Below are 576,716 nucleotides of genomic sequence, written 5' to 3'. Positions count from 1 at the left end.
AATTATCTTTTCACCACTAAAACGCTTGAGGCTTCTAGTTTTCAAAAATGTTTTCATTTTTGATGAGACGCTGAATAAAAGAAGTTTAATCGCCGGCAAACGAAAACCCGCCATTTCCCGTAAACCCCGGACTCGGCCCGCATAGTAAAAAGTATACAAAGAAAGTACCCAGGGACTAAACTCATTTCCCGAACGATTTTTTAAATTATTTTTTCACCACTAAAACGCATGAGACTTGTAGTTTTCAAAAATGTTTTCATTTTTGATGAGACGCTTAATGAAAGTGGTTTAATCGCCGGCAAACGAAAACCCGCGATTTCCCGTAAATCCCGGGCTTGGCCCGTATAGTCGAATGTATACAAAGAAAGTACCCTGTGAGTAAACTCATTTCCACAACGATTTTTTAAATTATCTTTTCACCACTAAAACGCTTGAGACTTCTAGTTTTCAAAAATGTTTTCATTTTTGATGAGACGCTGAATAAAAGAAGTTTAATCGCCGGCAAACGAAAACCTGCGATTTCCCGTAAATCCCGGACTCGGCCCGTATAGTCAAAAGTATACAAAGAAAGTACCCAGGGTGTACACTCATTTCCCGAACGATTTTTTAAATTATTATTTCACCACTAAAACGCATGAGACTTGTAGTTTTCAGAAATGTTTTCATTTTTGATGAGACGCTTAATGAAAGTGGTTTAATCGCCGGCAAACGAAAACCCGCCATTTCCCGTAAACCCCGGACTCGGCCCGTATAGTCAAAAGTATACAAAAAAAGTACCCAGGGAGTAAACTCATTTCCCGAACGATTTTTTTAAATTATTATTTCACCACTAAAGCCCATGAGACTTGTAGTATTTAAAAATATTTCCATTTTTGATGAGACGCTGAATAAAAGAAGTTTAATCGCCGGCAAACGAAAACCCGCGACTTCCCGTAAATCCTGGACTCGGCCCGTATAGTCAAAAGTATACAAAGAACGTACCCGGGGTGTAAACTCATTTCCCGAACGAATTTTTAAATTATTTTTTCACCACTAAAACGCATGAGACTTGTAGTTTTCAAAAATGTTTTCATTTTTGATGAGACGCTGAATAAACGAAGTTTAATCGCCGGCAAACGAAAGCCTGCGATTTCCCGTAAATCCCGGACTCGGCTCGTATAGTCAAAAGTATACAAAGAAAGTACCCAGGGTGTAAACTCATTTTCGGAACGATTTTTTAAATTATTATTTCACCACTAAAGCCCATGAGACTTGAAGTATTTAAAAATATTATCATTTTTGATGAGACGCTGAATAAAAGAAGTTTAATCGCCGGCAAATGAAAACCCGCGACTTCCCGTAAATCCCGGCTTCGGCCTGTATAGTCAAAAGTATACAAGGAAAGTACCCAGGGAGTAAACTCATTTCCCAAACGATTTTTTAAATTATTTTTTCACCACTAAAACGCATGAGACTTGTAGTTTCAAAAATGTTTTCATTTTTGATGAGACGCTGAATAAAAGAAGTTTAATTGCCGGCAAACGAAAACCTGCGATTTCCCGTAAATCCCGGACTCGGCCCGTATAGTCAAAAGTATACAAAGAAAGTACCCAGGGAGTAAACTCATTTCCCGAACGATTTTTTTAAATTATTATTTCACCACTAAAGCCCATGAGACTTGTAGTATTTAAAAATATTTCCATTTTTGATGAGACGCTGAATAAAAGAAGTTTAATCGCCGGCAAACGAAAACCCGCGACTTCCCGTAAATCCTGGACTCGGCCCGTATAGTCAAAAGTATACAAAGAAAGTACCCAGGGTGTAAACTCATTTCCCGAACGAATTTTTAAATTATTTTTTCACCACTAAAACGCATGAGACTTGTAGTTTTCAAAAATGTTTTCATTTTTGATGAGACGCTGAATAAACGAAGTTTAATCGCCGGCAAACGAAAGCCTGCGATTTCCCGTAAATCCCGGACTCGGCTCGTATAGTCAAAAGTATACAAAGAAAGTACCCAGGGTGTAAACTCATTTTCGGAACGATTTTTTAAATTATTATTTCACCACTAAAGCCCATGAGACTTGAAGTATTTAAAAATATTATCATTTTTGATGAGACGCTGAATAAAAGAAGTTTAATCGCCGGCAAATGAAAACCCGCGACTTCCCGTAAATCCCGGCTTCGGCCTGTATAGTCAAAAGTATACAAGGAAAGTACCCAGGGAGTAAACTCATTTCCCAAACGATTTTTTAAATTATTTTTTCACCACTAAAACGCATGAGACTTGTAGTTTCAAAAATGTTTTCATTTTTGATGAGACGCTGAATAAAAGAAGTTTAATTGCCGGCAAACGAAAACCTGCGATTTCCCGTAAATCCCGGACTCGGCCCGTATAGTCAAAAGTATACAAAGAAAGTACCCAGGGAGTAAACTCATTTCCCGAACGATTTTTTTAAATTATTATTTCACCACTAAAGCCCATGAGACTTGTAGTATTTAAAAATATTTCCATTTTTGATGAGACGCTGAATAAAAGAAGTTTAATCGCCGGCAAACGAAAACCCGCGACTTCCCGTAAATCCTGGACTCGGCCCGTATAGTCAAAAGTATACAAAGAAAGTACCCAGGGTGTAAACTCATTTCCCGAACGAATTTTTAAATTATTTTTTCACCACTAAAACGCATGAGACTTGTAGTTTTCAAAAATGTTTTCATTTTTGATGAGACGCTGAATAAAAGAAGTTTAATCGCCGGCAAACGAAAACCTGCTATTTCCCGTAAATCCCGGACTCGGCCCGTATAGTCAAAAGTATACAAAGAAAGTACCCAGGGTGTAAACTCATTTCCGGAACGATTTCTTAAATTATTATTTCACCACTAAAGCCCATGAGACTTGAAGTATTTAAAAATATTTTCATTTTTGATGAGACGCTGAATAAAAGAAGTTTAATCGCCGGCAAATGAAAACCCGCGACTTCCCGTAAATCCCGGATTCGGCCCGTGTAGTCAAAAGTATACAAGGAAAGTACCCAGGGAGTAAACTCATTTCCCAAACGATTTTTTAAATTATTTTTTCACCACTAAAACGCATGAGACTTGTAGTTTCAAAAATGTTTTCATTTTTGATGAGACGCTGAATAAAAGAAGTTTAATCGCCGGCAAACGAAAACCCGCGACTTCCCGTAAATCCCGGACTCGGCCCGTATAGTCAAAAGTATACAAAGAAAGTACCCAGGGAGTAAACTCATTTCCCGAACGATTTTTTAAATTAATTTTTCACCACTAAAACGCATGAGACTTGTAGTTTTCAAAAATGTTTTCATTTTTGATGAGACGCTGAATAAACGAAGTTTAATCGCCGGCAAACGAAAGCCTGCGATTTCCCGTAAATCCCGGACTCGGCCCATATAGTCAAAAGTATACAAAGAAAGTACCCGGGGTGTAAACTCATTTCCCGAACGATTTTTTTAAATTATTATTTCACCACTAAAGCCCATGAGACTTGTAGTTTTTAAAAATGTTTTCATTTTTGATGAGACGCTGAATATAAGAAGTTTAATCGCCGGCAAACGAAAACCTGCGATTTCCCGTAAATCCCGGACTCGGCCCGTATAGTCAAAAGTATACAAAGAAAGTACCCAGGGTGTAAACTCATTTCCCGAACGATTTTTTAAATTATTATTTCACCACTAAAGCCCATGAGACTTGTAGTATTTAAAAATATTTCCATTTTTGATGAGACGCTGAATAAAAGAAGTTTAATCGCCGGCAAACGAAAACCCGCGACTTCCCGTAAATCCTGGACTCGGCCCGTATAGTCAAAAGTATACAAAGAAAGTACCCGGGGTGTAAACTCATTTCCCGAACGAATTTTTAAATTATTTTTTCACCACTAAAACGCATGAGACTTCTAGTTTTCAAAAATGTTTTCACTTTTGATGAGACGCTGAATAAAAGAAGTTTAATCGCCGGCAAACGAAAACCCGCCATTTCCTGTAAACCCCGGACTCGGCCCGTATAGTCAAAAGTATACAAAGAAAGTACCCAGGGAGTAAACTCATTTCCCGAACGATTTTTTAAATTATTTTTTCACCACTAAAACGCATGAGATTTGTAGTTTCAAAAATGTTTCCATTTTTGATGAGACGCTGAATAAAAGAAGTTTAATCGCCGGCAAACGAAAACCCGCGACTTCCCGTAAATCCTGGACTCGGCCCGTATAGTCAAAAGTATACAAAGAAAGTACCCGGGGTGTAAACTCATTTCCCGAACGAATTTTCAAATTATTTTTTCACCACTAAAATGCATGAGACTTGTAGTTTTCATAAATGTTTTCATTTTTGATGAGACGCTTAATGAAAGTGGTTTAATCGCCGGCAAACGAAAACCCGCGATTTCCCGTAAATCCCGGGCTTGGCCCGTATAGTCGAATGTATACAAAGAAAGTACCTTGTGAGTAAACTCATTTCCACAACGATTTTTTAAATTATCTTTTCACCACTAAAACGCTTGAGACTTCTAGTTTTCAAAAATGTTTTCATTTTTGATGAGACGCTGAATAAAAGAAGTTTAATCGCCGGCAAACGAAAACCTGCGATTTCCCGTAAATCCCGGACTCGGCCCGTATAGTCAAAAGTATACAAAGAAAGTACCCGGGGTGTAAACTCATTTCCCGAACGATTTTTTTAAATTATTATTTCACCACTAAAGCCCATGAGACTTGTAGTTTTTGAAAATGTTTTCATTTCTGATGAGACGCTGAATAAAAGACGTTTAATCGCCGGCAAACGAAAACCCGCAACTTCCCGTAAATCCCGGACTCGGCCCGTAAAGTCAAAAGTATACAAAGAAAGTACCCAGGGAGTAAACTCATTTCCCGAACGTTTTTTTAAATTATTTTTTCACCACTAAAACGCATGAGACTTGTAGTTTTCAAAAATGTTTTCATTTTTGATGAGACGCTGAATAAAAGAAGTTTAATCGCCGGCAAACAAAAGCCTGCGATTTCCCGTAAATCCCGGACTCGGCCCGTATAGTCAAAAGTATACAAAGAAAGTACCCGGGGTGTAAACTCATTTCCCGAACGATTTTTTTAAATTATTATTTCACCACTAAAGCCCATGAGACTTGTAGTATTTAAAAATACTTCCATTTTTGATGAGACGCTGAATAAAAGAAGTTTAATCGCCGGCTAACGAAAACCAGCGACTTCCCGTAAATCCTGGACTCGGCCCGTATAGTCAAAAGTATACAAAGAAAGTACCCGGGGTATAAACTCATTTCCCGAACGAATTTTTAAATTATTTTTTCACCACTAAAACGCATGAGACTTGTAGTTTTCGGAAATGTTTTCATTTTTGATGAGACGCTTAATGAAAGTGGTTTAATCGCCGGCAAACGAAAACCCGCGATTTCCCGTAAATCCTGGGCTTGGCCCGTATAGTCGAATGTATACAAAGAAAGTGCCCTGTGAGTAAACTCATTTCCACAACGATTTTTTAAATTATCTTTTCACCACTAAAACGCATGAGACTTGTAGTTTTCAAAAATGTTTTCATTTTTGATGAGACGCTGAATAGAAGAAGTTTAATCGCCGGCAAACGAAAACCCGCCATTTCCCGTAAACCCCGGACTCGGCCCGTATAGTCAAAAGTATACAAAGAAAGTACCCAGGGAGTAAACTCATTTCCCGAACGATTTTTTAAATTATTTTTTCACCACTAAAACGCATGAGACTTGTAGTTTCAAAAATGTTTCCATTTTTGATGAGACGCTGAATAAAAGAAGTTTAATCGCCGGCAAACGAAAACCCGCGACTTCCCGTAAATCCTGGACTCGGCCCGTATAGTCGAAAGTATACAAAGAAAGTACCCGGGGTGTAAACTCATTTCCCGAACGAATTTTTAAATTATTTTTTCACCACTAAAACGCATGAGACTTGTAGTTTTTATAAATGTTTTCATTTTTGATGAGACGCTTAATGAAAGTGGTTTAATCGCCGGCAAACGAAAACCCGCCATTTCCCGTAAATCCCGGGCTTGGCCCGTATAGTCGAATGTATACAAAGAAAGTACCCTGTGAGTAAACTCATTTCCACAACGATTTTTTAAATTATCTTTTCACCACTAAAACGCTTGAGACTTCTAGTTTTCAAAAATGTTTTCATTTTTGATGAGACGCTGAATAAAAGAAGTTTAATCGCCGGCAAACGAAAACCCGCGACTTCCCGTAAATCCTGGACTCGGCCCGTATAGTCAAAAGTATACAAAGAAAGTACCCGGGGTGTAAACTCATTTCCCGAACGAATTTTTAAATTATTTTTTCACCACTAAAACGCATGAGACTTGTAGTTTTCAAAAATGTTTTCATTTTTGATGAGACGCTGACTAAAAGAAGTTTAATCGCCGGCAAACGAAAACCTGCGATTTCCCGTAAATCCCGGACTCGGCCCGTATAGTCAAAAGTATACAAAGAAAGTACCCAGGGTGTACACTCATTTCCCGAACGATTTTTAAAATTATTATTTCACCACTAAAACGCATGAGACTTGTAGTTTTCAGAAATGTTTTCATTTTTGATGAGACGCTTATTGAAAGTGGTTTAATCGCCGGCAAACGAAAACCCGCCATTTCCCGTAAACCCCGGACTCGGCCCGTATAGTCGAATGTATACAAAGAAAGTACCCTGTGAGTAAACTCATTTCCACAACGATTTTTAAAATTATCTTTTCACCACTAAAACGCTTGAGACTTCTAGTTTTCAAAAATGTTTTCATTTTTGATGAGACGCTGAATAAAAGAAGTTTAATCGCCGGCAAACGAAAACCCGCCATTTCCCGTAAACCCCGGACTCGGCCCGTTTAGTCAAAAGTATACAAAGAAAGTACCCAGGGAGTAAACTCATTTCCCGGACGATTTTTTAAATTATTTTTTCACCACTAAAACGCATGAGACTTGTAGTTTCAAAAATGTCTCCTTTTTTGATGAGACGCTGAATAAAAGAAGTTTAATCGCCGGCAAACGAAAACCCGCGACTTCCCGTAAATCCTGGACACGGCCCGTATAGTCAAAAGTATACAAAGAAAGTACCCGGGGTGTAAACTCATTTCCCGAACGAATTTTTAAATTATTTTTTCACCACTAAAACGCATGAGACTTGTAGTTTTCATAAATGTTTTCATTTTTGATGAGACGCTTAATGAAAGTGGTTTAATCGCCGGCAAACGAAAACCCGCGATTTCCCGTAAATCCCGGGCTTGGCCCGTATAGTCGAATGTATACAAAGAAAGTACCCTGTGAGTAAACTCATTTCCACAACGATTTTTTAAATTATCTTTTCACCACTAAAACGCATGAGACTTGTAGTTTTTAAAAATGTTTTCATTTTTGATGAGACGCTGAATAAAAGAAGTTTAATCGCCGGCAAACGAAAACCCGCCATTTCCCGTAAATCCCGGGCTTGGCCCGTATAGTCGAATGTATACAAAGAAAGTACCCGGGGTGTAAACTCATTTCCACAACGAATTTTTAAATTATTTTTTCACCACTAAAACGCATGAGACTTGTAGTTTTCAAAAATGTTTTCATTTTTGATGAGACGCTGAATAAAAGAAGTTTAATTGCCGGCAAACGAAAACCTGCGATTTTCCGTAAATCCCGGACTCGGCCCGTATAGTCAAAAGTATACAAAGAGAGTACCCAGGGTGTAAACTCATTTCCCGAACGATTTTTTAAATTATTTTTTTACCACTAAAACGCATGAGACTTGTAGTTTTCAAAAATGTTTTCATTTTTGATGAGACGCTGAATAAAAGAAGTTTAATCGCCGGCAAACGAAAACCTGCGATTTCCCGTAAATCCCGTACTCGGCCCGTATAGTCAAAAGTATACTAAGAAAGTACCCAGTGTAAACTCATTTCCCAAACGATTTTTTAAATTATTATTTCACCACTAAAGCCCATGAGACTTGTAGTTTTCAAAAATGTTTTCATTTTTGATGAGACGCTGAATAAAAGAAGTTTAATCGCCGGCAAACGAAAACCTGCGATTTCCCGTAAATCCCGGACTCGGCCCGTATAGTCAAAAGTATACAAAGAAAGTACCCAGAGTGTAAACTCATTTCCCGAACGATTTTTTAAATTATTTTTTCACCACTAAAACGCATGAGACTTGTAGTTTTCAAAAATGTTTTCATTTTTGATGAGACGCTGAATAAAAGAAGTTTAATCGCCGGCAAACGAAAACCCGCGACTTCCCGTAAATCCTGGACTCGGCCCGTATAGTCAAAAGTATACAAAGAAAGTACCCGGGGTGTAAACTCATTTCCCGAACGAATTTTTAAATTATTTTTTCACCACTAAAACGCATGAGACTTGTAGTTTTCATAAATGTTTTCATTTTTGATGAGACGGTTAATGAAAGTGGTTTAATCGCCGGCAAACGAAAACCCGCGATTTCCCGTAAATCCCGGGCTTGGCCCGTATAGTCGAATGTATACAAAGAAAGTACCCTGTGAGTAAACTCATTTCCACAACGATTTTTTAAATTATCTTTTCACCACTAAAACGCTTGAGACTTCTAGTTTTCAAAAATGTTTTCATTTTTGATGAGACGCTGAATAAAAGAAGTTTAATCGCCGGCAAACGAAAACCTGCGATTTCCCGTAAATCCCGGACACGGCCCGTATAGTCAAAAGTATACAAAGAGAGTACCCAGGGTGTAAACTCATTTCCCGAACGATTTTTTAAATTATTTTTTTACCACTAAAACGCATGAGACTTGTAGTTTTCAAAAATGTTTTCATTTTTGATGAGACGCTGAATAAAAGAAGTTTAATCGCCGGCAAACGAAAACCTGCGATTTCCCGTAAATCCCGTACTCGGCCCGTATAGTCAAAAGTATACTAAGAAAGTACCCAGTGTAAACTCATTTCCCAAACGATTTTTTAAATTATTATTTTACCACTAAAGCCCATGAGACTTGTAGTTTTCAAAAATGTTTTCATTTTTGATGAGACGCTGAATAAAAGAAGTTTAATCGCCGGCAAACGAAAACCTGCGATTTCCCGTAAATCCCGGACTCGGCCCGTATAGTCAAAAGTATACAAAGAAAGTACCCAGAGTGTAAACTCATTTCCCGAACGATTTTTTAAATTATTTTTTCACCACTAAAACGCATGAGACTTGTAGTTTTCAAAAATGTTTTCATTTTTGATGAGACGCTGAATAAAAGAAGTTTAATCGCCGGCAAACGAAAACCCGCGACTTCCCGTAAATCTTGGACTCGGCCCGTATAGTCAAAAGTATACAAAGAAAGTACCCGGGGTGTAAACTCATTTCCCGAACGAATTTTTAAATTATTTTTTCACCACTAAAACGCATGAGACTTGTAGTTTTCATAAATGTTTTCATTTTTGATGAGACGGTTAATGAAAGTGGTTTAATCGCCGGCAAACGAAAACCCGCGATTTCCCGTAAATCCCGGGCTTGGCCCGTATAGTCGAATGTATACAAAGAAAGTACCCTGTGAGTAAACTCATTTCCACAACGATTTTTTAAATTATCTTTTCACCACTAAAACGCTTGAGACTTCTAGTTTTCAAAAATGTTTTCATTTTTGATGAGACGCTGAATGAAAGAAGTTTAATCGCCGGCAAACGAAAACCTGCGATTTCCCGTAAATCCCGGACACGGCCCGTATAGTCAAAAGTATACAAAGAAAGTACCCAGGGTGTACACTCATTTCCCGAACGATTTTTTAAATTATTATTTCACCACTAAAACGCATGAGACTTGTAGTTTTCAGAAATGTTTTCATTTTTGATGAGACGCTTAATGAAAGTGGTTTAATCGCCGGCAAACGAAAAACCGCGATTTCCCGTAAATCCCGGGCTTTGCCCGTGTAGTCGAATGTATACAAAGAAAGTACCCTGTGAGTAAACTCATTTCCACAACGATTTTTTAAATTATCTTTTCACCACTAAAACGCTTGAGACTTCTAGTTTTCAAAAATGTTTTCATTTTTGATGAGACGCTGAATATAAGAAGTTTAATCGCCGGCAAACGAAAACCTGCGATTTCCCATAAATCCCGGACTCGGCCCGTATAGTCAAAAGTATACAAAGAAAGTACCCAGGGTGTAAACTCATTTCCCGAACGATTTTTTAAATTATTTTTTCACCACTAAAACGCATGAGACTTGTAGTTTTCAAAAATGTTTTCATTTTTGATGAGACGCTGAATAAAAGAAGTTTAATCACCGGCAAACGAAAACCCGCGACTTCCCGTAAATCCTGGACTCGGCCCGTATAGTCAAAAGTATACAAAGAAAGTACCCGGGGTGTAAACTCATTTCCCGAACGAATTTTTAAATTATTTTTTCACCACTAAAACGCATGAGACTTGTAGTTTTTATAAATGTTTTCATTTTTGATGAGACGCTTAATGAAAGTGGTTTAATCGCCGGCAAACGAAAACCCGCGATTTCCCGTAAATCCCGGGCTTGGCCCGTATAGTCGAATGTATACAAAGAAAGTACCCTGTGAGTAAACTCATTTCCACAACGATTTTTTAAATTATCTTTTCACCACTAAAACGCTTGAGACTTCTAGTTTTAAAAAATGTTTTCATTTTTGATGAGACGCTGAATAAAAGAAGTTTAATCCCCGGCAAACGAAAACCCACCATTTCCCGTAAACCCCGGACTCGGCCCGCATAGTAAAAAGTATACAAAGAAAGTACCCAGGGAGTAAACTCATTTCCCCAACGATTTTTAAAATTATTTTTTCACCACTAAAACGCATGAGACTTGTAGTTTCAAAAATGTCTCCTTTTTTGATGAGACGCTGAATAAAAGAAGTTTAATCGCCGGCAAACGAAAACCCGCGACTTCCCGTAAATCCTGGACACGGCCCGTATAGTCAAAAGTATACAAAAAAAGTACCCGGGGTGTAAACTCATTTCCCGAACGAATTTTTAAATTATTTTTTCACCACTAAAACGCATGAGACTTGTAGTTTTCATAAATGTTTTCATTTTTGATGAGACGCTTAATGAAAGTGGTTTAATCGCCGGCAAACGAAAACCCGCGATTTCCCGTAAATCCCGGGCTTGGCCCGTATAGTCGAATGTATACAAAGAAAGTACCCTGTGAGTAAACTCATTTCCACAACGATTTTTTAAATTATCTTTTCACTACTAAAACGCATGAGACTTGTAGTTTTTAAAAATGTTTTCATTTTTGATGAGACGCTGAATAAAAAAAGTTTAATCGCCGGCAAACGAAAACCCGCCATTTCCCGTAAACCCCGGACTCGGCCCGTATAGTCAAAAGTATACAAAGAAAGTACCCGGGGTGTAAACTCATTTCCCGAACGAATTTTTAAATTATTTTTTCACCACTAAAACGCATGAGACTTGTAGTTTTCAGAAATGTTTTCATTTTTGATGAGACGCTTAATGAATGTGGTTTAATAGCCGGCAAACGAAAACCCGCGATTTCCTGTAAATCCCGGGCTTGGCCCGTACAGTCGAATGTATACAAAGAAAGTACCCTGTGAGTAAACTCATTTCCAAAACGGTTTTTTAAATTATCTTTTCACCACTAAAACGCATGAGACTTGTAGTTTTTAAAAATGTTTTCATTTTTGATGAGACGCTGAATAAAAGGAGTTTAATTGCCGGCAAACGAAAACCTGCGATTTTCCGTAAATCTCGGACTCGGCCCGTATAGTCAAAAGTATACAAAGAAAGTACCCGGGGTGTAAACTCATTTCCCGAACGAATTTTTAAATTATTTTTTCACCACTAAAACGCATGAGACTTGTAGTTTTTATAAATGTTTTCATTTTTGATGAGACGCTTAATGAAAGTGGTTTAATCGCCGGCAAACGAAAACCCGCCATTTCCCGTAAATCCCGGGCTTGGCCCGTATAGTCGAATGTATACAAAGAAAGTACCCTGTGAGTAAACTCATTTCCACAACGATTTTTTAAATTATCTTTTCACCACTAAAACGCTTGAGACTTCTAGTTTTCAAAAATGTTTTCATTTTTGATGAGACGATGAATAAAAGAAGTTTAATCGCCGGCAAACGAAAAGCCGCGACTTCCCGTAAATCCTGGACTCGGCCCGAATAGTCAAAAGTATACAAAGAAAGTACCCGGGGTGTAAACTCATTTCCCGAACGAATTTTTAAATTATTTTTTCACCACTAAAACGCATGAGACTTGTAGTTTTCAAAAATGTTTTCATTTTTGATGAGACGCTGAATAAAAGAAGTTTAATCGCCGGCAAACGAAAACCTGCGATTTCCCGTAAATCCCGGACTCGGCCCGTATAGTCAAAAGTATAAAAAGAAAGTACCCAGGGTGTACACTCATTTCCCGAACGATTTTTTAAATTATTATTTCACCACTAAAACGCATGAGACTTGTAGTTTTCAGAAATGTTTTCATTTTTGATGAGACGCTTATTGAAAGTGGTTTAATCGCCGGCAAACGAAAACCCGCCATTTCCCGTAAACCCCGGACTCGGCCCGTATAGTCGAATGTATACAAAGAAAGTAACCTGTGAGTAAACTCATTTCCACAACGATTTTTTAAATTATCTTTTCACCACTAAAACGCTTGAGACTTCTAGTTTTCAAAAATGTTTTCATTTTTGATGAGACGCTGAATAAAAGAAGTTTAATCGCCGGCAAACGAAAACCCGCCATTTCCCGTAAACCCCGGACTCGGCCCGCATAGTAAAAAGTATACAAAGAAAGTACCCAGGGAGTAAACTCATTTCCCGAACGATTTTTTAAATTATTTTTTCACCACTAAAACGCATGAGACTTGTAGTTTTCAAAAATGTTTTCATTTTTGATGAGACGCTGAATAAAAGAAGTTTAATCGCCGGCAAACGAAAACCTGCGATTTCCCGTAAATTTCGGACTCGGCCCGTATAGTCAAAAGTATACAAAGAAAGTACCCAGGGTGTAAACTCATTTCCCGAACGAATTTTTAAATTATTTTTTCACCACTAAAACGCATGAGACTTGTAGTTTTCATAAATGTTTTCATTTTTGATGAGACGCTTAATGAAAGTGGTTTAATCGCCGGCAAACGAAAACCCGCGATTTCCCGTAAATCCCGGGCTTGGCCCGTATAGTCGAATGTATACAAAGAAAGTACCCTGTGAGTAAACTCATTTCCACAACGAATTTTTAAATTATTTTTTCACCACTAAAACGCATGAGACTTGTAGTTTTCAAAAATGTTTTCATTTTTGATGAGACGCTGAATAAAAGAAGTTTAATTGCCGGCAAACGAAAACCTGCGATTTTCCGTAAATCCCGGACTCGGCCCGTATAGTCAAAAGTATACAAAGAGAGTACCCAGGGTGTAAACTCATTTCCCGAACGATTTTTTAAATTATTTTTTTACCACTAAAACGCATGAGACTTGTAGTTTTCAAAAATGTTTTCATTTTTGATGAGACGCTGAATAAAAGAAGTTTAATCGCCGGCAAACGAAAACCTGCGATTTCCCGTAAATCCCGTACTCGGCCCGTATAGTCAAAAGTATACTAAGAAAGTACCCAGTGTAAACTCATTTCCCAAACGATTTTTTAAATTATTATTTCACCACTAAAGCCCATGAGACTTGTAGTTTTCAAAAATGTTTTCATTTTTGATGAGACGCTGAATAAAAGAAGTTTAATCGCCGGCAAACGAAAACCTGCGATTTCCCGTAAATCCCGGACTCGGCCCGTATAGTCAAAAGTATACAAAGAAAGTACCCAGGGTGTAAACTCATTTCCCGAACGATTTTTTAAATTATTTTTTCACCACTAAAACGCATGAGACTTGTAGTTTTCAAAAATGTTTTCATTTTTGATGAGACGCTGAATAAAAGAAGTTTAATCGCCGGCAAACGAAAACCCGCGACTTCCCGTAAATCCTGGACTCGGCCCGTATAGTCAAAAGTATACAAAGAAAGTACCCGGGGTGTAAACTCATTTCCCGAACGAATTTTTAAATTATTTTTTCACCACTAAAACGCATGAGACTTGTAGTTTTCATAAATGTTTTCATTTTTGATGAGACGGTTAATGAAAGTGGTTTAATCGCCGGCAAACGAAAACCCGCGATTTCCCGTAAATCCCGGGCTTGGCCCGTATAGTCGAATGTATACAAAGAAAGTACCCTGTGAGTAAACTCATTTCCACAACGATTTTTTAAATTATCTTTTCACCACTAAAACGCTTGAGACTTCTAGTTTTCAAAAATGTTTTCATTTTTGATGAGACGCTGAATAAAAGAAGTTTAATCGCCGGCAAACGAAAACCTGCGATTTCCCGTAAATCCCGGACACGGCCCGTATAGTCAAAAGTATACAAAGAAAGTACCCAAGGTGTACACTCATTTCCCGAACGATTTTTTAAATTATTATTTCACCACTAAAACGCATGAGACTTGTAGTTTTCAGAAATGTTTTCATTTTTGATGAGACGCTTAATGAAAGTGGTTTAATCGCCGGCAAACGAAAAACCGCGATTTCCCGTAAATCCCGGGCTTTGCCCGTATAGTCGAATGTATACAAAGAAAGTACCCTGTGAGTAAACTCATTTCCACAACGATTTTTTAAATTATCTTTTCACCACTAAAACGCTTGAGACTTCTAGTTTTCAAAAATGTTTTCATTTTTGATGAGACGCTGAATATAAGAAGTTTAATCGCCGGCAAACGAAAACCTGCGATTTCCCATAAATCCCGGACTCGGCCCGTATAGTCAAAAGTATACAAAGAAAGTACCCAGGGTGTAAACTCATTTCCCGAACGATTTTTTAAATTATTATTTCACCACTAAAGCCCATGAGACTTGTAGTTTTTAAAAATGTTTTCATTTTTGATGAGACGCTGAATATAAGAAGTTTAATCGCCGGCAAACGAAAACCCGCCATTTCCCGTAAATCCCGGACTCGGCCTGCATAGTCAAAAGTATACAAAGAAAGTACCCAGGGTGTAAACTCATTTCCCGAACGATTTTTTAAATTATTTTTTCACCACTAAAACGCATGAGACTTGTAGTTTTCAAAAATGTTTTCATTTTTGATGAGACGCTGAATAAAAGAAGTTTAATCACCGGCAAACGAAAACCCGCGACTTCCCGTAAATCCTGGACTCGGCCCGTATAGTCAAAAGTATACAAAGAAAGTACCCGGGGTGTAAACTCATTTCCCGAACGAATTTTTAAATTATTTTTTCACCACTAAAACGCATGAGACTTGTAGTTTTTATAAATGTTTTCATTTTTGATGAGACGCTTAATGAAAGTGGTTTAATCGCCGGCAAACGAAAACCCGCGATTTCCCGTAAATCCCGGGCTTGGCCCGTATAGTCGAATGTATACAAAGAAAGTACCCTGTGAGTAAACTCATTTCCACAACGATTTTTTAAATTATCTTTTCACCACTAAAACGCTTGAGACTTCTAGTTTTCAAAAATGTTTTCATTTTTGATGAGACGCTGAATAAAAGAGGTTTAATCGCCGGCAAACGAAAACCCGCCATTTCCCGTAAACCCCGGACTCGGCCCGCATAGTAAAAAGTATACAAAGAAAGTACCCAGGGAGTAAACTCATTTCCCCAACGATTTTTAAAATTATTTTTTCACCACTAAAACGCATGAGACTTGTAGTTTCAAAAATGTCTCCTTTTTTGATGAGACGCTGAATAAAAGAAGTTTAATCGCCGGCAAACGGAAACCCGCGACTTCCCGTAAATCCTGGACACGGCCCGTATAGTCAAAAGTATACAAAAAAAGTACCCGGGGTGTAAACTCATTTCCCGAACGAATTTTTAAATTATTTTTTCACCACTAAAACGCATGAGACTTGTAGTTTTCATAAATGTTTTCATTTTTGATGAGACGCTTAATGAAAGTGGTTTAATCGACGGCAAACGAAAACCCGCGATTTCCCGTAAATCCCGGGCTTGGCCCGTATAGTCGAATGTATACAAAGAAAGTACCCTGTGAGTAAACTCATTTCCACAACGATTTTTTAAATTATCTTTTCACCACTAAAACGCATGAGACTTGTAGTTTTTAAAAATGTTTTCATTTTTGATGAGACGCTGAATAAAAGAAGTTTAATCGCCGGCAAACGAAAACCCGCCATTTCCCGTAAACCCCGGACTCGGCCCGTATAGTCAAAAGTATACAAAGAAAGTACCCGGGGTGTAAACTCATTTCCCGAACGAATTTTTAAATTATTTTTTCACCACTAAAACGCATGAGACTTGTAGTTTTCATAAATGTTTTCATTTTTGATGAGACGCTTAATGAAAGTGGTTTAATCGCCGGCAAACGAAAACCTGCGATTTCCCGTAAATCCCGGGCTTGGCCCGTATAGTCGAATGTATACAAAGAAAGTACCCTGTGAGTAAACTCATTTCCACAACGAATTTTTAAATTATTTTTTCACCACTAAAACGCATGAGACTTGTAGTTTTCAAAAATGTTTTCATTTTTGATGAGACGCTGAATAAAAGAAGTTTAATTGCCGGCAAACGAAAACCTGCGATTTTCCGTAAATCCCGGACTCGGCCCGTATAGTCAAAAGTATACAAAGAGAGTACCCAGGGTGTAAACTCATTTCCCGAACGATTTTTTAAATTATTTTTTTACCACTAAAACGCATGAGACTTGTAGTTTTCAAAAATGTTTTCATTTTTGATGAGACGCTGAATAAAAGAAGTTTAATCGCCGGCAAACGAAAACCTGCGATTTCCCGTAAATCCCGTACTCGGCCCCTATAGTCAAAAATATACTAAGAAAGTACCCAGTGTAAACTCATTTCCCAAACGATTTTTTAAATTATTATTTCACCACTAAAGCCCATGAGACTTGTAGTTTTCAAAAATGTTTTCATTTTTGATGAGACGCTGAATAAAAGAAGTTTAATCGCCGGCAAACGAAAACCTGCGATTTCCCGTAAATCCCGGACTCGGCCCGTATAGTCAAAAGTATACAAAGAAAGTACCCAGGGTGTAAACTCATTTCCCGAACGATTTTTGAAATTATTTTTTCACCACTAAAACGCATGAGACTTGTAGTTTTCAAAAATGTTTTCATTTTTGATGAGACGCTGAATAAAAGAAGTTTAATCGCCGGCAAACGAAAACCCGCGACTTCCCGTAAATCCTGGACTCGGCCCGTATAGTCAAAAGTATACAAAGAAAGTACCCTGTGAGTAAACTCATTTCCACAACGATTTTTTAAATTATCTTTTCACCACTAAAACGCTTGAGACTTCTAGTTTTCAAAAATGTTTTCATTTTTGATAAGACGCTGAATAAAAGAAGTTTAATCGCCGGCAAACGGAAACCCGCCATTTCCCGTAAACCCCGGACTCGGCCCGCATAGTAAAAAGTATACAAAGAAAGTACCCAGGGAGTAAACTCATTTCCTGAACGATTTTTAAAATTATTTTTTCACCACTAAAACGCATGAGACTTGTAGTTTTCAAAAATGTTTTCATTTTTGATGAGACGCTGAATAAAAGAAGTTTAATCGCCGGCAAACGAAAACCTGCGATTTCCCGTAAATCCCGGACACGGCCCGTATAGTCAAAAGTATACAAAGAAAGTAACCAGGGTGTACACCCATTTTCCGAACGATTTTTTAAATTATTATTTCACCACTAAAACGCATGAGACTTGTAGTTTTCAGAAATGTTTTCATTTTTGATGAGACGCTTAATGAAAGTGGTTTAATCGCCGGCAAACGAAAAACCGCGATTTCCCGTAAATCCCGGGCTTTGCCCGTATAGTCGAATGTATACAAAGAAAGTACCCTGTGAGTAAACTCATTTCCACAACGATTTTTTAAATTATCTTTTCACCACTAAAACGCTTGAGACTTCTAGTTTTCAAAAATGTTTTCATTTTTGATGAGACGCTGAATAAAAGAAGTTTAATCGCCGGCAAACGAAAACCCGCCATTTCCCGTAAACCCCGGACTCGGCCCGTATAGTCAAAAGTATACAAAGAAAGTACCCAGGGAGTAAACTCATTTCCCGAACGATTTTTTTAAATTATTATTTCACCACTAAAGCCCATGAGACTTGTAGTTTTTAAAAATGTTTTCATTTTTGATGAGACGCTGAATATAAGAAGTTTAATCGCCGGCAAACGAAAACCCGCCATTTCCCATAAACCCCGGACTCGGCCCGTATAGTCAAAAGTATACAAAGACAGTACCCAGGGAGTAAACTCATTTCCCAAACGATTTTTTTAAATTATTATTTCACCACTAAAGCCCATGAGACTTGTAGTTTTTAAAAATGTTTTCATTTTTGATGAGACGCTGAATATAAGAAGTTTAATCGCCGGCAACCGAAAACCTGCGATTTTCCGTAAATCACGTACTCGGCCCGTATAGTCAAAAGTATACTAAGAAAGTACCCAGTGTAAACTCATTTCCCAAACGATTTTTTAAATTATTATTTCACCACTAAAGCCCATGAGACTTGTAGTTTTCAAAAATGTTTTCATTTTTGATGAGACGCTGAATAAAAGAAGTTTAATCGCCGGCAAACGAAAACCTGCGATTTCCCGTAAATCTCGGACTCGGCCCGTATAGTCAAAAGTATACAAAGAAAGTACCCGGGGTGTAAACTCATTTCCCGAACGAATTTTTAAATTATTTTTTCACCACTAAAACGCATGAGACTTGTAGTTTTCATAAATGTTTTCATTTTTGATGAGACGCTTAATGAAAGTGGTTTAATCGCCGGCAAACGAAAACCCGCGATTTCCCGTAAATCCCGGGCTTGGCCCGTATAGTCGAATGTATACAAAGAAAGTACCCTGTGAGTAAACTCATTTCCACAACGATTTTTTAAATTATCTTTTCACCACTAAAACGCTTGAGACTTCTAGTTTTCAAAAATGTTTTCATTTTTGATAAGACGCTGAATAAAAGAAGTTTAATCGCCGGCAAACGGAAACCCGCCATTTCCCGTAAACCCCGGACTCGGCCCGCATAGTAAAAAGTATACAAAGAAAGTACCCAGGGAGTAAACTCATTTCCCGAACGATTTTTAAAATTATTTTTTCACCACTAAAACGCATGAGACTTGTAGTTTTCAAAAATGTTTTCATTTTTGATGAGACGCTGAATAAAAGAAGTTTAATCGCCGGCAAACGAAAACCTGCGATTTCCCGTAAATTTCGGACTCGGCCCGTATAGTCAAAAGTATACAAAGAAAGTACCCAGGGTGTAAACTCATTTCCCGAACGAATTTTTAAATTATTTTTTCACCACTAAAACGCATGAGACTTGTAGTTTTCATAAATGTTTTCATTTTTGATGAGACGCTTAATGAAAGTGGTTTAATCGCCGGCAAACGAAAACCCGCGATTTCCCGTAAATCCCGGGCTTGGCCCGTATAGTCGAATGTATACAAAGAAAGTACCCTGTGAGTAAACTCATTTCCACAACGAATTTTTAAATTATTTTTTCACCACTAAAACGCATGAGACTTGTAGTTTTCAAAAATGTTTTCATTTTTGATGAGACGCTGAATAAAAGAAGTTTAATTGCCGGCAAACGAAAACCTGCGATTTTCCGTAAATCCCGGACTCGGCCCGTATAGTCAAAAGTATACAAAGAGAGTACCCAGGGTGTAAACTCATTTCCCGAACGATTTTTTAAATTATTTTTTTACCACTAAAACGCATGAGACTTGTAGTTTTCAAAAATGTTTTCATTTTTGATGAGACGCTGAATAAAAGAAGTTTAATCGCCGGCAAACGAAAACCTGCGATTTCCCGTAAATCCCGTACTCGGCCCGTATAGTCAAAAGTATACTAAGAAAGTACCCAGTGTAAACTCATTTCCCAAACGATTTTTTAAATTATTATTTCACCACTAAAGCCCATGAGACTTGTAGTTTTCAAAAATGTTTTCATTTTTGATGAGACGCTGAATAAAAGAAGTTTAATCGCCGGCAAACGAAAACCTGCGATTTCCCGTAAATCCCGGACTCGGCCCGTATAGTCAAAAGTATACAAAGAAAGTACCCAGGGTGTAAACTCATTTCCCGAACGATTTTTTAAATTATTTTTTCACCACTAAAACGCATGAGACTTGTAGTTTTCAAAAATGTTTTCATTTTTGATGAGACGCTGAATAAAAGAAGTTTAATCGCCGGCAAACGAAAACCCGCGACTTCCCGTAAATCCTGGACTCGGCCCGTATAGTCAAAAGTATACAAAGAAAGTACCCGGGGTGTAAACTCATTTCCCGAACGAATTTTTAAATTATTTTTTCACCACTAAAACGCATGAGACTTGTAGTTTTCATAAATGTTTTCATTTTTGATGAGACGGTTAATGAAAGTGGTTTAATCGCCGGCAAACGAAAACCCGCGATTTCCCGTAAATCCCGGGCTTGGCCCGTATAGTCGAATGTATACAAAGAAAGTACCCTGTGAGTAAACTCATTTCCACAACGATTTTTTAAATTATCTTTTCACCACTAAAACGCTTGAGACTTCTAGTTTTCAAAAATGTTTTCATTTTTGATGAGACGCTGAATAAAAGAAGTTTAATCGCCGGCAAACGAAAACCTGCGATTTCCCGTAAATCCCGGACACGGCCCGTATAGTCAAAAGTATACAAAGAAAGTACCCAAGGTGTACACTCATTTCCCGAACGATTTTTTAAATTATTATTTCACCACTAAAACGCATGAGACTTGTAGTTTTCAGAAATGTTTTCATTTTTGATGAGACGCTTAATGAAAGTGGTTTAATCGCCGGCAAACGAAAAACCGCGATTTCCCGTAAATCCCGGGCTTTGCCCGTATAGTCGAATGTATACAAAGAAAGTACCCTGTGAGTAAACTCATTTCCACAACGATTTTTTAAATTATCTTTTCACCACTAAAACGCTTGAGACTTCTAGTTTTCAAAAATGTTTTCATTTTTGATGAGACGCTGAATATAAGAAGTTTAATCGCCGGCAAACGAAAACCTGCGATTTCCCATAAATCCCGGACTCGGCCCGTATAGTCAAAAGTATACAAAGAAAGTACCCAGGGTGTAAACTCATTTCCCGAACGATTTTTTAAATTATTATTTCACCACTAAAGCCCATGAGACTTGTAGTTTTTAAAAATGTTTTCATTTTTGATGAGACGCTGAATATAAGAAGTTTAATCGCCGGCAAACGAAAACCCGCCATTTCCCGTAAATCCCGGACTCGGCCTGCATAGTCAAAAGTATACAAAGAAAGTACCCAGGGTGTAAACTCATTTCCCGAACGATTTTTTAAATTATTTTTTCACCACTAAAACGCATGAGACTTGTAGTTTTCAAAAATGTTTTCATTTTTGATGAGACGCTGAATAAAAGAAGTTTAATCACCGGCAAACGAAAACCCGCGACTTCCCGTAAATCCTGGACTCGGCCCGTATAGTCAAAAGTATACAAAGAAAGTACCCGGGGTGTAAACTCATTTCCCGAACGAATTTTTAAATTATTTTTTCACCACTAAAACGCATGAGACTTGTAGTTTTTATAAATGTTTTCATTTTTGATGAGACGCTTAATGAAAGTGGTTTAATCGCCGGCAAACGAAAACCCGCGATTTCCCGTAAATCCCGGGCTTGGCCCGTATAGTCGAATGTATACAAAGAAAGTACCCTGTGAGTAAACTCATTTCCACAACGATTTTTTAAATTATCTTTTCACCACTAAAACGCTTGAGACTTCTAGTTTTCAAAAATGTTTTCATTTTTGATGAGACGCTGAATAAAAGAGGTTTAATCGCCGGCAAACGAAAACCCGCCATTTCCCGTAAACCCCGGACTCGGCCCGCATAGTAAAAAGTATACAAAGAAAGTACCCAGGGAGTAAACTCATTTCCCCAACGATTTTTAAAATTATTTTTTCACCACTAAAACGCATGAGACTTGTAGTTTCAAAAATGTCTCCTTTTTTGATGAGACGCTGAATAAAAGAAGTTTAATCGCCGGCAAACGGAAACCCGCGACTTCCCGTAAATCCTGGACACGGCCCGTATAGTCAAAAGTATACAAAAAAAGTACCCGGGGTGTAAACTCATTTCCCGAACGAATTTTTAAATTATTTTTTCACCACTAAAACGCATGAGACTTGTAGTTTTCATAAATGTTTTCATTTTTGATGAGACGCTTAATGAAAGTGGTTTAATCGACGGCAAACGAAAACCCGCGATTTCCCGTAAATCCCGGGCTTGGCCCGTATAGTCGAATGTATACAAAGAAAGTACCCTGTGAGTAAACTCATTTCCACAACGATTTTTTAAATTATCTTTTCACCACTAAAACGCATGAGACTTGTAGTTTTTAAAAATGTTTTCATTTTTGATGAGACGCTGAATAAAAGAAGTTTAATCGCCGGCAAACGAAAACCCGCCATTTCCCGTAAACCCCGGACTCGGCCCGTATAGTCAAAAGTATACAAAGAAAGTACCCGGGGTGTAAACTCATTTCCCGAACGAATTTTTAAATTATTTTTTCACCACTAAAACGCATGAGACTTGTAGTTTTCATAAATGTTTTCATTTTTGATGAGACGCTTAATGAAAGTGGTTTAATCGCCGGCAAACGAAAACCTGCGATTTCCCGTAAATCCCGGGCTTGGCCCGTATAGTCGAATGTATACAAAGAAAGTACCCTGTGAGTAAACTCATTTCCACAACGAATTTTTAAATTATTTTTTCACCACTAAAACGCATGAGACTTGTAGTTTTCAAAAATGTTTTCATTTTTGATGAGACGCTGAATAAAAGAAGTTTAATTGCCGGCAAACGAAAACCTGCGATTTTCCGTAAATCCCGGACTCGGCCCGTATAGTCAAAAGTATACAAAGAGAGTACCCAGGGTGTAAACTCATTTCCCGAACGATTTTTTAAATTATTTTTTTACCACTAAAACGCATGAGACTTGTAGTTTTCAAAAATGTTTTCATTTTTGATGAGACGCTGAATAAAAGAAGTTTAATCGCCGGCAAACGAAAACCTGCGATTTCCCGTAAATCCCGTACTCGGCCCCTATAGTCAAAAATATACTAAGAAAGTACCCAGTGTAAACTCATTTCCCAAACGATTTTTTAAATTATTATTTCACCACTAAAGCCCATGAGACTTGTAGTTTTCAAAAATGTTTTCATTTTTGATGAGACGCTGAATAAAAGAAGTTTAATCGCCGGCAAACGAAAACCTGCGATTTCCCGTAAATCCCGGACTCGGCCCGTATAGTCAAAAGTATACAAAGAAAGTACCCAGGGTGTAAACTCATTTCCCGAACGATTTTTGAAATTATTTTTTCACCACTAAAACGCATGAGACTTGTAGTTTTCAAAAATGTTTTCATTTTTGATGAGACGCTGAATAAAAGAAGTTTAATCGCCGGCAAACGAAAACCCGCGACTTCCCGTAAATCCTGGACTCGGCCCGTATAGTCAAAAGTATACAAAGAAAGTACCCTGTGAGTAAACTCATTTCCACAACGATTTTTTAAATTATCTTTTCACCACTAAAACGCTTGAGACTTCTAGTTTTCAAAAATGTTTTCATTTTTGATAAGACGCTGAATAAAAGAAGTTTAATCGCCGGCAAACGGAAACCCGCCATTTCCCGTAAACCCCGGACTCGGCCCGCATAGTAAAAAGTATACAAAGAAAGTACCCAGGGAGTAAACTCATTTCCTGAACGATTTTTAAAATTATTTTTTCACCACTAAAACGCATGAGACTTGTAGTTTTCAAAAATGTTTTCATTTTTGATGAGACGCTGAATAAAAGAAGTTTAATCGCCGGCAAACGAAAACCTGCGATTTCCCGTAAATCCCGGACACGGCCCGTATAGTCAAAAGTATACAAAGAAAGTAACCAGGGTGTACACCCATTTTCCGAACGATTTTTTAAATTATTATTTCACCACTAAAACGCATGAGACTTGTAGTTTTCAGAAATGTTTTCATTTTTGATGAGACGCTTAATGAAAGTGGTTTAATCGCCGGCAAACGAAAAACCGCGATTTCCCGTAAATCCCGGGCTTTGCCCGTATAGTCGAATGTATACAAAGAAAGTACCCTGTGAGTAAACTCATTTCCACAACGATTTTTTAAATTATCTTTTCACCACTAAAACGCTTGAGACTTCTAGTTTTCAAAAATGTTTTCATTTTTGATGAGACGCTGAATAAAAGAAGTTTAATCGCCGGCAAACGAAAACCCGCCATTTCCCGTAAACCCCGGACTCGGCCCGTATAGTCAAAAGTATACAAAGAAAGTACCCAGGGAGTAAACTCATTTCCCGAACGATTTTTTTAAATTATTATTTCACCACTAAAGCCCATGAGACTTGTAGTTTTTAAAAATGTTTTCATTTTTGATGAGACGCTGAATATAAGAAGTTTAATCGCCGGCAAACGAAAACCCGCCATTTCCCATAAACCCCGGACTCGGCCCGTATAGTCAAAAGTATACAAAGACAGTACCCAGGGAGTAAACTCATTTCCCAAACGATTTTTTTAAATTATTATTTCACCACTAAAGCCCATGAGACTTGTAGTTTTTAAAAATGTTTTCATTTTTGATGAGACGCTGAATATAAGAAGTTTAATCGCCGGCAACCGAAAACCTGCGATTTTCCGTAAATCACGTACTCGGCCCGTATAGTCAAAAGTATACTAAGAAAGTACCCAGTGTAAACTCATTTCCCAAACGATTTTTTAAATTATTATTTCACCACTAAAGCCCATGAGACTTGTAGTTTTCAAAAATGTTTTCATTTTTGATGAGACGCTGAATAAAAGAAGTTTAATCGCCGGCAAACGAAAACCTGCGATTTCCCGTAAATCTCGGACTCGGCCCGTATAGTCAAAAGTATACAAAGAAAGTACCCGGGGTGTAAACTCATTTCCCGAACGAATTTTTAAATTATTTTTTCACCACTAAAACGCATGAGACTTGTAGTTTTCATAAATGTTTTCATTTTTGATGAGACGCTTAATGAAAGTGGTTTAATCGCCGGCAAACGAAAACCCGCGATTTCCCGTAAATCCCGGGCTTGGCCCGTATAGTCGAATGTATACAAAGAAAGTACCCTGTGAGTAAACTCATTTCCACAACGATTTTTTAAATTATCTTTTCACCACTAAAACGCTTGAGACTTCTAGTTTTCAAAAATGTTTTCATTTTTGATAAGACGCTGAATAAAAGAAGTTTAATCGCCGGCAAACGGAAACCCGCCATTTCCCGTAAACCCCGGACTCGGCCCGCATAGTAAAAAGTATACAAAGAAAGTACCCAGGGAGTAAACTCATTTCCCGAACGATTTTTAAAATTATTTTTTCACCACTAAAACGCATGAGACTTGTAGTTTTCAAAAATGTTTTCATTTTTGATGAGACGCTGAATAAAAGAAGTTTAATCGCCGGCAAACGAAAACCTGCGATTTCCCGTAAATCCCGGACACGGCCCGTATAGTCAAAAGTATACAAAGAAAGTACCCAGGGTGTACACTCATTTCCCGAACGATTTTTTAAATTATTATTTCACCACTAAAACGCATGAGACTTGTAGTTTTCAGAAATGTTTTCATTTTTGATGAGACGCTTAATGAAAGTGGTTTAATCGCCGGCAAACGAAAAACCGCGATTTCCCGTAAATCCCGGGCTTTGCCCGTATAGTCGAATGTATACAAAGAAAGTACCCTGTGAGTAAACTCATTTCCACAACGATTTTTTAAATTATCTTTTCACCACTAAAACGCTTGAGACTTCTAGTTTTCAAAAATGTTTTCATTTTTGATGAGACGCTGAATAAAAGAAGTTTAATCGCCGGCAAACGAAAACCCGCCATTTCCCGTAAACCCCGGACTCGGCCCGTATAGTCAAAAGTATACAAAGAAAGTACCCAGGGAGTAAACTCATTTCCCGAACGATTTTTTTAAATTATTATTTCACCACTAAAGCCCATGAGACTTGTAGTTTTTAAAAATGTTTTCATTTTTGATGAGACGCTGAATATAAGAAGTTTAATCGCCGGCAAACGAAAACCTGCGATTTCCCATAAATCCCGGACTCGGCCCGTATAGTCAAAAGTATACAAAGAAAGTACCCAGGGTGTAAACTCATTTCCCGAACGATTTTTTAAATTATTATTTCACCACTAAAGCCCATGAGACTTGTAGTTTTCAAAAATGTTTTCATTTTTGATGAGACGCTGAATAAAAGAAGTTTAATCGCCGGCAAACGAAAACCTGCGATTTCCCGTAAATCCCGGACTCGGCCCGTATAGTCAAAAGTATACAAAGAAAGTACCCAGGGTGTAAACTCATTTCCCGAACGATTTTTTAAATTATTTTTTCACCACTAAAACGCATGAGACTTGTAGTTTTCAAAAATGTTTTCATTTTTGATGAGACGCTGAATAAAAGAAGTTTAATCGCCGGCAAACGAAAACCCGCGACTTCCCGTAAATCCTGGACTCGGCCCGTATAGTCAAAAGTATACAAAGAAAGTACCCTGTGAGTAAACTCATTTCCACAACGATTTTTTAAATTATCTTTTCACCACTAAAACGCTTGAGACTTCTAGTTTTCAAAAATGTTTTCATTTTTGATAAGACGCTGAATAAAAGAAGTTTAATCGCCGGCAAACGGAAACCCGCCATTTCCCGTAAACCCGGACTCGGCCCGCATAGTAAAAAGTATACAAAGAAAGTACCCAGGGAGTAAACTCATTTCCTGAACGATTTTTAAAATTATTTTTTCACCACTAAAACGCATGAGACTTGTAGTTTTCAAAAATGTTTTCATTTTTGATGAGACGCTGAATAAAAGAAGTTTAATCGCCGGCAAACGAAAACCTGCGATTTCCCGTAAATCCCGGACACGGCCCGTATAGTCAAAAGTATACAAAGAAAGTACCCAGGGTGTACACCCATTTTCCGAACGATTTTTTAAATTATTATTTCACCACTAAAACGCATGAGACTTGTAGTTTTCAGAAATGTTTTCATTTTTGATGAGACGCTTAATGAAAGTGGTTTAATCGCCGGCAAACGAAAAACCGCGATTTCCCGTAAATCCCGGGCTTTGCCCGTATAGTCGAATGTATACAAAGAAAGTACCCTGTGAGTAAACTCATTTCCACAACGATTTTTTAAATTATCTTTTCACCACTAAAACGCTTGAGACTTCTAGTTTTCAAAAATGTTTTCATTTTTGATGAGACGCTGAATAAAAGAAGTTTAATCGCCGGCAAACGAAAACCCGCCATTTCCCGTAAACCCCGGACTCGGCCCGTATAGTCAAAAGTATACAAAGAAAGTACCCAGGGAGTAAACTCATTTCCCGAACGATTTTTTTAAATTATTATTTCACCACTAAAGCCCATGAGACTTGTAGTTTTTAAAAATGTTTTCATTTTTGATGAGACGCTGAATATAAGAAGTTTAATCGCCGGCAAACGAAAACCCGCCATTTCCCATAAACCCCGGACTCGGCCCGTATAGTCAAAAGTATACAAAGACAGTACCCAGGGAGTAAACTCATTTCCCGAACGATTTTTTTAAATTATTATTTCACCACTAAAGCCCATGAGACTTGTAGTTTTTAAAAATGTTTTCATTTTTGATGAGACGCTGAATATAAGAAGTTTAATCGCCGGCAACCGAAAACCTGCGATTTTCCGTAAATCACGTACTCGGCCCGTATAGTCAAAAGTATACTAAGAAAGTACCCAGTGTAAACTCATTTCCCAAACGATTTTTTAAATTATTATTTCACCACTAAAGCCCATGAGACTTGTAGTTTTCAAAAATGTTTTCATTTTTGATGAGACGCTGAATAAAAGAAGTTTAATCGCCGGCAAACGAAAACCTGCGATTTCCCGTAAATCTCGGACTCGGCCCGTATAGTCAAAAGTATACAAAGAAAGTACCCGGGGTGTAAACTCATTTCCCGAACGAATTTTTAAATTATTTTTTCACCACTAAAACGCATGAGACTTGTAGTTTTCATAAATGTTTTCATTTTTGATGAGACGCTTAATGAAAGTGGTTTAATCGCCGGCAAACGAAAACCCGCGATTTCCCGTAAATCCCGGGCTTGGCCCGTATAGTCGAATGTATACAAAGAAAGTACCCTGTGAGTAAACTCATTTCCACAACGATTTTTTAAATTATCTTTTCACCACTAAAACGCTTGAGACTTCTAGTTTTCAAAAATGTTTTCATTTTTGATAAGACGCTGAATAAAAGAAGTTTAATCGCCGGCAAACGGAAACCCGCCATTTCCCGTAAACCCCGGACTCGGCCCGCATAGTAAAAAGTATACAAAGAAAGTACCCAGGGAGTAAACTCATTTCCCGAACGATTTTTAAAATTATTTTTTCACCACTAAAACGCATGAGACTTGTAGTTTTCAAAAATGTTTTCATTTTTGATCAGACGCTGAATAAAAGAAGTTTAATCGCCGGCAAACGAAAACCTGCGATTTCCCGTAAATCCCGGACACGGCCCGTATAGTCAAAAGTATACAAAGAAAGTACCCAGGGTGTACACTCATTTCCCGAACGATTTTTTAAATTATTATTTCACCACTAAAACGCATGAGACTTGTAGTTTTCAGAAATGTTTTCATTTTTGATGAGACGCTTAATGAAAGTGGTTTAATCGCCGGCAAACGAAAAACCGCGATTTCCCGTAAATCCCGGGCTTTGCCCGTATAGTCGAATGTATACAAAGAAAGTACCCTGTGAGTAAACTCATTTCCACAACGATTTTTTAAATTATCTTTTCACCACTAAAACGCTTGAGACTTCTAGTTTTCAAAAATGTTTTCATTTTTGATGAGACGCTGAATAAAAGAAGTTTAATCGCCGGCAAACGAAAACCCGCCATTTCCCGTAAACCCCGGACTCGGCCCGTATAGTCAAAAGTATACAAAGAAAGTACCCAGGGAGTAAACTCATTTCCCGAACGATTTTTTTAAATTATTATTTCACCACTAAAGCCCATGAGACTTGTAGTTTTTAAAAATGTTTTCATTTTTGATGAGACGCTGAATATAAGAAGTTTAATCGCCGGCAAACGAAAACCTGCGATTTCCCATAAATCCCGGACTCGGCCCGTATAGTCAAAAGTATACAAAGAAAGTACCCAGGGTGTAAACTCATTTCCCGAACGATTTTTTAAATTATTATTTCACCACTAAAACCCATGAGACTTGTAGTTTTTAAAAATGTTTTCATTTTTGATGAGACGCTGAATATAAGAAGTTTAATCGCCGGCAAACGAAAACCCGCCATTTCCCGTAAATCCCGGACTCGGCCTGCATAGTCAAAAGTATACAAAGAAAGTACCCAGGGTGTAAACTCATTTCCCGAACGATTTTTTAAATTATTTTTTCACCACTAAAACGCATGAGACTTGTAGTTTTCAAAAATGTTTTCATTTTTGATGAGACGCTGAATAAAAGAAGTTTAATCACCGGCAATCGAAAACCCGCGACTTCCCGTAAATCCTGGACTCGGCCCGTATAGTCAAAAGTATACAAAGAAAGTACCCGGGGTGTAAACTCATTTCCCGAACGAATTTTTAAATTATTTTTTCACCACTAAAACGCATGAGACTTGTAGTTTTCAGAAATGTTTTCATTTTTGATGAGACGCTTAATGAAAGTGGTTTAATCGCCGGCAAACGAAAACCCGCGATTTCCCGTAAATCCCGGGCTTGGCCCGTATAGTCGAATGTATACAAAGAAAGTACCCTGTGAGTAAACTCATTTCCACAACGATTTTTTAAATTATCTTTTCACCACTAAAACGCTTGAGACTTCTAGTTTTCAAAAATGTTTTCATTTTTGATGAGACGCTGAATAAAAGAAGTTTAATCGCCGGCAAACGAAAACCCGCCATTTCCCGTAAACCCCGGACTCGGCCCGCATAGTAAAAAGTATACAAAGAAAGTACCCAGGGAGTAAACTCATTTCCCCAACGATTTTTAAAATTATTTTTTCACCACTAAAACGCATGAGACTTGTAGTTTTCAAAAATGTTTTCATTTTTGATGAGACGCTGAATAAAAGAAGTTTAATCGCCGGCAAACGAAAACCTGCGATTTCCCGTAAATCCCGGACTCGGCCCGTATAGTCAAAAGTATACAAAGAAAGTACCCAGGGTGTACACTCATTTCCCGAACGATTTTTTAAATTATTATTTCACCACTAAAACGCATGAGACTTCTAGTTTTCAAAAATGTTTTCATTTTTGATGAGATGCTGAATAAAAGAAGTTTAATCGCCGGCAAACGAAAAACCGCCATTTCCCGTAAACACCGGACTCGGCCCGTATAGTCAAAAGTATACAAAGAAAGTACCCAGGGAGTAAACTCATTTCCCGAACGATTTTTTTAAATTATTATTTCACCACTAAAGCCCATGAGACTTGTAGTTTTTAAAAATGTTTTCATTTTTGATGAGTAGTTTTTAAAAATGTTTTCATTTTTGATGAGACGCTGAATATAAGAAGTTTAATCGCCGGCAAACGAAAACCTGCGATTTCCCGTAAATCCCGGACTCGGCCCGTATAATCAAAAGTATACAAAGAAAGTACCCAGGGTGTAAACTCATTTCCCGAACGATTTTTTAAATTATTATTTCATCACTAAAGCCCATGAGACTTGTAGTATTTAAAAATATTTCCATTTTTGATGAGACGCTGAATAAAAGAAGTTTAATCGCCGGCAAACGAAAACCCGCCATTTCCCATAAACCCCGGACTCGGCCCGTATAGTCAAAAGTATACAAAGAAAGTACCCAGGGAGTAAACTCATTTCCCGAACGATTTTTTTAAATTATTATTTCACCACTAAAGCCCATGAGACTTGTAGTTTTTAAAAATGTTTTCATTTTTGATGAGACGCTGAATATAAGAAGTTTAATCGCCGGCAAACGAAAACCTGCGATTTCCCGTAAATCCCGTACTCGGCCCGTATAGTCAAAAGTATACTAAGAAAGTACCCAGTGTAAACTCATTTCCCAAACGATTTTTTAAATTATTATTTCACCACTAAAGCCCATGAGACTTGTAGTTTTCAAAAATGTTTTCATTTTTGATGAGACGCTGAATAAAAGAAGTTTAATCGCCGGCAAACGAAAACCTGCGATTTCCCGTAAATCCCGGACTCGGCCCGTATAGTCAAAAGTATACAAAGAAAGTACCCAGGGTGTAAACTCATTTCCCGAACGATTTTTTAAATTATTTTTTCACCACTAAAACGCATGAGACTTGTAGTTTTCAAAATTGTTTTCATTTTTGATGAGACGCTGAATAAAAGAAGTTTAATCGCCGGCAAACGAAAACCCGCGACTTCCCGTAAATCCTGGACTCGGCCCGTATAGTCAAAAGTATACAAAGAAAGTACCCGGGGTGTAAACTCATTTCCCGAACGAATTTTTAAAATATTTTTTCACCACTAAAACGCATGAGACTTGTAGTTTTCATAAATGTTTTCATTTTTGATGAGACGCTTAATGAAAGTGGTTTAATCGCCGGCAAACGAAAACCCGCGATTTCCCGTAAATCCCGGGCTTGGCCCGTATAGTCGAATGTATACAAAGAAAGTACCCTGTGAGTAAACTCATTTCCACAACGATTTTTTAAATTATCTTTTCACCACTAAAACGCTTGAGACTTCTAGTTTTCAAAAATGTTTTCATTTTTGATAAGACGCTGAATAAAAGAAGTTTAATCGCCGGCAAACGGAAACCCGCCATTTCCCGTAAACCCCGGACTCGGCCCGCATAGTAAAAAGTATACAAAGAAAGTACCCAGGGAGTAAACTCATTTCCCGAACGATTTTTAAAATTATTTTTTCACCACTAAAACGCATGAGACTTGTAGTTTTCAAAAATGTTTTCATTTTTGATGAGACGCTGAATAAAAGAAGTTTAATCGCCGGCAAACGAAAACCTGCGATTTCCCGTAAATCCCGGACACGGCCCGTATAGTCAAAAGTATACAAAGAAAGTACCCAGGGTGTACACTCATTTCCCGAACGATTTTTTAAATTATTATTTCACCACTAAAACGCATGAGACTTGTAGTTTTCAGAAATGTTTTCATTTTTGATGAGACGCTTAATGAAAGTGGTTTAATCGCCGGCAAACGAAAAACCGCAATTTCCCGTAAATCCCGGGCTTTGCCCGTATAGTCGAATGTATACAAAGAAAGTACCCTGTGAGTAAACTCATTTCCACAACGATTTTTTAAATTATCTTTTCACCACTAAAACGCTTGAGACTTCTAGTTTTCAAAAATGTTTTCATTTTTGATGAGACGCTGAATAAAAGAAGTTTAATCGCCGGCAAACGAAAACCCGCCATTTCCCGTAAACCCCGGACTCGGCCCGTATAGTCAAAAGTATACAAAGAAAGTACCCAGGGAGTAAACTCATTTCCCGAACGATTTTTTTAAATTATTATTTCACCACTAAAGCCCATGAGACTTGTAGTTTTTAAAAATGTTTTCATTTTTGATGAGACGCTGAATATAAGAAGTTTAATCGCCGGCAAACGAAAACCTGCGATTTCCCATAAATCCCGGACTCGGCCCGTATAGTCAAAAGTATACAAAGAAAGTACCCAGGGTGTAAACTCATTTCCCGAACGATTTTTTAAATTATTATTTCACCACTAAAGCCCATGAGACTTGTAGTTTTTAAAAATGTTTTCATTTTTGATGAGACGCTGAATATAAGAAGTTTAATCGCCGGCAAACGAAAACCCGCCATTTCCCGTAAATCCCGGACTCGGCCTGCATAGTCAAAAGTATACAAAGAAAGTACCCAGGGTGTAAACTCATTTCCCGAACGATTTTTTAAATTATTTTTTCACCACTAAAACGCATGAGACTTGTAGTTTTCAAAAATGTTTTCATTTTTGATGAGACGCTGAATAAAAGAAGTTTAATCACCGGCAAACGAAAACCCGCGACTTCCCGTAAATCCTGGACTCGGCCCGTATAGTCAAAAGTATACAAAGAAAGTACCCGGGGTGTAAACTCATTTCCCGAACGAATTTTTAAATTATTTTTTCACCACTAAAACGCATGAGACTTGTAGTTTTTATAAATGTTTTCATTTTTGATGAGACGCTTAATGAAAGTGGTTTAATCGCCGGCAAACGAAAACCCGCGATTTCCCGTAAATCCCGGGCTTGACCCGTATAGTCGAATGTATACAAAGAAAGTACCCTGTGAGTAAACTCATTTCCACAACGATTTTTTAAATTATCTTTTCACCATTAAAACGCTTGAGACTTCTAGTTTTCAAAAATGTTTTCATTTTTGATGAGACGCTGAATAAAAGAAGTTTAATCGCCGGCAAACGAAAACCCGCCATTTCCCGTAAACCCCGGACTCGGCCCGCATAGTAAAAAGTATACAAAGAAAGTACCCAGGGAGTAAACTCATTTCCCCAACGATTTTTAAAATTATTTTTTCACCACTAAAACGCATGAGACTTGTAGTTTTCAAAAATGTTTTCATTTTTGATGAGACGCTGAATAAAAGAAGTTTAATCACCGGCAAACGAAAACCCGCGACTTCCCGTAAATCCTGGACTCGGCCCGTATAGTCAAAAGTATACAAAGAAAGTACCCGGGGTGTAAACTCATTTCCCGAACGAATTTTTAAATTATTTTTTCACCACTAAAACGCATGAGACTTGTAGTTTTTATAAATGTTTTCATTTTTGATGAGACGCTTAATGAAAGTGGTTTAATCGCCGGCAAACGAAAACCCGCGATTTCCCGTAAATCCCGGGCTTGACCCGTATAGTCGAATGTATACAAAGAAAGTACCCTGTGAGTAAACTCATTTCCACAACGATTTTTTAAATTATCTTTTCACCATTAAAACGCTTGAGACTTCTAGTTTTCAAAAATGTTTTCATTTTTGATGAGACGCTGAATAAAAGAAGTTTAATCGCCGGCAAACGAAAACCCGCCATTTCCCGTAAACCCCGGACTCGGCCCGCATAGTAAAAAGTATACAAAGAAAGTACCCAGGGAGTAAACTCATTTCCCCAACGATTTTTAAAATTATTTTTTCACCACTAAAACGCATGAGACTTGTAGTTTTCAAAAATGTTTTCATTTTTGATGAGACGCTGAATAAAAGAAGTTTAATCGCCGGCAAACGAAAACCTGCGATTTCCCGTAAATCCCGGACTCGGCCCGTATAGTCAAAAGTATACAAAGAAAGTACCCAGGGTGTACACTCATTTCCCGAACGATTTTTTAAATTATTATTTCACCACTAAAACGCATGAGACTTGAAGTTTTCAGAAATGTTTTCATTTTTGATGAGACGCTTAATGAAAGTGGTTTAATCGCCGGCAAACGAAAAACCGCGATTTCCCGTAAATCCCGGGCTTGGCCCGTATAGTCGAATGTATACAAAGAAAGTACCCTGTGAGTAAACTCATTTCCACAACGATTTTTTAAATTATCTTTTCACCACTAAAACGCTTGAGACTTCTAGTTTTCAAAAATGTTTTCATTTTTGATGAGACGCTGAATAAAAGAAGTTTAATAGCCGGCAAACGAAAACCCGCCATTTCCCGTAAACCCCGGACTCGGCCCGTATAGTCAAAAGTATACAAAGAAAGTACCCAGGGAGTAAACTCATTTCCCGAACGATTTTTTTAAATTATTATTTCACCACTAAAGCCCATGAGACTTGTAGTTTTTAAAAATGTTTTCATTTTTGATGAGTAGTTTTTAAAAATGTTTTCATTTTTGATGAGACGCTGAATATAAGAAGTTTAATCGCCGGCAAACGAAAACCTGCGATTTTCCGTAAATCCCGGACTCGGCCCGTATAATCAAAAGTATACAAAGAAAGTACCCAGGGTGTAAACTCATTTCCCGAACGATTTTTTAAATTATTATTTCATCACTAAAGCCCATGAGACTTGTAGTATTTAAAAATATTTCCATTTTTGATGAGACGCTGAATAAAAGAAGTTTAATCGCCGGCAAACGAAAACCCGCGACTTCCCGTAAATCCTGGACTCGGCCCGTATAGTCAAAAGTATACAAAGAAAGTACCCGGGGTGTAAACTCATTTCCCGAACGAATTTTTAAATTATTTTTTCACCACTAAAACGCATGAGACTTGTAGTTTTCGGAAATGTTTTCATTTTTGATGAGACGCTTAATGAAAGTGGTTTAATCGCCGGCAAACGAAAACCCGCGATTTCCCGTAAATCCCGGGTTTGGCCCGTATAGTCGAATGTATACAAAGAAAGTACCCTGTGAGTAAACTCATTTCCACAACGATTTTTTAAATTATCTTTTCACCACTAAAACGCTTGAGACTTCTAGTTTTTAAAAATATTTTCATTTTTGATGAGACGCTGAATAAAAGAAGTTTAATCGCCGGCAAACGAAAACACGCCATTTCCCGTAAACCCCGGACTCGGCCCGCATAGTAAAAAGTATACAAAGAAAGTACCCAGGGAGTAAACTCATTTCCCGAACGATTTTTTAAATTATTTTTTCACCACTAAAACGCATGAGACTTGTAGTTTTCAAAAATGTTTTCATTTTTGATGAGACGCTGAATAAAAGAAGTTTAATCGCCGGCAAACGAAATCCTTCGATTTCCCGTAAATCCCGTACTCGGCCCGTATAGTCAAAAGTATACAAAGAAAGTACCCAGAGAGTAAACTCATTTCCCAAACGATTTTTTAAATTATTATTTCAACACTAAAGCCCATGAGACTTGTAGTTTTTAAAAATGTTTTCATTTTTGATGAGACGCTGAATAAAAGAAGTTTAATCGCTGGCAAACGAAAACCCGCAATTTCCCGTAAATCCCGGTCTCGGCCCGTATAGTCAAAAGTATACAAGGAAAGTACCCAGTGAGTAAACTCATTTCCCTAACGAATTTTTAAATTATTTTTTCACCACTAAAACGCATGAGACTTGTAGTTTTCAAAAATGTTTTCATTTTTGATGAGACGCTGAATAAAATAAGTTTAACCGCCGGCAAACGAAAACCTACGATTCCAGGTAAATCCTGGACTCGGCCCGTATAGTTAAAAGTATACAAGGAAAGTACCCAGTGAGTAAACTCATTTCCCGAACGAATTTTTAAATTATTTTTTCACCACTAAAACGTATGAAACTTGTAGTTTTCAAAAATGTTTTCATTTTTGATGAGACGCTGAGTAAAAGAAGTTTAATCGCCGGCAAACGAAAACCTGCGATTTCCCGTAAATCCCGTACTCGGCCCGTATAGTCAAAAGTATACTAAGAAAGTACCCAGTGTAAACTCATTTCCCAAACGATTTTTTAAATTATTATTTCACCACTAAAGCCTATGAGACTTGTAGTATTTAAAAATATTTCCATTTTTGATGAGACGCTGAATAAAAGAAGTTTAATCGCCGGCAAACGAAAACCCGCGACTTCCCGTAAATCCTGGACTCGGCCCGTATAGTCAAAAGTATACAAAGAAAGTACCCGGGGTGTAAACTCATTTCCCGAACGAATTTTTAAATTATTTTTTCACCACTAAAACGCATGAGACTTGTAGTTTTCGGAAATGTTTTCATTTTTGATGAGACGCTTAATGAAAGTGGTTTAATCGCCGGCAAACGAAAACCCGCGATTTCCCGTAAATCCCGGCCTTGGCCCGTATATTCGAATGTATACAAAGAAAGTACCCTGTGAGTAAACTCATTTCCACAGCGATTTTTTAAATTATCTTTTCACCACTAAAACGCTTGAGACTTCTAGTTTTCAAAAATGTTTTCATTTTTGATGAGACGCTGAATAAAAGAAGTTTAATCGCCGGCAAACGAAAACACGCCATTTCCCGTAAACCCCGGACTCGGCCCGCATAGTAAAAAGTATACAAAGAAAGTACCCAGGGAGTAAACTCATTTCCCGAACGATTTTTTAAATTATTTTTTCACCACTAAAACGCATGAGACTTGTAGTTTTCAAAAATGTTTTCATTTTTGATGAGACGCTGAATAAAAGAAGTTTAATTGCCGGCAAACGAAATCCTTCGATTTCCCGTAAATCCCGTACTCGGCCCGTATAGTCAAAAGTATACAAAGAAAGTACCCAGAGAGTAAACTCATTTCCCAAACGATTTTTTAAATTATTATTTTAACACTAAAGCCCATGAGACTTGTAGTTTTTAAAAATGTTTTCATTTTTGATGAGACGCTGAATAAAAGAAGTTTAATTGCCGGCAAACGAAAACCCGCAATTTCCCGTTAATCCCGGTCTCGGCCCGTATAGTCAAAAGTATACAAAGAAAGTACCCAGGGAGTAAACTCATTTCCCAAACAATTTTTTAAATTATTATTTCACCACTAAAGCCCATGAGACTTGTAGTTTTTAAAAATGTTTTCATTTTTGATGAGACGCTGAATAAAAGAAGTTTAATCGCCGGCAAACGAAATCCTTCGATTTCCCGTAAATCCCGTACTCGACCCGTATAGTCAAAAGTATACAAAGAAAGTACCCAGAGAGTAAACTCATTTCCCAAACGATTTTTTAAATTATTATTTCAACACTAAAGCCCATGAGACTTGTAGTTTTTAAAAATGTTTTCATTTTTGATGAGACGCTGAATAAAAGAAGTTTAATCGCCGGCAAACGAAAACCCGCAATTTCCCGTAAATCCCGGTCTCGGCCCGTATAGTCAAAAGTATACAAGGAAAGTACCCAGTGAGTAAACTCATTTCCCTAACGATTTTTTAAATTATTTTTTCACCACTAAAACGCATGAGACTTGTAGTTTTCAAAAATGTTTTCATTTTTGATGAGACGCTGAATAAAAGAAGTTTAATCGCCGGCAAACGAAATCCTTCGATTTCCCGTAAATCCCGTACTCGGCCCGTATAGTCAAAAGTATACAAAGAAAGTACCCAGAGAGTAAACTCATTTCCCAAACGATTTTTTAAATTATTATTTCAACACTAAAGCCCATGAGACTTGTAGTTTTTAAAAATGTTTTCATTTTTGATGAGACGCTGAATAAAAGAAGTTTAATTGCCGGCAAACGAAAACCCGCAATTTCCCGTAAATCCCGGTCTCGGCCCGTATAGTCAAAAGTATACAAGGAAAGTACCCAGTGAGTAAACTCATTTCCCTAACGATTTTTTAAATTATTTTTTCACCACTAAAACGCATGAGACTTGTAGTTTTCAAAAATGTTTTCATTTTTGATGAGACGCTGAATAAAAGAAGTTTAATCGCCTGCAAACGAAAACCTGCGATTTCCCGTAAATCCCGGACTCGGCCCGTAGAGTCAAAAGTATACAAAGAAAGTACCCAGGGAGTAAACTCATTTCCCAAACAATTTTTTAAATTATTATTTCACCACTAAAGCCCATGAGACTTGTAGTTTTTAAAAATGTTTTCATTTTTGATGAGACGCTGAATAAAAGAAGTTTAATCGCCGGCAAACGAAATCCTTCGATTTCCCGTAAATCCCGTACTCGGCCCGTATAGTCAAAAGTATACAAAGAAAGTACCCAGAGAGTAAACTCATTTCCCAAACGATTTTTTAAATTATTATTTCAACACTAAAGCCCATGAGACTTGTAGTTTTTAAAAATGTTTTCATTTTTGATGAGACGCTGAATAAAAGAAGTTTAATCGCCGGCAAACGAAAACCCGCAATTTCCCGTAAATCCCGGTCTCGGCCCGTATAGTCAAAAGTATACAAGGAAAGTACCCAGTGAGTAAACTCATTTCCCTAACGATTTTTTAAATTATTTTTTCACCACTAAAACGCATGAGACTTGTAGTTTTCAAAAATGTTTTCATTTTTGATGAGACGCTGAATAAAAGAAGTTTAATCGCCTGCAAACGAAAACCTGCGATTTTCCGTAAATCCCGGACTCGGCCCGTATAGTCAAAAGTATACAAAGAAAGTACCCAGGGAGTAAACTCATTTCCCAAACAATTTTTTAAATTATTATTTCACCACTAAAGCCCATGAGACTTGTAGTTTTTAAAAATGTTTTCATTTTTGATGAGACGCTGAATAAAAGAAGTTTAATCGCAGGCAAACGAAAACCCGCAATTTCCCGTAAATCCCGGTCTCGGCCCGTATAGTCAAAAGTATAGAAGGAAAGTACCCAGTGAGTAAACTCATTTCCCTAACGATTTTTTAAGTTATTTTTTCACCACTAAAACGCATGGGACTTGTAGTTTTCAAAAATGTTTTCATTTTTGATGAGACGCTGAATAAAAGAAGTTTAATCGCCTGCAAACGAAAACCTGCGATTTTCCGTAAATCCCGGACTCGGCCCGTATAGTCAAAAGTATACAAAGAAAGTACCCAGGGAGTAAACTCATTTCCCAAACAATTTTTTAAATTATTATTTCACCACTAAAGCCCATGAGACTTGTAGTTTTTAAAAATGTTTTCATTTTTGATGAGACGCTAAATAAAAGAAGTTTAATCGCCGGCAAACGAAATCCTTCGATTTCCCGTAAATCCCGTACTCGGCCCGTATAGTCAAAAGTATACAAAGAAAGTACCCAGAGAGTAAACTCATTTCCCAAACGATTTTTTAAATTATTATTTCAACACTAAAGCCCATGAGACTTGTAGTTTTTAAAAATGTTTTCATTTTTGATGAGACGCTGAATAAAAGAAGTTTAATCGCCGGCAAACGAAAACCGGCAATTTCCCGTAAATCCCGGTCTCGGCCCGTATAGTCAAAAGTATACAAGGAAAGTACCCAGCGAGTAAACTCATTTCCCTAACGATTTTTTAAATTATTTTTTCACCACTAAAACGCATGAGACTTGTAGTTTTCAAAAATGTTTTCATTTTTGATGAGACGCTGAATAAAAGAAGTTTAATCGCCTGCAAACGAAAACCTGCGATTTTCCGTAAATCCCGGACTCGGCCCGTATAGTCAAAAGTATACAAAGAAAGTACCCAGGGAGTAAACTCATTTCCCAAACAATTTTTTAAATTATTATTTCACCACTAAAGCTTATGAGACTTGTAGTTTTCAGAAATGTTTTCATTTTTGATGAGACGCTTAATGAAAGTGGTTTAATCGCCGGCAAACGAAAACCCGCGATTTCCCGTAAATCCCGGGCTTGGCCCGTATAGTCGAATGCATACAAAGAAAGTACCCTGTGAGTAAACTCATTTCCAAAACGATTTTTTAAATTATCTTTTCACCACTAAAACGCTTGAGACTTGTAGTTTTCAAAAATGTTTTTATTTTTGATGAGACGCTAAATAAAAGAAGTTTAATCGCCGGCAAACGAAAACCCGCCATTTCCCGTAAACCCCGGACTCAGCCCGCATAGTCAAAAGTATACAAAGAAAGTACCCAGGTAGTAAACTCATTTCCCAAACGATTTTTTAAATTATTATTTCACCACTAAAGCCCATGAGACTTGTAGTTTTTAAAAATGTTTTCATTTTTGATGAGACGCTGAATAAAAGAAGTTTAATCGCCGGCAAACCAAAAGCCGCGATTTCCCGTAAATCCCGGACTTGGCCTGTATAGTCAAAAGTATACAAGGAAAGTACCCAGTGAGTAAACTCTTTTCCCGAACGAATTTTTAAATTATTTTTTCACCACTAAAACGCATGAGACTTGTAGTTTTCAGAAATGTTTTCATTTTTGATGAGACGCTTAATGAAAGTGGTTTAATCGCCGGCAAACGAAAACCCGCGATTTCCCGTAAATCCCGGGCTTGGCCCGTATAGTCGAATGCATACAAAGAAAGTACCCTGTGAGTAAACTCATTTCCAAAACGATTTTTTAAATTATCTTTTCACCACTAAAACGCTTGAGACTTGTAGTTTTCAAAAATGTTTTCATTTTTGATGAGACGCTAAATAAAAGAAGTTTAATCGCCGGCAAACGAAAACCCGCCATTTCCCGTAAACCCCGGACTCGGCCCGCATAGTCAAAAGTATACAAAGAAAGTACCCAGGGTGTAAACTCATTTCCCGAACGATTTTTTAAATTATTATTTCACCACTAAAGCCCATGAGACTTGTAGTATTTAAAAATATTTTTATTTTTGATGAGACGCTGAATAAAAGAAGTTTAATCGCCGGCAAACGAAAACCCGCGACTTCCCGTAAATCCCGGACTCGGCCCGTATTGTCAAAAGTATACAAAGAAAGTACCCAGGGAGTAAACTCATTTCCCGAACGATTTTTTAAATTATTTTTTCACCACTAAAACGCATGAGACTTGTAGTTTTCAAAAATGTTTTCATTTTTGATGAGACGCTGAATAAAAGAAGTTTAATCGCCGGCAAACGAAAACCTGCGATTTCCCGTAAATCCCGGACTCGGCCAGTATAGTCAAGAGTATACAAAGAAAGTACCAGGGTTGTAAACTCATTTCCCGAACGATTTTTTAAATTATTATTTCACCACTAAAGCCCATGAGACTTGTAGTTTTTAAAAATGTTTTCATTTTTGATGAGACGCTGAATAAAAGAAGTTTAATCGCCGGCAAACCAAAACCCGCGATTTCCCGTAAATCCCAGACTTGGCCTGTATAGTCAAAAGTATACAAGGAAAGTACCCAGTGAGTAAACTCTTTTCCCGAACGAATTTTTAAATTATTTTTTCACCACTAAAACGCATGAGACTTGTAGTTTTCAGAAATGTTTTCATTTTTGATGAGACGCTTAATGAAAGTGGTTTAATCGCCGGCAAACGAAAACCCGCGATTTCCCGTAAATCCCGGGCTTGGCCCGTATAGTCGAATGCATACAAAGAAAGTACCCTGTGAGTAAACTCATTTCCAAAACGATTTTTTAAATTATCTTTTCACCACTAAAACGCTTGAGACTTGTAGTTTTCAAAAATGTTTTCATTTTTGATGAGACGCTTAATAAAAGAGGTGTAATCGCCGGCATACGAAATCCCGCAATTTTCCGTAAATCCCGGGCTTGGCTCGTATAGTCGAATGTATACAAAGAAAGTAATCAGGAAGTAAACTCATTTTCCGAACGATTTTTTAAATTTTTTTTTCACCACTAAAACGCATGAGACTTGTAGTTTTCAGAAATGTTTTCATTTTTGATGAGACGCTTAATGAAAGTGGTTTAATCGCCGGCAAACGAAAACCCGCGATTTCCCGTAAATCCCGGACTCGGCCCGCATAGTCAAAAGTATACAAAGAAAGTACCCAGGAAGTAAACTCATTTTCCGAACGATTTTTTAAATTTTTTTTTCACCACTAAAACGCATGAGACTTGTAGTTTTCAGAAATGTTTTCATTTTTGATGAGACGCTTAATGAAAGTGGTTTAATCGCCGGCAAACGAAAACCCGCGATTTCCCGTAAATCCCGGACTCGGCCCGCATAGTCAAAAGTATACAAAGAAAGTACCCAGGGTGTAAACTCATTTCCCGAACGATTTTTTAAATTATTATTTCACCAGTAAAGCCCATGAGACTTGTAGTTTTTAAAAATGTTTTCATTTTTGATGAGACGCTGAATAAAAGAAGTTTAATCGCCGGCAAACCAAAAGCCGCGATTTCCCGTAAATCCCGGACTTGGCCTGTATAGTCAAAAGTATACAAGGAAAGTACCCAGTGAGTAAACTCTTTTCCCGAACGAATTTTTAAATTATTTTTTCACCACTAAAACGCATGAGACTTGTAGTTTTCAGAAATGTTTTCATTTTTGATGAGACGCTTAATGAAAGTGGTTTAATCGCCGGCAAACGAAAACCCGCGATTTCCCGTAAATCCCGGGCTTGGCCCGTATAGTCGAATGCATACAAAGAAAGTACCCTGTGAGTAAACTCATTTCCAAAACGATTTTTTAAATTATCTTTTCACCACTAAAACGCTTGAGACTTGTAGTTTTCAAAAATGTTTTCATTTTTGATGAGACGCTAAATAAAAGAAGTTTAATCGCCGGCAAACGAAAACCCGCCATTTCCCGTAAACCCCGGACTCGGCCCGCATAGTAAAAAGTATACAAAGAAAGTACCCAGGGTGTAAACTCATTTCCCGAACGATTTTTTAAATTATTATTTCACCACTAAAGCCCATGAGACTTGTAGTATTTAAAAATATTTTTATTTTTGATGAGACGCTGAATAAAAGAAGTTTAATCGCCGGCAAACGAAAACCCGCGACTTCCCGTAAATCCCGGACTCGGCCCGTATTGTCAAAAGTATACAAAGAAAGTACCCAGGGAGTAAACTCATTTCCCGAACGATTTTTTAAATTATTTTTTCACCACTAAAACGCATGAGACTTGTAGTTTTCAAAAATGTTTTCATTTTTGATGAGACGCTGAATAAAAGAAGTTTAATCGCCGGCAAACGAAAACCTGCGATTTCCCGTAAATCCCGGACTCGGCCCGTATAGTCAAGAGTATACAAAGAAAGTACCAGGGTTGTAAACTCATTTCCCGAACGATTTTTTAAATTATTATTTCACCACTAAAGCCCATGAGACTTGTAGTTTTTAAAAATGTTTTCATTTTTGATGAGACGCTGAATAAAAGAAGTTTAATCGCCGGCAAACCAAAACCCGCGATTTCCCGTAAATCCCAGACTTGGCCTGTATAGTCAAAAGTATACAAGGAAAGTACCCAGTGAGTAAACTCTTTTCCCGAACGAATTTTTAAATTATTTTTTCACCACTAAAACGCATGAGACTTGTAGTTTTCAGAAATGTTTTCATTTTTGATGAGACGCTTAATGAAAGTGGTTTAATCGCCGGCAAACGAAAACCCGCGATTTCCCGTAAATCCCGGGCTTGGCCCGTATAGTCGAATGCATACAAAGAAAGTACCCTGTGAGTAAACTCATTTCCAAAACGATTTTTTAAATTATCTTTTCACCACTAAAACGCTTGAGACTTGTAGTTTTCAAAAATGTTTTCATTTTTGATGAGACGCTTAATAAAAGAGGTGTAATCGCCGGCATACGAAATCCCTCAATTTTCCGTAAATCCCGGGCTTGGCTCGTATAGTCGAATGTATACAAAGAAAGTAATCAGGAAGTAAACTCATTTTCCGAACGATTTTTTAAATTTTTTTTTCACCACTAAAACGCATGAGACTTGTAGTTTTCAGAAATGTTTTCATTTTTGATGAGACGCTTAATGAAAGTGGTTTAATCGCCGGCAAACGAAAACCCGCGATTTCCCGTAAATCCCGGACTCGGCCCGCATAGTCAAAAGTATACAAAGAAAGTACCCAGGAAGTAAACTCATTTTCCGAACGATTTTTTAAATTTTTTTTTCACCACTAAAACGCATGAGACTTGTAGTTTTCAGAAATGTTTTCATTTTTGATGAGACGCTTAATGAAAGTGGTTTAATCGCCGGCAAACGAAAACCCGCGATTTCCCGTAAATCCCGGACTCGGCCCGCATAGTCAAAAGTATACAAAGAAAGTACCCAGGGTGTAAACTCATTTCCCGAACGATTTTTTAAATTATTATTTCACCAGTAAAGCCCATGAGACTTGTAGTATTTAAAAATATTTTTATTTTTGATGAGACGCTGAATAAAAGAAGTTTAATCGCCGGCAAACGAAAACCCGCGACTTCCCGTAAATCCCGGACTCGTCTCGTATAGTCAAAAGTATACAAAGAAAGTACCCAGGGAGTAAACTCATTTCCCGAACGATTTTTTAAATTATTTTTTCACCACTAAAACGCATGAGACTTGTAGTTTTCAAAAATGTTTTCATTTTTGATGAGACGCTGAATAAAAGAAGTTTAATCGCCGGCAAACGAAAACCTGCGATTTCCCGTAAATCCCGGACTCGGCCCGTATAGTCAAGAGTATACAAAGAAAGTACCAGGGTTGTAAACTCATTTCCCGAACGATTTTTTAAATTATTATTTCACCACTAAAGCCCATGAGACTTGTAGTTTTTAAAAATGTTTTCATTTTTGATGAGACGCTGAATAAAAGAAGTTTAATCGCCGGCAAACCAAAACCCGCGATTTCCCGTAAATCCCAGACTTGGCCTGTATAGTCAAAAGTATACAAGGAAAGTACCCAGTGAGTAAACTCTTTTCCCGAACGAATTTTTAAATTATTTTTTCACCACTAAAACGCATGAGACTTGTAGTTTTCAGAAATGTTTTCATTTTTGATGAGACGCTTAATGAAAGTGGTTTAATCGCCGGCAAACGAAAACCCGCGATTTCCCGTAAATCCCGGGCTTGGCCCGTATAGTCGAATGCATACAAAGAAAGTACCCTGTGAGTAAACTCATTTCCAAAACGATTTTTTAAATTATCTTTTCACCACTAAAACGCTTGAGACTTGTAGTTTTCAAAAATGTTTTCATTTTTGATGAGACGCTTAATAAAAGAGGTGTAATCGCCGGCATACGAAATCCCTCAATTTTCCGTAAATCCCGGGCTTGGCTCGTATAGTCGAATGTATACAAAGAAAGTAATCAGGAAGTAAACTCATTTTCCGAACGATTTTTTAAATTTTTTTTTCACCACTAAAACGCATGAGACTTGTAGTTTTCAGAAATGTTTTCATTTTTGATGAGACGCTTAATGAAAGTGGTTTAATCGCCGGCAAACGAAAACCCGCGATTTCCCGTAAATCCCGGACTCGGCCCGCATAGTCAAAAGTATACAAAGAAAGTACCCAGGAAGTAAACTCATTTTCCGAACGATTTTTTAAATTTTTTTTTCACCACTAAAACGCATGAGACTTGTAGTTTTCAGAAATGTTTTCATTTTTGATGAGACGCTTAATGAAAGTGGTTTAATCGCCGGCAAACGAAAACCCGCGATTTCCCGTAAATCCCGGACTCGGCCCGCATAGTCAAAAGTATACAAAGAAAGTACCCAGGGTGTAAACTCATTTCCCGAACGATTTTTTAAATTATTATTTCACCAGTAAAGCCCATGAGACTTGTAGTATTTAAAAATATTTTTATTTTTGATGAGACGCTGAATAAAAGAAGTTTAATCGCCGGCAAACGAAAACCCGCGACTTCCCGTAAATCCCGGACTCGTCTCGTATAGTCAAAAGTATACAAAGAAAGTACCCAGGGAGTAAACTCATTTCCCGAACGATTTTTTAAATTATTTTTTCACCACTAAAACGCATGAGACTTGTAGTTTTCAAAAATGTTTTCATTTTTGATGAGACGCTGAATAAAAGAAGTTTAATCGCTGGCAAACGAAAACCTGCGATTTCCCGTAAATCCCGGACTCGGCCCGTATAGTCAAAAGTATACAAAGAAAGTACCAGGGTTGTAAACTCATTTCCCGAACGATTTTTTAAATTATTATTTCACCACTAAAGCCCATGAGACTTGTAGTTTTTAAAAATGTTTTCATTTTTGATGAGACGCTTAATAAAAGAGGTTTAATCGCCGGCATACGAAATCCCGCAATTTTCCGTAAATCCCGGGCTTGGCCCGCATAGTCGAATGTATACAAAGAAAGTACCCTGTGAGTAAACTCATTTTCAGAACGATTTTTTAAATTATTTTTTCACCACTAAAACGCATAAGACTTGTAGTTTTCAAAAATGTTTTCATTTCTGATGAGACGCTGAATAAAAGAAGTTTAATCGCCAGCAAACGAAAACCCGCGATTTCCCGTAAATCCCGGGCTTGGCCCGTATAGTCAAAAGTATACAGAGATAGTACCCAGGGAGTAAACTCATTTCCCAAACGATTTTTTAAATTATTTTTTCACCACTAAAACGCATGAGACTTGTAGTTTTCAAAAATGTTTTCATTTTTGATGAGACGCTGAATAAAAGAAGTTTAATCGCTGGCAAACGAAAACCTGCGATTTCCCGTAAATCCCGGACTCGGCCCGTATAGTCAAGAGTATACAAAGAAAGTACCAGGGTTGTAAACTCATTTCCCGAACGATTTTTTAAATTATTATTTCACCACTAAAACCCATGAGACTTGTAGTTTTTAAAAATGTTTTCATTTTTGATGAGACGCTTAATAAAAGAGGTTTAATCGCCGGCATACGAAATCCCGCAATTTTCCGTAAATCCCGGGCTTGGCCCGTATAGTCGAATGTATACAAAGAAAGTACCCAGGAAGTAAACTCATTTCCCGAACGATTTTTAAATTTTTTTTTAACCACTAAAACGCATGAGACTTGTACTTTTCAAAGATGTTTTCATTTTTGATGAGACGCTGAATAAAAGACGTTTAATCGCCGGCAAACGAAAACCTGCGATTTCCCGTAAATCCCGGACTCGGCCCGTATAGTCAAGAGTATACAAAGAAAGTACCAGGGTTGTAAACTCATTTCCCGAACGATTTTTTAAATTATTATTTCACCACTAAAACCCATGAGACTTGTAGTTTTTAAAAATGTTTTCATTTTTGATGAGACGCTTAATAAAAGAGGTTTAATCGCCGGCATACGAAATCCCGCAATTTTCCGTAAATCCCGGGCTTGGCCCGTATAGTCGAATGTATACAAAGAAAGTACCCAGGAAGTAAACTCATTTCCCGAACGATTTTTAAATTTTTTTTTCACCACTAAAACGCATGAGACTTGTAGTTTTCAAAGATGTTTTCATTTTTGATGAGACGCTGAATAAAAGACGTTTAATCGCCGGCAAACGAAAACCTGCGATTTCCCGTAAATCCCGGACTCGGCCCGTATAGTCAAAAGTATACAAAGAAAGCACCCGGGGTGTAAACTCATTTCCCGAACGATTTTTTAAATTATTATTTCACCACTAAAGCCCATGAGACTTGTAGTTTTTAAAAATGTTTTCATTGTTGATGAGACGCTTAATAAAAGAGGTTTCATCGCCGGCAAACGAAATCTTGCGATTTCCCGTAATTTCCGGGCTTGGCCCGTATAGTCGAATGTATACAAAGAAAGTACCCAGGAAGTAAACTCATTTCCCGAACGATTTTTTAAATTATTTTTTCACCACTAAAACGCATAAGACTTGTAGTTTTCAAAAATGTTTTCATTTCTGATGAGACGCTGAATAAAAGAAGTTTAATCGCCGGCAAACGAAAACCCGCGATTTCCCGTAAATCCCGGGCTTGGCCCGTATAGTCAAAAGTATACAAAGATAGTACCCAGGGAGTAAACTCATTTCCCGAACGATTTTTTAATTCATTTTTTCACCACTAAAACGCATAAGACTTGTAGTTTTCAGAAATCTTTTCATTTTTGATGAGACGCTTAATGAAAGTGGTTTAATCGCCGGCAAACGAGAACCTGCGATTTCCCGTAAATCCCGGACTCGGCCCGTATAGTCAAAAGTATACAAAGAAAGTACCCAGGGTGTAAACTCATTTCTCGAACGATTTTTTAAATTATTTTTTCACCACTAAAACGCATGAGACTTGTAGTTTGCAAAAAAGTTTTCATTTTTGATGAGACGCTGAATAAAAGAAGTTTAATCGCCGGCAAACGAAAACCTGCAATTTCCCGTAAATCCCGGACTCGGCCCGTATAGTCAAAAGTATACAAAGAAAGTACCCAGGGAGTAAACTCCTTTCCCAAACGATTTTTTAAATTTATATTTTACCACTAAAGCCCATGAGACTTGTAGTTTTTAAAAATGTTTTCATTTTTGATGAGACGCTGAATAAAAGAAGTTTAATCGCCGGCAAACGAAAACCCGCGATTTCCCGTAAATCCCGGTCTCGGCCCGTATAGTCAAAAGTATACAAGGAAAGTACCCAGTGAGTAAAGTCATTTCCGTAACGAATTTTTAAATTATTTTTTCACCACTAAAACGCATGAGACTTGTAGTTTTCAAAAATGTTTTCATTTTTGATGAGACGCTGAATAAAAGAAGTTTAATCGCCGGCAAACGAAAACCTGCGATTTCCCGAAAATCCCGGACTCGGCCCGTATAGTCAAAAGTATACAAAGAAAGTACCCAGGGTTTAAACTCATTTTCCGAACGATTTTTTAAATTATTTTTTCACCACTAAAACGCATGAGACTTGTAGTTTTCAAAAATGTTTTCATTTTTGATGAGACGCTGAATAAAAGAAGTTTAATCGCCGGCAAACGAAAACCCGCGATTTCCCGTAAATCCCGGACTCGGCCCGTATAGTCAAAAGTATACAAGGAAAGTACCCAGTGAGTAAACTCATTTTCCGAACGAATTTTTAAATTATTTTTTCACCACTAAAACGCATGGGACTTGTAGTTTTTAGAAATATTTTCATTTTTGATGAGACGCTTAATGAAAGTGGTTTAATCGCCGGCAAACGAAAACCCGCGATTTCCCGTAAATCCCGGGCTTGGCCCGTATAGTCGAATGCATACAAAGAAAGTACCCTGTAAGTAAACTCATTTCCAAAACGATTTTTTAATTTATCTTTTCACCACTAAAACGCTTGAGACTTGTAGTTTTCAAAAATGTTTTCATTTTTGATGAGACGCTAAATAAAAGAAGTTTAATCGCCGGCAAACGAAAACCCGCCATTTCCCGTAAACCCCGGTCTCGGCCCACATAGTCAAAAGTATACAAAGAAAGTACCCAGGGAGTAAACTCATTTCCCGAACGATTTTTTAAATTATTTTTTCACCACTAAAACGCATGAGACTTGTAGTTTTCAAAGATGTTTTCATTTTTGTTGAGACGCTGAATAAAAGAAGTTTAATCGCCGGCAAACGAAAACCTGCGATTTCCCGTAAATCCCGGACTCATCCCGTATAGTCAAAAGTATACAAAGAAAGCACCCGGGGTGTAAACTCATTTCCCGAACGATTTTTTAAATTATTATTTCACCACTAAAGCCCATGAGACTTGTAGTTTTTAAAAATGTTTTTATTGTTGATGAGACGCTTAATAAAAGAGGTGTAATCGCCGGCAAACGAAATCTCGCGATTTCCCGTAATTCCCGGGCTTGGCCCGTATAGTCGAATGTATACAAAGAAAGTACCAAGGAAGTAAACTCATTTTCCGAACGATTTTTTGAATTTTTTTTTCACCACTAAAACGCATGAGACTTGTAGTTTTCAAAAATGTTTTCATTTTTGATGAGACGCTTAATGAAAGAGGTTTAATCGCCGGCAAACGAAAACACGCAATTTCCCGTAAATCCCGGGCTTGGCCCGTATAGTCGAATGTATACAAAGAAAGTACCCTGTGAGTAAACTCATTTTCAAAACGATTTTTTAAATTATTTTTTCACCACTAAAACGCATAAGACTTGTAGTTTTCAAAAATGTTTTCATTTCTGATGAGACGCTGAATAAAAGAAGTTTAATCGCCGGCAAACGAAAACCCGCGATTTCCCGTAAATCCCGGGCTTGGCCCGTATAGTCAAAAGTATACAAAGATAGTACCCAGGGAGTAAACTAATTTTCCGAACGATTTTTTAATTCATTTTTTCACCACTAAAACGCATAAGACTTGTAGTTTTCAGAAATCTTTTCATTTTTGATGAGACGCTTAATGGAGGTGGTTTAATCGCCGGCAAACGAGAACCTGCGATTTCCCGTAAATCCCGGACTCGGCCCGTATAGTCAAAAGTATACAAAGAAAGTACCCAGGGTGTAAACTCATTTCTCGAACGATTTTTTAAATTATTTTTTCACCACTAAAACGCATGAGACTTGTAGTTTTCAAAAATGTTTTCATTTTTGATGAGACGCTGAATAAAAGAAGTTTAATCGCCGGCAAACGAAAACCTGTGATTTCCCGTAAATCCCGGACTCGGCCCGTATAGTCAAAAGTATACAATGAAAGTACCCGGGGTGTAAACTCATTTCTCGAACAAATTTTTAAATTATTTTTTCACCACTACAACGCATGAGACTTGTAGTTTTCAGAAATGTTTTCATTTTTGATGAGACGCTTAATGAAAGTGGTTTAATCGCCGGCAAACGAAAACCCGCGATTTCCCGTAAATCCCGGGCTTGGCCCGTATAGTCGAATGTATACAAAGAAAGTACCCTGTGAGTAAACTCATTTCCACAACGATTTTTTAAATTATCTTTTCACCACTAAAACGCTTGAGACTTCTAGTTTTCAAAAATGTTTTCATTTTTGATGAGACGCTGAATAAAAGAAGTTTAATCGCCGGCAAACGAAAACCCGCCATTTCCCGTAAACCCCGGACTCGGCCCGCATAGTAAAAAGTATACAAAGAAAGTACCCAGGGAGTAAACTCATTTCCCGAACGTTTTTTTAAATTATTTTTTCACCACTAAAACGCATGAGACTTGTAGTTTTTTAAAAATGTTTTCATTTTGGATGAGACGCTGAATAAAAGAAGTTTAATCGCCGGCAAACGAAAACCTGCGATTTCCCGTAAATCCCGGACTCGGCCCGTATAGTCAAAAATATACAAAGAAAGTACCCAGGGTGTAAACTCATTTCCCGAACGATTTTTTAAATTATTATTTCACCACTAAAGCCCATGAGACTTGAAGTATTTAAAAATATTTTCATTTTTGATGAGACGCTGAATAAAAGAAGTTTAATCGCCGGCAAATGAAAACCCGCGACTTCCCGTAAATCCCGGACTGGGCCCGTATAGTCAAAAGTTGACAAAGAAAGTACCCAGGGAGTAAACTCATTTCCCGAACGATTTTTTAAATTATTTTTTCACCACTAAAACGCATGAGACTTGTAGTTTTCAAAAATGTTGTCATTTTTGATGAGACGCTGAATAAAAGAAGTTTAATCGCCGGCAAACGAAAACCTGCGATTTCCCGTAAATCCCGGACATGGCCCGTATAGTCAAAAGTATACAAAGAAAGTACCCGGGGTGTAAACTCATTTCCCGAACGATTTTTTTAAATTATTATTTCACCACTAAAGCCCATGAGACTTGTAGTTTTTAAAAATGTTTTCATTTTTGATGAGACGCTGAATAAAAGAAGTTTAATCGCCGGCAAACGAAAACCTGCGATTTCCCGTAAATCCCGGACTCGGCCCGTATAGTCAAAAGTATACAAAGAAAGTACCCAGGAAGTAAACTCATTTCCCAAACGATTATTTAAATTATTATTTCACCACTAAAGCCCATGAGACTTGTAGTTTTTAAAAATGTTTTCATTTTTGATGAGACGCTGAATAAAAGAAGTTTAATCGCCGGCAAACGAAAACCCGCGATTTCCCGTAAATCCCGGACTCGGCCCGTATACTCAAAAGTATACAAGGAAAGTACCCAGTGAGTAAACTCATTTCCCGAACGAATTTTAAAATTATTTTTTCACCACTAAAACGCATGAGACTTGTAGTTTTCAGAAATGTTTTCATTTTTGATGAGACGCTTAATGAAAGTGATTTAATCGCCGGCAAACGAAAACCCGCTATTTCCCGTACATCCCGGGCTTGGCCCGTATAGTCGAATGTATACAAAGAAAGTACCCTGTGAGTAAACTCATTTCCAAAACGATTTTTTAAATTATCTTTTCACCACTAAAACGCTTGAGACTTCTAGTTTTCAAAAATGTTTTCATTTTTGATGAGACGCTGAATAAAAGAAGTTTAATCGCCAGCAAACGAAAACCCGCCATTTCCCGTAAACCCCGGACTCGGCCCGCATAGTCAAAAGTATACAAAGAAAGAACCCAGGGAGTAAACTCATTTCTCGAACGATTTTTTAAATTATATTTTCACCACTAAAACGCATGAGACTTGTAGTTTTCAAAAATGTTTTCATTTTTGATGAGACGCTGAATAAAAGAAGTTTAATCGCCGGCAAACGAAAACCTGCGATTTCCCGTAAATCCCGGACTCGGCCCGTATAGTCAAAAATATACAGAGAAAGTACCCAGGGTGTAAACTCATTTCCCGAACGATTTTTTAAATTATTATTTCACCACTAAAGCCCATGAGACTTGTAGTATTTAAAAATATTTTCATTTTTGATGAGACGCTGAATAAAAGAAGTTTAATCGCCGGCAAACAAAAAACCGCGACTTCCCGAAAATCCCGGACTCGGCCCGTATAGTCAAAAGTATACAAAGAAAGTACCCAGGGTGTAAACTCATTTCCCGAACGATTTTTTAAATTATTATTTCACCACTAAAGCCCATGAGACTTGTAGTATTTAAAAATATTTTCATTTTTGATGAGACGCTGAATAAAAGAAGTTTAATCGCCGGCAAACGAAAAACCGCAACTTCCCGAAAATCCCGGATTCGGCCCGTATAGTCAAAAGTATACAAAGAAAGTACCTAGGGAGTAAACTCACTTCCCGAACGATTATTTAAATTATTTTTTCACCACTAAAACGCATGAGACTTGTAGTTTTCAAAAATGTTTTCATTTTTGATGAGACGCTGAATAAAAGAAGTTTAATCGCCGTCAAACCAAAACCTGCGATTTCCCGTAAATCCCGGACTCGGCCCGTATAGTCAAAAGTATACAAAGAAAGTACCCGGGGTGTAAACTCATTTCCCAACCGATTTTTTAAATTATTATTTCACCACTAAAGCCCATGAGACTTGTAGTTTTTAAAAATGTTTTCATTTTTGATGAGACACTGAATAAAAGAAGTTTAATTGCCGGCAAACGAAAACCCGCGACTTCCCGTAAATCCCGGACTCGGCCCGTATAGTCAAAAGTATACAAAGAAAGTACCCAGGGAGTAAACTCATTTCCCGAACGATTTTTTAAATTATGTTTCACCACTAAAACGCATGACACTTGTAGTTTTCAGAAATGTTTTCATTTTTGATGAGACGTTTAATGAAAGTTGTTTAATCGCCGGCAAACGAAAACCTGCGATTTCCCGTAAATCCCGGACTCGGCCCGTATAGTCAAAAGTATACAAAGAAAGTACCCAGGAAGTAAACTCATTTCCCAAACGATTATTTAAATTATTATTTCACCACTAAAGCGCATGAGACTTGTAGTTTTTAAAAATGTTTTCATTTTTGATGAGACGCTGAATAAAAGAAGTTTAATCGCCGTCAAACCAAAACCTGCGATTTCCCGTAAATCCCGGACTCGGCCCGTATAGTCAAAAGTATACAAAGAAAGTACCCGGGGTGTAAACTCATTTCCCAACCGATTTTTTAAATTATTATTTCACCACTAAAGCCCATGAGACTTGTAGTTTTTAAAAATGTTTTCATTTTTGATGAGACACTGAATAAAAGAAGTTTAATTGCCGGCAAACGAAAACCCGCGACTTCCCGTAAATCCCGGACTCGGCCCGTATAGTCAAAAGTATACAAAGAAAGTACCCAGGGAGTAAACTCATTTCCCGAACGATTTTTTAAATTATGTTTCACCACTAAAACGCATGAGACTTGTAGTTTTCAGAAATGTTTTCATTTTTGATGAGACGTTTAATGAAAGTTGTTTAATCGCCGGCAAACGAAAACCTGCGATTTCCCGTAAATCCCGGACTCGGCCCGTATAGTCAAAAGTATACAAAGAAAGTACCCAGGAAGTAAACTCATTTCCCAAACGATTATTTAAATTATTATTTCACCACTAAAGCCCATGAGACTTGTAGTTTTTAAAAATGTTTTCATTTTTGATGAGACGCTGAATAAAAGAAGTTTAATCGCCGGCAAACAAAAACCCGCGATTTCCCGTAAATCCCGGACTCGGCCCGTATACTCAAAAGTATACAAGGAAAGTACCCAGTGAGTAAACTCATTTCCCGAACGAATTTTTAAATTATTTTTTCACCACTAAAACGCATGAGACTTGTAGTTTTCAGAAATGTTTTCATTTTTGATGAGACGCTTAATGAAAGTGATTTAATCGCCGGCAAACGAAAACCCGCTATTTCCCGTACATCCCGGGCTTGGCCCGTATAGTCGAATGTATACAAAGAAAGTACCCTGTGAGTAAACTCATTTCCAAAATGATTTTTTAAATTATCTTTTCACCACTAAAACGCTTGAGACTTCTAGTTTTCAAAAATGTTTTCATTTTTGATGAGACGCTGAATAAAAGAAGTTTAATCGCCGGCAAACGAAAACCTGCGATTTCCCGTAAATCCCGGACTCGGCCCGTATAGTCAAAAATATACAAGGAAAGTACCCAGGGTGTAAACTCATTTCCCGAACGATTTTTTAAATTATTATTTCACCACTAAAGCCCATGAGACTTGTAGTATTTAAAAATATTTTCATTTTTGATGAGACGCTGAATAAAAGAAGTTTAATCGCCGGCAAACGAAAAACCGCGACTTCCCGAAAATCCCGGACTCGGCCCGTATAGTCAAAAGTATACAAAGAAAGTACCCAGGGTGTAAACTCATTTCCCGAACGATTTGTTAAATTATTATTTCACCACTAAAGCCCATGAGACTTCTAGTTTTCAAAAATGTTTTCATTTTTGATGAGACGCTGAATAAAAGAAGTTTAATCGCCGGCAAACGAAAACCCGCCATTTCCCGTAAACCCCGGACTCGGCCCGCATAGTAAAAAGTATACAAAGAAAGTACCCAGGGAGTAAACTCATTTCCCGAACGTTTTTTTAAATTATTTTTTCACCACTAAAACGCATGAGACTTGTAGTTTTTTAAAAATGTTTTCATTTTGGATGAGACGCTGAATAAAAGAAGTTTAATCGCCGGCAAACGAAAACCTGCAATTTCCCGTAAATCCCGGACTCGGCCCGTATAGTCAAAAGTATACAAAGAAAGTACCCAGGGAGTAAACTCCTTTCCCAAACGATTTTTTAAATTTATATTTTACCACTAAAGCCCATGAGACTTGTAGTTTTTAAAAATGTTTTCATTTTTGATGAGACGCTGAATAAAAGAAGTTTAATCGCCGGCAAACGAAAACCCGCGATTTCCCGTAAATCCCGGTCTCGGCCCGTATAGTCAAAAGTATACAAGGAAAGTACCCAGTGAGTAAAGTCATTTCCGTAACGAATTTTTAAATTATTTTTTCACCACTAAAACGCATGAGACTTGTAGTTTTCAAAAATGTTTTCATTTTTGATGAGACGCTGAATAAAAGAAGTTTAATCGCCGGCAAACGAAAACCTGCGATTTCCCGAAAATCCCGGACTCGGCCCGTATAGTCAAAAGTATACAAAGAAAGTACCCAGGGTTTAAACTCATTTTCCGAACGATTTTTTAAATTATTTTTTCACCACTAAAACGCATGAGACTTGTAGTTTTCAAAAATGTTTTCATTTTTGATGAGACGCTGAATAAAAGAAGTTTAATCGCCGGCAAACGAAAACCCGCGATTTCCCGTAAATCCCGGACTCGGCCCGTATAGTCAAAAGTATACAAGGAAAGTACCCAGTGAGTAAACTCATTTTCCGAACGAATTTTTAAATTATTTTTTCACCACTAAAACGCATGGGACTTGTAGTTTTTAGAAATATTTTCATTTTTGATGAGACGCTTAATGAAAGTGGTTTAATCGCCGGCAAACGAAAACCCGCGATTTCCCGTAAATCCCGGGCTTGGCCCGTATAGTCGAATGCATACAAAGAAAGTACCCTGTAAGTAAACTCATTTCCAAAACGATTTTTTAATTTATCTTTTCACCACTAAAACGCTTGAGACTTGTAGTTTTCAAAAATGTTTTCATTTTTGATGAGACGCTAAATAAAAGAAGTTTAATCGCCGGCAAACGAAAACCCGCCATTTCCCGTAAACCCCGGTCTCGGCCCACATAGTCAAAAGTATACAAAGAAAGTACCCAGGGAGTAAACTCATTTCCCGAACGATTTTTTAAATTATTTTTTCACCACTAAAACGCATGAGACTTGTAGTTTTCAAAGATGTTTTCATTTTTGTTGAGACGCTGAATAAAAGAAGTTTAATCGCCGGCAAACGAAAACCTGCGATTTCCCGTAAATCCCGGACTCATCCCGTATAGTCAAAAGTATACAAAGAAAGCACCCGGGGTGTAAACTCATTTCCCGAACGATTTTTTAAATTATTATTTCACCACTAAAGCCCATGAGACTTGTAGTTTTTAAAAATGTTTTTATTGTTGATGAGACGCTTAATAAAAGAGGTGTAATCGCCGGCAAACGAAATCTCGCGATTTCCCGTAATTCCCGGGCTTGGCCCGTATAGTCGAATGTATACAAAGAAAGTACCAAGGAAGTAAACTCATTTTCCGAACGATTTTTTGAATTTTTTTTTCACCACTAAAACGCATGAGACTTGTAGTTTTCAAAAATGTTTTCATTTTTGATGAGACGCTTAATGAAAGAGGTTTAATCGCCGGCAAACGAAAACACGCAATTTCCCGTAAATCCCGGGCTTGGCCCGTATAGTCGAATGTATACAAAGAAAGTACCCTGTGAGTAAACTCATTTTCAAAACGATTTTTTAAATTATTTTTTCACCACTAAAACGCATAAGACTTGTAGTTTTCAAAAATGTTTTCATTTCTGATGAGACGCTGAATAAAAGAAGTTTAATCGCCGGCAAACGAAAACCCGCGATTTCCCGTAAATCCCGGGCTTGGCCCGTATAGTCAAAAGTATACAAAGATAGTACCCAGGGAGTAAACTAATTTTCCGAACGATTTTTTAATTCATTTTTTCACCACTAAAACGCATAAGACTTGTAGTTTTCAGAAATCTTTTCATTTTTGATGAGACGCTTAATGGAGGTGGTTTAATCGCCGGCAAACGAGAACCTGCGATTTCCCGTAAATCCCGGACTCGGCCCGTATAGTCAAAAGTATACAAAGAAAGTACCCAGGGTGTAAACTCATTTCTCGAACGATTTTTTAAATTATTTTTTCACCACTAAAACGCATGAGACTTGTAGTTTTCAAAAATGTTTTCATTTTTGATGAGACGCTGAATAAAAGAAGTTTAATCGCCGGCAAACGAAAACCTGTGATTTCCCGTAAATCCCGGACTCGGCCCGTATAGTCAAAAGTATACAATGAAAGTACCCGGGGTGTAAACTCATTTCTCGAACAAATTTTTAAATTATTTTTTCACCACTACAACGCATGAGACTTGTAGTTTTCAGAAATGTTTTCATTTTTGATGAGACGCTTAATGAAAGTGGTTTAATCGCCGGCAAACGAAAACCCGCGATTTCCCGTAAATCCCGGGCTTGGCCCGTATAGTCGAATGTATACAAAGAAAGTACCCTGTGAGTAAACTCATTTCCACAACGATTTTTTAAATTATCTTTTCACCACTAAAACGCTTGAGACTTCTAGTTTTCAAAAATGTTTTCATTTTTGATGAGACGCTGAATAAAAGAAGTTTAATCGCCGGCAAACGAAAACCCGCCATTTCCCGTAAACCCCGGACTCGGCCCGCATAGTAAAAAGTATACAAAGAAAGTACCCAGGGAGTAAACTCATTTCCCGAACGTTTTTTTAAATTATTTTTTCACCACTAAAACGCATGAGACTTGTAGTTTTTTAAAAATGTTTTCATTTTGGATGAGACGCTGAATAAAAGAAGTTTAATCGCCGGCAAACGAAAACCTGCGATTTCCCGTAAATCCCGGACTCGGCCCGTATAGTCAAAAATATACAAAGAAAGTACCCAGGGTGTAAACTCATTTCCCGAACGATTTTTTAAATTATTATTTCACCACTAAAGCCCATGAGACTTGAAGTATTTAAAAATATTTTCATTTTTGATGAGACGCTGAATAAAAGAAGTTTAATCGCCGGCAAATGAAAACCCGCGACTTCCCGTAAATCCCGGACTGGGCCCGTATAGTCAAAAGTTGACAAAGAAAGTACCCAGGGAGTAAACTCATTTCCCGAACGATTTTTTAAATTATTTTTTCACCACTAAAACGCATGAGACTTGTAGTTTTCAAAAATGTTGTCATTTTTGATGAGACGCTGAATAAAAGAAGTTTAATCGCCGGCAAACGAAAACCTGCGATTTCCCGTAAATCCCGGACATGGCCCGTATAGTCAAAAGTATACAAAGAAAGTACCCGGGGTGTAAACTCATTTCCCGAACGATTTTTTTAAATTATTATTTCACCACTAAAGCCCATGAGACTTGTAGTTTTTAAAAATGTTTTCATTTTTGATGAGACGCTGAATAAAAGAAGTTTAATCGCCGGCAAACGAAAACCTGCGATTTCCCGTAAATCCCGGACTCGGCCCGTATAGTCAAAAGTATACAAAGAAAGTACCCAGGAAGTAAACTCATTTCCCAAACGATTATTTAAATTATTATTTCACCACTAAAGCCCATGAGACTTGTAGTTTTTAAAAATGTTTTCATTTTTGATGAGACGCTGAATAAAAGAAGTTTAATCGCCGGCAAACGAAAACCCGCGATTTCCCGTAAATCCCGGACTCGGCCCGTATACTCAAAAGTATACAAGGAAAGTACCCAGTGAGTAAACTCATTTCCCGAACGAATTTTAAAATTATTTTTTCACCACTAAAACGCATGAGACTTGTAGTTTTCAGAAATGTTTTCATTTTTGATGAGACGCTTAATGAAAGTGATTTAATCGCCGGCAAACGAAAACCCGCTATTTCCCGTACATCCCGGGCTTGGCCCGTATAGTCGAATGTATACAAAGAAAGTACCCTGTGAGTAAACTCATTTCCAAAACGATTTTTTAAATTATCTTTTCACCACTAAAACGCTTGAGACTTCTAGTTTTCAAAAATGTTTTCATTTTTGATGAGACGCTGAATAAAAGAAGTTTAATCGCCAGCAAACGAAAACCCGCCATTTCCCGTAAACCCCGGACTCGGCCCGCATAGTCAAAAGTATACAAAGAAAGAACCCAGGGAGTAAACTCATTTCTCGAACGATTTTTTAAATTATATTTTCACCACTAAAACGCATGAGACTTGTAGTTTTCAAAAATGTTTTCATTTTTGATGAGACGCTGAATAAAAGAAGTTTAATCGCCGGCAAACGAAAACCTGCGATTTCCCGTAAATCCCGGACTCGGCCCGTATAGTCAAAAATATACAGAGAAAGTACCCAGGGTGTAAACTCATTTCCCGAACGATTTTTTAAATTATCTTTTCACCACTAAAACGCTTGAGACTTCTAGTTTTCAAAAATGTTTTCATTTTTGATGAGACGCTGAATAAAAGAAGTTTAATCGCCGGCAAACGAAAACCTGCGATTTCCCGTAAATCCCGGACTCGGCCCGTATAGTCAAAAATATACAAGGAAAGTACCCAGGGTGTAAACTCATTTCCCGAACGATTTTTTAAATTATTATTTCACCACTAAAGCCCATGAGACTTGTAGTATTTAAAAATATTTTCATTTTTGATGAGACGCTGAATAAAAGAAGTTTAATCGCCGGCAAACGAAAAACCGCGACTTCCCGAAAATCCCGGACTCGGCCCGTATAGTCAAAAGTATACAAAGAAAGTACCCAGGGTGTAAACTCATTTCCCGAACGATTTGTTAAATTATTATTTCACCACTAAAGCCCATGAGACTTCTAGTTTTCAAAAATGTTTTCATTTTTGATGAGACGCTGAATAAAAGAAGTTTAATCGCCGGCAAACGAAAACCCGCCATTTCCCGTAAACCCCGGACTCGGCCCGCATAGTAAAAAGTATACAAAGAAAGTACCCAGGGAGTAAACTCATTTCCCGAACGTTTTTTTAAATTATTTTTTCACCACTAAAACGCATGAGACTTGTAGTTTTTTAAAAATGTTTTCATTTTGGATGAGACGCTGAATAAAAGAAGTTTAATCGCCGGCAAACGAAAACCTGCGATTTCCCGTAAATCCCGGACTCGGCCCGTATAGTCAAAAATATACAAAGAAAGTACCCAGGGTGTAAACTCATTTCCCGAACGATTTTTTAAATTATTATTTCACCACTAAAGCCCATGAGACTTGAAGTATTTAAAAATATTTTCATTTTTGATGAGACGCTGAATAAAAGAAGTTTAATCGCCGGCAAATGAAAACCCGCGACTTCCCGTAAATCCCGGACTGGGCCCGTATAGTCAAAAGTTGACAAAGAAAGTACCCAGGGAGTAAACTCATTTCCCGAACGATTTTATAAATTATTTTTTCACCACTAAAACGCATGAGACTTGTAGTTTTCAAAAATGTTGTCATTTTTGATGAGACGCTGAATAAAAGAAGTTTAATCGCCGGCAAACGAAAACCCGCGATTTCCCGTAAATCCCGGACTCGGCCCGTATACTCAAAAGTATACAAGGAAAGTACCCAGTGAGTAAACTCATTTCCCGAACGAATTTTAAAATTATTTTTTCACCACTAAAACGCATGAGACTTGTAGTTTTCAGAAATGTTTTCATTTTTGATGAGACGCTTAATGAAAGTGATTTAATCGCCGGCAAACGAAAACCCGCTATTTCCCGTACATCCCGGGCTTGGCCCGTATAGTCGAATGTATACAAAGAAAGTACCCTGTGAGTAAACTCATTTCCAAAACGATTTTTTAAATTATCTTTTCACCACTAAAACGCTTGAGACTTCTAGTTTTCAAAAATGTTTTCATTTTTGATGAGACGCTGAATAAAAGAAGTTTAATCGCCAGCAAACGAAAACCCGCCATTTCCCGTAAACCCCGGACTCGGCCCGCATAGTCAAAAGTATACAAAGAAAGAACCCAGGGAGTAAACTCATTTCTCGAACGATTTTTTAAATTATATTTTCACCACTAAAACGCATGAGACTTGTAGTTTTCAAAAATGTTTTCATTTTTGATGAGACGCTGAATAAAAGAAGTTTAATCGCCGGCAAACGAAAACCTGCGATTTCCCGTAAATCCCGGACTCGGCCCGTATAGTCAAAAATATACAGAGAAAGTACCCAGGGTGTAAACTCATTTCCCGAACGATTTTTTAAATTATTATTTCACCACTAAAGCCCATGAGACTTGTAGTATTTAAAAATATTTTCATTTTTGATGAGACGCTGAATAAAAGAAGTTTAATCGCCGGCAAACAAAAAACCGCGACTTCCCGAAAATCCCGGACTCGGCCCGTATAGTCAAAAGTATACAAAGAAAGTACCCAGGGTGTAAACTCATTTCCCGAACGATTTTTTAAATTATTATTTCACCACTAAAGCCCATGAGACTTGTAGTATTTAAAAATATTTTCATTTTTGATGAGACGCTGAATAAAAGAAGTTTAATCGCCGGCAAACGAAAAACCGCGACTTCCCGAAAATCCCGGATTCGGCCCGTATAGTCAAAAGTATACAAAGAAAGTACCTAGGGAGTAAACTCACTTCCCGAACGATTATTTAAATTATTTTTTCACCACTAAAACGCATGAGACTTGTAGTTTTCAAAAATGTTTTCATTTTTGATGAGACGCTGAATAAAAGAAGTTTAATCGCCGTCAAACCAAAACCTGCGATTTCCCGTAAATCCCGGACTCGGCCCGTATAGTCAAAAGTATACAAAGAAAGTACCCGGGGTGTAAACTCATTTCCCAACCGATTTTTTAAATTATTATTTCACCACTAAAGCCCATGAGACTTGTAGTTTTTAAAAATGTTTTCATTTTTGATGAGCCACTGAATAAAAGAAGTTTAATTGCCGGCAAACGAAAACCCGCGACTTCCCGTAAATCCCGGACTCGGCCCGTATAGTCAAAAGTATACAAAGAAAGTACCCAGGGAGTAAACTCATTTCCCGAACGATTTTTTAAATTATGTTTCACCACTAAAACGCATGAGACTTGTAGTTTTCAGAAATGTTTTCATTTTTGATGAGACGTTTAATGAAAGTTGTTTAATCGCCGGCAAACGAAAACCTGCGATTTCCCGTAAATCCCGGACTCGGCCCGTATAGTCAAAAGTATACAAAGAAAGTACCCAGGAAGTAAACTCATTTCCCAAACGATTATTTAAATTATTATTTCACCACTAAAGCCCATGAGACTTGTAGTTTTTAAAAATGTTTTCATTTTTAATGAGACGCTGAATAAAAGAAGTTTAATCGCCGGCAAACAAAAACCCGCGATTTCCCGTAAATCCCGGACTCGGCCCGTATACTCAAAAGTATACAAGGAAAGTACCCAGTGAGTAAACTCATTTCCCGAACGAATTTTTAAATTATTTTTTCACCACTAAAACGCATGAGACTTGTAGTTTTCAGAAATGTTTTCATTTTTGATGAGACGCTTAATGAAAGTGATTTAATCGCCGGCAAACGAAAACCCGCTATTTCCCGTACATCCCGGGCTTGGCCCGTATAGTCGAATGTATACAAAGAAAGTACCCTGTGAGTAAACTCATTTCCAAAATGATTTTTTAAATTATCTTTTCACCACTAAAACGCTTGAGACTTTTAGTTTTCAAAAATGTTTTCATTTTTGATGAGACGCTGAATAAAAGAAGTTTAATCGCCGGCAAACAAAAACCTGCGATTTCCCGTAAATCCCGGACTCGGCCCGTATAGTCAAAAATATACAAGGAAAGTACCCAGGGTGTAAACTCATTTCCCGAACGATTTTTTAAATTATTATTTCACCACTAAAGCCCATGAGACTTGTAGTATTTAAAAATATTTTCATTTTTGATGAGACGCTGAATAAAAGAAGTTTAATCGCCGGCAAACGAAAAACCGCGACTTCCCGAAAATCCCGGACTCGGCCCGTATAGTCAAAAGTATACAAAGAAAGTACCCAGGGTGTAAACTCATTTCCCGAACGATTTTTTAAATTATTATTTCACCACTAAAGCCCATGAGACTTGTAGTATTTAAAAATATTTTCATTTTTGATGAGACGCTGAATAAAAGAAGTTTAATCGGCGGCAAACGAAAAACCGCGACTTCCCGAAAATCCCGGATTCGGCCCGTATAGTCAAAAGTATACAAAGAAAGTACCTAGGGAGTAAACTCATTTCCCGAACGATTATTTAAATTATTTTTTCACCACTAAAACGCATGAGACTTGTAGTTTTCAAAAATGTTTTCATTTTTGATGAGACGCTGAATAAAAGAAGTTTAATCGCCGTCAAACGAAAACCTGCGATTTCCCGTAAATCCCGGACTCGGCCCGTATAGTCAAAAGTATACAAAGAAAGTACCCGGGGTGTAAACTCATTTCCCGAACGATTTTTTAAATTATCATTTCACCACTAAAGCCCATGAGACTTGTAGTTTTTAAAAATGTTTTCATTTTTGATGAGACACTGAATAAAAGAAGTTTAATTGCCGGCAAACGAAAACCCGCGACTTCCCGTAAATCCCGGACTCGGTCCGTATAGTCAAAAGTATACAAAGAAAGTACCCAGGGAATAAACTCATTTCCCGAACGATTTTTTAAATTATGTTTCACCACTAAAACGCATGAGACTTGTAGTTTTCAGAAATGTTTTCATTTTTGATGAGACGCTGAATAAAAGAAGTTTAATCGCCGGCAAACGAAAACCTGCGATTTCCCGTAAATCCCGGACTCGACCCGTATAGTCAAAAGTATACAAAGAAAGTACCCGGGGTGTAAACTCATTTCCCGAACGATTTTTTTAAATTATTATTTCACCACTAAAGCCCATGAGACTTGTAGTTTTTAAAAATGTTTTGATTTTTGATGAGACGCTGAATAAAAGAAGTTTAATCGCCGGCAAACGAAAACCTGTGATTTCCCGTAAATCCCGGACTCGGCCGTATAGTCAAAAGTGTACAAAGAAAGTACCCAGGGTGTAAACTCATTTCCCGAACGATTTTTTAAATTATTATTTCACCACTAAAGCCCATGAGACTTGTAGTATTTAAAAATATTTCCATTTTTGATAAGACGCTGAATAAAAGAAGTTTAATCGCCGGCAAACGAAAACCCGCGACTTACCGTAAATCCTGGACTCGGCCCGTATAGTCAAAAGTATACAAAGAAAGTACCCGGGGTGTAAACTCATTTCCCGAACGATTTTTTTAAATTGTTATTTCACCACTAAAGCCCATGAGACTTGCAGTTTTCAAAAATGTTTTCATTTATGATGAGACGCTTAATGAAAGTGGTTTAATCGCCGACAAACGAAAACCCGCGATTTCCCGTAAACCCCGGACTCGGCCCGTATAGTCAAAAGTATACAAAGAAAGAACCCAGGGAGTAAACTCATTTCCACAACGATTTTTTAAATTATATTTTCACCACTAAAACGCTTGAGACTTCTAGTTTTCAAAAATGTTTTCATTTTTGATGAGACGCTGAATAAAAGAAGTTTAATCGCCGGCAAACGAAAACCCACCATTTCCCGCAAACCCCGGACGCGGCCCGCATAGTAAAAAGTATACAAAGAAAGTACCCAGGGAGTAAACTCATTTCCCGAACGATTTTTTAATTTATTTTTTCACCACTAAAACGCATGAGACTTGTAGTTTTCAAAAATGTTTTCATTTTTGATGAGACGCTGAATAAAAGGAGTTTAATCGCCGGCAAACGAAAACCTGCGATTTCCCGTAAATCCCGGACTCGGCCCGTATAGTCAAAAGTATACAAAGAAAGTACCCGGGGTGTAAACCCATTTCCCGAACGATTTTTTTAAATTATTATTTCACCACTAAAGCCCATGAGACTTGTAGTTTTTAAAAATGTTTTCATTTTTGATGAGACGCTGAATAAAAGAAGTTTAATCGCCGGCAAACGAAAACCTGCGATTTTCCGTAAATCCCAGACGCGGCCCGTATAGTCAAAAGTATACAAAGAAAGTACCCAGGGAGTAAACTCATTTCCCAAACGATTATTTAAATTATTATTTCACCACTAAAGCCCATGAGACTTGTAGTTTTTAAAAATGTTTTCATTTTTGATTAGACGCTGAATAAAAGAAGTTTAATCGCCGGCAAACGAAAACCCGCGATTTCCCGTAAATCCCGGACTCGGCCCGTATAGTCAAAAGTATACAAGGAAAGTACCCAGTGAGTAAACTCATTTCCCGAACGAATTTTTAAATTATTTTTTCACCACTAAAACGCATGAGACTTGTAGTTTTCAGAAATGTTTTCATTTTTGATGAGACGCTTAATGAAAGTGATTTAATCGCCGGCAAACGAAAACCCGCTATTTCCCGTAAATCCCGGGCTTGGCCCGTATAGTCGAATGTGTACAAAGAAAGTACCCGGGGTTTAAACTCATTTCCCAAACGAATTTTTTAAATTATTATTTCACCACTAAAGCCCATGAGACTTGTAGTTTTTAAAAATGTTTTCATTTTTGATGAGACGCTGAATAAATGAAGTTTAATCGCCGGCAAACGAAAACCAGCGACTTCCCGTAAATCCCGGACTCGGCCCGTATAGTCAAAAGTATACAAAGAAAGTACCCAGGGTGTAAACTCATTTCCCGAACGATTTTTTAAATTACTTTTTCACCACTAAAACGCATGAGACTTGTAGTTTTCAAAAATGTTTTCATTTTTGATGAGACGCTGAATAAAAGAAGTTTAATCGCCGGCAAACGAAAGCCTGCGATTTCCCGTAAATCCCAGACTCGGCCCGTATAGTCAAAAGTATACAAAGAAAGTACCCAGGGAGTAAACTCATTTCCCAAACGATTATTTAAATTATTATTTCACCACTAAAGCCCATGAGACTTGTAGTATTTAAAAATATTTTCATTTTTGATGAGACGCTGAATAAAAGAAGTTTAATCGCCGGCAAACGAAAAACCGCGACTTCCCGAAAACCCCGGACTCGGCCCGTATAGTCAAAAGTATACAAAGAAAGTACCCAGGGTGTAAACTCATTTCCCGAACGATTTTTTAAATTATTATTTCACCACTAAAGCCCATGAGACTTGTAGTATTTAAAAATATTTTCATTTTTGATGAGACGCTGAATAAAAGAAGTTTAATCGCCGGCAAACGAAAAACCGCGACTTCCCGAAAATCCTGGATTCGGCCCGTATAGTCAAAAGTATACAAAGAAAGTACCTAGGGAGTAAACTCATTTCCCGAACGATTATTTAAATTATTATTTCACCACTAAAACGCATGAGACTTGTAGTTTTCAAAAATGTTTTCATTTTTGATGAGACGCTGAATAAAAGAAGTTTAATCGCCGTCAAACGAAAACCTGCGATTTCCCGTAAATCCCAGACTCGGCCCGTATAGTCAAAAGTATACAAAGAAAGTACCCGGGGTGTAAACTCATTTCCCGAACGATTTTTTAAATTATTATTTCACCACTAAAGCCCATGAGACTTGTAGTTTTTAAAAATGTTTTCATTTTTGATGAGACACTGAATAAAAGAAATTTAATTGCCGGCAAACGAAAACCCGCGACTTCCCGTAAATCCCGGACTCGGCCCGTATAGTCAAAAGTATACAAAGAAAGTACCCAGGGAGTAAGCTCATTTCCCGAACGATTTTTTAAATTATGTTTCACCACTAAAACGCATGAGACTTGTAGTTTTCAGAAATGTTTTTATTTTTGATGAGACGTTTAATGAAAGTTGTTTAATCGCCGGCAAACGAAAACCCGCGATTTCCCGTAAATCCCGGGCTTGGCCCGTATAGTCGAATGTATACAAAGAAAGTACCCTATGAGTAAACTCATTTCCGAAACGATTTTTTATATTATTTTTTCACCACTAAAACGCATAAGACTTGTAGTTTTCAAAAATGTTTTCATTTTTGATGAGACGCTGAATAAAAGAAGTTTAATCGCCGGCAAACGAAAACCTGCGATTTCCCGTAAATCCCGGACTTGGCCCGTATAGTCAAAAGTATACAAAGAAAGTACCCGGGGTGTAAACTCATTTCCCGAACGATTTTTTTAAATTATTATTTCACCACTAAAGCCCATGAGACTTGTAGTTTTTAAAAATGTTTTGATTTTTGATGAGACGCTGAATAAAAGAAGTTTAATCGCCGGCAAACGAAAACCTGTGATTTCCCGTAAATCCCGGACTCGGCCCGTATAGTCAAAAGTATACAAAGAAAGTACCCAGGGTGTAAACTCATTTCCCGAACGATTTTTTAAATTATTATTTCACCACTAAAACGCATGAGACTTGTAGTTTTCAAAAATGTTTTCATTTTTGATGAGACGCTTAATGAAAGTGGTTTAATCGCCGGCAAACGAAAACCCGCGATTTCCCGTAAATCCCGGGCTTGGCCCGTATAGTCGAATGTATACAAAGAAAGTACCCTGTGAGTAAACTCATTTCCACAACGATTTTTTAAATTATCTTTTCACCACTAAAACGCTTGAGACTTCTAGTTTTCAAAAATGTTTTCATTTTTGATGAGACGCTGAATAAAAGAAGTTTAATCGCTGGCAAACGAAAACCCGCCATTTCCCGCAAACCCCGGACGCGGCCTGCATAGTAAAAGGTATACAAAGAAAGTACCCAGGGAGTAAACTCATTTCCCGAACGATTTTTTAAATTATTTTTTCACCACTAAAACGCATGAGACTTGTAGTTTTCAAAAATGTTTTCATTTTTGATGAGACGCTGAATAAAAGAAGTTTAATCGCCGGCAAACGAAAACCTGCGATTTCCCGTAAATCCCGGACTCGGACCGTATAGTCAAAAGTATACAAAGAAAGTACCCGGGTGTAAACTCATTTCCCGAACGATTTTTTTAAATTATTATTTCACCACTAAAGCCCATGAGACTTGTAGTTTTCAAAAATGTTTTCATTTTTGATGAGACGCTTAATGAAAGTGGTTTAATCGCCGGCAAAAGAAAACCCGCGATTTCCCGTAAACCCCGGACTCGGCCCGTATAGTCAAAAGTATACAAAGAAAGAACCCAGGGAGTAAACTCATTTCCACAACGATTTTTTAAATTATATTTTCACCACTAAAACGCTTGAGACTTCTAGTTTTAAAAAATGTTTTCATTTTTGATGAGACGCTGAATAAAAGAAGTTTAATCGCCGGCAAACGAAAACCCGCCATTTCCCGCAAACCCCGGACGCGGCCCGCATAGTAAAAAGTATACAAAGAAAGTACCCAGGGAGTAAACTCATTTCCCGAACGATTTTTTAAATTATTTTTTCACCACTAAAACGCATGACACTTGTAGTTTTTAAAAATGTTTTCATTTTTGATGAGACGCTGAATAAAAGAAGTTTAATCGCCGGCAAACGAAAACCTGCGACTTCCCGTAAATCCCGGACTCGGCCCGTATAGTCAAAAGTATACAAAGAAAGTACCCAGGGTGTAAACTCATTTCCCGAATGATTTTTTAAATTACTTTTTCACCACTAAAACGCATGAGACTTGTAGTTTTCAAAAATGTTTTCATTTTTGATGAGACGCTGAATAAAAGAAGTTTAATCGCCGGCAAACGAAAGCCTGCGATTTCCCTTAAATCCCGGACTCGGCCCGTATAGTCAAAAGTATACAAAGAAAGTACCCAGGGAGTAAACTCATTTCCCAAACGATTATTTAAATTATTATTTCACCACTAAAGCCCATGAGACTTGTAGTTTTTAAAAATGTTTTCATTTTTGATGAGACGCTGAATAAAAGAAGTTTAATCGCCGGCAAACGAAAACCTGCGACTTCCCGTAAATCCCGGACTCGGCCCGTATAGTCAAAAGTATACAAGGAAAGTACCCAGTGAGTAAACTCATTTCCCGAGCGAATTTTTAAATTATTTTTTCACCACTAAAACGCATGAGACTTGTAGTTTTCAGAAATGTTTTCATTTTTGATGAGACGCTTAATGAAAGTGATTTAATCGCCGGCAAACGAAAACCCGCTATTTCCCGTAAATCCCGGGCTTGGCCCGTATAGTCGAATGTATACAAAGAAAGTATCCTGTGAGTAAACTCATTTCCAAAACGATTTTTTAAATTATCTTTTCACCACTAAAACGCTTGAGACTTGTAGTTTTTAAAAATGTTTTCATTTTTGATGGGACACTGAATAAAAGAAGTTTAATTGCCGGCAAACGAAAACCCGCGACTTCCCGTAAATCCCGGACTCGGCCCGTATAGTGAAAAGTATACAAAGAAAGTACCCAGGAAGTAAACTCATTTCCCGAACGATTTTTTAAATTAATTTTCACCACTAAAACGCATGAGACTTGTAGTTTTCAGAAATATTTTCATTTTTGATGAGACGTTTAATGAAAAATGTTTAATCGCCGGCAAACGAAAACCCGCGATTTCCCGTAAATCCCGGGCTTGGCCCGTATAGTCGAATGTATACAAAGAAAGTACCCTGTGAGTAAACTCATTTCCGAAACGATTTTTTCAATTATCTTTTCACCACTAAAACGCACGAGACTTGCAGTTTTCAAAAATGTTTTCATTTTTGATGAGACGCTTAATGAAAGAGGTTTAATCGCCGGCAAACGAAAACCCGCGATTTCCCGTAAATCCCGGGTTTGGCCCGTATAGTCAAATGTATACAAAGAAAGAACCCAGGGAGTAAACTCATTTCCCGAACGAATTTTTAAATTATATTTTCACCACTAAAACGCATGAGACTTGTAGTTTTCAAAAATGTTTTCATTTTTGATGAGACGCTGAATAAAAGAAGTTTAATCGCCGGCAAACGAAAACCTGCGATTTCCCGTAAATCCCGGACTCGGCCCGTATAGTCAAAAGTATACAAAGAAAGTACCCAGGGAGTAAACTCATTTCCCAAACGATTATTTAAATTATTATTTCACCACTAAAGCCCATGAGACTTGTAGTTTTTAAAAATGTTTTCATTTTTGATGAGACGCTGAATAAAAGAAGTTTAATCGCCGGCAAACGAAAAACCGCGAATTCCCGTAAATCCCGGACTCGGCCCGTATAGTCAAAACTATACAAGGAAAGTACCCAGTGAGTAAACTCATTTCCCGAACGAATTTTTAAATTATATTTTCACCACTAAAACGCATGAGACTTGTAGTTTTCAGAAATGTTTTCATTTTTGATGAGACGCTTAATGAAAGTGATTTAATCGCCAGCAAACGAAAACCCGCTATTTCCCGTAAATCCCGGGCTTGGCCCGTTTAGTCGAATGTATACAAAGAAAGTACCCTGTGAGTAAACTTATTTCCAAAACGATTTTTTAAATTATCTTTTCACCACTAAAACGCTTGAGACTTCTAGTTTTCAAAAATGTTTTCATTTTTGATGAGACGCTGAATAAAAGAAGTTTAATCGCCGGCAAACAAAAACCCGCCATTTCCCGTAAACCTCGGACTCGGCCCGCATAGTCAAAAGTATACAAAGAAAGAACCCAGGGAGTAAACTCATTTCCTGAACGATTTTTTAAATTATATTTTCACCACTAAAACGCATGAGACTTGTAGTTTTCAAAAATGTTTTCATTTTTGATGAGACACTGAATAAAAGAAGTTTAATTGCCGGCAAACGAAAACCCGCGACTTCCCGTAAATCCCGGACTCGGCCCGTATAGTCAAAAGTATACAAAGAAAGTACCCAGGGAGTAAACTCATTTCCCGAACGATTTTTTAAATTAATTTTCACCACTAAAACGCATGAGACTTGTAGTTTTCAGAAATGTTTTCATTTTTAATGAGACGTTTAATGAAAGTTGTTTAATCGCCGGCAAACGAAAACCCGCGATTTCCCGTAAATCCCGGGCTTGGCCCGTATAGTCGAATGTATACAAAGAAAGTACCCTGTGAGTAAACTCATTTCCGAAACGATTTTTTCAATTATCTTTTCACCACTAAAACGCACGAGACTTGCAGTTTTCAAAAATGTTTTCATTTTTGATGAGACGCTTAATGAAAGAGGTTTAATCGCCGGCAAACGAAAACCCGCGATTTCCCGTAAATCCCGGGCTTGGCCCGTATAGTCAAATGTATACAAAGAAAGTACCCTGTGAGTAAACTCATTTCCCGAACGATTTTTTAATTTATTTTTTCACCACTAAAACGCATGAGACTTGTAGTTTTCAAAAATGTTTTCATTTTTGATGAGACGCTTAATGAAGGTTTAATCGCCGGCAAACGAAAACCTGAGATTTCCCGTAAATCCCGGGCTTGGCCCGTATAGTCGAATGTATACAAAGAAAGTACCCTGTAAGTAAACTCATTTCCAGAACGATTTTTTAATTTATTTTTTCACCACTAAAGCCCACGAGACTTGTAGTTTTTAAAAATGTTTTCATTTTTGATGAGACGCTGAATAAAAGAAGTTTAATCGCCGGCAAACGAAAACCCGCGATTTCCTGTAAATCCCGGACTTGGCCCGTATAGTTAAAAGTATACAAGGAAAGTACCCAGTGAGTAAACTCATTTCCAGAACGAATTTTTAAATTATTTTTTCACCACTAAAACCTATGAGACTTGTAGTTTTCAGAAATGTTTTCATTTTTGATGAGACGCTGAATAAAAGAAGTTTAATCGCCGGCAAACGAAAACCTGCGATTTCCCGTAAATCCCGGACTCGGCCCGTATAGTCAAAAGTATACAAAGAAAGTACCCGGGGTGTAAACTCATTTCCCGAACGATTTTTTTAAATTATTATTTCACCACTAAAGCCCATGAGACTTGTAGTTTTTAAAAATGTTTTCATTTTTGATGAGGCGCTGAATAAAAGAAGTTTAATCGCCGGCAAACGAAAACCTGCGATTTCCCGTAAATCCCGGACTCGGCCCGTATAGTCAAAAGTATACAAAGGAAGTACCCAGGGAGTAAACTCATTTCCCAAACGAGTATTTAAATTATTATTTCACCACTAAAGCCCATGAGACTTGTAGTTTTTAAAAATGTTTTCATTTTTGATGAGACGCTGAATAAAAGAAGTTTAATCGCCGGCAAACGAAAACCCGCGATTTCCCGTAAATCCCGGACTCGGCCCGTATAGTCAAAAGTATACAAGGAAAGTACCCAGTGAGTAAACTCATTTCCCGAACGAATTTTTAAATTATTTTTTCACCACTAAAACGCATGAGACTTGTAGTTTTCAGAAATGTTTTCATTTTTGATGAGACGCTTAATGAAAGTGATTTAATCGCCGGCAAACGAAAACCCGCTATTTCCCGTAAATCCCGGGCTTGGCCCGTATAGTCGAATGTATACAAAGAAAGTACCCTGTGAGTAAAGTCATTTCCAAAACGATTTTTTAAATTATCTTTTCACCACTAAAACGCTTGAGACTTCTAGTTTTCAAAAATGTTTTCATTTTTGATGAGACGCTGAATAAAAGAAGTTTAATCGCCGGCAAACGAAAACCCGCCATTTCCCGTAAACCCCGGACTCGGCCCGCAAAGTCAAAAGTATACAAAGAAAGAACCCAGGGAGTAAACTCATTTCCCGAACGATTTTTTAAATTATATTTTCACCACTAAAACGCATGAGACTTGTAGTTTTCAAAAATGTTTTCATTTTTAATGAGACACTGAATAAAAGAAGTTTAATCGCCGGCAAACGAAAACCTGTGATTTCCCGTAAATCCCGGGCTTGGCCCGTATAGTCGAATGTATACAAAGAAAGTACCCTGTGAGTAAACTCATTTCCAAAACGATTTTTTAAATTATCTTTTCACCACTAAAACGCTTGAGACTTCTAGTTTTCAAAAATGTTTTCATTTTTGAAGAGACGCTGAATAAAAGAAGTTTAATCGCCGGCAAGCGAAAACCCGCCATTTCCCGTAAACCCCGTACTCGGCCCGCATAGTCAAAATTATACAAAGAAAGAACCCAGGGAGTAAACTCATTTCCCGATCGATTTTTTAAATTATATTTTCACCACTAAAACGCTTGAGACTTGTAGTTTTCAAAAATGTTTTCATTTTTGATGAGACGCTGAATAAAAGAAGTTTAATCGCCGGCAAACGAAAACCTGTGATTTCCCGTAAAACCCGGACTTGGTCCGTATAGTCAAAAGTATACAAAGAAAGTACCCAGGGTGTAAACTCATTTCCCGAACGATTTTTTAAAAAATTATTTCACCACTAAAGCCCATGAGACTTGTAGTATTTAAAAATATTTTCATTTTTGATGAGACGCTGAATAAAAGAACTTTAATCGCCGGCAAACGAGAACCCGCGATTTCCCGTAAATCCCGGGCTTGGCCCGTATAGTCAAAAGTATACAAAGAAAGTACCCTGTGAGTAAACTCATTTCCCGAACGATTATTTAAATTATTTTTTCACCACTAAAACGGATGAGACTTGTAGTTTTCAAAAATGTTTTCATTTTTGATGAGACGCTGAATAAAAGAAGTTTAATCTCCGGCAAACGAAAACCTGCGATTTCCCGTAAATCCCGGACTCGGCCCGTATAGTCAAAAGTATACAAAGAAAGTACCCGGGGTGTAAACTCATTTCCCGAACGATTTTTTAAATTATTATTTCACCACTAAAACGCATGAGACTTGTAGTTTTCAAAAATGTTTTCATTTTTGATGAGACGCTTAATGAAGGTTTAATCGCCGGCAAACTAAAACCTGAGATTTCCCGTAAATCCCGGGCTTGGCCCGTATAGTCGAATGTATACAAAGAAAGTACCCTGTAAGTAAACTCATTTCCAGAACAATTTTTTAATTTATTTTTTCACCACTAAAGCCCACGAGACTTGTAGTTTTTAAAAATGTTTTCATTTTTGATGAGACGCTGAATAAAAGAAGTTTAATCGCCGGCAAACGAAAACCCGCGATTTCCCGTAAATCCCGGACTTGGCCCGTATAGTTAAAAGTATACAAGGAAAGTACCCAGTGAGTAAACTCATTTCCAGAACGAATTTTTAAATTATTTTTTCACCACTAAAACCTATGAGACTTGTAGTTTTCAAAAATGTTTTCATTTTTGATGAGACGCTGAATAAAAGAAGTTTAATCGCCGGCAAACGAAAACCTGCGATTTCCCGTAAATCCCGGACTCGGCCCGTATAGTCAAAAGTATACAAAGAAAGTACCCGGGGTGTAAACTCATTTCCCGAACGATTTTTTTAAATTATTATTTCACCACTAAAGCCCATGAGACTTGTAGTTTTTAAAAATGTTTTCATTTTTGATGAGGCGCTGAATAAAAGAAGTTTAATCGCCGGCAAACGAAAACCTGCGATTTCCCGTAAATCCCGGACCCGGCCCGTATAGTCAAAAGTATACAAAGAAAGTACCCAGGGTGTAAACTCATTTCCCGAACGATTTTTTAAATTATTTTTTCACCACTAAAACGCATTAGACTTGTAGTTTTCAAAAATGTTTTCATTTTTGATGAGACGCTGAATAAAAGAAGTTTAATCGCCGGCAAACGAAAGCCTGCGATTTCCCGTAAATCCCGGACTCGGCCCGTATAGTCAAAAGTATACAAAGAAAGTACCCAGGGAGTAAACTCATTTCCCAAACGATTATTTAAATTATTATTTCACCACTAAAGCCCATGAGACTTGTAGTTTTTAAAAATGTTTTCATTTTTGATGAGACGCTGAATAAAAGAAGTTTAATCGCCGGCAAACGAAAACCCGCGATTTCCCGTAAATCCCGGACTCGGCCCGTATAGTCAAAAGTATACAAGGAAAGTACCCAGTGAGTAAACTCATTTCCCGAACGATTTTTTAAATTATCTTTTCACCACTAAAGCCCACGAGACTTGTAGTTTTTAAAAATGTTTTCATTTTTGATGAGACGCTGAATAAAAGAAGTTTAATCGCCGGCAAACGAAAACCCGCGATTTCCCGTAAATCCCGGACTCGGCCCGTATAGTCAAAAGTATACAAGGAAAGTACCCAGTGAGTAAACTCATTTCCCGAACGAATTTTTAAATTATTTTTTCACCACTAAAACGCATGAGACTTGTAGTTTTCAGAAATGTTTTCATTTTTGATGAGACGCTTAATGAAAGTGATTTAATCGCCGGCAAACGAAAACCCGCTATTTCCCGTAAATCCCGGGCTTGGCCCGTATAGTCGAATGTATACAAAGAAAGTACCCTGTGAGTAAAGTCATTTCCAAAACGATTTTTTAAATTATCTTTTCACCACTAAAACGCTTGAGACTTCTAGTTTTCAAAAATGTTTTCATTTTTGATGAGACGCTGAATAAAAGAAGTTTAATCGCCGGCAAACGAAAACCCGCCATTTCCCGTAAACCCCGGACTCGGCCCGCAATGTCAAAAGTATACAAAGAAAGAACCCAGGGAGTAAACTCATTTCCCGAACGATTTTTTAAATTATATTTTCACCACTAAAACGCATGAGACTTGTAGTTTTCAAAAATGTTTTCATTTTTGATAAGACGCTGAATAAAAGAAGTTTAATCGCCGGCAAACGAAAACCTGTGATTTCCCGTAAATCCCGGGCTTGGCCCGTATAGTCGAATGTATACAAAGAAAGTACCCAGTGAGTAAACTCATTTCCAAAACGATTTTTTAAATTATCTTTTCACCACTAAAACGCTTGAGACTTCTAGTTTTCAAAAATGTTTTCATTTTTGAAGAGACGCTGAATAAAAGAAGTTTAATCGCCGGCAAGCGAAAACCCGCCATTTCCCGTAAACCCCGGACTCGGCCCGCATAGTCAAAATTATACAAAGAAAGAACCCAGGGAGTAAACTCATTTCCCGATCGATTTTTTAAATTATATTTTCACCACTAAAACGCTTGAGACTTGTAGTTTTCAAAAATGTTTTCATTTTTGATGAGACGCTGAATAAAAGAAGTTTAATCGCCGGCAAACGAAAACCTGTGATTTCCCGTAAATCCCGGACTTGGTCCGTATAGTCAAAAGTATACAAAGAAAGTACCCAGGGTGTAAACTCATTTCCCGAACGATTTTTTAAAAAATTATTTCACCACTAAAGCCCATGAGACTTGTAGTATTTAAAAATATTTTCATTTTTGATGAGACGCTGAATAAAAGAAGTTTAATCGCCGGCAAACGAGAACCCGCGATTTCCCGTAAATCCCGGGCTTGGCCCGTATAGTCAAAAGTATACAAAGAAAGTACCCTGTGAGTAAACTCATTTCCCGAACGATTATTTAAATTATTTTTTCACCACTAAAACGGATGAGACTTGTAGTTTTCAAAAATGTTTTCATTTTTGATGAGACGCTGAATAAAAGAAGTTTAATCTCCGGCAAACGAAAACCTGCGATTTCCCGTAAATCCCGGACTCGGCCCGTATAGTCAAAAGTATACAAAGAAAGTACCCGGGGTGTAAACTCATTTCCCGAACGATTTTTTAAATTATATTTTCACCACTAAAACGCATGAGACTTGTAGTTTTCAAAAATGTTTTCATTTTTGATAAGACGCTGAATAAAAGAAGTTTAATCGCCGGCAAACGAAAACCTGTGATTTCCCGTAAATCCCGGGCTTGGCCCGTATAGTCGAATGTATACAAAGAAAGTACCCAGTGAGTAAACTCATTTCCAAAACGATTTTTTAAATTATCTTTTCACCACTAAAACGCTTGAGACTTCTAGTTTTCAAAAATGTTTTCATTTTTGAAGAGACGCTGAATAAAAGAAGTTTAATCGCCGGCAAGCGAAAACCCGCCATTTCCCGTAAACCCCGGACTCGGCCCGCATAGTCAAAATTATACAAAGAAAGAACCCAGGGAGTAAACTCATTTCCCGATCGATTTTTTAAATTATATTTTCACCACTAAAACGCTTGAGACTTGTAGTTTTCAAAAATGTTTTCATTTTTGATGAGACGCTGAATAAAAGAAGTTTAATCGCCGGCAAACGAAAACCTGTGATTTCCCGTAAATCCCGGACTTGGTCCGTATAGTCAAAAGTATACAAAGAAAGTACCCAGGGTGTAAACTCATTTCCCGAACGATTTTTTAAAAAATTATTTCACCACTAAAGCCCATGAGACTTGTAGTATTTAAAAATATTTTCATTTTTGATGAGACGCTGAATAAAAGAAGTTTAATCGCCGGCAAACGAGAACCCGCGATTTCCCGTAAATCCCGGGCTTGGCCCGTATAGTCAAAAGTATACAAAGAAAGTACCCTGTGAGTAAACTCATTTCCCGAACGATTATTTAAATTATTTTTTCACCACTAAAACGGATGAGACTTGTAGTTTTCAAAAATGTTTTCATTTTTGATGAGACGCTGAATAAAAGAAGTTTAATCTCCGGCAAACGAAAACCTGCGATTTCCCGTAAATCCCGGACTCGGCCCGTATAGTCAAAAGTATACAAAGAAAGTACCCGGGGTGTAAACTCATTTCCCGAACGATTTTTTAAATTATTATTTCACCACTAAAACGCATGAGACTTGTAGTTTTCAAAAATGTTTTCATTTTTGATGAGACGCTTAATGAAGGTTTAATCGCCGGCAAACTAAAACCTGAGATTTCCCGTAAATCCCGGGCTTGGCCCGTATAGTCGAATGTATACAAAGAAAGTACCCTGTAAGTAAACTCATTTCCAGAACAATTTTTTAATTTATTTTTTCACCACTAAAGCCCACGAGACTTGTAGTTTTTAAAAATGTTTTCATTTTTGATGAGACGCTGAATAAAAGAAGTTTAATCGCCGGCAAACGAAAACCTGCGATTTCCCGTAAATCCCGGACTCGGCCCGTATAGTCAAAAGTATACAAAGAAAGTACCCGGGGTGTAAACTCATTTCCCGAACGATTTTTTTAAATTATTATTTCACCACTAAAGCCCATGAGACTTGTAGTTTTTAAAAATGTTTTCATTTTTGATGAGGCGCTGAATAAAAGAAGTTTAATCGCCGGCAAACGAAAACCTGCGATTTCCCGTAAATCCCGGACTCGGCCCGTATAGTCAAAAGTATACAAAGAAAGTACCCAGGGTGTAAACTCATTTCCCGAACGATTTTTTAAATTATTTTTTCACCACTAAAACGCATTAGACTTGTAGTTTTCAAAAATGTTTTCATTTTTGATGAGACGCTGAATAAAAGAAGTTTAATCGCCGGCAAACGAAAGCCTGCGATTTCCCGTAAATCCCGGACTCGGCCCGTATAGTCAAAAGTATACAAAGAAAGTACCCAGGGAGTAAACTCATTTCCCAAACGATTATTTAAATTATTATTTCACCACTAAAGCCCATGAGACTTGTAGTTTTTAAAAATGTTTTCATTTTTGATGAGACGCTGAATAAAAGAAGTTTAATCGCCGGCAAACGAAAACCCGCGATTTCCCGTAAATCCCGGACTCGGCCCGTATAGTCAAAATTATACAAGGAAAGTACCCAGTGAGTAAACTCATTTCCCGAACGAATTTTTAAATTATTTTTTCACCACTAAAACGCATGAGACTTGTAGTTTTCAGAAATGTTTTCATTTTTGATGAGACGCTTAATGAAAGTGATTTAATCGCCGGCAAACGAAAACCCGCTATTTCCCGTAAATCCCGGGCTTGGCCCGTATAGTCGAATGTATACAAAGAAAGTACCCTGTGAGTAAACTCATTTCTAAAACGATTTTTTAAATTATCTTTTCACCACTAAAACGCTTGAGACTTCTAGTTTTCAAAAATGTTTTCATTTTTGATGAGACGCTGAATAAAAGAAGTTTAATCGCCGGCAAACGAAAACCTGCGATTTCCCGTAAATACCGGACTCGGCCCGTATAGTCAAAAGTATACAAAGAAAGTACCCGGGGTGTAAACTCATTTCCCGAACGATTTTTTAAATTATTATTTCACCACTAAAGCCCATGAGACTTGTAGTTTTTAAAAATGTTTTCATTTTTGATGAGACACTGAATAAAAGAAGTTTAATTGCCGGCAAACGAAAACCCGCGACTTCCCGTAAATCCCGGACTCGGCCCGTATAGTCAAAAGTATACAAAGAAAGTACCCAGGGAGTAAACTCATTTCCCGAACGATTTTTTTAATTAATTTTCACCACTAAAACGCATGAGACTTGTAGTTTTCAGAAATGTTTTCATTTTTAATGAGACGTTTAATGAAAGTTGTTTAATCGCCGGCAAACGAAAACCCGCGATTTCCCGTAAATCCCGGGGTTGGCCCGTATAGTCGAATGTATACAAAGAAAGTACCCTGTGAGTAAACTCATTTCCGAAACGATTTTTTCAATTATCTTTTCACCACTACAACGCACGAGACTTGCAGTTTTCAAAAATGTTTTCATTTTTGATGAGACGCTTAATGAAAGAGGTTTAATCGCTGGCAAACGAAAACCCGCGATTTCCCGTAAATCCCGGGCTTGGCCCGTATAGTCAAATGTATACAAAGAAAGTACCCTGTGAGTAAACTCATTTCCAGAACGATTTTTTAATTTATTTTTTCACCACTAAAACGCATGAGACTTGTAGTTTTCAAAAATGTTTTCATTTTTGATGAGACGCTTAATGAAGGTTTAATCGCCGGCAAACGAAAACCTGAGATTTCACGTAAATCCCGGGCTTGGCCCGTATAGTCGAATGTATACAAAGAAAGTACCCTGTAAGTAAACTCCATTCCAGAACGATTTTTTAATTTATTTTTTCACCACTAAAGCCCACGAGACTTGTAGTTTTTAAAAATGTTTTCATTTTTGATGAGACGCTGAATAAAAGAAGTTTAATCGCCGGCAAACGAAAACCCGCCATTTCCCGTAAATCCCGGACTTGGCCCGTATAGTTAAAAGTATACAAGGAAAGTACCCAGTCAGTAAACTCATTTCCAGAACGAATTTTTAAATTATTTTTTCACCACTAAAACCTATGAGACTTGTAGTTTTCAAAAATGTTTTCATTTTTAATGAGACGCTGAATAAAAGAAGTTTAATCGCCGGCAAACGAAAACCTGCGATTTCCCGTAAATCCCGGACTCAGCCCGTATAGTCAAAAGTATACAAAGAAAGTACCCGGGGTGTAAACTCATTTCCCGAACGATTTTTTTAAATTATTATTTCACCACTAAAGCCCATGAACTTGTAGTTTTTAAAAATGTTTTCATTTTTGATGAGGCGCTGAATAAAAGAAGTTTAATCGCCGGCAAACGAAAACCTGCGATTTCCCGTAACACCCGGACTCGGCCCGTATAGTCAAAAGTATACAAAGAAAGTACCCAGGGTGTAAACTCATTTCCCGAACGATTTTTTAAATTATTTTTTCACCACTAAAACGCATGAGACTTGTAGTTTTCAAAAATGTTTTCATTTTTGATGAGACGATGAATAAAAGAAGTTTAATCGCCGTCAAACGAAAACCTGCTATTTCCCGTAAATCCCGGACTCGGCCCGTATAGTCAAAAGTATACAAAGAAAGTACCCAGGGAGTAAACTCATTTCCCAAACGATTATTTAAATTATTATTTCACCACTAAAGCCCATGAGACTTGTAGTTTTTAAAAATGTTTTCATTTTTGATGAGACGCTGAATAAAAGAAGTTTAATCGCCGGCAAACGAAAACCCGCGATTTCCCGTAAATCCCGGACTCGGCCCGTATAGTCAAAAGTATACAAGGAAAGTACCCAGTGAGTAAACTCATTTCCCGAACGAATTTTTAAATTATTTTTTCACCACTAAAACGCATGAGACTTGTAGTTTTCAGAAATGTTTTCATTTTTGATGAGACGCTGAATAAAAGAAGTTTAATCGCCGGCAAACGAAAACCTGTGATTTCCCGTAAATCCCGGACTTGGTCCGTATAGTCAAAAGTATACAAAGAAAGTACCCAGGGTGTAAACTCATTTCCCGAACGATTTTTTAAAAAATTATTTCACCACTAAAGCCCATGAGACTTGTAGTATTTAAAAATATTTTCATTTTTGATGAGACGCTGAATAAAAGAAGTTTAATCGCCGGCAAACGAGAACCCGCGATTTCCCGTAAATCCCGGGCTTGGCCCGTATAGTCAAAAGTATACAAAGAAAGTACCCTGTGAGTAAACTCATTTCCCGAACGATTATTTAAATTATTTTTTCACCACTAAAACGGATGAGACTTGTAGTTTTCAAAAATGTTTTCATTTTTGATGAGACGCTGAATAAAAGAAGTTTAATCTCCGGCAAACGAAAACCTGCGATTTCCCGTAAATCCCGGACTCGGCCCGTATAGTCAAAAGTATACAAAGAAAGTACCCGGGGTGTAAACTCATTTCCCGAACGATTTTTTAAATTATTATTTCACCACTAAAACGCATGAGACTTGTAGTTTTCAAAAATGTTTTCATTTTTGATGAGACGCTTAATGAAGGTTTAATCGCCGGCAAACTAAAACCTGAGATTTCCCGTAAATCCCGGGCTTGGCCCGTATAGTCGAATGTATACAAAGAAAGTACCCTGTAAGTAAACTCATTTCCAGAACAATTTTTTAATTTATTTTTTCACCACTAAAGCCCACGAGACTTGTAGTTTTTAAAAATGTTTTCATTTTTGATGAGACGCTGAATAAAAGAAGTTTAATCGCCGGCAAACGAAAACCTGCGATTTCCCGTAAATCCCGGACTCGGCCCGTATAGTCAAAAGTATACAAAGAAAGTACCCGGGGTGTAAACTCATTTCCCGAACGATTTTTTTAAATTATTATTTCACCACTAAAGCCCATGAGACTTGTAGTTTTTAAAAATGTTTTCATTTTTGATGAGGCGCTGAATAAAAGAAGTTTAATCGCCGGCAAACGAAAACCTGCGATTTCCCGTAAATCCCGGACTCGGCCCGTATAGTCAAAAGTATACAAAGAAAGTACCCAGGGTGTAAACTCATTTCCCGAACGATTTTTTAAATTATTTTTTCACCACTAAAACGCATTAGACTTGTAGTTTTCAAAAATGTTTTCATTTTTGATGAGACGCTGAATAAAAGAAGTTTAATCGCCGGCAAACGAAAGCCTGCGATTTCCCGTAAATCCCGGACTCGGCCCATATAGTCAAAAGTATACAAAGAAAGTACCCAGGGAGTAAACTCATTTCCCAAACGATTATTTAAATTATTATTTCACCACTAAAGCCCATGAGACTTGTAGTTTTTAAAAATGTTTTCATTTTTGATGAGACGCTGAATAAAAGAAGTTTAATCGCCGGCAAACGAAAACCCGCGATTTCCCGTAAATCCCGGACTCGGCCCGTATAGTCAAAAGTATACAAGGAAAGTACCCAGTGAGTAAACTCATTTCCCGAACGAATTTTTAAATTATTTTTTCACCACTAAAACGCATGAGACTTGTAGTTTTCAGAAATGTTTTCATTTTTGATGAGACGCTTAATGAAAGTGATTTAATCGCCGGCAAACGAAAACCCGCTATTTCCCGTAAATCCCGGGCTTGGCCCGTATAGTCGAATGTATACAAAGAAAGTACCCTGTGAGTAAACTCATTTCTAAAACGATTTTTTAAATTATCTTTTCACCACTAAAACGCTTGAGACTTCTAGTTTTCAAAAATGTTTTCATTTTTGATGAGACGCTGAATAAAAGAAGTTTAATCGCCGGCAAACGAAAACCTGCGATTTCCCGTAAATACCGGACTCGGCCCGTATAGTCAAAAGTATACAAAGAAAGTACCCGGGGTGTAAACTCATTTCCCGAACGATTTTTTAAATTATTATTTCACCACTAAAGCCCATGAGACTTGTAGTTTTTAAAAATGTTTTCATTTTTGATGAGACACTGAATAAAAGAAGTTTAATTGCCGGCAAACGAAAACCCGCGACTTCCCGTAAATCCCGGACTCGGCCCGTATAGTCAAAAGTATACAAAGAAAGTACCCAGGGAGTAAACTCATTTCCCGAACGATTTTTTTAATTAATTTTCACCACTAAAACGCATGAGACTTGTAGTTTTCAGAAATGTTTTCATTTTTAATGAGACGTTTAATGAAAGTTGTTTAATCGCCGGCAAACGAAAACCTGAGATTTCACGTAAATCCCGGGCTTGGCCCGTATAGTCGAATGTATACAAAGAAAGTACCCTGTAAGTAAACTCATTTCCAGAACGATTTTTTAATTTATTTTTTCACCACTAAAGCCCACGAGACTTGTAGTTTTTAAAAATGTTTTCATTTTTGATGAGACGCTGAATAAAAGAAGTTTAATCGCCGGCAAACGAAAACCCGCCATTTCCCGTAAATCCCGGACTTGGCCCGTATAGTTAAAAGTATACAAGGAAAGTACCCAGTGAGTAAACTCATTTCCAGAACGAATTTTTAAATTATTTTTTCACCACTAAAACCTATGAGACTTGTAGTTTTCAAAAATGTTTTCATTTTTAATGAGACGCTGAATAAAAGAAGTTTAATCGCCGGCAAACGAAAACCTGCGATTTCCCGTAAATCCCGGACTCAGCCCGTATAGTCAAAAGTATACAAAGAAAGTACCCGGGGTGTAAACTCATTTCCCGAACGATTTTTTTAAATTATTATTTCACCACTAAAGCCCATGAACTTGTAGTTTTTAAAAATGTTTTCATTTTTGATGAGGCGCTGAATAAAAGAAGTTTAATCGCCGGCAAACGAAAACCTGCGATTTCCCGTAACACCCTGACTCGGCCCGTATAGTCAAAAGTATACAAAGAAAGTACCCAGGGTGTAAACTCATTTCCCGAACGATTTTTTAAATTATTTTTTCACCACTAAAACGCATGAGACTTGTAGTTTTCAAAAATGTTTTCATTTTTGATGAGACGATGAATAAAAGAAGTTTAATCGCCGTCAAACGAAAACCTGCTATTTCCCGTAAATCCCGGACTCGGCCCGTATAGTCAAAAGTATACAAAGAAAGTACCCAGGGAGTAAACTCATTTCCCAAACGATTATTTAAATTATTATTTCACCACTAAAGCCCATGAGACTTGTAGTTTTTAAAAATGTTTTCATTTTTGATGAGACGCTGAATAAAAGAAGTTTAATCGCCGGCAAACGAAAACCCGCGATTTCCCGTAAATCCCGGACTCGGCCCGTATAGTCAAAAGTATACAAGGAAAGTACCCAGTGAGTAAACTCATTTCCCGAACGAATTTTTAAATTATTTTTTCACCACTAAAACGCATGAGACTTGTAGTTTTCAGAAATGTTTTCATTTTTGATGAGACGCTTAATGAAAGTGATTTAATCGCCGGCAAACGAAAACCCGCTATTTCCCGTAAATCCCGGGCTTGGCCCGTATAGTCGAATGTATACAAAGAAAGTACCCTGTGAGTAAACTCATTTCCAAAACGATTTTTTAAATTATCTTTTCACCACTAAAACGCTTGAGACTTCTAGTTTTCAAAAATGTTTTCATTTTTGATGAGACGCTGAATAAAAGAAGTTTAATCGCCGGCAAACGAAAACCCGCCATTTCCCGTAAACCCCGGACTCGGCCCGAAAAGTCAAAAGTATACAAAGAAAGAACCCAGGGAGTAAACTCATTTCCCGAACGATTTTTTAAATTATATTTTCACCACTAAAACGCATGAGACTTGTAGTTTTTAAAAATGTTTTCATTTTTGATGAGACGCTGAATAAAAGAAGTTTAATCGCCGGCAAACGAAAACCCGCGATTTCCCGTAAATCCCGGACTCGGCCCGTATAGTCAAAAGTATACAAGGAAAGTACCCAGTGAGTAAACTCATTTCCCGAACGAATTTTTAAATTATTTTTTCACCACTAAAACGCATGAGACTTGTAGTTTTCAGAAATGTTTTCATTTTTGATGAGACGCTTAATGAAAGTGATTTAATCGCCGGCAAACGAAAACCCGCTATTTCCCGTAAATCCCGGGCTTGGCCCGTATAGTCGAATGTATACAAAGAAAGTACCCTGTGAGTAAACTCATTTCCAAAACGATTTTTTAAATTATCTTTTCACCACTAAAACGCTTGAGACTTCTAGTTTTCAAAAATGTTTTCATTTTTGATGAGACGCTGAATAAAAGAAGATTAATCGCCGGCAAACGAAAACCCGCCATTTCCCGTAAACCCCGGACTCGGCCCGCAAAGTCAAAAGTATACAAAGAAAGAACCCAGGGAGTAAACTCATTTCCCGAACGATTTTTTAAATTATATTTTCACCACTAAAACGCATGAGACTTGTAGTTTTCAAAAATGTTTTCATTTTTGATGAGACGCTGAATAAAAGAAGTTTAATCGCCGGCAAACGAAAACCTGTTATTTCCCGTAAATCCCGGGCTTGGCCCGTATAGTCGAATGTATACAAAGAAAGTACCCTGTGAGTAAACTCATTTCCAAAACGATTTTTTAAATTATCTTTTCACCACTAAAACGCTTGAGACTTCTAGTTTTCAAAAATGTTTTCATTTTTGATGAGACGCTGAATAAAAGAAGTTTAATCGCCGGCAAACGAAAACCCGCCATTTCCCGTAAACCCCGGACTCGGCCCGCATAGTCAAAAGTATACCAAGAAAGAACCCAGGGAGTAAACTCATTTCCCGAACGATTTTTTAAGATATATTTTCACCACTAAAACGCATGAGACTTGTAGTTTTCAAAAATGTTTTCATTTTTGATGAGACGCTGAATAAAAGAAGTTTAATCGCCGGCAAACGAAAACCTGTGATTTCCCTTAAATCCCGGACTTGGTCCGTATTGTCAAAAGTATACAAAGAAAGTACCCAGGGTGTAAACTCATTTCCCGAACGATTTTTTAAAAAATTATTTCACCACTAAAGCCCATGAGACTTGTAGTATTTAAAAATATTTTCATTTTTGATGAGACGCTGAATAAAAGAAGTTTAATCGCCGGCAAACGAGAACCCGCGATTTCCCGTAAATCCCGGGCTTGGCCCGTATAGTTAAAAGTATACAAAGAAAGTACCCTGTGAGTAAACTCATTTCCCGAACGATTATTTAAATTATTTTTTCACCACTAAAACGGATGAGACTTGTAGTTTTTAAAAATGTTTTCATTTTTGATGAGACGCTAAATAAAAGAAGTTTAATCGCCGGCAAACGAAAACCTGCGATTTCCCGTAAATCCCGGACTCGGCCCGTATAGTCAGAAGTATACAAAGAAAGTACCCGGGGTGTAAACTCATTTCCCGAACGATTTTTTAAATTATTATTTCACCACTAAAACGCATGAGAGTTGTAGTTTTCAAAAATGTTTTCATTTTTGATGAGACGCTTAATGAAGGTTTAATCGCCGGCAAACAAAAACCTGAGATTTTCCGTAAATCCCGGGCTTGGCCCGTATAGTCGAATGTATACAAAGAAAGTACCCTGTAAGTAAACTCATTTCCAGAACGATTTTTTAATTTATTTTTTCACCACTAAAGCCCACGAGACTTGTAGTTTTTAAAAATGTTTTCATTTTTGATGAGACGCTGAATAAAAGAAGTTTAATCGCCGGCAAACGAAAACCCGCGATTTCCCGTAAATCCCGGACTTGGCCCGTATAGTTAAAAGTATACAAGGAAAGTACCCAGTGAGTAAACTCATTTCCAGAACGAATTTTTAAATTATTTTTTCACCACTAAAACCTATGAGACTTGTAGTTTTCAAAAATGTTTTCATTTTTGATGAGACGCTGAATAAAAGAAGTATAATCGCCGGCAAACGAAAACCTGCGATTTCCCGTAAATCCCGGACTCGGCCCGTATAGTCAAAAGTATACAAAGAAAGTACCCGGGGTGTAAACTCATTTCCCGAACGATTTTTTTAAATTATTATTTCACCACTAAAGCCCGTGGGACTTGTAGTTTTTAAAAATGTTTTCATTTTTGATGAGGCGCTGAATAAAAGAAGTTTAATCGCCGGCAAACGAAAACCTGCGATTTCCCGTAAATCCCGGACTCGGCCCGTATAGTCAAAAGTATACAAAGAAAGTACCCAGGGTGTAAACTCATTTCCCGAACGATTTTTTAAATTATTTTTTCACCACTAAAACGCATGAGACTTGTAGTTTTCAAAAATGTTTTCATTTTTGATGAGACGCTGAATAAAAGAAGTTTAATCGCCGGCAAACGAAAGCCTGCGATTTCCCGTAAATCCCGGACTCGGCCCGTATAGTCAAAAGTATACAAAGAAAGTACCCAGGGAGTAAACTCATTTCCCAAACGATTATTTAAATTATTATTTCACCACTAAAGCCCATGAGACTTGTAGTTTTTAAAAATGTTTTCATTTTTGATGAGACGCTGAATAAAAGAAGTTTTATCGCCGGCAAACGAAAACCCGCGATTTCCCGTAAATCCCGGACTCGGCCCGTATAGTCAAAAGTATACAAGGAAAGTACCCAGTGAGTAAACTCATTTCCCGAACGAATTTTTAAATTATTTTTTCACCACTAAAACGCATGAGACTTGTAGTTTTCAAAAATGTTTTCATTTTTGATGAGACGCTTAATGAAAGTGATTTAATCGCCGGCAAACGAAAACCCGCTATTTCCCGTAAATCCCGGGCTTGGCCCGTATAGTCGAATGTATACAAAGAAAGTACCCTGTGAGTAAACTCATTTCCAAAACGATTTTTTAAATTATCTTTTCACCACTAAAACGCTTGAGACTTCTAGTTTTCAAAAATGTTTTCTTTTTTGATGAGACGCTGAATAAAAGAAGTTTAATCGCCGGCAAACGAAAACCCGCCATTTCCCGTAAACCCCGGACTCGGCCCGCAAAGTCAAAAGTATACAAAGAAAGAACCCAGGGACTCATTTCCCGAACGATTTTTTAAAAAATTATTTCACCACTAAAGCCCATGAGACTTGTAGTATTTAAAAATATTTTCATTTTTGATGAGACGCTGAATAAAAGAAGTTTAATCGCCGGCAAACGAGAACCCGCGATTTCCCGTAAATCCCGGGCTTGGCCCGTATAGTCAAAAGTATACAAAGAAAGTACCCTGTGAGTAAACTCATTTCCCGAACGATTATTTAAATTATTTTTTCACCACTAAAACGGATGAGACTTGTAGTTTTCAAAAATGTTTTCATTTTTGATGAGACGCTGAATAAAAGAAGTTTAATCGCCGGCAAACGAAAACCTGCGATTTCCCGTAAATCCCGGACTCGGCCCGTATAGTCAAAAGTATACAAAGAAAGTACCCGGGGTGTAAACTCATTTCCCGAACGATTTTTTAAATTATTATTTCACCACTAAAGCCCATGAGACTTGTAGTTTTTAAAAATGTTTTCATTTCTGATGAGACACTGAATAAAAGAAGTTTAATTGCCGGCAAACGAAAACCCGCGAGTTCCCGTAAATCCCGGACTCGGCCCGTATAGTGAAAAGTATACAAAGAAAGTACCCAGGGAGTAAACTCATTTCCCGAACGATTTTTTAAATTATATTTTCACCACTAAAACGCATGAGACTTGTAGTTTTCAAAAATGTTTTCATTTTTGATGAGACGCTGAATAAAAGAAGTTTAATCGCCGGCAAACGAAAACCTGTGATTTCCCGTAAATCCCGGGCTTGGCCCGTATAGTCGAATGTATACAAAGAAAGTACCCTGTGAGTAAACTCATTTCCAAAACGATTTTTTAAAATATCTTTTCACCACTAAAACGCTTGAGACTTCTAGTTTTCAAAAATGTTTTCATTTTTGATGAGACGCTGAATAAAAGAAGTTTAATCGCCGGCAAACGAAAACCCGCCATTTCCCGTAAACCCCGGACTCGGCCCGCATAGTCAAAAGTATATAAAGAAAGAACCCAGGGAGTAAACTCATTTCCCGAACGATTTTTTAAATTATATTTTCACCACTAAAACGCATGAGACTTGTAGTTTTCAAAAATGTTTTCATTTTTGATGAGACGCTGAATAAAAGAAGTTTAATCGCCGGCAAACGAAAACCTGTGATTTCCCGTAAATCCCGGACTTGGCCCGTATAGTCAAAAGTATACAAAGAAAGTACCCAGGGTGTAAACTCATTTCCCGAACGATTTTTTAAAAAATTATTTCACCACTAAAGCCCATCAGACTTGTAGTGATTAAAAATATTTTCATTTTTGATGAGACGCTGAATAAAAGAAGTTTAATCGCCGGCAAACGAGAACCCGCGATTTCCCGTAAATCCCGGGCTTGGCCCGTATAGTCAAAAGTATACAAAGAAAGTACCCTGTGAGTACACTCATTTCCCGAACGATTATTTAAATTATTTTTTCACCACTAAATGGATGAGACTTGTAGTTTTCAAAAATGTTTTCATTTTTGATGAGACGCTGAATAAAAGAAGTTTAATCGCCGGCAAACGAAAACCTGCGATTTCCCGTAAATCCCGGACTCGGCCCGTATAGTCAAAAGTATACAAAGAAAGTACCCGGGGTGTAAACTCATTTCCCGAACGATTTTTTAAATTATTATTTCACCACTAAAGCCCATGAGACTTGTAGTTTTTAAAAATGTTTTCATTTTTGATGAGACACTGAATAAAAGAAGTTTAATTGCCGGCAAACGAAAACCCGCGAGTTCCCGTAAATCCCGGACTCGGCCCGTATAGTGAAAAGTATACAAAGAAAGTACCCAGGGAGTAAACTCATTTCCCGAACGATTTTTTAAATTAATTTTCACCACTAAAACGCATAAGACTTGTAGTTTTCAGAAATATTTTCATTTTTGATGAGACGTTTAATGAAAAATGTTTAATCGCCGGCAAACGAAAACCCGCGATTTCCCGTAAATCCCGGGCTTGGCCCGTATAGTCAAATGTATACAAAGAAAGAACCCAGGGAGTAAACTCATTTCCCGAACGATTTTTTAAATTATATTTTCACCACTAAAACGCATGAGACTTGTAGTTTTCAAAAATGTTTTCATTTTTGATGAGACGCTGAATAAAAGAAGTTTAATCGCCGGCAAACGAAAACCCGCGATTTCCCGTAAATCCCGGACTCGGCCCGTATAGTCAAAAGTATACAAGGAAAGTACCCAGTGAGTAAACTCATTTCCCGAACGAATTTTTAAATTATTTTTTCACCACTAAAACGCATGAGACTTGTAGTTTTCAGAAATGTTTTCATTTTTGATGAGACGCTTAATGAAAGTGATTTAATCGCCGGCAAACGAAAACCCGCTATTTCCCGTAAATCCCGGGCTTGGCCCGTATAGTCGAATGTATACAAAGAAAGTACCCTGTGAGTAAACTCATTTCCAAAACGATTTTTTAAATTATCTTTTCACCACTAAAACGCTTGAGACTTCTAGTTTTCAAAAATGTTTTCATTTTTGATGAGACGCTGAATAAAAGAAGTTTAATCGCCGGCAAACGAAAACCCGCCATTTCCCGTAAACCCCGGACTCGGCCCGCAAAGTCAAAAGTATACAAAGAAAGAACCCAGGGAGTAAACTCATTTCCCGAACGATTTTTTAAATTATATTTTCACCACTAAAACGCATGAGACTTGTAGTTTTCAAAAATGTTTTCATTTTTGATGAGACGCTGAATAAAAGAAGTTTAATCGCCGGCAAACGAAAACCTGTTATTTCCCGTAAATCCCGGGCTTGGCCCGTATAGTCGAATGTATACAAAGAAAGTACCCTGTGAGTAAACTCATTTCCAAAACGATTTTTTAAATTATCTTTTCACCACTAAAACGCTTGAGACTTCTAGTTTTCAAAAATGTTTTCATTTTTGATGAGACGCTGAATAAAAGAAGTTTAATCGCCGGCAAACGAAAACCCGCCATTTCCCGTAAACCCCGGACTCGGCCCGCATAGTCAAAAGTATACCAAGAAAGAACCCAGGGAGTAAACTCATTTCCCGAACGATTTTTTAAGATATATTTTCACCACTAAAACGCATGAGACTTGTAGTTTTCAAAAATGTTTTCATTTTTGATGAGACGCTGAATAAAAGAAGTTTAATCGCCGGCAAACGAAAACCTGTGATTTCCCTTAAATCCCGGACTTGGTCCGTATTGTCAAAAGTATACAAAGAAAGTACCCAGGGTGTAAACTCATTTCCCGAACGATTTTTTAAAAAATTATTTCACCACTAAAGCCCATGAGACTTGTAGTATTTAAAAATATTTTCATTTTTGATGAGACGCTGAATAAAAGAAGTTTAATCGCCGGCAAACGAGAACCCGCGATTTCCCGTAAATCCCGGGCTTGGCCCGTATAGTTAAAAGTATACAAAGAAAGTACCCTGTGAGTAAACTCATTTCCCGAACGATTATTTAAATTATTTTTTCACCACTAAAACGGATGAGACTTGTAGTTTTTAAAAATGTTTTCATTTTTGATGAGACGCTAAATAAAAGAAGTTTAATCGCCGGCAAACGAAAACCTGCGATTTCCCGTAAATCCCGGACTCGGCCCGTATAGTCAGAAGTATACAAAGAAAGTACCCGGGGTGTAAACTCATTTCCCGAACGATTTTTTAAATTATTATTTCACCACTAAAACGCATGAGAGTTGTAGTTTTCAAAAATGTTTTCATTTTTGATGAGACGCTTAATGAAGGTTTAATCGCCGGCAAACAAAAACCTGAGATTTCCCGTAAATCCCGGGCTTGGCCCGTATAGTCAAAAGTATACAAAGAAAGTACCCAGGGTGTAAACTCATTTCCAGAACGATTTTTTAAATTATTTTTTCACCACTAAAACGCATGAGACTTGTAGTTTTCAAAAATGTTTTCATTTTTGATGAGACGCTGAATAAAAGAAGTTTAATCGCCGGCAAACGAAAGCCTGCGATTTCCCGTAAATCCCGGACTCGGCCCGTATAGTCAAAAGTATACAAAGAAAGTACCCAGGGAGTAAACTCATTTCCCAAACGATTATTTAAATTATTATTTCACCACTAAAGCCCATGAGACTTGTAGTTTTTAAAAATGTTTTCATTTTTGATGAGACGCTGAATAAAAGAAGTTTTATCGCCGGCAAACGAAAACCCGCGATTTCCCGTAAATCCCGGACTCGGCCCGTATAGTCAAAAGTATACAAGGAAAGTACCCAGTGAGTAAACTCATTTCCCGAACGAATTTTTAAATTATTTTTTCACCACTAAAACGCATGAGACTTGTAGTTTTCAAAAATGTTTTCATTTTTGATGAGACGCTTAATGAAAGTGATTTAATCGCCGGCAAACGAAAACCCGCTATTTCCCGTAAATCCCGGGCTTGGCCCGTATAGTCGAATGTATACAAAGAAAGTACCCTGTGAGTAAACTCATTTCCAAAACGATTTTTTAAATTATCTTTTCACCACTAAAACGCTTGAGACTTCTAGTTTTCAAAAATGTTTTCATTTTTGATGAGACGCTGAATAAAAGAAGTTTAATCGCCGGCAAACGAAAACCCGCCATTTCCCGTAAACCCCGGACTCGGCCCGCAAAGTCAAAAGTATACAAAGAAAGAACCCAGGGACTCATTTCCCGAACGATTTTTTAAAAAATTATTTCACCACTAAAGCCCATGAGACTTGTAGTATTTAAAAATATTTTCATTTTTGATGAGACGCTGAATAAAAGAAGTTTAATCGCCGGCAAACGAGAACCCGCGATTTCCCGTAAATCCCGGGCTTGGCCCGTATAGTCAAAAGTATACAAAAAAAGTACCCTGTGAGTAAACTCATTTCCCGAACGATTATTTAAATTATTTTTTCACCACTAAAACGGATGAGACTTGTAGTTTTCAAAAATGTTTTCATTTTTGATGAGACGCTGAATAAAAGAAGTTTAATCGCCGGCAAACGAAAACCTGCGATTTCCCGTAAATCCCGGACTCGGCCCGTATAGTCAAAAGTATACAAAGAAAGTACCCGGGGTGTAAACTCATTTCCCGAACGATTTTTTAAATTATTATTTCACCACTAAAGCCCATGAGACTTGTAGTTTTTAAAAATGTTTTCATTTTTGATGAGACACTGAATAAAAGAAGTTTAATTGCCGGCAAACGAAAACCCGCGAGTTCCCGTAAATCCCGGACTCGGCCCGTATAGTGAAAAGTATACAAAGAAAGTACCCAGGGAGTAAACTCATTTCCCGAACGATTTTTTAAATTAATTTTCACCACTAAAACGCATAAGACTTGTAGTTTTCAGAAATATTTTCATTTTTGATGAGACGTTTAATGAAAAATGTTTAATCGCCGGCAAACGAAAACCCGCGATTTCCCGTAAATCCCGGGCTTGGCCCGTATAGTCAAATGTATACAAAGAAAGAACCCAGGGAGTAAACTCATTTCCCGAACGATTTTTTAAATTATATTTTCACCACTAAAACGCATGAGACTTGTAGTTTTCAAAAATGTTTTCATTTTTGATGAGACGCTGAATAAAAGAAGTTTAATCGCCGGCAAACGAAAACCTGCGATTTCCCGTAAATCCCGGACTCGGCCCGTATAGTCAAAAGTATACAAAGAAAGTACCCAGGGAGTAAACTCATTTCCCAAACGATTATTTAAATTATTATTTCACCACTAAAGCCCATGAGACTTGTAGTTTTTAAAAATGTTTTCATTTTTTATGAGACGCTGAATAAAAGAAGTTTAATCTCCGGCAAACGAAAACCCGCGATTTCCCGTAAATCCCGGACTCGTCCCGTATAGTCAAATGTATACAAGGAAAGTACCCAGTGAGTAAACTCATTTCCCGAACGAATTTTTAAATTACTTTTTCACCACTAAAACGCATGAGACTTGTAGTTTTCAGAAATGTTTTCATTTTTGATGAGACGCTGAATAAAAGAAGTTTAATCGCCGGCAAACGAAAACCCGCCATGTCCCGTAAACCCCGGACTCGGCCCGCATAGTCAAAAGTATACAAAGAAAGAACCCAGGGAGTAAACTCATTTCCCGAACGATTTTTTAAATTATATTTTCACCACTAAAACGCATGAGACTTGTAGTTTTCAAAAATGTTTTCATTTTTGATGAGACGCTAAATAAAAAAAGTTTAATCGCCGGCAAACGAAAACCTGCGATTTCCCGTAAATCCCGGACTCGGCCCGTATAGTCAAAAGTATACAAAGAAAGTACCCAGGGTGTAAACTCATTTCCCGAACGATTTTATAAATTATTATTTCACCACTAAAGCCCATGAGACTTGTAGTATTTAAAAATATTTTCATTTTTGATGAGACGCTGAATAAAAGAAGTTTAATCGCCGGCAAACGAAAACCCGCGACTTCCCGTAAATCCCGGACTCGGCCTGTATAGTCAAAAGTATACAAAGAAAGTACCCAGGGAGTAAACTCATTTCCCGAACGATTTTTTAAATTATTTTTTCACCACTAAAACGCATGAGACTTGTAGTTTTCAAAAATGTTTTCATTTTTGATGAGACGCTGAATAAAAAAAGTTTAATCGCCGGGAAACGAAAACCTGCGATTTCCCGTAAATACCGGACTCGGCCCGTATAGTCAAAAGTATACAAAGAAAGTACCCAGGGAGTAAATTCATTTCCCGAACGATTTTTTAAATTATACTTTCACCACTAAAACGCATGAGACTTGTAGTTTTCAAAAATGATTTCATTTTTGATGAGACGCTGAATAAAAGAAGTTTAATCGCCGGCAAACGAAAACCTGTGATTTCCCGTAAATCCCGGGCTTGGCCCGTATAGTCGAATGTATACAAAGAAAGTACCCTGTGAGTAAACTCATTTCCAAAACGATTTTTTAAAATATCTTTTCACCACTAAAACGCTTGAGACTTTTAGTTTTCAAAAATGTTTTCATTTTTGATGAGACGCTGAATAAAAGAAGTTTAATCGCCGGCATACGAAAACCCGCCATTTCCCGTAAACCCCGGACTCGGCCCGCATAGTCAAAAGTATACAAAGAAAGAACCCAGGGAGTAAACTCATTTCCCGAACGATTTTTTAATTTATTTTTTCACCACTAAAACGCATGAGACATGTAGTTTTCAAAAATGTTTTCATTTTTGATGAGACACTTAATGAAGGTTTAATCGCCGGCAAACGAAAACCAGAGATTTCCCGAAAATCCCGGGCTTGGCCCGTATAGTCGAATGTATACAAAGAAAGTACCCTGTAAGTAAACTCATTTCCAGAACGATTTTTTAATTTATTTTTTCACCACTAAAGCCCACGAGACTTGCAGTTTTTAAAAATGTTTTCATTTTTGATGAGACGCTGAATAAAAGAAGTTTAATCGCCGGCAAACGAAAACCTGCGATTTCCCGTAAATCCCGGGCTCGGCCCGTATAGTTAAAAGTATACAAGGAAAGTACCCAGTGAGTAAACTCATTTCCAGAACGAATTTTTAAATTATTTTTTCACCACTAAAACGCATGAGACTTGTAGTTTTCAAAAATGTTTTCATTTTTGATGAGACGCTGAATAAAAAAAGTTTAATCGCCGGCAAACGAAAACCTGCGATTTTCCGTAAATCCCGGATTCGGCCCGTATAGTCAAAAGTATACAAAGAAAGTACCCAGGATGTAAACTCATTTCCCGAACGATTTTATAAATTATTATTTCACCACTAAAGCCCATGAGACTTGTAGTATTTAAAAATATTTTCATTTTTGATGAGACGCTGAATAAAAGAAGTTTAATCGCCGGCAAACGAAAACCCGCGACTTCCCGTAAATCCCGGAATCGGCCCGTATAGTCAAAAGTATACAAAGAAAGTACCCAGGGAGTAAACTCATTTCCCGAACGATTTTTTAAATTATTTTTTCACCACTAAAACGCATGAGACTTGTAGTTTTCAAAAATGTTTTCATTTTTGATGAGACGCTGAATAAAAGAAGTTTAATCGCCGGCAAACGAAAACCTGCGATTTCCCGTAAATACCGGACTCGGCCCGTATAGTCAAAAGTATACAAAGAAAGTACCCGGGGTGTAAACTCATTTCCCGAACGATTTTTTAAATTATTATTTCACCACTAAAGCCCACGAGACTTGTAGTTTTTAAAAATGTTTTCATTTTTGATGAGACACTGAATAAAAGAAGTTTAATTGCCGGCAAACGAAAACCTGCGACTTCCCGTAAATCCCGGACTCGGCCCGTATAGTCAAAAGTATACAAAGAAAGTACCCGGGGAGTAAACTCATTTCCCGAACGATTTTTTAAATTAATTTTCACCACTAAAACGCATGAGACTTGTAGTTTTCAGAAATGTTTTCATTTTTGATGAGACGTTTAATGAAAGTTGTTTAATCGCCGGCAAACGAAAACCCGCGATTTCCCGTAAATCTTGGGCTTGGCCCGTATAGTCGAATGTATACAAAGAAAGTACCCTGTGAGTAAACTCATTTCCGAAACGATTTTTTCAATTATCTTTTCACCACTAAAACGCACGAGACTTGCAGTTTTCAAAAATGTTTTCATTTTTGATGAGACGCTTAATGAAAGAGGTTTAATCGCCGGCAAACGAAAACCCGCGATTTCCCGTAAATCCCGTGCTTGGCCCGTATAGTCAAATGTATACAAAGAAAGTACCCTGTGAGTAAACTCATTTCCAGAACGATTTTTTAATTTATTTTTTCACCACTAAAACGCATGAGACTTGTAGTTTTCAAAAATGTTTTCATTTTTGATGAGACGCTTAATGAAGGTTTAATCGCCGGCAAACGAAAACCTGAGATTTCCCGTAAATCCCGGGCTTGGCCCGTATAGTCGAATGTATACAAAGAAAGTACCCTGTAAGTAAACTCATTTCCAGAACGATTTTTTAATTTATTTTTTCACCACTAAAGCCCACGAGACTTGTAGTTTTTAAAAATGTTTTCATTTTTGATGAGACGCTGAATAAAAGAAGTTTAATCGCCGGCAAACGAAAACCCGCGAATTCCCGTAAATCCCGGACTCGGCCCGTATAGTTAAAAGTATACAAGGAAAGTACCCAGTGAGTAAACTCATTTCCAGAACGAATTTTTAAATTATTTTTTCACCACTAAAACCTATGAGACTTGTAGTTTTCAAAAATGTTTTCATTTCATTTTCAAGCAGCATGGAAAATTTAACTAATACACCAATTGTAGAATTCATTGATACACCACTTCGTAAAATTAGCTCGACTTCAGATATTCCTATAATTCTTGAAAGAAATGGAGTTAAAGAAAGTGATGAATCGTTTATAGACCGCATGTATTCAAACATCAACTTACAAAAAATGAAAGGTGAGCTAATACACGATCTTAAAAACTACCTTGATGAATGTGTTAAAAATGTTGCTCTGTCAAACCGTCACGTTTCTACTGAATGGGATAGTAATAAAATGTTTAGTGTGTTGGAGGAAAGGATTTTATTTTTGGAAAAGGAAGTAAATGCCAAAAATGAAATGATACAAATGTTATTAGCGACGAAATCATCAACGCGTGACGACATACTACATAACTCTCATAGCTTCAACAAATTAAAATCTTGCGAAACAAACGAGAATTTTACAATTCCCAAGGACACCGTTAAGGCAAAAATCATTAAACAGAGTTCCTTTATTCACGCAAATCGCTTTGAAAACTTGCCCATTGAAGAAATAATGGATGATGTAAATAGTGTTGCCAACGAAGTGCCGCATAAAACGCCGCGAAGGAGATCTGACAAAAAATCTAAAGTTACGCAAATAATTGGAGACTCGATTGTAAAAGAAGTGAAGGGCTGGAAACTTTCTTCAAACGAGAACAAGATTATAGTGAAATCCTTCTCTGGAGCCACGACTAAATGCATGGAAAGTTACGCAATACCAACTACGAACATGTCTCCCGATAACATTATTATTCATTGTGGCACTAACGATCTTAATAGAATCGAAACCGATCAAATTGCTCAAAACATAGTAAAATTGGCTATTAAATTGAAATCTGGTGAAAATAATGTAATGATATCGGGCATAATTCAACGAAAAGACAGACTAAATGAAAAGGTGATGGCAGTCAACAAATCTCTCGCTCATCTTTGCGAACAAAAAACATCGGCTTTATCAATAATGATAATATAAACCCCGACTTGCATTTGAATAGAAGTCGCCTTCACCTAAATATGAAAGGGACTTCAATATTGTCTCGGAACTTTCTACAGGTGATTGAGGATTGACACAAAAAACCTGTCGAAATTTACGACACAGATCCACCGAACACTGCCTCAGATACTTTTGATTCAACATATGATATTTTCACTCTACGTCGCAGTAACATGTGTAACTTGATAGTCGGTCATTTGAACGTAAACTCGTTGCGAAACAAGTTCGAAGCAATTGATTTAACTTTCAAGCACAATATTGATGTTCTGCTTCTAACTGAAACGAAAATAGATGAATCGTTCACTGATGCTCAATTTAAGTTAGATAATTACGCAATTCTGAGGAAAGATAGAAATGGACATGGTGGCGGTATTTTACTCTATATAAATGAAAATATTCCCTTCAAAGTGTTGCGAAAATATACTTTACCGGATGATATCGAAGTTTTAGTTGTCGAAATAAATCTTCGAAAACGCAAATGGCTTTTAATCGGTGCATATAAACCACCGTTACAAAAAAATTACTACTTTTTAACTCAAATCGCAAATGTATTGATTTCACATCTCAACTATCACGAAAACATCATAATTATGGGTGATTTAAACATGGAAATAAGTGACACAGATTTCGATAACTTCATTTCAACATACGACCTCCATAGACTAATCAAATCACCAACCTGCTTTAAGTCAAGTACTTCGCCTTCTTGCATTGATCACATATTAACAAATCAACCAAATTTCTTTAAAAATAGTGTAACAATCGAAACTGGCATATCAGATTGCCATTTATTTGTTGGAAGTGTGATGAGAATGAACGTGATTAAAGGCGACCCAATTGTGAAACACTACAGAAATTACAACAAAATTGACTACTTTGATTTTGAAAGAACATTATCAATGAACTTTTTGAAATTACTTGAGAATAATTACGACTTTAACCAATTCAATTTATGCATCACGTCTACGCTAAACCATTTTGCACCATTGAAAAAGAAAATACTAAGATTCAATAACGCACCTTTTATCACCAAGAAGCTTCGCAAAGCTATTATGCACAGATCCAAACTTCGTCGCATATATAACAAATCACGATCAAAAGAAAATTGGTCCAACTTCACTAGACAGAGAAACTACTGTGTTTCCTTATTACGAAAAACCAGACGTTCGTATTTCAAGGGTTTACGTATGACAAGCATTACTGATAATAAAAAGTTCTGGAAGTCTGTTAAGCCATTGTTTTCAAACGTTAGTTATAACACCAACAAAATTATCTTAACCGAGAAAGAAAAGATAGTCACCGACGAACAAAAATTATGCAAAATCTTCAATGAATATTACACCAACATCACGAAAAATTTACCAATCAAACCAAACGATGATAGACATACAGCAACCATTCACGATGCAATCCACTCGTATACTAATCACATCAGTATTTTGAAAATTCGTGAAAATGTGGGTTATGATGAAAAGTTCTATTTTTCGCTGGTTGAACAGCCTGATGTTCTCAAAGTCATCAAAGACATGGATGCAAAGAAATCTTCTGTTAGTGGTGATTTTCCAGTTTTTATGTTGAAAAAGTTTATTCATATCTTTGTTCCTATCCTCACTAATATTATAAATTTTTGTTTACAGTCTAATATTTTTCCTGATGATTTAAAACTTGCAGAGGTTATACCTGTTTTTAAGAAGGGTGACTGTAATGATAAGGAGAAATATAGACCTGTTAGCTTGCTTCCCTGTTTATCAAAGGTTTTTGAAAGAATTATTCTTAATCAAATGCACACTTTTATGCATGACAAACTCAGCCCTCATCTATCAGGCTTCAGAAAGGGTTATAATACACAATATGCTCTCATTCGAATGATTGAACAATGGAAAAGCACACTTGATAATAAGGGTGTAGTTGGAGCAGTGCTAATGGACCTTTCAAAAGCTTTTGATACTATCAATCATGATTTGCTTATTGCAAAGCTGCATGCCTATGGTTTTTCTGAATCTTCTTTATTATTTATTCACTCATACTTGAAAAATCGTTTTCAGAGAACCAGAATAAATTCTTCTTTTAGCGAATGGCTTCCTCTTCAAGTTGGAGTTCCACAAGGATCAATCTTAGGACCTCCTTTCTTCAATTATTCTATAAACGATTTATTCTGGTTCATTATTCAATCATCCCTTTGTAACTTTGTAGATGATAACACCTTATATGCTTGTGAAAATTCATTAGAAGATGTAAAACAAACACTGCTTACTAATTTGGTCATAGTTAATAATTGGTTTTATGAAAATTACTTAGCAATAAATTTGAAAAAGTATCAATATATTGTATTAGGTCATCACGATGAAAGTTTGATATTTAACCATTTGAAAATTGCGTGTAAATTGTCTGTAGTGCTTCTTGGTGTTACGATTGACTCAAGACTAAACTTTCATTCGCATGTCAAAAACATCTGTAATAAGGCTAGTAGGAAACTCAACGTGCTTCAAAGGATATCTTCCTTTTTGACACCCAAAATGAAGCGTTTTCTCTTCAATTCATTTATTTTGTCTCAGTTTTCTCACTGTCCCTTAGTATGGATGTTTTGTGGAAAAGTTGCGAATAATCGAATCAATCGTATTCATGAACGTTGTCTAAGAATCATACAGGACGATATAAATGGCAATTACGATGAACTTTTATCCTTATGTAATGTTAAAAATATTCACATCATCAATTTACAGAATTTAATGAAAGAGGTTTACAAATTTTTAAATGGATTGTCACCTCTATATATGAACGAGATATTTTCTGTTAGGGAAAACAAGTACAACCTTCGTTGCTTTAATTTGATCAGGCGACCAACTTGTCGGACAACGTACTATGGCTTAAATACTTTATCAAATATTGCAGGGAAGCTATGGATATCTGTGCCTGACGCTACAAAGAATGCTCCTTCTCTCGAAGCCTTCCGTAGCTCAATAAAATTTTGGGAAGGTGATGTTTGCACCTGTCAAATATGCATGGATATACCATACATATTTTAACTTTACTTATTTATTTATTTATTTTTCTTATTTTTTATCGCTGTTTGCCTTGTTTTACGTTTTGTTGTCGATTTAAATTAGTTATTTAAATACTATTGTATCTATCGACGTTAAATAAAGAGAAAATCAAAATCAAAAATCAAATCAAATTTTTGATGAGACGCTGAATAAAAGAAGTTTAATCGCCGGCAAACGAAAACCTGCGATTTCCCGTAAATCTTGGACTCGGCCCGTATAGTCAAAAGTATACAAAGAAAGTACCCAGGGTGTAAACTCATTTCCCTAACGATTTTTTAAATTATTTTTTCACCACTAAAACGCATGAGACTTGTAGTTTTCAAAAATGTTTTCATTTTTGATGATACGCTCAATGAAAGAGGTTTAATCGCCGGCAAACGAAAACCCGAGATTTCCCGTAAATCCCGGGCTTGGCCCGTATAGTCGAATGTATACAAAGAAAGTACCCTCTGAGTAAACTCATTTCCAGAACGATTTTTTAATTTATTTTTTCACCACTAAAACGCATGAGACTTGTAGTTTTCAAAAATGTTTTCATTTTTGATGAGACGCTGAATAAAAGAAGTTTAATCGCCTGCAAACGAAAACCTGCAATTTCCCGTAAATCCCGGGCTTGGCCCGTATAGTCGAATGTATACAAAGAAAGTACCCTGTAAGTAAACTCATTTCCAGAACGAATTTTTATTTTATTTTTTCACCACTAAAGCCCACGAGACTTGTAGTTTTTAAAAATGTTTTTATTTTTGATGAGACGCTGAATAAAAGAAGTTTAATCGCCGGCAATCGAAAACCCGCGATTTCCCGTAAATCCCGGACTCGGCCCGTATAGTTAAAAGTATACAAGGAAAGTACCCAGTGAGTACACTCATTTCCAGAACGAATTTTTAAATTATTTTTTCACCACTAAAACCTATGAGACTTGTAGTTTTTAAAAATGTTTTCATTTTTAATGAGACGCTGAATAAAAGAAGTTTAATCGCCAGCAAACGAAAACCCGCAATTTCCCGTAAATCTTGGACTCGGCCCGTATAGTCAAAAGTATACAAAGAAAGTACCCAGGGTGTAAACTCATTTCCCGAACGATTTTTTAAATTATTTTTTCACCACTAAAACGCATGAGACTTGTAGTTTTTAAAAATGTTTTTATTTTTGATGAGACGCTGAATAAAAGAAGTTTAATCGCCGGCAAACGAAAACCTGCGATTTCCCGTAAATCCTCGACTCGGCCCGTATAGTCAAAAGTATACAAAGAAAGTACCCAGGGTGTAAACTCATTTCCCGAACGATTTTTTAAATTATTTTTTCACCACTAAAACGCATGAGACTTGTAGTTTTCAAAAATGGTTTCATTTTTGATGAGACGCTGAATAAAAGAAGTTTAATCGCCAGCAAACGAAAACCCGCAATTTCCCGTAAATCTTGGACTCGGCCCGTATAGTCAAAAGTATACAAAGAAAGTACCCAGGGTGTAAACTCATTTCCCGAACGATTTTTTAAATTATTTTTTCACCACTAAAACGCATGAGACTTGTAGTTTTTAAAAATGTTTTCATTTTTGATGAGACGCTGAATAAAAGAAGTTTAATCGCCGGCAAACGAAAACCCGCGATTTCCCGTAAATCCCGGACTCGGCCCGTATAGTTAAAAGTATACAAGGAAAGTACCCAGTGAGTACACTCATTTCCAGAACGAATTTTTAAATTATTTTTTCACCACTAAAACCTATGAGACTTGTAGTTTTCAAAAATGTTTTCATTTTTGATGAGACGCTGAATAAAAGAAGTTTAATCGCTGGCAAACGAAAACCCGAGATTTCCCGTAAATCCCGGGCTTGGCCCGTATAGTCGAATGTATACAAAGAAAGTACCCTGTGAGTAAACTCATTTCCAGAACGATTTTTTAATTTATTTTTTCACCACTAAAACGCATGAGACTTGTAGTTTTTAAAAATGTTTTCATTTTTGATGAGACGCTGAATAAAAGAAGTTTAATCGCCGGCAAACGAAAACCTGCAATTTCCCGTAAATCCTGGACTCGGCCCGTATCGTCAAAAGTATACAAAGAAAGTACCCAGGGAGTAAACTCATTTCCCAAACGATTTTTTAAATTAATATTTCACCACTAAAGCCCATGAGACTTGTAGTTTTTAAAAATGTTTTTATTTTTGATGAGACGCTGAATAAAAGAAGTTTAATCGCCGGCAAACGAAAACCTGCGATTTCCCGTAAATCCTCGACTCGGCCCGTATAGTCAAAAGTATACAAAGAAAGTACCCAGGGTGTAAACTCATTTCCCGAACGATTTTTTAAATTATTTTTTCACCACTAAAACGCATGAGACTTGTAGTTTTCAAAAATGGTTTCATTTTTGATGAGACGCTGAATAAAAGAAGTTTAATCGCCAGCAAACGAAAACCCGCAATTTCCCGTAAATCTTGGACTCGGCCCGTATAGTCAAAAGTATACAAAGAAAGTACCCAGGGTGTAAACTCATTTCCCGAACGATTTTTTAAATTATTTTTTCACCACTAAAACGCATGAGACTTGTAGTTTTTAAAAATGTTTTCATTTTTGATGAGACGCTGAATAAAAGAAGTTTAATCGCCGGCAAACGAAAACCCGCGATTTCCCGTAAATCCCGGACTCGGCCCGTATAGTTAAAAGTATACAAGGAAAGTACCCAGTGAGTACACTCATTTCCAGAACGAATTTTTAAATTATTTTTTCACCACTAAAACCTATGAGACTTGTAGTTTTCAAAAATGTTTTCATTTTTGATGAGACGCTGAATAAAAGAAGTTTAATCGCTGGCAAACGAAAACCCGAGATTTCCCGTAAATCCCGGGCTTGGCCCGTATAGTCGAATGTATACAAAGAAAGTACCCTGTGAGTAAACTCATTTCCAGAACGATTTTTTAATTTATTTTTTCACCACTAAAACGCATGAGACTTGTAGTTTTTAAAAATGTTTTCATTTTTGATGAGACGCTGAATAAAAGAAGTTTAATCGCCGGCAAACGAAAACCCGCGATTTCCCGTAAATCCCGGACTCGGCCCGTATAGTTAAAAGTATACAAGGAAAGTACCCAGTGAGTACACTCATTTCCAGAACGAATTTTTAAATTATTTTTTCACCACTAAAACCTATGAGACTTGTAGTTTTCAAAAATGTTTTCATTTTTGATGAGACGCTGAATAAAAGAAGTTTAATCGCTGGCAAACGAAAACCCGAGATTTCCCGTAAATCCCGGGCTTGGCCCGTATAGTCGAATGTATACAAAGAAAGTACCCTGTGAGTAAACTCATTTCCAGAACGATTTTTTAATTTATTTTTTCACCACTAAAACGCATGAGACTTGTAGTTTTTAAAAATGTTTTCATTTTTGATGAGACGCTGAATAAAAGAAGTTTAATCGCCGGCAAACGAAAACCTGCAATTTCCCGTAAATCCTGGACTCGGCCCGTATCGTCAAAAGTATACAAAGAAAGTACCCAGGGAGTAAACTCATTTCCCAAACGATTTTTTAAATTAATATTTCACCACTAAAGCCCATGAGACTTGTAGTTTTTAAAAATGTTTTTATTTTTGATGAGACGCTGAATAAAAGAAGTTTAATCGCCGGCAAACGAAAACCTGCGATTTCCCGTAAATCCTCGACTCGGCCCGTATAGTCAAAAGTATACAAAGAAAGTACCCAGGGTGTAAACTCATTTCCCGAACGATTTTTTAAATTATTTTTTCACCACTAAAACGCATGAGACTTGTAGTTTTCAAAAATGGTTTCATTTTTGATGAGACGCTGAATAAAAGAAGTTTAATCGCCAGCAAACGAAAACCCGCAATTTCCCGTAAATCTTGGACTCGGCCCGTATAGTCAAAAGTATACAAAGAAAGTACCCAGGGTGTAAACTCATTTCCCGAACGATTTTTTAAATTATTTTTTCACCACTAAAACGCATGAGACTTGTAGTTTTTAAAAATGTTTTCATTTTTGATGAGACGCTGAATAAAAGAAGTTTAATCGCCGGCAAACGAAAACCCGCGATTTCCCGTAAATCCCGGACTCGGCCCGTATAGTTAAAAGTATACAAGGAAAGTACCCAGTGAGTACACTCATTTCCAGAACGAATTTTTAAATTATTTTTTCACCACTAAAACCTATGAGACTTGTAGTTTTCAAAAATGTTTTCATTTTTGATGAGACGCTGAATAAAAGAAGTTTAATCGCTGGCAAACGAAAACCCGAGATTTCCCGTAAATCCCGGGCTTGGCCCGTATAGTCGAATGTATACAAAGAAAGTACCCTGTGAGTAAACTCATTTCCAGAACGATTTTTTAATTTATTTTTTCACCACTAAAACGCATGAGACTTGTAGTTTTTAAAAATGTTTTCATTTTTGATGAGACGCTGAATAAAAGAAGTTTAATCGCCGGCAAACGAAAACCTGCAATTTCCCGTAAATCCTGGACTCGGCCCGTATCGTCAAAAGTATACAAAGAAAGTACCCAGGGAGTAAACTCATTTCCCAAACGATTTTTTAAATTAATATTTCACCACTAAAGCCCATGAGACTTGTAGTTTTTAAAAATGTTTTCATTTTTGATGAGACGCTGAATAAAAGAAGTTTAATCGCCGGCAAACGAAAACCTGCGATTTCCCGTAAATCCCGGACTCGGCCCGTATAGTCAAATGTATACAAGGAAAGTACCCAGTGAGTAAACTCATTTCCCGAACGAATTTTTAAATTACTTTTTCACCACTAAAACGCATGAGACTTGTAGTTTTCAGAAATGTTTTCATTTTTGATGAGACGCTAAATAAAAAAAGTTTAATCGCCGGCAAACGAAAACCTGCGATTTCCCGTAAATCCCGGACTCGGCCCGTATAGTCAAAAGTATACAAAGAAAGTACCCAGGGTGTAAACTCATTTCCCGAACGATTTTATAAATTATTATTTCACTACTAAAGCCCATGAGACTTGTAGTATTTAAAAATATTTTCATTTTTGATGAGACGCTGAATAAAAGAAGTTTAATCGCCGGCAAACGAAAACCCGCGACTTCCCGTAAATCCCGGACTCGGCCCGTATAGTCAAAAGTATACAAAGAAAGTACCCAGGGAGTAAACTCATTTCCCGAACGATTTTTTAAATTATTTTTTCACCACTAAAACGCATGAGACTTGTAGTTTTCAAAAATGTTTTCATTTTTGATGAGACGCTGAATAAAAAAAGTTTAATCGCCGGGAAACGAAAACCTGCGATTTCCCGTAAATACCGGACTCGGCCCGTATAGTCAAAAGTATACAAAGAAAGTACCCGGGGTGTAAACTCATTTCCCGAACGATTTTTTAAATTATTATTTCACCACTAAAGCCCACGAGACTTGTAGTTTTTAAAAATGTTTTCATTTTTGATGAGACACTGAATAAAAGAAGTTTAATTGCCGGCAAACGAAAACCTGCGACTTCCCGTAAATCCCGGACTCGGCCCGTATAGTCAAAAGTATACAAAGAAAGTACCCAGGGAGTAAACTCATTTCCCGAACGATTTTTTAAATTAATTTTCACCACTAAAACGCATGAGACTTGTAGTTTTCAGAAATGTTTTCATTTTTGATGAGACGTTTAATGAAAGTTGTTTAATCGCCGGCAAACGAAAACCCGCGATTTCCCGTAAATCTTGGGCTTGGCCCGTATAGTCGAATGTATACAAAGAAAGTACCCTGTGAGTAAACTCATTTCCGAAACGATTTTTTCAATTATCTTTTCACCACTAAAACGCACGAGACTTGCAGTTTTCAAAAATGTTTTCATTTTTGATGAGACGCTTAATGAAAGAGGTTTAATCGCCGGCAAACGAAAACCCGCGATTTCCCGTAAATCCCGTGCTTGGCCCGTATAGTCAAATGTATACAAAGAAAGTACCCTGTGAGTAAACTCATTTCCAGAACGATTTTTTAATTTATTTTTTCACCACTAAAACGCATGAGACTTGTAGTTTTCAAAAATGTTTTCATTTTTGATGAGACGCTTAATGAAGGTTTAATCGCCGGCAAACGAAAACCTGAGATTTCCCGTAAATCCCGGGCTTGGCCCGTATAGTCGAATGTATACAAAGAAAGTACCCTGTAAGTAAACTCATTTCCAGAACGATTTTTTAATTTATTTTTTCACCACTAAAGCCCACGAGACTTGTAGTTTTTAAAAATGTTTTCATTTTTGATGAGACGCTGAATAAAAGAAGTTTAATCGCCGGCAAACGAAAACCCGCGAATTCCCGTAAATCCCGGACTCGGCCCGTATAGTTAAAAGTATACAAGGAAAGTACCCAGTGAGTAAACTCATTTCCAGAACGAATTTTTAAATTATTTTTTCACCACTAAAACCTATGAGACTTGTAGTTTTCAAAAATGTTTTCATTTCATTTTCAAGCAGCATGGAAAATTTAACTAATACACCAATTGTAGAATTCATTGATACACCACTTCGTAAAATTAGCTCGACTTCAGATATTCCTATAATTCTTGAAAGAAATGGAGTTAAAGAAAGTGATGAATCGTTTATAGACCGCATGTATTCAAACATCAACTTACAAAAAATGAAAGGTGAGCTAATACACGATCTTAAAAACTACCTTGATGAATGTGTTAAAAATGTTGCTCTGTCAAACCGTCACGTTTCTACTGAATGGGATAGTAATAAAATGTTTAGTGTGTTGGAGGAAAGGATTTTATTTTTGGAAAAGGAAGTAAATGCCAAAAATGAAATGATACAAATGTTATTAGCGACGAAATCATCAACGCGTGACGACATACTACATAACTCTCATAGCTTCAACAAATTAAAATCTTGCGAGACAAACGAGAATTTTACAATTCCCAAGGACACCGTTAAGGCAAAAATCATTAAACAGAGTTCCTTTATTCACGCAAATCGCTTTGAAAACTTGCCCATTGAAGAAATAATGGATGATGTAAATAGTGTTGCCAACGAAGTGCCGCATAAAACGCCGCGAAGGAGATCTGACAAAAAATCTAAAGTTACGCAAATAATTGGAGACTCGATTGTAAAAGAAGTGAAGGGCTGGAAACTTTCTTCAAACGAGAACAAGATTATAGTGAAATCCTTCTCTGGAGCCACGACTAAATGCATGGAAAGTTACGCAATACCAACTACGAACATGTCTCCCGATAACATTATTATTCATTGTGGCACTAACGATCTTAATAGAATCGAAACCGATCAAATTGCTCAAAACATAGTAAAATTGGCTATTAAATTGAAATCTGGTGAAAATAATGTAATGATATCGGGCATAATTCAACGAAAAGACAGACTAAATGAAAAGGTGATGGCAGTCAACAAATCTCTCGCTCATCTTTGCGAACAAAAAACATCGGCTTTATCAATAATGATAATATAAACCCCGACTTGCATTTGAATAGAAGTCGCCTTCACCTAAATATGAAAGGGACTTCAATATTGTCTCGGAACTTTCTACAGGTGATTGAGGATTGACACAAAAAACCTGTCGAAATTTACGACACAGATCCACCGAACACTGCCTCAGATACTTTTGATTCAACATATGATATTTTCACTCTACGTCGCAGTAACATGTGTAACTTGATAGTCGGTCATTTGAACGTAAACTCGTTGCGAAACAAGTTCGAAGCAATTGATTTAACTTTCAAGCACAATATTGATGTTCTGCTTCTAACTGAAACGAAAATAGATGAATCGTTCACTGATGCTCAATTTAAGTTAGATAATTACGCAATTCTGAGGAAAGATAGAAATGGACATGGTGGCGGTATTTTACTCTATATAAATGAAAATATTCCCTTCAAAGTGTTGCGAAAATATACTTTACCGGATGATATCGAAGTTTTAGTTGTCGAAATAAATCTTCGAAAACGCAAATGGCTTTTAATCGGTGCATATAAACCACCGTTACAAAAAAATTACTACTTTTTAACTCAAATCGCAAATGTATTGATTTCACATCTCAACTATCACGAAAACATCATAATTATGGGTGATTTAAACATGGAAATAAGTGACACAGATTTCGATAACTTCATTTCAACATACGACCTCCATAGACTAATCAAATCACCAACCTGCTTTAAGTCAAGTACTTCGCCTTCTTGCATTGATCACATATTAACAAATCAACCAAATTTCTTTAAAAATAGTGTAACAATCGAAACTGGCATATCAGATTGCCATTTATTTGTTGGAAGTGTGATGAGAATGAACGTGATTAAAGGCGACCCAATTGTGAAACACTACAGAAATTACAACAAAATTGACTACTTTGATTTTGAAAGAACATTATCAATGAACTTTTTGAAATTACTTGAGAATAATTACGACTTTAACCAATTCAATTTATGCATCACGTCTACGCTAAACCATTTTGCACCATTGAAAAAGAAAATACTAAGATTCAATAACGCACCTTTTATCACCAAGAAGCTTCGCAAAGCTATTATGCACAGATCCAAACTTCGTCGCATATATAACAAATCACGATCAAAAGAAAATTGGTCCAACTTCACTAGACAGAGAAACTACTGTGTTTCCTTATTACGAAAAACCAGACGTTCGTATTTCAAGGGTTTACGTATGACAAGCATTACTGATAATAAAAAGTTCTGGAAGTCTGTTAAGCCATTGTTTTCAAACGTTAGTTATAACACCAACAAAATTATCTTAATCGAGAAAGAAAAGATAGTCACCGACGAACAAAAATTATGCAAAATCTTCAATGAATATTACACCAACATCACGAAAAATTTACCAATCAAACCAAACGATGATAGACATACAGCAACCATTCACGATGCAATCCACTCGTATACTAATCACATCAGTATTTTGAAAATTCGTGAAAATGTGGGTTATGATGAAAAGTTCTATTTTTCGCTGGTTGAACAGCCTGATGTTCTCAAAGTCATCAAAGACATGGATGCAAAGAAATCTTCTGTTAGTGGTGATTTTCCAGTTTTTATGTTGAAAAAGTTTATTCATATCTTTGTTCCTATCCTCACTAATATTATAAATTTTTGTTTACAGTCTAATATTTTTCCTGATGATTTAAAACTTGCAGAGGTTATACCTGTTTTTAAGAAGGGTGACTGTAATGATAAGGAGAAATATAGACCTGTTAGCTTGCTTCCCTGTTTATCAAAGGTTTTTGAAAGAATTATTCTTAATCAAATGCACACTTTTATGCATGACAAACTCAGCCCTCATCTATCAGGCTTCAGAAAGGGTTATAATACACAATATGCTCTCATTCGAATGATTGAACAATGGAAAAGCACACTTGATAATAAGGGTGTAGTTGGAGCAGTGCTAATGGACCTTTCAAAAGCTTTTGATACTATCAATCATGATTTGCTTATTGCAAAGCTGCATGCCTATGGTTTTTCTGAATCTTCTTTATTATTTATTCACTCATACTTGAAAAATCGTTTTCAGAGAACCAGAATAAATTCTTCTTTTAGCGAATGGCTTCCTCTTCAAGTTGGAGTTCCACAAGGATCAATCTTAGGACCTCCTTTCTTCAATTATTCTATAAACGATTTATTCTGGTTCATTATTCAATCATCCCTTTGTAACTTTGTAGATGATAACACCTTATATGCTTGTGAAAATTCATTAGAAGATGTAAAACAAACACTGCTTACTAATTTGGTCATAGTTAATAATTGGTTTTATGAAAATTACTTAGCAATAAATTTGAAAAAGTATCAATATATTGTATTAGGTCATCACGATGAAAGTTTGATATTTAACCATTTGAAAATTGCGTGTAAATTGTCTGTAGTGCTTCTTGGTGTTACGATTGACTCAAGACTAAACTTTCATTCGCATGTGAAAAACATCTGTAATAAGGCTAGTAGGAAACTCAACGTGCTTCAAAGGATATCTTCCTTTTTGACACCCAAAATGAAGCGTTTTCTCTTCAATTCATTTATTTTGTCTCAGTTTTCTCACTGTCCCTTAGTATGGATGTTTTGTGGAAAAGTTGCGAATAATCGAATCAATCGTATTCATGAACGTTGTCTAAGAATCATACAGGACGATATAAATGGCAATTACGATGAACTTTTATCCTTATGTAATGTTAAAAATATTCACATCATCAATTTACAGAATTTAATGAAAGAGGTTTACAAATTTTTAAATGGATTGTCACCTCTATATATGAACGAGATATTTTCTGTTAGGGAAAACAAGTACAACCTTCGTTGCTTTAATTTGATCAGGCGACCAACTTGTCGGACAACGTACTATGGCTTAAATACTTTATCAAATATTGCAGGGAAGCTATGGATATCTGTGCCTGACGCTACAAAGAATGCTCCTTCTCTCGAAGCCTTCCGTAGCTCAATAAAATTTTGGGAAGGTGATGTTTGCACCTGTCAAATATGCATGGATATACCATACATATTTTAACTTTACTTATTTATTTATTTATTTTTCTTATTTTTTATCGCTGTTTGCCTTGTTTTACCTTTTGTTGTCGATTTAAATTAGTTATTTAAATACTATTGTATCTATCGACGTTAAATAAAGAGAAAATCAAAATCAAAAATCAAATTAAATTTTTGATGAGACGCTGAATAAAAGAAGTTTAATCGCCGGCAAACGAAAACCTGCGATTTCCCGTAAATCTTGGACTCGGCCCGTATAGTCAAAAGTATACAAAGAAAGTACCCAGGGAGTAAACTCATTTCCCTAACGATTTTTTAAATTATTTTTTCACCACTAAAACGCATGAGACTTGTAGTTTTCAAAAATGTTTTCATTTTTGATGATACGCTCAATGAAAGAGGTTTAATCGCCGGCAAACGAAAACCCGAGATTTCCCGTAAATCCCGGGCTTGGCCCGTATAGTCGAATGTATACAAAGAAAGTACCCTCTGAGTAAACTCATTTCCAGAACGATTTTTTAATTTATTTTTTCACCACTAAAACGCATGAGACTTGTAGTTTTCAAAAATGTTTTCATTTTTGATGAGACGCTGAATAAAAGAAGTTTAATCGCCTGTAAACGAAAACCTGCAATTTCCCGTAAATCCCGGGCTTGGCCCGTATAGTCGAATGTATACAAAGAAAGTACCCTGTAAGTAAACTCATTTCCAGAACGAATTTTTATTTTATTTTTTCACCACTAAAGCCCACGAGACTTGTAGTTTTTAAAAATGTTTTTATTTTTGATGAGACGCTGAATAAAAGAAGTTTAATCGCCGGCAATCGAAAACCCGCGATTTCCCGTAAATCCCGGACTCGGCCCGTATAGTTAAAAGTATACAAGGAAAGTACCCAGTGAGTACACTCATTTCCAGAACGAATTTTTAAATTATTTTTTCACCACTAAAACCTATGAGACTTGTAGTTTTTAAAAATGTTTTCATTTTTAATGAGACGCTGAATAAAAGAAGTTTAATCGCCAGCAAACGAAAACCCGCAATTTCCCGTAAATCTTGGACTCGGCCCGTATAGTCAAAAGTATACAAAGAAAGTACCCAGGGTGTAAACTCATTTCCCGAACGATTTTTTAAATTATTTTTTCACCACTAAAACGCATGAGACTTGTAGTTTTTAAAAATGTTTTTATTTTTGATGAGACGCTGAATAAAAGAAGTTTAATCGCCGGCAAACGAAAACCTGCGATTTCCCGTAAATCCTCGACTCGGCCCGTATAGTCAAAAGTATACAAAGAAAGTACCCAGGGTGTAAACTCATTTCCCGAACGATTTTTTAAATTATTTTTTCACCACTAAAACGCATGAGACTTGTAGTTTTCAAAAATGGTTTCATTTTTGATTAGACGCTGAATAAAAGAAGTTTAATCGCCAGCAAACGAAAACCCGCAATTTCCCGTAAATCTTGGACTCGGCCCGTATAGTCAAAAGTATACAAAGAAAGTACCCAGGGTGTAAACTCATTTCCCGAACGATTTTTTAAATTATTTTTTCACCACTAAAACGCATGAGACTTGTAGTTTTTAAAAATGTTTTCATTTTTGATGAGACGCTGAATAAAAGAAGTTTAATCGCCGGCAAACGAAAACCCGCGATTTCCCGTAAATCCCGGACTCGGCCCGTATAGTTAAAAGTATACAAGGAAAGTACCCAGTGAGTACACTCATTTCCAGAACGAATTTTTAAATTATTTTTTCACCACTAAAACCTATGAGACTTGTAGTTTTCAAAAATGTTTTCATTTTTGATGAGACGCTGAATAAAAGAAGTTTAATCGCTGGCAAACGAAAACCCGAGATTTCCCGTAAATCCCGGGCTTAGCCCGTATAGTCGAATGTATACAAAGAAAGTACCCTGTGAGTAGACTCATTTCCAGAACGATTTTTTAATTTATTTTTTCACCACTAAAACGCATGAGACTTGTAGTTTTCAAAAATGTTTTCATTTTTGATGAGACGCTGAATAAAAGAAGTTTAATCGCCGGCAAACGAAAACCTGCAATTTCCCGTAAATCCTGGACTCGGCACGTATAGTCAAAAGTATACAAAGAAAGTACCCAGGGAGTAAACTCATTTCCCAAAAGATTTTTTAAATTATTATTTCACCACTAAAGCCCATGAGACTTGTAGATTTAAAAATGTTTTCATTTTTGATGAGACGCTGAATAAAAGAAGTTTAATCGCCGGCAAACGAAAACCCGCAATTTCCCGTAAACCCCGGTCTCGGCCCGTATAGTCAAAAGTATACAAGCAAAGTACCCAGTTAGTAAACTCATTTCCCCAACGAATTTTTAAATTATTTTTTCACCACTAAAACGCATGAGACTTGTAGTTTTCAGAAATGTTTTCATTTTTGATGAGACGCTTAATGAAAGCGGTTTAATCGTCAGCAAACGAAAACCCGCGATTTCCCGTAAATCCCGGGCTTGGCCCGTATAGTCGAATGTATACAAAGAAAGTACCCTGTGAGTAAACTCATTTCCAAAACGATTTTTTAAATTATCTTTTCACCACTAAAACGCTTGAGACTTGTAGTTTTCAAAAATGTTTTCATTTTTGATGAGACGCTAAATAAAAGAAGTTTAATCGCCGGCAAACGAAAACCCGCTATTTCCCGTAAACCCGGGACTCGGCCCGCATAGTCAAAAGTATACAAAGAAAGTACCCAGGGAGTAAACTCATTTCCCGAACGGTTTTTTAAATTATTTCTTCACCACTAAAACGCATGAGACTTGTAGTTTTCAAAAATGTTTACATTTTTGATGAGACGCTGATAAAAAGAAGTTTAATCGCCGGCAAACGAAAACCTGCGATTTCCCGTAAATCCCGGACTCGGCCCGTATAGTAAAAAGTATACAAAGAAAGTACCCAGGGTGTAAAGTCATTTCCCGAACGATTTTTTAAATTATTATTTCACCACTAAAGCCCATGAGACTTGTAGTTTTTAAAAATGTTTTCATTTTTGATGAGACGCTTAATGAAAGAGGTTTAATCACCGGCAAACGAAAACCCGCGATTTCCCGTAAATCCCGGGCTTGACCCGTATAGTCGAATGTATACAAAGAAAGTGCCCTGCGAGTAAACTTATTTCCAGAACGATTTTTTAAATTAATTTTTTACCACTAAAACGCATGAGACTTGTAGTTTTCAAAAATGTTTTCATTTTTGATGAGACGCTGAATAAAAGAAGTTTAATCGCCGGCAAACGAAAACCTGCAATTTCCCGTAAATCCTGGACTCGGCCCGTATAGTCAAAAGTATACAAAGAAAGTACCCAGGGAGTAAACTCATTTCCCAAACGATTTTTTAAATTAATATTTCACCACTAAAGCCCATGAGACTTGTAGTTTTTAAAAATGTTTTCATTTTTGATGAGACGCTGAATAAAAGAAGTTTAATCGCCGGCAAACGAAAACCTGCGATTTCCCGTAAATCCCGGACTCGGCCCGTATAGTCAAAAGTATACAAAGGAAGTACCCAGGGTGTAAACTCATTTCCCGAACGATTTTTTAAATTATTTTTTCACCACTAAAACGCTTGAGACTTGTAGTTTTCAAAAATGTTCTCATTTTTGATGAGACGCTAAATAAAAGAAGTTTAATCGCCGGCAAACGAAAACCCGCTATTTCCCGTAAACCCGGGACTCGGCCCGCATAGTCAAAAGTATACAAAGAAAGTACCCAGGGAGTAAACTCATTTCCCGAACGATTTTTTAAATTATTTCTTCACCACTAAAACGCATGAGACTTGTAGTTTTCAAAAATGTTTACATTTTTGATGAGACGCTGATAAAAAGAAGTTTAATCGCCGGCAAACGAAAACCTGCGATTTCCCGTAAATCCCGGACTCGGCCCGTATAGTAAAAAGTATACAAAGAAAGTACCCAGGGTGTAAACTCATTTCCCGAACGATTTTTTAAATTATTATTTCACCACTAAAGCCCATGAGACTTGTAGTTTTTAAAAATGTTTTCATTTTTGATGAGACGCTTAATGAAAGAGGTTTAATCACCGGCAAACGAAAACCCGCGATTTCCCGTAAATCCCGGGCTTGACCCGTATAGTCGAATGTATACAAAGAAAGTGCTCTGCGAGTAAACTTATTTCCAGAACGATTTTTTAAATTATTTTTTTACCACTAAAACGCATAAGACTTGTAGTTTTCAAAAATGTTTTCATTTCTGATGAGACGCTGAATAAAAGAAGTTTAATCTCCGGCAAACGAAAACCCGCGATTTCCCGTAAATCCCGGGCTTGGCCCGTATAGTCAAAAGTATACAAAGATAGTACCCAGGGTGTAAACTCATTTCCCGAACGATTTTTTAAATTATTATTTCACCACTAAAGCCCATGAGACTTGTAGTTTTTAAAAATTTTTTCATTTTTGATGAGACGCTTAATGAAAGAGGTTTAATCACCGGCAAACGAAAACCCGCGATTTCCCGTAAATCCCGGGCTTGACCCGTATAGTCGAATGTATACAAAGAAAGTGCCCTGCGAGTAAACTTATTTCCAGAACGATTTTTTAAATTATTTTTTCACCACTAAAACGCATAAGACTTGTAGTTTTCAAAAATATTTTCATTTTTGATGAGACGCTGAATAAAAGAAGTTTAATCGCCGGCAAACGAAAACCCGCGACTTCCCGTAAATCCCGGACTCGGCCCGTATAGTCAAAAGTATACAAAGAAAGTACCCAGGGAGTAAACTCATTTCCCGAACGGTTTTTTAAATTATTTCTTCACCACTAAAACGCATAAGACTTGTAGTTTTCAAAAATGTTTTCATTTCTGATGAGACGCTGAATAAAAGAAGTTTAATCTCCGGCAAACGAAAACCCGCGATTTCCCGTAAATCCCGGGCTTGGCCCGTATAGTCAAAAGTATACAAAGATAGTACCCAGGGTGTAAACTCATTTCCCGAACGATTTTTTAAATTATTATTTCACCACTAAAGCCCATGAGACTTGTAGTTTTTAAAAATTTTTTCATTTTTGATGAGACGCTTAATGAAAGAGGTTTAATCACCGGCAAACGAAAACCCGCGATTTCCCGTAAATCCCGGGCTTGACCCGTATAGTCGAATGTATACAAAGAAAGTGCCCTGCGAGTAAACTTATTTCCAGAACGATTTTTTAAATTATTTTTTCACCACTAAAACGCATAAGACTTGTAGTTTTCAAAAATATTTTCATTTTTGATGAGACGCTGAATAAAAGAAGTTTAATCGCCGGCAAACGAAAACCCGCGACTTCCCGTAAATCCCGGACTCGGCCCGTATAGTCAAAAGTATACAAAGAAAGTACCCAGGGAGTAAACTCATTTCCCGAACGGTTTTTTAAATTATTTCTTCACCACTAAAACGCATGAGACTTGTAGTTTTCAAAAATGTTTACATTTTTGATGAGACGCTGAATAAAAGAAGTCTAATCGCGGCAAACGAAAACCTGCGATTTCCCGTAAATCCCGGACTCGGCCCGTATAGTAAAAAGTATACAAAGAAAGTACCCAGGGTGTAAACTCATTTCCCGAACGATTTCTTAAAATATTATTTCACCACTAAAGCCCATGAGATTTGTAGTTTTTAAAAATGTTTTCATTTTTGATGAGACGCTTAATGAAAGAGGTTTAATCACCGGCAAACGAAAACCCGCAATTTCCCGTAAATCCCGGGCTTGACCCGTATAGTCGAATGTATACAAAGAAAGTGCCCTGCGAGTAAACTTATTTTCAGAACGATTTTTTAAATTATTTTTTCACCACTAAAACGCATAAGACTTGTAGTTTTCAAAAATGTTTTCATTTCTGATGAGACGCTGAATAAAAGAAGTTTAATCTCCGGCAAACGAAAACCCGCGATTTCCCGTAAATCCCGGGCTTGGCCCGTATAGTCAAAAGTATACAAAGATAGTACCCAGGGTGTAAACTCATTTCCCGAACGATTTTTTAAATTATTATTTCACCACTAAAGCCCATGAGACTTGTAGTTTTTAAAAATGTTTTCATTTTTGATGAGACGCTTAATGAAAGAGGTTTAATCACCGGCAAACGAAAATCCGCGATTTCCCGTAAATCCCGGGCTTGACCCGTATAGTCGAATGTATACAAAGAAAGTGCCCTGCGAGTAAACTTATTTCCAGAACGATTTTTTAAATTATTTTTTCACCACTAAAACGCATAAGACTTGTAGTTTTCAAAAATGTTTTCATTTCTGATGAGACGCTGAATAAAAGAAGTTTAATCTCCGGCAAACGAAAACCCGCGATTTCCCGTAAATCCCGGGCTTGGCCCGTATAGTCAAAAGTATACAAAGATAGTACCCAGGGAGTAAACTCATTTCCCGAACAATTTTTTAATTCATTTATTCACCACTAAAACGCATGAGACTTGTAGTTTTCAGAAATCTTTTCATTTTTGATGAGACGCTTAATGAAAGTGGTTTAATCGCCGGCAAACGAAAACCTGCGATTTCCCGTAAATCCCGGACTCGGCCCGTATAGTCAAAAGTATACAAAGAAAGTACCCAGTGTGTAAACTCATTTCTCGAACGATTTTTTAAATTATTTTTTCACCACTAAAACGCATGAGACTTGTAGTTTTCAAAAATGTTTTCATTTTTGATGAGACGCTGAATAAAAGAAGTTTAATCGCCGGCAAACGAAAACCTGCGATTTCCCGTAAATCCTCGACTCGGCCCGTATAGTCGAAAGTATACAAAGAAAGTACCCAGGGTGTAAACTCTTTTCCCAAACGATTATTTAAATTATTATTTCACCACTAAAGCCCATGAGACTTTTTGTTTTTAAAAATGTTTTCATTTTTTATGAGACGCTGAATAAAAGAAGTTTAATCGCCGGCAAACGAAAACCTGCGATTTCCCGTAAATCCCCGACTCGGCCCGTATAGTCAAAAGTATACAAAGAAAGTACCCAGGGTGTAAACTCATTTCCCGAACGATTTTTTAAATTATTTCTCCACCACTAAAACGCATGAGACTTGTAGTTTTCAAAAATGTTTTCATTTTTGATGAGACGCTGAATAAAAGAAGTTTAATCGCCGGCAAACGAAAACCTGCTATTTCCCGTAAATCCCGGACTCGGCCCGTATAGTCAAAAGTATACAAAGAAAGTACCCAGGGAGTAAACTCATTTCCCAAACGATTATTTAAATTATTAATTCACCACTAAAGCCCATGAGACTTGAAGTTTTTAAAAATGTTTTCATTTTTGATGAGACGCTTAATGAAAGAGGTTTAATCACCGGCAAACGAAAACCCGCGATTTCCCGTAAATCCCGGGCTTGACCCGTATAGTCGAATGTATACAAAGAAAGTGCCCTGCGAGTAAACTTATTTCCAGAACGATTTTTTAAATTATTTTTTCACCACTAAAACGCATAAGACTTGTAGTTTTCAAAAATGTTTTCATTTCTGATGAGACGTGAATAAAAGAAGTTTAATCTCCGTCAAACGAAAACCCGCGATTTCCCGTAAATCCCGGGCTTGGCCCGTATAGTCAAAAGTATACAAAGATAGTACCCAGGGAGTAAACTCATTTCCCGAACAATTTTTTAATTAATTTATTCACCACTAAAACGCATGAGACTTGTAGTTTTCAGAAATCTTTTCATTTTTGATGAGACGCTTAATGAAAGTGGTTTAATCGCCGGCAAACGAAAACCCGCAATTTCCCGTAAATCCCGGGCTTGACCCGTATAGTCGAATGTATACAAAGAAAGTGCCCTGCGAGTAAACTTATTTTCAGAACGATTTTTTAAATTATTTTTTCACCACTAAAACGCATAAGACTTGTAGTTTTCAAAAATGTTTTCATTTCTGATGAGACGCTGAATAAAAGAAGTTTAATCTCCGGCAAACGAAAACCCGCGATTTCCCGTAAATCCCGGGCTTGGCCCGTATAGTCAAAAGTATACAAAGATAGTACCCAGGGTGTAAATTCATTTCCCGAACGATTTTTTAAATTATTATTTCACCACTAAAGCCCATGAGACTTGTAGTTTTTAAAAATGTTTTCATTTTTGATGAGACGCTTAATGAAAGAGGTTTAATCACCGGCAAACGAAAATCCGCGATTTCCCGTAAATCCCGGGCTTGACCCGTATAGTCGAATGTATACAAAGAAAGTGCCCTGCGAGTAAACTTATTTCCAGAACGATTTTTTAAATTATTTTTTCACCACTAAAACGCATAAGACTTCTAGTTTTCAAAAATGTTTTCATTTCTGATGAGACGCTGAATAAAAGAAGTTTAATCTCCGGCAAACGAAAACCCGCGATTTCCCGTAAATCCCGGGCTTGGCCCGTATAGTCAAAAGTATACAAAGATAGTACCCAGGGAGTAAACTCATTTCCCGAACAATTTTTTAATTCATTTATTCACCACTAAAACGCATGAGACTTGTAGTTTTCAGAAATCTTTTCATTTTTGATGAGACGCTTAATGAAAGTGGTTTAATCGCCGGCAAACGAAAACCTGCGATTTCCCGTAAATCCCGGACTCGGCCCGTATAGTCAAAAGTATACAAAGAAAGTACCCAGTGTGTAAACTCATTTCTCGAACGATTTTTTAAATTATTTTTTCACCACTAAAACGCATGAGACTTGTAGTTTTCAAAAATGTTTTCATTTTTGATGAGACGCTGAATAAAAGAAGTTTAATCGCCGGCAAACGAAAACCTGCGATTTCCCGTAAATCCTCGACTCGGCCCGTATAGTCGAAAGTATACAAAGAAAGTACCCAGGGTGTAAACTCTTTTCCCAAACGATTATTTAAATTATTATTTCACCACTAAAGCCCATGAGACTTTTAGTTTTTAAAAATGTTTTCATTTTTTATGAGACGCTGAATAAAAGAAGTTTAATCGCCGGCAAACGAAAACCTGCGATTTCCCGTAAATCCCCGACTCGGCCCGTATAGTCAAAAGTATACAAAGAAAGTACCCAGGGTGTAAACTCATTTCCCGAACGATTTTTTAAATTATTTCTCCACCACTAAAACGCATGAGACTTGTAGTTTTCAAAAATGTTTTCATTTTTGATGAGACGCTGAATAAAAGAAGTTTAATCGCCGGCAAACGAAAACCTGCTATTTCCCGTAAATCCCGGACTCGGCCCGTATAGTCAAAAGTATGCAAAGAAAGTACCCAGGGAGTAAACTCATTTCCCAAACGATTATTTAAATTATTAATTCACCACTAAAGCCCATGAGACTTGAAGTTTTTAAAAATGTTTTCATTTTTGATGAGACGCTTAATGAAAGTGGTTTAATCACCGGCAAACGAAAACCCGCGATTTCCCGTAAATCCCGGGCTTGACCCGTATAGTCGAATGTATACAAAGAAAGTGCCCTGCGAGTAAACTTATTTCCAGAACGATTTTTTAAATTATTTTTTCACCACTAAAACGCATAAGACTTGTAGTTTTCAAAAATGTTTTCATTTCTGATGAGACGCTGAATAAAAGAAGTTTAATCTCCGGCAAACGAAAACCCGCGATTTCCCGTAAATCCCGGGCTTGGCCCGTATAGTCAAAAGTATACAAAGATAGTACCCAGGGAGTAAACTCATTTCCCGAACAATTTTTTAATTCATTTATTCACCACTAAAACGCATGAGACTTGTAGTTTTCAGAAATCTTTTCATTTTTGATGAGACGCTTAATGAAAGTGGTTTAATCGCCGGCAAACGAAAACCTGCGATTTCCCGTAAATCCCGGACTCGGCCCGTATAGTCAAAAGTATACAAAGAAAGTACCCAGTGTGTAAACTCATTTCTCGAACGATTTTTTAAATTATTTTTTCACCACTAAAACGCATGAGACTTGTAGTTTTCAAAAATGTTTTCATTTTTGATGAGACGCTGAATAAAAGAAGTTTAATCGCCGGCAAACGAAAACCTGCGATTTCCCGTAAATCCTCGACTCGGCCCGTATAGTCGAAAGTATACAAAGAAAGTACCCAGGGTGTAAACTCTTTTCCCAAACGATTATTTAAATTATTATTTCACCACTAAAGCCCATGAGACTTTTTGTTTTTAAAAATGTTTTCATTTTTTATGAGACGCTGAATAAAAGAAGTTTAATCGCCGGCAAACGAAAACCTGCGATTTCCCGTAAATCCCCGACTCGGCCCGTATAGTCAAAAGTATACAAAGAAAGTACCCAGGGTGTAAACTCATTTCCCGAACGATTTTTTAAATTATTTCTCCACCACTAAAACGCATGAGACTTGTAGTTTTCAAAAATGTTTTCATTTTTGATGAGACGCTGAATAAAAGAAGTTTAATCGCCGGCAAACGAAAACCTGCTATTTCCCGTAAATCCCGGACTCGGCCCGTATAGTCAAAAGTATACAAAGAAAGTACCCAGGGAGTAAACTCATTTCCCAAACGATTATTTAAATTATTAATTCACCACTAAAGCCCATGAGACTTGAAGTTTTTAAAAATGTTTTCATTTTTGATGAGACGCTTAATGAAAGAGGTTTAATCACCGGCAAACGAAAACCCGCGATTTCCCGTAAATCCCGGGCTTGACCCGTATAGTCGAATGTATACAAAGAAAGTGCCCTGCGAGTAAACTTATTTCCAGAACGATTTTTTAAATTATTTTTTCACCACTAAAACGCATAAGACTTGTAGTTTTCAAAAATGTTTTCATTTCTGATGAGACGTGAATAAAAGAAGTTTAATCTCCGTCAAACGAAAACCCGCGATTTCCCGTAAATCCCGGGCTTGGCCCGTATAGTCAAAAGTATACAAAGATAGTACCCAGGGAGTAAACTCATTTCCCGAACAATTTTTTAATTAATTTATTCACCACTAAAACGCATGAGACTTGTAGTTTTCAGAAATCTTTTCATTTTTGATGAGACGCTTAATGAAAGTGGTTTAATCGCCGGCAAACGAAAACCCGCAATTTCCCGTAAATCCCGGGCTTGACCCGTATAGTCGAATGTATACAAAGAAAGTGCCCTGCGAGTAAACTTATTTTCAGAACGATTTTTTAAATTATTTTTTCACCACTAAAACGCATAAGACTTGTAGTTTTCAAAAATGTTTTCATTTCTGATGAGACGCTGAATAAAAGAAGTTTAATCTCCGGCAAACGAAAACCCGCGATTTCCCGTAAATCCCGGGCTTGGCCCGTATAGTCAAAAGTATACAAAGATAGTACCCAGGGTGTAAATTCATTTCCCGAACGATTTTTTAAATTATTATTTCACCACTAAAGCCCATGAGACTTGTAGTTTTTAAAAATGTTTTCATTTTTGATGAGACGCTTAATGAAAGAGGTTTAATCACCGGCAAACGAAAATCCGCGATTTCCCGTAAATCCCGGGCTTGACCCGTATAGTCGAATGTATACAAAGAAAGTGCCCTGCGAGTAAACTTATTTCCAGAACGATTTTTTAAATTATTTTTTCACCACTAAAACGCATAAGACTTCTAGTTTTCAAAAATGTTTTCATTTCTGATGAGACGCTGAATAAAAGAAGTTTAATCTCCGGCAAACGAAAACCCGCGATTTCCCGTAAATCCCGGGCTTGGCCCGTATAGTCAAAAGTATACAAAGATAGTACCCAGGGAGTAAACTCATTTCCCGAACAATTTTTTAATTCATTTATTCACCACTAAAACGCATGAGACTTGTAGTTTTCAGAAATCTTTTCATTTTTGATGAGACGCTTAATGAAAGTGGTTTAATCGCCGGCAAACGAAAACCTGCGATTTCCCGTAAATCCCGGACTCGGCCCGTATAGTCAAAAGTATACAAAGAAAGTACCCAGTGTGTAAACTCATTTCTCGAACGATTTTTTAAATTATTTTTTCACCACTAAAACGCATGAGACTTGTAGTTTTCAAAAATGTTTTCATTTTTGATGAGACGCTGAATAAAAGAAGTTTAATCGCCGGCAAACGAAAACCTGCGATTTCCCGTAAATCCTCGACTCGGCCCGTATAGTCGAAAGTATACAAAGAAAGTACCCAGGGTGTAAACTCTTTTCCCAAACGATTATTTAAATTATTATTTCACCACTAAAGCCCATGAGACTTTTAGTTTTTAAAAATGTTTTCATTTTTTATGAGACGCTGAATAAAAGAAGTTTAATCGCCGGCAAACGAAAACCTGCGATTTCCCGTAAATCCCCGACTCGGCCCGTATAGTCAAAAGTATACAAAGAAAGTACCCAGGGTGTAAACTCATTTCCCGAACGATTTTTTAAATTATTTCTCCACCACTAAAACGCATGAGACTTGTAGTTTTCAAAAATGTTTTCATTTTTGATGAGACGCTGAATAAAAGAAGTTTAATCGCCGGCAAACGAAAACCTGCTATTTCCCGTAAATCCCGGACTCGGCCCGTATAGTCAAAAGTATGCAAAGAAAGTACCCAGGGAGTAAACTCATTTCCCAAACGATTATTTAAATTATTAATTCACCACTAAAGCCCATGAGACTTGAAGTTTTTAAAAATGTTTTCATTTTTGATGAGACGCTTAATGAAAGTGGTTTAATCACCGGCAAACGAAAACCCGCGATTTCCCGTAAATCCCGGGCTTGACCCGTATAGTCGAATGTATACAAAGAAAGTGCCCTGCGAGTAAACTTATTTCCAGAACGATTTTTTAAATTATTTTTTCACCACTAAAACGCATAAGACTTGTAGTTTTCAAAAATGTTTTCATTTCTGATGAGACGTGAATAAAAGAAGTTTAATCTCCGGCAAACGAAAACCCGCGATTTCCCGTAAATCCCGGGCTTGGCCCGTATAGTCAAAAGTATACAAAGATAGTACCCAGGGAGTAAACTCATTTCCCGAACAATTTTTTAATTAATTTATTCACCACTAAAACGCATGAGACTTGTAGTTTTCAGAAATCTTTTCATTTTTGATGAGACGCTTAATGAAAGTGGTTTAATCGCCGGCAAACGAAAACCTGCGATTTCCCGTAAATCCCGGACTCGGCCCGTATAGTCAAAAGTATACAAAGAAAGTACCCAGTGTGTAAACTCATTTCTCGAACGATTTTTTAAATTATTTTTTCACCACTAAAACGCATGAGACTTGTAGTTTTCAAAAATGTTTTCACTTTTGATGAGACGCTGAATAAAAGAAGTTTAATCGCCGGCAAACGAAAACCTGCGATTTCCCGTAAATCCTCGACTCGGCCCGTATAGTCAAAAGTATACAAAGAAAGTACCCAGGGTGTAAACTCATTTCCCAAACGATTATTTAAATTTTTATTTCACCACTAAAGCCCATGAGACTTTAAGTTTTTAAAAATGTTTTCATTTTTGATGAGACGCTGAATAAAAGAAGTTTAATCGCCGGCAAACGAAAACCTGCGATTTCCCGTAAATCCCCAACTCGGCCCGTATAGTCAAAAGTATACAAAGAAAGTACCCAGGGTGTAAACTCATTTCCCGAACGATTTTTTAAATTATTTTTTCACCACTAAAACGTATGAGACTTGTAGTTTTCAAAAATGTTTTCATTTTTGATGAGACGCTGAATAAAAGAAGTTTAATCGCCGGCAAACGAAAACCTGCTATTTCCCGTAAATCCCGGACTCGGCCCGTATAGTCAAAAGTATACAAAGAAAGTACCCAGGGAGTAAACTCATTTCCCAAACGATTATTTAAATTATTATTTCACCACTAAAGCCCATGAGACTTGTAGTTTTTAAAAATGTTTTCATTTTTGATGAGACGCTGAATAAAAGAAGTTTAATCGCCGGCAAACGAAAACCCGCGATTTCCCGTAAATCTCGGACTCGGCCCGCATAGTCGAAAGTATACAAGGAAAGTACCCAGTGAGTAAACTCATTTCCAAAACGATTTTTTAAATTATCTTTTCACCACTAAAACGCTTGAGACTTGTAGTTTTCAAAAATATTTTCATTTTTGATGAGACGCTGAATAAAAGAAGTTTAATCGCCGGCAAACGAAAACCCGCGACTTCCCGTAAATCCCGGACTCGGCCCGTATAGTCAAAAGTATACAAAGAAAGTACCCAGGGAGTAAACTCATTTCCCGAACGGTTTTTTAAATTATTTCTTCACCACTAAAACGCATGAGACTTGTAGTTTTCAAAAATGTTTACATTTTTGATGAGACGCTGAATAAAAGAAGTCTAATCGCCGGCAAACGAAAACCTGCGATTTCCCGTAAATCCCGGACTCGGCCCGTATAGTAAAAAGTATACAAAGAAAGTACCCAGGGTGTAAACTCATTTCCCGAACGATTTCTTAAAATATTATTTCACCACTAAAGCCCATGAGATATGTAGTTTTTAAAAATGTTTTCATTTTTGATGAGACGCTTAATGAAAGAGGTTTAATCACCGGCAAACGAAAACCCGCAATTTCCCGTAAATCCCGGGCTTGACCCGTATAGTCGAATGTATACAAAGAAAGTGCCCTGCGAGTAAACTTATTTTCAGAACGATTTTTTAAATTATTTTTTCACCACTAAAACGCATAAGACTTGTAGTTTTCAAAAATGTTTTCATTTCTGATGAGACGCTGAATAAAAGAAGTTTAATCTCCGGCAAACGAAAACCCGCGATTTCCCGTAAATCCCGGGCTTGGCCCGTATAGTCAAAAGTATACAAAGATAGTACCCAGGGTGTAAACTCATTTCCCGAACGATTTTTTAAATTATTATTTCACCACTAAAGCCCATGAGACTTGTAGTTTTTAAAAATGTTTTCATTTTTGATGAGACGCTTAATGAAAGAGGTTTAATCACCGGCAAACGAAAATCCGCGATTTCCCGTAAATCCCGGGCTTGACCCGTATAGTCGAATGTATACAAAGAAAGTGCCCTGCGAGTAAACTTATTTCCAGAACGATTTTTTAAATTATTTTTTCACCACTAAAACGCATAAGACTTGTAGTTTTCAAAAATGTTTTCATTTCTGATGAGACGCTGAATAAAAGAAGTTTAATCTCCGGCAAACGAAAACCCGCGATTTCCCGTAAATCCCGGGCTTGGCCCGTATAGTCAAAAGTATACAAAGATAGTACCCAGGGAGTAAACTCATTTCCCGAACAATTTTTTAATTCATTTATTCACCACTAAAACGCATGAGACTTGTAGTTTTCAGAAATCTTTTCATTTTTGATGAGACGCTTAATGAAAGTGGTTTAATCGCCGGCAAACGAAAACCTGCGATTTCCCGTAAATCCCGGACTCGGCCCGTATAGTCAAAAGTATACAAAGAAAGTACCCAGTGTGTAAACTCATTTCTCGAACGATTTTTTAAATTATTTTTTCACCACTAAAACGCATGAGACTTGTAGTTTTCAAAAATGTTTTCATTTTTGATGAGACGCTGAATAAAAGAAGTTTAATCGCCGGCAAACGAAAACCTGCGATTTCCCGTAAATCCTCGACTCGGCCCGTATAGTCGAAAGTATACAAAGAAAGTACCCAGGGTGTAAACTCTTTTCCCAAACGATTATTTAAATTATTATTTCACCACTAAAGCCCATGAGACTTTTAGTTTTTAAAAATGTTTTCATTTTTTATGAGACGCTGAATAAAAGAAGTTTAATCGCCGGCAAACGAAAACCTGCGATTTCCCGTAAATCCCCGACTCGGCCCGTATAGTCAAAAGTATACAAAGAAAGTACCCAGGGTGTAAACTCATTTCCCGAACGATTTTTTAAATTATTTCTCCACCACTAAAACGCATGAGACTTGTAGTTTTCAAAAATGTTTTCATTTTTGATGAGACGCTGAATAAAAGAAGTTTAATCGCCGGCAAACGAAAACCTGCTATTTCCCGTAAATCCCGGACTCGGCCCGTATAGTCAAAAGTATACAAAGAAAGTACCCAGGGAGTAAACTCATTTCCCAAACGATTATTTAAATTATTAATTCACCACTAAAGCCCATGAGACTTGAAGTTTTTAAAAATGTTTTCATTTTTGATGAGACGCTTAATGAAAGAGGTTTAACCACCGGCAAACGAAAACCCGCGATTTCCCGTAAATCCCGGGCTTGACCCGTATAGTCGAATGTATACAAAGAAAGTGCCCTGCGAGTAAACTTATTTCCAGAACGATTTTTTAAATTATTTTTTCACCACTAAAACGCATAAGACTTGTAGTTTTCAAAAATGTTTTCATTTCTGATGAGACGTGAATAAAAGAAGTTTAATCTCCGGCAAACGAAAACCCGCGATTTCCCGTAAATCCCGGGCTTGGCCCGTATAGTCAAAAGTATACAAAGATAGTACCCAGGGAGTAAACTCATTTCCCGAACAATTTTTTAATTAATTTATTCACCACTAAAACGCATGAGACTTGTAGTTTTCAGAAATCTTTTCATTTTTGATGAGACGCTTAATGAAAGTGGTTTAATCGCCGGCAAACGAAAACCCGCAATTTCCCGTAAATCCCGGGCTTGACCCGTATAGTCGAATGTATACAAAGAAAGTGCCCTGCGAGTAAACTTATTTTCAGAACGATTTTTTAAATTATTTTTTCACCACTAAAACGCATAAGACTTGTAGTTTTCAAAAATGTTTTCATTTCTGATGAGACGCTGAATAAAAGAAGTTTAATCTCCGGCAAACGAAAACCCGCGATTTCCCGTAAATCCCGGGCTTGGCCCGTATAGTCAAAAGTATACAAAGATAGTACCCAGGGTGTAAACTCATTTCCCGAACGATTTTTTAAATTATTATTTCACCACTAAAGCCCATGAGACTTGTAGTTTTTAAAAATGTTTTCATTTTTGATGAGACGCTTAATGAAAGAGGTTTAATCACCGGCAAACGAAAATCCGCGATTTCCCGTAAATCCCGGGCTTGACCCGTATAGTCGAATGTATACAAAGAAAGTGCCCTGCGAGTAAACTTATTTCCAGAACGATTTTTTAAATTATTTTTTCACCACTAAAACGCATAAGACTTGTAGTTTTCAAAAATGTTTTCATTTCTGATGAGACGCTGAATAAAAGAAGTTTAATCTCCGGCAAACGAAAACCCGCGATTTCCCGTAAATCCCGGGCTTGGCCCGTATAGTCAAAAGTATACAAAGATAGTACCCAGGGAGTAAACTCATTTCCCGAACAATTTTTTAATTCATTTATTCACCACTAAAACGCATGAGACTTGTAGTTTTCAGAAATCTTTTCATTTTTGATGAGACGCTTAATGAAAGTGGTTTAATCGCCGGCAAACGAAAACCTGCGATTTCCCGTAAATCCCGGACTCGGCCCGTATAGTCAAAAGTATACAAAGAAAGTACCCAGTGTGTAAACTCATTTCTCGAACGATTTTTTAAATTATTTTTTCACCACTAAAACGCATGAGACTTGTAGTTTTCAAAAATGTTTTCATTTTTGATGAGACGCTGAATAAAAGAAGTTTAATCGCCGGCAAACGAAAACCTGCGATTTCCCGTAAATCCTCGACTCGGCCCGTATAGTCGAAAGTATACAAAGAAAGTACCCAGGGTGTAAACTCTTTTCCCAAACGATTATTTAAATTATTATTTCACCACTAAAGCCCATGAGACTTTTAGTTTTTAAAAATGTTTTCATTTTTTATGAGACGCTGAATAAAAGAAGTTTAATCGCCGGCAAACGAAAACCTGCGATTTCCCGTAAATCCCCGACTCGGCCCGTATAGTCAAAAGTATACAAAGAAAGTACCCAGGGTGTAAACTCATTTCCCGAACGATTTTTTAAATTATTTCTCCACCACTAAAACGCATGAGACTTGTAGTTTTCAAAAATGTTTTCATTTTTGATGAGACGCTGAATAAAAGAAGTTTAATCGCCGGCAAACGAAAACCTGCTATTTCCCGTAAATCCCGGACTCGGCCCGTATAGTCAAAAGTATACAAAGAAAGTACCCAGGGAGTAAACTCATTTCCCAAACGATTATTTAAATTATTAATTCACCACTAAAGCCCATGAGACTTGAAGTTTTTAAAAATGTTTTCATTTTTGATGAGACGCTTAATGAAAGAGGTTTAATCACCGGCAAACGAAAACCCGCGATTTCCCGTAAATCCCGGGCTTGACCCGTATAGTCGAATGTATACAAAGAAAGTGCCCTGCGAGTAAACTTATTTCCAGAACGATTTTTTAAATTATTTTTTCACCACTAAAACGCATAAGACTTGTAGTTTTCAAAAATGTTTTCATTTCTGATGAGACGTGAATAAAAGAAGTTTAATCTCCGGCAAACGAAAACCCGCGATTTCCCGTAAATCCCGGGCTTGGCCCGTATAGTCAAAAGTATACAAAGATAGTACCCAGGGAGTAAACTCATTTCCCGAACAATTTTTTAATTAATTTATTCACCACTAAAACGCATGAGACTTGTAGTTTTCAGAAATCTTTTCATTTTTGATGAGACGCTTAATGAAAGTGGTTTAATCGCCGGCAAACGAAAACCCGCAATTTCCCGTAAATCCCGGGCTTGACCCGTATAGTCGAATGTATACAAAGAAAGTGCCCTGCGAGTAAACTTATTTTCAGAACGATTTTTTAAATTATTTTTTCACCACTAAAACGCATAAGACTTGTAGTTTTCAAAAATGTTTTCATTTCTGATGAGACGCTGAATAAAAGAAGTTTAATCTCCGGCAAACGAAAACCCGCGATTTCCCGTAAATCCCGGGCTTGGCCCGTATAGTCAAAAGTATACAAAGATAGTACCCAGGGTGTAAACTCATTTCCCGAACGATTTTTTAAATTATTATTTCACCACTAAAGCCCATGAGACTTGTAGTTTTTAAAAATGTTTTCATTTTTGATGAGACGCTTAATGAAAAAGGTTTAATCACCGGCAAACGAAAATCCGCGATTTCCCGTAAATCCCGGGCTTGACCCGTATAGTCGAATGTATACAAAGAAAGTGCCCTGCGAGTAAACTTATTTCCAGAACGATTTTTTAAATTATTTTTTCACCACTAAAACGCATAAGACTTGTAGTTTTCAAAAATGTTTTCATTTCTGATGAGACGCTGAATAAAAGAAGTTTAATCTCCGGCAAACGAAAACCCGCGATTTCCCGTAAATCCCGGGCTTGGCCCGTATAGTCAAAAGTATACAAAGATAGTACCCAGGGAGTAAACTCATTTCCCGAACAATTTTTTAATTCATTTATTCACCACTAAAACGCATGAGACTTGTAGTTTTCAGAAATCTTTTCATTTTTGATGAGACGCTTAATGAAAGTGGTTTAATCGCCGGCAAACGAAAACCTGCGATTTCCCGTAAATCCCGGACTCGGCCCGTATAGTCAAAAGTATACAAAGAAAGTACCCAGTGTGTAAACTCATTTCTCGAACGATTTTTTAAATTATTTTTTCACCACTAAAACGCATGAGACTTGTAGTTTTCAAAAATGTTTTCATTTTTGATGAGACGCTGAATAAAAGAAGTTTAATCGCTGGCAAACGAAAACCTGCGATTTCCCGTAAATCCTCGACTCGGCCCGTATAGTCGAAAGTATACAAAGAAAGTACCCAGGGTGTAAACTCTTTTCCCAAACGATTATTTAAATTATTATTTCACCACTAAAGCCCATGAGACTTTTAGTTTTTAAAAATGTTTTCATTTTTTATGAGACGCTGAATAAAAGAAGTTTAATCGCCGGCAAACGAAAACCTGCGATTTCCCGTAAATCCCCGACTCGGCCCGTATAGTCAAAAGTATACAAAGAAAGTACCCAGGGTGTAAACTCATTTCCCGAACGATTTTTTAAATTATTTCTCCACCACTAAAACGCATGAGACTTGTAGTTTTCAAAAATGTTTTCATTTTTGACGAGACGCTGAATAAAAGAAGTTTAATCGCCGGCAAACGAAAACCTGCTATTTCCCGTAAATCCCGGACTCGGCCCGTATAGTCAAAAGTATACAAAGAAAGTACCCAGGGAGTAAACTCATTTCCCAAACGATTATTTAAATTATTAATTCACCACTAAAGCCCATGAGACTTGAAGTTTTTAAAAATGTTTTCATTTTTGATGAGACGCTTAATGAAAGTGGTTTAATCACCGGCAAACGAAAACCCGCGATTTCCCGTAAATCCCGGGCTTGACCCGTATAGTCGAATGTATACAAAGAAAGTGCCCTGCGAGTAAACTTATTTCCAGAACGATTTTTTAAATTATTTTTTCACCACTAAAACGCATAAGACTTGTAGTTTTCAAAAATGTTTTCATTTCTGATGAGACGTGAATAAAAGAAGTTTAATCTCCGGCAAACGAAAACCCGCGATTTCCCGTAAATCCCGGGCTTGGCCCGTATAGTCAAAAGTATACAAAGATAGTACCCAGGGAGTAAACTCATTTCCCGAACAATTTTTTAATTAATTTATTCACCACTAAAACGCATGAGACTTGTAGTTTTCAGAAATCTTTTCATTTTTGATGAGACGCTTAATGAAAGTGGTTTAATCGCCGGCAAACGAAAACCTGCGATTTCCCGTAAATCCCGGACTCGGCCCGTATAGTCAAAAGTATACAAAGAAAGTACCCAGTGTGTAAACTCATTTCTCGAACGATTTTTTAAATTATTTTTTCACCACTAAAACGCATGAGACTTGTAGTTTTCAAAAATGTTTTCACTTTTGATGAGACGCTGAATAAAAGAAGTTTAATCGCCGGCAAACGAAAACCTGCGATTTCCCGTAAATCCTCGACTCGGCCCGTATAGTCAAAAGTATACAAAGAAAGTACCCAGGGTGTAAACTCATTTCCCAAACGATTATTTAAATTTTTATTTCACCACTAAAGCCCATGAGACTTTTAGTTTTTAAAAATGTTTTCATTTTTGATGAGACGCTGAATAAAAGAAGTTTAATCGCCGGCAAACGAAAACCTGCGATTTCCCGTAAATCCCCAACTCGGCCCGTATAGTCAAAAGTATACAAAGAAAGTACCCAGGGTGTAAACTCATTTCCCGAACGATTTTTTAAATTATTTTTTCACCACTAAAACGCATGAGACTTGTAGTTTTCAAAAATGTTTTCATTTTTGATGAGACGCTGAATAAAAGAAGTTTAATCGCCGGCAAACGAAAACCTGCTATTTCCCGTAAATCCCGGACTCGGCCCGTATAGTCAAAAGTATACAAAGAAAGTACCCAGGGAGTAAACTCATTTCCCAAACGATTATTTAAATTATTATTTCACCACTAAAGCCCATGAGACTTGTAGTTTTTAAAAATGTTTTCATTTTTGATGAGACGCTGAATAAAAGAAGTTTAATCGCCGGCAAACGAAAACCCGCGATTTCCCGTAAATCTCGGACTCGGCCCGCATAGTCGAAAGTATACAAGGAAAGTACCCAGTGAGTAAACTCATTTCCAAAACGATTTTTTAAATTATCTTTTCACCACTAAAACGCTTGAGACTTGTAGTTTTCAAAAATGTTTTCATTTTTGATGAGACGCTGAATGAAAGAAGTTTAATCGCCGGCAAACGAAAACCTGCGATTTCCCGTAATTCCAGGACTCGGCCCGTATAGTCAAAAGTATACAAAGAGAGTACCCAGGGTGTAAACTCATTTCCCGAACGATTTTTTAAATTATTTTTTCACCACTAAAACGCATGAGACTTGTAGTTTTCAAAAATGTTTTCATTTTTCATGAGACGCTGAATAAAAGAAGTTTAATCGCCTGCAAACGAAAACCTGCAACTTCCCGTAAATCCCGGACTCGGCCCGTATAGTCAAAAGTATACAAAGAAAGTACCCAGTGAGTAAACTCATTTCCCAAACGATTTTTTAAATTATTATTTTACCACTAAAGCCCATGAGACTTGTAGTTTTTAAAAATGGTTTCATTTTTGATGAGACGCTGAATAAAAGAAGTTTAATCGCCGGCACACGAAAACCTGCGATTTCCCGTAATTCCCGGACTCGGCCCGTATAGTCAAAAGTTTACAAAGAGAGTACCCAGGGTGTAAACTCATTTCCCGAACGATTTTTTAAATTATTTTTTCACCACTAAAACGCATGAGACTTGTAGTTTTCAAAAATGTTTTCATTTTTGATGAGACGCTGAATAAAAGAAGTTTAATCGCCTGCAAACGAAAACCTGCGACTTCCCGTAAATCCCGGACTCGGCCCGTATAGTCAAAAGTATACAAAGAAAGTACCCAGTGTGTAAACTCATTTCTCGAACGATTTTTTAAATTATTTTTTCACCACTAAAACGCATGAGACTTGTAGTTTTCAAAAATGTTTTCATTTTTGATGAGACGCTGAATAAAAGAAGTTTAATCGCCGGCAAACGAAAACCTGCGATTTCCCGTAAATCCTCGACTCGGCCTGTATAGTCAAAAGTATACAAAGAAAGTACCCAGGGTGTAAACTCTTTTCCCAAACGATTATTTAAATTATTATTTCACCACTAAAGCCCATGAGACTTTTAGTTTTTAAAAATGTTTTCATTTTTTATGAGACTCTGAATAAAAGATGTTTAATCGCCGGCAAACGAAAACCTGCGATTTCCCGTAAATCCCCGACTCGGCCCGTATAGTCAAAAGTATACAAAGAAAGTACCCAGGGTGTAAACTCATTTCCCGAACGATTTTTTAAATTATTTTTTCACCACTAAAACGCATGAGTCTTGTAGTTTTCAAAAATGTTTTCATTTTTGATGAGACGCTGAATAAAAGAAGTTTAATCGCCGGCAAACGAAAACCTGCTATTTCCCGTAAATCCCGGACTCGGCCCGTATATTCAAAAGTATACAAAGAAAGTACCCAGGGAGTAAATTCATTTCCCAAACGATTATTTAAATTATTAATTCACCACTAAAGCCCATGAGACTTGAAGTTTTTACAAATGTTTTCATTTTTGATGAGACGCTGAATAAAAGAAGTTTAATCTCCGGCAAACGAAAACCCGCGATTTCCCGTAAATCCCGGGCTTGGCCCGTATAGTCAAAAGTATACAAAGATAGTACCCAGGGTGTAAACTCATTTCCCGAACGATTTTTTAAATTATTATTTCACCACTAAAGCCCATGAGACTTGTAGTTTTTAAAAATGTTTTCATTTTTGATGAGACGCTTAATGAAAGAGGTTTAATCACCGGCAAACGAAAATCCGCGATTTCCCGTAAATCCCGGGCTTGACCCGTATAGTCGAATGTATACAAAGAAAGTGCCCTGCGAGTAAACTTATTTCCAGAACGATTTTTTAAATTATTTTTTCACCACTAAAACGCATAAGACTTGTAGTTTTCAAAAATGTTTTCATTTCTGATGAGACGCTGAATAAAAGAAGTTTAATCTCCGGCAAACGAAAACCCGCGATTTCCCGTAAATCCCGGGCTTGGCCCGTATAGTCAAAAGTATACAAAGATAGTACCCAGGGAGTAAACTCATTTCCCGAACAATTTTTTAATTCATTTATTCACCACTAAAACGCATGAGACTTGTAGTTTTCAGAAATCTTTTCATTTTTGATGAGACGCTTAATGAAAGTGGTTTAATCGCCGGCAAACGAAAACCTGCGATTTCCCGTAAATCCCGGACTCGGCCCGTATAGTCAAAAGTATACAAAGAAAGTACCCAGTGTGTAAACTCATTTCTCGAACGATTTTTTAAATTATTTTTTCACCACTAAAACGCATGAGACTTGTAGTTTTCAAAAATGTTTTCATTTTTGATGAGACGCTGAATAAAAGAAGTTTAATCGCCGGCAAACGAAAACCTGCGATTTCCCGTAAATCCTCGACTCGGCCCGTATAGTCGAAAGTATACAAAGAAAGTACCCAGGGTGTAAACTCTTTTCCCAAACGATTATTTAAATTATTATTTCACCACTAAAGCCCATGAGACTTTTAGTTTTTAAAAATGTTTTCATTTTTTATGAGACGCTGAATAAAAGAAGTTTAATCGCCGGCAAACGAAAACCTGCGATTTCCCGTAAATCCCCGACTCGGCCCGTATAGTCAAAAGTATACAAAGAAAGTACCCAGGGAGTAAATTCATTTCCCAAACGATTATTTAAATTATTAATTCACCACTAAAGCCCATGAGACTTGAAGTTTTTACAAATGTTTTCATTTTTGATGAGACGCTGAATAAAAGAAGTTTAATCTCCGGCAAACGAAAACCCGCGATTTCCCGTAAATCCCGGGCTTGGCCCGTATAGTCGAATGTATACAAAGAAAGTGCCCTGCGAGTAAACTTATTTCCAGAACGATTTTTTAAATTATTTTTTCACCACTAAAACGCATAAGACTTGTAGTTTTCAAAAATGTTTTCATTTCTGATGAGACGCTGAATAAAAGAAGTTTAATCTCCGGCAAACGAAAACCCGCGATTTCCCGTAAATCCCGGGCTTGGCCCGTATAGTCAAAAGTATACAAAGATAGTACCCAGGGAGTAAACTCATTTCCCGAACAATTTTTTAATTCATTTATTCACCACTAAAACGCATGAGACTTGTAGTTTTCAGAAATCTTTTCATTTTTGATGAGACGCTTAATGAAAGTGGTTTAATCGCCGGCAAACGAAAACCTGCGATTTCCCGTAAATCCCGGACTCGGCCCGTATAGTCAAAAGTATACAAAGAAAGTACCCAGTGTGTAAACTCATTTCTCGAACGATTTTTTAAATTATTTTTTCACCACTAAAACGCATGAGACTTGTAGTTTTCAAAAATGTTTTCATTTTTGATGAGACGCTGAATAAAAGAAGTTTAATCGCCGGCAAACGAAAACCTGCGATTTCCCGTAAATCCTCGACTCGGCCCGTATAGTCGAAAGTATACAAAGAAAGTACCCAGGGTGTAAACTCTTTTCCCAAACGATTATTTAAATTATTATTTCACCACTAAAGCCCATGAGACTTTTAGTTTTTAAAAATGTTTTCATTTTTTATGAGACGCTGAATAAAAGAAGTTTAATCGCCGGCAAACGAAAACCTGCGATTTCCCGTAAATCCCCGACTCGGCCCGTATAGTCAAAAGTATACAAAGAAAGTACCCAGGGTGTAAACTCATTTCCCGAACGATTTTTTAAATTATTTCTCCACCACTAAAACGCATGAGACTTGTAGTTTTCAAAAATGTTTTCATTTTTGATGAGACGCTGAATAAAAGAAGTTTAATCGCCGGCAAACGAAAACCTGCTATTTCCCGTAAATCCCGGACTCGGCCCGTATAGTCAAAAGTATACAAAGAAAGTACCCAGGGAGTAAACTCATTTCCCAAACGATTATTTAAATTATTAATTCACCACTAAAGCCCATGAGACTTGAAGTTTTTAAAAATGTTTTCATTTTTGATGAGACGCTTAATGAAAGAGGTTTAATCACCGGCAAACGAAAACCCGCGATTTCCCGTAAATCCCGGGCTTGACCCGTATAGTCGAATGTATACAAAGAAAGTGCCCTGCGAGTAAACTTATTTCCAGAACGATTTTTTAAATTATTTTTTCACCACTAAAACGCATAAGACTTGTAGTTTTCAAAAATGTTTTCATTTCTGATGAGACGTGAATAAAAGAAGTTTAATCTCCGGCAAACGAAAACCCGCGATTTCCCGTAAATCCCGGGCTTGGCCCGTATAGTCAAAAGTATACAAAGATAGTACCCAGGGAGTAAACTCATTTCCCGAACAATTTTTTAATTAATTTATTCACCACTAAAACGCATGAGACTTGTAGTTTTCAGAAATCTTTTCATTTTTGATGAGACGCTTAATGAAAGTGGTTTAATCGCCGGCAAACGAAAACCCGCAATTTCCCGTAAATCCCGGGCTTGACCCGTATAGTCGAATGTATACAAAGAAAGTGCCCTGCGAGTAAACTTATTTTCAGAACGATTTTTTAAATTATTTTTTCACCACTAAAACGCATAAGACTTGTAGTTTTCAAAAATGTTTTCATTTCTGATGAGACGCTGAATAAAAGAAGTTTAATCTCCGGCAAACGAAAACCCGCGATTTCCCGTAAATCCCGGGCTTGGCCCGTATAGTCAAAAGTATACAAAGATAGTACCCAGGGTGTAAACTCATTTCCCGAACGATTTTTTAAATTATTATTTCACCACTAAAGCCCATGAGACTTGTAGTTTTTAAAAATGTTTTCATTTTTGATGAGACGCTTAATGAAAGAGGTTTAATCACCGGCAAACGAAAATCCGCGATTTCCCGTAAATCCCGGGCTTGACCCGTATAGTCGAATGTATACAAAGAAAGTGCCCTGCGAGTAAACTTATTTCCAGAACGATTTTTTAAATTATTTTTTCACCACTAAAACGCATAAGACTTGTAGTTTTCAAAAATGTTTTCATTTCTGATGAGACGCTGAATAAAAGAAGTTTAATCTCCGGCAAACGAAAACCCGCGATTTCCCGTAAATCCCGGGCTTGGCCCGTATAGTCAAAAGTATACAAAGATAGTACCCAGGGAGTAAACTCATTTCCCGAACAATTTTTTAATTCATTTATTCACCACTAAAACGCATGAGACTTGTAGTTTTCAGAAATCTTTTCATTTTTGATGAGACGCTTAATGAAAGTGGTTTAATCGCCGGCAAACGAAAACCTGCGATTTCCCGTAAATCCCGGACTCGGCCCGTATAGTCAAAAGTATACAAAGAAAGTACCCAGTGTGTAAACTCATTTCTCGAACGATTTTTTAAATTATTTTTTCACCACTAAAACGCATGAGACTTGTAGTTTTCAAAAATGTTTTCATTTTTGATGAGACGCTGAATAAAAGAAGTTTAATCGCCGGCAAACGAAAACCTGCGATTTCCCGTAAATCCTCGACTCGGCCCGTATAGTCGAAAGTGTACAAAGAAAGTACCCAGGGTGTAAACTCTTTTCCCAAACGATTATTTAAATTATTATTTCACCACTAAAGCCCATGAGACTTTTAGTTTTTAAAAATGTTTTCATTTTTTATGAGACGCTGAATAAAAGAAGTTTAATCGCCGGCAAACGAAAACCTGCGATTTCCCGTAAATCCCCGACTCGGCCCGTATAGTCAAAAGTATACAAAGAAAGTACCCAGGGTGTAAACTCATTTCCCGAACGATTTTTTAAATTATTTCTCCACCACTAAAACGCATGAGACTTGTAGTTTTCAAAAATGTTTTCATTTTTAATGAGACGCTGAATAAAAGAAGTTTAATCGCCGGCAAACGAAAACCTGCTATTTCCCGTAAATCCCGGACTCGGCCCGTATAGTCAAAAGTATACAAAGAAAGTACCCAGGGAGTAAACTCATTTCCCAAACGATTATTTAAATTATTAATTCACCACTAAAGCCCATGAGACTTGAAGTTTTTAAAAATGTTTTCATTTCTGATGAGACGTGAATAAAAGAAGTTTAATCTCCGGCAAACGAAAACCCGCGATTTCCCGTAAATCCCGGGCTTGGCCCGTATAGTCAAAAGTATACAAAGATAGTACCCAGGGAGTAAACTCATTTCCCGAACAATTTTTTAATTAATTTATTCACCACTAAAACGCATGAGACTTGTAGTTTTCAGAAATCTTTTCATTTTTGATGAGACGCTTAATGAAAGTGGTTTAATCGCCGGCAAACGAAAACCTGGGATTTCCCGTAAATCCCGGACTCGGCCCGTATAGTCAAAAGTATACAAAGAAAGTACCCAGTGTGTAAACTCATTTCTCGAACGATTTTTTAAATTATTTTTTCACCACTAAAACGCATGAGACTTGTAGTTTTCAAAAATGTTTTCACTTTTGATGAGACGCTGAATAAAAGAAGTTTAATCGCCGGCAAACGAAAACCTGCGATTTCCCGTAAATCCTCGACTCGGCCCGTATAGTCAAAAGTATACAAAGAAAGTACCCAGGGTGTAAACTCATTTCCCAAACGATTATTTAAATTTTTATTTCACCACTAAAGCCCATGAGACTTTTAGTTTTTAAAAATGTTTTCATTTTTGATGAGACGCTGAATAAAAGAAGTTTAATCGCCGGCAAACGAAAACCTGCGATTTCCCGTAAATCCCCAACTCGGCCCGTATAGTCAAAAGTATACAAAGAAAGTACCCAGGGTGTAAACTCATTTCCCGAACGATTTTTTAAATTATTTTTTCACCACTAAAACGCATGAGACTTGTAGTTTTCAAAAATGTTTTCATTTTTGATGAGACGCTGAATAAAAGAAGTTTAATCGCCGGCAAACGAAAACCTGCTATTTCCCGTAAATCCCGGACTCGGCCCGTATAGTCAAAAGTATACAAAGAAAGTACCCAGGGAGTAAACTCATTTCCCAAACGATTATTTAAATTATTATTTCACCACTAAAGCCCATGAGACTTGTAGTTTTTAAAAATGTTTTCATTTTTGATGAGACGCTGAATAAAAGAAGTTTAATCGCCGGCAAACGAAAACCCGCGATTTCCCGTAAATCTCGGACTCGGCCCGCATAGTCGAAAGTATACAAGGAAAGTACCCAGTGAGTAAACTCATTTCCAAAACGATTTTTTAAATTATCTTTTCACCACTAAAACGCTTGAGACTTGTAGTTTTCAAAAATGTTTTCATTTTTGATGAGACGCTGAATGAAAGAAGTTTAATCGCCGGCAAACGAAAACCTGCGATTTCCCGTAATTCCAGGACTCGGCCCGTATAGTCAAAAGTATACAAAGAGAGTACCCAGGGTGTAAACTCATTTCCCGAACGATTTTTTAAATTATTTTTTCACCACTAAAACGCATGAGACTTGTAGTTTTCAAAAATGTTTTCATTTTTCATGAGACGCTGAATAAAAGAAGTTTAATCGCCTGCAAACGAAAACCTGCAACTTCCCGTAAATCCCGGACTCGGCCCGTATAGTCAAAAGTATACAAAGAAAGTACCCAGTGAGTAAACTCATTTCCCAAACGATTTTTTAAATTATTATTTTACCACTAAAGCCCATGAGACTTGTAGTTTTTAAAAATGGTTTCATTTTTGATGAGACGCTGAATAAAAGAAGTTTAATCGCCGGCACACGAAAACCTGCGATTTCCCGTAATTCCCGGACTCGGCCCGTATAGTCAAAAGTTTACAAAGAGAGTACCCAGGGTGTAAACTCATTTCCCGAACGATTTTTTAAATTATTTTTTCACCACTAAAACGCATGAGACTTGTAGTTTTCAAAAATGTTTTCATTTTTGATGAGACGCTGAATAAAAGAAGTTTAATCGCCTGCAAACGAAAACCTGCGACTTCCCGTAAATCCCGGACTCGGCCCGTATAGTCAAAAGTATACAAAGAAAGTACCCAGTGTGTAAACTCATTTCTCGAACGATTTTTTAAATTATTTTTTCACCACTAAAACGCATGAGACTTGTAGTTTTCAAAAATGTTTTCATTTTTGATGAGACGCTGAATAAAAGAAGTTTAATCGCCGGCAAACGAAAACCTGCGATTTCCCGTAAATCCTCGACTCGGCCTGTATAGTCAAAAGTATACAAAGAAAGTACCCAGGGTGTAAACTCTTTTCCCAAACGATTATTTAAATTATTATTTCACCACTAAAGCCCATGAGACTTTTAGTTTTTAAAAATGTTTTCATTTTTTATGAGACTCTGAATAAAAGATGTTTAATCGCCGGCAAACGAAAACCTGCGATTTCCCGTAAATCCCCGACTCGGCCCGTATAGTCAAAAGTATACAAAGAAAGTACCCAGGGTGTAAACTCATTTCCCGAACGATTTTTTAAATTATTTTTTCACCACTAAAACGCATGAGTCTTGTAGTTTTCAAAAATGTTTTCATTTTTGATGAGACGCTGAATAAAAGAAGTTTAATCGCCGGCAAACGAAAACCTGCTATTTCCCGTAAATCCCGGACTCGGCCCGTATAGTCAAAAGTATACAAAGAAAGTACCCAGGGAGTAAATTCATTTCCCAAACGATTATTTAAATTATTAATTCACCACTAAAGCCCATGAGACTTGAAGTTTTTACAAATGTTTTCATTTTTGATGAGACGCTTAATGAAAGAGGTTTAATCACCGGCAAACGAAAACCCGCGATTTCCCGTAAATCCCGGGCTTGACCCGTATAGTCGAATGTATACAAAGAAAGTGCCCTGCGAGTAAACTTATTTCCAGAACGATTTTTTAAATTATTTTTTCACCACTAAGACGCATAAGACTTGTAGTTTTCAAAAATGTTTTCATTTCTGATGAGACGTGAATAAAAGAAGTTTAATCTCCGGCAAACGAAAACCCGCGATTTCCCGTAAATCCCGGGCTTGGCCCGTATAGTCAAAAGTATACAAAGATAGTACCCAGGGAGTAAACTCATTTCCCGAACAATTTTTTAATTCATTTATTCACCACTAAAACGCATGAGACTTGTAGTTTTCAGAAATCTTTTCATTTTTGATGAGACGCTTAATGAAAGTGGTTTAATCGCCGGCAAACGAAAACCTGCGATTTCCCGTAAATCCCGGACTCGGCCCGTATAGTCAAAAGTATACAAAGAAAGTACCCAGTGTGTAAACTCATTTCTCGAACGATTTTTTAAATTATTTTTTCACCACTAAAACGCATGAGACTTGTAGTTTTCAAAAATGTTTTCATTTCTGATGAGACGTGAATAAAAGAAGTTTAATCTCCGGCAAACGAAAACCCGCGATTTCCCGTAAATCCCGGGCTTGGCCCGTATAGTCAAAAGTATACAAAGATAGTACCCAGGGAGTAAACTCATTTCCCGAACAATTTTTTAATTCATTTATTCACCACTAAAACGCATGAGACTTGTAGTTTTCAGAAATCTTTTCATTTTTGATGAGACGCTTAATGAAAGTGGTTTAATCGCCGGCAAACGAAAACCTGCGATTTCCCGTAAATCCCGGACTCGGCCCGTATAGTCAAAAGTATACAAAGAAAGTACCCAGTGTGTAAACTCATTTCTCGAACGATTTTTTAAATTATTTTTTCACCACTAAAACGCATGAGACTTGTAGTTTTCAAAAATGTTTTCATTTTTGATGAGACGCTGAATAAAAGAAGTTTAATCGCCGGCAAACGAAAACCTGCGATTTCCCGTAAATCCTCGACTCGGCCCGTATAGTCAAAAGTATACAAAGAAAGTACCCAGGGTGTAAACTCATTTCCCAAACGATTATTTAAATTTTTATTTCACCACTAAAGTCCATGAGACTTTTAGTTTTTAAAAATGTTTTCATTTTTGATGAGACGCTGAATAAAAGAAGTTTAATCGCCGGCAAACGAAAACCTGCGATTTCCCGTAAATCTCCGACTCGGCCCGTATAGTCAAAAGTATACAAAGAAAGTACCCAGGGTGTAAACTCATTTCCCGAACGATTTTTTAAATTATTTTTTCACCACTAAAACGCATGAGACTTGTAGTTTTCAAAAATGTTTTCATTTTTGATGAGACGCTGAATAAAAGAAGTTTAATCGCCGGCAAACGAAAACCTGCGATTTCCCGTAAATCTCCGACTCGGCCCGTATAGTCAAAAGTATACAAAGAAAGTACCCAGGGTGTAAACTCATTTCCCGAACGATTTTTTAAATTATTTTTTCACCACTAAAACGCATGAGACTTGTAGTTTTCAAAAATGTTTTCATTTTTGATGAGACGCTGAATAAAAGAAGTTTAATCGCCGGCAAACGAAAACCTGCTATTTCCCGTAAATCCCGGACTCGGCCCGTATAGTCAAAAGTATACAAAGAAAGTACCCAGGGAGTAAACTCATTTCCCAAACGATTATTTAAATTATTATTTCACCACTAAAGCCCATGAGACTTGTAGTTTTTAAAAATGTTTTCATTTTTGATGAGACGCTGAATAAAAGAAGTTTAATCGCCGGCAAACGAAAACCCGCGATTTCCCGTAAATCTCGGACTCGGCCCACATAGTCGAAAGTATACAAGGAAAGTACCCAGTGAGTAAACTCATTTCCAAAACGATTTTTTAAATTATCTTTTCACCACTAAAACGCTTGAGACTTGTAGTTTTCAAAAATGTTTTCATTTTTGATGAGACGCTGAATAAAAGAAGTTTAATCGCCGGCAAACGAAAACCTGCGATTTCACGTAATTCCAGGACTCGGCCCGTATAGTCAAATGTATACAAAGAGAGTACCCAGGGTGTAAACTCATTTCCCGAACGATTTTTTAAATTATTTTTTCACCACTAAAACGCATGAGACTTGTAGTTTTCAAAAATGTTTTCATTTTTGATGAGACGCTGAATAAAAGAAGTTTAATCGCCTGCAAACGAAAACCTGCGACTTCCCGTAAATCCCAGACTCGGCCCGTATAGTCAAAAGTATACAAAGAAAGTACCCAGGGAGTAAACTCATTTCCCAAACGATTTTTTAAATTATTATTTTACCACTAAAGCCCATGAGACTTGTAGTTTTTAAAAATGGTTTCATTTTTGATGAGACGCTGAATAAAAGAAGTTTAATCGCCGGCACACGAAAACCTGCGATTTCCCGTAATTCCCGGACTCGGCCCGTATAGTCAAAAGTATACAAAGAGAGTACCCAGGGTGTAAACTCATTTCCCGAACGATTTTTTAAATTATTTTTTCACCACTAAAACGCATGAGACTTGTAGTTTTCAAAAATGTTTTCATTTTTGATGAGACGCTGAATAAAAGAAGTTTAATCGCCTGCAAACGAAAACCTGCGACTTCCCGTAAATCCCGGACTCGGCCCGTATAGTCAAAAGTATACAAAGAAAGTACCCAGGGAGTAAACTCATTTCCCAAACGATTTTTTAAATTATTATTTTACCACTAAAGCCCATGAGACTTGTAGTTTTTAAAAATGGTTTCATTTTTGATGAGACGCTAAATAAAAGAAGTTTAACCGCCGGCAAACGAAAACCCGCGATTTCCCGTAAATCCCGGACTCGGCCCGTATAGTCAAAAGTATGCAAGGAAAGTACCCAGTGAGTAAACTCATTTCCCGAACGAATTTTTAAATTATTTTTTCACCACTAAAACGCATGAGACTTGTAGTTTTCAGAAATGTTTTCATTTTTGATGAGACGCTTAATGAAAGCGGTTTAATCGCCGGCAAACGAAAACCCGCGATTTCCCGTAAATCCCGGGCTTGGCCCGTATAGTCAAAAGTATACAAAGAAAGTACCCAGGGAGTAAACTCTTTTCCCGAACGGTTTTTTAAATTATTTCTTCACCACTAAAACGCATGAGACTTGTAGTTTTCAAAAATGTTTACATTTTTGATGAGACGCTGAATAGAAGAAGTTTAATGGCCGGCAAACGAAAACCTGCGATTTCCCGTAAATCCCGGACTCGGCCCGTATAGTAAAAAGTATACAAAGAAAGTACCCAGGGTGTAAACTCATTTCCCGAACGATTTTTTAAATTATTATTTCACCACTAAAGCCCATAAGACTTGTAGTTTTTAAAAATGTTTTCATTTCTGATGAGACGCTTAATGAAAGAGGTTTAATCGCCGGCAAACGAAAACCCGCGATTTCCCGTAAATCCCGGGCTTGACCCGTATAGTGGAATGTATACAAAGAAAGTGCCCTGCGAGTAAACTTATTTCCAGAACGATTTTTTAAATTATTTTTTCACCACTAAAACGCATGAGACTTGTATTTTTCAGAAATCTTTTCATTTTTGATGAGACGCTTAATGAAAGTGGTTTAATCGCCGGCAAACGAAAACCTGCGATTTCCCGTAAATCCCGGACTCGGCCCGTATAGTCAAAAGTATACAAAGAAAGTACCCAGGGTGTAAACTCATTTCTCGAACGATTTTTTAAATTATTTTTTCACCACTAAAACGCATGAGACTTGTAGTTTTCAAAAATGTTTTCATTTTTGATGAGACGCTGAATAAAAGAAGTTTAATCGCCGGCAAAGGAAAACCTGCGATTTCCCGTAAATCCCCGACTCGGCCCGTATAGTCAAAAGTATATAAAGAAAGTACCCAGGGTGTAAACTCATTTCCCGAACGATTTTTTAAATTATTTTTTCACCACTAAAACGCATGAGACTTGTAGTTTTCAAAAATGTTTTCATTTTTGATGAGACGCTGAATAAAGGAAGTTTAATCGCAGGCAAACGAAAACCTGCTATTTCCCGTAAATCCCGGACTCGGCCCGTATAGTCAAAAGTAAACAAAGAAAGTACCCAGGGAGTAAACTCATTTCCCAAACGATTATTTAAATTATTATTTCACCACTAAAACGCATGAGACTTGTAGTTTTCAAATATGTTTTCATTTTTGATGAGACGGTTAATGAAAGAAGTGTAATCGCCGGCAAACGAAAACCCGCGATTTCCCGTAAATCCCAGGTTTGGCCCGTATAGGCGAATGTATACAAAGAAAGTACCCTGTGAGTAAACTCATTTCCCGAACGAATTTTTAAATTATTTTTTCACCACTAAAACGCATGAGACTTGTAGTTTTCAGAAATGTTTTCATTTTTGATGAGACGCTTAATGAAAGCGGTTTAATCGCTGGCAAACGAAAACCCGCGATTTCCCGTAAATCCCGGGCTTGGCCCGTATAGTCGAATGTATACAAAGAAAGTACCCTGTGAGTAAACTCATTTCCAAAACGATTTTTTATATTATCTTTTCACCACTAAAACGCTTGAGACTTGTAGTTTTCAGAAATGTTTTCATTTTTGATGAGACGCTGAATAAAAGAAGTTTAATCGCCGGCACACGAAAACCTGCGATTTCCCGTAATTCCCGGACTCGGCCCGTATAGTCAAAAGTATACAAAGAGAGTACCCAGGGTGTAAACTCATTTCCCGAACGATTTTTTAAATTATTTTTTCACCACTAAAACGCATGAGACTTGTAGTTTTCAAAAATGTTTTCATTTTTGATGAGACGCTGAATAAAAGAAGTTTAATCGCCTGCAAACGAAAACCTGCGACTTCCCGTAAATCCCGGACTCGGCCCGTATAGTCAAAAGTATACAAAGAAAGTACCCAGGGAGTAAACTCATTTCCCAAACGATTTTTTAAATTATTATTTTACCACTAAAGCCCATGAGACTTGTAGTTTTTAAAAATGGTTTCATTTTTGATGAGACGCTAAATAAAAGAAGTTTAACCGCCGGCAAACGAAAACCCGCGATTTCCCGTAAATCCCGGACTCGGCCCGTATAGTCAAAAGTATGCAAGGAAAGTACCCAGTGAGTAAACTCATTTCCCGAACGAATTTTTAAATTATTTTTTCACCACTAAAACGCATGAGACTTGTAGTTTTCAGAAATGTTTTCATTTTTGATGAGACGCTTAATGAAAGCGGTTTAATCGCCGGCAAACGAAAACCCGCGATTTCCCGTAAATCCCGGGCTTGGCCCGTATAGTCAAAAGTATACAAAGAAAGTACCCAGGGAGTAAACTCTTTTCCCGAACGGTTTTTTAAATTATTTCTTCACCACTAAAACGCATGAGACTTGTAGTTTTCAAAAATGTTTACATTTTTGATGAGACGCTGAATAGAAGAAGTTTAATGGCCGGCAAACGAAAACCTGCGATTTCCCGTAAATCCCGGACTCGGCCCGTATAGTAAAAAGTATACAAAGAAAGTACCCAGGGTGTAAACTCATTTCCCGAACGATTTTTTAAATTATTATTTCACCACTAAAGCCCATAAGACTTGTAGTTTTTAAAAATGTTTTCATTTCTGATGAGACGCTTAATGAAAGAGGTTTAATCGCCGGCAAACGAAAACCCGCGATTTCCCGTAAATCCCGGGCTTGACCCGTATAGTGGAATGTATACAAAGAAAGTGCCCTGCGAGTAAACTTATTTCCAGAACGATTTTTTAAATTATTTTTTCACCACTAAAACGCATGAGACTTGTATTTTTCAGAAATCTTTTCATTTTTGATGAGACGCTTAATGAAAGTGGTTTAATCGCCGGCAAACGAAAACCTGCGATTTCCCGTAAATCCCGGACTCGGCCCGTATAGTCAAAAGTATACAAAGAAAGTACCCAGGGTGTAAACTCATTTCTCGAACGATTTTTTAAATTATTTTTTCACCACTAAAACGCATGAGACTTGTAGTTTTCAAAAATGTTTTCATTTTTGATGAGACGCTGAATAAAAGAAGTTTAATCGCCGGCAAAGGAAAACCTGCGATTTCCCGTAAATCCCCGACTCGGCCCGTATAGTCAAAAGTATATAAAGAAAGTACCCAGGGTGTAAACTCATTTCCCGAACGATTTTTTAAATTATTTTTTCACCACTAAAACGCATGAGACTTGTAGTTTTCAAAAATGTTTTCATTTTTGATGAGACGCTGAATAAAGGAAGTTTAATCGCAGGCAAACGAAAACCTGCTATTTCCCGTAAATCCCGGACTCGGCCCGTATAGTCAAAAGTAAACAAAGAAAGTACCCAGGGAGTAAACTCATTTCCCAAACGATTATTTAAATTATTATTTCACCACTAAAACGCATGAGACTTGTAGTTTTCAAATATGTTTTCATTTTTGATGAGACGGTTAATGAAAGAAGTTTAATCGCCGGCAAACGAAAACCCGCGATTTCCCGTAAATCCCAGGTTTGGCCCGTATAGGCGAATGTATACAAAGAAAGTACCCTGTGAGTAAACTCATTTCCCGAACGAATTTTTAAATTATTTTTTCACCACTAAAACGCATGAGACTTGTAGTTTTCAGAAATGTTTTCATTTTTGATGAGACGCTTAATGAAAGCGGTTTAATCGCTGGCAAACGAAAACCCGCGATTTCCCGTAAATCCCGGGCTTGGCCCGTATAGTCGAATGTATACAAAGAAAGTACCCTGTGAGTAAACTCATTTCCAAAACGATTTTTTATATTATCTTTTCACCACTAAAACGCTTGAGACTTGTAGTTTTTAAAAATGTTTTCATTTTTGATGAGACGCTAAATAAAAGAAGTTTAATCGCCGGCAAACGAAAACCCGCCATTTCCCGTAAACCCCGGACTCGGCCTGCATAGTCAAAAGAATACAAAGAAAGTACCCAGGGTGTAAACTTATTTCCCGAACGATTTTTTAAATTATTATTTCACCACTGAAGCCCATGAGACTTGTAGCATTTAAAAATATTTTCATTTTTGATGAGACGCTGAATAAAAGAAGTTTAATCGCCGGCAAACGAAAACCCGCGACTTCCCGTAAATCCCGGACTCGGCCCGAATAGTCAAAAGTATACAAAGAAAGTACCCAGGGAGTAAACTCATTTCCCGAACGGTTTTTTAAATTATTTCTTCACCACTAAAACGCATGAGACTTGTAGTTTTCAAAAATGTTTACATTTTTGATGAGACGCTGAATAAAAGAAGTTTAATGGCCGGCAAACGAAAACCTGCGATTTCCCGTAAATCCCGGACTCGGCCCGTATAGTAAAAAGTATACAAAGAAAGTACCCAGGGTGTAAACTCATTTCCCGAACGCTTTTTTAAATTATTATTTCACCACTAAAGCCCATGAGACTTGTAGTTTTGAAAAATGTTTTCATTTTTGATGAGACGCTTAATGAAAGCGGTTTAATCGCTGGCAAACGAAAACCCGCGATTTCCCGTAAATCCCGGGCTTGGCCCGTATAGTCGAATGTATACAAAGAAAGTACCCTGTGAGTAAACTCATTTCCAAAACGATTTTTTAAATTATCTTTTCACCACTAAAACGCTTGAGACTTGTAGTTTTTAAAAATGTTTTCATTTTTGATGAGACGCTAAATAAAAGAAGTTTAATCGCCGGCAAACGAAAACCCGCCATTTCCCGTAAACCCCGGACTCGGCCTGCATAGTCAAAAGAATACAAAGAAAGTACCCAGGGTGTAAACTTATTTCCCGAACGATTTTTTAAATTATTATTTCACCACTGAAGCCCATGAGACTTGTAGCATTTAAAAATATTTTCATTTTTGATGAGACGCTGAATAAAAGAAGTTTAATCGCCGGCAAACGAAAACCCGCTACTTCCCGTAAATCCCGGACTCGGCCCGAATAGTCAAAAGTATACAAAGAAAGTACCCAGGGAGTAAACTCATTTCCCGAACGGTTTTTTAAATTATTTCTTCACCACTAAAACGCATGAGACTTGTAGTTTTCAATAATGTTTACATTTTTGATGAGACGCTGAATAAAAGAAGTTTAATGGCCGGCAAACGAAAACCTGCGATTTCCCGTAAATCCCGGACTCGGCCCGTATAGTAAAAAGTATACAAAGAAAGTACCCAGGGTGTAAACTCATTTCCCGAACGCTTTTTTAAATTATTATTTCACCACTAAAGCCCATGAGACTTGTAGTTTTGAAAAATGTTTTCATTTTTGATGAGACGCTTAATGAAAGAGGTTTAATCGCCGGCAAACGAAAACCCGCGATTTTCCGTAAATCCCGGGCTTGACCCGTATAGTCGAATGTATACAAAGAAAGCGCCCTGCGAGTAAACTTATTTCCAGAACGATTTTTTAAATTATTTTTTCACCACTAAAACGCATAAGACTTGTAGTTTTCAAAAATGTTTTCATTTCTGATGAGACGCTGAATAAAAGAAGTTTAATCTCCGGCTAACGAAAACCCGCGATTTCCCGTAAATCCCGGGCTTGGCCCGTATAGTCAAAAGTATACAAAGATAGTACCCAGGGAGTAAACTCATTTCCCGAACGATTTTTTAATTCATTTATTCACCACTAAAACGCATGAGACTTGTAGTTTTCAGAAATCTTTTTATTTTTGATGAGACGCTTAATGAAAGTGGTTTAATCGCCGGCAAACGAAAAACTGCGATTTCCCGTAAATCCCGGCCTCGGCCCGTATAGTCAAAAGTATACAAAGAAAGTACCCAGTGAGTAAACTCATTTCCAAAACGATTTTTTAAATTATCTTTTCACCACTAAAACGCTTGAGACTTGTAGTTTTCAAAAATGTTTTCATTTTTGATGAGACGCTGAATAAAAGAAGTTTAATCGCCGGCAAACGAAAACCTGCTATTTCCCGTAAATCCCGGACTCTGCCCGTATAGTCAAAAGTAAACAAAGAAAGTACCCAGGGAGTAAACTCATTTCCCAAACGATTATTTAAATTATTATTTCACCACTAAAGCCCATGAGACTTTTAGTTTTTAAAAATGTTTTCATTTTTGCTGAGACGCTGAATAAAAGAAGTGTAATCGCCGGTTCTGATGAGACGCTGAATAAAAGAAGTTTAATCTCCGGCAAACGAAAACCCGCGATTTCCCGTAAATCCCGGGCTTGACCCGTATAGTCGAATGTATACAAAGAAAGTGCCCTGCGAGTAAACTTATTTCCAGAACGATTTTTTAAATTACTTTTTCACCACTAAAACGCATAAGACTTGTAGTTTTCAAAAATGTTTTCATTTCTGATGAGACGCTGAATAAAAGAAGTTTAATCTCCGGCAAACGAAAACCCGCGATTTCCCGTAAATCCCAGGCTTGGCCCGTATAGTCAAAAGTATACAAAGAAAGTACCCAGGGTGTAAACTCATTTCTCGAACGATTTTTGAAATTATTTTTTCACCACTAAAACGCATGAGACTTGTAGTTTTGAAAAATGTTTTCATTTTTGATGAGACGCTGAATAAAAGAAGTTTAATCGCCGGCAAACGAAAACCTGCGATTTCCCGTAAATCCCCCACTCGGCCCGTATAGTCAAAAGTATACAAAGAAAGTACCCAGGGTGTAAACTCATTTCACGAACGATTTTTTAAATTATTTTTTCACCACTAAAACGCATGAGACTTGTAGTTTTCAAAAATGTTTTCATTTTTGATGAGACGCTGAATAAAAGATTTTTAATCGCCGGCAAACGAAAACCTGCTATTTCCCGTAAATCCCGGACTCGGCCCGTATAGTCAAAAGTAAACAAAGAAAGTACCCAGGGAGTAAACTCAATTCCCAAACGATTATTTAAATTATTATTTCACCACTAAAGCCCATGAGACTTTTAGTTTTTAAAAATGTTTTCATTTTTGATGAGACGCTGAATAAAAGAAGTTTAATCGCCGGCAAACGAAAACCTGCGATTTCCCGTAAATCCCCGACTCGGCTCGTATAGTCAAAAGTATCCAAAGAAAGTACCCAGGGTGTAAACTCATTTCCCGAACGATTTTTTAAATTATTTTTTCACCACTAAAACGCATGAGACTTGTAGTTTTCAAAAATGTTTTCATTTTTGATGAGACGCTGAATAAAAGAAGTTTAATCGCCGGCAAACGAAAACCTGCTATTTCCCGTAAATCCCGGACTCGGCCCGTACAGTCAAAAGTATACAAAGAAAGTACCCAGGGAGTAAACTCATTTCCCAAACGATTATTTAAATTATTATTTCACCACTAAAGCCCATGAGACTTGTAGTTTTTAAAAATGTTTTCATTTTTGATGAGACGCTGAATAAAAGAAGTTTAATTGCCGGCAAACGAAAACCCGCGACTTCCCGTAAATCCCGGACTCGGCCCGTATAGTCAAAAGTATACAAAGAAAGTACCCAGGGAGTAAACTCATTTCCCGAACGATTTTTTAAATTAATTTTCACAAATAAAACGCATGAGACTTGTAGTTTTCAGAAATGTTTTCATTTTTGATGAGACGCTTAATGAAAGTTGTTTAATCGCCGGCAAACGAAAACCCGCGATTTCCCGTAAATCCCGGGCTTGGCCCGTATAGTCGAATGTATACAAAGAAAGTACCCTGTGAGTAAACTCATTTCCGAAACGATTTTTTCAATTATCTTTTCACCACTAAAACGCATGAGACTTGTAGTTTTCAGAAATGTTTTCATTTTTGATGAGACGCTTAATGAAAGTTGTTTAATCGCCGGCAAACGAAAACCCGCGATTTCCCGTAAATCCCGGGCTTGGCCCGTATAGTTGAATGTATACAAAGAAAGTACCCTGTGAGTAAACTCATTTCCGAAACGATTTTTTCAATTATTTTTTCACCACTAAAACGCATGAGACTTGTAGTTTTCAAAAATGTTTTCATTTTTGATGAGACGCTGAATAAAAGAAGTTTAATCGCCGGCAAACGAAAACCTGCTATTTCCCGTAAATCCCGGACTCGGCCCGTATAGTCAAAAGTATACAAAGAAAGTACCCAGGGAGTAAACTCATTTCCCAAACGATTATTTAAATTATTATTTCACCACTAAAGCCCATGAGACTTGTAGTTTTTAAAAATGTTTTCATTTTTGATGAGACGCTGAATAAAAGAAGTTTAATCGCCGGCAAACGAAAACCCGCGATTTCCCGTAAATCTCGGACTCGGCCCGCATAGTCAAAAGTATACAAGGAAAGTACCCAGTGAGTAAACTCATTTCCAAAACGATTTTTTAAATTATTTTTTCACCACTAAAACGCATGAGACTTGTAGTTTTCAAAAATGTTTTCATTTTTGATGAGACGCTGAATAAAGGACGTTTAATCGCCGGCGAACGATAACCTGCGATTTCCCGTAAATCCCGGACTCGGCCCGTATAGTCAAAAGTATACAAAGAAAGTACCCGGGGTGTAAACTCATTTCCCGAACGATTTTTTAAATTATTATTTCACCACTAAAACCCATGAGACTTGTAGTTTTTAAAAGTGTTTTCATTTTTGATGAGACGCTGAATAAAAGAAGTTTAATTGCCGGCAAACGAAAACCCGCGACTTCCCGTAAATCCCGGACTCGGCCCGTATAGTCAAAAGTATACAATGAAAGTACCCAGGGAGTAAACTCATTTCCCGAACGATTTTTTAAATTAATTTTCACAAATAAAACGCATGAGACTTGTAGTTTTCAGAAATGTTTTCATTTTTGATAAGACGCTTAATGAAAGTTGTTTAATCGCCGGCAAACGAAAACCCGCGATTTCCCGTAAATCCCGGGCTTGGCCCGTATAGTTGAATGTATACAAAGAAAGTACCCTGTGAGTAAACTCATTTCCGAAACGATTTTTTCAATTATCTTTTCACCACTAAAACGCATGAGACTTGCAGTTTTCAAAAATGTTTTCATTTTTGATGAGACGCTTAATAAAAGAGGTTTAATCACCGGCAAACAAAATCCCGCGATTTCCCGTAAATCCCGGGCTTGGTCCGTATTGTCGAATGTATACAAAGAAAGTACCCAGGGAGTAAACTCATTTCCCGAACGATTTTTTAATTTATTTTTTCACCACTAAAACGCATGAGACTTGTAGTTTTCAAAAATGTTTTCATTTTTGATGAGACGCTTAATGAAAGAGGTTTAATCGCCGGCAAACGAAAACCCGAGATTTCCCGTAAATCCCGGGCTTGGCCCGTATAGTCGAATGTATACAAAGAAAGTAGCCTGTAAGTAAACTCATTTCCAGAACGATTTTTTAATTTATTTTTTCACCACTAAAGCCCATCAGACTTGTAGTTTTTAAAAATGTTTTCATTTTTGATGAGACGCTGAATAAAAGAGGTTTAATCGCCGGCAAACGAAAACCCGCGATTTCCCGTAAATCCTGGGCTTGGCCCGTATAGTCGAATGTATACAAAGAAAGTACCCTGTGAGTAAACTCATTTCCAGAACGATTTTTTAATTTATTTTTTCACCGCTAAAACACATGAGACTTGTAGTTTTCAAAAATGTTTTCATTTTTGATGAGACGCTTAATGAAAGAGGTTTAATTGCCGGCAAACGAAAACCCGAGATTTCCCGTAAATCCCAGGCTTGGCCCGTATAGTCGAATGTATACAAAGAAAGTACCCTGTGAGTAAACTCATTTCCGAAACGATTTTTTCAATTATCTTTTCACCACTTAAACGCACGAGACTTGCAGTTTTCAAAAATGTTTTCATTTCTGATGAGACGCTTAATGAAAGAGGTTTAATCGCCGGCAAACGAAAACCCGCGATTTCCCGTAAATCCCGGGCTTGGCCCGTATAGTCAAATGTATACAAAGAAAGTACCCTGTGAGTAAACTCATTTCCAGAACGATTTTTTAATTTATTTTTTCACCACTAAAACGCATGAGAGTTGTAGTTTTCAAAAATGTTTTCATTTTTGATGAGACGCTTAATGAAAGAGGTTTAATCGCCGGCAAACGAAAACCCGCGATTTCCCGTAAATCCTGGGCTTGGCCCGTATAGTCGAATGTATACAAAGAAAGTACCCTGTGAGTAAACTCATTTCCAGAACGATTTTTTAATTTATTTTTTCACCGCTAAAACACATGAGACTTGTAGTTTTCAAAAATGTTTTCATTTTTGATGAAACGCTTAATGAAAGAGGTTTAATTGCCGGCAAACGAAAACCCGAGATTTCCCGTAAATCCCAGGCTTGGCCCGTATAGTCGAATGTATACAAAGAAAGTACCCTGTGAGTAAACTCATTTCCGAAACGATTTTTTCAATTATCTTTTCACCACTTAAACGCACGAGACTTGCAGTTTTCAAAAATGTTTTCATTTCTGATGAGACGCTTAATGAAAGAGGTTTAATCGCCGGCAAACGAAAACCCGCGATTTCCCGTAAATCCCGGGCTTGGCCCGTATAGTCAAATGTATACAAAGAAAGTACCCTGTGAGTAAACTCATTTCCAGAACGATTTTTTAATTTATTTTTTCACCACTAAAACGCATGAGACTTGTAGTTTTCAAAAATGTTTTCATTTTTGATGAGACGCTTAATAAAAGAGGTTTAATCGCCGGCAAACGAAAACCCGAGATTTCCCGTAAATCCCGGGCTTGGCCCGTATAGTCGAATGTATACAAAGAAAGTAGCCTGTAAGTAAACTCATTTCCAGAACGATTTTTTAATTTATTTTTTCACCACTAAAGCCCATCAGACTTGTAGTTTTTAAAAATGTTTTCATTTTTGATGAGACGCTTAATGAAAGAGGTTTAATCGACGGCAAACGAAAACCCGCGATTTCCCGTAAATCCCGGGCTTGGCCCGTATAGTCGAATGTATACAAAGAAAGTACCCTGTGAGTAAACTCATTTCCAGAACGATTTTTTAATTTATTTTTTCACCGCTAAAACACATGAGACTTGTAGTTTTCAAAAATGTTTTCATTTTTGATGAGACGCCTAATGAAAGAGGTTTAATTGCCGGCAAACGAAAACCCGAGATTTCCCGTAAATCCCAGGCTTGGCCCGTATAGTCGAATGTATACAAAGAAAGTACCCTGTGAGTAAACTCATTTCCGAAACGATTTTTTCAATTATCTTTTCACCACTTAAACGCACGAGACTTGCAGTTTTCAAAAATGTTTTCATTTCTGATGAGACGCTTAATGAAAGAGGTTTAATCGCCGGCAAACGAAAACCCGCGATTTCCCGTAAATCCCGGGCTTGGCCCGTATAGTCAAATGTATACAAAGAAAGTACCCTGTGAGTAAACTCATTTCCAGAACGATTTTTTAATTTATTTTTTCACCACTAAAACGCATGAGACTTGTAGTTTTCAAAAATGTTTTCATTTTTGATGAGACGCTTAATGAAAGAGGTTTAATCGCCGGCAAACGAAAACCCGAGATTTCCCGTAAATCCCGGGCTTGGCCCGTATAGTCGAATGTATACAAAGAAAGTAGCCTGTAAGTAAACTCATTTCCAGAACGATTTTTTAATTTATTTTTTCACCACTAAAGCCCATCAGACTTGTAGTTTTCAAAAATGTTTTCATTTTTGATGAGACGCTGAATAAAAGAAGTTTAATCGCCGGCAAACGAAAACCCGCGATTTCCCGTAAATCCCGGACTTGGCCCGTATAGTTAAAAGTATACAAGGAAAGTACCCAGTGAGTAAACTCATTTGCAGAACGAATTTTTAAATTATTTTTTCACCACTAAAACCTATGAGACTTGTAGTTTTCAAAAATGTTTTCATTTTTGATGAGACGCTGAATAAAAGAAGTTTAATCGCCGGCAAACGAAAACCTGCGATTTCCCGTAAATCTTGGACTCGGCCCGTATAGTCAAAAGTATACAAAGAAAGTACCCAGGGTGTAAACTCATTTCCCGAACGATTTTTTAAATTATTTTTTCACCACTAAAACGCATGAGACTTGTAGTTTTCAAAAATGTTTTCATTTTTGATGAGACGCTTAATAAAAGAGGTTTAATCGCCGACAAACGAAATCCCGCGATTTCCCGTAAATCCCGGGCTTGGCCCGTATAGTCGAATGTATACAAAGAAAGTACCCAGGAAGTAAACTCATTTCCCGAACGATTTTTTAAATTTTTTTTTCACCACTAAAACGCATGAGACTTGTAGTTTTCAAAAATGTTTTCATTTTTGATGAGACGCTTAATGAAAGAGGTTTAATCGCCGGCAAACGAAAACCCGCGATTTCCCGTAAATCCCGGCCTTGTCCCGTATAGTCGAATGTATACAAAGAAAGTACCCTGTGAGTAAACTCATTTCCAGAACGATTTTTTAAATTATTTTTTCACCACTAAAACCTATTAGACTTGTAGTTTTCAAAAATGTTTTCATTTTTGATGAGACGCTGAATAAAAGAAGTTTAATCGCCGGCAAACGAAAACCTGCGATTTCCCGTAAATCTTGGACTCGGCCCGTATAGTCAAAAGTATACAAAGAAAGTACCCAGGGTGTAAACTCATTTCCCGAACGATTTTTTAAATTATTTTTTCACCACTAAAACGCATGAGACTTGTAGTTTTCAAAAATGTTTTCATTTTTGATGAGACGCTTAATAAAAGAGGTTTAATCGCCGACAAACGAAATCCCGCGATTTCCCGTAAATCCCGGGCTTGGCCCGTATAGTCGAATGTATACAAAGAAAGTAGCCTGTAAGTAAACTCATTTCCAGAACGATTTTTTAATTTATTTTTTCACCACTAAAGCCCATCAGACTTGTAGTTTTTAAAAATGTTTTCATTTTTGATGAGACGCTGAATAAAAGAAGTTTAATCGCCGGCAAACGAAAACCCGCGATTTCCCGTAAATCCCGGGCTTGGCCCGTATAGTTGAATGTATACAAAGAAAGTACCCTGTGAGTAAACTAATTTCCGAAACGATTTTTTCAATTATCTTTTCACCACTAAAACGCATGAGACTTGCAGTTTTCAAAAATGTTTTCATTTTTGATGAGACGCTTAATAAAAGAGGTTTAATCACCGGCAAACGAAATCCCGCGATTTCCCGTAAATCCCGGGCTTGGCCCGTATAGTCGAATGTATACAAAGAAAGTACCCAGGGAGTAAACTCATTTCCCAAACGATTTTTTAAATTTTTTTTTCACCACTAAAACGCATGAGACTTGTAGTTTTCAAAAATGTTTTCATTTTTGATGAGACGCTTAATGAAAGAGGTTTAATCGCCGGCAAACGAAAACCCGCGATTTCCCGTAAATCCCGGGCTTGGCCCGTATAGTCGAATGTATACAAAGAAAGTACCCTGTGAGTAAACTCATTTCCAGAACGATTTTTTAATTTATTTTTTCACCGCTAAAACACATGAGACTTGTAGTTTTCAAAAATGTTTTCATTTTTGATGAGACGCTTAATGAAAGAGGTTTAATTGCCGGCAAACGAAAACCCGAGATTTCCCGTAAATCCCAGGCTTGGCCCGTATAGTCGAATGTATACAAAGAAAGTACCCTGTGAGTAAACTCATTTCCGAAACGATTTTTTCAATTATCTTTTCACCACTTAAACGCACGAGACTTGCAGTTTTCAAAAATGTTTTCATTTCTGATGAGACGCTTAATGAAAGAGGTTTAATCGCCGGCAAACGAAAACTCGCGATTTCCCGTAAATCCCAGGCTTGGCCCGTATAGTCAAATGTATACAAAGAAAGTACCCTGTGAGTAAACTCATTTCCAGAACGATTTTTTAATTTATTTTTTCACCACTAAAACGCATGAGACTTGTAGTTTTCAAAAATGTTTTCATTTTTGATGAGACGCTTACTGAAAGAGGTTTAATCGCCGGCAAACGAAAACCCGAGATTTCCCGTAAATCCCGGGCTTGGCCCGTATAGTCGAATGTATACAAAGAAAGTAGCCTGTAAGTAAACTCATTTCCAGAACGACTTTTTAATTTATTTTTTCACCACTAAAGCCCATCAGACTTGTAGTTTTTAAAAATGTTTTCATTTTTGATGAGACGCTGAATAAAAGAAGTTTAATCGCCGGCAAACGAAAACCCGCGATTTCCCGTAAATCCCGGACTTGGCCCGTATAGTTAAAAGTATACAAGGAAAGTACCCAGTGAGTAAACTCATTTCCAGAACGAATTTTTAAATTATTTTTTCACCACTAAAACCTATGAGACTTGTAGTTTTCGAAAATGTTTTCATTTTTGATGAGACGCTGAATAAAAGAAGTTTAATCGCCGGCAAACGAAAACCTGCGATTTCCCGTAAATCTTGGACTCGGCCCGTATAGTCAAAAGTATACAAAGAAAGTACCCAGGGTGTAAACTCATTTCCCGAACGATTTTTTAAATTATTTTTTCACCACTAAAACGCATGAGACTTGTAGTTTTCAAAAATGTTTTCATTTTTGATGAGACGCTTAATAAAAGGGGTTTAATCGCCGACAAACGAAATCCCGCGATTTCCCGTAAATCCCGGGCTTGGCCCGTATAGTCGAATGTATACAAAGAAAGTACCCAGGGAGTAAACTCATTTCCCGAACGATTTTTTAAATTTTTTTTTCACCACTAAAATGCATGAGAGTTGTAGTTTTCAAAAATGTTTTCATTTTTGATGAGACGCTGAGTAAAAGAAGTTTAATCGCCGGCAAACGAAAACCCGCGATTTCCCGTAAATCCCGGACTCGGCCCGTATAGTTAAAAGTATACAAGGAAAGTACCCAGTGAGTAAACTCATTTGCAGAACGAATTTTTAAATTATTTTTTCACCACTAAAACCTATGAGACTTGTAGTTTTCAAAAATGTTTTCATTTTTGATGAGACGCTGAATAAAAGAAGTTTAATCGCCGGCAAACGAAAACCTGCGATTTCCCGTAAATCTTGGACTCGGCCCGTATAGTCAAAAGTATACAAAGAAAGTACCCAGGGTGTAAACTCATTTCCCGAACGATTTTTTAAATTATTTTTTCACCACTAAAACGCATGAGACTTGTAGTTTTCAAAAATGTTTTCATTTTTGATGAGACGCTTAATAAAAGAGGTTTAATCGCCGACAAACGAAATCCCGCGATTTCCCGTAAATCCCGGGCTTGGCCCGTATAGTCGAATGTATACAAAGAAAGTAGCCTGTAAGTAAACTCATTTCCAGAACGATTTTTTAATTTATTTTTTCACCACTAAAGCCCATCAGACTTGTAGTTTTTAAAAATGTTTTCATTTTTGATGAGACGCTGAATAAAAGAAGTTTAATCGCCGGCAAACGAAAACCCGCGATTTCCCGTAAATCCCGGGCTTGGCCCGTATAGTTGAATGTATACAAAGAAAGTACCCTGTGAGTAAACTAATTTCCGAAACGATTTTTTCAATTATCTTTTCACCACTAAAACGCATGAGACTTGCAGTTTTCAAAAATGTTTTCATTTTTGATGAGACGCTTAATAAAAGAGGTTTAATCACCGGCAAACGAAATCCCGCGATTTCCCGTAAATCCCGGGCTTGGCCCGTATAGTCGAATGTATACAAAGAAAGTACCCAGGGAGTAAACTCATTTCCCAAACGATTTTTTAAATTTTTTTTTCACCACTAAAACGCATGAGACTTGTAGTTTTCAAAAATGTTTTCATTTTTGATGAGACGCTTAATGAAAGAGGTTTAATCGCCGGCAAACGAAAACCCGCGATTTCCCGTAAATCCCGGGCTTGGCCCGTATAGTCGAATGTATACAAAGAAAGTACCCTGTGAGTAAACTCATTTCCAGAACGATTTTTTAATTTATTTTTTCACCGCTAAAACACATGAGACTTGTAGTTTTCAAAAATGTTTTCATTTTTGATGAGACGCTTAATGAAAGAGGTTTAATTGCCGGCAAACGAAAACCCGAGATTTCCCGTAAATCCCAGGCTTGGCCCGTATAGTCGAATGTATACAAAGAAAGTACCCTGTGAGTAAACTCATTTCCGAAACGATTTTTTCAATTATCTTTTCACCACTTAAACGCACGAGACTTGCAGTTTTCAAAATAGTTTTCATTTCTGATGAGACGCTTAATGAAAGAGGTTTAATCGCCGGCAAACGAAAACCCGCGATTTCCCGTAAATCCCGGGCTTGGCCCGTATAGTCAAATGTATACAAAGAAAGTACCCTGTGAGTAAACTCATTTCCAGAACGATTTTTTAATTTATTTTTTCACCACTAAAACGCATGAGACTTGTAGTTTTCAAAAATGTTATCATTTTTGATGAGACGCTTACTGAAAGAGGTTTAATCGCCGGCAAACGAAAACCCGAGATTTCCCGTAAATCCGGGGCTTGGCCCGTATAGTCAAATGTATACAAAGAAAGTAGCCTGTAAGTAAACTCATTTCCAGAACGATTTTTTAATTTATTTTTTCACCACTAAAGCCCATCAGACTTGTAGTTTTTAAAAATGTTTTCATTTTTGATGAGACGCTGAATAAAAGAAGTTTAATCGCCGGCAAACGAAAACCCGCGATTTCCCGTAAATCCCGGACTTGGCCCGTATAGTTAAAAGTATACAAGGAAAGTACCCAGTGAGTAAACTCATTTCCAGAACGAATTTTTAAATTATTTTTTCACCACTAAAACGCATGAGACTTGTAGTTTTCAAAAATGTTTTCATTTTTGATGAGACGCTTAATAAAAGAGGTTTAATCGCCGACAAACGAAATCCCGCGATTTCCCGTAAATCCCGGGCTTGGCCCGTATAGTCGAATGTATACAAAGAAAGTAGCCTGTAAGTAAACTCATTTCCAGAACGATTTTTTAATTTATTTTTTCACCACTAAAGCCCATCAGACTTGTAGTTTTTAAAAATGTTTTCATTTTTGATGAGACGCTGAATAAAAGAAGTTTAATCGCCGGCAAACGAAAACCCGCGATTTCCCGTAAATCCCGGGCTTGGCCCGTATAGTTGAATGTATACAAAGAAAGTACCCTGTGAGTAAACTAATTTCCGAAACGATTTTTTCAATTATCTTTTCACCACTAAAACGCATGAGACTTGCAGTTTTCAAAAATGTTTTCATTTTTGATGAGACGCTTAATAAAAGAGGTTTAATCACCGGCAAACGAAATCCCGCGATTTCCCGTAAATCCCGGGCTTGGCCCGTATAGTCGAATGTATACAAAGAAAGTACCCAGGGAGTAAACTCATTTCCCAAACGATTTTTTAAATTTTTTTTTCACCACTAAAACGCATGAGACTTGTAGTTTTCAAAAATGTTTTCATTTTTGATGAGACGCTTAATGAAAGAGGTTTAATCGCCGGCAAACGAAAACCCGCGATTTCCCGTAAATCCCGGGCTTGGCCCGTATAGTCGAATGTATACAAAGAAAGTACCCTGTGAGTAAACTCATTTCCAGAACGATTTTTTAATTTATTTTTTCACCGCTAAAACACATGAGACTTGTAGTTTTCAAAAATGTTTTCATTTTTGATGAGACGCTTAATGAAAGAGGTTTAATTGCCGGCAAACGAAAACCCGAGATTTCCCGTAAATCCCAGGCTTGGCCCGTATAGTCGAATGTATACAAAGAAAGTACCCTGTGAGTAAACTCATTTCCGAAACGATTTTTTCAATTATCTTTTCACCACTTAAACGCACGAGACTTGCAGTTTTCAAAATAGTTTTCATTTCTGATGAGACGCTTAATGAAAGAGGTTTAATCGCCGGCAAACGAAAACCCGCGATTTCCCGTAAATCCCGGGCTTGGCCCGTATAGTCAAATGTATACAAAGAAAGTACCCTGTGAGTAAACTCATTTCCAGAACGATTTTTTAATTTATTTTTTCACCACTAAAACGCATGAGACTTGTAGTTTTCAAAAATGTTATCATTTTTGATGAGACGCTTACTGAAAGAGGTTTAATCGCCGGCAAACGAAAACCCGAGATTTCCCGTAAATCCGGGGCTTGGCCCGTATAGTCAAATGTATACAAAGAAAGTAGCCTGTAAGTAAACTCATTTCCAGAACGATTTTTTAATTTATTTTTTCACCACTAAAGCCCATCAGACTTGTAGTTTTTAAAAATGTTTTCATTTTTGATGAGACGCTGAATAAAAGAAGTTTAATCGCCGGCAAACGAAAACCCGCGATTTCCCGTAAATCCCGGACTTGGCCCGTATAGTTAAAAGTATACAAGGAAAGTACCCAGTGAGTAAACTCATTTCCAGAACGAATTTTTAAATTATTTTTTCACCACTAAAACCTATGAGACTTGTAGTTTTCAAAAATGTTTTCATTTTTGATGAGACGCTGAATAAAAGAAGTTTAATCGCCGGCAAACGAAAACCTGCGATTTCCCGTAAATCTTGGACTCGGCCCGTATAGTCAAAAGTATACAAAGAAAGTACCCAGGGTGTAAACTCATTTCCCGAACGATTTTTTAAATTATTTTTTCACCACTAAAACGCATGAGACTTGTAGTTTTCAAAAATGTTTTCATTTTTGATGAGACGCTTAATAAAAGGGGTTTAATCGCCGACAAACGAAATCCCGCGATTTCCCGTAAATCCCGGGCTTGGCCCGTATAGTCGAATGTATACAAAGAAAGTACCCAGGGAGTAAACTCATTTCCCGAACGATTTTTTAAATTTTTTTTTCACCACTAAAACGCATGAGACTTGTAGTTTTCAAAAATGTTTTCATTTTTGATGAGACGCTTAATGAAAGAGGTTTAATCGCCGGCAAACGAAAACCCGCGATTTCCTGTAAATCCCGGGCTTGTCCCGTATAGTCGAATGTATACAAAGAAAGTACCCTGTGAGTAAACTCATTTCCAGAACGATTTTTTAATTTATTTTTTCACCACTAAAATGCATGAGACTTGTAGTTTTCAAAAATGTTTTCATTTTTGATGAGACGCTGAGTAAAAGAAGTTTAATCGCCGGCAAACGAAAACCCGCGATTTCCCGTAAATCCCGGACTCGGCCCGTATAGTTAAAAGTATACAAGGAAAGTACCCAGTGAGTAAACTCATTTGCAGAACGAATTTTTAAATTATTTTTTCACCACTAAAACCTATGAGACTTGTAGTTTTCAAAAATGTTTTCATTTTTGATGAGACGCTGAATAAAAGAAGTTTAATCGCCGGCAAACGAAAACATGCGATTTCCCGTAAATCTTGGACTCGGCCCGTATAGTCAAAAGTATACAAAGAAAGTACCCAGGGTGTAAACTCATTTCCAGAACGATTTTTTAAATTATTTTTTCACCACTAAAACGCATGAGACTTGTAGTTTTCAAAAATGTTTTCATTTTTGATGAGACGCTTAATAAAAGAGGTTTAATCGCCGACAAACGAAATCCCGCGATTTCCCGTAAATCCCGGGCTTGGCCCGTATAGTCGAATGTATACAAAGAAAGTACCCAGGGAGTAAACTCATTTCCCGAACGATTTTTTAAATTTTTTTTTCACCATTAAAACGCATGAGACTTGTAGTTTTCAAAAATGTTTTCATTTTTGATGAGACGCTTAATGAAAGAGGTTTAATCGCCGGCAAACGAAAACCCGCGATTTCCCGTAAATCCCGGGCTTGTCCCGTATAGTCGAATGTATACAAAGAAAGTACCCTGTGAGTAAACTCATTTCCAGAACGATTTTTTAATTTATTTTTTCCCCACTAAAATGCATGAGACTTGTAGTTTTCAAAAATGTTTTCATTTTTGATGAGACGCTGCATAAAAGAAGTTTAATCGCCGGCAAACGAAAACCTGCGATTTCCCGTAAATCCCGTACTCGGCACGTATAGTCAAAAGTATACAAAGAAAGTACCCAGGGAGTAAACTCATTTCTCAAAAGATTTTTTAAATTATTATTTCACCACTAAAGCCCATGAGACTTGTAGTTTTTAAAAATGTTTTCATTTTTGATGAGACGCTGAATAAAAGAAGTTTAATCGCCGGCAAACGAAAACCCGCAATTTCCCGTAAATCCCGGTCTCGGCCCGTATAGTCAAAAGTATACAAGGAAAGTACCCAGTGAGTAAACTCATTTCCCTAACGAATTTTTAAATTATTTTTTCACCACTGAAACGCATGCGACTTGTAGTTTTCAAAAATCTTTTCATTTTTGATGAGACGCTGAATAAAAGAAGTTTAATCGCCGGCAAACGAAACCTGCGATTTCCCGTAAATCCCGGACTCGGCCCGTATAGTCAAAAGTATACGAAGAGAGTACCCAGGGTGTAAACTCATTTCCCGAACGATTTTTTAAATTATTTTTTCACCACTAAAACGCATGAGACTTGTAGTTTTCAAAATGTTTTCATTTTTGATGAGACGCTGAATAAAAGAAGTTTAATCGCCGGCAAACAAAAACCTGCGATTTCCCGTAATTCCCGGACTCGGCCCGTATAGTCAAAAGTATACAAAGAGAGTACCCAGGGTGTAAACTCATTTCCCGAACGATTTTTTAAATTATTATTTTACCACTAAAGCCCATGAGACTTGTAGTTTTTAAAAATGTTTTCATTTTTGATGAGACGCTGAATAAAAGAAGTTTAATCGCCGGCAAACGAAAACCCGCAATTTCCCGTAAATCCCGGTCTCGGCCCGTATAGTCAAAAGTATACAAGGAAAGTACCCAGTGAGTAAACTCATTTCCCTAACGAATTTTTAAATTATTTTTTCACCACTGAAACGCATGCGACTTGTAGTTTTCAAAAATCTTTTCATTTTTGATGAGACGCTGAATAAAAGAAGTTTAATCGCCGGCAAACGAAAACCCGCAATTTCCCGTAAATCCCGGTCTCGGCCCGTATAGTCAAAAGTATACAAGGAAAGTACCCAGTGAGTAAACTCATTTCCCTAACGAATTTTTAAATTATTTTTTCACCGCTGAAACGCATGAGACTTGTAGTTTTCAAAAATGTTTTCATTTTTGATGAGTCGCTGAATAAAAGAAGTTTAATCGCCGGCAAACGAAAACCTGCGATTTCCCGTAAATCCCGGACTCGGCCCGTATAGTCAAAAGTATACAAAGAGAGTACCCAGGGTGTAAACTCATTTCCCGAACGATTTTTTAAATTATTTTTTCACCACTAAAACGCATGAGACTTGTAGTTTTCAAAAATGTTTTCATTTTTGATGAGACGCTGAATAAAAGAAGTTTAATCGCCGGCAAACAAAAACATGCGATTTCCCGTAATTCCCGGACTCGGCCCGTATAGTCAAAAGTATACAAAGAGAGTACCCAGGGTGTAAACTCATTTCCCGAACGATTTTTTAAATTATTTTTTCACCACTAAAACGCATGAGACTTGTAGTTTTCAAAAATGTTTTCATTTTTGATGAGACGTTGAATAAAAGAAGTTTAATCGCCTATAAATGAAAACCTGCGACTTCCCGCAAATCCCGGACTCGGCCCGTATAGTCAAAAGTATACAAAGAAAGTACCCAGGGTGTAAACTCATTTCCCGAACGATTTTTTAAATTATTTTTTCACCACTAAAACGCATGAGACTTGTAGTTTTCAAAAATGTTTTCATTTTTGATGAGACGCTTAATAAAAGAGGTTTATTCGCCGGCAAACGAAATCCCGCGATTTCCCGTAAATCCCGGCTTGGCCCGTATAGTCGAATGTATACAAAGAAAGTACCCAGGGAGTAAACTCATTTCCCGAACGATTTTTTAAATTTTTTTTTTACCACTAAAACGCATGAGACTTGTAGTTTTCAAAAATGTTTTCATTTTTGATGAGACGCTTAATGAAAGAGGTTTAATCGCCGGCAAACGAAAACCCGCGATTTCCCGTAAATCCCGGGCTTGGCCCGTATAGTCGAATGTATACAAAGGAAGTACCCTGTGAGTAAACTCATTTCCAGAACGATTTTTTAATTTATTTTTTCACCACTAAAACGCATGAGACTTGTAGTTTTCAAAAATGTTTTCATTTTTGATGAGACGCTGAATAAAAGAAGTTTAATCGCCGGCAAACGAAAACCCGCAATTTCCCGTAAATCCCGGTCTCGGCCCGTATAGTCAAAAGTATACAAGGAAAGTACCCAGTGAGTAAACTCATTTCCCTAACGAATTTTTAAATTATTTTTTCACCGCTGAAACGCATGAGACTTGTAGTTTTCAAAAATGTTTTCATTTTTGATGAGTCGCTGAATAAAAGAAGTTTAATCGCCGGCAAACGAAAACCTGCGATTTCCCGTAAATCCCGGACTCGGCCCGTATAGTCAAAAGTATACAAAGAGAGTACCCAGGGTGTAAACTCATTTCCCGAACGATTTTTTAAATTATTTTTTCACCACTAAAACGCATGAGACTTGTAGTTTTCAAAAATGTTTTCATTTTTGATGAGACGCTGAATAAAAGAAGTTTAATCGCCGGCAAACAAAGACATGCGATTTCCCGTAATTCCCGGACTCGGCCCGTATAGTCAAAAGTATACAAAGAGAGTACCCAGGGTGTAAACTCATTTCCCGAACGATTTTTTAAATTATTTTTTCACCTCTAAAACGCATGAGACTTGTAGTTTTCAAAAATGTTTTCATTTTTGATGAGACGCTGAATAAAAGAAGTTTAATCGCCTATAAATGAAAACCTGCGACTTCCCGCAAATCCCGGACTCGGCCCGTATAGTCAAAAGTATACAAAGAAAGTACCCAGGAAGTAAACTCATTTCCCAAACGATTTTTTAAATTATTATTTTACCACTAAAGCCCATGAGACTTGTAGTTTTTAAAAATGGTTTCATTTTTAATGATACGCTGAATAAAAGAAGTTTAATCGCCGGCAAACGAAAACCCGCGATTTCCCGTAAATCCCGGGCTTGGCCCGTATAGTCGAATGTATACAAAGGAAGTACCCTGTGAGTAAACTCATTTCCAGAACGATTTTTTAATTTATTTTTTCACCACTAAAACGCATGAGACTTGTAGTTTTCAAAAATGTTTTCATTTTTGATGAGACGCTGAATAAAAGAAGTTTAATCGCCGGCAAACGAAAACCCGCAATTTCCCGTAAACCCCGGTCTCGGCCCGTATAGTCAAAAGTATACAAGGAAAGTACCCAGTGAGCAAACTCATTTCCCTAACGAATTTTTAAATTATTTTTTCACCGCTGAAACGCATGAGACTTGTAGTTTTCAAAAATGTTTTCATTTTTGATGAGTCGCTGAATAAAAGAAGTTTAATCGCCGGCAAACGAAAACCTGCGATTTCCCGTAAATCCCGGACTCGGCCCGTATAGTCAAAAGTATACAAAGAGAGTACCCAGGGTGTAAACTCATTTCCCGAACGATTTTTTAAATTATTTTTTCACCACTAAAACGCATGAGACTTGTAGTTTTCAAAAATGTTTTCATTTTTGATGAGACGCTGAATAAAAGAAGTTTAATCGCCGGCAAACAAAAACATGCGATTTCCCGTAATTCCCGGACTCGGCCCGTATAGTCAAAAGTATACAAAGAGAGTACCCAGGGTGTAAACTCATTTCCCGAACGATTTTTTAAATTATTTTTTCACCACTAAAACGCATGAGACTTGTAGTTTTCAAAAATGTTTTCATTTTTGATGAGACGTTGAATAAAAGAAGTTTAATCGCCTATAAATGAAAACCTGCGACTTCCCGCAAATCCCGGACTCGGCCCGTATAGTCAAAAGTATACAAAGAAAGTACCCAGGAAGTAAACTCATTTCCCAAACGATTTTTTAAATTATTATTTTACCACTAAAGCCCATGAGACTTGTAGTTTTTAAAAATGGTTTCATTTTTAATGATACGCTGAATAAAAGAAGTTTAATCGCCGGCAAACGAAAACCCGCGATTTCCCGTAAATCCCGGACTCGGCCCGTATAGTCAAAAGTATGCAAGGAAAGTACCCAGTGAGTAAACTCATTTCCCGAACGAATTTTTAAATTATTTTTTCACCACTAAAACGCATGAGACTTGTAGTTTTCAGAAATGTTTTCATTTTTGATGAGACGCTTAATGAAAGCGGTTTAATCGCCGGCAAACGAAAACTCGCGATTTCCCGTAAATCCCGGGCTTGGCCCGTATAGTCGAATGTATACAAAGAAAGTACCCTGTGAGTAAACTCATTTCCCGAACGGTTTTTTAAATTATTTCTTCACCACTAAAACGCATGAGACTTGTAGTTTTCAAAAATGTGTACATTTTTGATGAGACGCTGAATAAAAGAAGTTTAATCGCCGGCAAACGAAAACCTGCGATTTCCCGTAAATCCCGGACTCGGCCCGTATAGTAAAAAGTATACAAAGAAAGTACCCAGGGTGTAAACTCATTTCCCGAACGATTTTTTAAATTATTATTTCACCACTAAAGCCCATGAGACTTGTAGTTTTCAAAAATGTTTTCATTTTTGATGAGACGCTTAATGAAAGAGGTTTAATCGCCGGCAAACGAAAACCCGCGATTTCCCGTAAATCCCGGGCTTGACCGTATAGTCGAATGTATACAAAGAAAGTGCCCTGCGAGTAAACTTATTTCCAGAACGATTTTTTAAATTATTTTTTCACCACTAAAGCCCATGAGACTTGTAGTTTTTAAAAATGGTTTCATTTTTAATGAGACGCTGAATAAAAGAAGTTTAATGGCCGGCAAACGAAAACCCGCGATTTCCCGTAAATCCCGGACTCGGCCCGTATAGTCAAAAGTATGCAAGGAAAGTACCCAGTGAGTAAACTCATTTCCCGAACGAATTTTTAAATTATTTTTTCACCACTAAAACGCATGAGACTGGTAGTTTTCAGAAATGTTTTCATTTTTGATGAGACGCTTAATGAAAGCGGTTTAATCGCCGGCAAACGAAAACTTGCGATTTCCCGTAAATCCCGGGCTTGGCTCGTATAGTCGAATGTATACAAAGAAAGTACCCTGTGAGTAAACTCATTTCCCGAACGGTTTTTTAAATTATTTCTTCACCACTAAAACGCATGAGACTTGTAGTTTTCAAAAATGTGTACATTTTTGATGAGACGCTGAATAAAAGAAGTTTAATCGCCGGCAAACGAAAACCTGCGATTTCCCGTAAATCCCGGACTCGGCCCGTATAGTAAAAAGTATACAAAGAAAGTACCCAGGGTGTAAACTCATTTCCCGAACGATTTTTTAAATTATTATTTCACCACTAAAGCCCATGAGACTTGTAGTTTTTAAAAATGTTTTCATTTTTGATGAGACGCTTAATAAAAGAGGTTTAATCGCCGGCAAACGAAAACCCGCGAATTCCCGTAAATCCCGGGCTTGACCGTATAGTCGAATGTATACAAAGAAAGTGCCCTGCGAGTAAACTTATTTCCAGAACGATTTTTTAAATTATTTTTTCACCACTAAAACGCATAAGACTTGTAGTTTTCAAAAATGTTTTCATTTCTGATGAGACGCTGAATAAAAGAAGTTTAATCTCCGGCAAACGAAAACCCGCGATTTCCCGTAAATCCCGGGCTTGGCCCGTATAGTCAAAAGTATACAAAGATAGTACCCAGGGAGTAAACTCATTTCCCGAACGATTTTTTAATTCATTTATTCACCACTAAAACGCATGAGACTTGTAGTTTTCAGAAATCTTTTTATTTTTGATGAGACGCTTAATGAAAGTGGTTTAATCACCGGCAAACGAAAACCTGCGACGCATGAGACTTGTAGTTTTCAAAAATGTTTTCATTTTTGATGAGACGCTTAATAAAAGAGGTTTATTCGGCGGCAAACGAAATCCCGCGATTTCCCGTAAATCCCGGGCTTGGCCCGTATAGTCGAATGTATACAAAGAAAGTACCCAGGGAGTAAACTCATTTCCCGAACGATTTTTTAATTTTTTTTTTCACCACTAAAACGCATGAGACTTGTAGTTTTCAAAAATGTTTTCATTTTTGATGAGACGCTTAATGAAAGAGGTTTAATCGCCGGCAAACGAAAACCCGCGATTTCCCGTAAATCCCGGGCTTGGCCCGTATAGTCGAATGTATACAAAGAAAGTACCCTGTGAGTAAACTCATTTCCAGAACGATTTTTTAATTTATTTTTTCACCACTAAAACGCATGAGACTTGTAGTTTTCAAAAATGTTTTCACTTTTGATGAGACGCTGAATAAAAGAAGTTTCATCGCCGGCAAACGAAAACCTGCGATTTCCCGTAAATCCCGTACTCGGCACGTATAGTCAAAAGTATACAAAGAGAGTACCCAGGGTGTAAACTCATTTCCCGAACGATTTTTTAAATTATTTTTTCACCACTAAAACGCATGAGACTTGTAGTTTTCAAAAATGTTTTCATTTTTGATGAGACGCTGAATAAAAGAAGTTTAATCGCCGGCAAACAAAAACCTGCGATTTCCCGTAATTCCCGGACTCGGCCCGTATAGTCAAAAGTGTACAAAGAGAGTACCCAGGGTGTAAACTCATTTCCCGAACGATTTTTTAAATTATTTTTTCACCACTAAAACGCATGAGACTGGTAGTTTTCAAAAATGTTTTCATTTTTGATGAGACGCTGAATAAAAGAAGTTTAATCGCCTACAAACGAAAACCTGCGACTTCCCACAAATCCCGGACTCGGCCCGTATAGTCAAAAGTATACAAAGAAAGTACCCAGGGAGTAAACTCATTTCCCAAACGATTTTTTAAATTATTATTTTACCACTAAAGCTCATGAGACTTGTAGTTTTTAAAAATGGTTTCATTTTTAATGAGACGCTGAATAAAAGAAGTTTAATCGCAGGCAAACGAAAACCCGCGATTTCCCGTAAATCCCGGACTCGGCCCGTATAGTCAAAAGTATGCAAGGAAAGTACCCAGTGAGTAAACTCATTTCCCGAACGAATTTTTAAATTATTTTTTCACCACTAAAACGCATGAGACTTGTAGTTTTCAGAAATGTTTTCATTTTTGATGAGACGCTTAATGAAAGCGGTTTAATCGCCGGCAAACGAAAACCCGCGATTTCCCGTAAATCCCGGGCTTGGCCCGTATAGTCGAATGTATACAAAGAAAGTACCCTGTGAGTAAACTCATTTCCCGAACGGTTTTTTAAATTATTTCTTCACCACTGAAACGCATGAGACTTGTAGTTTTCAAAAATGTGTACATTTTTGATGAGACGCTGAATAAAAGAAGTTTAATCGCCGGCAAACGAAAACCTGCGATTTCCCGTAAATCCCGGACTCGGCCCGTATAGTAAAAAGTATACAAAGAAAGTACCCAGGGTGTAAACTCATTTCCCGAACGATTTTTTAAATTATTATTTCACCACTAAAGCCCATGAGACTTGTAGTTTTTAAAAATGTTTTCATTTTTGATGAGACGCTTAATGAAAGAGGTTTAATCGCCGGCAAACGAAAACCTGCGATTTCCCGTAAATTCCGGGCTTGACCGTATAGTTGAATGTATACAAAGAAAGTGCCCTGCGAGTAAACTTATTTCCAGAACGATTTTTTAAATTATTTTTTCACCACTAAAACGCATAAGACTTGTAGTTTTTAAAAATGTTTTCATTTCTGATGAGACGCTGAATAAAAGAAGTTTAATCTCCGGCAAACGAATACCCGCGATTTCCCGTAAATCCCGGGCTTGGCCCGTATAGTCAAAAGTATACAAAGATAGTACCCAGGGAGTAAACTCATTTCCCGAACGATTTTTTAATTCATTTATTCACCACTAAAACGCATGAGACTTGTAGTTTTCAAAAATGTTTTCATTTTTGATGAGACGCTTAATAAAAGAGGTTTATTCGGCGGCAAACGAAATCCCGCGATTTCCCGTAAATCCCGGGCTTGGCCCGTATAGTCGAATGTATACAAAGAAAGTACCCAGGGAGTAAACTCATTTCCCGAACGATTTTTTAATTTTTTTTTTCACCACTAAAACGCATGAGACTTGTAGTTTTCAAAAATGTTTTCATTTTTGATGAGACGCTTAATGAAAGAGGTTTAATCGCCGGCAAACGAAAACCCGCGATTTCCCGTAAATCCCGGGCTTGGCCCGTATAGTCGAATGTATACAAAGAAAGTACCCTGTGAGTAAACTCATTTCCAGAACGATTTTTTAATTTATTTTTTCACCACTAAAACGCATGAGACTTGTAGTTTTCAAAAATGTTTTCACTTTTGATGAGACGCTGAATAAAAGAAGTTTCATCGCCGGCAAACGAAAACCTGCGATTTCCCGTAAATCCCGTACTCGGCACGTATAGTCAAAAGTATACAAAGAGAGTACCCAGGGTGTAAACTCATTTCCCGAACGATTTTTTAAATTATTTTTTCACCACTAAAACGCATGAGACTTGTAGTTTTCAAAAATGTTTTCATTTTTGATGAGACGCTGAATAAAAGAAGTTTAATCGCCGGCAAACAAAAACCTGCGATTTCCCGTAATTCCCGGACTCGGCCCGTATAGTCAAAAGTGTACAAAGAGAGTACCCAGGGTGTAAACTCATTTCCCGAACGATTTTTTAAATTATTTTTTCACCACTAAAACGCATGAGACTGGTAGTTTTCAAAAATGTTTTCATTTTTGATGAGACGCTGAATAAAAGAAGTTTAATCGCCTACAAACGAAAACCTGCGACTTCCCACAAATCCCGGACTCGGCCCGTATAGTCAAAAGTATACAAAGAAAGTACCCAGGGAGTAAACTCATTTCCCAAACGATTTTTTAAATTATTATTTTACCACTAAAGCTCATGAGACTTGTAGTTTTTAAAAATGGTTTCATTTTTAATGAGACGCTGAATAAAAGAAGTTTAATCGCAGGCAAACGAAAACCCGCGATTTCCCGTAAATCCCGGACTCGGCCCGTATAGTCAAAAGTATGCAAGGAAAGTACCCAGTGAGTAAACTCATTTCCCGAACGAATTTTTAAATTATTTTTTCACCACTAAAACGCATGAGACTTGTAGTTTTCAGAAATGTTTTCATTTTTGATGAGACGCTTAATGAAAGCGGTTTAATCGCCGGCAAACGAAAACCCGCGATTTCCCGTAAATCCCGGGCTTGGCCCGTATAGTCGAATGTATACAAAGAAAGTACCCTGTGAGTAAACTCATTTCCCGAACGGTTTTTTAAATTATTTCTTCACCACTGAAACGCATGAGACTTGTAGTTTTCAAAAATGTGTACATTTTTGATGAGACGCTGAATAAAAGAAGTTTAATCGCCGGCAAACGAAAACCTGCGATTTCCCGTAAATCCCGGACTCGGCCCGTATAGTAAAAAGTATACAAAGAAAGTACCCAGGGTGTAAACTCATTTCCCGAACGATTTTTTAAATTATTATTTCACCACTAAAGCCCATGAGACTTGTAGTTTTTAAAAATGTTTTCATTTTTGATGAGACGCTTAATGAAAGAGGTTTAATCGCCGGCAAACGAAAACCTGCGATTTCCCGTAAATTCCGGGCTTGACCGTATAGTTGAATGTATACAAAGAAAGTGCCCTGCGAGTAAACTTATTTCCAGAACGATTTTTTAAATTATTTTTTCACCACTAAAACGCATAAGACTTGTAGTTTTTAAAAATGTTTTCATTTCTGATGAGACGCTGAATAAAAGAAGTTTAATCTCCGGCAAACGAATACCCGCGATTTCCCGTAAATCCCGGGCTTGGCCCGTATAGTCAAAAGTATACAAAGATAGTACCCAGGGAGTAAACTCATTTCCCGAACGATTTTTTAATTCATTTATTCACCACTAAAACGCATGAGACTTGTAGTTTTCAGAAATCTTTTTATTTTTGATGAGACGCTTAATGAAATTGGTTTAATCGCCGGCAAACGAAAACCCGCGATTTCCCGTAAATCCCGGGCTTGGCCCGTATAGTCAAAAGTATACAAAGAAAGTACCCAGGGTGTAAACTCATTTCTCGAACGATTTTTTAAATTATTTTTTCCCCACTAAAACGCATGAGACTTGTAGTTTTCAAAAATGTTTTCATTTTTGATAAGACGCTGAATAAAAGAAGTTTAATCGCCTACAAACGAAAACCTGCGACTTCCCACAAATCCCGGACTCGGCCCGTATAGTCAAAAGTATACAAAGAAAGTTCCCAGGGAGTAAACTCATTTCCCACACGATTTTTTAAATTATTATTTTACCACTAAGGCCCATGAGAAATTATTTTTTCACCACTAAAACGCATGAGACTTGTAGTTTTCAGAAATGTTTTCATTTTTGATGAGACGCTTAATGAAAGTGGTTTAATCGCCGGCAAACGAAAACCCGCGATTTCCCGTAAATCCCGGGCTTGGCCCGTATAGTCGAATGTATACAAAGAAAGTACCCTGTGAGTAAACTCATTTCCCGAACGGTTTTTTAAATTATTTCTTCACCACTAAAACGCATGAGACTTGTAGTTTTCAAAAATGTGTACATTTTTGATGAGACGCTGAATAAAAGAAGTTTAATCGCCGGCAAACGAAAACCTGCGATTTCCCGTAAATCCCCGACTCGGCCCGTATAGTCAAAAGAATAAAAAGAAAGTACCCAGGGAGTAAACTCATTTCCCAAACGATTATTTAAATTATTTTTTCACCACTAAAACACATGAGACTTGTAGTTTTCAGAAATCTTTTTATTTTTGATGAGACGCTTAATGAAAGTGGTTTAATCACCGGCAAACGAAAACCTGCGATTTCCCGTAAATCCCGGACTCGGCCCGTATAATCAAAAGTATACAAAGAAAGTACCCAGGGTGTAAACTCATTTCTCGAACGATTTTTTAAATTATTTTTTCCCCACTAAAACGCATGAGACTTGTAGTTTTCAAAAATGTTTTCATTTTTGATAAGACGCTGAATAAAAGAAGTTTAATCGCCTACAAACGAAAACCTGCGACTTCCCACAAATCCCGGACTCGGCCCGTATAGTCAAAAGTATACAAAGAAAGTTCCCAGGGAGTAAACTCATTTCCCACACGATTTTTTAAATTATTATTTTACCACTAAGGCCCATGAGAAATTATTTTTTCACCACTAAAACGCATGAGACTTGTAGTTTTCAGAAATGTTTTCATTTTTGATGAGACGCTTAATGAAAGTGGTTTAATCGCCGGCAAACGAAAACCCGCGATTTCCCGTAAATCCCGGGCTTGGCCCGTATAGTCGAATGTATACAAAGAAAGTACCCTGTGAGTAAACTCATTTCCCGAACGGTTTTTTAAATTATTTCTTCACCACTAAAACGCATGAGACTTGTAGTTTTCAAAAATGTGTACATTTTTGATGAGACGCTGAATAAAAGAAGTTTAATCGCCGGCAAACGAAAACCTGCGATTTCCCGTAAATCCCCGACTCGGCCCGTATAGTCAAAAGAATAAAAAGAAAGTACCCAGGGAGTAAACTCATTTCCCAAACGATTATTTAAATTATTTTTTCACCACTAAAACACATGAGACTTGTAGTTTTCAGAAATGTTTTCATTTTTGATGAGACGCTTAATGAAAGCGGTTTAATCGCCGGCAAACGAAAACCCGCGATATCCCGTTAAATCCCGGGCTTGGCCCGTATAGTCGAATGTATACAAAGAAAGTACCCTGTGAGTAAACTCATTTTCAAAACGATTTTTTAAATTATTTTTTCACCACTAAAACGCATGAGACTTGTAGTTTTCAAAAATTTTTTCATTTTTGATGAGACGCTGAATAAAAGAAGTTTAATCGCCGGCAAACGAAAACCTGCGATTTCCCGTAAATGCCGGACTCGGCCTGTATAGTCAAAAGTATACAAAGAAAGTACCCGGGGTGTAAACTCATTTCCCGAACGATTTTTTAAATTATTATTTCACCACTAAAGCCCATGAGACTTGTAGTTTTTAAAAATGTTTTCATTTTTGATGAGACGCTGAATAAAAGAAGTTTAATTGCCGGCAAACGAAAACCCGCGACTTCCCGTAAATCCCAGACTCGGCCCGTATAGTCAAAAGTATACAAAGAAAGTACCCAGGGAGTAAACTCATTTCCCGAACGATTTTTTAAATTAATTTTCACCAATAAAACACATGAGACTTGTAGTTTTCAGAAACGTTTTCATTTTGGATGAGACGCTTAATGAAAGTTGTTTAATCGCCGGCAAACAAAAACCCGCGATTTCCCGTAAATCCCGGGCTTGGCCCGTATAGTCGAATGTATACAAAGAAAGTACCGTGTGAGTAAACTTATTTCCGAAACGATTTTTTCAATTATCTTTTCACCACTAAAACGCATGAGACTTGTAGTTTTCAAAAATGTTTTCATTTTTGATGAGACGCTGAATAAAAGAAGTTTATTTGCCGGCAAACGAAAACCCGCGACTTCCCGTAAATCCCGGACTCGGCCCGTATAGTCAAAAGTATACAAAGAAAGTACCTAGGGAGTAAACTCATTTCCCGAACGATTTTTTAAATTAATTTTCACCAATAAAACGCATGAGACTTGTAGTTTTCAGAAATGTTTTCATTTTTGATGAGACGCTTAATGAAAGTTGTTTAATCGCCTGCAAACGAAAACCCGCGATTTCCCGTAAATCCCGGGCTTGGCCCGTATAGTCGAATGTATACAAAGAAAGTACCCTGTGAGTAAACTCATTTCCGAAACGATTTTTTCAATTATTTTTTCACCGCTAAAACGCATGAGACTTGTAGTTTTCAGAAATGTTTTCATTTTTGATGAGACGCTTAATGAAAGTTGTTTAATCGCCGGCAAACGAAAACCCGCGATTTCCCGTAAATCCCGGGCTTGGCCCGTATAGTTGAATGTATACAAAGAAAGAACCCTGTGAGTAAACTCATTTCCGAAACGATTTTTTCAATTATCTTTTCACCACTAAAACGCATGAGACTTGCAGTTTTCAAAAATGTTTTCATTTTTGATTAGACGCTTAATAAAAGAGGTTTAATCACCGGCAAACGAAATCCCGCGATTTCCCGTAAATCCCGGGCTTGGCCCGTATAGTCGAATGTATACAAAGAAAGTTCCCAGGGAGTAAACTCATTTCTTGAACGATTTTTTAAATTTTTTTTTCACCACTAAAACGCATGAGACTTGTAGTTTTCAAAAATGTTTTCATTTTTGATGAGACGCTTAATGAAAGAGGTTTAATCGCCGGCAAACGTAAACCCGCGATTTCCCGTAAATCCCGGGCTTGGCCCGTATAGTCGAATGTATACAAAGAAAGTACCCTGTGAGTAAACTCATTTCCAGAACGATTTTTTAATTTATTTTTTCACCACTAAAACGCATGAGACTTGTTGTTTTCAAAAATGTTTTCATTTTTTATGAGACGCTTAATGAAAGAGGTTTAATCGCGGGCAAACGAAAACCCGAGATTTCCCGTAAAACCCGGGCTTGGCCCGTATAGTCGAATGTATACAAAGAAAGTACCCTGTGAGTAAACTCATTTCCGAAACGATTTTTTCAATTATCTTTTCACCACTAAAACGCACGAGACTTGCTGTTTTTAAAAATGTTTTCATTTTTGATGAGACGCTTAATGAAAGAGGTTTAATCGCCGGCAAACGAAAACCCGCGATTTCCTGTAAATCCCGGGCTTGGCCCGTATAGTCAAATGTATACAAAGAAAGTACCCTGTGAGTAAACTCATTTCCAGAACGATTTTTTAATTTATTTTTTCACCACTAAAACGCATGAGACTTGTAGTTTTCAAAAATGTTTTCATTTTTGATGAGACGCTGAATAAAAGAAGTTTAATCGCCGGCAAACAAAAACCTGCGATTTCCCGTAATTCCCGGACTCGGCCCGTATAGTCAAAAGTGTACAAAGAGAGTACCCAGGGTGTAAACTCATTTCCCGAACGATTTTTTAAATTATTTTTTCACCACTAAAACGCATGAGACTGGTAGTTTTCAAAAATGTTTTCATTTTTGATGAGACGCTGAATAAAAGAAGTTTAATCGCCTACAAACGAAAACCTGCGACTTCCCACAAATCCCGGACTCGGCCCGTATAGTCAAAAGTATACAAAGAAAGTACCCAGGGAGTAAACTCATTTCCCAAACGATTTTTTAAATTATTATTTTACCACTAAAGCCCATGAGACTTGTAGTTTTTAAAAATGGTTTCATTTTTAATGAGACGCTGAATAAAAGAAGTTTAATCGCAGGCAAACGAAAACCCGCGATTTCCCGTAAATCCCGGACTCGGCCCGTATAGTCAAAAGTATGCAAGGAAAGTACCCAGTGAGTAAACTCATTTCCCGAACGAATTTTTAAATTATTTTTTCACCACTAAAACGCATGAGACTTGTAGTTTTCAGAAATGTTTTCATTTTTGATGAGACGCTTAATGAAAGCGGTTTAATCGCCGGCAAACGAAAACCCGCGATTTCCCGTAAATCCCGGGCTTGGCCCGTATAGTCGAATGTATACAAAGAAAGTACCCTGTGAGTAAACTCATTTCCCGAACGGTTTTTTAAATTATTTCTTCACCACTAAAACGCATGAGACTTGTAGTTTTCAAAAATGTGTACATTTTTGATGAGACGCTGAATAAAAGAAGTTTAATCGCCGGCAAACGAAAACCTGCGATTTCCCGTAAATCCCGGACTCGGCCCGTATAGTAAAAAGTATACAAAGAAAGTACCCAGGGTGTAAACTCATTTCCCGAACGATTTTTTAAATTATTATTTCACCACTAAAGCCCATGAGACTTGTAGTTTTTAAAAATGTTTTCATTTTTGATGAGACGCTTAATGAAAGAGGTTTAATCGCCGGCAAACGAAAACCTGCGATTTCCCGTAAATTCCGGGCTTGACCGTATAGTTGAATGTATACAAAGAAAGTGCCCTGCGAGTAAACTTATTTCCAGAACGATTTTTTAAATTATTTTTTCACCACTAAAACGCATAAGACTTGTAGTTTTTAAAAATGTTTTCATTTCTGATGAGACGCTGAATAAAAGAAGTTTAATCTCCGGCAAACGAAAACCCGCGATTTCCCGTAAATCCCGGGCTTGGCCCGTATAGTCAAAAGTATACAAAGATAGTACCCAGGGAGTAAACTCATTTCCCGAACGATTTTTTAATTCATTTATTCACCACTAAAACGCATGAGACTTGTAGTTTTCAGAAATCTTTTTATTTTTGATGAGACGCTTAATGAAATTGGCTTAATCGCCGGCAAACGAAAACCCGCGATTTCCCGTAAATCCCGGGCTTGGCCCGTATAGTCAAAAGTATACAAAGAAAGTATCCAGGGTGTAAACTCATTTCTCGAACGATTTTTTAAATTATTTTTTCCCCACTAAAACGCATGAGACTTGTAGTTTTCAAAAATGTTTTCATTTTTGATAAGACGCTGAATAAAAGAAGTTTAATCGCCTACAAACGAAAACCTGCGACTTCCCACAAATCCCGGACTCGGCCCGTATAGTCAAAAGTATACAAAGAAAGTTCCCAGGGAGTAAACTCATTTCCCACACGATTTTTTAAATTATTATTTTACCACTAAGGCCCATGAGAAATTATTTTTTCACCACTAAAACCCATGAGACTTGTAGTTTTCAGAAATGTTTTCATTTTTGATGAGACGCTTAATGAAAGTGGTTTAATCGCCGGCAAACGAAAACCCGCGATTTCCCGTAAATCCCGGGCTTGGCCCGTATAGTCGAATGTATACAAAGAAAGTACCCTGTGAGTAAACTCATTTCCCGAACGGTTTTTTAAATTATTTCTTCACCACTAAAACGCATGAGACTTGTAGTTTTCAAAAATGTGTACATTTTTGATGAGACGCTGAATAAAAGAAGTTTAATCGCCGGCAAACGAAAACCTGCGATTTCCCGTAAATCCCCGACTCGGCCCGTATAGTCAAAAGAATAAAAAGAAAGTACCCAGGGAGTAAACTCATTTCCCAAACGATTATTTAAATTATTTTTTCACCACTAAAACACATGAGACTTGTAGTTTTCAGAAATCTTTTTATTTTTGATGAGACGCTTAATGAAAGTGGTTTAATCACCGGCAAACGAAAACCTGCGATTTCCCGTAAATCCCGGACTCGGCCCGTATAATCAAAAGTATACAAAGAAAGTACCCAGGGTGTAAACTCATTTCTCGAACGATTTTTTAAATTATTTTTTCCCCACTAAAACGCATGAGACTTGTAGTTTTCAAAAATGTTTTCATTTTTGATAAGACGCTGAATAAAAGAAGTTTAATCGCCTACAAACGAAAACCTGCGACTTCCCACAAATCCCGGACTCGGCCCGTATAGTCAAAAGTATACAATAAAGTTCCCAGGGAGTAAACTCATTTCCCACACGATTTTTTAAATTATTATTTTACCACTAAGGCCCATGAGAAATTATTTTTTCACCACTAAAACGCATGAGACTTGTAGTTTTCAGAAATGTTTTCATTTTTGATGAGACGCTTAATGAAAGTGGTTTAATCGCCGGCAAACGAAAACCCGCGATTTCCCGTAAATCCCGGGCTTGGCCCGTATAGTCGAATGTATACAAAGAAAGTACCCTGTGAGTAAACTCATTTCCCGAACGGTTTTTTAAATTATTTCTTCACCACTAAAACGTATGAGACTTGTAGTTTTCAAAAATGTGTACATTTTTGATGAGACGCTGAATAAAAGAAGTTTAATCGCCGGCAAACGAAAACCTGCGATTTCCCGTAAATCCCCGACTCGGCCCGTATAGTCAAAAGAATAAAAAGAAAGTACCCAGGGAGTAAACTCATTTCCCAAACGATTATTTAAATTATTTTTTCACCACTAAAACACATGAGACTTGTAGTTTTCAGAAATGTTTTCATTTTTGATGAGACGCTTAATGAAAGCGGTTTAATCGCCGGCAAACGAAAACCCGCGATATCCCGTTAAATCCCGGGCTTGGCCCGTATAGTCGAATGTATACAAAGAAAGTACCCTGTGAGTAAACTCATTTTCAAAACGATTTTTTAAATTATTTTTTCACCACTAAAACGCATGAGACTTGTAGTTTTCAAAAATTTTTTCATTTTTGATGAGACGCTGAATAAAAGAAGTTTAATCGCCGGCAAACGAAAACCTGCGATTTCCCGTAAATGCCGGACTCGGCCTGTATAGTCAAAAGTATACAAAGAAAGTACCCGGGGTGTAAACTCATTTCCCGAACGATTTTTTAAATTATTATTTCACCACTAAAGCCCATGAGACTTGTAGTTTTTAAAAATGTTTTCATTTTTGATGAGACGCTGAATAAAAGAAGTTTAATTGCCGGCAAACGAAAACCCGCGACTTCCCGTAAATCCCAGACTCGGCCCGTATAGTCAAAAGTATACAAAGAAAGTACCCAGGGAGTAAACTCATTTCCCGAACGATTTTTTAAATTAATTTTCACCAATAAAACACATGAGACTTGTAGTTTTCAGAAACGTTTTCATTTTGGATGAGACGCTTAATGAAAGTTGTTTAATCGCCGGCAAACAAAAACCCGCGATTTCCCGTAAATCCCGGGCTTGGCCCGTATAGTCGAATGTATACAAAGAAAGTACCCTGTGAGTAAACTCATTTCCCGAACGGTTTTTTAAATTATTTCTTCACCACTAAAACGCATGAGACTTGTAGTTTTCAAAAATGTGTACATTTTTGATGAGACGCTGAATAAAAGAAGTTTAATCGCCGGCAAACGAAAACCTGCGATTTCCCGTAAATCCCCGACTCGGCCCGTATAGTCAAAAGAATAAAAAGAAAGTACCCAGGGAGTAAACTCATTTCCCAAACGATTATTTAAATTATTTTTTCACCACTAAAACACATGAGACTTGTAGTTTTCAGAAATGTTTTCATTTTTGATGAGACGCTTAATGAAAGCGGTTTAATCGCCGGCAAACGAAAACCCGCGATATCCCGTTAAATCCCGGGCTTGGCCCGTATAGTCGAATGTATACAAAGAAAGTACCCTGTGAGTAAACTCATTTTCAAAACGATTTTTTAAATTATTTTTTCACCACTAAAACGCATGAGACTTGTAGTTTTCAAAAATTTTTTCATTTTTGATGAGACGCTGAATAAAAGAAGTTTAATCGCCGGCAAACGAAAACCTGCGATTTCCCGTAAATGCCGGACTCGGCCTGTATAGTCAAAAGTATACAAAGAAAGTACCCGGGGTGTAAACTCATTTCCCGAACGATTTTTTAAATTATTATTTCACCACTAAAGCCCATGAGACTTGTAGTTTTTAAAAATGTTTTCATTTTTGATGAGACGCTGAATAAAAGAAGTTTAATTGCCGGCAAACGAAAACCCGCGACTTCCCGTAAATCCCAGACTCGGCCCGTATAGTCAAAAGTATACAAAGAAAGTACCCAGGGAGTAAACTCATTTCCCGAACGATTTTTTAAATTAATTTTCACCAATAAAACACATGAGACTTGTAGTTTTCAGAAATCTTTTTATTTTTGATGAGACGCTTAATGAAAGTGGTTTAATCACCGGCAAACGAAAACCTGCGATTTCCCGTAAATCCCGGACTCGGCCCGTATAATCAAAAGTATACAAAGAAAGTACCCAGGGTGTAAACTCATTTCTCGAACGATTTTTTAAATTATTTTTTCCCCACTAAAACGCATGAGACTTGTAGTTTTCAAAAATGTTTTCATTTTTGATAAGACGCTGAATAAAAGAAGTTTAATCGCCTACAAACGAAAACCTGCGACTTCCCACAAATCCCGGACTCGGCCCGTATAGTCAAAAGTATACAAAGAAAGTTCCCAGGGAGTAAACTCATTTCCCACACGATTTTTTAAATTATTATTTTACCACTAAGGCCCATGAGAAATTATTTTTTCACCACTAAAACGCATGAGACTTGTAGTTTTCAGAAATGTTTTCATTTTTGATGAGACGCTTAATGAAAGTGGTTTAATCGCCGGCAAACGAAAACCCGCGATTTCCCGTAAATCCCGGGCTTGGCCCGTATAGTCGAATGTATACAAAGAAAGTACCCTGTGAGTAAACTCATTTCCCGAACGGTTTTTTAAATTATTTCTTCACCACTAAAACGTATGAGACTTGTAGTTTTCAAAAATGTGTACATTTTTGATGAGACGCTGAATAAAAGAAGTTTAATCGCCGGCAAACGAAAACCTGCGATTTCCCGTAAATCCCCGACTCGGCCCGTATAGTCAAAAGAATAAAAAGAAAGTACCCAGGGAGTAAACTCATTTCCCAAACGATTATTTAAATTATTTTTTCACCACTAAAACACATGAGACTTGTAGTTTTCAGAAATGTTTTCATTTTTGATGAGACGCTTAATGAAAGCGGTTTAATCGCCGGCAAACGAAAACCCGCGATATCCCGTTAAATCCCGGGCTTGGCCCGTATAGTCGAATGTATACAAAGAAAGTACCCTGTGAGTAAACTCATTTTCAAAACGATTTTTTAAATTATTTTTTCACCACTAAAACGCATGAGACTTGTAGTTTTCAAAAATTTTTTCATTTTTGATGAGACGCTGAATAAAAGAAGTTTAATCGCCGGCAAACGAAAACCTGCGATTTCCCGTAAATGCCGGACTCGGCCTGTATAGTCAAAAGTATACAAAGAAAGTACCCGGGGTGTAAACTCATTTCCCGAACGATTTTTTAAATTATTATTTCACCACTAAAGCCCATGAGACTTGTAGTTTTTAAAAATGTTTTCATTTTTGATGAGACGCTGAATAAAAGAAGTTTAATTGCCGGCAAACGAAAACCCGCGACTTCCCGTAAATCCCAGACTCGGCCCGTATAGTCAAAAGTATACAAAGAAAGTACCCAGGGAGTAAACTCATTTCCCGAACGATTTTTTAAATTAATTTTCACCAATAAAACACATGAGACTTGTAGTTTTCAGAAACGTTTTCATTTTGGATGAGACGCTTAATGAAAGTTGTTTAATCGCCGGCAAACAAAAACCCGCGATTTCCCGTAAATCCCGGGCTTGGCCCGTATAGTCGAATGTATACAAAGAAAGTACCCTGTGAGTAAACTCATTTCCCGAACGGTTTTTTAAATTATTTCTTCACCACTAAAACGCATGAGACTTGTAGTTTTCAAAAATGTGTACATTTTTGATGAGACGCTGAATAAAAGAAGTTTAATCGCCGGCAAACGAAAACCTGCGATTTCCCGTAAATCCCCGACTCGGCCCGTATAGTCAAAAGAATAAAAAGAAAGTACCCAGGGAGTAAACTCATTTCCCAAACGATTATTTAAATTATTTTTTCACCACTAAAACACATGAGACTTGTAGTTTTCAGAAATGTTTTCATTTTTGATGAGACGCTTAATGAAAGCGGTTTAATCGCCGGCAAACGAAAACCCGCGATATCCCGTTAAATCCCGGGCTTGGCCCGTATAGTCGAATGTATACAAAGAAAGTACCCTGTGAGTAAACTCATTTTCAAAACGATTTTTTAAATTATTTTTTCACCACTAAAACGCATGAGACTTGTAGTTTTCAAAAATTTTTTCATTTTTGATGAGACGCTGAATAAAAGAAGTTTAATCGCCGGCAAACGAAAACCTGCGATTTCCCGTAAATGCCGGACTCGGCCTGTATAGTCAAAAGTATACAAAGAAAGTACCCGGGGTGTAAACTCATTTCCCGAACGATTTTTTAAATTATTATTTCACCACTAAAGCCCATGAGACTTGTAGTTTTTAAAAATGTTTTCATTTTTGATGAGACGCTGAATAAAAGAAGTTTAATTGCCGGCAAACGAAAACCCGCGACTTCCCGTAAATCCCAGACTCGGCCCGTATAGTCAAAAGTATACAAAGAAAGTACCCAGGGAGTAAACTCATTTCCCGAACGATTTTTTAAATTAATTTTCACCAATAAAACACATGAGACTTGTAGTTTTCAGAAACGTTTTCATTTTGGATGAGACGCTTAATGAAAGTTGTTTAATCGCCGGCAAACAAAAACCCGCGATTTCCCGTAAATCCCGGGCTTGGCCCGTATAGTCGAATGTATACAAAGAAAGTACCGTGTGAGTAAACTTATTTCCGAAACGATTTTTTCAATTATCTTTTCACCACTAAAACGCATGAGACTTGTAGTTTTCAAAAATGTTTTCATTTTTGATGAGACGCTGAATAAAAGAAGTTTATTTGCCGGCAAACGAAAACCCGCGACTTCCCGTAAATCCCGGACTCGGCCCGTATAGTCAAAAGTATACAAAGAAAGTACCTAGGGAGTAAACTCATTTCCCGAACGATTTTTTAAATTAATTTTCACCAATAAAACGCATGAGACTTGTAGTTTTCAGAAATGTTTTCATTTTTGATGAGACGCTTAATGAAAGTTGTTTAATCGCCTGCAAACGAAAACCCGCGATTTCCCGTAAATCCCGGGCTTGGCCCGTATAGTCGAATGTATACAAAGAAAGTACCCTGTGAGTAAACTCATTTCCGAAACGATTTTTTCAATTATTTTTTCACCGCTAAAACGCATGAGACTTGTAGTTTTCAGAAATGTTTTCATTTTTGATGAGACGCTTAATGAAAGTTGTTTAATCGCCGGCAAACGAAAACCCGCGATTTCCCGTAAATCCCGGGCTTGGCCCGTATAGTTGAATGTATACAAAGAAAGAACCCTGTGAGTAAACTCATTTCCGAAACGATTTTTTCAATTATCTTTTCACCACTAAAACGCATGAGACTTGCAGTTTTCAAAAATGTTTTCATTTTTGATTAGACGCTTAATAAAAGAGGTTTAATCACCGGCAAACGAAATCCCGCGATTTCCCGTAAATCCCGGGCTTGGCCCGTATAGTCGAATGTATACAAAGAAAGTTCCCAGGGAGTAAACTCATTTCCCGAACGATTTTTTAAATTTTTTTTTCACCACTAAAACGCATGAGACTTGTAGTTTTCAAAAATGTTTTCATTTTTGATGAGACGCTTAATGAAAGAGGTTTAATCGCCGGCAAACGTAAACCCGCGATTTCCCGTAAATCCCGGGCTTGGCCCGTATAGTCGAATGTATACAAAGAAAGTACCCTGTGAGTAAACTCATTTCCAGAACGATTTTTTAATTTATTTTTTCACCACTAAAACGCATGAGACTTGTTGTTTTCAAAAATGTTTTCATTTTTTATGAGACGCTTAATGAAAGAGGTTTAATCGCGGGCAAACGAAAACCCGAGATTTCCCGTAAAACCCGGGCTTGGCCCGTATAGTCGAATGTATACAAAGAAAGTACCCTGTGAGTAAACTCATTTCCGAAACGATTTTTTCAATTATCTTTTCACCACTAAAACGCACGAGACTTGCAGTTTTTAAAAATGTTTTCATTTTTGATGAGACGCTTAATGAAAGAGGTTTAATCGCCGGCAAACGAAAACCCGCGATTTCCTGTAAATCCCGGGCTTGGCCCGTATAGTCAAATGTATACAAAGAAAGTACCCTGTGAGTAAACTCATTTCCAGAACGATTTTTTAATTTATTTTTTCACCACTAAAACGCATGAGACTTGTAGTTTTCAAAAATGTTTTCATTTTTGATGAGACGCTGAATGAAAGAGGTTTAATCGCCGGCAAACGAAAAGCCGCGATTTCCCGTAAATCCCGGACTCGGCCCGTATAGTCAAAAGTATACAAAGAAAGTACCCAGGGAGTGAACTCATTTCCCGAACGATTTTTTAAATTAATTTTCACCAATAAAACGCATGAGACTTGTAGTTTTCAGAAATGTTTTCATTTTTGATGAGACGCTTAATAAAAGAGGTTTAATCACCGGCAAACGAAATCCCGCGATTTCCCGTAAATCCTGGGCTTGGCCCGTATAGTCGAATGTATACAAAGAAAGTTCCCAGGGAGTAAACTCATTTCCCGAACGATTTTTTAAATTTTTTTTTCACCACTAAAACGCATGAGACTTGTAGTTTTCAAAAATGTTTTCATTTTTGATGAGACGCTTAATGAAAGAGGTTTAATCGCCGGCAAACGTAAACCCGCGATTTCCCGTAAATCCCGGGCTTGGCCCGTATAGTCGAATGTATACAAAGAAAGTACCCTGTGAGTAAACTCATTTCCAGAACGATTTTTTAATTTATTTTTTCACCACTAAAACGCATGAGACTTGTTGCTTTCAAAAATGTTTTCATTTTTGATGAGACGCTTAATGAAAGAGGATTAATCGCGGGCAAACGAAAACCCGAGATTTCCCGTAAAACCCGGGCTTGGCCCGTATAGTCGAATGTATACAAAGAAAGTACCCTGTGAGTAAACTCATTTCCGAAACGATTTTTTCAATTATCTTTTCACCACTAAAACGCACGAGACTTGCAGTTTTCAAAAATGTTTTCATTTTTGATGAGACGCTTAATGAAAGAGGTTTAATCGCCGGCAAACGAAAACCCGCGATTTCCTGTAAATCCCGGGATTGGCCCGTATAGTCAAATGTATACAAAGAAAGTACCCTGTGAGTAAACTCATTTCCAGAACGATTTTTTAATTTATTTTTTCACCACTAAAACGCATGAGACTTGTAGTTTTCAAAAATGTTTTCATTTTTGATGAGACGCTGAATGAAAGAGGTTTAATCGCCGGCAAACGAAAAGCCGCGATTTCCCGTAAATCCCGGACTCGGCCCGTATAGTCAAAAGTATACAAAGAAAGTACCCAGGGAGTAAACTCATTTCCCGAACGATTTTTTAAATTAATTTTCACCAATAAAACGCATGAGACTTGTAGTTTTCAGAAACGTTTTCATTTTTGATGAGACGCTTAATGAAAGTTGTTTAATCGCCGGCAAACAAAAACCCGCGATTTCCCGTAAATCCCGGGCTTGGCCCGTATAGTCGAATGTATACAAAGAAAGTACCGTGTGAGTAAACTCATTTCCAGAACGATTTTTTAATTTATTTTTTCACCACTAAAACGCATGAGACTTGTAGTTTTCAAAAATGTTTTCATTTTTGATGAGACGCTGAATGAAAGAGGTTTAAGCGCCGGCAAACGAAAAGCCGCGATTTCCCGTAAATCCCGGACTCGGCCCGTATAGTCAAAAGTATACAAAGAAAGTACCCAGGGAGTGAACTCATTTCCCGAACGATTTTTTAAATTAATTTTCACCAATAAAACGCATGAGACTTGTAGTTTTCAGAAATGTTTTCATTTTTGATGAGACGCTTAATAAAAGAGGTTTAATCACCGGCAAACGAAATCCCGCGATTTCCCGTAAATCCTGGGCTTGGCCCGTATAGTCGAATGTATACAAAGAAAGTTCCCAGGGAGTAAACTCATTTCCCGAACGATTTTTTAAATTTTTTTTTCACCACTAAAACGCATGAGACTTGTAGTTTTCAAAAATGTTTTCATTTTTGATGAGACGCTTAATGAAAGAGGTTTAATCGCCGGCAAACGTAAACCCGCGATTTCCCGTAAATCCCGGGCTTGGCCCGTATAGTCGAATGTATACAAAGAAAGTACCCTGTGAGTAAACTCATTTCCAGAACGATTTTTAATTTATTTTTTCACCACTAAAACGCATGAGACTTGTTGTTTTCAAAAATGTTTTCATTTTTGATGAGACGCTTAATGAAAGAGGTTTAATCGCGGGCAAACGAAAACCCGAGATTTCCCGTAAAACCCGGGCTTGGCCCGTATAGTCGAATGTATACAAAGAAAGTACCCTGTGAGTAAACTCATTTCCGAAACGATTTTTTCAATTATCTTTTCACCACTAAAACGCACGAGACTTGCAGTTTTCAAAAATGTTTTCATTTTTGATGAGACGCTTAATGAAAGAGGTTTAATCGCCGGCAAACGAAAACCCGCGATTTCCTGTAAATCCCGGGCTTGGCCCGTATAGTCAAATGTATACAAAGAAAGTACCCTGTGAGTAAACTCATTTCCAGAACGATTTTTTAATTTATTTTTTCACCACTAAAACGCATGAGACTTGTAGTTTTCAAAAATGTTTTCATTTTTGATGAGACGCTGAATGAAAGAGGTTTAATCGCCGGCAAACGAAAAGCCGCGATTTCCCGTAAATCCCGGACTCGGCCCGTATAGTCAAAAGTATACAAAGAAAGTACCCAGGGAGTAAACTCATTTCCCGAACGATTTTTTAAATTAATTTTCACCAATAAAACGCATGAGACTTGTAGTTTTCAGAAACGTTTTCATTTTTGATGAGACGTTTAATGAAAGTTGTTTAATCGCCGGCAAACAAAAACCCGCGATTTCCCGTAAATCCCGGGCTTGGCCCGTATAGTCGAATGTATACAAAGAAAGTACCGTGTGAGTAAACTCATTTCCGAAACGATATTTTCAATTATCTTTTCACCACTAAAACGCATGAGACTTGTAGTTTTCAAAAATGTTTTCATTTTTGATGAGACGCTGAATAAAAGAAGTTTATTTGCCGGCAAACGAAAACCCGCGACTTCCCGTAAATCCCGGACTCGGCCCGTATAGTCAAAAGTATACAAAGAAAGTACCTAGGGAGTAAACTCATTTCCCGAACGATTTTTTAAATTAATTTTCACCAATAAAACGCATGAGACTTGTAGTTTTCAGAAATGTTTTCATTTTTGATGAGACGCTTAATGAAAGTTGTTTAATCGCCTGCAAACGAAAACCCGCGATTTCCCGTTAATCCCGGGCTTGGCCCGTATAGTCAAATGTATACAAAGAAAGTACCCTGTGAGTAAACTCATTTCCAGAACGATTTTTTAATTTATTTTTTCACCACTAAAACGCATGAGACTTGTAGTTTTCAAAAATGTTTTCATTTTTGATGAGACGCTGAATGAAAGAGGTTTAATCGCCGGCAAACGAAAAGCCGCGATTTCCCGTAAATCCCGGACTCGGCCCGTATAGTCAAAAGTATACAAAGAAAGTACCCAGGGAGTAAACTCATTTCCCGAACGATTTTTTAAATTAATTTTCACCAATAAAACGCATGAGACTTGTAGTTTTCAGAAACGTTTTCATTTTTGATGAGACGCTTAATGAAAGTTGTTTAATCGCCGGCAAACAAAAACCCGCGATTTCCCGTAAATCCCGGGCTTGGCCCGTATAGTCGAATGTATACAAAGAAAGTACCGTGTGAGTAAACTCATTTCCGAAACGATTTTTTCAATTATCTTTTCACCACTAAAACGCATGAGACTTGTAGTTTTCAAAAATGTTTTCATTTTTGATGAGACGCTGAATAAAAGAAGTTTATTTGCCGGCAAACGAAAACCCGCGACTTCCCGTAAATCCCGGACTCGGCCCGTATAGTCAAAAGTATACAAAGAAAGTACCTAGGGAGTAAACTCATTTCCCGAACGATTTTTTAAATTAATTTTCACCAATAAAACGCATGAGACTTGTAGTTTTCAGAAATGTTTTCATTTTTGATGGGACGCTTAATGAAAGTTGTTTAATCGCCTGCAAACGAAAACCCGCGATTTCCCGTTAATCCCGGGCTTGGCCCGTACAGTCGAATGTATACAAAGAAAGTACCTTGTGAGTAAACTCATTTCCGAAACGATTTTTTCAATTATTTTTTCACCGCTAAAACGCATGAGACTTGTAGTTTTCAGAAATGTTTTCATTTTTGATGAGACGCTTAATGAAAGTTGTTTAATCGCCGGCAAACGAAAACCCGCGATTTCCCGTAAATCCCGGGCTTGGCCCGTATAGTTGAATGTATACAAAGAAAGTACCCTGTGAGTAAACTCATTTCCGAAACGATTTTTTCAATTATCTTTTCACCACTAAAACGCATGAGAATTGCAGTTTTCAAAAATGTTTTCATTTTTGATTAGACGATTAATAAAAGAGGTTTAATCACCGGCAAACGAAATCCCGCGATTTCCCGTAAATCCCGGGCTTGGCCCGTATAGTCGAATGTATACAAAGAAAGTTCCCAGGGAGTAAACTCATTTCCCGAACGATTTTTTAAATTTTTTTTTCACCACTAAAACGCATGAGACTTGTAGTTTTCAAAAATGTTTTCATTTTTGATGAGACGCTTAATGAAAGAGGTTTAATCGCCGGCAAACGTAAACCCGCGATTTCCCGTAAATCCCGGGCTTGGCCCGTATAGTCGAATGTATACAAAGAAAGTACCCTGTGAGTAAACTCATTTCCAGAACGATTTTTTAATTTATTTTTTCACCACTAAAACGCATGAGACTTGTTGTTTTCAAAAATGTTTTCATTTTTGATGAGACGCTTAATGAAAGAGGTTTAATCGCCGGCAAACGAAAACCCGAGATTTCCCGTAAAACCCGGGCTTGGCCCGTATAGTCGAATGTATACAAAGAAAGTACCCTGTGAGTAAACTCATTTCCGAAACGATTTTTTCAATTATCTTTTCACCACTAAAACGCACGAGACTTGCAGTTTTCAAAAATGTTTTCATTTTTGATGAGACGCTTAATGAAAGAGGTTTAATCGCCGGCAAACGAAAACCCGCGATTTCCCGTAAATCCCGGGCTTGGCCCGTATAGTTGAATGTATACAAAGAAAGTACCCTGTGTGTAAACTCATTTCCGAAACGATTTTTTCAATTATCTTTTCACCACTAAAACGCATGAGACTTGCAGTTTTCAAAAATGTTTTCATTTTTGATTAGACGCTTAATAAAAGAAGTTTAATCACCGGCAAACGAAATCCCGCGATTTCCCGTAAATCCCGGGCTTGGCCGTATAGTCGAATGTATACAAAGAAAGTTCCCAGGGAGTAAACTCATTTCCCGAACGATTTTTTAAATTTTTTTTCACCACTAAAACGCATGAGACTTGTAGTTTTCAAAAATGTTTTCATTTTTGATGAGACGCTTAATGAAAGAGGTTTAATCGCCGGCAAAACTAAACCCACGATTTCCCGTAAATCCCGGGCTTGGCCCGTATAGTCGAATGTATACAAAGAAAGTACCCTGTGAGTAAACTCATTTCCAGAACGATTTTTTAATTTATTTTTTCACCACTAAAACGCATGAGACTTGTTGTTTTCAAAAATGTTTTCATTTTTGATGAGACGCTTAATGAAAGAGGTTTAATCGCCGGCAAACGAAAACCCGAGATTTCCCGTAAAACCCGGGCTTGGCCCGTATAGTCGAATGTATACAAAGAAAGTACCCTGTGAGTAAACTCATTTCCGAAACGATTTTTTCAATTATCTTTTCACCACTAAAACGCACGAGACTTGCAGTTTTCAAAAATGTTTTCATTTTTGATGAGACGCTTAATGAAAGAGGTTTAATCGCCGGCAAACGAAAACCCGCGATTTCCTGTAAATCCCGGGCTCGGCCCGTATAGTTAAAAGTATACAAGGAAAGTACCCAGTGAGTAAACTCATTTCCAGAACGAATTTTTAAATTATTTTTTCACCACTAAAACGCATGAGAATTGCAGTTTTCAAAAATGTTTTCATTTTTGATTAGACGATTAATAAAAGAGGTTTAATCACCGGCAAACGAAATCCCGCGATTTCCCGTAAATCCCGGGCTTGGCCCGTATAGTCGAATGTATACAAAGAAAGTTCCCAGGGAGTAAACTCATTTCCCGAACGATTTTTTAAATTTTTTTTTCACCACTAAAACGCATGAGACTTGTAGTTTTCAAAAATGTTTTCATTTTTGATGAGACGCTTAATGAAAGAGGTTTAATCGCCGGCAAACGTAAACCCGCGATTTCCCGTAAATCCCGGGCTTGGCCCGTATAGTCGAATGTATACAAAGAAAGTACCCTGTGAGTAAACTCATTTCCAGAACGATTTTTTAATTTATTTTTTCACCACTAAAACGCATGAGACTTGTTGTTTTCAAAAATGTTTTCATTTTTGATGAGACGCTTAATGAAAGAGGTTTAATCGCCGGCAAACGAAAACCCGAGATTTCCCGTAAAACCCGGGCTTGGCCCGTATAGTCGAATGTATACAAAGAAAGTACCCTGTGAGTAAACTCATTTCCGAAACGATTTTTTCAATTATCTTTTCACCACTAAAACGCACGAGACTTGCAGTTTTCAAAAATGTTTTCATTTTTGATGAGACGCTTAATGAAAGAGGTTTAATCGCCGGCAAACGAAAACCCGCGATTTCCCGTAAATCCCGGGCTTGGCCCGTATAGTTGAATGTATACAAAGAAAGTACCCTGTGTGTAAACTCATTTCCGAAACGATTTTTTCAATTATCTTTTCACCACTAAAACGCATGAGACTTGCAGTTTTCAAAAATGTTTTCATTTTTGATTAGACGCTTAATAAAAGAGGTTTAATCACCGGCAAACGAAATCCCGCGATTTCCCGTAAATCCCGGGCTTGGCCGTATAGTCGAATGTATACAAAGAAAGTTCCCAGGGAGTAAACTCATTTCCCGAACGATTTTTTAAATTTTTTTTCACCACTAAAACGCATGAGACTTGTAGTTTTCAAAAATGTTTTCATTTTTGATGAGACGCTTAATGAAAGAGGTTTAATCGCCGGCAAAACTAAACCCACGATTTCCCGTAAATCCCGGGCTTGGCCCGTATAGTCGAATGTATACAAAGAAAGTACCCTGTGAGTAAACTCATTTCCAGAACGATTTTTTAATTTATTTTTTCACCACTAAAACGCATGAGACTTGTTGTTTTCAAAAATGTTTTCATTTTTGATGAGACGCTTAATGAAAGAGGTTTAATCGCCGGCAAACGAAAACCCGAGATTTCCCGTAAAACCCGGGCTTGGCCCGTATAGTCGAATGTATACAAAGAAAGTACCCTGTGAGTAAACTCATTTCCGAAACGATTTTTTCAATTATCTTTTCACCACTAAAACGCACGAGACTTGCAGTTTTCAAAAATGTTTTCATTTTTGATGAGACGCTTAATGAAAGAGGTTTAATCGCCGGCAAACGAAAACCCGCGATTTCCTGTAAATCCCGGGCTCGGCCCGTATAGTTAAAAGTATACAAGGAAAGTACCCAGTGAGTAAACTCATTTCCAGAACGAATTTTTAAATTATTTTTTCACCACTAAAACGTATGAGACTTGTAGTTTTCAAAAATGTTTTAATTTTTGATAAGACGCTGAATAAAAGAAGTTTAATCGCCGTCAAACGAAAACCTGCGATTTCCCGTAAATCCCGGACTCGGCCCGCATATTTAAAAGTATACAAGGAAAGTACCCAGTGAGTAAACCCATTTCCAAAACGATTTTTTAAATTATCTTTTCACCACTAAAACGCTTGAGACTTGTAGTTTTCAAAAATGTTTTCATTTTTGATGAGACGCTGAATAAAAGAAGTTTAATCGCCGGCAAACGAAAACCCGCCATTTCCCGTAAACCCCGGACTCAGCCCGTATAGTCAAAAGTATACAAAGAAAGTACCCAGGGAGTAAACTCATTTCCCGAACGATTTTTTAAATTATTTTTTCACCACTAAAACGCATGAGACTTGTAGTTTTCAAAAATGTTTTCATTTTTGATGAGACGCTGAATAAAAGAAGTTTAATCGCCGGCAAACGAAAACCTGCGATTTCCCGTAAATCCCGGACTCGGCCCGTATAGTCAAAAGTATACAAAGATAGTACCCAGGGAGTAAACTCATTTCCCGAACGATTTTTTAATTCATTCATTCACCACTAAAACGCATGAGACTTGTAGTTTTCAGAAATCTTTTCATTTTTGATGAGAGGCTTAATGAAAGTGGTTTAATCGCCGGCAAACGAAAACCTGCGATTTCCCGTAAATCCCGGACTCGGCCCGTATAGTCAAAAGTATACAAAGAAAGTACCCAGGGTGTAAACTCATTTCTCGAACGATTTTTTAAATTATTTTTTCACCACTAAAACGCATGAGACTTGTAGTTTTCAAAAATGTTTTCATTTTTGATGAGACACTGAATAAAAGAAGTTTAATCGCCGGCAAACGAAAACCTGCGATTTCCCGTAAATCCCGGACTCGGCCCGTATAGTCAAAAGTATACAAAGAAAGTACCCAGGGTGTAAACTCATTTCCCGAACGATTTTTTAAATTATTTTTTCACCACTAAAACGCATGAGACTTGTAGTTTTCAATAATGTTTTCATTTTTAATGAGACGCTGAATAAAAGAGGTTTAATCGCCGGCAAACGAAAACCTGCTATTTCCCGTAAATCCCAGACTCGGCCCGTATAGTCAAAAGTATACAAAGAAAGTACCCAGGGAGTAAACTCATTTCCCAAACGATTATTTAAATTATTATTTCACCACTAAAACGTATGAGACTTGTAGTTTTCAAAAATGTTTTCATTTTTGATGAGACGCTGAATAAAAGACGTTTAATCGCCGGCAAACGAAAACCTGCGATTTCCCGTAAATCCCGGACTCGGCCCGTATAGTTAAAAGTATACAAGGAAAGTACCCAGTGAGTAAACTCATTTCCAAAACGATTTTTTAAATTATCTTTTCACCACTAAAACGCTTGAGACTTGTAGTTTTCAAAAATGTTTTCATTTTTGATGAGACGCTGAATAAAAGAAGTTTAATCGCCGGCAAACGAAAACCTGCTATTTCCCGTAAATCCCAGACTCGGCTCGTATAGTCAAAAGTATACAAAGAAAGTACCCAGGGAGTAAACTCATTTCCCGAACGATTTTTTAAATTACTTTTTCACCACTAAAACGCATGAGACTTGTAGTTTTTAGAAATGTTTTCATTTTTGATGAGACGCTGAATAAAAGAAGTTTAATCGCCGGCAAACGAAAACCTGGGATTTCCCGTAAATCCCCGACTCGGCCCGTATAGTCAAAAGTATACAAAGATAGTACCCAGGGAGTAAACTCATTTCCCGAACGATTTTTTAATTCATTCATTCACCACTAAAACGCATGAGACTTGTAGTTTTCAGAAATCTTTTCATTTTTGATGAGAGGCTTAATGAAAGTGGTTTAATCGCCGGCAAACGAAAACCTGCGATTTCCCGTAAATCCCGGACTCGGCCCGTATAGTCAAAAGTATACAAAGAAAGTACCCAGGGTGTAAACTCATTTCTCGAACGATTTTTTAAATTATTTTTTCACCACTAAAACGCATGAGACTTGTAGTTTTCAAAAATGTTTTCATTTTTGATGAGACGCTGAATAAAAGAAGTTTAATCGCCGGCAAACGAAAACCTGCGATTTCCCGTAAATCCCCGACTCGGCCCGTATAGTCAAAAGTATACAAAGAAAGTACCCAGGGTGTAAACTCATTTCCCGAACGATTTTTTAAATTATTTTTTCACCACTAAAGCGCATGAGACTTGTAGTTTTCAATAATGTTTTCATTTTTAATGAGACGCTGAATAAAAGAAGTTTAATCGCCGGCAAACGAAAACCTGCTATTTCCCGTAAATCCCAGAATCGGCCCGTATAGTCAAAAGTATACAAAGAAAGTACCCAGGGTGTAAACTCATTTCCCGAACGATTTTTTAAATTATTATTTCACCACTTAAGCCCATGAGACTTGTAGTTTTTAAAAATGTTTTCATTTTTGATGAGACGCTGAATAAAAGACGTTTAATCGCCGGCAAACGAAAACCTGCGATTTCCCGTAAATCCCGGACTCGGCCCGTATAGTCAAAAGTATACAAGGAAAGTACCCAGTGAGTAAACTCATTTCCAAAACGATTTTTTAAATTATCTTTTCACCACTAAAACGCTTGAGACTTGTAGTTTTCAAAAATGTTTTCATTTTTGATGAGACGCTGAATAAAAGAAGTTTAATCGCCGGCAAACGAAAACCTGCTATTTCCCGTAAATCCCAGACTCGGCTCATATAGTCAAAAGTATACAAAGAAAGTACCCAGGGAGTAAACTCATTTCACGAACGATTTTTTAAATTACTTTTTCACCACTAAAACGCATGAGACTTGTAGTTTTTAGAAATGTTTTCATTTTTGATGAGACGCTGAATAAAAGAGGTTTAATCGCCGGCAAACGAAAACCTGCGATTTCCCGTAAATCCCGGACTCGGCCCGTATAGTCAAAAGTATACAAAGAAAGTACCCAGGGTGTAAACTCATTTCTCGAACGATTTTTTAAATTATTTTTTCACCACTAAAACGCATGAGACTTGTAGTTTTCAAAAATGTTTTCATTTTTGATGAGACGCTGAATAAAAGAAGTTTAATCGCCGGCAAACGAAAACCTGCGATTTCCTGTAAATCCCCGACTCGGCCCGTATAGTCAAAATTATACAAAGAAAGTACCCAGGGTGTAAACTCATTTCCCGAACGATTTTTTAAATTTTTTTTTCACCACTAAAACTCATGAGACTTGTAGTTTTCAATAATGTTTTCATTTTTAATGAGACGCTGAATAAAAGAAGTTTAATCGCCGGCAAACGAAAACCTGCTATTTCCCGTAAATCCCAGACTCGGCCCGTATAGTCAAAAGTATACAAAGAAAGTACCCAGGGTGTAAACTCATTTCCCGAACGATTTTTTAAATTATTATTTCACCACTTAAGCCCATGAGACTTGTAGTTTTTAAAAATGTTTTCATTTTTGATGAGACGCTGAATAAAAGAAGTTTAATCGCCGGCAAACGAAAACCTGCGATTTCCCGTAAATCCCGGACTCGGCCCGTATAGTTAAAAGTATACAAGGAAAGTACCCAGTGAGTAAACTCATTTCCAGAACGAATTTTTAAATTATTTCTTCACCACTAAAACGTATGAGACTTGTAGTTTTCAAAAATGTTTTCATTTTTGATGAGACGCTGAATAAAAGAAGTTTAATCGCCGGCAAACGAAAACCTGCGATTTCCCGTAAATCCCGGACACGGCCCGTATAGTTAAAAGTATACAAGGAAAGTACCCAGTGAGTAAACTCATTTCCAAAACGATTTTTTAAATTATCTTTTCACCACTAAAACGCTTGAGACTTGTAGTTTTCAAAAATGTTTTCATTTTTGATGAGACGCTGAATAAAAGAAGTTTAATCGCCGGCAAACGAAAACCCGTCATTTCCCGTAAACCCCGGACTCGGCCCGTATAGTCAAAAGTATACAAAGATAGTACCCAGGGAGTAAACTCCTTTCCCGAACGATTTTTTAAATTATTTTTTCACCACTAAAACGCATGAGACTTGTAGTTTTCAAAAATGTTTTCATTTTTGATGAGACGCTGAATAAAAGAAGTTTAATCGCCGGCAAACGAAAACCTGCTATTTCCCGTAAATCCCAGACTCGGCCCGTATAGTCAAAAGTATACAAAGAAAGTACCCAGGGAGTAAACTCATTTCCCGAACGATTTTTTAAATTACTTTTTCACCACTAAAACGCATGAGACTTGTAGTTTTTAGAAATGTTTTCATTTTTGATGAGACGCTGAATAAAAGAAGTTTAATCGCCGGCAAACGAAAACCTGCGATTTCCCGTATAACACACACACTCGGCCCGTATAGTCAAAAGTATACAAAGATAGTACCCAGGAAGTAAACTCATTTCCCGAACGATTTTTTAATTCATTCATTCACCACTAAAACGCATGAGACTTGTAGTTTTCAGAAATCTTTTCATTTTTGATGAGAGGCTTAATGAAAGTGGTTTAATCGCCGGCAAACGAAAACCTGCGATTTCCCGTAAATCCCGGACTCGGCCCGTATAGTCAAAAGTATACAAAGAAAGTACCCAGGGTGTAAACTCATTTCTCGAACGATTTTTTAAATTATTTTTTCACCACTAAAACGCATGAGACTTGTAGTTTTCAAAAATGTTTTCATTTTTGATGAGACGCTGAATAAAAGAAGTTTAATCGCCGGCAAACGAAAACCTGCTATTTCCCGTAAATCCCAGACTCGGCCCGTATAGTCAAAAGTATATAAAGAAAGTACCCAGGGAGTAAACTCATTTCCCGAACGATTTTTTAATTCATTCATTCACCACTAAAACGCATGAGACTTGTAGTTTTCAGAAATCTTTTCATTTTTGATGAGAGGCTGAATAAAAGAAGTTTAATCGCCGGCAAACGAAAACCTGCGATTTCCCGTAAATCACGGACTCGGCCCGTATAGTCAAAAGTATACAAAGATAGTACCCAGGAAGTAAACTCATTTCCCGAACGATTTTTTAATTCATTCATTCACCACTAAAACGCATGAGACTTGTAGTTTTCAGAAATCTTTTCATTTTTGATGAGAGGCTTAATGAAAGTGGTTTAATCGCCGGCAAACGAAAACCTGCGATTTCCCGTAAATCCCGGACTCGGCCCGTATAGTCAAAAGTATACAAAGAAAGTACCCAGGGTGTAAACTCATTTCTCGAACGATTTTTTAAATTATTTTTTCACCACTAAAACGCATGAGACTTGTAGTTTTCAAAAATGTTTTCATTTTTGATGAGACGCTGAATAAAAGAAGTTTAATCGCCGGCAAACGAAAACCTGCGATTTCCCGTAAATCCCCGACTCGGCCCGTATAGTCAAAAGTATACAAAGAAAGTACCCAGGGTGTAAACTCATTTCCCGAAGGATTTTTTAAATTATTTTTTCACCACTAAAACGCATGAGACTTGTAGTTTTCAATAATGTTTTCATTTTTAATGAGACGCTGAATAAAAGAAGTTTAATCGCCGGCAAACGAAAACCTGCTATTTCCCGTAAATCCCAGACTCGGCCCGTATAGTCAAAAGTATACAAAGAAAGTACCCAGGGAGTAAACTCATTTCCCGAACGATTTTTTAAATTATTTTTTCACCACTAAAACGCATGAGACTTGTAGTTTTCAAAAATGTTTTCATTTTTGATGAGACGCTGAATAAAAGAAGTTTAATCGCCGGCAAACGAAAACCTGCTATTTCCCGTAAATCCCAGACTCGGCCCGTATAGTCAAAAGTATACAAAGAAAGTACCCAGGGAGTAAACTCATTTCCCGAACGATTTTTTAAATTACTTTTTCACCACTAAAACGCATGAGACTTGTAGTTTTTAGAAATGTTTTCATTTTTGGTGAGACGCTGAATAAAAGAAGTTTAATCGCCGGCAAACGAAAACCTGCGATTTCCCGTAAATCCCCGACTCGGCCCGTATAGTGAAAAGTATACAAAGATAGTACCCAGGGAGTAAACTCATTTCCCGAACGATTTTTTAATTCATTCATTCACCACTAAAACGCATGAGACTTGTAGTTTTCAGAAATCTTTTCATTTTTGATGAGAGGCTTAATGAAAGTTTTTTAATCGCCGGCAAACGAAAACCTGCGATTTCCCGTAAATCCCGGACTTGGCCCGTATAGTCAAAAGTATACAAAGAAAGTACCCAGGGTGTAAACTCATTTCTCGAACGATTTTTTAAATTATTTTTTCACCACTAAAACGCATGAGACTTGTAGTTTTCAAAAATGTTTTCATTTTTGATGAGACGCTGAATAAAAGAAGTTTAATCGCCGGCAAACGAAAACCTGCGATTTCCCGTAAATCCCCGACTCGGCCCGTATAGTCAAAAGTATACAAAGAAAGTACCCAGGGTGTAAACTCATTTCCCGAACGATTTTTTAAATTATTTTTTCACCACTAAAACGCATGAGACTTGTAGTTTTCAATAATGTTTTCATTTTTAATGAGACGCTGAATAAAAGAAGTTTAATCGCCGGCAAACGAAAACCTGCTATTTCCCGTAAATCCCAGACTCGGCCCGTATAGTCAAAAGTATACAAAGAAAGTACCCAGGGAGTAAACTCATTTCCCAAACGATTATTTAAATTATTATTTCACCACTAAAGCCCATGAGACTTTTAGTTTTTAAAAATGTTTTCATTTTTGATGAGACGCTGAATAAAAGAAGTTTAATCGCCGGCAAACGAAAACCTGCGATTTCCCGTAAATCCCCGACTCGGCCCGTATAGTCAAAAGTATACAAAGAAAGTACCCAGGGTGTAAACTCATTTCCCGAACGATTTTTTAAATTATTTTTTCACCACTAAAACGCATGAGACTTGTAGTTTTCAAAAATGTTTTCATTTTTGATGAGACGCTGAATAAAAGAAGTTTAATCGCCGGCAAACGAAAACCTGCTATTTCCCGTAAATCCCGGACTCGGCCCGTATAGTCAAAAGTATACAAAGAAAGTACCCAGGGAGTAAACTCATTTCCCAAACGATTATTTAAATTATTATTTCACCACTAAAGCCCATGAGACTTGTAGTTTTCAAAAATGTTTTCATTTTTGATGAGACGCTGAATAAAAGAAGTTTAATCGCCGGCAAACGAAAACCCGCCATTTCCCGTAAACCCCGGACTCGGCCCGTATAGTAAAAAGTATACAAAGAAAGTACCCAGGGAGTAAACTCATTTCCCGAACTATTTTTTAAATTATTTTTTCACCACTAAAACGCATGAGACTTGTAGTTTTCAAAAATGTTTTCATTTTTGATGAGACGCTGAATAAAAGAAGTTTAATCACCGGCAAACGAAAACCTGCGATTTCCCGTAAATCCCGGACTCGGCCCGTATAGTCAAAAGTATACAAAGAAAGTACCCGGGGTGTAAACTCATTTCCCGAACGATTTTTTAAATTATTATTTCACCACTAAAGCCCATGAGACTTGTAGTTTTTAAAAATGTTTTCATTTTTGATGAGACGCTGAATAAAAGAAGTTTAATCGCCGGCAAACGAAAACCTGCGATTTCCCGTAAATCCCGGACTCGGCCCGTATAGTTAAAAGTATACAAGGAAAGTACCCAGTGAGTAAACTCATTTCCACAACGAATTTTTAAATTATTTCTTCACCACTAAAACGTATGAGACTTGTAGTTTTCAAAAATGTTTTCATTTTTGATGAGACGCTGAATAAAAGAAGTTTAATCGCCGGCAAACGAAAACCTGCGATTTCCCGTAAATCCCGGACTCGGCCCGTATAGGTAAAAGTATACAAGGAAAGTACCCAGTGAGTAAACTCATTTCCCGAACGATTTTTTAATTCATTCATTCACCACTAAAACGCATGAGACTTGTAGTTTTCAGAAATCTTTTCATTTTTGATGAGAGGCTTAATGAAAGTGGTTTAATCGCCGGCAAACGAAAACCTGCGATTTCCCGTAAATCCCGGACTCGGCCCGTATAGTCAAAAGTATACAAAGAAAGTACCCAGGGTGTAAACTCATTTCTCGAACGATTTTTTAAATTATTTTTTCACCACTAAAACGCATGAGACTTGTAGTTTTCAAAAATGTTTTCATTTTTGATGAGACGCTGAATAAAAGAAGTTTAATCGCCGGCAAACGAAAACCTGCGATTTCCCGTAAATCCCCGACTCGGCCCGTATAGTCAAAAGTATACAAAGAAAGTACCCAGGGTGTAAACTCATTTCCCGAACGATTTTTTAAATTATTTTTTCACCACTAAAACGCATGAGACTTGTAGTTTTCAATAATGTTTTCATTTTTAATGAGACGCTGCATAAAAGAAGTTTAATCGCCGGCAAACGAAAACCTGCTATTTCCCGTAAATCCCAGACTCGGCCCGTATAGTCAAAAGTATACAAAGAAAGTCCCCAGGGAGTAAACTCATTTCCCGAACGATTTTTTAAATTATTTTTTCACCACTAAAACGCATGAGACTTGTAGTTTTCAAAAATGTTTTCATTTTTGATGAGACGCTGAATAAAAGAAGTTTAATCGCCGGCAAACGAAAACCTGCTATTTCCCGTAAATCCCAGACTCGGCCCGTATAGTCAAAAATATACAAAGAAAGTACCCAGGGAGTAAACTCATTTCCCGAACGATTTTTTAAATTACTTTTTCACCACTAAAACGCATGAGACTTGTAGTTTTTAGAAATGTTTTCATTTTTGGTGAGACGCTGAATAAAAGAAGTTTAATCGCCGGCAAACGAAAACCTGCGATTTCCCGTAAATCCCCGACTCGGCCCGTATAGTGAAAAGTATACAAAGATAGTACCCAGGGAGTAAACTCATTTCCCGAACGATTTTTTAATTCATTCATTCACCACTAAAACGCATGAGACTTGTAGTTTTCAGAAATCTTTTCATTTTTGATGAGAGGCTTAATGAAAGTGGTTTAATCGCCGGCAAACGAAAACCTGCGATTTCCCGTAAATCCCGGACTTGGCCCGTATAGTCAAAAGTATACAAAGAAAGTACCCAGGGTGTAAACTCATTTCTCGAACGATTTTTTAAATTATTTTTTCACCACTAAAACGCATGAGACTTGTAGTTTTCAAAAATGTTTTCATTTTTGATGAGACGCTGAATAAAAGAAGTTTAATCGCCGGCAAACGAAAACCTGCTATTTCCCGTAAATCCCAGACTCGGCCCGTATAGTCAAAAGTATACAAAGAAAGTACCCAGGGAGTAAACTCATTTCCCAAACGATTATTTAAATTATTATTTCACCACTAAAGCCCATGAGACTTTTAGTTTTTAAAAATGTTTTCATTTTTGATGAGACGCTGAATAAAAGAAGTTTAATCGCCGGCAAACGAAAACCTGCGATTTCCCGTAAATCCCCGACTCGGCCCGTATAGTCAAAAGTATACAAAGAAAGTACCCAGGGTGTAAACTCATTTCCCGAACGATTTTTTAAATTATTTTTTCACCACTAAAACGCATGAGACTTGTAGTTTTCAAAAATGTTTTCATTTTTGATGAGACGCTGAATAAAAGAAGTTTAATCGCCGGCAAACGAAAACCTGCTATTTCCCGTAAATCCCGGACTCGGCCCGTATAGTCAAAAGTATACAAAGAAAGTACCCAGGGAGTAAACTCATTTCCCAAACGATTATTTAAATTATTATTTCACCACTAAAGCCCATGAGACTTGTAGTTTTCAAAAATGCTTTCATTTTTGATGAGACGCTGAATAAAAGAAGTTTAATCGCCGGCAAACGAAAACCCGCCATTTCCCGTAAACCCCGGACTCGGCCCGTATAGTAAAAAGTATACAAAGAAAGTACCCAGGGAGTAAACTCATTTCCCGAACTATTTTTTAAATTATTTTTTCACCACTAAAGCCCATGAAACTTGTAGTTTTTAAAAATGTTTTCATTTTGATGAGACGCTGAATAAAAGAAGTTTAATCGCCGGCAAACGAAAACCTGCGATTTCCCGTAAATCCCGGACTCGGCCCGTATAGTTAAAAGTATACAAGGAAAGTACCCAGTGAGTAAACTCATTTCCAGAACGAATTTTTAAATTATTTCTTCACCACTAAAACGTATGAGACTTGTAGTTTTCAAAAATGTTTTCATTTTTAATGAGACGCTGAATAAAAGAAGTTTAATCGCCGGCAAACGAAAACCTGCGATTTCCCGTAAATCCCGGACTCGGCCCGTATAGGTAAAAGTATACAAGGAAAGTACCCAGTGAGTAAACTCATTTCCCGAACGATTTTTTAATTCATTCATTCACCACTAAAACGCATGAGACTTGTAGTTTTCAGAAATCTTTTCATTTTTGATGAGAGGCTTAATGAAAGTGGTTTAATCGCCGGCAAACGAAAACCTGCGATTTCCCGTAAATCCCGGACTCGGCCCGTATAGTCAAAAGTATACAAAGAAAGTACCCAGGGTGTAAACTCATTTCTCGAACGATTTTTTAAATTATTTTTTCACCACTAAAACGCATGAGACTTGTAGTTTTCAAAAATGTTTTCATTTTTGATGAGACGCTGAATAAAAGAAGTTTAATCGCCGGCAAACGAAAACCTGCGATTTCCCGTAAATCCCCGACTCGGCCCGTATAGTCAAAAGTATACAAAGAAAGTACCCAGGGTGTAAACTCATTTTCCGAACGATTTTTTAAATTATTTTTTCACCACTAAAACGCATGAGACTTGTAGTTTTCAATAATGTTTTCATTTTTAATGAGACGCTGCATAAAAGAAGTTTAATCGCCGGCAAACGAAAACCTGCTATTTCCCGTAAATCCCAGACTCGGCCCGTATAGTCAAAAGTATACAAAGAAAGTACCCAGGGAGTAAACTCATTTCCCGAACGATTTTTTAAATTATTTTTTCACCACTAAAACGCATGAGACTTGTAGTTTTCAAAAATGTTTTCATTTTTGATGAGACGCTGAATAAAAGAAGTTTAATCGCCGGCAAACGAAAACCTGCTATTTCCCGTAAATCCCAGACTCGGCCCGTATAGTCAAAAGTATACAAAGAAAGTACCCAGGGAGTAAACTCATTTCCCGAACGATTTTTTAAATTACTTTTTCACCACTAAAACGCATGAGACTTGTAGTTTTTAGAAATGTTTTCATTTTTGGTGAGACGCTGAATAAAAGAAGTTTAATCGCCGGCAAACGAAAACCTGCGATTTCCCGTAAATCCCCGACTCGGCCCGTATAGTGAAAAGTATACAAAGATAGTACCCAGGGAGTAAACTCATTTCCCGAACGATTTTTTAATTCATTCATTCACCACTAAAACGCATGAGACTTGTAGTTTTCAGAAATCTTTTCATTTTTGATGAGAGGCTTAATGAAAGTGGTTTAATCGCCGGCAAACGAAAACCTGCGATTTCCCGTAAATCCCGGACTTGGCCCGTATAGTCAAAAGTATACAAAGAAAGTACCCAGGGTGTAAACTCATTTCTCGAACGATTTTTTAAATTATTTTTTCACCACTAAAACGCATGAGACTTGTAGTTTTCAAAAATGTTTTCATTTTTGATGAGACGCTGAATAAAAGAAGTTTAATCGCCGGCAAACGAAAACCTGCGATATCCCGTAAATCCCCGACTCGGCCCGTATAGTCAAAAGTATACAAAGAAAGTACCCAGGGTGTAAACTCATTTCCCGAACGATTTTTTAAATTATTTTTTCACCACTAAAACGCATGAGACTTGTAGTTTTCAATAATGTTTTCATTTTTAATGAGACGCTGAATAAAAGAAGTTTAATCGCCGGCAAACGAAAACCTGCTATTTCCCGTAAATCCCAGACTCGGCCCGTATAGTCAAAAGTATACAAAGAAAGTACCCAGGGAGTAAACTCATTTCCCAAACGATTATTTAAATTATTATTTCACCACTAAAGCCCATGAGACTTTTAGTTTTTAAAAATGTTTTCATTTTTGATGAGACGCTGAATAAAAGAAGTTTAATCGCCGGCAAACGAAAACCTGCGATTTCCCGTAAATCCCCGACTCGGCCCGTATAGTCAAAAGTATACAAAGAAAGTACCCAGGGTGTAAACTCATTTCCCGAACGATTTTTTAAATTATTTTTTCACCACTAAAACGCATGAGACTTGTAGTTTTCAAAAATGTTTTCATTTTTGATGAGACGCTGAATAAAAGAAGTTTAATCGCCGGCAAACGAAAACCTGCTATTTCCCGTAAATCCCGGACTCGGCCCGTATAGTCAAAAGTATACAAAGAAAGTACCCAGGGAGTAAACTCATTTCCCAAACGATTATTTAAATTATTATTTCACCACTAAAGCCCATGAGACTTGTAGTTTTCAAAAATGCTTTCATTTTTGATGAGACGCTGAATAAAAGACGTTTAATCGCCGGCAAACGAAAACCCGCCATTTCCCGTAAACCCCGGACTCGGCCCGTATAGTAAAAAGTATACAAAGAAAGTACCCAGGGAGTAAACTCATTTCCCGAACTATTTTTTAAATTATTTTTTCACCACTAAAACGCATGAGACTTGTAGTTTTCAAAAATGTTTTCATTTTTGATGAGACGCTGAATAAAAGAAGTTTAATCACCGGCAAACGAAAACCTGCTATTTCCCGTAAATCCCGGACTCGGCCCGTATAGTCAAAAGTATACAAAGAAAGTACCCGGGGTGTAAACTCATTTCCCGAACGATTTTTTAAATTATTATTTCACCACTAAAGCCCATGAGACTTGTAGTTTTTAAAAATGTTTTCATTTTTGATGAGACGCTGAATAAAAGAAGTTTAATCGCCGGCAAACGAAAACCTGCGATTTCCCGTAAATCCCGGACTCGGCCCGTATAGTTAAAAGTATACAAGGAAAGTACCCAGTGAGTAAACTCATTTCCAGAACGAATTTTTAAATTATTTCTTCACCACTAAAACGTATGAGACTTGTAGTTTTCAAAAATGTTTTCATTTTTGATGAGACGCTGAATAAAAGAAGTTTAATCGCCGGCAAACGAAAACCTGCGATTTCCCGTAAATCCCGGACTCGGCCCGTATAGTTAAAAGTATACAAGGAAAGTACCCAGTGAGTAAACTCATTTCCAGAACGAATTTTTAAATTATTTCTTCACCACTAAAACGTATGAGACTTGTAGTTTTCAAAAATGTTTTCATTTTTGATGAGACGCTGAATAAAAGAAGTTTAATCGCCGGCAAACGAAAACCCGCCATTTCCCGTAAACCCCGGACTCGGCCCGTATAGTCAAAAGTATACAAAGATAGTACCCAGGGAGTAAACTCATTTCCCGAACGATTTTTTAAATTATTTTTTCACAACTAAAACGCATGAGACTTGTAGTTTTCAAAAATGTTTTCATTTTTGATGAGACGCTGAATAAAAGAAGTTTAATCGCCGGCAAACGAAAACCTGCTATTTCCCGTAAATCCCAGACTCGGCCCGTATAGTCAAAAGTATACAAAGAAAGTACCCAGGGAGTAAAATCATTTCCCGAACGATTTTTTAAATTACTTTTTCACCACTAAAACGCATGAGACTTGTAGTTTTTAGAAATGTTTTCATTTTTGATGAGACGCTGAATAAAAGAAGTTTAATCGCCGGCAAACGAAAACCTGCGATTTCCCGTAAATCCCCGACTCGGCCCGCATAGTCAAAAGTATACAAAGAAAGTACCCAGGGTGTAAACTCATTTCCCGAACGATTTTTTAAATTATTTTTTCACCACTAAAACGCATGAGACTTGTAGTTTTCAAAAATGTTTTCATTTTTGATGAGACGCTGAATAAAAGAAGTTTAATCGCCGGCAAACGAAAACCTGCTATTTCCCGTAAATCCCGGACTCGGCCCGTATAGTCAAAAGTATACAAAGAAAGTACCCAGGGAGTAAACTCATTTCCCAAACGATTATTTAAATTATTATTTCACCACTAAAGCCCATGAGACTTGTAGTTTTCAAAAATGTTCTCATTTTTGATGAGACGCTGAATAAAAGAAGTTTAATCGCCGGCAAACGAAAACCTGCTATTTCCCGTAAATCCCCGACTCGGGCTGTATAGTCAAAAGTATACAAAGAAAGTACCCAGGGAGTAAACGCATTGCACCGAACTATTTTTTAAATTATTTTTTCACCACTAAAACGCATGAGACTTGTAGTTTTCAAAAATGTTTTCATTTTTGATGAGACGCTGAATAAAAGAAGTTTAATCGCCGGCAAACGAAAACCTGCGATTTCCCGTAAATCCCCGACTCGGCCCGTATAGTCAAAAGTATACAAAGAAAGTACCCAGGGTGTAAACTCATTTCCCGAACGATTTTTTAAATTATTTTTTCACCACTAAAACGCATGAGACTTGTAGTTTTCAAAAATGTTTTCATTTATGATGAGACGCTGAATAAAAGAAGTTTAATCGCCGGCAAACGAAAACCTGCTATTTCCCGTAAATCCCGGACTCGGCCCGTATAGTCAAAAGTATACAAAGAAAGTACCCAGGGAGTAAACTCATTTCCCAAACGATTATTTAAATTATTATTTCACCACTAAAGCCCATGAGACTTGTAGTTTTCAAAAATGTTCTCATTTTTGATGAGACGCTGAATAAAAGAAGTTTAATCGCCGGCAAACGAAAACCTGCTATTTCCCGTAAATCCCGGACTCGGCCCGTATAGTCAAAAGTATACAAAGAAAGTACCCAGGGAGTAAACGCATTGCACCGAACTATTTTTTAAATTATTTTTTCACCACTAAAACGCATGAGACTTGTAGTTTTCAAAAATGTTTTCATTTTTGATGAGACGCTGAATAAAAGAAGTTTAATCGCCGGCAAACGAAAACCTGCGATTTCCCGTAAATCCCGGACTCGGCCCGTATAGTCAAAAGTATACAAAGAAAGTACCCGGGGTGTAAACTCATTTCCCGAACGATTTTTTAAATAATTATTTCACCACTAAAGCCCATGAGACTTGTAGTTTTTAAAAATGTTTTCATTTTTGATGAGACGCTGAATAAAAGAAGTTTAATCGCCGGCAAACGAAAACCTGCGATTTCCCGTAAATCCCGGACTCGGCCCGTATAGTTAAAAGTATACAAGGAAAGTACCCAGTGAGTAAACTCATTTCCAGAACGAATTTTTAAATTATTTTTTCACCACTAAAACGTAAGAGACTTGTAGTTTTCAAAAATGTTTTCATTTTTGATGAGACGCTGAATAAAAGAAGTTTAATCGCCGGCAAACGAAAACCTGCGATTTCCCGTAAATCCCAGACTCGGCCCGTATAGTTAAAAGTATACAAGGAAAGTACCCAGTGAGTAAACTCATTTCCAAAACGATTTTTTAAATTATCTTTTCACCACTAAAACGCTTGAGACTTGTAGTTTTCAAAAATGTTTTCATTTTTGATGAGACGCTGAATAAAAGAAGTTTAATCGCCGGCAAACGAAAACCCGCCATTTCCCGTAAACCCCGGACTCGGCCCGTATAGTCAAAAGTATACAAAGATAGTACCCAGGGAGTAAACTCATTTCCCGAACGATTTTTTAATTCATTTATTCACCACTAAAACGCATGAGACTTGTAGTTTTCAGAAATCTTTTCATTTTTGATGAGACGCTTAATGAAAGTGGTTTAATCGCCAAAAACGAAAACCTGCGATTTCCCGTAAATCCCGGACTCGGCCCGTATAGTCAAAAGTATACAAAGAAAGTACCCAGGGAGTAAACTCATTTCCCAAACGATTATTTAAATTATTATTTCACCACTAAAGCCCATGAGACTTGTAGTTTTCAAAAATGTTTTCATTTTTGATGAGACGCTGAATAAAAGAAGTTTAATCGCCGGCAAACGAAAACCCGCCATTTCCCGTAAACCCCGGACTCGGCCCGTATAGTCAAAAGTATACAAAGAAAGTACCCAGGGAGTAAACTCATTTCCCGAACTATTTTTTAAATTATTTTTTCACCACTAAAACGCATGAGACTTGTAGTTTTCAAAAATGTTTTCATTTTTGATGAGACGCTGAATAAAAGAAGTTTAATCGCCGGCAAACGAAAACCTGCGATTTCCCGTAAATCCCGGACTCGGCCCGTATAGTCAAAAGTATACAAAGAAAGTACCCAGGGAGTAAAATCATTTCCCAAACGATTATTTAAATTATTATTTCACCACTAAAGCCCATGAGACTTTTAGTTTTTAAAAATGTTTTCATTTTTGATGAGACGCTGAATAAAAGAAGTTTAATCGCCGGCAAACGAAAACCTGCGATTTCCCGTAAATCCCGGACTCGGCCCGTATAGTTAAAAGTATACAAGGAAAGTACCCAGTGAGTAAACTCATTTCCAGAACGAATTTTTAAATTATTTTTTCACCACTAAAACGTATGAGACTTGTAGTTTTCAAAAATGTTTTCATTTTTGATGAGACGCTGAATAAAAGAAGTTTAATCGCCGGCAAACGAAAACCTGCGATTTCCCGTAAATCCCGGACTCGGCCCGTATAGTTAAAAGTATACAAGGAAAGTACCCAGTGAGTAAACTCATTTCCAAAACGATTTTTTAAATTATCTTTTCACCACTAAAACGCTTGAGACTTGTAGTTTTCAAAAATGTTTTCATTTTTGATGAGACGCTGAATAAAAGAAGTTTAATCGCCGGCAAACGAAAACCCGCCATTTCCCGTAAACCCCGGACTCGGCCCGTATAGTCAAAAGTATACAAAGATAGTACCCAGGGAGTAAACTCATTTCCCGAACGATTTTTAATTCATTTATTCACCACTAAAACGCATGAGACTTGTAGTTTTCAGAAATCTTTTTATTTTTGATGAGACGCTTAATGAAAGTGGTTTAATCGCCGGCAAACGAAAACCTGCGATTTCCCGTAAATCCCGGACTCGGCCCGTATAGTCAAAAGTATACAAAGAAATTACCCAGGGTGTAAACTCATTTCTCGAACAATTTTTTAAATTATTTTTTCACCACTAAAACGCATGAGACTTGTAGTTTTCAAAAATGTTTTCATTTTTGATGAGACGCTGCATAAAAGAAGTTTAATCGCCGGCAAACGAAAACCTGCTATTTCCCGTAAATCCCGGACTCGGCCCGTATAGTCAAAAGTATACAAAGAAAGTACCCAGGAAGTAAACTCATTTCCCGAACTATTTTTTAAATTATTTTTTCACCACTAAAACGCATGAGACTTGTAGTTTTCAAAAATGTTTTCATTTTTGATGAGACGCTGAATAAAAGAAGTTTAATCGCCGGCAAACGAAAACCTGCGATTTCCCGTAAATCCCGGACTCGGCCCGTATAGTCAAAAGTATACAAAGAAAGTACCCAGGGAGTAAAATCATTTCCGAAACGATTATTTAAATTATTATTTCACCACTAAAGCCCATGAGACTTTTAGTTTTTAAAAATGTTTTCATTTTTGATGAGACGCTGAATAAAAGAAGTTTAATCGCCGGCAAACGAAAACCTGCGATTTCCCGTAAATCCCGGACTCGGCCCGTATAGTTAAAAGTATACAAGGAAAGTACCCAGTGAGTAAACTCATTTCCAGAACGAATTTTTAAATTATTTTTTCACCACTAAAACGTATGAGACTTGTAGTTTTCAAAAATGTTTTCATTTTTGATGAGACGCTGAATAAAAGAAGTTTAATCGCCGGCAAACGAAAACCTGCGATTTCCCGTAAATCCCGGACTCGGCCCGTATAGTTAAAAGTATACAAGGAAAGTACCCAGTGAGTAAACTCATTTCCAAAACGATTTTTTAAATTATCTTTTCACCACTAAAACGCTTGAGACTTGTAGTTTTCAAAAATGTTTTCATTTTTGATGAGACGCTGAATAAAAGAAGTTTAATCGCCGGCAAACGAAAACCCGCCATTTCCCGTAAACCCCGGACTCGGCCCGTATAGTCAAAAGTATACAAAGAAAGTACCCAGGGAGTAAAATCATTTCCCAAACGATTATTTAAATTATTATTTCACCACTAAAGCCCATGAGACTTTTAGTTTTTAAAAATGTTTTCATTTTTGATGAGACGCTGAATAAAAGAAGTTTAATCGCCGGCAAACGAAAACCTGCGATTTCCCGTAAATCCCGGACTCGGCCCGTATAGTTAAAAGTATACAAGGAAAGTACCCAGTGAGTAAACTCATTTCCAGAACGAATTTTTAAATTATTTTTTCACCACTAAAACGTATGAGACTTGTAGTTTTCAAAAATGTTTTCATTTTTGATGAGACGCTGAATAAAAGAAGTTTAATCGCCGGCAAACGAAAACCTGCGATTTCCCGTAAATCCCGGACTCGGCCCGTATAGTTAAAAGTATACAAGGAAAGTACCCAGTGAGTAAACTCATTTCCAAAACGATTTTTTAAATTATCTTTTCACCACTAAAACGCTTGAGACTTGTAGTTTTCAAAAATGTTTTCATTTTTGATGAGACGCTGAATAAAAGAAGTTTAATCGCCGGCAAACGAAAACCCGCCATTTCCCGTAAACCCCGGACTCGGCCCGTATAGTCAAAAGTATACAAAGATAGTACCCAGGGAGTAAACTCATTTCCCGAACGATTTTTAATTCATTTATTCACCACTAAAACGCATGAGACTTGTAGTTTTCAGAAATCTTTTCATTTTTGATGAGACGCTTAATGAAAGTGGTTTAATCGCCGGCAAACGAAAACCTGCGATTTCCCGTAAATCCCGGACTCGGCCCGTATAGTCAAAAGTATACAAAGAAAGTACCCAGGGTGTAAACTGATTTCTCGAACAATTTTTTAAATTATTTTTTCACCACTAAAACGCATGAGACTTGTAGTTTTCAAAAATGTTTTCATTTTTGATGAGACGCTGAATAAAAGAAGTTTAATCGCCGGCAAACTAAAACCTGCTATTTCCCGTAAATCCCGGACTCGGCCCGTATAGTCAAAAGTATACAAAGAAAGTACCCAGGGAGTAAACTCATTTCCCAAACGATTATTTAAATTATTATTTCACCACTAAAGCCCATGAGACTTTTAGTTTTTAAAAATGTTTTCATTTTTGATGAGACGCTGAATAAAAGAAGTTTAATCGCCGGCAAACGAAAACCTGCGATTTCCCGTAAATCCCCGACTCGGCCCGTATAGTCAAAAGTATACAAAGAAAGTACCCAGGGTGTAAACTCATTTCCCGAACGATTTTTTAAATTATTTTTTCACCACTAAAACGCATAAGACTTGTAGTTTTCAAAAATGTTTTCATTTTTGATGAGACGCTGAATAAAAGAAGTTTAATCGCCGGCAAACGAAAACCTGCGATTTCCCGTAAATCCCGGACTCGGCCCGTATAGTCAAAAGTATACAAAGATAGTACCCAGGGAGTAAACTCATTTCCCGAACGATTTTTTAATTCATTTATTCACCACTAAAACGCATGAGACTTGTAGTTTTTAGAAATCTTTTCATTTTTGATGAGAGGCTTAATGAAAGTGGTTTAATCGCCGGCAAACGAAAACCTGCGATTTCCCGTAAATCCCGGACTCGGCCCGTATAGTCAAAAGTATACAAAGAAAGTACCCAGGGTGTAAACTCATTTCTCGAACGATTTTTTAAATTATTTTTTCACCACTAAAACGCATGAGACTTGTAGTTTTCAAAAATGTTTTCATTTTTGATGAGACGCTGAATAAAAGAAGTTTAATCGCCGGCAAACGAAAACCTGCGATTTCCCGTAAATCCCCGACTCGGCCCGTATAGTCAAAAGTATACAAAGAAAGTACCCAGGGTGTAAACTGATTTCCCGAACGATTTTTTAAATTATTTTTTCACCACTAAAACGCATGAGACTTGTAGTTTTTAATAATGTTTTCATTTTTAATGAGACGCTGAATAAAAGAAGTTTAATCTCCGGCAAACGAAAACCTGCTATTTCCCGTAAATCCCAGACTCGGCCCGTATAGTCAAAAGTATACAAAGAAAGTACCCAGGGAGTAAACTCATTTCCCAAACGATTATTTAAATTATTATTTCACCACTAAAGCCCATGAGACTTTTAGTTTTTAAAAATGTTTTCATTTTTGATGAGACGCTGAATAAAAGAAGTTTAATCGCCGGCAAACGAAAACCTGCGATTTCCAGTAAATCCCCGACTCGGCCCGTATAGTCAAAAGTATACAAAGAAAGTACCCAGGGTGTAAACTCATTTCCCGAACGATTTTTTAAATTTTTTTTTCACCACTAAAACGCATGAGACTTGTAGTTTTCAAAAATGTTTTCATTTTTGATGAGACGCTGAATAAAAGAAGTTTAATCGCCGGCAAACGAAAACCTGCTATTTCCCGTAAATCCCGGACTCAGCCCGTATAGTCAAAAGTATACAAAGAAAGTACCCAGGGAGTAAACTCATTTCCCAAACGATTATTTAAATTATTATTTCACCACTAAAGCCCATGAGACTTGTAGTTTTCAAAAATGTTTTAATTTTTGATGAGACGCTGAATAAAAGAAGTTTAATCGCCGGCAAACAAAAACCCGCCATTTCCCGTAAACCCCGGACTCGGCCCGTATAGTCAAAAGTATACAAAGAAAGTACCCAGGGAGTAAACTCATTTCCTGAACTATTTTTTAAATTATTTTTTCACCACTAAAACGCATGAGACTTGTAGTTTTCAAAAATGTTTTCATTTTTGATGAGACGCTGAATAAAAGAAGTTTAATCGCCGGCAAACGAAAACCTGCGATTTCCCGTAAATCCCGGACTCGGCCCGTATAGTCAAAATTATACAAAGAAAGCACCCGGGGTGTAAACTCATTTTCCGAACGATTTTTTAAATTATTATTTCACCACTAAAGCCCATGAGACTTGTAGTTTTTAAAAATGTTTTCATTTTTGATGAGATGCTGAATAAAAGAAGTTTAATCGCCGGCAAACGAAAACCTGCGATTTCCCGTAAATCCCGGACTCGGCCCGTATAGTTAAAAGTATACAAGGAAAGTACCCAGTGAGTAAACTCATTTCCAGAACGAATTTTTAAATTATTTTTTCACCACTAAAACGTATGAGACTTGTAGTTTTCAAAAATGTTTTCATTTTTGATGAGACGCTGAATAAAAGAAGTTTAATCGCCGGCAAACGAAAACCTGCGATTTCCCGTAAATCCCCGACTCGGCCCGTATAGTCAAAAGTATACAAAGAAAGTACCCAGGGTGTAAACTCATTTCCCGAACGATTTTTTAAATTCTTTTTTCACCACTAAAACGCATAAGACTTGTAGTTTTCAAAAATGTTTTCATTTTTGATGAGACGCTGAATAAAAGAAGTTTAATCGCCGGCAAACGAAAACCTGCGATTTCCCGTAAATCCCGGACTCGGCCCGTATAGTCAAAAGTATACAAAGATAGTACCCAGGGAGTAAACTCATTTCCCGAACGATTTTTTAATTCATTTATTCACCACTAAAACGCATGAGACTTGTAGTTTTTAGAAATCTTTTCATTTTTGATGAGAGGCTTAATGAAAGTGGTTTAATCGCCGGCAAACGAAAACCTGCGATTTCCCGTAAATCCCGGACTCGGCCCGTATAGTCAAAAGTATACAAAGAAAGTACCCAGGGTGTAAACTCATTTCTCGAACGATTTTTTAAATTATTTTTTCACCACTAAAACGCATGAGACTTGTAGTTTTCAAAAATGTTTTCATTTTTGATGAGACGCTGAATAAAAGAAGTTTAATCGCCGGCAAACGAAAACCTGCGATTTCCCGTAAATCCCCGACTCGGCCCGTATAGTCAAAAGTATACAAAGAAAGTACCCAGGGTGTAAACTGATTTCCCGAACGATTTTTTAAATTATTTTTTCACCACTAAAACGCATGAGACTTGTAGTTTTCAATAATGTTTTCATTTTTAATGAGACGCTGAATAAAAGAAGTTTAATCGCCGGCAAACGAAAACCTGCTATTTCCCGTAAATCCCAGACTCGGCCCGTATAGTCAAAAGTATACAAAGAAAGTACCCAGGGAGTAAACTCATTTCCCAAACGATTATTTAAATTATTATTTCACCACTAAAGCCCATGAGACTTTTAGTTTTTAAAAATGTTTTCATTTTTGATGAGACGCTGAATAAAAGAAGTTTAATCGCCGGCAAACGAAAACCTGCGATTTCCCGTAAATCCCCGACTCGGCCCGTATAGTCAAAAGTATACAAAGAAAGTACCCAGGGTGTAAACTCATTTCCCGAACGATTTTTTAAATTATTTTTTCACCACTAAAACGCATGAGACTTGTAGTTTTCAAAAATGTTTTCATTTTTGATGAGACGCTGAATAAAAGAAGTTTAATCGCCGGCAAACGAAAACCTGCTATTTCCCGTAAATCCCGGACTCAGCCCGTATAGTCAAAAGTATACAAAGAAAGTACCCAGGGAGTAAACTCATTTCCCAAACGATTATTTAAATTATTATTTCACCACTAAAGCCCATGAGACTTGTAGTTTTCAAAAATGTTTTAATTTTTGATGAGACGCTGAATAAAAGAAGTTTAATCGCCGGCAAACAAAAACCCGCCATTTCCCGTAAACCCCGGACTCGGCCCGTATAGTCAAAAGTATACAAAGAAAGTACCCAGGGAGTAAACTCATTTCCTGAACTATTTTTTAAATTATTTTTTCACCACTAAAACGCATGAGACTTGTAGTTTTCAAAAATGTTTTCATTTTTGATGAGACGCTGAATAAAAGAAGTTTAATCGCCGGCAAACGAAAACCTGCGATTTCCCGTAAATCCCGGACTCGGCCCGTATAGTCAAAAGTATACAAAGAAAGTACCCGGGGTGTAAACTCATTTTCCGAACGATTTTTTAAATTATTATTTCACCACTAAAGCCCATGAGACTTGTAGTTTTTAAAAATGTTTTCATTTTTGATGAGATGCTGAATAAAAGAAGTTTAATCGCCGGCAAACGAAAACCTGCGATTTCCCGTAAATCCCGGACTCGGCCCGTATAGTTAAAAGTATACAAGGAAAGTACCCAGTGAGTAAACTCATTTCCAGAACGAATTTTTAAATTATTTTTTCACCACTAAAACGTATGAGACTTGTAGTTTTCAAAAATGTTTTCATTTTTGATGAGACGCTGAATAAAAGAAGTTTAATCGCCGGCAAACGAAAACCTGCGATTTCCCGTAAATCCCGGACTCGGCCCGTATAGTTAAAAGTATACAAGGAAAGTACCCAGTGAGTAAACTCATTTCCAAAACGATTTTTTAAATTATCTTTTCACCACTAAAACGCTTGAGACTTGTAGTTTTCAATAATGTTTTCATTTTTAATGAGACGCTGAATAAAAGAAGTTTAATCGCCGGCAAACGAAAACCTGCTATTTCCCGTAAATCCCAGACTCGGCCCGTATAGTCAAAAGTATACAAAGAAAGTACCCAGGGAGTAAACTCATTTCCCAAACGATTATTTAAATTATTATTTCACCACTAAAGCCCATGAGACTTTTAGTTTTTAAAAATGTTTTCATTTTTGATGAGACGCTGAATAAAAGAAGTTTAATCGCCGGCAAACGCAAACCTGCGATTTCCCGTAAATCCCCGACTCGGCCCGTATAGTCAAAAGTATACAAAGAAAGTACCCAGGGTGTAAACTCATTTCCCGAACGATTTTTTAAATTATTTTTTCACCACTAAAACGCATGAGACTTGTAGTTTTCAAAAATGTTTTCATTTTTGATGAGACGCTGAATAAAAGAAGTTTAATCGCCGGCAAACGAAAACCTGCTATTTCCCGTAAATCCCGGACTCAGCCCGTATAGTCAAAAGTATACAAAGAAAGTACCCAGGGAGTAAACTCATTTCCCAAACGATTATTTAAATTATTATTTCACCACTAAAGCCCATGAGACTTGTAGTTTTCAAAAATGTTTTCATTTTTGATGAGACGCTGAATAAAAGAAGTTTAATCGCCGGCAAACGAAAACCCGCCATTTCCCGTTAACCCCGGACTCGGCCCGTATAGTCAAAAGTATACAAAGAAAGTACCCAGGGAGTAAACTCATTTCCTGAACTATTTTTTAAATTATTTTTTAACCACTAAAACGCATGAGACTTGTAGTTTTCAAAAATGTTTTCATTTTTGATGAGACGCTGAATAAAAGAAGTTTAATCGCCGGCAAACGAAAACCTGCGATTTCCCGTAAATCCCGGACTCGGCCCGTATAGTCAAAAGTATACAAAGAAAGTACCCGGGGTGTAAACTCATTTTCCGAACGATTTTTTAAATTATTATTTCACCACTAAAGCCCATGAGACTTGTAGTTTTTAAAAATGTTTTCATTTTTAATGAGACGCTGAATAAAAGAAGTTTAATCGCCGGCAAACGAAAACCTGCGATTTCCCGTAAATCCCGGACTCGGCCCGTATAGTTAAAAGTATACAAGGAAAGTACCCAGTGAGTAAACTCATTTCCAGAACGAATTTTTAAATTATTTTTTCACCACTAAAACGTATGAGACTTGTAGTTTTCAAAAATGTTTTCATTTTTGATGAGACGCTGAATAAAAGAAGTTTAATCGCCGGCAAACGAAAACCTGCGATTTCCCGTAAATCCAGGACTCGGCCCGTATAGTTAAAAGTATACAAGGAAAGTACCCAGTGAGTAAACTCATTTCCAAAACGATTTTTTAAATTATCTTTTCACCACTAAAACGCTTGAGACTTGTAGTTTTCAAAAATGTTTTCATTTTTGATGAGACGCTGAATAAAAGAAGTTTAATCGCCGGCAAACGAAAACCCGCCATTTCCCGTAAACCCCGGACTCGGCCCGTATAGTCAAAAGTATACAAAGATAGTACCCAGGGATTAAACTCATTTCCCGAACGATTTTTTAATTCATTTATTCACCACTAAAACGCATGAGACTTGTAGTTTTCAGAAATCTTTTCATTTTTGATGAGACGCTGAATAAAAGAAGTTTAATCGCCGGCAAACGAAAACCTGCGATTTCCCGTAAATCCCGGACTCGGCCCGTATAGTTAAAAGTATACAAGGAAAGTACCCAGTGAGTAAACTCATTTCCAAAACGATTTTTTAAATTATCTTTTCACCACTAAAACGCTTGAGACTTGTAGTTTTCAATAATGTTTTCATTTTTAATGAGACGCTGAATAAAAGAAGTTTAATCGCCGGCAAACGAAAACCTGCTATTTCCCGTAAATCCCAGACTCGGCCCGTATAGTCAAAAGTATACAAAGAAAGTACCCAGGGAGTAAACTCATTTCCCAAACGATTATTTAAATTATTATTTCACCACTAAAGCCCATGAGACTTTTAGTTTTTAAAAATGTTTTCATTTTTGATGAGACGCTGAATAAAAGAAGTTTAATCGCCGGCAAACGCAAACCTGCGATTTCCCGTAAATCCCCGACTCGGCCCGTATAGTCAAAAGTATACAAAGAAAGTACCCAGGGTGTAAACTCATTTCCCGAACGATTTTTTAAATTATTTTTTCACCACTAAAACGCATGAGACTTGTAGTTTTCAAAAATGTTTTCATTTTTGATGAGACGCTGAATAAAAGAAGTTTAATCGCCGGCAAACGAAAACCTGCTATTTCCCGTAAATCCCGGACTCAGCCCGTATAGTCAAAAGTATACAAAGAAAGTACCCAGGGAGTAAACTCATTTCCCAAACGATTATTTAAATTATTATTTCACCACTAAAGCCCATGAGACTTGTAGTTTTCAAAAATGTTTTCATTTTTGATGAGACGCTGAATAAAAGAAGTTTAATCGCCGGCAAACGGAAACCCGCCATTTCCCGTAAACCCCGGACTCGGCCCGTATAGTCAAAAGTATACAAAGAAAGTACCCAGGGAGTAAACTCATTTCCTGAACTATTTTTTAAATTATTTTTTAACCACTAAAACGCATGAGACTTGTAGTTTTCAAAAATGTTTTCATTTTTGATGAGACGCTGAATAAAAGCAGTTTAATCGCCGGCAAACGAAAACCTGCGATTTCCCGTAAATCCCGGACTCGGCCCGTATAGTCAAAAGTATACAAAGAAAGTACCCGGGGTGTAAACTCATTTTCCGAACGATTTTTTAAATTATTATTTCACCACTAAAGCCCATGAGACTTGTAGTTTTTAAAAATGTTTTCATTTTTGATGAGACGCTGAATAAAAGAAGTTTAATCGCCGGCAAACGAAAACCTGCGATTTCCCGTAAATCCCGGACTCGGCCCGTATAGTTAAAAGTATACAAGGAAAGTACCCAGTGAGTAAACTCATTTCCAGAACGAATTTTTAAATTATTTTTTCACCACTAAAACGTATGAGACTTGTAGTTTTCAAAAATGTTTTCATTTTTGATGAGACGCTGAATAAAAGAAGTTTAATCGCCGGCAAACGAAAACCTGCGATTTCCCGTAAATCCCGGACTCGGCCTGTATAGTTAAAAGTATACAAGGAAAGTACCCAGTGAGTAAACTCATTTCCAAAACGATTTTTTAAATTATCTTTTCACCACTAAAACGCTTGAGACTTGTAGTTTTCAAAAATGTTTTCATTTTTGATGAGACGCTGAATAAAAGAAGTTTAATCGCCGGCAAACGAAAACCCGCCATTTCCCGTAAACCCCGGACTCGGCCCGTATAGTCAAAAGTATACAAAGATAGTACCCAGGGATTAAACTCATTTCCCGAACGATTTTTTAATTCATTTATTCACCACTAAAACGCATGAGACTTGTAGTTTTCAGAAATCTTTTCATTTTTGATGAGACGCTTAATGAAAGTGGTTTAATCGCCGGCAAACGAAAACCTGCGATTTCCCGTAAATCCCGGACTCGGCCCGTATAGTCAAAAGTATACAAAGAAAGTACCCAGGGAGTAAACTCATTTCCCAAACGATTATTTAAATTATTATTTCACCACTAAAGCCCATGAGACTTGTAGTTTTCAAAAATGTTTTCATTTTTGATGAGACGCTGAATAAAAGAAGTTTAATCGCCCTCAAACGAAAACCCGCCATTTCCCGTAAACCCCGGACTCGGCCCGTATAGTCAAAAGTATACAAAGAAAGTACCCAGGGAGTAAACTCATTTCCCGAACTATTTTTTAAATTATTTTTTCACCACTAAAACGCATGAGACTTGTACTTTTCAAAAATGTTTTCATTTTTGATGAGACGCTGAATAAAAGAAGTTTAATCGCCGGCAAACGAAAACCTGCGATTTCCCGTTAATCCCGGACTCGGCCCGTATAGTCAAAAGTATACAAAGAAAGTACCCGGGGTGTAAACTCATTTCCCGAACGATTTTTTAAATTATTATTTCACCACTAAAGCCCATGAGACTTGTAGTTTTTAAAAATGTTTTCATTTTTGATGAGACGCTGAATAAAAGAAGTTTAATGGCCGGCAAACGTAAACCTGCGATTTCCCGTAAATCCCGGACTCGGCCCGTATAGTTAAAAGTATGCAAGGAAAGTACCCAGTGAGTAAACACATTTCCAAAACGATTTTTTAAATTATCTTTTCACCACTAAAACGCTTGAGACTTGTAGTTTTCAAAAATGTTTTCATTTTTGATGAGACGCTGAATAAAAGAAGTTTAATCGCCGGCAAACGAAAACCCGCCATTTCCCGTAAACCCCGGACTCGGCCCGTATAGTCAAAAGTATACAAAGATAGTACCCAGGGAGTAAACTCATTTCCCGAACGATTTTTTAATTCATTTATTCACCACTAAAACGCATGAGACTTGTAGTTTTCAGAAATCTTTTCATTTTTGATGAGACGCTTAATGAAAGTGGTTTAATCGCCGGCAAACGAAAACCTGCGATTTCCCGTAAATCCCGGACTCGGCCCGTATAGTCAAAAGTATACAAAGAAAGTACCCAGGGTGTAAACTCATTTCTCGAACGATTTTTTAAATTATTTTTTCACCACTAAAACGCATGAGACTTGTAGTTTTCAAAAATGTTTTCATTTTTGATGAGACGCTGAATAAAAGAAGTTTAATCGCCGGCAAACGAAAACCTGCTATTTCCCGTAAATCCCGGACTCGGCCCGTATAGTCAAAAGTATACAAAGAAAGTACCCAGGGAGTAAACTCATTTCCCAAACGATTATTTAAATTATTATTTCACCACTAAAGCCCATGAGACTTTTAGTTTTTAAAAATGTTTTCATTTTTGATGAGACGCTGAATAAAAGAAGTTTAATCGCCGGCAAACGAAAACCTGCGATTTCCCGTAAATCCCCGACTCGGCCCGTATAGTCAAAAGTATACAAAGAAAGTACCCAGGGTGTAAACTCATTTCCCGAACGATTTTTTAAATTATTTTTTCACCACTAAAACGCATGAGACTTGTAGTTTCCAAAAATGTTTTCATTTTTGATGAGACGCTGAATAAAAGAAGTTTAATCGCCGGCAAACGAAAACCTGCGATTTCCCGTAAATCCCGGACTCGGCCCGTATAGTCAAAAGTATACAAAGATAGTACCCAGGGAGTAAACTCATTTCCCGAACGATTTTTTAATTCATTTATTCACCACTAAAACGCATGAGACTTGTAGTTTTCAGAAATCTTTTCATTTTTGATGAGACGCTTAATGAAAGTGGTTTAATCGCCGGCAAACGAAAACCTGCGATTTCCCGTAAATCCCGGACTCGGCCCGTATAGTCAAAAGTATACAAAGAAAGTACCCAGGGAGTAAACTCATTTCCCAAACGATTATTTAAATTATTATTTCACCACTAAAGCCCATGAGACTTGTAGTTTTCAAAAATGTTTTCATTTTTGATGAGACGCTGAATAAAAGAAGTTTAATCGCCGGCAAACGAAAACCCGCCATTTCCCGTAAACCCCGGACTCGGCCCGTATAGTCAAAAGTATACAAAGAAAGTACCCAGGGAGTAAACTCATTTCCCGAACTATTTTTTAAATTATTTTTTCACCACTAAAACGCATGAGACTTGTAGTTTTCAAAAATGTTTTCATTTTTGATGAGACGCTGAATAAAAGAAGTTTAATCGCCGGCAAACGAAAACCTGCGATTTCCCGTTAATCCCGGACTCGGCCCGTATAGTCAAAAGTATACAAAGAAAGTACCCGGGGTGTAAACTCATTTCCCGAACGATTTTTTAAATTATTATTTCACCACTAAAGCCCATGAGACTTGTAGTTTTTAAAAATGTTTTCATTTTTGATGAGACGCTGAATAAAAGAAGTTTAATGGCCGGCAAACGTAAACCTGCGATTTCCCGTAAATCCCGGACTCGGCCCGTATAGTTAAAAGTATGCAAGGAAAGTACCCAGTGAGTAAACACATTTCCAAAACGATTTTTTAAATTATCTTTTCACCACTAAAACGCTTGAGACTTGTAGTTTTCAAAAATGTTTTCATTTTTGATGAGACGCTGAATAAAAGAAGTTTAATCGCCGGCAAACGAAAACCCGCCATTTCCCGTAAACCCCGGACTCGGCCCGTATAGTCAAAAGTATACAAAGATAGTACCCAGGGAGTAAACTCATTTCCCGAACGATTTTTTAATTCATTTATTCACCACTAAAACGCATGAGACTTGTAGTTTTCAGAAATCTTTTCATTTTTGATGAGACGCTTAATGAAAGTGGTTTAATCGCCGGCAAACGAAAACCTGCGATTTCCCGTAAATCCCGGACTCGGCCCGTATAGTCAAAAGTATACAAAGAAAGTACCCAGGGTGTAAACTCATTTCTCGAACGATTTTTTAAATTATTTTTTCACCACTAAAACGCATGAGACTTGTAGTTTTCAAAAATGTTTTCATTTTTGATGAGACGCTGAATAAAAGAAGTTTAATCGCCGGCAAACGAAAACCTGCTATTTCCCGTAAATCCCGGACTCGGCCTGTATAGTCAAAAGTATACAAAGAAAGTACCCAGGGCGTAAACTCATTTCCCAAACGATTATTTAAATTATTATTTCACCACTAAAGCCCATGAGACTTTTAGTTTTTAAAAATGTTTTCATTTTTGATGAGACGCTGAATAAAAGAAGTTTAATCGCCGGCAAACGAAAACCTGCGATTTCCCGTAAATCCCCGACTCGGCCCGTATAGTCAAAAGTATACAAAGAAAGTACCCAGGGTGTAAACTCATTTCCCGAACGATTTTTTAAATTATTTTTTCACCACTAAAACGCATGAGACTTGTAGTTTCCAAAAATGTTTTCATTTTTGATGAGACGCTGAATAAAAGAAGTTTAATCGCCGGCAAACGAAAACCTGCGATTTCCCGTAAATCCCGGACTCGGCCCGTATAGTCAAAAGTATACAAAGATAGTACCCAGGGAGTAAACTCATTTCCCGAACGATTTTATTAATTCATTTATTCACCACTAAAACGCATGAGACTTGTAGTTTTCAGAAATCTTTTCATTTTTGATGAGAGGCTTAATGAAAGTGGTTTAATCGCCGGCAAACGAAAACCTGCGATTTCCCGTAAATCCCCGACTCGGCCCGTATAGTCAAAAGTATACAAAGAAAGTACCCAGGGTGTAAACTCATTTCCCGAACGATTTTTTAAATTATTTTTTCACCACTAAAACGCATGAGACTTGTAGTTTTCAAAAATGTTTTCATTTTTGATGAGACGCTGAATAAAAGAAGTTTAATCGCCGGCAAACGAAAACCTGCTATTTCCCGTAAATCCTGGACTCGGCCCGTATAGTCAAAAGTATACAAAGAAAGTACCCAGGGAGTAAACTCATTTCCCAAACGATTATTTAAATTATTATTTTTTTACCACTAAAGCCCATGAGACTTGTAGTTTTTAAAAATGTTTTCATTTTTGATGAGACGCTGAATAAAAGAAGTTTAATCGCCGGCAAACGAAAACCTGCGATTTCCCGTAAATCCCCGACTCGGCCCGTATAGTCAAAAGTATACAAAGAAAGTACCCAGGGTGTAAACTCATTTCCCGAACGATTTTTTAAATTATTTTTTCACCTCTAAAACGCATGAGACTTGTAGTTTTCAAAAATGTTTTCATTTTTGATGAGACGCTGAATAAAAGAAGTTTAATCGCCGGCAAACGAAAACCTGCGATTTCCCGTAAATCCCGGACTCGGCCCGTATAGTCAAAAGTATACAAAGATAGTACCCAGGGAGTAAACTCATTTCCCGAACGATTTTTTAATTCATTTATTCACCACTAAAACGCATGAGACTTGTAGTTTTCAGAAATCTTTTCATTTTTGATGAGAGGCTTAATGAAAGTGGTTTAATCGCCGGCAAACGAAAACCTGCGATTTCCCGTAAATCCCCGACTCGGCCCGTATAGTCAAAAGTAAACAAAGAAAGTACCCAGGGTGTAAACTCATTTCCCGAACGATTTTTTAAATTATTTTTTCACCACTAAAACGCATGAGACTTGTAGTTTTCAAAAATGTTTTCATTTTTGATGAGACGCTGAATAAAAGAAGTTTAATCGCCGGCAAACGAAAACCTGCGATTTCCCGTAAATCCCCGACTCGGCCCGTATAGTCAAAAGTATACAAAGAAAGTACCCAGGGTGTAAACTCATTTCCCGAACGATTTTTTAAATTATTTTTTCACCACTAAAACGCATGAGACTTGTAGTTTTCAAAAATGTTTTCATTTTTGATGAGACGCTGAATAAAAGAAGTTTAATCGCCGGCAAACGAAAACCTGCTATTTCCCGTAAATCCTGGACTCGGCCCGTATAGTCAAAAGTATACAAAGAAAGTACCCAGGGAGTAAACTCATTTCCCAAACGATTATTTAAATTATTATTTTTTTACCACTAAAGCCCATGAGACTTGTAGTTTTTAAAAATGTTTTCATTTTTGATGAGACGCTGAATAAAAGAAGTTTAATCGCCGGCAAACGAAAACCTGCGATTTCCCGTAAATCCCCGACTCGGCCCGTATAGTCAAAAGTATACAAAGAAAGTACCCAGGGTGTAAACTCATTTCCCGAACGATTTTTTAAATTATTTTTTCACCTCTAAAACGCATGAGACTTGTAGTTTTCAAAAATGTTTTCATTTTTGATGAGACGCTGAATAAAAGAAGTTTAATCGCCGGCAAACGAAAACCTGCGATTTCCCGTAAATCCCGGACTCGGCCCGTATAGTCAAAAGTATACAAAGATAGTACCCAGGGAGTAAACTCATTTCCCGAACGATTTTTTAATTCATTTATTCACCACTAAAACGCATGAGACTTGTAGTTTTCAGAAATCTTTTCATTTTTGATGAGAGGCTTAATGAAAGTGGTTTAATCGCCGGCAAACGAAAACCTGCGATTTCCCGTAAATCCCCGACTCGGCCCGTATAGTCAAAAGTAAACAAAGAAAGTACCCAGGGTGTAAACTCATTTCCCGAACGATTTTTTAAATTATTTTTTCACCACTAAAACGCATGAGACTTGTAGTTTTCAAAAATGTTTTCATTTTTGATGAGACGCTGAATAAAAGAAGTTTAATCGCTGGCAAACGAAAACCTGCTATTTCCCGTAAATCCTGGACTCGGCCCGTATAGTCAAAAGTATACAAAGAAAGTACCCAGGGAGTAAACTCATTTCCCAAACGATTATTTAAATTATTATTTTTTTACCACTAAAGCCCATGAGACTTGTAGTTTTTAAAAATGTTTTCATTTTTGATGAGACGCTGAATAAAAGAAGTTTAATCGCCGGCGAACGAAAACCCGCGATTTCCTGTAAATCTCGGATTCGGCCCGCAGAGTCAAAAGTATACAAGGAAAGTACCCAGTGAGTAAACTCATTTCCAAAACGATTTTTTAAATTATCTTTTCACCACTAAAACGCTTGAGACTTGTAGTTTTCAAAAATGTTTTCATTTTTGATGAGACGCTGAATAAAAGAAGTTTAATCGCCGGCAAACGAAAACCCGCCATTTCCCGTAAACCCCGGACTCGGCCCGTATAGTCAAAAGTATACAAAGAAAGTACCCAGGGAGTAAACTCATTTCCCGAACGATTTTTTAAATTATTTTTTCACCACTAAAACGCATGAGACTTGTAGTTTTCAAAAATGTTTTCATTTTTGATGAGAGGCTGATTAAAAGAAGTTTAATTGCCGGCAAACGAAAACCTGCGATTTCCCGTAAATCCCGGACTCGGCCCGTATAGTCAAAAGTATACAAAGAAAGTACCCGGGGTGTAAACTCATTTCCCGAACGATTTTTTAAATTATTATTTCACCACTAAAGCCCATGAGACTTGTAGTTTTTAAAAATGTTTTCATTTTTGATGAGACGCTGAATAAAAGAAGTTTAATTGCCGGCAAACGAAAACCCGCGACTTCCCGTAAATCCCGGACTCGGCCCGTATAGTCAAAAGTATACAAAGAAAGTACCCAGGGAGTAAACTCATTTCCCGAACGATTTTTTAAATTAATTTTCACCAATAAAACGCATGAGACTTGTAGTTTTCAGAAATGTTTTCATTTTTGATGAGACGCTTAATGAAAGTTGTTTAATCGCCGGCAAACGAAAACCCGCGATTTCCCGTAAATCCCGGGCTTGGCCCGTATAGTCGAATTTATACAAAGAAAGTAACCTGTGAGTAAACTCATTTCCGAAACGATTTTTTCAATTATCTTTTCACCACTAAAACGCATGAGACTTGTAGTTTTCAGAAATGTTTTCATTTTTGATGAGACGCCTAATGAATGTTGTTTAATCGCCGGCAAACGAAAACCTGCGATTTCCCGTAAATCCCGGGCTTGGCCCGTATAGTCGAATGTATACAAAGAAATTACCCTGTGAGTAAACTCATTTCCGAAACGATTTTTTCAATTATCTTTTCACCACTAAAACGCATGAGACTTGTAGTTTTCAGAAATGTTTTCATTTTTGATGAGACGCCTAATGAAAGTTGTTTAATCGCCGGCAAACGAAAACCCGCGATTTCCCGTAAATCCCAGGCTTGGCCCGTATAGTTGAATGTATACAAAGAAAGTACCCTGTGAGTAAACTCATTTCCGAAACGATTTTTTCAATTATCTTTTCACCACTAAAACGCACGAGACTTGCAGTTTTCAAAAATGTTTTCATTTTTCATGAGACGCTTAATAAAAGAGGTTTAATCGCCGACAAACGAAAACCCGCGATTTCCCGTAAATCCCGGGCTTGGCCCGTATAGTCGAATGTATACAAAGAAAGTACCCAGGGAGTAAACTCATTTCCCGAACGATTTTTTAAATTTTTTTTTCACCTCTAAAACGCATGAGACTTGTAGTTTTCAAAAATGTTTTCATTTTTGATGAGACGCTTAATGAAAGAGGTTTAATCACCGGCAAATGAAAACCCGCGATTTTCCGTAAATCCCGGGCTTGGCCCGTATAGTCGAATGTATACAAAGAAAGTACCCTCTGAGTAAACTCATTTCCAGAACGATTTTTTAATTTATTTTTTCACCACTAAAACGCATGAGACTTGTTGTTTTCAAAAATGTTTTCATTTTTGATGAGACGCTTAATAAAAGTACCCTGTGAGTAAACTCATTTCCAGAACGATTTTTTAATTTATTTTTTCACCACTAAAACGCATGAGACTTGTTGTTTTCAAAAATGTTTTCATTTTTGATGAGACGCTTAATGAAAGAGAAATAATCGCCGGCAAACGAAAACCCGAGATTTCCCGTTAATCCCGGGCTTGGCCCGTATAGTCGAATGTATACAAAGAAATTACCCTGTGAGTAAACTCATTTCCGAAACGATTTTTTCAATTATATTTTCACCACTAAAACGCACGAGACTTGCAGTTTTCAAAAATGTTTTCATTTTTCATGAGACGCTTAATAAAAGAGGTTTAATCGCCGACAAACGAAAACCCGCGATTTCCCGTAAATCCCGGGCTTGGCCCGTATAGTCGAATGTATACAAAGAAAGTACCCAGGGAGTAAACTCATTTCCCGAACGATTTTTTAAATTTTTTTTTCACCTCTAAAACGCATGAGACTTGTAGTTTTCAAAAATGTTTTCATTTTTGATGAGACGCTTAATGAAAGAGGTTTAATCACCGGCAAATGAAAACCCGCGATTTTCCGTAAATCCCGGGCTTGGCCCGTATAGTCGAATGTATACAAAGAAAGTACCCTCTGAGTAAACTCATTTCCAGAAAGATTTTTTAATTTATTTTTTCACCACTAAAACGCATGAGACTTGTTGTTTTCAAAAATGTTTTCATTTTTGATGAGACGCTTAATGAAAGAGAAATAATCGCCGGCAAACGAAAACCCGAGATTTCCCGTAAATCCCGGGCTTGGCCCGTATAGTCGAATGTATACAAAGAAATTACCCTGTGAGTAAACTCATTTCCGAAACGATTTTTTCAATTATATTTTCACCACTAAAACGCACGAGACTTGCAGTTTTCAAAAATGTTTTCATTTTTCATGAGACGCTTAATAAAAGAGGTTTAATCGCCGGCAAACGAAAACCCGCGATTTCCCGTAAATCCCGGGCTTGGCCCGTATAGTCAAATGTATACAAAGAAAGTACCCTGTCAGTAAACTCATTTCCCGAACGATTTCTTAAATTATTTTTTCACCACTAAAACGCATAAGACTTGTAGTTTTCAAAAATGTTTTCATTTTTGATGAGACGCTGAATAAAAAAAGTTTAATCGCCGGCAAACGAAAACCTGCGATTTCCCGTAAATCCCGGACTCGGCCCGTATAGTCAAAAGTATACAAAGAAAGTACCTGGGGTGTAAACTCATTTCCCGAACGATTTTTTAAATTATTATTTCACCACTAAAGCCCATGAGACTTGTAGTTTTTAAAAATGTTTTCATTTTTGATGAGACGCTGAATAAAAGAAGTTTAATTGCCGGCAAACGAAAACCCGCGACTTCCCGTAAATCCCGGACACGGCCCGTATAGTCAAAAGTATACAAAGAAAGTACCCAGGGAGTAAACTCATTTCCCGAACGATTTTTTAAATTAATTTTCACCAATAAAACGCATGAGACTTGTAGTTTTCAGAAATGTTTTCATTTTTGATGAGACGCTTAATGAAAGTTGTTTAATCGCCGGCAAACGAAAACCCACGATTTCCCGTAAATCCCGGGCTTGGCCCGTATAGTCGAATGTATACAAGGAAAGTACCCTGTGAGTAAACTCATTTCCGAAACGATTTTTTCGATTATCTTTTCACCACTAAAACGCATGAGACTTGTAGTTTTGAAAAAAATTTTTATTTTTGATGAGACGCTTAATGAAAGAGGTTTAATCGCCGGCAAACGAAAACCCGCGATTTCCCGTAAATTCCCGGCTTGGCCCGTATAGTTGAATGTATACAAAGAAAGTACCCTGTGAGTAAACTCATTTCCAGAACGATTTTTTAATTTATTTTTTCACCACTAAAACGCATGAGACTTGTAGTTTTCAAAAATGTTTTCATTTTGGATGAGACGCTGAATAAAAGAAGTTTAATCGCCGGCAAACGAAAACCCGCAATTTCCCGTAAATCCTGGACTCGGCCCGTATAATCAAAAGTATACAAAGAAAGTACCCAGGGAGTAAACTCATTTCCCAAACGATTTTTTAAATTATTATTACACCACTAAAGCCCATGAGACTTGTAGTTTTTAAAAATGTTTTCATTTTTGATGAGACGCTGAATAAAAGAAGTTTAATCGCCGGCAAACGAAAACCTGCGATTTCCCGTAAATCCCAGACTCGGCCCGTATAGTTAAAAGTATACAAGGAAAGTACCCAGTGAGTAAACTCATTTCCAAAACGAATTTTTAAATTATTTTTTCACCACTAAAACGTATGAGACTTGTAGTTTTCAAAAATGTTTTCATTTTTGATGAGACGCTGAATAAAAGAAGTTTAATCGCCGGCAAACGAAAACCTGCGATTTCCCGTAAATCCCGGACTCGGCCCGTATAGTTAAATGTATACAAGGAAAGTACCCAGTGAGTAAACTTATTTCCAGAACGAATTTTTAAATTATTTTTTCACTACTAAAACGTATGAGACTTGTAGTTTTCAAAAATGTTTTCATTTTTGATGAGACGCTGAATAAAAGAAGTTTAATCGCCGGCAAACGAAAACCTGCGATTTCCCGTAATTCCCGGACTCGGCCCGTATAGTCAAAAGTATACAAAGAGAGTACCCTGTGAGTAAACTCATTTCCCGAACGATTTTTTAAATTATTTTTTCACCACTAAAACGCATGAGACTTGTAGTTTTCAAAAATGTTTTCATTTTTGATGAGACGCTGAATAAAAGAAGTTTAATCGCCGGCAAACGAAAACCTGCGATTTCCCGTAAATCCCGGGTTCGGCCAGTATAGTCAAAAGTATACAAAGAAAGTACCCGGGGTGTAAACTCATTTCCCGAACGATTTTTTAAATTATTATTTCACCACTAAAGCCCATGAGACTTGTAGTTTTTTAAAATGTTTTCATTTTTGATGAGACGCTGAATAAAAGAAGTTTAATTGCCGGCAAACGAAAACCCGCGACTTCCCGTAAATCCCGGACTCGGCCCGTATAGTCAAATGTATACAAAGAAAGTACCCAGGGAGTAAACTCATTTCCCGAACGATTTTTTCAATTAATTTTCACCAATAAAACGCATGAGACTTGTAGTTTTCAGAAATGTTTTAATTTTTGATGAGACGCTTAATGAAAGTTGTTTAATCGCCGGCAAACGAAAACCCACGATTTCCCGTAAATCCCGGGCTTGGCCCGTATAGTCGAATGTATACAAAGAAAGTACCCTGTGAGTAAACTCATTTCCAAAACGATTTTTTCGATTATCTTTTCACCACTAAAACGCATGAGACTTGTAGTTTTGAAAAAAATTTTTATTTTTGATGAGACGCTTAATGAAAGAGGTTTAATCGCCGGCAAACGAAAACCCGCGATTTCCCGTAAATTCCCGGCTTGGCCCGTATAGTTGAATGTATACAAAGAAAGTACCCTGTGAGTAAACTCATTTCCAGAACGATTTTTTAATTTATTTTTTCACCACTAAAACGCATGAGACTTGTAGTTTTCAAAAATGTTTTCATTTTTGATGAGACGCTGAATAAAAGAAGTTTAATCGCCGGCAAACGAAAACCCGCAATTTCCCGTAAATCCTGGACTCGGCCCGTATAGTCAAAAGTATACAAAGAAAGTACCCAGGGAGTAAACTCATTTCCCAAACGATTTTTTAAATTATTATTACACCACTAAAGCCCATGAGACTTGTAGTTTTTAAAAATGTTTTCATTTTTGATGAGACGCTGAATAAAAGAAGTTTAATCGCCGGCAAACGAAAACCTGCGATTTCCCGTAAATCCCAGACTCGGCCCGTATAGTTAAAAGTATACAAGGAAAGTACCCAGTGAGTAAACTCATTTCCAAAACGAATTTTTAAATTATTTTTTCACCACTAAAACGTATGAGACTTGTAGTTTTCAAAAATGTTTTCATTTTTGATGAGACGCTGAATAAAAGAAGTTTAATCGCCGGCAAACGAAAACCTGCGATTTCCCGTAAATCCCGGACTCGGCCCGTATAGTTAAATGTATACAAGGAAAGTACCCAGTGAGTAAACTTATTTCCAGAACGAATTTTTAAATTATTTTTTCACTACTAAAACGTATGAGACTTGTAGTTTTCAAAAATGTTTTCATTTTTGATGAGACGCTGAATAAAAGAAGTTTAATCGCCGGCAAACGAAAACCTGCGATTTCCCGTAATTCCCGGACTCGGCCCGTATAGTCAAAAGTATACAAAGAGAGTACCCTGTGAGTAAACTCATTTCCCGAACGATTTTTTAAATTATTTTTTCACCACTAAAACGCATGAGACTTGTAGTTTTCAAAAATGTTTTCATTTTTGATGAGACGCTGAATAAAAGAAGTTTAATCGCCGGCAAACGAAAACCTGCGATTTCCCGTAAATCCCGGGTTCGGCCAGTATAGTCAAAAGTATACAAAGAAAGTACCCGGGGTGTAAACTCATTTCCCGAACGATTTTTTAAATTATTATTTCACCACTAAAGCCCATGAGACTTGTAGTTTTTTAAAATGTTTTCATTTTTGATGAGACGCTGAATAAAAGAAGTTTAATTGCCGGCAAACGAAAACCCGCGACTTCCCGTAAATCCCGGACTCGGCCCGTATAGTCAAATGTATACAAAGAAAGTACCCAGGGAGTAAACTCATTTCCCGAACGACTTTTTAAATTAATTTTCACCAATAAAACGCATGAGACTTGTAGTTTTCAGAAATGTTTTAATTTTTGATGAGACGCTTAATGAAAGTTGTTTAATCGCCGGCAAACGAAAACCCGCGATTTCCCGTAAATCCCGGGCTTGGCCCGTATAGTCGAATGTATACAAAGAAAGTACCCTGTGAGTAAACTCATTTCCGAAACGATTTTTTCAATTATCTTTTTACCACTAAAACGCATGAGACTTGTAGTTTTCAAAAATTTTTTCATTTTTGATGAGACGCTTAATGAAAGAGGTTTAATCGCCGGCAAACGAAAACCCGCAATTTCCCGTAAATCCCGGGCTAGGCCCGTATAGTCGAATGTATACAAAGAAAGTACCCTGTAAGTAAACTCATTTCCAGAACGATTTTTTAATTTATTTTTTTACCACTAAAACGCATGAGACTTGTAGTTTTCAAAAATGTTTTCATTTTTGATGAGACGCTGAATAAAAGAAGTTTAATCGCCGGCAAACGAAAACCCGCAATTTCCCGTAAATCCTGGACTCGGCCCGTATAGTCAAAAGTATACAATGAAAGTACCCAGGGAGTAAACTCATTTCCCAAACGATTTTTTAAATTATTATTTCACCACTAAAGCCCATGAGACTTGTAGTTTTTAAAAATGTATTCATTTTTGATGAGACGCTGAATAAAAGAAGTTTAATCGCCGGCAAACGAAAACCTGCGATTTCCCGTAAATCCCGGACTCGGCCCGTATAGTTAAAAGTATACAAGGAAAGTACCCAGTGAGTAAACTCATTTCCCTAACGAATTTTTAAATTATTTTTTCACCACTAAAACGCATGAGACTTGTAGTTTTCAAAAATGTTTTCATTTTTGATGAGACGCTGAATAAAAGAAGTTTAATCGCCGGCAAACGAAAACCTGCGATTTCCTGTAAATCCCGGACTCGGCCCGTATAGTCAAAAGTATACAAAGAGGGTACCCAGGGTGTAAACTCATTTCCCGAACGATTTTTTAAATTATTTTTTCACCACTAAAACGCATGAGACTTGTAGTTTTCAAAAATGTTTTCATTTTTGATGAGACGCTGAATAAAAGAAGTTTAATCGCCGGCAAACGAAAACCTGCGATTTCCCGTAATTCCCGGACTCGGCCCGTATAGTCAAAAGTATACAAAGAGAGTACCCAGGGTGTAAACTCATTTCCCGAACGATTTTTTAAATTATTTTTTCACCACTAAAGCGCATGAGACTTGTAGTTTTCAAAAATGTTTTCATTTTTGATGAGACGCTAAATAAAAGAAGTTTAATCGCCGGCAAACGAAAACCTGCGATTTCCCGTAATTCCCGGACTCGGCCCGTATAGTCAAAAGTATACAAACAGAGTACCCAGGGTGTAAACTCATTTCCCGAACGATTTTTTAATTTATTTTTTCACCACTAAAGCGCATGAGACTTGTAGTTTTCAAAAATGTTTTCATTTTTGATGAGACGCTGAATAAAAGAAGTTTAATCGCCTGCAAACGAAAACCTGCGACTTCCCGTAAATCCCGGACTCGACCCGTATAGTCAAAATTATACAAAGAAAGTACCCAGGGAGTAAACTCATTTCCCAAACGATTTTTTAAATTATTATTTTACCACTAAAGCCCATGAGACTTGTAGTTTTTAAAAATGGTTTCATTTTTGATGAGACACTGAATAAAAGAAGTTTAATCGCCGGCAAACGAAAACTCGCGATTTCCCGTAAATCCCGGACTCGGCCCGTATAGTCAAAAGTATGCAAGGAAAGTACCCAGTGAGTAAACTCATTTCCGGAACGAATTTTTAAATTATTTTTTCACCACTAAAACGCATGAGACTTGTAGTTTTCAGAAATGTTTTCATTTTTGATGAGACGCTTAATGAAAGAGGTTTAATCGCCGGCAAACGAAAACCCGCGATTTCCCGTAAATCCCGGGCTTGGCCCGTATAGTCGAATGTATACAAAGAAAGTACCCTGTGAGTAAACTCATTTCCAAAACGATTTTTTAAATTATCTTTTCACCACTAAAACGCTTGAGACTTGTAGTTTTCAAAAATGTTTTCATTTTTGATGAGACGCTAAATAAAAGAAGTTTAATCGCCGGCAAACGAAAACCCGCCTATTCCCGTAAACCCCGGACTCGGCCCGCATAGTCAAAAGTATACAAAAAAGTACCCAGGGTGTAAACTCATTTCCCGAACGATTTTTTAAATTATTATTTCACCACTAAATCCCATGAGACTTTTAGTTTTTAAAAATGTTTTCATTTTTGATGAGACGCTGAATAAAAGAAGTTTAATCGCCGGCAAACGAAAACCCGCAATTTCCCGTAAATCCCGGTCTCGGCCCGTATAGTCAAAAGTATACAAGGAAAGTACCCAGTGAGTAAACTCATTTCCCTAACGAATTTTTAAATTATTTTTTCACCACTAAAACGCATGAGACTTGTAGTTTTCAAAAATGTTTTCATTTTTGATGAGACGCTGAATAAAAGAAGTTTAATCGCCGGCAAACGAAAACCTGCGATTTCCTGTAAATCCCGGACTCGGCCCGTATAGTCAAAAGTATACAAAGAGGGTACCCAGGGTGTAAACTCATTTCCCGAACGATTTTTTAAATTATTTTTTCACCACTAAAACGCATGAGACTTGTAGTTTTCAAAAATGTTTTCATTTTTGATGAGACGCTGAATAAAAGAAGTTTAATCGCCGGCAAACGAAAACCTGCGATTTCCCGTAATTCCCGGACTCGGCCCGTATAGTCAAAAGTATACAAAGAGAGTACCCAGGGTGTAAACTCATTTCCCGAACGATTTTTTAAATTATTTTTTCACCACTAAAGCGCATGAGACTTGTAGTTTTCAAAAATGTTTTCATTTTTGATGAGACGCTGAATAAAAGAAGTTTAATCGCCTGCAAACGAAAACCTGCGACTTCCCGTAAATCCCGGACTCGACCCGTATAGTCAAAATTATACAAAGAAAGTACCCAGGGAGTAAACTAATTTCCCAAACGATTTTTTAATATATTATTTTACCACTAAAGCCCATGAGACTTGTAGTTTTTAAAAATGGTTTCATTTTTGATGAGACACTGAATAAAAGAAGTTTAATCGCCGGCAAACGAAAACTCGCGATTTCCCGTAAATCCCGGACTCGGCCCGTATAGTCAAAAGTATGCAAGGAAAGTACCCAGTGAGTAAACTCATTTCCGGAACGAATTTTTAAATTATTTTTTCACCACTAAAACGCATGAGACTTGTAGTTTTCAGAAATGTTTTCATTTTTGATGAGACGCTTAATGAAAGAGGTTTAATCGCCGGCAAACGAAAACCCGCGATTTCCCGTAAATCCCGGGCTTGGCCCGTATAGTCGAATGTATACAAAGAAAGTACCCTGTGAGTAAACTCATTTCCAAAACGATTTTTTAAATTATCTTTTCACCACTAAAACGCTTGAGACTTGTAGTTTTCAAAAATGTTTTCATTTTTGATGAGACGCTAAATAAAAGAAGTTTAATCGCCGGCAAACGAAAACCCGCCTATTCCCGTAAACCCCGGACTCGGCCCGCATAGTCAAAAGTATACAAAAAAGTACCCAGGGTGTAAACTCATTTCCCGAACGATTTTTTAAATTATTATTTCACCACTAAATCCCATGAGACTTTTAGTTTTTAAAAATGTTTTCATTTTTGATGAGACGCTGAATAAAAGAAGTTTAATCGCCGGCAAACGAAAACCTGCGATTTCCTGTAAATCCCGGACTCGGCCCGTATAGTCAAAAGTATACAAAGAGGGTACCCAGGGTGTAAACTCATTTCCCGAACGATTTTTTAAATTATTTTTTCACCACTAAAACGCATGAGACTTGTAGTTTTCAAAAATGTTTTCATTTTTGATGAGACGCTGAATAAAAGAAGTTTAATCGCCGGCAAACGAAAACCTGCGATTTCCCGTAATTCCCGGACTCGGCCCGTATAGTCAAAAGTATACAAAGAGAGTACCCAGGGTGTAAACTCATTTCCCGAACGATTTTTTAAATTATTTTTTCACCACTAAAGCGCATGAGACTTGTAGTTTTCAAAAATGTTTTCATTTTTGATGAGACGCTGAATAAAAGAAGTTTAATCGCCGGCAAACGAAAACCTGCGATTTCCCGTAATTCCCGGACTCGGCCCGTATAGTCAAAAGTATACAAAGAGAGTACCCAGGGTGTAAACTATTTCCCGAACGATTTTTTAAATTATTTTTTCACCACTAAAGCGCATGAGACTTGTAGTTTTCAAAAATGTTTTCATTTTTGATGAGACGCTGAATAAAAGAAGTTTAATCGCCTGCAAACGAAAACCTGCGACTTCCCGTAAATCCCGGACTCGGCCCGTATAGTCAAAATTATACAAAGAAAGTACCCAGGGAGTAAACTTATTTCCCAAACGATTTTTTAAATTATTATTTTACCACTAAAGCACATGAGACTTGTAGTTTTTAAAAATGGTTTCATTTTTGATGAGACACTGAATAAAAGAAGTTTAATCGCCGGCAAACGAAAACTCGCGATTTCCCGTAAATCCCGGACTCGGCCCGTATAGTCAAAAGTATGCAAGGAAAGTACCCAGTGAGTAAACTCATTTCCGGAACGAATTTTTAAATTATTTTTTCACCACTAAAACGCATGAGACTTGTAGTTTTCAGAAATGTTTTCATTTTTGATGAGACGCTTAATGAAAGCGGTTTAATCGCCGGCAAACGAAAACCCGCGATTTCCCGTAAATCCCGGGCTTGGCCCGTATAGTCGAATGTATACAAAGAAAGTACCCTGTGAGTAAACTCATTTCCAAAACGATTTTTTAAATTATCTTTTCACCACTAAAACGCTTGAGACTTGTAGTTTTCAAAAATGTTTTCATTTTTGATGAGACGCTAAATAAAAGAAGTTTAATCGCCGGCAAACGAAAACCTGCGATTTCCCGTAAATCCCCGACTCGGCCCGTATAGTCAAAAGTATACAAAAAAGTACCCAGGGTGTAAACTCATTTCCCGAACGATTTTTTAAATTATTATTTCACCACTAAATCCCATGAGACTTTTAGTTTTTAAAAATGTTTTCATTTTTGATGAGACGCTGAATAAAAGAAGTTTAATCGCCGGCAAACGAAAACCCGCAATTTCCCGTAAATCCCGGTCTCGGCCCGTATAGTCAAAAGTATACAAGGAAAGTACCCAGTGAGTAAACTCATTTCCCTAACGAATTTTTAAATTATTTTTTCACCACTAAAACGCATGAGACTTGTAGTTTTCAAAAATGTTTTCATTTTTGATGAGACGCTGAATAAAAGAAGTTTAATCGCCGGCAAACGAAAACTCGCGATTTCCCGTAAATCCCGGACTCGGCCCGTATAGTCAAAAGTATGCAAGGAAAGTACCCAGTGAGTAAACTCATTTCCCGAACGATGTTTTAAATTATTTTTTCACCACTAAAACGCATGAGACTTGTAGTTTTCAAAAATGTTTTCATTTTTGATGAGACGCTGAATAAAAGAAGTTTAATCGCCGGCAAACGAAAACCTGCGATTTCCCGTAAATCCCGGACTCGGCCCGTATAGTCAAAAGTATACAAAGAAAGTACCCGGGGTGTAAACTCATTTCCCGAACGATTTTTTAAATTATTATTTCACCACTAAAGCCCATGAGACTTGTAGTTTTTAAAAATGTTTTCATTTTTGATGAGACGCTGAATAAAAGAAGTTTAATTGCCGGCAAACGAAAACCCGCGATTTCCTGTAAATCCCGGACTCGGCCCGTATAGTCAAAAGTATACAAAGAGGGTACCCAGGGTGTAAACTCATTTCCCGAACGATTTTTTAAATTATTTTTTCACCACTAAAACGCATGAGACTTGTAGTTTTCAAAAATGTTTTCATTTTTGATGAGACGCTGAATAAAAGAAGTTTAATCGCCGGCAAACGAAAACCTGCGATTTCCCGTAATTCCCGGACTCGGCCCGTATAGTCAAAAGTATACAAAGAGAGTACCCACGGTGTAAACTCATTTCCCGAACGATTTTTTAAATTATTTTTTCACCACTAAAGCGCATGAGACTTGTAGTTTTCAAAAATGTTTTCATTTTTGATGAGACGCTGAATAAAAGAAGTTTAATCGCCGGCAAACGAAAACCTGCGATTTCCCGTAATTCCCGGACTCGGCCCGTATAGTCAAAAGTATACAAAGAGAGTACCCAGGGTGTAAACTCATTTCCCGAACGATTTTTTAAATTATTTTTTCACCACTAAAGCGCATGAGACTTGTAGTTTTCAAAAATGTTTTCATTTTTGATGAGACGCTGAATAAAAGAAGTTTAATCGCCTGCAAACGAAAACCTGCGACTTCCCGTAAATCCCGGACTCGGCCCGTATAGTCAAAATTATACAAAGAAAGTACCCAGGGAGTAAACTCATTTCCCAAACGATTTTTTAAATTATTATTTTACCACTAAAGCCCATGAGACTTGTAGTTTTTAAAAATGGTTTCATTTTTGATGAGACACTGAATAAAAGAAGTTTAATCGCCGGCAAACGAAAACCCGCGATTTCCCGTAAATCCCGGGCTTGGCCCGTATAGTCGAATGTATACAAAGAAAGTACCCTGTGAGTAAACTCATTTCCAAAACGATTTTTTAAATTATCTTTTCACCACTAAAACGCTTGAGACTTGTAGTTTTCAAAAATGTTTTCATTTTTGATGAGACGCTAAATAAAAGAAGTTTAATCGCCGGCAAACGACAACCCGCCTATTCCCGTAAACCCCGGACTCGGCCCGCATAGTCAAAAGTATACAAAAAAGTACCCAGCGTGTAAACTCCTTTCCCGAACGATTTTTTAAATTATTATTTCACCACTAAATCCCATGAGACTTTTAGTTTTTAAAAATGTTTTCATTTTTGATGAGACGCTGAATAAAAGAAGTTTAATCGCCGGCAAACGAAAACCCGCAATTTCCCGTAAATCCCGGTCTCGGCCCGTATAGTCAAAAGTATACAAGGAAAGTACCCAGTGAGTAAACTCATTTCCCTAACGAATTTTTAAATTATTTTTTCACCACTAAAACGCATGAGACTTGTAGTTTTCAAAAATGTTTTCATTTTTGATGAGACGCTGAATAAAAGAAGTTTAATCGCCGGCAAACGAAAACCTGCGATTTCCCGTAATTCCCGGACTCGGCCCGTATAGTCAAAAGTATACAAAGAGAGTACCCAGGGTGTAAACTCATTTCCCGAACGATGTTTTAAATTATTTTTTCACCACTAAAACGCATGAGACTCGTAGTTTTCAAAAATGTTTTCATTTTTGATGAGACGCTGAATAAAAGAAGTTTAATCGCCGGCAAACGAAAACCTGCGATTTCCCGTAAATCCCCGACTCGGCCCGTATAGTCAAAAGTATACAAAGAAAGTACCCAGGGTGTAAACTCATTTCCCGAACGATTTTTTAAATTATTTTTTCACCACTAAAACGCATGAGACTTGTAGTTTTCAGAAATGTTTTCATTTTTGATGAGACGCTGAATAAAAGAAGTTTAATCGCCGGCAAACGAAAACTCGCGATTTCCCGTAAATCCCGGACTCGGCCCGTATAGTCAAAAGTATGCAAGGAAAGTACCCAGTGAGTAAACTCATTTCCGGAACGAATTTTTAAATTATTTTTTCACCACTAAAACGTATGAGACTTGTAGTTTTCAAAAATGTTTTCATTTTTGATGAGACGCTGAATAAAAGAAGTTTAATCGCCGGCAAACGAAAACCTGCGATTTCCCGTAAATCCCGGACTCGGCCCGTATAGTCAAAAGTATACAAAGAAAGTACCCGGGGTGTAAACTCATTTCCCGAACGATTTTTTAAATTATTATTTCACCACTAAAGCCCATGAGACTTGTAGTTTTTAAAAATGTTTTCATTTTTGATGAGACGCTGAATAAAAGAAGTTTAATTGCCGGCAAACGAAAACCCGCGATTTCCCGTAAATCCCGGACTCGGCCCGTATAGTCAAAAGTATACAAAGTAAGTACCCAGGGAGTAAACTCATTTCCCGAACTATTTTTTAAATTAATTTTCACCAATAAAACGCATGAGACTTGTAGTTTTCAGAAATGTTTTTATTTTTAATGAGACGCTTAATGAAAGTTGTTTAATCGCCGGCAAACGAAAACCCGCGATTTCCCGTAAATCCCGGGCTTGGCCCGTATAGTCGAATGTATACAAAGAAAGTACCCAGGGAGTAAACTCATTTCCGAAACGATTTTTTCAATTATCTTTTCACCACTAAAACGCATGAGACTTGTAGTTTTCAAAAAATTTTTCATTTTTGATGAGACGCTAAATGAAAGAGGTTTAATCGTCGGCAAACGAAAACCCGCGATTTCCCGTAAATCCCGGGCTTGGCCCGTATAGTCGAATGTATACAAAGAAAGTACCCTGTGAGTAAACTCATTTCCAGAACGATTTTTTAATTTATTTTCTCACCACTAAAACGCATGAGACTTGTAGTTTTCAAAAATGTTTTCATTTTTGATGAGACGCTGAATAAAAGAAGTTTAATCGCCGGCAAACGAAAACCCGCAATTTCACGTAAATCCTGGACTCGGCCCGTATAGTCAAAAGTATACAAAGAAAGTACCCAGGGAAACTCATTTCCCAAACGATTTTTTAAATTATTATTTCACCACTAAAGCCTATGAGACTTGTAGTTTTTAAAAATGTTTTCATTTTTGATGAGACGCTGAATAAAAGAAGTTTAATCGCCGGCAAACGAAAACCTGCGATTTCCCGTAAATCCCGGACTCGGCCCGTATAGTTAAAAGTATACAAGGAAAGTACCCAGTGAGTAAACTCATTTCCAGACCGGATTTTTAAATTATTTTTTCAGCACTAAAACGCATGAGACTTGTAGTTTTCAAAAATGTTTTCATTTTTGATGACACGCTGAATAAAAGAAGTTTAATCGCCGGCAAACGAAAACCTGCGATTTCCCGTAAATCCCGTACTCGGCACGTATAGTCAAAAGTATACAAAGAAAGTACCCAGGGAGTAAACTCATTTCCCAAAAGATTTTTTAAATTATTATTTCACCACTAAAGCCCATGAGACTTGTAGTTTTTAAAAATGTTTTCATTTTTGATGAGACGCTGAATAAAAGAAGTTTAATCGCCGGCAAACGAAAACCTGCGATTTCCCGTCAATCCCGGACTCGGCCCGTATGGTCAAAAGTATACAAAGAGGGTACCCAGGGTGTAAACTCATTTCCCGAACGATTTTTTAAATTATTTTTTCACCACTAAAACGCATGAGACTTGTAGTTTTCAAAAATGTTTTCATTTTTGATGAGACGCTGAATAAAAGAAGTTTAATCGCCGGCAAACGAAAACCTGCGATTTCCCGTAATTCCCGGACTCGGCCCGTATAGTCAAAAGTATACAAAGCGAGTACCCTGTGAGTAAACCCATTTCCCGAACGATTTTTTAAATTATTTTTTCACCACTAAAACGCATGAGACTTGTAGTTTTCAAAAATGTTTTCATTTTTGATGAGACGCTGAATAAAAGAAGTTTAATCGCCGGCAAACGAAAACCTGCGATTTCCCGTAAATCCCGGACTCGGCTCGTATAGTCAAAAGTATACAAAGAAAGTACCCGGGGTGTAAACTCATTTCCCGAACGATTTTTTAAATTATTATTTCACCACTAAAGCCCATGAGACTTGTAGTTTTTAAAAATGTTTTCATTTTTGATGAGACGCTGAATAAAAGAAGTTTAATTGCCGGCACCCGAAAACCCGCGACTTCCCGTAAATCCCGGACTCGGCCCGTATAGTCAAAAGTATACAAAGAAAGTACCCAGGGAGTAAACTCATTTCCCGAACGATTTTTTAAATTAATTTTCACCAATAAAACGCATGAGACTTGTAGTTTTCAGAAATGTTTTCATTTTTGATGAGACGCTTAATGAAAGCGGTTTAATCGCCGGCAAACGAAAACCCGCGATTTCCCGTAAATCCCGGTCTCGGCCCGTATAGTCAAAAGTATACAAGGAAAGTACCCAGTGAGTAAACTCATTTCCCTAACGAATTTTTAAATTATTTTTTCTCCACTAAAACGCATGAGACTTGTAGTTTTCAAAAATGTTTTCATTTTTGATGAGACGCTGAATAAAAGAAGTTTAATCGCCGGCAAACGAAAACCTGCGATTTCCCGTAATTCCCGGACTCGGCCCGTATAGTCAAAAGTATACAAAGAAAGTACCCAGGGTGTAAACTCATTTCCCGAACGATGTTTTAAATTATTTTTTCACCACTAAAACGCATGAGACTTGTAGTTTTCAAAAATGTTTTCATTTTTGATGAGACGCTGAATAAAAGAAGTTTAATCGCCGGCAAACGAAAACCTGCGATTTCCCGTAAATCCCCGACTCGGCCCGTATAGTCAAAAGTATACAAAGAAAGTACCCAGGGTGTAAACTCATTTCCCGAACGATTTTTTAAATTATTTTTTCACCACTAAAACGCATGAGACTTGTAGTTTTCAGAAATGTTTTCATTTTTGATGAGACGCTGAATAAAAGAAGTTTAATCGCCGGCAAACGAAAACTCGCGATTTCCCGTAAATCCCGGACTCGGCCCGTATAGTCAAAAGTATGCAAGGAAAGTACCCAGTGAGTAAACTCATTTCCGGAACGAATTTTTAAATTATTTTTTCACCACTAAAACGTATGAGACTTGTAGTTTTCAAAAATGTTTTCATTTTTGATGAGACGCTGAATAAAAGAAGTTTAATCGCCGGCAAACGAAAACCTGCGATTTCCCGTAAATCCCGGACTCGGCCCGTATAGTCAAAAGTATACAAAGAAAGTACCCGGGGTGTAAACTCATTTCCCGAACGATTTTTTAAATTATTATTTCACCACTAAAGCCCATGAGACTTGTAGTTTTTAAAAATGTTTTCATTTTTGATGAGACGCTGAATAAAAGAAGTTTAATTGCCGGCAAACGAAAACGCGCGATTTCCCGTAAATCCCGGACTCGGCCCGTATAGTCAAAAGTATACAAAGTAAGTACCCAGGGAGTAAACTCATTTCCCGAACTATTTTTTAAATTAATTTTCACCAATAAAACGCATGAGACTTGTAGTTTTCAGAAATGTTTTTATTTTTAATGAGACGCTTAATGAAAGTTGTTTAATCGCTGGCAAACGAAAACCCGCGATTTCCCGTAAATCCCGGGCTTGGCCCGTATAGTCGAATGTATACAAAGAAAGTACCCAGGGAGTAAACTCATTTCCGAAACGATTTTTTCAATTATCTTTTCACCACTAAAACGCATGAGACTTGTAGTTTTCAAAAAATTTTTCATTTTTGATGAGACGCTAAATGAAAGAGGTTTAATCGTCGGCAAACGAAAACCCGCGATTTCCCGTAAATCCCGGGCTTGGCCCGTATAGTCGAATGTATACAAAGAAAGTACCCTGTGAGTAAACTCATTTCCAGAACGATTTTTTAATTTATTTTTTCACCACTAAAACGCATGAGACTTGTAGTTTTCAAAAATGTTTTCATTTTTGATGAGACGCTGAATAAAAGAAGTTTAATCGCCGGCAAACGAAAACCCGCAATTTCACGTAAATCCTGGACTCGGCCCGTATAGTCAAAAGTATACAAAGAAAGTACCCAGGGAGTAAACTCATTTCCCAAACGATTTTTTAAATTATTATTTCACCACTAAAGCCCATGAGACTTGTAGTTTTTAAAAATGTTTTCATTTTTGATGAGACGCTGAATAAAAGAAGTTTAATCGCCGGCAAACGAAAACCTGCGATTTCCCGTAAATCCCGGACTCGGCCCGTATAGTTAAAAGTATACAAGGAAAATACCCAGTGAGTAAACTCATTTCCAGACCGGATTTTTAAATTATTTTTTCAGCACTAAAACGCATGAGACTTGTAGTTTTCAAAAATGTTTTCATTTTTGATGACACGCTGAATAAAAGAAGTTTAATCGCCGGCAAACGAAAACCTGCGATTTCCCGTAAATCCCGTACTCGGCACGTATAGTCAAAAGTATACAAAGAAAGTACCCAGGGAGTAAACTCATTTCCCAAAAGATTTTTTAAATTATTATTTCACCACTAAAGCCCATGAGACTTGTAGTTTTTAAAAATGTTTTCATTTTTGATGAGACGCTGAATAAAAGAAGTTTAATCGCCGGCAAACGAAAACCTGCGATTTCCCGTAAATCCCGGACTCGGCCCGTATAGTCAAAAGTATACAAAGAGGGTACCCAGGGTGTAAACTCATTTCCCGAACGATTTTTTAAATTATTTTTTCACCACTAAAACGCATGAGACTTGTAGTTTTCAAAAATGTTTTCATTTTTGATGAGACGCTGAATAAAAGAAGTTTAATCGCCGGCAAACGAAAACCTGCGATTTCCCGTAATTCCCGGACTCGGCCCGTATAGTCAAAAGTATACAAAGCGAGTACCCTGTGAGTAAACTCATTTCCCGAACGATTTTTTAAATTATTTTTTCACCACTAAAACGCATGAGACTTGTAGTTTTCAAAAATGTTTTTATTTTTGATGAGACGCTGAATAAAAGAAGTTTAATCGCCGGCAAACGAAAACCTGCGATTTCCCGTAAATCCCGGACTCGGCTCGTATAGTCAAAAGTATACAAAGAAAGTACCCGGGGTGTAAACTCATTTCCCGAACGATTTTTTAAATTATTATTTCACCACTAAAGCCCATGAGACTTGTAGTTTTTAAAAATGTTTTCATTTTTGATGAGACGCTGAATAAAAGAAGTTTAATTGCCGGCAAACGAAAACCCGCGACTTCCCGTAAATCCCGGACTCGGCCCGTATAGTCAAAAGTATACAAAGAAAGTACCCAGGGAGTAAACTCATTTCCCGAACGATTTTTTAAATTAATTTTCACCAATAAAACGCATGAGACTTGTAGTTTTCAGAAATGTTTTCATTTTTGATGAGACGCTTAATGAAAGTTATTTAATCGCCGGCAAACGAAAACCCGCGATTTCCCGTAAATCCCGGGCTTGGCCCGTATAGTCGAATGTATACAAAGAAAGTACCCTGTGAGTAAACTCATTTCCGAAACGATTTTTTGAATTATTTTTTCACCACTAAAACGCATGAGACTTGTAGTTTTCAAAAAATATTTCATTTTTGATGAGACGCTAAATGAAAGAGGTTTAATCGTCGGCAAACGAAAACCCGCGATTTCCCGTAAATCCCGGGCTTGGCCCGTATAGTCGAATGTATACAAAGAAAGTACCCTGTGAGTAAACTCATTTCCAGAACGATTTTTTAATTTATTTTTTCACCACTAAAACGCATGAGACTTGTAGTTTTCAAAAATGTTTTCATTTTTGATGAGACGCTGAATAAAAGAAGTTTAATCGCCGGCAAACGAAAACCCGCAATTTCACGTAAATCCTGGACTCGGCCCGTATAGTCAAAAGTATACAAAGAAAGTACCCAGGGAGTAAACTCATTTCCCAAACGATTTTTTAAATTATTATTTCACCACTAAAGCCCATGAGACTTGTAGTTTTTAAAAATGTTTTCATTTTTGATGAGACGCTGAATAAAAGAAGTTTAATCGCCGGCAAACGAAAACCTGCGATTTCCCGTAAATCCCGGACTCGGCCCGTATAGTTAAAAGTATACAAGGAAAGTACCCAGTGAGTAAACTCATTTCCAGACCGGATTTTTAAATTATTTTTTCAGCACTAAAACGCATGAGACTTGTAGTTTTCAAAAATGTTTTCATTTTTGATGACACGCTGAATAAAAGAAGTTTAATCGCCGGCAAACGAAAACCTGCGATTTCCCGTAAATCCCGTACTCGGCACGTATAGTCAAAAGTATACAAAGAAAGTACCCAGGGAGTAAACTCATTTCCCAAAAGATTTTTTAAATTATTATTTCACCACTAAAGCCCATGAGACTTGTAGTTTTTAAAAATGTTTTCATTTTTGATGAGACGCTGAATAAAAGAAGTTTAATCGCCGGCAAACGAAAACCTGCGATTTCCCGTAAATCCCGGACTCGGCCCGTATAGTCAAAAGTATACAAAGAGGGTACCCAGGGTGTAAACTCATTTCCCGAACGATTTTTTAAATTATTTTTTCACCACTAAAACGCATGAGACTTGTAGTTTTCAAAAATGTTTTCATTTTTGATGAGACGCTGAATAAAAGAAGTTTAATCGCCGGCAAACGAAAACCTGCGATTTCCCGTAATTCCCGGACTCGGCCCGTATAGTCAAAAGTATACAAAGCGAGTACCCTGTGAGTAAACTCATTTCCCGAAAGATTTTTTAAATTATTTTTTCACCACTAAAACGCATGAGACTTGTAGTTTTCAAAAATGTTTTCATTTTTGATGAGACGCTGAATAAAAGAAGTTTAATCGCCGGCAAACGAAAACCTGCGATTTCCCGTAAATCCCGGACTCGGCTCGTATAGTCAAAAGTATACAAAGAAAGTACCCGGGGTGTAAACTCATTTCCCGAACGATTTTTTAAATTATTATTTCACCACTAAAGCCCATGAGACTTGTAGTTTTTAAAAATGTTTTCATTTTTGATGAGACGCTGAATAAAAGAAGTTTAATTGCCGGCAAACGAAAACCCGCGACTTCCCGTAAATCCCGGACTCGGCCCGTATAGTCGAATGTATACAAAGAAAGTACCCTGTGAGTAAACTCATTTCCGAAACGATTTTTTCAATTATTTTTTCACCACTAAAACGCATGAGACTTGTAGTTTTCAAAAATTTTTTCATTTTTGATAAGACGCTTAATGAAAGAGGTTTAATCGCCGGCAAACGAAAACCCGCGATTTCCCGTAAATCCCGGGCTTGGCCCGTATAGTCGAATGTATACAAAGAAAGTACCCTGTGAGTAAAATCATTTCCAGAACGATTTTTTAATTTATTTTTTCACCACTAAAACGCATGAGACTTGTAGTTTTCAAAAATGTTTTCATTTTTGATGAGACGCTGAATAAAAGAAGTTTAATCGCCGGCAAACGAAAACCCGCAATTTCCCGTAAATCCTGGACTAAGCCCGTATAGTCAAAAGTATACAAAGAAAGTACCCAGGGAGTAAACTCATTTCCCAAACGATTTTTTAAATTATTATTTCACCACTAAAGCCCATGAGACTTGTAGTTTTTAAAAATGTTTGCATTTTTGATGAGACGCTGAATAAAAGAAGTTTAATCGCCGGCAAAGGAAAACCTGCGATTTCCCGTAATTCCCGGACTCGGCCCGTATAGTCAAAAGTATACAAAGAGAGTACCCAGGGTGTAAACTCATTTCCCGAACGATTTTTTAAATTATTTTTTCACCTCTAAAGAGCATGAGACTTGTAGTTTTCAAAAATGTTTTCATTTGTGATGAGACGCTGAATAAAAGAAGTTTAATCGCCGGCAAACGAAAACCTGCGATTTCCTGTAAATCCCGGACTCGGCCCGTATAGTCAAAAGTATACAAAGAGGGTACCCAGGTTGTAAACTCATTTCCCGAACGATTTTTTAAATTATTTTTTCACCACTAAAACGCATGAGACTTGTAGTTTTCAAAAATGTTTTCATTTTTGATGAGACGCTGAATAAAAGAAGTTTAATCGCCGGCAAACGAAAACCTGCGATTTCCCGTAATTCCCGGACTCGGCCCGTATAGTCAAAAGTATACAAAGAGAGTACCCAGGGTGTAAACTCCTTTCCCGAACGATTTTTTAAATTATTTTTTCACCACTAAAGCGCATGAGACTTGTAGTTTTCAAAAATGTTTTCATTTTTGATGAGACGCTGAATAAAAGAGGTTTAATCGTCGGCAAACGAAAACCCGCGATTTCCCGTAAATCCCGGGCTTGGCCCGTATAGTCGAATGTATACAAAGAAAGTACCCTGTGAGTAAACTCATTTCCAGATCGATTTTTTAATTTATTTTTTCACCACTAAAACGCATGAGACTTGTAGTTTTCAAAAATGTTTTCATTTGTGATGAGACGCTGAATAAAAGAAGTTTAATCGCCGGCAAACGAAAACCTGCGATTTCCTGTAAATCCCGGACTCGGCCCGTATAGTCAAAAGTATACAAAGAGGGTACCCAGGTTGTAAACTCATTTCCCGAACGATTTTTTAAATTATTTTTTCACCACTAAAACGCATGAGACTTGTAGTTTTCAAAAATGTTTTCATTTTTGATGAGACGCTGAATAAAAGAAGTTTAATCGCCGGCAAACGAAAACCTGCGATTTCCCGTAATTCCCGGACTCGGCCCGTATAGTCAAAAGTATACAAAGAGAGTACCCAGGGTGTAAACTCCTTTCCCGAACGATTTTTTAAATTATTTTTTCACCACTAAAGCGCATGAGACTTGTAGTTTTCAAAAATGTTTTCATTTTTGATGAGACGCTGAATAAAAGAGGTTTAATCGTCGGCAAACGAAAACCCGCGATTTCCCGTAAATCCCGGGCTTGGCCCGTATAGTCGAATGTATACAAAGAAAGTACCCTGTGAGTAAACTCATTTCCAGATCGATTTTTTAATTTATTTTTTCACCACTAAAACGCATGAGACTTGTAGTTTTCAAAAATGTTTTCATTTTTGATGAGACGCTGAATAAAAGAAGTTTAATCGCCGGCAAACGAAAACCCGCAATTTCACGTAAATCCTGGACTCGGCCCGTATAGTCAAAAGTATACAAAGAAAGTACCCAGGGAGTAAACTCATTTCCCAAACGATTTTTTAAATTATTATTTCACCACTAAAGCCCATGAGACTTGTAGTTTTTAAAAATGTTTTCATTTTTGATGAGACGCTGAATAAAAGAAGTTTAATCGCCGGCAAACGAAAACTCGCGATTTCCCGTAAATCCCGGACTCGGCCCGTATAGTCAAAAGTATGCAAGGAAAGTACCCAGTGAGTAAACTCATTTCCGGAACGAATTTTTAAATTATTTTTTCACCACTAAAGCCCATGAGACTTGTAGTTTTCAAAAATGTTTTCATTTTTGATGAGACGCTGAATAAAAGAAGTTTAATCGCCGGCAAACGAAAACCCGCAATTTCCCGTAAATCCTGGACTAAGCCCGTATAGTCAAAAGTATACAAAGAAAGTACCCAGGGAGTAAACTCATTTCCCAAACGATTTTTTAAATTATTATTTCACCACTAAAGCCCATGAGACTTGTAGTTTTTAAAAATGTTTTCATTTTTGATGAGACGCTGAATAAAAGAAGTTTAATCGCCGGCAAACGAAAACCTGCGATTTCCTGTAAATCCCGGACTCGGCCCGTATAGTCAAAAGTATACAAAGAGGGTACCCAGGTTGTAAACTCATTTCCCGAACGATTTTTTAAATTATTTTTTCACCACTAAAACGCATGAGACTTGTAGTTTTTAAAAATGTTTTCATTTTTGATGAGACGCTGAATAAAAGAAGTTTAATTGCCGGCAAACGAAAACCCGCGACTTCCCGTAAATCCCGGACTCGGCCCGTATAGTCAAAAGTATACAAAGAAAGTACCCAGGGAGTAAACTCATTTCCCGAACGATTTTTTAAATTAATTTTCACCAATAAAACGCATGAGACTTGTAGTTTTCAGAAATGTTTTCATTTCTGATGAGACGCTTAATGAAAGTTGTTTAATCGCCGGCAAACGAAAACCCGCGATTTCCCGTAAATCCCGGGCTTGGCCCGTATAGTCGAATGTATACAAAGAATGTACCCTGTGAGTAAACTCATTTCCGAAACGATTTTTTCAATTATCTTTTCACCACTAAAACGCATGAGACTTGTAGTTTTCAAAAATTTTTTCATTTTTGATAAGACGCTTAATGAAAGAGGTTTAATCGCCGGCAAACGAAAACCCGCGATTTCCCGTAAATCCCGGGCTAGGCCCGTATAGTCGAATGTATACAAAGAAAGTACCCTGTGAGTAAAATCATTTCCAGAACGATTTTTTAATTTATTTTTTCACCACTAAAACGCATGAGACTTGTAGTTTTCAAAAATGTTTTCATTTTTGATGAGACGCTGAATAAAAGAAGTTTAATCGCCGGCAAACGAAAACCCGCAATTTCCCGTAAATCCTGGACTAAGCCCGTATAGTCAAAAGTATACAAAGAAAGTACCCAGGGAGTAAACTCATTTCCCAAACGATTTTTTAAATTATTATTTCACCACTAAAGCCCATGAGACTTGTAGTTTTTAAAAATGTTTTCATTTTTGATGAGACGCTGAATAAAAGAAGTTTAATCGCCGGCAAACGAAAACCTGCGATTTCCCGTAATTCCCGGACTCGGCCCGTATAGTCAAAAGTATACAAAGAGAGTACCCAGGGTGTAAACTCATTTCCCGAACGATTTTTTAAATTATTTTTTCACCACTAAAGCGCATGAGACTTGTAGTTTTCAAAAATGTTTTCATTTTTGATGAGACGCTGAATAAAAGAAGTTTAATCGCCGGCAAACGAAAACCTGCGATTTCCTGTAAATCCCGGACTCGGCCCGTATAGTCAAAAGTATACAAAGAGGGTACCCAGGTTGTAAACTCATTTCCCGAACGATTTTTTAAATTATTTTTTCACCACTAAAACGCATGAGACTTGTAGTTTTCAAAAATGTTTTCATTTTTGATGAGACGCTGAATAAAAGAAGTTTAATCGCCGGCAAACGAAAACCTGCGATTTCCCGTAATTCCCAAACTCGGCCCGTATAGTCAAAAGTATACAAAGAGAGTACCCAGGGTGTAAACTCATTTCCCGAACGATTTTTTAAATTATTTTTTCACCACTAAAGCGCATGAGACTTGTAGTTTTCAAAAATGTTTTCATTTTTGATGAGACGCTGAATAAAAGAAGTTTAATCGCCGGCAAACGAAAACTCGCGATTTCCCGTAAATCCCGGACTCGGCCCGTATAGTCAAAAGTATGCAAGGAAAGTACCCAGTGAGTAAACTCATTTCCGGAACGAATTTTTAAATTATTTTTTCACCACTAAAGCCCATGAGACTTGTAGTTTTCAAAAATGTTTTCATTTTTGATGAGACGCTGAATAAAAGAAGTTTAATCGCCGGCAAACGAAAACCCGCAATTTCCCGTAAATCCTGGACTAAGCCCGTATAGTCAAAAGTATACAAAGAAAGTACCCAGGGAGTAAACTCATTTCCCAAACGATTTTTTAAATTATTATTTCACCACTAAAGCCCATGAGACTTGTAGTTTTTAAAAAGGTTTTCATTTTTGATGAGACGCTGAATAAAAGAAGTTTAATCGCCGGCAAACGAAAACCTGCGATTTCCTGAAAATCCCGGACTCGGCCCGTATAGTCAAAAGTATACAAAGAGGGTACCCAGGTTGTAAACTCATTTCCCGAACGATTTTTTAAATTATTTTTTCACCACTAAAACGCATGAGACTTGTAGTTTTCAAAAATGTTTTCATTTTTGATGAGACGCTGAATAAAAGAAGTTTAATCGCTGGCAAACGAAAACCTGCGATTTCCCGTAATTCCCGGACTCGGCCCGTATAGTCAAAAGTATACAAAGAGAGTACCCAGGGTGTAAACTCATTTCCCGAACGATTTTTTAAATTATTTTTTCACCACTAAAGCGCATGAGACTTGTAGTTTTCAAAAATGTTTTCATTTTTGATGAGACGCTGAATAAAAGAAGTTTAATCGCCTGCAAACGAAAACCTGCGACTTCCCGTAAATCCCGGACTCGGCCCGTATAGTCAAAATTATAGAAAGAAAGTACCCAGGGAGTAAACTCATTTCCCAAACGATTTTTTAAATTATTATTTTACCACTAAAGCCCATGAGACTTGTAGTTTTTAAAAATGGTTTCATTTTTGATGAGACACTGAATAAAAGAAGTTTAATCGCCGGCAAACGAAAACTCGCGATTTCCCGTAAATCCCGGACTCGGCCCGTATAGTCAAAAGTATGCAAGGAAAGTACCCAGTGAGTAAACTCATTTCCGGAACGAATTTTTAAATTATTTTTTCACCACTAAAACGCATGAGACTTGTAGTTTTCAGAAATGTTTTCATTTTTGATGAGACGCTTAATGAAAGCGGTTTAATCGCCGGCAAACGAAAACCCGCGATTTCCCGTAAATCCCGGGCTTGGCCCGTATAGTCGAATGTATACAAAGAAAGTACCCTGCTAGTAAACTCATTTCCAAAACGATTTTTTAAATTATCTTTTCACCACTAAAACGCTTGAGACTTGTAGTTTTCAAAAATGTTTTCATTTTTGATGAGACGCTAAATAAAAGAAGTTTAATCGCCGGCAAACGAAAACCCGCCTATTCCCGTAAACCCCGGACTCGGCCCGCATAGTCAAAAGTATACAAAAAAGTACCCAGGGTGTAAACTCATTTCCCGAACGATTTTTTAAATTATTATTTCACCACTAAATCCCATGAGACTTTTAGTTTTTAAAAATGTTTTCATTTTTGATGAGACGCTGAATAAAAGAAGTTTAATCGCCGGCAAACGAAAACCCGCAATTTCCCGTAAATCCCGGTCTCGGCCCGTATAGTCAAAAGTATACAAAGAAAGTACCCAGTGAGTAAACTCATTTCCCTAACGAATTTTTAAATTATTTTTTCACCACTAAAACGCATGAGACTTGTAGTTTTCAAAAATGTTTTCATTTTTGATGAGACGCTGAATAAAAGAAGTTTAATCGCCGGCAAACGAAAACCTGCGATTTCCCGTAATTCCCGGACTCGGCCCGTATAGTCAAAAGTTTTCAAAGAGAGTACCCAGGGTGTAAACTCATTTCCCGAACGATGTTTTAAATTATTTTTTCACCACTAAAACGCATGAGATTTGTTGTTTTCAAAAATGTTTTCATTTTTGATGAGACGCTGAATAAAAGAAGTTTAATCGCCTGCAAACGAAAACCTGCGATTTCCCGTAAATCCCCGACTCGGCCCGTATAGTCAAAAGTATACAAAGAAAGTACCCAGGGTGTAAACTCATTTCCCGAACGATTTTTTAAATTATTTTTTCACCACTGAAACGCATGAGACTTGTAGTTTTCAGAAATGTTTTCATTTTTGATGAGACGCTGAATAAAAGAAGTTTAATCGCCGGCAAACGAAAACTCGGGATTTCCCGTAAATCCCGGACTCGGCCCGTATAGTCAAAAGTATGCAAGGAAAGTACCCAGTGAGTAAACTCATTTCCGGAACGAATTTTTTAAATTATTTTTTCACCACTAAAACGTATGAGACTTGTAGTTTTCAAAAATGTTTTCATTTTTGATGAGACGCTGAATAAAAGAAGTTTAATAGCCGGCAAACGAAAACCTGCGATTTCCCGTAAATCCCGGACTCGGCCCGTATAGTCAAAAGTATACAAAGAAAGTACCCGGGGTGTAAACTCATTTCCCGAACGATTTTTTAAATTATTATTTCACCACTAAAGCCCATGAGACTTGTAGTTTTTAAAAATGTTTTCATTTTTGATGAGACGCTGAATAAAAGAAGTTTAATTGCCGGCAAACGAAAACCCGCGATTTCCCGTAAATCCCGGACTCGGCCCGTATAGTCAAAAGTATACAAAGAAAGTACCCAGGGAGTAAACTCATTTCCCGAACGATTTTTTAAATTAATTTTCACCAATAAAACGCATGAGACTTGTAGTTTTCAGAAATGTTTTCATTTTTGATGAGACGCTTAATGAAAGTTGTTTAATCGCCGGCAAACGAAAACCCGCGATTTCCCGTAAATCCCGGGCTTGGCCCGTATAGTCGAATGTATACAAAGAAAGTACCCTGTGAGTAAACTCATTTCCGAAACGATTTTTTCAATTATCTTTTCACCACTAAAACGCATGAGACTTGTAGTTTTCAAAAAATTTTTCATTTTTGATGAGACGCTAAATGAAAGAGGTTTAATCGTCGGCAAACGAAAACCCGCGATTTCCCGTAAATCCCGGGCTTGGCCCGTATAGTCGAATGTATACAAAGAAAGTACCCTGTGAGTAAACTCATTTCCAGAACGATTTTTTAATTTATTTTTTCACCACTAAAACGCATGAGACTTGTAGTTTTCAAAAATGTTTTCATTTTTGATGAGACGCTGAATAAAAAAAGTTTAATCGCCGGCAAACGAAAACCCGCAATTTCACGTAAATCCTGGACTCGGCCCGTATAGTCAAAAGTATACAAAGAAAGTACCCAGGGAGTAAACTCATTTCCCAAACGATTTTTTAAATTATTATTTCACCACTAAAGCCCATGAGACTTGTAGTTTTTAAAAATGTTTTCATTTTTGATGAGACGCTGAATAAAAGAAGTTTAATAGCCGGCAAACGAAAACCTGCGATTTCCCGTAAATCCCGGACTCGGCCCGTATAGTTAAAAGTATACAAGGAAAGTACCCAGTGAGTAAACTCATTTCCAGAACGAATTTTTAAATTATTTTTTCACCACTAAAACGCATGAGACTTGTAGTTTTCAAAAATGTTTTTATTTTTGATGACACGCTGAATAAAAGAAGTTTAATCGCCGGCAAACGAAAACCTGCGATTTCCCGTAAATCCCGTACTCGGCACGTATAGTCAAAAGTATACAAAGAAAGTACCCAGGGAGTAAACTCATTTCCCAAAAGATTTTTTAAATTATTATTTCACCACTAAAGCCCATGAGACTTGTAGTTTTTAAAAATGTTTTCATTTTTGATGAGACGCTGAATAAAAGAAGTTTAATCGCCGGCAAACGAAAACCTGCGATTTCCCGTAATTCCCGGACTCGGCCCGTATAGTCAAAAGTATACAAAGAGAGTACCCTGTGAGTAAACTCATTTCCCGAACGATTTTTTAAATTATTTTTTCACCACTAAAACGCATGAGACTTGTAGTTTTCAAAAATGTTTTCATTTTTGATGAGACGCTGAATAAAAGAAGTTTAATCGCCGGCAAACGAAAACCTGCGATTTCCCGTAAATCCCGGACTCGGCTCGTATAGTCAAAAGTATACAAAGAAAGTACCCGGGGTGTAAACTCATTTCCGAAACGATTTTTTCAATTATCTTTTCACCACTAAAACGCATGAGACTTGTAGTTTTCAAAAAATTTTTCATTTTTGATGAGACGCTAAATGAAAGAGGTTTAATCGTCGGCAAACGAAAACCCGCGATTTCCCGTAAATCCCGGGCTTGGCCCGTATAGTCGAATGTATACAAAGAAAGTACCCTGTGAGTAAACTCATTTCCAGAACGATTTTTTAATTTATTTTTTCACCACTAAAACGCATGAGACTTGTAGTTTTCAAAAATGTTTTCATTTTTGATGAGACGCTGAATAAAAAAAGTTTAATCGCCGGCAAACGAAAACCCGCAATTTCACGTAAATCCTGGACTCGGCCCGTATAGTCAAAAGTATACAAAGAAAGTACCCAGGGAGTAAACTCATTTCCCAAACGATTTTTTAAATTATTATTTCACCACTAAAGCCCATGAGACTTGTAGTTTTTAAAAATGTTTTCATTTTTGATGAGACGCTGAATAAAAGAAGTTTAATAGCCGGCAAACGAAAACCTGCGATTTCCCGTAAATCCCGGACTCGGCCCGTATAGTTAAAAGTATACAAGGAAAGTACCCAGTGAGTAAACTCATTTCCAGAACGAATTTTTAAATTATTTTTTCACCACTAAAACGCATGAGACTTGTAGTTTTCAAAAATGTTTTCATTTTTGATGACACGCTGAATAAAAGAAGTTTAATCGCCGGCAAACGAAAACCTGCGATTTCCCGTAAATCCCGTACTCGGCACGTATAGTCAAAAGTATACAAAGAAAGTACCCAGGGAGTAAACTCATTTCCCAAAAGATTTTTTAAATTATTATTTCACCACTAAAGCCCATGAGACTTGTAGTTTTTAAAAATGTTTTCATTTTTGATGAGACGCTGAATAAAAGAAGTTTAATCGCCGGCAAACGAAAACCTGCGATTTCCCGTAATTCCCGGACTCGGCCCGTATAGTCAAAAGTATACAAAGAGAGTACCCTGTGAGTAAACTCATTTCCCGAACGATTTTTTAAATTATTTTTTCACCACTAAAACGCATGAGACTTGTAGTTTTCAAAAATGTTTTCATTTTTGATGAGACGCTGAATAAAAGAAGTTTAATCGCCGGCAAACGAAAACCTGCGATTTCCCGTAAATCCCGGACTCGGCTCGTATAGTCAAAAGTATACAAAGAAAGTACCCGGGGTGTAAACTCATTTCCCGAACGATTTTTTAAATTATTATTTCACCACTAAAGCCCATGAGACTTGTAGTTTTTAAAAATGTTTTCATTTTTGATGAGACGCTGAATAAAAGAAGTTTAATTGCCGGCAAACGAAAACCCGCGACTTCCCGTAAATCCCGGACTCGGCCCGTATAGTCAAAAGTATACAAAGAAAGTACCCAGGGAGTAAACTCATTTCCCGAACGATTTTTTAAATTAATTTTCACCAATAAAACGCATGAGACTTGTAGTTTTCAGAAATGTTTTCATTTTTGATGAGACGCTTAATGAAAGTTGTTTAATCGCCGGCAAACGAAAACCCGCGATTTCCCGTAAATCCCGGGCTTGGCCCGTATAGTCGAATGTATACAAAGAAAGTACCCTGTGAGTAAACTCATTTCCGAAACGATTTTTTCAATTATCTTTTCACCACTAAAACGCATGAGACTTGTAGTTTTCAAAAATTTTTTCATTTTTGATGAGACGCTTAATGAAAGAGGTTTAATAAGCCGGCAAACGAAAACCCGCGATTTCCCGTAAATCCCGGGCTTGGCCCGTATAGTCGAATGTATACAAAGAAAGTACCCTGTGAGTAAACTCATTTCCAGAACGATTTTTTAATTTATTTTTTCACCACTAAAACGCATGAGACTTGTAGTTTTCAAAAATGTTTTCATTTTTGATGAGACGCTGAATAAAAGAAGTTTAATCGCCGGCAAACGAAAACCCGCAATTTCCCGTAAATCCTGGACTAAGCCCGTATAGTCAAAAGTATACAAAGAAAGTACCCAGGGAGTAAACTCATTTCCCAAACGATTTTTTAAATTATTATTTCACCACTAAAGCCCATGAGACTTGTAGTTTTTAAAAATGTTTTCATTTTTGATGAGACGCTGAATAAAAGAAGTTTAATCGCCGGCAAACGAAAACCTGCGATTTCCCGTAAATCCCGGACTCGGCCCGTATAGTTAAAAGTATACAAGGAATGTACCCAGTGAGTAAACTCATTTCCAGAACGAATTTTTAAATTATTTTTTCACCACTAAAACGTATGAGACTTGTGGTTTTCACAAATGTTTTCATTTTTGATGAGACGCTGAATAAAAGAAGTTTACTTGCCGGCAAACGAAAACCTGCGATTTCCCGTAAATCCCGGACTCGGCCCGTATAGTTAAAAGTATACAAGGAAAGTACCCAGTGAGTAAACTCATTTCCAGAACGAATTTTTAAATTATTTTTTCACCACTAAAACGTATGAGACTTGTAGTTTTCAAAAATGTTTTCATTTTTGATGAGACGCTGAATAAAAGAAGTTTAATCGCCGGCAAACGAAAACCTGCGATTTCCCGTAAATCTTGGACTCGGCCCGTATAGTCAAAAGTATACAAAGGAAGCACCCAGGGTGTAAACACATTTCCCGAACGATTTTTTAAATTATTTATTCACCACTAAAACGCATGAGACTTGTAGTTTTCACAAATGTTTTCATTTTTAATGAGACGCTGAATAAAAGAAGTTTACTCGCCGGCAAACGAAAACCTGCGATTTCCTGTAAATCCCGGACTCGGCCCGTATAGTTAAAAGTATACAAGGAAAGTACCCAGTGAGTAAACTCATTTCCAGAACGAATTTTTAAATTATTTTTTCACCACTAAAACGCATGAGACTTGTAGTTTTCAAAAATGTTTTCATTTTTGATGAGACGCTGAATAAAAGAAGTTTAATCGCCGGCAAACGAAAACCTGCGATTTCCCGTAAATCTTGGACTTGGCCCGTATAGTCAAAAGTATACAAAGGAAGCACCCAGGGTGTAAACACATTTCCCGAACGATTTTTTAAATTATTTTTTCATCACTAAAACGCATGAGACTTGTAGTTTTCGAAAATGTTTTCATTTTTGATGACACGCTGATTAAAAGAAGTTTAATCGCCGGCAAACGAAAACCCGCAATTTCCCGTAACCCCCGGTCTCGACCCGTATAGTCAAAAGTTTACAAGGAAAGTACCCAGTGAGTAAACTCATTTCCCTAACGAATTTTTAAATTATTTTTTCACCACTAAAACGCATGAGACTTGTAGTTTTCAAAAATGTTTTCATTTTTGATGAGACGCTGAATAAAAGAAGTTTAATCGCCGGCAAACGAAAACCTGCGATTTCCCGTAAATCCCGGACTCGGCCCGTATAGTCAAAAGTATACAAAGAGGGTACCCAGGGTGTAAACTCATTTCCCGAACGATTTTTTAAATTATTTTTTCACCACTAAAACGCATGAGACTTGTAGTTTTCAAAAATGTTTTCATTTTTGATGAGACGCTGAATAAAAGAAGTTTAATCGCCGGCAAACGAAAACCTGCGATTTCCCGTAAATCCCGGACTCGGCCCGTATAGTCAAAAGTATACAAAGAAAGTACCCAGGGAGTAAACTCATTTCCCAAACGATTTTTTAAATTATTATTTCACCACTAAAGCCCATGAGACTTGTAGTTTTTAAAAATGTTTTCATTTTTGATGAGACGCTGAATAAAAGAAGTTTAATCGCCGGCAAACGAAAACCTGCGATTTCCCGTAAATCCCGGACTCGGCCCGTATAGTCAAAAGTATACAAAGAGGGTACCCAGGGTGTAAACTCATTTCCCGAACGATTTTTTAAATTATTTTTTCACCACTAAAACGCATGAGACTTGTAGTTTTCAAAAATGTTTTCATTTTTGATGAGACGCTGAATAAAAGAAGTTTAATCGCCGGCAAACGAAAACCTGCGATTTCCCGTAAATCCCGGACTCGGCCCGTATAGTCAAAAGTATACAAAGAAAGTACCCAGGGAGTAAACTCATTTCCCAAACGATTTTTTAAATTATTATTTCACCACTAAAGCCCATGAGACTTGTAGTTTTTAAAAATATTTTCATTTTTGATGAGACGCTGAATAAAAGAAGTTTAATCGCCGGCAAACGAAAACCCGCAATTTCCCGTAAATCCCGGTCTCGACCCGTATAGTCAAAAGTATGCAAGGAAAGTACCCAGTGAGTAAACTCATTTCCGGAACGAATTTTCAAATTATTTTTTCACCACTAAAACGCATGAGACTTGTAGTTTTCAGAAATGTTTTCATTTTTGATGAGACGCTGAATAAAAGAAGTTTAATCGCCGGCAAACGAAAACTCGCGATTTCCCGTAAATCCCGGACTCGGCCCGTATAGTCAAAAGTATGCAAGGAAAGTACCCAGTGAGTAAACTCATTTCCGGAACGAATTTTTAAATTATTTTTTCACCACTAAAACGCATGAGACTTGTAGTTTTCAAAAATGTTTTCATTTTTGATGAGACGCTGAATAAAAGAAGTTTAATCGCCTGCAAACGAAAACCTGCGACTTCCCGTAAATCTCGGACTCGGCCCGTATAGTCAAAAGTATACAAAGAAAGTTCCCAGGGAGTAAACTCATTTCCCAAACGATTTTTTAAATTATTATTTTACCACTAAAGCTCATGAGACTTGTAGTTTTTAAAAATGGTTTCATTTTTGATGAGACGCTGAATAAAAGAAGTTTAATCGCCGGCAAACGAAAACTCCCGATTTCCCGTAAATCCCGGACTCGGCCCGTATAGTCAAAAGTATGCAAGGAAAGTACCCAGTGAGTAAACTCATTTCAGGAACGAATTTTTAAATTATTTTTTCACCACTAAAACGCATGAGACTTGTAGTTTTCAGAAATGTTTTCATTTTTGATGAGACGCTTAATGAAAGCGATTTAATCGCCGGCAAACGAAAACCCGCGATTTCCCGTAAATCCCGGGCTTGGCCAGTATAGTCGAATGTACACAAACAAAGTACCCTGTGAGTAAACTCATTTCCGGAACGAATTTTTAAATTATTTTTTCACCACTAAAACGCATGAGATTTGTAGTTTTCAGAAATGTTTTCATTTTTGATGAGACGCTGAATAAAAGAAGTTTAATCGCCTGCAAACGAAAACCTGCGACTTCCCGTAAATCCCGGACTCGGCCCGTATAGTCAAAAGTATACAAAGAAAGTACCCAGGGAGTAAACTCATTTCCCAAACGATTTTTTAAATTATTTCTTCACCACTAAAACGCATGAGACTTGTAGTTTTTAAAAATGGTTTCATTTTTGATGAGACGCTGAATAAAAGAAGTTTAATCGCCGGCAAACGAAAACTCGCGATTTCCCGTAAGTCCCGGACTTGGCCAGTATAGTCAAAAGTATGCAAGGAAAGTACCCAGTGAGTAAACTCATTTCCGGAACGAATTTTTAAATTATTTTTTCACCACTAAAACGCATGAGACTTGTAGACGAAAACTCGCGATTTCCCGTAAATCCCGGACTCGGCCCGTATAGTCAAAAGTATGCAAGGAAAGTACCCAGTGAGTAAACTCATTTCAGGAACGAATTTTTAAATTATTTTTTCACCACTAAAACGCATGAGACTTGTAGTTTTCAGAAATGTTTTCATTTTTGATGAGACGCTTAATGAAAGCGATTTAATCGCCGGCAAACGAAAACCCGCGATTTCCCGTAAGTCCCGGGCTTGGCCAGTATAGTCGAATGTACACAAAGAAAGTACCCTGTGAGTAAACTCATTTCCGGAACGAATTTTTAAATTATTTTTTCACCACTAAAACGCATGAGACTTGTAGTTTTCAGAAATGTTTTCATTTTTGATGAGACGCTGAATAAAAGAAGTTTAATCGCCGGCAAACGAAAACTCGCGATTTCCCGTAAATCCCGGACTCGGCCCGTATAGTCAAAAGTATGCAAGGAAAGTACCCAGTGAGTAAACTCATTTCCGGAACGAATTTTTAAATTATTTTTTCACCACTAAAACGCATGAGACTTGTAGTTTTCAAAAATGTTTTCATTTTTGATGAGACGCTGAATAAAAGAAGTTTAATCGCCTGCAAACGAAAACCTGCGACTTCCCGTAAATCCCGGACTCGGCCCGTATAGTCAAAAGTATACAAAGAAAGTACCCAGGGAGTAAACTCATTTCCCAAACGATTTTTTAAATTATTTCTTCACCACTAAAACGCATGAGACTTGTAGTTTTTAAAAATGGTTTCATTTTTGATGAGACGCTGAATAAAAGAAGTTTAATCGCCGGCAAACGAAAACTCGCGATTTCCCGTAAGTCCCGGACTTGGCCAGTATAGTCAAAAGTATGCAAGGAAAGTACCCAGTGAGTAAACTCATTTCCGGAACGAATTTTTAAATTATTTTTTCACCACTAAAACGCATGAGACTTGTAGTTTTCAGAAATGTTTTTATTTTTGATGAGACGCTGAATAAAAGAAGTTTAATCGCCGGCAAACGAAAACTCGCGATTTCCCGTAAATCCCGGACTCGGCCCGTATAGTCAAAAGTATGCAAGGAAAGTACCCAGTGAGTAAACTCATTTCCGGAACGAATTTTTAAATTATTTTTTCACCACTAAAACGCATGAGACTTGTAGTTTTCAAAAATGTTTTCATTTTTGATGAGACGCTGAATAAAAGAAGTTTAATCGCCTGCAAACGAAAACCTGCGACTTCCCGTAAATCTCGGACTCGGCCCGTATAGTCAAAAGTATACAAAGAAAGTTCCCAGGAAGTAAACTCATTTCCCAAACGATTTTTTAAATTATTATTTTACCACTAAAGCCCATGAGACTTGTAGTTTTTAAAAATGGTTTCATTTTTGATGAGACGCTGAATAAAAGAAGTTTAATCGCCGGCAAACGAAAACTCGCGATTTCCCGTAAATCCCGGACTCGGCCCGTATAGTCAAAAGTATGCAAGGAAAGTACCCAGTGAGTAAACTCATTTCAGGAACGAATTTTTAAATTATTTTTTCACCACTAAAACGCATGAGACTTGTAGTTTTCAGAAATGTTTTCATTTTTGATGAGACGCTTAATGAAAGCGATTTAATCGCCGGCAAACGAAAACCCGCGATTTCCCGTAAATCCCGGGCTTGGCCAGTATAGTCGAATGTACACAAAGAAAGTACCCTGTGAGTAAACTCATTTCCAAAACGATTTTTTAAATTATCTTTTCACCACTAAAACGCTTGAGACTTGTAGTTTTCAAAAATGTTTTCATTTTTGAAGAGACACTAAATAAAAGAAGTTTAATCGTCGGCAAACGAAAACCTGCCATTTCCCGTAAACCCCGGACTCGGCCCGCATAGTCAAAAGTATACAAAGAAAGTACCCAGGGTGTAAACTCATTTCCCGAACGATTTTTTAAATTATTATTTCACCACTGAAGCCCATGAGACTTGTAGTTTTTAAAAATGTTTTCATTTTTGATGAGACGCTGAATAAAAGAAGTTTAATCGCCGGCAAACGAAAACCCGCAATTTCTCGTAAATCCCGGACTCGGCCCGTATAGTCAAAAGTATACAAAGAGAGTACCCAGGGTGTAAACTCATTTCCCGAACGATGTTTTAAATTATTTTTTCACCACTAAAACGCATGAGACTTGTAGTTTTCAAAAATGTTTTCATTTTTGATGAGACGCTGAATAAAAGAAGTTTAATCGCCTGCAAACGAAAACCTGCGACTTCCCGTAAATCCCGGACTCGGCCCGTATAGTCAAAAGTATACAAAGAAAGTACCCAGGGAGTAAACGCATTTCCCAAACGATTTTTTAAATTATTATTTTACCACTAAAGCCCATGAGACTTGTAGTTTTTAAAAATGGTTTCATTTTTGATGAGACGCTGAATAAAAGAAGTTTAATCGCCGGCAAACGAAAACTCGCGATTTCCCGTAAGTCCCGGACTTGGCCAGTATAGTCAAAAGTATGCAAGGAAAGTACCCAGTGAGTAAACTCATTTCCGGAACAAATTTTCAAATTATTTTTTCACCACTAAAACGCATGAGACTTGTAGTTTTTAGAAATGTTTTCATTTTTGATGAGACGCTGAATAAAAGAAGTTTAATCGCCGGCAAACGAAAACTCGCGATTTCCCGTAAATCCCGGACTCGGCCCGTATAGTCAAAAGTATGCAAGGAAAGTACCCAGTGAGTAAACTCATTTCGGGAACGAATTTTCAAATTATTTTTTCACCACTAAAACGCATGAGACTTGTAGTTTTCAGAAATGTTTTCATTTTTGATGAGACGCTTAATGAAAGCGGTTTAATCGCCGGCAAACGAAAACCCGCGATTTCCCGTAAATCCCGGGCTTGGCCCGTATAGTCGAATGTATACAAAGAAAGTACCCTGTGAGTAAACTCATTTCCAAAACGATTTTTTAAATTATCTTTTCACCACTAAAACGCTTGAGACTTGCAGTTTTCAAAAATGTTTTCATTTTTGATGAGACGCTAAATAAAAGAAGTTTAATCGCCGGCAAACGAAAACCCGCCATTTCCCGTAAACCCCGGACTCGGCCCGCATAGTCAAAAGTATACAAAGAAAGTACCCAGGGTGTAAACTCATTTCCCGAACGATTTTTTAAATTATTATTTCACCACTGAAGCCCATGAGACTTGTAGTTTTTAAAAATGTTTTCATTTTTGATGAGACGCTGAATAAAAGAAGTTTAATCGCCGGCAAACGAAAACCCGCAACTTCCCGTAAATCCCGGCATCGGCCCGTATAGTCAAAAGTATACAAGGAAAGTACCCAGTGAGTAAACTCATTTCCCTAACGAATTTTTAAATTATTTTTTCACCACTAAAACGCATGAGACTTGTAGTTTTCAAAAATGTTTTCATTTTTGATGAGACGCTGAATAAAAGAAGTTTAATCGCCGGCAAACGAAAACCTGCGATTTCCCGTAATTCCCGGACTCGGACCGTATAGTCAAAAGTATACAAAGAGAGTACCCAGGGTGTAAACTCATTTCCGGAACGAATTTTTAAATTATTTTTTCACCACTAAAACGCATGAGACTTGTAGTTTTCAGAAATGTTTTCATTTTTGATGAGACGCTGAATAAAAGAAGTTTAATCGCCGGCAAACGAAAACTCGCGATTTCCCGTAAATCCCGGACTCGGCCCGTATAGTCAAAAGTATGCAAGGAAAGTACCCAGTGAGTAAACTCATTTCCGGAACGAATTTTTAAGTTATTTCTTCACCACTAAAACGCATGAGACTTGTAGTTTTTAAAAATGGTTTCATTTTTGATGAGACGCTGAATAAAAGAAGTTTAATCGCCGGCAAACGAAAACTCGCGATTTCCCGTAAGTCCCGGACTTGGCCAGTATAGTCAAAAGTATGCAAGGAAAGTACCCAGTGAGTAAACTCATTTCCGGAACGAATTTTTAAATTATTTTTTCACCACTAAAACGCATGAGACTTGTAGACGAAAACTCGCGATTTCCCGTAAATCCCGGACTCGGCCCGTATAGTCAAAAGTATGCAAGGAAAGTACCCAGTGAGTAAACTCATTTCAGGAACGAATTTTTAAATTATTTTTTCACCACTAAAACGCATGAGACTTGTAGTTTTCAGAAATGTTTTCATTTTTGATGAGACGCTTAATGAAAGCGATTTAATCGCCGGCAAACGAAAACCCGCGATTTCCCGTAAATCCCGGGCTTGGCCAGTATAGTCGAATGTACACAAAGAAAGTACCCTGTGAGTAAACTCATTTCCGGAACGAATTTTTAAATTATTTTTTCACCACTAAAACGCATGAGACTTGTAGTTTTCAGAAATGTTTTCATTTTTGATGAGACGCTGAATAAAAGAAGTTTAATCGCCGGCAAACGAAAACTCGCGATTTCCCGTAAATCCCGGACTCGGCCCGTATAGTCAAAAGTATGCAAGGAAAGTACCCAGTGAGTAAACTCATTTCCGGAACGAATTTTTAAATTATTTTTTCACCACTAAAACGCATGAGAGTTGTAGTTTTCAAAAATGTTTTCATTTTTGATGAGACGCTGAATAAAAGAAGTTTAATCGCCTGCAAACGAAAACCTGCGACTTCCCGTAAATCCCGGACTCGGCCCGTATAGTCAAAAGTATACAAAGAAAGTACCCAGGAAGTAAACTCATTTCCCAAACGATTTTTTAAATTATTTCTTCACCACTAAAACGCATGAGACTTGTAGTTTTTAAAAATGGTTTCATTTTTGATGAGACGCTGAATAAAAGAAGTTTAATCGCCGGCAAACGAAAACTCGCGATTTCCCGTAAGTCCCGGACTTGGCCAGTATAGTCAAAAGTATGCAAGGAAAGTACCCAGTGAGTAAACTCATTTCCGGAACGAATTTTTAAATTATTTTTTCACCACTAAAACGCATGAGACTTGTAGTTTTCAGAAATGTTTTTATTTTTGATGAGACGCTGAATAAAAGAAGTTTAATCGCCGGCAAACGAAAACTCGCGATTTCCCGTAAATCCCGGACTCGGCCCGTATAGTCAAAAGTATGCAAGGAAAGTACCCAGTGAGTAAACTCATTTCCGGAACGAATTTTTAAATTATTTTTTCACCACTAAAACGCATGAGACTTGTAGTTTTCAAAAATGTTTTCATTTTTGATGAGACGCTGAATAAAAGAAGTTTAATCGCCTGCAAACGAAAACCTGCGACTTCCCGTAAATCTCGGACTCGGCCCGTATAGTCAAAAGTATACAAAGAAAGTTCCCAGGGAGTAAACTCATTTCCCAAACGATTTTTTAAATTATTATTTTACCACTAAAGCCCATGAGACTTGTAGTTTTTAAAAATGGTTTCATTTTTGATGAGACGCTGAATAAAAGAAGTTTAATCGCCGGCAAACGAAAACTCGCGATTTCCCGTAAATCCCGGACTCGGCCCGTATAGTCAAAAGTATGCAAGGAAAGTACCCAGTGAGTAAACTCATTTCAGGAACGAATTTTTAAATTATTTTTTCACCACTAAAACGCATGAGACTTGTAGTTTTCAGAAATGTTTTCATTTTTGATGAGACGCTTAATGAAAGCGATTTAATCGCCGGCAAACGAAAACCCGCGATTTCCCGTAAATCCCGGGCTTGGCCAGTATAGTCGAATGTACACAAAGAAAGTACCCTGTGAGTAAACTCATTTCCAAAACGATTTTTTAAATTATCTTTTCACCACTAAAACGCTTGAGACTTGTAGTTTTCAAAAATGTTTTCATTTTTGAAGAGACACTAAATAAAAGAAGTTTAATCGCCGGCAAACGAAAACCTGCCATTTCCCGTAAACCACGGACTCGGCCCGCATAGTCAAAAGTATACAAAGAAAGTACCCAGGGTGTAAACTCATTTCCCGAACGATTTTTTAAATTATTATTTCACCACTGAAGCCCATGAGACTTGTAGTTTTTAAAAATGTTTTCATTTTTGATGAGACGCTGAATAAAAGAAGTTTAATCGCCGGCAAACGAAAACCCGCAATTTCTCGTAAATCCCGGACTCGGCCCGTATAGTCAAAAGTATACAAAGAGAGTACCCAGGGTGTAAACTCATTTCCCGAACGATGTTTTAAATTATTTTTTCACCACTAAAACGCATGAGACTTGTAGTTTTCAAAAATGTTTTCATTTTTGATGAGACGCTGAATAAAAGAAGTTTAATCGCCTGCAAACGAAAACCTGCGACTTCCCGTAAATCCCGGACTAGGCCCGTATAGTCAAAAGTATACAAAGAAAGTACCCAGGGAGTAAACGCATTTCCCAAACGATTTTTTAAATTATTATTTTACCACTAAAGCCCATGAGACTTGTAGTTTTTAAAAATGGTTTCATTTTTGATGAGACGCTGAATAAAAGAAGTTTAATCGCCGGCAAACGAAAACTCGCGATTTCCCGTAAGTCCAGGACTTGGCCAGTATAGTCAAAAGTATGCAAGGAAAGTACCCAGTGAGTAAACTCATTTCCGGAACAAATTTTCAAATTATTTTTTCACCACTAAAACGCATGAGACTTGTAGTTTTTAGAAATGTTTTCATTTTTGATGAGACGCTGAATAAAAGAAGTTTAATCGCCGGCAAACGAAAACTCGCGATTTCCCGTAAATCCCGGACTCGGCCCGTATAGTCAAAAGTATGCAAGGAAAGTACCCAGTGAGTAAACTCATTTCGGGAACGAATTTTTAAATTATTTTTTCACCACTAAAACGCATGAGACTTGTAGTTTTCAGAAATGTTTTCATTTTTGATGAGACGCTTAATGAAAGCGGTTTAATCGCCGGCAAACGAAAACCCGCGATTTCCCGTAAATCCCGGGCTTGGCCCGTATAGTCGAATGTATACAAAGAAAGTACCCTGTGAGTAAACTCATTTCCAAAACGATTTTTTAAATTATCTTTTCACCACTAAAACGCTTGAGACTTGCAGTTTTCAAAAATGTTTTCATTTTTGATGAGACGCTAAATAAAAGAAGTTTAATCGCCGGCAAACGAAAACCCGCCATTTCCCGTAAACCCCGGACTCGGCCCGCATAGTCAAAAGTATACAAAGAAAGTACCCAGGGTGTAAACTCATTTCCCGAACGATTTTTTAAATTATTATTTCACCACTGAAGCCCATGAGACTTGTAGTTTTTAAAAATGTTTTCATTTTTGATGAGACGCTGAATAAAAGAAGTTTAATCGCCGGCAAACGAAAACCCTCAACTTCCCGTAAATCCCGGCATCGGCCCGTATAGTCAAAAGTATACAAGGAAAGTACCCAGTGAGTAAACTCATTTCCCTAACGAATTTTTAAATTATTTTTTCACCACTAAAACGCATGAGACTTGTAGTTTTCAAAAATGTTTTCATTTTTGATGAGACGCTGAATAAAAGAAGTTTAATCGCCGGCAAACGAAAACCTGCGATTTCCCGTAATTCCCGGACTCGGACCGTATAGTCAAAAGTATACAAAGAGAGTACCCAGGGTGTAAACTCATTTCCCAAACGATGTTTTAAATTATTTTTTCACCACTAAAACGCATGAGACTTGTAGTTTTCAAAAATGTTTTCATTTTTGATGAGACGCTGAATAAAAGAAGTTTAATCGCCTGCAAACGAAAACCTGCGACTTCCCGTAAATCCCGGACTCGGCCCATATAGTCAAAAGTATACAAAGAAAGTACCCATGAAGTAAACTCATTTCCCAAACGATTTTTTAAATTATTATTTTACCACTAAAGCCCATGAGACTTGTAGTTTTTAAAAATGGTTTCATTTTTGATGAGACACTGAATAAAAGAAGTTTAATCGCCGGCAAACGAAAACTCGCGATTTCCCGTAAATCCCGGACTCGGCCCGTATAGTCAAAAGTATGCAAGGAAAGTACCCAGTGAGTAAACTCATTTCCGGAACGAATTTTTAAATTATTTTTTCACCACTAAAACGCATGAGACTTGTAGTTTTCAGAAATGTTTTCATTTTTGATGAGACGCTTAATGAAAGTGGTTTAATCGCCGGCAAACGAAAACCCGCGATTTCCCGTAAATCCCGGCTTGGCCCGTATAGTCGAATGTATACAAAGAAAGTACCCTGTGAGTAAACTCATTTCCAAAACGATTTTTTAAATTATCTTTTCACCACTAAAACGCTTGAGACTTGTAGTTTTCAAAAATGTTTTCATTTTTGATGAGACGCTAAATAAAAGAAGTTTAATCGCCGGCAAACGAAAACCCGCCTATTCCCGTAAACCCCGGACTCGGCCCGCATAGTCAAAAGTATACAAAAAAGTACCCAGGGTGTAAACTCATTTCCCGAACGATTTTTTAAATTATTATTTCACCACTGAAGCCCATGAGACTTGTAGTTTTTAAAAATGTTTTCATTTTTGATGAGACGCTGAATAAAAGAAGTTTAATCGCCGGCAAACGAAAACCCGCAACTTCCCGTAAATCCCGGCATCGGCCCGTATAGTCAAAAGTATACAAGGAAAGTACCCAGTGAGTAAACTCATTTCCCTAACGAATTTTTAAATTATTTTTTCACCACTAAAACGCATGAGACTTGTAGTTTTCAAAAATGTTTTCATTTTTGATGAGACGCTGAATAAAAGAAGTTTAATCGCCTGCAAATGAAAACCTGCGACTTCCCGTAAATCCCGGACTCGGCCCGTATAGTCAAAAGTATGCAAGGAAAGTACCCAGTGAGTAAACTCATTTCCGGAACGAATTTTTAAATTATTTTTTCACCACTAAAACGCATGAGACTTGTAGTTTTCAGAAATGTTTTCATTTTTGATGAGACGCTTAATGAAAGCGGTTTAATCGCCGGCAAACGAAAACCCGCGATTTCCCGTAAATTCCGGGCTTGGCCCGTATAGTCGAATGTATACAAAGAAAGTACCCTGTGAGTAAACTCATTTCCAAAACGATTTTTTAAATTATCTTTTCACCACTAAAACGCTTGAGACTTGTAGTTTTCAAAAATGTTTTCATTTTTGATGAGACGCTGAATAAAAGAAGTTTAATCGCCTGCAAACGAAAACCTGCGACTTCCCGTAAATCCCGGACTCGGCCCATATAGTCAAAAGTATACAAAGAAATTACCCATGAAGTAAACTCATTTCCCAAACGATTTTTTAAATTATTATTTTACCACTAAAGCCCATGAGACTTGTAGTTTTTAAAAATGGTTTCATTTTTGATGAGACACTGAATAAAAGAAGTTTAATCGCCGGCAAACGAAAACTCGCGATTTCCCGTAAATCCCGGACTCGGCCCGTATAGTCAAAAGTATGCAAGGAAAGTACCCAGTGAGTAAACTCATTTCCGGAACGAATTTTTAAATTATTTTTTCACCACTAAAACGCATGAGACTTGTAGTTTTCAGAAATGTTTTCATTTTTGATGAGACGCTTAATGAAAGCGGTTTAATCGCCGGCAAACGAAAACCCGCGATTTCCCGTAAATCCCGGGCTTGGCCCGTATAGTCGAATGTATACAAAGAAAGTACCCTGTGAGTAAACTCATTTCCAAAACGATTTTTTAAATTATCTTTTCACCACTAAAACGCTTGAGACTTGTAGTTTTCAAAAATGTTTTCATTTTTGATGAGACGCTAAATAAAAGAAGTTTAATCGCCGGCAAACGAAAACCCGCCTATTCCCGTAAACCCCGGACTCGGCCCGCATAGTCAAAAGTATACAAAAAAGTACCCAGGGTGTAAACTCATTTCCCGAACGATTTTTTAAATTATTATTTCACCACTAAATCCCATGAGACTTTTAGTTTTTAAAAATGTTTTCATTTTTGATGAGACGCTAAATAAAAGAAGTTTAATCGCCGGCAAACGAAAACCCGCCATTTCCCGTAAACCCCGGACTCGGCCCGCATAGTCAAAAGTATACAAAGAAAGTACCCAGGGTGTAAACTCATTTCCCGAACGATTTTTTAAATTATTATTTCACCACTGAAGCCCATGAGACTTGTAGTTTTTAAAAATGTTTTCATTTTTGATGAGACGCTGAATAAAAGAAGTTTAATCGCCGGCAAACGAAAACCCGCAACTTCCCGTAAATCCCGGCATCGGCCCGTATAGTCAAAAGTATACAAGGAAAGTACCCAGTGAGTAAACTCATTTCCCTAACGAATTTTTAAATTATTTTTTCACCACTAAAACGCATGAGACTTGTAGTTTTCAAAAATGTTTTCATTTTTGATGAGACGCTGAATAAAAGAAGTTTAATCGCCGGCAAACGAAAACCTGCGATTTCCCGTAATTCCCGGACTCGGCCCGTATAGTCAAAAGTATACAAAGAGAGTACCCAGGGTGTAAACTCATTTCCCGAACGATGTTTTAAATTATTTTTTCACCACTAAAACGCATGAGACTTGTAGTTTTCAAAAATGTTTTCATTTTTGATGAGACGCTGAATAAAAGAAGTTTAATCGCCTGCAAATGAAAACCTGCGACTTCCCGTAAATCCCGGACTCGGCCCATATAGTCAAAAGTATACAAAGAAAGTACCCATGAAGTAAACTCATTTCCCAAACGATTTTTTAAATTATTATTTTACCACTAAAGCCCATGAGACTTGTAGTTTTTAAAAATGGTTTCATTTTTGATGAGACACTGAATAAAAGAAGTTTAATCGCCGGCAAACGAAAACTCGCGATTTCCCGTAAATCCCGGACTCGGCCCGTATAGTCAAAAGTATGCAAGGAAAGTACCCAGTGAGTAAACTCATTTCCGGAACGAATTTTTAAATTATTTTTTCACCACTAAAACGCATGAGACTTGTAGTTTTCAGAAATGTTTTCATTTTTGATGAGACGCTTAATGAAAGCGGTTTAATCGCCGGCAAACGAAAACCCGCGATTTCCCGTAAATTCCGGGCTTGGCCCGTATAGTCGAATGTATACAAAGAAAGTACCCTGTGAGTAAACTCATTTCCAAAACGATTTTTTAAATTATCTTTTCACCACTAAAACGCTTGAGACTTGTAGTTTTCAAAAATGTTTTCATTTTTGATGAGATGCTAAATAAAAGAAGTTTAATCGCCGGCAAACGAAAACCCGCCTATTCCCGTAAACCCCGGACTCGGCCCGCATAGTCAAAAGTATACAAAAAAGTACCCAGGGTGTAAACTCATTTCCCGAACGATTTTTTAAATTATTATTTCACCACTAAATCCCATGAGACTTTTAGTTTTTAAAAATGTTTTCATTTTTGATGAGACGCTGAATAAAAGAAGTTTAATCGCCGGCAAACGAAAACCCGCAATTTCCCGTAAATCCCGGTCTCGGCCCGTATAGTCAAAAGTATACAAAGAAAGTACCCAGTGAGTAAACTCATTTCCCCAACGAATTTTTAAATTATTTTTTCACCACTAAAACGCATGAGACTTGTAGTTTTCAAAAATGTTTTCATTTTTGATGAGACGCTGAATAAAAAAAGTTTAATCGCCGGCAAACGAAAACCTGCGATTTCCCGTAATTCCCGGACTCGGCCCGTATAGTCAAAAGTATACAAAGAGAGTACCCAGGGTGTAAACTCATTTCCCGAACGATGTTTTAAATTATTTTTTCACCACTAAAACGCATGAGACTTGTAGTTTTCAAAAATGTTTTCATTTTTGATGAGACGCTGAATAAAAGAAGTTTAATCGCCGGCAAACGAAAACCTGCGATTTCCCGTAAATCCCCGACTCGGCCCGTATAGTCAAAAGTATACAAAGAAAGTACCCAGGGTGTAAACTCATTTCCCGAACGATTTTTTAAATTATTTTTTCACCACTAAAACGCATGAGACTTGTAGTTTTCAGAAATGTTTTCATTTTTGATGAGACGCTGAATAAAAGAAGTTTAATCGCCGGCAAACGAAAACTCGCGATTTCCCGTAAATCCCGGACTCGGCCCGTATAGTCAAAAGTATGCAAGGAAAGTACCCAGTGAGTAAACTCATTTCTGGAACGAATTTTTTAAATTATTTTTTCACCACTAAAACGTATGAGACTTGTAGTTTTCAAAAATGTTTTCATTTTTGATGAGACGCTGAATAAAAGAAGTTTAATCGCCGGCAAACGAAACCCTGCGATTTCCCGTAAATCCCGGACTCGGCCCGTATAGTCAAAAGTATACAAAGAAAGTACCCGGGGTGTAAACTCATTTTCCGAACGATTTTTAAAAATAATTATATCACCACTAAAGCCCATGAGACTTGTAGTTTTCAGAAATGTTTTCATTTTTGATGAGACGCTTAATGAAAGTTGTTTAATCGCCGGCAAACGAAAACCCGCGATTTCCCGTAAATCCCGGGCTTGGCCCGTATAGTCGAATGTATACAAAGAAAGTACCCTGTGAGTAAACTCATTTCCGAAACGATTTTTTCAATTATCTTTTCACCACTAAAACGCATGAGACTTGTAGTTTTCAAAAAATTTTTCATTTTTGATGAGACGCTAAATGAAAGAGGTTTAATCGTCGGCAAACGAAAACCCGCGATTTCCCGTAAATCCCGGGCTTGGCCCGTATAGTCGAATGTATACAAAGAAAGTACCCTGTGAGTAAACTCATTTCCAGAACGATTTTTTAATTTATTTTTTCACCACTAAAACGCATGAGACTTGTAGTTTTCAAAAATGTTTTCATTTTTGATGAGACGCTGAATAAAAGAAGTTTAATCGCCGGCAAACGAAAACCCGCAATTTCACGTAAATCCTGGACTCGGCCCGTATAGTCAAAAGTATACAAAGAAAGTACCCAGGGAGTAAACTCATTTCCCAAACGATTTTTTAAATTATTATTTCACCACTAAAGCCCATGAGACTTGTAGTTTTTAAAAATGTTTTCATTTTTGATGAGACGCTGAATAAAAGAAGTTTAATAGCCGGCAAACGAAAACCTGCGATTTCCCGTAAATCCCGGACTCGGCCCGTATAGTTAAAAGTATACAAGGAAAGTACCCAGTGAGTAAACTCATTTCCAGAACGAATTTTTAAATTATTTTTTCACCACTAAAACGCATGAGACTTGTAGTTTTCAAAAATGTTTTCATTTTTGATGACACGCTGAATAAAAGAAGTTTAATCGCCGGCAAACGAAAACCTGCGATTTTCCGTAAATCCCGTACTCGGCACGTATAGTCAAAAGTATACAAAGAAAGTACCCAGGAAGTAAACTCATTTCCCAAAAGATTTTTTAAATTATTATTTCACCACTAAAGCCCATGAGACTTGTAGTTTTTAAAAATGTTTTCATTTTTGATGAGACGCTGAATAAAAGAAGTTTAATCGCCGGCAAACGAAAACCCGCAACTTCCCGTCAATCCCGGTCTCGACCCGTATAGTCAAAAGTATACAAGGAAAGTACCCAGTGAGTAAACTCATTTCCCTAACGAATTTTTAAATTATTTTTTCACCACTAAAACGCATGAGACTTGTAGTTTTCAAAAATGTTTTCATTTTTGATGAGACGCTGAATAAAAGAACTTTAATCGCCGGCAAACGAAAACCTGCGATTTCCCGTAAATCCCGGACTCGGCCCGTATAGTCAAAAGTATACAAAGAGGGTACCCAGGGTGTAAACTCATTTCCCGAACGATTTTTTAAATTATTTTTTCACCACTAAAACGCATGAGACTTGTAGTTTTCAAAAATGTTTTCATTTTTGATGACACGCTGATTAAAAGAAGTTTAATCGCCGGCAAACGAAAACCTGCGATTTCCCGTAAATCCCGTACTCGGCACGTATAGTCAAAAGTATACAAAGAAAGTACCCAGGGAGTAAACTCATTTCCCAAAAGATTTTTTAAATTATTATTTCACCACTAAAGCCCATGAGACTTGTAGTTTTTAAAAATGTTTTCATTTTTGATGAGACGCTGAATAAAAGAAGTTTAATCGCCGGCAAACGAAAACCCGCAATTTCCCGTAACCCCCGGTCTCGACCCGTATAGTCAAAAGTATACAAGGAAAGTACCCAGTGAGTAAACTCATTTCCCTTACGAATTTTTAAATTATTTTTTCACCACTAAAACGCATGAGACTTGTAGTTTTCAAAAATGTTTTCATTTTTGATGAGACCCTGAATAAAAGAAGTTTAATCGCCGGCAAACGAAAACCTGCGATTTCCCGTAAATCCCGGACTCGGCCCGTATAGTCAAAAGTATACAAAGAGGGTACCCAGGGTGTAAACTCATTTCCCGAACGATTTTTTAAATTATTTTTTCACCACTAAAACGCATGAGACTTATAGTTTTCAAAAATGTTTTCATTTTTGATGAGACGCTGAATAAAAGAAGTTTAATCGCCGGCAAACGAAAACCTGCGATTTCCCGTAAATCCCGGACTCGGCCCGTATAGTCAAAAGTATACAAAGAAAGTACCCAGGGAGTAAACTTATTTCCCAAACGATTTTTTAAATTATTATTTCACCACTAAAGCCCATGAGACTTGTAGTTTTTAAAAATGTTTTCATTTTTGATGAGACGCTGAATAAAAGAAGTTTAATCGCCGGCAAACGAAAACCCGCAAATTCCCGTAAATCCCGGTCTCGACCCGTATAGTCAAAAGTATACAAGGAAAGTACCCAGTGAGTAAACTCATTTCCCTAACGAATTTTTAAATTATTTTTTCACCACTAAAACGCATGAAACTTGTAGTTTTCAAAAATGTTTTCATTTTTGATGAGACGCTGAATAAAAGAAGTTTAATCGCCGGCAAACGAAAACCTGCGATTTCCCGTAAATCCCGGACTCGGCCCGTATAGTCAAAAGTATACAAAGAGGGTACCCAGGGTGTAAACTCATTTCCCGAACGATTTTTTAAATTATTTTTTCACCACTAAAACGCATGAGACTTGTAGTTTTCAAAAATGTTTTCATTTTTGATGAGACGCTGAATAAAAGAAGTTTAATCGCCGGCAAACTAAAACCTGCGATTTCCCGTAATTCCCGGACTCGGCCCGTATAGGCAAAAGTATACAAAGAGAGTACCCAGGGTGTAAACTCATTTCCCGAACGATTTTTTAAATTATTTTTTCACCACTAAAACGCATGAGACTTGTAGTTTTCAAAAATGTTTTCATTTTTGATGAGACGCTGAATAAAAGAAGTTTAATCGCCTGCAAACGAAAACCTGCGACTTCCCGTAAATCTCAGACTCGGCCCGTATAGTCAAAAGTATACAAAAAAAGTACCCAGGGAGTAAACTCATTTACCAAACGATTTTTTAAATTATTATTTTACCACTAAAGCCCATGAGACTTGTAGTTTTTAAAAATGGTTTCATTTTTGATGAGACGCTGAATAAAAGAAGTTTAATCGCCGGCAAACGAAAACTCGCGATTTCCCGTAAATCCCGGACTCGGCCCGTATAGTCAAAAATATGCAAGGAAAGTACCCAGTGAGTAAACTCATTTCAGGAACGAATTTTTAAATTATTTTTTCACCACTAAAACGCATGAGACTTGTAGTTTTCAGAAATGTTTTCATTTTTGATGAGACGCTTAATGAAAACGATTTAATCGCCGGCAAACGAAAACCCGCAATTTCCCGTAAATCCCGGGCTTGGCCAGTATAGTCGAATGTACACAAAGAAAGTACCCTGTGAGTAAACTCATTTCCAAAACGATTTTTTAAATTATCTTTTCACCACTAAAACGCTTGAGACTTGTAGTTTTCAAAAATGTTTTCATTTTTGATGAGACACTAAATAAAAGAAGTTTAATCGCCGGCAAACGAAAACCTGCCATTTCCGGTAAACCCCGGACTCGGCCCGCATAGTCAAAAGTATACAAAGAAAGTACCCAGGGTGTAAACTCATTTCCCGCACGATTTTTTAAATTATTATTTCACCACTGAAGCCCATGAGACTTGTAGTTTTTAAAAATGTTTTCATTTTTGATGAGACGCTGAATAAAAGAAGTTTAATCGCCGGCAAACGAAAACCCGCAATTTCCCGTAAATCCCGGACTCGGCCCGTATAGTCAAAAGTATACAAAGAGAGTACCCAGGGTGTAAACTCATTTCCCGAACGATGTTTTAAATTATTTTTTCACCACTAAAACGCATGAGACTTGTAGTTTTCAAAAATGTTTTCATTTTTGATGAGACGCTGAATAAAAGAAGTTTAATCGCCGGCAAACGAAAACCCGCAATTTCCCGTAACCCCCGGTCTCGACCCGTATAGTCAAAAGTATACAAGGAAAGTACCCAGTGAGTAAACTCATTTCCCTTACGAATTTTTAAATTATTTTTTCACCACTAAAACGCATGAGACTTGTAGTTTTCAAAAATGTTTTCATTTTTGATGAGACCCTGAATAAAAGAAGTTTAATCGCCGGCAAACGAAAACCTGCGATTTCCCGTAAATCCCGGACTCGGCCCGTATAGTCAAAAGTATACAAAGAGGGTACCCAGGGTGTAAACTCATTTCCCGAACGATTTTTTAAATTATTTTTTCACCACTAAAACGCATGAGACTTATAGTTTTCAAAAATGTTTTCATTTTTGATGAGACGCTGAATAAAAGAAGTTTAATCGCCGGCAAACGAAAACCTGCGATTTCCCGTAAATCCCGGACTCGGCCCGTATAGTCAAAAGTATACAAAGAAAGTACCCAGGGAGTAAACTTATTTCCCAAACGATTTTTTAAATTATTATTTCACCACTAAAGCCCATGAGACTTGTAGTTTTTAAAAATGTTTTCATTTTTGATGAGACGCTGAATAAAAGAAGTTTAATCGCCGGCAAACGAAAACCCGCAAATTCCCGTAAATCCCGGTCTCGACCCGTATAGTCAAAAGTATACAAGGAAAGTACCCAGTGAGTAAACTCATTTCCCTAACGAATTTTTAAATTATTTTTTCACCACTAAAACGCATGAAACTTGTAGTTTTCAAAAATGTTTTCATTTTTAATGAGACGCTGAATAAAAGAAGTTTAATCGCCGGCAAACGAAAACCTGCGATTTCCCGTAAATCCCGGACTCGGCCCGTATAGTCAAAAGTATACTAAGAGGGTACCCAGGGTGTAAACTCATTTCCCGAACGATTTTTTAAATTATTTTTTCACCACTAAAACGCATGAGACTTGTAGTTTTCAAAAATGTTTTCATTTTTGATGAGACGCTGAATAAAAGAAGTTTAATCGCCGGCAAACTAAAACCTGCGATTTCCCGTAATTCCCGGACTCGGCCCGTATAGGCAAAAGTATACAAAGAGAGTACCCAGGGTGTAAACTCATTTCCCGAACGATTTTTTAAATTATTTTTTCACCACTAAAACGCATGAGACTTGTAGTTTTCAAAAATGTTTTCATTTTTGATGAGACGCTGAATAAAAGAAGTTTAATCGCCTGCAAACGAAAACCTGCGACTTCCCGTAAATCTCAGACTCGGCCCGTATAGTCAAAAGTATACAAAAAAAGTACCCAGGGAGTAAACTCATTTCCCAAACGATTTTTTAAATTATTAGTTTACCACTAAAGCCCATGAGACTTGTAGTTTTTAAAAATGGTTTCATTTTTGATGAGACGCTGAATAAAAGAAGTTTAATCGCCGGCAAACGAAAACTCGCGATTTCCCGTAAATCCCGGACTCGGCCCGTATAGTCAAAAATATGCAAGGAAAGTACCCAGTGAGTAAACTCATTTCAGGAACGAATTTTTAAATTATTTTTTCACCACTAAAACGCATGAGACTTGTAGTTTTCAGAAATGTTTTCATTTTTGATGAGACGCTTAATGAAAACGATTTAATCGCCGGCAAACGAAAACCCGCAATTTCCCGTAAATCCCGGGCTTGGCCAGTATAGTCGAATGTACACAAAGAAAGTACCCTGTGAGTAAACTCATTTCCAAAACGATTTTTTAAATTATCTTTTCACCACTAAAACGCTTGAGACTTGTAGTTTTCAAAAATGTTTTCATTATTGATGAGACACTAAATAAAAGAAGTTTAATCGCCGGCAAACGAAAACCTGCCATTTCCGGTAAACCCCGGACTCGGCCCGCATAGTCAAAAGTATACAAAGAAAGTACCCAGGGTGTAAACTCATTTCCCGCACGATTTTTTAAATTATTATTTCACCACTGAAGCCCATGAGACTTGTAGTTTTTAAAAATGTTTTCATTTTTGATGAGACGCTGAATAAAAGAAGTTTAATCGCCGGCAAACGAAAACCCGCAATTTCCCGTAAATCCCGGACTCGGCCCGTATAGTCAAAAGTATACAAAGAGAGTACCCAGGGTGTAAACTCATTTCCCGAACGATGTTTTAAATTATTTTTTCACCACTAAAACGCATGAGACTTGTAGTTTTCAAAAATGTTTTCATTTTTGATGAGACGCTGAATAAAAGAAGTTTAATCGCCTGCAAACGAAAACCTGCGACTTCCCGTAAATCCCGGACTCGGCCCGTATAGTCAAAAGTATACAAAGAAAGTACCCAGGGAGTAAACTCATTTCCCAAACGATTTTTTAAATTATTATTTTACCACAAAAGCCCATGAGACTTGAAGTTTTTAAAAATGGTTTCATTTTTGATGAGACGCTGAATAAAAGAAGTTTAATCGCCGGCAAACGAAAACTCGCGATTTCCCGTAAGTCCCGGACTTGGCCAGTATAGTCAAAAGTATGCAAGGAAAGTACACAGTGAGTAAACTCATTTCCGGAACGAATTTTCAAATTATTTTTCACCACTAAAACGCATGAGACTTGTAGTTTTCAGAAATGTTTTCATTTTTGATGAGACGCTGAATAAAAGAAGTTTAGTCGCCGGCAAACGAAAACTCGCGATTTCCCGTAAATCCCGGACTCGGCCCGTATAGTCAAAAGTATGCAAGGAAAGTACCCAGTGAGTAAACTCATTTCCGGAACGAATTTTTAAATTATTTTTTCACCACTAAAACGCATGAGACTTGTAGTTTTCAAAATTGTTTTCATTTTTGATGAGACGCTGAATAAAAGAAGTTTAATCGCCTGCAAACGAAAACCTGCGACTTCCCGTAAATCCCGGACTCGGCGCGTATAGTCAAAAGTATACAAAGAAAGTACCCAGGGAGTAAACTCATTTCCCAAACGATTTTTTAAATTATTTCTTCACCACTAAAACGCATGAGACTTGTAGTTTTCAGAAATGTTTTCATTTTTGATGAGACGCTGAATAAAAGAAGTTTAATCGCCGGCAAACGAAAACTCGCGATTTCCCGTAAATCCCGGACTCGGCCCGTATAGTCAAAAGTATGCAAGGAAAGTACCCAGTGAGTAAACTCATTTCCGGAACGAATTTTTAAATTATTTTTTCACCACTAAAACGCATGAGACTTGTAGTTTTCAAAAATGTTTTCATTTTTGATGAGACGCTGAATAAAAGAAGTTTAATCGCCTGCAAACGAAAACCTGCGACTTCCCGTAAATCTCGGACTCGGCCCGTATAGTCAAAAGTATACAAAGAAAGTTCCCAGGGAGTAAACTCATTTCCCAAACGATTTTTTAAATTATTATTTTACCACTAAAGCCCATGAGACTTGTAGTTTTTAAAAATGGTTTCATTTTTGATGAGACGCTGAATAAAAGAAGTTTAATCGCCGGCAAACGAAAACTCGCGATTTCCCGTAAATCCCGGACTCGGCCCGTATAGTCAAAAGTATGCAAGGAAAGTACCCAGTGAGTAAACTCATTTCAGGAACGAATTTTTAAATTATTTTTTCACCACTAAAACGCATGAGACTTGTAGTTTTCAGAAATGTTTTCATTTTTGATGAGACGCTTAATGAAAGCGATTTAATCGCCGGCAAACGAAAACCCGCAATTTCCCGTAAATCCCAAGCTTGGCCAGTATAGTCGAATGTACACAAAGAAAGTACCCTGTGAGTAAACTCATTTCCGGAACGAATTTTTAAATTATTTTTTCACCACTAAAACGCATGAGACTTGTAGTTTTCAGAAATGTTTTCATTTTTGATGAGACGCTGAATAAAAGAAGTTTAATCGCCGGCAAACGAAAACTCGCGATTTCCCGTAAATCCCGGACTCGGCCCGTATAGTCAAAAGTATGCAAGGAAAGTACCCAGTGAGTAAACTCATTTCCGGAACGAATTTTTAAATTATTTTTTCACCACTAAAACGCATGAGACTTGTAGTTTTCAAAAATGTTTTCATTTTTGATGAGACGCTGAATAAAAGAAGTTTAATCGCCTGCAAACGAAAACCTGCGACTTCCCGTAAATCCCGGACTCGGCCCGTATAGTCAAAAGTATACAAAGAAAGTACCCAGGGAGTAAACTCATTTCCCAAACGATTTTTTAAATTATTTCTTCACCATTAAAACGCATGAGACTTGTAGTTTTTAAAAATGGTTTCATTTTTGATGAGACGCTGAATAAAAGAAGTTTAATCGCCGGCAAACGAAAACTCGCGATTTCCCGTAAGTCCCGGACTTGGCCAGTATAGTCAAAAGTATGCAAGGAAAGTACCCAGAGAGTAAACTCATTTCCGAACGAATTTTCAAATTATTTTTTCACCACTAAGACGCATGAGACTTGTAGTTTTTAGAAATGTTTTCATTTTTGATGAGACGCTGAATAAAAGAAGTTTAATCGCCGGCAAACGAAAACTCGCGATTTCCCGTAAATCCCGGACTCGGCCCGTATAGTCAAAAGTATGCAAGGAAAGTACCCAGTGAGTAAACTCATTTCAGGAACGAATTTTTAAATTATTTTTTCACCACTAAAACGCATGAGACTTGTAGTTTTTAGAAATGTTTTCATTTTTGATGAGACGCTTAATGAAAGCGATTTAATCGCCGGCAAACGAAAACCCGCGATTTCCCGTAAATCCCGGGCTTGGCCAGTATAGTGGAATGTACACAAAGAAAGTACCCTGTGAGTAAACTCATTTCCAAAACGATTTTTTAAATTATCTTTTCACCACTAAAACGCTTGAGACTTGTAGTTTTCAAAAATGTTTTCATTTTTGAAGAGACACTAAATAAAAGAAGTTTAATCGCCGGCAAACGAAAACCTGCCATTTCCCGTAAACCCCGGACTCGGCCCGCATAGTCAAAAGTATACAAAGAAAGTACCCAGGGTGTAAACTCATTTCCCGAACGATTTTTTAAATTATTATTTCACCACTGAAGCCCATGAGACTTGTAGTTTTTAAAAATGTTTTCATTTTTGATGAGACGCTGAATAAAAGAAGTTTAATCGCCGGCAAACGAAAACCCGCAATTTCCCGTAAATCCCGGACTCGGCCCGTATAGTCAAAAGTATACAAAGAGAGTACCCAGGGTGTAAACTCATTTCCCGAACGATGTTTTAAATTATTTTTTCACCACTAAAACGCATGAGACTTGTAGTTTTCAAAAATGTTTTCATTTTTGATGAGACGCTGAATAAAAGAAGTTTAATCGCCTGCAAACGAAAACCTGCGACTTCCCGTAAATCCCGGACTCGGCCCGTATAGTCAAAAGTATACAAAGAAAGTACCCAGGGAGTAAACGCATTTCCCAAACGATTTTTTAAATTATTATTTTACCACTAAAGCCCATGAGACTTGTAGTTTTTAAAAATGGTTTCATTTTTGATGAGACGCTGAATAAAAGAAGTTTAATCGCCGGCAAACGAAAACTCGCGATTTCCCGTAAGTCCCGGACTTGGCCAGTATAGTCAAAAGTATGCAAGGAAAGTACCCAGTGAGTAAACTCATTTCCGGAACGAATTTTCAAATTATTTTTTCACCACTAAAACGCATGAGACTTGTAGTTTTCAGAAATGTTTTCATTTTTGATGAGACGCTGAATAAAAGAAGTTTAATCGCCGGCAAACGAAAACTCGCGATTTCCCGTAAATCCCGGACTCGGCCCGTATAGTCAAAAGTATGCAAGGAAAGTACCCAGTGAGTAAACTCATTTCGGGAACGAATTTTTAAATTATTTTTTCACCACTAAAACGCATGAGACTTGTAGTTTTCAGAAATGTTTTCATTTTTGATGAGACGCTTAATGAAAGCGGTTTAATCGCCGGCAAACGAAAACCCGCGATTTCCCGTAAATCCCGGGCTTGGCCCGTATAGTCGAATGTATACAAAGAAAGTACCCTGTGAGTAAACTCATTTCCAAAACGATTTTTTAAATTATCTTTTCACCACTAAAACGCTTGAGACTTGCAGTTTTCAAAAATGTTTTCATTTTTGATGAGACGCTAAATAAAAGAAGTTTAATCGCCGGCAAACGAAAACCCGCCATTTCCCGTAAACCCCGGACTCGGCCCGCATAGTCAAAAGTATACAAAGAAAGTACCCAGGGTGTAAACTCATTTCCCGAACGATTTTTTAAATTATTATTTCACCACTGAAGCCCATGAGACTTGTAGTTTTAAAAAATGTTTTCATTTTTGATGAGACGCTGAATAAAAGAAGTTTAATCGCCGGCAAACGAAAACCCGCAATTTCCCGTAAATCCCGGCATCGGCCCGTATAGTCAAAAGTATACAAGGAAAGTACCCAGTGAGTAAACTCATTTCCCTAACGAATTTTTAAATTATTTTTTCACCACTAAAACGCATGAGACTTGTAGTTTTCAAAAATGTTTTCATTTTTGATGAGACGCTGAATAAAAGAAGTTTAATCGCCGGCAAACGAAAACCTGCGATTTCCCGTAATTCCCGGACTCGGCCCGTATAGTCAAAAGTATACAAAGAGAGTACCCAGGGTGTAAACTCATTTCCCGAACGATGTTTTAAATTATTTTTTCACCACTAAAACGCATGAGACTTGTAGTTTTCAAAAATGTTTTCATTTTTGATGAGACGCTGAATAATAGAAGCTTAATCGCCTGCATACGAAAACCTGCGACTTCCCGTAAATCCCGGACTCGGCCCGTATAGTCAAAAGTATACAAAGAAAGTACCCATGAAGTAAACTCATTTCCCAAACGATTTTTTAAATTATTATTATACCACTAAAGCCCATGAGACTTGTAGTTTTTAAAAATGGTTTCATTTTTGATGAGACGCTGAATAAAAGGAGTTTAATCGCCGGCAAACGAAAACTCGCGATTTCCCGTATGTCCCGGACTCGGCCCGTATAGTCAAAAGTATGCAAGGAAAGTACCAAGTGAGTAAACTCATTTCCGGAACGAATTTTTAAATTATTTTTTCACCACAAAAACGCATAAGACTTGTAGTTTTCAAAAATGTTTTCATTTCTGATGAGACGCTGAATAAAAGAAGTTTAATCGCCGGCAAACGAAAACTCGCGATTTCCCGTAAATCCCGGACTCGGCCCGTATACTCAAAAGTATGCAAGGAATGTACCCAGTGAGTAAACTCATTTCCCAAACGAATTTTTAAATTATTTTTTCACCACTAAGACGCATGAGACTTGTAGTTTTTAAAAATGGTTTCATTTTTGATGAGACGGTGAATAAAAGAAGTTTAATCGCCGGCAAACGAAAACTCGCGATTTCCCGTAAGTCCCGGACTTGGCCAGTATAGTCAAAAGTATGCAAGGAAAGTACCCAGTGAGTAAACTCATTTCCGAAACGAATTTTCAAATTATTTTTTCACCACTAAAACGCATAAGACTTGTAGTTTTCAGAAATGTTTTCATTTTTGATGAGACGCTGAATAAAAGAAGTTTAATCGCCGGCAAACGAAAACTCGCGATTTCCCGTAAATCCCGGACTCGGCCCGTATAGTCAAAAGTATGCAAGGAAAGTACCCAGTGAGTAAACTCATTTCCGGAACGAATTTTTAAATTATTTTTTCACCACTAAAACGCATGAGACTTGTAGTTTTCAAAATGTTTTCATTTTTGATGAGACGCTGAATAAAAGAAGTTTAATCGCCTGCAAACGAAAACCTGCGACTTCCCGTAAATCTCGGACTCGGCCCGTATAGTCAAAAGTATACAAAGAAAGTTCCCAGGGAGTAAACTCATTTCCCAAACGATTTTTTAAATTATTATTTTACCACTAAAGCCCATGAGACTTGTAGTTTTTAAAAATGGTTTCATTTTTGATGAAACGCTGAATAAAAGAAGTTTAATCGCCGGCAAACGAAAACTCGCGATTTCCCGTAAATCCCGGACTCGGCCCGTATAGTCAAAAGTATGCAAGGAAAGTACCCAGTGAGTAAACTCATTTCAGGAACGAATTTTTAAATTATTTTTTCACCACTAAAACGCATGAGACTTGTAGTTTTCAGAAATGTTTTCATTTTTGATGAGACGCTTAATGAAAGCGGTTTAATCGCCGGCAAACGAAAACCCGCGATTTCCCGTAAATCCCGGGCTTGGCCCGTATAGTCGAATGTATACAAAGAAAGTACCCTGTGAGTAAATTCATTTCCAAAACGATTTTTTAAATTATCTTTTCACCACTAAAACGCTTGAGACTTGTAGTTTTCAAAAATGTCTTCATTTTTGATGAGACGCTAAATAAAAGAAGTTTAATCGCCGGCAAACGAAAACCCGCCATTTCCCGTAAACCCCGGACTCGGCCCGCATAGTCAAAAGTACACAAAGAAACTACCCAGGGTGTAAACTCATTTCCCGAACGATTTTTTAAATTATTATTTCACCACTGAAGCCCATGAGACTTGTAGTATTTAAAAATATTTTCATTTTTGATGAGACGCTGAATAAAAGAAGTTTAATCGCCGGCAAACGAAAACCCGCGACTTCCCGTAAATCCCGGACTCGGCCCATATAGTCAAAAGTATACAAAGAAAGTACCCAGGGAGTAAACTCATTTCCCAAACGGTTTTTTAAATTATTTCTTCACCACTAAAACGCATGAGACTTGTAGTTTTTAAAAATGGTTTCATTTTTGATGAGACGCTGAATAAAAGAAGTTTAATCGCCGGCAAACGAAAACTCGCGATTTCCCGTAAGTCCCGGACTTGGCCAGTATAGTCAAAAGTATGCAAGGAAAGTACCCAGTGAGTAAACTCATTTCCGAAACGAATTTTCAAATTATTTTTTCACCACTAAAACGCATAAGACTTGTAGTTTTCAGAAATGTTTTCATTTTTGATGAGACGCTGAATAAAAGAAGTTTAATCGCCGGCAAACGAAAACTCGCGATTTCCCGTAAATCCCGGACTCGGTCCGTATAGTCAAAAGTATGCAAGGAAAGTACCCAGTGAGTAAACTCATTTCCGGAACGAATTTTTAAATTATTTTTTCACCACTAAAACGCATGAGACTTGTAGTTTTCAAAATGTTTTCATTTTTGATGAGACGCTGAATAAAAGAAGTTTAATCGCCTGCAAACGAAAACCTGCGACTTCCCGTAAATCTCGGACTCGGCCCGTATAGTCAAAAGTATACAAAGAAAGTTCCCAGGGAGTAAACTCATTTCCCAAACGATTTTTTAAATTATTATTTTACCACTAAAGCCCATGAGACTTGTAGTTTTTAAAAATGGTTTCATTTTTGATGAGACGCTGAATAAAAGAAGTTTAATCGCCTGCAAACGAAAACCTGCGACTTCCCGTAAATCCCGGACTCGGCCCGTATAGTCAAAAGTATACAAAGAAAGTACCCAGGGAGTAAACTCATTTCCCAAACGATTTTTTAAATTATTTCTTCACCATTAAAACGCATGAGACTTGTAGTTTTTAAAAATGGTTTCATTTTTGATGAGACGCTGAATAAAAGAAGTTTAATCGCCGGCAAACGAAAACTCGCGATTTCCCGTAAGTCCCGGACTTGGCCAGTATAGTCAAAAGTATGCAAGGAAAGTACCCAGTGAGTAAACTCATTTCCGAACGAATTTTCAAATTATTTTTTCACCACTAAGACGCATGAGACTTGTAGTTTTTAGAAATGTTTTCATTTTTGATGAGACGCTGAATAAAAGAAGTTTAATCGCCGGCAAACGAAAACTCGCGATTTCCCGTAAATCCCGGACTCGGCCCGTATAGTCAAAAGTATGCAAGGAAAGTACCCAGTGAGTAAACTCATTTCAGGAACGAATTTTTAAATTATTTTTTCACCACTAAAACGCATGAGACTTGTAGTTTTTAGAAATGTTTTCATTTTTGATGAGACGCTTAATGAAAGCGATTTAATCGCCGGCAAACGAAAACCCGCGATTTCCCGTAAATCCCGGGCTTGGCCAGTATAGTGGAATGTACACAAAGAAAGTACCCTGTGAGTAAACTCATTTCCAAAACGATTTTTTAAATTATCTTTTCACCACTAAAACGCTTGAGACTTGTAGTTTTCAAAAATGTTTTCATTTTTGAAGAGACACTAAATAAAAGAAGTTTAATCGCCGGCAAACGAAAACCTGCCATTTCCCGTAAACCCCGGACTCGGCCCGCATAGTCAAAAGTATACAAAGAAAGTACCCAGGGTGTAAACTCATTTCCCGAACGATTTTTTAAATTATTATTTCACCACTGAAGCCCATGAGACTTGTAGTTTTTAAAAATGTTTTCATTTTTGATGAGACGCTGAATAAAAGAAGTTTAATCGCCGGCAAACGAAAACCCGCAATTTCCCGTAAATCCCGGACTCGGCCCGTATAGTCAAAAGTATACAAAGAGAGTACCCAGGGTGTAAACTCATTTCCCGAACGATGTTTTAAATTATTTTTTCACCACTAAAACGCATGAGACTTGTAGTTTTCAAAAATGTTTTCATTTTTGATGAGACGCTGAATAAAAGAAGTTTAATCGCCTGCAAACGAAAACCTGCGACTTCCCGTAAATCCCGGACTCGGCCCGTATAGTCAAAAGTATACAAAGAAAGTACCCAGGGAGTAAACGCATTTCCCAAACGATTTTTTAAATTATTATTTTACCACTAAAGCCCATGAGACTTGTAGTTTTTAAAAATGGTTTCATTTTTGATGAGACGCTGAATAAAAGAAGTTTAATCGCCGGCAAACGAAAACTCGCGATTTCCCGTAAGTCCCGGACTTGGCCAGTATAGTCAAAAGTATGCAAGGAAAGTACCCAGTGAGTAAACTCATTTCCGGAACGAATTTTCAAATTATTTTTTCACCACTAAAACGCATGAGACTTGTAGTTTTCAGAAATGTTTTCATTTTTGATGAGACGCTGAATAAAAGAAGTTTAATCGCCGGCAAACGAAAACTCGCGATTTCCCGTAAATCCCGGACTCGGCCCGTATAGTCAAAAGTATGCAAGGAAAGTACCCAGTGAGTAAACTCATTTCGGGAACGAATTTTTAAATTATTTTTTCACCACTAAAACGCATGAGACTTGTAGTTTTCAGAAATGTTTTCATTTTTGATGAGACGCTTAATGAAAGCGGTTTAATCGCCGGCAAACGAAAACCCGCGATTTCCCGTAAATCCCGGGCTTGGCCCGTATAGTCGAATGTATACAAAGAAAGTACCCTGTGAGTAAACTCATTTCCAAAACGATTTTTTAAATTATCTTTTCACCACTAAAACGCTTGAGACTTGCAGTTTTCAAAAATGTTTTCATTTTTGATGAGACGCTAAATAAAAGAAGTTTAATCGCCGGCAAACGAAAACCCGCCATTTCCCGTAAACCCCGGACTCGGCCCGCATAGTCAAAAGTATACAAAGAAAGTACCCAGGGTGTAAACTCATTTCCCGAACGATTTTTTAAATTATTATTTCACCACTGAAGCCCATGAGACTTGTAGTTTTAAAAAATGTTTTCATTTTTGATGAGACGCTGAATAAAAGAAGTTTAATCGCCGGCAAACGAAAACCCGCAATTTCCCGTAAATCCCGGCATCGGCCCGTATAGTCAAAAGTATACAAGGAAAGTACCCAGTGAGTAAACTCATTTCCCTAACGAATTTTTAAATTATTTTTTCACCACTAAAACGCATGAGACTTGTAGTTTTCAAAAATGTTTTCATTTTTGATGAGACGCTGAATAAAAGAAGTTTAATCGCCGGCAAACGAAAACCTGCGATTTCCCGTAATTCCCGGACTCGGCCCGTATAGTCAAAAGTATACAAAGAGAGTACCCAGGGTGTAAACTCATTTCCCGAACGATGTTTTAAATTATTTTTTCACCACTAAAACGCATGAGACTTGTAGTTTTCAAAAATGTTTTCATTTTTGATGAGACGCTGAATAATAGAAGTTTAATCGCCTGCATACGAAAACCTGCGACTTCCCGTAAATCCCGGACTCGGCCCGTATAGTCAAAAGTATACAAAGAAAGTACCCATGAAGTAAACTCATTTCCCAAACGATTTTTTAAATTATTATTATACCACTAAAGCCCATGAGACTTGTAGTTTTTAAAAATGGTTTCATTTTTGATGAGACGCTGAATAAAAGGAGTTTAATCGCCGGCAAACGAAAACTCGCGATTTCCCGTATGTCCCGGACTCGGCCCGTATAGTCAAAAGTATGCAAGGAAAGTACCAAGTGAGTAAACTCATTTCCGGAACGAATTTTTAAATTATTTTTTCACCACAAAAACGCATAAGACTTGTAGTTTTCAAAAATGTTTTCATTTCTGATGAGACGCTGAATAAAAGAAGTTTAATCGCCGGCAAACGAAAACTCGCGATTTCCCGTAAATCCCGGACTCGGCCCGTATACTCAAAAGTATGCAAGGAATGTACCCAGTGAGTAAACTCATTTCCCAAACGAATTTTTAAATTATTTTTTCACCACTAAGACGCATGAGACTTGTAGTTTTCAGAAATGTTTTCATTTTTGATGAGACGCTTAATGAAAGCGGTTTAATCGCCGGCAAACGAAAACCCGCGATTTCCCGTAAATCCCGGGCTTGGCCCGTATAGTCGAATGTATACAAAGAAAGTACCCTGTGAGTAAATTCATTTCCAAAACGATTTTTTAAATTATCTTTTCACCACTAAAACGCTTGAGACTTGTAGTTTTCAAAAATGTCTTCATTTTTGATGAGACGCTAAATAAAAGAAGTTTAATCGCCGGCAAACGAAAACCCGCCATTTCCCGTAAACCCCGGACTCGGCCCGCATAGTCAAAAGTACACAAAGAAACTACCCAGGGTGTAAACTCATTTCCCGAACGATTTTTTAAATTATTATTTCACCACTGAAGCCCATGAGACTTGTAGTATTTAAAAATATTTTCATTTTTGATGAGACGCTGAATAAAAGAAGTTTAATCGCCGGCAAACGAAAACCCGCGACTTCCCGTAAATCCCGGACTCGGCCCATATAGTCAAAAGTATACAAAGAAAGTACCCAGGGAGTAAACTCATTTCCCAAACGGTTTTTTAAATTATTTCTTCACCACTAAAACGCATGAGACTTGTAGTTTTTAAAAATGGTTTCATTTTTGATGAGACGCTGAATAAAAGAAGTTTAATCGCCGGCAAACGAAAACTCGCGATTTCCCGTAAGTCCCGGACTTGGCCAGTATAGTCAAAAGTATGCAAGGAAAGTACCCAGTGAGTAAACTCATTTCCGAAACGAATTTTCAAATTATTTTTTCACCACTAAAACGCATAAGACTTGTAGTTTTCAGAAATGTTTTCATTTTTGATGAGACGCTGAATAAAAGAAGTTTAATCGCCGGCAAACGAAAACTCGCGATTTCCCGTAAATCCCGGACTCGGCCCGTATAGTCAAAAGTATGCAAGGAAAGTACCCAGTGAGTAAACTCATTTCCGGAACGAATTTTTAAATTATTTTTTCACCACTAAAACGCATGAGACTTGTAGTTTTCAAAATGTTTTCATTTTTGATGAGACGCTGAATAAAAGAAGTTTAATCGCCTGCAAACGAAAACCTGCGACTTCCCGTAAATCTCGGACTCGGCCCGTATAGTCAAAAGTATACAAAGAAAGTTCCCAGGGAGTAAACTCATTTCCCAAACGATTTTTTAAATTATTATTTTACCACTAAAGCCCATGAGACTTGTAGTTTTTAAAAATGGTTTCATTTTTGATGAGACGCTGAATAAAAGAAGTTTAATCGCCGGCAAACGAAAACTCGCGATTTCCCGTAAATCCCGGACTCGGCCCGTATAGTCAAAAGTATGCAAGGAAAGTACCCAGTGAGTAAACTCATTTCAGGAACGAATTTTTAAATTATTTTTTCACCACTAAAACGCATGAGACTTGTAGTTTTCAGAAATGTTTTCATTTTTGATGAGACGCTTAATGAAAGCGATTTAATCGCCGGCAAACGAAAACCCGCAATTTCCCGTAAATCCCGGGCTTGGCCAGTATAGTCGAATGTACACAAAGAAAGTACCCTGTGAGTAAACTCATTTCCGGAACGAATTTTTAAATTATTTTTTCACCACTAAAACGCATGAGACTTGTAGTTTTCAGAAATGTTTTCATTTTTGATAAGACGCTGAATAAAAGAAGTTTAATCGCCGGCAAACGAAAACTCGCGATTTCCCGTAAATCCCGGACTCGGCCCGTATAGTCAAAAGTATGCAAGGAAAGTACCCAGTGAGTAAACTCATTTCCGGAACGATTTTTTAAATTATTATTTTACCACTAAAGCCCATGAGACTTGTAGTTTTTAAAAATGGTTTCATTTTTGATGAGACGCTGAATAAAAGAAGTTTAATCGCCGGCAAACGAAAACTCGCGATTTCCCGTAAGTCCCGGACTTGGCCAGTATAGTCAAAAGTATGCAAGGAAAGTACCCAGTGAGTAAACTCATTTCCGGAACGAATTTTCAAATTATTTTTTCACCACTAAAACGCATGAGACTTGTAGTTTTCAGAAATGTTTTCATTTTTGATGAGACGCTGAATAAAAGAAGTTTAATCGCCGGCAAACGAAAACTCGCGATTTCCCGTAAATCCCGGACTCGGCCCGTATAGTCAAAAGTATGCAAGGAAAGTACCCAGTGAGTAAACTCATTTCGGGAACGAATTTTTAAATTATTTTTTCACCACTAAAACGCATGAGACTTGTAGTTTTCAGAAATGTTTTCATTTTTGATGAGACGCTTAATGAAAGCGGTTTAATCGCCGGCAAACGAAAACCCGCGATTTCCCGTAAATCCCGGGCTTGGCCCGTATAGTCGAATGTATACAAAGAAAGTACCCTGTGAGTAAACTCATTTCCAAAACGATTTTTTAAATTATCTTTTCACCACTAAAACGCTTGAGACTTGCAGTTTTCAAAAATGTTTTCATTTTTGATGAGACGCTAAATAAAAGAAGTTTAATCGCCGGCAAACGAAAACCCGCCATTTCCCGTAAACCCCGGACTCGGCCCGCATAGTCAAAAGTATACAAAGAAAGTACCCAGGGTGTAAACTCATTTCCCGAACGATTTTTTAAATTATTATTTCACCACTGAAGCCCATGAGACTTGTAGTTTTAAAAAATGTTTTCATTTTTGATGAGACGCTGAATAAAAGAAGTTTAATCGCCGGCAAACGAAAACCCGCAATTTCCCGTAAATCCCGGCATCGGCCCGTATAGTCAAAAGTATACAAGGAAAGTACCCAGTGAGTAAACTCATTTCCCTAACGAATTTTTAAATTATTTTTTCACCACTAAAACGCATGAGACTTGTAGTTTTCAAAAATGTTTTCATTTTTGATGAGACGCTGAATAAAAGAAGTTTAATCGCCGGCAAACGAAAACCTGCGATTTCCCGTAATTCCCGGACTCGGCCCGTATAGTCAAAAGTATACAAAGAGAGTACCCAGGGTGTAAACTCATTTCCCGAACGATGTTTTAAATTATTTTTTCACCACTAAAACGCATGAGACTTGTAGTTTTCAAAAATGTTTTCATTTTTGATGAGACGCTGAATAATAGAAGTTTAATCGCCTGCATACGAAAACCTGCGACTTCCCGTAAATCCCGGACTCGGCCCGTATAGTCAAAAGTATACAAAGAAAGTACCCATGAAGTAAACTCATTTCCCAAACGATTTTTTAAATTATTATTATACCACTAAAGCCCATGAGACTTGTAGTTTTTAAAAATGGTTTCATTTTTGATGAGACGCTGAATAAAAGGAGTTTAATCGCCGGCAAACGAAAACTCGCGATTTCCCGTATGTCCCGGACTCGGCCCGTATAGTCAAAAGTATGCAAGGAAAGTACCAAGTGAGTAAACTCATTTCCGGAACGAATTTTTAAATTATTTTTTCACCACAAAAACGCATAAGACTTGTAGTTTTCAAAAATGTTTTCATTTCTGATGAGACGCTGAATAAAAGAAGTTTAATCGCCGGCAAACGAAAACTCGCGATTTCCCGTAAATCCCGGACTCGGCCCGTATACTCAAAAGTATGCAAGGAATGTACCCAGTGAGTAAACTCATTTCCCAAACGAATTTTTAAATTATTTTTTCACCACTAAGACGCATGAGACTTGTAGTTTTCAGAAATGTTTTCATTTTTGATGAGACGCTTAATGAAAGCGGTTTAATCGCCGGCAAACGAAAACCCGCGATTTCCCGTAAATCCCGGGCTTGGCCCGTATAGTCGAATGTATACAAAGAAAGTACCCTGTGAGTAAATTCATTTCCAAAACGATTTTTTAAATTATCTTTTCACCACTAAAACGCTTGAGACTTGTAGTTTTCAAAAATGTCTTCATTTTTGATGAGACGCTAAATAAAAGAAGTTTAATCGCCGGCAAACGAAAACCCGCCATTTCCCGTAAACCCCGGACTCGGCCCGCATAGTCAAAAGTACACAAAGAAACTACCCAGGGTGTAAACTCATTTCCCGAACGATTTTTTAAATTATTATTTCACCACTGAAGCCCATGAGACTTGTAGTATTTAAAAATATTTTCATTTTTGATGAGACGCTGAATAAAAGAAGTTTAATCGCCGGCAAACGAAAACCCGCGACTTCCCGTAAATCCCGGACTCGGCCCATATAGTCAAAAGTATACAAAGAAAGTACCCAGGGAGTAAACTCATTTCCCAAACGGTTTTTTAAATTATTTCTTCACCACTAAAACGCATGAGACTTGTAGTTTTTAAAAATGGTTTCATTTTTGATGAGACGCTGAATAAAAGAAGTTTAATCGCCGGCAAACGAAAACTCGCGATTTCCCGTAAGTCCCGGACTTGGCCAGTATAGTCAAAAGTATGCAAGGAAAGTACCCAGTGAGTAAACTCATTTCCGAAACGAATTTTCAAATTATTTTTTCACCACTAAAACGCATAAGACTTGTAGTTTTCAGAAATGTTTTCATTTTTGATGAGACGCTGAATAAAAGAAGTTTAATCGCCGGCAAACGAAAACTCGCGATTTCCCGTAAATCCCGGACTCGGCCCGTATAGTCAAAAGTATGCAAGGAAAGTACCCAGTGAGTAAACTCATTTCCGGAACGAATTTTTAAATTATTTTTTCACCACTAAAACGCATGAGACTTGTAGTTTTCAAAATGTTTTCATTTTTGATGAGACGCTGAATAAAAGAAGTTTAATCGCCTGCAAACGAAAACCTGCGACTTCCCGTAAATCTCGGACTCGGCCCGTATAGTCAAAAGTATACAAAGAAAGTTCCCAGGGAGTAAACTCATTTCCCAAACGATTTTTTAAATTATTATTTTACCACTAAAGCCCATGAGACTTGTAGTTTTTAAAAATGGTTTCATTTTTGATGAGACGCTGAATAAAAGAAGTTTAATCGCCGGCAAACGAAAACTCGCGATTTCCCGTAAATCCCGGACTCGGCCCGTATAGTCAAAAGTATGCAAGGAAAGTACCCAGTGAGTAAACTCATTTCAGGAACGAATTTTTAAATTATTTTTTCACCACTAAAACGCATGAGACTTGTAGTTTTCAGAAATGTTTTCATTTTTGATGAGACGCTTAATGAAAGCGATTTAATCGCCGGCAAACGAAAACCCGCAATTTCCCGTAAATCCCGGGCTTGGCCAGTATAGTCGAATGTACACAAAGAAAGTACCCTGTGAGTAAACTCATTTCCGGAACGAATTTTTAAATTATTTTTTCACCACTAAAACGCATGAGACTTGTAGTTTTCAGAAATGTTTTCATTTTTGATAAGACGCTGAATAAAAGAAGTTTAATCGCCGGCAAACGAAAACTCGCGATTTCCCGTAAATCCCGGACTCGGCCCGTATAGTCAAAAGTATGCAAGGAAAGTACCCAGTGAGTAAACTCATTTCCGGAACGAATTTTTAAATTATTTTTTCACCACTAAAACGCATGAGACTTGTAGTTTTCAAAAATGTTTTCATTTTTGATGAGACGCTGAATAAAAGAAGTTTAATCGCCTGCAAACGAAAACCTGCGACTTCCCGTAAATCCCGGACTCGGCCCGTATAGTCAAAAGTATACAAAGAAAGTACCCAGGGAGTAAACTCATTTCCCAAACGATTTTTTAAATTATTTCTTCACCATTAAAACGCATGAGACTTGTAGTTTTTAAAAATGGTTTCATTTTTGATGAGACGCTGAATAAAAGAAGTTTAATCGCCGGCAAACGAAAACTCGCGATTTCCCGTAAGTCCCGGACTTGGCCAGTATAGTCAAAAGTATGCAAGGAAAGTACCCAGTAAGTAAACTCATTTCCGAACGAATTTTCAAATTATTTTTTCACCACTAAGACGCATGAGACTTGTAGTTTTTAGAAATGTTTTCATTTTTGATGAGACGCTGAATAAAAGAAGTTTAATCGCCGGCAAACGAAAACTCGCGATTTCCCGTAAATCCCGGACTCGGCCCGTATAGTCAAAAGTATGCAAGGAAAGTACCCAGTGAGTAAACTCATTTCAGGAACGAATTTTTAAATTATTTTTTCACCACTAAAACGCATGAGACTTGTAGTTTTCAGAAATGTTTTCATTTTTGATGAGACGCTTAATGAAAGCGATTTAATCGCCGGCAAACGAAAACCCGCGATTTCCCGTAAATCCCGGGCTTGGCCAGTATAGTGGAATGTGCACAAAGAAAGTACCCTGTGAGTAAACTCATTTCCAAAACGATTTTTTAATTTATCTTTTCACCACTAAAACGCTTGAGACTTGTAGTTTTCAAAAATGTTTTCATTTTTGAAGAGACACTAAATAAAAGAAGTTTAATCGCCGGCAAACGAAAACCTGCCATTTCCCGTAAACCCCGGACTCGGCCCGCATAGTCAAAAGTATACAAAGAAAGTACCCAGGGTGTAAACTCATTTCCCGAACGATTTTTTAAATTATTATTTCACCACTGAAGCCCATGAGACTTGTAGTTTTTAAAAATGTTTTCATTTTTGATGAGACGCTGAATAAAAGAAGTTTAATCGCCGGCAAACGAAAACCCGCAATTTCCCGTAAATCCCGGACTCGGCCCGTATAGTCAAAAGTATACAAAGAGAGTACCCAGGGTGTAAACTCATTTCCCGAACGATGTTTTAAATTATTTTTTCACCACTAAAACGCATGAGACTTGTAGTTTTCAAAAATGTTTTCATTTTTGATGAGACGCTGAATAAAAGAAGTTTAATCGCCTGCAAACGAAAACCTGCGACTTCCCGTAAATCCCGGACTCGGCCCGTATAGTCAAAAGTATACAAAGAAAGTACCCAGGGAGTGAACGCATTTCCCAAACGATTTTTTAAATTATTATTTTACCACTAAAGCCCATGAGACTTGTAGTTTTTAAAAATGGTTTCATTTTTGATGAGACGCTGAATAAAAGAAGTTTAATCGCCGGCAAACGAAAACTCGCGATTTCCCGTAAGTCCCGGACTTGGCCAGTATAGTCAAAAGTATGCAAGGAAAGTACCCAGTGAGTAAACTCATTTCCGGAACGAATTTTCAAATTATTTTTTCACCACTAAAACGCATGAGACTTGTAGTTTTCAAAAATGTTTTCATTTTTGATGAGACGCTGAATAAAAGAAGTTTAATCGCCGGCAAACGAAAACTCGCGATTTCCCGTAAATCCCGGACTCGGCCCGTATAGTCAAAAGTATGCAAGGAAAGTACCCAGTGAGTAAACTCATTTCGGGAACGAATTTTTAAATTATTTTTTCACCACTAAAACGCATGAGACTTGTAGTTTTCAGAAATGTTTTCATTTTTGATGAGACGCTTAATGAAAGCGGTTTAATCGCCGGCAAACGAAAACCCGCGATTTCCCGTAAATCCCGGGCTTGGCCCGTATAGTCGAATGTATACAAAGAAAGTACCCTGTGAGTAAACTCATTTCCAAAACGATTTTTTAAATTATCTTTTCACCACTAAAACGCTTGAGACTTGCAGTTTTCAAAAATGTTTTCATTTTTGATGAGACGCTAAATAAAAGAAGTTTAATCGCCGGCAAACGAAAACCCGCCATTTCCCGTAAACCCCGGACTCGGCCCGCATAGTCAAAAGTATACAAAGAAAGTACCCAGGGTGTAAACTCATTTCCCGAACGATTTTTTAAATTATTATTTCACCACTGAAGCCCATGAGACTTGTAGTTTTTAAAAATGTTTTCATTTTTGATGAGACGCTGAATAAAAGAAGTTTAATCGCCGGCAAACGAAAACCCGCAATTTCCCGTAAATCCCGGCATCGGCCCGCATAGTCAAAAGTATACAAAGAAAGTACCCAGGGTGTAAACTCATTTCCCGAACGATTTTTTAAATTATTATTTCACCACTGAAGCCCATGAGACTTGTAGTTTTTAAAAATGTTTTCATTTTTGATGAGACGCTGAATAAAAGAAGTTTAATCGCCGGCAAACGAAAACCCGCAATTTCCCGTAAATCCCGGCATCGGCCCGTATATTCAAAAGTATACAAGGAAAGTACCCAGTGAGTAAACTCATTTCCTTAACGAATTTTTAAATTATTTTTTCACCACTAAAACGCATGAGACTTGTAGTTTTCAAAAATGTTTTCATTTTTGATGAGACGCTGAATAAAAGAAATTTAATCGCCGACAAACGAAAACCTGCGATTTCCCGTAATTCCCGGACTCGGCCCGTATAGTCAAAAGTATACAAAGAGAGTACCCAGGGTGTAAACTCATTTCCCGAACGATGTTTTAAATTATTTTTTCACCACTAAAACGCATGAGACTTGTAGTTTTCAAAAATGTTTTCATCTTTGATGAGACGCTGAATAAAAGAAGTTTAATCGCCTGCAAACGAAAACCTGCGACTTCCCGTAAATCCCGGACTCGGCCCGTATAGTCAAAAGTATACAAAGAAAGTACCCATGAAGTAAACTCATTTCCCAAACGATTTTTTAAATTATTATTTTACCACTAAAGCCCATGAGACTTGTAGTTTTTAAAAATGGTTTCATTTTTGATGAGACGCTGCATAAAAGGAGTTTAATCGCCGGCAAACGAAAACTCGCGATTTCCCGTATGTCCCGGACTCGGCCCGTATAGTCAAAAGTATGCAAGGAAAGTACCAAGTGAGTAAACTCATTTCCGGAACGAATTTTTAAATTATTTTTTCACCACAAAAACGCATAAGACTTGTAGTTTTCAAAAATGTTTTCATTTCTGATGAGACGCTGAATAAAAGAAGTTTAATCGCCGGCAAACGAAAACTCGCGATTTCCCGTAAATCCCGGACTCGGCCCGTATACTCAAAAGTATGCAAGGAATGTACCCAGTGAGTAAACTCATTTCCCGAACGAATTTTTAAATTATTTTTTCACCACTAAAACGCATGAGACTTGTAGTTTTCAGAAATGTTTTCATTTTTGATGAGACGCTTAATGAAAGCGGTTTAATCGCCGGCAAACGAAAACCCGCGATTTCCCGTAAATCCCGGGCTTGGCCCGTATAGTCGAATGTATACAAAGAAAGTACCCAGTGAGTAAACTCATTTCCCTAACGAATTTTTAAATTATTTTTTCACCACTAAAACGCATGAGACTTGTAGTTTTCAAAAATGTTTTCATTTTTGATGAGACGCTGAATAAAAGAAATTTAATCGCCGACAAACGAAAACCTGCGATTTCCCGTAATTCCCGGACTCGGCCCGTATAGTCAAAAGTATACAAAGAGAGTACCCAGGGTGTAAACTCATTTCCCGAACGATGTTTTAAATTATTTTTTCACCACTAAAACGCATGAGACTTGTAGTTTTCAAAAATGTTTTCATCTTTGATGAGACGCTGAATAAAAGAAGTTTAATCGCCTGCAAACGAAAACCTGCGACTTCCCGTAAATCCCGGACTCGGCCCGTATAGTCAAAAGTATACAAAGAAAGTACCCATGAAGTAAACTCATTTCCCAAACGATTTTTTAAATTATTATTTTACCACTAAAGCCCATGAGACTTGTAGTTTTTAAAAATGGTTTCATTTTTGATGAGACGCTGCATAAAAGGAGTTTAATCGCCGGCAAACGAAAACTCGCGATTTCCCGTATGTCCCGGACTCGGCCCGTATAGTCAAAAGTATGCAAGGAAAGTACCAAGTGAGTAAACTCATTTCCGGAACGAATTTTTAAATTATTTTTTCACCACAAAAACGCATAAGACTTGTAGTTTTCAAAAATGTTTTCATTTCTGATGAGACGCTGAATAAAAGAAGTTTAATCGCCGGCAAACGAAAACTCGCGATTTCCCGTAAATCCCGGACTCGGCCCGTATACTCAAAAGTATGCAAGGAATGTACCCAGTGAGTAAACTCATTTCCCGAACGAATTTTTAAATTATTTTTTCACCACTAAAACGCATGAGACTTGTAGTTTTCAGAAATGTTTTCATTTTTGATGAGACGCTTAATGAAAGCGGTTTAATCGCCGGCAAACGAAAACCCGCGATTTCCCGTAAATCCCGGGCTTGGCCCGTATAGTCGAATGTATACAAAGAAAGTACCCTGTGAGTAAAGTCATTTCCAAAACGATTTTTTAAATTATCTTTTCACCACTAAAACGCTTGAGACTTGTAGTTTTCAAAAATGTCTTCATTTTTGATGAGACGCTAAATAAAAGAAGTTTAATCGCCGGCAAACGAAAACCCGCCATTTCCCGTAAACCCCGGACTCGGCCCGCATAGTCAAAAGTACACAAAGAAACTACCCAGGGTGTAAACTCATTTCCCGAACGATTTTTTAAATTATTATTTCACCACTGAAGCCCATGAGACTTGTAGTATTTAAAAATATTTTCATTTTTGATGAGACCCTGAATAAAAGAAGTTTAATCGCCGGCAAACGAAAACCCGCGACTTCCCGTAAATCCCGGACTCGGCCCATATAGTCAACAGTATACAAAGAAAGTACCCAGGGAGTAAACTCATTTCCCAAACGGTTTTTTAAATTATTTCTTCACCACTAAAACGCATGAGACTTGTAGATTTCAAAAATGTTTACATTTTTGATGAGACACTGAATAAAAGAAGTTTAATCGCCGGCAAACGAAAACCTGCGATTTCCCGTAAATCCCAGACTCGGCCCGTGTAGTAAAAATTATACAAAGAAAGTACCCAGGGTGTAAACTCATTTCCCGAACGATTTTCTAAATTATTATTTCACCACTAAAGCCCATGAGACTTGTAGTTTTTAAAAATGTTTTCATTTTTGATAAGACGCTTAATGAAAGAGGTTTAATCGCCGGCAAACGAAAACCCGCGATTTCCCGTAAATCCCGGGCTTGACACGTATAGTCGAATGTATACAAAGAAAGTGCCCTGCGAGTAAACTTATTTCCAGAACGATTTTTTAAATTATTTTTTCACCACAAAAACGCATAAGACTTGTAGTTTTCAAAAATGTTTTCATTTCTGATGAGACGCTAAATTAAAGAAGTTTAATCTCCGGCAAACGAAAACCCGCGATTTCCCGTAAATCCCGGGCTTGGCCCGTATAGTCGAATGTATACAAAGAAAGTACCCTGTGAGTAAACTCATTTCCGAAACGATTTTTTCAATTATCTTTTCACCACTAAAACGCATGAGACTTGCAGTTTTCAAAAATGTTTTCATTTTTGATGAGACGCTTAATAAAAGAAGTTTAATCACCGGCAAACGAAATCCCGCGATTTCCCGTAAATCCCGGACTCGGCCCATATAGTCAAAAGTATGCAAGGAAAGTACCCAGTGAGTAAACTCATTTCCGGAACGAATTTTTAAATTATTTTTTCACCATTAAAACGCATGAGACTTTTAGTTTTCAGAAATATTTTCATTTTTGATGAGACGCTAAATAAAAGAAGTTTAATCGCCGGCAAACGAAAACCTGCCATTTCCCGTAAACCCCGGACTCGGCCCGCATAGTCAAAAGTATACAAAGAAAGTACCCAGGGTGTAAACTCATTTCCCGAACGATTTTTTAAATTATTATTTCACCACTGAAGCCCATGAGACTTGTAGTTTTTAAAAATGTTTTCATTTTTGATGAGACGCTGAATAAAAGAAGTTTAATCGCCGGCAAACGAAAACCCGCAATTTCCCGTAAATCCCGGACTCGGCCCGTATAGTCAAAAGTATACAAAGAGAGTACCCAGGGTGTAAACTCATTTCCCGAACGATGTTTTAAATTATTTTTTCACCACTAAAACGCATGAGACTTGTAGTTTTCAAAAATGTTTTCATTTTTGATGAGACGCTGAATAAAAGAAGTTTAATCGCCTGCAAACGAAAACCTGCGACTTCCCGTAAATCCCGGACTCGGCCCGTATAGTCAAAAGTATACAAAGAAAGTACCCAGGGAGTGAACGCATTTCCCAAACGATTTTTTAAATTATTATTTTACCACTAAAGCCCATGAGACTTGTAGTTTTTAAAAATGGTTTCATTTTTGATGAGACGCTGAATAAAAGAAGTTTAATCGCCGGCAAACGAAAACTCGCGATTTCCCGTAAGTCCCGGACTTGGCCAGTATAGTCAAAAGTATGCAAGGAAAGTACCCAGTGAGTAAACTCATTTCCGGAACGAATTTTCAAATTATTTTTTCACCACTAAAACGCATGAGACTTGTAGTTTTCAAAAATGTTTTCATTTTTGATGAGACGCTGAATAAAAGAAGTTTAATCGCCGGCAAACGAAAACTCGCGATTTCCCGTAAATCCCGGACTCGGCCCGTATAGTCAAAAGTATGCAAGGAAAGTACCCAGTGAGTAAACTCATTTCGGGAACGAATTTTTAAATTATTTTTTCACCACTAAAACGCATGAGACTTGTAGTTTTCAGAAATGTTTTCATTTTTGATGAGACGCTTAATGAAAGCGGTTTAATCGCCGGCAAACGAAAACCCGCGATTTCCCGTAAATCCCGGGCTTGGCCCGTATAGTCGAATGTATACAAAGAAAGTACCCTGTGAGTAAACTCATTTCCAAAACGATTTTTTAAATTATCTTTTCACCACTAAAACGCTTGAGACTTGCAGTTTTCAAAAATGTTTTCATTTTTGATGAGACGCTAAATAAAAGAAGTTTAATCGCCGGCAAACGAAAACCCGCCATTTCCCGTAAACCCCGGACTCGGCCCGCATAGTCAAAAGTATACAAAGAAAGTACCCAGGGTGTAAACTCATTTCCCTAACGAATTTTTAAATTATTTTTTCACCACTAAAACGCATGAGACTTGAAGTTTTCAAAAATGTTTTCATTTTTGATGAGACGCTGAATAAAAGAAATTTAATCGCCGACAAACGAAAACCTGCGATTTCCCGTAATTCCCGGACTCGGCCCGTATAGTCAAAAGTATACAAAGAGAGTACCCAGGGTGTAAACTCATTTCCCGAACGATGTTTTAAATTATTTTTTCACCACTAAAACGCATGAGACTTGTAGTTTTCAAAAATGTTTTCATCTTTGATGAGACGCTGAATAAAAGAAGTTTAATCGCCTGCAAACGAAAACCTGCGACTTCCCGTAAATCCCGGACTCGGCCCGTATAGTCAAAAGTATACAAAAAAAGTACCCATGAAGTAAACTCATTTCCCAAACGATTTTTTAAATTATTATTTTACCACTAAAGCCCATGAGACTTGTAGTTTTTAAAAATGGTTTCATTTTTGATGAGACGCTGCATAAAAGGAGTTTAATCGCCGGCAAACGAAAACTCGCGATTTCCCGTATGTCCCGGACTCGGCCCGTATAGTCAAAAGTATGCAAGGAAAGTACCAAGTGAGTAAACTCATTTCCGGAACGAATTTTTAAATTATTTTTTCACCACAAAAACGCATAAGACTTGTAGTTTTCAAAAATGTTTTCATTTCTGATGAGACGCTGAATAAAAGAAGTTTAATCGCCGGCAAACGAAAACTCGCGATTTCCCGTAAATCCCGGACTCGGCCCGTATACTCAAAAGTATGCAAGGAATGTACCCAGTGAGTAAACTCATTTCCCGAACGAATTTTTAAATTATTTTTTCACCACTAAAACGCATGAGACTTGTAGTTTTCAGAAATGTTTTCATTTTTGATGAGACGCTTAATGAAAGCGGTTTAATCGCCAGCAAACGAAAACCCGCGATTTCCCGTAAATCCCGGGCTTGGCCCGTATAGTCGAATGTATACAAAGAAAGTACCCTGTGAGTAAAGTCATTTCCAAAACGATTTTTTAAATTATCTTTTCACCACTAAAACGCTTGAGACTTGTAGTTTTCAAAAATGTCTTCATTTTTGATGAGACGCTAAATAAAAGAAGTTTAATCGCCGGCAAACGAAAACCCGCCATTTCCCGTAAACCCCGGACTCGGCCCGCATAGTCAAAAGTACACAAAGAAACTACCCAGGGTGTAAACTCATTTCCCGAACGATTTTTTAAATTATTATTTCACCACTGAAGCCCATGAGACTTGTAGTATTTAAAAATATTTTCATTTTTGATGAGACGCTGAATAAAAGAAGTTTAATCGCCGGCAAACGAAAACCCGCGACTTCCCGTAAATCCCGGACTCGGCCCATATAGTCAAAAGTATACAAAGAAAGTACCCAGGGAGTAAACTCATTTCCCAAACGGTTTTTTAAATTATTTCTTCACCACTAAAACGCATGAGACTTGTAGATTTCAAAAATGTTTACATTTTTGATGAGACACTGAATAAAAGAAGTTTAATCGCCGGCAAACGAAAACCTGCGATTTCCCGTAAATCCCGGACTCGGCCCGTGTAGTAAAAATTATACAAAGAAAGTACCCAGGGTGTAAACTCATTTCCCGAACGATTTTCTAAATTATTATTTCACCACTAAAGCCCATGAGACTTGTAGTTTTTAAAAATGTTTTCATTTTTGATAAGACGCTTAATGAAAGAGGTTTAATCGCCGGCAAACGAAAACCCGCGATTTCCCGTAAATCCCGGGCTTGACACGTATAGTCGAATGTATACAAAGAAAGTGCCCTGCGAGTAAACTTATTTCCAGAACGATTTTTTAAATTATTTTTTCACCACAAAAACGCATAAGACTTGTAGTTTTCAAAAATGTTTTCATTTCTGATGAGACGCTAAATTAAAGAAGTTTAATCTCCGGCAAACGAAAACCCGCGATTTCCCGTAAATCCCGGGCTTGGCCCGTATAGTCGAATGTATACAAAGAAAGTACCCTGTGAGTAAAGTCATTTCCAAAACGATTTTTTAAATTATCTTTTCACCACTAAAACGCTTGAGACTTGTAGTTTTCAAAAATGTCTTCATTTTTGATGAGACGCTAAATAAAAGAAGTTTAATCGCCGGCAAACGAAAACCCGCCATTTCCCGTAAACCCCGGACTCGGCCCGCATAGTCAAAAGTACACAAAGAAACTACCCAGGGTGTAAACTCATTTCCCGAACGATTTTTTAAATTATTATTTCACCACTGAAGCCCATGAGACTTGTAGTATTTAAAAATATTTTCATTTTTGATGAGACGCTGAATAAAAGAAGTTTAATCGCCGGCAAACGAAAACCCGCGACTTCCCGTAAATCCCGGACTCGGCCCATATAGTCAAAAGTATACAAAGAAAGTACCCAGGGAGTAAACTCATTTCCCAAACGGTTTTTTAAATTATTTCTTCACCACTAAAACGCATGAGACTTGTAGATTTCAAAAATGTTTACATTTTTGATGAGACACTGAATAAAAGAAGTTTAATCGCCGGCAAACGAAAACCTGCGATTTCCCGTAAATCCCGGACTCGGCCCGTGTAGTAAAAATTATACAAAGAAAGTACCCAGGGTGTAAACTCATTTCCCGAACGATTTTCTAAATTATTATTTCACCACTAAAGCCCATGAGACTTGTAGTTTTTAAAAATGTTTTCATTTTTGATAAGACGCTTAATGAAAGAGGTTTAATCGCCGGCAAACGAAAACCCGCGATTTCCCGTAAATCCCGGGCTTGACACGTATAGTCGAATGTATACAAAGAAAGTGCCCTGCGAGTAAACTTATTTCCAGAACGATTTTTTAAATTATTTTTTCACCACAAAAACGCATAAGACTTGTAGTTTTCAAAAATGTTTTCATTTCTGATGAGACGCTAAATTAAAGAAGTTTAATCTCCGGCAAACGAAAACCCGCGATTTCCCGTAAATCCCGGGCTTGGCCCGTATAGTCGAATGTATACAAAGAAAGTACCCTGTGAGTAAACTCATTTCCGAAACGATTTTTTCAATTATCTTTTCACCACTAAAACGCATGAGACTTGCAGTTTTCAAAAATGTTTTCATTTTTGATGAGACGCTTAATAAAAGAAGTTTAATCACCGGCAAACGAAATCCCGCGATTTCCCGTAAATCCCGGACTCGGCCCATATAGTCAAAAGTATGCAAGGAAAGTACCCAGTGAGTAAACTCATTTCCGGAACGAATTTTTAAATTATTTTTTCACCATTAAAACGCATGAGACTTTTAGTTTTCAGAAATATTTTCATTTTTGATGAGACGCTTAATGAAAGCGGTTTAATCGCCGGCAAACGAAAACCCGCGATTTCCCGTAAATCCCGGGCTTGGCCCGTATAGTCAAAAGTATACAAAGAAAGTACCCAGGGTGTAAACTCATTTCCCGAACGATTTTTTAAATTATTATTTCACCACTGAAGCCCATGAGACTTGTAGTATTTAAAAATATTTTCATTTTTGATGAGACGCTGAATAAAAGAAGTTTAATCGCCGGCAAACGAAAACCCGCGACTTCCCGTAAATCCCGGACTCGGCCCGTATAGTCTAAAGTATACAAAGAAAGTACCCAGGGAGTAAACTCATTTCCCAAACGGTTTGTTAAATTATTTCTTTACCACTAAAACGCATGAGACTTGTAGTTTTCAAAAATGTTTACATTTTTGATGAGACGCTGAATAAAAGAAGTTTAATCGCCAGCAACGAAAACCTGCGATTTCCCGTAAATCCCGGACTCGGCCCGTATAGTAAAAAGTATACAAAGAAAGTACCCGGGTGTAAACTCATTTCCCGAACGATTTTTTAAATTTTTATTTCACCACTAAAGCCCATGAGACTTGTAGTTTTTAAAAATGTTTTCAATTTTGATGAGACGCTTAATGAAAGAGGTTTAATCGCCGGCAAACGAAAACCCGCGATTTCCCGTAAATCCCATGCTTGACCCGTATAGTCGAATGTATACAAAGAAAGTGCCCTGCGAGTAAACTTATGTCCAGAACGATTTTTTAAATTATTTTTTCACCACTACAACGCATGAGACTTGTAGTTTTCAAAAATGTTTTCATTTTTGATGAGACGCTTAATGAAAGAGGTTTAATCGCCGGCAAACGAAAACCCGCGATTTCCCGTAAATCTCGGGCTTGGCCCGTATAGTCGAATGTATACAAAGAAAGTACCCTGTGAGTAAACTCATTTCCAGAACGATTTTTTAATTTATTTTTTCACCACTAAAACGCATGAGACTTGTAGTTTTCAAAAATGTTTTCATTTTTGATGAGACGCTTAATGAAAGAGGTTTAATCGCCGGCAAACGAAAACCCGAGATTTCCCGTAAATCCCGGGCTTGGCCCGTATAGTCAAAAGTATACAAAGATAGTAGCCAGGGAGTAAACTCATTTCCCGAACGATTTTTTAAATAATTATTTCACCACTAAAACGCATGAGACTTGTAGTTTTTAAAAATGTTTTCATTTTTGATGAGACGCTGAATAAAAGAAGTTTAATCGCCGGCAAACGAAAACCTGCGATTTCCCGTAAATCCCGGACTCGGCCTGTATAGTAAAAAGTATACAAAGAAAGTACCCGGGTGTAAACTCATTTCCCGAACGATTTTTTAAATTTTTATTTCACCACTATAGCCCATGAGACTTGTAGTTTTTAAAAATGTTTTCAATTTTGATGAGACGCTTAATGAAAGAGGTTTAATCGCCGGCAAACGAAAACCCGCGATTTCCCGTAAATCCCATGCTTGACCCGTATAGTCGAATGTATACAAAGAAAGTGCCCTGCGAGTAAACTTATGTCCAGAACGATTTTTTAAATTATTTTTTCACCACTACAACGCATAAGACTTGTAGTTTTCAAAAATGTTTTCATTTCTGATGAGACGCTGATTGAAAGATGTTTAATCTCTGGCAAACGAAAACCCGCGATTTCCCGTAAATCCCGGGCTTGGCCCGTATAGTCGAATGTATACAAAGAAAGTACCCTGTGAGTAAACTCATTTCCGAAACGATTTTTTCAAATATCTTTTCACCACTAAAACGCATGAGACTTGCAGTTTTCAAAAATGTTTTCATTTTTGATGAGACGCTTAATAAAAGAGGTTTAATCACCGGCAAACGAAATCCCGCGATTTCCCGTAAATCCCGGGCTTGGCCCGTATAGTCGAATGTACACAAAGAAAGTACCCAGGGAGTAAACTCATTTCCCGAACGATTTTTTAATTTTTTTTTTCACCACTAAAACGCATGAGACTTGTAGTTTTCAAAAATGCTTTCATTTTTGATGAGACGCTTAATGAAAGAGGTTTAATCGCCGGCAAACGAAAACCCGCGATTTCCCGTAAATCTCGGGCTTGGCCCGTATAGTCGAATGTATACAAAGAAAGTACCCTGTGAGTAAATTCATTTCCAGAACGATTTTTTAATTTATTTTTTCACCACTAAAACGCATGAGACTTGTAGTTTTCAAAAATGTTTTCATTTTTGATGAGACGCTTAATGAAAGAGGTTTAATCGCCGGCAAACGAAAACCCGAGATTTCCCGTAAATCCCGGGCTTGGCCCGTATAGTCAAAAGTATACAAAGATAGTAGCCAGGGAGTAAACTCATTTCCCGAACGATTTTTTAAATTATTATTTCACCACTAAAACGCATGAGAGTTGTAGTTTTTAAAAATGTTTTCATTTTTGATGAGACGCTGAATAAAAGAAGTTTAATCGCCGGCAAACGAAAACATGCGATTTCCCGTAAATCCCGGACTCGGCCCGTATACTCAAAAGTATACAAAGAAAGTATCCAGGGAGTAAACAAATTTCCCAAACGATTTTTTAAATTATTATTTCACCACTAAAGCCCATGAGACTTGTAGTTTTTAAAAATGTTTTCATTTTTGATGAGACGCTGAATAAAAGAAGTTTAATCGCCGGCAAACGAAAACCCGCGATTTCCCGTAAATCCCGGACTCGGCCCGTATAGTCAAAAGTATACAAAGAAAGTACCCAGGGAGTAAACTCATTTCCCGAACGATTTTTTAAATTATTTTTTCACCACTAAAACGCATGAGACTTGTAGTTTTCAGAAATGTTTTCATTTTTGATGAGACGCTTAATGAAAGTGGTTTAATCGCCGGCAAACGAAAACCCGCGATTTCCCGAAAATTCCGGGCTTGGCCGGTATAGTCGAATGTATACAAAGAAAGTACCCTGTGAGTAAACTCATTTCCAAAACGATTTTTTAAATTATCTTTTCACCACTAAAACGCATGAGACTTGTAGTTTTCAAAAATGTTTTCATTTTTGATGAGACGCTGAATAAAAGAAGTTTAATCGCCGGCAAACGAAAGCCCGCCATTTCCCGTAAACCCCGGACTCGGTCTGTATAATCAAAAGTATACAAAGAAAGTACCCAGGGAGTAAACTCATTTCCCGAACGATTTTTTAAATTATTTTTTCACCACTAAAACGCATGAGACTTGTAGTTTTCAAAAATGTTTTCATTTTTAATGAGACGCTGAATAAAAGCAGTTTAATCGCCGGCAAACGAAAACCCGCGATTTCCCGTAAATCCCGGGCTTGGCCCGTATAGTCGAATGTATACAAGGAAAATACACAGGGAGTAAACAAATTTCCCAAACGATTTTTTAAATTATTATTTCACCACTAAAGCCCATGAGACTTGTAGTTTTTAAAAATGTTTTCATTTTTGATGAGACGCTGAATAAAAGAAGTTTAATCGCCGGCAAACGAAAACCCGCGATTTCCCGTAAATCCCGGACTCGGCCCGTATAGTCAAAAGTATACAAAGAAAGTACCCAGGGAGTAAACTCATTTCCCGAACGATTTTTTAAATTATTTTTTCACCACTAAAACGCATGAGATTTGTAGTTTTCAGAAATGTTTTCATTTTTGATGAGACGCTTAATGAAAGTGGTTTAATCGCCGGCAAACGAAAACCCGCGATTTCCCGAAAATCCCGGGCTTGGCCGGTATAGTCGAATGTATACAAAGAAAGTACCCTGTGAGTAAACTCATTTCCAAAACGATTTTTTAAATTATCTTTTCACCACTAAAACGCATGAGACTTGTAGTTTTCAAAAATGTTTTCATTTTTGATGAGACGCTGAATAAAAGAAGTTTAATCGCCGGTAAACGAAAACCCACCATTTCCCGTAAACCCCGGACTCGGTCCGTATAATCAAAAGTATACAAAGAAAGTACCCAGGGAGTAAACTCATTTCCCGAACGATTTTTTAAATTATTTTTTCACCACTAAAACGCATGAGACTTGTAGTTTTCAAAAATGTTTTCATTTTTGATGAGACGCTGAATAAAAGCAGTTTAATCGCCGGCAAACGAAAACACGCGATTTCCCGTAAATCCCGGACTCGGCCCGTATAGTCAAAAGTATACAAAGGAAGTACCCAGGGAGTAAACTCATTTCCCGAACAATTTTTTAAATTATTTTTTCACCACTAAAACGCATGAGACTTGTAGTTTTCAGAAATGTTTTCATTTTTGATGAGACGCTTAATGAAAGTGGTTTAATCGCCGGTAAACGAAAACCCGCGATTTCCCGAAAATCCCGGGCTTGGACGGTATAGTCGAATGTATACAAAGAAAGTACCCTGTGAGTAAACTCATTTCCAAAACGATTTTTCAAATTATCTTTTCACCACTAAAACGCATGAGACTTGTAGTTTTCAAAAATGTTTTCATTTTTGATGAGACGCTGAATAAAAGAAGTTTAATCGCCGGCAAACGAAAACCTGCGATTTCCCGTAAATCCCCGACTCGGCCCGTATAGTCAAAAGTATACAAAGAAAGTACCCAGGGTGTAAACTCATTTCCCGAAGGATTTTTTAAATTATTATTTCACCACTAAAACGCATGAGATTTGTAGTTTTCAGAAATGTTTTCATTTTTGATGAGACGCTTAATGAAAGTGGTTTAATCGCCGGCAAACGAAAACCCGCGATTTCCCGAAAATCCCGGGCTTGGCCGGTATAGTCGAATGTATACAAAGAAAGTACCCTGTGAGTAAACTCATTTCCAAAACGATTTTTTAAATTATCTTTTCACCACTAAAACGCATGAGACTTGTAGTTTTCAAAAATGTTTTCATTTTTGATGAGACGCTGAATAAAAGAAGTTTAATCGCCGGTAAACGAAAACCCACCATTTCCCGTAAACCCCGGACTCGGTCCGTATAATCAAAAGTATACAAAGAAAGTACCCAGGGAGTAAACTCATTTCCCGAACGATTTTTTAAATTATTTTTTCACCACTAAAACGCATGAGACTTGTAGTTTTCAAAAATGTTTTCATTTTTGATGAGACGCTGAATAAAAGCAGTTTAATCGCCGGCAAACGAAAACACGCGATTTCCCGTAAATCCCGGACTCGGCCCGTATAGTCAAAAGTATACAAAGGAAGTACCCAGGGAGTAAACTCATTTCCCGAACAATTTTTTAAATTATTTTTTCACCACTAAAACGCATGAGACTTGTAGTTTTCAGAAATGTTTTCATTTTTGATGAGACGCTTAATGAAAGTGGTTTAATCGCCGGTAAACGAAAACCCGCGATTTCCCGAAAATCCCGGGCTTGGACGGTATAGTCGAATGTATACAAAGAAAGTACCCTGTGAGTAAACTCATTTCCAAAACGATTTTTCAAATTATCTTTTCACCACTAAAACGCATGAGACTTGTAGTTTTCAAAAATGTTTTCATTTTTGATGAGACGCTGAATAAAAGAAGTTTAATCGCCGGCAAACGAAAACCTGCGATTTCCCGTAAATCCCCGACTCGGCCCGTATAGTCAAAAGTATACAAAGAAAGTACCCAGGGTGTAAACTCATTTCCTGAAGGATTTTTTAAATTATTATTTCACCACTAAAGCCCATGAGACTTGTAGTTTTTAAAAATGTTTTCATTTTAAATGAGACGCTGAATAAAAGAAGTTTAAACGCCGGCAAACGAAAACCCGCGACTTCCCGTAAATCCGTGACTCGGCCCGTATAGTAAAGAAAGTACCCAGGGAGTAAACTCATTTCCCGAACGATTTTTTAAATTATTTTTTCACCACTAAAACGCATGAGACTTGTAGTTTTCAGAAATGTTTTCATTTTTGATGAGACGCTTAATGAAAGCGGTTTAATCGCCGGCAAACGAAAACCCGCGATTTCCCGTAAATCCCGGGCTTGGCCCGTATAGTCGAATGTATACAAAGAAAGTACCCCGTGAGTAAACTCATTTCCAAAACGATTTTTTAAATTATCTTTTCACCACTAAAACGCTTGAGACTTGTAGTTTCAAAAATGTTTTCATTTTTGATGAGACGCTAAATAAAAGAAGTTTAATCGCCGGCAAACGAAAACCCGCCATTTCCCGTAAACCCCGGACTCGGCCCGCATAGTCAAAAGTATACAAAGAAAGTACCCAGGGTGTAAACTCATTTCCCGAACGATTTTTTAAATTATTATTTCACCACTGAAGCCCATGAGACTTGTAGTATTTGAAAATATTTTCATTTTTGATGAGACGCTGAATAAAAGAAGTTTAATCGCCGGCAAACGAAAACCCGCGACTTCCCGTAAATCCCGGAATCGGCTCGTATAGTCAAAAGTATACAAAGAAAGTACCCAGGGAGTAAACTCAGTTCCCGAACGGTTTTTTAAATTATTTCTTCACCACTAAAACGCATGAGACTTGTAGTTTTCAAAAATGTTTACATTTTTGATGAGACGCTGAAGAAAAGAAGTTTAATCGCCGGCAAACGAAAACCCGCCATTTCCCGTAAACCCCGGACTCGGTCCGTATAATCAAAAGTATACTAAGAAAGTACCCAGGGAGTAAACTCATTCCCCGAACGATTTTTTAAATTATTTTTTCACCACTAAAACGCATGAGACTTGTAGTTTTCAAAAATGTTTTCATTTTTGATGAGACGCTGAATGAAAGAAGTTTAATCGCCGGCAAACGAAAACCTGCGATTTCCCGTAAATCCCGGACTCGGCCCGTATAGTCAAAAGTATACAAAGAAAGTATCCAGGGTGTAAACTCATTTCCCGAACGATTTTTTAAATTATTTTTTCACCACTAAAACGCATGAAACTTGTAGTTTTTAAAAATGTTTTCATTTTTGATGAGACGCTGAATAAAAGAAGGTTAATCGCCGGCAAACGAAAACCCGCGACTTCCCGTAAATCCCGGACTCGGTCTGTATAGTCAAAAGTATACAAAGAAAGTACCCAGGGAGTAAACTCATTTCCCGAACGATTTTCTAAATTATATTTTCACCACTAAAACGCATGAGACTTGTAGTTTTCAAAAATGTTTTCATTTTTGATGAGACGCTGAATGAAAGAAGTTCAATCGCCGGCAAACGAAAACCTGCGAATTCCCGTAAATCCCGGACTCGGCCCGTATAGTCAAAAGTATACAAAGAGAGTACTCAGGGTGTAAACTCATTTCCCGAACGATTTTTAAATTATTATTTCACCACTAAGGCCCATGAGACTTGTAGTTTTTAAAAATGTTTTCATTTTTGGTGAGAAGCTGAGTAAAAGAAGTTTAATCGCCGGCAAACGAAAACCTGACATTTCCCGTAAACCCTGGACTCGGCCAGTATAATCAAAAGTATACAAAGAAAGTACCCATGGAGTAAACTCATTTCCCGAACGATTTTTTAAATTATTTTTTCACCACTAAAACGCATGAGACTTGTAGTTTTCAAAAATCTTTTCATTTTTGATGAGACGCTGAATAAAAGAAGTTTAATTGCCGGCAAACGAAAACCCGCCATTTCCCGTAAACCCCGGACTCGGCCCGCATAGTCAAAAGTATACAAAAAAAGTACCCAGGGAGTAAACTCATTTCCCGAACGATTTTTTAAATTATTTTTTCACCACTAAAACGCATGAGACTTGTACTTTTCAAAAATGTTTTCATTTTTGATGAGACGCTGAATAAAAGAAGTTTAATCGCCGGCAAACGAAAACCTGCGATTTCCCGTAAATCCCCGACTCTGCCCGTATAGTCAAAAGTATACAAAGAAAGTACCCAGGGTGTAAACTCATTTCCCGAACGATTTTTTAAATTATTATTTCACCACTAAAGCCAATGAGACTTGTAGTTTTTAAAAATGTTTTCATTTTTATTGAGACGCTGAATAAAAGAAGTTTAAACGCCGGCAAACGAAAACCCGCGACTTCCCGTAAATCCCGGACTCGGCCCGTATAGTAAAGAAAGTAACCGGGATGTAAACTCATTTCCCGAACGATTTTTTAAATTATTATTTCGCCACTAAAACCCATGAGACTTATAGTTTTTAAAAATGTTTTCATTTTTGATGGGACGCTGAATAAAAGAAGTTAAATCGCCGGCAAACGAAAACACGCCATTTCCCGTAAACCCCGGACTCGGCCCGTATAGTCAAAAGTATACAAAGAGATTAACCAGGGAGTAAACTCATTTTCCGAACTATTTTTTAAATTATTATTTCACAACTAAGGCCCTTGAGACTTGTAGTTTTTAAAAATGTTTTCATTTTTAATGAGACGCTGAATAAAAGAAGTTTAAACGCCGGCAAACGAAAACCCGCGACTTCCCGTAAATCCCGGACTCGGCCCGTATAGTAAAGAAAGTACCCGGGATGTACACTCATTTCCCGAACGATTTTTTAAATTATTATTTCGCCACTAAAACCCATGAGACTTATAGATTTTAAAAATGTTTTCATTTTTGATGAGACGCTGAATAAAAGAAGTTAAATCGCCGGCAAACGAAAACCCGCCATTTCCCGTAAACCCCGGACTCGGCCCGTATAGTCAAAAGTATACAAAGAAATTACCCAGGGAGTAAACTCATTTTCCGAACTATTTTTTAAATTATTTTTTCACCACTACAACGCATGAGACTTGCAGTTTTAAAAAATGTTTTCATTTTTGATGAGACGCTGAATAAAAGAAGTTTAATCGCCGGCGAACGAAAACCCGCCATTTTCCGTAAACCCCGGACTCGGCCCGTATAGTCAAAAGTATACAAAGAAAGTACCCAGGGAGTAAACTCATTTTCCAAAGGATTTTTTAAATTATTTTTTCACCACTACAACGCATGAGACTTGTAGTTTTCAAAAATGTTTTCATTTTTGATGAGACGCTGAATAAAAGAAGTTTAATCGCCCTCAAACGAAAATCCGCGATTTCCCGTAAATCCCGGACTCGGCCCGTATAGTCCAAAGTATACAAAGAAAGTACCCAGGGAGTAAACTCATTTCCCGAACGATTTTTTAAATTATTTTTTCACCACTAAAACGCATGAGACTTGTAGTTTTCAGAAATGTTTTCATTTTTGATGAGACGCTTAATGAAAGCGGTTTAATCGCCGGCAAACGAAAACCCGCGATTTTCCGTAAATCCCGGGCTTGGCCCGTATAGTCGAATGTATACAAAGAAAGTACCCTGTGAGTAAACTCATTTCCAAAACGATTTTTTAAATTATCTTTTCACCACTAAAACGCTTGAGACTTGTAGTTTTCAAAAATGTTTTCATTTTTGATGAGACGCTAAATAAAAGAAGTTTAATCGCCGGCAAACGAAAACCCGCCATTTCCCGTAAACCCGGACTCGGCCCGCATAGTCAAAAGTATACAAAGAAAGTACCCAGGGTGTAAACTCATTTCCCGAACGATTTTTTAAATTATTATTTCACCACTGAAGCCCATGAGACTTGTAGTATTTAAAAATATTTTCATTTTTGATGAGACGCTGAATAAAAGAAGTTTAATCGCCGGCAAACGAAAACCCGCGACTTTCCGTAAATCCCGGACTCGGCCCGTATAGTCAAAAGTATACAAAGAAAGTACCCAGGGAGTAAACTCATTTCCCGAACGGTTTTTTAAATTATTTCTTCACCACTAAAACGCATGAGACTTGTAGTTTTCAAAAATGTTTACATTTTTGATGAGACGCTGAATAAAAGAAGTTTAATAGCCGGCAAACGAAAACCTGCGATTTCCCGTAAATCCCGGACTCGGCCCGTATAGTAAAAAGTATACAAAGAAAGTACCCAGGGTGTAAACTCATTTCCCGAACGATTTTTTAAATTATTATTTCACCACTAAAGCCCATGAGACTTGTAGTTTTTAAAAATGTTTTCATTTTTGATGAGACGCTTAATGAAAGAGGTTTAATCGCCGGCAAACGAAAACCCGCGATTTCCCGTAAATCCCGGACTCGGCCCGTATAGTCAAAAGTATACAAAGAAAGTACCCAGGGAGTAAACTCATTTCCCAAACGATTATTTAAATTATTATTTCACCACTAAAGCCCATGAGACTTTTAGTTTTTAAAAATGTTTTCATTTTTGATGAGACGCTGAATAAAAGAAGTTTAATCTCCGGCAAACGAAAACCCGCGATTTCCCGTAAATCCCGGGCTTGGCCCGTATAGTCAAAAGTATACAAAGATAGTACCCAGGGAGTAAACTCATTTCCCGAACGGTTTTTTAAATTATTTCTTCACCACTAAAACGCATGAGACTTGTAGTTTTCAAAAATGTTTACATTTTTGATGAGACGCTGAATAAAAGAAGTTTAATCGCCGGCAAACGAAAACCCACCATTTCCCGTAAACCCCGGACTCGGTCCGTATAATCAAAAGTATACAAAGAAAGTACCCAGGGAGTAAACTCATTTCCCGAACGATTTTTTAAATTATTTTTTCACCACTAAAACGCATGAGACTTGTAGTTTTCAAAAATGTTTTCATTTTTGATGAGACGCTGAATGAAAGAAGTTTAATCGCCGACAAACGAAAACCTGCGATTTCCCGTAAATCCCTGACTCGGCCCGTATAGTCAAAAGTATACAAAGAAAGTATCCAGGGTGTAAACTCATTTCCCGAACGATTTTTTAAATTATTATTTCACCACTAAAGCCCATGAGACTTGTAGTTTTTAAAAATGTTTTCATTTTTGATGAGACGCTGAATAAAAGAAGGTTAATCGCCGGCAAACGAAAACCCGCGACTTTCCGTAAATCCCGGACTCGGTCTGTATAGTCAAAAGTATACAAAGAAAGTACCCAGGGAGTAAACTCATTTCCCGAACGATTTTCTAAATTATATTTTCACCACTAAAACGCGTGAGACTTGTAGTTTTCAAAAATGTTTTCATTTTTGATGAGACGCTGAATGAAAGAAGTTCAATCGCCGGCAAACGAAAACCTGCGAATTCCCGTAAATCCCGGACTCCGTCCGTATAGTCAAAAGTATACAAAGAGAGTACCCAGGGTGTAAACTCATTTCCCGAACGATTTTTTAAATTATTATTTCACCACTAAGGCCCATGAGACTTGTAGTTTTTAAAAATGTTTTCATTTTTGGTGAGAAGCTGAGTAAAAGAAGTTTAATCGCCGGCAAACGAAAACCTGCCATTTCCCGTAAACCCTGGACTCGGCCCGTATAATCAAAAGTATACAAAGAAAGTACCCATGGAGTAAACTCATTTCCCGAACGATTTTTTAAATTATTTTTTCACCACTAAAACGCAGGAGACTTGTAGTTTTCAAAAATCTTTTCATTTTTGATGAGACACTGAATAAAAGAAGTTTAATCGCCGGCAAACGAAAACCCGCCATTTCCCGTAAACCCCGGACTCGGCCCGCATAGTCAAAAGTATACAAAGAAAGTACCCAGGGAGTAAACTCATTTCCCGAACGATTTTTTAAATTATTTTTTCACCACTAAAACGCATGAGACTTGTACTTTTCAAAAATGTTTTCATTTTTGATGAGACGCTGAATAAAAGAAGTTTAATCGCCGGCAAACGAAAACCTGCGATTTCCCGTAAATCCCCGACTCTGCCCGTATAGTCAAAAGTATACAAAGAAAGTACCCAGGGTGTAAACTCATTTCCCGAACGATTTTTTAAATTATTATTTCACCACTAAAGCCCATGAGACTTGTAGTTTTTAAAAATGTTTTCATTTTTATTGAGACGCTGAATAAAAGAAGTTTAAACGCCGGCAAACGAAAACCCGCGACTTCCCGTAAATCCCGGACTCGGCCCGTATAGTAAAGAAAGTACCCGGGATGTAAACTCATTTCCCGAACGATTTTTTAAATTATTATTTTGCCACTAAAACCCATGAGACTTATAGTTTTTAAAAATGTTTTCATTTTTGATGGGACGCTGAATAAAAGAAGTTAAATCGCCGGCAAACGAAAACCCGCCATTTCCCGTAAACCCCGGACTCGGCCCGTATAGTCAAAAGTATACAAAGAAATTAACCAGGGAGTAAACTCATTTTCCGAACTATTTTTTAAATTATTATTTCACAACTAAAGCCCTTGAGACTTGTAGTTTTTAAAAATGTTTTCATTTTTAATGAGACGCTGAATAAAAGAAGTTTAAACGCCGGCAAACGAAAACCCGCGACTTCCCGTAAATCCCGGACTCGGCCCGTATAGTAAAGAAAGTACCCGGGATGTAAACTCATTTCCCGAACGATTTTTTAAATTATTATTTCGCCACTAAAACCCATGAGACTTATAGTTTTTAAAAATGTTTTCATTTTTGATGAGACGCTGAATAAAAGAAGTTAAATCGCCGGCAAACGAAAACCCGCCATTTCCCGTAAACCCCGGACTCGGCCCGTATAGTCAAAAGTATACAAAGAAATTACCCAGGGAGTAAACTCATTTTCCGAACTATTTTTTAAATTATTTTTTCACCACTACAACGCATGAGACTTGCAGTTTTAAAAAATGTTTTCATTTTTGATGAGACGCTGAATAAAAGAAGTTTAATCGCCGGCAAACGAAAACCCGCCATTTTCCGTAAACCCCGGACTCGGCCCGTATAGTCAAAAGTATACAAAGAAAGTACCCAGGTAGTAAACTCATTTTCCAAAGGATTTTTTAAATTATTTTTTCACCACTACAACGCATGAGACTTGTAGTTTTCAAAAATGTTTTCATTTTTGATGAGACGCTGAATAAAAGAAGTTTAATCGCCCTCAAACGAAAATCCGCGATTTCCCGTAAATCCCGGACTCGGCCCGTATAGTCCAAAGTATACAAAGAAAGTACCCAGGGAGTAAACTCATTTCCAAAACGATTTTTTAAATTATCTTTTCACCACTAAAACGCTTGAGACTTGTAGTTTTCAAAAATGTTTTCATTTTTGATGAGACGCTAAATAAAAAAAGTTTAATCGCCGGCAAACGAAAACCCGCCATTTCCCGTAAACCCGGACTCGGCCCGCATAGTCAAAAGTATACAAAGAAAGTACCCAGGGTGTAAACTCATTTCCCGAACGATTTTTTAAATTATTATTTCACCACTGAAGCCCATGAGACTTGTAGTATTTAAAAATATTTTCATTTTTGATGAGACGCTGAATAAAAGAAGTTTAATCGCCGGCAAACGAAAACCCGCGACTTCCCGTAAATCCCGGACTCGGCCCGTATAGTCAAAAGTATACAAAGAAAGTACCCAGGGAGTAAACTCATTTCCCGAACGGTTTTTTAAATTATTTCTTCACCACTAAAACGCATGAGACTTGTAGTTGTCAAAAATGTTTACATTTTTGATGAGACGCTGAATAAAAGAAGTTTAATAGCCGGCAAACGAAAACCTGCGATTTCCCGCAAATCCCGGACTCGGCCCGTATAGTAAAAAGTATACAAAGAAAGTACCCAGGGAGTAAACTCATTTCCCGAACGATTTTTTAAATTATTTTTTCACCACTAAAACGCATGAGACTTGTACTTTTCAAAAATGTTTTCATTTTTGATGAGACGCTGAATAAAAGAAGTTTAATCGCCGGCAAACGAAAACCTGCGATTTCCCGTAAATCCCCGACTCTGCCCGTATAGTCAAAAGTATACAAAGAAAGTACCCAGGGTGTAAACTCATTTCCCGAACGATTTTTTAAATTATTATTTCACCACTAAAGCCCATGAGACTTGTAGTTTTTAAAAATGTTTTCATTTTTATTGAGACGCTGAATAAAAGAAGTTTAAACGCCGGCAAACGAAAACCCGCGACTTCCCGTAAATCCCGGACTCGGCCCGTATAGTAAAGAAAGTACCCGGGATGTAAACTCATTTCCTGAACGATTTTTTAAATTATTATTTTGCCACTAAAACCCATGAGACTTATAGTTTTTAAAAATGTTTTCATTTTTGATGGGACGCTGAATAAAAGAAGTTAAATCGCCGGCAAACGAAATCCCGCCATTTCCCGTAAACCCCGGACTCGGCCCGTATAGTCAAAAGTATACAAAGAAATTAACCAGGGAGTAAACTCATTTTCCGAACTATTTTTTAAATTATTATTTCACAACTAAAGCCCTTGAGACTTGTAGTTTTTAAAAATGTTTTCATTTTTAATGAGACGCTGAATAAAAGAAGTTTAAACGCCGGCAAACGAAAACCCGCGACTTCCCGTAAATCCCGGACTCGGCCCGTATAGTAAAGAAAGTACCCGGGATGTAAACTCATTTCCCGAACGATTTTTTAAATTATTATTTCGCCACTAAAACCCATGAGACTTATAGTTTTTAAAAATGTTTTCATTTTTGATGAGACGCTGAATAAAAGAAGTTAAATCGCCGGCAAACGAAAACCCGCCATTTCCCGTAAACCCCGGACTCGGCCCGTATAGTCAAAAGTATACAAAGAAATTACCCAGGGAGTAAACTCATTTTCCGAACTATTTTTTAAATTATTTTTTCACCACTACAACGCATGAGACTTGCAGTTTTAAAAAATGTTTTCATTTTTGATGAGACGCTGAATAAAAGAAGTTTAATCGCCGGCAAACGAAAACCCGCCATTTTCCGTAAACCCCGGACTCGGCCCGTATAGTCAAAAGTATACAAAGAAAGTACCCAGGGAGTAAACTCATTTTCCAAAGGATTTTTTAAATTATTTTTTCACCACTACAACGCATGAGACTTGTAGTTTTCAAAAATGTTTTCATTTTTGATGAGACGCTGAATAAAAGAAGTTTAATCGCCCTCAAACGAAAATCCGCGATTTCCCGTAAATCCCGGACTCGGCCCGTATAGTCCAAAGTATACAAAGAAAGTAGCCAGGGAGTAAACTCATTTCCAAAACGATTTTTTAAATTATCTTTTCACCACTAAAACGCTTGAGACTTGTAGTTTTCAAAAATGTTTTCATTTTTGATGAGACGCTAAATAAAAGAAGTTTAATCGCCGGCAAACGAAAACCCGCCATTTCCCGTAAACCCGGACTCGGCCCGCATAGTCAAAAGTATACAAAGAAAGTACCCAGGGTGTAAACTCATTTCCCGAACGATTTTTTAAATTATTATTTCAGCCACTGAAGCCCATGAGACTTGTAGTATTTAAAAATATTTTCATTTTTGATGAGACGCTGAATAAAAGAAGTTTAATCGCCGGCAAACGAAAACCCGCGACTTCCCGTAAATCCCGGACTCGGCCCGTATAGTCAAAAGTATACAAAGAAAGTACCCAGGGAGTAAACTCATTTCCCGAACGGTTTTTTAAATTATTTCTTCACCACTAAAACGCATGAGACTTGTAGTTTTCAAAAATGTTTACATTTTTGATGAGACGCTGAATAAAAGAAGTTTAATAGCCGGCAAACGAAATCCTGCGATTTCCCGCAAATCCCGGACTCGGCCCGTATAGTAAAAAGTATACAAAGAAAGTACCCAGGGTGTAAACTCATTTCCCGAACGATTTTTTAAATTATTATTTCACCACTAAAGCCCATGAGACTTGTAGTTTTTAAAAATGTTTTCATTTTTGATGAGACGCTTAATGAAAGAGGTTTAATCGCCGGCAAACGAAAACCCGCGATTTCCCGTAAATCCCGGACTCGGCCCGTATAGTCAAAAGTATACAAAGAAAGTACCCAGGGAGTAAACTCATTTCCCAAACGATTATTTAAATTATTATTTCACCACTAAAGCCCATGAGACTTTTAGTTTTTAAAAATGTTTTCATTTTTGATGAGACGCTGAATAAAAGAAGTTTAATCTCCGGCAAACGAAAACCCGCGATTTCCCGTAAATCCCAGGCTTGGCCCGTATAGTCAAAAGTATACAAAGATAGTACCCAGGGAGTAAACTCATTTCCCGAACGGTTTTTTAAATTATTTCTTCACCACTAAAACGCATGAGACTTGTAGTTTTCAAAAATGTTTACATTTTTGATGAGACGCTGAATAAAAGAAGTTTAATCGCCGGCAAACGAAAGCCCGCCATTTCCCGTAAACCCCGGACTCGGTCCGTATAATCAAAAGTATACAAAGAAAGTACGCAGGTAGTAAACTCATTACCCGAACGATTTTTTAAATTATTTTTTCACCACTAAAACGCATGAGACTTGTAGTTTTCAAAAATGTTTTCATTTTTGATGAGACGCTGAATGAAAGAAGTTTAATCGCCGACAAACGAAAACCTGCGATTTCCCGTAAATCCCGGACTCGGCCCGTATAGTCAAAAGTATACAAAGAAAGTATCCAGGGTGTAAACTCATTTCCCGAACGATTTTTTAAATTATTATTTCACCACTAAAGCCCATGAGACTTGTAGTTTTTAAAAATGTTTTCATTTTTGATGAGACGCTGAATAAAAGAAGGTTAATCGCCGGCAAACGAAAACCCGCGACTTCCCGTAAATCCCGGACTCGGTCTGTATAGTCAAAAGTATACAAAGAAAGTACCCAGGAAGTAAACTCATTTCCCGAACGATTTTCTAAATTATATTTTCACCACTAAAACGCATGAGACTTGTAGTTTTCAAAAATGTTTTCATTTTTGATGAGACGCTGAATGAAAGAAGTTCAATCGCCGGCAAACGAAAACCTGCGAATTCCCGTAAATCCCGGACTCCGCCCGTATAGTCAAAAGTATACAAAGAGAGTACCCAGGGTGTAAACTCATTTCCCGAACGATTTTTTAAATTATTATTTCACCACTAAGGCCCATGAGACTTGTAGTTTTTAAAAATGTTTACATTTTTGGTGAGAAGCTGAGTAAAAGAAGTTTAATCGCCGGCAAACGAAAACCTGCCATTTCCCGTAAACCCTGGACTCGGCCCGTTTAATCAAAAGTATACAAAGAAAGTACCCATGGAGTAAACTCATTTCCCGAACGATTTTTTAAATTATTTTTTCACCACTAAAACGCATGAGACTTGTAGTTTTCAAAAATCTTTTCATTTTTGATGAGACGCTGAATAAAAGAAGTTTAATCGCCGGCAAACGAAAACCCGCAATTTCCCGTAAACCCCGGACTCGGCCCGCATAGTGAAAAGTATCCAAAGAAAGTACCCAGGGAGTAAACTCATTTCCCGAACGATTTTTTAAATTTTTTTTTCACCACTAAAACGCATGAGACTTGTACTTTTCAAAAATGTTTTCATTTTTGATGAGACGCTGAATAAAAGAAGTTTAATCGCCGGCAAACGAAAACCTGCGATTTCCCGTAAATCCGCGACTCTGCCCGTATAGTCAAAAGTATACAAAGAAAGTACCCAGGGTGTAAACTCATTTCCCGAACGATTTTTTAAATTATTATTTCACCACTAAAGCCCATGAGACTTGTAGTTTTTGAAAATGTTTTCATTTTTATTGAGACGCTGAATAAAAGAAGTTTAAACGCCGGCAAACGAAAACCCGCGACTTCCCGTAAATCCCGGACTCGGCCCGTATAGTAAAGAAAGTACCCGGGATGTAAACTCATTTCCCGAACGATTTTTTAAATTATTATTTCGCAACTAAAACCCATGAGACTTATAGTTTTTAAAAATGTTTTCATTTTTGATGGGACGCTGAATAAAAGAAGTTAAATCGCCGGCAAACGAAATCCCGCCATTTCCCGTAAACCCCGGACTCGGCCCGTATAGTCAAAAGTATACAAAGAAATTAACCAGGGAGTAAACTCATTTTCCGAACTATTTTTTAAATTATTATTTCACAACTAAAGCCCTTGAGACTTGTAGTTTTTAAAAATGTTTTCATTTTTAATGAGACGCTGAATAAAAGAAGTTTAAACGCCGGCAAACGAAAACCCGCGACTTCCCGTAAATCCCGGACTCGGCCCGTATAGTAAAGAAAGTACCCGGGATGGTACCCAGGGAGTAAACTCATTTCCCGAACGGTTTTTTAAATTATTTCTTCACCACTAAAACGCATGAGACTTGTAGTTTTCAAAAATGTTTACATTTTTGATGAGACGCTGAATAAAAGAAGTTTAATCGCCGGCAAACGAAAGCCCGCCATTTCCCGTAAACCCCGGACTCGGTCCGTATAATCAAAAGTATACAAAGAAAGTACGCAGGTAGTAAACTCATTACCCGAACGATTTTTTAAATTATTTTTTCACCACTAAAACGCATGAGACTTGTAGTTTTCAAAAATGTTTTCATTTTTGATGAGACGCTGAATGAAAGAAGTTTAATCGCGCGACAAACGAAAACCTGCGATTTCCCGTAAATCCCGGACTCGGCCCGTATAGTCAAAAGTATACAAAGAAAGTATCCAGGGTGTAAACTCATTTCCCGAACGATTTTTTAAATTATTATTTCACCACTAAAGCCCATGAGACTTGTAGTTTTTAAAAATGTTTTCATTTTTGATGAGACGCTGAATAAAAGAAGGTTAATCGCCGGCAAACGAAAACCCGCGACTTCCCGTAAATCCCGGACTCGGTCTGTATAGTCAAAAGTATACAAAGAAAGTACCCAGGGAGTAAACTCATTTCCCGAACGATTTTCTAAATTATATTTTCACCACTAAAACGCATGAGACTTGTAGTTTTCAAAAATGTTTTCATTTTTGATGAGACGCTGAATGAAAGAAGTTCAATCGCCGGCAAACGAAAACCTGCGAATTCCCGTAAATCCCGGACTCCGCCCGTATAGTCAAAAGTATACAAAGAGAGTACCCAGGGTGTAAACTCATTTCCCGAACGATTTTTTAAATTATTATTTCACCACTAAGGCCCATGAGACTTGTAGTTTTTAAAAATGTTTAAATTTTTGGTGAGAAGCTGAGTAAAAGAAGTTTAATCGCCGGCAAACGAAAACCTGCCATTTCCCGTAAACCCTGGACTCGGCCCGTTTAATCAAAAGTATACAAAGAAAGTACCCATGGAGTAAACTCATTTCCCGAACGATTTTTTAAATTATTTTTTCACCACTAAAACGCATGAGACTTGTAGTTTTCAAAAATCTTTTCATTTTTGATGAGACGCTGAATAAAAGAAGTTTAATCGCCGGCAAACGAAAACCCGCAATTTCCCGTAAACCCCGGACTCGGCCCGCATAGTGAAAAGTATCCAAAGAAAGTACCCAGGGAGTAAACTCATTTCCCGAACGATTTTTTAAATTTTTTTTTCACCACTAAAACGCATGAGACTTGTACTTTTCAAAAATGTTTTCATTTTTGATGAGACGCTGAATAAAAGAAGTTTAATCGCCGGCAAACGAAAACCTGCGATTTCCCGTAAATCCGCGACTCTGCCCGTATAGTCAAAAGTATACAAAGAAAGTACCCAGGGTGTAAACTCATTTCCCGAACGATTTTTTAAATTATTATTTCACCACTAAAGCCCATGAGACTTGTAGTTTTTGAAAATGTTTTCATTTTTATTGAGACGCTGAATAAAAGAAGTTTAAACGCCGGCAAACGAAAACCCGCGACTTCCCGTAAATCCCGGACTCGGCCCGTATAGTAAAGAAAGTACCCGGGATGTAAACTCATTTCCCGAACGATTTTTTAAATTATTATTTCGCCACTAAAACCCATGAGACTTATAGTTTTTAAAAATGTTTTCATTTTTGATGGGATGCTGAATAAAAGAAGTTAAATCGCCGGCAAACGAAATCCCGCCATTTCCCGTAAACCCCGGACTCGGCCCGTATAGTCAAAAGTATACAAAGAAATTAACCAGGGAGTAAACTCATTTTCCGAACTATTTTTTAAATTATTATTTCACAACTAAAGCCCTTGAGACTTGTAGTTTTTAAAAATGTTTTCATTTTTATTGAGACGCTGAATAAAAGAAGTTTAAACGCCGGCAAACGAAAACCCGCGACTTCCCGTAAATCTTGGACTCGGCCCGTATAGTAAAGAAAGTACCCGGGATGTAAACTCATTTCCCGAACGATTTTTTAAATTATTATTTCGCCACTAAAACCCATGAGACTTATAGTTTTTAAAAATGTTTTCATTTTTGATGAGACGCTGAATAAAAGAAGTTAAATCGCCGGCAAACGAAAACCCGCCATTTCCCGTAAACCCCGGACTCGGCCCGTATAGTCAAAAGTATACAAAGAAATTACCCAGGGAGTAAACTCATTTTCCGAACTATTTTTTAAATTATTTTTTCACCACTACAACGCATGAGACTTGCAGTTTTAAAAAATGTTTTCATTTTTGATGAGACGCTGAATAAAAGAAGTTTAATCGCCGGCAAACGAAAACCCGCCATTTTCCGTAAACCCCGGACTCGGCCCGTATAGTCAAAAGTATACAAAGAAAGTACCCAGGGAGTAAACTCATTTTCCAAAGGATTTTTTAAATTATTTTTTCACCACTACAACGCATGAGACTTGTAGTTTTCAAAAATGTTTTCATTTTTGATGAGACGCTGAATAAAAGAAGTTTAATCGCCCTCAAACGAAAATCCGCGATTTCCCGTAAATCCCGGACTCGGCCCGTATAGTCCAAAGTATACAAAGAAAGTACCCAGGAAGTAAACTCATTTCCCGAACGATTTTTTAAATTATTTTTTCACCACTAAAACGCATGAGACTTGTAGTTTTCAGAAATGTTTTCATTTTTGATGAGACGCTTAATGAAAGCGGTTTAATCGCCGGCAAACGAAAACCCGCGATTTTCCGTAAATCCCGGGCTTGGCCCGTATAGTCGAATGTATACAAAGAAAGTACCCTGTGAGTAAACTCATTTCCAAAACGATTTTTTAAATTATCTTTTCACCACTAAAACGCTTGAGACTTGTAGTTTTCAAAAATCTTTTCATTTTTGATGAGACGCTAAATAAAAGAAGTTTAATCGCCGGCAAACGAAAACCCGCCATTTTCCGTAAACCCCGGACTCGGCCCGTATAGTCAAAAGTATACAAAGAAAGTACCCAGGGAGTAAACTCATTTTCCAAAGGATTTTTTAAATTATTTTTTCACCACTACAACGCATGAGACTTGTAGTTTTCAAAAATGTTTTCATTTTTGATGAGACGCTGAATAAAAGAAGTTTAATCGCCCTCAAACGAAAATCCGCGATTTCCCGTAAAACCCGGACTCGGCCCGTATAGTCCAAAGTATACAAAGAAAGTACCCAGGAAGTAAACTCATTTCCCGAACGTTTTTTTAAATTATTTCTTCACCACTAAAACGCATGAGACTTGTAGTTTTCAAAAATGTTTACATTTTTGATGAGACGCTGAATAAAAGAAGTTTAATAGCCGGCAAACGAAAACCTGCGATTTCCCGTAAATCCCGGACTCGGCCCGTATAGTAAAAAGTATACAAAGAAAGTACCCAGGGTGTAAACTCATTTCCCGAACGATTTTTTAAATTATTATTTCACCACTAAAGCCCATGAGACTTGTAGTTTTTAAAAATGTTTTCATTTTTGATGAGACGCTTAATGAAAGAGGTTTAATCGCCGGCAAACGAAAACCCGCGATTTCCCGTAAATCCCGGACTCGGCCCGTATAGTCAAAAGTATATAAAGAAAGTACCCAGGGAGTAAACTCATTTCCCAAACGATTATTTAAATTATTATTTCACCACTAAAGCCCATGAGACTTTTAGTTTTTAAAAATGTTTTCATTTTTGATGAGACGCTGAATAAAAGAAGTTTAATCTCCGGCAAACGAAAACCCGCGATTTCCCGTAAATCCCGGGCTTGGCCCGTATAGTCAAAAGTATACAAAGATAGTACCCAGGGAGTAAACTCATTTCCCGAACGATTTTTTAAATTATTTTTTCACCACTAAAACGCATGAGACTTGTAGTTTTCAGAAATGTTTTCATTTTTGATGAGACGCTTAATGAAAGCGGTTTAATCGCCGGCAAACGAAAACCCGCGATTTCCCGTAAATCCAGGGCTTGGCCCGTATAGTCGAATGTATACAAAGAAAGTACCCTGTGAGTAAACTCATTTCCAAAACGATTTTTTAAATTATCTTTTCACCACTAAAACGCTTGAGACTTGTAGTTTTCAAAAATGTTTTCATTTTTGATGAGACGCTAAATAAAAGAAGTTTAATCGACGGCAAACGAAAACCCGCCATTTCCCGTAAACCCGGACTCGGCCCGCATATTTAAAAGTATACAAAGAAAGTACCCAGGGTGTAAACTCATTTCCCGAACGATTTTTTAAATTATTATTTCACCACTGAAGCCCATGAGACTTGTAGTATTTAAAAATATTTTCATTTTTGATGAGACGCTGAATAAAAGGACTTTAATCGCCGGCAAACGAAAACCCGCGACTTCCCGTAAATCCCGGACTCGGCCCGTATAGTCAAAAGTATACAAAGAAAGTACCCAGGGAGTAAACCCATTTCCCGAACGGTTTTTAAAATTATTTCTTCACCACTAAAACGCATGAGACTTGTAGTTTTCAAAAATGTTTACATTTTTGATGAGACGCTGAATAAAAGAAGTTTAATAGCCGGCAAACGAAAACCTGCGATTTCCCGTAAATCCCGGACTCGGCCCGTATAGTAAAAAGTATACAAAGAAAGTACCCAGGGTGTAAACTCATTTCCCGAACAATTTTTTAAATTATTATTTCACCACTAAAGCCCATGAGACTTGTAGTTTTTAAAAATGTTTTCATTTTTGATGAGACGCTTAATGAAAGAGGTTTAATCGCCGGCAAACGAAAACCCGCGATTTCCCGTAAATCCCGGACTCGGCCCGTATAGTCAAAAGTATACAAAGAAAGTACCCAGTGAGTAAACTCATTTCCCAAACGATTATTTAAATTATTATTTCACCACTAAAGCCCATGAGACTTTTAGTTTTTAAAAACGTTTTCATTTTTGATGAGACGCTGAATAAAAGAAGTTTAATCTCCGGCAAACGAAAACCCGCGATTTCCCGTAAATCCCGGGCTTAGCCCGTATAGTCAAAAGTATACAAAGATAGTACCCAGGGAGTAAACTCATTTCCCAAACGATTTTTTAATTCATTTATTAACCACTAAAACGCATGAGACTTGTAGTTTTCAGAAATCTTTTCATTTTTGATGAGACGCTTAATAAAAGTGGTTTAATCGCCGGCGAACGAAAACCTGCGATTTCCCGTAAATCCCGGACTCGGCCCGTATAGTCGAATGTATACAAAGAAAGTACCCTGTGAGTAAACTCATTTCCAAAACGATTTTTTAAATTATCTTTTCACCACTAAAACGCTTGAGACTTGTAGTTTTCAAAAATGTTTTCATTTTTGATGAGACGCTAAATAAAAGAAGTTTAATCGCCGGCAAACGAAAACCGGCCATTTCCCGTAAACCCGGACTCGGCCGGCATATTTAAAAGTATACAAAGAAAGTACCCAGGGTGTAAACTCATTTCCCGAACGATTTTTTAAATTATTATTTCACCACTGAAGCCCATGAGACTTGTAGTATTTAAAAATATTTTCATTTTTGATGAGACGCTGAATAAAAGGAGTTTAATCGCCGGCAAACGAAAACCCGCGACTTCCCGTAAATCCCGGACTCGGCCCGTATAGTCAAAAGTATACAAAGAAAGTACCCAGGGAGTAAACTCATTTCCCGAACGGTTTTTAAAATTATTTCTTCACCACTAAAACGCATGAGACTTGTAGTTTTCAAAAATGTTTACATTTTTGATGAGACGCTGAATAAAAGAAGTTTAATAGCCGGCAAACGAAAACCTGCGATTTCCCGTAAATCCCGGACTCGGCCCGTATAGTCAAAAGTATACAAAGAAAGTACCCAGTGAGTAAACTCATTTCCCAAACGATTATTTAAATTATTATTTCACCACTAAAGCCCATGAGACTTTTAGTTTTTAAAAACGTTTTCATTTTTGATGAGACGCTGAATAAAAGAAGTTTAATCTCCGGCAAACGAAAACCCGCGATTTCCCGTAAATCCCGGGCTTAGCCCGTATAGTCAAAAGTATACAAAGATAGTACCCAGGGAGTAAACTCATTTCCCAAACGATTTTTTAATTCATTTATTAACCACTAAAACGCATGAGACTTGTAGTTTTCAGAAATCTTTTCATTTTTGATGAGACGCTTAATAAAAGTGGTTTAATCGCCGGCGAACGAAAACCTGCGATTTCCCGTAAATCCCGGACTCGGCCCGTATAGTCGAATGTATACAAAGAAAGTACCCTGTGAGTAAACTCATTTCCAAAACGATTTTTTAAATTATCTTTTCACCACTAAAACGCTTGAGACTTGTAGTTTTCAAAAATGTTTTCATTTTTGATGAGACGCTAAATAAAAGAAGTTTAATCGCCGGCAAACGAAAACCGGCCATTTCCCGTAAACCCGGACTCGGCCGGCATATTTAAAAGTATACAAAGAAAGTACCCAGGGTGTAAACTCATTTCCCGAACGATTTTTTAAATTATTATTTCACCACTGAAGCCCATGAGACTTGTAGTATTTAAAAATATTTTCATTTTTGATGAGACGCTGAATAAAAGGAGTTTAATCGCCGGCAAACGAAAACCCGCGACTTCCCGTAAATCCCGGACTCGGCCCGTATAGTCAAAAGTATACAAAGAAAGTACCCAGGGAGTAAACTCATTTCCCGAACGGTTTTTAAAATTATTTCTTCACCACTAAAACGCATGAGACTTGTAGTTTTCAAAAATGTTTACATTTTTGATGAGACGCTGAATAAAAGAAGTTTAATAGCCGGCAAACGAAAACCTGCGATTTCCCGTAAATCCCGGACTCGGCCCGTATAGTAAAAAGTATACAAAGAAAGTACCCAGGGTGTAAACTCATTTCCCGAACGATTTTTTAAATTATTATTTCACCACTAAAGCCCACGAGACTTGTAGTTTTTAAAAATGTTTTCATTTTTGATGAGACGCTTAATGAAAGAGGTTTAATCGCCGGCAAACGAAAACCCGCGATTTCCCGTAAATCCCGGACTCGGCCCGTATAGTCAAAAGTATACAAAGAAAGTACCCAGGGAGTAAACTCATTTCCCAAACGATTTTTTAAATTATTTTTTCACCACTAAAGCCCATGAGACTTTTAGTTTTTAAAAATGTTTTCATTTTTGATGAGACGCTGAATAAAAGAAGTTTAATCGCCGGCAAACGAAAACCTGCGATTTCCCGTAAATCCCCGACACGGCCCGTATAGTCAAAAGTATACAAAGAAAGTACCCAGGGTGTAAACTCATTTCCCAAACGATTTTTTAAATTATTTTTTCACCACTAAAACGCATGAGACTTGTAGTTTTCAAAAATGTTTTCATTTTTGATGAGACGCTGAATAAAAGAAGTTTAATCGCCGGCAAACGAAAACCCGCCATTTCCCGTAAACCCCGGACCCTGCCCGTATAGTCAAAAGTATACAAAGAAAGTACCCGGGGTGTAAACTCATTTGCCGAACGATTTTTTAAATTATTATTTCACCACTAAAGCCCATGAGACTTGTAGTTTACAAAAATGTTTACATTTTTGATGAGACTCTGAATAAAAGAAGTTTAATAGCCGGCAAACGAAAACCTGCGATTTCCCGTAAATCCCGGACTCGGCCCGTATAGTAAAAAGTATACAAAGAAAGTACCCAGGGTGTAAACTCATTTCCCGAACGATTTTTTAAATTATTATTTCACCACTAAAGCCCATGAGATTTGTAGTTTTTAAAAATGTTTTCATTTTTGATGAGACGCTTAATGAAAGAGGTTTAATCGCCGGCAAACGAAAACCCGCGATTTCCCGTAAATCCCGGACTCGGCCCGTATAGTCAAAAGTATACAAAGAAAGTACCCAGGGAGTAAACTCATTTCCCAAACGATTATTTAAATTATTATTTCACCACTAAAGCCCATGAGACTTTTAGTTTTTAAAAATGTTTTCATTTTTGATGAGACGCTGAATAAAAGAAGTTTAATCGCCGGCAAACGAAAACCCGCGATTTCCCGTAAATCCCGGACTCGGCCCGTATAGTCAAAAGTATACAAAGAAAGTACCCAGGGAGTAAACTCATTTCCCAAACGATTATTTAAATTATTATTTCACCACTAAAGCCCATGAGACTTGTAGTTTTCAAAAATGTTTTCATTTTTGATGAGACGCTGAATAAAAGAAGTTTAATCGCCGGCAAATGAAAACCCGCCATTTCCCGTAAACCCCGGACCCTGCCCGTATAGTCAAAAGTATACAAAGAAAGTACCCGGGGTGTAAACTCATTTCCCGAACGATTTTTTAAATTATTATTTCACCACTAAAGCCCATGAGACTTGTAGTTTACAAAAATGTTTACATTTTTGATGAGACTCTGAATAAAAGAAGTTTAATAGCCGGCAAACGAAAACCTGCGATTTCCCGTAAATCCCGGACTCGGCCCGTATAGTAAAAAGTATACAAAGAAAGTACCCAGGGTGTAAACTCATTTCCCGAACGATTTTTTAAATTATTATTTCACCACTAAAGCCCATGAGACTTGTAGTTTTTAAAAATGTTTTCATTTTTGATGAGACGCTTAATGAAAGAGGTTTAATCGCCGGCAAACGAAAACCCGCGATTTCCCGTAAATCCCGGACTCGGCCCGTATAGTCAAAAGTATACAAAGAAAGTACCCAGGGAGTAAACTCATTTCCCAAACGATTATTTAAATTATTATTTCACCACTAAAGCCCATGAGACTTTTAGTTTTTAAAAATGTTTTCATTTTTGATGAGACGCTGAATAAAAGAAGTTTAATAGCCGGCAAACGAAAACATGCGATTTCCCGTAAATCCCGGACTCGGCCCGTATAGTAAAAAGTATACAAAGAAAGTACCCAGGGTGTAAACTCATTTCCCGAACGATTTTTTAAATTATTATTTCACCACTAAAGCCCATGAGACTTGTAGTTTTTAAAAATGTTTTCATTTTTGATGAGACGCTTAATGAAAGAGGTTTAATCGCCGGCAAACGAAAACCCGCGATTTCCCGTAAATCCCGGACTCAGCCCGTATAGTCAAAAGTATACAAAGAAAGTACCCAGGGAGTAAACTCATTTCCCAAACGATTATTTAAATTATTATTTCACCACTAAAGCCCATGAGACTTTTAGTTTTTAAAAATGTTTTCATTTTTGATGAGACGCTGAATAAAAGAAGTTTAATCTCCGGCAAACGAAAACCCGCGATTTCCCGTAAATTCCGGGCTTAGGCCGTATAGTCAAAAGTATACAAAGATAGTACCCAGGGAGTAAACTCATTTCCCGAACGATTTTTTAATTCATTTATTCACCACTAAAACGCATGAGACTTGTAGTTTTCAGAAATCTTTTCATTTTTGATGAGACGCTTAATAAAAGTGGTTTAATCGCCGGCGAACGAAAACCTGCGATTTCCCGTAAATCCCGGACTCGGCCCGTATTGTCAAAAGTATACAAAGAAAGTACCCAGGGTGTAAACTCATTTCTCGAACGATTTTTTAAATTATTTTTTCACCACTAAAACGCATGAGACTTGTAGTTTTCAAAAATGTTTTCATTTTTGATGAGACGCTGAATAAAAGAAGTTTAATCGCCGGCAAACGAAAACCTGCGATTTCCCGTAAATCCCCGACTCGGCCCGTATAGTCAAAAGTATACAAAGAAAGTACCCAGGGTGTAAACTTATTTCCCGAACGATTATTTAAATTATTATTTCACCACTAAAGCCCATGAGACTTTTAGTTTTTAAAAATGTTTTCATTTTTGATGAGACGCTGAATAAAAGAAGTTTAATCGCCGGCAAACGAAAACCTGCGATTTCCCGTAAATCCCCGACACGGCCCGTATAGTCAAAAGTATACAAAGAAAGTACCCAGGGTGTAAACTCATTTTCCGAACGATTTTTTAAATTATTTTTTCACTACTAAAACGCATGAGACTTCTAGTTTTCAAAAATGTTTTCATTTTTGATGAGACGCTGAATAAAAGAAATTTAATCGCCGGCAAACGAAAACCCGCGATTTCCCGTAAATCTCGGACTCGGCCCGCATAGTCAAAAGTATACAAGGAAAGTACCCAGTGATTAAACTCATTTCCAAAACGATTTTTTAAATTATCTTTTCACCACTAAAACGCTTGAGACTTGTAGTTTTCAAAAATGTTTTCATTTTTGATGAGACGCTGAATAAAAGAAGTTTAATCGCCGGCAAACGAAAACCCGCCATTTCCCGTAAACCCCGGACCCTGCCCGTATAGTCAAAAGTATACAAAGAAAGTACCCGGGGTGTAAACTCATTTCCCGAACGATTTTTTAAATTATTATTTCACCACTAAAGCCCATGAGACTTGTAGTTTTCAAAAATGTTTACATTTTTGATGAGACGCTGAATAAAAGAAGTTTAATAGCCGGCAAACGAAAACCTGCGATTTCCCGTAAATCCCGGACTCGGCCCGTATAGTAAAAAGTATACAAAGAAAGTACCCAGGGTGTAAACTCATTTCCCGAACGATTTTTTAAATTATTATTTCACCACTAAAGCCCATGAGACTTGTAGTTTTTAAAAATGTTTTCATTTTTGATGAGACGCTTAATGAAAGAGGTTTAATCGCCGGCAAACGAAAACCCGCGATTTCCCGTAAATCCCGGACTCGGCCCGTATAGTCAAAAGTATACAAAGAAAGTACCCAGGGAGTAAACTCATTTCCCAAACGATTATTTAAATTATTATTTCACCACTAAAGCCCATGAGACTTTTAGTTTTCAGAAATGTTTTCATTTTTGATGAGACGCTTAATGAAAGCGGTTTAATCGCCGGCAAACGAAAACCCGCGATTTCCCGTAAATCCCGGGCTTGGCCCGTATAGTCGATTGTATACAAAGAAAGTACCCTGTGAGTAAACTCATTTCCAAAACGATTTTTTAAATTATCTTTTCACCACTAAAACGCTTGAGACTTGTAGTTTTTGAAAATGTTTTCATTTTGGATGAGACGCTTAATGAAAGTTGTTTAATCGCCGGCAAACAAAAACCCGCGATTTCCCGTAAATCCCGGGCTTGGCCCGTATAGTCGAATGTATACAAAGAAAGTACCCTGTGAGTAAACTCATTTCCCGAACGGTTTTTTAAATTATTTCTTCACCACTAAAACGCATGAGACTTGTAGTTTTCAAAAATGTGTACATTTTTGATGAGACGCTGAATAAAAGAAGTTTAATCGCCGGCAAACGAAAACCTGCGATTTCCCGTAAATCCCCGACTCGGCCCGTATAGTCAAAAGAATAAAAAGAAAGTACCTAGGGAGTAAACTCATTTCCCGAACGATTTTTTAAATTATTTTTTCACCACTAAAACGCATGAGACTTGTAGTTTTCAGAAATGTTTTCATTTTTGATGAGACGCTTAATGAAAGCGGTTTAATCGCCGGCAAACGAAAACCCGCGATTTCCCGTAAATCTCGGACTCGGCCCGCATAGTCAAAAGTATACAAGGAAAGTACCCAGTGATTAAACTCATTTCCAAAACGATTTTTTAAATTATCTTTTCACCACTAAAACGCTTGAGACTTGTAGTTTTCAAAAAGGTTTTCATTTTTGATGAGACGCTGAATAAAAGAAGTTTAATCGCCGGCAAACGAAAACCCGCCATTTCCCGTAAACCCCGGACCCTGCCCGTATAGTCAAAAGTATACAAAGAAAGTACCCGGGGTGTAAACTCATTTCCCGAACGATTTTTTAAATTATTATTTCACCACTAAAGCCCATGAGACTTGTAGTTTTCAAAAATGTTTACATTTTTGATGAGACGCTAAATAAAAGAAGTTTAATAGCCGGCAAACGAAAACCTGCGATTTCCCGTAAATCCCGGACTCGGCCCGTATAGTAAAAAGTATACAAAGAAAGTACCCAGGGTGTAAACTCATTTCCCGAACGATTTTTTAAATTATTATTTCACCACTAAAGCCCATGAGACTTGTAGTTTTTAAAAATGTTTTCATTTTTGATGAGACGCTTAATGAAAAAGGTTTAATCGCCGGCAAACGAAAACCCGTGATTTCCCGTAAATCCCGGACTCGGCCCGTATAGTCAAAAGTATACAAAGAAAGTACCCAGGGAGTAAACTCATTTCCCAAACGATTATTTAAATTATTATTTCACCACTAAAGCCCATGAGACTTTTAGTTTTCAGAAATGTTTTCATTTTTGATGAGACGCTTAATGAAAGCGGTTTAATCGCCGGCAAACGAAAACCCGCGATTTCCCGTAAATCCCGGGCTTGGCCCGTATAGTCGATTGTATACAAAGAAAGTACCCTGTGAGTAAACTCATTTCCAAAACGATTTTTTAAATTATCTTTTCACCACTAAAACGCTTGAGACTTGTAGTTTTCAAAAATGTTTTCATTTTTGATGAGACGCTAAATAAAAGAAGTTTAATTGCCGGCAAACGAAAACCCGCCATTTCCCGTAAACCCGGACTCGGCCCGCATAGTCAAAAGTATACAAAGAAAGTACTCAGGGTGTAAACTCATTTCCCGAACGATTTTTTAATTCATTTATTCACCACTAAAACGCACGAGACTTGTAGTTTTCAGAAATCTTTTCATTTTTGATGAGACGCTTAATGAAAGTGGTTTAATCGCCGGCGAACGAAAACCTGCGATTTCCCGTAAATCCCGGACTCGGCCCGTATTGTCAAAAGTATACAAAGAAAGTACCCAGGGTGTAAACTCATTTCTCCAACGATTTTTTAAATTATTTTTTCACCACTAAAACGCATGAGACTTGTAGTTTTCAAAAATGTTTTTATTTTTAATGAGACGCTTAATGAAAGCGGTTTAATCGCCGGCAAACGAAAACCCGCGATTTCCCGTAAATCCCGGGCTTGGCCCGTATAGTCGATTGTATACAAAGAAAGTACCCTGTGAGTAAACTCATTTCCAAAACGATTTTTTAAATTATCTTTTCACCACTAAAACGCTTGAGACTTGTAGTTTTCAAAAATGTTTTCATTTTTGATGAGACGCTAAATAAAAGAAGTTTAATTGCCGGCAAACGAAAACCCGCCATTTCCCGTAAACCCGGACTCGGCCCGCATAGTCAAAAGTATACAAAGAAAGTACTCAGGGTGTAAACTCATTTCCCGAACGATTTTTTAATTCATTTATTCACCACTAAAACGCACGAGACTTGTAGTTTTCAGAAATCTTTTCATTTTTGATGAGACGCTTAATGAAAGTGGTTTAATCGCCGGCGAACGAAAACCTGCGATTTCCCGTAAATCCCGGACACGGCCCGTATAGTCAAAAGTATACAAAGAAAGTACCCAGGGTGTAAACTCATTTCTCGAACGATTTTTTAAATTATTTTTTCACCACTAAAACGCATGAGACTTGTAGTTTTCAAAAATGTTTTTATTTTTGATGAGACGCTGAATAAAAGAAGTTTAATCGCCGGCAAACGAAAACCTGCGATTTCCCGTAAATCCCCGACTCGGCCCGTATAGTCAAAAGTATACAAAGAAAGTACCCAGGGTGTAAACTTATTTCCCGAACGATTTTTTAAATTATTTTTTCACCACTAAAACGCATGAGACTTGTAGTTTTCAAAAATGTTTTCATTTTTGATGAGACGCTGAATAAAAGAAGTTTAATCGCCGGCAAACGAAAACCTGCTATTTCCCGTAAATCCCGGACTCGGTCCGTTTAGTCAAAAGTATACAAAGAAAGTACCCAGGGAGTAAACTCATTTCCCAAACGATTATTTAAATTATTATTTCACCACTAAAGCCCATGAGACTTTTAGTTTTTAAAAATGTTTTCATTTTTGATGAGACGCTGAATAAAAGAAGTTTAATCGCCGGCAAACGAAAACCTGCGATTTCCCGTAAATCCCCGACACGGCCCGTATAGTCAAAAGTATACAAAGAAAGTACCCAGGGTGTAAACTCATTTCCCGAACGATTTTTTAAATTATTTTTTCACCACTAAAACGCATGAGACTTGTAGTTTTCAAAAATGTTTTCATTTTTGATGAGACGCTGAATAAAAGAAGTTTAATCGCCGGCAAACGAAAACCTGCGAGTTCCCGTAAATCCCGGACTCGGCCCGTATAGTCAAAAGTATACAAAGAAAGTACCCAGGGAGTAAACTCATTTCCCAAACGATTATTTAAATTATTATTTCACCACTAAAGCCCATGAGACTTGTAGTTTTTAAAAATGTTTTCATTTTTGATGAGACGCTGAATAAAAGAAGTTTAATCGCCGGCAAACGAAAACCCGCGAGTTCCCGTAAATCTCGGACTCGGCCCGCATAGTCAAAAGTATACAAGGAAAGTACCCAGTGAGTAAACTCATTTCCAAAACGATTTTTTAAATTATCTTTTCACCACTAAAACGCTTGAGACTTGTAGTTTTCAAAAATGTTTTCATTTTTGATGAGACGCTGAATAAAAGAAGTTTAATCGCCGGCAAACGAAAACCCGCCATTTCCGGTAAACCCCGGACCCTGCCCGTATAGTCAAAAGTATACAAAGAAAGTACCCGGGGTGTAAACTCATTTCCCGAACGATTTTTTAAATTATTATTTCACCACTAAAGCCCATGAGACTTGTAGTTTTTAAAAATGTTTTCATTTTTGATGAGACGCTAAATAAAAGAAGTTTAATTGCCGGCAAACGGAAACACGCGACTTCCCGTAAATCCCGAACTCGGCCCGTATAGTCAAAAGTATACAAAGAAAGTACCCAGGGAGTAAACTCATTTCCCGAACGATTTTTTAAATTAATTTTCACCAATAAAACGCATGAGACTTGTAGTTTTCAGAAATGTTTTCATTTTTGATGAGACGCTGAATAAAAGAAGTTTAATCGCCGGCAAACGAAAACCCGCCATTTCCCGTAAACCCGGACTCGGCCCGCATAGTCAAAAGTATACAAAGAAAGTACTCAGGGTGTAAACTCATTTCCCGAACGATTTTTTAATTCATTTATTCACCACTAAAACGCATGAGACTTGTAGTTTTCAGAAATCTTTTCATTTTTGATGAGACGCTTAATGAAAGTGGTTTAATCGCCGGCGAACGAAAACCTGCGATTTCCCGTAAATCCCGGACTCGGCCCGTATTGTCAAAAGTATACAAAGAAAGTACCCAGGGTGTAAACTCATTTCTCGAACGATTTTTTAAATTATTTTTTCACCACTAAAACGCATGAGACTTGTAGTTTTCAAAAATGTTTTTATTTTTGATGAGACGCTGAATAAAAGAAGTTTAATCGCCGGCAAACGAAAACCTGCGATTTCCCGTAAATCCCCGACTCGGCCCGTATAGTCAAAAGTATACAAAGAAAGTACCCAGGGTGTAAACTTATTTCCCGAACGATTTTTTAAATTATTTTTTCACCACTAAAACGCATGAGACTTGTAGTTTTCAAAAATGTTTTCATTTTTGATGAGACGCTGAATAAAAGAAGTTTAATTGCCGGCAAACGAAAACCTGCTATTTCCCGTAAATCCCGGACTCGGCCCGTTTAGTCAAAAGTATACAAAGAAAGTACCCAGGGAGTAAACTCATTTCCCAAACGATTATTTAAATTATTATTTCACCACTAAAGCCCATGAGACTTTTAGTTTTTAAAAATGTTTTCATTTTTGATGAGACGCTGAATAAAAGAAGTTTAATCGCCGGCAAACGAAAACCTGCGATTTCCCGTAAATCCCCGACACGGCCCGTATAGTCAAAAGTATACAAAGAAAGTACCCAGGGTGTAAACTCATTTCCCGAACGATTTTTTAAATTATTTTTTCACCACTAAAACGCATGAGACTTGTAGTTTTCAGAAATGTTTTCATTTTTTATGAGACGCTGAATAAAAGAAGTTTAATCGCCGGCAAACGAAAACCTGCTATTTCCCGTAAATCCCGGGCTTGGCCCGTATAGTCGAATGTATACAAAGAAAGTACCCAGTGAGTAAACTCATTTCCGAAACGATTTTTTCAATTATCTTTTCACCACTAAAACGCATGAGACTTGTAGTTTTCAAAAATGTTTTCATTTTTGATGAGACGCTGAATAAAAGAAGTTTAATCGCCGGCAAACGAAAACCTGCGATTTCCCGTAAATCCCGGACTCGGCCCGTATAGTCAAAAGTATACAAAGAAAGTACCCGGAGTGTAAACTCATTTCCCGAACGATTTTTTAAATTATTATTTCACCACTAAAACGCTTGAGACTTGTAGTATTTAAAAATGTTTTCATTTTTGATGAGACGCTGAATAAAAGAAGTTTAATTGCCGGCAAACGAAAACCCGCGACTTCCCGTAAATCCCGGACCCTGCCCGTATAGTCAAAAGTATACAAAGAAAGTACCCAGGGAGAAAACTCATTTCCCGAACGATTCTTTAAATTAATTTTCACCAATAAAACGCATGAGACTTGTACTTTTCAGAAATGTTTTCATTTTTGATGAGACGCTTAATGAAAGTTGTTTAATCGCCGGCAAACGAAAACCCGCGATCTCCCGTAAATCCCGGGCTTGGCCCGTATAGTCAAAAGTATACAAAGAAAGTACCCAGGGTGTAAACTCATTTCCCGAACGATTTTTTAAATTATTTTTTCACCACTAAAACGCATGAGACTTGTAGTTTTCAAAAATGTTTTCATTTTTGATGAGACGCTTAATGAAAGTTGTTTAATCGCCGGCAAACGAAAACCCGCGATCTCCCGTAAATCCCGGGCTTGGCTCGTATAGTCGAATGTATACAAAGAAAGTACCCTGTGAGTAAACTCATTTCCGAAACGATTTTTTCAATTATCTTTTCACCACTAAAACGCATGAGACTTGTAGTTTTCAGAAATGTTTTCATTTTTGATGAGACGCTTAATGAAAGTTGTTTAATCGCCGGCAAACGAAAACCCGCGATTTCCCGTAAATCCCGGGCTTGGCCCGTATAATTGAATGTATACAAAGAAAGTACCCTGTGAGTAAACTTATTTCCGAAACAATTTTTTCAATTATCTTTTCACCACTAAAACGCATGAGACTTGCAGTTTTCAAAAATGTTTTCATTTTTGATGAGACGCTTAATAAAAGAGGTTTAATCACCGGCAAAGGAAATCCCGCGATTTCCCGTAAATCCCGGGCTTGGCCCGTATAGTCGAATGTATACAAAGAAAGTACCCAGGGAGTAAACTCATTTCCTGAACGATTTTTTAAATTTTTTTTTCACCACTAAAACGCATGAGACTTGTAGTTTTCAAAAATGTTTTCATTTTTGATGAGACGCTTAATGAAAGAGGTTTAATCGCCGGCAAACGAAAACCCGCGATTTCCCGTAAATCCCGGGCTTGGCCCGTATAGTCGAATGTAACAAAGAAAGTACCCTGTGAGTAAACTCATTTCCAGAACGATTTTTTAAATTATTTTTTCACCACTAAAACGCATGAGACTTGTAGTTTTCAAAAATGTTTTCATTTTTGATGAGACGCTTAATGAAAGTTGTTTAATCGCCGGCAAACGAAAACCCGCGATCTCCCGTAAATCCCGGGCTTGGCCCGTATAGTCGAATGTATACAAAGAAAGTACCCTGTGAGTAAACTCATTTCCGAAACGATTTTTTCAATTATCTTTTCACCACTAAAACGCATGAGACTTGTAGTTTTCAGAAATGTTTTCATTTTTGATGAGACGCTTAATGAAAGTTGTTTAATCGCCGGCAAACGAAAACCCGCGATTTCCCGTAAATCCCGGGCTTGGCCCGTATAATTGAATGTATACAAAGAAAGTACCCTGTGAGTAAACTTATTTCCGAAACAATTTTTTCAATTATCTTTTCACCACTAAAACGCATGAGACTTGCAGTTTTCAAAAATGTTTTCATTTTTGATGAGACGCTTAATAAAAGAGGTTTAATCACCGGCAAAGGAAATCCCGCGATTTCCCGTAAATCCCGGGCTTGGCCCGTATAGTCGAATGTATACAAAGAAAGTACCCAGGGAGTAAACTCATTTCCTGAACGATTTTTTAAATTTTTTTTTCACCACTAAAACGCATGAGACTTGTAGTTTTCAAAAATGTTTTCATTTTTGATGAGACGCTTAATGAAAGAGGTTTAATCGCCGGCAAACGAAAACCCGCGATTTCCCGTAAATCCCGGGCTTGGCCCGTATAGTCGAATGCAACAAAGAAAGTACCCTGTGAGTAAACTCATTTCCAGAACGATTTTTTAATTTATTTTTTCACCACTAAAACGCATGAGACTTGTAGTTTTCAAAAATGTTTCCATTTTTGATGAGACGCTTAATGAAAGAGGTTTAATCGCCGGCAAACGAAAACCCGCGATTTCCCTTAAATCCCGGGCTTGGCCCGTATAGTCAAATGTATACAAAGAAAGTACCCTGTGAGTAAACTCATTTCCAGAACGATTTTTTAATTTATTTTTTCACCACTAAAACGCATGAGACTTGTAGTTTTCAAAAATGTTTTCATTTTTGATGAGACGCTTAATGAAAGAGGTTTAATCGCCGGCAAACGAAAACCCGAGATTTCCCGTAAATCCCGGGCTTGGCCCGTATAGTCGAATGTATACAAAGAAAGTACCCTGTAAGTAAACTCATTTCCAGAACGATTTTTTAATTTATTTTTTCACCACTAAAGCCCATCAGACTTGTATTTTTTAAAAATGTTTTCATTTTTGATGAGACGCTGAATAAAAGAAGTTTAATCGCCGGCAAACGAAAACCCGCGATTTCCCGTAAATCCCGGACTCGGCCCGTATAGTTAAAAGTATGCAAGGAAAGTACCCAGTGAGTAAACTCATTTCCAGAACGAATTTTTAAATTATTTTTTTCACCACTAAAACCTATGAGACTTGTAGTTTTCAAAAATGTTTTCATTTTTGATGAGACGCTGAATAAAAGAAGTTTAATCGCCGGCAAACGAAAACCTGCGATTTCCCGTAAATCTTGGACTCGGCAAGTATAGTCAAAAGTATACAAAGAAAGTATCCAGGGTGTAAACTCATTTCCCGAACGATTTTTTAAATTATTTTTTCACCACTAAAACGCATGAGACTTGTAGTTTTCAAAAATGTTTTCATTTTTGATGAGACGCTTAATAAAAGAGGTTTAATCGCCGGGAAACGAAATCCCGCGATTTCCCGTAAATCCCGGGCTTGGCCCGTATAGTCGAATGTATACAAAGAAAGTACCCAGGGAGTAAACTCATTTCCCGAACGATTTTTTAAATTTTTTTTTCACCACTAAAACGCATGAGACTTGTAGCTTTTAAAAATGTTTTCATTTTTGATGAGAGGCTTAATGAAAGAGGTTTAATCGCCGGCAAACGAAAACCCGCGATTTCCCGTAAATCCCGGCTTGGCCCGTATAGTCGAATGTATACAAAGAAAGTACCCTGTGAGTAAACTCATTTCCAGAACGATTTTTTAATTTATTTTTTCACCACTAAAACGCATGAGACTTGTAGTTTTCAAAAATGTTTTCATTTTTGATGAGACGCTGAATAAAAGAAGTTTAATCGCCGACAAACGAAAACCCGCAATTTCCCGTAAATCCTGGACTCGGCCCGTATAGTCAAAAGTATACAAAGAAAGTACCCAGGGAGTAAACTCATTTCCCAAACGATTTTTTAAATTATTATTTCACCACTAAAGCCCATGAGACTTGTAGTTTTTAAAAATGTTTTCATTTTTGATGAGACGCTGAATAAAAGAAGTTTAATCGCCGGCAAACGAAAACCTGCGATTTCCCGTAAATCCCGGACTCGGCCCGTATAGTTAAAAGTATACAAGGAAAGTACCCAGTGAGTAAACTCATTTCCAGAACGAATTTTTAAATTATTTTTTCACCACTAAAACGTATGAGACTTGTAGTTTTCAAAAATGTTTTCATGTTTGATGAGACGCTGAATAAAAGAAGTTTAATCGCCGGCAAACGAAAACCCGCAATTTCCCGTAAATCCTGGACTCGGCCCGTATAGTCAAAAGTATACAAAGAAAGTACCCAGGGAGTAAACTCATTTCCCAAACGATTTTTTAAATTATTTTTTCACCACTAAAACGTATGAGACTTGTAGTTTTCAAAAATGTTTTCATTTTTGATGAGACGCTGAATAAAAGAAGTTTAATCGCCGGCAAACGAAAACCTGCGATTTCCCGTAAACCTTGGACTCGGCCCGTATAGTCAAAAGTATACAAAGGAAGTACCCTGTGAGTAAACTCATTTCCCGAACGATTTTTTAATTTATTTTTTCACCACTAAAACGCATGAGACTTGTAGTTTTTAAAAATGTTTTCATTTTTGATGAGACGCTGAATAAAAGAAGTTTAATCGCCGGCAAACGAAAACCCGCAATTTCCCGTAAATCCTGGACTCGGCCCGTATAGTCAAAAGTATACAAAGAAAGTACCCAGGGCGTAAACTCATTTCCCAAACGATTTTTTAAATTATTATTTCACCACTAAAACGTATGAGACTTGTAGTTTTCAAAAATGTTTTCATTTTTGATGAGACGCTGAATAAAAGAAGTTTAATCGCCGGCAAACGAAAACCTGCGATTTCCCGTAAATCTTGGACTCGGCCCGTATAGTCAAAAGTATACAAAGGAAGTACCCAGCGTGTAAACTCATTTCCCAAACAATTTTTTAAATTATTTTTTCACCACTAAAACGCATGAGACTTGTAGTTTTCAAAAATGTTTTCATTTTTGATGATACGCTGAACTAAAGAAGTTTAATCGCCGGCAAACGAAAACCCGCGATTTCCCGTAAATCCCGGGCTTGGCCCGTATAGTCAAATGTATACAAAGAAAGTACCCTGTGAGTAAACTCATTTCCAGAACGATATTTTAATTTATTTTTTCACCACTAAAACGCATGAGACTTGTAGTTTTCAAAAATATTTTCATTTTTGATGAGACGCTTAATGAAAGAGGTTTAATCGCCGGCAAACGAAAACCCGAGATTTCCCGTAAATCCCGGGCTTGGCCCGTATAGTCGAATGTATACAAAGAAAGTACCCTGTAAGTAAACTCTATTCCAGAACGATTTTTTAATTTATTTTTTCACCACTAAAGCCCATCAGACTTGTATTTTTTAAAAATGTTTTCATTTTTGATGAGACGCTGAATAAAAGAAGTTTAATCGCCGGGAAACGAAAACCCGCGATTTCCCGTAAATCCCGGACTCGGCCCGTATAGTTAAAAGTATACAAGGAAAGTACCCAGTGAGTAAACTCATTTCCAGAACGAATTTTTAAATTATTTTTTCACCACTAAAGCCTATCAGACTTGTATTTTTTAAAAATGTTTTCATTTTTGATGAGACGCTGAATAAAAGAAGTTTAATCGCCGGAAAACGAAAACCCGCGATTTCCCGTAAATCCGGGACTCGGCCCGTATAGTTAAAAGTATACAAGGAAAGTACCCAGTGAGTAAACTCATTTCCAGAACGAATTTTTAAATTATTTTTTTCACCACTAAAACCTATGAGACTTGTAGTTTTCAAAAATGTTTTCATTTTTGATGAGACGCTGAATAAAAGAAGTTTAATCGCCGGCAAACGAAAACCCGCAATTTCCCGTAAATCCTGGACTCGGCCCGTATAGTCAAAAGTATACAAAGAAAGTACCCAGGGAGTAAACTCATTTCCCAAACGATTTTTTAAATTATTATTTCACCACTAAAGCCCATGAGACTTGTAGTTTTTAAAAATGTTTTCATTTTTGATGAGACGCTGAATAAAAGAAGTTTAATCGCCGGCAAACGAAAACCTGCGATTTCCCGTAAATCCCGGACTCGGCCCGTATAGTTAAAAGTATACAAGGAAAGTACCCAGTGAGTAAACTCATTTCCAGAACGAATTTTTAAATTATTTTTTCACCACTAAAACGTATGAGACTTGTAGTTTTCAAAAATGTTTTCATGTTTGATGAGACGCTGAATAAAAGAAGTTTAATCGCCGGCAAACGAAAACCCGCAATTTCCCGTAAATCCTGGACTCGGCCCGTATAGTCAAAAGTATACAAAGAAAGTACCCAGGGAGTAAACTCATTTCCCAAACGATTTTTTAAATTATTTTTTCACCACTAAAACGTATGAGACTTGTAGTTTTCAAAAATGTTTTCATTTTTGATGAGACGCTGAATAAAAGAAGTTTAATCGCCGGCAAACGAAAACCTGCGATTTCCCGTAAATCTTGGACTCGGCCCGTATAGTCAAAAGTATACAAAGGAAGTACCCTGTGAGTAAACTCATTTCCCGAACGATTTTTTAATTTATTTTTTCACCACTAAAACGCATGAGACTTGTAGTTTTTAAAAATGTTTTCATTTTTGATGAGACGCTGAATAAAAGAAGTTTAATCGCCGGCAAACGAATCCCGCAATTTCCCGTAAATCCTGGACTCGGCCCGTATAGTCAAAAGTATACAAAGAAAGTACCCAGGGCGTAAACTCATTTCCCAAACGATTTTTTAAATTATTATTTCACCACTAAAACGTATGAGACTTGTAGTTTTCAAAAATGTTTTCATTTCTGATGAGACGCTGAATAAAAGAAGTTTAATCGCCGGCAAACGAAAACCTGCGATTTCCCGTAAATCTTGGACTCGGCCCGTATAGTCAAAAGTATACAAAGGAAGTACCCAGCGTGTAAACTCATTTCCCGAACAATTTTTTAAATTATTTTTTCACCACTAAAACGCATGAGACTTGTAGTTTTCAAAAATGTTTTCATTTTTGATGATACGCTGAATAAAAGAGGTTTAATCGCCGGCAAACGAAAACCCGAGATTTCCCGTAAATCCCGGGCTTGGCCCGTATAGTCGAATGTATACAAAGAAAGTACCCTGTAAGTAAACTCTATTCCAGAACGATTTTTTAATTTATTTTTTCACCACTAAAGCCCATCAGACTTGTATTTTTTAAAAATGTTTTCATTTTTGATGAGACGCTGAATAAAAGAAGTTTAATCGCCGGCAAACGAAAACCCGCGATTTCCCGTAAATCCCGGACTCGGCCCGTATAGTTAAAAGTATACAAGGAAAGTACCCAGTGAGTAAACTCATTTCCAGAACGAATTTTTAAATTATTTTTTCACCACTAAAGCCCATCAGACTTGTATTTTTTAAAAATGTTTTCATTTTTGATGAGACGCTGAATAAAAGAAGTTTAATCGCCGGAAAACGAAAACCCGCGATTTCCCGTAAATCCGGGACTCGGCCCGTATAGTTAAAAGTATACAAGGAAAGTACCCAGTGAGTAAACTCATTTCCAGAACGAATTTTTAAATTATTTTTTTCACCACTAAAACCTATGAGACTTGTAGTTTTCAAAAATGTTTTCATTTTTGATGAGACGCTGAATAAAAGAAGTTTAATCGCCGGCAAACGAAAACCCGCAATTTCCCGTAAATCCTGGACTCGGCCCGTATAGTCAAAAGTATACAAAGAAAGTACCCAGGGAGTAAACTCATTTCCCAAACGATTTTTTAAATTATTATTTCACCACTAAAGCCCATGAGACTTGTAGTTTTTAAAAATGTTTTCATTTTTGATGAGACGCTGAATAAAAGAAGTTTAATCGCCGGCAAACGAAAACCTGCGATTTCCCGTAAATCCCGGACTCGGCCCGTATAGTTAAAAGTATACAAGGAAAGTACCCAGTGAGTAAACTCATTTCCAGAACGAATTTTTAAATTATTTTTTCACCACTAAAACGTATGAGACTTGTAGTTTTCAAAAATGTTTTCATGTTTGATGAGACGCTGAATAAAAGAAGTTTAATCGCCGGCAAACGAAAACCCGCAATTTCCCGTAAATCCTGGACTCGGCCCGTATAGTCAAAAGTATACAAAGAAAGTACCCAGGGAGTAAACTCATTTCCCAAACGATTTTTTAAATTATTTTTTCACCACTAAAACGTATGAGACTTGTAGTTTTCAAAAATGTTTTCATTTTTGATGAGACGCTGAATAAAAGAAGTTTAATCGCCGGCAAACGAAAACCTGCGATTTCCCGTAAATCTTGGACTCGGCCCGTATAGTCAAAAGTATACAAAGGAAGTACCCTGTGAGTAAACTCATTTCCCGAACGATTTTTTAATTTATTTTTTCACCACTAAAACGCATGAGACTTGTAGTTTTTAAAAATGTTTTCATTTTTGATGAGACGCTGAATAAAAGAAGTTTAATCGCCGGCAAACGAATCCCGCAATTTCCCGTAAATCCTGGACTCGGCCCGTATAGTCAAAAGTATACAAAGAAAGTACCCAGGGCGTAAACTCATTTCCCAAACGATTTTTTAAATTATTATTTCACCACTAAAACGTATGAGACTTGTAGTTTTCAAAAATGTTTTCATTTCTGATGAGACGCTGAATAAAAGAAGTTTAATCGCCGGCAAACGAAAACCTGCGATTTCCCGTAAATCTTGGACTCGGCCCGTATAGTCAAAAGTATACAAAGGAAGTACCCAGCGTGTAAACTCATTTCCCGAACAATTTTTTAAATTATTTTTTCACCACTAAAACGCATGAGACTTGTAGTTTTCAAAAATGTTTTCATTTTTGATGATACGCTGAATAAAAGAAGTTTAATCGCCGGCAAACGAAAACCCGCGATTTCCCGTAAATCCCGGGCTTGGCCCGTATAGTCAAATGTATACAAAGAAAGTACCCTGTGAGTAAACTCATTTCCCAAACGATTTTTTAAATTATTATTTCACCACTAAAACGTATGAGACTTGTAGTTTTCAAAAATGTTTTCATTTCTGATGAGACGCTGAATAAAAGAAGTTTAATCGCCGGCAAACGAAAACCTGCGATTTCCCGTAAATCTTGGACTCGGCCCGTATAGTCAAAAGTATACAAAGGAAGTACCCAGCGTGTAAACTCATTTCCCGAACAATTTTTTAAATTATTTTTTCACCACTAAAACGCATGAGACTTGTAGTTTTCAAAAATGTTTTCATTTTTGATGATACGCTGAATAAAAGAAGTTTAATCGCCGGCAAACGAAAACCCGCGATTTCCCGTAAATCCCGGGCTTGGCCCCTATAGTCAAATGTATACAAAGAAAGTACCCTGTGAGTAAACTCATTTCCAGAACGATATTTTAATTTATTTTTTCACCACTAAAACGCATGAGACTTGTAGTTTTCAAAAATGTTTTCATTTTTGATGAGACGCTTAATGAAAGAGGTTTAATCGCCGGCAAACGAAAACCCGAGATTTCCCGTAAATCCCGGGCTTGGCCCGTATAGTCGAATGTATACAAAGAAAGTACCCTGTAAGTAAACTCAATTCCAGAACGATTTTTTAATTTATTTTTTCACCACTAAAGCCCATCAGACTTGTATTTTTAAAAAATGTTTTCATTTTTGATGAGACGCTGAATAAAAGAAGTTTAATCGCCGGCAAACGAAAACCCGCAATTTCCCGTAAATCCCGGACTCGGCCCGTATAGTTAAAAGTATACAAGGAAAGTAGCCAGTGAGTAAACTCATTTCCAGAACGAATTTTTAAAGTATTTTTTCACCACTAAAACCTATGAGACTTGTAGTTTTCAAAAATGTTTTCATTTTTGATGAGACGCTGAATAAAAGAAGTTTAATCGCCGGCAAACGAAAACCTGCGATTTCCCGTAAATCTTGGACTCGGCAAGTATAGTCAAAAGTATACAAAGAAAGTATCCAGGGTGTAAACTCATTTCCCGAACGATTTTTTAAATTATTTTTTCACCACTAAAACGCATGAGACTTGTAGTTTTCAAAAATGTTTTCATTTTTGATGAGACGCTGAATAAAAGAAGTTTAATCGCCCGCAAACGAAAACCCGCGATTTCCCGTAAATCCGGGACTCGGCCCGTATAGTTAAAAGTATACAAGGAAAGTACCCAGTGAGTAAACTCATTTCCAGAACGAATTTTTAATTTATTTTTTTCACCACTAAAACCTATGAGACTTGTAGTTTTCAAAAATGTTTTCATTTTTGATGAGACGCTGAATAAAAGAAGTTTAATCGCCGGCAAACGAAAACCCGCAATTTCCCGTAAATCCTGGACTCGGCCCGTATAGTCAAAAGTATACAAAGAAAGTACCCAGGGAGTAAACTCATTTCCCAAACGATTTTTTAAATTATTATTTCACCACTAAAGCCCATGAGACTTGTAGTTTTTAAAAATGTTTTCATTTTTGATGAGACGCTGAATAAAAGAAGTTTAATCGCCGGCAAACGAAAACCTGCGATTTCCCGTAAATCCCGGACTCGGCCCGTATAGTTAAAAGTATACAAGGAAAGTACCCAGTGAGTAAACTCATTTCCAGAACGAATTTTTAAATTATTTTTTCACCACTAAAACGTATGAGACTTGTAGTTTTCAAAAATGTTTTCATGTTTGATGAGACGCTGAATAAAAGAAGTTTAATCGCCGGCAAACGAAAACCCGCAATTTCCCGTAAATCCTGGACTCGGCCCGTATAGTCAAAAGTATACAAAGAAAGTACCCAGGGAGTAAACTCATTTCCCAAACGATTTTTTAAATTATTTTTTCACCACTAAAACGTATGAGACTTGTAGTTTTCAAAAATGTTTTCATTTTTGATGAGACGCTGAATAAAAGAAGTTTAATCGCCGGCAAACGAAAACCTGCGATTTCCCGTAAATCTTGGACTCGGCCCGTATAGTCAAAAGTATACAAAGGAAGTACCCTGTGAGTAAACTCATTTCCCGAACGATTTTTTAATTTATTTTTTCACCACTAAAGCCCATCAGACTTGTAGTTTTCAAAAATGTTTTCATTTTTGATGAGACGCTTAATAAAAGAGGTTTAATCGCCGAAAAACGAAATCCCGCGATTTCCCGTAAATCCCGGGCTTGGCCCGTATAGTCAAATGTATACAAAGAAAGTACCCTGTGAGTAAACTCATTTCCAGAACGATATTTTAATTTATTTTTTCACCACTAAAACCTATGAGACTTGTAGTTTTCAAAAATGTTTTCATTTTTGATGAGACGCTGAATAAAAGAAGTTTAATCGCCGGCAAACGAAAACCTGCGATTTCCCGTAAATCTTGGACTCGGCAAGTATAGTCAAAAGTATACAAAGAAAGTATCCAGGGTGTAAACTCATTTCCCGAACGATTTTTTAAATTATTTTTTCACCACTAAAACGCATGAGACTTGTAGTTTTCAAAAATGTTTTCATTTTTGATGAGACGCTTAATAAAAGAGGTTTAATCGCCGAAAAACGAAATCCCGCGATTTCCCGTAAATCCCGGGCTTGGCCCGTATAGTCAAATGTATACAAAGAAAGTACCCTGTGAGTAAACTCATTTCCAGAACGATATTTTAATTTATTTTTTCACCACTAAAACGCATGAGACTTGTAGTTTTCAAAAATGTTTTCATTTTTGATGAGACGCTTAATGAAAGAGGTTTAATCGCCGGCAAACGAAAACCCGAGATTTCCCGTAAATCCCGGGCTTGGCCCGTATAGTCGAATGTATACAAAGAAAGTACCCTGTAAGTAAACTCAATTCCAGAACGATTTTTTAATTTATTTTTTCACCACTAAAGCCCATCAGACTTGTATTTTTTAAAAATGTTTTCATTTTTGATGAGACGCTGAATAAAAGAAGTTTAATCGCCGGCAAACGAAAACCCGCAATTTCCCGTAAATCCCGGACTCGGCCCGTATAGTTAAAAGTATACAAGGAAAGTAGCCAGTGAGTAAACTCATTTCCAGAACGAATTTTTAAAGTATTTTTTCACCACTAAAACCTATGAGACTTGTAGTTTTCAAAAATGTTTTCATTTTTGATGAGACGCTGAATAAAAGAAGTTTAATCGCCGGCAAACGAAAACCTGCGATTTCCCGTAAATCTTGGACTCGGCAAGTATAGTCAAAAGTATACAAAGAAAGTATCCAGGGTGTAAACTCATTTCCCGAACGATTTTTTAAATTATTTTTTCACCACTAAAACGCATGAGACTTGTAGTTTTCAAAAATGTTTTCATTTTTGATGAGACGCTTAATAAAAGAGGTTTAATCGCCGAAAAACGAAATCCCGCGATTTCCCGTAAATCCCGGGCTTGGCCCGTATAGTCGAATGTATACAAAGAAAGTACCCAGGGAGTAAACTCATTTCCCGAACGATTTTTTAAATTATTATTTCACCACTAAAACGTATGAGACTTGTAGTTTTCAAAAATGTTTTCATTTTTGATGAGACGCTGAATAAAAGAAGTTTAATCGCCGGCAAACGAAAACCTGCGATTTCCCGTAAATCTTGGACTCGGCCCGTATAGTCAAAAGTATACAAAGGAAGTACCCAGCGTTTAAACTCATTTCCCGAACAATTTTTTAAATTATTTTTTCACCACTAAAACGCATGAGACTTGTAGTTTTCAAAAATGTTTTCATGTTTGATGAGACGCTGAATAAAAGAAGTTTAATCGCCGGCAAACGAAAACCCGCAATTTCCCCTAAATCCTGGACTCGGCCCGTATAGTCAAAAGTATACAAAGAAAGTACCCAGGGAGTAAACTCATTTCCCAAACGATTTTTTAAATTATTTTTTCACCACTAAAACGTATGAGACTTGTAGTTTTCAAAAATGTTTTCATTTTTGATGAGACGCTGAATAAAAGAAGTTTAATCGCCGGCAAACGAAAACCTGCGATTTCCCGTAAATCTTGGACTCGGCCGGTATAGTCAAAAGTATACAAAGGAAGTACCCTGTGAGTAAACTCATTTCCCGAACGATTTTTTAATTTATTTTTTCACCACTAAAACGCATGAGACTTGTAGTTTTTAAAAATGTTTTCATTTTTGATGAGACGCTGAATAAAAGAAGTTTAATCGCCGGCAAACGAATCCCGCAATTTCCCGTAAATCCTGGACTCGGCCCGTATAGTCAAAAGTATACAAAGAAAGTACCCAGGGCGTAAACTCATTTCCCAAACGATTTTTTAAATTATTATTTCACCACTAAAACGTATGAGACTTGTAGTTTTCAAAAATGTTTTCATTTCTGATGAGACGCTGAATAAAAGAAGTTTAATCGCCGGCAAACGAAAACCTGCGATTTCCCGTAAATCTTGGACTCGGCCCGTATAGTCAAAAGTATACAAAGAAAGTACCCAGCGTGTAAACTCATTTCCCGAACAATTTTTTAAATTATTTTTTCACCACTAAAACGCATGAGACTTGTAGTTTTCAAAAATGTTTTCATTTTTGATGAGACGCTTAATAAAAGAGGTTTAATCGCCGAAAAACGAAATCCCGCGATTTCCCGTAAATCCCGGGCTTGGCCCGTATAGTCGAATGTATACAAAGAAAGTACCCAGGGAGTAAACTCATTTCCCGAACGATTTTTTAAATTATTATTTCACCACTAAAACGTATGAGACTTGTAGTTTTCAAAAATGTTTTCATTTTTGATGAGACGCTGAATAAAAGAAGTTTAATCGCCGGCAAACGAAAACCTGCGATTTCCCGTAAATCTTGGACTCGGCCCGTATAGTCAAAAGTATACAAAGGAAGTACCCAGCGTTTAAACTCATTTCCCGAACAATTTTTTAAATTATTTTTTCACCACTAAAACGCATGAGACTTGTAGTTTTCAAAAATGTTTTCATTTTTGATGATACGCTGAATAAAAGAAGTTTAATCGCCGGCAAACGAAAACCCGCGATTTCCCGTAAATCCCGGGCTTGGCCCGTATAGTCAAATGTATACAAAGAAAGTACCCTGTGAGTAAACTCATTTCCAGAACGATTTTTTAATTTATTTTTTCACCACTAAAACGCATGAGACTTGTAGTTTTTAAAAATGTTTTCATTTTTGATGAGACGCTTAATGAAAGAGGTTTAATCGCCGGCAAACGAAAACCCGAGATTTCCCGTAAATCCCGGGCTTGGCCCGTATAGTCGAATGTATACAAAGAAAGTACCCTGTAAGTAAACTCATTTCCAGAACGATTTTTTAATTTATTTTTTCACCACTAAAGCCCATCAGACTTGTATTTTTTAAAAATGTTTTCATTTTTGATGAGACGCTGAATAAAAGAAGTTTAATCGCCGGCAAACGAAAACCCGCGATTTCCCGTAAATCCCGGACTCGGTCCGTATAGTTAAAAGTATACAAGGAAAGTACCCAGTGAGTAAACTCATTTCCAGAACGAATTTTTAAATTATTTTTTCACCACTAAAACCTATGAGACTTGTAGTTTTCAAAAATGTTTTCATTTTTGATGAGACGCTGAATAAAAGAAGTTTAATCGCCGGCAAACGAAAACCTGCGATTTCCCGTACATCTTGGACTCGGCAAGTATAGTCAAAAGTATACAAAGAAAGTATCCAGGGTGTAAACTCATTTCCCGAACGATTTTTTAAATTATTTTTTCACCACTAAAACGCATGAGACTTGTAGTTTTCAAAAATGTTTTCATTTTTGATGAGACGCTTAATAAAAGAGGTTTAATCGCCGGGAAACGAAATCCCGCGATTTCCCGTAAATCCCGGGCTTGGCCCGTATAGTCGAATGTATACAAAGAAAGTACCCAGGGAGTAAACTCATTTCCCGAACGATTTTTTAATTTTTTTTTTCACCACTAAAACGCATGAGACTTGTAGCTTTTAAAAATGTTTTCATTTTTGATGAGAGGCTTAATGAAAGAGGTTTAATCGCCGGCAAACGAAAACCCGCGATTTCCCGTAAATCTCGGCTTGGCCCGTATAGTCGAATGTATACAAAGAAAGTACCCTGTGAGTAAACTCATTTCCAGAACGATTTTTTAATTTATTTTTTCACCACTAAAACGCATGAGACTTGTAGTTTTCAAAAATGTTTTCATTTTTGATGAGACGCTGAATAAAAGAAGTTTAATCGCCGGCAAACGAAAACCCGCAATTTCCCGTAAATCCTTGACTCGGCCCGTATAGTCAAAAGTATACAAAGAAAGTACCCAGGGAGTAAACTCATTTCCCAAACGATTTTTTAAATTATTATTTCACCACTAAAGCCCATGAGACTTGTAGTTTTTAAAAATGTTTTCATTTTTGATGAGACGCTGAATAAAAGAAGTTTAATCGCAGGCAAACGAAAACCTGCGATTTCCCGTAAATCCCGGACTCGGCCCGTATAGTTAAAAGTATACAAGGAAAGTACCCAGTGAGTAAACTCATTTCAAGAACGAATTTTTAAATTATTTTTTCACCACTAAAACGTATGAGACTTGTAGTTTTCAAAAATGTTTTCATTTTTGATGAGACGCTGAATAAAAGAAGTTTAATCGCCGGCAAACGAAAACCCGCAATTTCCCGTAAATCCTGGACTCGGCCCGTATAGTCAAAAGTATACAAAGAAAGTACCCAGGGAGTAAACTCATTTCCCAAACGATTTTTTAAATTATTATTTCACCACTAAAGCCCATGAGACTTGTAGTTTTTAAAAAAGTTTTCATTTTTGATGAGACGCTGAATAAAAGAAGTTTAATCGCCGGCAAACGAAAACCTGCGATTTCCCGTAAATCCCGGACTCGGCCCGTATAGTTAAAAGTATACAAGGAAAGTACCCAGTGAGTAAACTCATTTCCAGAACGAATTTTTAAATTATTTTTTTACCACTAAAACGTATGAGACTTGTAGTTTTCAAAAATGTTTTCATTATTGATGAGACGCTGAATAAAAGACGTTTAATCGCCGGCAAACGAAAACCTGCGATTTCCCGTAAACCTTGGACTCGGCCCGTATAGTCAAAAGTATGCAAAGGAAGTACCCAGGGTGTAAACTCATTTCTCGAACGATTTTTTAATTTATTTTTTCACCACTAAAACGCATGAGACTTGTAGTTTTCAAAAATGTTTTCAATTTTGATGAGACGCTGAATAAAAGAAGTTTAATCGCCGGCAAACGAAAACCCGCAATTTCCCGTAAATCCTGGACTCGGCCCGTATAGTCAAAAGTATACAAAGAAAGTACCCAGGGCGTAAACTCATTTCCCAAACGATTTTTTAAATTATTATTTCACCACTAAAACGTATGAGACTTGTAGTTTTCAAAAATGTTTTCATTTTTGATGAGACGCTGAATAAAAGAAGTTTAATTGCCGGCAAACGAAATCCCGCGATTTCCCGTAAATCCCGGGCTTGGCCCGTATAGTCGAATGTATACAAAGAAAGTACCCAGGGAGTAAACTCATTTCCCGAACGATTTTTTAAATTATTATTTCACCACTAAAACGTATGAGACTTGTAGTTTTCAAAAATGTTTTCATTTTTGATGAGACGCTGAATAAAAGAAGTTTAATCGCCGGCAAACGAAAACCTGCGATTTCCCGTAAATCTTGGACTCGGCCGTATAGTCAAAAGTATACAAAGGAAATACCCAGCGTGTAAACTCATTTCCCGAACAATTTTTTAAATTATTTTTTCACCACTAAAACGCATGAGACTTGTAGTTTTCAAAAATGTTTTCATTTTTGATGAGACGCTTAATGAAAGAGGTTTAATCGCCGGCAAACGAAAACCCGAGATTTCCCGTAAATCCCGGGCTTGACCCGTATAGTCGAATGTATACAAAGAAAGTACCCTGTAAGTAAACTCATTTCCAGAACGATTTTTTAATTTATTTTTTCACCACTAAAGCCCATCAGACTTGTATTTTTTAAAAATGTTTTCATTTTTGATGAGACGCTGAATAAAAGAAGTTTAATCGCCGGCAAACGAAAACCCGCGATTTCCCGTAAATCCCGGACTCGGCCCGTATAGTTAAAAGTATACAAGGAAAGTACCCAGTGAGTAAACTCATTTCCAGAACGAATTTTTAAATTATTTTTTCACCACTAAAACCTATGAGACTTGTAGTTTTCAAAAATGTTTTCATTTTTGATGAGACGCTGAATAAAAGAAGTTTAATCGCCGGCAAACGAAAACCTGCGATTTCCCGTAAATCTTGGACTCGGCAAGTATAGTTAAAAGTATACAAAGAAAGTATCCAGGGTGTAAACTCATTTCCCGAACGATTTTTTAAATTATTTTTTCACCACTAAAACGCATGAGACTTGTAGTTTTCAAAAATGTTTTCATTTTTGATGAGACGCTTAATAAAAGAGGTTTAATCGCCGGGAAACGAAATCCCGCGATTTCCCGTAAATCCCGGGCTTGGCCCGTATAGTCGAATGTATACAAAGAAAGTACCCAGGGAGTAAACTCATTTCCCGAACGATTTTTTAAATTTTTTTTTCACCACTAAAACGCATGAGACTTGTAGCTTTTAAAAATGTTTTCATTTTTGATGAGAGGCTTAATGAAAGAGGTTTAATCGCCGGCAAACGAAAACCCGCGATTTCCCGTAAATCTCGGCTTGGCCCGTATAGTCGAATGTATACAAAGAAAGTACCCTGTGAGTAAACTCATTTCCAGAACGATTTTTTAATTTATTTTTTCACCACTAAAACGCATGAGACTTGTAGTTTTCAAAAATGTTTTCATTTTTGATGAGACGCTGAATAAAAGAAGTTTAATCGCCGGCAAACGAAAACCCGCAATTTCCCGTAAATCCTGGACTCGGCCCGTATAGTCAAAAGTATACAAAGAAAGTACCCAGGGAGTAAACTCATTTCCCAAACGATTTTTTAAATTATTATTTCACCACTAAAGCCCATGAGACTTGTAGTTTTTAAAAATGTTTTCATTTTTGATGAGACGCTGAATAAAAGAAGTTTAATCGCAGGCAAACGAAAACCTGCGATTTCCCGTAAATCCCGGACTCGGCCCGTATAGTTAAAAGTATACAAGGAAAGTACCCAGTGAGTAAACTCATTTCCAGAACGAATTTTTAAATTATTTTTTCACCACTAAAACGTATGAGTCTTGAAGTTTTCAAAAATGTTTTCATTTTTGATGAGACGCTGAATAAAAGAAGTTTAATCGCCGGCAAACGAAAACCCGCAATTTCCCGTAAATCCTGGACTTGGCCCGTATAGTCAAAAGTATACAAAGAAAGTACCCAGGGAGTAAACTCATTTCCCAAACGATTTTTTAAATTATTATTTCACCACTAAAGCCCATGAGACTTGTAGTTTTTAAAAATGTTTTCATTTTTGATGAGACGCTGAATAAAAGAAGTTTAATCGCCGGCAAACGAAAACCTGCGATTTCCCGTTAATCCCGGACTCGGCCCGTATAGTTAAAAGTATACAAGGAAAGTACCCAGTGAGTAAACTCATTTCCAGAACGAATTTTTAAATTATTTCTTCACCACTAAAACGTATGAGACTTGTAGTTTTCAAAAATGTTTTCATTTTTGATGAGACGCTGAATAAAAGAAGTTTAATCGCCGGCAAACGAAAACCTGCGATTTCCCGTAAACCTTGGACTCGGCCCGTATAGTCAAAAGTATACAAAGGAAGTACCCTGTGAGTAAACTCATTTCCCGAACGATTTTTTAATTTATTTTTTCACCACTAAAACGCATGAGACTTGTAGTTTTCAAAAATGTTTTCATTTTTGATGAGACGCTGATTAAAAGAAGTTTAATCGCCGGCAAACGAAAACCCGCAATTTCCCGTAAATCCTGGACTCGGCCCGTATAGTCAAAAGTATACAAAGAAAGTACCCAGGGCGTAAACTCATTTCCCAAACGATTTTTTAAATTATTATTTCACCACTAAAACGTATGAGACTTGTAGTTTTCAAAAATGTTTTCATTTTTGATGAGACGCTGAATAAAAGAAGTTTAATCGCCGGCAAACGAAAACCTGCGATTTCCCGTAAGTCTTGGACTCGGCCCGTATAGTCAAAAGTATACAAAGGAAGTACCCAGCGTGTAAACTCATTTCCCGAACGATTTTTTAAATTATTTTTTCACCACTAAAACGCATGAGACTTGTAGTTTTCAAAAATGTTTTCATTTTTGATGATACGCTGAATAAAAGAAGTTTAATTACCGCCAAACGAAATCCTGCGATTTCCCGTAAATCCCGTACTCGGCACGTACAGTCAAAAGTATACAAAGAAAGTACCCAAGGAGTAAACTCATTTCCCAAAAGATTTTTTAAATTATTATTTCACCACTAAAGCCCATGAGACTTGTAGTTTTTAAAAAATTTTTCATTTTTGATGACACGCTGAATAAAAGAAGTTTAATCGCCGGCAAACGAAAACCGGCAATTTCCCGTAAATCCCGGTCTCGGCCCGTATAGTCAAAAGTATACAAGGAAAGTACCCAGTGAGTAAACTCATTTCCCTAACGAATTTTTAAATTATTTTTTCACCACTAAAACGCATGAGACTTGTAGTTTTCAAAAATGTTTTCAATTTTGATGAGACGCTGAATAAAAGAAGTTTAATCGCCGGCAAACGAAAACCTGCGATTTCCCGTAAATCCCGGACTCGGTCCGTATAGTCAAAAGTATACAAAGAGGGTACCCAGGGTGTAAACTCATTTCCCGAACGATTTTTTAAATTATTTTTTCACCACTAAAACGCATGAGACTTGTAGTTTTCAAAAATGTTTTCATTTTTGATGAGACTCTGAATAAAAGAAGTTTAATCGGCGGCAAACGAAAACCTGCGATTTCCCGTAATTCCCGGACTCGGCCCGTATAGTCAAAAGTATACAAAGAAAGTACCCAGGGCGTAAACTCATTTTTCGAACGATTTTTTAAATTATTTTTTCACCACTAAAACGCATGAGACTTGTAGTTTTCAAAAATGTTTTCATTTTTGATGAGACGCTGAATAAAAGAAGTTTAATCGCCGGCAAACGAAAACCCGCAATTTCCCGTAAATCCTGGACTCGGCCCGTATAGTCAAAAGTATACAAAGAAAGTACCCAGGGCGTAAACTCATTTCCCAAACGATTTTTTAAATTATTATTTCACCACTAAAACGTATGAGACTTGTAGTTTTCAAAAATGTTTTCATTTTTGATGAGACGCTGAATAAAAGAAGTTTAATCGCCGGCAAACGAAAACCTGCGATTTCCCGTAAATCTTGGACTCGGCCCGTATAGTCAAAAGTATACAAAGGAAGTACCCAGCGTGTAAACTCATTTCCCGAACGATTTTTTAAATTACTTTTTCACCACTAAAACGCATGAGACTTGTAGTTTTCAAAAATGTTTTCAATTTTGATGAGACGCTGAATAAAAGAAGTTTAATCGCGGGCAAACGAAAACCTGCGATTTCCCGTAAATCCCGGACTCGGCCCGTATAGTCAAAAGTATACAAAGAGGGAACCCAGGGTGTAAACTCATTTCCCGAACGATTTTTTAAATTATTTTTTCACCACTAAAACGCATGAGACTTGTAGTTTTCAAAAATGTTTTCATTTTTGATGAGACTCTGAATAAAAGAAGTTTAATCGGCGGCAAACGAAAACCTGCGATTTCCCGTAATTCCCGGACTCGGCCCGTATAGTTAAAAGTATACAAAGAAAGTACCCAGGGTGTAAACTCATTTCCCAAACGATTTTTTAAATTATTATTTTACCACTAAAAACCATGAGACTTGTAGTTTTTAAAATTTTTTTCATTTTTGATGACACGCTGAATAAAAGAAGTTTAATCGCCGGCAAACAAAAACCCGCAATTTCCCGTAAATCCCGGTCTCGGCCCGTATAGTCAAAAGTATACAAGGAAAGTACCCAGTGAGTAAACTCATTTCCCTAACGAATTTTTAAATTATTTTTTCACCACTAAAACGCATGAGACTTGTAGTTTTCAAAAATGTTTTCATTTTTGATGAGACGCTGAATAAAGGACGTTTAATCGCCGGCGAACGATAACCTGCGATTTCCCGTAAATCCCGGACTCGGCCCGTATAGTCAAAAGTATACAAAGAAAGTACCCGGGGTGTAAACTCATTTCCCGAACGATTTTTTAAATTATTATTTCACCACTAAAACCCATGAGACTTGTAGTTTTTAAAAGTGTTTTCATTTTTGATGAGACGCTGAATAAAAGAAGTTTAATTGCCGGCAAACGAAAACCCGCGACTTCCCGTAAATCCCGGACTCGGCCCGTATAGTCAAAAGTATACAAAGAAAGTACCCAGGGAGTAAACTCATTTCCCGAACGATTTTTTAAATTAATTTTCACAAATAAAACGCATGAGACTTGTAGTTTTCAGAAATGTTTTCATTTTTGATAAGACGCTTAATGAAAGTTGTTTAATCGCCGGCAAACGAAAACCCGAGATTTCCCGTAAATCCCGGACTCGGCCCGTATAGTCAAAAGTATGCAAGGAAAGTACCCAGTGAGTAAACTCATTTCCCGAACGATTTTTTATATTATTTTTTTACCACTAAACGCATGAGACTTGTAGTTTTCAAAAATGTTTTCTATTTTGATGAGACGCTGAATAAAAGAAGTTTAATCGCCGGCAAACGAAAACCTGCGATTTCCCGTAAATCCCGGACTCGGCCCGTATAGTCAAAAGTATACAAAGAGGGTACCCAGGGTGTAAACTCATTTCCCGAACGATTTTTTAAATTATTATTTTACCACTAAAAACCATGAGACTTGTAGTTTTTAAAAATTTTTTCATTTTTGATGACACGCTGAATAAAAGAAGTTTAATCGCCGGCAAACAAAAACCCGCGATTTCCCGTAAATCCCGGACTCGGCCCGTATAGTCAAAAGTATGCAAGGAAAGTACCCAGTGAGTAAACTCATTTCCCGAACGAATTTTTAAATTATATTTTCACCACTAAAACGCATGAGACTTGTAGTTTTCAGAAATGTTTTCATTTTTGATGAGACGCTTAATGAAAGCGGTTTAATCGCCGGCAAACGAAAACCCGCGATTTCCCGTAAATCCCGGGCTTGGCCCGTATAGTCGAATGTATACAAAGAAAGTACCCTGTGAGTAAACTCATTTCCAAAACGATTTTTTAAATTATCTTTTCACCACTAAAACGCTTGAGACTTGTAGTTTTCAAAAATGTTTTCATTTTTGAAGAGACGCTAAGTAAAAGAAGTTTAATCGCCGGCAAACGAAAACCCGCCATTTCCCGTAAACCCCGGACTCGGCCCGCATAGTCAAAAGTATACAAAGAAAGTACCCAGGGTGTAAACTCATTTCCCGAACGATTTTTTAAATTTTATTTCACCACTGAAGCCCATGAGACTTGTAGTATTTAAAAATATTTTCATTTTTGATGAGACGCTGAATAAAAGAAGTTTAATCGCCGGCAAACGAAAACCTGCTATTTCCCGTAAATCCCGGACTCGGCCCGTATAGTCAAAAGTATACAAAGAAACTACCCAGGGAGTAAACTCATATCCCAAACGATTATTTAAATTATTATTTCACCACCAAAGCCCATGAGACTTGTAGTTTTTAAAAATGTTTTTATTTTTGATGAGACGCTGAATAAAAGAAGTTTAATCGCCGGCAAACGAAAACCTGCGATTTCCCGTAAATCCTCGACTCGGCCCGTATAGTCAAAAGTATACAAAGAAAGTACCCAGGGTGTAAACTCATTTCCCGAACGATTTTTTAAATTATTTTTTCACCACTAAAACGCATGAGACTTGTAGTTTTCAAAAATGTTTTCATTTTTGATGAGACGCTGAATAAAAGAAATTTAATCGCCGGCAAACGAAAACCCGCCTTTTCCCGTAAACCCCGGACTCGGTCCGTATAATCAAAAGTATACAAAAAAAGTACCCTGTGAGTAAACTCATTTCCCGAACGATTTTTTAATTTATTTTTTCACCACTAAAACGCATGAGACTTGTAGTTTTCAAAAATGTTTTCATTTTTGATGAGACGCTGATTAAAAGAAGTTTAATCGCCGGCAAACGAAAACCCGCAATTTCCCGTAAATCCTGGACTCGGCCCGTATAGTCAAAAGTATACAAAGAAAGTACCCAGGGCGTAAACTCATTTCCCAAACGATTTTTTAAATTATTATTTCACCACTAAAACGTATGAGACTTGTAGTTTTCAAAAATGTTTTCATTTTTGATGAGACGCTGAATAAAAGAAGTTTAATCGCCGGCAAACGAAAACCTGCGATTTCCCGTAAGTCTTGGACTCGGCCCGTATAGTCAAAAGTATACAAAGGAAGTACCCAGCGTGTAAACTCATTTCCCGAACGATTTTTTAAATTATTTTTTCACCACTAAAACGCATGAGACTTGTAGTTTTCAAAAATGTTTTCATTTTTGATGATACGCTGAATAAAAGAAGTTTAATTACCGCCAAACGAAATCCTGCGATTTCCCGTAAATCCCGTACTCGGCACGTACAGTCAAAAGTATACAAAGAAAGTACCCAAGGAGTAAACTCATTTCCCAAAAGATTTTTTAAATTATTATTTCACCACTAAAGCCCATGAGACTTGTAGTTTTTAAAAAATTTTTCATTTTTGATGACACGCTGAATAAAAGAAGTTTAATCGCCGGCAAACGAAAACCGGCAATTTCCCGTAAATCCCGGTCTCGGCCCGTATAGTCAAAAGTATACAAGGAAAGTACCCAGTGAGTAAACTCATTTCCCTAACGAATTTTTAAATTATTTTTTCACCACTAAAACGCATGAGACTTGTAGTTTTCAAAAATGTTTTCAATTTTGATGAGACGCTGAATAAAAGAAGTTTAATCGCCGGCAAACGAAAACCTGCGATTTCCCGTAAATCCCGGACTCGGTCCGTATAGTCAAAAGTATACAAAGAGGGTACCCAGGGTGTAAACTCATTTCCCGAACGATTTTTTAAATTATTTTTTCACCACTAAAACGCATGAGACTTGTAGTTTTCAAAAATGTTTTCATTTTTGATGAGACTCTGAATAAAAGAAGTTTAATCGGCGGCAAACGAAAACCTGCGATTTCCCGTAATTCCCGGACTCGGCCCGTATAGTCAAAAGTATACAAAGAAAGTACCCAGGGCGTAAACTCATTTTTCGAACGATTTTTTAAATTATTTTTTCACCACTAAAACGCATGAGACTTGTAGTTTTCAAAAATGTTTTCATTTTTGATGAGACGCTGAATAAAAGAAGTTTAACCGCCGGCAAACGAAAACCCGCAATTTCCCGTAAATCCTGGACTCGGCCCGTATAGTCAAAAGTATACAAAGAAAGTACCCAGGGCGTAAACTCATTTCCCAAACGATTTTTTAAATTATTATTTCACCACTAAAACGTATGAGACTTGTAGTTTTCAAAAATGTTTTCATTTTTGATGAGACGCTGAATAAAAGAAGTTTAATCGCCGGCAAACGAAAACCTGCGATTTCCCGTAAATCTTGGACTCGGCCCGTATAGTCAAAAGTATACAAAGGAAGTACCCAGCGTGTAAACTCATTTCCCGAACGATTTTTTAAATTACTTTTTCACCACTAAAACGCATGAGACTTGTAGTTTTCAAAAATGTTTTCAATTTTGATGAGACGCTGAATAAAAGAAGTTTAATCGCGGGCAAACGAAAACCTGCGATTTCCCGTAAATCCCGGACTCGGCCCGTATAGTCAAAAGTATACAAAGAGGGTACCCAGGGTGTAAACTCATTTCCCGAACGATTTTTTAAATTATTTTTTCACCACTAAAACGCATGAGACTTGTAGTTTTCAAAAATGTTTTCATTTTTGATGAGACTCTGAATAAAAGAAGTTTAATCGGCGGCAAACGAAAACCTGCGATTTCCCGTAATTCCCGGACTCGGCCCGTATAGTTAAAAGTATACAAAGAAAGTACCCAGGGTGTAAACTCATTTCCCAAACGATTTTTTAAATTATTATTTTACCACTAAAAACCATGAGACTTGTAGTTTTTAAAAATTTTTTCATTTTTGATGACACGCTGAATAAAAGAAGTTTAATCGCCGGCAAACAAAAACCCGCAATTTCCCGTAAATCCCGGTCTCGGCCCGTATAGTCAAAAGTATACAAGGAAAGTACCCAGTGAGTAAACTCATTTCCCTAACGAATTTTTAAATTATTTTTTCACCACTAAAACGCATGAGACTTGTAGTTTTCAAAAATGTTTTCATTTTTGATGAGACGCTGAATAAAGGACGTTTAATCGCCGGCGAACGATAACCTGCGATTTCCCGTAAATCCCGGACTCGGCCCGTATAGTCAAAAGTATACAAAGAAAGTACCCGGGGTGTAAACTCATTTCCCGAACGATTTTTTAAATTATTATTTCACCACTAAAACCCATGAGACTTGTAGTTTTTAAAAGTGTTTTCATTTTTGATGAGACGCTGAATAAAAGAAGTTTAATTGCCGGCAAACGAAAACCCGCGACTTCCCGTAAATCCCGGACTCGGCCCGTATAGTCAAAAGTATACAAAGAAAGTACCCAGGGAGTAAACTCATTTCCCGAACGATTTTTTAAATTAATTTTCACAAATAAAACGCATGAGACTTGTAGTTTTCAGAAATGTTTTCATTTTTGATAAGACGCTTAATGAAAGTTGTTTAATCGCCGGCAAACGAAAACCCGAGATTTCCCGTAAATCCCGGACTCGGCCCGTATAGTCAAAAGTATGCAAGGAAAGTACCCAGTGAGTAAACTCATTTCCCGAACGATTTTTTATATTATTTTTTTACCACTAAACGCATGAGACTTGTAGTTTTCAAAAATGTTTTCTATTTTGATGAGACGCTGAATAAAAGAAGTTTAATCGCCGGCAAACGAAAACCTGCGATTTCCCGTAAATCCCGGACTCGGCCCGTATAGTCAAAAGTATACAAAGAGGGTACCCAGGGTGTAAACTCATTTCCCGAACGATTTTTTAAATTATTATTTTACCACTAAAAACCATGAGACTTGTAGTTTTTAAAAATTTTTTCATTTTTGATGACACGCTGAATAAAAGAAGTTTAATCGCCGGCAAACAAAAACCCGCGATTTCCCGTAAATCCCGGACTCGGCCCGTATAGTCAAAAGTATGCAAGGAAAGTACCCAGTGAGTAAACTCATTTCCCGAACGAATTTTTAAATTATATTTTCACCACTAAAACGCATGAGACTTGTAGTTTTCAGAAATGTTTTCATTTTTGATGAGACGCTTAATGAAAGCGGTTTAATCGCCGGCAAACGAAAACCCGCGATTTCCCGTAAATCCCGGGCTTGGCCCGTATAGTCGAATGTATACAAAGAAAGTACCCTGTGAGTAAACTCATTTCCAAAACGATTTTTTAAATTATCTTTTCACCACTAAAACGCTTGAGACTTGTAGTTTTCAAAAATGTTTTCATTTTTGAAGAGACGCTAAGTAAAAGAAGTTTAATCGCCGGCAAACGAAAACCCGCCATTTCCCGTAAACCCCGGACTCGGCCCGCATAGTCAAAAGTATACAAAGAAAGTACCCAGGGTGTAAACTCATTTCCCGAACGATTTTTTAAATTTTATTTCACCACTGAAGCCCATGAGACTTGTAGTATTTAAAAATATTTTCATTTTTGATGAGACGCTGAATAAAAGAAGTTTAATCGCCGGCAAACGAAAACCTGCTATTTCCCGTAAATCCCGGACTCGGCCCGTATAGTCAAAAGTATACAAAGAAACTACCCAGGGAGTAAACTCATATCCCAAACGATTATTTAAATTATTATTTCACCACCAAAGCCCATGAGACTTGCAGTTTTTAAAAATGTTTTTATTTTTGATGAGACGCTGAATAAAAGAAGTTTAATCGCCGGCAAACGAAAACCTGCGATTTCCCGTAAATCCTCGACTCGGCCCGTATAGTCAAAAGTATACAAAGAAAGTACCCAGGGTGTAAACTCATTTCCCGAACGATTTTTTAAATTATTTTTTCACCACTAAAACGCATGAGACTTGTAGTTTTCAAAAATGTTTTCATTTTTGATGAGACGCTGAATAAAAGAAATTTAATCGCCGGCAAACGAAAACCCGCCTTTTCCCGTAAACCCCGGACTCGGTCCGTATAATCAAAAGTATACAAAAAAAGTACCCAGGGAGTAAACTCATTTCCCGAACGATTTTTTAAATTATTTTTTCACCACTAAAACGCATGAGACTTGTAGTTTTCAAAGATGTTTTCACTTTTGATGAGACGCTGAATGACAGAAGGTTAATCGCCGGCAAACGAAAACCTGCGATTTCCCGTAAATCCCGGACTCGGCCCGTATAGTCAAAAGTATACAAAGAAAGTACCCAGGGAGTAAACTCATTTCCCGAACGATTTTCTAAATTATATTTTCATCACTAAAACGCATGAGACTTGTAGTTTTCAAAAATGTTTTTATTTTTGATGAGACGCTGAATGAAAGAAGTTTAATCGCCGGCAAACGAAAACCTGCGATTTCCCGTAAATCCCGGACTCGGCCCGTATAGTCAAAAGTATACAAAGAGAGTACCCAGGGTGTAAACTCATTTCCTGAACGATTTTTTAAATTATTATTTCACCACTAAGGCCCATGAGACTTGTAGTTTTTAAAAATGTTTTCATTTTTGATGAGACGCTGAGTAAAAGAAGTTTAATCGCCGGCAAACGAAAACCCGCCATTTCCCGTAAACCCTGGACTCGGCCCGTATAATCAAAAGTATACAAAGAAAGTACCCAGGGAGTAAACTCATTTCCCGAACGATTTTTTAAATTATTTTTTCACCACTAAAACGCATGAGACTTGTAGTTTTCAAAAATGTTTTCATTTTTGCTGAGACGCTGAATAAAAGAAGTTTAATCGCCGGCAAACGAAAACCCGCCATTTCCCGTAAACCCCGGACTCGGCCCGCATAGTCAAAAGTATACAAAGAAAGTACCCAAGGAGAAAACTCATTTCCCGAACGATTTTTTAAATTATTTTTTCACCACTAAAACGCATGAGACTTGTAGTTTTCAAAAATGTTTTCATTTTTGATGAGACGCTGAATAAAATAAGTTTAATCGTTGGCAAACGAAAACCTGCGATTTCCCGTAAATCCCAGACTCGGCCAGTATAGTCAAAAGTATACAAAGAAAGTACCCAGGGTGTAAACTTATTTCCCGAACGATTTTTTAAATTATTATTTCACCACTAAAGCCCATGAGACTTGTAGTTTTTAAAAATGTTTTCATTTTTAATGAGACGCTGAATAAAAGAAGTTTAAACGCCGCAAAACGAAAACCCGCAACTTCCCGTAAATCCCGGACTCGGCCCGTATAGTAAAGAAAGTACCCGGGATGTAAACTCATTTCCCGAACGATTTTTTAAATTATTATTTCGCCACTAAAACCCATGAGACTTATAGTTTTTAAAAATGTTTTCATTTTTGATGAGACACTGAATAAAAGAAGGTAAATTGCCGGCAAACAAAAACCCGCCATTTCCCGTAAACCCCGGACTCGGCCCGTATTGTCAAAAGTATACAAAGAAATTACCCAGGGAGTAAACTCATTTTCCGAACGATTTTTTAAATTATTTTTTCACCACTAAAACGCATGAGACTTGTAGTTTTCAAAAATGTTTTCATTTTTGATGAGACGCTGAATAAAAGAAATTTAATCGCCGGCAAACGAAAACCCGCCTTTTCCCGTAAACCCCGGACTCGGTCCGTATAATCAAAAGTATACAAAAAAAGTACCCAGGGAGTAAACTCATTTCCCGAACGATTTTTTAAATTATTTTTTCACCACTAAAACGCATGAGACTTGTAGTTTTCAAAGATGTTTTCACTTTTGATGAGACGCTGAATGACAGAAGGTTAATCGCCGGCAAACGAAAACCTGCGATTTCCCGTAAATCCCGGACTCGGCCCGTATAGTCAAAAGTATACAAAGAAAGTACCCAGGGAGTAAACTCATTTCCCGAACGATTTTCTAAATTATATTTTCATCACTAAAACGCATGAGACTTGTAGTTTTCAAAAATGTTTTTATTTTTGATGAGACGCTGAATGAAAGAAGTTTAATCGCCGGCAAACGAAAACCTGCGATTTCCCGTAAATCCCGGACTCGGCCCGTATAGTCAAAAGTATACAAAGAGAGTACCCAGGGTGTAAACTCATTTCCTGAACGATTTTTTAAATTATTATTTCACCACTAAGGCCCATGAGACTTGTAGTTTTTAAAAATGTTTTCATTTTTGATGAGACGCTGAGTAAAAGAAGTTTAATCGCCGGCAAACGAAAACCCGCCATTTCCCGTAAACCCTGGACTCGGCCCGTATAATCAAAAGTATACAAAGAAAGTACCCAGGGAGTAAACTCACTTCCCGAACGATTTTTTAAATTATTTTTTCACCACTAAAACGCATGAGACTTGTAGTTTTCAAAAATGTTTTCATTTTTGCTGAGACGCTGAATAAAAGAAGTTTAATCGCCGGCAAACGAAAACCCGCCATTTCCCGTAAACCCCGGACTCGGCCCGCATAGTCAAAAGTATACAAAGAAAGTACCCAAGGAGAAAACTCATTTCCCGAACGATTTTTTAAATTATTTTTTCACCACTAAAACGCATGAGACTTGTAGTTTTCAAAAATGTTTTCATTTTTGATGAGACGCTGAATAAAATAAGTTTAATCGTTGGCAAACGAAAACCTGCGATTTCCCGTAAATCCCAGACTCGGCCCGTATAGTCAAAAGTATACAAAGAAAGTACCCAGGGTGTAAACTTATTTCCCGAACGATTTTTAAAATTATTATTTCACCACTAAAGCCCATGAGACTTGTAGTTTTTAAAAATGTTTTCATTTTTAATGAGACGCTGAATAAAAGAAGTTTAAACACCGCAAAACGAAAACCCGCGACTTCCCGTAAATCCCGGACTCGGCCCGTATAGTAAAGAAAGTACCCGGGATGTAAACTAATTTCCCGAACGATTTTTTAAATTATTATTTCGCCACTAAAACCCATGAGACTTATAGTTTTTAAAAATGTTTTCATTTTTGATGAGACACTGAATAAAAGAAGGTAAATTGCCGGCAAACAAAAACCCGCCATTTCCCGTAAACCCCGGACTCGGCCCGTATTGTCAAAAGTATACAAAGAAATTACCCAGGGAGTAAACTCATTTTCCGAACTATTTTTTAAATTATTTTTTCACCACTACAACGCATGAGACTTGTAGTTTTTAAAAATGTTTTCATTTTTGATGAGACGCTGAATAAAAGAAGTTTAATCGCTGGCAAACGAAAACCCGCCATTTCCCGTAAACCCCGGACTCGGCCCGCATAGTCAAAAGTATACAAAGAAAGTACCCAGGGTGTAAACTCATTTCCCGAACGATTTTTTAAATTTTATTTCACCACTGAAGCCCATGAGACTTGTAGTATTTAAAAATATTTTCATTTTTGATGAGACGCTGAATAAAAGAAGTTTAATCGCCGGCAAACGAAAACCTGCTATTTCCCGTAAATCCCGGACTCGGCCCGTATAGTCAAAAGTATACAAAGAAACTACCCAGGGAGTAAACTCATATCCCAAACGATTATTTAAATTATTATTTCACCACCAAAGCCCATGAGACTTGTAGTTTTTAAAAATGTTTTTATTTTTGATGAGACGCTGAATAAAAGAAGTTTAATCGCCGGCAAACGAAAACCTGCGATTTCCCGTAAATCCTCGACTCGGCCCGTATAGTCAAAAGTATACAAAGAAAGTACCCAGGGTGTAAACTTATTTCCCGAACGATTTTTTAAATTATTATTTCACCACTAAAGCCCATGAGACTTGTAGTTTTTAAAAATGTTTTCATTTTTAATGAGACGCTGAATAAAAGAAGTTTAAACGCCGCAAAACGAAAACCCGCAACTTCCCGTAAATCCCGGACTCGGCCCGTATAGTAAAGAAAGTACCCGGGATGTAAACTCATTTCCCGAACGATTTTTTAAATTATTATTTCGCCACTAAAACCCATGAGACTTATAGTTTTTAAAAATGTTTTCATTTTTGATGAGACACTGAATAAAAGAAGGTAAATTGCCGGCAAACAAAAACCCGCCATTTCCCGTAAACCCCGGACTCGGCCCGTATTGTCAAAAGTATACAAAGAAATTACCCAGGGAGTAAACTCATTTTCCGAACGATTTTTTAAATTATTTTTTCACCACTAAAACGCATGAGACTTGTAGTTTTCAAAAATGTTTTCATTTTTGATGAGACGCTGAATAAAAGAAATTTAATCGCCGGCAAACGAAAACCCGCCTTTTCCCGTAAACCCCGGACTCGGTCCGTATAATCAAAAGTATACAAAAAAAGTACCCAGGGAGTAAACTCATTTCCCGAACGATTTTTTAAATTATTTTTTCACCACTAAAACGCATGAGACTTGTAGTTTTCAAAGATGTTTTCACTTTTGATGAGACGCTGAATGACAGAAGGTTAATCGCCGGCAAACGAAAACCTGCGATTTCCCGTAAATCCCGGACTCGGCCCGTATAGTCAAAAGTATACAAAGAAAGTACCCAGGGAGTAAACTCATTTCCCGAACGATTTTCTAAATTATATTTTCATCACTAAAACGCATGAGACTTGTAGTTTTCAAAAATGTTTTTATTTTTGATGAGACGCTGAATGAAAGAAGTTTAATCGCCGGCAAACGAAAACCTGCGATTTCCCGTAAATCCCGGACTCGGCCCGTATAGTCAAAAGTATACAAAGAGAGTACCCAGGGTGTAAACTCATTTCCTGAACGATTTTTTAAATTATTATTTCACCACTAAGGCCCATGAGACTTGTAGTTTTTAAAAATGTTTTCATTTTTGATGAGACGCTGAGTAAAAGAAGTTTAATCGCCGGCAAACGAAAACCCGCCATTTCCCGTAAACCCTGGACTCGGCCCGTATAATCAAAAGTATACAAAGAAAGTACCCAGGGAGTAAACTCACTTCCCGAACGATTTTTTAAATTATTTTTTCACCACTAAAACGCATGAGACTTGTAGTTTTCAAAAATGTTTTCATTTTTGCTGAGACGCTGAATAAAAGAAGTTTAATCGCCGGCAAACGAAAACCCGCCATTTCCCGTAAACCCCGGACTCGGCCCGCATAGTCAAAAGTATACAAAGAAAGTACCCAAGGAGAAAACTCATTTCCCGAACGATTTTTTAAATTATTTTTTCACCACTAAAACGCATGAGACTTGTAGTTTTCAAAAATGTTTTCATTTTTGATGAGACGCTGAATAAAATAAGTTTAATCGTTGGCAAACGAAAACCTGCGATTTCCCGTAAATCCCAGACTCGGCCCGTATAGTCAAAAGTATACAAAGAAAGTACCCAGGGTGTAAACTTATTTCCCGAACGATTTTTAAAATTATTATTTCACCACTAAAGCCCATGAGACTTGTAGTTTTTAAAAATGTTTTCATTTTTAATGAGACGCTGAATAAAAGAAGTTTAAACACCGCAAAACGAAAACCCGCGACTTCCCGTAAATCCCGGACTCGGCCCGTATAGTAAAGAAAGTACCCGGGATGTAAACTAATTTCCCGAACGATTTTTTAAATTATTATTTCGCCACTAAAACCCATGAGACTTATAGTTTTTAAAAATGTTTTCATTTTTGATGAGACACTGAATAAAAGAAGGTAAATTGCCGGCAAACAAAAACCCGCCATTTCCCGTAAACCCCGGACTCGGCCCGTATTGTCAAAAGTATACAAAGAAATTACCCAGGGAGTAAACTCATTTTCCGAACTATTTTTTAAATTATTTTTTCACCACTACAACGCATGAGACTTGTAGTTTTTAAAAATGTTTTCATTTTTGATGAGACGCTGAATAAAAGAAGTTTAATCGCTGGCAAACGAAAACCCGCCATTTCCCGTAAACCCCGGACTCGGCCCGCATAGTCAAAAGTATACAAAGAAAGTACCCAGGGTGTAAACTCATTTCCCGAACGATTTTTTAAATTTTATTTCACCACTGAAGCCCATGAGACTTGTAGTATTTAAAAATATTTTCATTTTTGATGAGACGCTGAATAAAAGAAGTTTAATCGCCGGCAAACGAAAACCTGCTATTTCCCGTAAATCCCGGACTCGGCCCGTATAGTCAAAAGTATACAAAGAAACTACCCAGGGAGTAAACTCATATCCCAAACGATTATTTAAATTATTATTTCACCACCAAAGCCCATGAGACTTGTAGTTTTTAAAAATGTTTTTATTTTTGATGAGACGCTGAATAAAAGAAGTTTAATCGCCGGCAAACGAAAACCTGCGATTTCCCGTAAATCCTCGACTCGGCCCGTATAGTCAAAAGTATACAAAGAAAGTACCCAGGGTGTAAACTCATTTCCCGAACGATTTTTTAAATTATTTTTTCACCACTAAAACGCATGAGACTTGTAGTTTTCAAAAATGTTTTCATTTTTGATGAGACGCTGAATAAAAGAAATTTAATCGCCGGCAAACGAAAACCCGCCTTTTCCCGTAAACCCCGGACTCGGTCCGTATAATCAAAAGTATACAAAAAAAGTACCCAGGGTGTAAACTCATTTCCCGAACGATTTTTTAAATTATTTTTTCACCACTAAAACGCATGAGACTTGTAGTTTTCAAAAATGTTTTCATTTTTGATGAGACGCTGAATAAAAGAAATTTAATCGCCGGCAAACGAAAACCCGCCTTTTCCCGTAAACCCCGGACTCGGTCCGTATAATCAAAAGTATACAAAAAAAGTACCCAGGGAGTAAACTCATTTCCCGAACGATTTTTTAAATTATTTTTTCACCACTAAAACGCATGAGACTTGTAGTTTTCAAAGATGTTTTCACTTTTGATGAGACGCTGAATGACAGAAGGTTAATCGCCGGCAAACGAAAACCTGCGATTTCCCGTAAATCCCGGACTCGGCCCGTATAGTCAAAAGTATACAAAGAAAGTACCCAGGGAGTAAACTCATTTCCCGAACGATTTTCTAAATTATATTTTCATCACTAAAACGCATGAGACTTGTAGTTTTCAAAAATGTTTTTATTTTTGATGAGACGCTGAATGAAAGAAGTTTAATCGCCGGCAAACAAAAACCTGCGATTTCCCGTAAATCCCGGACTCGGCCCGTATAGTCAAAAGTATACAAAGAGAGTACCCAGGGTGTAAACTCATTTCCTGAACGATTTTTTAAATTATTATTTCACCACTAAGGCCCATGAGACTTGTAGTTTTTAAAAATGTTTTCATTTTTGATGAGACGCTGAGTAAAAGAAGTTTAATCGCCGGCAAACGAAAACCCGCCATTTCCCGTAAACCCTGGACTCGGCCCGTATAATCAAAAGTATACAAAGAAAGTACCCAGGGAGTAAACTCATTTCCCGAACGATTTTTTAAATTATTTTTTCACCACTAAAACGCATGAGACTTGTAGTTTTCAAAAATGTTTTCATTTTTGCTGAGACGCTGAATAAAAGAAGTTTAATCGCCGGCAAACGAAAACCCGCCATTTCCCGTAAACCCCGGACTCGGCCCGCATAGTCAAAAGTATACAAAGAAAGTACCCAAGGAGAAAACTCATTTCCCGAACGATTTTTTAAATTATTTTTTCACCACTAAAACGCATGAGACTTGTAGTTTTCAAAAATGTTTTCATTTTTGATGAGACGCTGAATAAAAGAAGTTTAATCGTTGGCAAACGAAAACCTGCGATTTCCCGTAAATCCCAGACTCGGCCCGTATAGTCAAAAGTATACAAAGAAAGTACCCAGGGTGTAAACTTATTTCCCGAACGATTTTTTAAATTATTATTTCACCACTAAAGCCCATGAGACTTGTAGTTTTTAAAAATGTTTTCATTTTTAATGAGACGCTGAATAAAAGAAGTTTAAACGCCGCAAAACGAAAACCCGCGACTTCCCGTAAATCCCGGACTCGGCCCGTATAGTAAAGAAAGTACCCGGGATGTAAACTCATTTCCCGAACGATTTTTTAAATTATTATTTCGCCACTAAAACCCATGAGACTTATAGTTTTTAAAAATGTTTTCATTTTTGATGAGACACTGAATAAAAGAAGGTAAATTGCCGGCAAACAAAAACCCGCCATTTCCCGTAAACCCCGGACTCGGCCCGTATTGTCAAAAGTATACAAAGAAATTACCCAGGGAGTAAACTCATTTTCCGAACTATTTTTTAAATTATTTTTTCACCACTACAACGCATGAGACTTGTAGTTTTTAAAAATGTTTTCATTTTTGATGAGACGCTGAATAAAAGAAGTTTAATCGCCGGCAAACGAAAACCCGCCATTTCCCGTAAACCCCGGACTCGGCCCGTATAGTCCAAAGTATACAAAGAGAGTACCCAGGGAGTAAACTCATTTCCCGAACGATTTTTTAAATTATTTTTTCACCACTAAAACGCATGAGACTTGTAGTTTTGAAAAATGTTTTCATTTTTGATGAGACGGTTAATGAAAGAAGTTTAATTGCCGGCAAACGGAAACCTGCGATTTCCCGTAAATCCCGGGCTTGGCTCGTATAGTCGAATGTATACAAAGAAAGTACCCTGTGAGTAAACTCATTTCCAAAACGATTTTTTAAATTATCTTTTCACCACTAAAACGCATGAGACTTGTAGTTTTCAAAAATGTTTTCATTTTTAATGAGACGCTTAATAAAGGAGGTTTAATCGCCGGCAAACGAAAACCCGCCATTTCCCGTAAACCCCGGACTCGACCCGTATAGTCAAAAGTATACAAAGTAAGTACCCAGGGAGTAAACTCATTTCCCGAACGATTTTTTATATTATTTTTTTACCACTAAACGCATGAGACTTGTAGTTTTCAAAAATATTTTCATATTTGATGGGACGCTGAATAAAAGAAGTTTAATCGCAGGCAAACGAAAATCCGCGATTTTCCGTAAATCCCGGACTCGGCCCGTATAGTCAAAAGTATACAAAGAAAGTACCCAGGGAGTAAACTCATTTCCCGAACGATTTTTTAAATTATTTTTTCACCACTAAAACGCATGAGACTTGTAGTTTTCAAAAATGTTTTCATTTTTAATGAGACGCTTAATGAAAGAGGTTTAATCGCTGGCAAACGAAATCCCGCGTTTTCCCGTAAATCCGGGGTTTGGCCCGTATAGTCGAATGTATACAAAGAAAGTACCCAGGGAGTAAACTCATTTCCCGAACGATTTTTTAAATTATTTTTTCACCACTAAATCGCATAAGACTGGTAGTTTTTAAAAAATGTTTTCATTTTTGATGAAACGCTGAATAAAAGAAGTTTAATCGCCGGCAAACGAAAACCCGCGATTTCCCGTAAATCCCGGCTTGGCCCGTATAGTCAAAAGTATACAAAGAAAGTACCCAGGGAGTAAACTCATTTTCCGAACGATTTTTTAAATTATTTTTTCACCACTAAAACGCATGAGACTTGTAGTTTTCAAAAATGTTTTCATTTTTGATGAGACGCTGAATAAAAGCAGTTTAATCGCCGGCAAACGAAAACCTGCGATTTCCCGTAAATCCCGGACTCGGCCCGTATAGTCAAAAGTAAACAAAGAAAGTACCCAGGGAGTAAACTCATTTCCAGAACGATTTTTTAAATTATTTTTTCACCACTAAAACGCATAAAACTTGTAGTTTTTTAAAATGTTTTTATTTTTGATGAGACGCTGATTAAAAGAGGTTTAATCGCCGGCAAACAAAAACCCGCCATTTCCCGTAAACCCCGGACTCGACCCGTATAGTCAAAAGTATACAAAGTAAGTACCCAGGGAGTAAACTCATTTCCCGAACGATTTTTTATATTATTTTTTTACCACTAAACGCATGAGACTTGTAGTTTTCAAAAATATTTTCATATTTGATGGGACGCTGAATAAAAGAAGTTTAATCGCCGGCAAACGAAAATCCGCGATTTTCCGTAAATCCCGGACTCGGCCCGTATAGTCAAAAGTATACAAAGAAAGTACCCAGGGAGTAAACTCATTTCCCGAACGATGTTTTAAATTATTTTTTCACCACTAAAACGCATGAGACTTGTAGTTTTCAAAAATTTTTTCATTTTTAATGAGACGCTTAATGAAAGAGGTTTAATCGCTGGCAAACGAAATCCCGCGTTTTCCCGTAAATCCGGGGTTTGGCCCGTATAGTCGAATGTATACAAAGAAAGTACCCAGGGAGTAAACTCATTTCCCGAACGATTTTTTAAATTTTTGTTTCACCACTAAAACGCATGAGACTTGTAGTTTTCAAAAATGTTTTCATTTTTGATGAGACGCTTAATGAAAGAGGTTTAATCGCCGGAAAACGAAAACCCGCGATTTCCCGTAAATCCCGGGCTTGGCCGGTATAGTCGAATGTATACAAAGAAAGTACCCTGTGAGTAAACTCATTTCCAGAACGATTTTTTAAATTATTTTTTCACCACTAAATCGCATAAGACTGGTAGTTTTTAAAAAATGTTTTCATTTTTGATGAAACGCTGAATAAAAGAAGTTTAATCGCCGGCAAACGAAAACCCGCGATTTCCCGTAAATCCCGGCTTGGCCCGTATAGTCAAAAGTATACAAAGAAAGTACCCAGGGAGTAAACTCATTTTTCGAACGATTTTTTAAATTATTTTTTCACCACTAAAACGCATGAGACTTGTAGTTTTCAAAAATGTTTTCATTTTTGATGAGACGCTGAATAAAAGCAGTTTAATCGCCGGCAAACGAAAACCTGCGATTTCCCGTAAATCCCGGACTCGGCCCGTATAGTCAAAAGTAAACAAAGAATGTACCCAGGGAGTAAACTCATTTCCAGAACGATTTTTTAAATTATTTTTTCACCACTAAAACGCATAAGACTTGTAGTTTTTTAAAATGTTTTTATTTTTGATGAGACGCTGATTAAAAGAAGTTTAATCGCCGGCAAACGAAAACCCGCGATTTCCCGTAAATCCCGGGCTTGGCCCGTGTAGTCAAAAGTATAGAAAGAAAGTACCCAGGGAGTAAACTCATTTCCCGAACGATTTTTTAAATTACTTTTTCACCACTAAAACGCATGAGACTTGTAGTTTTTAAAAATGTTTTCATTCTTGATGAGACGCTGAATAAAAGAAGTTTAATCGCCGGCAAACGAAATCCCGCGTTTTCCCGTAAATCCGGGGTTTGGCCCGTATAGTCGAATGTATACAAAGAAAGTACCCAGGGAGTAAACTCATTTCCCGAACGATTTTTCAATTTTTTTTTTCACCACTAAAACGCATGAGACTTGTAGTTTTCAAAAATGTTTTCATTTTTGATGAGACGCTTAATGAAAGAGGTTTAATTGCCGGAAAACGAAAACCCGCGATTTCCCGTAAATCCCGGGCTTGGCCCGTATAGTCGAATGTATACAAAGAAAGTACCCAGGGAGTAAACTCATTTCCCGAACGATTTTTTAAATTATTTTTCACCACTAAAACGCATGAGACTTGTAGATTTCAAAAATGTTTTCATTTTTGATGAGACGCTGAATAAAAGCAGTTTAATCGCCGGCAAACGAAAACCTGCGATTTCCCGTAAATCCCGGACTCGGCCCGTATAGTCAAAAGTAAACAAAGAAAGTACCCAGGGAGTAAACTCATTTCCAGAACGATTTTTTAAATTATTTTTTCACCACTAAAACGCATGAGACTTGTAGTTTTTAAAAATGTTGTCATTTTTGATGAGACGCTGAATAAAAGAAGTTTAATCGCCGGCAAACGAAAACCTGCGATTTCCCGTAAATCCTGGACTCGGCCCGTATAGTTAAAAGTATACAAGGAAAGTACCCAGTGAATAAACTCATTTCCCGAACGATTTTTTAAATTATTATTTCACCACTAAAACCCATGGGACTTATAGTTTTTAAAAATGTTTTCATTTTTGATGAGACGCTGAATAAAAGAAGTTAAATCGCCGGCAAACGAAAACCCGCCATTTCCCGTAAACCCCGGACTCGGCCCGTATAGTCAAAAGTATACAAAGAAAGTACCCAGGAAGTAAACTCATTTCCCGAACGATTTTTTAAATTATTTTTTCACCACTAAAACGCATGAGACTTGTAGTTTTCAAAAATGTTTTCATTTTTGATGAGACGCTTAATGAAAGAGGTTTAATCGCCGGCAAACGAAATCCTGCGATTTCCCGTAAATCCCGGGCTTGGCCCGTATAGTCGAATGTATACAAAGAAAGTACCCCGGGAGTAAACTCATTTCCCGAACGATTTTTTAATTATTTTTTTTCACCACTAAAACGCATGAGACTTGTAATTTTCAAAAATGTTTTTATTTTTGATGAGACGGTTAATGAAAGAAGTTTAATCGCCGGCAAACGAAAACCCGCGATTTCCCGTAAATCCCGGGCTTGGCCCGTATAGTCGAATGTATACAAAGAAAGTACCCTGTGAGTAAACTCATTTCCAAAACGATTTTTTAAATTATCTTTTCACCACTAAAACGCATGAGACTTGTAGTTTTCAAAAATGTTTTCATTTTTGATGAGACGCTGAATAAAAGAAGTTTAATCGCCGGCAAACGAAAACCCGCCATTTCCCGTAAACCCCGGTCTCGACCCGTATAGTCAAAAGTATACAAAGAAAGTACCCAGGGAGTAAACTCATTTCCCGAACGATTTTTTATATTATTTTTTTACCACCAAACGCATGAGACTTGTAGTTTTTAAAAATGTTTTCATTTTTGATGAAACGCTGAATAAAAGAAGTTTAATCGCCGGCAAACGAAAACCCGCGATTTCCCGCAATTCCCTGCTTGGCCCGTATAGTCAAAAGTACACAAAGAAAGTACCCAGGGAGTAAACTCATTTCCCGAACGATTTTTTAAATTATTTTTTCACCACTACAACGCATGAGACTTGTAGTTTTTAAAAGTGTTTTCATTTTTGATGAGACGCTGAATAAAAGAAGTTTAATCGCCGGCAAACGAAAACCCGCCATTTCCCGTAAACCCCGGACGCGGCCCGTATAGTCAAAAGTATACAAAGAAATTACCCAGGGAGTAAACTCATTTTCCGAACGATTTTGTAAATTATTTTTTCACCACTACAACGCATGAGACTTGTAGTTTTCAAAAATGTTTTCATTTTTGATAAGACGCTGAATAAAAGAAGTTTAATCGCCCTCAAACGAAAATCCGCGATTTCCCGTAAATCCCGGACTCGGCCCGTATAGTCCAAAGTATACAAAGAAAGTACCCAGGGAGTAAACTTATTTCATGAACGATTTTTTAAATTATTTTTTCACCACTAAAACGCATGAGACTTGTAGTTTTCAAAAATGTTTTCATTTTTGATGAGACGGTTAATGAAAGAAGTTTAATCGCCGGCAAACGAAATCCCGCGTTTTCCAGTAAATCCCGGGTTGGCCCGTATAGTCGAATGTATACAAAGAAAGTACCCTGTGAGTAAACTCATTTCCCGAACGATTTTTTAAATTATTTTTTCACTAATAAAACGCATGAGACTTGTAGTTTTCAGAAATGTTTTCATTTTTGATGAGACGCTTAAGGAAAGTGGTTTAATCGCCAGCAAACCAAAACCCGCGATTTCCCGTAAATCCCGGGCTTGGCCCGTATAGTCGAATGTATACAAAGAAAGTACCCTGTGAGTAAACTCATTTCCAAAACGATTTTTTAAATTATCTTTTCACCACTAAAACGCATGAGACTTGTAGTTTTTAAAAATGTTTTCATTTTTGATGAAACGCTGAATAAAAGAAGTTTAATCGCCGGCAAACGAAAACCCGCGATTTCCCGCAAATCCCGGCTTGGCCCGTATAGTCAAAAGTATACAAAGAAAGTACCCAGGGAGTAAACTCATTTCCCGAACGATTTTTTAAATTATTTTTTCACCACTAAAACGCATGAGACTTGTAGTTTTCAAAAATGTTTTCATTTTTGATGAGACGCTGAATAAAAGCAGTTTAATCGCCGGCAAACGAAAACCTGCGATTTCCCGTAAATCCCGGACTCGGCCCGTATCGTCAAAAGTATACAAAGAAAGTACCCAGGGAGTAAACTCATTTTCCGAACGATTTTTTAAATTATTTGTTCACCACTACAACGCATGAGACTTGTAATTTTCAAAAATGTTTTCATTTTTGATGAGACGCTGAATAAAAGAAGTTTAATCGCCCTCAAACGAAAATCCGCGATTTCCCGTAAATCCCGGACTCGGCCCGTATAGTCGAATGTATACAAAGAAAGTACCCAGGGAGTAAACTCATTTCCCGAACGATTTTTTAAATTATTTTTTCACCACTAAAACGCATGAGACTTGTAGTTTTCAAAAATGTTTTCATTTTTGATGAGACGCTGAATAAAAGCAGTTTAATCGCCGGCAAACGAAAACCTGCGATTTCCCGTAAATCCCGGACTCGGCCCGTATCGTCAAAAGTATACAAAGAAAGTACCCAGGGAGTAAACTCATTTTCCGAACGATTTTTTAAATTATTTGTTCACCACTACAACGCATGAGACTTGTAATTTTCAAAAATGTTTTCATTTTTGATGAGACGCTGAATAAAAGAAGTTTAATCGCCCTCAAACGAAAATCCGCGATTTCCCGTAAATCCCGGACTCGGCCCGTATAGTCCAAAGTATACAAAGAAAGTACCCAGGGAGTAAACTTATTTCATGAACGATTTTTTAAATTATTTTTTCACCACTAAAACGCATGAGACTTGTAGTTTTCAAAAATGTTTTCATTTTTGATGAGACGCTTAATGAAAGAGGTTTAATCGCCGGCAAACTAAATCCTGCGATTTCCCGTAAATCCCGGGCTTGGCCCGTATAGTCCAATATGTATACAAAGAAAGTACCCCGGGAGTAAACTCATTTCCCGAACGATTTTTTAATTATTTTTTTTCACCACCAAAACGCATGAGACTTGTAGTTTTCAAAAATGTTTTCATTTTTGATGAGACGGTTAATGAAAGAAGTTTAATCGCCGGCAAACGAAATCCCGCGATTTCCCGTAAATCCCGGGTTGGCCCGTATAGTCGAATGTATACAAAGAAAGTACCCTGTGAGTAAACTCATTTCCCGAACGATTTTTTAAATTATTTTTTCACCAATAAAACGCATGAGACTTGTAGTTTTCAGAAATGTTTTCATTTTTGATGAGACGCTTAAGGAAAGTGGTTTAATCGCCAGCAAACCAAAACCCGCGATTTCCCGTAAATCCCGGGCTTGGCCCGTATAGTCGAATGTATACAAAGAAAGTACCCTGTGAGTAAACTCATTTCCAAAACGATTTTTTAAATTATCTTTTCACCACTAAAACGCATGAGACTTGTAGTTTTTAAAAATGTTTTCATTTTTGATGAAACGCTGAATAAAAGAAGTTTAATCGCCGGCAAACGAAAACCCGCGATTTCCCGCAAATCCCGGCTTGGCCCGTATAGTCAAAAGTATACAAAGAAAGTACCCAGGGAGTAAACTCATTTCCCGAACGATTTTTTAAATTATTTTTTCACCACTAAAACGCATGAGACTTGTAGTTTTCAAAAATGTTTTCATTTTTGATGAGACGCTGAATAAAAGCAGTTTAATCGCCGGCAAACGAAAACCTGCGATTTCCCGTAAACCCCGGACTCGGCCCGTATAGTCAAAAGTATACAAAGAAAGTACCCAGGGAGTAAACTCATTTTCCGAACGATTTTTTAAATTATTTTTTCACCACTAAAACGCATGAGACTTGTAGTTTTCAAAAATGTTTTCATTTTTGATGAGACGCTTAATGAAAGAGGTTTAATCGCCGGCAAACTAAATCCTGCGATTTCCCGTAAATCCCGGGCTTGGCCCGTATAGTCGAATGTATACAAAGAAAGTACCCCGGGAGTAAACTCATTTCCCGAACGATTTTTTAATTATTTTTTTTCACCACTAAAACGCATGAGACTTGTAGTTTTCAAAAATGTTTTCATTTTTGATGAGACGGTTAATGAAAGAAGTTTAATCGCCGGCAAACGAAATCCCGCGATTTCCCGTAAATCCCGGGTTGGCCCGTATAGTCGAATGTATACAAAGAAAGTACCCTGTGAGTAAACTCATTTCCCGAACGATTTTTTAAATTATTTTTTCACTAATAAAACGCATGAGACTTGTAGTTTTCAAAAATGTTTTCATTTTTGATGAGACGGTTAATGAAAGAAGTTTAATCGCCGGCAAACGAAATCCCGCGATTTCCAGTAAATCCCGGGTTGGCCCGTATAGTCGAATGTATACAAAGAAAGTACCCTGTGAGTAAACTCATTTCCCGAACGATTTTTTAAATTATTTTTTCACTAATAAAACGCATGAGACTTGTAGTTTTCAGAAATGTTTTCATTTTTGATGAGACGCTTAAGGAAAGTGGTTTAATCGCCAGCAAACCAAAACCCGCGATTTCCCGTAAATCCCGGGCTTGGCCCGTATAGTCGAATGTATACAAAGAAAGTACCCTGTGAGTAAACTCATTTCCAAAACGATTTTTTAAATTATCTTTTCACCACTAAAACGCATGAGACTTGTAGTTTTTAAAAATGTTTTCATTTTTGATGAAACGCTGAATAAAAGAAGTTTAATCGCCGGCAAACGAAAACCCGCGATTTCCCGCAAATCCCGGCTTGGCCCGTATAGTCAAAAGTATACAAAGAAAGTACCCAGGGAGTAAACTCATTTCCCGAACGATTTTTTAAATTATTTTTTCACCACTAAAACGCATGAGACTTGTAGTTTTCAAAAATGTTTTCATTTTTGATGAGACGCTGAATAAAAGCAGTTTAATCGCCGGCAAACGAAAACCTGCGATTTCCCGTAAATCCCGGACTCGGCCCGTATCGTCAAAAGTATACAAAGAAAGTACCCAGGGAGTAAACTCATTTTCCGAACGATTTTTTAAATTATTTGTTCACCACTACAACGCATGAGACTTGTAATTTTCAAAAATGTTTTCATTTTTGATGAGACGCTGAATAAAAGAAGTTTAATCGCCCTCAAACGAAAATCCGCGATTTCCCGTAAATCCCGGACTCGGCCCGTATAGTCGAATGTATACAAAGAAAGTACCCAGGGAGTAAACTCATTTCCCGAACGATTTTTTAAATTATTTTTTCACCACTAAAACGCATGAGACTTGTAGTTTTCAAAAATGTTTTCATTTTTGATGAGACGCTGAATAAAAGCAGTTTAATCGCCGGCAAACGAAAACCTGCGATTTCCCGTAAATCCCGGACTCGGCCCGTATCGTCCAAAGTATACAAAGAAAGTACCCAGGGAGTAAACTCATTTTCCGAACGATTTTTTAAATTATTTGTTCACCACTACAACGCATGAGACTTGTAATTTTCAAAAATGTTTTCATTTTTGATGAGACGCTGAATAAAAGAAGTTTAATCGCCCTCAAACGAAAATCCGCGATTTCCCGTAAATCCCGGACTCGGCCCGTATAGTCCAAAGTATACAAAGAAAGTACCCAGGGAGTAAACTTATTTCATGAACGATTTTTTAAATTATTTTTTCACCACTAAAACGCATGAGACTTGTAGTTTTCAAAAATGTTTTCATTTTTGATGAGACGCTTAATGAAAGAGGTTTAATCGCCGGCAAACTAAATCCTGCGATTTCCCGTAAATCCCGGGCTTGGCCCGTATAGTCCAATATGTATACAAAGAAAGTACCCCGGGAGTAAACTCATTTCCCGAACGATTTTTTAATTATTTTTTTTCACCACCAAAACGCATGAGACTTGTAGTTTTCAAAAATGTTTTCATTTTTGATGAGACGGTTAATGAAAGAAGTTTAATCGCCGGCAAACGAAATCCCGCGATTTCCCGTAAATCCCGGGTTGGCCCGTATAGTCGAATGTATACAAAGAAAGTACCCTGTGAGTAAACTCATTTCCCGAACGATTTTTTAAATTATTTTTTCACCAATAAAACGCATGAGACTTGTAGTTTTCAGAAATGTTTTCATTTTTGATGAGACGCTTAAGGAAAGTGGTTTAATCGCCAGCAAACCAAAACCCGCGATTTCCCGTAAATCCCGGGCTTGGCCCGTATAGTCGAATGTATACAAAGAAAGTACCCTGTGAGTAAACTCATTTCCAAAACGATTTTTTAAATTATCTTTTCACCACTAAAACGCATGAGACTTGTAGTTTTTAAAAATGTTTTCATTTTTGATGAAACGCTGAATAAAAGAAGTTTAATCGCCGGCAAACGAAAACCCGCGATTTCCCGCAAATCCCGGCTTGGCCCGTATAGTCAAAAGTATACAAAGAAAGTACCCAGGGAGTAAACTCATTTCCCGAACGATTTTTTAAATTATTTTTTCACCACTAAAACGCATGAGACTTGTAGTTTTCAAAAATGTTTTCATTTTTGATGAGACGCTGAATAAAAGCAGTTTAATCGCCGGCAAACGAAAACCTGCGATTTCCCGTAAACCCCGGACTCGGCCCGTATAGTCAAAAGTATACAAAGAAAGTACCCAGGGAGTAAACTCATTTTCCGAACGATTTTTTAAATTATTTTTTCACCACTAAAACGCATGAGACTTGTAGTTTTCAAAAATGTTTTCATTTTTGATGAGACGCTTAATGAAAGAGGTTTAATCGCCGGCAAACTAAATCCTGCGATTTCCCGTAAATCCCGGGCTTGGCCCGTATAGTCGAATGTATACAAAGAAAGTACCCCGGGAGTAAACTCATTTCCCGAACGATTTTTTAATTATTTTTTTTCACCACTAAAACGCATGAGACTTGTAGTTTTCAAAAATGTTTTCATTTTTGATGAGACGGTTAATGAAAGAAGTTTAATCGCCGGCAAACGAAATCCCGCGATTTCCCGTAAATCCCGGGTTGGCCCGTATAGTCGAATGTATACAAAGAAAGTACCCTGTGAGTAAACTCATTTCCCGAACGATTTTTTAAATTATTTTTTCACCAATAAAACGCATGAGACTTGTAGTTTTCAGAAATGTTTTCATTTTTGATGAGACGCTTAAGGAAAGTGGTTTAATCGCCAGCAAACCAAAACCCGCGATTTCCCGTAAATCCCGGGCTTGGCCCGTATAGTCGAATGTATACAAAGAAAGTACCCTGTGAGTAAACTCATTTCCAAAACGATTTTTTAAATTATCTTTTCACCACTAAAACGCATGAGACTTGTAGTTTTTAAAAATGTTTTCATTTTTGATGAAACGCTGAATAAAAGAAGTTTAATCGCCGGCAAACGAAAACCCGCGATTTCCCGCAAATCCCGGCTTGGCCCGTATAGTCAAAAGTATACAAAGAAAGTACCCAGGGAGTAAACTCATTTCCCGAACGATTTTTTAAATTATTTTTTCACCACTAAAACGCATGAGACTTGTAGTTTTCAAAAATGTTTTCATTTTTGATGAGACGCTGAATAAAAGCAGTTTAATCGCCGGCAAACGAAATCCTGCGATTTCCCGTAAATCCCGGGCTTGGCCCGTATAGTCCAATATGTATACAAAGAAAGTACCCCGGGAGTAAACTCATTTCCCGAACGATTTTTTAATTATTTTTTTTCACCACCAAAACGCACGAGACTTGTAGTTTTCAAAAATGTTTTCATTTTTGATGAGACGGTTAATGAAAGAAGTTTAATCGCCGGCAAACGAAATCCCGCGATTTCCCGAAAATCCCGGGTTGGCCCGTATAGTCGAATGTATACAAAGAAAGTACCCTGTGAGTAAACTCATTTCCCGAACGATTTTTTAAATTATTTTTTCACCAATAAAACGCATGAGACTTGTAGTTTTCAGAAATGTTTTCATTTTTGATGAGACGCTTAAGGAAAGTGGTTTAATCGCCAGCAAACCAAAACCCGCGATTTCCCGTAAATCCCGGGCTTGGCCCGTATAGTCGAATGTATACAAAGAAAGTACCCTGTGAGTAAACTCATTTCCAAAACGATTTTTTAAATTATCTTTTCACCACTACAACGCATGAGACTTGTAGTTTTTAAAAATGTTTTCATTTTTGATGAACCGCTGAATAAAAGAAGTTTAATCGCCGGCAAACGAAAACCCGCGATTTCCCGCAAATCCCGGCTTGGCCCGTATAGTCAAAAGTATACAAAGAAAGTACCCAGGGAGTAAACCCATTTCCCGAACGATTTTTTAAATTATTTTTTCACCACTAAAACGCATGAGACTTGTAGTTTTCAAAAATGTTTTCATTTTTGATGAGACGCTGAATAAAAGCAGTTTAATCGCCGGCAAACGAAAACCTGCGATTTCCCGTAAACCCCGGACTCGGCCCGTATAGTCAAAAGTATACAAAGAAAGTACCCAGGGAGTAAACTCATTTTCCGAACGATTTTTTAAATTACTTTTTCACCACTACAACGCATGAGACTTGTAGTTTTCAAAAATGTTTTCATTTTTGATGAGACGCTGAATAAAAGAAGTTTAATCGCCCTCAAACGAAAATCCGCGATTTTCCGTAAATCCCGGACTCGGCCCGTATAGTCCAAAGTATACAAAGAAAGTACCCAGGGAGTAAACTTATTTCATGAACGATTTTTTAAATTATTTTTTCACCACTAAAACGCATGAGACTTGTAGTTTTCAAAAATGTTTTCATTTTTGATGAGACGCTTAATGAAAGAGGTTTAATCGCCGGCAAACTAAATCCTGCGATTTCCCGTAAATCCCGGGCTTGGCCCGTATAGTCGAATGTATACAAAGAAAGTACCCCGGGAGTAAACTCATTTCCCGAACGATTTTTTAATTATTTTTTTTCACCACTAAAACGCATGAGACTTGTAGTTTTCAAAAATGTTTTCATTTTTGATGAGACGGTTAATGAAAGAAGTTTAATCGCCGGCAAACGAAATCCCGCGATTTCCCGTAAATCCCGGGTTGGCCCGTATAGTCGAATGTATACAAAGAAAGTACCCTGTGAGTAAACTCATTTCCCGAACGATTTTTTAAATTATTTTTTCACCAATAAAACGCATGAGACTTGTAGTTTTCAGAAATGTTTTCATTTTTGATGAGACGCTTAAGGAAAGTGGTTTAATCGCCAGCAAACCAAAACCCGCGATTTCCCGTAAATCCCGGGCTTGGCCCGTATAGTCGAATGTATACAAAGAAAGTACCCTGTGAGTAAACTCATTTCCAAAACGATTTTTTAAATTATCTTTTCACCACTAAAACGCATGAGACTTGTAGTTTTTAAAAATGTTTTCATTTTTGATGAAACGCTGAATAAAAGAAGTTTAATCGCCGGCAAACGAAAACCCGCTATTTCCCGCAAATCCCGGCTTGGCCCGTATAGTCAAAAGTATACAAAGAAAGTACCCAGGGAGTAAACTCATTTCCCGAACGATTTTTTAAATTATTTTTTCACCACTAAAACGCATGAGACTTGTAGTTTTCAAAAATGTTTTCATTTTTGATGAGACGCTGAATAAAAGCAGTTTAATCGCCGGCAAACGAAAACCTGCCATTTTCCGTAAATCCCGGGCTTGGCCCGTATAGTCGAATGTATACAAAGAAAGTACCCTGTGAGTAAACTCATTTCCAAAACGATTTTTTAAATTATCTTTTCACCACTAAAACGCATGAGACTTGTAGTTTTTAAAAATGTTTTCATTTTTGATGAAACGCTGAATAGAAGAAGTTTAATCGCCGGCAAACGAAAACCCGCGATTTCCCGCAAATCCCAGCTTGGCCCGTATAGTCAAAAGTATACAAAGAAAGTACCCAGGGAGTAAACTCATTTCCCGAACGAATTTTTAAATTATTTTTTCACCACTAAAACGCACGAGACTTGTAGTTTTCAAAAATGTTTTCATTTTTGATGAGACGTTGAATAAAAGCAGTTTAATCGCCGGCAAACGAAAACCTGCGATTTCCCGTAAATCCCGGACTCGGCCCGTATAGTCAAAAGTAAACAAAGAAAGTACCCAGGGAGTAACCTCGTTTCCAGAACGATTTTTTAAATTATTTTTTCACCACTACAACGCATGAGACTTGTAGTTTTTAAAAATGTTTTCATTTTTGATGAGACGCTGAATAAAAGAAGTTTAATCGCCGGCAAACGAAAACCCGCCATTTCCCGTAAACCCCGAACTCGGCCCGTATAGTCAAAAGTATACAAAGAAAGTACCCAGGGAGTAAACTCATTTTCCGAACGATTTTTTAAATTATTTTTTCACCACTAAAACGCATGAGACTTGTAGTTTTCAAAAATGTTTTCATTTTTGATGAGACGCTGAATAAAAGCAGTTTAATCGCCGGCAAACGAAAACCTGCGATTTCCCGTAAATCCCGGGCTTGGCCCGTATAGTCGAATGTATACAAAGAAAGTACCCTGTGAGTAAACTCATTTCCAAAACGATTTTTTAAATTATCTTTTCACCACTAAAACGCATGAGACTTGTAGTTTTTAAAAATGTTTTCATTTTTGATGAAACGCTGAATAAAAGAAGTTTAATCGCCGGCAAACGAAAACCCGCGATTTCCCGCAAATCCCGGCTTGGCCCGTATAGTCAAAAGTATACAAAGAAAGTACCCAGGGAGTAAACTCATTTCCCGAACGATTTTTTAAATTATTTTTTCACCACTAAAACGCATGAGACTTGTAGTTTTCAAAAATGTTTTCATTTTTGATGAGACGCTGAATAAAAGCAGTTTAATCGCCGGCAAACGAAAACCTGCGATTTCCCGTAAATCCCGGGCTTGGCCCGTATAGTCGAATGTATACAAAGAAAGTACCCTGTGAGTAAACTCATTTCCAAAACGATTTTTTAAATTATCTTTTCACCACTAAAACGCATGAGACTTGTAGTTTTTAAAAATGTTTTCATTTTTGATGAAACGCTGAATAAAAGAAGTTTAATCGCCGGCAAACGAAAACCCGCGATTTCCCGCAAATCCCAGCTTGGCCCGTATAGTCAAAAGTAAACAAAGAAAGTACCCAGGGAGTAAAGTCATTTCCCGAACGATTTTTTAAATTATTTTTTCACCACTAAAACGCATGAGACTTGTAGTTTTCAAAAATGTTTTCATTTTTGATGAGACGTTGAATAAAAGCAGTTTAATCGCCGGCAAACGAAAACCTGCGATTTCCCGTAAATCCCGGACTCGGCCCGTATAGTCAAAAGTAAACAAAGAAAGTACTCAGGGAGTAACCTCGTTTCCATAACGATTTTTTAAATTATTTTTTCACCACTACAACGCATGAGACTTGTAGTTTTTAAAAATGTTTTCATTTTTGATGAGACGCTGAATAAAAGAAGTTTAATCGCCGGCAAACGGAAACCCGCCATTTCCCGTAAACCCCGAACTCGGCCCGTATAGTCAAAAGTATACAAAGAAAGTACCCAGGGAGTAAACTCATTTTCCTAACGATTTTTTAAATTATTTTTTCTCCACTCCAACGCATGAGACTTGTAGTTTTCAAAAATGTTTTCATTTTTGATGAGACGCTGAATAAAAGAAGTTTATTCGCCCTCAAACGAAAATCCGCGTTTTCCCGTAAATCCCGGACTCGGCCCGTATAGTCCAAAGTATACAAAGAAAGTACCCAGGGAGTAAACTCATTTCCTGAACGATTTTTTAATTTTTTTTTTCACCACTAAAACGCATGAGACTTGTAGTTTTCAATATGTTTTCATTTTTGTTGAGACGGTTAATGAAAGAAGTTTAATCGCCGGCAAACGAAAACCCGCGATTTCCCGTAAACCCTGGACTCGACCCGTTTAGTCAAAAGTACACAAAGAAAGTACCCAGGGAGTAAACTCATTTCCCGAACGATTTTTTATATTATTTTTTTACCACTAAACGCATGACACTTGTAGTTTTCAAAAATATTTTCATATTTGATGGGACGCTGAATAAAAGAAGTTTAATCGCCGGCAAACGAAAATCCGCGATTTTCCGTAAATCCCGGACTCGGCCCGTATAGTCAAAAGTATACAAAGAAAGTACCCAGGGAGTAAACTCATTTCCCGAACGATTTTTTAAATTACTTTTTCACCACTAAAACGCATGAGACTTGTAGCTTTTAAAAATGTTTTCATTTTTGATGAGACGCTGAATAAAAGAAGTTTAATCGCCGGCAAACGAAAACCTGCGATTTCCCGTAAATCCTGGACTCGGCCCGTATAGTCAAAAGTATACAAAGAAAGTACCCAGGGAGTAAACTCATTTCCCAAACGATTTTTTAAATTATTATTTCACCACTAAAGCCCATGAGACTTGTAGTTTTTAAAAATGTTTTCATTTTTGATGAGACGCTGAATAAAAGAAGTTTAATCGCCGGCAAACAAAAACCCGCGATTTCCCGTACATCCCAGACTCGGCCCGTATAGTCAAAAGTATACAAAGAAAGTACCCAGGGAGTAAACTCATTTCCCGAACGATTTTTTAAATTATTTTTTCACCACTAAAACGCATGAGACTTGTAGTTTTCAAAAATGTTTTTATTTTTGATGAGACGCTGAATAAAAGAAGTTTAATCGCCGGCAAACGAAAACCTGCGATTTCCCGTAAATCCTGGACTCGGCCCGTATAGTAAAAAGTATACAAAGAAAGTATCCAGGGTGTAAACTCATTTCCCGAACGATTTTTTAAATTATTTTTTCACCACTAAAAGGCATGAGACTTGTTGTTTTCAAATATGTTTTCCTTTTTGATGAGACGCTGAATAAAAGAAGTTTAATCGCCGGCAAACGAAAACCTGCGATTTCCCGTAAATCCCGTACTCGGCCCGTATAGTCAAAAGTATACAAAGAAAGTACCCAGGGAGTAAACTCATTTCCCAAACGATTTTTTAAATTATTATTTCACCACTAAAGCCCAAGAGACTTGTAGTTTTTAAAAATGTTTTCATTTTTGATGAGACGCTGAATAAAAGAAGTTTAATCGCCGGCAAACGAAAACCCGCAATTTCCCGTAAATCCCGGCCTCGGCCCGTATAGTCAAAAGTATACAAGGAAAGTACCCAGTCAGTAAACTCATTTCCCTAACGAATTTTTAAATTATTATTTCACCACAAAACGCATGACACTTGTAGTTTTTAAAAATGTTTTCATTTTTGATGAGACGCTTAATGAAAGAGGTTTAATCGCCGGCAAACGAAATCCCGCGTTTTCCCGTAAATCCGGGGCTTGGCCCTTATAGTCGAATGTATACAAAGAAAGTACTCAGGGAGTAAACTCATTTCCAGAACGATTTTTTAAATTATTTTTTCACCACTAAAACGCATGAGACTTGTTGTTTTCAAATATGTTTTCCTTTTTGATGAGACGCTGAATAAAAGAAGTTTAATCGCCGGCAAACGAAAACCTGCGATTTCCCGTAAATCCCGTACTCGGCCCGTATAGTCAAAAGTATACAAAGAAAGTACCCAGGGAGTAAACTCATTTCCCAAACGATTTTTTAAATTATTATTTCACCACTAAAGCCCAAGAGACTTGTAGTTTTTAAAAATGTTTTCATTTTTGATGAGACGCTGAATAAAAGAAGTTTAATCGCCGGCAAACAAAAACCCGCAATTTCCCGTAAATCCCGGCCTCGGCCCGTATAGTCAAAAGTATACAAGGAAAGTACCCAGTCAGTAAACTCATTTCCCTAACGAATTTTTAAATTATTATTTCACCACTAAAGCCCATGAGACTTGTAGTTTTTAAAAATGTTTTCATTTTTGATGAGACGCTGAATAAAAGAAGTTTAATCGCCGGCAAACGAAAACCCGCGATTTCCCGTACATCCCGGACTCGGCCCGTATAGTCAAAAGTATACAAAGAAAGTACCCAGGGAGTAAACTCATTTCCCGAACGATTTTTTAAATTATTTTTTCACCACTAAAACGCATGAGACTTGTAGTTTTCAAAAATGTTTTTATTGTTGATGAGACGCTTAATGAAAGAGGTTTAATCGCCGGCAAACGAAATCCCGCGTTTTCCCGTAAATCCGGGGCTTGGCCCGTATAGTCTAATGTATACAAAGAAAGTACCCAGGGAGTAAACTCATTTCCCGAACGATTTTTTAAATTACTTTTTCACCACTAAAACGCATGAGACTTGTAGTTTTTAAAAATGTTTTCATTTTTGATGAGACGCTGAATAAAAGAAGTTTAATCGCCGGCAAACGAAAACTTGCGATTTCCCGTAAATCCTGGACTCGGCCCGTATAGTCAAAAGTATACAAAGAAAGTACCCAGGGAGTAAACTCATTTCCCAAACGATTTTTTAAATTATTATTTCACCACTAAAGCCCATGAGACTTGTAGTTTTTAAAAATGTTTTCATTTTTGATGAGACGCTGAATAAAAGAAGTTTAATCGCCGGGAAACGAAAACCCGCGATTTCCCGTAAATCCGGGACTCGGCCCGTATAGTCAAAAGTATACAAGGAAAGTACCCAGTCAGTAAACTCATTTCCCTAACGAATTTTTAAATTATTATTTCACCACAAAACGCATGACACTTGTAGTTTTCAAAAATGTTTTCATTTTTGATGAGACGCTTAATGAAAGAGGTTTAATCGCCGGCAAACGAAATCCCGCGTTTTCCCGTAAATCCGGGGCTTGGCCCTTATAGTCGAATGTATACAAAAAAAGTACTCAGGGAGTAAACTCATTTCCAGAACGATTTTTTAAATTATTTTTTCACCACTAAAACGCATGAGACTTGTTGTTTTCAAATATGTTTTCCTTTTTGATGAGACGCTGAATAAAAGAAGTTTAATCGCCGGCAAACGAAAACCTGCGATTTCCCGTAAATCCCGTACTCGGCCCGTATAGTCAAAAGTATACAAAGAAAGTACCCAGGGAGTAAACTCATTTCCCAAACGATTTTTTAAATTATTATTTCACCACTAAAGCCCAAGAGACTTGTAGTTTTTAAAAATGTTTTCATTTTTGATGAGACGCTGAATAAAAGAAGTTTAATCGCCGGCAAACGAAAACCTGCGATTTCCCGTAAATCCCGTACTCGGCCCGTATAGTCAAAAGTATACAAAGAAAGTACCCAGGGAGTAAACTCATTTCCCAAACGATTTTTTAAATTATTATTTCACCACTAAAGCCCAAGAGACTTGTAGTTTTTAAAAATGTTTTCATTTTTGATGAGACGCTGAATAAAAGAAGTTTAATCGCCGGCAAACGAAAACCCGCAATTTCCCGTAAATCCCGGCCTCGGCCCGTATAGTCAAAAGTATACAAGGAAAGTACCCAGTCAGTAAACTCATTTCCCTAACGAATTTTTAAATTATTATTTCACCACTAAAGCCCATGAGACTTGTAGTTTTTAAAAATGTTTTCATTTTTGATGAGACGCTGAATAAAAGAGGTTTAATCGCCGGCAAACGAAATCCCGCGTTTTCCCGTAAATCCGGGGCTTGGCCCGTATAGTCTAATGTATAAAAAGAAAGTACCCAGGGAGTAAACTCATTTCCCGAACGATTTTTTAAATTACTTTTTCACCACTAAAACGCATGAGACTTGTAGTTTTTAAAAATGTTTTCATTTTTGATGAGACGCTGAATAAAAGAAGTTTAATCGCCCTCAAACGAAAATCCGCGATTTCCTGTAAATCCCGGACTCGGCCCGTATAGTCCAAAGTATACAAAGAAAGTACCCAGGGAGTAAACTCATTTCCTGAACGATTTTTTAATTTTTTTTTTCACCATTAAAACGCATGAGACTTGCAGTTTTCAAAAATGTTTTCATTTTTGATGAGACGGTTAATGAAAGAAGTTTAATCGCCGGCAAACGAAAACCTGCGATTTTCCGTAAATCCCGGAGTCGGTCCGTATAGTCAAAAGTATACAAAGAAAGTACCCAGGGAGTAAACTCATTTTCCGAACGATTTTTTAAATTATTTTTTCACCACTACAACGCATGAGACTTGTAGTTTTCAAAAATGTTTTCATTTTTGATGAGACGCTGAATAAAAGAAGTTTAATCGCCCTCAAACGAAAATCCGCGATTTCCTGTAAATGCCGGACTCGGCCTGTATAGTCCAAAGTATACAAAGAAAGTACCCAGGGAGTAAACTCATTTCCTGAACGATTTTTTAATTTTTTTTTTCACCACTAAAACGCATGAGACTTGTAGTTTTCAAAAATGTTTTCATTTTTGATGAGACGGTTAATGAAAGAAGTTTAATCGCCGGCAAACGAAAACCCGCGATTTCCCGTAAATCCCGGGCTTGGCCCGTATAGTCGAATGTATACAAAGAAAGTACCCTGTGAGTAAACTCATTTCCAAAACAATTTTTTAAATTATCTTTTCACCACTAAAACGCATGAAACTTGTGGTTTTCAAAAATGTTTTCATTTTTGATGAGACGGGTAATGAAAGAAGTTTAATCGCCGGCAAACGAAAACCCGCCATTTCCCGTAAACCCCGGACTCGACCCGTATAGTCAAAAGTACACAAAGAAAGTACCCAGGGAGTAAACTCATTTCCCGAACGATTTTTTATATTATTTTTTTACCACTAAACGCATGACACTTGTAGTTTTCGAAAATATTTTCATATTTGATGGGACGCTGAATAAAAGAAGTTTAATCGCCGGCAAACGAACATCCGCGATTTTCCGTAAATCCCGGACTCGGCCCGTATAGTCAAAAGTATACAAAGAAAGTACCCAGGGAGTAAACTCATTTCCCGAACGATTTTTTAAATTATTTTTTCACCACTAAAACGCATGAGACTTTTAGTTTTCAAGAATGTTTTCATTTTTGATGAGACGCTTAAAGAAAGAGGTTTAATCGCCGGCAAACAAAATCCCGCGTTTCCCCGTAAATCCGGGGCTTGGCCCGTATAGTCGAATGTATACAAAGAAAGTACCCAGGGAGTAAACTCATTTCCCGAACGATTTTTTAAGTTACTTTTTCACCACTAAAACGCATGAGATTTGTAGTTTTTAAAAATGTTTTCATTTTTGATGAGACGCTGAATAAAAGAAGTTTAATCGCCGGCAAACGAAAACCTGCGATTTCCCGTAAATCCTGGACTCGACCCGTATAGTCAAAAGTATACAAAGAAAGTACCCAGGGAGTAAACTCATTTCCCAAACGATTTTTTAAATTATTATTTCACCACTAAAGCCCATGAGACTTGTAGTTTTTAAAAATGTTTTCATTTTTGATGAGACGCTGAATAAAAGAAGTTTAATCTCCGGCAAACGAAAACCCGCGATTTTCCGTAAATCCCGGACTCGGCCCGTATAGTCAAAAGTATACAAAGAAAGTACCCAGGGAGTAAACTCATTTCCCGAACGATTTTTTAAATTATTTTTTCACCACTAAAACGCATGAGACTTTTAGTTTTCAAGAATGTTTTCATTTTTGATGAGACGCTTAATGAAAGAGGTTTAATCGCCGGCAAACGAAATCCCGCGTTTTCCCGTAAATCCGGGGCTTGGCCCGTATAGTCGAATGTATACAAAGAAAGTACCCAGGGAGTAAACTCATTTCCCAAACGATTTTTTAAGTTACTTTTTCACCACTAAAACGCATGAGATTTGTAGTTTTTAAAAATGTTTTCATTTTTGATGAGACGCTGAATAAAAGAAGTTTAATCGCCGGCAAACGAAAACCTGCGATTTCCCGTAAATCCTGGAATCGGCCCGTATAGTCAAAAGTATACAAAGAAAGTACCCAGGGAGTAAACTCATTTCCCAAACGATTTTTTAAATTATTATTTCACCACTAAAGCCCATGAGACTTGTAGTTTTTAAAAATGTTTTCATTTTTGATGAGACGCTGAATAAAAGAAGTTTAATCTCCGGCAAACGAAAACCCGCGATTTCCCGTAAATCCCGGACTCGGCCCGTATAGTTAAAAGTATACAAGGAAAGTACCCAGTGAGTAAACTCATTTCCCGAACGAATTTTTAAATTATTTTTTCACCACTAAAACGTATGAGACTTGTAGTTTTCAAAAATGTTTTCATTTTTGATGAGACGCTGAATAAAAGAAGTTTAATCGCCGGCAAACAAAAACCTGCGATTTCCCGTAAATCCCGGACTCGGCCCGTATAGTCAAAAGTATACAAAGAAAGTACCCAGGGAGTAAACTCATTTCCCAAACGATTTTTTAAATTATTATTTCACCACTAAAGCCCATGAGACTTGTAGTTTTTAAAAATGTTTTCATTTTTGATGAGACGCTGAATAAAAGAAGTTTAATCTCCGGCAAACGAAAACCCGCGATTTCCCGTAAATCCCGGACTCGGCCCGTATAGTTAAAAGTATACAAGGAAAGTACCCAGTGAGTAAATTCATTTCCCGAACGAATTTTTAAATTATTTTTTCACCACTAAAACGTATGAGACTTGTAGTTTTCAAAAATGTTTTCATTTTTGATGAGACGCTGAATAAAAGAAGTTTAATCGCCGGCAAACAAAAACCTGCGATTTCCCGTAAATCCCGGACTCGGCCCGTATAGTCAAAAGTATACAAAGAAAGTACCCAGGGAGTAAACTCATTTCCCGAACGATTTTTTAAATTATTTTTTCACCACTAAAACGCATGAGACTTTTAGTTTTCAAGAATGTTTTCATTTTTGATGAGACGCTTAATGAAAGAGGTTTAATCGCCGGTAAACGAAATCCCGCGTTTTCCCGTAAATCCGGGGCTTGGCCCGTATAGTCGAATGTATACAAAGAAAGTACCCAGGGAGTAAACTCATTTCCCAAACGATTTTTTAAGTTACTTTTTCACCACTAAAACGCATGAGATTTGTAGTTTTTAAAAATGTTTTCATTTTTGATGAGACGCTGAATAAAAGAAGTTTAATCGCCGGCAAACGAAAACCTGCGATTTCCCGTAAATCCTGGAATCGGCCCGTATAGTCAAAAGTATACAAAGAAAGTACCCAGGGAGTAAACTCATTTCCCAAACGATTTTTTAAATTATTATTTCACCACTAAAGCCCATGAGACTTGTAGTTTTTAAAAATGTTTTCATTTTTGATGAGACGCTGAATAAAAGAAGTTTAATCTCCGGCAAACGAAAACCCGCGATTTCCCGTAAATCCCGGACTCGGCCCGTATAGTTAAAAGTATACAAGGAAAGTACCCAGTGAGTAAACTCATTTCCCGAACGAATTTATAAATTATTTTTTCACCACTAAAACGTATGAGACTTGTAGTTTTCAAAAATGTTTTCATTTTTGATGAGACGCTGAATAAAAGAAGTTTAATCGCCGGCAAACAAAAACCTGCGATTTCCCGTAAATCCCGGACTCGGCCCGTATAGTCAAAAGTATACAAAGAAAGTACCCAGGGTGTAAACTCATTTCCCGAACGATTTTTTAAATTATTTTTTCACCACTAAAACGCATGAGACTTGTTGTTTTCAAAAATGTTTTCCTTTTTGATGAGACGCTGAATAAAAGAAGTTTAATCGCCGGCAAACGAAAACCTGCGATTTCCCGTAAATCCCGTACTCGGCCCGTATAGTAAAAAGTATACAAAGAAAGTACCCAGGGAGTAAACTCATTTCCCAAACGATTTTTTAAATTATTATTTCACCACTAAAGCCCAAGAGACTTGTAGTTTTTAAAAATGTTTTCATTTTTGATGAGACGCTGAATAAAAGAAGTTTAATCGCCGGCAAACGAAAATCCGCGATTTCCTGTAAATCCCGGACTCGGCCTGTATAGTTCAAAGTATACAAAGAAAGTACCCAGGGAGTAAACTCATTTCCTGAACGATTTTTTAATTTTTTTTTTCACCACTAAAACGCATGAGACTTGTAGTTTTCAAAAATGTTTTCATTTTTGATGAGACGGTTAATGAAAGAAGTTTAATCGCCGGCAAACGAAAACCCGCGATTTCCCGTAAATCCCGGGCTTGGCCCGTATAGTCGAATGTATACAAAGAAAGTACCCTGTGAGTAAACTCATTTCCAAAACGATTTTTTAAATTATCTTTTCACCACTAAAACGGATGAAACTTGTGGTTTTCAAAAATGTTTTCATTTTTGATGAGACGGGTAATGAAAGAAGTTTAATCGCCGGCAAACGAAAACCCGCCATTTCCCGTAAACCCCGGACTCGACCCGTATAGTCAAAAGTACACAAAGAAAGTACCCAGGGAGTAAACTCATTTCCCGAACGATTTTTTATATTATTTTTTTACCACTAAACGCATGACACTTGTAGTTTTCGAAAATATTTTCATATTTGATGGGACGCTGAATAAAAGAAGTTTAATCGCCGGCAAACGAACATCCGCGATTTTCCGTAAATCCCGGACTCGGCCCGTATAGTCAAAAGTATACAAAGAAAGTACCCAGGGAGTAAACTCATTTCCCAAACGATTTTTTAAATTATTATTTCACCACTAAAGCCCATGAGACTTGTAGTTTTTAAAAATGTTTTCATTTTTGATGAGACGCTGAATAAAAGAAGTTTAATCTCCGGCAAACGAAAACCCGCGATTTCCCGTAAATCCCGGACTCGGCCCGTATAGTTAAAAGTATACAAGGAAAGTACCCAGTGAGTAAACTCATTTCCCGAACGAATTTTTAAATTATTTTTTCACCACTAAAACGTATGAGACTTGTAGTTTTCAAAAATGTTTTCATTTTTGATGAGACGCTGAATAAAAGAAGTTTAATCGCCGGCAAACAAAAACCTGCGATTTCCCGTAAATCCCGGACTCGGCCCGTATACTCAAAAGTATACAAAGAAAGTACCCAGGGAGTAAACTCATTTCCCGAACGATTTTTTAAATTATTTTTTCACCACTAAAACGCATGAGACTTTTAGTTTTCAAGAATGTTTTCATTTTTGATGAGACGCTTAATGATAGAGGTTTAATCGCCGGCAAACGAAATCCCGCGTTTTCCCGTAAATCCGGGGCTTGGCCCGTATAGTCGAATGTATACAAAGAAAGTACCCAGGGAGTAAACTCATTTCCCAAACGATTTTTTAAGTTACTTTTTCACCACTAAAACGCATGAGATTTGTAGTTTTTAAAAATGTTTTCATTTTTGATGAGACGCTGAATAAAAGAAGTTTAATCGCCGGCAAACGAAAACCTGCGATTTCCCGTAAATCCTGGAATCGGCCCGTATAGTCAAAAGTATACAAAGAAAGTACCCAGGGAGTAAACTCATTTCCCAAACGATTTTTTAAATTATTATTTCACCACTAAAGCCCATGAGACTTGTAGTTTTTAAAAATGTTTTCATTTTTGATGAGACGCTGAATAAAAGAAGTTTAATCGCCGGCAAACAAAAACCTGCGATTTCCCGTAAATCCCGGACTCGGCCCGTATAGTCAAAAGTATACAAAGAAAGTACCCAGGGTGTAAACTCATTTCCCGAACGATTTTTTAAATTATTTTTTCACCACTAAAACGCATGAGACTTGTTGTTTTCAAAAATGTTTTCCTTTTTGATGAGACGATGAATAAAAGAAGTTTAATCGCCGGCAAACGAAAACCTGCGATTTCCCGTAAATCCCGTACTCGGCCCGTATAGTCAAAAGTATACAAAGAAAGTACCCAGGGAGTAAACTCATTTCCCAAACGATTTTTTAAATTATTATTTCACCACTAAAGCCCATGAGACTTGTAGTTTTTAAAAATGTTTTCATTTTTGATGAGACGCTGAATAAAAGAAGTTTAATCGCCGGCAAACAAAAACCTGCGATTTCCCGTAAATCCCGGACTCGGCCCGTATAGTCAAAAGTATACAAAGAAAGTACCCAGGGTGTAAACTCATTTCCCGAACGATTTTTTAAATTATTTTTTCACCACTAAAACGCATGAGACTTGTTGTTTTCAAAAATGTTTTCCTTTTTGATGAGACGATGAATAAAAGAAGTTTAATCGCCGGCAAACGAAAACCTGCGATTTCCCGTAAATCCCGTACTCGGCCCGTATAGTCAAAAGTATACAAAGAAAGTACCCAGGGAGTAAACTCATTTCCCAAACGATTTTTTAAATTATTATTTCACCACTAAAGCCCAAGAGACTTGTAGTTTTTAAAAATGTTTTCATTTTTGATGAGACGCTGAATAAAAGAAGTTTAATCGCCGGCAAACGAAAATCCGCGATTTCCTGTAAATCCCGGACTCGGCCTGTATAGTTCAAAGTATACAAAGAAAGTACCCAGGGAGTAAACTCATTTCCTGAACGATTTTTTAATTTTTTTTTTCACCACTAAAACGCATGAGACTTGTAGTTTTCAAAAATGTTTACATTTTTGATGAGACGCTTAATGAAAGAGGTTTAATCGCCGGCAAACGAAAATCCGCGATTTCCTGTAAATCCCGGACTCGGCCTGTATAGTTCAAAGTATACAAAGAAAGTACCCAGGGAGTAAACTCATTTCCTGAACGATTTTTTAATTTTTTTTTTCACCACTAAAACGCATGAGACTTGTAGTTTTCAAAAATGTTTTCATTTTTGATGAGACGGTTAATGAAAGAAGTTTAATCGCCGGCAAACGAAAACCCGCGATTTCCCGTAAATCCCGGGCTTGGCCCGTATAGTCGAATGTATACAAAGAAAGTACCCTGTGAGTAAACTCATTTCCAAAACGATTTTTTAAATTATCTTTTCACCACTAAAACGGATGAAACTTGTGGTTTTCAAAAATGTTTTCATTTTTGATGAGACGGGTAATGAAAGAAGTTTAATCGCCGGCAAACGAAAACCCGCCATTTCCCGTAAACCCCGGACTCGACCCGTATAGTCAAAAGTACACAAAGAAAGTACCCAGGGAGTAAACTCATTTCCCGAACGATTTTTTATATTATTTTTTTACCACTAAACGCATGACACTTGTAGTTTTCGAAAATATTTTCATATTTGATGGGACGCTGAATAAAAGAAGTTTAATCGCCGGCAAACGAACATCCGCGATTTTCCGTAAATCCCGGACTCGGCCCGTATAGTCAAAAGCATACAAAGAAAGTACCCAGGGAGTAAACTCATTTCCCAAACGATTTTTTAAATTATTATTTCACCACTAAAGCCCATGAGACTTGTAGTTTTTAAAAATGTTTTCATTTTTGATGAGACGCTGAATAAAAGAAGTTTAATCTCCGGCAAACGAAAACCCGCGATTTCCCGTAAATCCCGGACTCGGCCCGTATAGTTAAAAGTATACAAGGAAAGTACCCAGTGAGTAAACTCATTTCCCGAACGAATTTTTAAATTATTTTTTCACCACTAAAACGTATGAGACTTGTAGTTTTCAAAAATGTTTTCATTTTTGATGAGACGCTGAATAAAAGAAGTTTAATCGCCGGCAAACAAAAACCTGCGATTTCCCGTAAATCCCGGACTCGGCCCGTATACTCAAAAGTATACAAAGAAAGTACCCAGGGAGTAAACTCATTTCCCGAACGATTTTTTAAATTATTTTTTCACCACTAAAACGCATGAGACTTTTAGTTTTCAAGAATGTTTTCATTTTTGATGAGACGCTTAATGATAGAGGTTTAATCGCCGGCAAACGAAATCCCGCGTTTTCCCGTAAATCCGGGGCTTGGCCCGTATAGTCGAATGTATACAAAGAAAGTACCCAGGGAGTAAACTCATTTCCCAAACGATTTTTTAAGTTACTTTTTCACCACTAAAACGCATGAGATTTGTAGTTTTTAAAAATGTTTTCATTTTTGATGAGACGCTGAATAAAAGAAGTTTAATCGCCGGCAAACGAAAACCTGCGATTTCCCGTAAATCCTGGAATCGGCCCGTATAGTCAAAAGTATACAAAGAAAGTACCCAGGGAGTAAACTCATTTCCCAAACGATTTTTTAAATTATTATTTCACCACTAAAGCCCATGAGACTTGTAGTTTTTAAAAATGTTTTCATTTTTGATGAGACGCTGAATAAAAGAAGTTTAATCGCCGGCAAACAAAAACCTGCGATTTCCCGTAAATCCCGGACTCGGCCCGTATAGTCAAAAGTATACAAAGAAAGTACCCAGGGTGTAAACTCATTTCCCGAACGATTTTTTAAATTATTTTTTCACCACTAAAACGCATGAGACTTGTTGTTTTCAAAAATGTTTTCCTTTTTGATGAGACGCTGAATAAAAGAAGTTTAATCGCCGGCAAACGAAAACCTGCGATTTCCCGTAAATCCCGTACTCGGCCCGTATAGTCAAAAGTATACAAAGAAAGTACCCAGGGAGTAAACTCATTTCCCAAACGATTTTTTAAATTATTATTTCACCACTAAAGCCCAAGAGACTTGTGGTTTTTAAAAATGTTTTCATTTTTGATGAGACGCTGAATAAAAGAAGTTTAATCGCCGGCAAACGAAAATCCGCGATTTCCTGTAAATCCCGGACTCGGCCTGTATAGTTCAAAGTATACAAAGAAAGTACCCAGGGAGTAAACTCATTTCCTGAACGATTTTTTAATTTTTTTTTTCACCACTAAAACGCATGAGACTTGTAGTTTTCAAAAATGTTTTCATTTTTGATGAGACGGTTAATGAAAGAAGTTTAATCGCCGGCAAACGAAAACCCGCGATTTCCCGTAAATCCCGGGCTTGGCCCGTATAGTCGAATGTATACAAAGAAAGTACCCTGTGAGTAAACTCATTTCCAAAACGATTTTTTAAATTATCTTTTCACCACTAAAACGGATGAAACTTGTGGTTTTCAAAAATGTTTTCATTTTTGATGAGACGGGTAATGAAAGAAGTTTAATCGCCGGCAAACGAAAACCCGCCATTTCCCGTAAACCCCGGACTCGACCCGTATAGTCAAAAGTACACAAAGAAAGTACCCAGGGAGTAAACTCATTTCCCGAACGATTTTTTATATTATTTTTTTACCACTAAACGCATGACACTTGTAGTTTTCGAAAATATTTTCATATTTGATGGGACGCTGAATAAAAGAAGTTTAATCGCCGGCAAACGAACATCCGCGATTTTCCGTAAATCCCGGACTCGGCCCGTATAGTCAAAAGTATACAAAGAAAGTACCCAGGGAGTAAACTCATTTCCCGAACGATTTTTTAAATTATTTTTTCACCACTAAAACGCATGAGACTTGTAGTTTTCAAAAATGTTTTCATTTTTGATGAGACGCTTAATGAAAGAGGTTTAATCGCCGGCAAACGAAATCCCGCGTTTTCCCGTAAATCCGGGGCTTGGCCCGTATAGTCGAATGTATACAAAGAAAGTACCCAGGGAGTAAACTCATTTCCCGAACGATTTTTTAAGTTACTTTTTCACCACTAAAACGCATGAGATTTGTAGTTTTTAAAAATGTTTTCATTTTTGATGAGACGCTGAATAAAAGAAGTTTAATCGCCGGCAAACGAAAACCTGCGATTTCCCGTAAATCCCGGACTCGGCCCGTATAGTTAAAAGTATACAAGGAAAGTACCCAGTGAGTAAACTCATTTCCCGAACGAATTTTTAAATTATTTCTTCACCACTAAAACGTATGAGACTTGTAGTTTTCAAAAATGTTTTCATTTTTGATGAGACGCTGAATAAAAGAAGTTTAATCGCCGGCAAACGAAAACCTGCGATTTCCCGTAATTCCCGGACTCGGCCCGTATAGTCAAAAGTATACAAAGAAAGTACCCAGGGTGTAAACTCATTTCCCGAACGATTTTTTAAATTATTTTTTCACCACTAAAACGCATGAGACTTGTTCTTTTCAAAAATGTTTTCCTTTTTGATGAGACGCTGAATAAAAGAAGTTTAATCGCCGGCAAACGAAAACCTGCGATTTCCCGTAAATCCCGTACTCGGCCCGTATAGTCAAAAGTATACAAAGAAAGTACCCAGGGAGTAAACTCATTTCCCAAACGATTTTTTAAATTATTATTTCACCACTAAAGCCCAAGAGACTTGTAGTTTTTAAAAATGTTTTCATTTTTGATGAGACGCTGAATAAAAGAAGTTTAATCGCCGGCAAACGAAAACCCGCAATTTCCCGTAAATCCCGGCCTCGGCCTGTATAGTCAAAAGTATACAAGGAAAGTACCCAGTCAGTAAACTCATTTCCCTAACGAATTTTTAAATTATTATTTCACCACTAAACGCATGACACTTGTAGTTTTCAAAAATGTTTTCATTTTTGATGAGACGCTTAATAAAAGAGGTTTAATCGCCGGCAAACGAAATCCCGCCTTTTCCCGTAAATCCGGGGCTTGGCCTGTATAGTCGAATGTATACAAAGAAAGTATCCAGGGAGTAAACTCATTTCCCGAACGATTTTTTAAATTTTTTTTTCACCACTAAAACGCATGAGACTTGTAGTTTTCAAAAATGTTTACATTTTTGATGAGACGGTTAATGAAAGACGTTTAATCGCCGGAAAACGAAAACCTGCGATTTCCCGTAAATCCCGGGTTGGCCCGTATAGTCAAAAGTATACAAAGAAAGTACCCAGGGAGTAAACTCATTTCCCGAACGATTTTTTAAATTATTTTTTCACCACTAAAACGCATGAGACTTGTAGTTTTCAAAAATGTTTTCATTTTTGATGAGACGCTGAATAAAAGCAGTTTAATCGCCGGCAAACGAAAACCTGCGATTTCCCGTAAATCCCGGACTCAGTCCGTATAGTCAAAAGTATACAAAGAAAGTACCCAGGGAGTAAACTCATTTCCCGAACGATTTTTTAAATTACTTTTTCACCACTAAAACGCATGAGACTTGTAGTTTTCAAAAATGTTTTCATTTCTGATGAGACGCTGAATAAAAGAAGTTTAATCGCCCGCAAACGAAAACCCGCGATTTCCCGTAAATCCCGGACTCGGCCCGTATAGTTAAAAGTATACAAGGAAAGTACCCAGTGAGTAAACTCATTTCCAGAACGAATTTTTAAATTATTTTTTCACCACTAAAACGTATGAGACTTGTAGTTTTCAAAAATGTTTTCATTTTTGATGAGACGCTGAATAAAAAAAGTTTAATCGCCGGCAAACGAAATCCCGCCTTTTCCCGTAAATCCGGGGCTTGGCCTGTATAGTCGAATGTATACAAAGAAAGTATCCAGGGAGTAAACTCATTTCCCGAACGATTTTTTAAATTTTTTTTTCACCACTAAAACGCATGAGACTTGTAGTTTTCAAAAATGTTTACATTTTTGATGAGACGGTTAATGAAAGACGTTTAATCGCCGGAAAACGAAAACCTGCGATTTCCCGTAAATCCCGGGTTGGCCCGTATAGTCAAAAGTATACAAAGAAAGTACCCAGGGAGTAAACTCATTTCCCGAACGATTTTTTAAATTATTTTTTCACCACTAAAACGCATGAGACTTGTAGTTTTCAAAAATGTTTTCATTTTTGATGAGACGCTGAATAAAAGCAGTTTAATCGCCGGCAAACGAAAACCTGCGATTTCCCGTAAATCCCGGACTCAGTCCGTATAGTCAAAAGTATACAAAGAAAGTACCCAGGGAGTAAACTCATTTCCCGAACGATTTTTTAAATTACTTTTTCACCACTAAAACGCATGAGACTTGTAGTTTTCAAAAATGTTTTCATTTCTGATGAGACGCTGAATAAAAGAAGTTTAATCGCCCGCAAACGAAAACCCGCGATTTCCCGTAAATCCCGGACTCGGCCCGTATAGTTAAAAGTATACAAGGAAAGTACCCAGTGAGTAAACTCATTTCCAGAACGAATTTTTAAATTATTTTTTCACCACTAAAACGTATGAGACTTGTAGTTTTCAAAAATGTTTTCATTTTTGATGAGACGCTGAATAAAAAAAGTTTAATCGCCGGCAAACGAAAACCTGCGATTTCCCGTAAATCCCGGACTCGGTCCGTATAGTCAAAAGTATACAAAGAAAGTACCCAGGGTGTAAACTCATTTCCCGAACGATTTTTTAAATTATTTTTTCACCACTAAAACGCATGAGACTTGTAGTTTTCAAAAATGTTTTCCTTTTTGATGAGACGCTTAATGAAAAAGGTTTAATCGCCGGCAAACAAAATCCCTCGATTTCCCATAAATCCCGGGCTTGGCCCGTATAGTCGAATGTATACAAAGAAAGTACCCAGGGAGTAAACTCATTTCCCGAACGATTTTTTAATTTTTCTTTCACCACTAAAACGCATGAGACTTGTAGTTTTCAAAAATTTTTTCATTTTTGATGAGACGGTTAATGAAAGAAGTTTAATCGCCGGCAAACGAAAACCCGCGATTTCCCGTAAATCCCGGGCTTGGCCCGTATAGTCGAATGTATACAAAGAAAGTACCCTGTGAGTAAACTCATTTCCCGAACGATTTTTTAAATTATTTTTTCACCAATAAAACGCATGAGACTTGTAGTTTTTGGAAATGTTTTCATTTTTGATGAGACGCTTAATGAAAGTGGTTTAATCGCCAGCAAACGAAAACCCGCGATTTCCCGTAAATCCCGGGCTTGGCCCGTATAGTCGAATGTACACAAAGAAAGTACCCTGTGAGTAAACTCATTTCCAAAACAATTTTTTAAATTATCTTTTCACTACTAAAACGCATGAGACTTGTAGTTTTCAAAAATGTTTTCATTTTTGATGAGACGCTGAATAAAAGAAGTTTAACCGCCGGCAAACGAAAACCCGCCATTTCCCGTAAACCCCGGACTTGACCCGTGTATTCAAAAGTATGCAAAGAAAGTACCCAGGGAGTAAACTCATTTCCCAAACGATTTTTTATATTATTCTTTTACCACTAAACGCATGAGACTTGTAGTTTTCAAAAATATTTTCATAATTGATGGGACGCTGAATAAAAGAAGTTTAATCGCCGGCAAACGAAAATCCGCGATTTTCCGTAAATCCCGGACTCGGCCCGTAAAGTCAAAAGTATACAAAGAAAGTACCCAGTGAGTAAACTCATTTCCCAAACGATTTTTTAAATTATTATTTCACCACTAAAACGCATGAGACTTGTAGTTTTCAAAAATGTTTTCATTTTTGATGAGACGCTGAATAAAAAAAGTTTAATCGCCGGCAAACGAAAACCTGCGATTTCCCGTAAATCCCGGACTCGGTCCGTATAGTCAAAAGTATACAAAGAAAGTACCCAGGGTGTAAACTCATTTCCCGAACGATTTTTTAAATTATTTTTTCACCACTAAAACGCATGAGACTTGTAGTTTTCAAAAATGTTTTCCTTTTTGATGAGACGCTTAATGAAAAAGGTTTAATCGCCGGCAAACAAAATCCCTCGATTTCCCATAAATCCCGGGCTTGGCCCGTATAGTCGAATGTATACAAAGAAAGTACCCAGGGAGTAAACTCATTTCCCGAACGATTTTTTAATTTTTTTTTCACCACTAAAACGCATGAGACTTGTAGTTTTCAAAAATTTTTTCATTTTTGATGAGACGGTTAATGAAAGAAGTTTAATCGCCGGCAAACGAAAACCCGCGATTTCCCGTAAATCCCGGGCTTGGCCCGTATAGTCGAATGTATACAAAGAAAGTACCCTGTGAGTAAACTCATTTCCCGAACGATTTTTTAAATTATTTTTTCACCAATAAAACGCATGAGACTTGTAGTTTTCGGAAATGTTTTCATTTTTGATGAGACGCTTAATGAAAGTGGTTTAATCGCCAGCAAACGAAAACCCGCGATTTCCCGTAAATCCCGGGCTTGGCCCGTATAGTCGAATGTACACAAAGAAAGTACCCTGTGAGTAAACTCATTTCCAAAACAATTTTTTAAATTATCTTTTCACTACTAAAACGCATGAGACTTGTAGTTTTCAAAAATGTTTTCATTTTTGATGAGACGCTGAATAAAAGAAGTTTAACCGCCGGCAAACGAAAACCCGCCATTTCCCGTAAACCCCGGACTTGACCCGTGTATTCAAAAGTATGCAAAGAAAGTACCCAGGGAGTAAACTCATTTCCCAAACGATTTTTTATATTATTCTTTTACCACTAAACGCATGAGACTTGTAGTTTTCAAAAATATTTTCATAATTGATGGGACGCTGAATAAAAGAAGTTTAATCGCCGGCAAACGAAAATCCGCGATTTTCCGTAAATCCCGGACTCGGCCCGTAAAGTCAAAAGTATACAAAGAAAGTACCCAGTGAGTAAACTCATTTCCCAAACGATTTTTTAAATTATTATTTCACCACTAAAGCCCATGAGACTTGTAGTTTTTAAAAATGTTTTCATTTTTGATGAGACGCTGAATAAAGGAAGTTTAATCGCCCTCAAACGAAAATCCGCGATTTCCCGTAAATCCCGGACTCGGCCCGTATAGTCCAAAGTATACAAGAGAGTACCCAGGGAGTAATCTCATTTTCCGAACGATTTTTTAAATTATTTTTTCACCACTAAAACGCATGAGACTTGTAGTTTTCAAAAATGTTTTCATTTTTGATGAGACGCTTAATGAAAGAGGTTTAATCGCGGGCAAACGAAATCCCTCGATTTCCCGTAAATCCCGGGCTTGGCCCGTATAGTCGAATGTATACAAAGAAAGTACCCAGGGAGTAAACTCATTTCCCGAACGATTTTTTAATTTTTTTTTCACCACTAAAACGCATGAGACTTGTAGTTTTCAAAAATGTTTTCATTTTTGATGAGACGCTGAATAAAAGAAGTTTAATCGCCGGCAAACGAAAACCCGCCATTTCCCGTAAACCCCGGACTTGACCCGTATATTCAAAAGTATACAAAGAAAGTACCCAGGGAGTAAACTCATTTCCCGAACGATTTTTTATATTATTTTTTTACCACTAAACGCATGAGACTTGTAGTTTTCAAAAATATTTTCATATTTGATGGGACGCTGAATAAAAGAAGTTTAATCGCCGGCAAACGAAAATCCGCGATTTTCCGTAAATCCCGTACTCGGCCCGTAAAGTCAAAAGTATACAAAGAAAGTATCCAGGGAGTAAACTCATTTCCCGAACGATTTTTTAAATTTTTTTTTCACCACTAAAACGCATGAGACTTGTAGTTTTCAAAAATGTTTACATTTTTGATGAGACGCTTAATGAAAGAGGTTTAATCGCCGGAAAACGAAAACCCGCGATTTCCCGTAAATCCCGGGCTTGGCCCGTATAGTCGAATGTATACAAAGAAAGTACCCTGTGAGTAAACTCATTTCCAGAACGATTTTTTAAATTATTTTTTCACCACTAAATCGCATAAGGCTTGTAGTTTTTAAAAAAGTTTTCATTTTTGATGAAACGCTGAATAAAAGAAGTTTAATCGCCGGCAAACGAAATCCCGCGATTTCCCGTAAATCCCGGCTTGGCCCGTATAGTCAAAAGTATACAAAGAAAGTACCCAGGGAGTAAACTCATTTCCCGAACGATTTTTTATATTATTTTTTTACCACTAAACGCATGAGACTTGTAGTTTTCAAAAATATTTTCATATTTGATGGGACGCTGAATAAAAGAAGTTTAATCGCCGGCAAACGAAAATCCGCGATTTTCCGTAAATCCCGTACTCGGCCCGTAAAGTCAAAAGTATACAAAGAAAGTATCCAGGGAGTAAACTCATTTCCCGAACGATTTTTTAAATTTTTTTTTCACCACTAAAACGCATGAGACTTGTAGTTTTCAAAAATGTTTACATTTTTGATGAGACGCTTAATGAAAGAGGTTTAATCGCCGGAAAACGAAAACCCGCGATTTTCCGTAAATCCCGGACTCGGCCCGTAAAGTCAAAAGTATACAAAGAAAGTACCCAGGGAGTAAACTCATTTCCCGAACGATTTTTTAAATTATTTTTTCACCACTAAAACGCATGAGACTTGTAGTTTTTAAAAATGTTTTCATTTTTGATGAGACGCTGAATAAAAGAAGTTTAATCGCCGGCAAACGAAAATCCGCGATTTTCCGTAAATCCCGTACTCGGCCCGTAAAGTCAAAAGTATACAAAGAAAGTATCCAGGGAGTAAACTCATTTCCCGAACGATTTTTTAAATTTTTTTTTCACCACTAAAACGCATGAGACTTGTAGTTTTCAAAAATGTTTACATTTTTGATGAGACGCTTAATGAAAGAGGTTTAATCGCCGGAAAACGAAAACCCGCGATTTCCCGTAAATCCCGGGCTTGGCCCGTATAGTCGAATGTATACAAAGAAAGTACCCTGTGAGTAAACTCATTTCCAGAACGATTTTTTAAATTATTTTTTCACCACTAAAACGCATGAGACTTGTAGTTTTTAAAAATGTTTTCATTTTTGATGAGACGCTGAATAAAAGAAGTTTAATCGCCGGCAAACGAAAATCCGCGATTTTCCGTAAATCCCGTACTCGGCCCGTAAAGTCAAAAGTATACAAAGAAAGTATCCAGGGAGTAAACTCATTTCCCGAACGATTTTTTAAATTTTTTTTTCACCACTAAAACGCATGAGACTTGTAGTTTTCAAAAATGTTTACATTTTTGATGAGACGCTTAATGAAAGAGGTTTAATCGCCGGAAAACGAAAACCCGCGATTTCCCGTAAATCCCGGGCTTGGCCCGTATAGTCGAATGTATACAAAGAAAGTACCCTGTGAGTAAACTCATTTCCAGAACGATTTTTTAAATTATTTTTTCACCACTAAATCGCATAAGGCTTGTAGTTTTTAAAAAAGTTTTCATTTTTGATGAAACGCTGAATAAAAGAAGTTTAATCGCCGGCAAACGAAAACCCGCGATTTCCCGTAAATCCCGGCTTGGCCCGTATAGTCAAAAGTATACAAAGAAAGTACCCAGGGAGTAAACTCATTTCCCGAACGATTTTTTATATTATTTTTTTACCACTAAACGCATGAGACTTGTAGTTTTCAAAAATATTTTCATATTTGATGGGACGCTGAATAAAAGAAGTTTAATCGCCGGCAAACGAAAATCCGCGATTTTCCGTAAATCCCGTACTCGGCCCGTAAAGTCAAAAGTATACAAAGAAAGTATCCAGGGAGTAAACTCATTTCCCGAACGATTTTTTAAATTTTTTTTTCACCACTAAAACGCATGAGACTTGTAGTTTTCAAAAATGTTTACATTTTTGATGAGACGCTTAATGAAAGAGGTTTAATCGCCGGAAAACGAAAACCCGCGATTTTCCGTAAATCCCGGACTCGGCCCGTAAAGTCAAAAGTATACAAAGAAAGTACCCAGGGAGTAAACTCATTTCCCGAACGATTTTTTAAATTATTTTTTCACCACTAAAACGCATGAGACTTGTAGTTTTTAAAAATGTTTTCATTTTTGATGAGACGCTGAATAAAAGAAGTTTAATCGCCGGCAAACGAAAATCCGCGATTTTCCGTAAATCCCGTACTCGGCCCGTAAAGTCAAAAGTATACAAAGAAAGTATCCAGGGAGTAAACTCATTTCCCGAACGATTTTTTAAATTTTTTTTTCACCACTAAAACGCATGAGACTTGTAGTTTTCAAAAATGTTTACATTTTTGATGAGACGCTTAATGAAAGAGGTTTAATCGCCGGAAAACGAAAACCCGCGATTTCCCGTAAATCCCGGGCTTGGCCCGTATAGTCGAATGTATACAAAGAAAGTACCCTGTGAGTAAACTCATTTCCAGAACGATTTTTTAAATTATTTTTTCACCACTAAATCGCATAAGACTTGTAGTTTTTAAAAAAGTTTTCATTTTTGATGAAACGCTGAATAAAAGAAGTTTAATCGCCGGCAAACGAAAACCCGCGATTTCCCGTAAATCCCGGCTTGGCCCGTATAGTCAAAAGTATACAAAGAAAGTACCCAGGGAGTAAACTCATTTCCCGAACGATTTTTTAAATTATTTTTTCACCACTAAAACGCATGAGACTTGTAGTTTTCAAAAATGTTTTCATTTTTGATGAGACGCTGAATAAAAGAAGTTTAATCGCCGGCAAACGAAAACCCGCCATTTCCCGTAAACCCCGGACTTGACCCGTATATTCAAAAGTATACAAAGAAAGTACCCAGGGAGTAAACTCATTTCCCGAACGATTTTTTATATTATTTTTTTACCACTAAACGCATGAGACTTGTAGTTTTCAAAAATATTTTCATATTTGATGGGACGCTGAATAAAAGAAGTTTAATCGCCGGCAAACGAAAATCCGCGATTTTCCGTAAATCCCGTACTCGGCCCGTAAAGTCAAAAGTATACAAAGAAAGTATCCAGGGAGTAAACTCATTTCCAGAACGATTTTTTAAATTATTTTTTCACCACTAAATCGCATAAGACTTGTAGTTTTTAAAAATGTTTTCATTTTTGATGAAACGCTGAATAAAAGAAGTTTAATCGCCGGCAAACGAAAACCCGCGATTTCCCGTAAATCCCGGCTTGGCCCGTATAGTCACAAGTATACAAAGAAAGTACCCAGGGAGTAAACTCATTTCCCAAACGATTTTTTAAATTATTATTTCACCACTAAAACGCATAACACTTGTAGTTTTCAAAAATGTTTTCATTTCTGATGAGACGCTGAATAAAAGAAGTTTATTCGCCCGCAAACGAAAACCCGCGATTTCCCGTAAATCCCGGACTCGGCCCGTATAGTTAAATGTATACAAGGAAAGTACCCAGTGAGTAAACTCATTTCCAGAACGAATTTTTAAATTTTTTTTTCACCACTAAAACGCATGAGACTTGTAGTTTTCAAAAATGTTTACATTTTTGATGAGACGCTTAATGAAAGAGGTTTAATCGCCGGAAAACGAAAACCCGCGATTTCCCGTAAATCCCGGGCTTGGCCCGTATAGTCGAATGTATACAAAGAAAGTACCCTGTGAGTAAACTCATTTCCAGAACGATTTTTTAAATTACTTTTTCACCACTAAAACGCATGAGACTTATAGTTTTTAAAAATGTTTTCATTTTTGATGAGACGCTGAATAAAAGAAGTTTAATCGCCGGCAAACGAAAACCTGCGATTTCCCGTAAATCCTGGACTCGGCCCGTATAGTCAAAAGTATACAAAGAAAGTACCCAGGGAGTAAACTCATTTCCCAAACGATTTTTTAAATTATTATTTCACCACTAAAACGCATAAGACTTGTAGTTTTCAAAAATGTTTTCATTTCTGATGAGACGCTGAATAAAAGAAGTTTAATCGCCCGCAAACGAAAACCCGCGATTTCCCGTAAATCCCGGACTCGGCCCGTATAGTTAAAAGTATACAAGGAAAGTACCCAGTGAGTAAACTCATTTCCAGAACGAATTTTTAAATTTTTTTTTCACCACTAAAACGCATGAGACTTGTAGTTTTCAAAAATGTTTACATTTTTGATGAGACGCTTAATGAAAGAGGTTTAATCGCCGGAAAACGAAAACCCGCGATTTCCCGTAAATCCCGGGCTTGGCCCGTATAGTCGAATGTATACAAAGAAAGTACCCTGTGAGTAAACTCATTTCCAGAACGATTTTTTAAATTATTTTTTCACCACTAAATCGCATAAGACTTGTAGTTTTTAAAAATGTTTTCATTTTTGATGAAACGCTGAATAAAAGAAGTTTAATCGCCGGCAAACGAAAACCCGCGATTTCCCGTAAATCCCGGACTCGGCCCGTATAGTTAAAAGTATACAAGGAAAGTACCCAGTGAGTAAACTCATTTCCAGAACGAATTTTTAAATTTTTTTTTCACCACTAAAACGCATGAGACTTGTAGTTTTCAAAAATGTTTACATTTTCGATGAGACGCTTAATGAAAGAGGTTTAATCGCCGGAAAACGAAAACCCGCGATTTCCCGTAAATCCCGGGCTTGGCCCGTATAGTCGAATGTATACAAAGAAAGTACCCTGTGAGTAAACTCATTTCCAGAACGATTTTTTAAATTATTTTTTCACCACTAAATCGCATAAGACTTGTAGTTTTTAAAAATGTTTTCATTTTTGATGAAACGCGGAATAAAAGAAGTTTAATCGCCGGCAAACGAAAACCCGCGATTTCCCGTAAATCCCGGACTCGGCCCGTATAGTTAAAAGTATACAAGGAAAGTACCCAGTGAGTAAACTCATTTCCAGAACGAATTTTTAAATTTTTTTTTCACCACTAAAACGCATGAGACTTGTAGTTTTCAAAAATGTTTACATTTTTGATGAGACGCTTAATGAAAGAGGTTTAATCGCCGGAAAACGAAAACCCGCGATTTCCCGTAAATCCCGGGCTTGGCCCGTATAGTCGAATGTATACAAAGAAAGTACCCTGTGAGTAAACTCATTTCCAGAACGATTTTTTAAATTATTTTTTCACCACTAAATCGCATAAGACTTGTAGTTTTTAAAAATGTTTTCATTTTTGATGAAACGCTGAATAAAAGAAGTTTAATCGCCGGCAAACGAAAACCCGCGATTTCCCGTAAATCCCGGCTTGGCCCGTATAGTCACAAGTATACAAAGAAAGTACCCAGGGAGTAAACTCATTTCCCGAACGATTTTTTAAATTATTTTTTCACCACTATAACGCATGAGACTTGTAGTTTTCAAAAATGTTTTCATTTTTGATGAGACGCTGAATAAAAGCAGTTTAATCGCCGGCAAACGAAAACCTGCGATTTCCCGTAAATCCCGGACTCAGTCCGTATAGTCAAAAGTATACAAAGAAAGTACCCAGGGAGTAAACTCATTTCCCGAACGATTTTTTAAATTACTTTTTCACCACTAAAACGCATGAGACTTATAGTTTTTAAAAATGTTTTCATTTTTGATGAGACGCTGAATAAAAGAAGTTTAATCGCCGGCAAACGAAAACCCGCGATTTCCCGTAAATCCCGGGCTTGGCCCGTATAGTCGAATGTATACAAAGAAAGTACCCTGTGAGTAAACTCATTTCCAGAACGATTTTTTAAATTATTTTTTCACCACTAAATCGCATAAGACTTGTAGTTTTTAAAAATGTTTTCATTTTTGATGAAACGCTGAATAAAAGAAGTTTAATCGCCGGCAAACGAAATCCCTCGATTTCCCGTAAATCCCGGGCTTGGCCCGTATAGTCGAATGTATACAAAGAAAGTACCCAGGGAGTAAACTCATTTCCCGAACGATTTTTTAATTTTTTTTTCACCACTAAAACGCATGAGACTTGTAGTTTTCAAAAATTTTTTCATTTTTGATGAGACGGTTAATGAAAGAAGTTTAATCGCCGGCAAACGAAAACCCGCGATTTCCCGTAAATCCCGGGTTTGGCCCGTATAGTCGAAGGTATACAAAGAAAGTACCCTGTGAGTAAACTCATTTCCCGAACGATTTTTTAAATTATTTTTTCACCAATAAAACGCATGAGACTTGTAGTTTTCAGAAATGTTTTCATTTTTGATGAGACACTTAATGAAAGTGGTTTAATCGCCAGCAAACGAAAACCCGCGATTTCCCGTAAATCCCGGGCTTGGCCCGTATAGTCGAATGTATACAAAGAAAGTACCCTGTGAGTAAACTCATTTCCAAAACGAATTTTTAAATTATATTTTCACTACTAAAACGCATGAGACTTGTAGTTTTTAAAAATGTTTTCATTTTTGATAAGACGCTGAATAAAAGAAGTTTAATAGCCGGCAAACGAAAACCCGCCATTTCCCGTAAACCCCGGACTTGACCCGTATATTCAAAAGTATACGAAGAAAGTACCCAGGGAGTAAACTCATTTCCCGAACGATTTTTTATATTATTTTTTTACCACTAAACGCATGAGACTTGTAGTTTTCAAAAATATTTTCATATTTGATGGGACGCTGAATAAAAGAAGTTTAATCGCCGGCAAACGAAAATCCGCGATTTTCCGTAAATCCCGGACTCGGCCCGTAAAGTCAAAAGTATACAAAGAAAGTACCCAGGGAGTAAACTCATTTCCCAAACAATTTTTTAAGTTATTTTTTCACCACTAAAACGCATGAGACTTGTAGTTTTCAAAAATGTTTTCATTTTTGATGAGACGCTGAATAAAAGAAGTTTAATCGCCGGCAAACAAAAACCCGCCATTTCCCGTAAACCCCGGACTTGACCCGTATATTCAAAAGTATACAAAGAAAGTACCCAGGGAGTAAACTCATTTCCCGAACGATTTTTTATATTATTTTTTTACCACTAAACGCATGAGACTTGTAGTTTTCAAAAATATTTTCATATTTGATGGGACGCTGAATAAAAGAAGTTTAATCGCCGGCAAATAAAAATCCGCAATTTTCCGTAAATCCCGGACTCGGCCCGTAAAGTCAAAAGTATACAAAGAAAGTACCCAGGGAGTAAACTCATTTCCCGAACGATTTTTTAAATTATTTTTTCACCACTAAAACGCATGAGACTTGTAGTTTTCAAAAATGTTTTCATTTTTGATGAGACCCTTAATGAAAGAGGTTTAATCGCCGGAAAACTATAACCCACGATTTCCCGTAAATCCCGGGCTTGGCCCGTATAGTCGAATGTATACAAAGAAAGTACCCAGGGAGTAAACTCATTTCCCGAACGATTTTTTATTTTTTTTTTCACCACTAAAACGCATGAGACTTGTAGTTTTCAAAAATGTTTTCATTTTTGATAAGACGCTGAATAAAAGATGTTTAATCGCCGGCAAACGAAAACCCGCCATTTCCCGTAAACCCCGGACTTGACCCGTATATTCAAAAGTATACGAAGAAAGTACCCAGGGAGTAAACTCATTTCCCGAACGATTTTTTATATTATTTTTTTACCACTAAACGCATGAGACTTGTAGTTTTCAAAAATATTTTCATATTTGATGGGACGCTGAATAAAAGAAGTTTAATCGCCGGCAAACGAAAATCCGCGATTTTCCGTAAATCCCGGACTCGGCCCGTAAAGTCAAAAGTATACAAAGAAAGTACCCAGGGAGTAAACTCATTTCCCGAACGATTTTTTAAATTATTTTTTCACCACTAAAACGCATGAGACTTGTAGTTTTCAAAAATGTTTTCATTTTTGATGAGACGCTGAATAAAAGAAGTTTAATCGCCGGCAAACGAAAACCCGCCATTTCCCGTAAACCCCGGACTTGACCCGTATATTCAAAAGTATACAAAGAAAGTACCCAGGGAGTAAACTCATTTTCCGAACGATTTTTTATATTATTTTTTTACCACTAAACGCATGAGACTTGTAGTTTTCAAAAATATTTTCATATTTGATGGGACGCTGAATAAAAGAAGTTTAATCGCCGGCAAATAAAAATCCGCAATTTTCCGTAAATCCCGGACTCGGCCCGTAAAGTCAAAAGTATACAAAGAAAGTACCCAGGGAGTAAACTCATTTCCCGAACGATTTTTTAAATTATTTTTTCACCACTAAAACGCATGAGACTTGTAGTTTTCAAAAATGTTTTCATTTTTGATGAGACGCTTAATGAAAGAGGTTTAATCGCCGGAAAACTATAACCCACGATTTCCCGTAAATCCCGGGCTTGGCCCGTATAGTCGAATGTATACAAAGAAAGTACCCAGGGAGTAAACTCATTTCCCGAACGATTTTTTATTTTTTTTTCACCACTAAAACGCATGAGACTTGTAGTTTTCAAAAATGTTTTCATTTTTGATAAGACGCTGAATAAAAGATGTTTAATCGCCGGCAAACGAAAACCCGCCATTTCCCGTAAACCCCGGACTTGACCCGTATATTCAAAAGTATACGAAGAAAGTACCCAGGGAGTAAACTCATTTCCCGAACGATTTTTTATATTATTTTTTTACCACTAAACGCATGAGACTTGTAGTTTTCAAAAATATTTTCATATTTGATGGGACGCTGAATAAAAGAAGTTTAATCGCCGGCAAACGAAAATCCGCGATTTTCCGTAAATCCCGGACTCGGCCCGTAAAGTCAAAAGTATACAAAGAAAGTACCCAGGGAGTAAACTCATTTCCCGAACGATTTTTTAAATTACTTTTTCACCACTAAAACGCATGAGACTTATAGTTTTTAAAAATGTTTTCATTTTTGATGAGACGCTGAATAAAAGAAGTTTAATCGCCGGCAAACGAAAACCTGCGATTTCCCGTAAATCCTGGACTCGGCCCGTATAGTCAAAAGTATACAAAGAAAGTACCCAGGGAGTAAACTCATTTCCCAAACGATTTTTTAAATTATTATTTCACCACTAAAACGCATAAGACTTGTAGTTTTCAAAAATGTTTTCATTTCTGATGAGACGCTGAATAAAAGAAGTTTAATCGCCCGCAAACGAAAACCCGCGATTTCCCGTAAATCCCGGACTCGGCCCGTATAGTTAAAAGTATACAAGGAAAGTACCCAGTGAGTAAACTCATTTCCAGAACGAATTTTTAAATTATTTTTTCACCACTAAAACGTATGAGACTTGTAGTTTTCAAAAATATTTTCATTTTTGATAAGACGCTGAATAAAAGATGTTTAATCGCCGGCAAACGAAAACCCGCCATTTCCCGTAAACCCCGGACTTGACCCGTATATTCAAAAGTATACGAAGAAAGTACCCAGGGAGTAAACTCATTTCCCGAACGATTTTTTATATTATTTTTTTACCACTAAACGCATGAGACTTGTAGTTTTCAAAAATATTTTCATATTTGATGGGACGCTGAATAAAAGAAGTTTAATCGCCGGCAAACGAAAATCCGCGATTTTCCGTAAATCCCGGACTCGGCCCGTAAAGTCAAAAGTATACAAAGAAAGTACCCAGGGAGTAAACTCATTTCCCGAACGATTTTTTAAATTATTTTTTCACCACTAAAACGCATGAGACTTGTAGTTTTCAAAAATGTTTTCATTTTTGATGAGACGCTGAATAAAAGAAGTTTAATCGCCGGCAAACGAAAACCCGCCATTTCCCGTAAACCCCGGACTTGACCCGTATATTCAAAAGTATACAAAGAAAGTACCCAGGGAGTAAACTCATTTTCCGAACGATTTTTTATATTATTTTTTTACCACTAAACGCATGAGACTTGTAGTTTTCAAAAATATTTTCATATTTGATGGGACGCTGAATAAAAGAAGTTTAATCGCCGGCAAACGAAAATCCGCGATTTTCCGTAAATCCCGGGCTTGGCCCGTATAGTCGAATGTATACAAAGAAAGTACCCTGTGAGTAAACTCATTTCCAGAACGATTTTTTAAATTATTTTTTCACCACTAAATCGCATAAGACTTGTAGTTTTTAAATATGTTTTCATTTTTGATGAAACGCTGAATAAAAGAAGTTTAATCGCCGGCAAACGAAAACCCGCGATTTCCCGTAAATCCCGGCTTGGCCCGTATAGTCAAAAGTATACAAAGAAAGTACCCAGGGAGTAAACTCATTTCCCAAACGATTTTTTAAATTATTATTTCACCACTAAAACGCATAAGACTTGTAGTTTTCAAAAATGTTTTCATTTCTGATGAGACGCTGAATAAAAGAAGTTTAATCGCCCGCAAACGAAAACCCGCGATTTCCCGTAAATCCCGGACTCGGCCCGTATAGTTAAAAGTATACAAGGAAAGTACCCAGTGAGTAAACTCATTTCCAGAACGAATTTTTAAATTATTTTTTCACCACTAAAACGTATGAGACTTGTAGTTTTCAAAAATGTTTTCATTTTTGATGAGACGCTGAATAAAAGAAGTTTAATCGCCGGCAAACGAAAACCTGCGATTTCCCGTAAATCCCGGACTCGGTCCGTATTGTCAAAAGTATACAAAGAAAGTACCCAGGGTGTAAACTCATTTCCCGAACGATTTTTTAAATTATTTTTTCACCACTAAAACGCATGAGACTTGTAGTTTTCAAAAATGTTTTCCTTTTTGATGAGACGCTTAATGAAAGAGGTTTAATCGCCGGCAAACGAAATCCCTCGATTTCCCATAAATCCCGGGCTTGGCCCGTATAGTCGAATGTATACAAAGAAAGTACCCAGGGAGTAAACTCATTTCCCGAACGATTTTTTAATTTTTTTTTCACCACTAAAACGCATGAGACTTGTAGTTTTCAAAACTTTTTTCATTTTTGATGAGACGGTTAATGAAAGAAGTTTAATCGCCGGCAAACGAAAACCTGCGATTTCCCGTAAATCCCGGGCTTGGCCCGTATAGTCGAATGTATACAAAGAAAGTACCCTGTGAGTAAACTCATTTCCCGAACGATTTTTTAAATTATTTTTTCACCAATAAAACGCATGAGACTTGTAGTTTTCGGAAATGTTTTCATTTTTGATGAGACGCTTAATGAAAGTGGTTTAATCGCCAGCAAACGAAAACCCGCGATTTCCCGTAAATCCCGGGCTTGGCCCGTATAGTCGAATGTACACAAAGAAAGTACCCTGTGAGTAAACTCATTTCCAAAACGATTTTTTAAATTATCTTTTCACTACTAAAACGCATGAGACTTGTAGTTTTCAAAAATGTTTTCATTTTTGATGAGACGCTGAATAAAAGAAGTTTAATCGCCGGCAAACGAAAACCCGCCATTTCCCGTAAACCCCGGACTTGACCCGTATATTCAAAAGTATGCAAAGAAAGTACTCAGGGAGTAAACTCATTTCCCAAACGATTTTTTATATTATTTTTTTACCACTAAAGGCATGAGACTTGTAGTTTTCAAAAATATTTTCATATTTGATGGGACGCTGAATAAAAGAAGTTTAATCGCCGGCAAACGAAAATCCGCGATTTTCCGTAAATCCCGGACTCGGCCCGTAAAGTCAAAAGTATACAAAGAAAGTACCCAGGGAGTAAACTCATTTCCCAAACGATTTTTTAAATTATTATTTCACCACTAAAGCCCATGAGACTTGTAGTTTTTAAAAATGTTTTCATTTTTGATGAGACGCTGATTAAAGGAAGTTTAATCGCCCTCAAACGAAAATCCGCGATTTCCCGTAAATCCCGGACTCGGCCCGTATAGTCCAAAGTATACAAGAGAGTACCCAGGGAGTAAACTCATTTTCCGAACGATTTTTTAAATTATTTTTTCACCACTAAATCGCATGAGACTTGTAGTTTTCAAAAATGTTTTCATTTTTGATGAGACGCTCAATGAAAGAGGTTTAATCGCGGGCAAACGAAATCCCTCGATTTCCCGTAAATCCCGGGCTTGGCCCGTATAGTCGAATGTATACAAAGAAAGTACCCAGGGAGTAAACTCATTTCCCGAACGATTTTTTAATTTTTTTTTCCCCACTAAAACGCATGAGACTTGTAGTTTTCAAAAATGTTTTCATTTCTGATGAGACGCTGAATAAAAGAAGTTTAATCGCCCGCAAACGAAAACCCGCGATTTCCCGTAAATCCCGGACTCGGCCCGTATAGTTAAAAGTATACAAGGAAAGTACCCAGTGAGTAAACTCATTTCCAGAACGAATTTTTAAATTATTTTTTCACCACTAAAACGTATGAGACTTGTAGTTTTCAAAAATGTTTTCATTTTTGATGAGACGCTGAATAAAAGAAGTTTAATCGCCGGCAAACGAAAACCTGCGATTTCCCGTAAATCCCGGACTCGGTCCGTATAGTCAAAAGTATACAAAGAAAGTACCCAGGGTGTAAACTCATTTCCCGAACGATTTTTTAAATTATTTTTCACCACTAAAACGCATGAGACTTGTAGTTTTCAAAAATGTTTTCCTTTTTGATGAGACGCTTAATGAAAGAGGTTTAATCGCCGGCAAACGAAATCCCTCGATTTCCCATAAATCCCGGGCTTGGCCCGTATAGTCGAATGTATACAAAGAAAGTACCCAGGGAGTAAACTCATTTCCCGAACGATTTTTTAATTTTTTTTTCACCACTAAAACGCATGAGACTTGTAGTTTTCAAAACTTTTTTCATTTTTGATGAGACGGTTAATGAAAGAAGTTTAATCGCCGGCAAACGAAAACCTGCGATTTCCCGTAAATCCCGGGCTTGGCCCGTATAGTCGAATGTATACAAAGAAAGTACCCTGTGAGTAAACTCATTTCCCGAACGATTTTTTAAATTATTTTTTCACCAATAAAACGCATGAGACTTGTAGTTTTCGGAAATGTTTTCATTTTTGATGAGACGCTTAATGAAAGTGGTTTAATCGCCAGCAAACGAAAACCCGCGATTTCCCGTAAATCCCGGGCTTGGCCCGTATAGTCGAATGTACACAAAGAAAGTACCCTGTGAGTAAACTCATTTCCAAAACGATTTTTTAAATTATCTTTTCACTACTAAAACGCATGAGACTTGTAGTTTTCAAAAATGTTTTCATTTTTGATGAGACTCTGAATAAAAGAAGTTTAATCGCCGGCAAACGAAAACCCGCCATTTCCCGTAAACCCCGGACTTGACCCGTATATTCAAAAGTATGCAAAGAAAGTACCCAGGGAGTAAACTCATTTCCCAAACGATTTTTTATATTATTTTTTTACCACTAAGGGCATGAGACTTGTAGTTTTCAAAAATATTTTCATATTTGATGGGACGCTGAATAAAAGAAGTTTAATCGCCGGCAAACGAAAATCCGCGATTTTCCGTAAATCCCGGACTCGGCCCGTAAAGTCAAAAGTATACAAAGAAAGTACCCAGGGAGTAAACTCATTTCCCAAACGATTTTTTAAATTATTATTTCACCACTAAAGCCCATGAGACTTGTAGTTTTTAAAAATGTTTTCATTTTTGATGAGACGCTGATTAAAGGAAGTTTAATCGCCCTCAAACGAAAATCCGCGATTTCCCGTAAATCCCGGACTCGGCCCGTATAGTCCAAAGTATACAAGAGAGTACCCAGGGAGTAAACTCATTTTCCGAACGATTTTTTAAATTATTTTTTCACCACTAAATCGCATGAGACTTGTAGTTTTCAAAAATGTTTTCATTTTTGATGAGACGCTTAATGAAAGAGGTTTAATCGCGGGCAAACGAAATCCCTCGATTTCCCGTAAATCCCGGGCTTGGCCCGTATAGTCGAATGTATACAAAGAAAGTACCCAGGGAGTAAACTCATTTCCCGAACGATTTTTTAATTTTTTTTTCCCCACTAAAACGCATGAGACTTGTAGTTTTCAAAAAATTTTTCATTTTTGATGAGACGGTTAATGAAAGAAGTTTAATCGACGGCAAACGAAAACCCGCGATTTCCCGTAAATCCCGGGTTTGGCCCGTATAGTCGAATGTATACAAAGAAAGTACCCTGTGAGTAAACTCATTTCCCGAACGATTTTTTAAATTATTTTTTCACCAATAAAACGCATGAGACTTGTAGTTTTCAGAAATGTTTTCATTTTTGATGAGACGCTTAATGAAAGTGGTTTAATCGCCAGCAAACGAAAACCCGCGATTTCCCGTAAATCCCGGGCTTGGCCCGTATAGTCGAATGTATACAAAGAAAGTACCCTGTGAGTAAACTCATTTCCAAAACGATTTTTTAAATTATCTTTTCACTACTAAAACGCATGAGACTTGTAGTTTTCAAAAATGTTTTCATTTTTGATGAGACGCTGAATAAAAGAAGTTTAATCGCCGGGAAACGAAAACCCGCCATTTCCCGTAAACCCCGGACTTGACCCGTAAATTCAAAAGTATACAAAGAAAGTACCCTGTGAGTAAACTCATTTCCAAAACGATTTTTTAAATTATCTTTTCACCACTAAAACGCATGAGACTTGTAGTTTTCAAAAATGTTTTCATTTTTGATGAGACGGTTAATGAAAGAAGTTTGATCGCTGGTAAACGAAAACCCGCCCTTTCCCGTAAACCCCGGACTCGACCCGTATAGTCAAAAGTATACAAAGAAAGTACCCAGGGAGTAAACTCATTTCCCGAACGATTTTTTATATTATTTTTTTACCACTAAACGCATGACACTTGTAGTTTTCAAAAATATTTTCATATTTGATGGGACGCTGAATAAAAGAAGTTTAATCGCCGGCAAACGAAAATCCGCGATTTTCCGTAAATCCCGGACTCGGCCCGTATAGTCAAAAGTATACAAAGAAAGTACCCAGGGAGTAAACTCATTTCCCGAACGATTTTTTAAATTATTTTTTCACCACTAAAACGCATGAGACTTGTAGTTTTCAAAAATGTTTTCATTTTTGATGAGACGCTTAATGAAAGAGGTTTAATCGCCGGCAAACGAAATCCCGCGTTTTCCCGTAAATCCGGGGCTTGGCCCGTATAGTCGAATGTATACAAAGAAAGTACCCAGAGAGTAAACTCATTTCCCGAACGATTTTTTAAATTACTTTTTTACCACTAAAACGCATGAGACTTGTAGTTTTTAAAAATGTTTTCATTTTTGATGAGACGCTGAATAAAAGAAGTTTAATCGCCGGCAAACGAAAACCTGCGATTTCCCGTAAATCCTGGACTCGGCCCGTATAGTCAAAAGTATACAAAGAAAGTACCCAGGGAGTAAACTCATTTCCCAAACGATTTTTTAAATTATTATTTCACCACTAAAGCCCATGAGACTTGTAGTTTTTAAAAATGTTTTCATTTTTGATGAGACGCTGAATAAAAGAAGTTTAATCGCCGGCAAACGAAAACCCTCGATTTCCCGTAAATCCCGGTCTCGGCCCGTATAGTTAAAAGTATACAAGGAAAGTACCCAGTCAGTAAACTCATTTCCCGAACGAATTTTTAAATTATTTTTTCACCACTAAAACGTATGAGACATGTAGTTTTCAAAAATGTTTTCATTTTTGATGAGACGCTGAATAAAAGTAGTTAAATCGCCGGCAAACGAAAACCCGCCATTTCCCGTAAACCCCGGACTCGGCCCGTATAGTCAAAAGTATACAAAGAAATTACAAAGGGAGTAAACTCATTTTCCGAACTATTTTTTAAATTATTTTTTCACCACTAGAACGCATGAGACTTGTAGTTTTCAAAAATGTTTTCATTTTTGATGAGACGGTTAATGAAAGAAGTTTAATCGCCGGCAAACGAAAACCCGCGATTTCCCATAAATGCCGGGCTTGGCCCGTATAGTCGAATGTATACAAAGAAAGTACCCTGTGAGTAAACTCATTTCCCGAACGATTTTTTAAATTACTTTTTTACCACTAAAACGCATGAGACTTGTAGTTTTTAAAAATGTTTTCATTTTTGATGAGACGCTGAATAAAAGAAGTTTAATCGCCGGCAAACGAAAACCTGCGATTTCCCGTAAATCCTGGACTCGGCCCGTATAGTCAAAAGTATACAAAGAAAGTAACCAGGGAGTAAACTCATTTCCCAAACGATTTTTTAAATTATTATTTCACCACTAAAGCCCATGAGACTTGTAGTTTTTAAAAATGTTTTCATTTTTGATGAGACGCTGAATAAAAGAAGTTTAATCGCCGGCAAACGAAAACCCTCGATTTCCCGTAAATCCCGGTCTCGGCCCGTATAGTTAAAAGTATACAAGGAAAGTACCCAGTGAGTAAACTCATTTCCCGAACGAATTTTTAAATTATTTTTTCACCACTAAAACGTATGAGACTTGTAGTTTTCAAAAATGTTTTCATTTTTGATGAGACGCTGAATAAAAGTAGTTAAATCGCCGGCAAACGAAAACCCGCCATTTCCCGTAAACCCCGGACTCGGCCCGTATAGTCAAAAGTATACAAAGAAATTACCCAGGGAGTAAACTCATTTTCCGAACTATTTTTTAAATTATTTTTTCACCACTAAAACGCATGAGACTTGTAGTTTTCAAAAATGTTTTCATTTTTGATGAGACGGTTAATGAAAGAAGTTTAATCGCCGGCAAACGAAAACCCGCGATTTCCCATAAATCCCGGGCTTGGCCCGTATAGTCGAATGTATACAAAGAAAGTACCCTGTGAGTAAACTCATTTCCAAAACGATTTTTTAAATTATCTTTTCACCACTAAAACGCATGAGACTTGTAGTTTTCAAAAATGTTTTCATTTTTGATGAGACGGTTAATGAAAGAAGTTTAATCGCCGGCAAACGAAAACTCGCCATTTGCCGTAAACCCCGGACTCGACCCGTATAGTCAAAAGTATACAAAGAAAGTACCCAGGGAGTAAACTCATTTCCCGAACGATTTTTTATTTTATTTTTTTACCACTAAACGCATGACACTTGTAGTTTTCAAAAATATTTTCATATTTGATGGGACGCTGAATAAAAGAAGTTTAATCGCCGGCAAACGAAAATCCGCGATTTTCCGTAAATCCCGGACTCGGCCCGTATAGTCAAAAGTATACAAAGAAAGTACCCAGGGAGTAATCTCATTTCCCGAACGATTTTTTAAATTATTTTTTCACCACTAAAACGCATGAGACTTGTAGTTTTCAAAAATGTTTTCATTTTTGATGAGACGCTTAATGAAAGAGGTTTAATCGCCGGCAAACGAAATCCCGCGTTTTCCCGTAAATCCGGGGCTTGGCCCGTATAGTCGAATGTATACAAAGAAAGTAACCAGGGAGTAAACTCTTTTCCCGAACGGTTTTTTAAATTATTTCTTCACCACTACAACGCATGAGACTTGTAGTTTTTAAAAATGTTTTCATTTTTAATGAGACGCTGAATAAAAGAAGTTTAATCGCCGGCAAACGAAAACCCGCCATTTCCCGTAAACCCCGAACTCGGCCCGTATAGTCAAAAGTATACAAAAAAAGTACCCAGGGAGTAAACTCATTTTCCGAACGATTTTTTAAATTATTTTTTCACCACTAAAACACATGAGACTTGTAGTTTTCAAAAATGTTTTCATTTTTGATGAGACGGTTAATGAAAGAAGTTTAATCGCCGGCAAACGAAAACCCGCGATTTCCCATAAACCCCGGGCTTGGCCCGTATAGTCGAATGTATACAAAGAAAGTACCCTGTGAGTAAACTCATTTCCAAAACGATTTTTTAAATTATCTTTTCACCACTAAAACGCATGAGACTTGTAGTTTTCAAAATTGTTTTCATTTTTGATGAGACGGCTAATGAAAGAAGTTTAATCGCCGGCAAACGAAAACCCGCCATTTGCTGTAAACCCCGGACTCGACCCGTATAGTCAAAAGTATACAAAGAAAGTACCCAGGGAGTAAACTCATTTCCCGAACGATTTTTTATATTATTTTTTTACCACTAAACGCATGACACTTGTAGTTTTCAAAAATATTTTCATATTTGATGGGACGCTGAATAAAAGAAGTTTAATCGCCGGCAAACGAAAATCCGCGATTTTCCGTAAATCCCGGACTCGGCCCGTATAGTCAAAAGTATACAAAGAAAGTACCCAGGGAGTAAACTCATTTCCCGAACGATTTTTTAAATTATTTTTTCACCACTAAAACGAATGAGACTTGTAGTTTTCAAAAATGTTTTCATTTTTGATGAGACGGTTAATGAAAGAAGTTTAATCGCCGGCAAACGAAAACCTGCGATTTCCCGTAAATCCCGGGCTTGGCCCGTATAGTCGAATGTATACAAAGAAAGTACCCTGTGAGTAAACTCATTTCCAAAACGATTTTTTAAATTATCTTTTCACCACTAAAACGCATGAGACTTGTAGTTTTCAAAAATGTTTTCATTTTTGATGGGACGGTTAATGAAAGAAGTTTAATCGCCGGCAAACGAAAACCCGCCATTTCCCGTAAACCCCGGACTCGACCCGTATAGTCAAAAGTACACAAAGAAAGTACCCAGGGAGTAAACTCATTTCCCGAACGATTTTTTATATTATTTTTTTACCACTAAACGCATGACACTTGTAGTTTTCAAAAATATTTTCATATTTGATGGGACGCTGAATAAAAGAAGTTTAATCGCCGGCAAACGAAAATCCGCGATTTTCCGTAAATCCCGGACTCGGCCCGTATAGTCAAAAGTATACAAAGAAAGTACCCAGGGAGTAAACTCATTTCCCGAACGATTTTTTAAATTATTTTTTCACCACTAAAACGCATGAGACTTGTAGTTTTCAAAAATGTTTTCATTTTTGATGAGACGCTTAATGAAAGAGGTTTAATCGCCGGCAAACGAAATCCCGCGTTTTCCCGTAAATCCGGGGCTTGGCCCGTATAGTCGAATGTATACAAAGAAATTACCCAGGGAGTAAACTCATTTTCCGAACGATTTTTAGAATTACTTTTTCACCACTAAAACGCATGAGACTTGTAGTTTTTAAAAATGTTTTCATTTTTGATGAGACGCTGAATAAAAGAAGTTTAATCGCCGGCAAACGAAAACCCGCCATTTCCCGTAAACCCCGAACTCGGCCCGTATAGTCAAAAGTATACAAAGAAAGTACCCAGGGAGTAAACTCATTTTCCGAACGATTTTTTAAATTATTTTTTCACCACTAAAACACATGAGACTTGTAGTTTTCAAAAATGTTTTCATTTTTGATGAGACGGTTAATGAAAGAAGTTTAATCGCCGGCAAACGAAAACCCGCGATTTCCCATAAACCCCGGGCTTGGCCCGTATAGTCGAATGTATACAAAGAAAGTACCCTGTGAGTAAACTCATTTCCAAAACGATTTTTTAAATTATCTTTTCACCACTAAAACGCATGAGACTTGTAGTTTTCAAAATTGTTTTCATTTTTGATGAGACGGCTAATGAAAGAAGTTTAATCGCCGGCAAACGAAAACCCGCCATTTGCCGTAAACCCCGGACTCGACCCGTATAGTCAAAAGTATACAAAGAAAGTACCCAGGGAGTAAACTCATTTCCCGAACGATTTTTTAAATTATTTTTTCACCACTAAAACGCATGAGACTTGTAGTTTTCAAAAATGTTTTCATTTTTGATGAGACGCTTAATGAAAGAGGTTTAATCGCCGGCAAACGAAATCCCGCGTTTTCCCGTAAATCCGGGGCTTGGCCCGTATAGTCGAATGTATACAAAGAAAGTACCCAGGGAGTAAACTCATTTTCCGAACAATTTTTAGAATTACTTTTTCACCACTAAAACGCATGAGACTTGTAGTTTTTAAAAATGTTTTCATTTTTGATGAGACGCTGAATAAAAGAAGTTTAATCGCCGGCAAACGAAAACCCGCCATTTCCCGTAAACCCCGAACTCGGCCCGTATAGTCAAAAGTATACAAAGAAAGTACCCAGGGAGTAAACTCATTTTCCGAACGATTTTTTAAATTATTTTTTCACCACTAAAACACATGAGACTTGTAGTTTTCAAAAATGTTTTCATTTTTGATGAGACGGTTAATGAAAGAAGTTTAATCGCCGGCAAACGAAAACCCGCGATTTCCCATAAACCCCGGGCTTGGCCCGTATAGTCGAATGTATACAAAGAAAGTACCCTGTGAGTAAACTCATTTCCAAAACGATTTTTAGAATTACTTTTTCACCACTAAAACGCATGAGACTTGTAGTTTTTAAAAATGTTTTCATTTTTGATGAGACGCTGAATAAAAGAAGTTTAATCGCCGGCAAACGAAAACCCGCCATTTCCCGTAAACCCCGAACTCGGCCCGTATAGTCAAAAGTATACAAAGAAAGTACCCAGGGAGTAAACTCATTTTCCGAACGATTTTTTAAATTATTTTTTCACCACTAAAACACATGAGACTTGTAGTTTTCAAAAATGTTTTCATTTTTGATGAGACGGTTAATGAAAGAAGTTTAATCGCCGGCAAACGAAAACCCGCGATTTCCCATAAACCCCGGGCTTGGCCCGTATAGTCGAATGTATACAAAGAAAGTACCCTGTGAGTAAACTCATTTCCAAAACGATTTTTTAAATTATCTTTTCACCACTAAAACGCATGAGACTTGTAGTTTTCAAAATTGTTTTCATTTTTGATGAGACGGCTAATGAAAGAAGTTTAATCGCCGGCAAACGAAAACCCGCCATTTGCCGTAAACCCCGGACTCGACCCGTATAGTCAAAAGTATACAAAGAAAGTACCCAGGGAGTAAACTCATTTCCCGAACGATTTTTTAAATTATTTTTTCACCACTAAAACGCATGAGACTTGTAGTTTTCAAAAATGTTTTCATTTTTGATGAGACGCTTAATGAAAGAGGTTTAATCGCCGGCAAACGAAATCCCGCGTTTTCCCGTAAATCCGGGGCTTGGCCCGTATAGTCGAATGTATACAAAGAAAGTACCCAGGGAGTAAACTCATTTTCCGAACAATTTTTAGAATTACTTTTTCACCACTAAAACGCATGAGACTTGTAGTTTTTAAAAATGTTTTCATTTTTGATGAGACGCTGAATAAAAGAAGTTTAATCGCCGGCAAACGAAAACCCGCCATTTCCCGTAAACCCCGAACTCGGCCCGTATAGTCAAAAGTATACAAAGAAAGTACCCAGGGAGTAAACTCATTTTCCGAACGATTTTTTAAATTATTTTTTCACCACTAAAACACATGAGACTTGTAGTTTTCAAAAATGTTTTCATTTTTGATGAGACGGTTAATGAAAGAAGTTTAATCGCCGGCAAACGAAAACCCGCGATTTCCCATAAACCCCGGGCTTGGCCCGTATAGTCGAATGTATACAAAGAAAGTACCCTGTGAGTAAACTCATTTCCAAAACGATTTTTTAAATTATCTTTTCACCACTAAAACGCATGAGACTTGTAGTTTTCAAAATTGTTTTCATTTTTGATGAGACGGCTAATGAAAGAAGTTTAATCGCCGGCAAACGAAAACCCGCCATTTGCCGTAAACCCCGGACTCGACCCGTATAGTCAAAAGTATACAAAGAAAGTACCCAGGGAGTAAACTCATTTCCCGAACGATTTTTTATATTATTTTTTTACCACTAAACGCATGACACTTGTAGTTTTCAAAAATATTTTCATATTTGATGGGACGCTGAATAAAAGAAGTTTAATCTCCGGCAAACGAAAATCCGCCATTTTCCGTAAATCCCGGACTCGGCCCGTATAGTCAAAAGTATACAAAGAAAGTACCCAGGGAGTAAACTCATTTCCCGAACGATTTTTAGAATTACTTTTTCACCATTAAAACGCATGAGACTTGTAGTTTTCAAAAATGTTTTCATTTTTGATGAGACGCTGAATAAAAGAAGTTTAATCGCCGGCAAACGAAAACCTGCGATTTCCCGTAAATCCTGGACTCGGCCCGTATAGTCAAAAGTATACAAAGAAAGTACCCAGGGAGTAAACTCATTTCCCAAACGATTTTTTAAATTATTATTTCACCACTAAAGCCCATGAGACTTGTAGTTTTTGAAAATGTTTTCATTTTTGATGAGACGCTGAATAAAAGAAGTTTATTCGCCGGCAAACGAAAACCCTCGATTTCCCGTAAATCCCGGACTCGGCCCGTATAGTTAAAAGTATACAAGGAAAGTACCCAGTGAGTAAACTCATTTCCCGAACGAATTTTTAAATTATTTTTTCACCACTAAAACGTATGAGACTTGTAGTTTTTAAAAATGTTTTCATTTTTGATGAGACGCTGAATAAAAGAAGTTAAATCGCCGGCAAACGAAAACCCGCCATTTCCCGTAAACCCCGGACTCGGCCCGTATAGTCAAAAGTATACAAAGAAATTACCCAGGGAGTAAACTCATTTTCCGAACTATTTTTTAAATTATTTTTTTACCACTACAACGCATGAAACTTGTAGTTTTTAAAAATGTTTTCATTTTTGATGAGACGCTGAATAAAAGAATTTTAATCGCCGGCAAACGAAAACCCGCCATTTCCCGTAAACCCCGAACGCGGCCCGTATAGTCAAAAGTATACAAAGAAAGTACCCAGGGAGTAAACTCATTTCCCGAACGATTTTTTAAATTATTTTTTCACCACTAAAACGCATGAGACTTGTAGTTTTCAAAAATGTTTTCATTTTTGATGAGACGCTTAATGAAAGAGGTTTAATCGCCGGCAAACGAAATCCCGCGTTTTCCCGTAAATCCGGGGCTTGGCCCGTATAGTCGAATGTATACAAAGAAAGTACCCAGGGAGTAAACTCATTTTCCGAACGATTTTTAGAATTACTTTTTCACCACTAAAACGCATGAGACTTGTAGTTTTTAAAAATGTTTTCATTTTTGATGAGACGCTGAATAAAAGAAGTTTAATCGCCGGCAAACGAAAACCCGCCATTTCCCGTAAACCCCGAACTCGGCCCGTATAGTCAAAAGTATACAAAGAAAGTACCCAGGGAGTACACTCATTTTCCGAACGATTTTTTAAATTATTTTTTCACCACTAAAACACATGAGACTTGTAGTTTTCAAAAATGTTTTCATTTTTGATGAGACGGTTAATGAAAGCAGTTTAATCGCCGGCAAACGAAAACCCGCGATTTCCCATAAACCCCGGGCTTGGCCCGTATAGTCGAATGTATACAAAGAAAGTACCCTGTGAGTAAACTCATTTCCAAAACGATTTTTTAAATTATCTTTTCACCACTAAAACGCATGAGACTTGTAGTTTTCAAAATTGTTTTCATTTTTGATGAGACGGCTAATGAAAGAAGTTTAATCGCCGGCAAACGAAAACCCGCCATTTGCCGTAAACCCCGGACTCGACCCGTATAGTCAAAAGTATACAAAGAAAGTACCCAGGGAGTACACTCATTTCCCGAACGATTTTTTATATTATTTTTTTACCACTAAACGCATGACACTTGTAGTTTTCAAAAATATTTTCATATTTGATGGGACGCTGAATAAAAGAAGTTTAATCGCCGGCAAACGAAAATCCGCGATTTTCCGTAAATCCCGGACTCGGCCCGTATAGTCAAAAGTATACAAAGAAAGTACCCAGGGAGTAAACTCATTTCCCGAACGATTTTTTAAATTATTTTTTCACCACTAAAACGCATGAGACTTGTAGTTTTCAAAAATGTTTTCATTTTTGATGAGACGCTTAATGAAAGAGGTTTAATCGCCGGCAAACGAAATCCCGCGTTTTCCCGTAAATCCGGGGCTTGGCCCGTATAGTCGAATGTATACAAAGAAAGTACCCAGGGAGTAAACTCATTTTCCGAACAATTTTTAGAATTACTTTTTCACCACTAAAACGCATGAGACTTGTAGTTTTTAAAAATGTTTTCATTTTTGATGAGACGCTGAATAAAAGAAGTTTAATCGCCGGCAAACGAAAACCCGCCATTTCCCGTAAACCCCGAACTCGGCCCGTATAGTCAAAAGTATACAAAGAAAGTACCCAGGGAGTAAACTCATTTTCCGAACGATTTTTTAAATTATTTTTTCACCACTAAAACACATGAGACTTGTAGTTTTCAAAAATGTTTTCATTTTTGATGAGACGGTTAATGAAAGAAGTTTAATCGCCGGCAAACGAAAACCCGCGATTTCCCATAAACCCCGGGCTTGGCCCGTATAGTCGAATGTATACAAAGAAAGTACCCTGTGAGTAAACTCATTTCCAAAACGATTTTTTAAATTATCTTTTCACCACTAAAACGCATGAGACTTGTAGTTTTCAAAATTGTTTTCATTTTTGATGAGACGGCTAATGAAAGAAGTTTAATCGCCGGCAAACGAAAACCCGCCATTTGCCGTAAACCCCGGACTCGACCCGTATAGTCAAAAGTATACAAAGAAAGTACCCAGGGAGTAAACTCATTTCCCGAACGATTTTTTATATTATTTTTTTACCACTAAACGCATGACACTTGTAGTTTTCAAAAATATTTTCATATTTGATGGGACGCTGAATAAAAGAAGTTTAATCGCCGGCAAACGAAAATCCGCCATTTTCCGTAAATCCCGGACTCGGCCCGTATAGTCAAAAGTATACAAAGAAAGTACCCAGGGAGTAAACTCATTTCCCGAAAGATTTTTTAAATTATTTTTTCACCACTAAAACGCATGAGACTTGTAGTTTTCAAAAATGTTTTCATTTTTGATGAGACGCTTAATGAAAGAGGTTTAATCGCCGGCAAACGAAATCCCGCGTTTTCCCGTAAATCCGGGGCTTGGCCCGTATAGTCGAATGTATACAAAGAAAGTACCCAGGGAGTAAACTCATTTTCCGAACGATTTTTAGAATTACTTTTTCACCATTAAAACGCATGAGACTTGTAGTTTTCAAAAATGTTTTCATTTTTGATGAGACGCTGAATAAAAGAAGTTTAATCGCCGGCAAACGAAAACCTGCGATTTCCCGTAAATCCTGGACTCGGCCCGTATAGTCAAAAGTATACAAAGAAAGTACCCAGAGAGTAAACTCATTTCCCAAACGATTTTTTAAATTATTATTTCACCACTAAAGCCCATGAGACTTGTAGTTTTTGAAAATGTTTTCATTTTTGATGAGACGCTGAATAAAAGAAGTTTATTCGCCGGCAAACGAAAACCCTCGATTTCCCGTAAATCCCGGACTCGGCCCGTATAGTTAAAAGTATACAAGGAAAGTACCCAGTGAGTAAACTCATTTCCCGAACGAATTTTTAAATTATTTTTTCACCACTAAAACGTATGAGACTTGTAGTTTTTAAAAATGTTTTCATTTTTGATGAGACGCTGAATAAAAGAAGTTAAATCGCCGGCAAACGAAAACCCGCCATTTCCCGTAAACCCCGGACTCGGCCCGTATAGTCAAAAGTATACAAAGAAATTACCCAGGGAGTAAACTCATTTTCCGAACTATTTTTTAAATTATTTTTTCACCACTACAACGCATGAAACTTGTAGTTTTTAAAAATGTTTTCATTTTTGATGAGACGCTGAATAAAAGAATTTTAATCGCCGGCAAACGAAAACCCGCCATTTCCCGTAAACCCCGAACGCAGCCCGTATAGTCAAAAGTATACAAAGAAAGTACCCAGGGAGTAAACTCATTTTCCGAACGATTTTTAGAATTACTTTTTCACCACTAAAACGCATGAGACTTGTAGTTTTTAAAAATGTTTTCATTTTTGATGAGACGCTGAATAAAAGAAGTTTAATCGCCGGCAAACGAAAACCCGCCATTTCCCGTAAACCCCGAACTCGGCCCGTATAGTCAAAAGTATACAAAGAAAGTACCCAGGGAGTAAACTCATTTTCCGAACGATTTTTTAAATTATTTTTTCACCACTAAAACACATGAGACTTGTAGTTTTCAAAAATGTTTTCATTTTTGATGAGACGGTTAATGAAAGCAGTTTAATCGCCGGCAAACGAAAACCCGCGATTTCCCATAAACCCCGGGCTTGGCCCGTATAGTCGAATGTATACAAAGAAAGTACCCTGTGAGTAAACTCATTTCCAAAACGATTTTTTAAATTATCTTTTCACCACTAAAACGCATGAGACTTGTAGTTTTCAAAATTGTTTTCATTTTTGATGAGACGGCTAATGAAAGAAGTTTAATCGCCGGCAAACGAAAACCCGCCATTTGCCGTAAACCCCGGACTCGACCCGTATAGTCAAAAGTATACAAAGAAAGTACCCAGGGAGTACACTCATTTCCCGAACGATTTTTTATATTATTTTTTTACCACTAAACGCATGACACTTGTAGTTTTCAAAAATATTTTCATATTTGATGGGACGCTGAATAAAAGAAGTTTAATCGCCGGCAAACGAAAATCCGCGATTTTCCGTAAATCCCGGACTCGGCCCGTATAGTCAAAAGTATACAAAGAAAGTACCCAGGGAGTAAACTCATTTCCCGAACGATTTTTTAAATTATTTTTTCACCACTAAAACGCATGAGACTTGTAGTTTTCAAAAATGTTTTCATTTTTGATGAGACGCTTAATGAAAGAGGTTTAATCGCCGGCAAACGAAATCCCGCGTTTTCCCGTAAATCCGGGGCTTGGCCCGTATAGTCGAATGTATACAAAGAAAGTACCCAGGGAGTAAACTCATTTTCCGAACAATTTTTAGAATTACTTTTTCACCACTAAAACGCATGAGACTTGTAGTTTTTAAAAATGTTTTCATTTTTGATGAGACGCTGAATAAAAGAAGTTTAATCGCCGGCAAACGAAAACCCGCCATTTCCCGTAAACCCCGAACTCGGCCCGTATAGTCAAAAGTATACAAAGAAAGTACCCAGGGAGTAAACTCATTTTCCGAACGATTTTTTAAATTATTTTTTCACCACTAAAACACATGAGACTTGTAGTTTTCAAAAATGTTTTCATTTTTGATGAGACGGTTAATGAAAGAAGTTTAATCGCCGGCAAACGAAAACCCGCGATTTCCCGTAAACCCCGGACTCGACCCGTATAGTCGAATGTATACAAAGAAAGTACCCTGTGAGTAAACTCATTTCCAAAACGATTTTTTAATTCATTTATTCACCACTAAAACGCATGAGACTTGTAGTTTTCAAAATTGTTTTCATTTTTGATGAGACGGCTAATGAAAGAAGTTTAATCGCCGGCAAACGAAAACCCGCCATTTGCCGTAAACCCCGGACTCGACCCGTATAGTCAAAAGTATACAAAGAAAGTACCCAGGGAGTAAACTCATTTCCCGAACGATTTTTTATATTATTTTTTTACCACTAAACGCATGACACTTGTAGTTTTCAAAAATATTTTCATATTTGATGGGACGCTGAATAAAAGAAGTTTAATCGCCGGCACACGAAAATCCGCCATTTTCCGTAAATCCCGGACTCGGCCCGTATAGTCAAAAGTATACAAAGAAAGTACCCAGGGAGTAAACTCATTTCCCGAACGATTTTTTAAATTATTTTTTCACCACTAAAACGCATGAGACTTGTAGTTTTCAAAAATGTTTTCATTTTTGATGAGACGCTTAATGAAAGAGGTTTAATCGCCGGCAAACGAAATCCCACGTTTTCCCGTAAATCCGGGGCTTGGCCCGTATAGTCGAATGTATACAAAGAAAGTACCCAGGGAGTAAACTCATTTTCCGAACGATTTTTAGAATTACTTTTTCACCATTAAAACGCATGAGACTTGTAGTTTTCAAAAATGTTTTCATTTTTGATGAGACGCTGAATAAAAGAAGTTTAATCGCCGGCAAACGAAAACCTGCGATTTCCCGTAAATCCTGGACTCGGCCCGTATAGTCAAAAGTATACAAAGAAAGTACCCAGGGAGTAAACTCATTTCCCAAACGATTTTTTAAATTATTATTTCACCACTAAAGCCCATGAGACTTGTAGTTTTTGAAAATGTTTTCATTTTTGATGAGACGCTGAATAAAAGAAGTTTATTCGCCGGCAAACGAAAACCCTCGATTTCCCGTAAATCCCGGACTCGGCCCGTATAGTTAAAAGTATACAAGGAAAGTACCCAGTGAGTAAACTCATTTCCCGAACGAATTTTTAAATTATTTTTTCACCACTAAAACGTATGAGACTTGTAGTTTTTAAAAATGTTTTCATTTTTGATGAGACGCTGAATAAAAGAAGTTAAATCGCCGGCAAACGAAAACCCGCCATTTCCCGTAAACCCCGGACTCGGCCCGTATAGTCAAAAGTATACAAAGAAATTACCCAGGGAGTAAACTCATTTTCCGAACTATTTTTTAAATTATTTTTTCACCACTACAACGCATGAAACTTGTAGTTTTTAAAAATGTTTTCATTTTTGATGAGACGCTGAATAAAAGAATTTTAATCGCCGGCAAACGAAAACCCGCCATTTCCCGTAAACCCCGAACGCGGCCCGTATAGTCAAAAGTATACAAAGAAAGTACCCAGGGAGTAAACTCATTTTCCGAACGATTTTTTAAATTATTTTTTCACCACTACAACGCATGAGACTTGTAGTTTTCAAAAATGTTTTCATTTTTGATGAGACGCTGAATAAAAGAAGTTTAATCGCCCTCAAACGAAAATCCGCGATTTCCCGTAAATCCCGGACTCGGCCCGTATAGTCCAAAGTATACAAAGAAAGTACCCAGGGAGTAAACTCATTTCCTGAACGATTTTTTAATTTTTTTTTTCACCACTAAAACGCATGAGACTTGTAGTTTTCACAAATGTTTTCATTTTTGATGAGACGGTTAATGAAAGAAGTTTAATCGCCGGCAAACGAAAACCTGCGATTTCCCGTAAATCCCGGGCTTGGCCCGTATAGTCGAATGTATACAAAGAAAGTACCATGTGAGTAAACTCATTTCCAAAACGATTTTTTAAATTATCTTTTCACCACTAAAACGCATGAGACTTGTAGTTTTCAAAAATGTTTTCATTTTTGATGAGACGGTTAATGAAAGAAGTTTAATCGCCGGCAAACGAAAACCCGCCATTTCCCGTAAACCCCGGACTCGACCCGTATAGTCAAAAGTACACAAAGAAAGTACCCAGGGAGTAAACTCATTTCCCGAACGATTTTTTATATTATTTTTTTACCACTAAACGCATGACACTTGTAGTTTTCAAAAATATTTTCATATTTGATGGGACGCTGAATAAAAGAAGTTTAATCGCCGGCAAACGAAAATCCGCGATTTTCCGTAAATCCCGGACTCGGCCCGTATAGTCAAAAGTATACAAAGAAAGTACCCAGGGAGTAAACTCATTTCCCGAACGATTTTTTAAATTATTTTTTCACCACTACAACGCATGAAATTTGTAGTTTTTAAAAATGTTTTCATTTTTGATGAGACGCTGAATAAAAGAATTTTAATCGCCGGCAAACGAAAACCCGCCATTTCCCGTAAACCCCGAACGCGGCCCGTATAGTCGAAAGTACACAAAGAAAGTACCCAGGGAGTAAACTCATTTTCCGAACGATTTTTTAAATTATTTTTTCACCACTACAACGCATGAGACTTGTAGTTTTCAAAAATGTTTTCATTTTTGATGAGACGCTGAATAAAAGAAGTTTAATCGCCCTCAAACGAAAATCCGCGATTTCCCGTAAATCCCGGACTCGGCCCGTATAGTCCAAAGTATACAAAGAAAGTACCCAGGGAGTAAACTCATTTCCTGAACGATTTTTTAATTTTTTTTTTCACCACTAAAACGCATGAGACTTGTAGTTTTCACAAATGTTTTCATTTTTGATGAGACGGTTAATGAAAGAAGTTTAATCGCCGGCAAACGAAAACCTGCGATTTCCCGTAAATCCCGGGCTTGGCCCGTATAGTCGAATGTATACAAAGAAAGTACCATGTGAGTAAACTCATTTCCAAAACGATTTTTTAAATTATCTTTTCACCACTAAAACGCATGAGACTTGTAGTTTTCAAAAATGTTTTCATTTTTGATGAGACGGTTAATGAAAGAAGTTTAATCGCCGGCAAACGAAAACCCGCCATTTCCCGTAAACCCCGGACTCGACCCGTATAGTCAAAAGTACACAAAGAAAGTACCCAGGGAGTAAACTCATTTCCCGAACGATTTTTTATATTATTTTTTTACCACTAAACGCATGACACTTGTAGTTTTCAAAAATATTTTCATATTTGATGGGACGCTGAATAAAAGAAGTTTAATCGCCGGCAGACGAAAATCCGCGATTTTCCGTAAATCCCGGACTCGGCCCGTATAGTCAAAAGTATACAAAGAAAGTACCCAGGGAGTAAACTCATTTCCCGAACGATTTTTTAAATTATCTTTTCACCACTAAAACGCATGGGACTTGTAGTTTTCAAAAATGTTTTCATTTTTGATAAGACGCTTAATGAAAGAGGTTTAATCGCCGGCAAACGAAATCCCGCGTTTTCCCGTAAATCCGGGGCTTGACCCGTATAGTCGAATGTATACAAAGAAATTACCCAGGGAGTAAACTCATTTCCCGAACGATTTTTTAAATTACTTTTTCACCACTAAAACGCATGAGACTTGTAGTTTTTAAAAATGTTTTCATTTTTGATGAGACGCTGAATAAAAGAAGTTTAATCGCCTGCGATTTCCCGTAAATCCTGGACTCGGCCCGTATAGTCAAAAGTATACAAAGAAAGCACCCAGGGAGTAAACTCGTTTCCCAAACGATTTTTTAAATTATTATTTCACCACTAAAGCCCATGAGACTTGTAGTTTTTAAAAATGTTTTCATTTTTGATGAGACGCTGAATAAAAGACGTTTAATCGCCGGCAAACGAAAACCCGCGATTTCCCGTAAATCCCGGACTCGGCCCGTATAGTCAAAAGTATACAAAGAAAGTACCCAGGGAGTAAACTCATTTTCCGAACGATTTTTTAAATTATTTTTTCACCACTACAACGCATGAGACTTGTAGTTTTCAAAAATGTTTTTATTTTTGATGAGACGCTGAATAAAAGAAGTTTAATCGCCCTCAAACGAAAATCCGCGATTTCCCGTAAATCCCGGACTCGGCCCGTATAGTCCAAAGTTTACAAAGAAAGTACTCAGGGAGTAAACTCATTTCCTGAACGATTTTTTAATTTCTTTTTTCACCACTAAAACGAATGAGACTTGTAGTTTTCACAAATGTTTTCATTTTTGATGAGACGGTTAATGAAAGAAGTTTAATCGCCGGCAAACGAAAACCTGCGATTTCCCGTAAATCCCGGGCTTGGCCCGTATAGTCGAATGTATACAAAGAAAGTACCCTGTGAGTAAACTCATTTCCAAAACGATTTTTTAAATTATCTTTTCACCACTAAAACGCATGAGACTTGTAGTTTTCAAAAATGTTTTCATTTTTGATGGGACGGTTAATGAAAGAAGTTTAATCGCCGGCAAACGAAAACCCGCCATTTCCCGTAAACCCCGGACTCGACCCGTATAGTCAAAAGTACACAAAGAAAGTACCCAGGGAGTAAACTCATTTCCCGAACGATTTTTTATATTATTTTTTTACCACTAAACGCATGACACTTGTAGTTTTCAAAAATATTTTCATATTTGATGGGACGCTGAATAAAAGAAGTTTAATCGCCGGCAAACGAAAATCCGCGATTTTCCGTAAATCCCGGACTCGGCCCGTATAGTCAAAAGTATACAAAGAAAGTACCCAGGGAGTAAACTCATTTCCCGAACGATTTTTTAAATTATTTTTTCACCACTAAAACGCATGAGACTTGTAGTTTTCAAAAATGTTTTCATTTTTGATGAGACGCTTAATGAAAGAGGTTTAATCGCCGGCAAACGAAATCCCGCGTTTTCCCGTAAATCCGGGGCTTGGCCCGTATAGTCGAATGTATACAATGAAAGTACCCAGGGAGTAAACTCATTTCCCGAACGATTTTTTAAATTACTTTTTCACCACTAAAACGCATGAGACTTGTAGTTTTTAAAAATGTTTTCATTTTTGATGAGACGCTGAATAAAAGAAGTTTAATCGCCGGCAAACGAAAACCTGCGATTTCCCGTAAATCCTGGACTCGGCCCGTATAGTCAAAAGTATACAAAGAGAGCACCCAGGGAGTAAACTCATTTCCCAAACGATTTTTTAAATTATTATTTCACCACTAAAGCCCATGAAACTTGTAGTTTTTAAAAATGTTTTCATTTTTGATGAGACGCTGAATAAAAGACGTTTAATCGCCGGCAAACGAAAACCCGCGATTTCCCGTAAATCCCGGACTCGGCCCGTATAGTTAAAAGTATACAAGGAAAGTACCCAGTGAGTAAACTCATTTCCCGAACAAATTTTTAAATTATTTTTTCACCACTAAAACGTATGAGACTTGTAGTTTTCAAAAATGTTTTCATTTTTGATGAGACGCTGAATAAAAGAAGTTTAATCGCCCTCAAACAAAAATCCGCGATTTCCCGTAAATCCCGGACTCGGCCCGTATAGTCCAAAGTTTACAAAGAAAGTACTCAGGGAGTAAACTCATTTCCTGAACGATTTTTTAATTTCTTTTTTCACCACTAAAACGCATGAGAATTGTAGTTTTCACAAATGTTTTCATTTTTGATGAGACGGTTAATGAAAGAAGTTTAATCGCCGGCAAACGAAAACCTGCGATTTCCCGTAAATCCCGGGCTTGGCCCGTATAGTCGAATGTATACAAAGAAAGTACCCTGTGAGTAAACTCATTTCCAAAACGATTTTTTAAATTATCTTTTCACCACTAAAACGCATGAGACTTGTAGTTTTCAAAAATGTTTTCATTTTTGATGGGACGGTTAATGAAAGAAGTTTAATCGCCGGCAAACGAAAACCCGCCATTTCCCGTAAACCCCGGACTCGACCCGTATAGTCAAAAGTACACAAAGAAAGTACCCAGGGAGTAAACTCATTTCCCGAACGATTTTTTATATTATTTTTTTACCACTAAACGCATGACACTTGTAGTTTTCAAAAATATTTTCATATTTGATGGGACGCTGAATAAAAGAAGTTTAATCGCCGGCAAACGAAAATCCGCGATTTTCCGTAAATCCCGGACTCGGCCCGTATAGTCAAAAGTATACAAAGAAAGTACCCAGGGAGTAAACTCATTTCCCGAACGATTTTTTAAATTATTTTTTCACCACTAAAACGCATGAGACTTGTAGTTTTCAAAAATGTTTTCATTTTTGATGAGACGCTTAATGAAAGAGGTTTAATCGCCGGCAAACGAAATCCCGCGTTTTCCCGTAAATCCGGGGCTTGGCCCGTATAGTCGAATGTATACAATGAAAGTACCCAGGGAGTAAACTCATTTCCCGAACGATTTTTTAAATTACTTTTTCACCACTAAAACGCATGAGACTTGTAGTTTTTAAAAATGTTTTCATTTTTGATGAGACGCTGAATAAAAGAAGTTTAATCGCCGGCAAACGAAAACCTGCGATTTCCCGTAAATCCTGGACTCGGCCCGTATAGTCAAAAGTATACAAAAAAAGCACCCAGGGAGTAAACTCATTTCCCAAACGATTTTTTAAATTATTATTTCACCACTAAAGCCCATGAGACTTGTAGTTTTTAAAAATGTTTTCATTTTTGATGAGACGCTGAATAAAAGACGTTTAATCGCCGGCAAACGAAAACCCGCGATTTCCCGTAAATCCCGGACTCGGCCCGTATAGTTAAAAGTATACAAGGAAAGTACCCAGTGAGTAAACTCATTTCCCGAACAAATTTTTAAATTATTTTTTCACCACTAAAACGTATGAGACTTGTAGTTTTCAAAAATGTTTTCATTTTTGATGAGACGCTGAATAAAAGAAGTTTAATCGCCCTCAAACGAAAATCCGCGATTTCCCGTAAATCCCGGACTCGGCCCGTATAGTCCAAAGTTTACAAAGAAAGTACTCAGGGAGTAAACTCATTTCCTGAACGATTTTTTAATTTCTTTTTTCACCACTAAAACGCATGAGACTTGTAGTTTTCACAAATGTTTTCATTTTTGATGAGACGGTTAATGAAAGAAGTTTAATCGCCGGCAAACGAAAACCTGCGATTTCCCGTAAATCCCGGGCTTGGCCCGTATAGTCGAATGTATACAAAGAAAGTACCCTGTGAGTAAACTCATTTCCAAAACGATTTTTTAAATTATCTTTTCACCACTAAAACGCATGAGACTTGTAGTTTTCAAAAATGTTTTCATTTTTGATGGGACGGTTAATGAAAGAAGTTTAATCGCCGGCAAACGAAAACCCGCCATTTCCCGTAAACCCCGGACTCGACCCGTATAGTCAAAAGTACACAAAGAAAGTACCCAGGGAGTAAACTCATTTCCCGAACGATTTTTTATATTATTTTTTTACCACTAAACGCATGACACTTGTAGTTTTCAAAAATATTTTCATATTTGATGGGACGCTGAATAAAAGAAGTTTAATCGCCGGCAAACGAAAATCCGCGATTTTCCGTAAATCCCGGACTCGGCCTGTATAGTCAAAAGTATACAAAGAAAGTACCCAGGGAGTAAACTCATTTCCCGAACGATTTTTTAAAATATTTTTTCACCACTAAAGCCCATGAGACTTGTAGTTTTTAAAAATGTTTTCATTTTTGATGAGACGCTGAATAAAAGACGTTTAATCGCCGGCAAACGAAAACCCGCGATTTCCCGTAAATCCCGGACTCGGCCCGTATAGTTAAAAGTATACAAGGAAAGTACCCAGTGAGTAAACTCATTTCCCGAACAAATTTTTAAATTATTTTTTCACCACTAAAACGTATGAGACTTGTAGTTTTTAAAAATTTTTTCATTTTTGATGAGACGCTGAATAAAAGAAGTTTAATCGCCGGCAAACGAAAACCTGCAATTTCCCGTAAATCCCAGACTCGGCCCGTATAGTCAAAAGTATACAAAGAAAGTACCCAGAGAGTAAACTCATTTCCCAAACGATTTTTTAAATTATTATTTCACCACTAAAGCCCAAGAGACTTGTAGTTTTTAAAAATGTTTTCATTTTTGATGAGACGCTGAATAAAAGAAGTTTAATCGCCTGCGATTTCCCGTAAATCCTGGACTCGGCCCGTATAGTCAAAAGTATACAAAGAAAGCACCCAGGGAGTAAACTCGTTTCCCAAACGATTTTTTAAATTATTATTTCACCACTAAAGCCCATAAGACTTGTAGTTTTTAAAAATGTTTTCATTTTTGATGAGACGCTGAATAAAAGACGTTTAATCGCCGGCAAACGAAAACCCGCGATTTCCCGTAAATCCCGGACTCGGCCCGTATAGTCAAAAGTATACAAAGAAAGTACCCAGGGAGTAAACTCATTTCCCGAACGATTTTTTAAATTATTTTTTCACCACTAAAACGCATGAGACTTGTAGTTTTCAAAAATGTTTTCATTTTTGATGAGACGCTTAATGAAAGAGGTTTAATCGCCGGCAAACGAAATCCCGCGTTTTCCCGTAAATCCGGGGCTTGGCCCGTATAGTCGAATGTATACAATGAAAGTACCCAGGGAGTAAACTCATTTCCCGAACGATTTTTTAAATTACTTTTTCACCACTAAAACGCATGAGACTTGTAGTTTTTAAAAATGTTTTCATTTTTGATGAGACGCTGAATAAAAGAAGTTTAATCGCCGGCAAACGAAAACCTGCGATTTCCCGTAAATCCTGGACTCGGCCCGTATAGTCAAAAGTATACAAAGAAAGCACCCAGGGAGTAAACTCATTTCCCAAACGATTTTTTAAATTATTATTTCACCACTAAAGCCCATGAGACTTGTAGTTTTTAAAAATGTTTTCATTTTTGATGAGACGCTGAATAAAAGACGTTTAATCGCCGGCAAACGAAAACCCGCGATTTCCCGTAAATCCCGGACTCGGCCCGTATAGTTAAAAGTATACAAGGAAAGTACCCAGTGAGTAAACTCATTTCCCGAACAAATTTTTAAATTATTTTTTCACCACTAAAACGTATGAGACTTGTAGTTTTCAAAAATGTTTTCATTTTTGATGAGACGCTGAATAAAAGAAGTTTAATCGCCCTCAAACGAAAATCCGCGATTTCCCGTAAATCCCGGACTCGGCCCGTATAGTCCAAAGTTTACAAAGAAAGTACTCAGGGAGTAAACTCATTTCCTGAACGATTTTTTAATTTCTTTTTTCACCACTAAAACGCATGAGACTTGTAGTTTTCACAAATGTTTTCATTTTTGATGAGACGGTTAATGAAAGAAGTTTAATCGCCGGCAAACGAAAACCTGCGATTTCCCGTAAATCCCGGGCTTGGCCCGTATAGTCGAATGTATACAAAGAAAGTACCCTGTGAGTAAACTCATTTCCAAAACGATTTTTTAAATTATCTTTTCACCACTAAAACGCATGAGACTTGTAGTTTTCAAAAATGTTTTCATTTTTGATGGGACGGTTAATGAAAGAAGTTTAATCGCCGGCAAACGAAAACCCGCCATTTCCCGTAAACCCCGGACTCGACCCGTATAGTCAAAAGTACACAAAGAAAGTACCCAGGGAGTAAACTCATTTCCCGAACGATTTTTTATATTATTTTTTTACCACTAAACGCATGACACTTGTAGTTTTCAAAAATATTTTCATATTTGATGGGACGCTGAATAAAAGAAGTTTAATCGCCGGCAAACGAAAATCCGCGATTTTCCGTAAATCCCGGACTCGGCCCGTATAGTCAAAAGTATACAAAGAAAGTACCCAGGGAGTAAACTCATTTCCCGAACGATTTTTTAAAATATTTTTTCACCACTAAAACGCATGAGACTTGTAGTTTTCAAAAATGTTTTCATTTTTGATGAGACGCTTAATCAAAGAGGTTTAATCGCCGGCAAACGAAATCCAGCGTTTTCCCGTAAATCCGGGGCTTGGCCCGTATAGTCGAATGTATACAATGAAAGTAGCCAGGGAGTAAACTCATTTCCCGAACGATTTTTTAAATTACTTTTTCACCACTAAAACGCATGAGACTTGTAGTTTTTAAAAATGTTTTCATTTTTGATGAGACGCTGAATAAAAGAAGTTTAATCGCCGGCAAACGAAAACCTGCGATTTCCCGTAAATCCTGGACTTGGCCCGTATAGTCAAAAGTATACAAAGAAAGCACCCAGGGAGTAAACTCATTTCCCAAACGATTTTTTAAATTATTATTTCACCACTAAAGCCCATGAGACTTGTAGTTTTTAAAAATGTTTTCATTTTTGATGAGACGCTGAATAAAAGACGTTTAATCGCCGGCAAACGAAAACCCGCGATTTCCCGTAAATCCCGGACTCGGCCCGTATAGTTAAAAGTATACAAGGAAAGTACCCAGTGAGTAAACTCATTTCCCGAACAAATTTTTAAATTATTTTTTCACCACTAAAACGTATGAGACTTGTAGTTTTTAAAAATTTTTTCATTTTTGATGAGACGCTGAATAAAAGAAGTTTAATCGCCGGCAAACGAAAACCTGCAATTTCCCGTAAATCCCAGACTCGGCCCGTATAGTCAAAAGTATACAAAGAAAGTACCCAGAGAGTAAACTCATTTCCCAAACGATTTTTTAAATTATTATTTCACCACTAAAGCCCAAGAGACTTGTAGTTTTTAAAAATGTTTTCATTTTTGATGAGACGCTGAATAAAAGAAGTTTAATCGCCTGCGATTTCCCGTAAATCCTGGACTCGGCCCGTATAGTCAAAAGTATACAAAGAAAGCACCCAGGGAGTAAACTCGTTTCCCAAACGATTTTTTAAATTATTATTTCACCACTAAAGCCCATAAGACTTGTAGTTTTTAAAAATGTTTTCATTTTTGATGAGACGCTGAATAAAAGACGTTTAATCGCCGGCAAACGAAAACCCGCGATTTCCCGTAAATCCCGGACTCGGCCCGTATAGTCAAAAGTATACAAAGAAAGTACCCAGGGAGTAAACTCATTTTCCGAACGATTTTTTAAATTATTTTTTCACCACTACAACGCATGAGACTTGTAGTTTTCAAAAATGTTTTCATTTTTGATGAGACGCTGAATAAAAGAAGTTTAATCGCCCTCAAACGAAAATCCGCGATTTCCCGTAAATCCCGGACTCGGCCCGTATAGTCCAAAGTTTACAAAGAAAGTACTCAGGGAGTAAACTCATTTCCTGAACGATTTTTTAATTTCTTTTTTCACCACTAAAACGCATGAGACTTGTAGTTTTCACAAATGTTTTCATTTTTGATGAGACGGTTAATGAAAGAAGTTTAATCGCCGGCAAACGAAAACCTGCGATTTCCCGTAAATCCCGGGCTTGGCCCGTATAGTCGAATGTATACAAAGAAAGTACCCTGTGAGTAAACTCATCTCCAAAACGATTTTTTAAATTATCTTTTCACCACTAAAACGCATGAGACTTGTAGTTTTCAAAAATGTTTTCATTTTTGATGGGACGGTTAATGAAAGAAGTTTAATCGCCGGCAAACGAAAACCCGCCATTTCCCGTAAACCCCGGACTCGACCCGTATAGTCAAAAGTACACAAAGAAAGTACCCAGGGAGTAAACTCATTTCCCGAACGATTTTTTATATTATTTTTTTACCACTAAACGCATGACACTTGTAGTTTTCAAAAATATTTTCATTTTTGATGGGACGCTGAATAAAAGAAGTTTAATCGCCGGCAAACGAAAATCCGCGATTTTCCGTAAATCCCGGACTCGGCCCGTATAGTCAAAAGTATACAAAGAAAGTACCCAGGGAGTAAACTCATTTCCCGAACGATTTTTTAAATTATTTTTTCACCACTAAAACGCATGAGACTTGTAGTTTTCAAAAATGTTTTCATTTTTGATGAGACGCTTAATGAAAGAGGTTTAATCGCCGGCAAACGAAATCCCGCGTTTTCCCGTAAATCCGGGGCTTGGCCCGTATAGTCGAATGTATACAATGAAAGTACCCAGGGAGTAAACTCATTTCCCGAACGATTTTTTAAATTACTTTTTCACCACTAAAACGCATGAGACTTGTAGTTTTTAAAAATGTTTTCATTTTTGATGAGACGCTGAATAAAAGACGTTTAATCGCCGGCAAACGAAAACCCGCGATTTCCCGTAAATCCCGGACTCGGCCCGTATAGTTAAAAGTATACAAGGAAAGTACCCAGTGAGTAAACTCATTTCCCGAACAAATTTTTAAGTTATTTTTTCACCACTAAAACGTATGAGACTTGTAGTTTTCAAAAAATTTTTCATTTTTGATGAGACGCTGAATAAAAGAAGTTTAATCGCCGGCAAACGAAAACCTGCAATTTCCCGTAAATCCCAGACTCGTCCCGTATAGTCAAAAGTATACAAAGAAAGTACCCAGAGAGTAAACTCATTTCCCAAACGATTTTTTAAATTATTATTTCACCACTAAAGCCCAAGAGACTTGTAGTTTTTAAAAATGTTTTCATTTTTGATGAGACGCTTAATGAAAGAGGTTTAATCGCCGGCAAACGAAATCCCGCGTTTTCCCGTAAATCCGGGGCTTGGCCCGTATAGTCGAATGTATACAATGAAAGTACCCAGGGAGTAAACTCATTTCCCGAACGATTTTTTAAATTACTTTTTCACCACTAAAACGCATGAGACTTGTAGTTTTTAAAAATGTTTTCATTTTTGATGAGACGCTGAATAAAAGACGTTTAATCGCCGGCAAACGAAAACCCGCGATTTCCCGTAAATCCCGGACTCGGCCCGTATAGTTAAAAGTATACAAGGAAAGTACCCAGTGAGTAAACTCATTTCCCGAACAAATTTTTAAATTATTTTTTCACCACTAAAACGTATGAGACTTGTAGTTTTCAAAAATTTTTTCATTTTTGATGAGACGCTGAATAAAAGAAGTTTAATCGCCGGCAAACGAAAACCTGCAATTTCCCGTAAATCCCAGACTCGGCCCGTATAGTCAAAAGTATACAAAGAAAGTACCCAGAGAGTAAACTCATTTCCCAAACGATTTTTTAAATTATTATTTCACCACTAAAGCCCAAGAGACTTGTAGTTTTTAAAAATGTTTTCATTTTTGATGAGACGCTGAATAAAAGAAGTTTAATCGCCGGCAAACGAAAACCCGCAATTTCCCGTAAATCCCGGCCTCGGCCCGTATAGTCAAAAGTATACAAGGAAAGTACCCAGTCAGTAAACTCATTTCCCTAACGAATTTTTAAATTATTATTTCACCACTAAACGCATGACACTTGTAGTTTTCAAAAATGTTTTCATTTTTGATGAGACGCTTAATGAAAGAGGTTTAATCGCCGGCAAACGAAATCCCGCGTTTTCCCGTAAATCCCGGGCTTGGCCCGTATAGTCGAATGTATACAAAGAAAGTACCCAGGGAGTAAACTCATTTCCCGAACGATTTTTTAAATTTTTTTTTCACCACTAAAACGCATGAGACTTGTAGTTTTCAAAAATGTTTTCATTTTTGATGAGACGCTTAATGAAAGAGGTGTAATCGCCGGAAAACGAAAACCCGCGATTTCCCGTAAATCCCGGGCTTGGCCCGTATAGTCGAATGTATACAAAGAAAGTACCCAGGGAGTAAACTCATTTCCCAAACGATTTTTTAAGTTACTTTTTCACCACTAAAACGCATGAGATTTGTAGTTTTTAAAAATGTTTTCATTTTTAATGAGACGCTGAATAAAAGAAGTTTAATCGCCGGCAAACGAAAACCTGCGTTTTCCCGTAAATCCGGGGCTTGGCCCGTATAGTCGAATGTATACAAAGAAAGTACCCAGGGAGTAAACTCATTTCCCAAACGATTTTTTAAGTTACTTTTTCACCACTAAAACGCATGAGATTTGTAGTTTTTAAAAATGTTTTCATTTTTGATGAGACGCTGAATAAAAGAAGTTTAATCGCCGGCAAACGAAAACCTGCGATTTCCCGTAAATCCTGGAATCGGCCCGTATAGTCAAAAGTATACAAAGAAAGTACCCAGGGAGTAAACTCATTTCCCAAACGATTTTTTAAATTATTATTTCACCACTAAAGCCCATGAGACTTGTAGTTTTTAAAAATGTTTTCATTTTTGATGAGACGCTGAATAAAAGAAGTTTAATCTCCGGCAAACGAAAACCCGCGATTTCCCGTAAATCCCGGACTCGGCCCGTATAGTTAAAAGTATACAAGGAAAGTACCCAGTGAGTAAACTCATTTCCCGAACGAATTTTTAAATTATTTTTTCACCACTAAAACGTATGAGACTTGTAGTTTTCAAAAATGTTTTCATTTTTGATGAGACGCTGAATAAAAGAAGTTTAATCGCCGGCAAACAAAAACCTGCGATTTCCCGTAAATCCCGGACTCGGCCCGTATAGTCAAAAGTATACAAAGAAAGTACCCAGGGTGTAAACTCATTTCCCGAACGATTTTTTAAATTATTTTTTCACCACTAAAACGCATGAGACTTGTTGTTTTCAAAAATGTTTTCCTTTTTGATGAGACGCTGAATAAAAGAAGTTTAATCGCCGGCAAACGAAAACCTGCGATTTCCCGTAAATCCCGTACTCGGCCCGTATAGTCAAAAGTATACAAAGAAAGTACCCAGGGAGTAAACTCATTTCCCAAACGATTTTTTAAATTATTATTTCACCACTAAAGCCCAAGAGACTTGTAGTTTTTAAAAATGTTTTCATTTTTGATGAGACGCTGAATAAAAGAAGTTTAATCGCCGGCAAACGAAAATCCGCGATTTCCTGTAAATCCCGGACTCGGCCTGTATAGTTCAAAGTATACAAAGAAAGTACCCAGGGAGTAAACTCATTTCCTGAACGATTTTTTAATTTTTTTTTTCACCACTAAAACGCATGAGACTTGTAGTTTTCAAAAATGTTTTCATTTTTGATGAGACGGTTAATGAAAGAAGTTTAATCGCCGGCAAACGAAAACCCGCGATTTCCCGTAAATCCCGGGCTTGGCCCGTATAGTCGAATGTATACAAAGAAAGTACCCTGTGAGTAAACTCATTTCCAAAACGATTTTTTAAATTATCTTTTCACCACTAAAACGGATGAAACTTGTGGTTTTCAAAAATGTTTTCATTTTTGATGAGACGGGTAATGAAAGAAGTTTAATCGCCGGCAAACGAAAACCCGCCATTTCCCGTAAACCCCGGACTCGACCCGTATAGTCAAAAGTACACAAAGAAAGTACCCAGGGAGTAAACTCATTTCCCGAACGATTTTTTATATTATTTTTTTACCACTAAACGCATGACACTTGTAGTTTTCGAAAATATTTTCATATTTGATGGGACGCTGAATAAAAGAAGTTTAATCGCCGGCAAACGAACATCCGCGATTTTCCGTAAATCCCGGACTCGGCCCGTATAGTCAAAAGTATACAAAGAAAGTACCCAGGGAGTAAACTCATTTCCCGAACGATTTTTTAAATTATTTTTTCACCACTAAAACGCATGAGACTTGTAGTTTTCAAAAATGTTTTCATTTTTGATGAGACGCTTAATGAAAGAGGTTTAATCGCCGGCAAACGAAATCCCGCGTTTTCCCGTAAATCCGGGGCTTGGCCCGTATAGTCGAATGTATACAAAGAAAGTACCCAGGGAGTAAACTCATTTCCCGAACGATTTTTTAAGTTACTTTTTCACCACTAAAACGCATGAGATTTGTAGTTTTTAAAAATGTTTTCATTTTTGATGAGACGCTGAATAAAAGAAGTTTAATCGCCGGCAAACGAAAACCTGCGATTTCCCGTAAATCCTGGACTCGGCCCGTATAGTCAGAAGTATACAAAGAAAGTACCCAGGGAGTAAACTCATTTCCCAAACGATTTTTTAAATTATTATTTCACCGCTAAAGCCCATGAGACTTGTAGTTTTTAAAAATGTTTTCATTTTTGATGAGACGCTGAATAAAAGAAGTTTAATCTCCGGCAAACGAACACCCGCGATTTCCCGTAAATCCCGGACTCGGCCCGTATAGTTAAAAGTATACAAGGAAAGTACCCAGTGAGTAAACTCATTTCCCGAACGAATTTTTAAATTATTTCTTCACCACTAAAACGTATGAGACTTGTAGTTTTCAAAAATGTTTTCATTTTTGATGAGACGCTGAATAAAAGAAGTTTAATCGCCGGCAAACGAAAACCTGCGATTTCCCGTAATTCCCGGACTCGGCCCGTATAGTCAAAAGTATACAAAGAAAGTACCCAGGGTGTAAACTCATTTCCCGAACGATTTTTTAAATTATTTTTTCACCACTAAAACGCATGAGACTTGTTGTTTTCAAAAATGTTTTCCTTTTTGATGAGACGCTGAATAAAAGAAGTTTAATCGCCGGCAAACGAAAACCTGCGATTTCCCGTAAATCCCGTACTCGGCCCGTATAGTCAAAAGTATACAAAGAAAGTACCCAGGGAGTAAACTCATTTCCCAAACGATTTTTTAAATTATTATTTCACCACTAAAGCCCAAGAGACTTGTAGTTTTTAAAAATGTTTTCATTTTTGATGAGACGCTGAATAAAAGAAGTTTAATCGCCGGCAAACGAAAACCCGCAATTTCCCGTAAATCCCGGCCTCGGCCTGTATAGTCAAAAGTATACAAGGAAAGTACCCAGTCAGTAAACTCATTTCCCTAACGAATTTTTAAATTATTATTTCACCACTAAACGCATGACACTTGTAGTTTTCAAAAATGTTTTCATTTTTGATGAGACGCTTAATAAAAGAGGTTTAATCGCCGGCAAACGAAATCCCGCCTTTTCCCGTAAATCCGGGGCTTGGCCCGTATAGTCGAATGTATACAAAGAAAGTATCCAGGGAGTAAACTCATTTCCCGAACGATTTTTTAAATTTTTTTTTCACCACTAAAACGCATGAGACTTGTAGTTTTCAAAAATGTTTACATTTTTGATGAGACGCTTAATGAAAGACGTTTAATCGCCGGAAAACGAAAACCTGCGATTTCCCGTAAATCCCGGGCTTGGCCCGTATAGTCGAATGTATACAAAGAAAGTACCCTGTGAGTAAACTCATTTCCAGAACGATTTTTTAAATTATTTTTTCACCACTAAATCGCATAAGACTTGTAGTTTTTAAAAATGTTTTCATTTTTGATGAAACGCTGAATAAAAGAAGTTTAATCGCCGGCAAACGAAAACCCGCGATTTCCCGTAAATCCCGGGTTGGCCCGTATAGTCAAAAGTATACAAAGAAAGTACCCAGGGAGTAAACTCATTTCCCGAACGATTTTTTAAATTATTTTTTCACCACTAAAACGCATGAGACTTGTAGTTTTCAAAAATGTTTTCATTTTTGATGAGACGCTGAATAAAAGCAGTTTAATCGCCGGCAAACGAAAACCTGCGATTTCCCGTAAATCCCGGACTCAGTCCGTATAGTCAAAAGTATACAAAGAAAGTACCCAGGGAGTAAACTCATTTCCCGAACGATTTTTTAAATTACTTTTTCACCACTAAAACGCATGAGACTTGTAGTTTTCAAAAATGTTTTCATTTCTGATGAGACGCTGAATAAAAGAAGTTTAATCGCCCGCAAACGAAAACCCGCGATTTCCCGTAAATCCCGGACTCGGCCCGTATAGTTAAAAGTATACAAGGAAAGTACCCAGTGAGTAAACTCATTTCCAGAACGAATTTTTAAATTATTTTTTCACCACTAAAACGTATGAGACTGGTAGTTTTCAAAAATGTTTTCATTTTTGATGAGACGCTGAATAAAAAAAGTTTAATCGCCGGCAAACGAAAACCTGCGATTTCCCGTAAATCCCGGACTCGGTCCGTATAGTCAAAAGTATACAAAGAAAGTACCCAGGGTGTAAACTCATTTCCCGAACGATTTTTTAAATTATTTTTTCACCACTAAAACGCATGAGACTTGTAGTTTTCAAAAATGTTTTCCTTTTTGATGAGACGCTTAATGAAAAAGGTTTAATCGCCGGCAAACAAAATCCCTCGATTTCCCATAAATCCCGGGCTTGGCCCGTATAGTCGAATGTATACAAAGAAAGTACCCAGGGAGTAAACTCATTTCCCGAACGATTTTTTAATTTTTTTTTCACCACTAAAACGCATGAGACTTGTAGTTTTCAAAAATTTTTTCATTTTTGATGAGACGGTTAATGAAAGAAGTTTAATCGCCGGCAAACGAAAACCCGCGATTTCCCGTAAATCCCGGGCTTGGCCCGTATAGTCGAATGTATACAAAGAAAGTACCCTGTGAGTAAACTCATTTCCCGAACGATTTTTTAAATTATTTTTTCACCAATAAAACGCATGAGACTTGTAGTTTTCGGAAATGTTTTCATTTTTGATGAGACGCTTAATGAAAGTGGTTTAATCGCCAGCAAACGAAAACCCGCGATTTCCCGTAAATCCCGGGCTTGGCCCGTATAGTCGAATGTACACAAAGAAAGTACCCTGTGAGTAAACTCATTTCCAAAACAATTTTTTAAATTATCTTTTCACTACTAAAACGCATGAGACTTGTAGTTTTCAAAAATGTTTTCATTTTTGATGAGACGCTGAATAAAAGAAGTTTAATCGCCGGCAAACGAAAACCCGCCATTTCCCGTAAACCCCGGACTTGACCCGTGTATTCAAAAGTATGCAAAGAAAGTACCCAGGGAGTAAACTCATTTCCCAAACGATTTTTTATATTATTCTTTTACCACTAAACGCATGAGACTTGTAGTTTTCAAATATATTTTCATAATTGATGGGACGCTGAATAAAAGAAGTTTAATCGCCGGCAAACGAAAATCCGCGATTTTCCGTAAATCCCGGACTCGGCCCGTAAAGTCAAAAGTATACAAAGAAAGTACCCAGTGAGTAAACTCATTTCCCAAACGATTTTTTAAATTATTATTTCACCACTAAAGCCCATGAGACTTGTAGTTTTTAAAAATGTTTTCATTTTTGATGAGACGCTGAATAAAGGAAGTTTAATCGCCCTCAAACGAAAATCCGCGATTTCCCGTAAATCCCGGACTCGGCCCGTATAGTCCAAAGTATACAAGAGAGTACCCAGGGAGTAAACTCATTTTCCGAACGATTTTTTAAATTATTTTTTCACCACTAAAACGCATGAGACTTGTAGTTTTCAAAAATGTTTTCATTTTTGATGAGACGCTTAATGAAAGAGGTTTAATCGCGGGCAAACGAAATCCCTCGATTTCCCGTAAATCCCGGGCTTGGCCCGTATAGTCGAATGTATACAAAGAAAGTACCCAGGGAGTAAACTCATTTCCCGAACGATTTTTTAATTTTTTTTTCACCACTAAAACGCATGAGACTTGTAGTTTTCAAAAATTTTTCATTTTTGATGAGACGGTTAATGAAAGAAGTTTAATCGCCGGCAAACGAAAACCCGCGATTTCCCGTAAATCCCGGGTTTGGCCCGTATAGTCGAATGTATACAAAGAAAGTACCCTGTGAGTAAACTCATTTTCCGAACGATTTTTTAAAATATTTTTTCACCAATAAAACGCATGAGACTTGTAGTTTTCAGAAATGTTTTCATTTTTGATGAGACGCTTAATGAAAGTGGTTTAATCGCCAGCAAACGAAAACCCGCGATTTCCCGTAAATCCCGGGCTTGGCCCGTATAGTCGAATGTATACAAAGAAAGTACCCTGTGAGTAAACTCATTTCCAAAACGATTTTTTAAATTATCTTTTCACTACTAAAACGCACGAGACTTGTAGTTTTCAAAAATGTTTTCATTTTTGATAAGACGCTGAATAAAAGATGTTTAATCGCCGGCAAACGAAAACCCGCCATTTCCCGTAAACCCCGGACTTGACCCGTATATTCAAAAGTATACGAAGAAAGTACCCAGGGAGTAAACTCATTTCCCGGACGATTTTTTATATTATTTTTTTACCACTAAACGCATGAGACTTGTAGTTTTCAAAAATATTTTCATATTTGATGGGACGCTGAATAAAAGAAGTTTAATCGCCGGCAAACGAAAATCCGCGATTTTCCGTAAATCCCGGACTCGGCCCGTAAAGTCAAAAGTATACAAAGAAAGTACTCAGGGAGTAAACTCATTTCCCGAACGATTTTTTAAATTATTTTTTCACCACTAAAACGCATGAGACTTGTAGTTTTCAAAAATGTTTTCATTTTTGATGAGACGCTGAATAAAAGAAGTTTAATCGCCGGCAAACGAAAACCCGCCATTTCCCGTAAACCCCGGACTTGACCCGTATATTCAAAAGTATACAAAGAAAGTACCCAGGGAGTAAACTCATTTCCCGAACGATTTTTTATATTATTTTTTTACCACTAAACGCATGAGACTTGTAGTTTTCAAAAATATTTTCATATTTGATGGGACGCTGAATAAAAGAAGTTTAATCGCCGGCAAACGAAAATCCGCGATTTTCCGTAAATCCCGTACTCGGCCCGTAAAGTCAAAAGTATACAAAGAAAGTATCCAGGGAGTAAACTCATTTCCCGAACGATTTTTTAAATTTTTTTTTCACCACTAAAACGCATGAGACTTGTAGTTTTCAAAAATGTTTACATTTTTGATGAGACGCTTAATGAAAGAGGTTTAATCGCCGGAAAACGAAAACCCGCGATTTCCCGTAAATCCCGGGCTTGGCCCGTATAGTCGAATGTATACAAAGAAAGTACCCTGTGAGTAAACTCATTTCCAGAACGATTTTTTAAATTATTTTTTCACCACTAAATCGCATAAGGCTTGTAGTTTTTAAAAAAGTTTTCATTTTTGATGAAACGCTGAATAAAAGAAGTTTAATCGCCGGCAAACGAAAACCCGCGATTTCCCGTAAATCCCGGCTTGGCCCGTATAGTCAAAAGTATACAAAGAAAGTACCCAGGGAGTAAACTCATTTCCCGAACGATTTTTTATATTATTTTTTCACCACTAAAACGCATGAGACTTGTAGTTTTCAAAAATTTTTCATTTTTGATGAGACGGTTAATGAAAGAAGTTTAATCGCCGGCAAACGAAAACCCGCGATTTCCCGTAAATCCCGGGTTTGGCCCGTATAGTCGAATGTATACAAAGAAAGTACCCTGTGAGTAAACTCATTTTCCGAACGATTTTTTAAAATATTTTTTCACCAATAAAACGCATGAGACTTGTAGTTTTCAGAAATGTTTTCATTTTTGATGAGACGCTTAATGAAAGTGGTTTAATCGCCAGCAAACGAAAACCCGCGATTTCCCGTAAATCCCGGGCTTGGCCCGTATAGTCGAATGTATACAAAGAAAGTACCCTGTGAGTAAACTCATTTCCAAAACGATTTTTTAAATTATCTTTTCACTACTAAAACGCACGAGACTTGTAGTTTTCAAAAATGTTTTCATTTTTGATAAGACGCTGAATAAAAGATGTTTAATCGCCGGCAAACGAAAACCCGCCATTTCCCGTAAACCCCGGACTTGACCCGTATATTCAAAAGTATACGAAGAAAGTACCCAGGGAGTAAACTCATTTCCCGAACGATTTTTTATATTATTTTTTTACCACTAAACGCATGAGACTTGTAGTTTTCAAAAATATTTTCATATTTGATGGGACGCTGAATAAAAGAAGTTTAATCGCCGGCAAACAAAAATCCGCGATTTTCCGTAAATCCCGGACTCGGCCCGTAAAGTCAAAAGTATACAAAGAAAGTACTCAGGGAGTAAACTCATTTCCCGAACGATTTTTTAAATTATTTTTTCACCACTAAAACGCATGAGACTTGTAGTTTTCAAAAATGTTTTCATTTTTGATGAGACGCTGAATAAAAGAAGTTTAATCGCCGGCAAACGAAAACCCGCCATTTCCCGTAAACCCCGGACTTGACCCGTATATTCAAAAGTATACAAAGAAAGTACCCAGGGAGTAAACTCATTTCCCGAACGATTTTTTATATTATTTTTTTACCACTAAACGCATGAGACTTGTAGTTTTCAAAAATATTTTCATATTTGATGGGACGCTGAATAAAAGAAGTTTAATCGCCGGCAAACGAAAATCCGCGATTTTCCGTAAATCCCGTACTCGGCCCGTAAAGTCAAAAGTATACAAAGAAAGTATCCAGGGAGTAAACTCATTTCCCGAACGATTTTTTAAATTTTTTTTTCACCACTAAAACGCATGAGACTTGTAGTTTTCAAAAATGTTTACATTTTTGATGAGACGCTTAATGAAAGAGGTTTAATCGCCGGAAAACGAAAACCCGCGATTTCCCGTAAATCCCGGGCTTGGCCCGTATAGTCGAATGTATACAAAGAAAGTACCCTGTGAGTAAACTCATTTCCAGAACGATTTTTTAAATTATTTTTTCACCACTAAATCGCATAAGGCTTGTAGTTTTTAAAAAAGTTTTCATTTTTGATGAAACGCTGAATAAAAGAAGTTTAATCGCCGGCAAACGAAAACCCGCGATTTCCCGTAAATCCCGGCTTGGCCCGTATAGTCAAAAGTATACAAAGAAAGTACCCAGGGAGTAAACTCATTTCCCGAACGATTTTTTATATTATTTTTTTACCACTAAACGCATGAGACTTGTAGTTTTCAAAAATATTTTCATATTTGATGGGACGCTGAATAAAAGAAGTTTAATCGCCGGCAAACGAAAATCCGCGATTTTCCGTAAATCCCGTACTCGGCCCGTAAAGTCAAAAGTATACAAAGAAAGTATCCAGGGAGTAAACTCATTTCCCGAACGATTTTTTAAATTTTTTTTTCACCACTAAAACGCATGAGACTTGTAGTTTTCAAAAATGTTTACATTTTTGATGAGACGCTTAATGAAAGAGGTTTAATCGCCGGAAAACGAAAACCCGCGATTTTCCGTAAATCCCGGACTCGGCCCGTAAAGTCAAAAGTATACAAAGAAAGTACCCAGGGAGTAAACTCATTTCCCGAACGATTTTTTAAATTATTTTTTCACCACTAAAACGCATGAGACTTGTAGTTTTTAAAAATGTTTTCATTTTTGATGAGACGCTGAATAAAAGAAGTTTAATCGCCGGCAAACGAAAATCCGCGATTTTCCGTAAATCCCGTACTAGGCCCGTAAAGTCAAAAGTATACAAAGAAAGTATCCAGGGAGTAAACTCATTTCCCGAACGATTTTTTAAATTTTTTTTTCACCACTAAAACGCATGAGACTTGTAGTTTTCAAAAATGTTTACATTTTTGATGAGACGCTTAATGAAAGAGGTTTAATCGCCGGAAAACGAAAACCCGCGATTTCCCGTAAATCCCGGGCTTGGCCCGTATAGTCGAATGTATACAAAAAAGTACCCTGTGAGTAAACTCATTTCCAGAACGATTTTTTAAATTATTTTTTCACCACTAAATCGCATAAGACTTGTAGTTTTTAAAAAAGTTTTCATTTTTGATGAAACGCTGAATAAAAGAAGTTTAATCGCCGGCAAACGAAAACCCGCGATTTCCCGTAAATCCCGGCTTGGCCCGTATAGTCAAAAGTATACAAAGAAAGTACCCAGGGAGTAAACTCATTTCCCGAACGATTTTTTAAATTATTTTTTCACCACTAAAACGCATGAGACTTGTAGTTTTCAAAAATGTTTTCATTTTTGATGAGACGCTGAATAAAAGAAGTTTAATCGCCGGCAAACGAAAACCCGCCATTTCCCGTAAACCCCGGACTTGACCCGTATATTCAAAAGTATACAAAGAAAGTACCCAGGGAGTAAACTCATTTCCCGAACGATTTTTTATATTATTTTTTTACCACTAAACGCATGAGACTTGTAGTTTTCAAAAATATTTTCATATTTGATGGGACGCTGAATAAAAGAAGTTTAATCGCCGGCAAACGAAAATCCGCGATTTTCCGTAAATCCCGTACTCGGCCCGTAAAGTCAAAAGTATACAAAGAAAGTATCCAGGGAGTAAACTCATTTCCAGAACGATTTTTTAAATTATTTTTTCACCACTAAATCGCATAAGACTTGTAGTTTTTAAAAATGTTTTCATTTTTGATGAAACGCTGAATAAAAGAAGTTTAATCGCCGGCAAACGAAAACCCGCGATTTCCCGTAAATCCCGGCTTGGCCCGTATAGTCACAAGTATACAAAGAAAGTACCCAGGGAGTAAACTCATTTCCCAAACGATTTTTTAAATTATTATTTCACCACTAAAACGCATAAGACTTGTAGTTTTCAAAAATGTTTTCATTTCTGATGAGACGCTGAATAAAAGAAGTTTATTCGCCCGCAAACGAAAACCCGCGATTTCCCGTAAATCCCGGACTCGGCCCGTATAGTTAAAAGTATACAAGGAAAGTACCCAGTGAGTAAACTCATTTCCAGAACGAATTTTTAAATTTTTTTTTCACCACTAAAACGCATGAGACTTGTAGTTTTCAAAAATGTTTACATTTTTGATGAGACGCTTAATGAAAGAGGTTTAATCGCCGGAAAACGAAAACCCGCGATTTCCCGTAAATCCCGGGCTTGGCCCGTATAGTCGAATGTATACAAAGAAAGTACCCTGTGAGTAAACTCATTTCCAGAACGATTTTTTAAATTACTTTTTCACCACTAAAACGCATGAGACTTATAGTTTTTAAAAATGTTTTCATTTTTGATGAGACGCTGAATAAAAGAAGTTTAATCGCCGGCAAACGAAAACCTGCGATTTCCCGTAAATCCTGGACTCGGCCCGTATAGTCAAAAGTATACAAAGAAAGTACCCAGGGAGTAAACTCATTTCCCAAACGATTTTTTAAATTATTATTTCACCACTAAAACGCATAAGACTTGTAGTTTTCAAAAATGTTTTCATTTCTGATGAGACGCTGAATAAAAGAAGTTTAATCGCCCGCAAACGAAAACCCGCGATTTCCCGTAAATCCCGGACTCGGCCCGTATAGTTAAAAGTATACAAGGAAAGTACCCAGTGAGTAAACTCATTTCCAGAACGAATTTTTAAATTTTTTTTTCACCACTAAAACGCATGAGACTTGTAGTTTTCAAAAATGTTTACATTTTTGATGAGACGCTTAATGAAAGAGGTTTAATCGCCGGAAAACGAAAACCCGCGATTTCCCGTAAATCCCGGGCTTGGCCCGTATAGTCGAATGTATACAAAGAAAGTACCCTGTGAGTAAACTCATTTCCAGAACGATTTTTTAAATTATTTTTTCACCACTAAATCGCATAAGACTTGTAGTTTTTAAAAATGTTTTCATTTTTGATGAAACGCTGAATAAAAGAAGTTTAATCGCCGGCAAACGAAAACCCGCGATTTCCCGTAAATCCCGGACTCGGCCCGTATAGTTAAAAGTATACAAGGAAAGTACCCAGTGAGTAAACTCATTTCCAGAACGAATTTTTAAATTTTTTTTTCACCACTAAAACGCATGAGACTTGTAGTTTTCAAAAATGTTTACATTTTCGATGAGACGCTTAATGAAAGAGGTTTAATCGCCGGAAAACGAAAACCCGCGATTTCCCGTAAATCCCGGGCTTGGCCCGTATAGTCGAATGTATACAAAGAAAGTACCCTGTGAGTAAACTCATTTCCAGAACGATTTTTTAAATTATTTTTTCACCACTAAATCGCATAAGACTTGTAGTTTTTAAAAATGTTTTCATTTTTGATGAAACGCGGAATAAAAGAAGTTTAATCGCCGGCAAACGAAAACCCGCGATTTCCCGTAAATCCCGGACTCGGCCCGTATAGTTAAAAGTATACAAGGAAAGTACCCAGTGAGTAAACTCATTTCCAGAACGAATTTTTAAATTTTTTTTTCACCACTAAAACGCATGAGACTTGTAGTTTTCAAAAATGTTTACATTTTTAATGAGACGCTTAATGAAAGAGGTTTAATCGCCGGAAAACGAAAACCCGCGATTTCCCGTAAATCCCGGGCTTGGCCCGTATAGTCGAATGTATACAAAGAAAGTACCCTGTGAGTAAACTCATTTCCAGAACGATTTTTTAAATTATTTTTTCACCACTAAATCGCATAAGACTTGTAGTTTTTAAAAATGTTTTCATTTTTGATGAAACGCTGAATAAAAGAAGTTTAATCGCCGGCAAACGAAAACCCGCGATTTCCCGTAAATCCCGGCTTGGCCCGTATAGTCACAAGTATACAAAGAAAGTACCCAGGGAGTAAACTCATTTCCCGAACGATTTTTTAAATTATTTTTTCACCACTATAACGCATGAGACTTGTAGTTTTCAAAAATGTTTTCATTTTTGATGAGACGCTGAATAAAAGCAGTTTAATCGCCGGCAAACGAAAACCTGCGATTTCCCGTAAATCCCGGACTCAGTCCGTATAGTCAAAAGTATACAAAGAAAGTACCCAGGGAGTAAACTCATTTCCCGAACGATTTTTTAAATTACTTTTTCACCACTAAAACGCATGAGACTTATAGTTTTTAAAAATGTTTTCATTTTTGATGAGACGCTGAATAAAAGAAGTTTAATCGCCGGCAAACGAAAACCTGCGATTTCCCGTAAATCCTGGACTCGGCCCGTATAGTCAAAAGTATACAAAGAAAGTACCCAGGGAGTAAACTCATTTCCCAAACGATTTTTTAAATTATTATTTCACCACTAAAACGCATAAGACTTGTAGTTTTCAAAAATGTTTTCATTTCTGATGAGACGCTGAATAAAAGAAGTTTATTCGCCCGCAAACGAAAACCCGCGATTTCCCGTAAATCCCGGACTCGGCCCGTATAGTTAAAAGTATACAAGGAAAGTACCCAGTGAGTAAACTCATTTCCAGAACGAATTTTTAAATTTTTTTTTCACCACTAAAACGCATGAGACTTGTAGTTTTCAAAAATGTTTACATTTTTGATGAGACGCTTAATGAAAGAGGTTTAATCGCCGGAAAACGAAAACCCGCGATTTCCCGTAAATCCCGGGCTTGGCCCGTATAGTCGAATGTATACAAAGAAAGTACCCTGTGAGTAAACTCATTTCCAGAACGATTTTTTAAATTATTTTTTCACCACTAAATCGCATAAGACTTGTAGTTTTTAAAAATGTTTTCATTTTTGATGAAACGCTGAATAAAAGAAGTTTAATCGCCGGCAAACGAAATCCCTCGATTTCCCGTAAATCCCGGGCTTGGCCCGTATAGTCGAATGTATACAAAGAAAGTACCCAGGGAGTAAACTCATTTCCCGAACGATTTTTTAATTTTTTTTTCACCACTAAAACGCATGAGACTTGTAGTTTTCAAAAATTTTTTCATTTTTGATGAGACGGTTAATGAAAGAAGTTTAATCGCCGGCAAACGAAAACCCGCGATTTCCCGTAAATCCCGGGTTTGGCCCGTATAGTCGAAGGTATACAAAGAAAGTACCCTGTGAGTAAACTCATTTCCCGAACGATTTTTTAAATTATTTTTTCACCAATAAAACGCATGAGACTTGTAGTTTTCAGAAATGTTTTCATTTTTGATGTGACGCTTAATGAAAGTGGTTTAAGCGCCAGCAAACGAAAACCCGCGATTTCCCGTAAATCCCGGGCTTGGCCCGTATAGTCGAATGTATACAAAGAAAGTACCCTGTGAGTAAACTCATTTCCAAAACGAATTTTTAAATTATCTTTTCACTACTAAAACGCATGAGACTTGTAGTTTTTAAAAATGTTTTCATTTTTGATAAGACGCTGAATAAAAGAAGTTTAATCGCCGGCAAACGAAAACCCGCCATTTCCCGTAAACCCCGGACTTGACCCGTATATTCAAAAGTATACGAAGAAAGTACCCAGGGAGTAAACTCATTTCCCGAACGATTTTTTATATTATTTTTTTACCACTAAACGCATGAGACTTGTAGTTTTCAAAAATATTTTCATATTTGATGGGACGCTGAATAAAAGAAGTTTAATCGCCGGCAAACGAAAATCCGCGATTTTCCGTAAATCCCGGACTCGGCCCGTAAAGTCAAAAGTATACAAAGAAAGTACCCAGGGAGTAAACTCATTTCCCAAACAATTTTTTAAGTTATTTTTTCACCACTAAAACGCATGAGACTTGTAGTTTTCAAAAATGTTTTCATTTTTGATGAGACGCTGAATAAAAGAAGTTTAATCGCCGGCAAACGAAAACCCGCCATTTCCCGTAAACCCCGGACTTGACCCGTATATTCAAAAGTATACAAAGAAAGTACCCAGGGAGTAAACTCATTTCCCGAACGATTTTTTATATTATTTTTTTACCACTAAACGCATGAGACTTGTAGTTTTCAAAAATATTTTCATATTTGATGGGACGCTGAATAAAAGAAGTTTAATCGCCGGCAAATAAAAATCCGCAATTTTCCGTAAATCCCGGACTCGGCCCGTAAAGTCAAAAGTATACAAAGAAAGTACCCAGGGAGTAAACTCATTTCCCGAACGATTTTTTAAATTATTTTTTCACCACTAAAACGCATGAGACTTGTAGTTTTCAAAAATGTTTTCATTTTTGATGAGACGCTTAATGAAAGAGGTTTAATCGCCGGAAAACTATAACCCACGATTTCCCGTAAATCCCGGGCTTGGCCCGTATAGTCGAATGTATACAAAGAAAGTACCCAGGGAGTAAACTCATTTCCAGAACGATTTTTTAAATTATTTTTTCACCACTAAATCGCATAAGACTTGTAGTTTTTAAAAATGTTTTCATTTTTGATGAAACGCGGAATAAAAGAAGTTTAATCGCCGGCAAACGAAAACCCGCGATTTCCCGTAAATCCCGGACTCGGCCCGTATAGTTAAAAGTATACAAGGAAAGTACCCAGTGAGTAAACTCATTTCCAGAACGAATTTTTAAATTTTTTTTTCACCACTAAAACGCATGAGACTTGTAGTTTTCAAAAATGTTTACATTTTTAATGAGACGCTTAATGAAAGAGGTTTAATCGCCGGAAAACGAAAACCCGCGATTTCCCGTAAATCCCGGGCTTGGCCCGTATAGTCGAATGTATACAAAGAAAGTACCCTGTGAGTAAACTCATTTCCAGAACGATTTTTTAAATTATTTTTTCACCACTAAATCGCATAAGACTTGTAGTTTTTAAAAATGTTTTCATTTTTGATGAAACGCTGAATAAAAGAAGTTTAATCGCCGGCAAACGAAAACCCGCGATTTCCCGTAAATCCCGGCTTGGCCCGTATAGTCACAAGTATACAAAGAAAGTACCCAGGGAGTAAACTCATTTCCCGAACGATTTTTTAAATTATTTTTTCACCACTATAACGCATGAGACTTGTAGTTTTCAAAAATGTTTTCATTTTTGATGAGACGCTGAATAAAAGCAGTTTAATCGCCGGCAAACGAAAACCTGCGATTTCCCGTAAATCCCGGACTCAGTCCGTATAGTCAAAAGTATACAAAGAAAGTACCCAGGGAGTAAACTCATTTCCCGAACGATTTTTTAAATTACTTTTTCACCACTAAAACGCATGAGACTTATAGTTTTTAAAAATGTTTTCATTTTTGATGAGACGCTGAATAAAAGAAGTTTAATCGCCGGCAAACGAAAACCTGCGATTTCCCGTAAATCCTGGACTCGGCCCGTATAGTCAAAAGTATACAAAGAAAGTACCCAGGGAGTAAACTCATTTCCCAAACGATTTTTTAAATTATTATTTCACCACTAAAACGCATAAGACTTGTAGTTTTCAAAAATGTTTTCATTTCTGATGAGACGCTGAATAAAAGAAGTTTATTCGCCCGCAAACGAAAACCCGCGATTTCCCGTAAATCCCGGACTCGGCCCGTATAGTTAAAAGTATACAAGGAAAGTACCCAGTGAGTAAACTCATTTCCAGAACGAATTTTTAAATTTTTTTTTCACCACTAAAACGCATGAGACTTGTAGTTTTCAAAAATGTTTACATTTTTGATGAGACGCTTAATGAAAGAGGTTTAATCGCCGGAAAACGAAAACCCGCGATTTCCCGTAAATCCCGGGCTTGGCCCGTATAGTCGAATGTATACAAAGAAAGTACCCTGTGAGTAAACTCATTTCCAGAACGATTTTTTAAATTATTTTTTCACCACTAAATCGCATAAGACTTGTAGTTTTTAAAAATGTTTTCATTTTTGATGAAACGCTGAATAAAAGAAGTTTAATCGCCGGCAAACGAAATCCCTCGATTTCCCGTAAATCCCGGGCTTGGCCCGTATAGTCGAATGTATACAAAGAAAGTACCCAGGGAGTAAACTCATTTCCCGAACGATTTTTTAATTTTTTTTTCACCACTAAAACGCATGAGACTTGTAGTTTTCAAAAATTTTTTCATTTTTGATGAGACGGTTAATGAAAGAAGTTTAATCGCCGGCAAACGAAAACCCGCGATTTCCCGTAAATCCCGGGTTTGGCCCGTATAGTCGAAGGTATACAAAGAAAGTACCCTGTGAGTAAACTCATTTCCCGAACGATTTTTTAAATTATTTTTTCACCAATAAAACGCATGAGACTTGTAGTTTTCAGAAATGTTTTCATTTTTGATGAGACGCTTAATGAAAGTGGTTTAAGCGCCAGCAAACGAAAACCCGCGATTTCCCGTAAATCCCGGGCTTGGCCCGTATAGTCGAATGTATACAAAGAAAGTACCCTGTGAGTAAACTCATTTCCAAAACGAATTTTTAAATTATCTTTTCACTACTAAAACGCATGAGACTTGTAGTTTTTAAAAATGTTTTCATTTTTGATAAGACGCTGAATAAAAGAAGTTTAATCGCCGGCAAACGAAAACCCGCCATTTCCCGTAAACCCCGGACTTGACCCGTATATTCAAAAGTATACGAAGAAAGTACCCAGGGAGTAAACTCATTTCCCGAACGATTTTTTATATTATTTTTTTACCACTAAACGCATGAGACTTGTAGTTTTCAAAAATATTTTCATATTTGATGGGACGCTGAATAAAAGAAGTTTAATCGCCGGCAAACGAAAATCCGCGATTTTCCGTAAATCCCGGACTCGGCCCGTAAAGTCAAAAGTATACAAAGAAAGTACCCAGGGAGTAAACTCATTTCCCAAACAATTTTTTAAGTTATTTTTTCACCACTAAAACGCATGAGACTTGTAGTTTTCAAAAATGTTTTCATTTTTGATGAGACGCTGAATAAAAGAAGTTTAATCGCCGGCAAACGAAAACCCGCCATTTCCCGTAAACCCCGGACTTGACCCGTATATTCAAAAGTATACAAAGAAAGTACCCAGGGAGTAAACTCATTTCCCGAACGATTTTTTATATTATTTTTTTACCACTAAACGCATGAGACTTGTAGTTTTCAAAAATATTTTCATATTTGATGGGACGCTGAATAAAAGAAGTTTAATCGCCGGCAAATAAAAATCCGCAATTTTCCGTAAATCCCGGACTCGGCCCGTAAAGTCAAAAGTATACAAAGAAAGTACCCAGGGAGTAAACTCATTTCCCGAACGATTTTTTAAATTATTTTTTCACCACTAAAACGCATGAGACTTGTAGTTTTCAAAAATGTTTTCATTTTTGATGAGACGCTTAATGAAAGAGGTTTAATCGCCGGAAAACTATAACCCACGATTTCCCGTAAATCCCGGGCTTGGCCCGTATAGTCGAATGTATACAAAGAAAGTACCCAGGGAGTAAACTCATTTCCCGAACGATTTTTTATTTTTTTTTTCACCACTAAAACGCATGAGACTTGTAGTTTTCAAAAATGTTTTCATTTTTGATAAGACGCTGAATAAAAGATGTTTAATCGCCGGCAAACGAAAACCCGCCATTTCCCGTAAACCCCGGACTTGACCCGTATATTCAAAAGTATACGAAGAAAGTACCCAGGGAGTAAACTCATTTCCCGAACGATTTTTTATATTATTTTTTTACCACTAAACGCATGAGACTTGTAGTTTTCAAAAATATTTTCATATTTGATGGGACGCTGAATAAAAGAAGTTTAATCGCCGGCAAACGAAAATCCGCGATTTTCCGTAAATCCCGGACTCGGCCCGTAAAGTCAAAAGTATACAAAGAAAGTACCCAGGGAGTAAACTCATTTCCCGAACGATTTTTTAAATTATTTTTTCACCACTAAAACGCATGAGACTTGTAGTTTTCAAAAATGTTTTCATTTTTGATGAGACGCTGAATAAAAGAAGTTTAATCGCCGGCAAACGAAAACCCGCCATTTCCCGTAAACCCCGGACTTGACCCGTATATTCAAAAGTATACAAAGAAAGTACCCAGGGAGTAAACTCATTTTCCGAACGATTTTTTATATTATTTTTTTACCACTAAACGCATGAGACTTGTAGTTTTCAAAAATATTTTCATATTTGATGGGACGCTGAATAAAAGAAGTTTAATCGCCGGCAAATAAAAATCCGCAATTTTCCGTAAATCCCGGACTCGGCCCGTAAAGTCAAAAGTATACAAAGAAAGTACCCAGGGAGTAAACTCATTTCCCGAACGATTTTTTAAATTATTTTTTCACCACTAAAACGCATGAGACTTGTAGTTTTCAAAAATGTTTTCATTTTTGATGAGACGCTTAATGAAAGAGGTTTAATCGCCGGAAAACTATAACCCACGATTTCCCGTAAATCCCGGGCTTGGCCCGTATAGTCGAATGTATACAAAGAAAGTACCCAGGGAGTAAACTCATTTCCCGAACGATTTTTTATTTTTTTTTCACCACTAAAACGCATGAGACTTGTAGTTTTCAAAAATGTTTTCATTTTTGATAAGACGCTGAATAAAAGATGTTTAATCGCCGGCAAACGAAAACCCGCCATTTCCCGTAAATCCCGGACTCGGCCCGTAAAGTCAAAAGTATACAAAGAAAGTACCCAGGGAGTAAACTCATTTCCCGAACGATTTTTTAAATTATTTTTTCACCACTAAAACGCATGAGACTTGTAGTTTTCAAAAATGTTTTCATTTTTGATGAGACGCTTAATGAAAGAGGTTTAATCGCCGGAAAACTATAACCCACGATTTGCCGTAAATCCCGGGCTTGGCCCGTATAGTCGAATGTATACAAAGAAAGTACCCAGGGAGTAAACTCATTTCCCGAACGATTTTTTATTTTTTTTTTCACCACTAAAACGCATGAGACTTGTAGTTTTCAAAAATGTTTTCATTTTTGATAAGACGCTGAATAAAAGATGTTTAATCGCCGGCAAACGAAAACCCGCCATTTCCCGTAAACCCCGGACTTGACCCGTATATTCAAAAGTATACGAAGAAAGTACCCAGGGAGTAAACTCATTTCCCGAACGATTTTTTATATTATTTTTTTACCACTAAACGCATGAGACTTGTAGTTTTCAAAAATATTTTCATATTTGATGGGACGCTGAATAAAAGAAGTTTAATCGCCGGCAAACGAAAATCCGCGATTTTCCGTAAATCCCGGACTCGGCCCGTAAAGTCAAAAGTATACAAAGAAAGTACCCAGGGAGTAAACTCATTTCCCGAACGATTTTTTAAATTATTTTTTCACCACTAAAACGCATGAGACTTGTAGTTTTCAAAAATGTTTTCATTTTTGATGAGACGCTGAATAAAAGAAGTTTAATCGCCGGCAAACGAAAACCCGCCATTTCCCGTAAACCCCGGACTTGACCCGTATATTTAAAAGTATACAAAGAAAGTACCCAGGGAGTAAACTCATTTTCCGAACGATTTTTTATATTATTTTTTTACCACTAAACGCATGAGACTTGTAGTTTTCAAAAATATTTTCATATTTGATGGGACGCTGAATAAAAGAAGTTTAATCGCCGGCAAATAAAAATCCGCAATTTTCCGTAAATCCCGGACTCGGCCCGTAAAGTCAAAAGTATACAAAGAAAGTACCCAGGGAGTAAACTCATTTCCCGAACGATTTTTTAAATTATTTTTTCACCACTAAAACGCATGAGACTTGTAGTTTTCAAAAATGTTTTCATTTTTGATGAGACGCTTAATGAAAGAGGTTTAATCGCCGGAAAACTATAACCCACGATTTCCCGTAAATCCCGGGCTTGGCCCGTATAGTCGAATGTATACAAAGAAAGTACCCAGGGAGTAAACTCATTTCCCGAACGATTTTTTATTTTTTTTTCACCACTAAAACGCATGAGACTTGTAGTTTTCAAAAATGTTTTCATTTTTGATAAGACGCTGAATAAAAGATGTTTAATCGCCGGCAAACGAAAACCCGCCATTTCCCGTAAACCCCGGACTTGACCCGTATATTCAAAAGTATACGAAGAAAGTACCCAGGGAGTAAACTCATTTCCCGAACGATTTTTTATATTATTTTTTTACCACTAAACGCATGAGACTTGTAGTTTTCAAAAATATTTTCATATTTGATGGGACGCTGAATAAAAGAAGTTTAATCGCCGGCAAACGAAAATCCGCGATTTTCCGTAAATCCCGGACTCGGCCCGTAAAGTCAAAAGTATACAAAGAAAGTACCCAGGGAGTAAACTCATTTCCCGAACGATTTTTTAAATTATTTTTTCACCACTAAAACGCATGAGACTTGTAGTTTTCAAAAATGTTTTCATTTTTGATTAGACGCTGAATAAAAGAAGTTTAATCGCCGGCAAACGAAAACCCGCCATTTCCCGTAAACCCCGGACTTGACCCGTATATTCAAAAGTATACAAAGAAAGTACCCAGGGAGTAAACTCATTTTCCGAACGATTTTTTATATTATTTTTTTACCACTAAACGCATGAGACTTGTAGTTTTCAAAAATATTTTCATATTTGATGGGACGCTGAATAAAAGAAGTTTAATCGCCGGCAAACGAAAATCCGCGATTTTCCGTAAATCCCGGGCTTGGCCCGTATAGTCGAATGTATACAAAGAAAGTACCCTGTGAGTAAACTCATTTCCAGAACGATTTTTTAAATTATTTTTTCACCACTAAATCGCATAAGACTTGTAGTTTTTAAATATGTTTTCATTTTTGATGAAACGCTGAATAAAAGAAGTTTAATCGCCGGCAAACGAAAACCCGCGATTTCCCGTAAATCCCGGCTTGGCCCGTATAGTCAAAAGTATACAAAGAAAGTACCCAGGGAGTAAACTCATTTCCCGAACAATTTTTTAAATTACTTTTTCACCACTAAAACGCATGAGACTTATAGTTTTTAAAAATGTTTTCATTTTTGATGAGACGCTGAATAAAAGAAGTTTAATCGCCGGCAAACGAAAACCTGCGATTTCCCGTAAATCCTGGACTCGGCCCGTATAGTCAAAAGTATACAAAGAAAGTACCCAGGGAGTAAACTCATTTCCCAAACGATTTTTTAAATTATTATTTCACCACTAAAACGCATAAGACTTGTAGTTTTCAAAAATGTTTTCATTTCTGATGAGACGCTGAATAAAAGAAGTTTAATCGCCCGCAAACGAAAACCCGCGATTTCCCGTAAATCCCGGACTCGGCCCGTATAGTTAAAAGTATACAAGGAAAGTACCCAGTGAGTAAACTCATTTCCAGAACGAATTTTTAAATTATTTTTTCACCACTAAAACGTATGAGATTTGTAGTTTTCAAAAATATTTTCATTTTTGATAAGACGCTGAATAAAAGATGTTTAATTGCCGGCAAACGAAAACCCGCCATTTCCCGTAAACCCCGGACTTGACCCGTATATTCAAAAGTATACGAAGAAAGTACCCAGGGAGTAAACTCATTTCCCGAACGATTTTTTATATTATTTTTTTACCACTAAACGCATGAGACTTGTAGTTTTCAAAAATATTTTCATATTTGATGGGACGCTGAATAAAAGAAGTTTAATCGCCGGCAAACGAAAATCCGCGATTTTCCGTAAATCCCGGACTCGGCCCGTAAAGTCAAAAGTATACAAAGAAAGTACCCAGGGAGTAAACTCATTTCCCGAACGATTTTTTAAATTATTTTTTCACCACTAAAACGCATGAGACTTGTAGTTTTCAAAAATGTTTTCATTTTTGATGAGACGCTGAATAAAAGAAGTTTAATCGCCGGCAAACGAAAACCCGCCATTTCCCGTAAACCCCGGACTTGACCCGTATATTCAAAAGTATACAAAGAAAGTACCCAGGGAGTAAACTCATTTTCCGAACGATTTTTTATATTATTTTTTTACCACTAAACGCATGAGACTTGTAGTTTTCAAAAATATTTTCATATTTGATGGGACGCTGAATAAAAGAAGTTTAATCGCCGGCAAACGAAAATCCGCGATTTTCCGTAAATCCCGGGCTTGGCCCGTATAGTCGAATGTATACAAAGAAAGTACCCTGTGAGTAAACTGATTTCCAGAACGATTTTTTAAATTATTTTTTCACCACTAAATCGCATAAGACTTGTAGTTTTTAAATATGTTTTCATTTTTGATGAAACGCTGAATAAAAGAAGTTTAATCGCCGGCAAACGAAAACCCGCGATTTCCCGTAAATCCCGGCTTGGCCCGTATAGTCAAAAGTATACAAAGAAAGTACCCAGGGAGTAAACTCATTTCCCGAACGATTTTTTAAATTACTTTTTCACCACTAAAACGCATGAGACTTATAGTTTTTAAAAATGTTTTCATTTTTGATGAGACGCTGAATAAAAGAAGTTTAATCGCCGGCAAACGAAAACCTGCGATTTCCCGTAAATCCTGGACTCGGCCCGTATAGTCAAAAGTATACAAAGAAAGTACCCAGGGAGTAAACTCATTTCCCAAACGATTTTTTAAATTATTATTTCACCACTAAAACGTATAAGACTTGTAGTTTTCAAAAATGTTTTCATTTCTGATGAGACGCTGAATAAAAGAAGTTTAATCGCCCGCAAACGAAAACCCGCGATTTCCCGTAAATCCCGGACTCGGCCCGTATAGTTAAAAGTATACAAGGAAAGTACCCAGTGAGTAAACTCATTTCCAGAACGAATTTTTAAATTATTTTTTCACCACTAAAACGTATGAGACTTGTAGTTTTCAAAAATGTTTTCATTTTTGATGAGACGCTGAATAAAAGAAGTTTAATCGCCAGCAAACGAAAACCTGCGATTTCCCGTAAATCCCGGACTCGGTCCGTATAGTCAAAAGTATACAAAGAAAGTACCCAGGGTGTAAACTCATTTCCCGAACGATTTTTTAAATTATTTTTTCACCACTAAAACGCATGAGACTTGTAGTTTTCAAAAATGTTTTCCTTTTTGATGAGACGCTTAATGAAAGAGGTTTAATCGCCGGCAAACGAAATCCCTCGATTTCCCATAAATCCCGGGCTTGGCCCGTATAGTCGAATGTATACAAAGAAAGTACCCAGGGAGTAAACTCATTTCCCGAACGATTTTTTAATTTTTTTTTCACCACTAAAACGCATGAGACTTGTAGTTTTCAAAACTTTTTTCATTTTTGATGAGACGGTTAATGAAAGAAGTTTAATCGCCGGCAAACGAAAACCTGCGATTTCCCGTAAATCCCGGGCTTGGCCCGTATAGTCGAATGTATACAAAGAAAGTACCCTGTGAGTAAACTCATTTCCCGAACGATTTTTTAAATTATTTTTTCACCAATAAAACGCATGAGACTTGTAGTTTTCGGAAATGTTTTCATTTTTGATGAGACGCTTAATGAAAGTGGTTTAATCGCCAGCAAACGAAAACCCGCGATTTCCCGTAAATCCCGGGCTTGGCCCGTATAGTCGAATGTACACAAAGAAAGTACCCTGTGAGTAAACTCATTTCCAAAACGATTTTTTAAATTATCTTTTCACTACTAAAACGCATGAGACTTGTAGTTTTCAAAAATGTTTTCATTTTTGATGAGACGCTGAATAAAAGAAGTTTAATCGCCGGCAAACGAAAACCCGCCATTTCCCGTAAACCCCGGACTTGACCCGTATATTCAAAAGTATGCAAAGAAAGTACCCAGGGAGTAAACTCATTTCCCAAACGATTTTTTATATTATTTTTTTACCACTAAAGGCATGAGACTTGTAGTTTTCAAAAATATTTTCATATTTGATGGGACGCTGAATAAAAGAAGTTTAATCGCCGGCAAACGAAAATCCGCGATTTTCCGTAAATCCCGGACTCGGCCCGTAAAGTCAAAAGTATACAAAGAAAGTACCCAGGGAGTAAACTCATTTCCCAAACGATTTTTTAAATTATTATTTCACCACTAAAGCCCATGAGACTTGTAGTTTTTAAAAATGTTTTCATTTTTGATGAGACGCTGATTAAAGGAAGTTTAATCGCCCTCAAACGAAAATCCGCGATTTCCCGTAAATCCCGGACTCGGCCCGTATAGTCCAAAGTATACAAGAGAGTACCCAGGGAGTAAACTCATTTTCCGAACGATTTTTTAAATTATTTTTTCACCACTAAATCGCATGAGACTTGTAGTTTTCAAAAATGTTTTCATTTTTGATGAGACGCTTAATGAAAGAGGTTTAATCGCGGGCAAACGAAATCCCTCGATTTCCCGTAAATCCCGGGCTTGGCCCTTATAGTCGAATGTATACAAAGAAAGTACCCAGGGAGTAAACTCATTTCCCGAACGATTTTTTAATTTTTTTTCCCCACTAAAACGCATGAGACTTGTAGTTTTCAAAAATGTTTTCATTTCTGATGAGACGCTGAATAAAAGAAGTTTAATCGCCCGCAAACGAAAACCCACGATTTCCCGTAAATCCCGGACTCGGCCCGTATAGTTAAAAGTATACAAGGAAAGTACCCAGTGAGTAAACTCATTTCCAGAACGAATTTTTAAATTATTTTTTCACCACTAAAACGTATGAGACTTGTAGTTTTCAAAAATGTTTTCATTTTTGATGAGACGCTGAATAAAAGAAGTTTAATCGCCGGCAAACGAAAACCTGCGATTTCCCGTAAATCCCGGACTCGGTCCGTATAGTCAAAAGTATACAAAGAAAGTACCCAGGGTGTAAACTCATTTCCCGAACGATTTTTTAAATTATTTTTTCACCACTAAAACGCATGAGACTTGTAGTTTTCAAAAATGTTTTCCTTTTTGATGAGACGCTTAATGAAAGAGGTTTAATCGCCGGCAAACGAAATCCCTCGATTTCCCATAAATCCCGGGCTTGGCCCGTATAGTCGAATGTATACAAAGAAAGTACCCAGGGAGTAAACTCATTTCCCGAACGATTTTTTAATTTTTTTTTCACCACTAAAACGCATGAGACTTGTAGTTTTCAAAACTTTTTTCATTTTTGATGAGACGGTTAATGAAAGAAGTTTAATCGCCGGCAAACGAAAACCTGCGATTTCCCGTAAATCCCGGGCTTGGCCCGTATAGTCGAATGTATACAAAGAAAGTACCCTGTGAGTAAACTCATTTCCCGAACGATTTTTTAAATTATTTTTTCACCAATAAAACGCATGAGACTTGTAGTTTTCGGAAATGTTTTCATTTTTGATGAGACGCTTAATGAAAGTGGTTTAATCGCCAGCAAACGAAAACCCGCGATTTCCCGTAAATCCCGGGCTTGGCCCGTATAGTCGAATGTACACAAAGAAAGTACCCTGTGAGTAAACTCATTTCCAAAACGATTTTTTAAATTATCTTTTCACTACTAAAACGCATGAGACTTGTAGTTTTCAAAAATGTTTTCATTTTTGATGAGACGCTGAATAAAAGAAGTTTAATCGCCGGCAAACGAAAACCCGCCATTTCCCGTAAACCCCGGACTTGACCCGTATATTCAAAAGTATGCAAAGAAAGTACCCAGGGAGTAAACTCATTTCCCAAACGATTTTTTATATTATTTTTTTACCACTAAAGGCATGAGACTTGTAGTTTTCAAAAATATTTTCATATTTGATGGGACGCTGAATAAAAGAAGTTTAATCGCCGGCAAACGAAAATCCGCGATTTTCCGTAAATCCCGGACTCGGCCCGTAAAGTCAAAAGTATACAAAGAAAGTACCCAGGGAGTAAACTCATTTCCCAAACGATTTTTTAAATTATTATTTCACCACTAAAGCCCATGAGACTTGTAGTTTTTAAAAATGTTTTCATTTTTGATGAGACGTTGATTAAAGGAAGTTTAATCGCCCTCAAACGAAAATCCGCGATTTCCCGTAAATCCCGGACTCGGCCCGTATAGTCCAAAGTATACAAGAGAGTACCCAGGGAGTAAACTCATTTTCCGAACGATTTTTTAAATTATTTTTTCACCACTAAATCGCATGAGACTTGTAGTTTTCAAAAATGTTTTCATTTTTGATGAGACGCTTAATGAAAGAGGTTTAATCGCGGGCAAACGAAATCCCTCGATTTCCCGTAAATCCCGGGCTTGGCCCGTATAGTCGAATGTATACAAAGAAAGTACCCAGGGAGTAAACTCATTTCCCGAACGATTTTTTAATTTTTTTTTCCCCTCTAAAACGCATGAGACTTGTAGTTTTCAAAAAATTTTTCATTTTTGATGAGACGGTTAATGAAAGAAGTTTAATCGACGGCAAACGAAAACCCGCGATTTCCCGTAAATCCCGGGTTTGGCCCGTATAGTCGAATGTATACAAAGAAAGTACCCTGTGAGTAAACTCATTTCCCGAACGATTTTTTAAATTATTTTTTCACCAATAAAACGCATGAGACTTGTAGTTTTCAGAAATGTTTTCATTTTTGATGAGACGCTTAATGAAAGTGGTTTAATCGCCAGCAAACGAAAACCCGCGATTTCCCGTAAATCCCGGGCTTGGCCCGTATAGTCGAATGTATACAAAGAAAGTACCCTGTGAGTAAACTCATTTCCAAAACGATTTTTTAAATTATCTTTTCACTACTAAAACGCATGAGACTTGTAGTTTTCAAAAATGTTTTCATTTTTGATGAGACGCTGAATAAAAGAAGTTTAATCGCCGGGAAACGAAAACCCGCCATTTCCCGTAAACCCCGGACTTGATCCGTAAATTCAAAAGTATACAAAGAAAGTACCCTGTGAGTAAACTCATTTCCAAAACGATTTTTTAAATTATCTTTTCACCACTAAAACGCATGAGACTTGTAGTTTTCAAAAATGTTTTCATTTTTGATGAGACGGTTATTGAAAGAAGTTTAATCGCTGGTAAACGAAAACCCGCCCTTTCCCGTAAACCCCGGACTCGACCCGTATAGTCAAAAGTATACAAAGAAAGTACCCAGGGAGTAAACTCATTTCCCGAACGATTTTTTATATTATTTTTTTACCACTAAACGCATGACACTTGTAGTTTTCAAAAATATTTTCATATTTGATGGGACGCTGAATAAAAGAAGTTTAATCGCCGGCAAACGAAAATCCGCGATTTTCCGTAAATCCCGGACTCGGCCCGTATAGTCAAAAGTATACAAAGAAAGTACCCAGGGAGTAAACTCATTTCCCGAACGATTTTTTAAATTATTTTTTCACCACTAAAACGCATGAGACTTGTAGTTTTCAAAAATGTTTTCATTTTTGATGAGACGCTTAATGAAAGAGGTTTAATCGCCGGCAAACGAAATCCCGCGTTTTCCCGTAAATCCGGGGCTTGGCCCGTATAGTCGAATGTATACAAAGAAAGTACCCAGAGAGTAAACTCATTTCCCGAACGATTTTTTAAATTACTTTTTTACCACTAAAACGCATGAGACTTGTAGTTTTTAAAAATGTTTTCATTTTTGATGAGACGCTGAATAAAAGAAGTTTAATCGCCGGCAAACGAAAACCTGCGATTTCCCGTAAATCCTGGACTCGGCCCGTATAGTCAAAAGTATACAAAGAAAGTACCCAGGGAGTAAACTCATTTCCCAAACGATTTTTTAAATTATTATTTCACCACTAAAGCCCATGAGACTTGTAGTTTTCAAAAATGTTTTCATTTTTGATGACACGCTGAATAAAAGTAGTTAAATCGCCGGCAAACGAAAACCCGCCATTTCCCGTAAACCCCGGACTCGGCCCGTATAGTCAAAAGTATACAAAGAAATTACAAAGGGAGTAAACTCATTTTCCGAACTATTTTTTAAATTATTTTTTCACCACTAGAACGCATGAGACTTGTAGTTTTCAAAAATGTTTTCATTTTTGATGAGACGGTTAATGAAAGAAGTTTAATCGCCGGCAAACGAAAACCCGCGATTTCCCATAAATGCCGGGCTTGGCCCGTATAGTCGAATGTATACAAAGAAAGTACCCTGTGAGTAAACTCATTTCCCGAACGATTTTTTAAATTACTTTTTTACCACTAAAACGCATGAGACTTGTAGTTTTTAAAAATGTTTTCATTTTTGATGAGACGCTGAATAAAAGAAGTTTAATCGCCGGCAAACGAAAACCTGCGATTTCCCGTAAATCCTGGACTCGGCCCGTATAGTCAAAAGTATACAAAGAAAGTACCCAGGGAGTAAACTCATTTCCCAAACGATTTTTTAAATTATTATTTCACCACTAAAGCCCATGAGACTTGTAGTTTTTAAAAATGTTTTCATTTTTGATGAGACGCTGAATAAAAGAAGTTTAATCGCCGGCAAACGAAAACCCTCGATTTCCCGTAAATCCCGGTCTCGGCCCGTATAGTTAAAAGTATACAAGGAAAGTACCCAGTGAGTAAACTCATTTCCCGAACGAATTTTTAAATTATTTTTTCACCACTAAAACGTATGAGACTTGTAGTTTTCAAAAATGTTTTCATTTTTGATGAGACGCTGAATAAAAGTAGTTAAATCGCCGGCAAACGAAAACCCGCCATTTCCCGTAAACCCCGGACTCGGCCCGTATAGTCAAAAGTATACAAAGAAATTACCCAGGGAGTAAACTCATTTTCCGAACTATTTTTTAAATTATTTTTTCACCACTAAAACGCATGAGACTTGTAGTTTTCAAAAATGTTTTCATTTTTGATGAGACGGTTAATGAAAGAAGTTTAATCGCCGGCAAACGAAAACCCGCGATTTCCCATAAATCCCGGGCTTGGCCCGTATAGTCGAATGTATACAAAGAAAGTACCCTGTGAGTAAACTCATTTCCAAAACGATTTTTTAAATTATCTTTTCACCACTAAAACGCATGAGACTTGTAGTTTTCAAAAATGTTTTCATTTTTGATGAGACGGTTAATGAAAGAAGTTTAATCGCCGGCAAACGAAAACCCGCCATTTGCCGTAAACCCCGGACTCGACCCGTATAGTCAAAAGTATACAAAGAAAGTACCCAGGGAGTAAACTCATTTCCCGAACGATTTTTTATATTATTTTTTTACCACTAAACGCATGACACTTGTAGTTTTCAAAAATATTTTCATATTTGATGGGACGCTGAATAAAAGAAGTTTAATCGCCGGCAAACGAAAATCCGCGATTTTCCGTAAATCCCGGACTCGGCCCGTATAGTCAAAAGTATACAAAGAAAGTACCCAGGGAGTAATCTCATTTCCCGAACGATTTTTTAAATTATTTTATCACCACTAAAACGCATGAGACTTGTAGTTTTCAAAAATGTTTTCATTTTTGATGAGACGCTTAATGAAAGAGGTTTAATCGCCGGCAAACGAAATCCCGCGTTTTCCCGTAAATCCGGGGCTTGGCCCGTATAGTCGAATGTATACAAAGAAAGTACCCAGGGAGTAAACTCTTTTCCCGAACGGTTTTTTAAATTATTTCTTCACCACTACAACGCATGAGACTTGTAGTTTTTAAAAATGTTTTCATTTTTGATGAGACGCTGAATAAAAGAAGTTTAATCGCCGGCAAACGAAAACCCGCCATTTCCCGTAAACCCCGAACTCGGCCCGTATAGTCAAAAGTATACAAAGAAAGTACCCAGGGAGTAAACTCATTTTCCGAACGATTTTTTAAATTATTTTTTCACCACTAAAACACATGAGACTTGTAGTTTTCAAAAATGTTTTCATTTTTGATGAGACGGTTAATGAAAGAAGTTTAATCGCCGGCAAAGGAAAACCCGCGATTTCCCATAAACCCCGGGCTTGGCCCGTATAGTCGAATGTATACAAAGAAAGTACCCTGTGAGTAAACTCATTTCCAAAACGATTTTTTAAATTATCTTTTCACCACTAAAACGCATGAGACTTGTAGTTTTCAAAATTGTTTTCATTTTTGATGAGACGGCTAATGAAAGAAGTTTAATCGCCGGCAAACGAAAACCCGCCATTTGCTGTAAACCTCGGACTCGACCCGTATAGTCAAAAGTATACAAAGAAAGTACCCAGGGAGTAAACTCATTTCCCGAACGATTTTTTATATTATTTTTTTACCACTAAACGCATGACACTTGTAGTTTTCAAAAATATTTTCATATTTGATGGGACGCTGAATAAAAGAAGTTTAATCGCCGGCAAACGAAAATCCGCGATTTTCCGTAAATTCCGGACTCGGCCCGTATAGTCAAAAGTATACAAAGAAAGTACCCAGGGAGTAAACTCATTTCCCGAACGATTTTTTAAATTATTTTTTCACCACTAAAACGCATGAGACTTGTAGTTTTCAAAAATGTTTTCATTTTTGATGAGACGCTTAATGAAAGAGGTTTAATCGCCGGCAAACGAAAACCCGCGATTTCCCGTAAATTCCGGACTCGGCCCGTATAGTCAAAAGTATACAAAGAAAGTACCCAGGGAGTAAACTCATTTTCCGAACGATTTTTTAAATTATTTTTTCACCACTAAAACGCATGAGACTTGTAGTTTTCAAAAATGTTTTCATTTTTGATGAGACGCTGAATAAAAGAAGTTTAATCGCCCTCAAACGAAAATCCGCGATTTCCCGTAAATCCCGGACTCGGCCCGTATAGTCCAAAGTTTACAAAGAAAGTACTCAGGGAGTAAACTCATTTCCTGAACGATTTTTTAATTTCTTTTTTCACCACTAAAACGCATGAGACTTGTAGTTTTCACAAATGTTTTCATTTTTGATGAGACGGTTAATGAAAGAAGTTTAATCGCCGGCAAACGAAAACCTGCGATTTCCCGTAAATCCCGGGCTTGGCCCGTATAGTCGAATGTATACAAAGAAAGTACCCTGTGAGTAAACTCATTTCCAAAACGATTTTTTAAATTATCTTTTCACCACTAAAACGCATGAGACTTGTAGTTTTCAAAAATGTTTTCATTTTTGATGGGACGGTTAATGAAAGAAGTTTAATCGCCGGCAAACGAAAACCCGCCATTTCCCGTAAACCCCGGACTCGACCCGTATAGTCAAAAGTACACAAAGAAAGTACCCAGGGAGTAAACTCATTTCCCGAACGATTTTTTATATTATTTTTTTACCACTAAACGCATGACACTTGTAGTTTTCAAAAATATTTTCATATTTGATGGGACGCTGAATAAAAGAAGTTTAATCGCCGGCAAACGAAAATCCGCGATTTTCCGTAAATCCCGGACTCGGCCCGTATAGTCAAAAGTATACAAAGAAAGTACCCAGGGAGTAAACTCATTTCCCGAACGATTTTTTAAATTATTTTTTCACCACTAAAACGCATGAGACTTGTAGTTTTCAAAAATGTTTTCATTTTTGATGAGACGCTTAATGAAAGAGGTTTAATCGCCGGCAAACGAAATCCCGCGTTTTCCCGTAAATCCGGGGCTTGGCCCGTATAGTCGAATGTATACAAAGAAAGTACCCAAGGAGTAAACTCATTTTCCGAACGATTTTTAGAATTACTTTTTCACCACTAAAACGCATGAGACTTGTAGTTTTTAAAAATGTTTTCATTTTTGATGAGACGCTGAATAAAAGAAGTTTAATCGCCGGCAAACGAAAACCCGCCATTTCCTGTAAACCCCGAACTCGGCCCGTATAGTCAAAAGTATACAAAGAAAGTACCCAGGGAGTAAACTCATTTTCCGAACGATTTTTTAAATTATTTTTTCACCACTAAAACACATGAGACTTGTAGTTTTCAAAAATGTTTTCATTTTTGATGAGACGGTTAATGAAAGAAGTTTAATCGCCGGCAAACGAAAACCCGCGATTTCCCATAAACCCCGGGCTTGGCCCGTATAGTCGAATGTATACAAAGAAAGTACCCTGTGAGTAAACTCATTTCCAAAACGATTTTTTAAATTATCTTTTCACCACTAAAACGCATGAGACTTGTAGTTTTCAAAATTGTTTTCATTTTTGATGAGACGGCTAATGAAAGAAGTTTAATCGCCGGCAAACGAAAACCCGCCATTTGCCGTAAACCCCGGACTCGACCCGTATAGTCAAAAGTATACAAAGAAAGTACCCAGGGAGTACACTCATTTCCCGAACGATTTTTTATATTATTTTTTTACCACTAAACGCATGACACTTGTAGTTTTCAAAAATATTTTCATATTTGATGGGACGCTGAATAAAAGAAGTTTAATCGCCGGCAAACGAAAATCCGTGATTTTCCGTAAATCCCGGACTCGGCCCGTATAGTCAAAAGTATACAAAGAAAGTACCCAGGGAGTAAACTCATTTCCCGAACGATTTTTTAAATTATTTTTTCACCACTAAAACGCATGAGACTTGTAGTTTTCAAAAATGTTTTCATTTTTGATGAGACGCTTAATGAAAGAGGTTTAATCGCCGGCAAACGAAATCCCGCGTTTTCCCGTAAATCCGGGGCTTGGCCCGTATAGTCGAATGTATACAAAGAAAGTACCCAGGGAGTAAACTCATTTTCCGAACAATTTTTAGAATTACTTTTTCACCACTAAAACGCATGAGACTTGTAGTTTTTAAAAATGTTTTCATTTTTGATGAGACGCTGAATAAAAGAAGTTTAATCGCCGGCAAACGAAAACCCGCCATTTCCCGTAAACCCCGAACTCGGCCCGTATAGTCAAAAGTATACAAAGAAAGTACCCAGGGAGTAAACTCATTTTCCGAACGATTTTTTAAATTATTTTTTCACCACTAAAACACATGAGACTTGTAGTTTTCAAAAATGTTTTCATTTTTGATGAGACGGTTAATGAAAGAAGTTTAATCGCCGGCAAACGAAAACCCGCGATTTCCCATAAACCCCGGGCTTGGCCCGTATAGTCGAATGTATACAAAGAAAGTACCCTGTGAGTAAACTCATTTCCAAAACGATTTTTTAAATTATCTTTTCACCACTAAAACGCATGAGACTTGTAGTTTTCAAAATTGTTTTCATTTTTGATGAGACGGCTAATGAAAGAAGTTTAATCGCCGGCAAACGAAAACCCGCCATTTGCCGTAAACCCCGGACTCGACCCGTATAGTCAAAAGTATACAAAGAAAGTACCCAGGGAGTAAACTCATTTCCCGAACGATTTTTTATATTATTTTTTTACCACTAAACGCATGACACTTGTAGTTTTCAAAAATATTTTCATATTTGATGGGACGCTGAATAAAAGAAGTTTAATCGCCGGCAAACGAAAATCCGCCATTTTCCGTAAATCCCGGACTCGGCCCGTATAGTCAAAAGTATACAAAGAAAGTACCCAGGGAGTAAACTCATTTCCCGAACGATTTTTAGAATTACTTTTTCACCATTAAAACGCATGAGACTTGTAGTTTTCAAAAATGTTTTCATTTTTGATGAGACGCTGAATAAAAGAAGTTTAATCGCCGGCAAACGAAAACCTGCGATTTCCCGTAAATCCTGGACTCGGCCCGTATAGTCAAAAGTATACAAAGAAAGTACCCAGGGAGTAAACTCATTTCCCAAACGATTTTTTAAATTATTATTTCACCACTAAAGCCCATGAGACTTGTAGTTTTTGAAAATGTTTTCATTTTTGATGAGACGCTGAATAAAAGAAGTTTATTCGCCGGCAAACGAAAACCCTCGATTTCCCGTAAATCCCGGACTCGGCCCGTATAGTTAAAAGTATACAAGGAAAGTACCCAGTGAGTAAACTCATTTCCCGAACGAATTTTTAAATTATTTTTTCACCACTAAAACGTATGAGACTTGTAGTTTTTAAAAATGTTTTCATTTTTGATGAGACGCTGAATAAAAGAAGTTAAATCGCCGGCAAACGAAAACCCGCCATTTCCCGTAAACCCCGGACTCGGCCCGTATAGTCAAAAGTATACAAAGAAATTACCCAGGGAGTAAACTCATTTTCCGAACTATTTTTTAAATTATTTTTTCACCACTACAACGCATGAAACTTGTAGTTTTTAAAAATGTTTTCATTTTTGATGAGACGCTGAATAAAAGAATTTTAATCGCCGGCAAACGAAAACCCGCCATTTCCCGTAAACCCCGAACGCGGCCCGTATAGTCAAAAGTATACAAAGAAAGTACCCAGGGAGTAAACTCATTTCCCGAACGATTTTTTAAATTATTTTTTCACCACTAAAACGCATGAGACTTGTAGTTTTCAAAAATGTTTTCATTTTTGATGAGACGCTTAATGAAAGAGGTTTAATCGCCGGCAAACGAAATCCCGCGTTTTCCCGTAAATCCGGGGCTTGGCCCGTATAGTCGAATGTATACAAAGAAAGTACCCAGGGAGTAAACTCATTTTCCGAACGATTTTTAGAATTACTTTTTCACCACTAAAACGCATGAGACTTGTAGTTTTTAAAAATGTTTTCATTTTTGATGAGACGCTGAATAAAAGAAGTTTAATCGCCGGCAAACGAAAACCCGCCATTTCCCGTAAACCCCGAACTCGGCCCGTATAGTCAAAAGTATACAAAGAAAGTACCCAGGGAGTAAACTCATTTTCCGAACGATTTTTTAAATTATTTTTTCACCACTAAAACACATGAGACTTGTAGTTTTCAAAAATGTTTTCATTTTTGATGAGACGGTTAATGAAAGCAGTTTAATCGCCGGCAAACGAAAACCCGCGATTTCCCATAAACCCCGGGCTTGGCCCGTATAGTCGAATGTATACAAAGAAAGTACCCTGTGAGTAAACTCATTTCCAAAACGATTTTTTAAATTATCTTTTCACCACTAAAACGCATGAGACTTGTAGTTTTCAAAATTGTTTTCATTTTTGATGAGACGGCTAATGAAAGAAGTTTAATCGCCGGCAAACGAAAACCCGCCATTTGCCGTAAACCCCGGACTCGACCCGTATAGTCAAAAGTATACAAAGAAAGTACCCAGGGAGTACACTCATTTCCCGAACGATTTTTTATATTATTTTTTTACCACTAAACGCATGACACTTGTAGTTTTCAAAAATATTTTCATATTTGATGGGACGCTGAATAAAAGAAGTTTAATCGCCGGCAAACGAAAATCCGCGATTTTCCGTAAATCCCGGACTCGGCCCGTATAGTCAAAAGTATACAAAGAAAGTACCCAGGGAGTAAACTCATTTCCCGAACGATTTTTTAAATTATTTTTTCACCACTAAAACGCATGAGACTTGTAGTTTTCAAAAATGTTTTCATTTTTGATGAGACGCTTAATGAAAGAGGTTTAATCGCCGGCAAACGAAATCCCGCGTTTTCCCGTAAATCCGGGGCTTGGCCCGTATAGTCGAATGTATACAAAGAAAGTACCCAGGGAGTAAACTCATTTTCCGAACAATTTTTAGAATTACTTTTTCACCACTAAAACGCATGAGACTTGTAGTTTTTAAAAATGTTTTCATTTTTGATGAGACGCTGAATAAAAGAAGTTTAATCGCCGGCAAACAAAAACCCGCCATTTCCCGTAAACCCCGAACTCGGCCCGTATAGTCAAAAGTATACAAAGAAAGTACCCAGGGAGTAAACTCATTTTCCGAACGATTTTTTAAATTATTTTTTCACCACTAAAACACATGAGACTTGTAGTTTTCAAAAATGTTTTCATTTTTGATGAGACGGTTAATGAAAGAAGTTTAATCGCCGGCAAACGAAAACCCGCGATTTCCCATAAACCCCGGGCTTGGCCCGTATAGTCGAATGTATACAAAGAAAGTACCCTGTGAGTAAACTCATTTCCAAAACGATTTTTTAAATTATCTTTTCACCACTAAAACGCATGAGACTTGTAGTTTTCAAAATTGTTTTCATTTTTGATGAGACGGCTAATGAAAGAAGTTTAATCGCCGGCAAACGAAAACCCGCCATTTGCCGTAAACCCCGGACTCGACCCGTATAGTCAAAAGTATACAAAGAAAGTACCCAGGGAGTAAACTCATTTCCCGAACGATTTTTTATATTATTTTTTTACCACTAAACGCATGACACTTGTAGTTTTCAAAAATATTTTCATATTTGATGGGACGCTGAATAAAAGAAGTTTAATCGCCGGCAAACGAAAATCCGCCATTTTCCGTAAATCCCGGACTCGGCCCGTATAGTCAAAAGTATACAAAGAAAGTACCCAGGGAGTAAACTCATTTCCCGAACGATTTTTTAAATTATTTTTTCACCACTAAAACGCATGAGACTTGTAGTTTTCAAAAATGTTTTCATTTTTGATGAGACGCTTAATGCAAGAGGTTTAATCGCCGGCAAACGAAATCCCGCGTTTTCCCGTAAATCCGGGGCTTGGCCCGTATAGTCGAATGTATACAAAGAAAGTACCCAGGGAGTAAACTCATTTTCCGAACGATTTTTAGAATTACTTTTTCACCATTAAAACGCATGAGACTTGTAGTTTTCAAAAATGTTTTCATTTTTGATGAGACGCTGAATAAAAGAAGTTTAATCGCCGGCAAACGAAAACCTGCGATTTCCCGTAAATCCTGGACTCGGCCCGTATAGTCAAAAGTATACAAAGAAAGTACCCAGGGAGTAAACTCATTTCCCGAACGAATTTTTAAATTATTTTTTCACCACTAAAACGTATGAGACTTGTAGTTTTTAAAAATGTTTTCATTTTTGATGAGACGCTGAATAAAAGAAGTTAAATCGCCGGCAAACGAAAACCCGCCATTTCCCGTAAACCCCGGACTCGGCCCGTATAGTCAAAAGTATACAAAGAAATTACCCAGGGAGTAAACTCATTTTCCGAACTATTTTTTAAATTATTTTTTCACCACTACAACGCATGAAACTTGTAGTTTTTAAAAATGTTTTCATTTTTGATGAGACGCTGAATAAAAGAATTTTAATCGCCGGCAAACGAAAACCCGCCATTTCCCGTAAACCCCGAACGCGGCCCGTATAGTCAAAAGTATACAAAGAAAGTACCCAGGGAGTAAACTCATTTTCCGAACGATTTTTTAAATTATTTTTTCACCACTACAACGCATGAGACTTGTAGTTTTCAAAAATGTTTTCATTTTTGATGAGACGCTGAATAAAAGAAGTTTAATCGCCCTCAAACGAAAATCCGCGATTTCCCGTAAATCCCGGACTCGGCCCGTATAGTCCAAAGTATACAAAGAAAGTACCCAGGGAGTAAACTCATTTCCTGAACGATTTTTTAATTTTTTTTTTCACCACTAAAACGCATGAGACTTGTAGTTTTCACAAATGTTTTCATTTTTGATGAGACGGTTAATGAAAGAAGTTTAATCGCCGGCAAACGAAAACCTGCGATTTCCCGTAAATCCCGGGCTTGGCCCGTATAGTCGAATGTATACAAAGAAAGTACCATGTGAGTAAACTCATTTCCAAAACGATTTTTTAAATTATCTTTTCACCACTAAAACGCATGAGACTTGTAGTTTTCAAAAATGTTTTCATTTTTGATGAGACGGTTAATGAAAGCAGTTTAATCGCCGGCAAACGAAAACCCGCGATTTCCCATAAACCCCGGGCTTGGCCCGTATAGTCGAATGTATACAAAGAAAGTACCCTGTGAGTAAACTCATTTCCAAAACGATTTTTTAAATTATCTTTTCACCACTAAAACGCATGAGACTTGTAGTTTTCAAAATTGTTTTCATTTTTGATGAGACGGCTAATGAAAGAAGTTTAATCGCCGGCAAACGAAAACCCGCCATTTGCCGTAAACCCCGGACTCGACCCGTATAGTCAAAAGTATACAAAGAAAGTACCCAGGGAGTACACTCATTTCCCGAACGATTTTTTATATTATTTTTTTACCACTAAACGCATGACACTTGTAGTTTTCAAAAATATTTTCATATTTGATGGGACGCTGAATAAAAGAAGTTTAATCGCCGGCAAACGAAAATCCGCGATTTTCCGTAAATCCCGGATTCGGCCCGTATAGTCAAAAGTATACAAAGAAAGTACCCAGGGAGTAAACTCATTTCCCGAACGATTTTTTAAATTATTTTTTCACCACTAAAACGCATGAGACTTGTAGTTTTCAAAAATGTTTTCATTTTTGATGAGACGCTTAATGAAAGAGGTTTAATCGCCGGCAAACGAAATCCCGCGTTTTCCCGTAAATCCGGGGCTTGGCCCGTATAGTCGAATGTATACAAAGAAAGTACCCAGGGAGTAAACTCATTTTCCGAACAATTTTTAGAATTACTTTTTCACCACTAAAACGCATGAGACTTGTAGTTTTTAAAAATGTTTTCATTTTTGATGAGACGCTGAATAAAAGAAGTTTAATCGCCGGCAAACAAAAACCCGCCATTTCCCGTAAACCCCGAACTCGGCCCGTATAGTCAAAAGTATACAAAGAAAGTACCCAGGGAGTAAACTCATTTTCCGAACGATTTTTTAAATTATTTTTTCACCACTAAAACACATGAGACTTGTAGTTTTCAAAAATGTTTTCATTTTTGATGAGACGGTTAATGAAAGAAGTTTAATCGCCGGCAAACGAAAACCCGCGATTTCCCATAAACCCCGGGCTTGGCCCGTATAGTCGAATGTATACAAAGAAAGTACCCTGTGAGTAAACTCATTTCCAAAACGATTTTTTAAATTATCTTTTCACCACTAAAACGCATGAGACTTGTAGTTTTCAAAATTGTTTTCATTTTTGATGAGACGGCTAATGAAAGAAGTTTAATCGCCGGCAAACGAAAACCCGCCATTTGCCGTAAACCCCGGACTCGACCCGTATAGTCAAAAGTATACAAAGAAAGTACCCAGGGAGTAAACTCATTTCCCGAACGATTTTTTATATTATTTTTTTACCACTAAACGCATGACACTTGTAGTTTTCAAAAATATTTTCATATTTGATGGGACGCTGAATAAAAGAAGTTTAATCGCCGGCAAACGAAAATCCGCCATTTTCCGTAAATCCCGGACTCGGCCCGTATAGTCAAAAGTATACAAAGAAAGTACCCAGGGAGTAAACTCATTTCCCGAACGATTTTTTAAATTATTTTTTCACCACTAAAACGCATGAGACTTGTAGTTTTCAAAAATGTTTTCATTTTTGATGAGACGCTTAATGAAAGAGGTTTAATCGCCGGCAAACGAAATCCCGCGTTTTCCCGTAAATCCGGGGCTTGGCCCGTATAGTCGAATGTATACAAAGAAAGTACCCAGGGAGTAAACTCATTTTCCGAACGATTTTTAGAATTACTTTTTCACCATTAAAACGCATGAGACTTGTAGTTTTCAAAAATGTTTTCATTTTTGATGAGACGCTGAATAAAAGAAGTTTAATCGCCGGCAAACGAAAACCTGCGATTTCCCGTAAATCCTGGACTCGGCCCGTATAGTCAAAAGTATACAAAGAAAGTACCCAGGGAGTAAACTCATTTCCCGAACGAATTTTTAAATTATTTTTTCACCACTAAAACGTATGAGACTTGTAGTTTTTAAAAATGTTTTCATTTTTGATGAGACGCTGAATAAAAGAAGTTAAATCGCCGGCAAACGAAAACCCGCCATTTCCCGTAAACCCCGGACTCGGCCCGTATAGTCAAAAGTATACAAAGAAATTACCCAGGGAGTAAACTCATTTTCCGAACTATTTTTTAAATTATTTTTTCACCACTACAACGCATGAAACTTGTAGTTTTTAAAAATGTTTTCATTTTTGATGAGACGCTGAATAAAAGAATTTTAATCGCCGGCAAACGAAAACCCGCCATTTCCCGTAAACCCCGAACGCGGCCCGTATAGTCAAAAGTATACAAAGAAAGTACCCAGGGAGTAAACTCATTTTCCGAACGATTTTTTAAATTATTTTTTCACCACTACAACGCATGAGACTTGTAGTTTTCAAAAATGTTTTCATTTTTGATGAGACGCTGAATAAAAGAAGTTTAATCGCCCTCAAACGAAAATCCGCGATTTCCCGTAAATCCCGGACTCGGCCCGTATAGTCCAAAGTATACAAAGAAAGTACCCAGGGAGTAAACTCATTTCCTGAACGATTTTTTAATTTTTTTTTTCACCACTAAAACGCATGAGACTTGTAGTTTTCACAAATGTTTTCATTTTTGATGAGACGGTTAATGAAAGAAGTTTAATCGCCGGCAAACGAAAACCTGCGATTTCCCGTAAATCCCGGGCTTGGCCCGTATAGTCGAATGTATACAAAGAAAGTACCATGTGAGTAAACTCATTTCCAAAACGATTTTTTAAATTATCTTTTCACCACTAAAACGCATGAGACTTGTAGTTTTCAAAAATGTTTTCATTTTTGATGAGACGGTTAATGAAAGAAGTTTAATCGCCGGCAAACGAAAACCCGCCATTTCCCGTAAACCCCGGACTCGACCCGTATAGTCAAAAGTACACAAAGAAAGTACCCAGGGAGTAAACTCATTTCCCGAACGATTTTTTATATTATTTTTTTACCACTAAACGCATGACACTTGTAGTTTTCAAAAATATTTTCATATTTGATGGGACGCTGAATAAAAGAAGTTTAATCGCCGGCAAACGAAAATCCGCGATTTTCCGTAAATCCCGGACTCGGCCCGTATAGTCAAAAGTATACAAAGAAAGTACCCAGGGAGTAAACTCATTTCCCGAACGATTTTTTAAATTATTTTTTCACCACTACAACGCATGAGACTTGTAGTTTTCAAAAATGTTTTCATTTTTGATGAGACGCTGAATAAAAGAAGTTTAATCGCCCTCAAACGAAAATCCGCGATTTCCCGTAAATCCCGGACTCGGCCCGTATAGTCCAAAGTATACAAAGAAAGTACCCCGGGAGTAAACTCATTTCCTGAACGATTTTTTAATTTTTTTTTTCACCACTAAAACGCATGAGACTTGTAGTTTTCACAAATGTTTTCATTTTTGATGAGACGGTTAATGAAAGAAGTTTAATCGCCGGCAAACGAAAACCTGCGATTTCCCGTAAATCCCGGGCTTGGCCCGTATAGTCGAATGTATACAAAGAAAGTACCATGTGAGTAAACTCATTTCCAAAACGATTTTTTAAATTATCTTTTCACCACTAAAACGCATGAGACTTGTAGTTTTCAAAAATGTTTTCATTTTTGATGAGACGGTTAATGAAAGAAGTTTAATCGCCGGCAAACGAAAACCCGCCATTTCCCGTAAACCCCGGACTCGACCCGTATAGTCAAAAGTACACAAAGAAAGTACCCAGGGAGTAAACTCATTTCCCGAACGATTTTTTATATTATTTTTTTACCACTAAACGCATGACACTTGTAGTTTTCAAAAATATTTTCATATTTGATGGGACGCTGAATAAAAGAAGTTTAATCGCCGGCAGACGAAAATCCGCGATTTTCCGTAAATCCTGGACTCGGCCCGTATAGTCAAAAGTATACAAAGAAAGTACCCAGGGAGTAAACTCATTTCCCGAACGATTTTTTAAATTATCTTTTCACCACTAAAACGCATGGGACTTGTACTTTTCAAAAATGTTTTCATTTTTGATAAGACGCTTAATGAAAGAGGTTTAATCGCCGGCAAACGAAATCCCGCGTTTTCCCGTAAATCCGGGGCTTGACCCGTATAGTCGAATGTATACAAAGAAATTACCCAGGGAGTAAACTCATTTCCCGAACGATTTTTTAAATTACTTTTTCACCACTAAAACGCATGAGACTTGTAGTTTTTAAAAATGTTTTCATTTTTGATGAGACGCTGAATAAAAGAAGTTTAATCGCCTGCGATTTCCCGTAAATCCTGGACTCGGCCCGTATAGTCAAAAGTATACAAAGAAAGCACCCAGGGAGTAAACTCGTTTCCCAAACGATTTTTTAAATTATTATTTCACCACTAAAGCCCATGAGACTTGTAGTTTTTAAAAATGTTTTCATTTTTGATGAGACGCTGAATAAAAGACGTTTAATCGCCGGCAAACGAAAACCCGCGATTTCCCGTAAATCCCGGACTCGGCCCGTATAGTCAAAAGTATACAAAGAAAGTACCCAGGGAGTAAACTCATTTTCCGAACGATTTTTTAAATTATTTTTTCACCACTACAACGCATGAGACTTGTAGTTTTCAAAAATGTTTTTATTTTTGATGAGACGCTGAATAAAAGAAGTTTAATCGCCCTCAAACGAAAATCCGCGATTTCCCGTAAATCCCGGACTCGGCCCGTATAGTCCAAAGTTTACAAAGAAAGTACTCAGGGAGTAAACTCATTTCCTGAACGATTTTTTAATTTCTTTTTTCACCACTAAAACGCATGAGACTTGTAGTTTTCACAAATGTTTTCATTTTTGATGAGACGGTTAATGAAAGAAGTTTAATCGCCGGCAAACGAAAACCTGCGATTTCCCGTAAATCCCGGGCTTGGCCCGTATAGTCGAATGTATACAAAGAAAGTACCCTGTGAGTAAACTCATTTCCAAAACGATTTTTTAAATTATCTTTTCACCACTGAAACGCATGAGACTTGTAGTTTTCAAAAATGTTTTCATTTTTGATGGGACGGTTAATGAAAGAAGTTTAATCGCCGGCAAACGAAAACCCGCCATTTCCCGTAAACCCCGGACTCGACCCGTATAGTCAAAAGTACACAAAGAAAGTACCCAGGGAGTAAACTCATTTCCCGAACGATTTTTTATATTATTTTTTTACCACTAAACGCATGACACTTGTAGTTTTCAAAAATATTTTCATATTTGATGGGACGCTGAATAAAAGAAGTTTAATCGCCGGCAAACGAAAATCCGCGATTTTCCGTAAATCCCGGACTCGGCCCGTATAGTCAAAAGTATACAAAGAAAGTACCCAGGGAGTAAACTCATTTCCCGAACGATTTTTTAAATTATTTTTTCACCACTAAAACGCATGAGACTTGTAGTTTTCAAAAATGTTTTCATTTTTGATGAGACGCTTAATGAAAGAGGTTTAATCGCCGGCAAACGAAATCCCGCGTTTTCCCGTAAATCCGGGGCTTGGCCCGTATAGTCGAATGTATACAATGAAAGTACCCAGGGAGTAAACTCATTTCCCGAACGATTTTTTAAATTACTTTTTCACCACTAAAACGCATGAGACTTGTAGTTTTTAAAAATGTTTTCATTTTTGATGAGACGCTGAATAAAAGAAGTTTAATCGCCGGCAAACGAAAACCTGCGATTTCCCGTAAATCCTGGACTCGGCCCGTATAGTCAAAAGTATACAAAGAGAGCACCCAGGGAGTAAACTCATTTCCCAAACGATTTTTTAAATTATTATTTCACCACTAAAGCCCATGAAACTTGTAGTTTTTAAAAATGTTTTCATTTTTGATGAGACGCTGAATAAAAGACGTTTAATCGCCGGCAAACGAAAACCCGCGATTTCCCGTAAATCCCGGACTCGGCCCGTATAGTTAAAAGTATACAAGGAAAGTACCCAGTGAGTAAACTCATTTCCCGAACAAATTTTTAAATTATTTTTTCACCACTAAAACGTATGAGACTTGTAGTTTTCAAAAATGTTTTCATTTTTGATGAGACGCTGAATAAAAGAAGTTTAATCGCCCTCAAACGAAAATCCGCGATTTCCCGTAAATCCCGGACTCGGCCCGTATAGTCCAAAGTTTACAAAGAAAGTACTCAGGGAGTAAACTCATTTCCTGAACGATTTTTTAATTTCTTTTTTCACCACTAAAACGCATGAGACTTGTAGTTTTCACAAATGTTTTCATTTTTGATGAGACGGTTAATGAAAGAAGTTTAATCGCCGGCAAACGAAAACCTGCGATTTCCCGTAAATCCCGGGCTTGGCCCGTATAGTCGAATGTATACAAAGAAAGTACCCTGTGAGTAAACTCATTTCCAAAACGATTTTTTAAATTATCTTTTCACCACTAAAACGCATGAGACTTGTAGTTTTCAAAAATGTTTTCATTTTTGATGGGACGGTTAATGAAAGAAGTTTAATCGCCGGCAAACGAAAACCCGCCATTTCCCGTAAACCCCGGACTCGACCCGTATAGTCAAAAGTACACAAAGAAAGTACCCAGGGAGTAAACTCATTTCCCGAACGATTTTTTATATTATTTTTTTACCACTAAACGCATGACACTTGTAGTTTTCAAAAATATTTTCATATTTGATGCGACGCTGAATAAAAGAAGTTTAATCGCCGGCAAACGAAAATCCGCGATTTTCCGTAAATCCCGGACTCGGCCCGTATAGTCAAAAGTATACAAAGAAAGTACCCAGGGAGTAAACTCATTTCCCGAACGATTTTTTAAATTATTTTTTCACCACTAAAACGCATGAGACTTGTAGTTTTCAAAAATGTTTTCATTTTTGATGAGACGCTTAATGAAAGAGGTTTAATCGCCGGCAAACGAAATCCCGCGTTTTCCCGTAAATCCGGGGCTTGGCCCGTATAGTCGAATGTATACAATGAAAGTACCCAGGGAGTAAACTCATTTCCCGAACGATTTTTTAAATTACTTTTTCACCACTAAAACGCATGAGACTTGTAGTTTTTAAAAATGTTTTCATTTTTGATGAGACGCTGAATAAAAGAAGTTTAATCGCCGGCAAACGAAAACCTGCGATTTTCCGTAAATCCTGGACTCGGCCCGTATAGTCAAAAGTATACAAAGAAAGCACCCAGGGAGTAAACTCATTTCCCAAACGATTTTTTAAATTATTATTTCACCACTAAAGCCCATGAGACTTGTAGTTTTTAAAAATGTTTTCATTTTTGATGAGACGCTGAATAAAAGACGTTTAATCGCCGGCAAACGAAAACCCGCGATTTCCCGTAAATCCCGGACTCGGCCCGTATAGTTAAAAGTATACAAGGAAAGTACCCAGTGAGTAAACTCATTTCCCGAACAAATTTTTAAATTATTTTTTCACCACTAAAACGTATGAGACTTGTAGTTTTCAAAAATGTTTTCATTTTTGATGAGACGCTGAATAAAAGAAGTTTAATCGCCCTCAAACGAAAATCCGCGATTTCCCGTAAATCCCGGACTCGGCCCGTATAGTCCAAAGTTTACAAAGAAAGTACTCAGGGAGTAAACTCATTTCCTGAACGATTTTTTAATTTCTTTTTTCACCACTAAAACGCATGAGACTTGTAGTTTTCACAAATGTTTTCATTTTTGATGAGACGGTTAATGAAAGAAGTTTAATCACCGGCAAACGAAAACCTGCGATTTCCCGTAAATCCCGGGCTTGGCCCGTATAGTCGAATGTATACAAAGAAAGTACCCTGTGAGTAAACTCATTTCCAAAACGATTTTTTAAATTATCTTTTCACCACTAAAACGCATGAGACTTGTAGTTTTCAAAAATGTTTTCATTTTTGATGGGACGGTTAATGAAAGAAGTTTAATCGCCGGCAAACGAAAACCCGCCATTTCCCGTAAACCCCGGACTCGACCCGTATAGTCAAAAGTACACAAAGAAAGTACCCAGGGAGTAAACTCATTTCCCGAACGATTTTTTATATTATTTTTTTACCACTAAACGCATGACACTTGTAGTTTTCAAAAATATTTTCATATTTGATGGGACGCTGAATAAAAGAAGTTTAATCGCCGGCAAACGAAAATCCGCGATTTTCCGTAAATCCCGGACTCGGCCCGTATAGTCAAAAGTATACAAAGAAAGTACCCAGGGAGTAAACTCATTTCCCGAACGATTTTTTAAAATATTTTTTCACCACTAAAACGCATGAGACTTGTAGTTTTCAAAAATGTTTTCATTTTTGATGAGACGCTTAATCAAAGAGGTTTAATCGCCGGCAAACGAAATCCAGCGTTTTCCCGTAAATCCGGGGCTTGGCCCGTATAGTCGAATGTATACAATGAAAGTACCCAGGGAGTAAACTCATTTCCCGAACGATTTTTTAAATTACTTTTTCACCACTAAAACGCATGAGACTTGTAGTTTTTAAAAATGTTTTCATTTTTGATGAGACGCTGAATAAAAGAAGTTTAATCGCCGGCAAACGAAAACCTGCGATTTCCCGTAAATCCTGGACTTGGCCCGTATAGTCAAAAGTATACAAAGAAAGCACCCAGGGAGTAAACTCATTTCCCAAACGATTTTTTAAATTATTATTTCACCACTAAAGCCCATGAGACTTGTAGTTTTTAAAAATGTTTTCATTTTTGATGAGACGCTGAATAAAAGACGTTTAATCGCCGGCAAACGAAAACCCGCGATTTCCCGTAAATCCCGGACTCGGCCCGTATAGTTAAAAGTATACAAGGAAAGTACCCAGTGAGTAAACTCATTTCCCGAACAAATTTTTAAATTATTTTTTCACCACTAAAACGTATGAGACTTGTAGTTTTTAAAAAATTTTTCATTTTTGATGGACGCTGAATAAAAGAAGTTTAATCGCCGGCAAACGAAAACCTGCAATTTCCCGTAAATCCCAGACTCGGCCCGTATAGTCAAAAGTATACAAAGAAAGTACCCAGAGAGTAAACTCATTTCCCAAACGATTTTTTAAATTATTATTTCACCACTAAAGCCCAAGAGACTTGTAGTTTTTAAAAATGTTTTCATTTTTGATGAGACGCTGAATAAAAGAAGTTTAATCGCCTGCGATTTCCCGTAAATCCTGGACTCGGCCCGTATAGTCAAAAGTATACAAAGAAAGCACCCAGGGAGTAAACTCGTTTCCCAAACGATTTTTTAAATTATTATTTCACCACTAAAGCCCATAAGACTTGTAGTTTTTAAAAATGTTTTCATTTTTGATGAGACGCTGAATAAAAGACGTTTAATCGCCGGCAAACGAAAACCCGCGATTTCCCGTAAATCCCGGACTCGGCCCGTATAGTCAAAAGTATACAAAGAAAGTACCCAGGGAGTAAACTCATTTTCCGAACGATTTTTTAAATTATTTTTTCACCACTACAACGCATGAGACTTGTAGTTTTCAAAAATGTTTTCATTTTTGATGAGACGCTGAATAAAAGAAGTTTAATCGCCCTCAAACGAAAATCCGCGATTTCCCGTAAATCCCGGACTCGGCCCGTATAGTCCAAAGTTTACAAAGAAAGTACTCAGGGAGTAAACTCATTTCCTGAACGATTTTTTAATTTCTTTTTTCACCACTAAAACGCATGAGACTTGTAGTTTTCACAAATGTTTTCATTTTTGATGAGACGGTTAATGAAAGAAGTTTAATCGCCGGCAAACGAAAACCTGCGATTTCCCGTAAATCCCGGGCTTGGCCCGTATAGTCGAATGTATACAAAGAAAGTACCCTGTGAGTAAACTCATCTCCAAAACGATTTTTTAAATTATCTTTTCACCACTAAAACGCATGAGACTTGTAGTTTTCAAAAATGTTTTCATTTTTGATGGGACGGTTAATGAAAGAAGTTTAATCGCCGGCAAACGAAAACCCGCCATTTCCCGTAAACCCCGGACTCGACCCGTATAGTCAAAAGTACACAAAGAAAGTACCCAGGGAGTAAACTCATTTCCCGAACGATTTTTTATATTATTTTTTTACCACTAAACGCATGACACTTGTAGTTTTCAAAAATATTTTCATATTTGATGGGACGCTGAATAAAAGAAGTTTAATCGCCGGCAAACGAAAATCCGCGATTTTCCGTAAATCCCGGACTCGGCCCGTATAGTCAAAAGTATACAAAGAAAGTACCCAGGGAGTAAACTCATTTCCCGAACGATTTTTTAAATTATTTTTTCACCACTAAAACGCATGAGACTTGTAGTTTTCAAAAATGTTTTCATTTTTGATGAGACGCTTAATGAAAGAGGTTTAATCGCCGGCAAACGAAATCCCGCGTTTTCCCGTAAATCCGGGGCTTGGCCCGTATAGTCGAATGTATACAATGAAAGTACCCAGGGAGTAAACTCATTTCCCGAACGATTTTTTAAATTACTTTTTCACCACTAAAACGCATGAGACTTGTAGTTTTTAAAAATGTTTTCATTTTTGATGAGACGCTGAATAAAAGACGTTTAATCGCCGGCAAACGAAAACCCGCGATTTCCCGTAAATCCCGGACTCGGCCCGTATAGTTAAAAGTATACAAGGAAAGTACCCAGTGAGTAAACTCATTTCCCGAACAAATTTTTAAGTTATTTTTTCACCACTAAAACGTATGAGACTTGTAGTTTTCAAAAATTTTTTCATTTTTGATGAGACGCTGAATAAAAGAAGTTTAATCGCCGGCAAACGAAAACCTGCAATTTCCCGTAAATCCCAGACTCGGCCCGTATAGTCAAAAGTATACAAAGAAAGTACCCAGAGAGTAAACTCATTTCCCAAACGATTTTTTAAATTATTATTTCACCACTAAAGCCCAAGAGACTTGTAGTTTTTAAAAATGTTTTCATTTTTGATGAGACGCTGAATAAAAGAAGTTTAATCGCCGGCAAACGAAAACCCGCAATTTCCCGTAAATCCCGGCCTCGGCCCGTATAGTCAAAAGTATACAAGGAAAGTACCCAGTCAGTAAACTCATTTCCCTAACGAATTTTTAAATTATTATTTCACCACTAAACGCATGACACTTGTAGTTTTCAAAAATGTTTTCATTTTTGATGAGACGCTTAATGAAAGAGGTTTAATCGCCGGCAAACGAAATCCCGCGTTTTCCCGTAAATCCCGGGCTTGGCCCGTATAGTCGAATGTATACAAAGAAAGTACCCAGGGAGTAAACTTATTTCCCGAACGATTTTTTAAATTTTTTTTTCACCACTAAAACGCATGAGACTTGTAGTTTTCAAAAATGTTTTCATTTTTGATGAGACGCTTAATGAAAGAGGTGTAATCGCCGGAAAACGAAAACCCGCGATTTCCCGTAAATCCCGGGCTTGGCCCGTATAGTCGAATGTATACAAAGAAAGTACCCTGTGAGTAAACTCATTTCCAGAACGATTTTTTAAATTATTTTTTCACCACTAAATCGCATAAGACTTGTAGTTTTTAAAAAAATTTTCATTTTTGATGAAACGCTGAATAAATAAAGTTTAATCGCCGGCAAACGAAAACCCGCGATTTCCCGTAAATCCCGGCTTGGCCCGTATAGTCAAAAGTATACAAAGAAAGTACCCAGGCAGTAAACTCATTTTCCGAACGATTTTTTAAATTATTTTTTCACCACTGGAACGCATGAGACTTGTAGTTTTCAAAAATGTTTTCATTTTTGATGAGACGCTGAATAAAAGCAGTTTAATCGCCGGCAAACGAAAACGTGCGATTTCCCGTAAATCCCGGACTCGGCCCGTATAGTCAAAAGTATACAAAGAAAGTACCCAGGGAGTAAACTCATTTCCCGAACGATTTTTTAAATTACTTTTTCACCACTAAAACGCATGAAACTTGTAGTTTTTAAAAATGTTTTCATTTTTGATGAGACGCTGAATAAAAGAAGTTTAATCGCCGGCAAACGAAAACCTGCGATTTCCCGTAAATCCTGGAATCGGCCCGTATAGTCAAAAGTATACAAAGAAAGTACCCAGGGAGTAAACTCATTTCCCAAACGATTTTTTAAATTATTATTTCACCACTAAAGCCCATGAGACTTGTAGTTTTTAAAAATGTTTTCATTTTTGATGAGACGCTGAATAAAAGAAGTTTAATCGCCGGCAAACGAAAACCCGCGATTTCCCGTAAATCCCGGACTCGGCCCGTATAGTTAAAAGTATACAAGGAAAGTACCCAGTGAGTAAACTCATTTCCCGAACGAATTTTTAAATTATTTTTTCACCACTAAAACGTATGAGACTTGTAGTTTTCAAAAATGTTATCATTTTTGATGAGACGCTGAATAAAAGAAGTTTAATCGCCGGCAAACGAAAACCTGCGATTTCCCGTAAATCCCGGACTCGGTCCGTATAGTCAAAAGTATACAAAGAAAGTACCCAGGGTGTAAACTCATTTCCCGAACGATTTTTTAAATTATTTTTTCACCACTAAAACGCATGAGACTTGTAGTTTTCAAAAATGTTTTCCTTTTTGATGAGACGCTGAATAAAAGAAGTTTAATCGCCGGCAAAAGATAACCTGCGATTTCCCGTAAATCCCGTACTCGGCCCGTATAGTCAAAAGTATATAAAGAAAGTACCCAGGGAGTAAACTCATTTTCCGAACGATTTTTTAAATTATTTTTTCACCACTAAAACGCATGAGACTTGTAGTTTTCAAAAATGTTTTTATTTTTGATGAGACGCTTAATGAAAGAGGTTTAATCGCCGGCAAACGAAATCCCTCGATTTCCCGTAAATCCCGGGCTTGGCCCGTATAGTCGAATGTATACAAAGAAAGTACCCAGGGAGTAAACTCATTTCCCGAACGATTTTTTAATTTTTTTTTCACCACTAAAACGCATGAGACTTGTAGTTTTCAAAAATTTTTTCATTTTTGATGAGACGCTTAATGAAAGAAGTTTAATCGCCGGCAAACGAAAACCCGCGATTTCCCGTAAATCCCGGGCTTGGCCCGTATAGTCGAATGTATTCAAAGAAAGTACCCTGTGAGTAAACTCATTTCCCGAACGATTTTTTAAATTATTTTTTCACCAATAAAACGCATGAGACTTGTAGTTTTTAGAAATGTTTTCATTTTTGATGAGACGCTTAATGAAAGTGGTTTAATCGCCAGCAAACGAAAACCCGCGATTTCCCGTAAATCCCTGGCTTGTCCCGTATAGTCGAATGTATACAAAGAAAGTACCCGGTGAGTAAACTCATTTCCAAAACGATTTTTAAAATTATCTTTTCACTACTAAAACGCATGAGACTTGTAGTTTTCAAAAATGTTTTCATTTTTGATGAGACGCTGAATAAAAGAAGTTTAATCGCCGGCAAACGAAAACCCGCCATTTCCCGTAAACCCTGGACTTGACCCGTATATTCAAAAGTATACAAAGAAAGTACCCAGGGAGTAAACTCATTTCCCAAACGATTTTTTATATTATTTTTTTACCACTAAACGCATGAGACTTGTAGTTTTCAAAAATATTTTCATATTTGATGGGACGCTGAATAAAAGAAGTTTAATCGCCGGCAAACGAAAATCCGCGATTTTCCGTAAATCCCGGACTCGGCCCGTAAAGTCAAAAGTATACATAGAAAGTACCCAGGGAGTAAACTCATTTCCCAAACGATTTTTTAAATTATTATTTCACCACTAAAGCCCATGAGACTTGTAGTTTTTAAAAATGTTTTCATTTTTGATGAGACGCTGAATAAAAGAAGTTTAATCGCCGGCAAACGAAAACCCGCAATTTCCCGTAAATCCCGGTCTCGGCCCGTATAGTCAAAAGTATACAAGGAAAGTACCCAGTCAGTAAACTCATTTCCCTAACGAATTTTTAAATTATTATTTCACCACTAAAGCCCATGAGACTTGTAGTTTTTAAAAATGTTTTCATTTTTGATGAGACGCTGATTAAAAGAAGTTTAATCGCCCTCAAACGAAAATCCGCGATTTCCCGTAAATCCCGGACTCGGCCCGTATAGTCCAAAGTATACAAGAGAGTACCCAGGGAGTAAACTCATTTTCCGAACGATTTTTTAAATTATTTTTCCACCACTAAAACGCATGAGACTTGTAGTTTTCAAAAATGTTTTCATTTTTGATGAGACGCTTAATGAAAGAGGTTTAATCGCCGGCAAACGAAATCCCTCGATTTCCCGTAAATCCCGGGCTTGGCCCGTATAGTCGAATGTATACAAAGAAAGTACCCAGGGAGTAAACTCATTTCCCGAACGATTTTTTAATTTTTTTTTCACCACTAAAACGCATGAGACTTGTAGTTTTCAAAAATATTTTCATATTTGATGGGACGCTGAATAAAAGAAGTTTAATCGCCGGCAAACGAAAACCCGCAATTTCCCGTAAATCCCGGTCTCGGCCCGTATAATCAAAAGTATACAAGGAAAGTACCCAGTCAGTAAACTCATTTCCCTAACGAATTTTTAAATTATTATTTCACCACTAAAGCCCATGAGACTTGTAGTTTTCAAAAATGTTTTCATTTTTGATGAGACGCTTAATGAAAGAGGTTTAATCGCCGGCAAACAAAATCCCTCGATTTCCCGTAAATCCCGGGCTTGGCCCGTATAGTCGAATGTATACAAAGAAAGTACCCAGGGAGTAAACTCATTTCCCGAACGATTTTTTAAATTATTTTTTCACCACTAAAACGCATGAGACTTGTAGTTTTCAAAAATGTTTTCATTTTTGATGAGACGCTTAATGAAAGAGGTTTAATCGCCGGCAAACGAAATCCCGCGTTTTCCCGTAAATCCGGGGCTTGGCCCGTATAGTCTAATGTATACAAAGAAAGTACCCAGGGAGTAAACTCATTTCCCGAACGATTTTTTAAATTACTTTTTCACCACTAAAACGCATGAGACTTGTAGTTTTTAAAAATGTTTTCATTTTTGATGAGACGCTGAATAAAAGAAGTTTAATCGCCGGCAAACGAAAACCTGCAATTTCCCGTAAATCCTGGACTCGGCCCGTATAGTCAAAAGTATACAAAGAAAGTACCCAGGGAGTAAACTCATTTCCCAAACGATTTTTTAAATTATTATTTCACCACTAAAGCCCATGAGACTTGTAGTTTTCAAAAATGTTTTCATTTTTGATGAGACGCTGAATAAAAAAAGTTTAATCGCCGGCAAACGAAAACCCGCGATTTCCCGTAAATCCCGGACTCGGCCCGTATAGTTAAAAGTATACAAGGAAAGTACCCAGTGAGTAAACTCATTTCCCGAACGAATTTTTAAATTATTTTTTCACCACTAAAACGTATGAGACTTGTAGTTTTCAAAAATGTTTTCATTTTTGATGAGACGCTGAATAAAAGAAGTTTAATCGCCGGCAAACGAAAACCTGCGATTTCCCGTAAATCCCGGACTCGGCCCGTATAGTCAAAAGTATACAAAGAAAGTACCCAGGGTGTAAACTCATTTCCCGAACGATTTTTTAAATTATTTTTTCACCACTAAAACGCATGAGACTTGTTGTTTTCAAAAATGTTTTCATTTTTGAGGAGACGCTTAATGAAAGAAATTTAATCGCCGGCAAACGAAAACCCGCAATTTCCCGTAAATCCCAGCCTCGGCCCGTATAGTCAAAAGTATACAAGGAAAGTACCCAGTCAGTAAACTCATTTCCCTAACGAATTTTTAAATTATTATTTCACCACTAAACGCATGACACTTGTAGTTTTCAAAAATGTTTTCATTTTTGATGAGACGCTTAATGAAAGAGGTTTAATCGCCGGCAAACGAAATCCCGCGTTTTCCCGTAAATCCGGGGCTTGGTCCTTATAGTCGAATGTATACAAAGAAAGTACTCAGGGAGTAAACTCATTTCCCGAACGATTTTTTAAATTTTTTTTTTACCACTAAAACGCATGAGACTTGTAGTTTTCAAAAATGTTTTCATTTTTGATGAGACGCTTAATGAAAGAGGTTTAATCGCCGGAAAACGAAAACCCGCGATTTCCCGTAAATCCCGGGCTTGGCCCGTATAGTCGAATGTATACAAAGAAAGTACCCTGTGAGTAAACTCATTTCCAGAACGATTTTTTAAATTATTTTTTCACCACTAAAGCCCATGAGACTTGTAGTTTTTAAAAATGTTTTTATTTTTGATGAGACGCTGAATAAAAGAAGTTTAATCGCCGGCAAACGAAAACCCGCGATTTTCCGTAAATCCCGGACTCGGCCCGTATAGTCAAAAGTATACAAAGAAAGTACCCAGGGAGTAAACTCATTTCCCGAACGATTTTTTAAATTATTTTTTCACCACTAAAACGCATGAGACTTGTAGTTTTCAAAAATGTTTTCATTTTTGATGAGACGCTTAATGAAAGAGGTTTAATCGCCGGCAAACGAAATCCCGCGTTTTCCCGTAAATCCGGGGCTTGGCCCGTATAGTCGAATGTATACAAAGAAAGTACCCAGGGAGTAAACTCATTTCCCGAACGATTTTTTAAATTACTTTTTCACCACTAAAACGCATGAGACTTGTAGTTTTTAAAAATGTTTTCATTTTTGATGAGACGCTGAATAAAAGAAGTTTAATCGCCGGCAAACGAAAACCTGCGATTTCCCGTAAATCCTGGACTCGGCCCGTATAGTCAAAAGTATACAAAGAAAGTACCCAGGGAGTAAACTCATTTCCCAAACGATTTTTCAAATTATTATTTCACCACTAAAGCCCATGAGACTTGTAGTTTTTAAAAATGTTTTCATTTTTGTTGAGACGCTGAATAAAAGAAGTTTAATCTCCGGCAAACGAAAACCCGCGATTTCCCGTAAATCCCGGACTCGGCCCGTATAGTTAAAAGTATACAAGGAAAGTACCCAGTGAGTAAACTCATTTCCCGAACGAATTTTTAAATTATTTTTTCACCACTAAAACGTATGAGACTTGTAGTTTTTAGAAATGTTTTCATTTTTGATGAGACGCTTAATGAAAGTGGTATAATCGCCAGCAAACGAAAACCCGCGATTTCCCGTAAATCCCTGGCTTGTCCCGTATAGTCGAATGTATACAAAGAAAGTACCCGGTGAGTAAACTCATTTCCAAAACGATTTTTAAAATTATCTTTTCACTACTAAAACGCATGAGACTTGTAGTTTTCAAAAATGTTTTCATTTTTGATGAGACGCTGAATAAAAGAAGTTTAATCGCCGGCAAACGAAAACCCGCCATTTCCCGTAAACCCCGGACTTGACCCGTATATTCAAAAGTATACAAAGAAAGTACCCAGGGAGTAAACTCATTTCCCAAACGATTTTTTATATTATTTTTTTACCACTAAACGCATGAGACTTGTAGTTTTCAAAAATATTTTCATATTTGATGGGACGCTGAATAAAAGAAGTTTAATCGCCGGCAAACGAAAATCCGCGATTTTCCGTAAATCCCGGACTCGGCCCGTAAAGTCAAAAGTATACATAGAAAGTACCCAGGGAGTAAACTCATTTCCCAAACGATTTTTTAAATTATTATTTCACCACTAAAGCCCATGAGACTTGTAGTTTTTAAAAATGTTTTCATTTTTGATGAGACGCTGAATAAAAGAAGTTTAATCGCCGGCAAACGAAAACCCGCAATTTCCCGTAAATCCCGGTCTCGGCCCGTATAGTCAAAAGTATACAAGGAAAGTACCCAGTCAGTAAACTCATTTCCCTAACGAATTTTTAAATTATTATTTCACCACTAAAGCCCATGAGACTTGTAGTTTTTAAATATGTTTTCATTTTTGATGAGACGCTGATTAAAAGAAGTTTAATCGCCCTCAAACGAAAATCCGCGATTTCCCGTAAATCCCGGACTCGGCCCGTATAGTCCAAAGTATACAAGAGAGTACCCAGGGAGTAAACTCATTTTCCGAACGATTTTTTAAATTATTTTTCCACCACTAAAACGCATGAGACTTGTAGTTTTCAAAAATGTTTTCATTTTTGATGAGACGCTTAATGAAAGAGGTTTAATCGCCAGCAAACGAAATCCCTCGATTTCCCGTAAATCCCGGGCTTGGCCCGTATAGTCGAATGTATACAAAGAAAGTACCCAGGGAGTAAACTCATTTCCCGAACGATTTTTTAATTTTTTTTTCACCACTAAAACGCATGAGACTTGTAGTTTTCAAAAATATTTTCATATTTGATGGGACGCTGAATAAAAGAAGTTTAATCGCCGGCAAACGAAAACCCGCAATTTCCCGTAAATCCCGGTCTCGGCCCGTATAATCAAAAGTATACAAGGAAAGTACCCAGTCAGTAAACTCATTTCCCTAACGAATTTTTAAATTATTATTTCACCACTAAAGCCCATGAGACTTGTAGTTTTCAAAAATGTTTTCATTTTTGATGAGACGCTTAATGAAAGAGGTTTAATCGCCGGCAAACAAAATCCCTCGATTTCCCGTAAATCCCGGGCTTGGCCCGTATAGTCGAATGTATACAAAGAAAGTACCCAGGGAGTAAACTCATTTCCCGAACGATTTTTTAATTTTTTTTTCACCACTAAAACGCATGAGACTTGTAGTTTTCAAAAATTTTTTCATTTTTGATGAGACGGTTAATGAAAGAAGTTTAATTGCCGGCAAACGAAAACCCGCGATTTCCCGTAAATCCCGGGCTTGGCCCGTATAGTCGAATGTATACAAAGAAAGTACCCTGTGAGTAAACTCATTTCCCGAACGATTTTTTAAATTATTTTTTCACCAATAAAAGGCATGAGACTTGTAGTTTTCAGAAATGTTTTCATTTTTCATGAGACGCTTAATGAAAGTGGTTTAATCGCCAGCAAACGAAAACCCACGATTTCCCGTAAATTCCGGGCTTGGCCCGTATAGTCGAATGTATACAAAGAAAGTACCCTGTGAGTAAACTCATTTCTCGAACGATTTTTTAAATTATTTTTTCACCACTAAAACGCATGAGACTTGTAGTTTTCAAAAATGTTTTCATTTTTGATGAGACGCTTAATGAAAGAGGTTTAATCGCCGGCAAACGAAATCCCGCGTTTTCCCGTAAATCCGGGGCTTGGCCCGTATAGTCTAATGTATACAAAGAAAGTACCCAGGGAGTAAACTCATTTCCCGAACGATTTTTTAAATTACTTTTTCACCACTAAAACGCATGAGACTTGTAGTTTTTAAAAATGTTTTCATTTTTGATGAGACGCTGAATAAAAAAAGTTTAATCGCCGGCAAACGAAAACCCGCGATTTCCCGAAAATCCCGGACTCGGCCCGTATAGTTAAAAGTATACAAGGAAAGTACCCAGTGAGTAAACTCATTTCCCGAACGAATTTTTAAATTATTTTTTCACCACTAAAACGTATGAGACTTGTAGTTTTCAAAAATGTTTTCATTTTTGATGAGACGCTGAATAAAAGAAGTTTAATCGCCGGCAAACGAAAACCTGCGATTTCCCGTAAATCCCGGACTCGGCCCGTATAGTCAAAAGTATACAAAGAAAGTACCCAGGGTGTAAACTCATTTCCCGAACGATTTTTTAAATTATTTTTTCACCACTAAAACGCATGAGACTTGTTGTTTTCAAAAATGTTTTCATTTTTGAGGAGACGCTTAATGAAAGAAATTTAATCGCCGGCAAACGAAAACCCGCAATTTCCCGTAAATCCCAGCCTCGGCCCGTATAGTCAAAAGTATACAAGGAAAGTACCCAGTCAGTAAACTCATTTCCCTAACGAATTTTTAAATTATTATTTCACCACTAAACGCATGACACTTGTAGTTTTCAAAAATGTTTTCATTTTTGATGAGACGCTTAATGAAAGAGGTTTAATCGCCGGCAAACGAAATCCCGCGTTTTCCCGTAAATCCGGGGCTTGGTCCTTATAGTCGAATGTATACAAAGAAAGTACTCAGGGAGTAAACTCATTTCCCGAACGATTTTTTAAATTTTTTTTTTACCACTAAAACGCATGAGACTTGTAGTTTTCAAAAATGTTTTCATTTTTGATGAGACGCTTAATGAAAGAGGTTTAATCGCCGGAAAACGAAAACCCGCGATTTCCCGTAAATCCCGGGCTTGGCCCGTGTAGTCGAATGTATACAAAGAAAGTACCCTGTGAGTAAACTCATTTCCAGAACGATTTTTTAAATTATTTTTTCACCACTAAAGCCCATGAGACTTGTAGTTTTTAAAAATGTTTTTATTTTTGATGAGACGCTGAATAAAAGAAGTTTAATCGCCGGCAAACGAAAACCCGCGATTTTCCGTAAATCCCGGACTCGGCCCGTATAGTCAAAAGTATACAAAGAAAGTACCCAGGGAGTAAACTCATTTCCCGAACGATTTTTTAAATTATTTTTTCACCACTAAAACGCATGAGACTTGTAGTTTTCAAAAATGTTTTCATTTTTGATGAGACGCTTAATGAAAGAGGTTTAATCGCCGGCAAACGAAATCCCGCGTTTTCCCGTAAATCCGGGGCTTGGCCCGTATAGTCGAATGTATACAAAGAAAGTACCCAGGGAGTAAACTCATTTCCCGAACGATTTTTTAAATTACTTTTTCACCACTAAAACGCATGAGACTTGTAGTTTTTAAAAATGTTTTCATTTTTGATGAGACGCTGAATAAAAGAAGTTTAATCGCCGGCAAACGAAAACCTGCGATTTCCCGTAAATCCTGGACTCGGCCAGTATAGTCAAAAGTATACAAAGAAAGTACCCAGGGAGTAAACTCATTTCCCAAACGATTTTTTAAATTATTATTTCACCACTAAAGCCCATGAGACTTGTAGTTTTTAAAAATGTTTTCATTTTTGTTGAGACGCTGAATAAAAGAAGTTTAATCTCCGGCAAACGAAAACCCGCGATTTCCCGTAAATCCCGGACTCGGCCCGTATAGTTAAAAGTATACAAGGAAAGTACCCAGTGAGTAAACTCATTTCCCGAACGAATTTTTAAATTATTTTTTCACCACTAAAACGTATGAGACTTGTAGTTTTTAAAAATGTTTTCATTTTTGATGAGACGCTGAATAAAAGAAGTTTAATCGCCGGCAAACGAAAACCTGCGATTTCCCGTAAATCCCGGACTCGGCTCGTATAGTCAAAAGTATACAAAGAAAGTACCCAAGGTGTAAACTCATTTCCCGAACGATTTTTTAAATTATTTTTTCACCACTAAAACGCATGAGACTTGTTGTTTTCAAAAATGTTTTCCTTTTTGATGAGACGCTGAATAAAAGAAGTTTAATCGCTGGCAAACGAAAACCTGCGATTTCCCGTAAATCCCGTACTCGGCCCGTATAGTCAAAAGTATACAAAGAAAGTACCCAGGGAGTAAACTCATTTCCCAAACGATTTTTTAAATTATTATTTCACCACTAAAGCCCAAGAGACTTGTAGTTTTTAAAAATGTTTTCATTTTTGATGAGACGCTGAATAAAAGAAGTTTAATCGCCGGCAAACGAAAACCCGCAATTTCCCGTAAATCCCGGCCTCGGCCCGTATAGTCAAAAGTATACAAGGAAAGTACCCAGTCAGTAAACTCATTTCCCTAACGAATTTTTAAATTATTATTTCACCACTAAACGCATGACACTTGTAGTTTTCAAAAATGTTTTCATTTTTGATGAGACGCTTAATGAAAGAGGTTTAATCGCCGGCAAACGAAATCCCGCGTTTTCCCGTAAATCCGGGGCTTGGCCCGTATAGTCGAATGTATACAAAGAAAGTATCCAGGGAGTAAACTCATTTCCCGAACGATTTTTTAAATTTTTTTTTCACCACTAAAACGCATGAGACTTGTAGTTTTCAAAAATGTTTACATTTTTGATGAGACGCTTAATGAAAGAGGTTTAATCGCCGGCAAACGAAATCCCGCGTTTTCCCGTAAATCCGGGGCTTGGCCCGTATAGTCGAATGTATACAAAGAAAGTACCCTGTGAGTAAACTCATTTCCAGAACGATTTTTTAAATTATTTTTTCACCACTAAATCGCATAAGACTTGTAGTTTTTAAAAATGTTTTCATTTTTGATGAAACGCTGAATAAAAGAAGTTTAATCGCCGGCAAACGAAAACCCGCGATTTCCCGTAAATCCCGGCTTGGCCCGTATAGTCAAAAGTATACAAAGAAAGTACCCAGGGAGTAAACTCATTTTCCGAACGATTTTTTAAATTATTTTTTCACCACTAAAACGCATGAGACTTGTAGTTTTCAAAAATGTTTTCATTTTTGATGAGACGCTGAATAAAAGCAGTTTAATCGCCGGCAAACGAAAAGCTGCGATTTCCCGTAAATCCCGGACTCGGCCCGTATAGTCAAAAGTATACAAAGAAAGTAACCAGGGAGTAAACTCATTTCCCGAACGATTTTTTAAATTACTTTTTCACCACTAAAACGCATGAGACTTGTAGTTTTTAAAAATGTTTTCATTTTTGATGAGACGCTGAATAAAAGAAGTTTAATCGCCGGCAAACGAAAACCTGCGATTTCCCGTAAATCCTGGACTCGGCCCGTATAGTCAAAAGTATACAAAGAAAGTACCCAGGGAGTAAACTCATTTCCCAAACGATTTTTTAAATTATTATTTCACCACTAAAACGCATAAGACTTGTAGTTTTTAAAAATGTTTTCATTTCTTATGAGACGCTGAATAAAAGAAGTTTAATCGCCCGCAAACGAAAACCCACGATTTCCCGTAAATCCCGGACTCGGCCCGTATAGTCAAAAGTATACAAAGAAAGTACCCAGGGAGTAAACTCATTTCCCGAACGATTTTTTAAATTACTTTTTCACCACTAAAACGCATGAGACTTGTAGTTTTTAAAAATGTTTTCATTTTTGATGAGACGCTGAATAAAAGAAGTTTAATCGCCGGCAAACGAAAACCTGCGATTTCCCGTAAATCCTGGACTCGGCCCGTATAGTCAAAAGTATACAAAGAAAGTACCCAGGGAGTAAACTCATTTCCCAAACGATTTTTTAAATTATTATTTCACCACTAAAGCCCATGAGACTTGTAGTTTTTAAAAATGTTTTCATTTTTGTTGAGACGCTGAATAAAAGAAGTTTAATCTCCGGCAAACGAAAACCCGCGATTTCCCGTAAATCCCGGACTCGGCCCGTATAGTTAAAAGTATACAAGGAAAGTACCCAGTGAGTAAACTCATTTCCCGAACGAATTTTTAAATTATTTTTTCACCACTAAAACGTATGAGACTTGTAGTTTTTAAAAATGTTTTCATTTTTGATGAGACGCTGAATAAAAGAAGTTTAATCGCTGGCAAACGAAAACCTGCGATTTCCCGTAAATCCCGGACTCGGCCCGTATAGTCAAAAGTATACAAAGAAAGTACCCAAGGTGTAAACTCATTTCCCGAAAGATTTTTTAAATTATTTTTTCACCACTAAAACGCATGAGACTTGTTGTTTTCAAAAATGTTTTCCTTTTTGATGAGACGCTGAATAAAAGAAGTTTAATCGCCGGCAAACGAAAACCTGCGATTTCCCGTAAATCCCGTACTCGGCCCGTATAGTCAAAAGTATACAAAGAAAGTACCCAGGGAGTAAACTCATTTCCCAAACGATTTTTTAAATTATTATTTCACCACTAAAGCCCAAGAGACTTGTAGTTTTTAAAAATGTTTTCATTTTTGATGAGACGCTGAATAAAAGAAGTTTAATCGCCGGCAAACGAAAACCCGCAATTTCCCGTAAATCCCGGCCTCGGCCCGTATAGTCAAAAGTATACAAGGAAAGTACCCAGTCAGTAAACTCATTTCCCTAACGAATTTTTAAATTATTATTTCACCACTAAACGCATGACACTTGTAGTTTTCAAAAATGTTTTCATTTTTGATGAGACGCTTAATGAAAGAGGTTTAATCGCCGGCAAACGAAATCCCGCGTTTTCCCGTAAATCCGGGGCTTGGCCCGTATAGTCGAATGTATACAAAGAAAGTATCCAGGGAGTAAACTCATTTCCCGAACGATTTTTTAAATTTTTTTTTTCACCACTAAAACGCATGAGACTTGTAGTTTTTAAAAATGTTTACATTTTTGATGAGACGCTTAATGAAAGAGGTTTAATCGCCGGCAAACGAAATCCCGCGTTTTCCCGTAAATCCGGGGCTTGGCCCGTATAGTCGAATGTATACAAAGAAAGTACCCTGTGAGTAAACTCATTTCCAGAACGATTTTTTAAATTATTTTTTCACCACTAAAACGCATGAGACTTGTAGTTTTCAAAAATGTTTTCATTTTCGATGAGACGCTGAATAAAAGCAGTTTAATCGCCGGCAAACGAAAACCTGCGATTTCCCGTAAATCCCGGACTCGGCCCGTATAGTCAAAAGTATACAAAGAAAGTACCCAGGGAGTAAACTCATTTCCCGAACGATTTTTTAAATTAATTTTTCACCACTAAAACGCATGAGACTTGTAGTTTTTAAAAATGTTTTCATTTTTGATGAGACGCTGAATAAAAGAAGTTTAATCGCCGGCAAACGAAAACCTGCGATTTCCCGTAAATCCTGGACTCGGCCCGTATAGTCAAAAGTATACAAAGAAAGTACCCAGGGAGTAAACTCATTTCCCAAACGATTTTTTAAATTATTATTTCACCACTAAAACGCATAAGACTTGTAGTTTTCAAAAATGTTTTCATTTCTTATGAGACGCTGAATAAAAGAAGTTTAATCGCCCGCAAACGAAAACCCGCGATTTCCCGTAAATCCCGGACTCGGCCCGTATAGTTAAAAGTATACAAGGAAAGTACACAGTGAGTAAACTCATTTCCAGAACGAATTTTTAAATTATTTTTTCACCACTAAAACGTATGAGACTTGTAGTTTTCAAAAACGTTTTCATTTTTGATGAGACGCTGAATAAAAGAGGTTTCATCGCCGGCAAACGAAAACCTGCGATTTCCCGTAAATCCCGGACTCGGTCCGTATAGTCAAAAGTATACAAAGAAAGTACCCAGGGTGTAAACTCATTTCCCGAACGATTTTTTAAATTATTTTTTCACCACTAAAACGCATGAGACTTGTAGTTTTCAAAAATGTTTTCCTTTTTGATGAGACGCTTAATGAAAGAGGTTTAATCGCCGGCAAACGAAATCCCTCGATTTCCCATAAATCCCGGGCTTGGCCCGTATAGTCGAATGTATACAAAGAAAGTACCCAGGTAGTAAACTTATTTCCCGAACGATTTTTTAATTTTTTTTTCACCACTAAAACGCATGAGACTTGTAGTTTTTAAAAATGTTTTCATTTTTGATGAGACGCTGAATAAAAGAAGTTTAATCGCCGGCAAACGAAAACCTGCGATTTCCCGTAAATCCTGGACTCGGCCCGTATAGTCAAAAGTATACAAAGAAAGTACCCAGGGAGTAAACTCATTTCCCAAACGATTTTTTAAATTATTATTTCACCACTAAAACGCATAAGACTTGTAGTTTTCAAAAATGTTTTCATTTCTTATGAGACGCTGAATAAAAGAAGTTTAATCGCCCGCAAACGAAAACCCGCGATTTCCCGTAAATCCCGGACTCGGCCCGTATAGTTAAAAGTATACAAGGAAAGTACCCAGTGAGTAAACTCATTTTCAGAACGAATTTTTAAATTATTTTTTCACCACTAAAACGTATGAGACTTGTAGTTTTCAAAAACGTTTTCATTTTTGATGAGACGCTGAATAAAAGAGGTTTCATCGCCGGCAAACGAAAACCTGCGATTTCCCGTAAATCCCGGACTCGGTCCGTATAGTCAAAAGTATACAAAGAAAGTACCCAGGGTGTAAACTCATTTCCCGAACGATTTTTTAAATTATTTTTTCACCACTAAAACGCATGAGACTTGTAGTTTTCAAAAATGTTTTCCTTTTTGATGAGACGCTTAATGAAAGAGGTTTAATCGCCGGCAAACGAAATACCTCGATTTCCCATAAATCCCGGGCTTGGCCCGTATAGTCGAATGTATACAAAGAAAGTACCCAGGTAGTAAACTTATTTCCCGAACGATTTTTTAATTTTTTTTTCACCACTAAAACGCATGAGACTTGTAGTTTTCAAAAATTTTTTCATTTTTGATGAGACGGTTAATGAAAGAAGTTTAATCGCCGGCAAACGAAAACCCGCGATTTCCAGTAAATCCCGGGCTTGGCCCGTATAGTCGAATGTATACAAAGAAAGTACCCTGTGCGTAAACTCATTTCCCGAACGATTTTTTAAATTATTTTTTCACCAATAAAACGCATGAGACTTGTAGTTTTCAGAAATGTTTTCATTTTTGATGAGACGCTTAATGAAAGTGGTTTAATCGCCAGCAAACGAAAACCCGCGATTTCCCGTAAATCCCGGGCTTGGCCCGTATAGTCGAATGTATACAAAGAAAGTACCCTGTGCGTAAACTCATTTCCCGAACGATTTTTTAAATTACTTTTTCACCACTAAAACGCATAAGACTTGTAGTTTTTAAAAATGTTTTCATTTCTTATGAGACGCTGAATAAAAGAAGTTTAATCGCCCGCAAACGAAAACCCGCGATTTCCCGTAAATCCCGGACTCGGCCCGTATAGTCAAAAGTATACAAAGAAAGTACCCAGGGAGTAAACTCATTTCCCGAACGATTTTTTAAATTACTTTTTCACCACTAAAACGCATGAGACTTGTAGTTTTCAAAAATTTTTTCATTTTTGATGAGACGCTGAATAAAAGAAGTTTAATCGCCGGCAAACGAAAACCTGCGATTTCCCGTAAATCCTGGACTCGGCCCGTATAGTCAAAAGTATACAAAGAAAGTACCCAGGGAGTAAACTCATTTCCCAAACGATTTTTTAAATTATTATTTCACCACTAAAGCCCATGAGACTTGTAGTTTTTAAAAATGTTTTCATTTTTGTTGAGACGCTGAATAAAAGAAGTTTAATCTCCGGCAAACGAAAACCCGCGATTTCCCGTAAATCCCGGACTCGGCCCGTATAGTTAAAAGTATACAAGGAAAGTACCCAGTGAGTAAACTCATTTCCCGAACGAATTTTTAAATTATTTTTTCACCACTAAAACGTATGAGACTTGTAGTTTTTAAAAATGTTTTCATTTTTGATGAGACGCTGAATAAAAGAAGTTTAATCGCCGGCAAACGAAAACCCGCGATTTCCAGTAAATCCCGGGCTTGGCCCGTATAGTCAAAAGTATACAAAGAAAGTACCCAAGGTGTAAACTCATTTCCCGAACGATTTTTTAAATTATTTTTTCACCACTAAAACGCATGAGACTTGTAGTTTTCAGAAATGTTTTCATTTTTGATGAGACGCTTAATGAAAGTGGTTTAATCGCCAGCAAACGAAAACCCGCGATTTCCCGTAAATCCCGGGCTTGGCCCGTATAGTCGAATGTATACAAAGAAAGTACCCTGTGCGTAAACTCATTTCCCGAACGATTTTTTAAATTACTTTTTCACCACTAAAACGCATAAGACTTGTAGTTTTTAAAAATGTTTTCATTTCTTATGAGACGCTGAATAAAAGAAGTTTAATCGCCCGCAAACGAAAACCCGCGATTTCCCGTAAATCCCGGACTCGGCCCGTATAGTCAAAAGTATACAAAGAAAGTACCCAGGGAGTAAACTCATTTCCCGAACGATTTTTTAAATTACTTTTTCACCACTAAAACGCATGAGACTTGTAGTTTTTAAAAATGTTTTCATTTTTGATGAGACGCTGAATAAAAGAAGTTTAATCGCCGGCAAACGAAAACCTGCGATTTCCCGTAAATCCTGGACTCGGCCCGTATAGTCAAAAGTATACAAAGAAAGTACCCAGGGAGTAAACTCATTTCCCAAACGATTTTTTAAATTATTATTTCACCACTAAAGCCCATGAGACTTGTAGTTTTTAAAAATGTTTTCATTTTTGTTGAGACGCTGAATAAAAGAAGTTTAATCTCCGGCAAACGAAAACCCGCGATTTCCCGTAAATCCCGGACTCGGCCCGTATAGTTAAAAGTATACAAGGAAAGTACCCAGTGAGTAAACTCATTTCCCGAACGAATTTTTAAATTATTTTTTCACCACTAAAACGTATGAGACTTGTAGTTTTTAAAAATGTTTTCATTTTTGATGAGACGCTGAATAAAAGAAGTTTAATCGCCGGCAAACGAAAACCTGCGATTTCCCGTAAATCCCGGACTCGGCCCGTATAGTCAAAAGTATACAAAGAAAGTACCCAAGGTGTAAACTCATTTCCCGAACGATTTTTTAAATTATTTTTTCACCACTAAAACGCATGAGACTTGTTGTTTTCAAAAATGTTTTCCTTTTTGATGAGACGCTGAATAAAAGAAGTTTAATCGCCGGCAAACGAAAACCTGCGATTTCCCGTAAATCCCGTACTCGGCCCGTATAGTCAAAAGTATACAAAGAAAGTACCCAGGGAGTAAACTCATTTCCCAAACGATTTTTTAAATTATTATTTCACCACTAAAGCCCAAGAGACTTGTAGTTTTTAAAAATGTTTTCATTTTTGATGAGACGCTGAATAAAAGAAGTTTAATCGCCGGCAAACGAAAACCCGCAATTTCCCGTAAATCCCGGCCTCGGCCCGTATAGTCAAAAGTATACAAGGAAAGTACCCAGTCAGTAAACACATTTCCCTAACGAATTTTTAAATTATTATTTCACCACTAAACGCATGACACTTGTAGTTTTCAAAAATGTTTTCATTTTTGATGAGACGCTTAATGAAAGAGGTTTAATCGCCGGCAAACGAAATCCCGCGTTTTCCCGTAAATCCGGGGCTTGGCCCGTATAGTCGAATGTATACAAAGAAAGTATCCAGGGAGTAAACTCATTTCCCGAACGATTTTTTAAATTTTTTTTTCAACACTAAAACGCATGAGACTTGTAGTTTTCAAAAATGTTTACATTTTTGATGAGACGCTTAATGAAAGAGGTTTAATCGCCGGCAAACGAAATCCCGCGTTTTCCCGTAAATCCGGGGCTTGGCCCGTATAGTCGAATGTATACAAAGAAAGTACCCTGTGAGTAAACTCATTTCCAGAACGATTTTTTAAATTATTTTTTCACCACTAAAACGCATGAGACTTGTAGTTTTCAAAAATGTTTTCATTTTCGATGAGACGCTGAATAAAAGCAGTTTAATCGCCGGCAAACGAAAACCTGCGATTTCCCGTAAATCCCGGACTCGGCCCGTATAGTCAAAAGTATACAAAGAAAGTACCCAGGGAGTAAACTCATTTCCCGAACGATTTTTTAAATTACTTTTTCACCACTAAAACGCATGAGACTTGTAGTTTTTAAAAATGTTTTCATTTTTGATGAGACGCTGAATAAAAGAAGTTTAATCGCCGGCAAACGAAAACCTGCGATTTCCCGTAAATCCTGGACTCGGCCCGTATAGTCAAAAGTATACAAAGAAAGTACCCAGGGAGTAAACTCATTTCCCAAACGATTTTTTAAATTATTATTTCACCACTAAAACGCATAAGACTTGTAGTTTTCAAAAATGTTTTCATTTCTTATGAGACGCTGAATAAAAGAAGTTTAATCGCCCGCAAACGAAAACCCGCGATTTCCCGTAAATCCCGGACTCGGCCCGTATAGTTAAAAGTATACAAGGAAAGTACCCAGTGAGTAAACTCATTTCCAGAACGAATTTTTAAATTATTTTTTCACCACTAAAACGTATGAGACTTGTAGTTTTCAAAAACGTTTTCATTTTTGATGAGACGCTGAATAAAAGAGGTTTCATCGCCGGCAAACGAAAACCTGCGATTTCCCGTAAATCCCGGACTCGGTCCGTATAGTCAAAAGTATACAAAGAAAGTACCCAGGGTGTAAACTCATTTCCCGAACGATTTTTTAAATTATTTTTTCACCACTAAAACGCATGAGACTTGTAGTTTTCAAAAATGTTTTCCTTTTTGATGAGACGCTTAATGAAAGAGGTTTAATCGCCGGCAAACGAAATCCCTCGATTTCCCATAAATCCCGGGCTTGGCCCGTATAGTCGAATGTATACAAAGAAAGTACCCAGGGAGTAAACTTATTTCCCGAACGATTTTTTAATTTTTTTTTCACCACTAAAACGCATGAGACTTGTAGTTTTCAAAAATTTTTTCATTTTTGATGAGACGGTTAATGAAAGAAGTTTAATCGCCGGCAAACGAAAACCCGCGATTTCCAGTAAATCCCGGGCTTGGCCCGTATAGTCGAATGTATACAAAGAAAGTACCCTGTGCGTAAACTCATTTCCCGAACGATTTTTTAAATTATTTTTTCACCAATAAAACGCATGAGACTTGTAGTTTTCAGAAATGTTTTCATTTTTGATGAGACGCTTAATGAAAGTGGTTTAATCGCCAGCAAACGAAAACCCGCGATTTCCCGTAAATCCCGGGCTTGGCCCGTATAGTCGAATGTATACAAAGAAAGTACCCTGTGAGTAAACTCATTTCCAAAACGATTTTTTAAATTATCTTTTCACTACTAAAACGCATGAGACTTGTAGTTTTCAAAAATGTTTTCATTTTTGATGAGACGCTGAATAAAAGAAGTTTAATCGCCGGCAAACGAACACCTGCGATTTCCCGTAAATCCTGGACTCGGCCCGTATAGTCAAAAGTATACAAAGAAAGTACCCAGGGAGTAAACTCATTTCCCAAACGATTTTTTAAATTATTATTTCACCACTAAAACGCATAAGACTTGTAGTTTTCAAAAATGTTTTCATTTCTGATGAGACGCTGAATAAAAGAAGTTTAATCGCCCGCAAACGAAAACCCGCGATTTCCCGTAAATCCCGGACTCGGCCCGTATAGTTAAAAGTATACAAGGAAAGTACCCAGTCAGTAAACTCATTTCCAGAACGAATTTTTAAATTATTTTTTCACCACTAAAACGTATGAGACTTGTAGTTTTCAAAAATGTTTTCATTTTTGATGAGACGCTGAATAAAAGAGGTTTCATCGCCGGCAAACGAAAACCTGCGATTTCCCGTAAATCCCGGACTCGGTCCGTATAGTCAAAAGTATACAAAGAAAGTACCCAGGGTGTAAACTCATTTCCCGAACGATTTTTTAAATTATTTTTTCACCACTAAAACGCATGAGACTTGTAGTTTTCAAAAATGTTTTCCTTTTTGATGAGACGCTTAATGAAAGAGGTTTAATCGCCGGCAAACGAAATCCCTCGATTTCCCATAAATCCCGGGCTTGGCCCGTATAGTCGAATGTATACAAAGAAAGTACCCAGGGAGTAAACTTATTTCCCGAACGATTTTTTAATTTTTTTTTCACCACTAAAACGCATGAGACTTGTAGTTTTCAAAAATTTTTTTTCATTTTTGATGAGACGGTTAATGAAAGAAGTTTAATCGCCGGCAAACGAAAACCCGCGATTTCCCGTAAATCCCGGGCTTGACCCGTATAGTCGAATGTATACAAAGAAAGTACCCTGTGAGTAAACTTATTTCCTGAACGATTTTTTAATTTATTTTTTCACCAATAAAACGCATGAGACTTGCAGTTTTCAGAAATGTTTTCATTTTTGATGAGACGCTTAATGAAAGTGATTTAATCGCCAGCAAACGAAAACCCGCGATTTCCCGTAAAACCCGGGCTTGGCCCGTATAGTCGAATGTATACAAAGAAAGTACCCTGTGAGTAAACTCATTTCCAAAACGATTTTTTAAATTATCTTTTCACTACTAAAACGCATGAGACTTGTAGTTTTCAAAAATGTTTTCATTTTTGATGAGACGCTGAATAAAAGAAGTTTAATCGCCGGCAAACGAAAACCCGCCATTTCCCGTAAACCCCGGACTTGACCCGTATATTCAAAAGTATACAAAGAAAGTACCCAGGGAGTAAACTCATTTCCCAAACGATTTTTTATATTATTTTTTTACCACTAAACGCATGAGACTTGTAGTTTTCAAAAATATTTTCATATTTGATGGGACGCTGAATAAAAGAAGTTTAATCGCCGGCAAACGAAAATCCGCGATTTTCCGTTAATCCCGGACTCGGCCCGTAAAGTCAAAAGTATACAAAGAAAGTACCCAGGGAGTAAACTCATTTCCCAAACGATTTTTTAAATTATTATTTCACCACTAAAGCCCATGAGACTTGTAGTTTTTAAAAATGTTTTCATTTTTGATGAGACGCTGAATAAAAGAAGTTTAATCGCCGGCAAACGAAAACCCGCAATTTCCCGTAAATCCCGGTCTCGGCCGTATAGTCAAAAGTATACAAGGAAAGTACCCAGTCAGTAAACTCATTTCCCTAACGAATTTTTAAATTATTATTTCACCACTAAAGCCCATGAGACTTGTAGTTTTTAAAAATGTTTTCATTTTTGATGAGACGCTGAATAAAGGAAGTTTAATCGCCCTCAAACGAAAATCCGCGATTTCCCGTAAATCCCGGACTCGGCCCGTACAGTCCAAAGTATACAAGAGAGTACCCAGGGAGTAAACTCATTTTCCGAACGATTTTTTAAATTATTTTTTCACCACTAAAACGCATGAGACTTGTAGTTTTCAAAAATGTTTTCCTTTTTGATGAGACGCTTAATGAAAGAGGTTTAATCGCCGGCAAACGAAATCCCTCGATTTCCCATAAATCCCGGGCTTGGCCCGTATAGTCGAATGTATACAAAGAAAGTACCCAGGGAGTAAACTTATTTCCCGAACGATTTTTTAATTTTTTTTTCACCACTAAAACGCATGAGACTTGTAGTTTTCAAAAATTTTTTTCATTTTTGATGAGACGGTTAATGAAAGAAGTTTAATCGCCGGCAAACGAAAACCCGCGATTTCCCGTAAATCCCGGGCTTGACCCGTATAGTCGAATGTATACAAAGAAAGTACCCTGCGAGTAAACTTATTTCCTGAACGATTTTTTAATTTATTTTTTCACCAATAAAACGCATGAGACTTGCAGTTTTCAGAAATGTTTTCATTTTTGATGAGACGCTTAATGAAAGTGATTTAATCGCCAGCAAACGAAAACCCGCGATTTCCCGTAAAACCCGGGCTTGGCCCGTATAGTCGAATGTATACAAAGAAAGTACCCTGTGAGTAAACTCATTTCCAAAACGATTTTTTAAATTATCTTTTCACTACTAAAACGCATGAGACTTGTAGTTTTCAAAAATGTTTTCATTTTTGATGAGACGCTGAATAAAAGAAGTTTAATCGCCGGCAAACGAAAACCCGCCATTTCCCGTAAACCCCGGACTTGACCCGTATATTCAAAAGTATACAAAGAAAGTACCCAGGGAGTAAACTCATTTCCCAAACGATTTTTTATATTATTTTTTTACCACTAAACGCATGAGACTTGTAGTTTTCAAAAATATTTTCATATTTGATGGGACGCTGAATAAAAGAAGTTTAATCGCCGGCAAACGAAAATCCGCGATTTTCCGTTAATCCCGGACTCGGCCCGTAAAGTCAAAAGTATACAAAGAAAGTACCCAGGGAGTAAACTCATTTCCCAAACGATTTTTTAAATTATTATTTCACCACTAAAGCCCATGAGACTTGTAGTTTTTAAAAATGTTTTCATTTTTGATGAGACGCTGAATAAAAGAAGTTTAATCGCCGGCAAACGAAAACCCGCAATTTCCCGTAAATCCCGGTCTCGGCCCGTATAGTCAAAAGTACACAAGGAAAGTACCCAGTCAGTAAACTCATTTCCCTAACGAATTTTTAAATTATTATTTCACCACTAAAGCCCATGAGACTTGTAGTTTTTAAAAATGTTTTCATTTTTGATGAGACGCTGAATAAAGGAAGTTTAATCGCCCTCAAACGAAAATCCGCGATTTCCCGTAAATCCCGGACTCGGCCCGTACAGTCCAAAGTATACAAGAGAGTACCCAGGGAGTAAACTCATTTTCCGAACGATTTTTTAAATTATTTTTTCACCACTAAAACGCATGAGACTTGTAGTTTTCAAAAATGTTTTCATTTTTGATGAGACGCTTAATGAAAGAGGTTTAATCGCGGGCAAACGAAATCCCTCGATTTCCCGTAAATCCCGGACTTGACCCGTATATTCAAAAGTATACAAAGAAAGTACCCAGGGAGTAAACTCATTTCCCAAACGATTTTTTATATTATTTTTTTACCACTAAACGCATGAGACTTGTAGTTTTCAAAAATATTTTCATATTTGATGGGACGCTGAATAAAAGAAGTTTAATCGCCGGCAAACGAAAATCCGCGATTTTCCGTAAATCCCGGACTCGGCCCGTAAAGTCAAAAGTATACAAAGAAAGTACCCAGGGAGTAAACTCATTTCCCAAACGATTTTTTAAATTATTATTTCACCACTAAAGCCCATGAGACTTGTAGTTTTTAAAAATGTTTTCATTTTTAATGAGACGCTGAATAAAAGAAGTTTAATCGCCGGCAAACGAAAATCCGCGATTTTCCGTAAATCCCGGACTCGGCCCGTAAAGTCAAAAGTATACAAAGAAAGTACCCAGGGAGTAAACTCATTTCCCAAACGATTTTTTAAATTATTATTTCACCACTAAAGCCCATGAGACTTGTAGTTTTTAAAAATGTTTTCATTTTTGATGAGACGCTGAATAAAAGAAGTTTAATCGCCCTCAAACGAAAATCCGCGATTTCCCGTAAATCCCGGACTCGGCCCGTACAGTCCAAAGTATACAAGAGAGTACCCAGGGAGTAAATTCATTTTCCGAACGATTTTTTAAATTATTTTTTCACCACTAAAACGCATGAGACTTGTAGTTTTCAAAAATGTTTTCATTTTTGATGAGACGCTTAATGAAAGAGGTTTAATCGCGGGCAAACGAAATCCCTCGATTTCCCGTAAATCCCGGGCTTGGCCCGTATAGTCGAATGTATACAAAGAAAGTACCCAGGGAGTAAACTCATTTCCCGAACGATTTTTTAATTTTTTTTTCACCACTAAAACGCATGAGACTTGTAGTTTTCAAAAATTTTTTCATTTTTGATGAGATGGTTAATGAAAGAAGTTTAATCGCCGGCAAACGAAAACCCGCGATTTCCCGTAAATCCCGGGTTTGGCCCGTATAGTCGAATGTATACAAAGAAAGTACCCTGTGAGTAAACTCATTTCCCGAACGATTTTTTAAATTATTTTTTCACCAATAAAACGCATGAGACTTGTAGTTTTCAGAAATGTTTTCATTTTTGATGAGACGCTTAATGAAAGTGGTTTAATCGCCAGCAAACGAAAATCCGCGATTTTCCGTAAATCCCGGACTCGGCCCGTAAAGTCAAAAGTATACAAAGAAAGTACCCAGGGAGTAAACTCATTTCCCAAACGATTTTTTAAATTATTATTTCACCACTAAAGCCCATGAGACTTGTAGTTTTTAAAAATGTTTTTATTTTTGATGAGACGCTGAATAAAAGAAGTTTAATCGCCGGCAAACGAAAACCCGCAATTTCCCGTAAATCCCGGTCTCGGCCCGTATAGTCAAAAGTATACAAGGAAAGTACCCAGTCAGTAAACTCATTTCCCTAACGACTTTTTAAATTATTATTTCACCACTAAAGCCCATGAGACTTGTAGTTTTTAAAAATGTTTTCATTTTTGATGAGACGCTGAATAAAGGAAGTTTAATCGCCCTCAAACGAAAATCCGCGATTTCCCGTAAATCCCGGACTCGGCCCGTACAGTCCAAAGTATACAAGAGAGTACCCAGGGAGTAAACTCATTTTCCGAACGATTTTTTAAATTATTTTTTCACCACTAAAACGCATGAGACTTGTAGTTTTCAAAAATGTTTTCATTTTTGATGAGACGCTTAATGAAAGAGGTTTAATCGCGGGCAAACGAAATCCCTCGATTTCCCGTAAATCCTGGGCTTGGCCCGTATAGTCGAATGTATACAAAGAAAGTACCCAGGGAGTAAACTCATTTCCCGAACGATTTTTTAATTTTTTTTTCACCACTAAAACGCATGAGACTTGTAGTTTTCAAAAATTTTTTCATTTTTGATGAGATGGTTAATGAAAGAAGTTTAATCGCCGGCAAACGAAAACCCGCGATTTCCCGTAAATCCCGGGTTTGGCCCGTATAGTCGAATGTATACAAAGAAAGTACCCTGTGAGTAAACTCATTTTCCGAACGACTTTTTAAATTATTTTTTCACCAATAAAACGCATGAGACTTGTAGTTTTCAGAAATGTTTTCATTTTTGATGAGACGCTTAATGAAAGTGGTTTAATCGCCAGCAAACGAAAACCCGCGATTTCCCGTAAATCCCGGGCTTGGCCCGTATATTCAAAAGTATACGAAGAAAGTACCCAGGGAGTAAAGTCATTTCCCGAACGATTTTTTATATTATTTTTTTACCACTAAACGCATGAGACTTGTGGTTTTCAAAAATATTTTCATATTTGATGGGACGCTGAATAAAAGAAGTTTAATCGCCGGCAAACGAAAATCCGCGATTTTCCGTAAATCCCGGACTCGGCCCGTAAAGTCAAAAGTATACAAAGAAAGTACCCAGGGAGTAAACTCATTTCCCGAACGATTTTTTAAATTATTTTTTCACCACTAAAACGCATGAGACTTGTAGTTTTCAAAAATGTTTTCATTTTTGATGAGACGCTGAATAAAAGAAGTTTAATTGCCGGCAAACGAAAACCCGCCATTTCCCGTAAACCCCGGACTTGACCCGTATATTCAAAAGTATACAAAGAAAGTACCCAGGGAGTAAACTCATTTCCCGAACGATTTTTTATATTATTTTTTTACCACTAAACGCATGAGACTTGTAGTTTTCAAAAATACTTTCATATTTGATGGGACGCTGAATAAAAGAATTTTAATCGCCGGCAAACGAAAATCCGCGATTTTCCGTAAATCCCGGACTCGGCCCGTAAAGTCAAAAGTATACAAAGAAAGTACCCAGGGAGTAAACTCATTTCCCGAACGATTTTTTAAATTATTTTTTCACCACTAAAACGCATGAGACTTGTAGTTTTCAAAAATGTTTTTATTTTTGATGAGACGCTTAATGAAAGAGGTTTAATCGCCGGCAAACGAAATCCCGCGTTTTCCCGTAAATCCGGGGCTTGGCCCGTATAGTCGAATGTATACAAAGAAAGTACCCAGGGAGTAAACTCATTTCCCGAACGATTTTTTAAATTTTATTTTCACCACTAAAACGCATGAGACTTGTAGTTTTCAAAAATGTTTTCATTTTTGATGAGACGCTTAATGAAAGAGGTTTAATCGCTGGAAAACTATAACCCACGATTTCCCGTAAATCCCGGGTTTGGCCCGTATAGTCGAATGTATACAAAGAAAGTACCCTGTGAGTAAACTCATTTCCCGAACGACTTTTTAAATTATTTTTTCACCAATAAAACGCATGAGACTTGTAGTTTTCAGAAATGTTTTCATTTTTGATGAGACGCTTAATGAAAGTGGTTTAATCGCCAGCAAACGAAAACCCGCGATTTCCCGTAAATCCCGGGCTTGGCCCGTATATTCAAAAGTATACGAAGAAAGTACCCAGGGAGTAAAGTCATTTCCCGAACGATTTTTTATATTATTTTTTTACCACTAAACGCATGAGACTTGTGGTTTTCAAAAATATTTTCATATTTGATGGGACGCTGAATAAAAGAAGTTTAATCGCCGGCAAACGAAAATCCGCGATTTTCCGTAAATCCCGGACTCGGCCCGTAAAGTCAAAAGTATACAAAGAAAGTACCCAGGGAGTAAACTCATTTCCCGAACGATTTTTTAAATTATTTTTTCACCACTAAAACGCATGAGACTTGTAGTTTTCAAAAATGTTTTCATTTTTGATGAGACGCTGAATAAAAGAAGTTTAATTGCCGGCAAACGAAAACCCGCCATTTCCCGTAAACCCCGGACTTGACCCGTATATTCAAAAGTATACAAAGAAAGTACCCAGGGAGTAAACTCATTTCCCGAACGATTTTTTATATTATTTTTTTACCACTAAACGCATGAGACTTGTAGTTTTCAAAAATACTTTCATATTTGATGGGACGCTGAATAAAAGAATTTTAATCGCTGGCAAACGAAAATCCGCGATTTTCCGTAAATCCCGGACTCGGCCCGTAAAGTCAAAAGTATACAAAGAAAGTACCCAGGGAGTAAACTCATTTCCCGAACGATTTTTTAAATTATTTTTTCACCACTAAAACGCATGAGACTTGTAGTTTTCAAAAATGTTTTTATTTTTGATGAGACGCTTAATGAAAGAGGTTTAATCGCCGGCAAACGAAATCCCGCGTTTTCCCGTAAATCCGGGGCTTGGCCCGTATAGTCGAATGTATACAAAGAAAGTACCCAGGGAGTAAACTCATTTCCCGAACGATTTTTTAAATTTTATTTTCACCACTAAAACGCATGAGACTTGTAGTTTTCAAAAATGTTTTCATTTTTGATGAGACGCTTAATGAAAGAGGTTTAATCGCCGGAAAACTATAACCCACGATTTCCCGTAAATCCCGGGCTTGGCCCGTATAGTCGAATGTATACAAAGAAAGTACCCAGGGAGTAAACTCATTTCCCGAACGATTTTTTAATTTTTTTTTCACCACTAAAACGCATGAGACTTGTAGTTTTCAAAAATGTTTTCATTTTTGATGAGACGCTTAATGAAAGAGGTTTAATCGCCGGAAAACTATAACCCGCGATTTCCCGTAAATCCCGGGCTTGGCCCGTATATTCAAAAGTATACGAAGAAAGTACCCAGGGAGTAAAGTCATTTCCCGAACGATTTTTTATATTATTTTTTTACCACTAAACGCATGAGACTTGTGGTTTTCAAAAATATTTTCATATTTGATGGGACGCTGAATAAAAGAAGTTTAATCGCCGGCAAACGAAAATCCGCGATTTTCCGTAAATCCCCGACTCGGCCCGTAAAGTCAAAAGTATACAAAGAAAGTACCCAGGGAGTAAACTCATTTCCCGAACGATTTTTTAAATTATTTTTTCACCACTAAAACGCATGAGACTTGTAGTTTTCAAAAATGTTTTCATTTTTGATGAGACGCTGAATAAAAGAAGTTTAATTGCCGGCAAAAGAAAACCCGCCATTTCCCGTAAACCCCGGACTTGACCCGTATATTCAAAAGTATACAAAGAAAGTACCCAGGGAGTAAACTCATTTCCCGAACGATTTTTTATATTATTTTTTTACCACTAAACGCATGAGACTTGTAGTTTTCAAAAATGTTTTCATTTTTGATGAGACGCTTAATGAAAGAGGTTTAATCGCCGGAAAACTATAACCCACGATTTCCCGTAAATCCCGGGCTTGGCCCGTATAGTCGAATGTATACAAAGAAAGTACCCAGGGAGTAAACTCATTTCCCGAACGATTTTTTAATTTTTTTTTCACCACTAAAACGCATGAGACTTGTAGTTTTCAAAAATGTTTTCATTTTTGATGAGACGCTTAATGAAAGAGGTTTAATCGCCGGAAAACTATAACCCGCGATTTCCCGTAAATCCCGGGCTTGGCCCGTATATTCAAAAGTATACGAAGAAAGTACCCAGGGAGTAAAGTCATTTCCCGAACGATTTTTTATATTATTTTTTACCACTAAACGCATGAGACTTGTGGTTTTCAAAAATATTTTCATATTTGATGGGACGCTGAATAAAAGAAGTTTAATCGCCGGCAAACGAAAATCCGCGATTTTCCGTAAATCCCGGACTCGGCCCGTAAAGTCAAAAGTATACAAAGAAAGTACCCAGGGAGTAAACTCATTTCCCGAACGATTTTTTAAATTATTTTTTCACCACTAAAACGCATGAGACTTGTAGTTTTCAAAAATGTTTTCATTTTTGATGAGACGCTGAATAAAAGAAGTTTAATTGCCGGCAAAAGAAAACCCGCCATTTCCCGTAAACCCCGGACTTGACCCGTATATTCAAAAGTATACAAAGAAAGTACCCAGGGAGTAAACTCATTTCCCGAACGATTTTTTATATTATTTTTTTACCACTAAACGCATGAGACTTGTAGTTTTCAAAAATACTTTCATATTTGATGGGACGCTGAATAAAAGAAGTTTAATCGCCGGCAAACGAAAATCCGCGATTTTCCGTAAATCCCGGACTCAGCCCGTAAAGTCAAAAGTATACAAAGAAAGTACCCAGGGAGTAAACTCATTTCCCGAACGATTTTTTAAATTATTTTTTCACCACTAAAACGCATGAGACTTGTAGTTTTCAAAAATGTTTTTATTTTTGATGAGACGCTTAATGAAAGAGGTTTAATCGCCGGCAAACGAAATCCCGCGTTTTCCCGTAAATCCGGGGCTTGGCCCGTATAGTCGAATGTATACAAAGAAAGTACCCAGGGAGTAAACTCATTTCCCGAACGATTTTTTAAATTTTATTTTCACCACTAAAACGCATGAGACTTGTAGTTTTGAAAAATGTTTTCATTTTTGATGAGACGCTTAATGAAAGAGGTTTAATCGCCGGAAAACTATAACCCACGATTTCCCGTAAATCCCGGGCTTGGCCCGTATAGTCGAATGTATACAAAGAAAGTACCCAGGGAGTAAACTCATTTCCCGAACGATTTTTTAATTTTTTTTTCACCACTAAAACGCATGAGACTTGTAGTTTTCAAAAATGTTTTCATTTTTGATGAGACGCTTAATGAAAGAGGTTTAATCGCCGGAAAACTATAACCCGCGATTTCCCGTAAATCCCGGGCTTGGCCCGTATATTCAAAAGTATACGAAGAAAGTACCCAGGGAGTAAAGTCATTTCCCGAACGATTTTTTATATTATTTTTTTACCACTAAACGCATGAGACTTGTGGTTTTCAAAAATATTTTCATATTTGATGGGACGCTGAATAAAAGAAGTTTAATCGCCGGCAAACGAAAATCCGCGATTTTCCGTAAATCCCGGACTCGGCCCGTAAAGTCAAAAGTATACAAAGAAAGTACCCAGGGAGTAAACTCATTTCCCGAACGATTTTTTAAATTATTTTTTCACCACTAAAACGCATGAGACTTGTAGTTTTCAAAAATGTTTTCATTTTTGATGAGACGCTGAATAAAAGAAGTTAAATCGCCGGCAAACGAAAACCCGCCATTTCCCGTAAACCCCGGACTCGGCCCGTATAGTCAAAAGTATACAAAAAATTACCCAGGGAGTAAACTCATTTTCCGAACTATTTTTTAAATTATTTTTTTACCACTACAACGCATGAGACTTGTAGTTTTTAAAAATGTTTTCATTTTTGATGAGACGCTAAATAAAAGAAGTTTAATCGCCGGCAAACGAAAACTCGCCATTTCCCGTAAACCCCGAACTCGGCCCGTATAGTCAAAAGTATTCAAAGAAAGTACCCAGGGAGTAAACTCATTTTCCGAACGATTTTTTAAATTATTTTTTCTCCACTCCAACGCATGAGACTTGTAGTTTTCAAAAATGTTTTCATTTTTGATGAGACGCTGAATAAAAGAAGTTTAATCGCCCTCAAACGAAAATCCGCGATTTCCCGTAAATCCCGGACTCGGCCCGTATAGTCCAAAGTATACAAAGAAAGTACCCAGGGAGTAAACTCATTTCCTGAACGATTTTTTAATTTTTTTTTTCACCACTAAAACGCATGAGACTTGTAGTTTTCAAAAATGTTTTCATTTTTGATGAGACGGTTAATGAAAGAAGTTTAATCGCCGGCAAACGAAAACCCGCGATTTCCCGTAAATCCCGGGCTTGGCCCGTATAGTCGAATGTATACAAAGAAAGTACCCTGTGAGTAAACTCATTTCCAAAACGATTTTTTAAATTATCTTTTCACCACTAAAACGCATGAGACTTGTAGTTTTCAAAAATGTTTTCATTTTTGATGAGACGGTTAATGAAAGAAGTTTAATCGCTGGCAAACGAAAACCCGCCATTTCCCGTAAACCCCGGACTCGACCCGTATAGTCAAAAGTATACAAAGAAAGTACCCAGGGTGTAAACTCATTTCCCGAACGATTTTTTATATTATTTTTTTACCACTAAACGCATGACACTTGTAGTTTTCAAAAATATTTTCATATTTGATGGGACGCTGAATAAAAGAAGTTTAATTGCCGGCAAACGAAAATCCGCGATTTTCCGTAAATCCCGGACTCGGCCCGTATAGTCAAAAGTATACAAAGAAAGTACCCAGGGAGTAAACTCATTTCCCGAACGATTTTTTAAATTATTTTTTCACCACTCAAACGCAAGAGACTTGTAGTTTTCAAAAATGTTTTCATTTTTGATGAGACGCTTAATGAAAGAGGTTTAATCGCCGGCAAACGAAATCCCGCGTTTTCCCGTAAATCCGGGGCTTGGCCCGTATAGTCGAATGTATACAAAGAAAGTACCCAGGGAGTAAACTCATTTCCCGAACGATTTTTTAAATTACTTTTTTACCACTAAAACGCATGAGACTTGTAGTTTTTAAAAATGTTTTCATTTTTGATGAGACGCTGAATAAAAGAAGTTTAATCGCCGGCAAACGAAAACCTGCGATTTCCCGTAAATCCTGGACTCGGCCCGTATAGTCAAAAGTATACAAAGAAAGTAACCAGGGAGTAAACTCATTTCCCAAACGATTTTTTAAATTATTATTTCACCACTAAAGCCCATGAGACTTGTAGTTTTTGAAAATGTTTTCATTTTTGATGAGACGCTGAATAAAAGAAGTTTAATCGCCGGCAAACGAAAACCCGCGATTTCCCGTAAATCCAGGGCTTGGCCCGTATAGTCGAATGTATACAAAGAAAGTACCCTGTGAGTAAACTCATTTCCAAAACGATTTTTTAAATTATCTTTTCACCACTAAGACGCATGAGACTTGTAGTTTTCAAAAATGTTTTCATTTTTGATGAGACGCTGAATAAAAGAAGTTTAATCGCCGGCAAACAAAAACCCGCCATTTCCCGTAAACCGCGGACTCGACCCGTATAGTCAAAAGTATACAAAGAAAGTACCCAGGGAGTAAACTAATTTCCCGAGCGATTTTTTAAATTATTTTTTCACCACTAAATCGCATAAGACTTGTAGTTTTTAAAAATGTTTTCAATTTTGATGAAACGCTGAATAAAAGAAGTTTAATCGCCGGCAAACAAAAACCCGCGATTTCCCGTAAATTCCGGCTTGGCCCGTATAGTCAAAAGTATACAAAGAAAGTACCCAGGGAGTAAACTCGTTTCCCGAACGATTTTTTAAATTATTTTTTCACCACTAAAACGCATAAGACTTGTAGTTTTTAAAAATGTTTTCATTTTCGATGAGACGCTGAATAAAAGAAGTTTAATCGCCGGCAAACGAAAACCTGCGATTTCCCGTAAATCCCGGACTCGGCCCGTATAGTGAAAATATACAAAGAAAGTACCCAGTGAGTAAACTCATTTCCCGAACGATTTTTTAAATTATTATTTCACCACTAAAACCCATGAGACTTATAGTTTTTAAAAATGTTTTCATTTTTGATGAGACGCTGAATAAAAGAAGTTAAATCGCCGGCAAACGAAAACCAGCCATTTCCCGTAAACCCCGGATTCGGCCCGTATAGTCAAAAGTATACAAAAAATTACCCAGGGAGTAAACTCATTTTCCGAACAATTTTTTAAATTATTTTTTCACCACTACAACGCATGAGACTTGTATTTTTTAAAAATGTTTTCATTTTTGATGAGACGCTAAATAAAAGAAGTTTAATCACCGGCAAACGAAAACCCGCCATTTCCCGTAAACCCCGAACTCGGCCCGTATAGTCAAAAGTATACAAAGAAAGTACCCAGGGAGTAAACTCATTTTCCGAACGATTTTTTAAATTATTTTTTCTCCACTCCAACGCATGAGACTTGTAGTTTTCAAAAATGTTTTCATTTTTGATGAGACGCTGAATAAAAGAAGTTTAATCGCCCTCAAACGAAAATCCGCGATTTCCCGTAAATCCTGGACTCGGCCCGTATAGTCAAAAGTATACAAAGAAAGTACCCAGGGAGTAAACTCATTTCCTGAACGATTTTTTAATTTTTTTTTTCACCACTAAAACGCATGAGACTTGTAGTTTTCAAAAATGTTTTCATTTTTGATGAGACGCTTAATGAAAGAGGTTTAATCGCCGGCAAACGAAATCCCGCGATTTCCCGTAAATCCCGGGCTTGGCCCGTATAGTCAAATGTATACAAAGAAAGTACCCAGGGAGTAAACTCATTTCCCGAACGATTTTTTAAATTACTTTTTTACCACTAAAACGCATGAGACTTGTAGTTTTTAAAAATGTTTTCATTTTTGATGAGACGCTGAATAAAAGAAGTTTAATCGCCGGCAAACGAAAACCTGCGATTTCCCGTAAATCCTGGACTCGGCCCGTATAGTCAAAAGTATACAAAGAAAGTACCCAGGGAGTAAACTCATTTCCCAAACGATTTTTTAAATTATTATTTCACTACTAAAGCCCATGAGACTTGTAGTTTTTAAAAACGTTTTCATTTTTGATGAGACGCTGAATAAAAGAAGTTTAATCGCCGGCAAACGAAAACCCTCGATTTTCCGTAAATCCCGGTCTCGGCCCGTATAGTTAAAAGTATACAAGGAAAGTACCCAGTGAGTAAACTCATTTCCCGAACGAATTTTTAAATTATTTTTTCACCACTAAAACGTATGAGACTTGTAGTTTTTAAAAATGTTTTCATTTTTGATGAGACGCTGAATAAAAGTAGTTAAATCGCCGGCAAACGAAAACCCGCCATTTCCCGTAAACCCCGGACTCGGCCCGCATAGTCAAAAGTATACAAAGAAATTACCCAGGGAGTAAACTCATTTTCCGAACTATTTTTTAAATTATTTTTTTACCACTAAAACGCATGAGACTTGTAGTTTTCAAAAATGTTTTCATTTTTGATGAGACGCTTAATGAAAGAGGTTTAATCGCCGGCAAACGAAATCCCGCGATTTCCCGTAAATCCCGGGCTTGGCCCGTATAGTCAAATGTATACAAAGAAAGTACCCAGGGAGTAAACTCATTTCCCGAACGATTTTTTAAATTACTTTTTTACCACTAAAACGCATGAGACTTGTAGTTTTTAAAAATGTTTTCATTTTTGATGAGACGCTGAATAAAAGAAGTTTAATCGCCGGCAAACGAAAACCTGCGATTTCCCGTAAATCCTGGACTCGGCCCGTATAGTCAAAAGTATACAAAGAAAGTACCCAGGGAGTAAACTCATTTCCCGAACGAATTTTTAAATTATTTTTTCACCACTAAAACGTATGAGACTTGTAGTTTTTAAAAATGTTTTCATTTTTGATGAGACGCTGAATAAAAGTAGTTAAATCGCCGGCAAACGAAAACCCGCCATTTCCCGTAAACCCCGGACTCGGCCCGCATAGTCAAAAGTATACAAAGAAATTACCCAGGGAGTAAACTCATTTTCCGAACTATTTTTTAAATTATTTTTTTACCACTAAAACGCATGAGACTTGTAGTTTTTAAAAATGTTTTCATTTTTGATGAGACGCTGAATAAAAGAAGTTTAATCGCCGGCAAACGAAAACCTGCGATTTCCCGTAAATCCTGGACTCGGCCCGTATAGTCAAAAGTATACAAAGAAAGTACCCAGGGAGTAAACTCATTTTCCGAACTATTTTTTAAATTATTATTTCACCACTAAAGCCCATGAGACTTGTAGTTTTTAAAAATGTTTTCATTTTTGATGAGACGCTGAATAAAAGAAGTTTAATCGCCGGCAAACGAAAACCCTCGATTTCCCGTAAATCCCGGTCTCGGCCCGTATAGTTAAAAGTATACAAGGAAAGTACCCAAGGAGTAAACTCATTTCCCGAACGAATTTTTAAATTATTTTTTCACCACTAAAACGTATGAGACTTGTAGTTTTCAAAAATGTTTTCATTTTTGATGAGACGCTGAATAAAAGTAGTTAAATCGCCGGCAAACGAAAACCCGCCATTTCCCGTAAACCCCGGACTCGGCCCGTATAGTCAAAAGTATACAAAAAAATTACCCAGGGAGTAAACTCATTTTCCGAACTATTTTTTAAATTATTTTTTCACCACTAAAACGCATGAGACTTGTAGTTTTCAAAAATGTTTTCATTTTTGATGAGACGGTTAATGAAAGAAGTTTAATCGCCGGCAAACGAAAACCCGCGATTTCCCATAAATCCCGGGCTTGGCCCGTATAGTCGAATGTATACAAAGAAAGTACCCTGTGAGTAAACTCATTTCCAAAACGATTTTTTAAATTATCTTTTCACCACTAAAACGCATAAGACTTGTAGTTTTCAAAAATGTTTTCATTTTTGATGAGACGGTTAATGAAAGAAGTTTAATCGCCGGCAAACGAAAACCCGCCATTTCCCGTAAACCCCGGACTCGACCCGTAAAGTCAAAAGTATACAAAGAAAGTACCCAGGCAGTAAACTCATTTCCCGAACGATTTTTTATATTATTTTTTTACCACTAAACGCATGACTCTTGTAGTTTTCAAAAATATTTTCATATTTGATGGGACGCTGAATAAAAGAAGTTTAATCGCCGGCAAACGAAAATCCGCGATTTTCCGTAAATCCCGGACTCGGCCCGTATAGTCAAAAGTATACAAAGAAAGTACCCAGGGAGTAAACTCATTTCCCGAACGATTTTTTAAATTATTTTTTCACCACTAAAACGCATGAGACTTGTAGTTTTCAAAAATGTTTTCATTTTTGATGAGACGCTTAATGAAAGAGGTTTAATCGCCGGCAAACGAAATCCCGCGTTTTCCCGTAAATCCGGGGCTTGGCCGGTATAGTCGAATGTATACAAAGAAAGTACCCAGGAAGTAAACTCATTTTCCGAACGATTTTTTAAATTACTTTTTCACCACTAAAACGCATGAGACTTGTAGTTTTCAAAAATGTTTTCATTTTTGATGAGACGCTGAATAAAAGAAGTTTAATCGCCGGCAAACGAAAACCTGCGATTTCCCGTAATTCCTGGACTCGGCCCGTATAGTCAAAAGTATACAAAGAAAGTACCCAGGGAGTAAACTCATTTCCCAAACGATTTTTTAAATTATTATTTCACCACTAAAGCCCATGAGACTTGTAGTTTTTAAAAATGTTTTCATTTTTGATGAGACGCTGAATAAAAGAAGTTTAATCGCCGGCAAACGAAAACCCTCGATTTCCCGTAAATCCCGGACTCGGCCCGTATAGTTAAAAGTATACAAGGAAAGTACCCAGTGAGTAAACTCATTTCCCGAACGAATTTTTAAATTATTTTTTCACCACTAAAACGTATGAAACTTGTAGTTTTAAAAAATGTTTTCATTTTTGATGAGACGCTGAATAAAAGAAGTTAAATCGCCGGCAAACGAAAACCCGCCATTTCCCGTAAACCCTGGACTCGGCCCGTATAGTCAAAAGTATACAAAGAAATTACCCAGGGAGTAAACTGATTTTCCAAACTATTTTTTAAACTATTTTTTCACCACTACAACGCATGAAACTTGTAGTTTTTAAAAATGTTTTCATTTTTGATGAGACGCTGAATAAAAGAAGTTTAATCGCTGGCAAACGAAAACCCGCCATTTCCCGTAAACCCCGAACTCGGCCCGTATAGTCAAAAGTATACAAAGAAAGTACCCAGGGAGTAAACTCATTTTCCGAACGATTTTTTAAATTATTTTTTCACCACTACAACGCATGAGACTTGTAGTTTTCAAAAATGTTTTCATTTTTGATGAGACGCTGAATAAAAGAAGTTTAATCGCCCTCAAACGAAAATCCGCGATTTCCCGTAAATCCCGGACTCGGCCCGTATAGTCCAAAGTATACAAAGAAAGTACCCAGGGAGTAAACTCATTTCCTGAACGATTTTTTAATTTTTTTTTTCACCACTAAAACGCATGAGACTTGTAGTTTTCAAAAATGTTTTCATTTTTGATGAGACGGTTAATGAAAGAAGTTTAATCGCCGGCAAACGAAAACCTGCGATTTCCCGTAAATCCCGGGCTTGGCCCGTATAGTCGAATGTATACAAAGAAAGTACCCTGTGAGTAAACTCATTTCCAAAACGATTTTTTAAATTATCTTTTCACCACTAAAACGCATGAGACTTGTAGTTTTCAAAAATGTTTTCATTTTTGATGAGACGGTTAATGAAAGAAGTTTAATCGCCGGCAAACGAAAACCCGCCATTTCCCGTAAACCCCGGACTCGACCCGTATAGTCAAAAGTACACAAAGAAAGTACCCAGGGAGTAAACTCATTTCCCGAACGATTTTTTATATTATTTTTTTACCACTAAACGCATGACACTTGTAGTTTTCAAAAATATTTTCATATTTGATGGGACGCTGAATAAAAGAAGTTTAATCGCCGGCAAACGAAAATCCCGATTTTCCGTAAATCCCGGACTCGGCCCGTATAGTCAAAAGTATACAAAGAAAGTACCCAGGGAGTAAACTCATTTCCCGAACGATTTTTTAAATTATTTTTTCACCACTAAAACGCATGAGACTTGTAGTTTTCAAAAATGTTTTTATTTTTGATGAGACGCTTAATGAAAGAGGTTTAATCGCCGGCAAACGAAAACCTGCGATTTCCCGTAAATCCTGGACTCGGCCCGTATAGTCAAAAGTATACAAAGAAAGCACCCAGGGAGTAAACTCATTTCCCAAACGATTTTTTAAATTATTATTTCACCACTAAAGCCCATGAGACTTGTAGTTTTTAAAAATGTTTTCATTTTTGATGAGACGCTGAATAAAAGACGTTTAATCGCCGGCAAACGAAAACCCGCGATTTCCCGTAAATCCCGGACTCGGCCCGTATAGTTAAAAGTATACAAGGAAAGTACCCAGTGAGTAAACTCATTTCCCGAACAAATTTTTAAATTATTTTTTCACCACTAAAACGTATGAGACTTGTAGTTTTCAAAAATGTTTTCATTTTTGATGAGACGCTGAATAAAAGAAGTTTAATCGCCGGCAAACGAAAACCTGCAATTTCCCGTAAATCCCGGACTCGGCCCGTATAGTCAAAAGTATACAAAGAAAGTACCCAGGGTGTAAACTCATTTCCCGAACGATTTTTTAAATTATTTTTTCACCACTAAAACGCATGAGACTTGTAGTTTTCAAATATGTTTTCCTTTTTGATGAGACGCTGAATAAAAGAAGTTTAATCGCCGGCAAACGAAAACCTGCGATTTCCCGTAAATCCCGTACTCGGCCCGTATAGTCAAAAGTATAAAAAGAAAGTACCCAGAGAGTAAACTCATTTCCCAAACGATTTTTTAAATTATTATTTCACCACTAAAGCCCAAGAGACTTGTAGTTTTTAAAAATGTTTTCATTTTTGATGAGACGCTGAATAAAAGAAGTTTAATCGCCGGCAAACGAAAATCCGCGATTTTCCGTAAATCCCGGACTCGGCCCGTATAGTCAAAAGTATACAAAGAAAGTACCCAGGGAGTAAACTCATTTCCCGAACGATTTTTTAAATTATTTTTTCACCACTAAAACGCATGAGACTTATAGTTTTCAAAAATGTTTTCATTTTTGATGAGACGCTTAATGAAAGAGGTTTAATCGCCGGCAAACGAAATCCCGCGTTTTCCCGTAAATCCGGGGCTTGGCCGGTATAGTCGAATGTATACAAAGAAAGTACCCAGGAAGTAAACTCATTTTCCGAACGATTTTTTAAATTACTTTTTCACCACTAAAACGCATGAGACTTGTAGTTTTCAAAAATGTTTTCATTTTTGATGAGACGCTGAATAAAAGAAGTTTAATCGCCGGCAAACGAAAACCTGCGATTTCCCGTAATTCCTGGACTCGGCCCGTATAGTCAAAAGTATACAAAGAAAGTACCCAGGGAGTAAACTCATTTCCCAAACGATTTTTTAAATTATTATTTCACCACTAAAGCCCATGAGACTTGTAGTTTTTAAAAATGTTTTCATTTTTGATGAGACGCTGAATAAAAGAAGTTTAATCGCCGGCAAACGAAAACCCTCGATTTCCCGTAAATCCCGGACTCGGCCCGTATAGTTAAAAGTATACAAGGAAAGTACCCAGTGAGTAAACTCATTTCCCGAACGAATTTTTAAATTATTTTTTCACCACTAAAACGTATGAGACTTGTAGTTTTAAAAAATGTTTTCATTTTTGATGAGACGCTGAATAAAAGAAGTTAAATCGCCGGCAAACAAAAACCCGCCATTTCCCGTAAACCCCGGACTCGGCCCGTATAGTCAAAAGTATACAAAGAAATTACCCAGGGAGTAAACTGATTTTCCGAACTATTTTTTAAATTATTTTTTCACAACTACAACGCATGAAACTTGTAGTTTTTAAAAATGTTTTCATTTTTGATGAGACGCTGAATAAAAGAAGTTTAATCGCTGGCAAACGAAAACCCGCCATTTCCCGTAAACCCCGAACTCGGCCCGTATAGTCAAAAGTATACAAAGAAAGTACCCAGGGAGTAAACTCATTTTCCGAACGATTTTTTAAATTATTTTTTCACCACTACAACGCATGAGACTTGTAGTTTTCAAAAATGTTTTCATTTTTGATGAGACGCTGAATAAAAGAAGTTTAATCGCCCTCAAACGAAAATCCGCGATTTCCCGTAAACCCCGGACTCGACCCGTATAGTCAAAAGTACACAAAGAAAGTACCCAGGGAGTAAACTCATTTCCCGAACGATTTTTTATATTATTTTTTTACCACTAAACGCATGACACTTGTAGTTTTCAAAAATATTTTCATATTTGATGGGACGCTGAATAAAAGAAGTTTAATCGCCGGCAAACGAAAATCCCGATTTTCCGTAAATCCCGGACTCGGCCCGTATAGTCAAAAGTATACAAAGAAAGTACCCAGGGAGTAAACTCATTTCCCGAACGATTTTTTAAATTATTTTTTCACCACTAAAACGCATGAGACTTGTAGTTTTCAAAAATGTTTTCATTTTTGATGAGACGCTTAATGAAAGAGGTTTAATCGCCGGCAAACGAAAACCTGCGATTTCCCGTAAATCCTGGACTCGGCCCGTATAGTCAAAAGTATACAAAGAAAGCACCCAGGGCGTAAACTCATTTCCCAAACGATTTTTTAAATTATTATTTCACCACTAAAGCCCATGAGACTTGTAGTTTTCAAAAATGTTTTCATTTTTGATGAGACGGTTAATGAAAGAAGTTTAATCGCCGGCAAACGAAAACCCGCCATTTCCCGTAAACCCCGGACTCGACCCGTATAGTCAAAAGTACACAAAGAAAGTACCCAGGGAGTAAACTCATTTCCCGAACGATTTTTTATATTATTTTTTTACCACTAAACGCATGACACTTGTAGTTTTCAAAAATATTTTCATATTTGATGGGACGCTGAATAAAAGAAGTTTAATCGCCGGCAAACGAAAATCCCGATTTTCCGTAAATCCCGGACTCGGCCCGTATAGTCAAAAGTATAAAAAGAAAGTACCCAGAGAGTAAACTCATTTCCCAAACGATTTTTTAAATTATTATTTCACCACTAAAGCCCAAGAGACTTGTAGTTTTTAAAAATGTTTTCATTTTTGATGAGACGCTGAATAAAAGAAGTTTAATCGCCGGCAAACGAAAATCCGCGATTTTCCGTAAATCCCGGACTCGGCCCGTATAGTCAAAAGTATACAAAGAAAGTACCCAGGGAGTAAACTCATTTCCCGAACGATTTTTTAAATTATTTTTTCACCACTAAAACGCATGAGACTTATAGTTTTCAAAAATGTTTTCATTTTTGATGAGACGCTTAATGAAAGAGGTTTAATCGCCGGCAAACGAAATCCCGCGTTTTCCCGTAAATCCGGGGCTTGGCCGGTATAGTCGAATGTATACAAAGAAAGTACCCAGGAAGTAAACTCATTTTCCGAACGATTTTTTAAATTACTTTTTCACCACTAAAACGCATGAGACTTGTAGTTTTCAAAAATGTTTTCATTTTTGATGAGACGCTGAATAAAAGAAGTTTAATCGCCGGCAAACGAAAACCTGCGATTTCCCGTAATTCCTGGACTCGGCCCGTATAGTCAAAAGTATACAAAGAAAGTACCCAGGGAGTAAACTCATTTCCCAAACGATTTTTTAAATTATTATTTCACCACTAAAGCCCATGAGACTTGTAGTTTTTAAAAATGTTTTCATTTTTGATGAGACGCTGAATAAAAGAAGTTTAATCGCCGGCAAACGAAAACCCTCGATTTCCCGTAAATCCCGGACTCGGCCCGTATAGTTAAAAGTATACAAGGAAAGTACCCAGTGAGTAAACTCATTTCCCGAACGAATTTTTAAATTATTTTTTCACCACTAAAACGTATGAGACTTGTAGTTTTAAAAAATGTTTTCATTTTTGATGAGACGCTGAATAAAAGAAGTTAAATCGCCGGCAAACAAAAACCCGCCATTTCCCGTAAACCCCGGACTCGGCCCGTATAGTCAAAAGTATACAAAGAAATTACCCAGGGAGTAAACTGATTTTCCGAACTATTTTTTAAATTATTTTTTCACAACTACAACGCATGAAACTTGTAGTTTTTAAAAATGTTTTCATTTTTGATGAGACGCTGAATAAAAGAAGTTTAATCGCTGGCAAACGAAAACCCGCCATTTCCCGTAAACCCCGAACTCGGCCCGTATAGTCAAAAGTATACAAAGAAAGTACCCAGGGAGTAAACTCATTTTCCGAACGATTTTTTAAATTATTTTTTCACCACTACAACGCATGAGACTTGTAGTTTTCAAAAATGTTTTCATTTTTGATGAGACGCTGAATAAAAGAAGTTTAATCGCCCTCAAACGAAAATCCGCGATTTCCCGTAAACCCCGGACTCGACCCGTATAGTCAAAAGTACACAAAGAAAGTACCCAGGGAGTAAACTCATTTCCCGAACGATTTTTTATATTATTTTTTTACCACTAAACGCATGACACTTGTAGTTTTCAAAAATATTTTCATATTTGATGGGACGCTGAATAAAAGAAGTTTAATCGCCGGCAAACGAAAATCCCGATTTTCCGTAAATCCCGGACTCGGCCCGTATAGTCAAAAGTATACAAAGAAAGTACCCAGGGAGTAAACTCATTTCCCGAACGATTTTTTAAATTATTTTTTCACCACTAAAACGCATGAGACTTGTAGTTTTCAAAAATGTTTTCATTTTTGATGAGACGCTTAATGAAAGAGGTTTAATCGCCGGCAAACGAAAACCTGCGATTTCCCGTAAATCCTGGACTCGGCCCGTATAGTCAAAAGTATACAAAGAAAGCACCCAGGGCGTAAACTCATTTCCCAAACGATTTTTTAAATTATTATTTCACCACTAAAGCCCATGAGACTTGTAGTTTTCAAAAATGTTTTCATTTTTGATGAGACGGTTAATGAAAGAAGTTTAATCGCCGGCAAACGAAAACCCGCCATTTCCCGTAAACCCCGGACTCGACCCGTATAGTCAAAAGTACACAAAGAAAGTACCCAGGGAGTAAACTCATTTCCCGAACGATTTTTTATATTATTTTTTTACCACTAAACGCATGACACTTGTAGTTTTCAAAAATATTTTCATATTTGATGGGACGCTGAATAAAAGAAGTTTAATCGCCGGCAAACGAAAATCCCGATTTTCCGTAAATCCCGGACTCGGCCCGTATAGTCAAAAGTATACAAAGAAAGTACCCAGGGAGTAAACTCATTTCCCGAACGATTTTTTAAATTATTTTTTCACCACTAAAACGCATGAGACTTGTAGTTTTCAAAAATGTTTTCATTTTTGATGAGACGCTTAATGAAAGAGGTTTAATCGCCGGCAAACGAAAGCCTGCGATTTCCCGTAAATCCTGGACTCGGCCCGTATAGTCAAAAGTATACAAAGAAAGCACCCAGGGCGTAAACTCATTTCCCAAACGATTTTTTAAATTATTATTTCACCACTAAAGCCCATGAGACTTGTAGTTTTTAAAAATGTTTTCATTTTTGATGAGACGCTGAATAAAAGACGTTTAATCGCCGGCAAACGAAAACCCGCGATTTCCCGTGAATCCCGGACTCGGCCCGTATAGTTAAAAGTATACAAGGAAAGTACCCAGTGAGTAAACTCATTTCCCGAACAAATTTTTAAATTATTTTTTCACCACTAAAGCGTATGAGACTTGTAGTTTTCAAAAATGTTTTCATTTTTGATGAGACGCTGAATAAAAGAAGTTTAATCGTTGGCAAACGAAAACCTGCAATTTCCCGTAAATCCCGGACTCGGCCCGTATAGTCAAAAGTATACAAAGAAAGTACCCAGGGTGTAAACTCATTTCCCGAACGATTTTTTAAATTATTTTTTCACCACTAAAACGCATGAGACTTGTAGTTTTCAAATATGTTTTCCTTTTTGATGAGACGCTGAATAAAAGAAGTTTAATCGCCGGCAAACGAAAACCTGCGATTTCCCGTAAATTCCGTACTCGGCCCGTATAGTCAAAAGTATACAAAGAAAGTACCCAGAGAGTAAACTCATTTCCCAAACGATTTTTTAAATTATTATTTCACCACTAAAGCCCAAGAGACTTGTAGTTTTTAAAAATGTTTTCATTTTTGATGAGACGCTGAATAAAAGAAGTTTAATCGCCGGCAAACGAAAACCCGCAATTTCCCGTAAATCCCGGCCTCGGCCCGTATAGTCAAAAGTATACAAGGAAAGTACCCAGTCAGTAAACTCATTTCCCTAACGAATTTTTAAATTATTATTTCACCACTAAACGCATGACACTTGTAGTTTTCAAAAATGTTTTCATTTTTGATGAGACGCTTAATGAAAGAGGTTTAATCGCCGGCAAACGAAATCCCGCGTTTTCCCGTAAATCCGGGGCTTGGCCCGTATAGTCGAATGTATACAAAGAAAGTACCCAGGGATTAAACTCATTTCCCGAACGATTTTTTAAATTTATTTTTCACCACTAAAACGCATGAGACTTGTAGTTTTCAAAAATGTTTTCATTTTTGATGAGACGCTTAATGAAAGAGGTTTACGCCGGAAAACGAAAACCCGCGATTTCCCGTAAATCCCGGTCTTGGCCCGTATAGTCGAATGTATACAAAGAAAGTACCCTGTGAGTAAACTCATTTCCAGAACGATTTTTTAAATTATTTTTTCACCACTAAATCGCATAAGACTTGTAGTTTTTAAAAATGTTTTCATTTTTGATGAAACGCTGAATAAATAAAGTTTAATCGCCGGCAAACGAAAAACCCGCGATTTCCCGTAAATCCCGGCTTGGCCCGTATAGTCAAAAGTATACAAAGAAAGTACCCAGGGAGTAAACTCATTTTCCGAACGATTTTTTAAATTATTTTTTCACCACTAAAACGCATGAGACTTGTAGTTTTCAAAAATGTTTTCATTTTTGATGAGACGCTGAATAAAAGAAGTTTAATCGCCGGCAAACGAAAACCTGCGATTTCCCGTAATTCCTGGACTCGGCCCATATAGTCAAAAGTATACAAAGAAAGTACCCAGGGAGTAAACTCATTTCCCAAACGATTTTTTAAATTATTATTTCACCACTAAAGCCCATGAGACTTGTAGTTTTTAAAAATGTTTTCATTTTTGATGAGACGCTGAATAAAAGAAGTTTAATCGCCGGCAAACGAAAACCCTCGATTTCCCGTAAATCCCGGACTCGGCCCGTATAGTTAAAAGTATACAAGGAAAGTACCCAGTGAGTAAACTCATTTCCCGAACGAATTTTTAAATTATTTTTTCACCACTAAAACGTATGAGACTTGTAGTTTTAAAAAATGTTTTCATTTTTGATGAGACGCTGAATAAAAGAAGGTAAATCGCCGGCAAACGAAAACCCGCCATTTCCCGTAAACCCCGGACTCGGCCCGTATAGTCAAAAGTATACAAAGAAATTACCCAGGGAGTAAACTGATTTTCCGAACTATTTTTTAAATTATTTTTTCACCACTACAACGCATGAAACTTGTAGTTTTTAAAAATGTTTTCATTTTTGATGAGACGCTGAATAAAAGAAGTTTAATCGCCGGCAAACGAAAACCCGCCATTTCCCGTAAACCCCGAACTCGGCCCGTATAGTCAAAAGTATACAAAGAAAGTACCCAGGGAGTAAACTCATTTTCCGAACGATTTTTTAAATTATTTTTTCACCACTACAACGCATGAGACTTGTAGTTTTCAAAAATGTTTTCATTTTTGATGAGACGCTGAATAAAAGAAGTTTAATCGCCCTCAAACGAAAATCCGCGATTTCCCGTAAATCCCGGACTCGGCCCGTATAGTCCAAAGTATACAAAGAAAGTACCCAGGGAGTAAACACATTTCCTGAACGATTTTTTAATTTTTTTTTTCACGACTAAAACGCATGAGACTTGTAGTTTTCAAAAATGTTTTCATTTTTGATGAGACGGTTAATGAAAGAAGTTTAATCGCCGGCAAACGAAAACCTGCGATTTCCCGTAAATCCCGGGCTTGGCCCGTATAGTCGAATGTATACAAAGAAAGTACCCTGTGAGTAAACTCATTTCCAAAACGATTTTTTAAATTATCTTTTCACCACTAAAACGCATGAGACTTGTAGTTTTCAAAAATGTTTTCATTTTTGATGAGACGGTTAATGAAAGAAGTTTAATCGCCGGCAAACGAAAACCCGCCATTTCCCGTAAACCCCGGACTCGACCCGTATAGTCAAAAGTACACAAAGAAAGTACCCAGGGAGTAAACTCATTTCCCGAACGATTTTTTATATTATTTTTTTACCACTAAACGCATGACACTTGTAGTTTTCAAAAATATTTTCATATTTGATGGGACGCTGAATAAAAGAAGTTTAATCGACGGCAAACGAAAATCCCGATTTTCCGTAAATCCCGGACTCGGCCCGTATATTCAAAAGTATACAAAGAAAGTACCCAGGGAGTAAACTCATTTCCCGAACGATTTTTAAATTATTTTTTCACCACTAAAACGCATGAGACTTGTAGTTTTCAAAAATGTTTTCATTTTTGATGAGACGCTTAATGAAAGAGGTTTAATCGCCGGCAAACGAAAACCTGCGATTTCCCGTAAATCCTGGACTCGGCCCGTATAGTCAAAAGTATACAAAGAAAGTACCCAGAGAGTAAACTCATTTCCCAAACGATTTTTTAAATTATTATTTCACCACTAAAGCCCAAGAGACTTGTAGTTTTTAAAAATGTTTTCATTTTTGATGAGACGCTGAATAAAAGAAGTTTAATCGCCGGCAAACGAAAACCCGCAATTTCCCGTAAATCCCGGCCTCGGCCCGTATAGTCAAAAGTATACAAGGAAAGTACCCAGTCAGTAAACTCATTTCCCTAACGAATTTTTAAATTATTATTTCACCACTAAACGCATGACACTTGTAGTTTTCAAAAATGTTTTCATTTTTGATGAGACGCTTAATGAAAGAGGTTTAATCGCCGGCAAACGAAATCCCGCGTTTTCCCGTAAATCCGGGGCTCGGCCCGTATAGTCGAATGTATACAAAGAAAGTACCCAGGGAGTAAACTCATTTCCCGAACGATTTTTTAAATTTTTTTTTCACCACTAAAACGCATGAGACTTGTAGTTTTCAAAAATGTTTTCATTTTTGATGAGACGCTTAATGAAAGAGGTTTACGCCGGAAAACGAAAACCCGCAATTTCCCGTAAATTCCGGGCTTGGCCCGTATAGTCAAAAGTATACAAAGAAAGTACCCAGGGAGTAAACTCATTTTCCGAACGATTTTTTAAATTATTTTTTCACCACTACAACGCATGAGACTTGTAGTTTTCAAAAATGTTTTCATTTTTGATGAGACGCTGAATAAAAGAAGTTTAATCGCCCTCAAACGAAAATCCGCGATTTCCCGTAAATCCCGGACTCGGCCCGTATAGTCCAAAGTATACAAAGAAAGTACCCAGGGAGTAAACTCATTTCCTGAACGATTTTTTAATTTTTTTTTTCACCACTAAAACGCATGAGACTTGTAGTTTTCAAAAATGTTTTCATTTTTGATGAGACGGTTAATGAAAGAAGTTTAATCGCCGGCAAACGAAAACCTGCGATTTCCCGTAAATCCCGGGCTTGGCCCGTATAGTCGAATGTATACAAAGAAAGTACCCTGTGAGTAAACTCATTTCCAAAACGATTTTTTAAATTATCTTTTCACCACTAAAACGCATGAGACTTGTAGTTTTCAAAAATGTTTTCATTTTTGATGAGACGGTTAATGAAAGAAGTTTAATCGCCGGCAAACGAAAACCCGCCATTTCCCGTAAACCCCGGACTCGACCCGTATAGTCAAAAGTACACAAAGAAAGTACCCAGGGAGTAAACTCATTTCCCGAACGATTTTTTATATTATTTTTTTACCACTAAACGCATGACACTTGTAGTTTTCAAAAATATTTTCATATTTGATGGGACGCTGAATAAAAGAAGTTTAATCGCCGGCAAACGAAAATCCCGATTTTCCGTAAATCCCGGACTCGGCCCGTATAGTCAAAAGTATACAAAGAAAGTACCCAGGGAGTAAACTCATTTCCCGAACGATTTTTTAAATTATTTTTTCACCACTAAAACGCATGAGACTTGTAGTTTTCAAAAATGTTTTCATTTTTGATGAGACGCTTAATGAAAGAGGTTTAATCGCCGGCAAACGAAAACCTGCGATTTCCCGTAAATCCTGGACTCGGCCCGTATAGTCAAAAGTATACAAAGAAAGTACCCAGAGAGTAAACTCATTTCCCAAACGATTTTTTAAATTATTATTTCACCACTAAAGCCCAAGAGACTTGTAGTTTTTAAAAATGTTTTCATTTTTGATGAGACGCTGAATAAAAGAAGTTTAATCGCCGGCAAACGAAAACCCGCAATTTCCCGTAAATCCCGGCCTCGGCCCGTATAGTCAAAAGTATACAAGGAAAGTACCCAGTCAGTAAACTCATTTCCCTAACGAATTTTTAAATTATTATTTCACCACTAAACGCATGACACTTGTAGTTTTCAAAAATGTTTTCATTTTTGATGAGACGCTTAATGAAAGAGGTTTAATCGCCGGCAAACGAAATCCCGCGTTTTCCCGTAAATCCGGGGCTCGGCCCGTATAGTCGAATGTATACAAAGAAAGTACCCAGGGAGTAAACTCATTTCCCGAACGATTTTTTAAATTTTTTTTTCACCACTAAAACGCATGAGACTTGTAGTTTTCAAAAATGTTTTCATTTTTGATGAGACGCTTAATGAAAGAGGTTTACGCCGGAAAACGAAAACCCGCAATTTCCCGTAAATTCCGGGCTTGGCCCGTATAGTCAAAAGTATACAAAGAAAGTACCCAGGGAGTAAACTCATTTTCCGAACGATTTTTTAAATTATTTTTTCACCACTACAACGCATGAGACTTGTAGTTTTCAAAAATGTTTTCATTTTTGATGAGACGCTGAATAAAAGAAGTTTAATCGCCCTCAAACGAAAATCCGCGATTTCCCGTAAATCCCGGACTCGGCCCGTATAGTCCAAAGTATACAAAGAAAGTACCCAGGGAGTAAACTCATTTCCTGAACGATTTTTGAATTTTTTTTTTCACCACTAAAACGCATGAGACTTGTAGTTTTCAAAAATGTTTTCATTTTTGATGAGACGGTTAATGAAAGAAGTTTAATCGCCGGCAAACGAAAACCTGCGATTTCCCGTAAATCCCGGGCTTGGCCCGTATAGTCGAATGTATACAAAGAAAGTACCCTGTGAGTAAACTCATTTCCAAAACGATTTTTTAAATTATCTTTTCACCACTAAAACGCATGAGACTTGTAGTTTTCAAAAATGTTTTCATTTTTGATGAGACGGTTAATGAAAGAAGTTTAATCGCCGGCAAACGAAAACCCGCCATTTCCCGTAAACCCCGGACTCGACCCGTATAGTCAAAAGTACACAAAGAAAGTACCCAGGGAGTAAACTCATTTCCCGAACGATTTTTTATATTATTTTTTTACCACTAAACGCATGACACTTGTAGTTTTCAAAAATATTTTCATATTTGATGGGACGCTGAATAAAAGAAGTTTAATCGCCGGCAAACGAAAATCCCGATTTTCCGTAAATCCCGGACTCGGCCCGTATAGTCAAAAGTATACAAAGAAAGTACCCAGGGAGTAAACTCATTTCCCGAACGATTTTTTAAATTATTTTTTCACCACTAAAACGCATGAGACTTGTAGTTTTCAAAAATGTTTTCATTTTTGATGAGACGCTTAATGAAAGAGGTTTAATCGCCGGCAAACGAAAACCTGCGATTTCCCGTAAATCCTGGACTCGGCCCGTATAGTCAAAAGTATACAAAGAAAGCACCCAGGGAGTAAACTCATTTCCCAAACGATTTTTTAAATTATTATTTCACCACTAAAGCCCATGAGACTTGTAGTTTTTAAAAATGTTTTCATTTTTGATGAGACGCTGAATAAAAGACGTTTAATCGCCGGCAAACGAAAACCCGCGATTTCCCGTAAATCCCGGACTCGGCCCGTATAGTTAAAAGTATACAAGGAAAGTACCCAGTGAGTAAACTCATTTCCCGAACAAATTTTTAAATTATTTTTTCACCACTAAAACGTATGAGACTTGTAGTTTTCAAAAATGTTTTCATTTTTGATGAGACGCTGAATAAAAGAAGTTTAATCGCCGGCAAACGAAAACCTGCAATTTCCCGTAAATCCCGGACTCGGCCCGTATAGTCAAAAGTATACAAAGAAAGTACCCAGGGTGTAAACTCATTTCCCGAACGATTTTTTAAATTATTTTTTCACCACTAAAACGCATGAGACTTGTAGTTTTCAAATATGTTTTCCTTTTTGATGAGACGCTGAATAAAAGAAGTTTAATCGCCGGCAAACGAAAACCTGCGATTTCCCGTAAATCCCGTACTCGGCCCGTATAGTCAAAAGTATACAAAGAAAGTACCCAGAGAGTAAACTCATTTCCCAAACGATTTTTTAAATTATTATTTCACCACTAAAGCCCAAGAGACTTGTAGTTTTTAAAAATGTTTTCATTTTTGATGAGACGCTGAATAAAAGAAGTTTAATCGCCGGCAAACGAAAATCCGCGATTTTCCGTAAATCCCGGACTCGGCCCGTATAGTCAAAAGTATACAAAGAAAGTACCCAGGGAGTAAACTCATTTCCCGAACGATTTTTTAAATTATTTTTTCACCACTAAAACGCATGAGACTTGTAGTTTTCAAAAATGTTTTCATTTTTGATGAGACGCTTAATGAAAGAGGTTTAATCGCCGGCAAACGAAATCCCGCGTTTTCCCGTAAATCCGGGGCTTGGCCGGTATAGTCGAATGTATACAAAGAAAGTACCCAGGAAGTAAACTCATTTTCCGAACGATTTTTTAAATTACTTTTTCACCACTAAAACGCATGAGACTTGTAGTTTTCAAAAATGTTTTCATTTTTGATGAGACGCTGAATAAAAGAAGTTTAATCGCCGGCAAACGAAAACCTGCGATTTCCCGTAATTCCTGGACTCGGCCCGTATAGTCAAAAGTATACAAAGAAAGTACCCAGGGAGTAAACTCATTTCCCAAACGATTTTTTAAATTATTATTTCACCACTAAAGCCCATGAGACTTGTAGTTTTTAAAAATGTTTTCATTTTTGATGAGACGCTGAATAAAAGAAGTTTAATCGCCGGCAAACGAAAACCCTCGATTTCCCGTAAATCCCGGACTCGGCCCGTATAGTTAAAAGTATACAAGGAAAGTACCCAGTGAGTAAACTCATTTCCCGAACGAATTTTTAAATTATTTTTTCACCACTAAAACGTATGAGACTTGTAGTTTTAAAAAATGTTTTCATTTTTGATGAGACGCTGAATAAAAGAAGTTAAATCGCCGGCAAACAAAAACCCGCCATTTCCCGTAAACCCCGGACTCGGCCCGTATAGTCAAAAGTATACAAAGAAATTACCCAGGGAGTAAACTGATTTTCCGAACTATTTTTTAAATTATTTTTTCACAACTACAACGCATGAAACTTGTAGTTTTTAAAAATGTTTTCATTTTTGATGAGACGCTGAATAAAAGAAGTTTAATCGCTGGCAAACGAAAACCCGCCATTTCCCGTAAACCCCGAACTCGGCCCGTATAGTCAAAAGTATACAAAGAAAGTACCCAGGGAGTAAACTCATTTTCCGAACGATTTTTTAAATTATTTTTTCACCACTACAACGCATGAGACTTGTAGTTTTCAAAAATGTTTTCATTTTTGATGAGACGCTGAATAAAAGAAGTTTAATCGCCCTCAAACGAAAATCCGCGATTTCCCGTAAATCCCGGACTCGGCCCGTATAGTCCAAAGTATACAAAGAAAGTACCCAGGGAGTAAACTCATTTCCTGAACGATTTTTTAATTTTTTTTTTCACCACTAAAACGCATGAGACTTGTAGTTTTCAAAAATGTTTTCATTTTTGATGAGACGGTTAATGAAAGAAGTTTAATCGCCGGCAAACGAAAACCTGCGATTTCCCGTAAATCCCGGGCTTGGCCCGTATAGTCGAATGTATACAAAGAAAGTACCCTGTGAGTAAACTCATTTCCAAAACGATTTTTTAAATTATCTTTTCACCACTAAAACGCATGAGACTTGTAGTTTTCAAAAATGTTTTCATTTTTAATGAGACGGTTAATGAAAGAAGTTTAATCGCCGGCAAACGAAAACCCGCCATTTCCCGTAAACCCCGGACTCGACCCGTATAGTCAAAAGTACACAAAGAAAGTACCCAGGGAGTAAACTCATTTCCCGAACGATTTTTTATATTATTTTTTTACCACTAAACGCATGACACTTGTAGTTTTCAAAAATATTTTCATATTTGATGGGACGCTGAATAAAAGAAGTTTAATCGCCGGCAAACGAAAATCCCGATTTTCCGTAAATCCCGGACTCGGCCCGTATAGTCAAAAGTATACAAAGAAAGTACCCAGGGAGTAAACTCATTTCCCGAACGATTTTTTAAATTATTTTTTCACCACTAAAACGCATGAGACTTGTAGTTTTCAAAAATGTTTTCATTTTTGATGAGACGCTTAATGAAAGAGGTTTAATCGCCGGCAAACGAAAACCTGCGATTTCCCGTAAATCCTGGACTCGGCCCGTATAGTCAAAAGTATACAAAGAAAGCGCTCAGGGCGTAAACTCATTTCCCAAACGATTTTTTAAATTATTATTTCACCACTAAAGCCCATGAGACTTGTAGTTTTTAAAAATGTTTTCATTTTTGATGAGACGCTGAATAAAAGACGTTTAATCGCCGGCAAACGAAAACCCGCGATTTCCCGTGAATCCCGGACTCGGCCCGTATAGTTAAAAGTATACAAGGAAAGTACCCAGTGAGTAAACTCATTTCCCGAACAAATTTTTAAATTATTTTTTCACCACTAAAACGTATGAGACTTGTAGTTTTCAAAAATGTTTTCATTTTTGATGAGACGCTGAATAAAAGAAGTTTAATCGCCGGCAAACGAAAACCTGCAATTTCCCGTAAATCCCGGACTCGGCCCGTATAGTCAAAAGTATACAAAGAAAGTACCCAGGGTGTAAACTCATTTCCCGAACGATTTTTTAAATTATTATTTCACCACTAAACGCATGACACTTGTAGTTTTCAAAAATGTTTTCATTTTTGATGAGACGCTTAATGAAAGAGGTTTAATCGCCGGCAAACGAAATCCCGCGTTTTCCCGTAAATCCGGGGCTTGGCCCGTATAGTCGAATGTATACAAAGAAAGTACCCAGGGATTAAACTCATTTCCCGAACGATTTTTTAAATTTTTTTTTCACCACTAAAACGCATGAGACTTGTAGTTTTCAAAAATGTTTTCATTTTTGATGAGACGCTTAATGAAAGAGGTTTACGCCGGAAAACGAAAACCCGCGATTTCCCGTAAATCCCGGTCTTGGCCCGTATAGTCGAACGTATACAAAGAAAGTACCCTGTGAGTAAACTCATTTCCAGAACGATTTTTTAAATTATTTTTTCACCACTAAATCGCATAAGACTTGTAGTTTTTAAAAATGTTTTCATTTTTGATGAAACGCTGAATAAATAAAGTTTAATCGCCGGCAAACGAAAAACCCGCGATTTCCCGTAAATCCCGGCTTGGCCCGTATAGTCAAAAGTATACAAAGAAAGTACCCAGGGAGTAAACTCATTTTCCGAACGATTTTTTAAATTATTTTTTCACCACTAAAACGCATGAGACTTGTAGTTTTCAAAAATGTTTTCATTTTTGATGAGACGCTGAATAAAAGAAGTTTAATCGCCGGCAAACGAAAACCTGCGATTTCCCGTAATTCCTGGACTCGGCCCATATAGTCAAAAGTATACAAAGAAAGTACCCAGGGAGTAAACTCATTTCCCAAACGATTTTTTAAATTATTATTTCACCACTAAAGCCCATGAGACTTGTAGTTTTTAAAAATGTTTTCATTTTTGATGAGACGCTGAAAAAAAGAAGTTTAATCGCCGGCAAACGAAAACCCTCGATTTCCCGTAAATCCCGGACTCGGCCCGTATAGTTAAAAGTATACAAGGAAAGTACCCAGTGAGTAAACTCATTTCCCGAACGAATTTTTAAATTATTTTTTCACCACTAAAACGTATGAGACTTGTAGTTTTAAAAAATGTTTTCATTTTTGATGAGACGCTGAATAAAAGAAGGTAAATCGCCGGCAAACGAAAACCCGCCATTTCCCGTAAACCCCGGACTCGGCCCGTATAGTCAAAAGTATACAAAGAAATTACCCAGGGAGTAAACTGATTTTCCGAACTATTTTTTAAATTATTTTTTCACCACTACAACGCATGAAACTTGTAGTTTTTAAAAATGTTTTCATTTTTGATGAGACGCTGAATAAAAGAAGTTTAATCGCCGGCAAACGAAAACCCGCCATTTCCCGTAAACCCCGAACTCGGCCCGTATAGTCAAAAGTATACAAAGAAAGTACCCAGGGAGTAAACTCATTTTCCGAACGATTTTTTAAATTATTTTTTCACCACTACAACGCATGAGACTTGTAGTTTTCAAAAATGTTTTCATTTTTGATGAGACGCTGAATAAAAGAAGTTTAATCGCCCTCAAACGAAAATCCGCGATTTCCCGTAAATCCCGGACTCGGCCCGTATAGTCCAAAGTATACAAAGAAAGTACCCAGGGAGTAAACTCATTTCCTGAACGATTTTTTAATTTTTTTTTTCACGACTAAAACGCATGAGACTTGTAGTTTTCAAAAATGTTTTCATTTTTGATGAGACGGTTAATGAAAGAAGTTTAATCGCCGGCAAACGAAAACCTGCGATTTCCCGTAAATCCCGGGCTTGGCCCGTATAGTCGAATGTATACAAAGAAAGTACCCTGTGAGTAAACTCATTTCCAAAACGATTTTTTAAATTATCTTTTCACCACTAAAACGCATGAGACTTGTAGTTTTCAAAAATGTTTTCATTTTTGATGAGACGGTTAATGAAAGAAGTTTAATCGCCGGCAAACGAAAACCCGCCATTTCCCGTAAACCCCGGACTCGACCCGTATAGTCAAAAGTACACAAAGAAAGTACCCAGGGAGTAAACTCATTTCCCGAACGATTTTTTATATTATTTTTTTACCACTAAACGCATGACACTTGTAGTTTTCAAAAATATTTTCATATTTGATGGGACGCTGAATAAAAGAAGTTTAATCGACGGCAAACGAAAATCCCGATTTTCCGTAAATCCCGGACTCGGCCCGTATATTCTAAAGTATACAAAGAAAGTACCCAGGGAGTAAACTCATTTCCCGAACGATTTTTAAATTATTTTTTCACCACTAAAACGCATGAGACTTGTAGTTTTCAAAAATGTTTTCATTTTTGATGAGACGCTTAATGAAAGAGGTTTAATCGCCGGCAAACGAAAACCTGCGATTTCCCGTAAATCCTGGACTCGGCCCGTATAGTCAAAAGTATACAAAGAAAGTACCCAGAGAGTAAACTCATTTCCCAAACGATTTTTTAAATTATTATTTCACCACTAAAGCCCAAGAGACTTGTAGTTTTTAAAAATGTTTTCATTTTTGATGAGACGCTGAATAAAAGAAGTTTAATCGCCGGCAAACGAAAACCCGCAATTTCCCGTAAATCCCGGCCTCGGCCCGTATAGTCAAAAGTATACAAGGAAAGTACCCAGTCAGTAAACTCATTTCCCTAACGAATTTTTAAATTATTATTTCACCACTAAACGCATGACACTTGTAGTTTTTAAAAATGTTTTCATTTTTGATGAAACGCTGAATAAATAAAGTTTAATCGCCGGCAAACGAAAAACCCGCGATTTCCCGTAAATCCCGGCTTGGCCCGTATAGTCAAAAGTATACAAAGAAAGTACCCAGGGAGTAAACTCATTTTCCGAACGATTTTTTAAATTATTTTTTCACCACTAAAACGCATGAGACTTGTAGTTTTCAAAAATGTTTTCATTTTTGATGAGACGCTGAATAAAAGCAGTTTAATCGCCGGCAAACGAAAACGTGCGATTTCCCGTAAATCCCGGACTAGGCCCGTATAGTCAAAAGTATACAAAGAAAGTACCCAGGGAGTAAACTCATTTCCCGAACGATTTTTTAAATTACTTTTTCACCACTAAAACGCATGAGACTTGTAGTTTTTAAAAATGTTTTCATTTTTGATGAGACGCTGAATAAAAGAAGTTTAATCGCCGGCAAACGAAAACCTGCGATTTCCCGTAAATCCTGGACTCGGCCCGTATAGTCAAAAGTATACAAAGAAAGTACCCTGTGAGTAAACTCATTTCCAAAACGATTTTTTAAATTATCTTTTCACCACTAAAACGCTTGAGACTTCTAGTTTTCAAAAATGTTTTCATTTTTGAAGAGACGCTGAATAAAAGAAGTTTAATCGCCGGCAAGCGAAAACCCGCCATTTCCCGTAAACCCCGGACTCGGCCCGCATAGTCAAAATTATACAAAGAAAGAACCCAGGGAGTAAACTCATTTCCCGATCGATTTTTTAAATTATATTTTCACCACTAAAACGCTTGAGACTTGTAGTTTTCAAAAATGTTTTCATTTTTGATGAGACGCTGAATAAAAGAAGTTTAATCGCCGGCAAACGAAAACCTGTGATTTCCCGTAAATCCCGGACTTGGTCCGTATAGTCAAAAGTATACAAAGAAAGTACCCAGGGTGTAAACTCATTTCCCGAACGATTTTTTAAAAAATTATTTCACCACTAAAGCCCATGAGACTTGTAGTATTTAAAAATATTTTCATTTTTGATGAGACGCTGAATAAAAGAAGTTTAATCGCCGGCAAACGAGAACCCGCGATTTCCCGTAAATCCCGGGCTTGGCCCGTATAGTCAAAAGTATACAAAGAAAGTACCCTGTGAGTAAACTCATTTCCCGAACGATTATTTAAATTATTTTTTCACCACTAAAACGGATGAGACTTGTAGTTTTCAAAAATGTTTTCATTTTTGATGAGACGCTGAATAAAAGAAGTTTAATCTCCGACAAACGAAAACCTGCGATTTCCCGTAAATCCCGGACTCGGCCCGTATAGTCAAAAGTATACAAAGAAAGTACCCGGGGTGTAAACTCATTTCCCGAACGATTTTTTAAATTATTATTTCACCACTAAAACGCATGAGACTTGTAGTTTTCAAAAATGTTTTCATTTTTGATGAGACGCTGAATAAAAGAAGTTTAATCGCCGGCAAACGAAAACCTGCGATTTCCCGTAATTCCTGGACTCGGCCCATATAGTCAAAAGTATACAAAGAAAGTACCCAGGGAGTAAACTCATTTCCCAAACGATTTTTTAAATTATTATTTCACCACTAAAGCCCATGAGACTTGTAGTTTTTAAAAATGTTTTCATTTTTGATGAGACGCTGAAAAAAAGAAGTTTAATCGCCGGCAAACGAAAACCCTCGATTTCCCGTAAATCCCGGACTCGGCCCGTATAGTTAAAAGTATACAAGGAAAGTACCCAGTGAGTAAACTCATTTCCCGAACGAATTTTTAAATTATTTTTTCACCACTAAAACGTATGAGACTTGTAGTTTTAAAAAATGTTTTCATTTTTGATGAGACGCTGAATAAAAGAAGGTAAATCGCCGGCAAACGAAAACCCGCCATTTCCCGTAAACCCCGGACTCGGCCCGTATAGTCAAAAGTATACAAAGAAATTACCCAGGGAGTAAACTGATTTTCCGAACTATTTTTTAAATTATTTTTTCACCACTACAACGCATGAAACTTGTAGTTTTTAAAAATGTTTTCATTTTTGATGAGACGCTGAATAAAAGAAGTTTAATCGCCGGCAAACGAAAACCCGCCATTTCCCGTAAACCCCGAACTCGGCCCGTATAGTCAAAAGTATACAAAGAAAGTACCCAGGGAGTAAACTCATTTTCCGAACGATTTTTTAAATTATTTTTTCACCACTACAACGCATGAGACTTGTAGTTTTCAAAAATGTTTTCATTTTTGATGAGACGCTGAATAAAAGAAGTTTAATCGCCCTCAAACGAAAATCCGCGATTTCCCGTAAATCCCGGACTCGGCCCGTATAGTCCAAAGTATACAAAGAAAGTACCCAGGGAGTAAACTCATTTCCTGAACGATTTTTTAATTTTTTTTTTCACGACTAAAACGCATGAGACTTGTAGTTTTCAAAAATGTTTTCATTTTTGATGAGACGGTTAATGAAAGAAGTTTAATCGCCGGCAAACGAAAACCTGCGATTTCCCGTAAATCCCGGGCTTGGCCCGTATAGTCGAATGTATACAAAGAAAGTACCCTGTGAGTAAACTCATTTCCAAAACGATTTTTTAAATTATCTTTTCACCACTAAAACGCATGAGACTTGTAGTTTTCAAAAATGTTTTCATTTTTGATGAGACGGTTAATGAAAGAAGTTTAATCGCCGGCAAACGAAAACCCGCCATTTCCCGTAAACCCCGGACTCGACCCGTATAGTCAAAAGTACACAAAGAAAGTACCCAGGGAGTAAACTCATTTCCCGAACGATTTTTTATATTATTTTTTTACCACTAAACGCATGACACTTGTAGTTTTCAAAAATATTTTCATATTTGATGGGACGCTGAATAAAAGAAGTTTAATCGACGGCAAACGAAAATCCCGATTTTCCGTAAATCCCGGACTCGGCCCGTATATTCAAAAGTATACAAAGAAAGTACCCAGGGAGTAAACTCATTTCCCGAACGATTTTTAAATTATTTTTTCACCACTAAAACGCATGAGACTTGTAGTTTTCAAAAATGTTTTCATTTTTGATGAGACGCTTAATGAAAGAGGTTTAATCGCCGGCAAACGAAAACCTGCGATTTCCCGTAAATCCTGGACTCGGCCCGTATAGTCAAAAGTATACAAATAAAGTACCCAGAGAGTAAACTCATTTCCCAAACGATTTTTTAAATTATTATTTCACCACTAAAGCCCAAGAGACTTGTAGTTTTTAAAAATGTTTTCATTTTTGATGAGACGCTGAATAAAAGAAGTTTAATCGCCGGCAAACGAAAACCCGCAATTTCCCGTAAATCCCGGCCTCGGCCCGTATAGTCAAAAGTATACAAGGAAAGTACCCAGTCAGTAAACTCATTTCCCTAACGAATTTTTAAATTATTATTTCACCACTAAACGCATGACACTTGTAGTTTTTAAAAATGTTTTCATTTTTGATGAAACGCTGAATAAATAAAGTTTAATCGCCGGCAAACGAAAAACCCGCGATTTCCCGTAAATCCCGGCTTGGCCCGTATAGTCAAAAGTACACAAAGAAAGTACCCAGGGAGTAAACTCATTTTCCGAACGATTTTTTAAATTATTTTTTCACCACTAAAACGCATGAGACTTGTAGTTTTCAAAAATGTTTTCATTTTTGATGAGACGCTGAATAAAAGAAGTTTAATCGCCGGCAAACGAAAACCCGCAATTTCCCGTAAATCCCGGCCTCGGCCCGTATAGTCAAAAGTATACAAGGAAAGTACCCAGTCAGTAAACTCATTTCCCTAACGAATTTTTAAATTATTATTTCACCACTAAACGCATGACACTTGTAGTTTTTAAAAATGTTTTCATTTTTGATGAAACGCTGAATAAATAAAGTTTAATCGCCGGCAAACGAAAAACCCGCGATTTCCCGTAAATCCCGGCTTGGCCCGTATAGTCAAAAGTACACAAAGAAAGTACCCAGGGAGTAAACTCATTTTCCGAACGATTTTTTAAATTATTTTTTCACCACTAAAACGCATGAGACTTGTAGTTTTCAAAAATGTTTTCATTTTTGATGAGACGCTGAATAAAAGCAGTTTAATCGCCGGCAAACGAAAACGTGCGATTTCCCGTAAATCCCGGACTAGGCCCGTATAGTCAAAAGTATACAAAGAAAGTACCCAGGGAGTAAACTCATTTCCCGAACGATTTTTTAAATTACTTTTTCACCACTAAAACGCATGAGACTTGTAGTTTTTAAAAATGTTTTCATTTTTGATGAGACGCTGAATAAAAGAAGTTTAATCGCCGGCAAACGAAAACCTGCGATTTCCCGTAAATCCTGGACTCGGCCCGTATAGTCAAAAGTATACAAAGAAAGTACCCTGTGAGTAAACTCATTTCCAAAACGATTTTTTAAATTATCTTTTCACCACTAAAACGCTTGAGACTTCTAGTTTTCAAAAATGTTTTCATTTTTGAAGAGACGCTGAATAAAAGAAGTTTAATCGCCGGCAAGCGAAAACCCGCCATTTCCCGTAAACCCCGGACTCGGCCCGCATAGTCAAAATTATACAAAGAAAGAACCCAGGGAGTAAACTCATTTCCCGATCGATTTTTTAAATTATATTTTCACCACTAAAACGCTTGAGACTTGTAGTTTTCAAAAATGTTTTCATTTTTGATGAGACGCTGAATAAAAGAAGTTTAATCGCCGGCAAACGAAAACCTGTGATTTCCCGTAAATCCCGGACTTGGTCCGTATAGTCAAAAGTATACAAAGAAAGTACCCAGGGTGTAAACTCATTTCCCGAACGATTTTTTAAAAAATTATTTCACCACTAAAGCCCATGAGACTTGCAGTATTTAAAAATATTTTCATTTTTGATGAGACGCTGAATAAAAGAAGTTTAATCGCCGGCAAACGAGAACCCGCGATTTCCCGTAAATCCCGGGCTTGGCCCGTATAGTCAAAAGTATACAAAGAAAGTACCCTGTGAGTAAACTCATTTCCCGAACGATTATTTAAATTATTTTTTCACCACTAAAACGGATGAGACTTGTAGTTTTCAAAAATGTTTTCATTTTTGATGAGACGCTGAATAAAAGAAGTTTAATCTCCGACAAACGAAAACCTGCGATTTCCCGTAAATCCCGGACTCGGCCCGTATAGTCAAAAGTATACAAAGAAAGTACCCGGGGTGTAAACTCATTTCCCGAACGATTTTTTAAATTATTATTTCACCACTAAAACGCATGAGACTTGTAGTTTTCAAAAATGTTTTCATTTTTGATGAGACGCTTAATGAAGGTTTAATCGCCGGCAAACTAAAACCTGAGATTTCCCGTAAATCCCGGGCTTGGCCCGTATAGTCGAATGTATACAAAGAAAGTACACTGTAAGTAAACTCATTTCCAGAACAATTTTTTAATTTATTTTTTCACCACTAAAGCCCACGAGACTTGTAGTTTTTAAAAATGTTTTCATTTTTGATGAGACGCTAAATAAAAGAAGTTTAATCGCCGGCAAACGAAAACCTGCGATTTCCCGTAAATCCCGGACTCGGCCGGTATAGTCAAAAGTATACAAAGAAAGTACCCGGGGTGTAAACTCATTTCCCGAACGATTTTTTTAAATTATTATTTCACCACTAAAGCCCATGAGACTTGTAGTTTTTAAAAATGTTTTCATTTTTGATGAGGCGCTGAATAAAAGAAGTTTAATCGCCGGCAAACGAAAACCTGCGATTTCCCGTAAATCCCGGACTCGGCCCGTATAGTCAAAAGTATACAAAGAAAGTACCCAGGGTGTAAACTCATTTCCCGAACGATTTTTTAAATTATTTTTTCACCACTAAAACGCATTAGACTTGTAGTTTTCAAAAATGTTTTCATTTTTGATGAGACGCTGAATAAAAGAAGTTTAATCGCCGGCAAACGAAAGCCTGCGATTTCCCGTAAATCCCGGACTCGGCCCGTATAGTCAAAAGTATACAAAGAAAGTACCCAGGGAGTAAACGCATTTCCCAAACGATTATTTAAATTATTATTTCACCACTAAAGCCCATGAGACTTGTAGTTTTTAAAAATGTTTTCATTTTTGATGAGACGCTGAATAAAAGAAGTTTAATCGCCGGCAAACGAAAACCCGCGATTTCCCGTAAATCCCGGACTCGGCCCGTATAGTCAAAAGTATACAAGGAAAGTACCCAGTGAGTAAACTCATTTCCCGAACGAATTTTTAAATTATTTTTTCACCACTAAAACGCATGAGACTTGTAGTTTTCAGAAATGTTTTCATTTTTGATGAGACGCTTAATGAAAGTGATTTAATCGCCGGCAAACGAAAACCCGCTATTTCCCGTAAATCCCGGGCTTGGCCCGTATAGTCGAATGTATACAAAGAAAGTACCCTGTGAGTAAACTCATATCTAAAACGATTTTTTAAATTATCTTTTCACCACTAAAACGCTTGAGACTTCTAGTTTTCAAAAATGTTTTCATTTTTGATGAGACGCTGAATAAAAGAAGTTTAATCGCCGGCAAACGAAAACCTGCGATTTCCAGTAAATACCGGACTCGGCCCGTATAGTCAAAAGTATACAAAGAAAGTACCCGGGGTGTAAACTCATTTCCCGAACGATTTTTTAAATTATTATTTCACCACTAAAGCCCATGAGACTTGTAGTTTTTAAAAATGTTTTCATTTTTGATGAGACACTGAATAAAAGAAGTTTAATTGCCGGCAAACGAAAACCCGCGACTTCCCGTAAATCCCGGACTCGGCCCGTATAGTCAAAAGTATACAAAGAAAGTACCCAGGGAGTAAACTCATTTCCCGAACGATTTTTTTAATTAATTTTCACCACTAAAACGCATGAGACTTGTAGTTTTCAAAAATGTTTTCATTTTTGATGAGACGATGAATAAAAGAAGTTTAATCGCCGTCAAACGAAAACCTGCTATTTCCCGTAAATCCCGGACTCGGCCCGTATAGTCAAAAGTATACAAAGAAAGTACCCAGGGAGTAAACTCATTTCCCAAACGATTATTTAAATTATTATTTCACCACTAAAGCCCATGAGACTTGTAGTTTTTAAAAATGTTTTCATTTTTGATGAGACGCTGAATAAAAGAAGTTTAATCGCCGGCAAACGAAAACCCGCGATTTCCCGTAAATCCCGGACTCGGCCCGTATAGTCAAAAGTATACAAGGAAAGTACCCAGTGAGTAAACTCATTTCCCGAACGAATTTTTAAATTATTTTTTCACCACTAAAACGCATGAGACTTGTAGTTTTCAGAAATGTTTTCATTTTTGATGAGACGCTGAATAAAAGAAGTTTAATCGCCGGCAAACGAAAACCTGTGATTTCCCGTAAATCCCGGACTTGGTCCGTATAGTCAAAAGTATACAAAGAAAGTACCCAGGGTGTAAACTCATTTCCCGAACGATTTTTTAAAAAATTATTTCACCACTAAAGCCCATGAGACTTGTAGTATTTAAAAATATTTTCATTTTTGATGAGACGCTGAATAAAAGAAGTTTAATCGCCGGCAAACGAGAACCCGCGATTTCCCGTAAATCCTGGGCTTGGCCCGTATAGTCAAAAGTATACAAAGAAAGTACCCTGTGAGTAAACTCATTTCCCGAACGATTATTTAAATTATTTTTTCACCACTAAAACGGATGAGACTTGTAGTTTTCAAAAATGTTTTCATTTTTGATGAGACGCTGAATAAAAGAAGTTTAATCTCCGGCAAACGAAAACCTGCGATTTCCCGTAAATCCCGGACTCGGCCCGTATAGTCAAAAGTATACAAAGAAAGTACCCGGGGTGTAAACTCATTTCCCGAACGATTTTTTAAATTATTATTTCACCACTAAAACGCATGAGACTTGTAGTTTTCAAAAATGTTTTCATTTTTGATGAGACGCTTAATGAAGGTTTAATCGCCGGCAAACTAAAACCTGAGATTTCCCGTAAATCCCGGGCTTGGCCCGTATAGTCGAATGTATACAAAGAAAGTACCCTGTAAGTAAACTCATTTCCAGAACAATTTTTTAATTTATTTTTTCACCACTAAAGCCCACGAGACTTGTAGTTTTTAAAAATGTTTTCATTTTTGATGAGACGCTGAATAAAAGAAGTTTAATCGCCGGCAAACGAAAACCTGCGATTTCCCGTAAATCCCGGACTCGGCCCGTATAGTCAAAAGTATACAAAGAAAGTACCCGGGGTGTAAACTCATTTCCCGAACGATTTTTTTAAATTATTATTTCACCACTAAAGCCCATGAGACTTGTAGTTTTTAAAAATGTTTTCATTTTTGATGAGGCGCTGAATAAAAGAAGTTTAATCGCCGGCAAACGAAAACCTGCGATTTCCCGTAAATCCCGGACTCGGCCCGTATAGTCAAAAGTATACAAAGAAAGTACCCAGGGTGTAAACTCATTTCCCGAACGATTTTTTAAATTATTTTTTCACCACTAAAACGCATTAGACTTGTAGTTTTCAAAAATGTTTTCATTTTTGATGAGACGCTGAATAAAAGAAGTTTAATCGCCGGCAAACGAAAGCCTGCGATTTCCCGTAAATCCCGGACTCGGCCCATATAGTCAAAAGTATACAAAGAAAGTACCCAGGGAGTAAACTCATTTCCCAAACGATTATTTAAATTATTATTTCACCACTAAAGCCCATGAGACTTGTAGTTTTTAAAAATGTTTTCATTTTTGATGAGACGCTGAATAAAAGAAGTTTAATCGCCGGCAAACGAAAACCCGCGATTTCCCGTAAATCCCGGACTCGGCCCGTATAGTCAAAAGTATACAAGGAAAGTACCCAGTGAGTAAACTCATTTCCCGAACGAATTTTTAAATTATTTTTTCACCACTAAAACGCATGAGACTTGTAGTTTTCAGAAATGTTTTCATTTTTGATGAGACGCTTAATGAAAGTGATTTAATCGCCGGCAAACGAAAACCCGCTATTTCCCGTAAATCCCGGGCTTGGCCCGTATAGTCGAATGTATACAAAGAAAGTACCCTGTGAGTAAACTCATTTCTAAAACGATTTTTTAAATTATCTTTTCACCACTAAAACGCTTGAGACTTCTAGTTTTCAAAAATGTTTTCATTTTTGATGAGACGCTGAATAAAAGAAGTTTAATCGCCGGCAAACGAAAACCTGCGATTTCCCGTAAATACCGGACTCGGCCCGTATAGTCAAAAGTATACAAAGAAAGTACCCGGGGTGTAAACTCATTTCCCGAACGATTTTTTAAATTATTATTTCACCACTAAAGCCCATGAGACTTGTAGTTTTTAAAAATGTTTTCATTTTTGATGAGACACTGAATAAAAGAAGTTTAATTGCCGGCAAACGAAAACCCGCGACTTCCCGTAAATCCCGGACTCGGCCCGTATAGTCAAAAGTATACAAAGAAAGTACCCAGGGAGTAAACTCATTTCCCGAACGATTTTTTTAATTAATTTTCACCACTAAAACGCATGAGACTTGTAGTTTTCAGAAATGTTTTCATTTTTAATGAGACGTTTAATGAAAGTTGTTTAATCGCCGGCAAACGAAAACCCGCGATTTCCCGTAAATCCCGGGCTTGGCCCGTATAGTCGAATGTATACAAAGAAAGTACCCTGTGAGTAAACTCATTTCCGAAACGATTTTTTCAATTATCTTTTCACCACTACAACGCACGAGACTTGCAGTTTTCAAAAATGTTTTCATTTTTGATGAGACGCTTAATGAAAGAGGTTTAATCGCCGGCAAACGAAAACCCGCGATTTCCCGTAAATCCCGGGCTTGGCCCGTATAGTCAAATGTATACAAAGAAAGTACCCTGTGAGTAAACTCATTTCCAGAACGATTTTTTAATTTATTTTTTCACCACTAAAACGCATGAGACTTGTAGTTTTCAAAAATGTTTTCATTTTTGATGAGACGCTTAATGAAGGTTTAATCGCCGGCAAACGAAAACCTGAGATTTCACGTAAATCCCGGGCTTGGCCCGTATAGTCGAATGTATACAAAGAAAGTACCCTGTAAGTAAACTCATTTCCAGAACGATTTTTTAATTTATTTTTTCACCACTAAAGCCCACGAGACTTGTAGTTTTTAAAAATGTTTTCATTTTTGATGAGACGCTGAATAAAAGAAGTTTAATCGCCGGCAAACGAAAACCCGCCATTTCCCGTAAATCCCGGACTTGGCCCGTATAGTTAAAAGTATACAAGGAAAGTACCCAGTGAGTAAACTCATTTCCAGAACGAATTTTTAAATTATTTTTTTCACCACTAAAACCTATGAGACTTGTAGTTTTCAAAAATGTTTTCATTTTTAATGAGACGCTGAATAAAAGAAGTTTAATCGCCGGCAAACGAAAACCTGCGATTTCCCGTAAATCCCGGACTCAGCCCGTATAGTCAAAAGTATACAAAGAAAGTACCCGGGGTGTAAACTCATTTCCCGAACGATTTTTTTAAATTATTATTTCACCACTAAAGCCCATGAACTTGTAGTTTTTAAAAATGTTTTCATTTTTGATGAGGCGCTGAATAAAAGAAGTTTAATCGCCGGCAAACGAAAACCTGCGATTTCCCGTAACACCCGGACTCGGCCCGTATAGTCAAAAGTATACAAAGAAAGTACCCAGGGTGTAAACTCATTTCCCGAACGATTTTTTAAATTATTTTTTCACCACTAAAACGCATGAGACTTGTAGTTTTCAAAAATGTTTTCATTTTTGATGAGACGATGAATAAAAGAAGTTTAATCGCCGTCAAACGAAAACCTGCTATTTCCCGTAAATCCCGGACTCGGCCCGTATAGTCAAAAGTATACAAAGAAAGTACCCAGGGAGTAAACTCATTTCCCAAACGATTATTTAAATTATTATTTCACCACTAAAGCCCATGAGACTTGTAGTTTTTAAAAATGTTTTCATTTTTGATGAGACGCTGAATAAAAGAAGTTTAATCGCCGGCAAACGAAAACCCGCGATTTCCCGTAAATCCCGGACTCGGCCCGTATAGTCAAAAGTTTACAAGGAAAGTACCCAGTGAGTAAACTCATTTCCCGAACGAATTTTTAAATTATTTTTTCACCACTAAAACGCATGAGACTTGTAGTTTTCAGAAATGTTTTCATTTTTGATGAGACGCTTAATGAAAGTGATTTAATCGCCGGCAAACGAAAACCCGCTATTTCCCGTAAATCCCGGGCTTGGCCCGTATAGTCGAATGTATACAAAGAAAGTACCCTGTGAGTAAACTCATTTCCAAAACGATTTTTTAAATTATCTTTTCACCACTAAAACGCTTGAGACTTCTAGTTTTCAAAAATGTTTTCATTTTTGATGAGACGCTGAATAAAAGAAGTTTAATCGCCGGCAAACGAAAACCCGCCATTTCCCGTAAACCCCGGACTCGGCCCGAAAAGTCAAAAGTATACAAAGAAAGAACCCAGGGAGTAAACTCATTTCCCGAACGATTTTTTAAATTATATTTTCACCACTAAAACGCATGAGACTTGTAGTTTTTAAAAATGTTTTCATTTTTGATGAGACGCTGAATAAAAGAAGTTTAATCGCCGGCAAACGAAAACCCGCGATTTCCCGTAAATCCCGGACTCGGCCCGTATAGTCAAAAGTATACAAGGAAAGTACCCAGTGAGTAAACTCATTTCCCGAACGAATTTTTAAAATATTTTTTCACCACTAAAACGCATGAGACTTGTAGTTTTCAGAAATGTTTTCATTTTTGATGAGACGCTTAATGAAAGTGATTTAATCGCCGGCAAACGAAAACCCGCTATTTCCCGTAAATCCCGGGCTTGGCCCGTATAGTCGAATGTATACAAAGAAAGTACCCTGTGAGTAAACTCATTTCCAAAACGATTTTTTAAATTATCTTTTCACCACTAAAACGCTTGAGACTTCTAGTTTTCAAAAATGTTTTCATTTTTGATGAGACGCTGAATAAAAGAAGTTTAATCGCCGGCAAACGAAAACCCGCCATTTCCCGTAAATACCGGACTCGGCCCGTATAGTCAAAAGTATACAAAGAAAGTACCCGGGGTGTAAACTCATTTCCCGAACGATTTTTTAAATTATTATTTCACCACTAAAGCCCATGAGACTTGTAGTTTTTAAAAATGTTTTCATTTTTGATGAGACACTGAATAAAAGAAGTTTAATTGCCGGCAAACGAAAACCCGCGACTTCCCGTAAATCCCGGACTCGGCCCGTATAGTCAAAAGTATACAAAGAAAGTACCCAGGGAGTAAACTCATTTCCCGAACGATTTTTTTAATTAATTTTCACCACTAAAACGCATGAGACTTGTAGTTTTCAGAAATGTTTTCATTTTTAATGAGACGTTTAATGAAAGTTGTTTAATCGCCGGCAAACGAAAACCCGCGATTTCCCGTAAATCCCGGGCTTGGCCCGTATAGTCGAATGTATACAAAGAAAGTACCCTGTGAGTAAACTCATTTCCGAAACGATTTTTTCAATTATCTTTTCACCACTACAACGCACGAGACTTGCAGTTTTCAAAAATGTTTTCATTTTTGATGAGACGCTTAATGAAAGAGGTTTAATCGCCGGCAAACGAAAACCCGCGATTTCCCGTAAATCCCGGGCTTGGCCCGTATAGTCAAATGTATACAAAGAAAGTACCCTGTGAGTAAACTCATTTCCAGAACGATTTTTTAATTTATTTTTTCACCACTAAAACGCATGAGACTTGTAGTTTTCAAAAATGTTTTCATTTTTGATGAGACGCTTAATGAAGGTTTAATCGCCGGCAAACGAAAACCTGAGATTTCACGTAAATCCCGGGCTTGGCCCGTATAGTCGAATGTATACAAAGAAAGTACCCTGTAAGTAAACTCATTTCCAGAACGATTTTTTAATTTATTTTTTCACCACTAAAGCCCACGAGACTTGTAGTTTTTAAAAATGTTTTCATTTTTGATGAGACGCTGAATAAAAGAAGTTTAATCGCCGGCAAACGAAAACCCGCCATTTCCCGTAAATCCCGGACTTGGCCCGTATAGTTAAAAGTATACAAGGAAAGTACCCAGTGAGTAAACTCATTTCCAGAACGAATTTTTAAATTATTTTTTTCACCACTAAAACCTATGAGACTTGTAGTTTTCAAAAATGTTTTCATTTTTAATGAGACGCTGAATAAAAGAAGTTTAATCGCCGGCAAACGAAAACCTGCGATTTCCCGTAAATCCCGGACTCAGCCCGTATAGTCAAAAGTATACAAAGAAAGTACCCGGGGTGTAAACTCATTTCCCGAACGATTTTTTTAAATTATTATTTCACCACTAAAGCCCATGAACTTGTAGTTTTTAAAAATGTTTTCATTTTTGATGAGGCGCTGAATAAAAGAAGTTTAATCGCCGGCAAACGAAAACCTGCGATTTCCCGTAACACCCGGACTCGGCCCGTATAGTCAAAAGTATACAAAGAAAGTACCCAGGGTGTAAACTCATTTCCCGAACGATTTTTTAAATTATTTTTTCACCACTAAAACGCATGAGACTTGTAGTTTTCAAAAATGTTTTCATTTTTGATGAGACGATGAATAAAAGAAGTTTAATCGCCGTCAAACGAAAACCTGCTATTTCCCGTAAATCCCGGACTCGGCCCGTATAGTCAAAAGTATACAAAGAAAGTACCCAGGGAGTAAACTCATTTCCCAAACGATTATTTAAATTATTATTTCACCACTAAAGCCCATGAGACTTGTAGTTTTTAAAAATGTTTTCATTTTTGATGAGACGCTGAATAAAAGAAGTTTAATCGCCGGCAAACGAAAACCCGCGATTTCCCGTAAATCCCGGACTCGGCCCGTATAGTCAAAAGTATACAAGGAAAGTACCCAGTGAGTAAACTCATTTCCCGAACGAATTTTTAAATTATTTTTTCACCACTAAAACGCATGAGACTTGTAGTTTTCAGAAATGTTTTCATTTTTGATGAGACGCTTAATGAAAGTGATTTAATCGCCGGCAAACGAAAACCCGCTATTTCCCGTAAATCCCGGGCTTGGCCCGTATAGTCGAATGTATACAAAGAAAGTACCCTGTGAGTAAACTCATTTCCAAAACGATTTTTTAAATTATCTTTTCACCACTAAAACGCTTGAGACTTCTAGTTTTCAAAAATGTTTTCATTTTTGATGAGACGCTGAATAAAAGAAGTTTAATCGCCGGCAAACGAAAACCCGCCATTTCCCGTAAACCCCGGACTCGGCCCGAAAAGTCAAAAGTATACAAAGAAAGAACCCAGGGAGTAAACTCATTTCCCGAACGATTTTTTAAATTATATTTTCACCACTAAAACGCATGAGACTTGTAGTTTTTAAAAATGTTTTCATTTTTGATGAGACGCTGAATAAAAGAAGTTTAATCGCCGGCAAACGAAAACCCGCGATTTCCCGTAAATCCCGGACTCGGCCCGTATAGTCAAAAGTATACAAGGAAAGTACCCAGTGAGTAAACTCATTTCCCGAACGAATTTTTAAATTATTTTTTCACCACTAAAACGCATGAGACTTGTAGTTTTCAGAAATGTTTTCATTTTTGATGAGACGCCTAATGAAAGTGATTTAATCGCCGGCAAACGAAAACCCGCTATTTCCCGTAAATCCCGGGCTTGGCCCGTATAGTCGAATGTATACAAAGAAAGTACCCTGTGAGTAAACTCATTTCCAAAACGATTTTTTAAATTATCTTTTCACCACTAAAACGCTTGAGACTTCTAGTTTTCAAAAATGTTTTCATTTTTGATGAGACGCTGAATAAAAGAAGTTTAATCGCCGGCAAACGAAAACCTGCTATTTCCCGTAAATCCCGGACTCGGCCCGTATAGTCAAAAGTATACAAAGAAAGTACCCAGGGAGTAAACTCATTTCCCAAACGATTATTTAAATTATTATTTCACCACTAAAGCCCATGAGACTTGTAGTTTTTAAAAATGTTTTCATTTTTGATGAGACGCTGAATAAAAGAAGTTTAATCGCCGGCAAACGAAAACCCGCGATTTCCCGTAAATCCCGGACTCGGCCCGTATAGTCAAAAGTATACAAGGAAAGTACCCAGTGAGTAAACTCATTTCCCGAACGAATTTTTAAATTATTTTTTCACCACTAAAACGCATGAGACTTGTAGTTTTCAGAAATGTTTTCATTTTTGATGAGACGCTTAATGAAAGTGATTTAATCGCCGGCAAACGAAAACCCGCTATTTCCCGTAAATCCCGGGCTTGGCCCGTATAGTCGAATGTATACAAAGAAAGTACCCTGTGAGTAAACTCATTTCCAAAACGATTTTTTAAATTATCTTTTCACCACTAAAACGCTTGAGACTTCTAGTTTTCAAAAATGTTTTCATTTTTGATGAGACGCTGAATAAAAGAAGTTTAATCGCCGGCAAACGAAAACCCGCCATTTCCCGTAAACCCCGGACTCGGCCCGAAAAGTCAAAAGTATACAAAGAAAGAACCCAGGGAGTAAACTCATTTCCCGAACGATTTTTTAAATTATATTTTCACCACTAAAACGCATGAGACTTGTAGTTTTTAAAAATGTTTTCATTTTTGATGAGACGCTGAATAAAAGAAGTTTAATCGCCGGCAAACGAAAACCCGCGATTTCCCGTAAATCCCGGACTCGGCCCGTATAGTCAAAAGTATACAAGGAAAGTACCCAGTGAGTAAACTCATTTCCCGAACGAATTTTTAAATTATTTTTTCACCACTAAAACGCATGAGACTTGTAGTTTTCAGAAATGTTTTCATTTTTGATGAGACGCCTAATGAAAGTGATTTAATCGCCGGCAAACGAAAACCCGCTATTTCCCGTAAATCCCGGGCTTGGCCCGTATAGTCGAATGTATACAAAGAAAGTACCCTGTGAGTAAACTCATTTCCAAAACGATTTTTTAAATTATCTTTTCACCACTAAAACGCTTGAGACTTCTAGTTTTCAAAAATGTTTTCATTTTTGATGAGACGCTGAATAAAAGAAGTTTAATCGCCGGCAAACGAAAACCCGCCATTTCCCGTAAACCCCGGACTCGGCCCGCAAAGTCAAAAGTATACAAAGAAAGAACCCAGGGAGTAAACTCATTTCCCGAACGATTTTTTAAATTATATTTTCACCACTAAAACGCATGAGACTTGTAGTTTTCAAAAATGTTTTCATTTTTGATGAGACGCTGAATAAAAGAAGTTTAATCGCCGGCAAACGAAAACCTGTTATTTCCCGTAAATCCCGGGCTTGGCCCGTATAGTCGAATGTATACAAAGAAAGTACCCTGTGAGTAAACTCATTTCCAAAACGATTTTTTAAATTATCTTTTCACCACTAAAACGCTTGAGACTTCTAGTTTTCAAAAATGTTTTCATTTTTGATGAGACGCTGAATAAAAGAAGTTTAATCGCCGGCAAACGAAAACCCGCCATTTCCCGTAAACCCCGGACTCGGCCCGCATAGTCAAAAGTATACCAAGAAAGAACCCAGGGAGTAAACTCATTTCCCGAACGATTTTTTAAGATATATTTTCACCACTAAAACGCATGAGACTTGTAGTTTTCAAAAATGTTTTCATTTTTGATGAGACGCTGAATAAAAGAAGTTTAATCGCCGGCAAACGAAAACCTGTGATTTCCCTTAAATCCCGGACTTGGTCCGTATTGTCAAAAGTATACAAAGAAAGTACCCAGGGTGTAAACTCATTTCCCGAACGATTTTTTAAAAAATTATTTCACCACTAAAGCCCATGAGACTTGTAGTATTTAAAAATATTTTCATTTTTGATGAGACGCTGAATAAAAGAAGTTTAATCGCCGGCAAACGAGAACCCGCGATTTCCCGTAAATCCCGGGCTTGGCCCGTATAGTTAAAAGTATACAAAGAAAGTACCCTGTGAGTAAACTCATTTCCCGAACGATTATTTAAATTATTTTTTCACCACTAAAACGGATGAGACTTGTAGTTTTTAAAAATGTTTTCATTTTTGATGAGACGCTAAATAAAAGAAGTTTAATCGCCGGCAAACGAAAACCTGCGATTTCCCGTAAATCCCGGACTCGGCCCGTATAGTCAAAAGTATACAAAGAAAGTACCCGGGGTGTAAACTCATTTCCCGAACGATTTTTTAAATTATTATTTCACCACTAAAACGCATGAGAGTTGTAGTTTTCAAAAATGTTTTCATTTTTGATGAGACGCTTAATGAAGGTTTAATCGCCGGCAAACAAAAACCTGAGATTTCCCGTAAATCCCGGGCTTGGCCCGTATAGTCGAATGTATACAAAGAAAGTACCCTGTAAGTAAACTCATTTCCAGAACGATTTTTTAATTTATTTTTTCACCACTAAAGCCCACGAGACTTGTAGTTTTTAAAAATGTTTTCATTTTTGATGAGACGCTGAATAAAAGAAGTTTAATCGCCGGCAAACGAAAACCCGCGATTTCCCGTAAATCCCGGACTTGGCCCGTATAGTTAAAAGTATACAAGGAAAGTACCCAGTGAGTAAACTCATTTCCAGAACGAATTTTTAAATTATTTTTTCACCACTAAAACCTATGAGACTTGTAGTTTTCAAAAATGTTTTCATTTTTGATGAGACGCTGAATAAAAGAAGTATAATCGCCGGCAAACGAAAACCTGCGATTTCCCGTAAATCCCGGACTCGGCCCGTATAGTCAAAAGTATACAAAGAAAGTACCCGGGGTGTAAACTCATTTCCCGAACGATTTTTTTAAATTATTATTTCACCACTAAAGCCCGTGGGACTTGTAGTTTTTAAAAATGTTTTCATTTTTGATGAGGCGCTGAATAAAAGAAGTTTAATCGCCGGCAAACGAAAACCTGCGATTTCCCGTAAATCCCGGACTCGGCCCGTATAGTCCAAAGTATACAAAGAAAGTACCCAGGGTGTAAACTCATTTCCCGAACGATTTTTTAAATTATTGTTTCACCACTAAAACGCATGAGACTTGTAGTTTTCAAAAATGTTTTCATTTTTGATGAGACGCTGAATAAAAGAAGTTTAATCGCCGGCAAACGAAAGCCTGCGATTTCCCGTAAATCCCGGACTCGGCCCGTATAGTCAAAAGTATACAAAGAAAGTACCCAGGGAGTAAACTCATTTCCCAAACGATTATTTAAATTATTATTTCACCACTAAAGCCCATGAGACTTGTAGTTTTCAAAAATGTTTTCATTTTTGATGAGACGCTTAATGAAAGTGATTTAATCGCCGGCAAACGAAAACCCGCTATTTCCCGTAAATCCCGGGCTTGGCCCGTATAGTCGAATGTATACAAAGAAAGTACCCTGTGAGTAAACTCATTTCCAAAACGATTTTTTAAATTATCTTTTCACCACTAAAACGCTTGAGACTTCTAGTTTTCAAAAATGTTTTCATTTTTGATGAGACGCTGAATAAAAGAAGTTTAATCGCCGGCAAACGAAAACCCGCCATTTCCCGTAAACCCCGGACTCGGCCCGCAAAGTCAAAAGTATACAAAGAAAGAACCCAGGGACTCATTTCCCGAACGATTTTTTAAAAAATTATTTCACCACTAAAGCCCATGAGACTTGTAGTATTTAAAAATATTTTCATTTTTGATGAGACGCTGAATAAAAGAAGTTTAATCGCCGGCAAACGAGAACCCGCGATTTCCCGTAAATCCCGGGCTTGGCCCGTATAGTCAAAAGTATGCAAAGAAAGTACCCTGTGAGTAAACTCATTTCCCGAACGATTATTTAAATTATTTTTTCACCACTAAAACGGATGAGACTTGTAGTTTTCAAAAATGTTTTCATTTTTGATGAGACGCTGAATAAAAGAAGTTTAATCGCCGGCAAACGAAAACCTGCGATTTCCCGTAAATCCCGGACTCGGCCCGTATAGTCAAAAGTATACAAAGAAAGTACCCGGGGTGTAAACTCATTTCCCGAACGATTTTTTAAATTATTATTTCACCACTAAAGCCCATGAGACTTGTAGTTTTTAAAAATGTTTTCATTTCTGATGAGACACTGAATAAAAGAAGTTTAATTGCCGGCAAACGAAAACCCGCGAGTTCCCGTAAATCCCGGACTCGGCCCGTATAGTGAAAAGTATACAAAGAAAGTACCCAGGGAGTAAACTCATTTCCCGAACGATTTTTTAAATTATATTTTCACCACTAAAACGCATGAGACTTGTAGTTTTCAAAAATGTTTTCATTTTTGATGAGACGCTGAATAAAAGAAGTTTAATCGCCGGCAAACGAAAACCTGTGATTTCCCGTAAATCCCGGGCTTGGCCCGTATAGTCGAATGTATACAAAGAAAGTACCCTGTGAGTAAACTCATTTCCAAAACGATTTTTTAAAATATCTTTTCACCACTAAAACGCTTGAGACTTCTAGTTTTCAAAAATGTTTTCATTTTTGATGAGACGCTGAATAAAAGAAGTTTAATCGCCGGCAAACGAAAACCCGCCATTTCCCGTAAACCCCGGACTCGGCCCGCATAGTCAAAAGTATATAAAGAAAGAACCCAGGGAGTAAACTCATTTCCCGAACGATTTTTTAAATTATATTTTCACCACTAAAACGCATGAGACTTGTAGTTTTCAAAAATGTTTTCATTTTTGATGAGACGCTGAATAAAAGAAGTTTAATCGCCGGCAAACGAAAACCTGTGATTTCCCGTAAATCCCGGACTTGGCCCGTATAGTCAAAAGTATACAAAGAAAGTACCCAGGGTGTAAACTCATTTCCCGAACGATTTTTTAAAAAATTATTTCACCACTAAAGCCCATCAGACTTGTAGTGATTAAAAATATTTTCATTTTTGATGAGACGCTGAATAAAAGAAGTTTAATCGCCGGCAAACGAGAACCCGCGATTTCCCGTAAATCCCGGGCTTGGCCCGTATAGTCAAAAGTATACAAAGAAAGTACCCTGTGAGTAAACTCATTTCCCGAACGATTATTTAAATTATTTTTTCACCACTAAATGGATGAGACTTGTAGTTTTCAAAAATGTTTTCATTTTTGATGAGACGCTGAATAAAAGAAGTTTAATCGCCGGCAAACGAAAACCTGCGATTTCCCGTAAATCCCGGACTCGGCCCGTATAGTCAAAAGTATACAAAGAAAGTACCCGGGGTGTAAACTCATTTCCC

Source organism: Hydractinia symbiolongicarpus, chromosome 1, assembly GCF_029227915.1.
Source record: "Hydractinia symbiolongicarpus strain clone_291-10 chromosome 1, HSymV2.1, whole genome shotgun sequence".
In the NCBI taxonomy this organism is placed as follows: Eukaryota; Metazoa; Cnidaria; class Hydrozoa; order Anthoathecata; family Hydractiniidae; genus Hydractinia; species Hydractinia symbiolongicarpus.
The sequence above is the reverse complement of the archived record's forward strand: the minus strand, read 5'-3'. Positions refer to the sequence as shown.